Source organism: Emys orbicularis, chromosome 25, assembly GCF_028017835.1.
Source record: "Emys orbicularis isolate rEmyOrb1 chromosome 25, rEmyOrb1.hap1, whole genome shotgun sequence".
Taxonomy (NCBI): Eukaryota; Metazoa; Chordata; order Testudines; family Emydidae; genus Emys; species Emys orbicularis.
The window spans coordinates 12,011,879-12,567,681 of NC_088707.1; the positions used below are offsets into that span (position 1 = coordinate 12,011,879).

Genomic DNA, 555,803 nt, shown 5'->3' on the forward strand with positions numbered 1-555,803 from the left:
AATCCTCCAATTTGTCTAAGTGACTCTGGACCCTATCCCTACCCTCCAGTGGATCTACCTCTCCCCCCAGCTTAGTGTCATCTGCGAACTTGGAGGGAGGGGGAGAGAGAGAGGAATTATATTACTTTCCTGAACCAAAATTAAAAAAAACAGTCTGCTGACAGCAGCTAAAGTTTGTAATTGCCTGGATCCAAGTTGCCCCCAGAGAACGAAGCGAGCTCCCTCACCCGCCTGCCCCGCTCTTGCCTCTGGGCAGTGTCGGCTGGGGACACTGGTGGCAACTTTGCAGAGTCAGCACCTGGCTAACATCCCATGTGGCGTGTGTACAGGAATGATGTGACCTGGAGAGCAATAGATCTCACTGCGTTTCAATCCTTTCACAGACCCCCCAGTACCCGGTTGAGTTTCACCCTTTGTGTGCCAGGTCTGCCACTGACCACAACGGGACAGCCTAGCAGGGCCACCGCTCTTCTCCTGGGCTTTGCCACGACTCCTCCTGAATTCTAGCCCTGGCCTGACCATGTCTCTGTTTGTGGCCTGGGGCTGCCTCAGTCACCTCCACTGTAAAACGGGGCTAGCAACGATCATCTGCCACCCAGGGGAGCTGAGACAAGGAGCCAGCGGGGGGGGCAGGCCGGGGAGGGGACAATACCCCACAAGGAGTCCATACAGAGAGCCAGAAAGAGACAGGCAGGAAGTGGGAAGGGATCAAACCCTTCTGTTGAGCACTGGGATGGCACCGAGGGCTAGGGAGGTGGGGGTGCTGCAGGGGTGGAGGGATTCCCTCCTCGTACCCCAGAAATGTAGGGCTGGAGGTCTTCTAGTCCATGCCCCTGTGTGGGGGCAGGACCAAGTAAACCTAGACCATCCCTGACAGGGGGTTGTACAACCTGTTCTTACGCACCTCCAAGGATGGCGATTCCACAGGATTATGTAACCTGATCGAGCACTGAACTATTCTGATAGCTAGAAAGTTTTTCCTAATTTCCAACCTAAATTTCCCTTGCTGCATCTGGCAAAGCTCTCCATTTGGGCAGAAAAGCCCCTGTGCCCCGGGCGTTGTTATTAATTCACAGCCACAAGCTGCCCCACTGCGTGTCCTTGCATCCCTCACCCCCTCTCCCAAATGAAATCGAGGAAAGAGTTTCCTTGATTCTTTTCCAATGTTGCTGCAGCCAGTGGAAAGTCACGATCTCTCCGTGAGCCACGCGGTCCTGGAGAAATCGAAGGTTTCCCCCCATCGAATTGATGGGGGAAAAGTCTCTTGTTTATAACAAGAGTACTTGTGGCACCTTAGAGACTAACAAATTTATTAGAGCATAAGCTTTTGTGGGCTACAGCCCACTTCTTCCGATGCATATAGAGTGAAACATATATTGAGGAGATATATATACACACATACAGAGAGCATGAACAGGTGGGAGTTGTCTTACCAACTCTGAGAGGCCAATTAAGTAAGAGAAAAAAACTTTTGAAGTGATAATCAAGATAGCTCAGTACAGACAGTTTGATAAGAAGTGTGAGAATACTTACAAGGGGAGATAGATTCAATGTTTGTAATGGCTCAGCCATTCCCAGTCCTTATTCAATCCTGAGTTGATTGTATCTAGTTTGCATATCAATTCCAGAATTAATGGACACAAATCTGACATCAGGAATCATAATACTCAAAAACCCGTGGGAGAACACTTTAACCTGTCTGGCCATTCAATGACAGACCTGCGGGTGGCTATCTTACAACAGAAAAACTTCAAAAACAGACTCCAACGAGAGACTGCTGAGCTGGAATTGATATGCAAACTAGATACAATCAACTCAGGATTGAATAAGGGCCAGTTTTGTTCAACATCTTTATTAATTATCTGAATGATGGGATGGATTGCACCCTCAGCAAGTTTGCAGATGACAGTAAGCTGGGGGGAGAGGTAGATACGCTGGAGGGTAGGGATAGGGTCCAGAGTGACCTAGACAAATTGGAGGATTGGGCCAAAAGAAATCTGATGAGATTCAACAAGGACAAGTGCAGAGTCCTGCACTTAGGACGGAAGAATCCCATGCACCGCTACAGACTAGGGACCGAATGGCTAGGTAGCAGTTCTGCAGAAAAGGACCTGGGGGTTACAGTGGACGAGAAGCTGGATATGAGTCGACAGCGTGCCCTTGTTGCCAAGAAGGCTAATGGCATATTGGGCTGTATTAGTAGGAGCATTGCCAGCAGATCGAGGGAAGTGAATATTCCCCTCTATTCGGCACTGGTGAGGCCACACCTTGAGTATTATGTCCAGTTTTGGTCCCCCCACTATAGAAGGGATGTGGACAAATTGGAGAGAGTCCAGCGGAGGGCAACAAAAATGATTAGGGGGCTGGGGCACATGACTTACAAGAAGAGGTTGAGAGAACTGGGCTTGTTTAGTCTGCAGACGAGAAGAGTGTGTGTGTGTGGGGGGGGGGGATTTGATAGCAGCCTTCAACTCCCTGAAGGGGGGTTCCAATGAGGATGGAGCTCAGCTGTTCTCAGTGGTGGCAGATGACATAACAATGAGCAATGGTCTCAAGTTGCAGTGGGGAGGTCTAGGTTGGATATTAGGAAACACTTTTTCACTAGGAGGGTGGTGAAGCACTGGAATGGAATGGGTTACCTAGGGAGGTGGTGGAATCTCCATCCTTGGAGGTTTTTAAGGCCTGGCTTGACAAAGCCCTGGCTGGGATGATTTAGTTGGGGCTGGTCCTGCTTTGAGCAGGGGGTTGGACTAGATACCTCCTGAGGGCTCTTCCAACCCTAATCTTCTATGATTCTATAATTCTATGTCCTGTAGGTAGCAGTTTGAAAACGTGACTTTGTGTAAACACTGGACCTTTGCTGTCATTGTGACTTTTCAGAGGCTGGGAGAGTTCCAGGTGTTGCTTTTGTTGCAATTTTAAATTGTATTGAAGAGTTATTGAGGGACAGTGCATGGTGCCCAGCCTGTTATCACAGCCCATTCTAGCAGAACCAAGATTCATGTCTCCATTGCTCTTTAGCCTGCTCGAAGGAGAGGGAAGGAACTGGGTACAGCTGAGACCAGCCAAGCAATTCCTTGACTTCTCACAGCCCTGCCAAGACCAGGGGTGGGGCAGAAAGAGAGCTGTAGAGGAACAGGGACAGGAAGCAAGGGGCCAAAGCAGCCTAGGAGAGCTGTGTGTGTGTGGGGGGGAACAGTTTCCATGTCCTATTAACATTTTTTGAGATACTGAAAATATTTCCTGTCCCGAACCGCAATGGAAAGTTGAAATCTCAAAAATGTTCGCAAACTGAAAATATGTTCAGTTCCAACCAATGGAAACGTTTTTCTGAGATAATTTCACAACATTTAGGTTTTGGTTTGTTTTTTGTTTGTTTGTTTTGAAAATGTCAAAATAAAACATTTTGATAGTTTTGAAACTTTTTTTCCTACAAAATGTTCACGTCAAAAAATTAATCACTGCTGAACCTTTCCCGCCCAAGGTTTCGGTTTCCACCAATAGGCATTTTCCAACAAAAAAAAAAACGTTTTGTTAACAATTCCCAACCATCCCTGTCACCAATTTCAAATCCCTGGGCTCTCTTGGGCATGTTTGTGTCTGGGGCAATTTTCAGCCTGTCTCCACATGCCCATGGGGCTCGGGACGCAGAGGATCACGTGCTGCAGGAATCCTGACGCATGCAGCGGGTTCTTTTCGAGCAGCCCAGAATGTGCAGCGGAGCTCTCGGGACAGCTGCTGCCCCAGGACACACGGACCAGAGGGCACCCACCTCTGTAGTGGGTCTCACTGCATTCCCACACTCTCCCCAAAGCACAATCAGTCCCAGCTGCTTTTCCTTAAACTCAGCTGGATTAGGTGAGTTAATGTCACGTTAACAGTAGGGTTACCATTCGTCCGGATTCCCCTGGACATGTCCGGCTTTTTGAGCTAAAAATAGCGTCCGGGGGGAATTTGTAAATGTCCGGACTTCCCCCCCCCCCCCATGCAGAGCGCGCGCGGCTAACAGGGCAGCCGGCCGGATGATGCCACTTACATGGGGCTCCGACAGCCAGAGAGAGCCCCTCCTCCGCTTCCCCTGCAGCAGCGATCACTCCCTCCCTCCCTCCCTGCATTCGCAGATCACCTCCAGCAGTCTGGAGCTCCTCCCCCGCTCCTCCTCCCCTGCCAGCCAGCCTGCCGGGACGAGCGGCAGGGTAAGGGGGCCAGGGGGTCGGAGAAGGGGCAGGGAGGTTCTGGAGGGGGCAGTCAAGAGACGGGGGGGTCGGAAGTTGGGGGGGGCTTTCTGGGGGGTGTGTAGATAAGGTTTTGGGCAGTCAGGGTACAGGTAGGGGGTAGGGTCCTGGGGGGCAGTTGGGGGGGGTCTTAGGAGGGGGCAGTTAGGGGACAAGGAACAGGGAGGCTTAGGTAGGGGGTGGGGTTCTGGAGGGCAGTTAGGAGCAGGGGTCCCAGGAGGGGGCAGTCAGGGGACAAGGAGCGGAGGGGGGGGAGTTCTGGGGGGGGCTGTCAGGGGGCGGGGTGGGGAGAGTGATCGGAGCAGTCAGGGGACAGGGAGCAGAGGGGTTTAGATGGGTCGGGAGTTCTGGGGGGGGCTGTCAGGGGGTGGGGAGTGGTTGGATGGGGCGTGGGAGTCCCAGGGGTCTGTCTGGGGGTGGGGGGGTGGATAAGGGTTGGGGCAGTCAGGGTACAGGTAGGGGGTAGGATCCTAGGGAGCCAGTTAGGATGGGGGGAGGGTTTCAGGAGGGGGCAGTCAGGGGACAAGAGGCAGGGAGGCTTAAGTAGGGGGTGGAGTCCTGGGGGGCAGTTAGGGGCAGGGGTCCCAGGAGGGGGCAGTCAGGGGACAAGGAGCGGGGGGAGGGTTGGGGGTTCTGACGGGGGCGGGAAGTGGGAGGGAGTGGAAGGGGCAGAAGCGGGGCTAGGGCAGGACAGGGGCGGGGCTAGGGCGGGGCTCCTCCCATCCTCTTTTTTGCTTGCTGAAATATGGTAACCCTAGTTAACAGTGGAAAGGAGATATTTACAGTTTATACAGGTGCTCCAGTGACCGGCCTGTGTGATGCTGAGGCCAAAAGAGCCAATGAGATCCTTGGGTGCATAAACAGGGGACTCTTGAGTAGGAGCAGAGAGGTTATTTTACCTCTGTATTTGGCACTGGTGCAACCACTGGTGGAATCCTGTGTCCAGTTCTGGGGTCCACAGTTCAAGAAAGATGTGGATACATTGGAGAGGGTTCAGAGAAGAGCCATGAGAATGATTAAAGGATAGTGACTGAGCTCCTTGAGTCAATCTATGTAGTTTAAGAAAGAGTAGGTTGCGGAGTGACTTGAGCACAGTCTGTAAGTACCTACAAAATGTTTGCTAATGGGCTCTTCAAGCTAGCAGAGAAAAACATAACATGACCCAATGGCTGGAAGTTGAAGCTAGACAATATCAGACTGGAAAGAAGGCGTAAATTTTTTACCACGAGGACAGTGGAACAATTTATTCAGGGGTGTGTTGGACTCTCCATCACTGGCAATTTTTAAATCAAGACGGGATGTTTTTCTAACAGACCGTCTCTGGGAATTATTTGGGGGCAGTTCTCTGCCCTGTGCTATGCAGGAGGTCAGCCTGGATGATCACAATAGTTCCTTGTGGCCTTGGACTCCATGAATTGATGAAGAGCCTGAAATAGAGCCTGTCTCGGTTATTTATGGGCAATAGAGTCCTACCCCCGTAGATACCACTCAGGGAGAAAGCTAACATTTTTCATCGGAGCAGTCGGTGAAAGCAATATTTCATGCTAATAGAGTCTGTTAGCACAGGAAAATAAGCATGGACAGCCCATTTACCAGCACCAGGCAGCACAACAGCTTCAAAAAGGGGCTCTGATCCCCTCCCCAAACCTTAAGGGATGGAGACGAGGGTTCCCCTCGCCTCCATAACACCTTGAGAGTCTCTCTTCACACACACACACCCACAATGGGCGGTCTATGTTCCCATGGCCCACATGCCAGAGGCCTCTCTCCCATCACCTGGGGGCTCGGTCATTTACACCGGAAAGTGCCACATCTGCAATTGACATTCTGCCCTGCTATGTCATGTCCCCTTGGAGCCTGCAGTGCATGCTGGGAAGTGCCGGCTACTTAGGAGCGGGACGGAAGAGACCATTAGGGAGGGACATGCCCATGACAGCCAGTCCAAGGCTGCCAGACCCATGGGTACCCTGCAGAGCAGCCCTTGGGGAGTGGGGTATCCATGCCATGCTCCAAGAATGGAAGCACCGCAGGCTGCACTGGTGACAGATGTGGCTCTTGGGCAGGTCTGGGTCCGCCAGGGCTGGGGCTCGCTAGCTCCGCTGCATCTGGCTGGGGCTCGCTCACCCTGGCAGGGGTCAAACCACAGTGAGTTATGTCCTCTTTGGGGCACTGAGCATTGGCTTGTGCCTAACCTAGAGTAGACAGCAGCCCTGCAGACTTCCCTCAGGCAGCTCTGCCAGTGGACCTTGGGCTTTAACTGCAGCATTGGCCACGCTGCTCCGGCACTGGGGCCTCACACGGCACCAGCAAAACACCTCAGTCTTAGCCTACCCCAGCCCCCTGAACTCCAGTCTCAGGGCCCCACAAGCCCAGCCAATGCACCTCAGTCTTAGCCTACCCCAGCCCCCTGCACTCCAGTCTTGGGGCCCCACAAGCCCTGCCAATGCACCTCAGTCTTAGCCTACCCCAGCCCCCTGCACTCCAGTCTCAGGGCCCCACAAGCCCAGCCAATGCACCTCAGTCCTGACCTGCAGCCCACGCTACCCGGCCCAATGGACCTCATCCCTGCCCTACAGTCCGTCCTCCGGGACATGTTCAGCCCTGACATCTCTGCTGAGATTCCCAAGAAAGGGGCTAATTAGGGCCGGTGCCCTATCCTCAACTTATTACCGAGCTGCTCAGCTCCCTGGGCAGAAGTTCGCTGTATTCCTGACAAAGGATCAGGTTCGTCCTGTGCAGGAATGAAGAGGAGAGACACTCCCTGTAGGGTGTGCAGTGTGAATCACCCCAAGACTCAGACACTCTCAGTCAGGAGCAGTGAAAGCTCTCTAAAACTGTGGAGGGGGGCACCAGCGCCCAAATCCTGTCTCCACCCCCAGCTTCCTCTGAGGCCCCACCCCCTTTTCCCTCAGGCCCCTCCCTCGCACTGCCCATTTCCCTCAAGGCCCCACCCCCATGCTGCCTCTTTCCCTGAGGCCCTGCCCCCATGCCACCTCTTCCCTCCAAGACTCTGCCCTCCCCGCTCGCTTCTCTCTGCTCACTCCCCCTCCCCTCTCACTTGCACTTGAGGATGGTAAAAAGTGGGAGGGCTATGCCTTTAAAAGTGATGGAGCCATGGCCCCCTTTGGCGCCCCTGTTCCAGCGCCCCTGCTCTCAGTCTAGCTGGGATGCCCATGCACATGGTTTGCAGTGGTCAGCGCGCACAGAGACCCACTGCCTGGCTCCCGATTCCCTGCGGAGAGACACTCCCTGTAGGGTGTCCCTAGACAAGGTGGCCTCATTGTAGCACTAAAGCTCTGAATCTCACAGCTGGGGACTCTGCGGTTCAGCTGTTTCTTCCCCCGTTATTCTTCCAAATAATGTGCAGCCCTCATCCAAAGCTCCCGGCCCCAGCACATCTCAGGACATGGACTGGGGGGTGAGAACCTCTGCAGGGGCCAGGGGGGGGGGAACTCAGAACTTTGGGGTTTTGGCCAGGCTGGGGATTAAACAAAATTCTCAGATCTCAACATCTTTGCAGGATGGAAAATCCATTTTCTGACCAGCTCTCCAGCCAAGCACTGCCCAGACCCCGCTCAGCTTGGAAAGACTGATGGGTTCTCAGCACATTGTGTCAAAGTCTCCAGGTGAGGAGCAGGTGCAGGCTGGAGTAAGGGCTGGCCTAGACGGTGGGTAGAAGAGGCTAGAGGAGACTAAGCCTCCCCAAACAAGATGTGGAGCATGTCTCTTTGGAGCGCCACCGCCAAAAAGGCACCCAAGCCGTGGCACGGCGTGCAATCTGCCCCACGGCCCCGCTCCCACTCATCCCCTTCCCCCATGGCCCTGCCCGCACTGCTCCTCTTCCTGTCCCTGCTCTGCCTCTTCCCCCCACCCCCGAGGTCCTGCCCTTGCTCTGCCTCTTCCCCAGATCCCCCCCACGCCTCTCTTCCCCCTCCCCTGAAGGCTCCCCTACCCACTGGGGATGGAGAGGTGCAAGTGGTGGGCGGGGGGACCTCGGGGGAGGAGAGGAGTGAGCAGCAGGTGGGGGAAGCCTCAGGGGAGGGAGCAGAGAGGTGTGAATGGTGGGTGGAGGGGCTTTGTGGGAGGGGGCCAAATGGGAGCAGAGCCTGGAGTGGAGTGGGGGTGGAGCGTGGGCGGGACCTCGGGGGGAGGAGGCCCAGCAGGGGCAGGCCTCGGGGCGGAGCAGGGGACGGGACCACAATCCAGGCATCGCTGCCCTGCCTAGTCCTAGAGAGCTTCCGGCGCTCACGCCCAGCTGCCCCAAATGCGGGAGTCACACGCCGCCCAGGGGGGCTGGCTAGCATGGAAAAAGGCATGGTCAGAGCAGGAGCAGGAGAAAGGGCAGTCTGTTGAAACTACTGGCACTGGGAGTGTTCCCAGCCAGGTAGAGATGCTGAGAGACTGCTTCCCTTAGGAGCTATGTACTTGCCTGGGGATTACCTGGACAGGTCTCACCTGTGGATTAGCTAAACCCTGGTTGAATGGTCAGCAGGTAATTGCCTCTGATGACTCATCAAACCCTGGCTCAGGAATGGCTCATCAGGCTTAAGCAGGCTTATGCTCAGAAGTATCCCATCACCCCCCTTCAAAAGATGCCTACCAAAAGGCATCTTCAGGCCTGTTTTGTCAGGGTATGACTGATGGAATTCCCCAAATAGGTCGGGTGCATATATGTTGGCAGCAGGCTTCCATGAGCGATCAGCTGGACCACAGACCTCACAATCCACAAGGTATATGAGCTTTCCTTGGAGAACCTTGGGGTCCAAGATCTGCCTCACCAGTATTCTTTCTACCCTGGACAATGACAGGGGGGAGGAGGTGGCTGTATCTGTCCAGGAAAGGAGTTGTTGATATACTTTTTTCAGCAGTGAAACATGAAAAACCGGGTGCACCTTCATCATTGGGTAGCTGGCATTTCAAGGCCACCCAGTTAATATGTTGGACAACCCAGAACAGGCTGACATAGGGGAAGTCCAGCTTTTTTGAAAGCCAGGCAGTGTCCAGGTGTTGCATCGAAAGCCATACCTTATCCCCGACTGCCAGGTGAGGGATGTTCTTCCGATGAAGGTTGGAGTATCATTTGTAATCCTTCGTGGCTGATTCAAGGTGAGTTTTCGATCTTTGTGGATGTGATGCAGGTGCTTTACCATGTTGGACACTGCAGGAACCTGGGTCACTGGCAGTACAGACAGGTGAAATGAGGGTGGAAACCCTAGTTGGCATAAAAAGAACTCCAGTGGATTGACTTGTGATTGGAATTGTTGTATGCGAACTTGGCAAGGGGAAGAAGTGGCACCCAATCATTTTGATGGTGAAATCAAAATTAGGAGAAAAAAGGGACCGACAGATCTGGCATTGATTGGGAGCCTTTGCAGTTCGCTGGTACTCCAAGTTTTTATGATCCGTGAATACCTGAACTGGAAAACACATGCCTTTAAACTGATGGCACCATTCCTCAAGGGCGGTTGTGGTGGCCAGCAGCTGCTTGTCGCAGACTTCGTAATTTTGTTCCACGGGCATCAACTTTCAGGAGTGAATGCACAGGGGTGAAGAACACTTGGGGACTCGTGCTGCTGTGATAGCAGTGCTCCAATTGCATAATTAGAGGTGTCTGCTTTGACAATGAAGGGTTTCTTCTGGTCCGGGTGAACTCAGACAGATGCTGATGTAAATGCGTCTTTCAGTTTATCAAAGGCAGATTTGGCCTCCTGCATCCAAACAAAGGCTGTGTCCTTGCAGAGCATCTGGGTAATTGGATTCACCACCTTTGAAAAACCCTTGATGAACCGCTGGTAGAAGTTTGTAAACCCCAGGAAGCACAGATGTCTCTTGGAGCTGCCCTGTCCACAATTGCAGATATTGTTTGGAGATCCATACATATCCCATAGGGTCAGGTTTCCCATACAGGCCATTTGCTTGAAGACACTTGAATACAAGTGGACATGCTGATCATGAAGGGCTTGGCTTTTCGAGAAGATGATGTCATCTAAGTAGATCACTATGAACTGGTCCAGAACATCCTTAAAGATGTCATTGACAAAGTTCTGTGATGTGACTGGGGTGCTGGAAAGACCAAAGGGCACGAGGTGGTATTCAAAATGACCACAGCAGGTGCAAAACTCTGTCTTACACTCATCACCCTCTTGAATATGGACTAGATTATAAACACCATGAAGATCAAGCTTGGTGAATATTTTAGCAGAGCCAACCCACTCCAATTGATAAAAGGTAAGGTGTATTTATTCTTGATGGTAATGTTGTTCAGGGCTGGATAGTCTACACAATGACGCAAAGAGCCATCCTTCTTTTTGGCAAAGAGAATCAGGGTCCCAATGTGGGATGTAGATGGACAGATAAAGTTCTTTGCCATATTCGCATTGAGATAGTCCTGTAGGGCCTGAGTTCTGGTTCTGACAGGGGATAGATGCATCCAAATTTTGGTCCCTGACTGGAGATAGATGGGGCAGTCTCGGGACCTATACATGGGTCGGACATCAGCATTTCTTTTATCAAACACTTCAGCAAAATCTCAATATTTTGCAGGGATTGGCAAACCAACAGTTCCTTGAGTGTGCTGGGCACAGGAGGTGGCAGCTTTCTCCATGCTGTTTCTCATTTCCTTGGTGATTGACTTGACTAGAAACCATTTCTGGCTGTAGCTTGAACCAAATCCTACCTTTTGCATCTTCCAGAAAATATTTGGATCATGGACTGAGAGCCAGAAGATGCAAAGTCTGATTGGGAAGTGTGATTGAGCTAATCAAGTTGAATTGCAGGGTTTCTTGATGGCCTTGGATTTCAACCCAAAGGGGTACAGTTTCATGGGTGACAGGACCTGAGGACAGCAAACTACCATCAATTGATTTTACTAGGTCTGGGATGAGCTTTCTTTGTACTGCAAGCTGGTTAGCCTTAGTGAATCTGGCATCCCTAAAATTGCTAGAGACTCCAGAATCTACAAGCACAAGCTGGGTGTAGCTCACCTCAGGTGTAGGCAGGACACAGAGACAGAGCAAGATGTGCAGGTGGGGATGCTCTAAAGAGCATTTATAGAGACAAATGAACCCCAAGAACAGGTTCTGAATAGGGAACCTCTGGGGTAAACGACAATGGTCTGTAACAGTACATGAGAAGAAGAAAGGACACAAGATGCTACAGATGAGAGACTCTGCCCGTGGCAGTGTCTCGTGAAAGGTGGATCTCAGCTTTCTGACCTGGACAAGTATTGTCAAGATTGACCATTGGGTGAGAAATACCTTCTTAGACAGAAATGTCACTTGTTAATAATACAGGCTATAGTTTGCATGTTATATTTTTCTTTTACCTGTAACCTTATGTTTCCAAACCCTTATATTTACTTTTATTTGAATCTCCAGCTCAAGCTCTATTAAATAAACGTCCATTTGGTTTTCATCTAGACACATCTAAGTGTCTTGTGCTAAGGAGAGTGTAGAACTGAAATGGAACCAGTGAACCGGGGGACCCTGCTTCTACGGAGGCAGCGGATCAGTTTACATTGTGGGTGTCCAGAAGATGGGGACTGGGCACTCAAGTGTAACAAAGTGTGAAGTGTAAATTGCTAGTCTGCATTGGGAGACAATGGGGGTTGTTGAGCATGGAGCAGAGTGCTTGGGTTGCCAGCAGCCGGTAGTTGGGAAGGGTCTCTCCTCATGGGCACAGACAAGGCTCTTTCTTGTGGTAAGCAGGTGGCAGTGATTCATCCTGGACACCTCATATAACCCCCAAAAGCATCACTCCATTCTCGCCTCTTCTGATACCCTTGATTTTGCATGGCACACTGCACACCTAATTAATTAGGAGAAAACCACTGTTAATCTAAAAGGCCATCATTTTAGTGCTGACAGGTAATTACCAGCTAAGAAATGATAAATCTCACTGAACATTGTTTGTCTTTAACAAACGCATTAAATTATGTGTCACTCTATAGCTGAGGCTTAACTTACTGTGTGTCGATGAACAAAGAGAGCTCAGCACCACCCTGAAGATGACTTCCTGACACCTGCCGATGTTTTTCTCACCATTCCTTTCTTTAGACATGGGTAAGAAAGCCCACGGTCTTCTTCCTAAAAGCCCTCCCTAATGCAAGCCATGGAGAGAGCCGATTAAAACTGATAAAAGGAAATTCTTCATTACACAGCACTCAACTAGTCCACGGGTCTCGAGGCAGTCCTCAGACACAGCCACCACCCAGCAGCTCACTGGGACCAGCAGGAAGTGTGGACTGGTGGACTCTAGCACTTACGACAGAAATAATCTGTGACTATCGCAACAAAGATAGAAAATACTTTATAGTGTTACAATTAAATTTGTCACATACTCGGTACTGGTGGCACCCTTAAAGTTTATCCCTGCAGAACATTTGAGGTTTATGATTTTTTTCAGCATTAAACCAGAGGGCCTGTAGTGAGGAGGCATGGCCTCCCTCCGAGATAGACCAGGAGGGGCCACAACCCCACCCCTTTGGGTGCAGAGAGAGGAAAGCCACACCTGACCTGCCGGAAGCTGAGGGGTGGGGCAGGAAGTGGAAGTACAGAAGGTGGGCCCTGTAGCTCAGTTGGGCTGGAGCTGCCAAGGGAGACAGACACTTCTCCCCCGCTGCCGGAGCAGGATGTTGAGAAGGAGCTACTGAGGCTGCCGCCTGAGGACTTGCCAGAGCTCTCAGGGCCGCCAGCCAACCAAGGCTCGGGCTACCATGGACCACCGACCCCGGGGAGGTGGAGGATATCTACAGCACAGAGGTACCAAACCCCAGGGAGGTAAGAAGTAACCCAGGGAAACTAGACAACAATCTGGTTGGGCCTTGGTCTGATACTAGGTCGGCGTGTTATGGAGGGATCCCCACTGATCCTGTGGCAGACCCCTCTGCCATTGTCAGGGCCCTGAGCTGGGACCTGGTGGAGTAGGGTGGGCCCGGGTCCCCCTACCCCCTGCCACTCTACCCGTGAGGTGGCAGCCTCCCCACATTAGGCCAGGAAGCTTGTGTTTGGTGCTCACCCCTGCCTGAGCCCCGAGAATGCCTTACTGCTCTGCCCTGACTGCAGGCCAGAGCCCCTACCTGTTTGTTCCCCGCCCTGACTAAGGGACTGTGCTTATAGATTGTGTTTCTCTGTGCTGACTGCAGGTCAGAGCCCCTATCTGTGCCCTGCTCTGCTTGAGGGCCAGGGTTCATAGATTCGCTATTGCCCAGCCCGGATCAAGCAGATTGAGCTCTAAAGTCTGCTAATTCCCCACTAATTGATTGCAGTCCTAAGGGCTTGATAGCAAGGAGGCATGGCCTCCCTCAGAGATAGACCAGGAGGGACGGCCTCACAGGCTTACAGAGCCCTAAAGAAACCTCACAAAACAGTGAAATGCTTCTAACTCAATGGAATCAAATCTACTCAGTGGAATCTCACCAGCACTCACTCAGCGGCTCTTCTGTGTGTTGCCCGTGCTGGAGATTTCACCCCAGTCCAGTTGTTCCGATGGTTAATTACCCTCATTGTTAAAGATGTGCACCTTATTTCCAGTCTGAATTTGTCTCAGCACCAAGGCAGGATGGCTGAGAGTCCACAACAATCACCATCTGAATGCAGGAGGCGGGAGTGTTGTATCATCATCCACAGAGCAGCTGGCATGGAGGAGCCGTACAGCAAGTGAATGCAACAGAGCGGCAGTGGCAGCAGGAGCAAGAGACGGCAAAGCCCCCATTGAAACAGCAGGATCTTCTGCAACAAGGGTCAGGGCCCAAGGGACAGCATCCCCGAGAAGCATCCCCGTGAGTCCTGGTTGCCATAGAGCTGCCGAGGAGATGGAGTCCCCCACCCCTCCTGCCCACTCTCGACCTTTCAGCTTCCAATTATTTCCAGCATGGCCGTATGAAAAAGCAAAGCCATTTAGTGCATTCCTGAGTGTCATTACCAGGGTAATTTCCGCACGCTGTAGTTGTAACTATCATTAAGAGGGTAATTTGCAGAGACCTGCCATTAGTCAATTAGAGCTGACATGAGTCTAAAAATAGCCCCCAGCAGAGCGACATTTGCAGGAGGGTCAAGCCGTGTACAGACCAGCCCCGGCCCCCTGCCTCCTAGGAACAGCCCCAGTGTTTGCTCACCAGGCTTGGGTGTGACAGCCCAGCACCCCACCTGTGTGATTGTCGCGTGATTCTTGGCAGTAGTAAAATTATACCAGTGCCCTGGCCGTCACAGAGATCAAGGCCCCACTATGCTAGGCACTGCGCATACACATATGACGAGACAGTCCCTGCTGGTAGAGCTAACAGTCTAGACAAGGCAGACAAACAGTGGGAGAAGAAACTGAGGCACAAAGACAGGAAGGGACTTGCCCAAGATCACCCATCAGGATGGTGGCGGAGCTGGGACTAGAACACAGGTGTCCCGAGTCTCCGGCGTCTGGACCATGCTGTGACGAATGGGGGAGCCCCGTTCTGTAATATTGTTATGAACACCATGACTCTCCCTGTTGGGCTTTGCATTGTCACCCCATGGATGCTGTGGGGTTAAGATGTTTCCTCTGGATCAGAGCAGGAGGTCACGCAGCCATCTGGCATTAGCACCCCCCCGAGAGCAGGGCTGGAATCGACCCAGCTGAATGGAAGACCCTGGAGCAGCGATAGGAACCTCAAGGTCTGAAGATGAACACCTCGCTGCAGAGGCGGCTGAAGGGCAGAGCCCAGAGAACAGAGCCCAAGAGGTGTCAGGTGTCTGTGATAAAAAGACCAGCGTGCACAGACACAGGGGAGTGCTTCTGGGACTGGGGGAGAGCAGGGACAGTCCTATGGGGAGTAACTCCCACTATTGGGAACTGTAGGCCAAGCCTGCCTGGCTCATGCTAACCCAAAGACTGTCAGATTTGATACGCCAGGTGGCTAACAGATCCCAGGCTGCCTGGGGTCACTGCAGACTCTTACTGAGAGCACTGTGCCCTGAACGGGGGAGGAAAGTCTCCTGGAGGAGCCTGGCTTGACCAGACCTAGCAGGTCTCAGACCCCAGCATACAAAGGTACTAATTAGCAGACACCACCCAGCAGCAGCTACGTAGAGCTTGCCCTCCGCTGCCCACAACCCACTATGGACACAGACCATGGGCGGAAGTCCCACCTCAAGGGGTCTGACTGGCAGCAGCCTCCTGGCGCCTGATTGGTTCTCCACCCTATATAAACCCAAGGAATGCCCCAGGAAGTGTCCAGGGAACAGTGTGGCTCTTCTGTGGTAGCTGTGACTGTTTCTGCCCCTGAACTCCTGGCTTCAGCCTTGGGTTGATTTGGACTTTGCCTCCTGATCCAGACCCTGAAACCTGACTTGGACTCTGGTCCTTGGTATCGACCCCAGCCTGGAACCTGACCACAAACTCCTCTGCTAGTCCCAGCCTCAGGTTTGCCCCTGGGTCCTGGCTGCCCTTGTTAGGTTGTTCTGGGCATCTCTCTCTCTTGGTCCCAAAGGCCCTGTTTGTGATGGCAGTGCTGCTGAACGGCTTGTCCGTTCTCTGGGTCAGTGGCATGTCTGCCTTTCCTCTGCAGCACAGAGCTCCCCATCGGCCCCCCGCCTCTGTCCTAAACCATTGTCACTTACTTCTGATGGTGTTTCCTGCACAATGGAGCGGGGGCTGTGGGAATTACAGCCAGGGCCGGCCTTAGGGAAAATAGCGTCCTGGGTGAATGGGTATTTTGGTGCCCCTGGCCCCTGCTGCCTCCCTGGACCCCCCACAATGGGTCAGCAGCCTGAGGGGAGGCTCAGCGACAGGAGGACACCAGAGGGCTGTGGTGGCAGGGGAACATGGTGACCTGAGAACCCCAGAAAGGGGGAAGGGAACCAGAGGCATACAAATCGAGCCCCACTGGCTTGGGGATGCGGGGGGGGGGGGGCTCAGTGACATGGGGGCTCCAGAAGGGCAGATCTCTCCCCACACCCCAATAGTGAGCATTCCCCAATATTCAAGTGCCCCTTCCCAGAGAAGGTGCATTATTGGGGGGCAAGGAGGTTAAAATGCAAATGCTCCAGTGCACTGAAGGTAGCTAGGGTGGGTGGTGATGGTGAAAGATTTGCTCCTGAAATATCCCCAAGCCCCTGCACTAACACCTCCCTTTGGGATGAGCAAGAAAAGGGGGGAACCCCTGAGAGCTGGGAAGCACAGGGAACTGGGGGGGGGGTCATGAGGGAGGGGAACCTTGAAGACCTGGGGTGAATGGCAATGGGGGCTGAGAACTGGGGACACAGGGAGGGGCCCCTGGGAGCTGGGGTATGGGGTCAGGACCCCCCCCCCCCCGTGTTACTCATATATTTCCCCTGTAGTTTCAGCTCCCTTCCCCTCCCTGGAAGAGGTTGGCAACTTCCATCTCCCATTGGCTGGCCGAGATGGCTCGCTCACCTTCCATTGGGTGGCAGCGCTTTCATTCAGGCCGCCCATGGAAGGAGGAATGGCCCAGACTGGGGATGGTCCCAGAGGGTTGGGGGGCGGGAGAGCCTGCTGGCTCGCAGGGTGCGGAAGCCGGACTAGGAGCCGGGCTGGTAAACCACATGCGGTGTGAGCGGGGGGGCCTCTGCTCAGGAGCAGGGAGGCGGGCGCTCCTGCCTCACCGGGCTGCACCCCACAGGCAGCATAGGGGAGCCCGAGCCGCTTGCCTCTGCACCATGGGCCCCCTGACTATGGCACCCCTGAGGCCAGCCCTGTAGCTCTAGCTCCTTGGTGCAGGGATGAGGGACTCCGGCTATGGCTACACTTGAAACGCTACAGCTGTGGTGCTTCAGTGTAGACACTCACTACAGCGATGGGAGAGGTTTTCCCATTGATGTAGGTCATCCGCCTCCCCAAGAGGCGGTAGCTAGGTCGAGGGAAGAATTCTTCCAGTCACCGTCCACACTGCAAGTTAGGTCGGCATAACTATGTCATACCCCGAGAGACATAGCTCGGTGGCAGTAGCTTTTCAGCATAGAGAAGGCCTTACACTACGAGCTCTTTTTGTTCTGTGTTTGTACAGCACCTAGCGCCATGAGGTCCTGGTTCATGACTGTGGCTCCTTGGTGCTACAGTAATAGAAATAATAAATAATCAGCTGCCTTGGTGAGCCAACAAATCACCTCATATCTTGCTGATGGTATATGATGCCCTTAAAGTGGGTCTCTGCTCTGGAAGGGACCACGCAAATATGGCTTCTGCAGATCGGCTCCCTGCCTGCATCAGAGTCAGAGCTGCTACCTTTAGCAACTAAAATCTGTTGCACGGTTCTTTATTCCCACTAGCCCTGAAGAGCCAGTCCAGCTAATGGACAAGGAACTAGAGTCTGATCTGAACTGATTGCAAGACCATATTAAATCCTCACTCACTTCTGGGTAACTGTAACAGTGTTGGGACTCACCACCCAGCGCCTCCTGCTCCCCGAGCCTGGCCAGCACTGCGCTGTCCGCGGTGCTAGTCTCCCTGCTCTGGAGACAGACCTTCCCCTAGCGAAGGCCTGGGACAAACTGACTCTCTGCTCCCTGAGCAGCCTTTTTATAGGGCTGAGCCGGGCCCTGATTGGCTGCCTCCAATCTGGGCCCCGATTGGCTCCCACTAAGCCCTTCTCCGATTAGCTGCCCGTCTGTGCAGGCCCACTGGCCTGCTGCAGCCTAAATTCACCAGGAGTGGGGCAGCTGCCCCACTACAGTAACCCACTGATGTCCTGGTCCTGCTTGCAGGTTCTGAGGGAACGTGCAAGTGGGGGTCAAGTTGCAGCCAGCCAATGTAGAGCCAGGGGAGTTGAGTGTTCCTCTCTGTTGTAGGGAGTGACCTGCTTTGTGTGTCTGGGGTTGGTTGGTGGGTTGGTTGGTTTTTTTAACTCTTGTGTGGTGTTATTCTGGATTCTAAGAAATAGTCGTATTATGATGCAACATTCCTTCAAGAGGATTTTGTTTTTATTTAATTCTTCGGTGTGCATGCTGTGAAACATAATTATTGCTTTCTATATTTTGTAAAGTGCCCAGTTACAGTATTAGCCAGTATCTAAATAGGTCAGGGCCCAACTGTGCTTCCTTTACTCCCATTGTGTAATGAGTAGTCAATCTTATTGATCGGGAATGAGCAGACCCACTTCCCCCAGTTACTCACCCTGCCAAGTGGGTTGCATCTGCATGGGCAGGGAGGCTGGTCCTTCTGCAAGCTCCCCCTCCTGCCACACACTGTATCCTCTGCTGGGGTAGGGTTGGCAAGACCCTCAAGAGCTGTAGAGTTGGAGGCTAACATCCCATTGAGACTCATGGGGCACTTCCCCTGTCTAAGAGCTATTGACTCAGGCTCTCGGCAAACTCAGGCAGCCGTCACTGCATCAGTCACACACGTGTCTCATTTTTGAGCTTCTCTTTGCAACGATACTTTATTCTGAATGGAAGCTGAGATTCCATCCTCCTCACATGACTTCAGGAGCTGCGGGCCTGCTGCTCCTCAATCCAGGCCTGATACCCTTTGCTGTCCTTCCAGATACGTGTCTCTGAGTAAGTGCATCGCCTGGCCCCAGGACTTCAGGCCGAGTCCCTGTGCTTCTCTTGCCAAATGGCCAATTCAGCATCAAGACTTTACTACAAGCCCCAGCAGGACCATCTGGGGCTGGGAAGGAGCCTGTAACTCACAAATAGCGTCAATAAGTAATCTGTGTGGCAAGAAAAGCTCTCCAGCCCAATAAGAAGAGCTGGCTTTCTGCTAGACCTCTCCTCTGTTTGAGAACCTCCCCTCAACCCCACAGGAAAGTCCTTCTCGAAGGCTATCCATCGAACTCAGTTGCACTTTTAGCCTTGATTCAGAGAAAGCCTGCTACAGCCGGAGGAAATGCTCCTGTCCCCTGGAAGGGCCTGATCCTGGGAGACTCCTGGAAGAAGGAGCCTCCCTGGGAGCTGGCACTCAGTTGGGCCCCAAGGCCGTTATTAACAGGCAGAAGGATTCTCTGCCAAGGGAAGTGTCCCCAGGGAGCCATACTAGGCAATAATCACACGCGAGAGCCATTTTAGTGTTCTCTAAGCAGCCTTGGATTGAAGCAAAGAATGAACTTGGATTAATAGGGGGCTCTTAAATTTTTCATTGCCGAGTACAATATGCATTGGTAGGAACGGCGAGGGAGTTGAGATCTATTTATCATCCCGAATGCCAGCAGCAAAGGGATCCAAGAGAGGGCAAAGTCATAAGTGGCTTCTAATCCATTATTAGTGTTATGGTAGCCCATAGAAATCAAGGATCGGGGCCCGTTGTATGAGGCACCGGATGAAGAATAACAAGGAAGAGGCCTGGCCCAAAAAGCTGGGAGAAGGATGGGATGGGGTTAGGGTGATGGGCTGGTGTGCTGGAGACCCAGATTCAAGTCCTGCTCTATCAGACTCCTTCTGTGACCTTGGTCAAGTTGCTCACAGCCACATCCTGAAAGGTGAACTTAGATGCTGAACTGCCATTGGAATCGACTGAGATTCAGTAGCGACCTGGGTCTGGAATTGGAAAAAGTACAGAGAAGGGCAACAAAAATGGTGAGCAGGACGGAACAACTTCCATGGGAGGAGAGACTAAAAAGGCTGGGACTGTTTAGCTTGGAATAAGGGGGGATATGATAGTGGCAGATTAGTAACTGGGCCTGGGGGGCCATAGGAAAAATAGGAGGCCCAGACCTGGCGCGCCTGCCTGGCAAGCCCCCAACCCCGCTCCTTGGCAGAAGTGTGGGGGGACTGCAGGGGGCACTTGCTCTGGCCCAGGGCCCCACAGACTCCGACTCTCCCTCGGGATAGAGGTCTATACAAACATGAAAGGTCTGGAGAATACAAACAGGGAAGTGTTATGTATTCCTTCATGCAACACAAGCATGAGAGGTCACCCAATGGAATTAATAAGCAGCCGGATTAAAACAAACAGAGGCAGTACTACTTCGTACAATGCACAGCCAGTCTGTGGAACTCATTGCCAGGGGATATTGTGAAGGCCAAAAGCATAACTGGGTTCAAAAAAGAGCTAGATAAGTTCATGGAGGCTGAATGGCTATTCTCCAAGATGGTCAGGGATACAACCCCATGCTCTGGGGGTCTCTAAACCTTCAGCTGGACTGAACAATAGGGGATGGATCACTTGATAATTGCCCTGTTCTGTTCATTCCCTCTGAAGCATCTGGCATTGGCCACTGTCAGGAGACAGGATACTGGGCTGGGTGGACCATTGGTCTGACCCAGTATGGCCATTCTAATGTACTTGTATTTAAGGAGCTGGACTTTGGTCTCTCTCTGTCTTGTTTCACTATCTGCGATGTGAGGAGTATAGCCCTTCCCTACTTTATAGGGGTATTATGAGCATAAGTACGTGAAAGATTATGAAACAGTGATAGATTGCTATGGTAACAGGAGCTAGATAGGTACCTGAGCCAGACCAATAGGGTGGGAATAATAAAATGAGCAGAGTTGAGCAGGAAGATGGGGATGTCTCATGGGCGTGGGCTCTGTTCAATGCAATAGAGTGATTAGCTAGAAGTGCGGGACACCAAATGTAGAAGGGAGAAGCAGTCGGGTCCAGCTGAGATCCTGCTCCCCAGGAGGGACGTGGGGCTGTGCTCTGAGCGTTGTAAGGGATGGTTACAGATTGACCTACTGTACTGGGTAAAATCAACAGGGCTCTTGGGAAACAAACAGGAAGGCAAAACAATGACTGGAGAGAAGACTTCCCGTGTGCCCCCCCCCCCCCCAGCAAACACTTGGAGTGGGGGGATTGTTACAAGACAAGAGAGTCCGTTTCAGCCTCACACCAAACTGATTTTGGGCAGCAAGGCCAAGCCCAGGCAAACTGAGGATGGAGGACCGTGGGCTAGTGAGACTCTATGATGGTAGGAGGTTGTGAAGGGAAAGGGAGGGCAATATGGGGCAGGTGGGAGACAGGAGCAGGTGGGGGCAGCTGTCTGTCCTGTCTAGCTAGGGAAGGGATAGAGAGGGACAGAACAGGTCAGAGAAGGTCAGTGGAAGGACCTGGGAGGCCACATCTGGGTGTAGCTCAGGGGGGCTGGCTTTTCCCTCTTGCCCAGGAGCGATGCAAGGCTAAAGCGCTCTGAGGTGGGCACTCAGAATTGGTATTATGAAAAACTCTACCATCCATCAACAATTATGTTTTCGCAGTTCAATAACTGCAACTCTAGCAATTGTGGACAGACAAAGGCAGAGGGGTCAGAAAATTCTCTCCTGCATAGATTACCTTTAAATAATAATAATCATTAATCATAAAAAGCCAAGTTGCCCAGTTTTCTCCATATATAACCCTCTTCCTTGCCTGTGTGCCCTGCCATCCCTCATACACTTTTATTGAATAACATTTTAGGTGAAGTACGGGTGTATTCTAGAAACAGATGAAAAATCAAAGTCTACCTTTGGCACGTAGATACACGGAAAGGAGCAAGAAGTCTAGGCTATTGAGATGCTGGTTCTGATTCATTGCTCTCATAAAGTAGTGCAGCTCCCTTAAACCCACTGATTTATGCCGGTTTGTACCAGCGGTGGATTTGACCCACAGTATCTATGTGAATAAAGTGAGACAATTTTCGAGTAAAATGAAAACTTGGCAACGATCCACCAGCAAAAGGCATCACTTCCCAACAAGCGATCACGGAGGGAGTTTGTGAATTCCTGTCCTGATGGAAAGTTGAGAATAATTTACGGAGAATTTGGTAAGGAGGGGAGGGAATAAATTCCAGGGGATCAGGTTGGGCTGGGCATGGCAGCGCACTCAGCACAGTCGTTAACCAGTACTTGGGGACATAGGTGCTAAGTTTTATTTTTCCACAAGGGTGCTCCACCCTCATTCTCCCCGAAGGCCCCGCCCTCGCTCTGCCCCCTCCTCCCAGGCCCCGCCCTCACTCCGCCTCTTCCCACCCCCACTCCGGTCCTTGCTCCGCCTCTTCACACCCCTGTTCTGCCCCCTCCCCCGAGGCTCAAGCCCTCTCTCTGGGGTCCGCCTCTTCCTGCCCCGGTCCGCCCCCGAGGCCCCGTCTGCCGCTCGCTGCTCTCCGCCCTCCCCCAAGCACCTCCCGCACCGACAGCGCCCAACAGATGTGGCTGCTGGGTGCTGTGCTCCCACTATTTTTTTCCATGGATGCTTAAGCACCCATGGAGTCGGCACCTCTGCTTGGGGAGATGGGGAATGACTCATTGCAACCTAAGACTGTGGCCAGTCCCTGTGAAGAAGTGTGCCAGGAGCTCCCCATGTGTCAAGCTTAATGGGGTGACTCTGCTACCCACCCTGCATCATCATCATCCTACCCAGCTCTTCGCTAGTATGTTTCGTCAGTAGATCTTTAGTATAGTTCTCCTTCCAGCACACCTGTGCTATTGTCCCCATGGTACAGGTGGGGAACTGAGGCACAAAGAGGCTAAGCGACTTGGCCAGGGTCACTCTGGAAGCCTGTGGTGGAGCAGGGAATTTACCCAGGTCCCTCAAGCTCTAGGCTAATGCCCTAATCCCTGGATAAAGTTACTAACATCACATGTGTGAGTTCGGAAAGACCCAATCCTGCAAGCCAGGACATTGCTGTCAGAGTCTGTGGCTAGAAAGGACTCTTAGATCACCTAGGTTGGCCTCCTGTGTAACACAGGCCATTAAATTCACCCTGTTACCCCAGTATTGAGCCCAATAACTCATGTTTGGCTCCAGCGTCTTCCAGAAAAGCCTCCTGGCCTGGTTTGAGGACTTCAAGAGATGGAGAATCACCCCTGCCCCTTCCCTTGGGGGTTTGTTCCACCACTGGCTAACCACCTTCACTGCTGAAACATTGCACCTAATTTCAATTTGTGTGTTTCCAGCTATACGTTCGACTCTGCCCTTCTCCGCTAGATGAAAGAGCCCTTTAGGCCCCAGGGTTTTCTTCCCAGGAAGGTATTTATACACAGTGAAAGCCTGAGCTCTGTACAAAAAGAACAGGAGGACTTGTGGCACCTTAGAGACTAACAAATTTATTTGAGCATAAGCTTTCGTGGGCTACAGCCCACTTCATTGGATGCATGTAGTGGAAAATACAGTAGGAAGATATATATATATACTGTGACAGACCCAGACCAGTGGGGTACAGGAGTCTGGTAGAGGGCAAATATACTGGTCACTGGATGAGTAGTTTTCTGTTCCCTGAGTGACCAGAGAAGGGGCTGCACTAGAGTAATCAGGAACCTGCTAGAACCAGTTCAGGCAGGCTAATTAGGACACCTGGAGCCAATTAAGAAGAAGCTGTTAGAATCAATTAAGGCAGGTTAATCAGGGCACCTGGGTTTTAAAAGGAGCTCACTTCAGCTTGTGGTGTGAGCGTGAGGAGCTGGGAGCAAGAGGTGCAAGGAGCTGAGAGTGAGAGGGTGTGCTGCTGGAGGACTGAGGAGCACAAGCATTATCAGACACCAGGAGGAAGGTCCTGTGGTGAGACTAAGGAAGGTGTTTGGAGGAGGCCATGGGGAAGTAGCCCAGGGAGTTGTAGCTGTCATGCAGCTGTTACAGGAGGCACTATAGACAGCTGCAGTCCACAGGGCCCTGGGCTGGAACCCGGAGTAGAAGGTGGGCCCGGGTTCCCCCCAAACCTCCCAATTGACCTGGACTGTGGGTTCTTCCAGGGGGGAAGGTCTCTGGGCTGTTCCCCAACACACATGGTGAATCTCTGAGGCAAGAAAATCCGCCAATAAGCGCAGGACCCACCAAGATAGAGGAGGAACTTTGTCACAATACACAGAGAACATGAAACAATGGGTGTTACCATACACACTATAAGGAGAGTGATCAGTTAAGGTGAGCTATTATCAGCAGGAGAGAAAAAGAACTGTTTGTAGTGGTAATGAAAATGGCCCATTTCCAGCAATTGACAAGGAGATGTGAAGAACTGTAGGGGGGGGAGGGGAATAAGCATGGGGAAATAGTTTTACTTGTGTAATGGCCCATCCACTCCCAGTCTTTATTCAAGCCTAATTTAATGGTGTCCAATTTGCAAATTATTTCCAGTTCAGCAGTCTCTAGTTGGAGTCTGTTTTTGATGTTTTTTTGTTGTAATATTGCGACTTTTAGGTCTGTAATCGAGTGGCCAGGGAGATTGAAGTGTTCTCCAACTGATTTTTCAATGTTATAATTCTTGACGTCTGATTTGTGTCCGTTTATTCTTTTACGTAGAGACTGTCTGATTTGGCCAATGTACATGGCAGAGGGGCATTGCTGGCACATGATGGCATCTATCACAGTGGTAGATGTGCAGGTGAACAAGCCTCTGATAGTGTGGCTGATGTGATTAGGTCCTATGATGGTATCCCCTGAATAGTTTCTCCCTGTGAGGATATTCTCCAGTCATTGGGGTGGCTCTTTCTGCCCCCTTGCCAATTTGTCACATTCCGTGGGGCTACTTTACGATACTGATATGCATAAGGTTACTCACCGAAGTGTTTGCAGGATTGGGGCTTTTGTGCTTTCAGAAGGGACGTTTCTGTCATTTAATAGCTGAAGGATTTTCAAACATGGGAATTATGATGTGAAAGACATAATGGCTTGACGAAAGCCGAACATCCTCTGCTGTTTTTATACCAGTCTAAAGCAAAACATCTTTCAAGTGTCGGTTTTTATGTGGTTTTATCCATAATCATGGCAGAGAGATAAAGTTCTGTAATTTATTTCTACTAATGAAGCCAGTCAGCAGCTGATGCTTTTATGAGGGTGACTATGATGTCTGTGCGGTGTACTGATGTTTCTAGGGTGGTAAATTGGATTTATATAGAATGCTCGGCACTCCTGTTGATCAAGGAGTGATGTTTCCAGGACAGCTAATGTGGTTTGGATTGATTAGATTAATAGCAATTAAGTGAGGTGACATTTGTGATGCAGACTCTTTTGGGGGAGGGCGGTTCTAACATCCCTAACCCGAGCAGTTGTGCCGCTTGTATTCGCAGTCAGAGGCCAGGTGTCAAAGACAAGGAAGGAAGAGAGGCTCTGTTGTCGCTCCTAGCTGGGATAATGCAAAACTGCCGCAACATTTGTTGGAGCTGCCCTGGACACCAAATCCCAGGCAAGGGGATGCTGAAGCAGCAATCCTTTACCCTCAGGCCATCCCTCCCAATTCAGCCTCTGTTGGGTGATTGTGAGGTAGGAGACACGGTGGTGGATGCTGATCTGTCTGAGGTGCCTCTCCAGGGGCAGGCAGGGCAGGGAATCGAGCTCAGGGCAGCAGCCGAGAGAGGTGCCGGTCATCTCATCAGATCCCGCAGCGATGGCCCTTGGGCAGGATCCTGCCCCCCCCCCCCCCCACACACACACACACACAGATTTCTGAAGGGGCCTCCTAGCTGGGAGTGCAGAGGTTTTCCTGGCTTGGAGGATAGGGGGCATTTAGACACAAGGAAAAGACCATGTGGGGTGAGGATGCCAGTGAACTCCCTCCCCGCCCCACTGCTCACCACCTCGGCAAGCTGCTGTCCTGACCCAAAGCCCCAGGAGGCTGTCCCGGGGCGCTGCACCACCCAAGGGCTGTCTTTCGCTGAGCCACTGAAACGGAGCCCCTGGCCGCCTGATAAAGGAAACGGCTGGACTGTGTCATCAATTCTAATGATAAATCAGGCTCTGGGGTGGCTTGGCAAAGGCTACTGTGTTCCCAGTATGGAGGGGGAAGGAATTTCAGTGATTCAGGTTGTGCTCGTGCCTAGAAGCCCAAGTGGTGCTAGACACTGTACATTGTCTACTAGGTGTATTATGGTAACACCTAGGCACCCCAGCCAGGGACCAGGCCCCCACTGTGCTAGGAGCTGTACATTGTCTACTAGGTGTATTATGGTAACACCTAGGCACCCCAGCTAGGGACCAGGCCCCCACTGTGCTAGGGGCTGTACGTTGTCTACTAGGTGTATTATGGTAGTGCCTCGGAAGGCTAGTCATGGATCAGGCCCGCATGGCGCGAGGGGCTGTGCAAACACGGAACAGAAACACGGTCCCTAATCAATACCATACCCCCCTGAATGTGCGGCGGAGCTGTGATTCTGTTTCTGAATCCCTGCGGGAAGGCGCAGCGGTGCGACGTGTGGTTTGGAGTCCCAGCCCTCGCCTCCACAACCCACCAACTTCCGCGCTTCCAGCCCTCGAGTGCTGCGTAGCCTCCGTGTGTGCGTTCTTAGGGCTCGTCTCGGTGTCCACAGGAACCAGTGGGCAGGGTCTGCTCCTTAAACAGCAGCTGATTTATACCCCAGAGGTGGCTGCCTTTCACCCCTGGTTGAAAGGACACCTACACCTCCTTGATCTTCCCCCAGGTGTGAGGCGGATCAATTGCTGTTTGTAAAACACCGTGAGGACCCTCTGATGGACAGTGCTCTGGATGGGTGAGGGGTGATTATTGGTCATATCAGGTAACAAATGAAGTGCCCCAGAGATCCCAAAAGACAGCCCTTCCTCCAGCGTCTCCCTCTCTGCCGCCTCTTGAGCCGCCCTTCTCGCTAAAACCCAGCCCCTGTGTTGCCCTGGGCCCGGGGTTGCGCCGTCCCCGTTGGAACGAGAAGTGCCCGAACTGACCCTGCTGCTGCCAGGCCGATGCTGGGTACCTGGCGGTGTCAGAATCGTTCTGCGTGTCGCTTTGCAGGCCCGCAGCGAGTTTAATGGAGGGAATGTTTCTCCTGCTTGCAGATGGGGCTTACAAAGCTGTTCTGAGGACCGCGATTACCCCAGGAGTGGAGAGAGGAAAGCAATCCCCGCTCCGCTCACTGTGACCGTCACGGAGGACATCGGCCCCATCCAGCGACGGGCCTGGCCCGGGGTGTAACGTCTCGGTGTTGCCAGGTGTCCCGGTAAGCGAAGGGCTGAGCAGTGCTCAGTGACATCACGGGTGGCGGGTGTCATAGGCCAAGGGAGGCTAAGCCTCCCCTAACCCGCGTCATGGCCCCACCCATGGCCCAACCCAAGGCCTCGCCCTGGCTCCCCTTTTCCCCGAAGCTGGCGGAGGCTCAGCTCAGGCCGGCAGCCTGGAGCTGGAGCATGGAAAGCTGCCTGGGGGCCAGCCTGGAAGGTAGCCGGGGGTCAGGGTGGTTTGGCTGGAGCTCCTCCGGCTGTGGTCGGGTGCAGGGAGGGCTCGGGACTCTGGCGGACAAGGGGGGGCAGAATAGGGGTGGGGCCTCAGGCGGAAGGGGCAGGGCCGGGGGTGTCTTATCTCTCCAAAGGGGGTGTTCATATAATAATAAATAATATATGGAGATATACCTATCACATAGAACTGGAAGGGACCTTGAAAGGTCATTGAGTCCAACCCCCTGCCTTCTCTAGCAGGGCCAAGTACTGATTTTGCCCCAGATCCCTAAATGGCCCCCTCAAGGATTGAGCTCACAACCCTGGGTTTAGCAGGCCAATGCTCAAACCACTGAGCTATCCCTCCCCCAGTCACCCGCTGTACACGACGCAAATGGAACGCACCAGCTGTGTGGGCAAGACACCTTCGCACTTAACCAGAGGCGCTAGGCCCAGCTGCTTCCGTTGGGACTCTGCCGCTGGGGCTTTGCTCGCGAGCCCGATGCGCTGAAAATGTCATTCCCCAAAGGGTGCCGAGTGCACTCCTTCATGCACGCGCAGAGTCGTTCCTGTGCACACAAACGCCTGCACACTCCCGTTCACTCACACACACACACACACACACACTCGCTTGCACTCTGCACGCTTGCTCGGACGCACGTACTCATGCACACGCTTGCTCGGGCTTGCACGTGCTCACGCACAGCTGGGTGATTGGGACACCTCGCCGGAGGCATCTTTTTGAGAACGTGTCGCCCTAGGGGTCAGCTGGCAGCCGCGGTGGTGTGGCAATAGCAGAACAGTGGGAACGGGAAGAAACTAGTGTCCAGGTCATATGGCCACAGCGTGCTACTGCTAAAGCAGCATGTCTCAGCTGGTTCTCTCCGGGCGCATTTCTACAGCGGCTGATCATGGTGGTGTCTCACTGCCCTCTTGTGCTGAAGAGTTGTTTTATATTCCTATTTGTATTCAGCCCGGCAGAAGCTAAGCAACTTCAGTGCTGAGAATTACGGACAAAACCCTGCCTGGCAGAGAACTGCAGCTAAGAGTGCTGTCTGCCTGTGCACACCCGCAAACTCCACACCCCCTAACGCAGAGAGAGGCCAGACAAGGTGTTACTCACATTCCAGTCCAGCATGGCCAGGACATCGCTCTGAGAAACGCAACAGGTCCCTCGATCTCATGGTACTGCGGGAAAGGCTCCCTCCCCTCGCAGTCCATCAGGACAAAGGTTCTGCTTGTGAAACTGGGCCACACGGAGCCAGCCAAACCTCCTCCACCCCTTCCCATAATCCTTTCCACTGACGCCAGTGTCACTAAGGCGGGGATGCGCGGGCACAGAACGTCCTGGGGAGGGCCCAAGATTTTCCACTGTGATCAAACCATTAAACGTGGCAGGGTGAGGCGGCCCTTCCTCTCTACATGGTGCATGCTGCAGAAGTGGGAACGGGCAGTGAACAAAGACAGAGAAACCTCCCTGGGAGGGCCCAGTCCTCCTATGATTTGGACCAACAGTAACTATAGCACAGGCCCGGAGCTCCCACCCCCACTCCCGGCCCTGCGGGAGACCACCCCACAGAGGGGCAGCGGCTATGCAGGCTGCTGGCTCAGACACTGTCGTTCAGCTGATAAATATGGAGGCCGAAGGGGAATGGACCAGCCAGGAGAATGAATCCAGGCAGGGTGTCTCCGTAACCCTTACAGCCCTGGGCAGCCAGAGATGCAGTCTCGCACACAGCACCTGAAATCTACACCTGAGCAACAGCAAAATGGACAAGCCCCCCCATCTCCTGAACCCTCCTGCAACACCCGCCCCTCCGAGGGCTTCCTGGGGGCCAGCTCCCCAGCGCTGCCCCAGTCTGGCACCGTCCCAACTCCCCACCCCTGTGCACCCTACCGGCAGTGGGCACAGCCAGGGAAAGCGCTGTGCAGCACCACCCATGGGGAGAGCGAGGGGGAGCAGCACCCACCAGTGTGACTGGTGCTGGGGCCCAAGCGTTCACCTGTCACAGGTATCCTCTGCCCCCTGCTGGCTGCACTCGGAAAGACTTTTGTGCAGGAATCCAGAGGTCATCTAACAACGGTACAATGGTTGGCTGCCTGGCAAAGCCAGGCTGAGGTCTCTCTCCCAGAGGGCTGTTAAAAGTGACAGCAAAGCAGTGGCACTGTTATTACATGCAGCACACGTTCACGAGAGCTGGGACTAGACCTTCACTAGACCTACGCTCCTTCAGCAGTAAGAAGAGGGGCTTTACTACTGGAGCTAACCGGGATTTCGCTCGGCTGGCAGTGGGTTTGTCCTCTTTGTGGGCCAGCTACTAGACGGCACCTCACTCCTGCGGCTCCCCAGAGCCAGTGCCCCTCATTAGACATTGCTTGTGGTGCCCTGGAGAGGGGCTTGGTCAGGGGCTGTCTCCCACACTGTGCTTTCAGCAGGTGTCTGAAGGCGAACAGAGGGCACATAAGCTAGCACGCCTGAGAGGTGTGGTTAAGTACATGAGTGCAGTGTGGATGGGGCTAAGGGGCGGGTACCAGGTCTCGAGTTTCAATAGTCTCCCACTGTGTGCTGAACCTTTTTCTGCCTGACTCTTACCCAATCTCTTATGGTCCCTGTCCCTGCGTTGTCACTGGTAGTTCCGAGCTGTGCTGACCACATCAGAACAGCTTTCACTGCCCTCTTTTCCGATCAGTCCTGGAGAACGTGGATCCTGCTCTGAGAGCAGCCGGCCGGTCGACCACACCCAGGTGCTGATCAGTGGGGGTGGGTGGAATGATCCCTCAGCCATGGCCTCTCCCTGCCTGACAGAACATTCGCCTGTGGGAACTGTCCCAGAGGCTGGAGCAAGGAGGCATTGACCAGACTCCGGCCTAGTGCTGGGAACACATCGAGCACCTGCAGCTCAAACAGGCACTCCAGGAGGGCAGGTCTTACAGGCTTCTTTTACAACCAGCTGGAGCCGGTGGTGTCAAGGGCTCCCCGTACAGAGCCTGGAGTGGCTCACGACCCTTCCTTGTTGTCCGACAGGATGCCAATGAGCAGGGCCGGCTCCAGGCACCAGCCGAGCAAGCTCGTGCTTGGGGTGGCAGATTCTACGGGGCGGCATTCCGCCCAATCCTAGGGCGGCACGGCCACTTTTTGTTTTTGTTTTGTTTTGTTTGCCGATCCGGCCTCCCTGTAGGGGGCGGAGGAGGGGAGCGCCCTGCTGGGAGCGGGCCGCGTGCTCCGTCTGCCCCAGCTGGTGCCAGGTCTGTAGCAAGCCCAGCAGGGCAGCCCGCGTCCTTCCCTCCCTGCCGACCAGAGCGGCATGGAGCCCTTCCGGCATGCAGCGCGGCGGTCGGGGCTGCGTGGCAAGCGCCCCGCTGAAGCCCTGGCCGCCCCCCTTCTCTCTCTCTCCCCCCGCTCCCTCCCCATCCCCCTCACTAGCCGGGGCACGTCTGCAGCGCAGGGAGTCCCCCTGCACCCTGGCTCCGGCCGCCCCGCAGGTGTGGTTTTTTTTTGTTTTGTTTTTTTTGGCTTGGGGCGGCAAAAAAGCCAGAGCCGGGCCTGCCAATGAGGCCTGGGTGAGGAGACAGCGGGGACCATGGATACCCCAGAAGTCCCAGGAGGGGAGGAGCGTGTGATTCAGCACCTCTACCAGGAGGAGCCAGTTGAAGAAACCCCCCCAACGCAACCGACGAGGACCCCGAGCTGCGGCAGGAACCAGAACCCAAGGCCGGTAAGTTACAATGGACCCCTACCCTGCCCGCCAATATCCCTCTTGCTCTGGTGCTGCATTCCTGATTTGAAGCCCAGCCTGCTCTCTGCTCCACCCCGAGCATGACGCAGCGATAAATCAATCAGCCACTGTTATGCATTTGGCAGAAGCTGTGCAACAGATTATTAACGAACCATCGTCGTGCCCCTGTGTCTGTGCGTTTCGGCCAGCACACAGCCAGCCATTGGTCCTGGGGCCGCATGCGGGCGGGTTTAGAAAGGTCCCAGCTGAGGATGGTGCTAACGTTGGGTAATGACAGAGGCAGGGTGGAGCTGGGTACGGTGCATGATAGGCACAGCGGACGTGGCCACTCAGCGTAGGCGTGGCGAACAGGTGGGAGCATGTACACGGTCAAGTAGCTGAGTCTGCACCCCACTGTAGCCATAACCTCAGTTTGAAGGGAATATCAATGCATTTCTCTGCCCCCAGCATAACTTTCAGCCCCCACCCACAGAGGCGGGACAGTCTGCCACTGCTCAGCACCCCACCCCGGCCGGCCATCAGCTGTTGGACTGGCCAGCAGGCCAAGGAAAAGGCAACTGCAGTTGCAGCCTATTGCCACTAGGGTCCACTCGGTCCCCCTGCTGGTTAGGCATGGTGCTGCACTCTGGAGCCTTCGCTGCCTCCTGCCTGATCCCCCACGCCAGGTTCAGAGTACAGAGCAGGGGGCCAGCATGGCAGGCATGGGGCTGGGTAGGCTCCAGAGGAGAGACTGACCCCCTGCTCAAGGGGGTTGGGAGCTTGGGGGAGACACAGCCACAGGGTGGAGAACACTGGCCCTATGGGAAGGGGAAATGGAGGCAACAGCCCCATGGGCTCTTGGTGCTAGGAAGGTACGGGCCCGCCCCCAGTGGTGCTAGCAAAGTTACTCCAGTGCCCATCAGGAGTAACGTATACCTGACTGAATGCAGGACCCGGCCCATTGAAGGCATTTTGTCCTATTAAAGCACTGACGGTGACTGAGTAAAAGTTCTTCTGGTTTTAAAATCTATAGCAGCCTGCATGGGACTTGAAGGGAGGAGCACAGGGTGCAGGAGGGAAGAGTTTGGAGGAAGCACCAGGAAGTCAGTCTGCATGCACATGGCAGGAATGTCAGCATCTCTGTAAATAGTTCTGTTAAGTTCAGATTTAGAAACATGGAGTCCTCTCCTGTTCTTACCCAGTATGCATTGTGTCAGCCAAGATGGCAGCCATCACCCACGCACCTGGTGATCCCAGCCACGCATTGCTAAATGCCCAGCCACGGTGTGCAAGATTCAGCAGAAAAAATCATCTGCCACCAATTTGCAGCTCACCGAGCTTACACGGAGGGGACTGAGTGACTTTTCCCCAGACAGCACAACCCAGCCCCACAGCAATAACCTTGGGTGATTGGATGGGATTTGATAGGCTCCAGACACAACCTCAAAGCTCCCATCTGGCCAAGGACTATTGAACGGGGAAACGCCAAACTCAGTCTCTTTACAGTCCAAAGAAGAAGGTCAAACATGAATCATCTTCCCAGTGTAAGTTTAACTTCTCCTGACAGGGCAGCTTCCCCTGCACAGGTGAATAATTTAGAACCAGGTTTTCAGGCTGGCGGTAACTCCAAGTGTAGTGGCGCATTATGTAAGTTGCCGGGTGGAACGGCACCAGTAGCTCGAGCTGCCTTGGAAATGGAGTAGCGGTGGTGGCTGTGTGGCTGGAGAGGGATCGTGCTCACCGCCACCACGTGCCTGAGAGGGTGGCTTTGCTCCGAGCTGGGGCATGAGATAAATCTCAATAGCAGATGGGCCACGTCTGCATTACAGACCTACATCGGCATAACTATGTTGCTGTGAAAAATCCACATCCCAAAGCTACGAAGTTATACCGACCTGTGTAGACAGTGCTCTGTTGGTGGGAGAGTTCCCAGCAACACAGCTACCGCCTCTCGGGGAGGTGGAATAACCACGTCAATGGGAGAAGCACTGAAGACAAGCCCATGGACTCTCCTTCGGAAACCATGAGAGTGTGTCTCTGCACAGGTGCTTTCTTTGTGTCTAGTTCCTGGTGTCATCCTCTGGGCTCAGACACCATCCACCCTGGGGCCTGTCACTGTGCCCCCTGGGGCAATGGGCTCAGGAGATTTCACAACAAAAGCAAGGCTGAGGCTGCTCAGGACCTGGAGGGGAGCCCATTGAGGGAAGTTGGGGGGCTGCGGACAGTGGGGTTGGGGAGTCATTGCTGAACCAGCCGTCCCACGTGGTACTAGGGAAAACTGGTCTTGGGGCGTCATCGCTGCCACATTGGCAATGTCCAGGGCTGTCCAGTGGGGGTAGAGCAGGGAGCTGCTGCCTGAAAAGTTGGGGGGGAGTCAGGGTGTGAGTGCTGGAGTTTTGGGGGGAGCCAGGCTCACCTGACCCCTGGATTGGAAGTGGGAAGTTGGGGCTCTGGGTGAGGGGAGATTTCTAGCCAGTGAAAGGGAAGGCAGGCATTAAAACTGGGAGATCAGATATTGGGCTGAGCTGGCTGCAGGGGGATGACAGCTGTGGCAGTTTCTTGAGGAGGCAGAGGAGTGGGAAGGCCTGAACCTGGGGTGCTCAGTGGGAGGGACGGGACTTCCACCGAACACATGGAAACCCCCCATCCATCCCCTGGGCCTCTCCTGTATGCAGCCTCTTGAGGTAGCTTGGGGCGGGTTGAAGGGGGCGACTGCTGATCCGTGCCTGGGGGAATGGGATGTTTGTGCAGAATGGGTGGGTAGGAAGGGGGGGTGCATAATGAGTGGGGAGATGTGTGTGGAATGGCTGGGTGGAAAATTTGTGTCTGTGTGGGGCGGGTATGGGGAGCAGGTAGCATGGGCGGGGTGTGCCCTGTGGGTAGGGGTGCACCAAATGAGCAGCTGTATGTATTCAGGGTGTGGGCAGGTTGGGTGAACGTGGAGTGAAAGGAAGCAGGGGGGGAGTTCATTGTGTCTGGGGATTAGGTTGCATAGTGCATGTGTGAGTGCAAAGAGGGGGTGGCGGGAAAGCAGGTGCCCTGGGCTGGCTGGAATGGGCGCAAGCAGGACAGTCGGGCAATGTGGGCACCAATGTTTGCATATTTATGAAAACGCAGATCCCTAGCTCTTCCGTTTGCCCGTACCCGCCAGGCGAGAGAATTGCGAAGCAATACTGGCTGCTAAGGCTCGATTCCCTTCTCCCATCACCCGGGAGCGATTCAGGAACTGCTCTCAGCAGGTTTTCAGAACCCTGCCTGACGCTGATGGAATAATTGTGGCTATTTTGTTAATGCAATAAAATAGGCCAATTTAATCCCTAATGAAAAGATAGCAGTGTGCTGTTTTACTGGCCTGCCTTCCTGTCCCTACAGAGCCCAATCATCTCTCCACGGCGTGGGCAGAGAGCCCCTGATTATTTTAAATGCCTGCCACACGCTGGGCTTGAGCCGACTGTTCTCGGTGGGGAGGCTGAGCTGGGGAAGTGATGGGTGGCTCAGACATGCCAACGCTAAATGGACTCTGTACCGTTGTGTATATAGCCAAGTGCGCTATTGCACCTCGGCGGCGGCGGCTGCTTGGCTGGAGTCACGGCGGGGGCAGCAGAGCCGCAGTGCATTGGTGCTGCTCGGAAGCATGACAAGGGACGGATTTAATTTGTGAAGCAAAAGCCGAGCTGCTGCAGTCCATATGGGGGCAATGACTCTGCACATCCAGCACCCCCCATCACCTGGCCTCCGCTCCAGCCTTTGGCAACTCCCTGCTGATCACCCCAAACCTCCCTGGACACAAGTACAAAGTACTAGCTGGCAGCCATCTGGCAGGCTCAGGCAGGGTGGCTGGCCCAAGGATTGTGGGGTTGGGATCTGTAGATTCTAAGGCCGGAAGGGAGCAATGTGCTTATTAGTCTGACCTCCTGTGTGATGCAGTGTTGTTCAGAGAGCTTCCCTGAGCTAATTCCTAGTTGAACTGGAACTGAGCTTTTAGAAAAACCTCCAGTCTTGGTCTTAAACTTCTTTTTATTCTTCAGAGTGCCTGGGGCCTGCATGCTCCTCGCTCATTAGTGCCTGTGTATTCTGAACAACTTTTAGTCTTTGTGTCTTTTTTCCTAGCAGAACATTTCCAAAACCACAGCAGCTCCTCCCACACCTCTCGTGCATCTGGCTTTGATTATCAGCCATTGGCTCATGGTCACAGTCATGGGGTTGGTTTGTTTGAAAACAAAGTCCAAAAGGGAAGTGTGATGGGGTGTACTGGGCCCTTTGAGGCCCCCTGCTGGAGGCCTTGTGGTCCTACCACATCCCATCCCAGAAAAGGAGCAGTGAAGGTGAGTCCTCCAGGCCTGCCTAGAGAGGCTACAGGGAAGAAGCCAATCAGAGTGCAGCGGGCTCAGTTAAAAGGAGCTGCAGGGGGTGAGCAGGTCAGTTTGTGGCTGGGACCAGAAGGGAAAGGAGCTCCTGGGAGATGGAAAAACTATCCAGGCAATGAGGCCTGGGGGAGACCCTGCGCATACAGGGAACAAGACAAGTAGAACCCAAGGAGTGAAACCTAAGGTAACAGGTGAAGGTGATGGGACCAAATGGGAAGCAGCCCAGGGAATAGCAGCAGCAACCCAGGAAAGGAAAGCAGAACGTGGCTGCTGTGTATAGGGTTCCTGGGTTGGGACCCAGAGTAGTGAGTGGGCCTGGGTCCTCCCCACTGGAGAAATGGCCAAAGCCCCAAGGAGGGGATAAGACTCTGTATTAAAAGCCCAAGAAAGGGGCTGGGAGTTTAAACAGGCCCAGGGATGGGGCTGAAGACCCTGCCGAGGGCTCACCATTCGTTGGACTTCGTTACCCCGGAAGGGGGCTGAACGTGAACCTGGCTGGGGAGCTGGGGCAATAAGAACTGAGAAAGGCAAAGAGGCTTCACCAACATCAGTGTTGGCTGGTCAGGGAAGGTGCATGACACTCGCCTCTTTAAGAACACAGGAAGCGGCAAACAGGGACTTCTTTTTTTTTTTTCCCCTGTGACTGGCGGATTATCATTGGCGATGCTGAAATGCCAATAGTGATTCTGGGGGACCCAGCCTACCCCTTGCTGCCCAGCTCATGAAGCCATACATCAGCCTCCTTGACCGCACCAAGGAAAGATTCAACTACTGGCTTAGCTGGTGCAGAATGACAGTTGAATGTCCTTGTAGGTAGATCGAAGGAAGCTGGCAGCATGTACTCACTACACTGGGGTGCTTTTCTCACTGAGATCCAATGGTGGTAGCTGCCTGTTGTGCTCTGCATAACATGTGGGAGGCAAAGTTGCTGCCTGGGGGCAAGTGGAGCAGCTGCCTGCTGGGTTTGAACAGCCAGACACAAGGGCTATTGGAAAAGTTCAGGATCTATGCAGCTGATGGAGGCCTTGAAAAAGCACTTGAACAGTCAGCCACAATAATGTGGTGTGCCAGGCAGGGCTTTACCTGTCCCTGAAGTTTCAAGGGGTGTTAGGAATTGGGTGTTGCTTGGTGTATATTTATCACCCTGTCTTTTAATGAAGCTATGAATGATGTGGTGCTTACTGTACATGTATAATTATTACGCTGTGTTAGTCACTGAACCTCTGAGTTTAGTTACAAGTAATGCATGCTTTGAGTAGCGCGAGGCATTTCGCTGTGCATTTTTTGTGAAGTAATAAAGAGGAATTGATTTCCAAAAAATAAAAATTTATTGCATAACAACAGCGCAAAGAATAATGTGCAATTAAAAACCAAGATTGTGCAAACTTATAAAATAAATGAATGGAACAGAACTTTTAAAAACAGGATGGTAGAAAACATTCCTGTCTGGTTCTGCCAAACATACACCAATTGTGGCTCTCATAGGTCAGTATGTGAAGCTGTGGTTTTCCTTTACTGTTAGGGGCGTCAGAACAGGCAGGGTCGGGGGCGATGGGGCCCATCACTTTTAAAAGTGGTTCACTACACTTTTTTCTGGTCGTAAGGGCGAGTGCAGGGGGGGTGGTGGAGAAAAGTGAGTGGAGGGGGAAGGGTCTTGAGAGGGAAGGGGCAGGGTGGAGAGGTGGGGCCACGGTTTGGGCATGGTGGTCCCCCCCACTTTTAGGAAGCTTCCGCCACTCCTGTGGTAAGGGTAGGGATGTGCCCCCCGCCATACCACATGAATATGGGGTGTGGGGAGCCGCTGAAATGCAGTTCTCCTTTGCAAAGGGAGGCAAGCTTGTGATTGTTGGACCTGTAGGTGGACAAGGCTGCAGCATTTGTGTTTTGCTGCCTGAGAAGCCCATTATGTCCAGGGGCATCTCCCTCTCCTGGTCCGGCTGGGACCCCTGGGCCTTTCTCCTGCCTGCTTTTTCCTTCTCCAGGCTGTCCAAGAGATTCACCCTCCAGGCCCTTTGCTCAAGGTCCACTGCAGCACTGACATGCAGAATCTCGCTTCTTTCATCAGGGTCAGGTGTTCTGTGTGTGTGGAGGGGGTAACTAGATTCGCAGTCACACCGGCAAGGGAAAGAGATGTTTCAAAACTCCCTTCCCTTATTCCCAAACAAGTTTTAAATAAGATCTTATTTGACACTTCAGCTCTGCAGGGCATGGCTCTTCAGCCGCAACCTTGGTAAAGGTGGCCGGCCAGGGCCCAATGCCGGTGGGGAGGAATGGGAGGGAATTTTTCAGTTGTGTAAAACAAAACAAAGTGGCACCTACCTCCACAGGTACGCGTGCAGGGCAATGGTACTGAACCGTGGTGCTGTTTCACCACAGGCAGTGGTGATTGTAGCTGAGATCTCACTCCGAAGGGTAACAAAGGCACAGAGAGCCCAGCTGTTGCTGGCGTCTCAAAGCTGCCTGGGCCCATGTGCCATTAGCCTATGTGCAGCAATGGTGCCAGCTGAACTCATGGCGTGGGAAAGTGTCCTACCGTGAAGGAAGAAATAAGGCTGCCGTCCCTAGAAACCTTCTGGAGAGGATTGCAGAGTACCTCCATGGACGTTGTCAGTGAGATCTCTCAGGAGGATACAAGGGACATCCTGGTGTCCATAAACCCACTCCTGTGCATGCCTTCCCTCCCCCCACCTCACCCTGCAGGGGGAATGAAAAGCAGATAACAAGGCTACCTCTGTTTATTGGGACGCGACTCTTCTCATCCACGTAAAACAATGAAATGCAGATATCTGCACCCTGCTAACGAGGCTGGGCCGGGTTCCATCTTCCCATTTAAACATATTTACCCAGGTTCCTTCCCCTGCCTTAGGTGTGGCTGGCTGACTAGGCTGCAATGGAGTTTTAAAGGTCCTCGCTCACAGCTGGACACCCCCACGTGCTGCATCTCCCCCTCCTCTACCACCTCCTCACTGGGGCTCTGTCTTGGGCTCCTCGGCGGTATCCAGGGTGGTGCGCGGGGTGCCAGTGGGGTATTGGTCAAATATGGCAGGCAGCTCATAGTACCGTTATACAAGGCACTGGTGAGACCTCATCTGGAATACTGTGTGCAGTTCTGGGCTCCCATGTTTAAGGAGGATGAATTCAAACTGGAACAGGTGCAGAGAAGGGCGACTAGGATGATCCGAGGAATGGAAAACCTGTCTTATGAAAGGAGACTCAGAGCTTGGCTTGTTTAGCCTAACCAAAAGAAGGCTGAGGGGAGATCTGATCGCTCTCTATAAATATATCAGAGGGATAAATACCAGGGAGGGAGAGGAATTATTTAAGCTCAGTACCAATGTGGACACAAGAACAAATGGATATAAACTGGCCATCAGGAAGTTTAGACTTGAAATTAGACGAAGGTTTCTAACCATCAGAGGAGTGAAGTTGTGGAACAGCCTTCCAAGGGGAGTAGTGGGGACAAAAGACACATCTGGCTTCAAGTCTAAGCTTGATAAGTTTATGGAGGGGATGGTATGATGGGATAGCCTAATTTTGGCAATTAATTGATCTTTGACTATTAGCAGTAAATATGCCCAATGGTCTGTGATGGGATGTTAGATGGGGTGGGATCTGAGTTACTACAGAGAATTCTTTCCTGGGTGCTGGCTGAGTCTTGCCCACATGCTCAGGGTTTAGCTGATCGCCATATGTGGTGTCGGGAAGGAATTTTCCTCCAGGGCAGATTGGCAGAGGCCCTGGTTTTTTGTTTGTTTGTTTGTTTTTGCCTTCCTCTGCAGCATGGGGAACGGGTCACTTGCTGGAGGATTCTCTGCACCTTGAAGTCTTTAAACCACGATTTGAGGACTTCAGTAGCTCAGACATAGGTCAGAAGTTTGTTACAGGAGTGGGTGGGTGAGATTCTGTGGCCTGCGTTGTGCAGGAGGTCAGACTAGACCATCATAATGGTCCCTTCTGACCTTAAAGTCTATGATAAAAGCAGCAGCTCTGCGGCTTGGTACCAGATAGACTGTTGGCCTCGCTGGCCTCGTGGTACGTCTGCCATAGTTTCTCTGCTTTCCTGTGGCACTGCTGCTGGTCCCTGTGGTGCCCCTTCTGCATCCCTCCTGCAATCTGCTCGTAGATGTTCTACTGCTGGTCCCTAGCTGGCCTACACAGCCTCTTCTCCCCCCAGGCCCCGCAGATCCAAAAACTTCAATCTACTCCAGGCAGGAGCACAGCTAAAGGATGTAGCCAGCACGGTCAGCTGGGCAGTTGCACACAAGAAGGGAGAGCTGCAAGATGTGCTCGCCAAGCTGGGCAAGCAGGAAAATCACTTCAAAACTACATGAGGGTTTTAAAGCGGGGTAGCTGCTAGTCTCCATCGTTCCTGGGCAGCGGAGTTCACAATTGTGACCGGAGTGGTTGCTGTCAGGCATTGTGGGACAGCTTCTGGAGGACTGCTAGGGTCAACGGAAGTCATTCAATGTCTACCCTCGCACCGCCCATGGAACATCAAACATGGTGCAACGCCTTTCGGGGAGGTGGTGTTCCTGCGTCCCTGTAATAGGGCACTTACGGTGACTTAGGTTGACCTAACTTTGTACTGTAGACAAGGCCCAGGGTGTGTTTCTGGAGGAGGCAAACGAGTGACTGAGGATTGGGAGTGAGAAGGTAAATTAATCAAGGGCTGGTCTGTTGGGTTAAGATGACCTCTTCCCATTCCTCATGAAATGATTCCGGTTCTCATTTCACAGGGTAGAAATGCCCTGGGGAGATCAACAGTTGATGGTGTTTATACAGCCCACGATGCTGCGCTATCTTTGATATATCGACCCTCACACACACCCCTCCTGTCAAGACTCCTTCCCCACTCTGAACTTTAGGGTACAGATGTGGGGGCCTGCATGAAAACTTCTAAGCTTAACTACCAGCTTAGATCTGGTCCACTGCCACCACTCCCAATGGGCTAACTCCCTTCCCTGGGTAGCCTTGAGAGACTCTTCCTCCAACTCCCTGGTGAACACAGATCCAACCCCTTGGATCTTAAAACAAGGAGAAATTAACCATCCCCCCCTCCTTTCTCCCCCCAACTCCTGGTGGATCCAGACCCAATCCCCTTGGATCTAAAAACAAGGAAAAATCAATCAGGTTATTTAAAAAGGCTTTTAATTAAAGAAAAAGGTCAACATCATCTCTGTAAAATCAGGATGGAAAATAACTTTACAGAGTAATCAAACTTAAAGAGCCCAGAGGACCCCACTCTAGCCTTAGGTTCAAAGTTACAGCAAACAGAGGTAAACACCCTAGCAAAAGGTACATTTACAAATTGAGAAAACAAAGATAAAACTAACACGCCTTGCCTGGCTGTACTTACAAGTTTGAAATATGGGAGACTTGTTCAGAAAGATGTGGAGAGCCTGGACTGATGTCTGGTCCCTCTTAGTCCCAAAAGCGAACTCCCACCAAAAAAAAGAGCGCAAACAAAAGCCTTCCCCCCACCAAGATTTGAAAATATCTTGTCCCCTTATTGGTCCTTTGGGTCAGGTGTCCGCCAGGTTACCTGAGCTTCTTAACCCTTTACAGGTAAAAGGATTTTGGAGTCTCTGGCCAGGAGGGATTTTATAGTATTGTACACAGGAGGGCTGTTACCCTTCCCTTTATAGTTATGACACCTCCCCACGAGGCAGGGTGGTGCTAGGAGCCCCACTGTGCAGATGGGGAGACACTAAGTGACTGTCCCATAGGGATGTCTGTGGCAGAGCAGGGAACTGAAGCCAAGTCCCGAAAGGGCCAGTCTGGCATCCAATACACTAGGCCAGGGGTTATCAAACTGCATTGCACCATGACCCCCTTCTGACAACAAAAATTACGACATGACCCCAGGAAGGGGGACCAAAGCCTGAGCCCGCCCAAGCTCTGCCGTCCCAGGGGCGGGGGGGTCAAAGACAAAGCCCAACCCCCATTGGCGTGGGCAGGGGGGCCAAAGCTGAAGCTCAAGGGTGTCAGCCCCAGGCGGGGGGCCTATAACTTGAGCCCCAGCATCCAAGGCAGATGCCCTTTGGCTTTGGCCCGGGGTGGTGGGGCTCAGGCTTCAGCCCTGAGCCCCAGCAAGTCTAAGACTGCCCTGGCAACCCCATTAAAATGGGGTTGGGACCCACTTTGGGGTCCCAACCCACAGTTTGAGAACCACTGCACTAGGCCATCCTTCCAGCCATAATGATGTCATTTCATGTGATTCTCAGGGGGAGTAAGTCTGAGGGACATGGCTCTGTTCCGTTCTCTGCAGTTTGGGAGGCGGGATGTTGCTGTGACATGACTCCCTGGTACATTTACCCAGGGAGATTACAGGGAGCTTATGATGTTAGCGGCTCATTTATTACAATGAGCCACCGTAGGGTTGACCACCATCCACTGATATTGCCTGCTCCTCCCATCCTCTGCCAGCCTCCAGGCCACCTCTGAAGGAGGAGGGAAGCTGCAAAGTTAAGAAAAGTGAGGGGCTGGTCTGGCCTAGTGTCTATGGCTCTGGCTTGGCTTGGCCTCTGAAAGACCTGTGTTCAAGTCACACTCCACCACAGATGCTGGGTGAGTTAGTTAGTCTCTCTATGCCTCTGTTTCCTACCTGTACAATGGGGATAATAGCTGTGCCCTGTCTTATGGGGGGTTGTGAGGCTACACACAGGATGCGGGGCTGGCTAAGTGCACAGACAGACAATAACCATGAGATTTTTTTGCTCATAAAGTCTGTGAGCCTCACTGCAGAAGCTCTGCCTTTCTTCTAGCGCAGTGATTTTCAACCTATGGCTCGTGGGCCCTTGGGGGTCCTCAGACCAAGTCTAAGATTTCCAAGGGGGTCCATGCCTCCATTTGAAATTTTTAGTGGTCTGCAAATGAAAAAAAGTTGAAAACCACTGTTCTAGAGTCACAAAGCTGCTTTCCCAGCAGAGCTGCCAACTGAGTCCTCAGCACGGAGTATCTTCTGCCCTGAGCCCTCAGTACGGTATCTTCTAGAACCACACACGGTCACCTGGTGTCCAGCTGACCTGTGGCTGAGAGAGAATTTGGGAAGGAGGCTTGAGTGACAGTGGCTTCCATCCAGCTCCACATCCCCGAGATTGTCGGCAGTAAAGGATTTGTCAGCCCTATGTCTAGACTGTGGTGGAGGCTAAGACATTTTCCTTCACCAATGCAGCTGCAAAGCTGAGGCGAGCAGAACCCTGGGCAGCCTGTTGGTGCCAGGTTTTCCCCCTAGGACATGGAGCCAAGTATTTGTTGCTGCAAAGACTTTTCCATCTCCATTGCCGGTGAAATCTGTGGTGTTTGACTGTCTCCATGCAGTGGAGTTCTAGTGGGACGGGCTCCGTGTACCCGCCCCCTCTGGCTGAGTTAGGGCAGGGCTCACACCTGTTCAGTGGCTGGAGCAGCATTTTTAGACACACGCCAGCAAGAGAAACTCTTTTCCCTAATGCTGCTGGGAAAGCACCATTGTTTGCGATGCTCACCATACCTCTGTCCCCGCAGGATCCTGCTGACTTCAAAGAGCGAATCCACACAATCTGACTGGACACCCCCCTTTTCTTCCTCCATCCCCACTTCCCCCATCAGTGAAACTGAGCTCACATGTCCCCTCTCCACCTCTAAACCCTCCATCAGCCCCCTTCCATCCTGCCTCCTGATTTCCCTGGTTCCCACTCTCCTCCCCCCACACCTGTCTCACTCCTCCCATTCACTCCCTCCTAATACACTATAGCTCGTCTCTCCTTCAACATGTTTCTGACCTCACCTGCTTCTCTGGGTACCATCCTACAGTAGGACTGGCTGAGGTTCTCTGCCCGGTGCTATGCAGACCAGACTAGATGGCCACTGTGGTCCCAGATGTGTGAATCTATGAATCTCTCTCCCTCCAGCCCTTCACTGGCGATGCTGTCTGCAATCACTGGAATTTGTCTCTCCTTCAGCTCCGTCCTAGCCCATCTCCACTCGAGTGTCTACCCCCGGCGCTCCACTCAAACGCCTCTGCCCAGAGTCTCTAATGACCTCTTCCTGGCCAAATCCCAGAGCCAGCTTTCCAGCCTCATCCTCGTCGACTGCTCAGCCACCTTTGACACTGTCAGCCACACTTCGCTCCTTGGAATGAGGTCCTCCCTCAACCTTCGTGGCCCCATCTTCTCCTCCTCCCTCTCCACTAACCCCTTGTTCAGTGGAACATCTGATCTCCCTCAAGAAAATCTCTATCCAGATGCCTAGATCTGCATGGAAGGGGCTGGCAGAATGCCTCCAACACCCCACCACTCTCCCCCGCTCAAGGGCTAGACTCCCCCAGTGGGACACAGAGAAAAGGGCAAAGAGGAAGCCGAGGGAGATTTCAGACAGAGCACCTCGTGGAGGGAGAGAGATGGGGGTCAGAAGGTAGATTTGGGAAGGAGGGAATAGGAGATCCTAGATGGGGAGCTGACTCAAAGACACAGCACAGGGGGTGTTGTGTTAATTTAGATGGAATATATGGGCCAAAGGCGTGAACATAACCCAGTGACTGTCCAACATTAGACAGTGTTAAACAAGGTCTGGGGTTTGGTAAACAGAGACCTCAGCCTGTTTCATACCATGGCAAAAACCCCATTAAAAGTCCTCTGAACCTGTTATTGAAGATGCAGAGAAGAGGGGGAAAGAGTTAAGGGAGGCTTTTGTTGTAACAACCTGCCTTGTTCCCCTTCCCTCTAACAGGAGGGAACTCTTGGAAGGAAAACCCTCCTGTCTGACAGTCTCTTAGAAGGTATCAAAGATGCTAATAACTGTCCTTGGGGATGCGGGGGAACGAGAAGTTACTCGAGATGGGCTGGAGCTGTGGTTGTTAAAGTCTGATCCCGTTACATCCAAGGTGGTGTCTGGGGTTCAGCTGGAGCCGGTAGGGGTGGAGATGTCACCTGGGTCCCTCTCTCTGGCCTTGTCTGGTCCGGACATTGCTCAGGATTAGGAAGAAGAAGGTCCAGGACCCCAGGAGACAGTTGGGGTGGGGGATAGCCAAGATGGTGAAGCTTGCTCCAGTAGCCTCCATCTGTTCTTCTGTCCCCCCAAAAGTCTTTCTTTAAGGGTAGAATCGCCCCTCCCCTCATTATTTTGTCCACCAGTTAGGCCTAATATCTGCCATACCGATTTTTGGTTCATTAAATTCCAGTTCCACAACTTCTGTTTTTTACCAAGCACGATTTCAACGCAGTCCTTGAGTTCTAGCAGGAGGCCTCTTTGGTTAGACTAATTCCGTCGGTCTCCCATTCGTCCCTTTTGTCATCAAGATTTGTTATTATAGGTTATCGTGACATTTTATGAACTTTCAGATACTTTCTATGTGTTTCTGCTGTTGCCTGGGCCCTGGGAGCTTTGTGATGTCTGTGACACCACCTAGCCCACCTGAAAAAAAATAGTCTCAACTGATGCTTTCATGCATATCTGTGACTGTTCATTTCTGTCTGACCTTGTGTCTCTCTTTCCCCAGGTCACCCAAAAAGCTATTCCAGGATCTCTCACCCCACTCCCCTCCCTGAAGCACAAATTGGCCACCAGCAGAGATTTGCAATTTATATGTTAATTGAGACCTTGTCAAGGGGACTGTTTTGACTCTGGAGAAAGGGAGGCTTAAATGGGAAATATGAAAAGGATGCTGTTTTAATTTTATTTCCCCAGTGGAAGTTCCCTGGTGTCTATGTAAACAGATGAGAATGTAGCCGCTACTTGGAAACATACAAGGCATCACTGGAGAAGGTGGGGTTGCTAATCAGATGTCAGCCTGTGTCATGTGATGGAAAAAGAAACCATTATAATTATCTTTATTCCTAGCTGCCACAGAAAAAGCTCTTTAATGAGAAACCTGGTGTACTTTGACCCTGTGCTAATGATCTGACACCTGGTGGGATAATGAAAAATGTCAAAACTATCAGAGGGCTTCTGACAAAGCTAATGAATTTTTTTTATTATTTTTTTTTTTACCCTTCTGGGAAAGATGTCAGTGGAGGAGCTCAAAATATTGGTTGACTGTCTCTAGCTGAGTAAGTGGAGATGCACACACATACAGCAATGTGTAGCTCTAGTTCAATGATAGTGGATATAAACAGGGTCTGAATGAGCTCTCCCCTGACATCTAGTGATGAGCTGGGGGAAGAGACTTCAGCAGCAGACTGTGTTTGCATAGACACTCCCCCTCTGCCTAGGTGTGCGGCAGATGGAGCTGCTTTGCCAAGATGATCCATTTTGGCTGGTTTGGGTTACAAGTCCCTCTTTGAATGCAGGGGTAATGGAATGCTGTTATCCTTATTGTAGGAGTAAAGGGCAGCAGAACTGTGCTTAGCCTGTCCTGATTGAGGGGGTCACTCTAAACTGAACCTCGCTCGCTAAACAGGGAGTTGGGACGCCAAAGCCCTGTGAAGATGAAAGTGGGTGGGGATGGGTATTTCCATCTGGGGTGTGAGCATTGCTTAAAGAGTTCTAGGTGGTGTTTGATCACCAAACACTGAGGGAGCTGATTCGACTTTAAGAGTCCTTGTTTCTAGCTGGTAATTGTCAGAACTGATGCTACTGCTGGGCAAGTCTAGGGACTGAGCCTTAGCCTTTGTGTGGGAACAGTGAAAGGCAACACAGAAGCTGCCCTACTGCCTGCCGAAATCACTGAGAGCTGGGTGACGTGGTGGAACCGCAGAACGTGACGTTGCCGCAGCAGAGAGACAGCAATAGCGGAGAAAAGCTGCAGCGGGATGGTGGCAGAGAGATAGTGGCAGCTGTGAGCCAGTTGCAGAGGCGAACCCCTGTGAATGCACCTCTGCATGCTGGGTCTTCGCTGACCAAGGACAGCCAACTGTGAGTGGGGTGCCATGGAGGGAGAGGGGAGTGAAGTTTTAAAGGGACATTCGCTGGTCAGACTTTCCCACCCAGGTGGGAAACTGAGGTAAAGGACATTGCCCAATGCAGTGCAGGGCCAGATTTGCTTATGGTCATATGCTTTTGATTGGGATGGTGGTGTTGCCCCAAATTAATGCTGGGTTCCCTTACCAGCATTATATATAATTATAACTTTGTATAACAAAGTTCTCTTTTGTTATACAGAGACTCCGTGCTTGCGAGTGGGGAAGCATCGCCTCTCAGGGGGTGGTAATTTTTCCCAGATTACTGTGGGCGGGGGAGGGGCAGGTTGAACTGGTTCTGTTTTGTGTTGTTTCTTAAATTAACCCCTAGATATTAACCCAGCCCTTGTTGCTGATGAGTCCACCTGGCACAAGGGTTTACACACACAGGCAGATTTAGGGGTTTGTGGGGCCCTGGGCCAGAGCAATTGGGGGTACCTCCCCATCCCTTCCTTCTGTGGTGTCCCCCCCACCCCCTCTGGTGCTCCTGCCAGGGAAATGGGGTCAGAGTGTGGGGGCTTCTCCCACTCCCCGGCAGGAGTGCCAGTCTATGAAACAAAATGCAAGAGTTTGCCTTTGTTTTTCTTCAGTGAGGAATCATGGCTTTCACTCCACCAAACTCCTGGGCCAGCGCAGGGTGTCTCTGCAGCTATTGGATGTGTAATTTCCAGCTCAAGGAGACATCCCTGCGCTAGCCCCAATTTAGTGTGCTAAAAATAGCAGTGTATTCACCAGCTACCCGGGCAGTGGCAGGGGCTAGCCACCTGAAGTATGTACCTAGGGTCTCGGATGGGCTTGTACCTGGGACCGCTAGCCCCTCCCGCTGCCCATGCGACTGCATGCTATTTTCAGTGCACTAGCCTGATCAGAGCTAGCACAGGTATGTCTGCCCGTGCCAAAAATGACCCTTCCAGCTCCCGTATAGACATCCCCTTCGTTGCTGGTTCACCTCTGTCCAACCTTCCAATGACTTCTACTCGCCTTTGAACACTGAGCATCGTTCACGTACATTTCTCAGCCATCTTGAGAGAGAGCCCGGCGGAGCTCTCCCACACAACTTTTCCAAGGCAGGAGCTTTCACCAGAGCATGGAAAGGACAATGCACCCACGCTCTGAGCCCGTGAGACCTCTGCTCGCTGCTCAAGCCCACACACACATGCCTTGTTGATTGAGCGATCACACTGGTTCATAGAGCTGGTCATTCATAAGATGGTGGCTCAGAAAATTGAGGTGGTTCTGTAATTAAAGGAGCAGAAACCTCTCTTCCAGCTTACCACAGTTTGGCATCGTTGATATTCTTCTAAGGCAGAGTCAATCCGTCTTCCCTTTATTAAGTGCCTCTGATTTTCCCCCTTGCCTGCTCCACTCTCCATTAGCATCCCCCTTGAGAGCCTCTCTCATTGGAAGCCTCCATCTCTGATTGCTCACTTATCCCCATGTCTATGGCTGGGAGCCGGGGGATTTGTGGAGCTCACTGTTCATCTCGCTCCTGACAAGCCAAAGGGGAGTGGGGTGGTGGTGGTTGAGCAGATCCATCTCCCACCTGTCCCGGGCTGAGACAGCGATGAGCACGCCTGGGCCAAGAGGGGCGCGCACGGTGTGATGTTCAAAGGTTCCATCCTGGCTTTGCATCGATTTAGTTTGAAGAGCTGTTCCCTGCCCGCTGGGGGCTGCTGCCTTATACTCTGTCCAGCTCTGACATGCCCCATGAGATGACAGATGGAGTCGGAGCAGCACAGGCATTTTAAAGCCAGCCAGACGGCTGCCAGGGAGGGTATGGGAGTCACTCAGGAGGTAGCAACAGAAGGAGAAAAGTATACGCGCCTCTGTGTCTAGGGCCAAGGCAGAAACTTCCAGCTCCTCCTCGCCCCCTTAGCAACTAGCAGATAAGGCAGGTCCCTTCCAGCTACGGGGCCCTGCACGGAGCTCCTGAGCAACCCCAGCCCCTGCCAGCCTCTCCAGCTTGGACACTGAGGAGAAGGCATCAGGGCCCAGCACTAGGGGAGTGGGCAGCACCAAGACCACAGCAACAGTGAGAGATTGTAAACTCTTGTTTGTTCCATATATGTACAGCACCTAGCACAATGGGGCCCTGGTCCATGGCTGGAGGTCCTAGTGCTACTGCCGTACAAATAATTATAATTAACTTGATGACATTCTAATGGCACTATTAACTCAAGGTCATTTCACCCACCGGGTCTCTCTCATATCCTGGGACCACTATGGCTACAGCACAGCAAACATAAGTCATTACAGTGGCCCCCTGGAGCACTCACGAGCCTGGAAATGCTAACGGCAAAGTTACCTGCACAGCCTTAACTCTGCCCCCTGGCCCACATGGATTATTATGATGCAGTAATCTCTTTGCATGATCACATGCTGGTATTTGCACAGGACCGCTGCCTCCTTCAGGGTGAAATTCCCTGCTGTGCAGGGGGGGCACAAAGCCCATCCCATGCATACATCTCACTTTTTCCTTGCAAGTCCGGTTTAGATGGCACTTCATGTGAAGCGTTGTGCCTAGTGCTCACGCTGGCCCTCTGCCAGGGGTGGGTTTCACCCTCAATGGGGAGACTGGGTGGCTCACAGGGGTTAGGCAGCTGTTCGGTATTGACCATTATCCTCCCTGTGCCATGAGCAAACTCATTCTCTTCATTTCCATTGGCTTCAACGGGCTTCGGATCAGGCTTCACAAATTGGGCATGAGTCATTTGACCTCTGCCTCAATGGCAGCACGGTCCACCGAGGCACCAAGCGTGCTCTCAGCGATACTGGTGTAAATAATAATCATGTTGCAGTGGTCCTTCGTGACCAAAGGTGGCACTGATGAGGGTTCTACAGCTGGTGAGTACAGCTGTGACTCAAAGGGGTGATGCACAAGTGACAGTCCTTTCCGCGTGACTTTCAGAAGTAGCTTAGTGCCGAGGAAGGGGTTATAATCTGGGCCTACTGAGTCTGCTGCTGTTTGCAACTCAGCCTCTGTGCCTCAAGAGCCATATGGCAGCTAATCTCGAATTGGGTAACCCCATCGCTGGCTACTGCTTGCCAGTGTGATCGATCTGTTGCTGGTGGCTGCCAGCTGTCTACATCAATGGAGCACCGTTTCAAGGTATGCATCAGTGTGTCCTTGATGCATTTCTTCTGGCCGCCTTGTATGCGGTGGTTGACTTTCAGTTTGCCAGACAGCGCCTGCTTTGGCATTCTGGTATCGTACATCCTCAACACCCAACCAGCTCAGTGGAACTGATGCAATAAGCATGGCTTCAGTCCCTGTGGACTGACTCCGTTCCAAAACCTTATGACTGGTAACTGTATCCTGCTACGTGATGCAGAGTATGACATGCAGATGTTGTAAATGGAACTTATCTAGAAACTTAATGCGATGCGTGTAGCAGGTCCAGGTCTCACACCCATACAACAAGTTGGACAGCAATACCACTTTATAGACTTGTAACTTGGTTTGAAGCTTAATACCATGTTGGTACCGGACTCTGCCTGATCATCTGCCAAATGATGAACTGGCTTTGTTGATATGACTTGTCAGCTCCTTCTCTATAGTAACGACATTCGACAAAATACTACCAAGATAGCAGAAGTCTGTAACCCCATTCAGCTGCGTGTTGCTGATGGTGGCTTTTGGTTTCATGTAGGGTTTCCCTGATGCAGGTTAATCCATGACCTCTCTCTTTTTCAGACTGATTGTCAGCCCGTGCCTTTCTGCAGACTCTATGAATCTGTTCGTAATCAATTGTATCTCTTGGCTTTCCACCACTGATCCTGTATGTCTCTAAGCTTAGACTAGCAGCAAAGAGTCCTGTGGCACCTTATAGACTAACAGACGTATAGGAGCATGAGCTTTCATGGGTGAATACCCACTTCTTCGGATGCACTTGATTGAGTCATTACTTCAATAACCTTCTCCCATCCTGGCTCATCACAGTAAGACAGCTCATTGCAGATTATTACCTTTGTCCCATCTAGGCTTGCCTGTGACAAGGGCCAGCCTCTGCCTTGCTTCACCCCCACAAGTTCTCACTAAAGGCAGTGGGCCTACATAGAAAGCAGCCGGATTTGACCCATAATCTTTGACCTCGTTTCTACTTCCCTTTGCTAGCTCCCGATGACCTTCCTCTGCCGAGGTTGGAGACCCCGCCCTAGAGGTTGAGTGGTCACATGAATGTCTCCAGGAGCCACCCGCCAGCCTCCGTGCCTTCTCTGAGCACAGCTCGGCTTTGCGGAGCATCGTTGACCATCTCTGCTCAAAGGCCTCATTCAAGAGCAAGGTTCATCTCCAAGAGTTCAGGGAGTTGATGTCGATTGGTATTTCAGCCCTTCAGAGAATGTCATTCAGGGTTATTAGTGGCTGCAAGAGAGCAGAGTTTTGTGTTCTGCATAATGAACGGTCGGTCCCTCTGAAAAATGATACATATTGCAATAACGTTTGAAGTCTGTGGTGGAAACTCTCACATAGTCTGAAAAGAGTGAGGAGGCCAAGTCCTGTAGATGCTGTCTTGTTGGGTCTCCCACTTCCGTGCCACGTGCAGGTGAGGACACCGGTTAGGGAGGCTCTGCTTTACCCTGGCAGATGTGCTACCACTGCAGGAGAACTGAATCCGGACAGACTTCCCAGCCATCTCCTCAGTGACGTCTCAGCATCCAGCAGCTCCGAACATCTACACAGTGACAGAGCAACTGACTTGGAGTCTTTTAATTTACTAATAATGATCATTATTGATTCATTATTGTTGTTGAACTCCCAAGACCCCATCAAGGATCAGGACCCCGTTGTGCTAGGTGGTGTACACACACAGAACAAAGAGATGGTCCCTTCTCCCAAAGAACTTCCCATCTAAGTATAAGACAAGAGACGGAGACAGACAGACCCAGGAAGCGCAGGGTAACAGTGAGACCGTTCCAATCAGCATGATAAGCAGCTGTTGCAGCATACCAGCTGCCTTGCAGTTGTCAAGTGTTTTTGCGCGTGAGTTTTAATGTATGTCTCTGAGACCCTGCATTTTAGTTACTGTTCGAGGGCTTTCCCTTCACCGTCTCCCCTGGTTCTTGTCACGTGGACAGAAGGCCGAAGTTAGACAATGCGATGTTTATTGGGATTAGTTTCTAGCAAACGTGTTCCATAACTCTGACTCCCAGAGCCTTGTTTCCCAGTGTCTCGTCGTCCTCTCCTCAGGAGGTGTAATTATACCTGAAATGAATGCCCACAATCCCACCCCTTGCAACTTAGGGTCATTTTGGGTCTTGGGTCTTCATCCCACCTCTTTTGTACCCCATGAGAGGGGTAAGGAGTGAGGTTGTGCTCTGGTCAGGGACAGGTATTTCTTTGGTCTTTTAGTGTTTTATACCTTTCTCCCCCCCCCCCCCCCAAGCCCCTTTGCCCCTCCTGACTGGTTGCTTGATTTTGCCTTGAGATAGGGGTTGAGGCGATCTTAAAGTGTGCTCTGAGTAACACTTTCACTGCTCTTATCTGTTCCCATTGTACTAACCAATCCATCTGACTAGGCACAAGCAACATCAGTGTCTTTGTCCTTTGTTTACTATGCAGAAGAAAAACGCTGCTGTGACGTTGCACCCCATAATGCTTTATGGAAATATGCTTATGAGTGTAAATATGACATAACTGGAATAGGTTTATGCAAGATATGCCATGTAACATATCTTTGTGAAGGTTATGTTCTACCGAATGTATTCATCCTATGCGTATGCATGTATCATTTTTATATCTGAAGTTATGAGTGTTGGCTCTATGCTTGCATTTAAAGTGTTTGCTGTAGGAAGCACATGAGGCAGATTTGGTCAACATAGTGTGACAGGGTTATTCAAGTAATTGGGAGTACTTGGCTAACAATGGACCTTGATAGACACCAATCCACATCTAGGCTTTCCTGGGAACGTTCAAACTAACATGTAAACAATGGTGTGGCCTGCAAAAAGCTGAATCATTCATAGACATGTGACTTGCCCAGGTTGCTACAGACTCCATCTTGTTGCTGTGATTTTGCACAGGAGAACAAAGGGGTTTCCGCCCACAAGAGAGAATATAAAAGGCCCTGGAAACCCCTCCATTTTGTCTTCAGCTGGCTCAGAAGATCGCATCTCTTTGGGGTGGAGAGGCTAAAAAAAAACTGGAACAAAGGACAATAACTACAGGGGTGTGAGTGATTGCTGGACCCAGACTAGGAAGGAGTCTAGTCTGTAAAAGAAGCTTATTTGAACCTCTCTGAGGATGAGATTTACCTGCATTTAGTTTCCTACTGTATTAGGCTTAGACTTGCCTGTTTTTGTTTTATTTTGCTTGGTAATTTACTTTGTTCTGTCTGTTATTACTTGGAACCATTTAAATCCTACTTTTTATACTTAATAAAATCACTTTTTGCTTATTAATTAACCCAGAGCAAGTAATTAATACCTGGGGGATCAAACAGCTGTGCATATCTCTCTATCAGTATTATAGAGGGTGGGCGAACAATTTGAGTTTACCCTGTATAAGCTTTATTCAGAGTAAAACGGATTTATTTGGGGTTTGGATCCCATTGGGAACTAGGTGTCTGGGTGCTATAGACAGGAGCACTTCTTAAGCTGTTTTTAGTTAAGTCTGCAACTTGTGGGGCACGTGGTTCAGACCTTGGTCTGTGTTTGTACCAGGCTAGTGTGTCTGGCTCAACAAGGCAGGGTAATGAAGTCCTAAGCTGCCAGGGAAAACGGGCTCAGAGGTAGTCTCAGCACATCAGGTGGCAGTCCCAAGGGGGTTTCTGTGACCCAACCCATCACAGCTGCTTTTAACCATCTTAATTTAAATGGAACAAACACAGAAACAGTTTCATTACCTTGCCAAATCTTTTTTTTTTTACTTTCCCTTTATATTTTTAGTAGTTTATGTTTAACACAGCACTGTACTGTATTTGGTGTGGGTGGGTATTCTTTGTCTCTGCTGCCTGATTGCGTACTTCTAGATCCAAATGAGGAGTGTGGTTGACCAATCAGTTAGTAACTCTGGTATTCGTAACTCTGAGGTTCTACACTCTATATACTTTTTGAACTGGGGTGACCAGATCTGACTACACTATTCCAGGTGAGGGCAAACCATTGATTTATAGAATGACAATAGAGTATTCTCAGTATTATTCTCTCTCCCATCCCTGATGCAATCTAACATTTGATTGGTTTTTCTGATCATTTTTGCATGTTGAGCAAAAGTTGTAATTGAACTGCCCACCACAATTCCCAGCTCTTGTTCCTAATTACAACCCAGTGATGTCTGTAAGGAGTTAAATTATTCCTCCCACTGTACTTTACCTTGCATTTGTCATCGGTTAATTTCACAGCCTCAGAATAAACAGGGAGGGCCAGCAGGCAGGTGTCTTGTCTTGAAGGGCTCTCAGTGACCCCAATCCAAAAAAGCAGAAGTTTTAAGTGAAGAGGAACCTGTTTCTCCCCCCCCCCCCCCGCCCCCAGGACAATATTCCAGACACTGTGGCAGGCCCACCAGTTGTGCATGTGAGAAGTGGCACTGGATACAATCTCTTTTCAAGCACAGGAAAACTGAACAACTCCTTATGTCCCAACAAACAGCAATGAAACCCTCTATTTATCCACAGAAGGAGGACAGTGGCTGTGCTGCCAGCGCTGCCAATGTCCCTCCGCCCAAAGCTGGAGCAGCCACCTCCAGGGGTCACAGACTCATTGCATAAGAACATAAGAAAGGCTGTACCGGGTCAGACCAAAGGTCCATCTAGCCCAGTATCCTGTATACCGACAGTGGCCAATGCCAGGTGCCCCAGAGGGAGTGAACCTAACAGGCAATGATCAAGTGATCTCTCTCCTGACATCCATCTCCACCCTCTGACAGACAGAGGCTAGGGACACCATTCCTTACCCGTCCTGGCTAATAGCCATTAATGGACTTAACCACCATGAATTTATCCAGTTCTCTTTTAAACTCTGTTATAGTCCTAGCCTTCACAACCTCCCCAGGCAAGGAGTTCCACAAGTTGACTGTGCGCTGCGTGAAGAAGAACTTCCTTTTATTTGTTTTAAACCTGCTTCCTGTTAATTTCATTTGATGACCCCTAGTTCTTGTATTATGGGAATAAGTAAATAACTTTTCCTTATCCACTTTCTCCACATCACTCATGATTTTATATACCTCTATCATATCCCCCCTTAGTCTCCTCTTTTCCAAGCTGAAGAGTCCTAGCCTCTTTAATCTCTCCTCATATGGGACTCGTTCCAAACCCTTAATCATTTTAGTTGCTCTTTTCTGAACCTTTTCTAGTGCCAGTATATCTTTTTTGAGATGAGGAGACCACATCTGTATGCAGTATTCGAGATGAGGGCGTACCATCGATTTATATAAGGGCAATAATATATTCTCAGTCTTATTCTCTATCCCCTTTTTAATGATTCCTAACATCCTGTTTGCTTTTTTGACCGCCTCTGCACACTGCGTGGACATTTTCAGAGAACTATCTACGATGACTCCAAGATCTTTTTCCTGACTTGTTGTAGCTAAATTAGCCCCCATCATATTGTATGTATAGTTGGGGTTATTTTTTCCAATGTGCATTACTTTACATTTATCCACATTAAATTTCATTTGCCATTTTGTTGCCCAATCACTTAGTTTTGTGAGATCTTTTTAAGTTCTTCACAGTCTGCTTTGGTCTTAACTATCTTTAGCAGTTTAGTATCGTCTGCAAACTTTGCCACCTCACTGTTTACCCCTTTCTCCAGATCATTTATGAATAAGTTGAATAGGATCGGTCCGAGGACTGACCCTTGGGGAACACCACTAGTTACCCCTCTCCATTCTGAGAATTTACCATTAATTCCTACCCTTTGTTCCCTGTCTTTTAACCAGTTCTCAATCCATGAAAGGACCTTCCCTTTTATCCCATGGCAGCTTAATTTACATAAGAGCCTTTGGTGAGGGACCTTGTCAAAGGCTTTCTGGAAATCTAAGTACACTATGTCCACTGGATCCCCCTTGTCCACATGTTTGTTGACCCCTTCAAAGAACTGTAATAGATTAGTAAGACACGATTTCCCTTTACAGAAACCATGTTGACTATTGCTCAACAGTTTATGTTTTTCTATGTGTCGGACAATTTTATTCTTAACTATTGTTTCGACTAATTTGCCCGGTACAGACATTAGACTTACCGGTCTGTAATTGCCGGGATCACCTCTAGAGCCCTTGGAACACTCCCTCCTTACTGATATCAGCACTGGAAATAACTTGATATCGGTCTGAAGTTGTGTTCAGTACCAGATGGGTTGACTATAGGCTGCACTGGGGCTAAAAAGACTGATGGGTCAGATTGTCAGCAGCTCCTGGGCGTGAAAAGTGCCCTTTGCCCATGAAAGTTTGTCCTGGATATTTTGAACTCCTTCCGTATTGCAAATGTTGTGCTACCTCAAGGTTTTAGGTACATTGATCACTTGCAATCTCCTTCCTCCTTCCAGCTCTCTGCTACCGTAACAGACACATTCGATTGTCAGCGCTTTGGGGCAGGGACTGTCTTTTTGTCCTGTGTTTGTACAGTGCTAGCACCACAGGGTCCTGGCCCATGACTGGGGCTCCTGGCCATGAACCCAACACAAATAATTAATATCATAAGGTTCCAGGATTGTCCCCTATCTGCATGTCACTCTGAAGCCTAGAATGTCTGTGTGAAGCAATGGAAGAAGCTACAATCATGGCTCAGAGCTCTTTTTGTACAGAATATCCCCATGTTCCGTGGTTGCTGGGATTCATGGCCTGTCATCATCCAATTTTTCAGTTCTTGGCTGTAATTCGTAAAGTAAAAATGGCTGTGATACCACGGCATGTATCGACACTGTGCCAAGAGTCCTAGACCATTGTGATATCAAAGGTAACTCAACCAGTCACCACCCTTCTTCTACGGCTAATTTTGCATACGACAATGTCCTAAGTGGAGCACAGAATCTGGTCCAAGAGGTGAATATAGCTGAACCCAGGGCCGGCTCCAGGCACCAGCCCACCAAGCATGTGCTTGGGGTGGCACCTGGAGGGGGGCGGCGCGGGGCGGTCCTCCAGCCCGAGAGCGGAGCCCCGGCCGGGCTCGCCGCCCTCCCCCCGGCGCTCCGGCCGGTCGGGGAGAGCGGGGCCACGGCTGGGCTCGCCGCCCTCCCCCTGGCGCTCCGGCCGGTCGGGGAGAGTGGGGCCCCGGCCGGGCTTGCCGCCCTCCCCTGCCACACTCCCCGCCGGGGGTGGGGGGCGGCGGGAGGCTTTTTTGCCTGGGGCGGCAAAAAAGCCAGAGCCGGCCCTGGCTGAACCGCTTGGCAATAGTGACCATAATATAATTAAATTTAACATCCCTGTGGTGGGGAAAACACCACAGCAGCCCAGCACAGTAGCATTTAATTTCAGAAAGGGGAACTACACAAAAATGAAGAGGTTAGTTAAACAGAATTTAAAAGGTACAGCACCAAAAGTGAGAACCCTGCAAGCTGCATGGAAACTTTTTAAAGACACCATAATAGAGCCTCAACTTAAATGTATACCCTAAATTTAAAAAAAAAACATAGTAAGAGAACCAAAAAAGTGCCACCGTGGTTAAACAACAAAATAAAAGAAGCAGTGAGAGGCAAAAAGGCATCCTTTAAAAAGTAGAAGTTAAATGCTAGTGAGGAAAATAGAAAGGAGCATAAACTCTGGCAAATGAAGTATAAAAATATAATTAGGCTAAAAAAGATTTTGAAAAACAGCTAGCCATAGACTCAAAGTAATAGCAAACACATTTTTAAGTACATCAGAAGCAGGAAGCCTGCTAAACAACCAGTGGGGACCACTGGATGATCAAGATACTAAAGTAGCACTGAAGGACAATAAGGCCATTGCAGAGAAACTAAATGAATTCTTTGCATTGGTCTTCATGGCTGAGGATGTGAGGGAGATTCCCAAACCTGAGCCATTCTTTTTAGGTGACAAATCTGAGGAACTGTCCCAAATTGAGGTGTCATTAGAGGAGGTTTTGGAACAAATTAATAAACTAAACAGTAATAAGTCACCAGGACCAGATGGTATTCACCCAAGAGTTCTGAAGGAACTCAAATATGAAATTGCAGAACTACTAATGGTAGTCTGTAACCTATCATTTAAACCAGCTTCTGTACCAAATGACTGAAGGATAGCTAATGTGACACCATTTTTTTTTTAAAGGGCTCCTGGCAATTACAGGCTGGTAAGCCTTTCTTCAGTACCGGGCAAACTGGTTGAAAGTATAGTAAAGAACAAAATTGTCAGACACATAGATGAACCTAATTTGTTGGGGAAGAGTCAACATGGTTTTTGGAAAGAGAAATCATGCCTCACCAATCTACTAGAATTCTTTGAGGGGGTGTCATAACTATAAAGGGAAGGGTAACAGCTCTCCTGTGTACAGTACTAAAAATCCCTCCTGGCCAGAGACTCCAAAATCCTTTTACCTGTAAAGGGTTAAGAAGCTCGGGTAACCTGGCTGACACCTGACCCAAAGGACCAATAAGGGGACAAGATACTTTCAAATCTTGGGGGGGGGGGAAAGGCTTTTGTGTGTGCTCTTTGTTTTAAGGGGTTGTTCGCTCTTGGGACTGAGAGGGACCAGACATCAATCCAGGTTCTCCCCATCTTTCTAAACAAGTCTCTTTTATTTCAAACTTGTAAGTAAAAAGCCAGGCAAGGCGTCTTAGTTTTACTTTATTTTCTCAACTTGTAAATGTACCTTTTACTAGAGTGTTTATCTTTGTTTGCTGTACTTTGAACCTAAGACAGAGGGGGGTCCTTTGAGCTCTTTAAGTTTGATTATCCTGTAAAGCTATTTTCCATACTGATTTTACAGAGATGATTTTTACCTTTTTCTTTAATTAAAAGCCTTCTTTTTAAGAACCTGATTGATTTCTCCTTGTCTTAAGATCCAAGGGGGTTTGGATCTGTATTCACCAGGAGTTGGTGAAAGGAAGGAGGGGGGAAGCGTCAATTTCTCCTTGTTTAAGATCCAAGGAGTTTGGATCTGTATTCACCAGGGAATTGGTGAAAAGTTTCTAAAAGCTTCCCAGGGTAGGGAATGGTGGCAGTAGACCAGAACTAAGCTGGTAGTTAAGCTTAGAAGTCCTCATGCAGGCCCCTACATTTGTACCCTAAAGTTCAAAGTGGGGATACAGCCTTGACATGGTGGCACAGCGGTGGGATCGTTTTAAACCCAAAAGCCAGTAAGAGATTTTTTTTTTCCTTCTAGCTGCTTGGAAAGCAGAGCTAAAGGTAGATGCATATCTTATCTCTCCTTGCCTGAAGGCAGAGGTGTTAAGTTTTTTTTTAACGAGGGCCTTTGTTAAGAGAAGGGTTCAAAGCGAGCAAACTTTGACTGGTAAAGGCAATTTACAAGCTGAATTGTTTTTTTTTCTTTTTACATCCTCGGGAGTAGCTTGTTAGAAAGTCTCTGTTAACTCAGCAGCAGCCAGAGCTAAGTACATCCCAGTTTCAGTCAACTGCAGAGGGGGTGACCCAGCACAAGAAAACAGGAAAATGACTACCAAAGAAGTAGCTAACAAAATAGAACTGGCCAGACTAGAAGCAGAAGAAAATGAGAAAAAACATCAGAGACTGCTTCAAATTAAAAAACTCGAGAAAGAAGCTGAAGAGGAGGCCCACAAGAGAGAGAGATGGAGCTGGAAAAAGCCAAAGAGGAGGCGAGAGAAAAAGAAAGGAAGCATGAACTGGAAGTAGATTTAAGAAGATTTAAGAGGAATTTTAAATTTTTTAAATTTAATTTGCTTTGTGCTTTGTGCTTTGACAGCGGCAAGTGGGGGAATGTTTGTGGGTTTTTAAAAAAATACTTTCTAAGGATTCTGCTGAGTTTTGGGAGCTCTCCATGTGGTGCACATATCAGTCGCCAGCAATCAGGTGTAGGTACAAATGTAGGGGCCTGCATGAGGACTTCTAAGCTTAACTACCAGCTTAGTTTAGATTTTTAAATTTAAAAATCCTCTTGAAAAAAAGAAGTTTTTTGTTAGTTTCTTTGACTGAGTGAAGCCACTTCAGAGCAGCATGGTCAGTCTGCAGGTGGAACCACCATCCCCAAATGCATGGGCTTCTCCAGAGCATACACAATGGCATAACATTCTTTTTCTAAGACTGACCAGTGGCTTTCCCGCTCAGAAAGCTTTTTGCTAAGAAACACGAAAGGATGGAATTGTTGATTTGGTCCTTCCTGCATTAAAACTGCTTCTACACCATGCTCAGATGCGTCTGTGGTTACGATGAACGTTCGGGGCCCTCAGTACAGGGTCAGACTTTAAGCTGGTTAAAGGCTTTTTGACAGTTCTCAGTCCACCGAATGGCATTTGGCTGTTTTTCTTTCTGCTCAGGTCTGTCAGTGGGGTGGCAATTTGGCTGTAGTGTGGTACAAATCGTCGGTAATACCTGGCCAAGCCCAAGAAGGATTGGACCTGCTTCTTTGACTTAGGGACAGCCAATTTTGGATACTATTTACCTTAGCTTGTAGAGGGTTGATAGTACCTTGACCCACCTGATGTTCAAGGTACGTTACCATTTTTAGGCCTATTTGACCTTTTTGGCCTTAATGGTTAATCCTGCCTCCCTTGTGCTCTGGAAGACTGCTTGGAGGTGTTCCAGGTGTTCTGCCCATGAATCTGAGAATATAGCCACATCGTCAAGGTAGGTGACTGTAAATTCCCCAAATCCAGCCAGAAGGTAATCTACCAGTCTCTAAAAGGTGGTGGGTGCATTTTGCAGTCCGAAAGGGAGCATATTAAATTCATACAACCCTACATGGGTGATGAAGGCTGATCTTTCCTTGGCTGGGACATCTAGCGGCACTTGCAAGTACCCCTTAGTTAAGTCTATGGTGGAGATGAACTGGGAATGTCCCAGTTTCTCCAATAGCTCATCTGTGCGTGGCATTGGATAGTTTTCTGGGTGAGTTACAGCATTTAGCTTACGGTAGTCTACACAAAAGTGGATTTCCTCATCTGGTTTGGAAACCAGAACCACTGGAGAGGTCCATGCACTCATACACTGGAGAGGCCCATACACCCATCTGTAACATGTCCTTGATCTCCCTTTCTATTGCGGTTTTGGTTTGAGGAGCCATCCAGTAGGCTCTAATTGGGCGAGCATCACCTGTGTCAATGGAGTGGTACGCCCATTCTGTCCATCCCAGGGGGCTGAAAACTTCAGCGCGAAGCTGGTGCACAGCTCCTCAATTTGCTGTCGCTGCTTATGCCCAAGGGTCATGGAAAGGCTCACCTCTTCTACGCAACCATTGCTTTTCCCTTTATAGTAGATTCCTTCAAGCCACTCAGTGTCATCTCTCCCCTGGGTTGTAAACTGGAGAACCTTGATTTCTCTGGAATAAAAGGGCTTTAGAGAATTAACATGGTATACTTTAGGTTTTAGAGTAGGGTCTGGAATCGCTATGAGGTAATTAACAGCTCCCAGGTGCTCTCGGACCATAAATAGCCCCTCCCACAATGCTTCCATCTTATTGGCCTGGAGCGCTTTCAGGACCATGACTTGGTCACCTACTCTGAAGGAACACTCTCTGGCATGTTTATCATATCAAGCCTTTTGCTCTTGTTGATCATCCTGTAGGTTTTCTCGAGCAAGGGCTAGAGAGTCCTTGAGGATGTTTTGCAGGTTGGTTACAAAGTCCAAAATGTTAGTTCCTGGAGAAGATGTAACCCCCTCCCATTCCTGCTTCACCACCTGTAATGGTCCCTTAACTTCATGGCCATAAACGAGTTCAAGGGGTGAAAATCCCAAACTGGAATGTGGTACAGCTCTGTAGGCAAAGAGCAACTGCTGCAACACCAGGTCCCAATCATTGGAGTGCTCATTCACAAATGTATGTATCATGGCCCCCAAAGTCCCATTAAACTTCTCCACTAGGCCATTTGTTTGATGGTGGTAAGGGGCGGCAACCAAGTGGTTCACCCCATGAGCTTCCCAAAAATGTTTCATGGTCCCTGCCAGGAAGTCAGTTCCCAAACCTGTAAGGATGTCAGAGGGCCAACTTACCCTGGCAAAAATGTCTGCCAATGCCTGGCTCACGCTTTTAGCTCTGGTGTTGCTTAGAGCTACTGCTTCTGGCCATCGGGTGGCAAAATCCATTAAGGTCAGTATGTACTGCTTTCCTCCGGGTGTCTTCATAGGGAAAGGACCCAGAATATCCACAGCTACATGCTGAAATGGAAACTCAATTATGGGGAAGGCTGGAGAGGGGCCTTGACCTGGACTTGGGGCTTTCCCACCCTCTGGAACACCTCACAAGACCGGACATAGGTAGAAATGTCCTTGCCCATCCCCTCCCAGTGGCCTAAGCTCAAGAGCTTTTCCCTATACTTAGTTGGAACTACCAACTGTCTCTGAGGATGTCAGTCCTCCTTGTGCCCACCAAAAAGGGTCTCCGTTTGTAGGAATCCTCCTTCTATAACAAACCTGGACCCGTTAGAAGAGCTGAGAGGCGGTGGGTCGCTCCGTGCTGCCATCCAAGCTCCCTTGAATCTCTCATCTGCTTCCTGCTCTTCCTGGAACCGCTCCCTTGATGCTGGAGACATTAGTTCCTCGCTGGGTGGTGGACTTGGGCTTGGTCCCACTGGAAGCGATACAGGTGATGGGGTTGTTTCCGTTAACTGTGAACCGCTCTCCACTGGTGCACTAGGTGGTATTTCAGGCTCCGGTTGAGCGTCTTGTGCCGGTTTAGCTGCTGCTGCAGGTGCAGGCTCTGTGGCGCCCTTTGGTGCTGGCTTCTCTGACTCTGATGGGGTTGCAGGCACAGACTCTGTTGCTGACTGCTCTGCCAGTTCCAATCCTTGGGCTGGTTCTGGCTGGGTTCCAGGAACTGGATTTACAACTACTGCCATAGACTCTGGTCTGGAGTCTGGTTCCACCACCTCTGGCTGGGTCCCTGTAGGAGGCTCAGGAATGGAGTTAGGTGTGGAGGCCCGGTTAGCCTGGCTGCAGGTGACCAGGCCCACCCTTTTTGTTAGCTTCATATGGTTGGCTAAGTCTTCTCCCAGCAGCATGGGAATGGGATAATCGTCATAGACTGAAAAAGTCCATATTCCTGACCAGCCCTTCTACTGGACAGGCAACCTGGCTGTAGGCAAGTTAAAAGAGTTGGCCTTAAAGGGTTGCACCATCACTTGGGCCTCGGGGTCGCTGAATTTAGGGTCCACCAGGGATTGGCGGATAGCTGACACCTGTGCGCCAGTGTCTCCCTGGCTGTTTGGAGGGCTCCTCCTTGCGAGGTGGGGCCTTGGGCTGACTCCGATGGTGGGGTGTTGTCTCAGATTGTTCCTTCTGGTACCCCCACCAATTGCTACTAGATTTCTGCTCCTCCGCCCCCTCCACCCATTTGGCTCCGATACCCCCGCCTCAATTACAGTTTTGGGCTTCCCATCTAGGATGTACCTTTCTATTTCCTCAGGAACACCCTCTAAGAACTGCTCCATTTGCATTAGGAGAGACAGATCTTCCAGAGATTTAACATTTACTCCTGATATCCAGGCATCCCAATTTTTTTACAATGCGGTAGGCGTGTCGGGAAAATGCCACATCTGGTTTCCACCTTAGGGCTCTGAATCGCCAACAGGCATGCTCGGGTGTTAGCCCCATTCTAATTCAGGCCTTTCGTTTAAAAAGTTTGTATTCGTTCATGTGGTCTTTAGGCATTTCAGCTGCCACCTCTGCTAAGGGTCCACTGAGTTGTGGCCTCAGCTCCACCATATACTGGTCTATATATATACTGGTGTTGTACCCAAGGCAGGCCCTTTCAAAAATTTTTAAGAAGGCCTCTGTATCATTGGCTACCTTGTATGTGGGGAATTTCTTGGCATGGGGAGCGGTACCTGGAGAAGGACTGTTAGGGTTACCGGTGGGCCCATTTTAGCCCTTTCCAGTTCTAAGCGCTTCAGCTCTAACGCCGCCTCCAAGCGCCTCACCTGCATTTCCGCCTCCATGTGCTTCACCTGTCTCTGCTCCTCCGCTTCCAGTTCCAAGAGCTTTGCCTCTCTTTTGTCCTCTGCTTCCAAGCACATCATCTGTAGGAAGAAATCCCTGTCTTACGCAATCAAAACTCGGTCTGGGTTAAGGGCATCCTTCCAGCTTTGCATCTGGATCTTGGTCGGGGCAGGGCTGACCCTTCCCTCCTGGGAAGTTCCCAGTCCCCCATCCCCTCCCTTCATTTCTGTCATGGAGCTGGATGTCTGGGCTTGATCTGGATCTGTCTTCTCCGTGGCGAGCCGCCTTGGGTAGACTGGTTGCTCTAGGGTTTCCGTGCCCGACCTCAACCTCATGCACAGGGCTGCCCTACTCTAGCATAACTATTTCGTTGCCACGAAGTTAGAAAAAAAAAAAAAGTAAACTGCTTGTTGGACTTCCTGGATTTGCAGGCTAATCCTTTGACGTGCCTGTTCCCCCTCAGGTACCAAAGAAAAGAAAAGAAAACTCCCTGGCTTTCAAACAGCCAAAAGAAAAAATGTGTCCTTTTAAAATCCTGAGGTTTGTGCTTCTGGTTCAAAATGATCCCACCACTCTGCCACCATGTCAAGGCTAAATCCCCACTCTGGCACTCTGAGTGCCGAAGTGGGGCCCGCAAGGATTCTAAAAATTAATACTGGCCACTCCAGGTTTGTATTAAACTCCCAAGGTTGAAGCTTTTCTCTGACCTTGGCTTGGTAAACGCTGCCACCACTCAAATGCAAAACCCCCTTGGACCCAGGAAGGAGCACTTGGGAATTCCTCCCTGTGGGGTACCCTCAAGCCCTTTCACCCCCTCTCCAGGGAAGAGCTGAGAAAGAAAACAAAGGAAATTAGCTGTTACTACTAGCTAATCAAACAACATGCACAAACCTCTTAGGACACCAAAAATCCAACCCTGTTCTTAAAAAAGGCAAATGTTATTAAAAACAAAAAGAAAGAAAATACATCTGGAACTTAGGTTTTTGCTAGCTTTTAAAAGAACAATTCCAAAAATTAAGCATCCAAAGTAGCCTCTTGGGGGTTCAGCTTAAAGGTTACAAGCAAACAAAAGCATCTGGGGTTAGCACAGAGGAGTCCACAAGCCTTAAAAAATAAACAGAAATGATTTTATGATTACTCAGACCTGGCTTAAAGCTGCTAATAGCGTACTCATGGTCCTGCCTTTGCTCTGTTCCCCCCTCTCCGAAGAACAACCACAGACACACAGGGAAGCTTCCTTCCCAATTTTAAAAAGTTCTAGCCTTCCCATTGGCTCTTTTGATTAGGTGCCCTTTTCTTTATCTTCGGGACTTTTTTAACCCTTTACAGCTAACTGGCTGTCTGGGTGTCAATAAAAGGGAGCTACCCTCCCCCTTCAGTTCTCACACCCCATTCTCTCTCTCTATTTTCTTTCTTTTTCTGCTTCTCTCTCCCTTCTTCACCACCCTCTCCCCTCCCACTTCCACTATCCTCCCTCCACTCAGACCCGGGCTCCTCTCTGCCTCAGGCAGGGGTGTTGGTCTGTCTAACGGGGGCGTCTCCCACCTTGCTCTGCAGGGGAGGTGAACTTCACCGTCAGCACCGAGGCTCTGCACACCGAGGAGCTGTGCGGCACAGAGCTGGCCGTGGTGCCGGCCCAGGGGAGAGTGCACACTGTGATAAAGCCCCTGCTGGTCCAGGTCAGTGTCTGGTTGGGGCCTCTGGGCAGAGCAGAGGGAGATCCGGGTCCTGAGTCTCACCCCCTGGGGGCCATGGGCCAAGTCTGGACTTGTGATTGTTCTTTGTCCTGCCACAGAAAATAATGTCCCAGCACCGCGCTGTCTGTGTCCTGGACCCCGACCTGCACTGCCCCGTCACACGGTCCCGTCCCAGCGAGATCATGGAGCTGGTGGGAGAGTCCTGGGGCAGACAGAGATGGGGGTTAGCCCCAAGGGCGGTGGCTGAGTGTGACACACGGGAGGGCTTGAGGGGGTGGAGGGAACTAGCAGAGGGAAGCTCTGCACTGAAGAGGAGGAAGCCGCAAGATCTGCTGGGCTGGGAACAGTCTCCCTGGGGAAGGGACGGGAGCCCCATCGCTGGGGCGCTGAGAGCTGGATTTGCCTGAGCCCCACAGCACGGGCTGTAGGGGATGATCCTGCCCTGGCTAGGGGCACCGGCTGACCCAGCAGGCCCTGTCAGGCTGTGACGTGCATGGTCCCTTCTCCTGACCTTCTGTTTGATGCTCCTTCCCCACAGCCAGGGGGGATCCTGGAGGAGAAGGCGCACAGCTCCCTGCTCTGCCAGGAAGGTAGGATCCCAGCGCCTGTGCGGGGCTCAGTGGCTGTCACTAACATGGGGAGATGCCCGAGCCGTCTCTTGGCTGCGGCACGTCAGTGATGCCTGAGCCGCTGGATGGCGCAGCTAGGGGCACAGGAGCCACCAGGCCAGACCAGGGGGCATCCAGGCCAATGTCCTGCCTGGGACAGGGTCCAGACCCAGCTGCCCGGGGAAGATGCACCCACTTGTGGGCAGTTATGGAAGTGTCTTCCATGGGCCGAAGGCTCGAGCACGTCCGCTCCTGCTCTCGAGTCTCACTGGGGCCCTGTTGCGCCAGCTCCTCTCTCCTGCAGCCTGGCCCCCGTGTGTACGATGGTCCCTGCAGAGCTCGTCACACTGGCTCTCTGGGGCCAGGAGAGGGACGGAGTCCCACAGGCAGGACCCTCTGCTGAGAACCCCCAGCCCTTGTCCTCAAGGGCACGTATGTGCCATGGCAGGGGGAGTTTGGGATTGAGAGAGGGGCTGTGACTGGGCGAGAGTCCCGAACAGTGAGGAATGGAGGGATCTGATTGGCTGGAGATGGCCAGGTTCCGAACAGGCCTTTAATGGTGTGTCTTTGCCTTCGTGTTACACAGCGTCCGAAGAAATCTACTTGCAGCTGCCTGCGAACGTCCTGGCAGGATCCGAACGGGCCCACGTGACTGTGCTGGGTAAGGAATTCCCCTGCCCGCTCCCTGCCAGGGCCCGGTGCCCTTCGCCAGCCAGGCCTTCTGTGGGCCAGCGCTCTGATCAGAGAGGCCGGGGCATCATGGATGGAAAAGACCAATGAGGTCTAGTGGGCATCTGGGGCCAGGGCAAGACTGGTCCCTGCAGTCTGTGCTCCAGGGCCTCATCCCCAGCGAGGGGCAATAGACTCCCGCGGTGATGCCATGAAGCTGTGCCATGGCATTGGCGTCTTGGCTATTCATCACCACGTATTGGATGAATGGACTATAAGGTGGATAGAAACCTGGCTAGATTGTCAGGCTCAACAGGTAGTGATCAACGGCTCGATGTCTAGTTGGCAGCTGGTATCAAGCGGAGTGTCCCAGGGGTCAGTCCTGGGGCCGGTTTTGTTCAACATCTTCATTAATGATCTGGATGATGGGATGGATTGCACCCTTAGCAAGTTTGCAGATGACATTAAGCTGGAGGGAGCGGTAGATACGCTGGAGGGTAGAGATAAGGTCCAGAGTGACCTAGACAAATTGGAGGAGTGGGCCAAAAGAATTCTGATGAGGTTCAACAAGGACCAGTGCAGAGTCCTGCACTAAGGATGGAAGGATCCCATGCACTGCTACAGGCTGGGAACTGACTGGCTAAGTAGCAGTTCTGCAGAAAAGGACCTGGGGATGACAGTGGACGAGAAGCTGGATATGAGTCAGCAGTGTGCCCTTGTTGCCAAGAAGGCTAACGGCACATTGGGCTACATTAGTAGGAGCATTGCCAGGAGATTGAGGGAACTGATTATTCCCCTTTATTCGGCACTGGTGAGGCCACATCTGGAGTATTGCATCCAGTTTTGGGACCCCCAGTACAAAAAGGAGGTGGACAAATAGGAGAGAGTCCAGCAGAGGGCAACGAAAATGATCAGGGGCCTGGGACTCATGACTTACGAGGAGAGGCTGATGGAACTGGGCTTCTTTAGTCTGCAGAAGAGAAGAGTGAGGGGGGATTTGATAGCAGCATTCAACTTTACCTGAAGTGGGGGCGGTTCCAAAGAGGATGGAGCTCAGCTGTTCTCTGTGGTGGCAGATGATGGAACAAGGAGTAATGGTATCAAGTTGCAGTGGGGAAGGTTTAGGTTGGATACTAGGAAACACTATTTCACTAGGAGGGTGGTGAAGCACTGTAATGGGTTACCTAGGAAGGTGGTGGAATCTCCTTCCTTAGAGGTTGATGATTTAGTTGGGGTTGGTCCTGCTTTGAGCAGGGGGTTGGACTAGATGACTTCCTTAGGTCTCTTCCAACCCTAATCTTCTATGATTCTATCTGTGTAAACCACTAGGCCTGAATCAAACTGGGGGCTCTGGGCCCCCGCATGCCAGGGCTCCAGGGACGTGGTGTTAGGGACAGGGCAGCTGTTGTGCAGCCTGGTAATTCTCTGCTCCCCCAACTCCCTTGGTGCCAGGAGACATAATGGGCACGGCTCTGCAGAACATAGACCGTCTGCTGGCCATGCCTGATGGCAATGGAGAACAGAACATGGTCCAGTTCACTCCCAACATCTACATCCAGCAGTACCTGGAGAAGAGCGGGCAGCTGAGCCCGGAGATCAGAGACAAGGCCCAGGGATTCCTCCAGAGCGGTGAGTGTCCTCCTTCCCCTCCACTCCCAGGGCATGGCGGGGCCATGCGAGGGCCCTGTCCATGCCACCTCTGGGGCCCGGGTAGGGTGACCAGATCACAGGGATGAAATATCGGGACGCGGGGGGCGGAGCAAAAAAAATGGCGGCGGAGCAAAAAAAAAAAAAAAAGCAGTTTCGCAGGGGCGCGCGCTGCCCACCCCAGGGCAAAAGGTGGCCCCGATGCAGAGGGGGCTGGGGATAAAGAGGGCATCGGGGGGGACCAAGAGGAAGCGCTGGGAAGCAAAGAAGTCCGGGTGGGTGAGGGCGTATGGCTCCAGCGGGACCCTGGGCAGGGCACAGGCTGGATGGGGCGCAAGGAGGCAGAGCCTGTAGCGGGACCGGGCAGGGACGAAGCTGTCTCTCCCCGGGAAGCGGCTGCAGGAGCCCCCAAACCCGGGGCTGGCCGCAGGGCAGCAGCGGTGCATGGGAGCCGGGGACCCCGGGGGCGGCGCGGCACGGCACGGGCGTGCAGGGGGCCGGGGCTGGCACAGCCGAGCCACAGCGGTGGCCGGTCTCCCGAGGGGCTCCCCGGGGCTCCGGGCTGGGCAACGGGCGGGAGCCGGGGCTTTTCCCAGCCCCGCACAGCCTCCCGCCCCCCAGCCCGCCCTGGGCACATGCAGCACGTCTCACCGCCAGCAGGGAGCCCCGTGCCTCTCCCGGTCAGCTGCGCTCCAGCGGTTCCTTCCCGGCGGGGCGAACCGCTGGAGCGCAGCTGAGCGGGAGAGGTGTGGGGCTCCCCGGCAGCGGCGGGGAAGTTTATGGGTTCAGGGGACCCCGACTGGCCCCTCGCCCCTGTCTGCTGGCCGTCCCGCCTGGGACAAGTCTCGCCCCCGCAGCCCTTCTCCGCCGTGTGTCTCCGGCGGCCCACGCCCCCGGTCCACGCCGCCCACCCGGGCCAGAGCCAGCCCCGGCTGCTGCCTGCACGCAGCCCGGGCCATGCCCAGCTAGCCCCCGGCAGCCGCGGCAACTTTCCCTCCCCCTCCCATGCTCCTGGTAGATGCCCGACCCTCCTCCCTCCATCCCCCCTCCTAACCTCCTCCCTCCATGGAGGGATCCAATGGGGGAAGGAGGGGGCGGAGTCAGGGGGGGGGCGTGAGCGCCAGAGCGGAGGGCAAAACTGCTTTTTTGTCCAGTGTCCTGACCGAACATCGGTCGGGACGCGGGACAAAGAAGGAAATACCGGGACAGTCCCTATAAAATCGGGACGTCTGGTCACCCTAGGCCCGGGTTCCAATCCAGCCCAGATCAGGGCCCTGGCTGACTCTGAGGGTCAGGGAATGAGATCCTTGGCCTTTCCTCTCTGGGGCACCAGTTCCGAGGCCCAGGTCATAAGGACTGTTTGACTTAGGGTTCAGGAAATGGGAAATGAGCCCTTTCCCCTCTAGGGGGCGCTGGTTGGGATCCAGCCCGAGGTCGGGGCACTGGTGGGTTTGCGGGATCAGGGCCCTTGTCATAAACATAAAGATAAAGGTAGCATAAAATCCTTCCTGGGCAGCTGTACTGAATCGCTTTACCTGTAAGAGGTTAAGAAGCTTAATTAACCTAGTTGGCACCTTACCAGAAGGACCAGTGAGGAAAGAAGATACTTTCAAATCTGGGGGAGGGGAGGTTTTGTTTGTGGCTCTTTGTTTTGTTCCCTCTCCGGACGGAGAGAGAGAACAGGCAGGTACAGCAACTCCTGAAAACATACCTGAAATGTTCCATCTAAATTTACAAAAATTGTAAGTGAGGCAAGGAAATGCATTAGGTTATCTTTTGTTTTGGCTTGTGAAATTTACCTATACTACAGAGGTAGTTTCATTCTTCTTCGAGTGATTGCCCATGTGTATTCCACTATAGGTGTGCGTGCTCGCCACGTGCACCAGTGCCGGAAGTTTTTCCCTTAGCAGTATCTGTACTGGGGGAGCACTGCTGCGACCCCTGGAGTGGCGCCGATATATCGCGCCATAAAGGGGGCTGCGTGGTCCCCCCATCCTCCGTTCCTTCTTGCCAGACAACTCCGACAGAGGGGAAGGAGGGCGGGATGTGGAATACACCTGAGCAACACATCTCGAAGAACGCCAGTTACGGAACAGGTAACTGTCCTTTCTTCTTCGAGTGATTGCTCATGTGTATTCCACTATAGGTGACTCCAAGCTATACCTAAAGGAGGTGGGTAGGAGTTTAAGTGTACGTTTTAAGGGTTACCTGTGTGGAGCACCACCCTACCAAACCCGGCGTCATCCCTTGTTTGGGAGACGATCGCATAGTGCAAGGAGAAGGTGTGGACAGAAGACCACGTAGCAGCCCTACAAATGTAACTGTGAAGCTGAGCTAGAGGGGAATCTTCTGTGTTTTAAATCTTTTTATTTACCCCTGTAAAGTTACCTTCCATCCTGATTTTGCAGGTGTGATTCTTTTACTTTTTCTTTATAATAAAGTTCTTCTTCGAGTGATTGTTCATGTCCATTCGAAGCAGGTGTGTGCGCGCCGCGTGCACGCCAGCCGGAAGATTTTACCATAGCAGCGTCCGTAGGGTCGGCTCCGGCGCCCCCTGGAGTGGCGCCTTCATGGCGCTGTATATAGGGGCCAGCCAACCCCCCACCCCCTCAGCTCCTTCTTACCGCCGGTGACGGGTAGCTGGAACTTCTCTTGCTCTTTAGCAATCGTGGCAGTGTTCTATAGTTCTTGTACATAGTTTATTAGTTAGTAGTTAGTGTTAGATAGTTAGGTGTCAGTTGGGGGGGTTTTCCCCAATTTTTCGTCGCCCCGCTGGGGCATGCCCGGGTCCCCAGGGTTCAAACTCTGTCGGGACTGCGGGAAGTTTATGCCGAAAAGTGATCCACACTCTTCGTGCTTGCGGTGCCTCGGGGAGACCCATCAAAGGGACAGGTGTCCTATTTGCAGGGCTTTTCGCCCCAGGACTCTCAAGGATAGAGAGCAGAGACTTAAAGTCCTCCTAATGGAGGCGGCACTGCGGCCGCAATCGGATCCCGGACCTTCAGAGCCGGCACCCAGCACTTCATCCTCGGTGCGCAGTGCCCCGGCACCGGAGATAGGTCGTGAGGCCAAGGCCCCAAGACCCCGGCACCGCAGAGAGTCGGCGCATAAGAAATCGTCTTCGACAAGATGCCGCTCTCCTTTGCCGGTGCCGGCTAAAAAGAACAGGCCGCGGACCAAACAATCTCCCCATGGGGACTCTAAAGGTCGGGCGCAGTCCACGATTGTTACGGGGCAACCCGCGCCGCAGACCCATCCGGCCATCCCGTTGACTCCCGCCCCGGAGAAGGCAAGGTCGAGTCCGGAATGGCATAGATCCCCAGACATTATGGAGGAGGTCCGCCTCCCATCGACGCCTGAGGCATTCGAGGCCGCCTCAGACCTCTTGAACCTTCCGGTGCCGGCATCGCCGCACCGGTGCAGACAACCTCCAGCTGCCGCCGGGCCCCAGTACCACTCTAAGGGTAAACCGGCGATGCGCTCACCGCACTCTCCACGCGGCGCCACGGTAGCGGCACCGGCGCGAGCACCCCAGCCGGCGACTGTGGGTACCGCTCCTCCGATGTCCTCCTATTCAGAGACTTCTGACTCAGAGGCGGACTCCTACCGTTCTAACAGATCGAGGAGCAGATTGTCCTCGCGTAGGAGTGCCCAGCCATACCCGCCACAGTGGCATCAGCAGCAGGAGTGGCAACCACCTCCACAGTGGCCGTTCTGGACGCCATGGGCCTACCATCAGTCGGTGGGTCAGGCGTACGGGCCCTGCTCACGAACCGCTTCCGTCTCCTCAGCGTCTGGGGCACCGCCGCTAATGCCACCGCCACCGGCACCGCCGTCTGACAGGAGTGTGCCACAAGGCATTACGGCACCCCCAGGTCAAACAACGGCACCGACAGGGGCTTTGCTTCCTTCAGCGCAGGCACCGCCCAGCACTCCTTGGCGTTCGGTGGCGACCCCGGTACCGGCCGCGGTGCCGCATCTTGAGCCCGCACCGGCCGCGCAGCCGGAGTACTGTGTGCCGCAGGCCCTTACAGAGGGAGACGTGCTAGATGAAGGGCAGCTATATGGAACATCTTCCTCTTCATCTCCGGATGAGGCAGTAGCGGGAACTTCTGCTGCTCCGGCTTTAGAGGATAATAGACTCCTCCAACAGCTCCTTACTTGAACAGCCCAGAGCCTCTCGATACAGACGGAACAGATCGAGGTGGACACCGATCCGGTAATTGATATCCTGGCCCCGTCAGGCCCATCTAGGGTGGCCCTACCCCTCAAAAACCATTGCGGACACAACCCGCACCTTGTGGCAAACTCCAGCCTCATTGGCCCCTATAGCCAAAAAGACTGAGAGGCGGTATTTTGTCCCAACCAAGGGCTATGAACATCTTTACACGCACCCCCCGCCGGACTCCCTGGTGGTGGATGCGGCCAACCAGAGGGAGCGACAACGTTTTCAGGGATCCACTCCTAAAAATAGAGAGGCTAAAAAGTTGGACCTCTTCGGACGTAAGGTCTATTCAACGGGGGGCCTACAGTTGTGTATTGCCAATCAGCAGGCCATAGTGAGCCGGTATGGACACAACACGTGCTCGGCTTTGTCTAGGTTTACGGACCTCCTCCCGCAGGATTCACAAACCGAGTTCTCGGCCCTTGTCGAGGAGGGCAGATTAATTACTCGAGCTTCCCTTCAGGCAGCCTTGGACGCAGCCGATTCGGCCTCACGCACTTTGGCTACTGGTCTCGTCATGAGGCGCGGAGCCTGGCTTCAAGTTTCCGGCCTTCCTCATGAAGTCCAACAGACTATACAGGACTTATTTTTGAAGGGCCCACGCTTTTCTCAGAAAAGACGGACAAACGGCTCCATAGCCTAAAGGACTCGCGGACCACCCTCCGTTCTTTAGGCCTACACACCCCTGTTACTCAGCGTAGGCAGTTTCGGCCGCCACAGGCCCCGCGTCCATATCAACCTCAAAATCGAGGTGATGCCGTGCGCAGAAGACCGCGGACTGGCAGGAGGAGGCAACAACAGCAGCCCTTCGGACAGTCTTCTGCCCAACCAAGGCCTCCGCAGGGGCCTAGACCACCATTTTGAGGGTTCGGTCGAGGACGGCCTACCGGACAGATCTCTGGATCCTCCCAACCTTACCTTTTCATCACGTCTGTCCCCCTTCTATCGTGCATGGGCCCGGATCACGTCAGACGCTTGGGTGCTTCGCACGGTAGAGGAGGGATATTCTATCCAGTTTTCCTCCCTCCCGCCCCACCAGCCCCCCTCCCCGTCCCTCTTCAGGGACCCCTCTCACGAGCAACTTCTCCTTCAAGAAGTTCAGTCCCTCCTTACAGCAGGGGCAGTGGAGGAGGTGCCTCGAGAACTACGGGGCAAGGGCTTCTATTCTCGATATTTCCTAATACCGAAAGTAAAAGGGGGCCTCAGACCTATTCTGGACTTGCGGCGTCTCAACAAGTTTGTCAAGAAGCTCAAGTTCCGCATGGTCTCCCTGTCCTCCATCATTCCTTCCCTGGATCCAGGAGACTGGTATGCCGCCCTCGACTTAAAGGATGCATACTTCCATATCGCGATAATCCCTCGCCACAGGCGTTACCTCAGGTTTCTCGTCGTCAACGTTCATCTACAGTTCACGGTCCTACCCTTCGGTCTATCAGCAGCCCCAAGGGTCTTCACGAAGTGCATGGCAGTCGTGGCAACCTTCCTCCGCAGGCAAGGGATCCAGGTATTCCCTTACCTGGACGATTGGCTCATCAAGGGCAGGACCAAGGCACTCGTGGAGGCTCAGGTGGTCTTCATCAGGCACACCTTCAGCTCCCTCGGCCTCTTACTCAACGAGGCCAAGTCCACTCTTTCTCCAACACAAAGAATCGAATTCATAGGAGCACTTCTGGACTCGACACAAGCCAGAGCATATCTCCCAGAGGCCAGATTCCGAACTTTGTCCAACATCATTCTCGGCCTCCAAAGTTACCCTACCACCACAGTAAGAAGCTGCCTCAAATTACTAGGGCACATGGCAGCATGTACCTATGTCATCAGACACGCCAGGCTCAGACTGCGCCCTCTCCAATCTTGGTTGGCAAGGGTTTATCGGCCAGTCAGGGACTCCCTAGACTCAGTGGTGACGTTACCCCGTCCGGTGTTGGACTCCCTCCAAGGGTGGCTCGACCCACGGGTGGTCTGCACGGGGGTCCCTTTCCTCGAACCAGAGCCCTCCCTGACCTTGGTAACGGACGCGTCAGATCAGGGATGGGATGCACATCTGGGCCACCTCCGTACCCAAGGTCTTTGGTTCATCGCACATCAATGTCAGGGAATTGCGAGCGGTACGCCTCGCATGCATGGCATTCAAGTCCCAGCTCGCGGGCAAGTGCGTTTCTGTCCTCACAGACAATACTCCAACGATGTTTTATATCAACAAACAGGGTGGTGCTCGCTCCTCTCCCCTTTGCCAGGAGGCCCAAGCATTATGGGACTTTTGCTTACAGAACGTAATTCACCTGACTGGCCGATAAACCCTTGTCATCAGACACGCCAGGCTCAGACTGCGCCCTCTCCAATCTTGGTTGGCAAGGGTTTATCGGCCAGTCAGGGACTCCCTAGACTCAGTGGTGACGTTACCCCGTCCGGTGTTGGACTCCCTCCAAGGGTGGCTCGACCCACGGGTGGTCTGCACGGGGGTCCCTTTCCTCGAACCAGAGCCCTCCCTGACCTTGGTAACGGACGCGTCAGATCAGGGATGGGATGCACATCTGGGCCACCTCCGTACCCAAGGTCTTTGGTTCATCGCACATCAATGTCAGGGAATTGCGAGCGGTACGCCTCGCATGCATGGCATTCAAGTCCCAGCTCGCGGGCAAGTGCGTTTCTGTCCTCACAGACAATACTCCAACGATGTTTTATATCAACAAACAGGGTGGTGCTCGCTCCTCTCCCCTTTGCCAGGAGGCCCAAGCATTATGGGACTTTTGCTTACAGAACGTAATTCACCTGATAGCATCCTACCTCCCCGGCACGCACAACGCGCTCGTGGACACTCTCAGCCACTCATTCCAGGGTCACGAGTGGTCTATCCGCTGGGATGTAGTTCTCTCAATTTTCCGACTCTGGGGTCATCCCCGGGTGGACTTGTTTGCTTCCAACGAGAACAGGAAGTGTCGTCAATTCTGCTCCCTCATGGGACGCAGTCAGGGATCCCTATCAGACGCGTTTCTCCTCTCTTGGGCAGACGGGCTTCTTTACGCCTTCCCCCTGATTCCCTTGATTCACAAGGTGATCCTCAAGGCCCGCAGAGATCACGCTTGACTCATCCTCATAGCTCCTGCGTGGCCACGCCAGCATTGGTACGCGTCTCTCCTACACATGTCTACGAGGGTTCCACTCAGGTTGCCCCTACTACCGGACTTGATCACGCAGGATCGCGGTCACCTCCTTCACCCGAACCTGGAGTCGCTCCACCTCACAGCTTGGATGCTCCATGGCTAAACCCACTGGAGTTACAATGCTCCCATCAGGTCAGACAGGTCCTGTTGGGCAACAGGAAGCCGTCGACAAGGTCTACATATTTGGCCAAGTGGAAGCGCTTCTCCGTCTGGGTTACACAGCACGGTCAGGGCCCCTTGCTCGCCCCGATACCTCTCATCTTGGACTATTTGCTACATCTGAGACACCTGGGACTAACTCTCTCATCGATTCGAGTCCACCTTGCTGCAATCTCCGCATTCCACCCTGGAGAGGGGGGGACCTCAGTGTTTGCAAACCCATTTGTTGGACGGTTCCTTAAGGGTCTTGACAGATTGTTCCCACATATCCGTCAACCTGTCCCTGCTTGGGACCTCAATTTGGTCCTGTCTGTCCTCACGGGGGCCCCATTCGAGCCGCTGGCTTCATGCTCGCTGTTATACCTCTCATATAAGGTCACGTTCTTGGTGGCTATCACATCAGCATGGAGGATATCGGAACTCAGAGCTCTGACATCCGAGCCTCCATACACCGTCTTCCACAAGGACAAGGTCCAGCTCAGGCCGCATCCTGCATTCCTACCTAAGGTGGTTTCCCCGTTTCACATGGGTCAAGACATTTTTCTCCCTGTGTTTTATCCCAAACCGCACTCCTCGGCTAAGGAGCGCAGACTGCATTCTCTGGATGTTCGCAGGGCTCTCGCGTTCTATATAGAAAGGACGAGACCCTTCAGGAAGTCGACCCAACTTTTCGTCGCTGTGGCCGACAGTAGGAAGGGGCTCCCGGTCACGTCACAGAGGATCTCGGCTTGGATCAGAACCTGCATCCAGGAGTGCTACAGTCGGGCCAATGTATCAGCCCCGTCTATCACGGCCCACTCCACAAGAGCGCAGGCCTCTTCAGCTGCGTTCCTGGCCCACATCCCAACACAGGAAATTTGCAGAGCGGCCACCTGGTCCTCAATCCACACCTTTACGGCTCACTACGCCATTACGCACCAAGCCAGGGAGGATGCTGCATTTGGCTGCGCAGTCTTCCAGTCTGCAGTGACCTCCGACCCCACCACCTAGACTTGGGCTTGTGAGTCACCTGCTTGGAATGGACATGAACAATCACTCGAAGAAGAAGAAACGGTTACTCACCTTCTCGTAACGGTTGTTCTTCGAGATGTGTTGTTCATGTCCATTCCAATACCCACCCTCCTACCCCTCTGTCGGAGTATCAGCAAGAAGGAACTGAGGGGGTGGGGGGTCGGCTGGCCCCTATATACAGCGCCATGAAGGCGCCACTCCAGGGGGCGCCGGAGCCGACCCTACGGACGCTGCTATGGTAAAATCTTCCGGCTGGCGTGCACGCGGCGCGCGCACACCTGCTTGGAATGGACATGAACAACACATCTCGAAGAACAACCGTTACGAGAAGGTGAGTAACCGTTTCTTCTTCTTTTAAGAACCGGATTGATTTTCAGGGTCCTAAAGATAAAGGGTTTGGTCTGTACTCACATTGCTAACCAATTGGTTCCTATATTATTCTCAAGCCTCCCCAGGAAAGGGGGTGAAGGGGCTTTTGGGGATATTTGTGGGGGATAGGGACTACAAGTGACCCTTTCCTGAATTTTTGTGTAAATCACTTGGTGGTGGCAGCAATACTGTCCAAGGACAAGGAAAGGAATTTGTGCCTTGAGGAAGTTTTTAACATAAGCTGGTAGAATATAAGCTTAGGGGATCTTTAATGCGGGTCCCTACATCTGTACCCCAGAGTACAGAGTAGGGGAACCCTGACAGCCCTATTCAGCCTTAACCCTGTTCCCCTATACAAACTGACCCCTGGAATCTCTGAGTCTTAGCACTGTGGGGGAGGGGAGGGCTAGCGGGCCCCACGGGGTGCAGGCTGGGGCTGGATTCGAGCCCCTGGGGGTAAGCAGATCCAGGACTCGCTGTCTCTCTCCTGTCCCCACAGGCTACCAGTGCGAGCTGCTCTATAAACACAACGATGGCTCTTACAGCGCCTCTGGGGAGAGCAACGCCAAGGGCAACACCTGGTGAGGGGCTGCACGGCACGGGCAAGTCAGGGCTCTTACCCCCAGCCCCACTGCTATTCCAGTCCTGCTCCCCACACAGCTCTGCCCGTCGTACTCACAAATTCCATTGTTCCCATCCTGGGCGCCCCTGACAGCTCTGCTCACCCCCCCCCAATGCTGACCCCCAGCCCCGTCCCCCATGCACCTCCCTCCTGGCCCACAGCATCTCCTGCAGAGTGTCCCTCTCACGGGGTCTCTCCCCACCCAGACTGACGGCCTTCGTTCTCAAGTCCTTTGGCCAGGCCAGACCCTACATCTCCATCGACGAGAAGCACCTAGAGGACGCCCTAAGGTGGCTGCAGCGCCGCCAGCAGAAGACCGGCTGCTTCCGCAGTGTGGGGAAGCTGTTGAACCACACCCTGCAGGTGGGAGGCTGGGGGGATGGGCTGATGGGATCGGGGAGGAGGGGACAAGCTGGGGAAGGGGTGGGGGCCCCTCATGGCAGCTGGTTGTTGTGACCCATTTCGGGTTGGGGGATTTCCCTGGGTTTTTAGCAACATCTGAATGGCTGGAACGTCCGGGGCAGCGGGTTATTGCACCGAACAAGGGAGCAGCCCTGGACCAGCCCCCCTGCCTCCTGCACAGCCCGGTCTCCCTGCGGGCACTGAGCAGACCCCGGGCTCATTGCCTGGCACGGAGAGCCTGAGGGGCAGGGCCTAGCCCAGCCTTGAAGTCATGGGACTCCCACAACTCCCCATGCAGCAGAAGGCTGGTCAGAAGGGCTGCCGCAGTGCATCATGGGAGATGTAGTCCGAAGGAGCCAAAGTCCATGGGGGAACGGGGGCATGAGGCCGGTGCAGCTGAATGTTGAACCGGTTCACAGTGGAAGGTTTTGGTTCAGGTTGCCAACCTGAGAGGCTGCGATTTGGGCCCCGTCAACCCACAGCAGAATTTTGCGTTTCCATTTTCCCAATGGAAATCAAAACGTTTCAGCAAAAGTAACGTTTTCCCATAATGTTTTGGTTTTGTGGAAACTGCATCGTCTGTTGAGAAATCATTTCAGCAGGAAATTCCCACCCAGCTTGTGTCACAGCCCAATTCCTGCCACTGCCCTGGCGTTTGCAGGGAGCTGGGACTCTACGAGAGGGGTCGGGGCTGTACCCGGCCATTTGGGAGCTAGAAGGAGACAAATCTTAGGCAAAGTCCAGATTCCCGCACGGGGGGACTATTTAATGAGCAGGAACTCGCCCAGTGAGGGGCGAATCCCTCAGCCTCTGCAGAAACGCCCCCTGGTCTTCACAGGAAATCTGGCAAATGTCAGTTCAAACCAACTTCCCAGCCTCTGGTTCCCAGGGCGCTCAGATAGGATTTTATACTGAAATTTTATACAGCCTTGACAATGGAGCAGCTACCGCCTCTCCCTATAACAAAGCTGTGGAACTCACTGCCACAGTGTGGCCTCCCTGGCTGCTATGACTTGGGGCAGCTGCTTGGGACCAAGATTGGCCTGACAGGTCCCAGCAGGAGGCAGGACTCAAACCCAGCCACTCGGAGCACTGGAGCCGGGTCTTCTCAAGCCCAATGGGCCTGTCCTGGGCAGCAGCTCACCTGCTCCTTGCAACAAGGCCCCGCAGCTCGGTCTGAGCCAGCTCCCGGTGTCTCCATCCCCCTCAGGGTGGCGTGGTGGACGAGCTCTCTCTCTCGGCTTACATCACGGTGGTGCTGCTGGAGCTGGGGCAGCCACTCACGGTGAGGCCAAGCCCGGCTGTCCCAGGGGAGGGGCCGGCAGTCGGGGGGGAATTGGAGATTGTTGGTGACAGTGAGGGGAGAGTTAGTGCCAGGGAAGGGTTTGGGGTGAGCAAGGGGAGCTGTGGGGGGTTGGTACTAGGGAGGGATTTGGGGTTCTGTTGGGGGCGGTGGGGAGAGGGGTTGGTACTGGGAGGCAGGTCAGGGAGATATTGGGATGGGGATAGTGGGGTCAGGGCACCAGAAAGATTCAGTGGCTCGGCCTTTTTCTGGGTCTGGCTCTGGGGGGGATCTGGGCGAGGCTTGGGTGGGCTGTTTATAAATGGGCCAAGGGCACGGGTAGTGGTTGGGGGGGTGGATGGGTCGGGGAAGGTGACAGCTGCCTCCCTGGTGAAACATTGTTAAGGCTGCATATGGTGGTTGCCTGGGGATGCGCCCAGGCACGGGGCGTCACCTCTGGCCGGCTCAGCCTGACGGGGAGTCTGTTCGGTGTCTAGCGCTCGGGGGATGGGTCTGGCAAGGCTTGTGGGGCGCAGGCTGTGGGTGGCGGTGGGGGGATGGGTCGGGGGAGGTGACGACAGGCTGGCGGGAGGGGATATTAGGGCCCCATGGGGTGGTTGCCGGGGGACACACCCAGGCGCAGGGTGTCTCCTCTGCCCGTCTCAGCCTGACGGGGAGTCTGTTCGGTGTCTCCCCTGTCCCAGGACCCCATGGTGACCAGGGCCCTCCAGTGCCTCCGGGAGTCGAGCACCAGCGACCTCTACACGCAGGCACTGCTGGCCTACGCCTTCGGGCTGGCGGGGAGCACTGAGCTGCAGGACGCCCTTCTGCAGAGCCTGGCCCAGCACAGCGTCAGCGCCGGTACCGGCAGCACCTCGCTCTAGTGCTCTCCTCACTTCTGGCCTCTGGACACAGGGCAGGGCCAGCTGCCCCCCATGGCCCTGCCCACCCAGGGGCCCCCTGCCCCGGAGCCTCCTCAGCCTGGAAGGGGAGCTGGGTCTCCGTGGCCCAGTCAGTCCGTGGTCTCTGCTGAGGCTGCCAGCGAGGGGCCGACGCGCTGGGCTCTGGTCGTGGGGACATTTCTCCCCTCAGAGCTGGAGTGAGATCGTCCCGCCATTTCATAGAATATCAGGGTTGGAAGGGACCTCAAGAGGTCATCTAGTCCAACCCTCAGGGCCCAGCGCACGGAGCGAAGGGGGATGAGGCTGGGTCGCTGCCAGCCTGGGGGGATCAGAGCTGGGAACCTAGAGGGGCAAAGCCCTATGTCCCAACCCAGCTCTCTAAAGCGCCCGGGGCCAGGAGCATAACGGGGTCTCATGGGCTCAGAGCCCATGGGGCAGGGCCTTGTGTAGGCAGCTCCCAAGGGGAACGGGCCATAACCGAGCCCTGGGGAGATGCCGCAGGATCCCAGCCCCCATCCTGTATTGGGGACATCCCAGCTGGGGAGTCCCTGCCCAAGGCTTCTCGGCTTGGCCCTGCTAATACTGGGAGGGGAACAGGCTGTATTGGGCTTGCGGCCAGCTAGGCCCTGCCGTCTCTGGGAGAGGGGGTTGTACAGGGAAGCAGGTCTCTGGGTGCCCCCTTGTCTACACCGTGTGCCCCCCATGGACCCCTGGGAGGCTGCCCGTCCCTCAGCTCCAGTTCCCCTAGCCTTTCCCTGCACAGATGCCCTTGGGTTTGTGCCACTCCCAGCCCAACCCCCACAGAGAGGAGCCGCCTGCATGGTCCGGGCGGCTCTGTCCTGTCTCGGCTCAGGTGAAAAGTCCCTTCTCTCCAAGCCCCGGCGCGGCGGCTGCAGCTGGTCTGTGCCCACAAGTTGTGTGAGTCGCCTCCTGCCCTGCTCCGAGGTGGGTAAGGAGTGCTGGGTGCAGAAGTGCTGGCCCCTGCCCTAGGTGGGTAAAACAGCCTTCGGGTTACAGGACCCATCTGCGAGGTCCCAAAGACCTTGTGGAGGGGGGTGAGACCCCAGTGTCAGTTCCAAACCCTGTCCGACAGCTGGGTCCTGCTCCCCTCCTGCCCCCAGCCCTGGGGGACCCCGCACTCCCTCAGGGCCTCTCTGCCCCCCTCTAGCAGTGGCAGCACTAGGCACAAGCAGATTGAACAATTGTTTAGGGCCCCAAGCAGCTCATGGGGCCTCCAGTTTGGTATTGCCCCCAAAACCCGTTCAACTAATGTAATGTGGCCTGTTTACGAGAGTGTCAGTGTGGGGGAGTTGAGATATTTTTTGGTTTGTGAATCTAATGCAGTTAATATTTGTAATGGGCTTGTTGGGGGCGGGGGGAATATTCCTGGTTAGGGCCCCATTCGGCTAACAGCACCTCTGTCCCCGAGCGGCCGCGCCCCAGAGGCTTAGGGGTGGCCTGCAGCCAGTGACCCACCTGGACTTGACTTTTAGCTCAGACAGCAGAGGCTCAGGGGGTTCGAGTCAGAGGTCCAGGATTCAGTCCCAGCTGTGTTCTGTGAATCAGCTACCGTGTCCTGCCCCAGAGGTGGCTGCATTCAGTGGGGAGCAGGAGTCCCTCTGGCCTGGGAAGCCCCTGGGGCCCCTTTGGAAAGCAAACAGGTGACCCACTGTGTTGTAACTGCAGCCATGGGGCTGCCCTTCCCTTGGCCCCTCTCCTAGGGGGACAGCTGCACTGGCAGAGGAAGGTGAAGGCCCTGCCCAGCCCCTATTGGAACCAGGCCCCGTCGGCGGAGGTGGAGATGACGGCTTATGTGCTCCTGGCCTATCTCGCCCTGCCCAACGTGTCTGCTGCCGACATGGCGACCGCCACCCAGATCGTCCGCTGGCTCAGCAAGCAGCAGAACCTCTACGGGGACTTCGCCTCGACGCAGGTAACACCCCTGCCCTCTGGGCAAACCAGCACTGGGGGCCTGGTGGAGCAAGAGTCCCCCCGGGGGCAGCATCTCCACAGCTGACCTGGGGCCCTTCCTGGCAGAGGGAGTCCTGGGTGCAGAGTCCCCTGCCCTCAGGGGCTGGGAGCCGGGGTGCCAGTGTCAGCGCCCCGGCGGGTCCCGATCCTGCTGCAGTGAGTCTGAGCCGGGCTCCTCTCCCCAGAGCGTGACAGCAGCTCGGTGATTCTCCTCCCCAGGACATGGTGGTGGCCCTGCAGGCCCAGGCCAAATACGCGGCCCTGACGTACAGCGCGAGCATGGCTGTGTCGGTGACAGTGAGCTCCCAGGCCGGGGCCCGGCAGCAATTCCACGTGGAGAACGCCAACCGGCTGGTGCTGCAGCGAGCGGCCCTGCAGGAGATCCCCGGGCAGTACACGGTGCGGGCCAGCGGCAAGGGCTGTGTCTTTGTGCAGGTGAGTGCAGGAGCCCCTGAGGACCAGCCGGCCCAGCGGTGACTGGCTGTGCCCTTGCCCTGCCCCACGGCGCCTGGCTCTGGACCCAGGCTCTGATCTGCAGTGGCGGAGGCAGCAGGCTCTGCCCCAACCCTCTTGCTTTTCTCCCAGCTGACTCTGCGCTACAATGTGCCGCCCCCAAAGAGTGCCATGACCTTTGACCTGCGGGTGGAGACGGAGCCGAAGGAGTGCACCGAGAGCGCCAGATCCCACTTCAGCCTCGTGCTGCATGCCCGGTACGAGCCCCAGCCCCCCACCCCTGCTGGGTCCGAGCGCCCGGGGGCAGGGGCAGGCCCCAGGCAGCGGGGAAATGGCCGGGGCAGAGCCGCCCCACTGCAGGGCCAGGGTGGGGCAGGAATCGATCACCGGGGGAGCCATCCCCCCACAGGGCTCGGGGCAGAGGCAGGGGCCCCTTGGAATGTGCCAGGGACTAAAGGGCTGGTCCCGGGGCTGATCTAATGGACAGTCGTCTCCCAAGGAGCTCCTGGGGCCGGGGCCACTTGCCTGGGGAGCTCAGGGCTGTCCGGGGCCTAGCGCAGGGTTACCATATTTGAACATTCAAAAAAGAGGACACTACACGGGGTAGGGGGTATTTGCTCGCGCCCCCCGCCCCCGTCCCAACTCCACCCCTTCCCCGCCCCTTTCCTGCCCCCATTCCAACCCCTTCCCCCAAGTCCCCTCCCCAACTCTGCCCCCTCCCTGCCCCATTGGACTCCTTCCCCAAATCCCTGCCCCGGCCCTGCCTCCTCCCCTGAGCACGCCACATTCCCGCTCCTCCCCCTGCCTTCCAGCCGCACGAAACAGCTGTTTCGCAGTGCAAGCGCTGGGAGCTAGGGGGAAAAAGCGGGCACTCTCTCAAGTGATCAACATTCACTTTCTTTCTTGAATGATCAACTCTTTCTTGGGGAAAAAATAATAATGGCAAAATCCCGGATGTTTTTAGATATTTAAAAATTCCTCACGGATGGCGATTTAAGAACCAAAAAGCAAGACATGTCCGGGAAAATATGGACGTATGGTAACCCTAGGCTTGTGGGGCTCACAGCCCAGAGCAGGCAGAGGACATTAGAGACGCCTGCAGGGCCGAGAAGACGGGAGGCCTCCCCTCCCCCTCCATCCCCCTGGGTCTGTATCCAGGGCAAACCCCGAGCTCAGCGCACGGCTCCTGTCGCAGGTACAGCGGGGAGCGCCCAGCCTCCAACATGGCCATCATCGAGGCCAAGCTGCCGTCCGGCTACACCCCCGTCAAGAGCTCCCTGCGGCAGGTGAGCTTCCCAGGGAGGAGAACAGGCCGGGCCAGTCACACAGCATGAAACCAGGGGCTGATCCATGGGGGAGAGCCCAGACCTCCAGGAGAGCACAGATTGCAGCTCTGACCCCCAGGGGGAGCTCCCCCTGCAGAGCCCTGCCCCCTGCCGTGGGGCACTGTGCAGCCCTGGGTCTCCCATCCAGTCACTGAGCAGGTCCGGACCCTGCTTAGCTCTCCCTACGACACAACGCCCATGTCTAGACTCCCGCCCCTCCCCCAGCAGACACCCAGTGCTCAGGTGTGACTGGCATGGGGGGTGGCAGCCAGGCCCCTCGGCCACGGGGGCGTTTGGTGCCCCATGTTCCAGCCCCAGCAGAGCAGTGACTCCGGCCCCAGCCCCTCTGTTCCTGGCTCAGCCGTTTCCTCCCTCTGCTCCTAGCTGGAGAAGCAGCGTTTGGTGAAGAGGCTGGAGGTGCAGAACGACCAGGTGATGCTCTATCTGGACCAGGTGAGTGCGGGCGGCTCGGGGCTCCGGGGGCCTGGTGTGAATGGGGAGGGCGTGTCCTGCCCTGGCTCCACCCCCATTACGGTTGCTCTCGTGGGCTCTGTGTCACACGCACGGCATGGGGTTACTGAAATCTCCCCTGGTTCCAAGTGACCCGTTTCCAGAAAGGACGGGGAGATGGGACCAGACTCAGCCAAACCCCAGCGAGGGCTGTGAACGGAGCGACGGGGAGCTCAGGGTTGGGGGGCTGGAGCTGGGCCCTGAATGTGATGAAACGGGGTCACATTTTGCAGGGGGGTGGAACAGGGATTCAGGGGTAGCATTTTCTCACTGCTCCAGGCTGCAGGGGCAGAAGGAAGCGACTGGGTCAGTGCAAGCCTCGGGGAGGAGGGGGTTCAAGCTGCCAGTGCAGACGTTCAGCCCAGGCGCTCGCTCTGTCGCTCTCTCGGTAGCTGACAAAGGAGGCGGCGAGTTTCACCTTCTCCCTGGAGCAGGATTTCCCGGTGAAGAATCTCAGAGCAGCCCCAGTGAGACTGTATGATTACTACGAGACGGGTGAGTCCCGCCCAGGACCCGCCCCCATTACAGCTACTCTAGGCTCTGTGTCACAGTCAGTGGCTGGGTGGGCATGTCCTGCGCTGGCTCCGCCCCCATTACAGCTGTTCTCGTGGGCTCTGTGTCACGCTCAGGGCGTGGGGTCACTGAAATCTCCCGAGGTGCCAAGTGCCCCATTTCCATAAATCCCACTCAGGTCAGAGCCTTCCCAGGTTCGATCTGTGGGGTCGCTCACTGCAAGGGACACGGGAGCTGGGTGCTTGTCAGGCTACTGGGGATGGTGCGGCTGGTGTAACTGGGGCCGTCCCAGCGGGAGCTGGGGAGTCCCACCCCTTCAGGGCCCCCCACGTTTCCCCTGCCATCCAGCTCCTCAGACGCCCCCAGAACCCTTTGTGCTGGGCCAGGAGGTGGCAGGACGGTTTCCATGAGCGTTTTGAGGGGCGACTCAGTGGTGATTGCTGGGCCCGTCTGACTTAGTTGGAGATAGGGGATGGGAGAGAGCGCACAGCCCCTCTCAGATAGCTGGGGGTGACCTCCCACTCCCTTCTAGGGCTCAGACCTACAGCAGTGATCCCCTGGGACTGGGGTGTCACGGACTCACAGATTGTGCCCACTCTTGGCCCCAGGGAGTCCATGGGGGGGTGCCCCTTTCAGTGAGACAGCCCTTCTCGGGGGTCCACTCTCTCTCGGGGTTAGGCCCCTCCACCTCCTAGAGCCGCACCTCTCTGAGCCTTAGCACACCTGTTTCTCGTTGTGGGCCCCTTTGGGGAGTCCACTCACTCTGGACATCTGGGGCCTCCACCCCCCAAAGGGGTTGATGCAACCCTGTTCTACCTAGACCGTAGTGACTCTCAGCCAGCGTAAAACAGGAGGGTTTATTGAGCGTTGAACACAGCACAGGAAACTCTCAGGGCCTCAGGCCTGGTCTCCCTCAGCACAGCACATCCCAGTCTCCCCTGCATCCAGGTGGGCTCTGCCTGCTCCCCCTCTCCAGCCCCGAGTCCCCCTGATTCCCAGCCAGGCCTCTGATATCACTGGCCCCAAACCCTGCCTCTGTCCATTTTCTTCTCTCCAGGTAAACAGGGTCGTAAACAGGGTCTCCTGGGCCTCCTCTTCTTTCTTCTGTCCTCTGGCCCCCTCTGGCTGGAACTGGCTGGTCAGGTCACCGGGTCCTCTCTTCACAGCCCATTTTCCTCCCACTGGCCAGAACTGGCTGTGACTCCTGAGCTGAGCCTCCGGGTCACCAGGTCACCAGTCGCTGGGGTCTCCATTCTCCCCGCCAGTGTCTGAGGTCCCAAGTTCCCTCGCTGGTCCTCTGTAACCACAAACTCTCTCTCCCATCACCTCGTTAAACCCGTAACACCTAGAGAAACTGAGTCCCACCCCCTCTGCACGCCAACCATAGGAAAACCAAGCGAATCCCCCCATAGGAAACAAGGAAAACAAGAAACTCCACCACGTCGTCACATGGGGTAACAGACTCTGCCTGTGTGGGATTGGGGGAGGGGTTCTCATCCCCCCACTGGGTCTCTCCTCCATTCCTTACATCCCTTGCTGTTACAGGTGAACACACAGAGGCTGAGTACAGCGCCCCCTGCGGCTCAGGTAGGTGTGATGCACCCACACACAACTCCAGTCCCTACAACTTTATGGGTGGGGGAGTCCATGGGCTGGAGAGGTCTGTGTGTGTTGTAGATGGCAAAGGAGGGGGAGATGGGAGCATGGAACCCACCAGGACCATGTGTGTGGGGGGAGAGACATCTTGGGGGAAGGGTCTATGTGGGGCACAAGGGAATCTGTCTTGAGGGCGGGGGGTGACTCTGAGGGGAGAGTCTTATCAGGTTGGGAGAGTTCTGGGGGGCCATGTCCACAGGTGTCTGCCGGGTGTGTGGGGGGGTGATTTTGATCCCATCTCAGGGGATGTTTGTGTTTGTTTAAAGCCCCTGATGCTGACACGATGGAAAATTCCCGCTGAAGCCCCCGCCCCTGCTGGGCAGCCCCCTCCCCTTCCGTCCCGAGAGCGCCGCGCTGGCAGCCGACACCCCAGGATCGGGGGGGCACGGACAGGCCTCATCTCAGCTGCTGCTCTTCCCCGTTCCAGCTGCACTATCCCCCGTAGCACCTTCTTCAGCCAACGCCTCCCTGTTCGCTCTGCAAACATCCCACCTGTTCTCCCATCTCTCAGCCTCCAGACCGGTCCGCATGATCCCAGCTGTCTGTCACATACGGGGACCAGTGGCTGCAGTGGGGACGCCTGGGGTTTGCTGCCCGCCCTGCCTGGAGTGGCAGGTTCAGTGTAAAACAAAATACAAAGCCCCCCCATGTCTTTGTGAGGCTGTTTTTTCGCTTTGTGCCTGCCCTGCTGCTGCTCCTCACACGGCTCCTGTGCATCCTTAGAGTAGCCAGATTCTGGGACCGTGGCTCTGTCCCCTTCCCCAGCCCTTAGGTCATTGCTGTGGGGTTTTGCTTTAACCCTGGGTTGTGCAGCATCAGCGTCCGCTCCCCGGGTTCCAGCCCTGCCTCGCAGAGCTGCTCTCATTACACACGTCTACATGAAAATGAACCAGTTGAACTGAAATTAGTTTTTAAACCAGTTTACTTAAACCAATGAAAACCCCTGTGTGGATTCACTTATTGTGGTGTGAAGGAGGTTATTATAATTTAGGTTCAATCAATTAGGAATTGAAGCTCAACCAGAATCAACTCTTCTCTCAGACCGACAGGAGCACCTCCACCGGCTTGCATGGGTTGAACTAAATTGATTTTAAAAGTGAAGGCTTGAGAGAGGGAGGAATAGCTTGTCCGACTCCTTACAACTCTTGCTTGTTTTTGGTTTTTTTGGTATGTTTTGTTACCGTCTGTTTAATTCCATGGACCAATGAACACTGTGGGGAAAGGCGAACTCTGTGAAAGTCAAGGTCTAGCCCCAGTCAACCACGGCGTGAGAGCCTAAAGTACATGCTGTGGGATACCCAGCCAGTCCTCCAGAGACCCCAGAGCAGATCAGACTTGACATTCCTGCTACTTACAGGGTAAACAGGGAGCAATAAAAATAAATCCATAGACCGTTCAGACCCTCCCTATCCATCGTAAAGAAGCAAGAACTCTTTGTAGATCCCTTTTAAAAGCGGGAAGCTCCTTTTCCTTTGTGCAGATGTTAAAGGCACCTGATGCAGTTTGTAGGTGCAGGGGCTTTCCCCAGGGCCAGTGTGTGAAAGATTCACCAAAGAGTCACGACCACAAGCTCAGTCTTAGTTGGAAAGTATGGCACAAATATGTCCCAGAGGGCTACACATGCCTCTCTAAGGGGGGAAGAGAACTGGACTTTAATATTTGGGGAATAGGATGTGCTCCCATATTGAAAGATGATATTGTCCTGTGTTCAGCAAGGGGGCAGTCACAAAAAGACATTTCTCTTTCTCTTTGCCCGGGCCTGGGTTCTGTAACCATAACGTTACATTAACACACCTGGTAGTATTTAAATCCTGTTGCTGGTGATGTTTATAGGGGGAGCTAGTAGCAACCCCAATATTTAGGCTGCCTGACCCTTTCCATAATAAAATAGTCTTGCAGTCTTTTCTTTGTGACAAATCTGAGGAACTGTACCAGATTAAGGTGTCATTAGAGGAGGTTTTGGAACAAATTGTTAAACTAAACAGTAATAAGTCCCCAGGACTAGATGGTATTCACCCAGGAGTTCTGAAGGAACTCAAATGTGAAATTGCAGAACTACTAACTGTAATCTATAACCTATCATTTAATCAGCTTCTGTACTGAAATGACTGAAGGATAGCTAATGTGATACCAATTTGTAAAAAGGGCTCTAGAGGTCATCCTGGCAATTACAGATCGGTAAGCCTGACTTCAGTACGCGGCAAACTGGTTGAAAGTATAGTAAAGAACAAAATTATCAGACACATAGATAAACATAATTTGTTGGGGAATAGTCAACATGGTTTTTGTAAAGGGAAATCATGCCTCACCAATCTACTAGAATTCTTTGAGGGGGTCAACAAGCATGTGGACAAGGGGGATCCAGTGGATATAGTGTACTTAGATTTTCAGAAAGCCTTGGACAATGTACCTCACCAAAGGCTTGTAAACAAAGTAAGCTGTCATGGGATAAGAGGGAACAGGGCCGGCTTTAGGCTGATTCAGCCGATTCGGCTGAATTGGGCCCTGCGCTAAGAGGGCCCCGCGCCGCAGCTCTCCACCCTGCCCCCAGCTCACTTCCCCCTCCTCCCCTCTCCTGAATGCTCCACCCCCTGCTCCTCCCCCTCCCCTGCTTCCCGCGAATCAGAGGTTCGCGGGAAGTCTGAAAAGAAGCAGGGGCGGGTGGGCAGGTAGCATCAGATAACCCGGAGTGGTGGGGGGCGCGAGAAGGGCTCCGGGGTGGCACGGCCTAGTCCAGCCCCGGTTCCGGCCGAGTGCGCCGGCCCGCGGCGCGGCTCCGGCCCAACCCGCAGCATGGCTTCGGCTCCGGCCCCCTGGCCCGGCCCGGCCCCCGCGGCGCGGCTTCAGCTCCGGCCCAGCCCGGCCTGGCCCCCGTGGTGCGGCTTCGGGTCCAGCCCCCCAGCCCGGCCCCCGCAGCACGGCTTCGGGTCCGGCCCCCCGGCACGGCACGGCCCCCGCGGCACGGCTTCAGGTCCGGCCGCCCGGCCCGGCCCCCGCAGCGCAGCTCCGGCCCCCTGGCCCGGCCCCCGCGGCGCGGCTCGGCTCCGGCCGCCAAGGGGCTCTGGGCCAGACCCAAGCCCGGCAAACACGGCCGGAGTGCGGCTCGATTCCTGGGGGCGGGGCTTGCAGCAAGCCCTGCCCCCAGGAATCAGGCCCCGCTCTTGCTAAAGCCGGCCCTGAGAGGGAAGGTCCTCTCATGGATTGGTAACTGGTTAAAAGATAGGAAATTAAGAGTAGGAATAAATGGTCAGTTTTCAGAATGGAGAGAGGTAAATAGTGGTGTCCCCCAAGGGTCTGTACTGGGCACAGTCCTATTCCACATATTCATAAATGATCTGTAAAAACTAGTAAACAGTGAGGTGGCAAAATTTGCAGATGATACAAAACTACTCAAGATAGTTAAATCCAAAGCAGACTGTGAAGAGCTACAAAAGGATCTCACAAAACTGTGTTACTGGGCAACAAAATGGCAAAATGATAAATGCAAAGTAATGCACATTGGAAAACATAATCCCAACTATACATATACAATGATGGGGTCTAAATTAGATGCTACCACTCAAGAAAGAGCTCTTGGAGTCATTGTGGATAGTTCTCTGAAAATATCCACTCAATGTGCAGCGGCAGTCAAAAAATCGAATGGAACATTGGGAATCATTAAGAAAGGGATAGATAATAAGACAGAATATATCATATTGCGTCTATATAAATCCATGGTACGCCCACATCTTGAATACTGCATGCAGATGTGGTCGCCCCACCTCAAAAAAGATAGATTGGAATTGGAAAAGGTTCAGAAAAGGGCAACAAAAATGATTAGGGTATGGAACAGCTTCCGTATGAGGAGAGATTAATAAGACTGGGACGTTTCAGCTTGGAAAAGAGAAAACTAATGGCGGATATAATAGAGGTTTATAAAATCTTGACTGGTGTGGAGAAAGCGAAAAAGGAATTGTTATTTATTCCGTCAGATAACACAAGAACTAGGGGTCACCAAATTAAATTAATAGGCAGCAGGTTTAAAACAAACAAAAGGAAGTATTTCTTCACACAATGCACAGTCAACCTGTGGAACTCTTTGCTAGAGGATGTTGTGAAGGCCAAGACTATGCCAGGGTTCAAAAAAGAACTAGATAAGTTCATGGAGGATAGGTCCATCAATAGTTATTAGCCAGGATGGGCAGGGATGGTGTCCTTAGCCTCTGTTTGCCAGAAGCTGGGGATGGGCGACAGCGGATGGATCACTTGATGATTACCTGTTCTGTTCATTCCTTCTGGGGCACCTGGCACTGGTCACTGTCAGGATCCTGAGCTAGATGGACCTTTGGTCTGACCCAGTCTGGCTGTTCTTATATTCTTAATCTCTCACACCTCCATTGTTTGCAGCGGGTCTCTGATATTCAGCCCTCAGGCTGGATAATTGGCTTTTCTTTGCTCATTCAGATATTGCTTAGATAGAAACCCCGGGGTTTCTACCTTTTTTCATTTGCAGACCTCTAACAATTTTCAAATGGAGGTGCCGGATCCCTTTGGAAATCTTAGACATGTCTGTGGACTCCCAGGGGGCCGCAGACCACAGGTTGAAAACCACTGTTCCATAGGCGCCGAGTGTGTGGGTGCTCCAAGGCTGGATCAGCCCTGTGGATTTGCTCTTCTCCCTCCCCCACCCAGCATCTCCCACCCGCTGGAGGGCCCTGCCCAACAGCTCCTCCCCCTTCCTCCCCACATCTCCCGCCCGCCAAGGATCAGCTGTTCAGAGGCGTGCAGGAGGCGCTGGGTGGGGGAGGAGCGGGGACAGGAAGAGGCAGGGGGAGGGGTGGGGGCAGAGTGGAGGCATTAAGAAGTGAGGAGGGGTGGGGAGTTGGGAGAAGGGGTGGAGTGGGGGGGTCAGGAAGAAGAGGGGTCAGGGTTTGGGAGAAGGGGTGGAGTGGGGGCGGGACCTGGGGGGAGGGGGAGTTGAGCAGCCCCCAGGAACTGTCAAAGTCGGCGCCTCTGCCCTGTTCTATGGGAATGACGGCCTTTCGCGGACTCCTTAGACATAGTTTGCCAACCCCTGTTTGTCCTTGGGCCACAGGTGGAGAACCACTGACATAAACTGTTCAGAACAATCCCCATTTCCCCTCCGGCACTTGTGTTCCTGCCTGAATATCACTGAGCTCGAACCTCCCACAGTGCCGCCTCCTGCTGCCACCACCAAAGCAGTGATGGGCTCACGCTGGGCACCGCCAGGCGTTTCCTCATCGTGAGAGCCATTTGCCTGGTCAGCAGGGGGCGCTGCAGACCTACCCCCTCAGTCATTTCAATCCAGCCTGGGAAAGCCCTGCACTGACCGGGGACAGGGCCGGATCGGGAGGGGCAGGGTGAGCTGTCCCCAGTCGCTCAGTCCCAGCTCTGATTTCCGGGGGGCGAATGCTGCTCTGGGAGACGCTCCGGCAGCTGTGCCCAGACCACACTGGGGCTGCGCAGCCTGTTTGGGTCGTTGGCTGGGGCTGTCTCGGGATGCCCAGCTGTGACTGAAGGCAGAATTGGGCTCTGTGATGCCAGGACTGGCCGTGACGGAGACCTGAGCCGTTCCATGGATGCCGATCTAAGGGATACGGGCCCCAGGCCTGATGCCTGACACTCACCCACCTCCTGAATCGCTCTCCCCTGGGCAGAGGCCTCCTGCCACACCCCCAGCTTCACCCGCCCCAAGGGGCCCTGACTGCCTGGTGGTGCTGAAATCCCTGTTACCTTTGAACCGTCACAGGGGACAGGTAAATATTTGAGGGTAAACCAGCAAGGGGCAGTGACCTGGGGCCAGCTCTCTGCATCCCTGGAGCTGACACCAAGCCAGGGCAAGCAGGCTGCAGCCTCACTGTGTAGGTGTCTGAAGTGGGGGGGGGGCGGTGTGACAGACCAGCCCTTTCCCCTCGCCCTCTTCCCAATCCCAACTCACTCCCTTGTGTTTTCTTCTGAGTCTCTCTCTGCAGTCCCAATGGATCATACATCCCTCTCCCAGCCCTGTCTGCCCACTGCACTGGATGGGACATTAATGAGACACAATGCACCCCACCCCCACTGCAGGGATTCAGAATGGGCTGGGTGTAGGAGACTCGGGGCACTGAGTATTTCTGTTACCCAGCCGATTTGCCCATTAAACAAGGAAACCCAGTTCTCCTCCCCCCCTCGAGTGAGGGCAAACATGGAAACTGAATTCTCCTTCCAGCCCAGCTGGGGCTCCGCTGGCACGCGTGTGCCCATGTGTGAATGAGAGCGCTCAGCCAGCTGGTAGATTTTTGCACCCCAGGTAATTATTTCATACCATAAACCTACCGTAAAAGAACATGATTCACGCGACGAAGCTGAGCGCTGGCACGTTAGGAAATGTCCGACTCACGGAGCGAACAGGACGTGCTTGTGTAAGAACAGACTGTACCATGACGTGCTCGCACGAGGGGGCCGAGTGAGGGATGACACGGGCAATCTGCCCTCTGGCATTGCTGAACTTTTCACTTCTAGACTTTGCAACCTTCATGCTCCTGGGATGGAGTTTTGGGGTTTAATTCTAGTGCTGGGGGGAGGGGTTAAAGAAAAAAAACATTTTCTTACTTGCCCCTGTATCGACCCCACCCCTACAGCCCAGGGCCATGGAGTGTAAGACCAGGAGGGGCCATTAGATCAGCTGGACCAGTGGGTCTCACACTTTTGTATTGGGGACCCCTTTCGCTCAGGAAGCCTGTGTGCGACCCTCCCCCCCCCGCTTATAAACTACAAATCCTTTTTTTATATTTAACACTATTAGAAATGCTGGAGGTGAAGTGGGGTTTGAGGGTGCAGGCGGCCAGCTTGTGACCCCAACATAATAACCGTGCGACCCCCTGAGGGGTCACGACCCCCAGTTTGGGAACCAATGATCTCGACTGAGCTCCTGCATAACACAGGCCAGAGAGCTGCATCAGCTCTCCCTGTGCTCAGCCCATTGCTTGTGTTTGACCAAAGCCCGTCCTCCCGCAAGGCAGCCAGTCGGGATTTGAAGATGTCCCTCATTGTTCTCTCCATCCCAACTCGTAAATAAGAGCCGGTGGAAAAATGAAAGTTGGCTCCAAGCACAGTGCGCCTTTCCCTCGGCCGAGGTGTATTTCGATGGGAACCCATAGCAGGATCTATTCTGTCTGTGCCCTGTCCCATCCAGGGGGTCTGTGGGGCTGGCTCCGTGCGGTAGAAGAGCAGGGGGTCTGTGGGGTTAGGAACAGGATCAGTGCTGATGAAGGGCAGTGGGTCTGTACAACATGTTCAGTGTGGGTGGAAGAGACCAGGGCTGGAGCCACAGGCTCCGGCTTCCTCTGGGCCCTGGGGGTGCTCAACCCCCTGCTCTGCCCCAAGCCCCCACCCCGCCCCTTCCCACCCAGTTCCACCCCTCCCCCGAGCGCATCCTGTCCCCACTCCTCCCCCTCCCCCCAGCTCCTCCTGCACACGGTGGAACAACTGATCATGATGGGCGGGAAGCTCTGGGAGAGAGGGGGAGCAGTTGATCAGTGGGGCTGCCGGCAGACAGGAGGCACTGGGGGGAGGAGGACCTGCCTGCCGGTGGGTGCTAAGCACCCCTAATTTTTTTCCATGGGTGCTCCATGGCTGAAGCACCTACGGCATCGGGGCCTCTGGTTGGAGTATGCTCAGCACACATGCAATGTACGGAGACTGTAGCAGCAAAGATTCAGCTTCATAGATTCCTGGAGCAGAACTTAAAGGAAACCATGCAACCTTGATTTCAAAATTGCCAGTGATGGAGAATTCATCACAACACTTGGGAAATTGTTCTACTGGTTAATTACCCTCCCTGTTGAAAATATACACTATATTTCCAGTCTCAATTTGTCTAGCTTCAACTTCCACCCACTGGATCGTATTATGCCTTTCTCTGTTATCAAATATTTGTTTCCCGTGTAGGTACTTATAGACTAATTAGCCATCTCTGTGGTAAGGTAAATAAGTTCAGCACTTGAGGATATCACTATAACGCATGTTTCTAATCCATTAGTCATTCTCGTGGCTCTTCTCTGAACCCTCTCCAATTTATCCACATCCTTCTTGAAAGATGGACACCGGAACTGGTCACAGGATTCCAGCAGTGGTCGCACTAGTGCCAAATACTGTACAGAGATAAAATCACCTCTCTGCTCCTAGTCCAGATTCCCCTGTTTATGCATCCAAGGATCACATCAACCCTTTGGGCCACAGCATCACATTGGAAGGTCATGTTCAGCTGATTATCCAGCACTGCCCCAAACCCTTTTTCAGAGTCACCCATCCTGTAAGTATGGTCGACGGTCTTTGTTCCCAGGTGTGTACATTTACATTTAGCCACATTGAAACACATATTGTTTGCTTGCGCCCAGCTTACCAAATGTATCAGTAATTTGTCCTCTTCGTTGTTTACCACTCCCCCAATGTTTGTGTTGTCTGCAGGCTTTATTACTGATGATTTTAGGTTTTCTTCCACATCCTTGATAAAAATGTGAAATATCATAGGACAAAAAAATGATCCTTATGTGACCCCCTGGAAACTCCTCCGATCAATCATGGTTCCCCATTTACAATTATATTTTGAGACCTATCAGTAAGCCAGTTTTTAATCCATTTAATGCGTGCCATGTTAATTTTATATAATGTTCCAGTTTTTTAATCAAAATGTTGTGTAGTATCAAGTCAAACATCTTCCAGAAATCTCAGTATAGTACATCAACACTATTACCTTTATCTATGAAACTTATAATCTCATCAAAAAAAGATATCAAATTAGTTTGACAGGATTTGTTTTCCATAAGCCTATGCTAATTGGTATTAATCATATGACTCTCTTCTAATTCTTTATTAACCAAGTCCCGTATCAGCCACTCCATTATTGTGCCAGGGATCCATGTCAGACTGAAAGGCCTCTAATTACCCAGGTCATCCCATTTAACATTTAAAGTATTAGCACAACATTAGCTTTCTCCCAGTTGTCTGGAACTTCCCCAGTGTTCAAGACTTACTGAGAATCACCACTAATGGTCCAATGAGCTCCTCAGCCAACCCTCTTAAAACTCTTGGATATAAGTTATCTGGAGCTGCTGATTTTAAAATGTCTCACTTTGGTAACTGCTGTTTAACATTCTCCTCAGATACTAGTGGAATGGAATGAGTGTTCTCCTCTTCATATGACATGACAACTTCATCTGTTTTTTCCCAAATGCAGAACAGAAATATTTATTGAACCCTTCTTCCTTTTCAGCATTCAGGAGCAGCAGACGCTCCCCAAAAGTGGCGGGGCCACTGGTGCCCGAGCCATGGCCCCCCCTTTGCATCATCAATTCCACACGAGCCCCCATCCCCACGTCACCTCTTCCCCCCAAGACCCCGCCCCCATACCCTCCTCTCTGCCCCCTTGCACCCATTGCTTGACCTTACAGTAAAAAGTGAGAGGAAATAGCCCTGCCGCTTTTTAAAATGATGGGGCCATGGCCCCCTGGCACCCCCGTTCCAGTGCCCTTGTCTGCATTATTATTGATAATTCTACCATTTCATCTAGTAATGGACCAGTACCATTGTTAGCATTCAAATTGTTCTTCGGATATGTGGCACTTCATGTAATTTCTGATAAAGTCTACCAGGGCACAGTTCCACATAACTCAGCCCAAGCAGCAGAAGTAATAGCTGTCATTGTTGCACTAGAAAATGCCAACACCAATACAAACATCACGGTCTGCACCCATTCAGACTGGATAATGCGAGCACTGCTTGACTGGATGACAGTATGGAAGTGGAGAAATACGTTATCAGCAGATAAACACCCTGTAGGTTATGCTGGATGCCTTCTCCATGCATGGTCCTTAGTGGAAGCAAGGAGGGCCCATCATCAGAATCAAGCTGAAATTTCACTGTTAAATAGTAGAGTGGATCAGCTAGCTAAACAAGCTGCTCTTCTTGGGCCAGAAACAACTTGGAATAAAGTGAATCACACCGTCAGTGCAGTCAGACCAGTTGATTGTACAGATCACCATGACATAGTCTATCTTCAAGGGCAGGATGCTGAAATTGCAAAGTTACTGAAGGAAGGCAAATGCAAAACACACCGAATATTCAAGCATGCATCAAGGTTGGTAATGTCTACAAAGGAGAAATCTGATCAACCTGATAACACCAAGGAGGACCCGATACCAATACTAGTGGTTCCTACTATTTTAAGAAAGGAGCTAGTACAACTAGCCCATGGACAAGGATACTTGGGTTATCAAAAGACACTACAGGGATTGGCTACAGTGGGATGGTGGCCTCCCATTTCTTCGGATACCGAGCACTTTATCAATAATTGTCTGCGCTGCGCTTATAACAACCCTGATACCCAAATCCGAAAAGGACCATTGTTGCACCAACCTGTGGATGGACCCTGGGTTAGGGTTCAAATAGACTACATTGGTCCCCTGCCCTGGACTGGACATGGGAATGTATATTGTCTTGTACTGATAGATTGTTTCTCAAAATGGATCGAAGGATATCCCACGAGAAATTGCACAGCAACCACTATGGCAAAGGTGCTCCTAGAGAATGCTTTTAGTTGATTTGGGCTGCCCAGAATTACAGATTCGGACCAGGGTACCCATTTTACTGGTGAGGTTACAAGACAATTATGTATCGCTTTGGGAATACGCCAGAGGTTCCACATTGCAGGTCACCCCCAAGCCTCCGGGCTGGTGGAATGCTCGAACCGTACCCTAAAAACAGCCCTCAGAAAGGTGATCGATTCCATGGGCAAAAATTAGGACCAACGATTGCCACTGATATTAATGGCCGTTAGGTCCACCATTAGTACTCATGGGTTCACCCCCTTTGAAGCACTATTTGGATGACCTATGCTGACACCCGAACAATGGTGGATTCCAGGAGCGGTGCCACCCAACAAATACCAACCAAGAGTTGTCACTCACCGGCACATAAAGATTATGCTCAATACCACCACAGAAGTTCAAAAAACTGTAGCTAGCAATCTCAAAAGTAACATCAGGAAAGTGGACCAAAGATTGAACAACAATTTAAGACATATTGAATAGGATGTGGGAAACCAAGTCCTGTTCAAATATTATTTGGACAAAAATCATACACTGAGTCCCAGATGGGTGGGACCAGTGACTATAATCAACAAGGCCAGTCCATCAACCTATATTTTGGAATTAAGATCTGGAAAGAAAAAGATCCAAAAGTGGTTCCACAGCTCCCAATTGAAGCCATGGAAGGGTCATCCTACTGCTAGTATGCCAAAGAATGATGGAAAGCCACATAAATAACTGAACTAATAATGTCATGTCCTCTTCTTACAGGTGAGGAAAACTAAAGAACATGGCCATGTGAGTGCAGAGTACTAGGAAGGTTCCACCTAAAGTACGGTCATTTGGAGGGCTAGTACCAATCTCCAGAAGAGGTAGAGATCTCTTGGAATTTTCTACTAAAATACCTCTAACTCCAGCATATTGGATTATCCCTGAAGACGTCATGTTGGAATTGGTTATGGTATACGCCTATGTACTTGAAGGATATTGTTATATGGTTATTAAGGAACAAAAAGGCAATAATACCCTAATATCCTTCACGCTACATGACAATCGGGAACATGATCCAAGTTTGAACCCCACTGGGCAACTAAAGTACATAAAGAAATTATCCACTGGATGCAGCTGGATGTTAGACCCCTCGCCATTTCTTGGATGTTCACAGGATCTCAAAGACTGGGACTCTTTTAAATGTGTTAAGATGAAGATCTCTGTACCACCGTATGTGTCACCTGCGAATTTCAGTATGTCAGCCATTCTTCACCATCACAATCCTCGCACCTCCATTGTCAAACTGTATGTATACACTCCGGATAATCAGTACCACATTATGAATTTATCATGTCATCCTTCCTATAATCAGTGTTCCACTTCGTTGAGCCATTATGTTTCGTCTAAATTTTGTCTTTTGGATAATTCCGTTCTTATACACAATGTCACTTGTACCGAGCAATTAACTATAGGAATCAACATCTCGGACTCTGGGAAATGGACAGTGAAAGGTCCTTTTGAACTGGTTGACCACTTTAAGATTACTGTCTCTCCACCACCAAGAATAAGTTATGTGGGACCATTTGTAATCAAGAAGGATGTCACAAGAATCATCATGATTGATCCCCAGTTTGTCCTTAAACGTATAATCATGCCTGTGCAAATTTCCGTCATCCCAATGCATAGTACTTGTGCTCCATACGTCATTTCCCTTCTCAGAGGATGGAATGCCTGGCTTAAAGGTATCTTGACCACCTCTACGTATCAAAGGCGTAAACGTGATCTAGTGGCAAAGGTCCTGGGTGACGTAGGAGCTGGACTTGGAGTTTTAAATACAATAGACCAAAATCTATTGGCCAAAAGAATTGGGGAATTGGGCCATGATGTTTTGACACTATCTGAACCACTGTCTTCAGCCCTACTAGAGCTCGGCAAAACAGAATTTGACATTGTAAATATATTACCATACTGTCTCAAAGTACAAGAGCTGGACCATCTCAGAGTATTAGGAGCCTTAGGAATTCTACAGTCAAATCTGTCAGAGGCCTTTGCATGCGCTGAGGCCCAGCAGTGACTCCTGGATATTGCCAAATCAATCATAAGAGATGGTTTCAGTGGCAATCTGCCTTTAGAACTTAAAAGAATTCTATGGACCAACTCAACAGACTTTGAAAGAACACATCATCAATGGTGGAAGCTAGTTAACTTCACCTATTTCCCCCATAACCATACCATCATTGCCCTTGTCCTCACCCTAAAGGCAGCCACCCAGGAAGACATCTATCCAATTATAGATGAGTCTCTTTGCAATTAAGTCCTTATTGGTACCCTTGGAAACAAGTAAATGGGTTCATTTTAGGGGTAAGGAGTACAAAGTGATTAATCTCCAGGTGTGTGAAGAACAGAAAGGATTGGGGTACACGTGTACTACAGCTGTGTTAGAAGAATCACATGTATGTTTAAACACTAAACCAGGCATCTGCAATTATGAACTACACCATCATTCCCTAGACAATCATTCTGCAGTGCTAGAAGTGGACAGACATTGTCTTTGCATTAGAAGCCTCTGACCAATGTTCATAGTTAATAAGTTTTATAAAATTAAAAACAATTTTACGGCCAACATATGTCTGTGTCAAATTTACAGCATAGTAGGATTTGATATCCAAATCACCCTACATGACATACAAACAGAAGACATACAAACTATAAAATATATGATTAACTTGAGCCAATACATATTGGAGCAGAGTTGGAGGCTATTAAAAGGCTTCTTCACCATAAGCAGCTAGCCTATTATATTAACAATTTACAAACAGAGGGTTTAAAAACTCTAATCACAGTTCATCATGCAGTTGCTAGTATAAAGCGGGTGTTAAAGAAAATCAAGGATGAAACAACTCGTATGCACTGGTGGGAAGATATATTTAGCTCCAGTACAGGGGAGATGCGAGCTGCCTGGGTTATAATGCTTCATCCCATTGTGGTGGTTTTGATTATCCAACTTGTAATTATTATATATGTGGTTATCTTATCTGTGTGTGTATTTAGGCTCAAGAAATCAAAAAGGAGATCAAGTAATACAATGTTTACGTTAGCTGATTTAAATGCTATAGTATGACCTGTTAATACTATAAAGGGTGGGGGGATAGCTCAGTGGTTTGAGCATTGGCCTGCTAAACTCAAGGTTGTGAGTTCAATCCTTGAGGGGGCCATTTAGGGATCTGGGGCAAAAATCTATCAGGGATGGTACTTGGTCCTGCTAGTGAAGGCAGGGGGTTGGACTTGATGACCTTTCAAGGTCCCTTCCAGTCCTATGAGATAGGTATATCTCCATATATTATTATTATAATATGTGGCTGCTATTATGGTTCTTATTTTAGTTGTAACATGTTTGCACTTTGCTTGTTCAAAGTATAATACATTATATATGGTAACTGTGCTGTTAACACTGTGCATAATTACTAAGGAGGGGATTCTGTTGGGATAATTGAAATAAGAAATACAAAATGGAGTCTGTGACGTGACTTTGGAACTCCATCCTTGTTTACCTCAGAGGCACTGACTCTAAGCTAGCCCCAACTGGTCAGGACTGGATTTTCCCACGTTTGGGCTCCGGACATTCCATCTGTTTTCCCGCCCAAATCCCTGAAGGTTCTATCACCTCAGACTTGCTTGGCGTTGCTATTTGGAACAGTCCAGTTTTTCCCGCCTTAACATCTATAAAAGACGGACCCCAGCGCGGGTGCGGGGCTGTCCATCTGAGCGGCAGCCAGTGCGCGGTGCGGTACGGGTTTCATCGTGGTTCCGACCATGTCGATGAGAGTGACACCTACCCAAAGACACCGGAGACGACCTTCAACACCTACCTTATCCTGCTGTTCCATCTCCGGAGGGCGTCTCTTCCACGGAGATCACCATCCCTCCGCTGGGCTCCTCAGAGTTCCTCCTTGACGGCTTTCCACTGGCCCGAGAGTTGAGGTCCTGAGTACCAGCACCACACACAATTCAGCACCTAGGTGAGGTAGGAAGAAATCAATCTCTGTTATAGGGCACTTGGCCAAGGGAGGAATTTACCTGGGTCGGGGCTTTATGCCCCATTGGAAGTCACTGTCGCTATTGTTATTGGTTGTAATACTGGTCTGCGTTTGTGGTTTTCCCCCTTCCCTATCAATTGTATTCTTATCCCTAACACACATCTCTTTGCTTTCACCTGACTTACCCCTCTCCTCTTCATCATACACCGCACCATACCTGGGGTATTGGTCCACTGGGTGATTAGATACCAGAGTGGGTCGTATCTGCACTTCTGAGAAAAAGGGGTATCCATTTTCTCTCCCTCTACCACCCCCGATTTATTCTGAGTTACCTTTTCCCCCCTTTCAGGCAACAGCATTCAAATTGTTCTTAAGAACCAGTTTTTAAAGTATATTATTGTCCTTAACTCTGCTGGCCATATATTTCTTCTTGTATCCTTTTGCTTTTATCAGTCACATTTTTCTGATTACATTCTTCCTCCCAGCTGGTTTGGCTAATAATTGTTTTCAGCGTTGTGAAATTGGCCCTTTCACAGCACCAAGTATAAATATTTCTGGTCTGGACTTTATTCTGTTTGTACATTATAAATGTGATTGTCAGGATCACTTGTACCTAGGCTACCATTCATTTTTAGTGCTGTGATTAGTTCCTCTTTATCATCCAAGACGAGGGCTAATGTACAATACTCCCATGCTGGATGCAACACTTTTTGAGTTAGGAAATTGTCATCTTTAATATGAAGAAATTCCAAGGACATTTTAGTATTCGCAGCATCACACTGCCAGCATGTGTCACTCACATTGAAATCCCCCAGGATCACACAGCTTTTTTTCCTACACTCTATAAAGAGCTGCATAAGGAGCTTCTCATCCTGTTCCTTAGTGGGATTTGGCGATCTGCCCCAGACACAGCTAACTGCTAACCCCTCATCTTGTGCTGTATTGGTTAGGACAGGGATCCATATGTTGCCGGCACAGAATGCTCGAGGACAGCAACAGCTGGGTTCGTTGCCCGGTGTGCTTCGCGCCAATAAACACACCAGGGGTGGAGAAACAAACAAAGTTTATTTGGGATCCCAAAGCGGTGCAAGGAGACTGGCAAGTCTCAAATCAAGCACACTAACAGGAACAGTTTTTCTTCTTTTATACATTTTCCAGTTAAGCCTCACCCCCCCCCCCTTTCCCCTTCCTTCCTCCCCTTTTACCCCTCCCTTCCCTGGTAACAGTTACTAAGCAAATAACGATTACATTTAAGCAGTTAAGTTATTCTTGGCAGCTATAAGCGTAGCTTGTTAGTAACTTCTTTAAACCGTTATCTTGTCCTTTTTCCCTTCAGCCAGAAACATGCAGGCCTCATTATTACCGCTTGATACCGGTGTGAGCAGGGGGTTGCACACAGATAACTGGTTGCTTACATATTCCAATTGCACCTGGCTTTTGAGATTGATTAGAGTTTAAACATGGAAGAAGTTTGGTTCATATAGGCCTAGTGCAGGAAGGCTTCATTGACACTTAGTGGCCTTCCACCCTCCCGAGTTACCTAGGTACCTATGCCTAGTGACGTCAACACATAACCATTGAAGATCATTTTCTACCAACTTGTTAGTGACTCAGAAACAAGTCTGAGACACTCTACTGGTAATGTGCAAATGGCAATGTTCTGTACTTTATAATCTAGCCACATCGACATAGATTTTCATGGCAACAGGGAAAAAACTTCTCTTCCCCTAGCACAATCCTCCTGCCAAATTTCAATTCCAGGCTCTGAGGCATGGAGGCGCTAGAACTCCTCCAAGAAATGCTCAGAAAAATGGATTGCCCTGGAAAAAACTACCTGTGTTAATGCTAACCGTGTTCTCAGAAATGGCTCGACTTGTTTTTGGTGAAAGTTTACAAAAAAAATTCAACCCAAGGCAGAGCCTGAGCATGGAAAGTTCATCCCCGGCCATCCCAGTGTGGGAACGTTAGAAGCGATCGTGAATGGGGTTTTCATGAGACATGCTCAGCAACCCTAACGTTCTTCTCATTTGCATTGCAGTAGTGGGGTCGCTGCCAGAACCCACTTTAACAAACTCATTTCTCAGCAAGCTCCTCCCCCCTGCTCCTGCCAGGGCTTCCCCAGCATCCTGGCTACTGCACCACCACCGACCCCCAGAGGGGTCCCACCCCCTGCCATGTAACCAATGCAAGGGGCCTCCTGGCCCACCTGAGCCTTTGCCAGGCAGCATCCTCTGACTCAAGTTGCAACAACCTGCCAGAGCCTCGAATCCAGCAGCTGGGGGTGGTGGGTAAATATTGTCCTGGCTGCGTCTCCAGCCCCAGCCAGAGACCTGACAGACCCTTGTTTACCCCAGATCAAAGGCGAAGCTCCAGCTCCAGAGTGTATATCACGGCAGAGCAGGCTGGTCTCCAGCACAGAGCGTGGGGGAGAGGGAGGAAGAAGGACCCAGAGGGGGGTGACGTGTGTGTGTGTGTGTCCCCTTGTGCCTGCCCGTCTGCCTGCACCCCAGGAATGGGGGCCCTAGTAACCCCGGCCTGCCTGCTGCTCCTCCTGCACCTCACAGCTGGGACGTCTGCAGAGCCGTAAGCCCTGTCCGTGTCTGTCTGTCTGTCCGCGTGGTAGGCAGTGCGGGGGGGGGGGGTTGGAAGCAGCTGAGGGCACCGATGAGGGGGCTGCTCAGTCTGAAACTGATGGGACAGGTCCATTCTCCCCTGGGAGCTCAGTCCCTGACGCTGGGTCCCTCCTGGACCCCCCTGGTCCTGTCCCTCCCAGCGGTGGGGGAGGTTGGCTGTGATTAAGGCAGTGTCTTGGGGTGTGGAGAGCTGGGTTCAGTGCCGGCTCTGCTACAGATGCCCTGTGCACCCCCGGCCAGACACCGACCCTCTGAGCCTCAGCTTCCCTCTGTACCATGGGGTGATGATCCTCTGCGACCGCCTGCTCCCGTCAGCCTGTCACCTCCTCGGGCTGCAGCCTGTCTCTGCCTGCGGGTCTGTCCAGCCCCAGTGCAGGGGGACCAGGCTGGGCCGGGCCTCTAGGCACCAGTGAAATAGAACAGGAATTACCGACGAACCCAGTGCGTTAAACGAACATCACAGCCAGAACCTGGGTTTGCCCCGAAGGTGAAAACGCCGAAGGGTTCCTGCGAGAGCACGTGGAGGCCCCAGGGTGCAGACTGGTCTGGGGGTGGGGGTGGGGGTGGGGCTGTATCTAAGCAAGTAACTGGCTGCAAAGGGCTCAGGTGCTCAATACAACCACAGACTAACCAGCCTCCCCCCGCCGTGCAAAGGGGTCTCTGCTCACTCACAGCGCCACTAGCTGCCCCCTTCTGGGCAGACCGAGCAGCCGAGAGGCTGGGGATGGAGGGGGACTGAGCCCCTCTCTGTGCCCCCGGGACCCCTCCAGCTCCGCAGGAGGCAGGCTGGGGCGGGGGATGGAGCGGGGGGGCCTTGCCCTGCCCCTGCCCTGTGGTTAGAGAAACTAATCAGTCTCCAGCACCGTCAACCCAGCTCTGTCCCAGAAGGAGGGACACTCAGAAATCGGGAGTCACCCCCGGTCCTGGGGGAGGCTCTGGGCTGTCCCCTCCCATCCCCTTCTCCCACTGCCCATGGTGCTTTCCCCTCCCCAGGCACTATGTGGTGGTGAGCCCAGCCGTGTTCTACCACCCGCACACGGGGACAGTGTCAGTTCATCTCAGCGACCTCAACGAGACCGTCCGGGTGAGCGTCCGGCTGGAGAGGGGGGATGGGCCCAGCGCTATCACCCTGCTGGAGAGAGAGGTCCAGAAGCCCCGTCTGCACGAGAACGTGCGCTTCCAGGTGAGCCCCCGCCTGCAACCATCGGCACGGCCCCGGGCACTGGCCATGGGCACGGAGCCCGTCAGCCTCAGGTCTGCAGCCCCAGCCCAGCCTCAGGCCCCGGGCATAGCAGGGCTCAGGGGACTGGCCATGGGCACGGAGCTGGTCACTCAATGGGCAGCTGTAGCCACAGAACGTGAGCCCATCCCTCAGCAGCGACAGGCAGGAGGGAGCGGGGATGAGGTGGGGGGTACAGAGAGCCCCTGGCTTCCAACTCCATCGAACGCCCCAGGTTCATGCTCCCTCCCATTCAGGGCCCCCAGGCTGGGGAGCGGGGTTTCCTGTGTTTTGGGGGGTGGGAACAGGGACTCACAAACACCACTGCCCCATGCGATAGCGGGTCTGCACCACGACCGGCCCGTTACCGGCTGCTGTGGCCTTGCTGGGGTTTCCCATGTGCAGGTTCCAGCCCCGTCCGGGGGGCAGCAGGAAGTGGCAGAGCTATGCGTCTCGATCCGGGGAGATGCCCTGCAGTTCTCTGAGCGGAAGAAAGTGCTGCTGCAGGCGCTTCAGCCCGGGACCTTTGTGCAGACGGACAAGGCCGTCTACAAGCCGGGACAGACAGGTGAGAGGGCCAGGAGCTGCTGGAGGGAGTTTCCTGGGGCCCCAGGCCCTTGGGACGGACTCCCGGGATCTGGGGACAGGCTGGGGGCCTAGCGAGGGATTCGGGACTCTCACTTCTAGGCTCCTGTCTGCACCCAGCTGCAGGGGGCGAGAGGCCCAAAGCCTGAGGCCTGTGTTGGGGGCCTGTATGGAACCAAGTGCGGGTCTCAGCCCATCCTTGGTGATGGCACAGACTCTGCAGGGGGCACCAATCGGCCTCCTCTGGCAGCCTCAGCAGGGAGGTGGGGGGCTGGCTGGGCCCTGGAGGTTGAGCTCCCCTCCAGCCGCCCAGGGCAGGGCCATGGCTCATTGGTAGAGGGCAGTGGGGGGAAGCTGGCGCTGCGCTGCCCGGGCTGGGCCCATTCTGTGGGTTCACAGAGGCCGTCAGTGCCCAGGGCGTCCGGCTGGCACCTTCCCCATCTGGGAATTCATTCAGATAAACCAATCTGGGGCTGATTCCTGCCTCTGCTCCTTTCCAGTGAAGTTTCAAATCCTCAGTTTGGACGTAAACTTCGTTCCCAGTACCCGGAAGGTGAGAGCTGGGGCCGGGGAAGGGGGTCATGGTACCAGGACCCCAGTGCACTGAACGCATTAGATCTCAGCAGACAACAAGGTGTCCAGCGTGTCACTGGCCATGACAACAGGAGTCCATCCTCTGCCCCCTATGGCTGGATGCGCCCCAGCCCCTCAATGGGGTGGTTGCAAGATATAGGGGGCGTGAGGGGGAGCTACAAACCAGCTGCCACTTTCTAGCACCACCTTCGTCCTATCTGAGTAGGGCCCAGGGCAATGTGCCTTAGATGTGTCACTGCAACATGAAACTTCCCAGTGAGAGACAGACAGGAGTGTTTAACCCTGTGTAGCGTAACCCTCGCTCTTCACCTCCTCCCCAGGAAGGTGGGTCCAGCAAGAAGCAGTTTCATGGCTCAGATGCACCAATATAAGCCCCTCCCGGCATCAGCATCCCAAGGAAAGAGGCCGGTCTCGGGTCAGCACCGGCTTTTAGATATTAGTGTCAGGAATAGATGGAGAGTTATACCTCTCACAACGCAGCACAGGTCCCAGGGATCTGTGTGTGACGACGCACCCAGCATGGGAACATAACAGCCCCATGGCGCCCGCACAACAGGCTGAATGATCCGCGCAGACCTTACAGCAGAGAGTGCCTTTTTGGGTCAGCCTCCAATTAACTTCTCCCCACCCCCCTGACACAGACAGCGACCCCGGCATCTCCTTTTCATTTGGATGATAGAAGTGGCCGTAAACAGAAGGGAGCAAAGTTCCATTAAGATCTCCTGACCCATTTAACACCGAGTTACAGTCTAGTTTAGTCTTTGGAATTCCCCAGCAATCATTTGGCTCAGCTGGGTTGGTCTTTTGGAATAGGAAATTCCCAGAGAAAAACTGTGTTAACCTGTCGTGAAGGCAGCTAAGTGAGGCCACATTTCAATCCAGTGCAGTACAAGAACAGTAGCATTGGATGACAGGGTGTCAGCAGTTTGAAAACGGGTCAGTCCGTGTTGTTTCGACAGCACAGTCTAGATTCCCCATCATTTATGTCCAGCTCAGTCACCAAGCAGGTATTGGGAAGGTTCAGAAATGCACAATGGGCGCTGCGGAAATAACTCTAACTCCGTCCCTGTTGGCACCCAGCCCGAGCGTCCCACTGCAAAGTGGAACAACCAACCAACCTAACGGGCAAGAACAGATCACATGGGCCCGTCCTCGGCCAACCCAGCCACAAGCCCATTTAACCAAATACGGCCCACAGAACCCAGTACAGCCCACAGAACCCCTTTCGCATCCTGTAAACACAGCTCCCCTCCCAGCCACCTCGCCCGGCCACTGGCTGCAACGCAGACCCCCGGCCCTCAGACTGCCCCTTGGCAGAGACCCCAGCATCTCGCCCTGCTCCTCCATGCACAAACCAACCAACCACTGCCCCGTATCCGCCACTGCAGGGGGGGGCATGGGAGGTGCGAGGGCTCCAGCCTCATGGGCTCCCCTTCCTGTCCCTGCTTTCTGTCACCCCCACTGCTGTCCGCATGATCCCCCATGGCCCCAGAGACACCCCGGCCCTGGGGAGGTCACAGGCAGACCCGTGAGCAGTGGGGGGTGTTTCCTGTCCCTCTAACCAGCCATCTCCTGTCTGTTTGCTTTGCAGCTGCCCCTGGTGACCGTGCAGGTCAGTCTGTGCCTCTCCAGCCTCCTCCTCTTCCTGTCTGGCTCATCCGAGGGCACCCAGGGGTGTTCAGTTGTGGGGATCCCAGAGGAGTCTGGGCTGTGACCACAGTGTCCAGCAATCCAGCCCTAGACCCCTCTGCCCTGCTGTGGGGGTACAAAGGGTCCCAGAGCACAGGGCGTTTCTGGGCTGGACCACGTGGGGGGCAGGGAGGAGACATTTGTGCCATCGGGTTACGACCTCCCCACCCCGAGTTTGCAGAGTCTGGGGTTGTCTGTCCGGGAGGCAGGTGGGTTTGGGCCTGCCTGGGATCCCTGCCTGAATCGCTCACCCCGAATGTTCCCAGCCCCCGAACTCTGGGTCAGGTAGTGACTTGATCAGGCCAGTAGGGAACTCAGCAGGGAGCTCCCTTGGGAGCCTGATGGGGTAAGGGCAGAGGAGGAGGGAGGGTCTCTGGGAGCTGCAGGGGCAGAGGGGAGGGGTGGAGGTTTGGGGAGGCTGCGTGGCGGGAGGGGGGCAGGGAACATACCACAGAGGCCTAGCACTGAGATGGAAACGGTCCCTATGGCGAGTTCCCTGGGCTTTGTCCAGGCTGGAGATGGGGTGTCCCTCGGGAGCCTGTTCCCCCCTAGAGGCGATGCCCTCAGGTCAGGGCTGAGGGGTGCTGGCAGGGGCCCCTTACCCAGCGGCTGCCCGGCGGTGCCTGCTCCAGGCTAAGGAGAAGGATTTGAGCCCCCGGCCGTCGATCCAGCCCCCGTCGGTAACACGAGGCACTCGGGGGCTGCCGGGGACGAGCCGTGTGTGGGGGCAGCGGCTGAGCAGGGTGTGTCCGTGTGCCAGGATCCCAGCGGGAACCGCATCGCCCAGTGGCGAGACGTGACTCCGCAGCAAGGCATCGTGGATCTGTCCCTCCTGCTGTCTGCAGAGCCAGCCGTGGGGACGTATACCGTCAACATTCAGAGGACGTGGCACTCGTTCAGCGTGGAGGAATACGGTGTGTAGCGGGGCCCAGGCCAGCTCTAAGCTCTCCTGGGCCTCAGCCACCCCATGCCCACTCCTCCCGCAATAAGGCCCTGGGGGAGGGGGAATTCAGTCTCCCTGCCCTGCCCCAGCCCTGCCCCACTCTGCCCTAGGGCCCTGGGGGAGTCCTCAGGTCAGCGCTGCTGGGTCTGACCTCTGATGGGTCCCAAAGCACACTCACCACCTGCCTGCAGCCCCTGTGCCTCCTTCCCACAGTCACCTTGCACCCAAGCCCCCCAACTACTCCCTGCTCCCTGCCCCCCCACTCCTCCCCAATCCCCCAGACACCCTGCCCCCGAGCCTCCACTCAGGCAGGGGGCCGTGAGGTGCTGCAGGGGGTGGGGAGACACCCCAGAGCCACCAACTATCACAAGAGTCTCAACTAAATCCCAGAGCTGGGGCTGCGGGTCTGTTTCACCCCATCCCTCTCTGCCCCCCAGTGCTGCCCAAGTGTGACGTGACCCTTGAGCTGCCCCCCGTGGTGAGGGAGCTGGATGAGACGATCCTGCTGCAAGTGTGCGGCCGGTGAGTATGAAACCAGCCCTGCCGTGGCAATAAAGGGGGGCCTGGCACCATCCTGGTCCTGCCTCCCCCTCCCCCACCTGCCCCCCCGCTCTGCCCCAGGGCTCACACTCCCATCCAAACCACCAGACACCCCAGCAGGGGAGCCCCCCAGTAGCATCGGCCCCTCACCTCCCACTTACCCTCTTTCTCCCCTCTGCTAAACAGATACACCTACGGGAAGCCAGTCCTGGGGAGGGTCCAGGCCAGCCTTTGTCGGCAACGTTACTCCATGTTTGATTCTGATACCGACCAAGGTGGGGATCTGTGCGTAGAGCTGACAGGCCAGGTGAGTGTGACTCGGGAGGGGGGGCACGTGGCCTGCTGCTGGATGCCAGAGGGGGGCGCTGTGACTTGCTGTGAGGATGATGTACATTCCTCGGGTATCTTTCATCCTCCAAGGGTTTGAAAACACTTTTCAGACTGCAGTCGATTTGGTGGGTCTTTGCTAGTCCCGCTAAATCAACCGCCAGTGGATCGATCTCAGAGCGTCGATTCCTGCCGTAATGTAGACCTGCCCTGTGTCATGTACACACTTTGTGCACGGCAGGTTGCAGGGCTTCTTCTCGCCAGTCAGGCTTCTGTACCAGATATGGACTGGCTACAGAGCTTCCACTGTATAGAGATACAGCAGAGAGGTGGTTGCTATAAGATATTTTAATGCAGTGCCTCTCAATCTTTCCAGACAACTATCCCTTTCAGGAGTCTGATTTGTCTCGCGCACCCCCAAGTTACACCTCACTTAAAACCTACTTGCTTACAAAATCAGACATAAAAATGCACAAGTGTCACAGTGCGCTATTATTGAAAAATTGCTGACTTTCTCCTTTTTACCATATAATTATAAAATAAATCCATTGGAATAGACATATCGTACTTACATTTCAGTGTATAGTATATAGAGCAGTACAAACAAGTCATTGTCTGGATGAAATTGTAGTTTGTACTGACTTTGTTACTGCTTTTTATGTAGCCTTTTGTAAAACTAGGCAAATATCTAGATGAGTTGATGTACCCCCTGGAAGACCTCTGCGTACCCCCTGGGGTACACGGAGCCCTGGCTGAGAACCACTGCTTTAATGCACTGCCAGGAATGCCTGTTGTGATCTTAAGTATGTGGGGATCTGTGCTAAAGGAGCACTCAACAAAGACAAGACTGTTGTGGAAAAGTTAAATGAATTCTTTGCATCAATCTTCATTGCAGAGCATGTGTGGGACATTCCCACACCTGAGCCATTCCTTTTAGGTGACAAATCTGAGGAACTTTCCCAGATTGAACTGTCCATAGAGATTGTGACACGCAAGGGCACAATCCAGACTAATGAGCTGCTGTGTCACCCCTGCCCTCCCACCTTGGGTGCCTTACGATGCCTTGCTGAAGTAGCTCCCACCTGGACCGCTCACAAACAGCCTCCTGTTTGTCACAAACAAGCAACTCCCTAAGCATCTGTGTGTGACTGCAGCCTGCCTGCCACTCTTGGGTTACACTCTGGCTCTCGCCAGCCTGGGTTATACTGTAGGGCGACCCCAACAACCCCCAGCCCCAGATCTTCCTCCAGAAAGGTCTGTCCTGTCTGCCCAGCCTTCTCCTAGACAATAGAAGTTACCGTATATTAAGGCCATTATTCCTTTAAGAGAATAACATGCACGCGTCTTGTCGCCCCAAATGGAGTTACCCAGACACTTCAATTTAAACACACTGGATTAGATAAAACAATAAAACAATATTGTTAACTACAAAGAGAGATTTTCATTGAGTACAAGTAATGAGGCATAAAAGTCAGAAATGCTTACAGTAAAAATTAAGGTAAGATGTTTACTATTACCTATCTTAACAAACTACATCACATTTAAGCAACGTTTCTCACCACATGCTTTCAGCAGTCTTACTGACTGAACTTTGTAGGTCAGAACCCCTTCTCCCAGGGTCATAGAATATTAGGGTTGGAAGAGACCTCAGGAGGTCCAATGAATGCTTCCGTTGTTATGTCAGGTGCAGTGAATACGATGGGCATGGGCGGGGGGTCCTTGGGGTGTTTGTCCCTCTTTTTATAGTTCAGTCCCTCTCTTGAAAAACCTTTCCAGCTCGGCACCAGGAGACAAAGGCGACGTCTACACTACAGACCTTACAGCGGCAGAGTTGTACCTCTGCAGCTGCACTGCTGTAAGGTCTCCTGTGTAGCTGCTCTGTGCTGGTGGGAGAGAGCTCTCCTGCCAGCATCACTAAACACTTCATCGCTGGGAGAGCGTCTCCTGCCAACATAGCGCTGTCCACACCGGGGCTTTTGTCAGTAAAATGTTGTTGATCGGGTAGTGTTGTTTTTTTTCACACCCCTGACTGGCAAAAGTTTTAACGACAAAAGTGCTAGTGTAGGCAAAGCCAAAGAGTCTGTGTGGTAGGATGTGCCCTGCTGGCTTTTCCTCACCTGTTTGAGCATTCTTTGTTTCCCTTCCTGCTTGATGACTCTGCTTCCTGCTTAAATGCCAGTGAAGCAGAGCGCACATTCCTTTGTTTAGGACAGACCTGTTTGCCAATTTCAGTTTAGCCAGGGCTGTGGGTTTGGAACCTGCGTTAATAACATCCTACCGGGAAACCTTACAGCTTTACCTTACACAATGTTGCCACACATATATTATCAGGACAATACTGACCAGCAAATTATGACTATTCAAATGATACCTTACAAGACATGTCTTGTACAAAAATGATTACAATGGTGTGAAGGGTGTGAACACAGGGGTACATTCTGTCACAGAGGTTTTGGAACAAACTGATGAATTAAAACATAATAAACCACCCAAGTGATGGTACTGACTCAGGTGTTCTGAAGGAAGTCAAATATGAAATTACAAAACTACCATCTGTGGTATGTAACCTATCGCTTAAATCAGCCTCTGTGCTGATGACTGGAGGGTAGCTAATGTAATGCCTACTTTGTTAAAAAGGCTCCAGAGGCAATCCTGGCAATTACAGGCCAGTAATCCTAACTTCAGTACCAGGTAAATGATTTAAACTAGAGTAAAGAACAAAATTACCATACACATAGATGAATACAATAAGTTGGAAGAGTCAACACAGCTTTTGTAAAGAGAAATAATGCCTCAGCAATCTATTAGAATTCTTTGAGGGACTCAACAAACATGTGGACAAGGGTGATCCAGTCAAAATAATATACTTGGACTTTCAGAAAGCCTTTGGCAAGGTTCCTCACCATCAGCTTTTAAGCAAAGTACACAGTCATGTGAAAACTGATTTAGTTGGGGATTGGTCCTGCTTTGAGCAGGGGGTTGGACTAGATGACCTCCTGAGGTCCCTTCCAACCCTGATATTCTATGATTCTATGAAAAGTGGGAAGGTTCTTTCATCTATCAGTAACTGCTTAAAAGATAGGAGACAAACGGTAGGAATAAATGGTCAGTTTTCAGAATGCAGGGAGGTAAATAGCAGGGTCCTTCAAGGATCTGTACTGAGACCAGTGATGTTCAACATATTCATATATGATCTTGAAAACAGGGTGAACACTGAGGTGGCAAAATTTGCAGATGATACAACTACTCAAGATAGTTAAGTCCAAAGCAGACTGCGAAGAGTTACAAAGGGATCTCACAAAACTGGGTGACTAGGCAACAAAATGGCAGATGAAATTCAATGTTGATCAATGCAAAGTAATGCGCATTGGAAAACATAATCCCAACTATACATACAATATGAGGGTGTCTAAATTAGCTGTTACCACTCAAGAAAGAGATCTTGGAGTCATTGTAGATAGTTCTCTGAAAACATCCACTCAATGTGCAATGGCAGTCAAAATTGCTAACAGAATGCTAAGAACCATTAGGAAAGGGATAGATACTAAGGCAGAAAATATCCCTCCTATGTGATGGTCATGAGTGGCCAAGGCCTCCATTTCACATTCATCCAAAGACAGCAGCTCCTGCAGCACAGCGCCCCCTAACACCACGCTGGGATACCGGAGTCAGGGCTGACTCCGAGGTGAGAGCGCCCCCTGCTGCTGACTTCAGCACCCAGGTTTTCTTTGAGTGTTTCCCGTCCCAGCACTATCCAGGCGGAGCCCGATTAGAGACCTGCTGAGCTGACATCTGCAGGGCAGAGCTGCTGCTAACGGGCTGTGATTCTCTCCCTCCAGACTGACCGAAATGGCTGCTTTTCCAGAGAGGTGGGGACGGCTCCCTTCAACCTGACCCACTTTGGCTACGAGATGAGTCTCCAGGCCAAGGCCTCTCTAGTGGAGGAGGGGACAGGTGGGACCAAACACGTACTCCAGGACATGAGCACATCCACAGATACACACGCCCTCAGTCTGAGACACACACTGATGGGTGCAGCCCCATGCACACACGCACTCTTGAACACACATACAGACATGCACATGCGTGCTCACTCACACCACACGCATTTGTTACCCCTTTTCACCCACGCAGCAAGCCAAACATTTGGGGGGTTGTAGGTTGTTCCAGGGAGGAGGTGAAATTGCTGATGGATTAAGACCGATGGGAAAGTTTATCTAAATTTTTTAGTTTCCAAATTCCCCAGGAAAACATTCTCCAACCCCAGTTGAACCCCTCCCCCCAAATTCTCCCCTAAATTGCACCCTCCAGCCCAAAGCTACAGGGGGTAGAAAGGGCCGTGTGGCTTGTTTGTGGAGAGAAATCTGGGACTTAGCCTGAGCTCTGGTCTCGCTCCTGGCACCTTCCTCCTATCGTCCCTTCCTCTCCTGCTAGGGGTGGAGCTCAACGCAACCAAGAGCTGTGACATCGTGTCTGAAATCGCTACGGTGACCTTTGAGGACGATGACAATACCTACAAGGCTGGAATCCCCTACACTGGCAAGGTAACGGGATTATCGGTAACCCTCAGTGCTGACCCCAGCATCCCCTGCTGTTCCAGTCCTGCCCCCACCCCCATCCCAACTCCACTAGTGAGCCCAATCCTGAGCCCAGCACCCCCTGCTGTTCCAGTCCTCCCCTCTCCCAGGAGTCTGCTCCCTTGAGTGGTGCGTCTGCCCCAGGGGTGAAAGTAACTTAAAGGACTTACCGGTACACCGGAGTCCTGAGCGGGGGTGTGGCCTCAATTGGAAGAGGTGGGGCCTTTCAAGATTTAAAGGCCCTGGGGCTCCGGCTGTGCCTGGGAGCCCCAGGGCCTTTAAATCACCACGGAGCTACCAGCTGCAGAGGTGGCTGGGAGCCCCAGGGCTCAGGGGCGAATTAAAGCAGCGGCCGGAGCACCGGGCCCTTTAAATCCCCTCCCGAGCCCGGCTGCCAGTGCTCCAGAGGCGCTTTACAGGGCCCGGGGCTCCCCGCAGAGGCTGGAGTCCTGGGCCCTTTAAATAACCACCATGGAAGCTGGTCTAGTCCATCACGGCGTACTGGCTCTTGCCGGTACGCCGTACCGGACTGCACCGGCTTCCTTTCACCTCTGATCTGCCCCTTTCTCTCCTGGCTCAGATGCTCCTGAAGGCAGCAGATGGCTCTGTGCTGAAGACTGAGAAGCTGCAGCTCTTTGTTAGCTATGGGGATAAGAATAATAACCAGACCTTCCTGACCGATGAGTCTGGCAGAGCCTCCTTCGAGCTGGACACCTCCAGCTGGACCGGGTGGGTCACTCTGAAGGTAAGCGACGGGCCTCCGAGCCCCAGTGGGGCCCCTGCACTCCAGTCTCTGTTATTGATTCTGTGATTGTTGATGTTTATTACAGTGGTGCCTAAGGAGCAGCCAGGATTGGGGCCCAATGGTGCTGGGTGCTGCACACACCCAGCGTAGAATGGCCCTGCTCAAAGCGCTTGCAGGCTGAATAGCCAGGACAGACGGTGGGGCGGGGTGGGGGGGGCGCAGAACACACCAGCAGAGCCATCAATGGGGTGACGCAAACGGCATCTTAGTGCCGCCACTTGTCTTCTCATTAATATTTGGGGCGGGGTTTAGTTAGGAAGGTCGCCCCCTTCGGGCAGCTCAGCTCAGGGGCTGCCCCATTCCCGCTGTTGGGCTGCCCCATTCGAACCGCTGGGGTTTTCCATGTCACTCTTACGGACACAGGGCGAGGGGCCATGGGGGTGAGCTCAGCCGGCAGCATCAGCGCCTGCCCTGCCCCGGCTGCATTCCTGTCCTGTGCTGGGTGCTCTGCTCCCCGGCGAGCCCCATCGCTCTCTCTATCCCCCAGGGGCGCTACAAGCAGGTGGATCGCAGCTCTGTGTATGGGAGAGTCTCTCCCAGTTACCGGGATGCCGATCGTCACCTGGAGCCCTTCTACTCCGAGAGCCAGAGTTTCCTGAAGATCCGCTCGCTGGGAGGCATGCTGTCCTGCGACCAGGCCCAGCAGCTCCAGGTCGATTACGTCATTGCTCGGGAGGCCCTGGGGAACGGGTCCAGGAGCCTGGATTTCATCTTCCTGGTGAGCCCGTCCTGGAAGACTAAAGCATATGCACGTGTGTGTGTGTGTGAGCATGAGGTGCGCTATCAGTGCTGTATCCCCACAGGAGAGCAGTGGGGAATCGAACGGTTCCTTTGAATTACAAGGGCGGGGCTAGATCAGGACGGGGCTTTTCCCCTTTCCCCACTAGGGGCCCTGGTTCCAATCTGGCCCCAGAGCAGGGGCTGGCTGGCCTTGGGGGGCTGGGGAATGGGATACCTGCCTGAATGTGCTTACTTGCACCTGCACCTCTGCTGGCTCAGTCCGTGAGGAGGAGAGGCCGCACCCTGGCCTGACTCCAGCCTGCGTGGCCACCCCCACGTCGGGGCGTTTGTCAGCCCTCTGTACAGCATCAGCTTGTAACCCAGTGTGCCTGGGGCAGCCCTCACTGGAAATGCCAAGGTCAGGGCAGGCTGCAAAAAAAGAGCAGATTCTCCCAAAACTGGTGGTTCACACTGAAGTTGGACTCACCAACCAGTCGCAAACTGCTCCTGATTCCCCACTCTGGTTATCAAGAAGCTAAAAAAGAAATCACACAACCCCCTTTACTGCATTCCAGTTCTCTGGCTTCCAATCAGCACCTAGGTCCAGGACAGTGAGAAGTCATTTAAAACCTCTGCTCACTATACAAAATGTTCTTCTGACCCCAAAGGGTCAGCCATGTCACCAGGCCAATATTAGTTTGGATTTTACCCAAAATATCACGCTGCCAGCCAGTCCTTTAGTGTCTGAAACAAAAGGTTTGTTATAAGGAAAAAAGAAAGAACAAGAAGAGAGTTGTTAAATGGTAAAACAATCACATAGGAACAGAGACTTAAAAGTCCATATTTCTGGTTCTGAGCAGTATTGGTGAGTTTGCTGGCATGAAGTCCCTTTGGAACAGATGCACAGCTTGAATGTGTCATTCAGTCCTTTGTTCAGTGCTTCATTTGTAGAAAAGTTACTCCAGAGGTAAGAAGCAGGAATGAAGACAAAATGGAAAAGATGCAGCTGCCCTTTATATTCCTTTTGCCATGTGGCTGGTACTTCCTTTGTCCCAAACACAAGCTGCACAGCACATGGCATAGAAAAGCCTTAGAGTTCTCTGTCCACCAGCCTGCCCCTACATGCCTTGCTGGCTCCTAAGGTGTAGCCCCTAGTTCCTTTCAATGGGCTCACTGTCGGGCTGATGACCCGTGATGGGCCATCGAAAAGGCTCGGCAGTGCTGATGCCAATCTGTTTAGTGGTGTCACCCAGAACCACAGCCTGAGTTTTGAAATACAGATGTACCACACAGACCTAGAACACAATACAAAGGTGATACAAACATATAAACAAGATCCTCATACTTGGCAAATCGCACCATTTTCACAGACACCTTCCATGGCATATCTGGTCAGATTCCCTGCAATTTTATAATGTTGGTATCAACAATACCATAAAGTGTCTCCCAGATTCCACACAGCGTCACACAGCTCAGTGACTCCCGTCTCCTCCTCCACAGGTCGTGGCCAAGGGAGCCATCGCCAGGATCCTCCACAAGGGGCTGGACCTCAGGGAGGGGGCTGGTAAGTGGCGGGGGAGGGGTCTGTGCAGATGGGGGGCGCCCAGGGGGCAACTGGGGATTGAGCCCCCTGAGCAGGTGCTGGGTTGGGGGAGGGGGCTCTGCTGGCTGGGCCTGACTTCCCCTGGGTGTTTCCCACCGTCCCTAGGGCTGAAGGGCTCCTTCTCTGTGGAGCTGCCCGTCGGCGCTGACCTGGCTCCCGCTGCCATGGTGCTGGGTTACACGGTGCTGCCCGATGGTGAGATGGCTGCCGACAGCGCCCGGCTGCACATGGCCAAGTGCCTCCCGAACAAGGTGAGCATGGGGCGGAGGGGCCTTGGGGGTGGGGGAATCGCTCCCTGCCCCATAACAGGAGCCCTGAGCAGAGGCATCGCTGGGTGCCCTCGGCCCCTCCCTTCCGCGGCCTTACAGCAGCACCAGGGTCGTTGCGGTAGTGCCAGCTCTGGTGAATTGATCACTAGCCATTTTGCCCCCACCTGCAGGCGTTCCCGCGGTGACAGGAAAAACTCCGGCCCCCGCACAATGTAGGCGCAGGTGCCTGCCCTCCCCCCCTCCCATTCCGCTCTCCCTGGCCCCAGCAAGTACCTGCTCCCCCAAACCCTTCCTCCCTCCCCTAGCCGATCCTGCTTCCCCCGTGGACTCAGCCTCTCACTCCGGGCCCAGCAGGTACCTGCTGCCTACCTGTCCCACCCCTCGCCTCCCTGTACCCAGCTCCCCAGAGCTCCTGCTTCTGTCCCTCCCATCCCACTGGCCAGGACCCGGCCCCTCCCCGGCCCACTCTGGGCTCCCCGGCAGGTACCTGCTGCCCTGAGCCCTCCCCACTCCCCAGTCTCCGCAGCCACTTGCTCCCCCAACCCCCCAGAACTTCTGCCACCTCAGCCCTACCCACTGCCCATCCTCCAACCTGCGCCTGCCCCTGCTCACCCTGGGAGATTCCTGGGGCGGGGGGCAGGATATGATGGTCTGAGCCCCCTTCCCCTCTGGAGGCTTGCGGGGGTGGCCAGCTGGCCATATTTCTTTACAGGGCTTCTAAGGGGGGCGCTGCCCCTCCAGTCGACTGGGGCACCAGTGTCATGAGGGGAGGGGCCCTTTCCTCCTCTGGGCCGGCAGCCGACTCCCACTGTTAGCCAGATGAGCAGTAGAAACTCCCTCCATGAAGGCTGGGGCTCCCCTCTCTGGGCAGCCAGCAGGGGGACGTCCCTGTCATTGAGAAAAGCTTTTGCCAGGGACCAGCCGTCAGCCCCCTCCCCACTGCACATAGGGGTCAGTTGGGGGGAAGGCCCCTCTCCTCTGGGACTAGGGAGGTAAAGATACAGAATTCCTCCTCCACCTCTCCCCTCCATCTTGTAGGGGTCTGGCTGAGTCCTTCTGCCCCCCCCCACTTCACCCCACTGCCCTGGGGGTAAGTGTGACCCTTCTGTCCCCCTTACCCCCCAGCCCGGGGAGGCAGTGCACTGTTACCCGGAGGCATTTCAATGCCCCCCTCGGAAATGGCGGCTGCCCCCCCCGGCAACTGGCATCTGCTTGGTATTGTGAGGGGCAGGGGGAGCGGAGAAGCCAGAAGACAGACTGCAGCCCAGGGCTTCGTCCTTGTCAAGAATCTCAGGACTTTTTGGGGGTCTGACTCATGAGTTTTATCTGGTGGGGCTGGCGATCCTGTCGTATCCCTACCCCCCTGCACCTCCTATCTCCCCCCCCCCCCGGGGTGTCTATGAATAACTGCAGCTCCCTGAGCCGTCCCACGGGGCGCTGTATGAGCCTGGGCTGCCTGGACCCCTCACCCCCAGCACGGACTCCCAAAGCCCCAGCCCTTCAGCCAGCGGGGCCTGGGGCCAGAGTGACACTCGGTGCCTGCCCCCGCCCCTGCCCCTGCCCGGGCCTGTCTCCTCCTGCCCCTGGGGGTCTCTCTCCCCCTCCCCTGTGACGCGCTGTGCCTCACCAGGTGAAGCTGGCCTTCTCGCAGGACCGGGCCCTGCCGGGCTCAGAGCTCCAGCTGCGGGTGCAGGCTGCCCCCGGGTCCCTGTGCGCCGTCCGCGCCGTGGATCAGAGCGTGCTGCTCATGAAGCCCGAGGCCGAGCTCAGCGTCAACACGGTGAGTCCAGAGCAGCTCGGCCGCTCGTCCGGCCCCTCCCCCGACGAGTCCTCCCCCCTCGCAGGGAGGGGCGATGCACGGCCGCTGGGGGACACCCCTCGAGGCCTCCTCTCCCTGGTCTGGGGGCTGCTCCCATTGCACTTGTCACCCCCTAACTCTGGGGGGGTCCCCACTTGCCTTGCCTGTTCTCCCATCAGCCCTTGCAATGCCCCCCTCCCGGCACCCCCTCACCCCGGCTCCGGCTGGGAACATGGAGCTCGGAGCTGAGATAATGGCCGGGGTAACCGGAGCTCGCTCTCCAGAGCAGAGCTGGTCCCCAGGGGCAGGGGCAGGAGAATTTCCTGCCTCCCATGTACAGCAGGGGACAACTGGCCAGGTGCATTGTGGGAATTGTCCCTGCCTGGGTGATGATACAGAATCGCACTCGGCCCGTCGCTGGCGCCTGCCGTCCAGGGGCTCACGGGCTCTGCACACGGTGAGTGAAGCCTCCCAAGCCCCGTGGGGCAGCAGGAGACAGGACTTGATGGGCCAGTTATTACCCTGAAAACAGAATTAAGATACCCCCAAAATAGCCCACCTATTGCCCCCTCCTGGGTTTACCAAGGGTTCCCTCACAACAGCCCACCTGTTATAATCACACCAATCTGTTCTTGTCATGTATGGGTTCCCAGGGTGACGGAGGAAATACCTGGAGGACACTGATACAGCCTTCCAATAAATGAATGACACAAGCAGTGTTCTTTTCCAAAACAAGGCACCTTTTATTGGTGCAAACAACAATCCCTGACACAATAATAATCAAAACAAGTTAAAGAGTGCTCCAAGCCATACTGCCTTACAGTTTGAAGTGATGCTAGGTGATGCGCCCGCTTCAGATAGCCCGTCTTCCACAGGTGGCTGAGAGCAGTTCTTGTGTGTAATACCTAAAGAACATCTATAAATTGCTCTCACAATCAACACAACACACAAATTCATCTTTATTAACTCACATACACACAAGAACACTCCAATTGTGCTTTGGCCTTCCTGATTACATTCCTGCGTGCTCGAGCAATATTTTTATCCTCCTCCCTAGTCATCTGTCCATGTTTCCACTTCTTGTAAGCTTCCATTTTGTATTTAAGCTCACTGAAGATTTCTCTGTTAAGCTAAGCTGGTCGCCTGCCATATTTACTATTCTTTCTGGACATCGTGATGGTTCGTTCCTGCGCCCTCAGTAAGGCTTCTTTAAAATACAGCCAGCTCTCCTGGACTCCTTTCCCCCTCATGTTATTCTCCCAGGGGATCCTGCCCATCAGTTCCCTAAGGGAGTCAAACACATCTTAGTTATGCCATAATCACATCATTACAATATCTCTATGAAGAATATGGGTCATAATGTCACAGGGCACTTAGGGTTACAGATGCCCACATGAGGAATGGGGCTGGGTGCTGGCCAGGGTGGGAGGAGGTGTCCAGGCTAGAGATGAGGCTGGGGTGAGAGCGGAGGTTTGTGGGGTGATGTGCTAGTGGGAGGAGGAGCAGGAGTTGGCCCTGGGATAGCTCATGTCTTGGTTTCATGGCTGACGCTGTCTGTGTTTGTCTTTAGGTCTATAACTTGCTCCGCAATTTTCCCCACGGAGGCTATCCCACTGCAGATCAAGTGACTCTGCAATATGATTGTCCACACATAAGTAAGGGAGTGCCTGGACACACAGGACCTAAAGGAGTGCCTGGACACGCAGGAGAACAAGGAGAGGCTGGACAAGCAGGACGTCCATTTCTTAACTTCCGTGAGGCTCGTTACCAGAGGCGGCGCAGAGGGACTAGCAGCTGTATCCCCCCTCAGCCTGACGCCTACAACCTGTTTAAGGTAGGGTTGTATCTGGCCAGGCCTCACACTCCTCTGTAGCCTGAAAGGACTAAACTGGCTCCGATGTGCCCAGAGATGCTGGCATCCAGGGGTGAATCCCACCAAACGGTTCGTCCTGTTCCAATGAATCACCAGGGATGCTCCTAGCAAACTCAGGCCTGGGATACACCTCCCCAGCCACCTTCAGACACGGCCCAGGCCCTGGGACAGATCCCTGGCATATCCAGGGAGCAGGAATGCCCCATCCCGCCCCACTCCTGGGCACAGGGATATTACATGCGGGGCTGGCAGCGCTACCTCCACTTACAGTTCTCTGGCACTACCTGTTATAAATTTTCAGTTCATGTAACTTTGTCAGACTGAAATGTTTGGGGCTGAAATTTCCCTCAGCCAGGGGTCGGCCTCATGCTGAACTTTCTGAGGAGTTTCAGCTAACACAGCTCAGCAGGGGAGGTGGGGAAATACTCGGTTTTCCCATGATAAAATTAAGCTGTTTAATTGAGAAGCTCCCTGCCTCAGAGCAGAGACTTGACCTAGGCCAGGAGGTCGCCCTGGGGTCAGGGAGGTGCCCTTTGCCTTCCCCATGACATGCAGCCCCCATTTGGCTGAATGGGAAGCCCCTGGGAATGGCAGGTCCCACATGCCCAGCAGAGGCTTGGAGTTTGGCAGCATTATTCTGTGAGGAATCCCTCTGCACCGCGCCTGCTCCATCCCTTCGACCGGCCTGCGTGCACCTTCGCCACAGAGCGACTGAGCCTGCTCCCCGGGGCCACAGGGGCAGAGCAGGATTTTCTGAAATGGCTCCTCCCGGCCAGCAGGACCTGCGGTGGCACTGGGTGTGGGAACGGAGCTCCCGGAGACGGTGCCTCTGGTGCTCCCAGTGCTCTCCTGCCCGTCCCAGGCAGCCTGGAGGAGGAGGAAGCCGCCTGAGTGAAATGTGCAGAGGGGGCAATGAGGGGGTGTTGGCAACAGGGGTGTTGGCGGGGGTCCAGCTCCTTCCTCCCTCTCAGTTCCCAGACACAGTTTGCTGGAAAATAACAATCCAGAGTCCAGTCTGCAGGGAATTCAATGGGTTTATTGGTGCAACAATGTTCCGAAGGCCTTCACACCAGTCGGGCTATCTCTATGCGCCGACAGAGTTTTCCTCTTCCCCTCCCCAACTACTGTTCTATACGCCAATAGACCCCCCCTTCTTCTCCTGACCCCTAGCTCCGCACGCCGACGGAGCTCCCTTCCCCCCCCCTCTTCTCGGCAAACTGAATTATACTCGTAGTGCCCCTCCCCTGGTACCACCCTTCCAGTGTACGGTCCTGTTCCGTTCTGGGGGGTCCTGAGTCTGGGGTCGATGAGACCGCCTCTTTTGTACCCGATGGGAGGGGTAAGGAGCGAGGTTTCTTTTTCTCATGGTCACTCCCTCGCACACTTTGCGTCTCCTCCCCTACAGCTACTTGGTAACTATGGCAACCCTTTGCTCAATTAGCCCTTTATCTTCAAGGCTACCAGCTGCGGGGGGAAGAAGTCGGGGTGCAGCCCTGTGCTGTAACTTACATTCTCTTGATTGCTTATTCCTGTTTACACTAAAAGCAAGGCCAGAAGCAAGATTATTATTATTTAGTCTCTACCCTATTTACTTCACATTCTCCTAACAAGGGGATTCAGGGACTGAAATTAACAGGAATTGGGAGCCCACGTCCCCCTTTACAGACCTCGCCCTGTGTTTTCAGTGAACAATCCCAGCCAGTGCCTAACAGTTGCGTCCTCGGGAGCAGCTGGTGTCCTGCCTTGCCAGAGGGAGGGATGGATGATGTCCTCCCAAAGCCCTCAGGGGACTGGGAGTCAGGAGACCAGGGCTCCCTCCCAGCTGGGGGCTGCTCTGAGTGATGGCAGCCTCCCCAGGGCCTGGGAGCCCAGTCAGACGGCCATAGTGGAATGGGCTGCTCACCATGCCAGCGCCCGTGCGGTGGGCGTGCTGCCCATGGCACCCAGCACCGCGCGCACCACGGCATCTAGCGGCTGCCCAGTGGCCAAGTCACTCCCCAGAACTGTTCCCCAGGCGGGCGGAGGCGTTGGGTTCTGGGCACTAGGGGACCAGACAGATGCTGCCGCGGGGGGAGCTTGGGGAGCGCGGCCGGCCCCATGGGCAGGTGCTGCACATTGCAGGGGGGCAGCAGCTCTGCTCGAGCAGAGGTTGAGTGTCGCTGGCTGTTTAAAGAGTGTCTGTGTGCTCTGACATCCACAGCCTGGCCTGAGATGTGCTGTGCCTCATGGCAGGGCAGGGTGGGGCTAGTGGGCCACATGTGGGGTCATTTGAGTGGGGGAGCTCAAGATACAGCCCCCTCATAAAATGGATTTACACGACCACCAGGTTCTCATCATGATGTTTGCCCGCATTTGGGGCTCCAGCTCTGGCTCTGATTTTCCCGAACTGATCTCAGCTGCTTGGGATTTACCCCAGCTCGTGCCCCCCCCACCCCTCTGGGGAGCAATATTCCCAACGTTACTGAGGGGAACGTCCAGAACCTGAGGGGGGTGACCTGAACTGAGGCCCCAGAGAATGGGAGGCGCATGTGCAGCCAGGCTGGGGCTCCGTGGAGCCAGCGGGTTTGCAGGCAGTCTGGTGTCACAGTAACCGAGGGGTGCCAGGGGACGGGCTGTGGCCCGTGGATCGCCGGGGTGCCCATGGGCTGTGAGTTCAGGCCCCACCCGGGGCAAGTTTCAGAGGCTGCAAGTTGCGCCCATTGCCTCCGCTCTGCAGCGGCTCCGTTTGGCAGTTTTGTCCAAGACTGAAATCTGGGGTTGGAGGCGACGTTTTCAAGGGCTGTAAGAGCCATGTGCAGAAGCTGCTGTTCCTGCAGAGGGTTGCCAAGGGAATGAGCATTGAGCAGAGGGAAGGGCAAAGCCTCCAGCACCCGGTTAGGAGAATCCAAGCAGGCTCCTCAGAGCTGGACTGAGGCAGACTGGACCCTTCGAGGCTCATGTGCCCCTCTCGTCCTTTCGCAGGCACAGCTCTGTGTGATGGGATCCCCGGGTACACCCTGGACCTGGGATACTGCTGTGCCCCCTTCACTCTCCAGCCTGGGCTGTCTCTCACAGTGCTTTGCTAGTGACAAGCAGCAAACCCCTCCAAGCACTGTGATCACTCAGCACAACCACATGTGGAGCCCCCCACCCAGCTAGATTGCGTGAATGCTCCCAGAGCCGCATACGAATCACACAGAGAAAGGCACCAGCCAATCTCCCAAGTCCCCCGCCTTGCACCCCGGAACTGTACCATGTTGCCCTGGTCAGAAGCCTGGCCAGTGTAAGTTTATTACCCAGTCTGCCCCTCCCTCGATGTGGAGAGGACACACACTAGCCTTTCAGAGTGGTAACCGTGTTAGTCTGTATCAGGAAAAAGAACAAGGAGTACTTGTGGCACCTTAGAGACTAACAAATTTATTTGGGCATAAGCTTTCATGGGCTAAAACCCACTTCATGAGATGCATGCAGTGGAAAATACAGTAGGAAGATATAGATATAGATATAGATATAGATATCTATATATATACACAGAGAGCATGAAAAAATGGGTATTGCCATACCAACTCTAACAAGACTAAACAATTAAGGTGGGCTATTATCAGCAGGAGTAAAAAAACTTTTGTAGTGATAATCCAGATGGCCCATTTCAAACAGTTGACAAGAAGGTATGAGTAACAGTATGGGGAAAATTAGCATGGGGAAATAGTTTTTACTTTGTGTAATGACCCATCCACTCCCAGTCTTTATTCAAGCCTAATTTAATGATGTCCCGTTTGCAAATTAATTCCAGTTATGCAGTTTCTCATTGGAGTCTGTTTTTGAAGTTCTTTTGTTGAAGAATTGCGACTTTTAGGTCTGTAATTGAGTGACCAGGGAAGTTGAAGTGTTCTCCGACTAGTTTTTGAATGTTATAATTCTTGATGTCTGATTTGGGTCCATTTTTTCTTTTGCATAGAGACTGTCCGGTTTGGCCAATGTATGTGGCAGAGGGGCATTGCTGGCACATGATGGCATATATCACATTGGTGGATGTGCAGGTGAATGAGCCTCTCATGGTGTAGCTGTTGTGATTAGGTCCTATTATGGTGTCCCTTGAATAGAATAGCCTTTGTAACCTCAGCTGAGATTTCCCAAAACTTCAACCAAAACACCCTGTTTTCTGTAAAATATAACATAGATTTATTAACTACAGAAAGATCAATTTAAGTGATTATAAGTGGTGGGCAGAAAAGGTTAGAGATAGTTACTAAAGAAAATAAAAGGTAAGTGCACAGTCTAAATCTTAAACCTTATTACTCCAGGCAGTATTTGGATCAAGCCGTTTTCTCACCCGACTAGAGGTTACAGTTCTTAACACACAGGCTTCCCCTTTTAAGCCTGGGACCAGTCTCCTCAGTTGAAGTCTTTGTCCTCCCAGCATTCTTGTTGCTTCCAGCATAGGTGGGGGAGGAAAAAGGCCAAAGTATGATGTCACAGTCCCCTCTTTTAGCAGCTCCTGATGCTTTTTCCTCTGTCTTCCTTCTCACCAGGATGTGGCTTTGGAAATTCTCACCAACACCAAGAAGCCCTGTGAACATGGAGATTTTTCTTTACCTTTAGATTTGATAGGCCAGGGTGGCTGGCCTTGCCCTGCATTGTCCTCACCAGGTCAGTGGACTGGGCACTTCCATCCCTCTTCATCAGCAATTCCAAATGCCCTTTCTGCCCTCTGAGGGGAGACGCCCTGTGGGCTCCTAGATCGGGCCTGGGACCTGGGTTCTGATCCTGGTTCTGATATTGCCCTTGGCAATTCCATTGTTCTCAAAAAGGCCAGGGGTGGGGATTCTTTATTGTTCTCAATGGGGTGGGGGTGGGGATTCTCCATTGTTCTCAATGGGGCCAGGGTGGGAGGGTTCTCCAGTGTTCTCAGTGGGAGTTGGGCACATGTGATCATCTGACCCTTCCAATTCAGCTCTGCTCCTCCCCCTTCGGCTGGAGGCTCTTTGAGGCAGGGCCTGCAGCTGCCTGTGGAGGGACGGTACCCGACCTCCTGCGGGCACCACCCCAATACACATGCTAATCACACTGTGCCAAGTGGTGGTGACCACGGCATCGGCCGGCTCCTTGCCTGTCTCTCAGTGACTCCAGCCCAGATACATTCACTTCACATGGAGACCGATGGCTTTTCTAGCACCAGCCCCACGTGCTGCCCTGGGATCTGAGAATCAAGCTGGGTGTTATGGAGGCGACCACATGGGGTCCTGCAATGCCCACTCGTGCTCAGTAGTTGCGGTAGAAATGCACTGAGCCTCCCTAGGCCTCCATGTCCCAGCTGCTCAGTGTGGCTAATGATTTGACCTGCCTGGCTAGCAGCTCTTTGTGAAGGGCTCTGGGAGTGCAACGTACTCTTAACGCTGCTCGGGGCAGAGCTGGGACTGAGCTCAGGATTCTCTGGCTCCCACCCATGTGCTGAATCATAGGACTGGAAGGGACCTCGAGACGTCTCTAGGCCAGTCCCCTGCACTCATGGCAGGACTAAGGATTATCTAGACCATCCCTGATGGGTGTTTGTCCAACCTGCTATTAAAAATCTCCAAAGATAGAGATTCCACAACCTCCCTAGGCAATTTATTCCAATGTTTAACCACCCTGAGTGGAATTTTTTCCTAATGTCCAACCTAAACCTCCCTTACTGCAATTAAAGCCCATTTCTTCTTTTCCTATCCTCAGAGGTTAAGAACAATTTTTCTCCCTCCTCCTTGTAACAACCTTTTATGTCCTTGAAAACTGTTATCATGTCCCCACTCAGTCTTCTCTTCTCCAGACTAAACAAACCCAATTTTTTCAATCTTCCCTCATATTTCATTGTTTCTAGAACTGTAATCATTTTTGTTGCTCTTCTCTCGATTTTTTCCAATTTCTCCATATCTTTCCTGAAATGTGGCACCCAGAAATAGACAAAATACTCCAGTTGAGGCCTAATCAGCGTGGAGTGGAGCAGAAGAATTATTCTTCTTCGAGTGCTTGCTCATATCCATTCCAGTTAGGTGTGCGCGCGCCGCGTGCACGATCGTCGGAGAAATTTCTACCCTAGCAACACCCGGTGGGTCGGCTGTGGAGCCCCCTGGAGTGGCGCCTTCATGGCGCTGGATATATACCCCAGCCGACCCAGCGCCCCCTCAGTTCCTTCTTACCGCCCCTGACGGTCGTTGGAACTGTGGAGCGCGGCATAGCTGTTCTCCACTCTCCCTAGTTACTCTTCTGAAGTTACGTGTAGATAGTTGTATTATAGTGTTAGATTCTGTAGATAGTGATTTATTTTACTTTGTTGTAGTTGTAAGTAGTTAGCGGGGGTGAAGGGGGTTGTTCCCCCCTTTTCCCCCCCGGCGCATAGCCGGGCTCATGCCCAAGGCTCCTGGCTTTAAGCAGTGCGCGTCCTGCGCGAAGCCTATGCCGACCAGTGACCCGCACAACTCCTGTTTAAAGTGCCTCGGAGAATCCCACCAGGCGGATAAGTGCCAGATCTGCAAGGCCTTTAAACCTAGAACTCGAAAGGAGCGGGACTTCAGGCTTCGGCAGCTCCTGATGGAGGCGGCACTTAGCCCGGTACCTCCCTCGGCGCGCCCAGCCCCGCCGCCGAGCGCCTCGGTACGCAGCGCCCCGGCGGCACCTACCGGCACTACAGACAAGTCCGCACGGCACCGGCCGACTTCGGCACCGCGGCCGTCTCAAGGGACTCGGCGCCGGTCTCTTTCTCCGGGCCACAAGAAAGCCTGTAAGGCTCAGGACACTGCTGCCCTGAAGACGCCGGCTCCCCCGGTGCCGGGGGTAGAGCCGCGTCCGCCTTTGGAACGCCCAAAGCAAGGGCCAACAGCACCGTCGACTTCGGCACCGAGGCCGTTGAGTCCGGTGCGGACTGAATCCCCACCTCGGTCGGTGGTGGAGCCTTGTCTGCCTTCCACCCCGGAGACGTTCGCAATGGCGAGGGACCTTATTGCCCTCACGGAGTCGGCACCGCCTCTACTTCCGGCACCGCCGGCACCCCGCCCAGTGCAATCCAGGGGCAAGCCTGTCCTGGTGCGCCCACCGTCTCCGGCCGTGGACTCTCGGCACCGCTCCAGGTCTCGGAGTGGCTCCCGACGCCGCTCGCAGTCCCGGCGCCGACTATCACCTCGGCACCGGTCGTACTCGCGGCCAAGATCTTCGTCGCGGCACCGGTCTACCTCTCGGCACCGGCGCGGCCACCGGTACCGATCGGGATCCCGGCAGAGTTCTCGGCACCGGTATGAGCGCCGCTCGACCTCCAGGGGCCGCTCCCGGTACCAGATTTCGTCGCGGTCATCGTCCCGCTCACGATCCGGGTCTCGGCACCGACGCGACTACCGGCACCGATCTCGATCCCGGTACCGCTCACCGGCACCGCGCAGGGACCGATCCCCTTATGACCGGCACCGATCGGCACCGTCCCATCAGGAGCCGGTTGCATCGCGCTCAGCACCGCCTTGGCCGTCGAGATCAGCATCTCGCTCCTCTGAGGGGGCCTCTAGATCGGCCTACCCTCCTCAGGGGCAGGCGGCTTCGGCGGATTTCGGCCATTGGCAGGAGACGGCCGAGGACCCTGCACAGGGCCCTGCACACTGGTCCTTTTGGACTCCCTGGGCCTACCATCAAGCACAGGGGGCTCCACCATCTGCCTCCCGCTCGGCACTTTCCGAGCCCAGGGCCCCGGAGGCCACCGTCTCCCGCCCCCCCTGGGGGCATGGAGGCTCCAATGCCCGCACCGGCGGAGGCCCTGGACCCGGGGACAGGCGATGCCCAGCTCCATGAACGCCTGGAGCAGGATCCGCCTTTGGACCCCTTGCCACCAGAGGCATCCTCCTCCTCCTCCCCCGATGAGGCGGTGGCGGGTACATCCGCCATGGGCCCGCATCCTATAGATCTTCGGGCCCACCAGGACTTGTTGCGCCGGCTGGCTCGCAATATGGACCTCCAGGTGGAGGAGATTGTGGAGGTGCACGACCCGATAGTAAACATTCTCTCTGCGGATACCCCATCCAGAGTGGCGTTACCACTCATACGGACTATCCAAACCAATGCCAATACGATCTGGCAAACTCCGGCCTCCATTCCACCCACAGCCAGAGGGGTGGAAAGAAAGTACTTTGTTCCTTCTAAGGACCATGAGTACCTGTATACCCATCCCCAGCCATGCTCACTGGTCGTGTCGTCAGTGAACGCACGGGAGCGCCACGGCCAGCAGGCTGCAGCGCCCAAATCGAAGGACGCTAAGCGCTTCGATTTGTTTGGACGCAAGGTTTATTCGGCTGGGGGGTTACAACTTAGAGCGGCCAACCAACAGGCGCTCTTAAGCCGATATAATTATAACTCATGGGTATCAATGGGGAAGTTTAAAGAACTGGTTCCCCAAGATTCCAGGGAAGAGTTCGGGGCCCTGGTAGAGGAGGGTAAGAAGGTGGCACGTACCTCCTTACAGGCCTCCTTGGATATCGCGGACTCGGCCGCTAGAACTTTGGCCTCGGGCATAGCCATGCGGCGAACCTCCTGGCTCCAGGTGTCAGGCTTGCCGCCAGAACTGCAGCAAACCCTGCAGGACTTACCCTTTGAGGGCCAGGGCCTGTTTTCAGAAAAGACTGACTCTCGGCTCCAGAGCCTTAAGGACTCTAGAACGATTATGCGCTCCCTGGGGATGCATGTCCCAGGGCCCCAGCGCAGACCCTTCAGGCCCCAGCCTCAGAGGTTCTACCCTCCCCCGCCTCGTCTGAGACAGGACTTTGCCAGAAGGCGGGGTCGGGGTGGTAGGCGTAGGTCGACTGGCCCCCAACCGGCCCAAAACCAGGGACCGCCTCGGCCACCTTCAGGCCCTAGGCAGAACTTTTGAAGGTGCGGTCGAGGACGGCACCACAACCAGTACCCAGGATTCAACTCCCCCCTTCCGGGATCGCCTCTCCCGTTTCCACCGTGCTTGGTCCCTTATAACCTCGGACCGTTGGGTCCTTCACACGGTGGGGAGGGGTTACGCTATCCAATTTTCCTCACCCCCCCCGCTCCCACTCCCCCTCCCCGTCCCTCTTCAGGGACCCTTCTCACGAGCAACTCCTTACACAGGAGGTTTTTGGGCTCCTCTCTATGTGGGCCATAGAGGAGGTTCCACCAGAGTTAAGGGGCAGGGGGTTTTATTCCCGCTACTTCCTGATCCCCAAGTCAAAGGGGGGTCTACGGCCCATCTTAGACTTGCGCGGACTCAACAAATTCATAGTAAAGTTGAAGTTCCGCATGGTATCATTGGGGACCATTATCCCTTCTCTGGATCCTGGAGACTGGTTCGCCGCCCTCGACATGAAGGACGCATATTTCCATATAGCAATCTATCCGCCTCACAGGCGTTTTCTGCGTTTTGTGGTAAACATGGTGCACTATCAATTCGCAGTCCTTCCCTTCGGCTTGTCCTCGGCTCCCAGGGTGTTCACAAAGTGTGTGGCGGTCGTCGCGGCATACCTTCGTCGGCAAGGGATACAGGTGTTCCCGTATTTAGACGACTGGCTGGTACGCGGCCGCACCAGAGACCAAGTGCAAGCTCATGTCCACATAGTGACACAAACTTTCCACGAGCTGGGCATTCTACTCAACAGAGAGAAGTCCACGCTAGTGCCAACCCAGAGGATAGAATTTATTGGAGCAATCCTAGACTCCAGATGTGCCCGAGCCATTCTACCAGACAACCGCTTTCAGACCATCACAAGCGTCATTCAAGGGCTCAGGACCTTTCCGATTACCACAATACGGTCATGCCTCGCACTGTTAGGTCACATGGCCTCCTGCACTTACGTAACCAGGCATGCCAACGGCCATGTTTTACATCAACAAGCAAGGCGGAGCCCACTCATCTCTCCTATGCCAAGAGGCCATTCGCCTGTGGGACTTCTGCATCGCCCACTCGATACATCTCACGGCATCGTTCCTTCCTGGAGTCCAGAATACGCTGGCGGACCGTCTCAGCAGGTCCTTCCAGACGCACGAGTGGTCAATTCGTCCAGACGTCATCTATTCCATCTTCCAGAGGTGGGGATTTCCCCAGGTCGACCTGTTTGCATCTCGAGCCAACAGGAAGTGCCACGCATTCTGCTCCCTACAAGGGCGAGCGCTGGGCTCTCTATCGGACGCGTTCCTATTAACCTGGAAAGGCCACCTGTGCTATGCTTTCCCTCCATTTCCACTGGTCCACAGAGTACTGCTCAAGATCCGCAGAGACCAGGCACGGGTAATTCTCGTCGCTCCAGCTTGGCCGAGACAGCACTGGTACACGACACTGTTGGAACTCTTGGTTCAAACACCGATCACGCTTCCGTTATGTCCCGATCTCATCTCTCAGGACCACGGCCGGCTGTGTCACCCAGACCTGCAATCGCTCCACCTCACAGCGTGGATGCTCCATGGCTGAATCGGACAGAGCGGCAATGCTCGCAATCTGTCCAGCAGATTCTGCTGAGAAGTAGAAAGCCCTCTACACGGTCCACTTACTTAGCCAAGTGGAAGCGTTTCTCTTGTTGGTGTGAGCAACGAGCTACGCCCCCCTTGCAGGCGCCTATTCCTCTCATACTGGAATATCTCCTGTCCCTAAGACAGCAGGACTTGGCGATATCTTCAATCAAGGTTCACCTCGCCGCTATTTCGGCGTTCCACCCAGGAGAACTCGCGTCCTCGGTCTTCTCTAACCCGATGGTCGTTAGATTCCTCAAGGGCTTGGACCGACTGTACCCACAGCAACGCCAGCCGGTTCCGACGTGGGACCTCAACCTCGTTCTCTCCAGGCTCACAGGGCCTCCATTTGAACCATTGGCGACCTGTTCGCTCCTGTACTTATCCTGGAAGACAGCCTTCCTCGTAGCCATCACCTCAGCACGGCGCGTTTCTGAACTCAGAGCGCTCACGTCCGAACCCCCATACACGGTGTTCCACAAGGACAAGGTGCAGCTTCGCCCCCACCCTGCCTTTCTTCCAAAGGTGGTCTCTCCTTTCCATGTGAACCAGGATATATTTCTCCCGGTCTTCCATCCAAAGCCACACGCTACTCGTCAAGACCAGCGTTTGCATTCTTTGGACGTACGCAGGGCCCTGGCTTTCTATATTGACCGTACAAAGCCATTTCGGAAGACGACACAACTCTTTGTTGCGGTAGCCAACCGGATGAAAGGCTCACCGGTCTCCTCGCAGTGCCTGTCCTCTTGGATCACGTCCTGTATTCGTGCTTGTTACGACCTAGCCGGTGTCCCGACTCCGCGCCTCACCGCTCACTCCACGAGGGCCCAGGCCTCCTCGACTGCCTTCCTGGCTCAGGTCCCGATCCAGGACATTTGTAGAGCTGCAGTTTGGTCTTCCGTACACACATTCGCTGCTCACTATGCGCTGGTGCAACAATCCAGAGACGATGCTGCTTTCGGGTCAGCGGTTCTGCGCACAGCAATGTCTCACTCCGACCCCGCCACCTAGGTGGGGCTTGGGAGTCACCTAACTGGAATGGATATGAGCAAGCACTCGAAGAAGAAAAGACGGTTACTCACCATTGTAACTGTTGTTCTTCGAGATGTGTTGCTCATATCCATTCCACACCCGCCCCCCTTCCCCACTGTCGGAGTAGCCGGCAAGAAGGAACTGAGGGGGCGCTGGGTCAGCTGGGGTATATATCCAGCGCCATGAAGGCGCCACTCCAGGGGGCTCCACAGCCGACCCACCGGGTGTTGCTAGGGTAGAAATTTCTCCGACGATCGTGCACGCGGCGCGCGCACACCTAACTGGAATGGATATGAGCAACACATCTCGAAGAACAACAGTTACAACGGTGAGTAACCGTCTTTTTCTTGTGTCTTGCTTACAACAGTGGTTCTCAAACTAGGCCCGCTGCTTATTCAGGGAAAGCCCCTGGTGGGCCGGGCTGGTTTGTTTACCTGCCGCGTCCACAGGTTCGGCCAATCGCGGCTCCCACTGGCCGCGGTTCGCCGCTCCAGGCCAATGGGGACAGCAGGAAGGGCGGCCAGCACATCCCTCGGCCTGCACCGCTTCCCGCAGATTATCAAAGATAATCGCTAATGGCTCAGCTATCTCCTTAGTCAGCTCCTTGAATATTCTGGGATGCATTTCATCAGGCCCTGGTGACTTGAAGACATCTAACTTGTCTAAGTAATTTTTAGCTTGTTCTTTTCCTATTTTAGCCTCTGAACCTACCTCATTTTTACTGGCATTCACTATGTTAGATGTCCAATCACCACCAACCTTCTTGGTGAAAACTGAAACAAAGACGTCATTAAGCACCTCTGCCATTTCCACATTTTCTGTTATTGTTTTTCCCCCTACTAGTGTGTCCTGCATCTAGGGCACCCACAGCCTTATCCCCCTCCAGCCCCAGTCCTGCCACTGGCTGCTCCCAGTTCAGGTCACATCTGGGTAGGGGTCAGTGCCACATCCAATCCCTGAAATGTCCCCAAATATCAAGACTTTACAGGTGCAAACACACGTCAGTCATCACCTGGATTTGCCCCCAATACAGTGTGGGGTTCCCTCAACCCCCTTTGCATCTTTTCTAGTCATGGCACCTAAGAACGTGGAGGCAGGTGTGGATAGTGCAGCAGCGACCCCAGTGAGCAATGCCCGGCCCGTGCCAGAACCCAGCACCCAGGAGGAGCCAGGGCCACGTGCGTATTTCCCAGACACGTGGCTGTGGCACCTGGTGACTGTGGGGTGAGTGAGGAGCTGTCACAGACCATCTCTGCGGAGCGGCCTCCAGGCCAGACCCTTGAAAACATCAGCTCCCAGAGGCAGCGCAGTGGTGGGGGACGGCTTGCTGCCCGCGTGGGGCTGGTTCCTGCGCCCTGTTGCCAGCGGAGAGGAACCCAGCACAGCAACGGGGAATAACAAGCCCCCAGGGCCATGGGATTCGTCTCTTTACAGATGTAACGAACCCGCAGAGCGGGGGAGAGGGCTGGGAGCCCGGGCAGCACCATGACCCTGCGTCTCGCCAGCAAAGCGGGGTTTGCACCAGCCCCTCCCCAGCCATTCCCTGGATCCCGTCGGGTCGGCAGGGGGGTTTATCATCCCGACCCCATTGCCCTTCATGGTGTTTTCATTCCCATGCGGTGCCGGGAGCTCTGACACTGAGAACATGGGAGGGGTTTGAACCCCCGGGAGGAGGGCATGGAGGGTGGCACATGGGGTAGAAGTGGGAGGGGCAGGGGATCCCGAGCAGGGCGAATTGAGGCTGGCCCCAGGAATAGCCTCCTGACAGGGAGACATGTCTGGCTGCGGAAGGGGGGATCCCCATCCCGTGGGATATTGAGCCCAGCCCAGAGAGCCCCGGGGCAGGGAAGGATCCTGCGCTAGCTGGCATGGGGCGGAGGAGGGGACGAGAGGGGGGCACTGACAGCTCTTCCCCTCTCTGCTCTCTGGGATTGGCCTGTTTCTGTGCCACCGGCCCATGGCCCCAGCCCAGCGGAGGGTCGGGCAGGGACATCTCTGGTGGCCGTTCTTGTGAGCACTTCCCAGGGGGCGGCCACGTGTCTGACGCTCTGTTCGTGTCCATCCCGGCCCAGCGAGGGGGGCTCCAAAGACGTCCCACTCTCAGTGCCCGACACCGTCACGGAGTGGAAAGCTGGGATGTTCTGCACGGCGGAGGTGGGCTTTGGCCTCTCGCCCATGGCCACCTTCACGGCCTTCAAACCCTTCTTTGTGGAGCTGGCCTTGCCGTACTCCGTGATCCGGGGAGAGGCCTTTGCCCTAAAGGCCACCGTCTTCAACTACCTGCGGCAGTGCATCAAGGTGAGTGCCGCCCGGGGCTGAGCTGCTGGAGCTGCTGGGGCCAGTGACCTGGGGCTGGTGAGCTGGGCAGCGGCACAGGGTGGCAAGTGACACCGGCAGTCACTGACTGTGATCCTGTGACCACTGGGGTCAGCACATCGCGGTGAGGAGGCCTGAGCCCCAGAGGGGTCACGTCTCGGCTGGAGCTGCACGTGTGAGCACGTCCACCACAGCCCTAAGGGGGCTCTCGTGTTGGCCCCACAGGTGCGAGTGACGCTGGCGGAGTCTGCGCAGTTCCAACTGCAGGCAGGCGAGGACGGCGCCTACACCAGCTGCCTCTGTGCAGACGAAGGGAAAACCTTCCAGTGGGAGGTGACGGCGAGCAGCCTGGGTAAGGGGTGCTGGGGGCTCTGTGCCGGAGGGGAGGGGCAAGGAAGGGGTGGGGGGACTCTGCACAATGGGGGCGGCAGAGAAGGGGTGCTGGAGCCTTCACACTAGAGTGGCAGGTAGGGGCCTTTGGAGGCTCTGTGTGAGGGGACAGACGGGTAAGGGGCATTGGAAGTTCTGTGCTGGGAGTGAGGAGGAGGGCACAGGACAGGGTCACTCAGAGCTTGGTGCCAAGGGGAAGGGGAGGGGATGGGAAGAGCTGCAGGGGGTGGGGGAGAAGACACCCCAGCAGAGAAACCCCTTACGGCCTACTCACCATTTCCCACAGTCACCACATCCCTCCGTCCTTTCCTTCCCCTCTGGCCTTCTCTCTCTTTTCTCCCCCTCTCAAGGCTGAATCCCCACTCTGGCACGCCGAGTGCAGAAAAGGGGCCCACAAGGATTCTAAACATTAATACTGGCCACTCCAGGCTTGTATTAAACTCCCAAGGTTACAGCTTCTCTCTGACCTTGGCTTGGTAAAAGCTGCCACCACCCAAATGCAAAAAGACCCCTTGGACCCAGGAAGGAGCACTTGGGAATTCCTCCCTGTGCCTCAAGCCCTTTCACGCCCCCTCCAGGGAAGAGCTGAGAAAGAAAACAAAGGAAATTAGCTGTTGCTGCCAGCTGATCAAACCACATGCACAAACCACTTAGGACACCAAAAATCCAATCCTGTTCTTAAAAAAGGGAAATTTTATTATAAACAAAAAGAAGAAAATACATCTGGAACTTCGGCTTTTGCTAGTTTTTAAAAGAGCAATTCCAAAAATTAAGCATCCAAAATAGCTTTCTTGAGGGTTCATCTTAAAGGTTACAAGCAAACAAAAGCATCTGGGGTTAGCACAGAGGAGTCCACAAGCCTTAACAAATAAACAGAAAAAAACCTAATCGCGTCTTTCTAAATATTCCTAATTTACTTACATAGGGTTACCATATTTCAACAATCAAAAAAGAGGACACGGGGTGCCGCCCTAGCCCTGCCCCAGTCCCGCCCCCCTCAGAACTTCCCTACCCCCTACCTGTCCCCTGATTGCCCCCTCCTGAGACACCCCCACCCTAACTGCCCCCAGGACCCCACCCCTTATCTAAGCCTCCCTGTCCCCTGACTGCACCAACCACTCTCTACACCCCTTTCTCCCGACAGCCCCCCCCAGAACCCCCGAACAATCTAACCCCCCCGTTCCCTGTCCCTTGTCTGCCCCAACCACTCTCTACACCCGCTTCTCCCGACAGCCCCCCAACCCCCGACCAATCTAACCCCCCCTGTTCCCTGTCCCTTGCCTGCCCCAACTGCTCTCTACACCCGCTTCTCCCGACAGCCCCCCCAGAACCCCCGACCAATCTAACCCCCCCGTTCCCTGTCCCTTGCCTGCCCCAACCACTCTCTACACCCCCTTCTCCTGACAGCCCCCCCCAGAACCCCCGACCAATCTAACCCCCCCTGTTCCCTGTCCCTTGCCTGCCCCAACCACTCTCTACACCCCCTTCTCCTGACAGCCCCCCCAGAACCCCCGACCAATCTAACCCCCCGTTCCCTGTCGCTTGCCTGCCCCAACCGCTCTCTACATCCCCTTCTCCTAACAGCCCCCCCAGAACCCCCGACCAATCTAACCCCCCCGTTCCCTGTCGCTTGCCTGCCCCAACCGCTCTCTACATCCCCTTCTCCTAACAGCCCCCCCAGAACCCCCGACCAATCTAACCCCCCTGTTCCCTGTCCCTTGCCTGCCCCAACCGCTCTCTACACCCGCTTCTCCCGACAGCCCCCCAACCCCCGACCAATCTAACCCCCCCTGTTCCCTGTCCCTTGCCTGCCCCAACTGCTCTCTACACCCGCTTCTCCTGACAGCCCCCCCAGAACCCCCGACCAATCTAACCCCCCCTGTTCCCTGTCCCTTGCCTGCCCCAACTGCTCTCTACACCCGCTTCTCCTGACAGCCCCCCCAGAACCCCCGACCAATCTAACCCCCCCTGTTCCCTGTCCCTTGCCTGCCCCAACTGCTCTCTACACCCGCTTCTCCCGACAGCCCCCCCAGAACCCCCGACCAATCTAACCCCCGTTCCCTGTCCCTTGCCTGCCCCCCCCACCAGGCCGAGGGAGAGCTGCGGGATCCATGTGGAGCCAAACACTGTTCTGCGCTGCTCTGCAGGGGAGGAGGGAGCGGGGGAGGGGGAGGGACTCTGGCTGCTAGAGGCCCCAGTGGCTGCGAGCGGCTTTCAATCAGGCCCAGCTGTCCAATCAGCTGCGCCGCACTCTGCATGAGGGGAAGGGGGAAATCCCGGACATTTCTACTTTATTAGAAATCCGCCCCGGAAGGCCATTTAAAGCTGAAAAAGCCAGACATGTCCGGGGAAACCCGGAGGGCTGGTAACCCTATTATAGCGTACTCATGGTCCTGCCTTTGCTCTGTTCCCCCCTCTCCGGAGAACAACCACAGACACACAGGGAAGCTTCCTTCCCAATTTTAAACAGTTCTAGCCTTCCCATTGGCTCTTTTGGGCAGGTGACCTTTTCTTTACCTGGGGGACTTTATTAACCCTAACAGGTAAAGCAACCAGAGAACAGCCACCAAGAGGGATTTTACAGCTAACTGGCTGGCTGGGTGTCCATAAAAGGGAGCTACCTCCCCCTTCAGTTATCACACCCCCACTCTCTCTCTCCATTTTCTCTCTTTTTCTGCTTTTCTCTCCCTTCTTCACCACCCTCTCCCCTCCCACTTCCACTATCCTCCCCCCACTCATACCCGGGGTCCTGTCTCCCTCGGGAAGGGGCATTGGTCTGTCTAACGGGGGCATCTCCCGCCTTGCTCGGCAGGGGAGGTGAACTTCACCGTCAGCACCGAGGCTTTGCACACCGAAGAGCTGTGCGGCACAGAGCTGGCCGTGGTGCCAGCTCAGGGGCGAGTGGACACCGTGATAAAGCCCCTGCTGGTCCAGGTCAGTGTCTGTTCAGGGCCTCTGGACAGAGCAGAGGGAGATCCAGGGCCTGGGTCTCACCCCCTGGTGGCCGTGGTCCGAGTCTGCGCTTGTGATTGTTCTTTGTCCTGCCACAGAAAATAATACCAAAGCACCATGCCGTCCGCATCCCGGACCCCGACCTGCACTGCCCCGTCACGCGGCCCCGTCCCAGCGAGATCAGGGAGCTGGTGGGAGAGTCCTGGGGCAGACAGAGATGGGGGTTAGCCCCAAGGGGGGTGGCTGAGTGTGACACATGGCAGAGCTCGAGGGGGCGGAGGGAACTAGCAGAGGGAAGCTCCGCGCTGAAGAGGAGGAAGCCGCGAGATCTGCTGGGCTGGGAACAGTCTCCCCGGGGAAGGGACGAGAGCCCCATCGCTGGGGCGCTGAGAGCTGGATTTGCCCGAGCCCCACAGCACGGGCTGTAGGGGATGATCCTGCCCTGGCTAGGGGCACTGGCTGACCCAGCAGGCCCTGTCAGGCTGTGACGTGCACGGTCCCTTCTCCTGACCTTCTGTCTGATGCTCCTTCCCCACAGCCGGGGGGGATCCTGGAGGAGAAGGCGCACAGCTCCCTGCTCTGCCAGGAAGGTAGGATCCCAGCGCCTGTGCAGGGCTCAGTGGGTGTCACTAACACGGGGCGTCTCTTGGCTGCGGCACGTCAGTGATGGCTGAGCCGCTGGATGGCCCAGCTAGGGGCACAGGAGCCGCCAGGCCGGACCGGACCAAGGGGCATCCAGGCCAATGTCCTAACTGCCCGGGGAAGATGCACCCCCTAGTGGGCAGTTATGGAACCGTCTGCCATGGGCCGAAGGCTCGAGCATATCCAGCTCCTGATCCCGAGTCTCACTGGGCCCCTGTTGCACCAGCTCCTCTCCCCTGCAGCCTGGTCCCGTGTGTACGATGCTCCCTGCAGAGCTTGTCACACCGGCTCTCTGGGGCCAGGAGAGGGACTGATTCCCACAGGCAGGACTCTCCGCTGAGAACCCCCAGCCCTCGCCCTCAAGGGCACGTATGTGCCACGGCGGAGGGAGCTTGGGATTGAGAGAGGGGCTGTGACTGGGCGAGAGTCCCGGACAGTGAGGAATGGAGGGATCTGATTGGCTAGAGACAGACAGGTTCCCAACAGGCCTTTAACAGTGTGTCTTTGCCTTCGTGTTACGCAGCGTCCGAAGAAATCTACTTGCAGCTGCCAGCGAACGTTCTGACGGGGTCCGAACGGGCTCACGTGACTGTCGTGGGTAAGGAATTCCCCTGCCCCATCCCTGCCAGGGCACGGTGCCCTTCGCCAGCCAGCCCGTCTGTGGCCCAGCGCTCTGATCAGAGAGGCCGGGGCATCACGGATGGAAAAGACCAATGAGATCTAGTGGGTGTCTGGAGCCTCATCCCAGTGAGGGGCAATAGACTCATAAGAACATAAGAATGCCCATACTGGGTCAGACCAAAGGTCCATCCAGCCCAGTGTGCTGTCTACTGACAGTGCCCAATGCCAGGTGCCCCAGAGGGAGTGAACACCCCCTGAGCGATAAAAGTTTTAGTGCTGAAAAGCGCCAGTCTAGACAGCGCTTTAGCAGTGGAAAAGCTACCACCCCCCATTCGGAGTGTTTAGAATTCTTCCATCCGCCTAGCTACTGTCTCTGGGGAGGTGGATTCCCTATGCTCATAGGAGGACCCATCCCATCGTTGTAGGTAGTGTCTACTCTGAAGCGCTGGAGCTGCGCTGCTGTATGTTTTAAGTGCAGACATACCCAAAGGTACATCCGATGAAAGGGAAACAATCTGACCATGTGTTAGCCTGAGAGACCACAGGAGACCAGGCTGTGAGACATCCCAGGTAGCTGAAGAACCACCCTGTGACAGGCTGTCGATGACCAGTCAAAATTTTCCACAGGAAAAACAAAAACATTTCCTGACCAGCTCCAGGGCATACACATCACAGAAATAACTGCTGCAAAAGCATTGATGCAGGAAGGCAATTGTCCTCATTGGTGACTAGATAAATGACGAGAAAGGCTGGGCAACTGCACATAAATAGAACTGTATCTATGGCCGCATCAAAACACAGGAGGGATTGTTTTCTGGGGAGATGGCAATGTGAAAGATAGCTAGGAACCAATGGGTGCGTTATTCCCTAACTCTCCCTGTAGAAATTTCTAGCTTCTTCTTCAGGATCATCTGGTTCTCATCCCTTGAATCTATACATCATAAGAACATAAGAATGACCATACTGGGTCAGACCAAACATCCATCCAGCCCAGTATCCTGTCTACTGACAGTAGCCAATGCCATGTGCCTCAGAGGGAGTGAACCTAACAGGTAATGATCAAGTGATCTCTCTCCTGCCGTCCATCACCACCCTCTGACAAACAGAGGCTAGGGACACCATTCCTTACCCATCCTGGCTAATAGCCATTAATGGACTTAACCTCCATGAATGTATTTACTTCTCTTTTAAACCCTGTTATAGTCCTAGCCTTCACCATCTTCTCAGGCAAGGAATTCCACAGGTTGACTGTGCGCTGTGTGAAGAAGAACTTTCTTTTCTTTGTTTTAAACCCTCTGCCCATTAATTTCATTTGGTGGCCCCTAGTTCTTATATTATGGGAACAAGTAAATAACTTTTCCTTATTCACTTTCTCCACATCACTCATGATTTTATATACCTCTATCATATCCCCCCTTAGTCTCCTCTTTTCCAAGCTGAAAAGTCCTAGCTTCTTTAATCTCTCCTCATATGTGACCCGTTCCAAACTCCTAATCATTTTAGTTGCCCTTCACTGAACCTTTTCTAATGCCAGTATATCTTTTTTGAGATGAGGAGGGCACATCTGTACGCAATATTCAAGATGTGGGCGTATCATGAATTTATATAAGGGCAATAAGATATTCTCCGTCTTATTCTCTATCCCTTTTTTAATGATTCCTAACATCCTGTTTGCTTTTTTGACTGCCGCTGCACACTGCGTGGACGTCTTCAGAGAACTATCCATGATAACTCCAAGATCTCTTTCCTTATTAGTTGTAGCTAAATTAGCCCCCATCATATTGTATGTATAATTGGGGTTATTTTTTCCAATGTGCATTACTTTACATTTATCCACATTAAATTTCATTTGCCATTTTGTTGCCCAATCACTTAGTTTTGTGAGATCTTTTTAAGTTCTTCACAGTCTGCTTTGGTCTTAACTATCTTGAGCAGTTTAGTATCATCTGCAAACTTTGCCACCTCACTGTTTACCCCTTTCTCCAGATTATTTATGAATAAGTTGAATAGGATTGGTCCTAGGACTGACCCTTGTGGAACACCACTAGTTACCCTTCTCCATTCTGAGAATTTACCATTAATTTCTACCCTTTGTTCCCTGTCTTTTAACCGGTTCTCAATCAATGAAAGGATCTTCCCTCTTATCCCATGACAACTTAATTTATGTAAGAGCCTTTGGTGAGGGACCTTGTCAAAGGCATTCTGGAAATCTAAGTACACTATGTCTCATAGACTCATAGACTTTAAGGTCAGAAGGGACCATTATGATCATCTAGTCTGACCTCCTGCACAACGCAGGCCACAGAATCTCACCCACCCAAATCCCTAACCTATGCCTGAGTTATTGAAGTCCTCAAATCGTGGTTTAAAGACCTCAAGTTGCAGAGAATCCTCCAGCAAGTGACCTGTGCCCCACGCTGCAGAGGAAAGTGAAAAACCTCCAGGGCCTCTGCCAATCTGCCCTGGAGGAAAATTCCTTCCCAACCCCAAATATGGCTATCAGTTAAACCCTGAGCATGTGGGCAAGACTCACCAGCCAGCACCCAGGAAAGAATTCTCTGTAGAAACTCAGATCCCACCCCATCTAACATCCCATCACAGACCATTGGGCATATTTATCTGCTAATAATCAAAGATCAATTAATTGCCCAAATTAGGCTATCCCATCATACCATCCCCTCCATAAACTTATCAAGCTTAGTCTGGAAGCCAGATATGTCTTTTGCCCCACTACTCCCCTTGGAAGGCTGTTCCAGAACTTCACTCCTCTAATGGTTAGAAACCTTCATCTAATTTCAAGTCTAAACTTCCTAATGTCCAGTTTATATCCATTTGTTCTTGTGTCCACATTGGTACTAAGCTTGAATAATTCCTCTCCCTCCCTGGTATTTATCCCGCTGATCTATTTATAGAGAGCAATCATATCTCCCCTCAGCCTTCTTTTGGTTAGGCTAAACAAGCCAAGCTCTTTGAGTCTCCTTTCATAAGACAGGTTTTCCATTCCTCGGATCATCCTAGTAGCCCTTCTCTATACCTGTTCCAGTTTGAATTCATCCTTCTTAAACATGGGAGACCAGAACTGCACACAATATTCCAGATGAGGTCTCACCAGTGCCTTGTATAATGGTACTAACACCTCATTATCTTTACTGGAAATACCTCGCCTGATGCATCCCAAGACCGCATTAGCTTTTTTAACGGCCATATCACATTGACGGCTCATAGTCATCCTGTGATCAACCAATACTCCGAGGTCCTTCTCCTCCTCTGTTACTTCCAACTGATGTGTCCCCAATTTATAACCAAAATTCTTGTTATTAATCCCTAAATGCATGACCTTGCACTTTTCACTATTAAATTTCATCCTCTTACTATTACTCCAGTTTACAAGGTCATCCAGATCTTCCTGTATGATATCCCGGTCCTTGTCTGTATTAGCAATACCTCCCAGCTTTGTGTCATCCGCAAACTTTATTAGCACATTCCCACTTTTTGTGCCAAGGTCAGTAATAAAAAGATTAAATAAAATTGGTCCCAAAGCCCTTCCCTGAGGAACTCCACTAGTAACCTCCTTCCAGCCTGACAATTCACCTTTCAGTATGACCCTTTGTAGTCTCCTCTTTAACCAGTTCCTTATCCACCTTTCAATTTTCATATTGATCCCCATCTTTTCCAATTTAGCTAATAATTCCCCATGTGGAACCGTATCAAATGCCTTACTGAAATCGAGGTAAATTAGATCCACTGCATTTCCTTTGTCTAAAAAATCTGTTACCTTCTCAAAGAAGGAGATCAGGTTGGTTTGGCATGATCTACCTTTTGTAAAACCATATTGTATTTTGTCCCAATTACCATTGACCTCAATGTCCTTAACTACTTTCTCCTTCAAATTTTTTTCCAAGACCTTACATACTACAGATGTCAAACTAACAGGCCTATAGTTACTCGGATCACTTTTTTTTCTCTTTCTTAAAAATAGGAACTATGTTAGCAATTCTCCAGTCGTACGGTACATCCCCTGAGTTTACTGATTCATTAAAAATTCTTGCTAATGGGCTTGCAATTTCATGTGCCAGTTCCTTTAATATTCTTGGATGAAGATTATCTGGGCCTCCCGATTTAGTCCCATTAAACTTTTCGAGTTTGGCTTCTACCTCGGATGTGGTAATATCTACCTCCATATCCTCATTCGTCATCCTACCATTATCCCTAAGCTCCTCATTAGCCTCATTAAAGACTGAGGCAAAGTATTTGTTTAGATATTGGGCCATGCCTAGATTATCCTTAATCTCCACTCCATCCTCAGTGTTTAGTGGCCCCACTTCTTCTTTCTTTGTTTTCTTCTTATTTATATGGCTATAGAACCTTTTACTATTGGTTTTAATTCCCTTTGCAAGGTCCAACTCTACATGGCTTTTGGCCTTTCTCACTTTATCCCTACATGTTCTGACCTCAATAAGGTAGCTTTCCTTGCTAATCCCTCCCATCTTCCACTCCTTGTAGGCCTTCTGCTTTTTCTTAATCACCTCTCTGAGATGCTTGCTCATCCAGCTTGATCTACAACTCCTGCCTATGAATTTTTTCCCCTTTCTTGGGATGCAGGCTTCTGATAGTTTCTGCAACTTTGACTTGAAGTAATTCCAGGCCTCCTCCACCTTTAGATCCACAAGTGCTTCAGTCCAATCCACTTCCCTAACTAATTTCCTTAATTCTTTAAAGTTGGCCCTTTTAAAATCAAAAACCCTAGTCCCAGATCTATTTTTGTTTATACTTCCATCTAGTTTGAACTGAATTAGTTCATGATCACTCGAACCAAGGTTGTCCCCTACAACCATTTCTTCTATGAGGTCCTCACTACTCACCAAAACCAAATCTACAATGGCATCCCCTCTTGTTGGTTCTTCAACTACTTGGTGAAGGAATCCATCAGCTATCCAGGAAAATCTGAGCCCTATTATTACTAGCACTTGTCCTCCAGTCTATATCTGGGAAGTTAAAGTCTCCCATGATCACACAATTCCCATTAGTGTTTACTTCATTAAAAAGATTAAAGAGGTCTCCATCCATTTCCAAATCGGATCCCGGCGGTCTGTAGCACACCCCAAGCAGTATCTCAGGGGAGGCTCTAGTAGCTTTCTTTCCCAATGTGATTTTTGCCCAGACAGACTCTGTCTTATCCATTCCATCACTTCTTATTTCTTTACAGTCTATCTCATCATTGATATACAATGCTACTCCACCACCTTTGCTTTATTTCTGTCTTTCCTAAACAGCACATAGCCTTCAATACCTGTACTCCAGTCATGACTACTATTCCACCATATTTCTGTTATCCCTATAATATGTGGTTTCACTTCCTGCACCAGTAGCTCTAGTTCCTCCATTTTGTTACCTAGGCTCCTTGCATTGGTGTACAAACATCTTAATTTTTGCCGTTTGGCTTCACTGACATTCTTTACCCGATTAGGCACAGACATTCTAGCGCCAGTGTCACCTATTAGACTGGTATCTACACAACCCTTCCTCCTTACGTCCATTCTCATACCCACGGCTGTATCCTTTCTTACTTTGTTTTCTTCCTTCTCAATGTTAAATTCTGGCGTGGAGATTACCTGGACATCTCCCAACCATCTCCCCCAGATTCCTAGTTTAAAGTTCTCTTTATCAGTTGTGCCAGTCTCCATCCTAGAAGGCTATTTCCCTCCTTGCTCAGATGAAGTCCATCCCAAGAGAACAGTCCTCTGTCCATGAATGCTTCCGAGTGGCCATACATCCCAAAGCCCTCCTTATAGCACCACTGCCTGAGCCATCTGTTGATCGCCATAATCTTCTCACATCTTGGTTGCCCTTCTCTAGGAACAGGCAGAATCCCACTGAAGATCACCTGAGCCTCGATTTCCTTAAGCGTCTTCCGCAGCCTGGCATAGTCTCCCTTGATACGTTTCAGCGAGAATCTAGCCGTATCATTTGTTCCCACATGAAGGACAATCAGCGGATTCTTTCCCGCTCCCGTTAGGATCCTTTTCAGCCTCAGGTCCACATCCCGTATCATAGCACCTGGCAGACAGCACACCCTTCTGTTCTCCGGATCAGCTCTAGTTACAGGCCTGTCTATTCTTCTCAGTAAGGAGTCCCCAATCACGTAGACCTGCCTTTTCCTGGTAACAGTGCGATTCTCCGGTCTATCCCCTGCTCCCTCTGGATGCAAGTCCTCTCGATTTCTATTGCCCCTTGGAATCCTCCGCAACCCATTCCATATCCTCCTGGGGCTCATATTCAGTGTTATCTCCATTGACTCTTCCCCTCTTCCTATAGGACTAGCTGCTCTTCTCTTCTTCCTTGCCCTCTCACCTTCAGCGACCACCTGCTGTGCCCCTTCTTCATTTTCCAACTCCGCAAACCTGTTCCTGAGCTCTATTTCTCCTTCACTAGCTTGTCTTTTCCTCTGCCTGGTTCTCTTAGTCACATGCTCCACTGTCCACTTTCCTCACCCAGCAGTCTCCCCTCCGAATTCTGTGGTCCTGTTTCCATCTGCAAGTCTGAGCTTTTACCTTTAGCCTCCTCATGTCTTTGCTCCATCATCTGCTCGAACCCCCTTCTAAACTCAACCAGAGTTTCCACCTGCATCTCCAATCCTCGGATCTTTTCTTCCATCAGCGCTATCAGGCGGCACTTCATGCAGACAAAACTCTTTTCAGATACCCCCTCCAGGATTATGTACATGCCGCAGCTTCCACATCCAGTCATCCTCATTGTGTCTTCCACTGCTGCCTCTCTATCGGTCATAGCCTTCTCACCTAAAACCTGTTAGTCCAGGAAACACAAACCAAACCACCACCACCCACAGAGAGAGAGAGAGAGAAAAAACAAACAAACTCACACACCACAAACACCCCAACAGGCACCAAAACACCGGCAGAACACCACCCCCTCCCTTCACTAGCCTGTCTATTCCTCTGCCTAGCTCTTAGCGTCCCCTGCAAACTCTCCTTGCAAACTCCCACTGAAACGCCCCTGTTTACAGCTCTGTTTGCTGGCTCCTGTGCCGCTGCAGCTGTCTATGCTGTCCACTGGATCCCCCTTGTTCACATGTTTGTTGACCCCTTCAAAGAACTCTAATAGATTAGTAAGACATGATTTCCCTTTACAGAAACCATGTTGACTTTTGTCCAACAATTTACAGGCGAGTCTCATCTTACGCGCATTTAACATACACGAATTCAGCTTTGCGCGCTCGGCAAACCCCCCCCCCCAAAAAAAACCCAAAAAAGAGAAAAATAACAATTTAAATACTGTACCTGTAGTGCGGGCGATTCCGCCCGCCATTACACTCAATGTAATTTTGACTATACGCAATTTTCGCTTTACGCACTGACAGCGGAATGTAACCGTAGCATAAGATGAGACTCGCCTGTATGTTCTTCTATGTGTCTGACAATTTTATTCTTTACTATTGTTTCAACTAACTTGCCCGGTACTGATGTTAGATTTACAGGTCTGTAATTGCCGGGATCACCTCTAGAGCCCTTTTTAAATATTGGCGTTACATTAGCTATCCTCCGGTCATTGGGTACGGAAGCTGATTTAAAGGACAGGTTACAAACCATAGTTAATAGTTCCGCAATTTCACATTTGAGTTCTTTCAGAACTCTTGGGTGAATGCCATCTGGTCCTGGTGACTTGTTTCTGTGAAGTTTATCAATTAATTCCAAAACCTCCTCTAGTGACGCTTCAATCTGTGACAATTCCTCAGATTTGTCACCTACAAAGGACGGCTCAGGTTTGGGAATCTCCCTAACATCCTCAGCCGTGTAGACTGAAGCAAAGAATTCATTTAGTTTCTCTGCAATGACTTTATCATCTTTAAGTGCTCCTTTTGTATCTTGATCATCTAGGGGCCCCACTGGTTGTTTAGCAGGCTTCCTGATTCTGATGTACTGAAAAAACATTTTGTTATTACCTTTTGAGTTTTTGTCTAGCTGTTCTTCAAACTCCTTTTTGGCTTTTCTTATTACATTTTTACACTTAATTTGGCAGTGTTTACGCTCCTTTCTATTTACCTCACTAGGACTCACGCGGTGATGCCATGAAGCTGTGCCAGGGTATTAGCGTCTTGGCTATTCATCACCACATATTGGATGAATGGACTATAAGGTGGATAGAAAGCTGGCTAGATTGTCGGGCTCAACGGGTAGTGATCAACGGCTTGATGTCTAGTTGGCAGCCAGTATCAAGCGGCGTGCCCCAGGGGTTGGTCCTGGGGCCAGTTTTGTTCAACATCTTTATTAATGATCTGGATGATGGGATGGATTACACCCTTAGCAAGTTCACAGATGACACTAAGCTTGGGGGAGAGGTAGATACGCTGGAGGGTAGGGATAGGGTCCAGAGTGACCTAGACAAATTAGAGGATTGGGCCAAAAGAAATCTGATGAGGTTCAACAAGGACAAGTGCAGAGTCCTGCATTTAGGATGGAAGAATCTCATGCACAGCTACAGGCTGGGGACCGACTGGCTAAGCAGCAGTTCTGCAGAAAAGGACCTGGGGATTACAGTGGTTTAGAAGCTGGATATGAGTCCGCAGTGTGCCCTTGTTGCCAAGAAGGCTAATGGCACATTGGGCTGCATTAGTAGGAGCATTGCCAGCAGATCAAGGGAAGTGATTATTACCCTCTCTTCAGCACTGGTGAAGACACATCTGGAGTATTACGTCCAGTTTTGGGCCCCCCACTACAGAAAGGATGTGGATAAATTGGAGAGTCCAGCAGAGGGCAACAAAAAATGATCAGGGAGCTGGGGCACATGACTTATGAGGAGAGGCTGAGGGAACTGTGCTTGTTTAGTCTGCAGAAGAGAATAGTGAGGGGGGATTTGATAGCAGCCTTCAACTACCTGAAGGGGGGTTCCAAAGAGGATGGAGCTCAGCTATTCTCCCTGGTGGCAGATGACGGAACAAGGAGTAATGGTCTCAAGTTGCAGTTGGGGAGGTTTAGGTTGGATATTAGGAAACACTATTTCACTAAGAGGGTGGTGAAGCACTGGAATGGGTTACCTAGGGAGGTGGTGGAATCTCCATCCTTAGAGGTTCTTAAGGCCCGGCTTGACAAAGCCCTGGCTGGGATGATTTAGTTGGGGATTGGTCCTGCTTTGAGCTGGGGGTTGGACTAGATACCTCCTGAGGTCTCTTCCAACCCTGATAGTCTATGAGTCTGTGATTCTATCCGCATAACCCCATGTGGCCTGAATCGAACTGGGGTCTCTGGGCCCCCATGTGCCAGGGCTCCAGGGACGTGGTGTTAGGGAGGGGCAGCTGTTGTGCAGCCTGGTGATTCTCCGCTTCACTGACTCCCTTGGTGCCAGGAGACATAATGGGCACGTCTCTTCAGAACATAGAACGCCTGCTGGCCATGCCCTATGGCTCTGGAGAGGAGAACATGGTCTGGTTCGCTTACAACATCTACACCCAGCAGTATCTGGAGAAGAGCGAGCAGCTGAGCCCGGAGATCAGAGACAAGGCCCAGGGATTCCTCCAGAGCGGTGAGTGTCCACCCGCCCCTGCACCCCCAGGGCATGGCGGGGCTATGTGAGGGCCCTGTCCATGCCACCTCTGGGGCCCGGGCTCCAATCCAGACCCAGATCAGGGCCCTGGCTGACTCTGGGGGTCAGGGAATGAGATCTTTGGCCTTTCTTCTTTGGGGCACCAGTTCCGAGGCCCGGGACATAAGGACTGTTTGACTCAGGGTTCAGGGAATGGGAGAGGAGCCCTTTCCCCTTTAGGGGACGCCGGTTGGGATCCAGCCCCAGGTCGGGGCAGTGGTGGGTTTGGGGGATCAGGGCCCTTGTCATAAACATAAAGGTAAAGGTAGCATAAAATCCCTCCTGGGCAGCTGTACTGAATCGCTTTACCTGTAAGGGGTTAAGAAGCTTAAATAACCTAGTTGGTACCTGACCAGAAGGACCAGTGAGGAAAGAAGATACTTTCAAATCTGGGGGAGGGGAGGTTTTGTTTGTGGCTCTCTTTGTTTTGTTCCCTCTCCGGATGGAGAGAGAGACCAGACAGGTACAACATCTCCTGAAAACATACCTGAAATGTTGCATCTAAAATTACTAAAATTGTATGTAAGGCAAGGAAATGCGTTCGGTTATCTTTTGTTTTGGCTTGTGAAATTTACCTATACTAAAGAGGTAGTTTCATTCCTGTTTTGTAACTGTGAAGCTGAGCCAGAGGGGAATTCCCTTTTTTAAATCTTTTTATTTACCCTGTAAAGTTACCTTCCATCCTGATTTTGCAGGTGTGATTCTTTTACTTTTTCTTTATAAATAAAGTTCTTCCTTTAAGAACCTGATTGATTTTCAGTGTCCTAAAGACAAAGGGTTTGGTCTGTGCTCACATTGCTAACCAATTGGTTGGTATATTATTCTCAAGCCTCCCCAGGAAAGGGGGTGAAGGGGCTTTGGGGGATATTTTGTGGGGGATAGGGACTAGAAGTGACACTTTCCTGAATTTTTGTGTAAATCACTTGGTGGTGGCAGCAATACCGTCCAAGGACAAGGAAAAGAATTTGTGCCTTGGGGAAGTTTTTAACATAAGCTGGTAGAATATAAGTTTAGGGGATCTTTAATGCGGGTCCCCACATCTGTACTCCAGAGTTCAGAGTGGTGGGGGGGAAACCCTGACAGCCCTATTCAGCCTTAACTCTGTTCTCCTATACAAACCAACCCCTGGAATCTCTGAGTCTCAGTGTTGTGGGGGAGGGGAGGGCTAGCAGGCCCCATGGGGCACAGGCTGGGGGTGGATTCTAGCCCCTGGGGTTGAACTGATCCCGGACTCGCTGTCTCTCTACCGTCCCCGCAGGCTACCAGCGCGAGCTGCTCTATAAACACAACGACGGCTCTTACAGCGCCTCTGGGAAGAGCGATGTCACGGGCAACACCTGGTGAGGGGCCGCACGGCACGGGCGAGTCAGGGCTCTGGGTGGGCAGGGCCTACCGGGCTGCAGCCTGACCCCCAGCCCTACTGCTATTCCAGTCCTGCTCCCCACACAGCTCTGCCCCACATACTCACTCCAAATCCCCCCCATTCCCATCCTGGGCTCCCCTGACAACTCTGTTTACCCCCACAATGCTAACCCCCAGACCTGTCCTCCATGCACCTCCCTCCTGGCCCGCAGCATCTCCTGCAGAGTGTCCCTCTCACGGGGTCTCTCCCCACCCAGGCTGACGGCCTTCGTTCTCAAGTCTTTCGGCCAGGCCAGGCCCTACATCTCCATCGATGAGAAGCACCTAGAGGACGCCCTAGGGTGGCTGCAGCGTCACCAGCTGGAGAACGGCTGCTTCCGCAGTGTGGGGAAGCTGTTGAACAACGCCCTGCAGGTGGGAGGCTGGGGGGATGGGCAGACGGGATGGGGGAGGAGGGGACAAGCTGGGGAAGGGGGTGGGGGCCCCTCATGGCAGCTGGTTGTCGTGACCCATTTCAGTTTGAGGGATTTCCCTGGGTTTTTAGCAATGGCTGAATGGCTGAAACGTCCGGGTCAGCGGGTTATTGCACCGAACGAGGGAGCAGCCCTGGCCCAGCCCCCCTGGCTCCTGCACAGCCCGGTCTCCCCGCAGGCACTGAGCAGACCCCACACCCATTGCCTGGCACGGAGAGCCTGAGGGGCAGGGCCCAGCCCAGCTCTGTAGTCTTGTGACTCGCACAACTCCCCATGCGGCTCAGTCAGAAGGGCAGTTGCGGTGCATCATGGGAGATGTAGTCCGAAGGAGCCCGAGTCCATGGGGGAATGGGGGAACGAGGCCAGTGCAGCTGAATGTTGAACCTGTTTGCAGTGGAAGGTTTCGGTTCAGGTCACCAACCCGAGAGGCTGCGATTTGGGCCCCGCCGACCCACAGCAGAATGTTGTGTTTCCATTTTCCCAACGGAAATCGAAACGTTTCAGCAAATGTAACGTTTTCCCGCAAAGTTTTGGTTTTGTGGAAACTGCATCGTCTGTCGAGAAATCATTTCAGTAGGAAATTCCCACCCAGCTCGAGTCACAGCCCAATTCCTGCCACTGCCCCGGAGTTTACAGGGAGCCGGGACTCTACGGGAGAGGCTGGGGCTGTACCCGGCCGTTTGGGAGCTAGAAGGAGACAAATTTTAGGCAAAGTCCAGATTCCCGCCCGGGGGGACTATTTAATGAGCAGGACCTCACCCAGTGAGGGGCGAATCCCTCAGCCTCTGCAGAAACGGCCCCTGGTCTTCACAGGAAATCTGGAAAATGTCAGTTCAAATCAACTTCCCAGCCTCTGGTTCCAGTGGGGCTCAGGTAGGGTTTTATGCTGGGAGTCCAGTGCAGCCAGGCTATGCAGCTCCTGAACTAGCCTGTGGAACTCACTGCCACCATGTGGACTCCCTGGCTGCTACGACTGGGGGCAGCTGCTTGGGACCCAGATGGCCTGACAGACCCAGCAGGAGGCAGGACCCAAACCCAGCCACCTGGAGCGCTGGAGCCGGTTCTTCTCTGTCCCAATGGGCTTATCCTGGGCAGCGACTCACCTGCTCCGGGCAACGTGCCCCGCAGCTCGGTCTGAGCCGGCTCCCGGTGTCTCCATCCCCCTCAGGGCGGCGTGGTGGACGAGCTCTCTCTCTCGGCTTACATCACGGCGGCGCTGCTGGAGCTGGGGCAGCCGCTCACGGTGAGGCCAAGCCCAGCTGTCCCAGGGGAGGGGCTGGAAGTCGGGGGGGAATTGGAGATTGTTGGTGACAGTGAGGGGGGAGTTAGTGCCAGGGAAGTGTTTGGGGTGAGACAGGGGAGTCGGGGGGGGTTGGTACCAGGGAGGGATTTGGGGTGAGATGGGGGAGCTGTGGGGGGTTGGTACCAGGGAGGGATTTGGGGTGCTGTTGGGGGCAGTGGGGAGAAGGGCTGGTACTGGGAGGTGGGTCAGGGAGAGATAGGGATGGGGACAGTGGGTCAGGGATTCAGAAAGATTCAGCGGCTCAGCCAGTTTCTGGGTCTGGCTCTGGGGGGATCTGGCCGTGGCTTGGGCGGGCTGTTTATAGATGGGCCCAGGGCACTGGTGGTGGTGGGGAGGGATGGGTCGGGGGAGGTGACAGCTGCCTGCCTGCTGGAGCATTGTTAAGGCCCCATGGGGTGGTTACCAGGGGATGTGCCCAGGCCCCAGGCGCAGGGCGTCTCCTCTGGCCGGTTCAGCCTGACGGGGAGTCTGTTCGGTGTCTCCCCCATCCCAGGACCCCATGGTGACCAGGGCCCTCCAGTGCCTCCGGGAGTCGAGCACCAGCGACCTCTACACGCAGGCGCTGCTGGCCTACGCCTTCGGGCTGGCGGGGAGCACTGAGCTCCGGGACGCCATTCTGCAGCGCCTGGCCCAGCACAGTGTCAGCGCCGGTACCGGCAGCACCTCGCTCTAGTGCTCTCCTCTCTGCCGGCCTCTAGACACAGGGCAGGGCCAGCTGCCCCCCACGGCCCTGCCCACCCAGGTGCCCCTTTGCCCTGGGGCCTTCTCAGCCTGGCAGGGGAGCTGTGTCTCCGTGGCCCAGTCAGTCCGTGGTCTCTGCTGAGGCTGCCAGCAAGGGGCCGACGTGCTGGGCTCTGTCATGGGGACACTTCTCCCCTCAGAGCTGGAGTGAGATCGTCCCACCATTTCCCAGGGCCCAGCGCATGGAGCGAAGGGGGACGAGGCTGGGTCACTGCCAGGCTGGGGGGATTGGAGCTGGGAACCTAGAGGGGCAAAGCCCCATGTCCCAACCCAGCCCTCTCAAGCACCCGTGGCCAGGAGCGTGACGGGGTCCAGTGGGCTCAGAGCCCGTGGGGCAGGGCCTTGCGTAGGCAGCTCCCAAGGGGAATGGGCCGTAACCGAGCCCTGGGGAGATGCCACAGGATCCCAGCCCCCATCCTGTGTTGGGGACATCCCAGCTGGGGAGTCCCTGCCCGAGGCTTCTCTGTTGGCCTGGCTAATACTGGGAGGGGAACAGGCTGCACTGGGCTGGTGGCTGGCTAGGTCCTGCCTTCTCTGGGAGACGGGGCCATACACGGAAGGAGGTCTCTGGGTGCCCCTTTGTCTGCAGCATGTGCCCCCCATGGACCCATGGGAGACTGCCCGTCCCCCAGCTCCAGTTTCCCTAGCCTTTCCCTGCACAGATGCCCTTGGATTTTGTAACGATGCTGGTTCTGGTGGGACCCAACTGAGAGTATTAATTTAGGACAAATTGCTTAAATCAGGGCAGTTACAGCCCAAGGCTGGGGTTTCTATGCACACCAAGGCAAACCAAACCAGCCAAACAGAGAGGCCTTCGGTCTCACCCCACTGGCTACTATAAGTTACACAAGCAATTTCCTTAGACACTCCAGTTTCCCAGTATCACTACCAGTGCCACTCATTATGGGCACAAATGGTTATGAAAACCAATACCCCAGTAAAAGAAAAGAGGTTCTCTCGATCCCAAAGGACCAAGCCCCAGACCCAGGTCAATATACAAATTAGATCTTCCCCACAAATCATGCTGTTGCCAATCCTTTAGAATCTAAAATCTAAAGGTTTATTCATAGAAGGAAAAAGATACAGATGAGAGCTAGAATTGGTTAAATGGAATCAATTACATATAGTCAGGGGCAGCTCCAGACACCAGTGCAGTAAGCGTGTGGGGCGACAAGCCGCGGGGGGCGGCCTGCCGGTCGCTGTGAGAGCGGCAGTCAGGCGGCCTTTGGTGGTGTGCCTGCGGGAGGTCCGCCGGTCCCGCGGGTTCAGCAGCAATTCGGCGGCGGGCACGCCGAAGCCGCGGGACCAGCAGATCACCTGCAGAAATGCCGCCGAATCCGCATGACCGCAGACCGCCCACAGGCATGCTGCCGAAGACTGCCTGACTGCCGTGCTTGGGGCGGCAAAAAACATAGAGCCGCCCCTGCATACAGTAATGGCCAAGTTCTTGGTTCAGGCTTGTAGCAGCGATAGAATAAACTGCAGGTTCAAATCAAGTCTCTGGAGTACATCCCCAGCTGGGATGGGTCATCAGTCCTTTGTGTAGAGTTTCCGTTTGTAGCAAAGTCCCTCCAGAAATATGAAGCAGGATTGAAGACAAGATGGAGGAGCTGAGCAGCTTTATATAGTCTCTTGCCATGTGGTCACTGCTTTCTTTGTCCCAAAGACAAGCTGTCCATCACATGGCATGGAAAAACCTCAGAGTTCTGTCCATAAGCATGTCCCTGCATCCCTTGCTAAGTCACAAGGTGTGTCTGCCTTCTCTCAATGGGTCAATTGTATAGCTGATGGTCCTTAATGGGCCATGAAGCAGGCTAGGCAGTACTGACACCAAATTGTCTGGGGTGTCACCCAGAAGCAGAGCAAAAGTTTGAAATACAGACAGTATAGAGCCGATACTTATAACTTTAAATACAAAAATGATACATGCACCCAGATGCTCCCCTCCTGCCCCCAGCCCCGGGGGGCCCTGCACTCCCTCAGGGCCTCTCTGCCCCCCTCTAGCAGTGGCAGCACTAGGCACAAACAGATTAAACAATGGTTTAGGGCCCCAAGCAGCTCATGTGGCCTCCAGTTTGGTATTGCCCCCAAAACCCATTCACCGAATGTAATGTGCCCTGCTTACCAGGGTGTCAGTGTGGGGGAGTTGGGATATTTTTTGGTTTGTGAATCTAATGCAGTTAATATTTGTAATGGGCTTGTTGGGGGCGGGGGGAATATTCCTGGTTAGCGCCCCATTCAGCTAGCACCAGCAATGTCCCCAAGCGGCCGCGCCCCAGAGGCTTAGGGGTTGCCTGCAGCCAGTGACCCACCTCGGCTCGGCTTCTAGCTCAGGCAGCAGAGGTTCAGGGGTTTCGAGACAGACATCCTGGGTTCAGTCCCTGCTGACGACCCACCCAGAGGTGTCGTGTTACACTTGTGTAGCCCTCCTGTGCGCTGTGAATCAGCTGCTGTGTCCTTCCCCACAGTTGGCTGCATTCAGTGGGGAGCAGGGGTCCCTCTGGCCTGGGAAACCCCTGGGGCCCCTTTGGAAAGCAAACAGGTGACCCACTGTGCTGTAACTGCAGCCGTGGGGCTGTCCCTCCCTCGGCCCCTCTCCTAGGGGAACAGCTGCACTGGCAGAGGAAGGTGAAGGCCCTGCCCAGCCCCTATTGGAACCAGGCCCCGTCGGCGGAGGTGGAGATGACGGCTTACGTGCTCCTGGCCTATCTCTCACTGCCCAACGTGTCTGCTGCCGACATGGGGACCGCTGCCCAGATCATCCGCTGGCTCAGCAAGCAGCAGAACCCCTACGGGCACTTCGCCTCCACGCAGGTAACACCCCTGCCCTCGGGGCAAACTAGCGCTGGGGGCCTGGTGGAGGAAGGGGCCAGGAGCCCCCCGGGGGCTGCATCTCCACAGCTGATCCGGGGCCCTTCCTGGGAGAGGGAGTCCTGGGTGCAGAGCCCCCTGCCCTCAGGGGCTGGGAACCGGAGTCCCGGTGTCAGCGCCCCGGTGGGTCCTGATCCTGCTGCAGTGAGTCTGAGCCGGGCTCCTCTCCCCAGAGCGTGACAGCAGCTCGGTGACTCTCCTCCCCAGGACACGGTGGTGGCCCTGCAGGCCCTGGCCAAATACGCGGCCCTGACGTACAGCGCGAGCGGAGCTGTGTCGGTGACAGTGAGCTCCCAGGCCGGGGCCCGGCAGCAATTCCACGTGGAGAACGCCAACCGGCTGGTGCTGCAGCGAGCGGCCCTGCAGGAGATCCCCGGGCAGTACACGGTGCGGGCCAGCGGCAAGGGCTGTGTCTTTGTGCAGGTGAGTGCAGGAGCCCCTGGGGACCAGCCGGCCCAGCGGTGACTGGCTGTGCCCTTGCCCTGCCCCACGGCGCCTGGCTCTGGGCCCAGGCTCTGATCTGCTGTGGCAGAGGCAGCAGGCTCTGCCCCAACCCTCTTGCTTGTCTCCCAGCTGACTCTGCGCTACAACGTGCCGCCCCCAAAGAGCGCCGCGACCTTTGACCTGCGGGTGGAGACGGAGCCGAAGGAGTGCACCCAGAGCGCCAGATCCCGCTTCAGCCTCGTGCTGCACGCCCGGTATGAGCCTCTGCCCCCCACCCCCGCTGGGTCCGAGCGCCCGGGGGCAGGGACAGGCCCCAGGCAGCGGGGAAATGGCCAGGGCAGAGCCGCCCCACTGCAGGGAAGGGAATCGATCGTCGGGGGAGCCATCCCCCCACAGGGCTCGGGGCAGAGGCAGGAGGCCCTTGGAAAGTGCCAGGGACTAAAGGGCTGGTCTCAGGGCTGATCTAATGGACAGTCGGCTCCCAAGGAGCTCCTGGGGCCGGGGCCCCTTGCCTGGGGAGCTCAGGGCTGGCCGGGGGCTAGTGGGGCTCCCAGCCCAGAGCAGGCAGAGGGCATTAGAGACGCCTGCAGGGCCGAGAAGACAGGAGGCCTCCCCTCCCCCTCCATCCCCTGGGGTCTGTATCCAGGGCAAACCCTGACCTCAGCGCACGGCTCCTGTTGCAGGTACAGCGGGGAGCGCCCAGCCTCCAACATGGCCATCATCGAGGCCAAGCTGCCGTCCGGCTACATCCCTGTCAAGAGCTCCCTGTGGCAGGTGAGCTTCCCAGGGAGGAGAACAGGCCAGGCCAGTCACACAGCATGAAACCAGGGGCTGATCCATGGGGGAGAGCCAGACCCCCAGGAGAGCACAGATTGCAGCTCTGACCCCCAGGGGGAGCTCCCCCTGCAGAGCACTGCCCCCTGCCGTGGGGCACTGTGCAGCCCTGGGTCTCCCATCCAGTCACTGAGCAGGTCCTGACCCTGCTTAGCTCCCCCTACAACACAATGCCCATGTCTAGACTCCCGCCCCCCCCTCCAGCAGACACCCAGTACTCAGCTGTGTCTGACATGGGGGGTGGCAGCCAGGCCCCTCGGCCACGGGGGCGTTTGGTGCCCCATGTCCCAGCCCCCAGCAGAGCAGTGACTCCGGCCCCAGCCCCTCCGTTCCTGACTCAGCCATTTCCTCCCTCTGCTCCTAGCTGGAGAAGCAGCGTTTGGTGAAGAGGCTGGAGGTGCAGAACGACCAGGTGACGCTCTATCTGGACCAGGTGAGTGCAGGCGGCTCCGGGCTTTGGAGGCCTGGTGTGAATGGGGAGGGCGTGTCCTACTCTGGCTCCACCCAATTACAGTTGCTCTCGTGGGCTCTGTGTCACACGCATGGCGTGGAGTGACTGAAATATCCCCTGGTTCCAAGTGACCCGTTTCCAGAAAGGACGGGGAGATGGGACCAGACTCCGCCAACCCCCAGGGAGGGCCATGAACGGAGTGACGGGGAGCTCAGGGTTGGGGAGGCTGGAGCTGGGCCCTGAGTGTGATGAAAGGGGGTCACGTTTTGCAGGGGGGTGGAACAGGGATTCGGGGGGAGCATTTTCTCACTGCTCCAGGCCGCAGGGGCAGGGGGAAGCGGCTGGGTCAGGCCGAGCCTCGGGGAGGAGGGGGTTCAAGCTGCCAGTGCAGACGTTCAGCCCAGGCGCTCGCTCTGTCGCTCTCTCGGTAGCTGACGAAGGAGGCGGCGAGTTTCACCTTCTCCCTGGAGCAGGATTTCCCGGTGAAGAATCTCAGAGCAGCCCCAGTGAGACTGTACGATTACTACGAGACGGGTGAGTCCCGCCCTGGCTCTGCCCACATTACAGCAACTCTCTAGGCTCTGTGGCACAGTCAGTGACTGGGTGGGCGTATCCTGCGCTGGCTCCACCCCCATTACAGTTTTTCTCGTGGGCTCTGTGTCACACTCAGGGCGTGGGGTCACTGAAATCTCCCCCGGTGCCAAGTGCCCCATTTCCATAAATCCCACTCAGGTCAGAGACTTCCTGGGTTAAATCTGTGGGGTCGGCTAACCGCGAGGGACACGGGAGCTGTGTGCTCGTCGGGCTAGTGGGGAGGGTGCTGCTGGTGTAACTGGCACTGTCCCAGCAGAAGCATGCGAGTCCCGCCCCTTCAGGGCCCCCCACATTTCCCCTGCCATCCAGCTCCTCAGACGCCCCCAGAATCCTTTGTCCTGGGTGCAGGAGGTGGCAGGACGGTTTCCATGAGCATTTTGAGGGGTGACTGAGTGGTAATTGCTGGGCCCGTCTGACTTACTTGGAGATGGGGGATGGGAGAGAGCGCACAGCCCCACTCAGACAGCTGGGGGCGACGTCCCACTCCCTTCTAGGGCTCAGACCTAAAGCAGGGATCCCCTGGGGCTGGGGTAACAGACTCTGCCTGTGTGGGATTAGGGGGAGGGGTTCTCATCCCCCCACTGAGTCTCTCCTCCATTCCTTACATCCCTTGCTGTTGCAGGTGAACACACAGAGGCTGAGTACAGCGCACCCTGTGATTCAGGTAGGTGTGATGCACCCACACACAACTTCAGTCCCTACAACTTTATGGGCGAGGGAGTCCATGGGCCGGAGAGATCTGTGTGTGTTGTAGACGGCAAAGGACGGGGAGATGGGAGCATGGAACCCACCAGGACCATTTGTGTGGGGGGAGAGACATCTTGGGGGAAGGGCCTATGTGGGGTACAATGGAATCTGTCTTGAGGGTGGGGGGTGACTCTGAGGTTGGGAGAGTTCTGGGGGGCCATGTCTACAGGTGTGTGCTGGGTGTGTGGGGGTGATTTTGATCCTGTCTCAGGGGATGTTTGTGTTTGTTTAAAGCCCCTGATGCCGACACGATGGGAAATTCCCACTGAAGCCCCCGCCCCTGCTGGGCAGACCCCTCCCTTCCCATCCTGAGAGCCCCGCGCCGGCAGCCAGACACCCCAGGATCGGGGGGCACGGACAGGCCTCGTCTCAGCTGCTGCTCTTCCCCGAACCAACTGCACTATCCCCCTTAGCACCTTCTTCAGCCAACGCCTCCCAGTTAGCTCTGCAAACATCCCACCTGCTCTCCCATCTCTCAGCCTCCAGACCGGCCCGCATGATCCCAGCTGTCTGTCACACGTGGGGACCATTGGGTGCAGTGGGGACCCCTGGGGTTTGCTGCCCATCCTGCCTGGAGCAGCAGTTTCAGTGTAAAACAAAATATAAAAACCCACCTCTTTGTGAGGCTGTTTTGTCGCTTTGTTCCTGCCCTGCTGCTGCTCCTCACACGGCTCCTGTGCATCCTTAGAGCAGCCAGATCCTGGGACCGTGGCTCTGTCCCCTTCCCCAGCCCTTCGGTCATTGCTGTGGGGTTTGGCTTTAACCCTGGGGAGGGCACTGTCAGCGACAGCCCCCCAGGTTCCAGCCCCGCCTGGCAGAGCTGCCCTCGTTACACACGTCTACATGAAAATGGAACCAGTTGAATTGAAGTTAGTTTTTAAACCAGTTTACTTACACCAGTGAAAACCCCAGTGTGGATGCACTTGTTGTGGTGTGATGGAGGGTTATTTCAGTTTAGGTTCAATCAATTAGGAATTGAAGCTAAACAAGAATCAACTCTTCTCTACCCGCTTGCATGGGTTGAACTAAACTGATTTTAAAAGCCAAGGTCTAAGAGAGGGAGGAATAGCTTGTCCAACTCCTTACAGCTCTTGCTTGTTCTGTTTGTGTTTTGTTACCATCTGTTTAATTCCACGGACCAATGAACACTGTGGGGAAAGGCGATTGTTAACCGAAATTGGGTCAGCTAGTAAGCTTAGGGAGGACTAATGACCCACCAGAGTTTGGCAGAAAGAAGCATGTTTATTATATTGATAGCTAAGCTCAAAAGAAGGGGGAGGGAGGATCACATTCACACTCGCATACTCACACTCCCAGGACAGGCATGGCACTGGAGATGTCAGGATCCTTCAAGGTAAGTGTCCCACAGCGCAGCGATGGACGGTGTGATGAAGGTACGTCTTCCCGAGGCACGATGGAATGCAACGCAGCGAACCACTGGCCAGGCAGTCCGGGCAAAGGGCCTTCATGGGAGGTACAAGCTTGTGAGTGCACTGCCGAGCACATGGCTCCTTCCCTCTTTTAAGGACCTGCTCCTCATGGCCTGCGACTAGAGATGACTTGGCCACATCATCTGGTTGGTCACACTCCACCTCGGGCAGTGTCCATGCAGCAGGTGTGTGAGTGCTGCCTACTTAGAGTCCCAGACACCTTGTCTACCTAGAAGCTCTTCTGATCTTCCAGCTGTTCAACCAGCCCATTCATCCCACAAGCATTCCAGGAGGGAGTGGGAGGGGGAAAGGCACTTCACAGGTATTCAAAGAGGGAGAGGAGACGGGGGGGGGGGAGTGTAACAGACCTTTTGAGCATACAGGTTATACATAGCATACAGATCACTGGTGCTCCTACAACACTCCACCCCTTGATCTATGATCATTACAGTACAGTATTTGTTGTCGTTGTAGGGCACAGGTGATTTGTTTTAAACAAACCAAACAATTATAACCAGGTGAATATAATAAAACCATTACAATTGACTAACACCAGATATAGCATAACACAAATGCAAACAATTACAATAATAATAATTGGGAATACAGTAAAACCATCACCATTACAATAATTGGGTACATTGACAAACAAAATGAGGCCCAAGTTTGATGCTGCAATAGCCATTAAACAATAAAAGTTACTGAGATCAGGACCTCCTTAAGTACACACAACAAATAACATTTGTAGGAGTACCACAGTTGTTATGCAAGGTTAAACTGATTTGGACTTAAACTAACATGTAGTTGCTAAAATGTTGCAGAATTCCCTATTACTAACAGTTGTTTTTAAGTATCAGAGGGTAGCCATGTTAGTCTGGATCTCAAAAGCAGCAAAGAGTCCTGTGGCACCTTATAGACTAACAGACGTATTGGAGCATGAGCTTTCGTGGGTGAATACCCATTTCGTCAGATGCATGTAGTGGAAATTTCCAGAGGCAGGTATAAATATGCAAGCAAGAGTGAGTCAGGCTAGAGATAACAAGGTTAGTTCAATCTGGAGGGATGAGGCCCTCTTCTAGCAGTTGAAGTGTAAACACCAAGGGAGGAGAAACTGCTTTTGTAGTTGGCTAGCCATTCACAGTCTTTGTTTAATCCTGAGATAGCCTGACTCACTCTTGCTTGCATATTTATACCTGCCTCTGGAAATTTCCACTACATGCATCCGACGAAGTGGGTATTCACCCACGAAAGCTCATGCTCCAATATGTCTGTTAGTCTATAAGGTGCCACAGGACTCTTTGCAGTTGTTTTTAAGGGGTCTTGGGGAAGTAGAACCAGCATGCATAGAGGAAAGTGGAATTAATAATACAAGAAAATGTAACTAACAATACAAATGTATTAAGAAAACTTAACAACAAAATGATTATTAGAGAACCTAACAGAAATAAACCTGATGCATTGGGGACCAAAGTCTTTTGGACAGCGGTAGATGTGATTCTTGGGGAAGTAGAACCAGCATGCATAGAGGAAAGTAGAATTAATAATACAAGAAAATGTAACTAACAATACAAATGTATTAAGAAAACTTAACAACAAAATGATTAGGTTATTAGAGAACCTAACAGAAATAAACCTGATGCATTGGAGACCAAAGCCCTGAGGTAAGTGGGGAAATGGGATCCTGGGAGGAAGCACAAGCAGGAGAGCACAAGAGGGGAGGACTCCTTCATACTGAGAAAGAGGGACGATCGATGAGTTATCTTAAGTGCCTATACACAAATGCAAGAAGCCTGGGAAACAAGCAGGAAGAACTGGAAGTCCTAGCACAGTCAGGGAACTATGATGTGATTGGAATAACAGAGACTTGGTGGGATAATTCACATGACTGGAGTACTGTCATGGATGGATATAAACTGTTCAGGAAGGACAGGCAGGGCAGAAAAGGTGGGGGAGTTGCATTGTATGTAAGAGAGGAGTATGACTGCTCAGAGCTCCGGTATGAAACTGCAGAAAAACCTGAGAGTCTCTGGATAAAGTTGAGAAGTGTGAGCAACAAGGGTGATGTCGTGGTTGGAGTCTGCTATAGACCACCAGACCAGGGGGATGAGGTGGACGAGGTTTTCTTCTGGCAACTAGCAGAAGTTGCTAGATCGCAGGCCCTGGTTCTCATGGGAGACTTTAATCACCCTGATATCTGCTGGGAGAGCAATACAGCGGTGCACAGACAATCCAGGAAGTTTTTGGAAAGTGTAGGGGACAATTTCCTGGTGCAAGTGCTGGAGGAACCAACTAGGGGCAGAGCTTTTCTTGACCTGCTGCTCACAAACAGGGAAGAATTAGTAGGGGAAGCAAAAGTGGATGGGAACCTGGGAGGCAGTGACCATGAGATGGTCGAGTTCAGGATCCTGACACAAGGAAGAAAGGAGAGCAGCAGAATACGGACCCTGGACTTCAGAAAAGCAGACTTTGACTCCCTCAGGGAACAGATGGGCAGGATCCCCTGGGAGAATAACATGAAGGGCAAAGGGGTCCAGGAGAGCTGGCTGTATTTTAAAGAATCCTTATTGCGGTTGCAGGAACAAACCATCCCGATGTGTAGAAAGAATAGTAAATATGGCAGGCGACCAGCTTGGCTAAACAGTGAAATCCTTGCTGTTCTTAAACGCAAAAAAGAAGCTTACAAGAAGTGGAAGATTGGACAAATGACCAGGGAGAAGTATAAAACTATTGCTCAGGCATGCAGGAGTGAAATCAGGAAGGCCAAATCACACTTGGAGTTGCAGCTAGCAAGAGATGTTAAGAGTAACAAGAAGGGTTTCTTCAGGTATGTTAGCAACAAGAAGAAAGTCAAGGAAAGTGTGGGCCCCTTACTGAATGAGGGAGGCAACCTAGTGACCGAGGATGTGGAAAAAGCTAATGTACTCAATGCTTTTTTTGCCTCTGTCTTCACGAACAAGGTCAGCTCCCAGACTGCTGCACTGGGCAGCACAATATGGGGAGAAGGTGACCAGCCCTCTGTGGAGAAAGAAGTGGTTCGGGACTATTTAGAAAAACTGGACGTGCACAAGTCCATGGGGCCGGATGCGCTGCATCCAAGGGTGCTAAAGGAGTTGGCGGATGAGATTGCAGAGCCATTAGCCATTATTTTTGAAAACTCATGGCGATCGGGGGAAGTCCCGGATGACTGGAAAAAGGCTAATGTAGTGCCCATCTTTTAAAAAGGGAAGAAGGAGGATCCGGGGAACTACAGGCCAGTCAGCCTCACCTCAGTCCCTGGAAAAATCATGGAGCAGGTCCTCAAGGAATCAATTATGAAACACTTAGAGGAGAGGAAAGTGATCAGGAACAGTCAGCATGGATTCACCAAGGGGAAGTCGTGCCTGACTAACCTAATTGCCTTCTATGATGAGATAACTGGCTCTGTGGATGAGGGGAAAGCAGTGGATGTGTTATTCCTTGACTTTAGCAAAGCTTTTGATACGGTCTCCCACAGTATACTTGCCGCCAAATTAAAGAAGTATGGGCTGCATGAATGGACTGTAAGGTGGATAGAAAGCTGGCTGGATCGTTGGGCTCAACGGGTAGTGATCAATGGCTCCATGTCTAGTTGGCAGCCGGTTTCAAGCGGAGTGCCCCAAGGGTCGGTCCTGGGGCCGGTTTTGTTTAATATCTTTATTAATGATCTGGAGGATGGTGTGGACTGCACTCTCAGCAAGTTTGCAGATGACACTAATCTAGGAGGCGTGGTAGATACACTAGAGGGTAGGGTTCGGATACAGAGGGACCTAGACAAATTAGAGGATTGGGCCAAAAAAAACCTGATGAGGTTCAACAAGGACAAGTGCAGAGTCCTGCACTTAGGACGGAAGAATCCCATGCACTGCTACAGACTAGGGACCGAATGGCTAGGTAGCAGTTCTGCAGAAAAGGACCTAGGGGTCACAGTGGACGAGAAGCTGGATATGAGTCAACAGTGTGCTCTTGTTGCCAAGAAGGCTAACTGCATTTTGGGCTGTATAAGTAGGGGCATTGCCAGCAGATCGAGGAACGTGATTGTTCCCCTTTATTCGACATTGGTGAGGCCTCATCTAGAATACTATGTCCAGTTTTGGGCCCCACACTACAAGAAGGATGTGGAAAAATTGGAAAGAGTCCAGCGGAGGGCAACAAAAATGATTAGGGGTCTGGAGCACATGACTTATGAGGAGAGGCTGAGGGAACTGGGATTGTTTAGTCTGCAGAAGAGAAGAATGAGGGGGGATTTGATAGCAGCCTTCAACTACCTGAAGGGGGGTTCCAAAGAGGATGGAGCTTGGCTGTTCTCAGTGGTGGCAGATGACAGAACAAGGAGCAATGGTCTCAAGTTGCAGTGGGGGAGGTCCAGGTTGGATATTAGGAAACACTATTTCACTAGGAGGGTGGTGAAGCACTGGAATGCGTTACCTAGGGAGGTGGTGGAGTCTCCTTCCTTGGAGGTTTTTAAGGCCCGGCTTGACAAAGCCCTGGCTGGGATGATTTAGTTGGGAATTGGTCCTGCTTTGAGCAGGGGGTTGGACTAGATGACCTCTTGAGGTCCCTTCCAACCCTGATATTCTATGATTCTATGATTGATAATTTGGTTGGAGATGGGGGAAGTAGAGAGAGGGAAAGACATTTACCCTGTCTGGTGTAGTATCCCCTCTCTCTCCAGACCCAAGGCTAGCACAGGACACCCACCAGAGACAGACACAGAACATACAACACTGAATGCAGAACACTGAACACAGACTTTGTCGCAACACTATAACCATGGTATTTTTAAAACTCTTCAGCTGGTACCAGCTCTCCTGATGTTTTGGTTTAGAGGCTGAAAGATAGAAGCTTCAAAACAAATTAGCACAGTGCTCCCACCACGGCAAACCCTGCTCATTTGAGTTGTCTGCGGTGTACCCATTTTCCCTCCAGGGTCCCATGGCTGGTCAGAGAGGGTCAGGGTATCTAGGGTGCTAGTCACGGCCTGGTGGGCTAGCATGGGGGAACTGTGGAATCCCTGGGGAACCCGGGTGAATGTATACTGGGTATTGCAAAAGGTAAAGGCAAATCGGTCTTGGCTCTCCGGAGCCAGGGGCAGGGCAAAGAAGCAGTTTGCTAGATCAATCACTGAAAACCACTTTGCCTCGGGCGGAATACTTTCCAACAATTATGGTCATGTCTGCCACCACTGGAGCCCGCTGTGGTGTGCAAACACTGATCCAGCAGTAATTTATAGTTAGTCTCCAGGTCTTCCCGTCTGCCTTGTGGACCGGCCAGATGGGGGAGTTGAAAGGAGAGGTAGTTAAGCAAACCACTCCCTGGTCTATCAGGGCATCCAATATCTCACCCAAGCTTGCTCTGCCTCAGGAGGATACTTGTACCGTTTCTGGGGTGGTACCGGGGGACTCTGAATGACAATGGGCTCTCCCTTCCAGAGACCACAATCATATTTATCCTTAGCCCAGACCCCGGGAATCTGCTTTTTCCATTCATCTGTCTCTGGAACCTCCACAGCTGCCACCCCCAACATAGAGCGGGTTAGCACTCTGGAGACCCCTCCTTGTAGATCTTCTCCCCAATCCACTGTGGGGACCTGCCACATGCAGCGATTGGCACAATCTACCACCAAACAGAGCTCTCTGAGCTGATCAATCTCCAGAATAACTTCGCCTGCCATCTGCAAATGAATCCAGGGGAGGTTAGCCACCAAATCTGCCAATTCCCACCTAGTTGCTGACAACAAGGTTCCTCTCTCCTCCTGGCCCCCATAAGCAGCCAGCACAACTGACCGAACTTGCACACATTCAAGGGGGGGGAAAGGGAAAAGCGAAACTGCTGCACCAGTATCCACCAGTGCCACACAGGGGGTATGTATCAGTCCTGCCCTCGTTTGGACTACTAGACGCCCCCCTGATCGGGGGACAGGGTGGCTACCCATCGCCACCTGTCCTCCGGGCATCCGTCCTCCTGTGGGCTCCCCTAGGGGACTTACACTGGCCGATCCAAGCCAGCTGGCACAGTTCCTGATGGGGCTGGGATGCCCCTTTGCTCCCCTGCAGGAAGGGGTATCCCCAACTGCACACACCGGAGCATCAGCTCCCTGATGGGTTTCCCATGCCAATTGTTCATATCCTTCCCTTGTTCCAGCAAAACCTGCCAGAGGTTATTCCGCAGGCAGGACTGCCCTCTGCGGTTTCCAGACAGAGGGTCTGGTCTCCCGAGGTTTCTGCGGTCTACTGCCGCCACCTTAGAAGCCTTGCCCACTGGTGGTTGTGGCACAGGTGGGGCGATGAGAGCAGCCTGCCGGACTGCGTCCAGTAGGGATTCCACTTCCGCGGGTTCCCCAGGCCTCCACCTCCCGATTGCCTGCTGTACGTGGACTGGGAGACCCTGGGCGATCAGCCTCAATTCCTCCGGAGGCAGGGCCATTTGAGTTATGGTCGGGGGTACCTGCCCTCCCGCTGTAGCAGCCACACTCCGGCCATACAAACATGCCAGGAGAACCATTCTCTCTATGAACCGGACGGGGTCTTCCCCAGGTTCAGCAGCCACCGAGACAAACTCTGCCAACAACGCGCGCAGGCGCCATCCCCCCAAACATATCAAAGATACTATTGTGTGTAGCATGACCAGCTTGCTGCCGAGCCACCCCTGCTAAATCTCCTCCCAACCGGAGGTGGCTTTTAACACCCGTCGGGTCTGAGATAGGTTCAGTCCCTGATCCAAACACAGGGTCACCATGTTCCGGGCCCACCCGCTGAACCCGGAGCGCGAGGGGCCACCCAGGGTTTTTGCTAACTCTATTGCTTGCGGGGGTGTCAACTCGATCTCTGCCACAGTATGCCCGGTACTTGGGGCTACCCCGCCACCTGCGGGCGCAGGCTCATAGTTTCGGACCACCCTCCAGACTGCTGCAACACGGTGTCTCGGGTCCGGCCATCCGGTGTATTCTCGCTCGGGCTGCTTTGCCTTTTTCTTTCCCTTGCCCCACAGTGGCATACTTAGAAGCGATGTCCTTTTCTTCCTGCGATGGGTTGCTAGCCTACCACTTTTTACACAGGCTCGAGCCGGTCACACTCAAGAAGCTATTAGGGGCACCAGGGGATTTACACCTAATTCTCTCCCTTGCCCTATACCGGCCCTCCATAGTGGCGTCCTTTTCTCCCTGCAGTGGGTTGCTAGCCTACCACCTTTTCATGCAGGTTCGAGCCGGACCCACCCAAGAGAGCACTGGGGGGCACCAGGGGACCCCTACTCTTGGGTCAAATCCTCCACTAAGCTACCCGCATTGTCCACCATTAATGTTACCCGAAATTGGGTCAGCTAGTAAGCTTAGGGAGGACTAATGACCCAACAGAGTTTGGCAGAAAGCAGCACGTTTATTATATTGATAGCTAAGCTCAAAAGAAGGGGGACGGGGAGATCACATTCACACTCGCATACTCACACTCCCAGGACATGCCCGGCACTGGAGATGTCAGGATCCTTCAAGGTAAGTGTCCCACAGCACAGCGATGGACGGTGCGATGAAGGTAAGTCTTCCCGAGGCAAGACGGAATGCAACGCAGCGAACCACTGGCCAGGCGGTCCAGGCAAAGGGCCTTCACGGGAGGTACAAGCTTCTGAGTGCACTCCTGAGCACGTGGCCCCTTCCCTCTTTTAAGGACCTGCTCCTCATGGCCTGTGACTAGAGATGACTTGGCTGCGTCTGGTTGGTCACACTCCACCTCGGCCAGTGTCCATGCAGCGTCCATGCAGTGCGTGTGTGAGTGCTGCCTAATTAGAGTCCCAGACATCTTGTCTATTTAGGAGCTCTTCTGATCTTCCAGATGTTTAAGCAGCCCATTCATCCCACAAGCATTCCAGGAGGGAGGGGTGGGGGAAAGCCACTTCACAGGTATTCAAAGAGGGAGAGGAGACGGGGGGGGGGGGGAAAGTGTAACAGACCTTTTGAGCATACAGGTTATACATAGCATACAGATCACTGGTGCTCCTACAACAGCGATCTCTGTGAAAGGTCTATCCCCAGTCAACCATGGTGTGAGAGCCTAATGTACATGCTGTGGGATACCCAGCCAGTCCTCCAGAAACCCCAGGGCAGAGCAGACTTGACATTCCTGATACTTACAGGGTGAATAGGAAGCAAGAAAAATAAATACATGGACTGTTCAGACCCTCCCTATCCATCGTAAAGAAGCAAGAACTTTTTGTAGGTCCCTTTTAAAAGTGGGAAGCTCATTTTCCCGTGTGCAGATGTTAAAGGCACCTGATGCAGTTTGTAGGTGCAGGGGCTTTCCCCAGGGCCAGAGTGTGAAAGATTCACCAAAGAGTCAAGATCACAAGCTCAGTCTCAGTTGGAAAGGATGGCACAAATACATCCCAGAGGGCTGCATGTACCTGTCTAAGGGAGCAGGAGAACTGGACTTTAATATTTGGGGAATAGGATGTGCTCCCATATTGAAAGACGGTATTGTCCTCTGTACAGCAAGGGGGCAGTCACACACAAAAATTTCTCTTTCTCTTTGCCCGGGCCTGGGTTCTGTAACCATAATGTTACACAAAGACACCTGCTAGTATTTAATTGCTGTTGCTGGTGATGTTTATGGGGGAGCTAGTAGCAACCCCTATATTTAGGCTGCCTGACCCTTTCCATAATAAAATAGTCTTGCAATCTTTTCTTTGCAACAAATCTGAGGAATCGTCCCAGTTTGAGGTGTCATTAGAGGAAGTTTTGGAACAAATTGATAAACTAAACAGTAATAAGTCACCAGGACCAGATGGTATTCACCCAAGAGTTCTGAAGGAATTCAAATGTGAAATTACAGAACTACTAACTGTAATCTATAACCTATCATTTAATCAGCTTCTGTTCCGAAATGACTGAAGAATAGCTAATGTGATACCAATTTGTAAAAAGGGCTCTAGAGGTCATCCTGGCAATTACAGATCGGTAAGCCTGACTTCAGTAAGGGGCAAACTGGTTGAAAGTATAGTAAAGAACAAAATTGTCAGACACATAGATAAACATAATTTGTTGGGGAATAGTCAACATGGTTTTTGTAAAGGGAAATCATGCCTCACCAATCTACTAGAATTCTTTGAGGGGGTCAACAAGCATGTGGACAAGGGGGATCCAGTGGATATAGTGTACTTAGATTTTCAGAAAGCCTTTGACAAGGTACCTCACCAAAGGCTCGTAAACAAGTAAGTTGTCATGGGATAAGAGAGAAGGTCCTCTCATGGATTGGTAACTGGTTAAAAGATAGGAAATTAAGAGTAGGAATAAATGGTCAGTTTTCAGAATGGAGAGAGGTAAATAGTGGTGTCCCCCAAGGGTCTGTACTGGGCACAGTCCTATTCCACATATTCATAAATGATCTGTAAAAACTAGTAAACAGTGAGGTGGCAAAATTTGCAGATGATACAAAACTACTCAAGATAGTTAAATCCAAAGGAGACTGTGAAGAGCTACAAAAGGATCTCACAAAACTGGGTTACTGGGCAACAAAATGGCAGATGAAATTCAATGTTGATAAATGCAAAGTAATGCACATTGGAAAACATAATCCCAACTATACATATACAATGATGGGGTCTAAATTAGATGCTACCACTCAAGAAGGAGAACTTGGAGTCATTGTGGATAGTTCTCTGAAAATATCCACTCAATGTGCAGCGGCAGTCAAAAAATCGAACAGAACATTGGGAATCATTAAGAAAGGGATAGATAATAAGACAGAAAGTATCATATTGCGTCTATATAAATCCATGGTATGCCCACATCTTGAATACTGCATGCAGATGTGGTCGCCCCATCTCAAAAAAGATAGACTGGAATTGGAAAAGATTCAGGAAAGGGCAACAAAAATGATTATGGGTATGGAACAGCTTCCGTATGAGGAGAGATTAATAAGACTGGAACGTTTCAGCTTGGAAAAGAGAAACCTAAGGGGGGATATAATAGAGGTTTATAAAATCTTGACTGGTGTGGAGAAAGCGAAAAAGGAATTGTTATTTATTCCATCAGATAACACAAGAACTAGGGGTCACCAAATGAAATTAATAGGCAGCAGGTTTAAAATAAACAAAAGGAAGTATTTCTTCACACAATGCAGTCAACCTGTGGAACTCTTTGCTAGAGGATATGGTGAAGGCCAAGACTATGCCAGGGTTCAAAAAAGAACTAGATAAGTTCATGGAGGATAGGTCCATCAATGGCTATTAGCCAGGATGGGCAGGGATGGTGTCCTTAGCCTCTGTTTGCCAGAAGCTGGGAATGGGCGACAGCGGATGGATCACTTGATGATTACCTGTTCTGTTCATTCCCTCTGGGGCACCTGGCACTGGCCACTGTCAGCAGACAAGATACTGGGCTAGATGTACCTTTGGTCTTACCCAGTCTTGCCGTTCTTATGTTCTTAAGCTCTCACACCTCCATTGTTTGCAGCGAGTCTCTGATATTCAGCCCTCAGGCTGGAGAATTTGCTTTTCTTTGTTCCATCAGATTCCATTCAGATATTGCTTAGATAGAAACCTTTTTTCATTTGCAGACCTCTAACAATTTTCAAGTGGAGGTGCCAGACACCTTTGGAAATGTTAGACATGTCTATGGACTCCCAGTGGGCCGCAGACCACAGGTTGAAAACCACTGTTCCATAGGTGCTGAGTGCGTGGGTGCTCTGAGGCTGGATCAGCCCTGTGGATTTGCTCTTCTCCCTCCCCCACCCAGCGCCTCCAACCCGCTGGAGGGCCCTGCCCAACAGCTCCTCCCCCTTACTTCCCACGTCTCCCGCCCGCCAAAGATCAGCTGTTCAGAGGCGTGCAGGAGGCACTGGCGGGGGGGGAGGAGTGGGGACAGGAAGAGGCAGAGGGAGGGGTGGGGGCGGAGTGGGGGCATTAAGAAGTGAGGAGGGGTGGGGGGTTGCGGGAAGGGGTGGAGTGGGGGGGGTCAGGAAGAAGAGGGGTCAGGGTTTGGGAGAAGGGGTGGAGTGGGGGCGGGACCTGGGGGGGGGGGAATATCACTGAGCTCGAACCTCCCACAGTGCCGCCTCCTGCTGCCACCACCAAAGCAGCGATGGGGTCACGCTGAGCACCTCCAGGCCTTTCCTCACCGTGAGAGCCATTAGCCTGGTCAGCAGGGGGCGCTGCAGACCCACCCCCTGAGTCATTTCAATCCAGCCCTGGGAAAGCCCTGCACTGACCGGGGACAGGGCCGGGTCGGGAGGGGCAGGACGCGCTGTCCCCAGTCGCTCGGTCCCAGCTCTGATTTCCGGGGGGCGAATGCTGCTCTGGGAGACGCTCCCGCAGCTGTGCCCAGACCACAGTGGGGCTGCGCAGCCTGTTTGGGTCATTGGCTGGGGCTGTCTCGGGATGCCCAGCTGTGACCCAGGGCAGAATTGGGCTCTGTGATGCCAGGACTGGCCGTGACAGAGACCTGAGCTGTTCCATGGACGCCAATCTAAGGGATACGGGCCCTAGGCCTGATGCCTGATGCTCACCCCCTTCCAGAATCGCTCTCCCCCGGGCAGGGGCCTCCCACCCCACCCCCGGCTTCACCCGCCCCAAAGGGCCCTGACTGCCTGGTGGTGCTGAAATCCCTGTTACCTTTGAACCGTCACAAGGGACAGGTAAATATTTGAGGGTAAACCAGCAAGGGGCAGTGACCTGGGGCCATCTCTCTGCATCCCTGGAGCTGACACCAAGCCAGAGCAAGCAGGCTGCAGCCTCACTGTGTAGGTGTCTGAAGTGGGGGGGGGGGGTATGTGTGACAGACCAGCCCTTTCCCCTCCCCCTCTTCCCAATCCCAACTCACTCCCTTGTGTTTTCTTCTGAGTCTCTCTCTGTAGGAGAGTCCCAGTCCCAATGGATCATACATCCCTCTCCCAGCCCTGTCTGCCCCCTGCACTGGACGGGACATTAATGAGACACAATGCATCCCACCCCCACTGCAGGGATTCAGAATGGGCTGGGTGTAGGGGACTCGGGGCAGTGAGTATTTCTGTTACCCAGCCGATTTGCCCATTAAACAAGGAAACCCAGTTCTCCTCCCCACCTCGAGTGAGGGCAAACATGGAAACTGAATTCTCCTTCCAGCCCAGCTGGGGCTCCGCTGGCGCGTGTGCCCATGTGTGAGTGAGAGCGCTCAGCCAGCTGGTAGATTTTTGCACCCCAGGTAATTATTTCATACCATACCAAAAGGTGGGGGGCCACTGGTGCCCGAGCCATGGCTCCCCCTTTTCATCATCCATTCCACACAAGCCCCCATCCCCACGTCACCTCTTCCCCCCAAGACCCCGCCCCCATTCCCTCCTGTCTGCCCCCTTGCACCCATTGCTTGACCTTACAGTAAAAAGTGAGAGGAAATAGCCCTGCCGCTTTTTAAAATGATGGGGCCATGGCCCCCTGGCACCCCCGTTCCAGTGCCCTTGTCTGCATTATTATTGATAATTCTACCATTTCATCTAGTAATGGACCAGTACCATTGTTAGCATTCAAATTGTTCTTTGGATATGTGGCACTTCATGTAATTTCTGATAAAGTCTACCAGGGCACATTTCCACATCACTCAGCCCAAGCAGCAGAAGTAATAGCTGTCATTGTTGCACTAGAAAATGCCAACACCAATACAAACATCACGGTCTGCACCGATTCAGACTGGATAATGCGAGCACTGCTTGACTGGATGACAGTATGGAAGTGGAGAAATACGTTATCAGGAGATAAACACCCTGTAGCTTACGCGGGATGCCTTCTCCATGCATGGTCCTTAGTGGAAGCAAGGGGGGCCCATCGTCGGAATCAAGCTGAAATTTCACTGTTAAATAGTAGAGTGGATCAGCTACCTAAACAAGCTGCTCTTCTTGGGCCAGAAACAACTTGGAATAAAGTGAATCACACCATCAGTGCAGTCAGACCAGTTGATTGTACAGATCACCATGACATAGTCTATCTTCTAGGGCAGAATGCTGCAATTGCAAAGTTACTGAAGGAAGGCAAATGCAAAACACACCGAATATTCAAGCATGCATCAAGGTTGGTAATGTCTACAAAGGAGAAATCTGATCAACCTGATAACACCAAGGAGGACCTGATACCAATACTAGTGGTTCCTACTATTTTAAGAAAGGAGCTAGTACAACTAGCCCATGGACAAGGATACTTGGGTTATCAAAAGACACTACAGGGATTGGCTACAGTGGGATGGTGGCCTTCCATTTCTTCGGATACCGAGCACTTTATCAATAATTGTCTGCGCTGCGCTTATAACAACCCTGATACCCAAAACCGAAAAGGACCATTGTTGCACCAACCTGTGGATGGACCCTGGGTTAGGGTTCAAATAGACTACATTGGTCCCCTGCCCTGGACTGGACATGGGAATGTATATTGTCTTGTACTGATAGATTGTTTCTCAAAATGGATCGAAGGATATCCCACGAGAAATTGCACAGCAACCACTATGGCAAAGGTGCTCCTAGAGAATGCTTTTAGTTGATTTGGGCTGCCCAGAATTACAGATTCGGACCAGGGTACCCATTTTACTGGTGAGGTTACAAGACAATTATGTATCGCTTTGGGAATACGCCAGAGGTTCCACATTGCAGGTCACCCCCAAGCCTCCGGGCTAGTGGAATGCTCGAACCGTACCCTAAAAACAGCCCTCAGAAAGGTGATCGATTCCATGGGCAAAAATTAGGACCAACGATTGCCACTGATATTAATGGCCGTTAGGTCCACCATTAGTACTCATGGGTTCACCCCCTTTGAAGCACTATTTGGACGACCTATGCTGACACCCGAACAATGGTGGATTCCAGGAGCGGTGCCACCCAACAAATACCAACCAAGAGTTGTCACTCACCGGCACATAAAGATTATGCTCAATACCACCACAGAAGTTCAAAAAACTGTAGCTAGCAATCTCAAAAGTAACATCAGGAAAGTGGACCAAAGATTGAACAACAATTTAAGACATATTGAATAGGATGTGGGAAACCAAGTCCTGTTCAAATATTATTTGGACAAAAATCATACACTGAGTCCCAGATGGGTGGGACCAGTGACTATAATCAACAAGGCCAGTCCATCAACCTATATTTTGGAATTAAGATCTGGAAAGAAAAAGATCCAAAAGTGGTTCCACAGCTCCCAATTGAAGCCATGGAAGGGTCATCCTACTGCTAGTATGCCAAAGAATGATGGAAAGCCACATAAATAACTGAACTAATAATGTCATGTCATCTTCTTACAGGTGAGGAAAACTAAAGAACATGGCCATGTGAGTGCAGAGTACTAGGAAGGTTCCACCTAAAGTACGGTCATTTGGAGGGCTAGTACCAATCTCCAGAAGAGGTAGAGATCTCTCGGAATTTTCTACTAAAATACCTCTAACTCCAGCATATTGGATTATCCCTGAAGACGTCATGTTGGAATTGGTTATGGTATACGCCTATGTACTTGAAGGATATTGTTATATGGTTATTAAGGAACAAAAAGGCAATAATACCCTAATATCCTTCACGCTACATGACAATCGGGAACATGATCCAAGTTTGAACCCCACTGGGCAACTAAAGTACATAAAGAAATTATCTACTGGATGCAGCTGGATGTTAGACCCCTCGCCATTTCTTGGATGTTCACAGGATCTCAAAGACTGGGATTCTTCTGAATGTGTTAAGATGAAGATTTCTGTACCACCATATCTGTCACCTGGGAATTTCAGTATGTCAGCCATTCTTCACCATCACAATCCTCGCACCTCCATTGTCAAACTGTATGTATACACTCCGGATAATCAGTACCACATTATGAATTTATCATGTCATCCTTGCTATAATCAGTGTTCCACTTCGTTGAGCCATTATGTTTCGTCTAAATTTTGTCTTTTGGATAATTCCGTTCTTATACACGTCACTTGTACCGGGCAATTAACTATAGGAATCAACATCTCGGACTCTGGGAAATGGACAGTGAAAGGTCCTTTTGAACTGGTTGACCACTTTAAGATTACTGTCTCTCCACCACCAAGAATAAGTTATGTGGGACCATTTGTAATCAAGAAGGATGTCACAAGAATCATCATGATTGATCCCCAGTTTGTCCTTAAATGTATAATCATGCCTGTGCAAATTTCCGTCATCCCAATGCATAATACTTGTGCTCCATACGTCATTCCCCTTCTCACAGGATGGAATGCCTGGCTTAAAGGTATCTTGACCACCTCTACGTATCAAAGGCGTAAACATGATTTAGTGGCAAAAGTCCTGGATGACGTAGGAGCTGGACTTGGAGTTTTAAATACAATAGACCAAAATCTATCGGCCAAAAGAATTGGGGAATTGGGCCATGATGTTTTGACACTATCTGAACCACTGTCTTCAGCCCTACTAGAGCTCGGCAAAACAGAATTTGACATTGTAAATATATTACCATACTGTCTTGAAGTACAAGAGCTGGACCATATCAGAGTATTAGGAGCCTTAGGAATTCTACAGTCAAATCTGTCAGAGGCCTTTGCATGCGCTGAGGCCCAGCAGTGGCTCCTGGATATTGCCAAATCAATCATAAGAGATGGTTTCAGTGGCAATCTGCCTTTAGAACTTAAAAGAATTCTATGGACCAACTCAACAGACTTTGAAAGTACACATCATCAATGGTGGAAGCTAGGTAACTTCACCTATTTCCCCCATAACCATACCATCATTGCCCTTGTCCTGACCCTAAAGGCAGCCACCCAGGAAGACATCTATCCAATTATAGATGAGTCTCTTTGCAATTAAGTCCTTATTGGTACCCTTGGAAACAAGTAAATGGGTTCATCTTAGGGGTAAGGAGTACAAAGTGATTAATCTCCAGGTGTGTGAAGAACAGAAAGGATTGGGGTACACGTGTACTACAGGTGTGTTAGAAGAATCACATGTATGTTTAAACACTAAACCAGGCATCTGCAATTATGAACTACACCATCATTCCCTAGACAATCATTCTGCAGTGCTAGAAGTGGACACACATTGTCTTTGCATTAGAAGCCTCTGACCAATGTTCATAGTTAATAAGTTTTATAAAATTAAAAACAATTTTACGGCCAACATATGTCTGTGTCAAATTTACAGCATAGTAGGATTTGATATCCAAATCACCCTACATGACATACAAACAGAAGACATACAAACTATAAAATATATGATTACCTTGAGCCAATACATATTGGAGCAGAGTTGGAGGCTATTAAAAGGCTTCTTCACCATAAGCAGCTAGCCTATTATATTAACAATTTACAAACAGAGGATTTAAAAACTCTAATCACAGTTCATCATGCAGTTGCTAGTATAAAGCGGGTGTTAAAGAAAATCAAGGATGAAACAACTCTTATGCACTGGTGGGAAGATATATTTAGCTCCAGTACAGGGGATATGCGAGCTGCCTGGGTTATAATGCTTCATCCCATTGTGGTGGTTTTGATTATCCAACTTGTAATTATTATATATGTGGTTATCTTATCTGTGTGTGTATTTAGGCTCAAGAAATCAAAAAGGAGATCAAGTAATACAATGTTTATGTTATCTGATTTAAATGCTATAGTATGACCTGTTAATATGTGGCTGCTATTATGGTTCTTATTTTAGTTGTAACCTGTTTGCACTTTGCTTGTTCAAAGTATAATACATTATGTATGGTAACTGTGCTGTTAACACTGTGCACAATTACTAAGGAGGGGATTCTGTTGGGATAATTGAAATAAGAAATACAAAATGGAGTCTGTAACGTGACTTTGGAACTTCATCCTTGTTTACCTCAGGGGCAGTGATTCTAAGGTAGCCCCAACTGGTCAGGACTGGATTTTCCCGCCTCTGGGCTCCGGACATTCCATCTGTTTTCCCGCCCAAATCCCTGAAGGTTCTATCACCTCAGACTTGCTTGGCGTTGCTATTTGGAACAGTCCAGTTTTTCCCACCTTAACATCTATAAAAGACGGACCCCAGCGCGGGTGCGGGGCTGTCCATCTGAGCGGCAGCCAGTGCGCGGTGCGGTACGGGTTTCATCGTGGTTCCGACCATGTCGATGAGAGTGACACCTACCCAAAGACACCGGAGACGACCTTCAACACCTACCTTATCCTGCTGTTCCATCTCCGGAGGGCGTCTCTTCCACGGAGATCACCATCCCTCCGCTGGGCTCCTCAGAGTTCCTCCTTGACGGCTTTCCACTGGCCCGAGAGTTGAGGTCCTGAGCACCAGCACCGCACACAATTCAGCACTAGGTGCGGTAGGAAGAAATCAATCTCTGTTATAGGGCACTTGGCCAAGGGAGGAATTTACCTGGGCCGGGGCTTTATGCCCCATTGGAAGTCACTGTCGCTATTGTTATTGGTTGTAATATTGGTCTGCATTTGTGGTTTTCCCCCTTCCCTATCAATTGTATTCTTATCCCTAATACACATCTCTTTGCTTTCACCTGACTTGCCCATCTCCTCTTCATCATACACCGCACCATACCTGGGGTATTGGTCCACTGGGTGATTAGATACCAGAGTGGGTCGTATCTGCACTTCTGAGAAAAAGGGGTATCCATTTTCTCTCCCTCTACCACCCCCGATTTATTCTGAGTTACCTTTTTCCCCCTTTGAGGCAACAGCATTCAAATTGTTCTTAAGAACCAGTTTTTAAAGTATATTATTGTCCTTAACTCTGCTGGCCATATATTTCTTCTTGTATCCCCTTGCTTTCCTTATCAATTTTCTACAGTTCCTAGTTTCTGATTTATATTTATTACTGTCAGCTTCTCCCTTCTCCCCTTTGATATACATCATTTAAAAAAATATTTTATAGTTGCTTTCATGTGCCTTCTAAGCCAGGTCAGTTTTTTTTAATCACTATGGTCCCCTTCCTTGATTTTGGCTTTTGGGGCATCTACTGAAGTGTTTTTAAACAATTTCCAATTATCAGTCACATTTTTCTGATTAAATTCTTCCTCCCAGCTACTTTGGCTCATAATTGTTATCCGCGTTGTGAAATTGGCCCTTTCACAGCACCAAGTATAAATATTTCTGGTCTGGACTTTATTCTGTTTGCACATTATAAATGTGATTGTCAGGATCACTTATACGTAGGCTACCGTTCATTTTTAGTGCTGTGATCAGTTCCTCTTTATCATCCAAGACGAGGGCTAATGTAGAATACTCCCATGCTGGATGCAACACTTTCTGAGTTAGGAAATTGTCATCTTTAATATGAAGAAATTCCAAGGACATTTTAGTATTCGCAGCATCACACCGCCAGCATGTGTCACTCACATTGAAATCCCCCAGGATCACACAGCTTTTTTCCTACATTCTATAAAGAGCTGCATAAGGAGCTTCTCATCCTGTTCCTTAGTGGGATTTGGCGATCTGCCCCAGACACCGCTAACTGCTAACCCCTCATCTTGTGCTGTATTGGTTAGGACAGGGATCCATAACCACTGAAGATCATTTTCTACCAAGTTGTTAGTGACTCGGAAACAAGTCTGAGACACTCTACTGATCATCTGCAAATGGCAATGTTCTGTACTTTATAATCTAGCCACATCGACGTGGATTTTCATGGCAACAGGAAAAAAACTTCTCTTCCCCTAGCACAATCCTCCTGCCAAATTTCAATTCCAGGCTCCGAGGCATGGAGGCGCTAGAACTCCTCCAAGAAATGCTCAGAAAAAATGGATTGCCCTGGAAAAAACTACCTGTGTTAATGCTAATCGTGTTCTCAGAAATGGCTCGACTTGTTTTTGCTGAAAGTTTACAAAAACATTCAACCCAAGGCAGAGCCTGAGCATGGAAAGTTCATCCCCGGCCATGCCAGTGTGGGAACGTTAGAAGCGATCGTGAATGGGGTTTTCATGAGACATGCTCAGCAACCCCAACGTTCTTCTCATTTGTATTGCAGTAGTGGGGTCGCTGCCAGAACCCACTTTAACAAACTCATTTCTCAGCAAGCTCCTCCCCCTGCTCCTGCCAGGGCTTTCCCAACATCCCGGCTACTGCACCACCACCGACCCCCAGAGGGGTCCCACCCCCTGCCGTGTAACCAATGCGAGGGGCCTCCTGGCTCCCCTGAGCCTTTGCCAGGCAGCATCCTCTGACTCAAGCTGCAACAACCTGTCAGAGCCTCGAATCCAGCAGCTGGGGGGGGAGGGTAAATATTGTCCTGGCTGCGTCCCCAGCTCCAGCCAGAGACCTGACACGACCCTTGTTTACCCCGGATCAAAGGCGAAGCTCCAGCTCCAGAGTCTGTATCAGGGCAGAGCAGGCTGGTCTCCAGCACAGAGCGTGGGGGAGAGGGAGGAAGAAGGACCCAGAGGGGGGTGACGTGTGTGTGTCCCCTTGTGCCTGCCCGTCTGCCTGCACCCCAGGAATGGGGGCCCCGGTAACCCCGGCCTGCCTGCTGCTCCTCCTGCACCTCACAGCTGGGACGTCTGCAGAGCCGTAAGCCCTGTCCGTGTCTGTTTGTCTGTCCGCGTGGTGGGCAGTGCGGGGGGGAGGGGGTTGGAAGCAGCCGAGGGCACCGATGAGGGGGATGCTCGATCCGAAACTGATGAGACAGGTCCGTTCTCCCCTGGGAGCTCAGTCCCTGATGCTGGGTCCCTCCTGGGCCCCCCTGGTCCGGCCCCTCCAAGCAGTGGTGGAGGTTTTCTCTGGTTAAGGCAGTGGCTTGGGGGGCATGAGGTCTCGGTTCAGTGCCCAGCTCTGTTACAGACGCCCTGTGCGCCCCCGGCCAGACACCGACCCTCTGAGCCTCAGCTCCCCTCTGTACCATGGGGTGATGATCCTCTGTGGCCGCCTGCTCCCATCAGCCTGTCACCTCCTCGGGCCGCAGCCTGTCTCTGCCTGCGGGTCTGTCCAGCCTCAGTGCAGGGGGACCAGGCTGGGCCGGGCCTCTAGGCACCAGTGAAATAGAACAGTAATTACTGACGAACCCAGTGCGTTAAACGAACGTCTTAGCCAGAACAGGACAGTGCTCCGAAGGTGCAAGAGCTGAAGGGTTCCTGCGAGAGCCCGTGGAGGCCCCAGGGTGCCGACTGGTCTGGGGGTGGGGGTGGGGTTGTATCTAAGCCAGTAACTGGCTGCAAAGGGCTCAGGTGCTCAGTACAGCCCCAGACTAACCAGCCTCCCCCCGCCGTGCACAGGGGTCTCTGCTCACTCTCAGCGCCACTAGCTGCCCCCTTCTGGGCAGACCGAGCAGCCGAGAGGCCGGGGATGGAGGGGGACTGAGCCCCTCTCTGCGCCCCTGGGGCACTTCCAGCTCCGCAGGAGGCAGACTGGGGTGGGGGATGGAGCGGGGGGGGGGGGGGGCTTGCCCTGCCCCTGCCCTGTGGTTAGAGAAACGAATCAGCCTCCAGCACCGTCGACCCAGCTCTGTCCCAGCAGGAGGGACACTCAGAAAGCGGGAGTCACCCCCGGTCCTGGGGGAGGCTCTGGGCTGTCCCCTCCCACCCCCCTCCCCCACTGCCCTGGTGCTTTCCTCTCCCCAGGCACTATGTGGTGGTGAGCCCAGCCGTACTCTACCACCCGCACACGGGGACGGTGTCAGTTCATCTCAGCGACCTCAACGAGACCGTCCGGGTGAGCGTGCGGCTGGAGAGGGGGGATGGGCTCAGCGCTATCACCCTGCTGGAGAGAGAGGTCCAGGAGCCCCGTCTGCACGAGAACGTGCGCTTCCAGGTGAGCCCCCGCCCGCAGCCATCGGCACGGCCCCGGGCACTGGCCATGGGCACGGAGCCCGTCAGCCTCAGGTCTGCAGCCCCAGCCCAGCCTCAGGCCCCGGGCACAGCAGGGCTCAGGGGACTGGCCATGGGCACGGAGCTGGTCACTCAATGGGCAGCTGTAGCCACAGAACGTGAGCCCATCCCTCAGCAGCGACAGGCAGGAGGGAGCGGGGATGGGGTGGGGGGTACAGAGAGCGCCCTGGCTTCCAACTCCATCGAGCGCCCCAGGTTCATGCTTCCTCCCATTCAGGGCCCCCAGGCTGGGGAGCGGGGTTTCCTGTGTTTTGGGGGGTGGGAACAGGGACTCACAAACACCACTGCCCCCCCCATACGATAGCGGGTCTGCGCCACGACCGGCCCGTTACCGGCTGCTGTGGCCTTGCTGGGGTTTCCCATGTGCAGGTTCCAGCCCCGTCCAAGGGGCAGCAGGAAGTGGCAGAGCTGCACGTCTCGATCCGGGGAGATGGCCTGCAGTTCTCTGAGCGGAAGAAAGTGCTGCTGCAGGCGCTTCAGCCCGGGACCTTTGTGCAGACGGACAAGGCCGTCTACAAGCCGGGACAGACAGGTGAGAGGGCCAGGAGCTGCTGGAGGGAGTTTCCTGGGGCCCCAGGCCCTTGGGACGGACTCCCGGGATATGGGGACAGGCTGGGGGCCTAGCGAGGGATTCGGGACTCTCACTTCTAGGCCCCTGTCTGCACCCAGCTGCAGGGGGCGAGAGGCCCAAAGCCTGAGGCCTGTGTTGGGGGCCTGTATGGAACCAAGTGAGGGTCTCAGCCTGTCCTTGGTGATTGACAAAGCCCTGGCTGGGATGATTTGGTTGGGAATTGGTCCTGCTTTGTGCAGGGGGTTGGACTTGATGACCAACTGAGGTCCCTTCCAACCCTGATATTCTATGATTCTATGAAAAAAGAACAGGAGTACTTGTGGCACCTTAGAGACTAACAAATTAATTTGAGCATAAGCTTTTGTGGGCTACAGCCCACTTCATCGGTTGCATAGAATGGAACATATAGTGAGGAGATATATATACATACAGAGAACATGAACAGGTGGGAGTTGCCCTACCAACTCTACGAGGCTAATTAATTAAGATGAGCTGTTAGCAGCAGGAGAAAAAAAACTTTTGTAGTGATAATCCAGATAGCCCATTTCAGACAGTTTGACAAGAAGGTGTGAGGATACTTAACATGGGGAAATAGATTCAATGTGTGTAATGGCTCAGCCATTCCCAGTCTCTGTTTAAGCCTAAATTGTTGGTATGTAGTTTGTATATTAATTCAAGTTCATCATTCTCTCCTTGGAGTCTGTTTTTGAAGCTTTTCTGTTGCAAAATTGCCACCTTTAAGTCTGTTATTGAGTGACCAGAGAGGTTGAAGTGTTCTCCTACTGGTTTTTGAATGTTATGATTCCTGATGTCAGATTTGTGTCCATTTATTCTTTTGTGTAGGGACAGTCCGGTTTGGCCAATGTACGTGGCAGAGGGGCATTGCTGGCACATGATCGCATATATCACATTGGTAGATGTGCAGGTGAACGAGCCCCTGATGGCGTGGCTGATGTGATTAAGTCCTATGATGGTGTTACTTGAATAGATATGTGGACAAAGTTGGCAACGGGGTTTGTTGCAGGGTTTGGTTCCTGGGTTAGTGTTTTTGTGGTGTGGTGTGTGGTTGCTGGTGAGTATTTGCTTCAGGTTGGGGGGCTGTCTGTAAGCAAGGACAGGTCTGTCTCCCAAGATCTCTGGGAGTGAGGGATCATCTTTCAGGATAGGTTGTAGATCTTTGATGATGTGTTGGAGAGGTTTTAGTTGGGGGCTGAAGGTGACGGCTAGTGGCGTTCTGTTACTTTCTTTGTTGGGGCTGTTCTGTAGTAGGTGACTTCTGGGTACTCTTCTGGCTCTGTCAATCTGTTTTTTCACTTCAGCAGGTGGGTAGTGTAGTTTTAAGAACACTTGATAGAGATCTTGTAGGTGTTTGTCTCCTGTCTGAGGGATTGGAGCAAATGTGGTTGTATCTTAGAGCTTGTCTGTAGACAATGGATCGTGTGGTGTGTCCTGGATGAAAGCTGGAGTCATGTAGGTAAGTATAGCGGTCAGTAGGTTTCTGGTATAGGGTGGTGTTTATGTGACCATCGGTTATTAGCACAGTAGTGTCAAGGAAATGGACCATTTGTGTGGATTGGTCTAGGCTGAGATTGATGGTGGGATGGAAATTATTGAAATCATGGTGGAATTCCTCGAGGGCTTCTTTCCATGGGTCCAGATGATGAAGATGTCATCAATGTAGCGCAAGTAGAGTAGGGGTGTTAGGGGACGAGAGCTGAGGAAGCGTTGTTCTAAGTCAGCCATAAAAATGTTGGCATACTGTGGGGCCATGCGGGTACCCATAGCAGTGCCGCTGACTTGAAGATATACATTGTCCCCAAATGTGAAATAGTTGTGGGTGAGGACAAAGTCACAAAATTCAGCCACCAGGTTTGCCGTGACATTATCGGGGATACTGTTCCTGATGGCTTGTAGTCCATCTTTGTGTGGAATGTTGGTGTAGAGAGCTTCTACATCCATAGTGGCCAGGATGGTGTTTTCTAGAAGATCACCAATGGATTGTAGTTTCCTCAGGAAGTCAGTGGTGTCTCAAAGATAGCTAGGTAACCCTCAGTGGGATCAGAGGATCATGGCCTGTAGACTGTGGTGTTAGAGAGGTGCCTGGAGGCCTCTTGTTCATATTCCAACTTATTCATGATGATGACAGCACCTCCTTTGTCAGCCTTTTTGATTATGATGTCAGAGTTGTTCCTGAGGCAGTTCATGAACTTGTGTTCAGCACCCATCGGCCTCCCCTGGCAGCCTCCAGCCACGCAGGGCAGGGCCTTGGCTCATTGGCAGAGGGCAGCGTGGGGAAGCTGGCGCTGTGCTGCCCGGGCTGGGCCCATTCTGCGGGTTCACAGAGGCCGTCACTGCCCGGGGCGTCCGGCTGGGACCTTCCCCAGCTGGGAATTCACTCACACAAACCAAGCCAGGGCTGATTCCCGCCTCTGCCTCTGCTCCTTTCCAGTGAAGTTTCGAATCGTCAGTTTGGACAAAGACTTCGTTCCCAGTACCCGGAAGGTGAGAGCTGGGGGTGGGGGGTGGGTGGCAGGGTACCAGGGACCTGGTGCACTGAACACGTTAGGTTTGTTTACACCAGGCAGGCCATTCATCTGGTTTGAAATCGGACAGTCCTCTCCTTGGGTGGTTTGCCCCCATCCAGTACATGCTTGTGTCTGGTATTGGATGGGGGGCACCATTTGGAAGAGCGCACTGCTCCGCCCCTGCTGGCGTGAACTCACACACACCGAGTGTGCGAGGTCACGCCAGCGGGGACAGGTCCACGCCATTCCTGGAAATCCCGGGATCTCTGGTATTCTGGGAATGCCTCAGCCGCCACCCTGGTCTTCACTGCTGCTGGGGGCGAGTCTCCCAGGGCAGGTTAACAGACTTGCAGTAGCAGGGCTTGTGCTGGCCTGCTGAAAACAGCCGTGTGGAGCAGCCCCCTGGGCTACAGAGCCTAGTGCCTTGGGCAGTGGCCTCTGTTGTTTGCAGTCTCTTTACTACGCAGAGGGTTGATTACACATTGCATAGAGCCGGAATGAGGGTGCTGGGCACCCACTGGCGTTAGTGCAGTCTGTGATTGGCTGTGGATGCCAGCCCCCCACCCCGGGGATGACAGTCATTAGCACCTTTCAGCCTAACCGTGCTGTGCGCTCTGAGTGAGGTGGCAGAATCGGGCCCAGTGTGGAAATACAAATTGACAGCTCCCCTCCCAGCCATCTCGCCCAGGCACTGACTGCAACGCAGACCCCCGGCCCTTAGACTGTCCCTTGGCAGAGACCCCAGCATCTCGCCCTACTCTTCCACGCACAGACCAGCCACCCACTTCCCTGTCTCCGCCAACGCGGGAGGGGGGCATGGGAAGTGCGAGGGCTCCAGCCTCAAGGGCTCCCCTTCCTGTCCCTGCTCTCTCGGTCACCCCCGCTGCTGTCCGCATGATCCCCCAAGGCCCCAGAGACACCCCGGCCCTGGGGAGGTCACAGGCAGACCCGTGGGCAGTGCGGGGTGTTTCCTGTCCCTCTAACCAGCCATCTCCTGTCTGTTTGCTTTGCAGCTGCCCCTGGTGACCGTGCAGGTCAGTCTGTGCCTCTCCAGCCTCCTCCTCTTCCTGTCTGGTTCATCCAAGGGCACCCAGGGGTGTTCAGTCGTGGGGAGCCCAGAGGAGTCTGGGCTGTGACCACAGTGTCCAGCAATCCAGCCCTAGACCCCTCTGCCCTGCTGTGGGGGTGCAAAGGGTCCCAGAGCACAGGGCATTTCTGGCTGGGCCACATGGGGGGCAGGGAGGGGACATTTGTGCCATCGGGTTACGTCCTCCCCACCCCGAGTTTGCAGCGTCTGGGGCTGTCTGTCCGGGAGGCAGGTGGGTTTGGGCCTGGCTGGGATCCCTGCCTGAGTCGCTCACCCTGAAAGTTCCCAGCCCCTGAACTCTGGGTCAGGCAGTGACTTGATCAGGCCAGTGGGGAACTCAGCAGGGAGCTCCCTTGGGAGCCTGAATAGGGGAAGGGAAGGGGAGGAGGGAGGGTCTCTGGGAGCTGCAGGGGCAGAGGGGAGGGGTGGAGGTTTGGGGAGGCTGTGTGGGGGGAGGGGGACAGGAAACATACCCACAGAGGCCTAGCACTGAGATGGAAACGGTCCCTACGGCGAGTTCCCTGGGCTTTGTCCAGGCTGGAGATGGGGTGTCCCTTGGGAGCCTGTTCCCCCCAGGGGCGGTGCCCTCGGGTCAGGGCTGAGGGGCACTGGCAAGGGCCCCCTTACCCAGCGGCTGCCCGGCGGTGCCTGCTCCAGGCTAAGGAGGAGGATTTGAGCCCCCGGCCGTCGATCCAGCCCCCGTCGGCAGCACGAGGCACTCGGGGGCTGCTGGGGACGAGCCGTGTGTGGGGACAGCGGCTGAGCAGGGCGTGTCCGTTTGCCAGGATCCCAGCGGGAACCGCATCGCCCAGTGGCGAGATGTGACTCCGCAGCAGGGCATCGTGGATCTGTCCCTCCCGCTGTCTGCAGAGCCGGCCATGGGGACGTACGCCATCGAGGTGCAGGGGACGAGGCACTTGTTCAGCGTGGAGGAATATGGTGCGCAGCGGGGCCCAGGGTAGCACCCACATCTGCCCTGTGCCCCCCAGCCCCACCTCTGCTCCTCCTGGAGCACAAGGGGCTCTTCACACATACACACCCTTCCCAGAGCTGGTGTTGCTGGGAGAGGGAGGGAAATGTCAGTGGCTCCTTCTCCATCTTCCACCCCAAAAATAACCTCCTCTGGCTCCTGCGGGGGTGGGGGAGAGAAGAGCTCTGATGTCTCCCTTGAAACAGCTGCCACCTACCCCCACCCTCCCCCAGACACCCTGCCCTGACCCTCCCAACTGCCTCCCACCCCCCTGCCCCAGACACCCTGCCTGAGCCCCCAACTGCCTCCTACCCCCACCCTCACCCCAGACACGTGCCACTGACCCCGCCAACTTCCTCCCACCCCGGTTCCCCACACACCCTGCCCTTGAGCCCCACCCCTCCCAATGCTCCCCGCCTTTCCACTGCTAGCCAACCCCCCATACCGCAAGCAGGAGGGAAAAAGCAGGCACCCCCGACTTCCCGCCCCACCTGGTGCCCCATCCCAGTGCTGCACATTCACCCAGCCCCAACACACGCTCCCCTCCTGGGGCTTCTGGGCCTCGGAGCCGCCCAGCCAGCTCCTGTCAGTGCCCAGGACGGCCCAGACCCTGAGGGACAAACTGCCATGGAGCAGTCCCCCGGCTCCTCTGGGCTGAGCCCAGGGGTGAATTTGGCCCTGTCTGTCCAGGCTGCCTGGCGGGGCCCTGCTGGGGACGAGGTCCCAGCCGAACACCAGCTCCCAGAGGGAAACAGCCGGGACCTCATCAGCCAGGAGAAACGCCCATGTCAATGGGCCCCCATGGTCCCTGACGTGTCCCTGCTTTCAGGCCCACGTTGTCCCTGGTCTCAAGCTAGGGTGACCATACATCCCTGGCCAGGACAGTCCTTTTTTTTAAGCCCTGTCCCACTGACCCGACTTTTTTGGCTCCGACGGGGGGTGTGAGGTCTGGGGTGGGGCCGGGAATGAGGGGTTTGGGGTGCAGAAGGGGGATCTGGGCTGGGATCGAGGAGTTCGGAGGGCGGAAGGGGGATCAGGGCTGCGGTTGGGGTAGGGGGTTGGGGCTCAGGGGGTGGCTCGGGGGTGCTGGCTGCGGGCGTTGCTTATCTCAAGCAGCTCCTGGAAGCAGTGGCATGTCCCCCCTCCAGCTCCCAGCCATGGTTCCCAGCCAATGGGAGCTGTGGGGGGTGGCGCTTGGGACGGGGGTAGCGTTCGGAGCCCCCTGGCTGCCCCTATGGGTAGGAGCCGGAGGGGGGACATGCCGCTGCTTCTGGGAGCCACACATAGCCACGGCACACAGGGAGCCTGCCTTAGCCCCACTGCCCCGCCGACCGGACTTTTAACAGCCCGGTCTGTGGTGCCAACTGGAGCCTCCAGGGTCCCTTTTCGACCGGGCGTTCCAGTCGAAAACTGGATACCTGGCAACCCTACTGCTGCAATCTGCAGCCTCTTCCCAGCCCTGCTCCATTTCCGGGCCCTTCCCCTTCCCACCCAGCCGACAGGTTGGTAGGGGGCTGCAAGACCCAGGGAGAAGCTCCAAGGCCGAGGATCGTGATGAAACCCCCGAGCTGGGGCTGCGGGTCGGTTTCACCCCATCCCTCTCTGCCCCCCAGTGCTGCCCAAGTTCGAAGTGACCCTGGAGCTGCCCCCCGTGGTGACGGTGCTGGATGAGACGCTCCTGCTGCGGGTGTGCGGCCGGTGAGTGTGAAACCAGCCCTGCCGGGCTGATAAGGGGGGGCTGGAACTGCCCTGGACCTTCCTCCCCCGCCCCCCAGGCCAGAATCTGACCTGCCCCTTCCCTGCCTGCGCCCCTCTGCCCCATGCTCATGGCCAGGCAGGGCTCCCTGGGGCTCTCACTCCCACCCACACGACGAGCCCCACCCCAGCAGGGACCCGCCCCCCATGGGCAGGGGCGTTGGCCCCCTCCCACTTACCCTCTCCCTCCCCTCTGCTAAACAGATACACCTATGGGAAGCCCGTCCAGGGGAGGGTCCAGGCCAGCCTTTGTCAGGAGGAACAACCAGCATATCACTGGTACCATCTTCATGGCGCGCTAACCGGGGCTCTGTGCACCGAGCTTACTGGCCAGGTGAGTGCAACCGGGGAGGGGGGAGATACATGACATGCTGCTGGAGGAGGCTCCTCTCCATGTTTTTCTTACACTGGCCAGAGGGGGCACTGTGATCTGCCTTGGTGATGTTGGTGACATTGCGGGGTGGAGACATAAGAGCGGCCAGACTGGGTCAGACCAAAGGTCCATCTAGCCCAGTGTCCTTTCTGCCAATAATGGCCAATGCCAGGTGCCCCAGGGGCAATGAACAGAACAGGTATCACCAAGTGATCCATCCCCCATCGCCCATTCCTAGCTTCTGGCAAACAGAGGCTAGGGACACCATCCCTGCCCATCCTGGCTAATAGCCATTGATGGACCTATCCTCCATGAACTTATCTAGTTCTTTTCTGAACCCTGTTAGAGTCTTGGCCTTCACAACATCCTCTGGCAAAGAGTTCCACAGGTTGACTGTGTGTTGTGTGAAGAAATACTTCCTTTTGTTTGTTTTAAACCTGCTGCCTGTTAATTGCATTTGGTGACCCCTAGTTCTTGTGTTATGAGAAGGAATAAATAACACTTCCTTATTTACTTTCTCCACACCAGTCATGAGTTTATAGACCTCTGTCATATCCCCCTTTAGTCATCTCTTTTCCAAGCTGAAAAGTCCCAGTCTTATTAATCTCTCCTCATATGGCAGCCGTTCCATACCCCTAATCATTGTTGTTTCCCTTTTCTGAACCTTTTCCAATTCCAATATATCTTTTCTGAGATGGGGCGACCACATCTGCACACAGTATTCAAGATGTGGCCATACCTTGGATTTAAATAGAGGCAACATGATATTTTCTGTCTTATTATCGATCCCTTTCTTAATGATTCCCAACGTTCTGTTTGCTTTTTTGACTGCCGCTGCACATGGAGTGGATGTTTTCAGAGAACTATCCATAATGACTCCTAGATCTCTTTCTTGAGTGGTAACAGCTAATTTAGACCCCATCATTGTCTATGTATAGTTGGGATCTGTGTTCCCTGTAAACTGCGAGAGATGAGAATTAAGTGCCACCCAGCTAATTAGCAGAGCAGCCAGCAGCATGTGTTCAGGTGCCCCTCCCCCCATGTTGCTCCATCCTGCAGCTGCTCCTGGGAGTCGGGACCCTCCTGCTCGCTGTGCAGAGCAGCGGGGTGGGTGCTGATGTCATGGTGTCCCTCTTCCCTTGCCCCTGTACCCCATCTCCACAAAACAGGGCAGAGGGGACAGCCTGGCTCAGTAGGACTGGGATCATAGAAACAGAATATCAGGGTTGGGAGGGACCTCAGGAGGTCATCTAGTCCAACCCCCTGCTCAAAGCAGGATCAACCCCAACTAAATCATCCCAGCCAGGGCTTTGTCAAGCCGGGCCTTAAAAACCTCCAAGGATGGAGATTCCACCACCTCTCTAGGTAACCCATTCCAGTGCTTCGCCACCCTCCTAGTGAAATAGTTGACGATGAAACTATTACTCCTTGTTCTGTCATCTGCCACCACTGAGAACAGCTGAGTTCCATCCTCTTTGGAACCCCCCTTCTGGTAGTTGAAGGCTGCTATCAAATCCCCCCTCACTCTTCTCTTCTGCAGACTAAATAAGCCCAGTTTCCTCAGCCTCTCCTCATAACTCATGTGCCCCAGCCCCCTAATCATTTTTGTTGGCCTCCGCTGGACTCTCTCCAATTTGTCCACATCCCTTCAGTAGTAGGGGGACCAAAACTGGATGCAATACTCCAGGTGTGGCCTCACCAGTGCCGACTAGAGGGGAATAATCCCTTCCCTCGATCTGCTGACCATGCTCCTACTAAAACAGCCCAATATGCTGTTGGCCTTTTTGCCAACAAGGGCACACTGCTGACTCATATCCTTCTTCTCGTCCACTGTAATTCCTGGTCCTTTTCTGCAGAACTTCTGCTTAGCCAGTCAGTCCCCAGCCTGTAGCAGTGCATGGGATTCTTCCTTCCTAAGTGCAGGACTCTGCACTTGTCCTTGTTGAACCTCATCAGATTTCTTTTGGCCCAATCCTCTAATTTGTCTAGGTCACTCTGGACCCTATCCCTACCCTCCAGCGTATCTACCTCTCCCCCCAGCTTACTGTCATCTGCAAACTTGCTGAGGGTGCAATCCATCCCATCATCCACATCATTAATAAAGATGTTGAACAAAACCGGTCCCAGGACCGACCGCTTGGTACCGGCTGCCAACTAGACATCGAGCCATTGATCACTACCCATTGAGCCCGACAATCTAGCCAGCTTTCTATCCACCTTATACTCCATTCATCCAATCCATACTTCTTTAACTTGCTGGCAAGAATACTGTGGGAAACCATATCAAAAGCTTTGCTGAAGTCAAGATATATCAGGTCCACTGCTTTCCCCATATCCACAGAGCCAGTTATCTCATCATAGATGGCTATCAGGTTGGTTAGCCGCTGCCCTCTGAATGGTGAGTGGCTGAGTGTCTTTCTTAAAGAGACAGTGAGGGCACTGTTTCTCAATTTTCCCCAGCAGCCACTCACAGAGTCTCTGTCTCTCTTCCCCTCCCCATGCCCAGGTACCCCATCTCCGCAGAGCTGGGGAGGGGAGACAACAGGGCTCAGGACAGAGCAGGAAAGCTTTCCGTGAGTGTCTTAAAGAGACAGTGCACGGCTTTCCCCAGCAGCCAGCACACACACTGTCTCTGTGTCACAGACACACAGTCTCTGTGTCACACACAGAGTCTGTCACACACACACTCTGTCTCTGTCACATTCACCTCCCAACACATACTTGTATTATTGTTGCTACCTCTTGGTACTTCCTGTAATGCACATATATTCTCTGTAATTTTATTCTTTGAAAGTCTGTTATTTTAGTGTTTTGACTGGTCTATGCATTTCATAATTTTTATTTCTCTTACACTTAAATTTAATTATGTGAGTATTGAGTTCTAAAATGCCTAACCTGTCCTGGCTGGAGTAATTATTCCTATGGTAACTTTTTAAAAATATATTAGATCTAGGTTATTTTTTTCTACTGGTAGTGCACATAGGTACATACCTCGGTACACATAACAAAATTTTATTCCGCCCATGGATGGAAAAAATTAGAGGGAACATTGGTTGGGATTATGTTTTCCAATGTGCATTACTTTGCATTTATCAACATTGAATTTCATCTGCCATTTTGTTGCCCAGTCACCCAGTTTTGAGAGATCCTTTTGTAGCTCTTCCCAGTCTGCCTGGGATTTAACTATCTTGAGTAGTTTTGTATCATCTGCAAATTTTGCCACTTCACTGTTTACCCCTTTTTCCAGATCATTTATGAATATGTTGAATAATACTGGTCCCAGTACAGACCCCTAGGGGACACCATTATTTACCTCTCTTCATTCTGAAAACCTATTATTTATTCCTACCCTTTGTTTCCTATCTTTTAACCAGTTACCAATCCATGAGAGGACCTTCCCTCTTATCCCATGACAGCTTACTTTGCTTAAGAGCCTTTGGTGAGGGACCTTCTCAAAGGCTTTCTGAAAATATAAATACACTACATCCACTGGATCCCCCTTGTCCACATGCTTGTTGCCCCCCTCAAGGAATTCTGGTAGATTGATGAGGCATGATTTCCCTTTACAAAAACCATGTTGACTCTTCCCCAACAAATTATATTTATCTATGTGTCTGACAATTTTGTTCTTTCCTATAGTTTCAACCAGTTTGCCCAGTACTGAAGTCAGGCTTACCAGCCTGTAATTGCCGGGATCACCTCTGGAGCCCTTTTTAAAAATTGGCGTGACATTAGCCATCCTCCAATTATTTGGTACAGAAGCTGATTTAAAGGACAGGTTACAAACCATAGTTAATAGTTCCGCAATTCCACATTTGAGTTCTTTCAGAACTCTTGGGTGAATGCCATCTGGTCCCGGTGACTTGTTACTGTTAAGTTTATCAATTAATTCCAAAACCTCCTCTAGTGACACTTCAATCTGTGACAATTCCTCAGATTTGTCACCTACAAAGGACAGCTCAGGTTTGGGAATCTCCCTCACATCCTCAGCTGTGAAGACCGATGCAAAGAATTCATTTAGTTTCTCCGCAATGGCCTTATCGTCCTTGAGAGCTCCTTCAGCATCTCGACTGTCCAGGGGCCCCACTGGTTGTTTAACAGGCTTCCTGCTTCTGATGTACTTAAAAAAATGTTTGCTATTACTTTTTGAGTCTTTGGCTAGCTGTTCTTCAAATTCTTTTTTGGCCTTTCTAATTATATTTTCACACTTCATTTGCCAGAGTTTATGCTCCTTTCTAGTTTCCTCACTAGGATTTAACTTCCATTTAATAAAGGATGCCTTTTTGCCTCTCTTTTTTTGCTTCTTTTACTTTGTTGTATAGCCACAGTGGTACTTTTTTGGTTCTCTTACTATGTTTTTTAATTTGGGGGATACATTTAAATTGAGACTCTAATATGGTGTCTTTAAAAAGTTTCCATGCAGCTTGCAGGGTTCTCACTTATGACACTGTACCTTTTAATTTCTGTTTAACTAACTTCCTCATTTTTGTGTAGTTCCCCTTTCTGAAATTAAATGCTACCATGTTGGGCTGCTGTGGTGTTTTCCCCACCACATGGATGTTAAATTTAATTATATTGCGGTTACTATTACCAAGCGGTCCAGCTATATTCACCGCTTGGACCAGATCCTGTGCTGCACTTAGGACAAAATCAAGAATTGCCTCTCCTCTTGTCATTTAAGGTGTCAAAAAACTTTCTCTCTTCATCCCTTCCTGAGGTGATATGAACCCAGTCAATATGGGGATAGTTGAAATCCCCCATTATTATTGAGTTTTTTTATTTTTATAGCCTCTCTAACCTCCCTGAGCATTTCACAGTCACTATCACCATCGTGGTCAGGTGGTTGGTAATATATTCCTACTGCTATAATCTTATTATTAAAGCATGGGATTACTATCCATAGAGATTCTGTGGTACTGTTTGGTTCATTTAAGATTTTTACTTCATTTGATTCTACTCTTTCTTTCACATATAGTACCACTCCCCTACCAGCACGACCTGTTCTGTCCTTCTGATATATTTTGTACCCTGGTATTACTGTGTCCCATTGATTATCCTCATTCCACCAAGTTTCTGTGATGTCTATTATATCAATATCCTCATTTAAAATGGGGCACTCTAGTTCACCTATCTTATTATTTAGACTTCTAGCATTGGTATATAAGCACTTTAAAAACTTGTCACTTTTTAGCTGTCTGCCATTACGTGATGTAATTGAATGGGACTTTTTTTTTCATTTGACTGTTTCTCATCAGATCCTACCTGTATTTTATCATCTTCCATCCTCTCCTCCTTACTAGGACATAGAAAATCTCCATTAATAGATCCTCCCCTAAGGGATGTCGCTGTCTGAACCACGTGCTCCTCCGCATCAGTTGGCTTTCCCCCAGGCCTTAGTTTAAAAACTGCTCTATGACCTTTTTAATTTTAAGTGCCAGCAATCTGGTTCCATTTTGGTTTAGGTGGAGCCCATCCTTCCTGTATAGGCTCCCCCTTTCCCAAAAGTTTCCCCAGTTCCTAATAAACTTAAACCCCTCCTCCCTACACCATTGTCTCATCCACACATTGAGACCCTGCAGTTCTGCCTGTCTAACTGGCCCTGCGTGTGGAACTAGAAGCATAATGTCACCATGGAGGTCCTGGACTTCAATCTCTTACCTAGCCTAAATTTGACCTCCAGGACCTCTCTCCTATCCTTCCCTATGTCATTGGTATCTACATATACCACAACCACCAGCTCCTCCCCAGCACTACACAGAAGTCTATCTAGATGTCTCAAGAGATCTGCAACTTTCACACCAGGCCGGCAAGTCACCATACAGTTCTCCCGGTCATCGCAAACCGAGCTATCTATGTTTCTAATGATCGAATCCTCCATAACTATTAGTTGTCTCTTCCTAATAACTGGAGTTCCCTCCCCCAGAGAGGTATCCTCAGGGCGAGAGGATACCACGACATCATCTGAAAGGAGGGTCCCAACTATGGGATCATTTCCCTCTGCTCCAGTTGGATGTTCTCCTTCATCGTCCTCAACAGCACAGAGGCTGTCAGACGGGGGGTGGGACTGTTCTACTGTGTCCCAGAAAGTCTCATCTATGTATCTCTCTGTCTCCCTCAGCTCCTCCAGTTCAGCCACCCTGGCCTCCCAAGCCCATACACAGTATCTGAGGGCCAGGAGCTCCTTGCACCGAATGCACACATACGCCACCTGCCGTAGGGCAGGTAATCATACATGCTGCATTGGGTGCAATAAACTTGATAGCTCCCACTCTGTTGCTGGACTTCTGCCTGCATTCTCTTTTTACTCCTGAAGCTTGGTCCTTTGTTGTTATTTTGGTTTTATAAGGGGGTGGTTTGGGGGGGCTTTACATTTAAAGAATGTTAAGAGTATCTAGCCCCCCAGCTCACACTCCCTGCTCTAAACTCCCTCGCAAAACTCCCCTGTTAGCCGCTCCTGTTCGCTAGCTCCTCTGGTTGCTTAGGAGCAGGCTTTTTAAAGCCCTGGTCTTCCTGAGTAGCCCTGCCCCCTGGTTAAGGGTTGATGGGGGCTAAAGGGCTTAGGGATCACAGCCTCCTTAAGCAGCTCTCAGCCTTGCCTAGCAGGCCGCTAGGCTCAGCACACATACGGTCAGCACAAACAAACAGACCATACGGTATATTTCAATCAAGCAGCAAGCACACCACAAACACACACACTACAGACAACTGGCAGCTGTGTAGCAGGGCTTAGGGACTTATATGGCCCCCCCCTTCACCACAATATCTCAATGCCTCACTGATCCTCCTAGCTGTTGGGAGGTGAGGCAGATTCCTGTCCCCATTGTACAGATGGGGAACTGAGGCACGGAGATGCTCAGGGTCTGTCTGCACAGCAAAAACCCTGCGGCAGTGTCTCCGAGCCCAGCTCTGCTGCCTGGGGCTTGCGCCGCGGGGCTAAAGGAACAGTGTAGATGCTCGGCTGGAGCCTGGGCTCCGAGACCCTCCCCCCTCCCTGGGTCTAGCGCCTGGACCTGACCATCGACCTGCTGGTTTTAGCCCCGCAGCACAAGCGGGGTCAGCAGGGCTGGGCTCGGAGACTCGCGGCTGCAGGGGGTTTCTGCTGGAGCCGTACTCAGAGGGACTTGCAGGCAGCCTGTGGCAGAGCAGGGACTTGCCCCAAGGTCTCTCCAGACCTAGGCTAGTGCCCTAGGTTACGGGGCCGCCCTTCCTCATCAGCAGCTCTCGTTAGGCGGGGGCAATGGAACAATACAGATCTCCCCGAATGCTCTCAGTCCCTGGGGGGTTAGGGGGCCGATTGGAATTAGCCAGCGTTACCACGACGATGGAGGACAAGCACCAGGGGATCTGTGATGGGCACGGGTGGCCAGGGCCTGTTTTACGTCTCATCCCACCCACAGCAGCTCCAGCTGCACAGCGCCCCCTAGCGCCGCTCTGGGGTACCGGTGTCAGGGCTGAATCCAAGGTGAGAGCGCCCCCTGCTGCTGACTTCAGCCCCCAGGATTTCTTTGAGTGTCTCCCGGCCCAGCACTAACCAGGCCAAGCCCGATTAGAGACCTGCTGAGCTGACACCTGCGGGGCCTGGTGCAGAGCTGCTGCTAACGGGCTGTGATTCTCTCCCTCCAGACTGAGAGCAACGGCTGCTTTTCGACAGAGGTGGGGATGGCTCCCTTCAACCTGACCCACTCTGGCTACAAGAGGAGCCTCCAGGCCAAGGCGTCTCTTGTGGAGGAGGGGACAGGTAAGGTTGACAACCCTCCAGGATTGGCCTGGAGTCTCCAGGAATTAAAGATTATGTCATGCGAAGAAACCTCCAGGAATACATCCAACCAAAATTGGCAAGCCTAGGGACAGGTGGGACTGAAATCAAGCACACATGCACGCCCCCAGGCAGCCCCCAGCACTGAACCCCCAGGGGCAGAGGGGTCTCACTTGCCCATGTGGTCATGTCATTTGTAGCCCAGCTGCTTTAGAGACAGGCCCAGAGGTAGCGCTGGGGGTTGGATCTGGGGTTCTGGTTCAGCCCATCACTGGGATCGATTCCTCATGAGGAGTTCAGACCTGGGCACATTCATGCAAAGACTAAACACCCTCCCGCGAGTGGCCTCTGGCTGTGGACTGAGCTGGCAGAGCGGAGTGAAGGCCCAGCCTGTGTCGCTGGGCCCTGAGTCACGGCCTCAGTGACGTTAGCGCTTAGCGTTCAAACCTGCAAGTGCTAATCGCTTAGTAACAAACCCAGATAACTCCACATTTAACCCAGAAGAATCCTGATTTCCAGAGCGTCCGACACCCGTTTGGCTGAAAACTGTAACTGTGGGGTGGATACAACGTTACCCTCGGATGCTGACATCAGCGATGGTGAAGTGGCTGGAGGAGAGCGGGTCCAGAATGGCAACGGGTCACTGGGCACTTCTGAAAACGGCCCTTTCTGGGGGCAGGCCCTGTGCCGAGAGGCCTGTGTGCGGGGTCAGCTCTGGGGCCGTTCAGTAAGGAGCTCTCTGCTGGGGAAAGAGCCGCAGAGCCAGGAGACTGCTGGCAAATGTCAAGTGGCTGGTTTGGGATTAAGCCCCAGGGGAAGGTGGATCTAAATTTTCTAGTTTCCAGATTCCCCAGGAAAATCCTCCTCTGACCCCAGCCGAACCTCCCAAATTCTCCCCCAAATCACACCCTCCAGTCCATAGCGAGAGGGGGTAGAAATGGCTGCACGGATTGTTATGGAGAGAAATCTGGGTCGTAGCCTGAACTCTGGTGGCTCTCCTGGCACTTTCCTCCTATTGTCCCTCCCTCTCCTGCTAGGGGTGGAGCTCAACGCGACCAAGGGCTGCAAGATCGTGTCTGAAATCGCTACGGTGACCTTTGAGGATGCTGATGAGACCTACAAGGCTGGAATCCCCTACACTGGCAAGGTAACGGGATTACCGGTGTGACAGAGTGGGATATGTTTGTACTGCACTGTAACCTCCATTGGTGTTGACTGCTTGCTGGATGTGCTGCACTTCCGGTGCACACGTGCCCCATGCACTGGAGATCAGAATGCTTTAGCTGCGCTCTCCATGTCCTCAAGCCCCCCCTTACCGAGGGCACAATGAGGGTTGAGAAAACCAGGCAACCCTCAGTTCCTTCTCACAGCCCCTGGCTAAGAGACAGAGCCAACAGCAGTGTTCGGTCTCCTGCTCCACTGAAGTTTTTCTCTTTATATTTTGTAAATAGTAATTTTTGATAGTTAACAATTTTTACTGGAGATAGGGGTTTAGTTAGTTTAGCTGAACTCTCCTGTTTTAGGGAGGATTTCAGTCATAGACTCCCTCTCCTCGGAGCAAAGAATGTCGGCCATACGTATAGGGTGGGGGAGTCTAGCCTGGGAAGCAGGGACTCTGAAAAACACTTGGGGATCGTGATGGATAATCAGCTGAAGACAAACTCCCAGTGTGTCAACGGGGCCAAAAGAGCTAATGCGATCCTAGGATGTATTAACAGGGGACTCTAGAGTAGGAGTAGACAGGTTATGTTACCCTGGTAGCCATCTCTTCCGCCTCTAAGGCTGTGCCTGCCCCGGTTAGCGACCTCGAGTGTGATGGACACCATCTGCCACGGAACATGGGAGTACATCTCCTCCTCAGGTGCCTGCTACATCACCTCTTTCTTTGTCACTTAAGAAGGGCAGCTCGAGGCCAATCCCTGGTCCCTCTGGCTCCCAGAGAGAAGGAGTCCTGAGTCCTTGGTTCCACTGCTGGCTCATCCCTTGGTGCCCAGAGAGGATTTCGTGACTAATGGGGTCTCACAAGGGTCAGACCTGGGTCCAGTACTACTCAGTATTGTCATTTAATGACTTGGATAATGGAATGGAGAGTGTGCTTGTAAAATTTGCTGATGACACCGAGCTGGGAGGTGTTGCAAGCACTTTGGAGGACAGGATTCAAATTCTAAACAACTTTGACAAATTAGAGAATGGGTCTGAAATCAATAAGACGTAATTAATTAAAGACAAGTGCAAAGTACAACACTTAGGGAGTCGAAATCAAATGAAAATGTGGAATACCTGGCTAGATGATAATACTGCTGGAAAGGATGTGTGGGTTACAGTCAGTCACAAATTGAATACTAGTCAACAGTGTGATGCAGTTACAAAAAAGGCTAATCTCATTCTGAGGTGTATTAACAGGAGTGCTGAATGTATAGCACAGAAGGTAATTGTCCCACTCCAGTCGGCACTGGTGAGACCTCAGCTGCAATACTGTGTCCAGTTCTGGGTGCCACACTTTAAGAAAGATGTGGATAAATTGGGGACAGTCCAGAGGAGAGCAACAAAAATGATCAAAGGCAAATGACCTGCCGTATGAGGAAAGGTTAAAAAACTGGACATATGTGTAGTCTGAAGAAAAGAAGGCTGAAGGGGGACCTGAGGACAGTCTTCAAATATGTTAAGGGCTGTTATAAAGAGGATGGAGATCAATTGTTTCCATCGCCACTGAAGGTCAGACAAGGAGTAATGGGCTTAATCTGCTGCAAGGGAGATTTAGGTTAAATACACTTCTACGTCGATATAACGCTGTCCTCGGGAGCCAAAAAATCTTACCGCGTTATAGGTGAAACCGCGTTATATCGAACTTGCTTTGATCCGCCGGAGTGCGCAGCCCCGCCCCCCCAGAACGCTGCTTTACCGCGTTATATCTGAATTCATGTTATATCGGGTTGCGTTATATCGGGGTAGAGGTGTATGAGGAAAAACTTCCTAACTACAAGTGCATTTAAGCTCTGGCTGGAACACACTTCCAAGCGTGGTTGTGGAAACCCCATCACCGGAGGTGTTTAAGAACAGGTTGGGCAAACACCTGTCAGGGATGGTCTCATCTAGGTTTTCTTGGTCCTGCCTCAGTGCAGGGGGCTGGACTAGATGACCTCTCAATGTTCCTTCCAGCCCTACATTTCTGTGATTCTGTGATGTTCCTCAGACACCCTTAAGATCAGCCCATCCATTAGAAGATTTTTCAGCCTCCACTTCTTCTTGTGGGGGTAGTGAAGGGGGCTCAATATTCTGTTCCGCTAGGATACCCTTTTATGGCCCTTATGTATTAGAGAAACCCTTTAGGAGTAAGGGTAGATATAGGCATGATAGCACTAGACCCTCTGCTTGTATCCACCTACATGGCTTCATTCCCTTTACCAGTATGGCCAAGGTTCCTGGCCTTACTGGCCCCCATGGTCTCATGACTTTCTAAACATATAGCCAGATCCACTTGAGGGTGAGGTATTCTTTGAAGGACCAACTGGTTGTGCCGTAGACTTCTCAAGCTTCTGACATACAGCCCCAGATGATGCAGGAAGTTATGCCCCAACAGCTACTTGCTGGTGCAATTCGGGAACATCCTCATCGTCAGATGAAGTCACAGTACCACCTCCTACATCTCTATTGGCGAACTATAAAATGTACCAAGAGCTTCTGCAGTGCATGGTGGAGGCACTGGGGATCCCAATGCAGACTGTCCAGGAAAAGGGACTAATTGCTTGACATTTTACACACTCCTTTGCCTGAGGGACTTGCACTTCCTATAAAAGGGCATTTTTGTACCTGTCCATTTATTGTGGCAGACTCCACCATCTTTACCATTAGTGTCAAAGAAGACATAAAAGCAACATCAAGTCCTTCCTGTAGGATTTGAATAATTCTGTTCTCAGCCTCCTCCTGGTTCTTTAGTGGTGACTGCAGCACAGGCAATGACTAAACAATCTTCTAAGACCACCCCTTAAGATAAGAAACTGAAAAGACTGGATCTCATGGGAAGGAAGAGCTACTCGTCTGCGAGTTACAAGTTTGTGTGGCAAATTATCAAAATTTCCTTTCCTGTTCTGACCATTTGAACTGGAACAAGGCCATTGAGGTCCTGGAGAAACATCCTTCTGAAGCCAAGGACAAATTTCAGGGTCAGTTAATAGTTAGGGCCTCATTCAGCACCAATAGAGGCGGTGGACCCCACTTCAAGATCTATGGTGACAGCAATCACCGAGCATCGCCCGTCATGGCTACAGTGCTCTGGGCTGCCAAGGGAAGTTGGAAATATATTGGATGTTCTTCCCTTTGAGGGGAGTGAACTTTAAAATGCAAAACCGGCTGAAGTGTTTGTGACTCTTCCCAAGGTTCCCCGGGCTTGTGAGGCAACCTCGCTACCACCTGCTCTTAGCGTGAGAAGGCCTAGACTGAGCCTGCCTGGACTCAGTTCCCTGACTAGCAACACAAGCATTGCTCTCCAGGCCTCCGCACGCCTCACTCTTTCTTCATAGGTTAGCAATAGGCACGCTCCAGCCCCCAGTCATCTGAGCGTCCCCTGTAGTGTCCGGCCCCTTCTCCACTGGGCACTCACAGAATTACCAGGCCCACTGCTCCCAGAAGACCAGTGCACCACAGCTTACTAGTTATACCTTAGATCCCAGCTCCAACTAACACACAGAACTTAGATTTGTTTACAGAGCAAGCAAGTGGGTGTTTATTTAACAAAGCACAGAGATCCCTATGCCAGTAAACCAAAGTATTGGAAACAAGGGGTTAAATATACAATAAAATCATAAACACATTCCAGAGCCTGAACTCAGTTAACAAGATGACCTTTTGTCTAATAAGGCACTGCTTACCCCAAGAACTCTTCTCACGGCATTTTTCAATCAGGGTGGCTGAGACTCTTCTCTCATGCGGTGAAGCCCCTGGCAGCTTGCCTCCCCGGTAAAGGATAACTGGGGGTTCATCTGCACCCCAGATATGGTTCCAAATGTTCATTGCATTTACTCCTCAACAGGATATCCCCTGCTGCTTTTCTTTTTTCCTGCAGCTCTCACAATCTGTTGATTAGCATTTTGCTCAGACTGTAACTGGTACCCCACTGTGAGCCACTCAAAACTCAGTTTACACATGAGTGGCCAGAGAGAGAGAAGCATCTCTTCCCCCCTGCCTGACAGGAGTATGTGGATCACCTTTTGGTGATCTCACAGACCTAGAGAACATATTTTTAATACATACACATAACTCCTATGTTTTCCATACACACCTCTCCCAGTTGTTAGGATGACCAGTGTGACATGGGCTTTCATTAAAGACCTTACATGACACTCTTTGGCAAACTAGTACATAGTGTGACATTAGCCACGGTACAATCTAGACCAATGAACAGCTCTGTTCCCTCAGTTGTCCAACCTAGGGTGCCTTTTACACTGCTTCGCTGTGAGAGCTACCACTCCTGGTCTGCTCACACCAAGTCTCTAGCATGTAAGTTACTCCCAGTTATATTGTATGAGTGCTATGGCCAGCCACTCTTGAATTACACTGTAGAGCAACCCCAGCAAATTCCCAGTCCCACACTTTCCCCCAAAAATGTGCGTCTTGTATTGCCCAGTGCCTTCTTGGACAATACAAGCTCATATAAAGTCCCTAATTTTATTAACAGGAAATGATATGTACAAATCCTGTTATCCCAAATGAAGTTTCCCAAAAACTTCAGTCCAAACACCCAGTTTTAAATCAAAGAGTAAAATAAATTTATTAACTACAAAAGATAGATTTGAAGTGATTACAAGTAATGAGGCCTAAACTTCAGAATTGGTTACAAGAAAATAAAAGTAAAAAGCAACTAATACCTAACTTAACAAGCTAAGTATATTCAAAGCAAAGGTCTCTCTCACTACATGTTGCCACAGTCTTACTGGCTGAATCTCTTTCAGTGTGGATCCCTCCCCAGTCCAATGCTGCTTCCTTTGTTCTTCAGGTGTTGTCAATACTGTGGGTAGAGAGAAAGGGAGACATCATTTGGGGCATCTGCTCTCCTTTCTTATAGTTTTTCCTCTTCTTTGAGAATTATCTCCAGCTGAAGGTCAGGAGACAGAAAGTCTGTTTGGATGGGAACCTCAAGCTGTTTCTTTCTCAAGATGTAGATTTTTTTGCCCACATCCTCTCTCCTGCCAAAGAGTGGCCACTTAACCAAGTGACGGTCCATTTGATTTCATTGACACCTGGCTTAGGCATCAGCTATACTTTTGTCTCTGGGGAACTGGTTTGTGACTGCCCTCCAGACATGGAACATGTCTTATTAATACCATGCAGTAGAATCTTATAACTTTACATACAATGTTGCCACACATTTCACCAGGACAATAATGACCAACAAAGTATGAGTTATCCAACAATACATCACAAGGCATACTTTGTACAAAATGTATCATAGTCTTGTAAACAGGATGAACATAAGGGTACAGACTGTCACACAGACATCCCAGACTCAGGGGCTCCCTAGACCCTTCTTCCCCCGTGCTCTCTACTGGTTGCCTTGGGTCCCAGTGTTACACATGCTAAAAGATTTCCCGCCAGCAATCTCGTCCATTTCAGAGACATCCTGTTACTGCTCCATTCTACCACACCTACCAGAGGTCTTCAGAGCAGTCCAGAAAGAAGCAAAATCCTCACAAATGAAAGCTGACTTCTACAATAACTACAGCTCTTAGCCCTCCCCTCTCTTCCCTCAAGCAGTGAGTTTGACATTTCCATCAAGAGCTGCCAACCAGACTCTGATGACTTTACCCTTTCCCACCCCATTTGCAGACCATTCACATTATTTCCAGGAAGTCTGGACCCATATTACCACTGATCAGTGAGTACCTACTTGAGGTAATTCAACAAGTGTACTCGATCTAATTCCAAGTCCTCCTGAACTCTCATCCATCTTCCCCGCCCCACCAGGGACTCCTCCCATGCATGGTTATTACAGCAAGACGTTCAGTCACTTATATCTCTATATCTCTTGGAGCAACAGAGAAGGTTTCTCACCAGTTTCAGGGACAGTGGTTTTACTCCCACTACTTTCTGGTCCCCAAGAAGTCAGAAGGTCGGTGTCTGGTATTATACTTCAAGGATCTGAACCCTTTTGTATGCCAATGTGCCATGATGAGCCAGCCAAGCTGTGATGGACTCCATCCCTGATTTGGTCTCTCTCTCCCTCTGTCCTTTGTCCACCCCAGTGAAAGCAGCTGAGTCCCTCAGAAGGGCCGCCCTTCTCCTGATCACCTGACATCTTGTTCTCCAGCTCAGTTCACATGTCCCACCCGCTGGAGTTTCCTGCTGTTAGGTGCGCATTATTCAGTTGTGGGGCATCTCTTTGTTTCGCTGGACCTTCTGGTGATTTGGGTTGGTTCCAGACCGTTCTTTAATGACCCTATTCATTCCAACCAGACAGCTAGGTGACACACATACCTCATGCTTCCTGCATGCCTCTAGGTTGACTGGGTAGCAATACAGAGCACAAAGGGAAACTGAGGTACAGATAGGCTTCCTGAAAATATTACAGAAAATTCTCACTTTGTCACAGCCAATTCAAGCTTCACATGGTAAGTATCTCCTCCATGCTTCCTTCCCTGGCTCCTCTGGACTATTCTGCAGCTCTCTGTCTGCATCGTGCATATTTCTATATTTCCATCCGTTCAGCACACAGGAAACATCTGTATTTTTGTGTGGGCAACACACACTATCAGGACAGAGTGCTGCCATTCTGGCTATCAACAGCTCCAAGGACTTTCATGAAATGTCTGGCTATGGTAGCAGCCCATCTTAGAAAGAACAGGATCTTAGTGTACCGTACCTCAACAACTGGTTGGTGCACGGTTCTTCTCCCCAACAGGTCACAGAAAGCATTCGATACTTCTTGACACTGTTCTCCATTCTGGGACTAACAATAATCAAGGACACGTCTGATCTAATTTCCACTCTGAAAACGGGATTCATTAGAGCCTTCATAAACTCTGCTGCAGCAAAGGCCTACCTGCCACAGCCAGCTTCAGCAATACATTGGCTCTGATCATTCCAATGCAGACCAAGTTGCAAACCACAATGAGGACACGCCTCGGTAGTGAGGCGGAGTGGCCTCCCACTTAATCTGAGTGGGAGGAGTCACTCAGTAGTCCCTAGTGGATGCAGCCAGGCTGGGATTTCCCCTCCCATTGGAAGTTAAGGGGTGGGACAGGAAGTATAAAGGGCGGGTCCTGGAGCTCCATTGGGCACCGCCGGAGGAGGCAGACATCTCCCGTCTGCTCCAGAGGCTGGAGACTGAAGAGGCACCCCGCCGAGCTGAGGAGCAGTCAGACCTGCCGGAGCCATCAGCCGTCCGAGGCACTGAAGAGCCAATGGGACTGCTGCTGGCTTTGTACCCTGAGGAGACGAAGGACCCCCGCAGATTCAGGTACATCGCGAGGGGATGGTTGGAAGTGGCCCAGAGACAGCTGACCCCAGTCTGCCTGCACTGCTGCCGGACACCCAGTCAATGTATTGCAGCTGGATTCCTCGCTGACCCAATGGCGGAACACTCCACCACTGTTAGGGCCCTGGGCTGGGACCCAGTGGAGTTGGGTGGGCCTGGGTCCCCCTACCCTCTGCCTCCCCCCCTCAGGGTGGCAGCCTCCCCATCTTAGACCACGAGGCCTGCGTTTGTCTGCCGTCTTCCTGATCCAAGATGTCAGGCAATAGACTGTCTACTGCTCCACCCCGCCTCAGAGTCAGAGAACCCCTCTCCTGAGCCCACAGACCCCTTGGTGCTCCGCCTGGCCTGAGGCCTGAGCCCCTAGACTGTTTGATGCTCTGCCCTGCTTGAGGGTCTGGGCTCCTAGACTCATTGCAGCTCTACCCCTGCCTAAGGGCCAGAGGTTACAGACTGCTGGCTTACTCTGCCCTGCCTGAGGGTCAGAACCCACTCATTGCTCGTTGTCCTGCCCTGCCTGAGGGCCAGAACCCACTCATTGCTCGCTGTCCTGCCCTGACTGAGGACCAGAAGCTTCTAGACTGTTTGGTGCTCTGCCCTGCCTAAGGGCCAGACCTTAGACTGCTTATTACTCTGCTAATTCCTTGACTGTGGGTGGCGCCTCACACTGACCCAGAGGGGGAGTATCCACAGCTAACTCACTACAGTCTCCAATTGCTGGGTCATATTAGGGCCCTACCAAATTCACGGCCATGAAAAACACATCACAGACTGTGAAATCCAGTCTCCCCCCATGAAATCTGGTCTTTTGTGTGCTTTTACCCTACACTATACAGATTTCACAGGGGAGACCAGCATTTCTCAAATTAGGGGTCCTGACCCAAAATGGGGTCGTGGGGGTGGGGGTCACAGGATTATTTTAGGGGGGTCGCAGTATTGCTACCCTTACTTCTGCACTGCCTTCAGAGAACATCAGTCCTTGGCTGGGCGCCCAGCTCTGAAGACAGCGCCCCACCTGCAGCAGTGCAGAAGTAAGGGTGGCAATGCCATACCATACCCTCTTTATTTATGTGCTGCTACTGGCAGCGGCTCTGCCTTCAGAACTGGCCAGCAGCCGCCGCTCTCCAGCTGCCCAGCTCTGAAGGCAGCGCTGCCACCAGCAGCAGCGCAGAAGTAAGGGTAGCAGTACCGCAACCTACCTTACAATAACCTTGTGACCCCCCACAACCCCTTTTGGGGTTAGGACCCCTACAATTACAACACCGTGAAATTTCAGATTTAAATAGCTGAAATAATGAAATATACTATTTTTAAAATCCTGTGACCGTGAAATTGACCAAAATGGACCGCGAATTTGGTAGGGCCCTAGTCATATGGCTTCATGCACATTGGTGACTCCATCCACCAGACTCACCATTTAGGTTGTCTCCAGTATACACAGCAAAGGTGTGAAAGTGCAGATTCCTGAACTCCTTTAACTGGTGGAATGACCCGGAGCAAGTTTGCAAGGGTGCGCCTCTCTCACCGTTATTGCTCACAAAGTCCATCCTGACCCAGGCTTCTGCACTGGGATGAGCAGCTCATTTCGAGAGCCTAACAGTTCAAGGTTGTTGGTCCCAGTGGAAGGTTCAACTCCATATCAACATCCTGGAACTCGGGGCCATCTGACTTGCTTGCATGGTTTTTCTACCCCATATCAATGGCCAGAACATCCAGATAATGCTGGACCATATCACTGTGATGCTCTATGTAAACAAACAAGGAAGGACCAGGTCCACCCCTTTATGAAGAGAGGCCATCCTTCTGTGGAACTGGTATGTATGTCACAACATTAGGATTTCTGTAATTTATCTGCCAGGTCTACAGAACATGCTGTTGGATCATCTGAGCAGACACTGGTTGCAGAATCATGAATGGTCCATAATGGACTCAGTTATGAGGTCCATTTTACATTGATGGGGAGCTCTTCACACAGATCTGTTTGCGACTAAGCATGACAGAAAATGCAACACCTTATGTTCCACAGGGGGCAGAGTCTGGCTTCTCAAGCAGATGCTTTTCTAGTGCACTGGACTCAGGGACTACATTATGCTTATACTCTCGTTCTTTTGATACACGCGTCTTACAGAAAATCAGACAGGAGAAAGCTTTGGTCATACTGGCAGCTCCAGCTTGGGCAGACAATACTGGCATCCAGAACTCAAATCTCTGTCACTGACCCCTCCAGTTGCACTACCTCTGTGTCCAGACTTGGTCAGCCAGAACAATGGATCTGTTCTTCACGCAGACCTGATATCACTGCATCTGACGACATGGAAACTGCCTGGTTACTGGACTTAGAAAAAACTTGTTTTGCAGATGTACAAAACATCCTAGTTCAGAGTAGAAACAGTCCAGTAGGGTGTACCTAGGCTGCGATATGGACACACCTCTCTGCATGGTCATCTCAACACAATCTGCCCCCAACAGGGCCATCAATTCCTGATATACTTCAATATTTGCTGTCCTTGAAAACCTCTGGACCATCTGTAAGCTCAGTACGGGTTCATCTGGTGGTGAACTTGGCGCATCATCCACCAACCCAACATTATAAAGTTTTCTCTCACCCTATAGTAAACATGATTTTAAGGGGACTTATCAGAGTCTTTCTCCCAGAGCAACAGCTTCCTCCATTATGGGACCTTAATATGGTGCTTATCTGTCTGATGGACCATCTGTTTGAGCTGGTCTACACTGGTCTATGAAGACTTCATTCCTGGGGGAGGGATAGCTCAGTGGTTTGAGCATTGGCCTGCTAAACCCAGGGTTGTGAGTTCAATCCTTGAGGGGGCCACTTAGGGATTGGGGGTAAAAATCAGTACAGGAGTACTTGATCCTGCTAGTAAAGGCAGGGGGCTGGACTTGATGACCTTTCAAGGTCCCTTCCAGTTCTAGGAGATAGGATATCTCCATTAATTAAAAATTAATTATAACCTTTACGTCAGCTCAAAGGGTTGGCAGATTACAAAGTCATCATAGACTGTCTTTCATAAAGATAATGTGGCATTTAAACCACGTCCTAAATTTCTCTCATAAGTGTTTTCAGACTATCATTTAAACCATTTCATATCTTTACCTGTATTCTTTCCTAAGCCCCATTCCTTGAGGGGTGAAGTGGCTTTACACGTTAGATGTCCTTCAAGCCCTGTCCTTCTATCTGGAAGACAGAGCTTGAAGGGATAGGATAGATAACAAGACAGAAATTATCCAAATGCCTCTATGTAAATCCATAGAACTTCCCCATCTTGAATACTGTGTACAAGTCTGGTCGCCCCATCTCAAAAAAGATATATTGGAATTGGAAAAGGTACAGGAAAAGGTAACTAAAATGATTAGGGGTATGGAACAGCTTCCATATGAGCAGAAATTACAAAACCTGGGACTTTCCAGTTTGGAAGAGACACCTCAGGAGGGATAAGATAGAGGTCTATACAATCTTGACTGGTGCGGAGAAAGTGAATAAAGAATTTTTTACTCTGTCACATAACACAAGAACTAGGGGTCACCCAATGAAATTAATAGGCAGCAGGTTTAACACAAACAAAAGGAAGTTCTTCTTCACACATTGCACAGTCATCCTGTTTAACTCTTTGCCAAGGGATAGGTGTGAAGGTCAAAACCGTAACAGGGTTCAAAAAAGAACTACATAACTTCATGGAAGATAGGTCCAGTGATGGCTATTAGCCAGGATGGACAGGTGTGACGAAGTGGGACTGTTCTTAATGTTTCCTCTGAATACTATGTGGGTGCCTCAGTTTCCCCTATGGATTTCTTAAGTCTCCAGTGTGCATAACTGGCCGACAATCTGTCTCCTGGCAACAAATGGCCAGGGCCCTTCCCCCCTTGCAAGGGAATAGCTAAAGGTGAACAAAGAGATCAGGTGACCTCCTGGCCCGGGAAAGAGACAAAGGCCAGAGGAGGAGGGGCTGGAGGGGGTTTCAGTTTGGAGCTGGCTGGCGACGGGGAGTGAGGGCAGATGGGGTTGTCTGCCTCGCTGGGCCCCAGAATGGACCCGGCTGAGGGGTCCGGTTCTCTGTATCTACAAGCTCTGTTTTAGACCGGGTTCCTGTCATCTAATAAACCTCTGTTTTACTGGCTGGCTATGAGTCACGTCTGACTGTGAAGTGGGGGTGTGTGCAGGACCCTCTGGCTTCCCCAGGACCCCGCCTGGGCGGACTCACTGTGGGAAGCGCACAGAGGGGCAGACGCCGAATGCTCCAAGAAGAGACCCAGGAAAGTGAAGCCGTGTGAGCTTCTTGCCCTGAAGACAGTCTGCTCCAAGGGAGAGGAGGCTCCCCAAAGTCCTGACTGGCTTTGTGGAGAGCAGTTCCAGAGCATCGCCTGGGGACTCCGTGACAGCAGGGATGCAAAACCATGCTCCGAGTGTTCCTAACCTCTGTTCACCAGAAGCTGGGAGTAGACAACAGGTCACATAATGATAACCTGTTCTGTTCATTCCCTCTGAAGCTCCTGGCATTGGCCACTGTCGGAAGACAGGATACTGGGCTAGATGGACCAATGGTCTGACCCAGTATGGCCATTCTTATGAGTAGGACAAAGCCTTTCAGAGTATCTCCTAGGCTATTTATTTCTATAGCTGAGATGTCAAAGGGTCGAGGAATTTCGATGCAGAGGATTTCCAAGGGGGTGTCCAGTTGCATTAAAATAGCTTATGAGAGAGAATTTAGAACAATCTGGGCAGGTTAGATTACATTCTATCAGGGCTCAGGCAGCTTCCACTGCTTCCTTGTATGATGTTTCTTTAACCGATGTGTGTAGCTGCTACAGGGGGGAGTGTACATACTTTTACCAGACACTACTCGGTTGTGAAAGCATCTCCTTCTGATGCTTGGTTCGACAGAGCTACATGATAGAAAGTTTCAGTAGACTCACAGTCCTCTCCACCTTTATGATACATTGTGAGTCACGAGAAATGGAGCGAATATAGACAATCACTTGATGGAGAAACGGAAGTTACGTACCTGCTAATAACTGGAGTTTTTTGAGATGTGTTGTTTAAATGTGCTGCACAATCCACCTCCCTTTCCCCTCTACTGACAAGTCTATTGTTATGGTCTTGACTGTTGGGATGGAGTCAAGGGTTGTTTGGTAGCTCCTCCCCCTTTATGCCCTGGGTAAGGGGGTGCCCAAGGGAGGTATGCAGGGTGCAGGCACAACCAATGGCCACTGTGGCTAAATCATTCAGATCTGCATCGCATGGGGCACATACGTACCAGAAGTGGAGCACATATAGGCACCACATCTCAAAGAACTCCAGTTACTAACAGGTAAGTACCTTCCCTATGTATTATGTGCTGTGCACACACATAAATTTACCCAAGGCAGATTATCGAATTGCATTCTTGACAGGTGCCCAGCCTAGAAAAGATGCTTGACACTTTGTTAAGGACTATTATGGAGAAGATCTCAAGATGGCAATCTAGCGCCATCAATTTTGATTGTTTCTCAACTACTGGCCCACCCCCACAGAACAATGTTTTTTCTACCAAAGGGCCTATAGGCGGTGTGAGCATGTCTGGGGGAGGGGGAAGGAGTTTTCCAGCTGAGCACATAGCAGAAGGGTCTAGAGAGACTCTACTTAAGAAGGGGCGCTGCTCTGTGCAGCCGTGCCGACCATCACCACATGCCAGAAGAACTGGCTGGAGACAGACAAGGCGGGAGGGATTCTGCCCAGCCTGAACTGTTGACAAACTCCAGAGTCAGAGGCAGGGTGAGATTGGACTAGAGAAGGGTGCTCATCAGGACATTTGTTCTTTGACAAAGATCTGTAACTCTTGAGCCATCTAAGTGACTGTGGTTTATAAGTTCCTTTGTTAACCCCGGGTTACTTGCTTGCCTACCACATTGTCCCTAAGAGGTTAATCTTAAAGCCCAGTGTGAATCATAGAATCATAGAATATCAGGGTTGGAAGGGACCTCAAGAGGTCATCTAGTCCAACCCCCTGCTCAAAGCAGGACCAATTCCCAACTAAATCATCCCAGCCAGGGCTTTGTCAAGCTGGGCCTTAAAAACCTCCAAGGAAGGAGACTCCACCACCTCCCTAGGTAACGCATTCCAGTGCTTCACCACCCTCCTAGTGAAATAGTGTTTCCTAATATCCAACCTGGACCTCCCCCACTGCAACTTGAGACCATTGCTCCTTGTTCTGTCATCTGCCACCACTGAGAACAGCCGAGCTCCATCCTCTTTGGAACCTCCCTTCAGGTAGTTGAAGGCTGCTATCAAATCCCCCCTCATTCTTCTCTTCTGGAGACTAAACAATCCCAGTTCCCTCAGCCTCTCCTCATAAGTCATGTGCTCCAGACCCCTAATCATTTTTGTTGCCGTCCGCTGGACTCTTTCCAATTTTTCCACATCCTTCTTGTAGTGTGGGGCCCAAAATTGGACACAGTATTCCAGATGAGGCCTCACCAATGTCGAATAAAGGGGAACGATCACGTTCCTCGATCTGCTGGCAATGCCCCTACTTATACAGCCCAAAATGCCGTTAGCCTTCTTGGCAACAAGAGCACACTGTTGACTCATATCCAGCTTCTCGTCCACTGTGACCCCTAGGTCCTTTTCTGCAGAACTGCTACCTAGCCATTCGGTCCCTAGTCTGTAGCAGTGCATGGGATTCTTCCGTCCTAAGTGCAGGACTCTGCACTTATCCTTGTTGAACCTCATCAGGTTTTTTTTGGCCCAATCCTCTAATTTGTCTAGGTCCCTCTGTATCCGATCCCTACCCTCTAGTGTATCTACCACGCCTCCTAGTTTAGTGTCATCTGCAAACTTGCTGAGAGTGCAGTCCACACCATCCTCCAGATCATTAATAAAGATATTAAACAAAACCGGCCCCAGGACCGACCCTTGGGGCACTCCGCTTGAAACTGGCTGCCAACTAGACATGGAGCCATTGATCACTACCCGTTGAGCCCGACGATCTAGCCAGCTTTCTATCCACCTTACAGTCCATTCATCCAGCCCATATTTCTTTAACTTGGCGGCAAGAATACTGTGGGAGACTGTATCAAAAGCTTTGCTAAAGTCAAGGAATAACACATCCACTGCTTTCCCCTCATCCACAGAGCCAGTTATCTCATCATAGAAGGCAATTAGGTTAGTCAGGCACGACTTCCCTTTGGTGAATCCATGCTGACTGTTCCTGATCACTTTCCTCTCCTCTAAGTGTTTCATAATTGATTCCTTGAGGACCTGTTCCATGATTTTTCCAGGGACTGAGGTGAGGCTGACTGGCCTGTAGTTCCCCGGATCCTCCTTCTTCCCTTTTTTAAAGATGGGCACTACATTAGCCTTTTTCCAGTCATCCGGGACCTCCCCCGATCGCCATGAGTTTTCAAAAATAATGGCTAATGGCTCTGCAATCTCATCCGCCAACTCCTTTAGCACCCTCGGATGCAGCGCATCCGGCCCCATGGACTTGTGCACATCCAGTTTTTCTAAATAGTCCCGAACCACTTCTTTCTCCACATAGGGCTGGTCACCTTCTCCCCATATTGTGCTGCCCAGTGCAGCAGTCTGGGAGCTGACCTTGTTTGTGAAGACAGAGGCAAAAAAATCATTGAGTACATTAGCTTTTTCCACATCCTCGGTCACTAGGTTGCCTCCCACATTCAGTAAGGGGCCCACACTTTCCTTGACTTTCTTCTTGTTGCTAACATACCTGAAGAAACCTTTCTTGTTACTCTTAACATTTCTTGCTAGCTGCAACTCCAAGTGTGATTTGGCCTTCCTGATTTCATTCCTGCATGCCTGAGCAATAGTTTTATACTCCTCCCTGGTCATTTGTCCAATCTTCCACTTCTTGTAAGCTTCTTTTTTGCGTTTAAGTTCAGCAAGGATTTCACTGTTTAGCCAAGCTGGTCGCCTGCCATATTTACTATTCTTTCTACACATCGGGATGTTTTTTTCCTGCAACCGCAATAAGGATTCTTTAAAATACAGCCAGCTCTCCTGGACCCCTTTGCCCTTCATGTTATTCTCCCAGGGGATCCTGCCCATCTGTTCCCTGAGGGAGTCAAAGTCTGCTTTTCTGAAGTCCAGGGTCCGTATTCTGCTGCTCTCCTTTCTTCCTTGTGTCAGGATCCTGAACTCGACCATCTCATGGTCACTGCCTCCCAGGTTCCCATCCACTTTTGCTTCCCCTACTAATTCTTCCCTGTTTGTGAGCAGCAGGTCAAGAAAAGCTCTGCCCCTAGTTGGTTCCTCCAGCACTTGCACCAGGAAATTGTCCCCTACACTTTCCAAAAACTTCCTGGATTGTCTGTGCACCGCTGTATTGCTCTCCCAGCAGATATCAGGGTGATTAAAGTCTCCCATGAGAACCAGGGCCTGCGATCTAGCAACTTCTGCTAGTTGCCAGAAGAAAGCCTCATCCACCTCATCCCCCTGGTCTGGTGGTCTATAGCAGACTCCAACCACGACATCACCCTTGTTGCTCACACTTCTCAACTTTATCCAGAGACTCTCAGGTTTTTCTGCAGTTTCATATCGGAGCTCTGAGCAGTCATACTCCTCTCTTACATACAACGCAACTCCCCCACCTTTTCTGCCCTGCCTGTCCTTCCTGAACAGTTTATATCCATCCATGACAGTACTCCAGTCATGTGAGTTATCCCACCAAGTCTCTGTTATTCCAATCGCATCATAGTTCCCTGATTGTGCCAGGACTTCCAGTTCTCCCTGCTTGTTTCCCAGGCTTCTTGCATTTGTGTATAGGCACTTAAGATAACTCATCGATCGTCCCTCTTTCTCAGCATGAGACAGGAGTCCTCCCCTCTTGCGCTCTCCTGCTTGTGCTTCCTCCCAGGATCCCATTTCCCCACTTTGGTCTCCTTCCCCCGGTGAACCTAGTTTAAAGCCCTCCTCACTAGGTTAGCCAGCCTGCTGGCGAAGATGCTCTTCCCTCTCTTCGTTAGGTGGAGCCCGTCTCTGCCCAGCACTCCTCCTTCTTGGAACACCATCCCATGGTCGAAGAATCCAAAGCCTTCTCTCCAACACCACCTGCGTAGCCATTCATTGACTTCCACGATTCGACGGTCTCTACCCAGGCCTTTTCCTTGCACAGGGAGGATGGACGAGAACACCACTTGCGCCTCAAACTCCTTTATCCTTCTTCCCAGAGCCACGTAGTCTGCAGTGATCCGCTCAAGGTCATTCTTGGCAGTATCATTGGTGCCCACATGGAGAAGCAGGAAGGGGTAGCGATCCGAGGGCTTGATGAGTCTCGGCAGTCTCTCTGTCACATCGTGTATCCTAGCTCCTGGCAAGCAGCAGACCTCTCGGTTTTCCCGGTCGGGGCGGCAGATAGATGACTCAGTCCCCCTGAGGAGGGAGTCCCCGACCACCACCACCCTCCTCCTCCTCTTGGGAGTGGTGGTCGTGGAACCCCCATCCCTAGGACAGTGCATCTTTTGCCTTCCAATCGGTGGAGTCTCCTTCTGCTCCCTTCCCTCAGATGGGTCATCTAGTCCACTCTCCGCATTAGTACCTGTGGAGAAAACATGGAAACGATTGCTCACCTGTATCTCCATTGCTGGTGCATGGACGCTCCTCTTTCTCCTTCTGGAAGTCACATGCTGCCAAACCTCTTCACAATCCTTCTGTCCCTGCTGTGCCTGCTCTGAATCTTCAGAACATTGTGGCCGTAGAAGCATCTCCTGACGTCTGTCCAGGAAATCTTCATTTTCCCTTATGCAACGCAGTGTTGATACTCGTTTCTCCAGCCCTCGAACCTTCTCTTCCAATATGGAGACCAGCTTGCACTTTGTACAGACAAAGTCGCTTCTGTCCTGTGGAAGAAAGACAAACATGGCACAACCTGTGCAGGTTACAACAGCTGATCGCTCACCTTCCATATCCCTGTCCTCTTAAGAGCTTCCTCAGCTGTTGCAGGAACTACTCAGAGAAACCTGCAGATGAAAGCCTCAGTGAGCTCTCTCCAGGCGAACTCCCTCTGTTAGCCTCTGCTGTTCGCCGCTCAGCTGGTTCGCTGCTGACTGCCCTTATATACCAGTCAGGCCCACTCAAGGCCCACCTGGAACAAAGCACTCCCAATTCACACTTTTCAAACAAACAAGCAAGCAATCAAGCACACGGTCAAACTGACCAACTGTCCCAGCAGCAGACACTCAGATACTCACCAACACAGCCCCCCTAATGCAGCACTTAGCGTACCTCCTCTCGGACAGCTCCCAGGCAAACTCCCTCTGTTAGCCTCTGCTGTTCGCCGCCACAGCCCAGATGGGACTCAGAGGGAATGTGTGTAAGCAAAGCAACGGGGCTGGGAGATCTGAGGCCCTGGTTTCAGGGTCTGAGGGCGGTTGGACTGCAGAGTCCCACATCCCAAGGGAGGGCTCAGTCAAGGGGTCGGACAACCTGTTACCCCTCAGTGCTCACCCCAGAATCCCCAGCTATTCCCGTCCTGCCCCAACTTCTTCCCAGATCTGCTAATGCCCCTCAGTCCTCACCCCCAACACCCTATCCCAGCCCTGGGCTTCCCCAGTGCATCTCAGGGCTGGATTGCATTACCCCTTTCTGCTCCTGGCCAGCTCTTTAGCCCCTAGTGGGCAACACTCTCCCAGGAGTCTGCTCCCTTGAGTTGTGCGTCTCCCCCTTTCTCTCCTGACTCAGATGCTCCTGAAGGCGGCAGATGGCTCTGCACTGAAGAATGAGAAGCTACAGCTCTTTGTTAGCTACGGAGACGTGAGGCAGGACCAGACTTTCCTGACGGACGAGTCTGGCAGAGCCTCCTTCGAGCTGGACACCTCCGGCTGGACTGAGAGGGTCACTCTGAGGGTAAGTGACGGGCATCCCAACACCTGTGGGGATCCTGCACTCCAGCCTCTGATCATCTCCTTTGAGCGGGACTGGACACCCGCACTTGATGTACGAGGGCACCCAGCACTGGGCTCAGCAGCTCAGGGGTTGCTGCATTGCCTCTGTCAGGCTGCCCCATTCGAACCACTGGGGTTTTCCATGTCACTTTTGTTAAGTGCTGAGAAATGTTGTTTTTGCTGCGGTTACGCTGTCTAGGCTGCTAAGCTGTTGCAGCTGCTCAGTGCTTCTGTTCATGGAGCTCCGGTGTTATCAGCACTAGCAGAGAGTGCAGCCTGCTAATTCAGCAGACCTCGATGTTACTCATAAAGAAAGACCACAGGGCACAGTTCAGTGACGAAGGCACTTGGCTAGGTTTATTGTCCACGAAGCACGGTCCTAGCGCCCTGGTTCTGTGGTTACAGGTACACTAACATATGTATGCTCATGACAGTGAACCAGCTCAGTCAGCAGCGGGACTGTCTGCTGCTCCCTCCGCTGGACAAAGGTGCCCTCCTTATGACTTACCCTTTTATACATTGATGCAAACAAGTTACGTATGACACTCCTGATATGGTTAGTTACCAACCCTATACTTTGTACCTGCTGGTTCAAACAAAACATCCCCATTCACTATTCTGTCATCCCATTCTTATCTTACTTTGGGTCAGTGTGTTCCTGTACCATCTCCAAGGATTGTGTTTATGCCGTTACGTGAGAACTCTAGGTTAGGGTGTACCTGTGCTAGCCTTCTGGAATGTGTTTACATGAACACCTAGTACTTCTTAGGAAAGCCTGTGTTTTAGCAACACTAGTCATATCTTTGCCAAGTTCATGTACCAGACAGTGGACTTGTAAGCAAGCATCTGCTTTATGACAGGGCCTGAGTTTTGCTCATAGCATGGCCTGGCTATGTTGATTGTGGTTCAGGCCTCAGGTCTTACACCAGGCCCAGTGCTCCAGATTCTCTCTCTCTACTACAACTCTTACGGACACAGGGTGAGGGGTCTTGATGAAGAAATCAGTTGGCAAAGCCTGCCTTGCCCCGGCGGCATTCCTGTCCTATGTTGGGCACTCTGTATCCCTGATGATCCCCATCGCTCTCTCTATCCCCCAGGGGCACTTCAAGCAGGTGGATCGCAGCTCTGTGTATGGAAGAGTCTCTCCCAGTTATCCAGATGCCCATCGTAACCTGGAGCCCTTCTACTCCAAGAGCCAGAGTTTCCTGAAGATCCGCTCGCTGGGAGGGGTGCTGCCCTGCGACCAGGCCCAGCAGCTCCAGGTGGATTACATCATTGCTAGGGAGGCCCTGGGGAACGGGTCCAGGAGCCTGGATTTCATCTTCCTGGTGAGCCCGTCCTGGGAGACTAAAGTGTGTGTGTATGTGTGTGTGCATGTGTGTGTGTGTGTGTGTGTGTGTGTGAGCACAAGGTGCATGTGTGCGTGCATGTGTATGAGCATGAGGTATGGAATCAGCGCTGTGACCCCAAGACAGACCAGTGGGCAATAGGACAGTTCCTTTGAATGAAAAGGGCGGGGCTAGATCAGGACGGGGCTTTTCCCCTTTCCCCACTAGGGGCTCTGGTTCCAATCTGGCCCCAAAGCGGGGGCTGGCTGACCTGGGGGGCTGGGGAATGGGATACCTACCTGAATGTTCTTCCTTGCACCCCCACGTCTGCTGGCTCAGTCCGTGGGGAGCAGAGGTCACACCCTGCCCTGACTCCAGCCTGCGTAGCTATCCCCATGTTGGGGCGTTTGTCAGCCCCCCGTATAGCATCAGCTCAGTGACTCCCGTCTCCTCCTCCGCAGGTCGTGGCCAAGGGAGCCATCGCCAGGATCCTCCACAAGGGGCTGGACCTCATGGAAGGGACTGGTAAGTGGCGGGGGAGGGGTCTGTGCAGATAGGGGGCGCCCAGTGGGCAACTGGGGATTGAGCCCCTTGAGCAGGGGCCGGGCTGGGGGAGGGGGCTCTGCTGGCTGGGCCTGACTTCCCCTGGGTGTTTCCCACCATCCCTAGGGCTGAAGGGCTCCTTCTCCGTGGAGCTGCCCGTCGGCGCTGACCTGGCGCCTGCTGCCAAGGTGCTGGGTTACACGGTGCTGCCCGATGGCGAGATGGCTGCCGACCGCGCCCGGCTGCACATGGCAAAGTGCCTCCCGAACAAGGTGAGCCTGGGGCTCGGGCGGAGAAGCCTCTGGGGTGGGGGAATCGCTCCCTGCCCCATAACAGGAGCCCTGAGCAGGGGCATTGCTGGGTGCCCCCAGCCCCTCCCTTCCTGGCCTTACAGCAGCGCCAGGGTCGTTGCACCCTCATCCACCTCACTCGCTCTGGGGTGTCTATGAATAACTGCAGCTCCCTGAGCCGTCCCACGGGGGCACTGAATGAGCCTGGGCTGCCTCAACCCCCCCACCCCCAGCACCGATCCCCAAAGCTCCAGCCCTTCAGCCAGCGGGGCCTGGGGCCAGAGTGACACTCGGTGCCTGCCCCTGCCCCTGCCCAGGCCTGTCTCCTCCTGCCCCTGGGGGTCTCTCTCCCCCTCCCCTGTGACGCGCTGTGCCTCGCCAGGTGAAGCTGGCCTTCTCGCAGGACCGGGCCCTGCCGGGCTCAGAGCTCCAGCTGCGGGTGCAGGCTGCCCCCGGGTCCCTGTGCGCCGTCCGCGCCGTGGATCAGAGCGTGCTGCTCATGAAGCCCGAGGCCGAGCTCAGCGTCGACACGGTGAGTCCAGAGCAGCTCGGCCGCTCGCCCGGCCCCTCCCCCGACGAGTCCTCCCCCCTCGCAGGGAGGGGCGATGCACGGCCGCTGGGGGACACCCCTCGAGGCCACCTCTCCCCAGTCTGGGGGCTGTTCCCATGGCACTTGACAGCCCCTAACTCTGGGGGGTCCCCGCTTGCCTTGCCTGTTTTCCCATCAGCCCTTGCAATGCCCCCCTCCCGGCACCCCCTCACCCCGGCTCTGGCTGGGAACATGGAGCTCGGAGCTGAGATAATGGCCAGGGTAACCGGAGCTCGCTCTCCAGGGCAGAGCTGGTCCCCAGGGGTGGGGGCAGGAGAATTCCCTGCCCCCATGTACAACAGGGGACAACTGGCAAGGTGCATTGTGGGAGTTGTCCCTGCCCGGGTGATAGAAAGGAATGGATGTGGGGGAGCTGCAGCGACAGACGTCCATGCGGGAGATGGGGTTGGGTGGAGGGAGGCATCTGTGCTGGAGATTAGCCAGGGCGATTGGGGAGGTTTATGGGGTGATGCGTCTGTGAGAGAAGGGGCTGGAATTGGGCTCTGGCTTAGCTCCCACGCCTCATGTTGTCTGTTTATTTTTAGGTCTATAACTTGCTCCCCCATTTTCCCCAAGGAGACTATCCCACTGCAGCTCGAGAGCATGAGTCAGGCGGTTGTCCATATTTCTCTGAGTACTCCGAATACATGAGTCCCTGGTGGCGGCCTCACAGAAGGCCCCAGTCTGTCCAGTTTTCCAACAGTGACTCCTACCGTTTATTTAAGGTAAAGTAAATGCGGAGGCCAGAACCTGATGAGGCCACAGTTGCTGACCTGAAGCCTCAAAATCAGAGAGAGAAATATACATAGGTATTGGAGCCAAATCCCCAGCTGGTGTAAATGGTCCCAACACCATTGGAGTCAAAAGGGCTGGATCCCCAGCTGGTGTAAATTGGCACAGCACCATTGGAGTCAATGAAATAACGCTGATTATGCTGAGGGTCTGGCCCATGGAGAAAGTGACATGGTAGCGCTAGCTTGCCTGAGATACCGCTGATCATGAGGGGTTGTTGACTCACCTGTGGACCCTAGAGAGAGCTGAGAAACTCGCCCTCAAGTAGTCTTGTCCCTTCAGTAGAGATCCCAGAGGTTGGTGCTGGGCTCTCGCTCTTCGCTCCTGAGTGCCTTAGTGCGTGTTTCAAGGTCCTGCCTTGTCTCCCGCTCCTATCCAGTGGGTCTGTGCAGTGCCAGGAGTGTGAGTGAGGAGGCGTAGCTTGCAATGCCTTCCGTCTGCTGCCGACGTGCAGCTCTTTGTGTCCATCACACTAAGCCACAAAGGTTCAGTCGAGTGCTTTACCCAGGGTCCAGTTGAGGCTGGGGCATAGCAGAGCTATCCAGCTGTTCAGGTAAGGCTGAGATTAGGTTGGGGAAAACAACCAGAAGAGATGGCAGAGATTGTATCAGCTCCTCCCACGGGGAGGTCGCCCACAAGTTTGCAATGTGCAGGACACAATGACTCTGTAGCTGCTTTGAGTTGATCAGATAGCAGCTGTAGCCAAGACGGTATTTCTCCACATAAGTCTGATCAAAGTGTTGCAACCTTTTCAGTCTGGCGTGGACTTTGCTACCATTATCCAGGCCTTTGTCACCTCAAGACTTGGGTTACTGCGTTGTGCTCCACAGGGAAAGCACCATCAGTCCGTTCAGAGACTTGGGCTGGCGCAAACTCTGTAGCTGTGGCTAGTGGGGGGGCACAAATGAAAGATTCTGGGGGGTCACATGCCCCCCAGACTCCTCGGGATGCCTGTGGTGGGGACACAGCGGCACTCTCGGTGCGTCCGTGCAGCACGCGGAGTGAGGAAGCCACGGGCAATTCATTCAGACCTGCTGAAACACTCTCTGCGTTTGTTGAAAATAAGCTTTAAGGTTATTCTTGTGTGTTATTCCTGAGTGTTACTTAGTGCTGTATAATATATCAAAGATGTTACTCTTGCCCCTAAAAAGTTCTACAATATCTGAGAAGCAAAACCAAGTAAACTTGAAGTTCAAGTGAGCAGCTTTTAATGTAGATCAGGGGACATATGCCTCCCCAGCAGAGGTGACACATGCGGGGGGCATGCAAGGTCATGTCCCTCCACCCCCGATTTCTCAGGATGCCTCTGTAGAGTTGCCAACTTTCTACTCACACAAAACCAAACACCCTTGCCCCACCCCTTGTCTGAGGCCCTGCCCATGCCCCGCCCCTTGTCTGAGGCTCTGCCCCCACTCACCCCATACCCCCCGCTCACTCTCCCCACCCTCACTCACTTGCTCATTTTCACTGGGCTAGCTCAGGGGGCTGGGGTGCAGGAGGCGGTGAGGACTCCAGCTGGGGGTGTGGGCTCTGGAGTGGGGCCAGAAGGAGTTCAGAGTGCAGGAGGGGGCTCCAGGCTGAGGCAGTGGGTTGGGATGCAAGAGGGGGTGAGGACTCTGGCTTGGGGTGCAGGCTCTGGGGTGGGGCCAGGGATGAGGGATTTGGGGTGCAGAAGAGGGCTCCAGGCTGGAGGGTAGAGCCAAGGAGTTTGGAATATGGGAGGGGGCTCTGGGCTGAGGCAGGGTGTGGGGGTGTGGAAGGAGGTACAGGCTTTGGGCTGGGGGTGCAGGTTCTGGGGTGGGGCCAGAAATTAGGGGTTCAGGGTATGGGAGGGGCCTCCAGGCTGGGACTGAGTGGTTCAGAGGACTGGAGGGGGATCAGGGGTGCGGGCTCTGGGGTGGGACTGGGGATGAGGGGTTTGAGATGCAGGAGGCTGCTCCGGGCTGGGATTGAGGGGTTTGAAGGATGGGAGGGGGATCAGGGCTGGGGCAGGGGGTTGTGGCCTGGGAGAGGGTCAGGGGTGCAGTCTCTGGGCAGCACTCACCTCAAGCAGCTCCTGGAAGCAGCGGCATGTCCCCCCTCCGGCTCCTACGTGGAGGCGCAGCCAGGTGGCTCTGCACGCTGCCCCGTCCGCAGGCGCTGCCCCCCGCAGCTCCCATTGGCCACAGTTCCCGGCCAATGGGAGCTGCGGAGGCAGCATTTGGGGTGGAGGCAGGAGGCGGAGCCCCCTGGCTGCCCCTACGCGTAGGAGCCAGAGGTGGACATACCAGCTGCTTCCCAGGAGCCGCGCAGCATGGAGGCTAGCAGGGAGCCTGCCAGCCCTGCTGCGCAGCATCGCCAACTGGACACTCAACGGCCCCGGACCCACCAAAATCCCTTTTCGACCGGATGTTCCAGTCAAAAATTGGACACCTGGTCACCCTATGCCTCTGGTGGGGATGCCCAGTAGCGAGGAGGCAGCACTGCGCCTGGCAGTGGCACTCTCCCTGTGTCCCTGCAGCCAAGGGGAGGGAGGAAGCAGCCAGGTGGCTGGCTACTGATTGAGCTCTTCCCCCACCACATGGGGCTGCTGTGCCTTCTCTGCTGCTGGAGCCCCAGTGCTGCTGCCTGCTTTGCAGACCATCCGCCCAGGTGAGTCAGGGAGTGGAGGCAGAGGCAACACATGTGACTCCAGAAGCAGGGAAGGTGCAGCAGCCCCAAGTGGCAGGAGAGGAGCTCAGCCATCAGCCAGACACTCTCCTGCTTCCTCCCTCTCTGGGCTGCAGGGACACAGGGAGAGTGCCACAGTGGTGATCAGCAGAGCTGCTGGAGTTGTTAAAAAAGGAGGGGGAAACTGGCTGTGGGGTGTTCTCTGCAGGAGACCCTCAGTCTAGTTGGGGAGTCATAGAATCATGGAAGATTAGGGTTGGACGAGACCTCAGGAGGTCATCTAGTCCAGCCCCCTGCTCAAAGCAGAACCAATCCCCAACTAAATCATCCCAGCCAGGGCTTCGTCGAGCTGGGCCTTAAAAACCTCTAAGGATGGAGATTCCACCACCTCCCTAGGTAACCCATTCCGGTGCTTCACCATCCTCCTAGTGAAATAGTGTTTCCTAATATCCAACCTAGACCTCCCCACTGCAACTTGAGACCATTGTGCCTTGTTCTGTCACCTGCCACCACTGAGAACATCCGAGCTCCATCCTCTTTGGAACCCCCCTTCAGGTAGCTGAAGGCTGCTATCAAATCCCCCCTCACTCTTCTCTTCTGCAGACTAAATAAGCCCAGTTCCCTCAGTGTCTCCTCGTAAGTCATGTGCCCCAGCCCCCTGATCATTTTCGTTGCCATCTGCTGGACTTTCTCCAATTTGTCCACATCCTTTCTGTAGTGGGGGGACCAAAACTGGACTCAATACTCCAGATGTGGCCTCCCCAGTGCCGAAAGAGGGGAATAATCACTTCCCTCAATTGGCTGGCAACGCTCCTACTAATGCACCAGAAACCTGAGCCACCAGAACATGTTGACCTTGGAGGTCAATAGATGCTGCAAGGCCCATCTGTTTCTCCGGCACCTGGGGGTGAGTTTGGGGAGGGCAGAGTGACATGGCAGTGAGTGGGGTATTTTGTCGAATTGAATTGCTAGACTGGTTGTTCGTTGCATTGTCCAGGTTGAGCCGTGGGGCTGGGAGGGTTATTTGTGTGATGAGTTGCTGTTATGTGAGCATCTGGAGTTTAGGAGACTTGCCTCCTCTCATCCAAGCAAACTCACAGATATAGTACCACAGTCTTGGGTCTGCTAGTATTTCAGCTTTATTGCTTCATAGTTACTTTCCCTTTAAAAGGGCAGCGAAAAACAGCCTCTTGTACAGTTTGTTGCTGGTTGTATTGTTTTCCCTTCTTTTCTTTTTCCCAGGATGCGGCTTTGAAAATTCTCACCAACGCGAACACCAAGAAACCTTTCATCTGCCCTGATATTCCGATCTTCAGATTCAGCAGTCAACCCAGCCTTAAACTCGGCCCTCCAGGAAGTCCAATGGGTGAGTTCCCATCCTTCTTGTTTCTGAAATTCCCTATGGATTCTCCATTCCCTGAAGGCCAGAAATGGGATTGGTCAGGGTGGGGAAAGCCCTCAGAGTCGCTGGGGAGAGAGCTCTATGAAACCATCTGCCCAGAGTGAAGCAGCACTCAGAAAAGCCAACCCGTGTTGGTGGTGGGTTACAGAGAACGTGTTTCAATGGTGTTAGAGAGAGCACTGACCACCTTCATGTGGAGCCTTGCACTCAGTTTTGGTTGTTGCTCCTGAGCTGGGGAAGGCCTAGAGAAGGGCAATGCCGATGGGGGATTTCGTGGCAGAACAAAAGTTGTTTAGTCTAGAAAAAAAGAAGAGAAGGAGGGGACTTTACTGAGATGTTTCAGATTCTGATGGATTTAGAGGAAAGAGATCAGTCCCTGCTTTGGATCCTGCCCCACAATATGAGACCCAGGGGACATTTGCTTGAATGAACAGACAGCTGAGAGATTTAGAACAAATAGAAATAAATTCTGGGGGATTCATTGAAGCTTCAGGAGTTATGGAGTCAGATGCTGTGGCCACAGAGGGTCTGTCTCCACTGCTAGTAAACACCTGTGGCTGGCTTATGTCAGCTGACTCACGGGGCTCGAACTATGGGGTTGTTTAATTGCAGTGTAGACATTCGGGCTCAGGCTGGAGTCTGGGCTCCAGGACCCTCTCCCCACGCAGGGTATCAGAGTCCGGGCTCCAGCCCACGCCTGAATGTCTACACCTCAGTTAAACAGCCCTGGAGCCAGGGGCGGCTCCAGCTTTTCTGCCGCCCCAAGCAGCAAAAAAAAAAAAAAAAAGACGAGTGGCGGCACTTCGGCGGCAGCTCAATCGCACCGCTTCTTTGGTGGCAATTTGGCGGTGGGTCCTCCCTCTCTTCCTCTTCGGCAGCAATTCGGCGGCAGCTCAAAGAGGAAGAGAGGGAATGAGGGACCCGCCGCCGAATTCCCGCCGAAGACCCGGACGTGCCGCCCCGATACCGGACGGAGTGCCACCCCTTTGAATTGGCCGCCCAAACACCTGCTTCCTACGCTGGTGCCTGGAGCCGGCCCTGCCTGGAGCCCGAGCCCTGCAAGCCTGAGTCAGCTGACACAAGCCAGCCACGGGTATTTAACAGCAGCGTAGAAATATACTCGGAGAGCTGGAGCTGTGGCGTTGTGTCTAACGCTGTGGGGGGAGGGGTGTTGGTGTGTGTGAGGGGAAGGCGTTGCTGTGTCTAACGCTGGGGGGGAAGGGTGTTAGTGTGTGTGAGGGGAGGGCGTTGCTGTGTCTAATGCTGTGAGGGGAGGGCGTTGCTGTGTCTAACGCTGGGGGGGAAGGGTGTTGGTGTGTGTGAGGGGAGGGCGTTGCTGTGTCTAACGCTGTGGGGGGAGGGGTGTTGGTATGTGTGAGGGGAGGGCGTTGCTGTGTCTAACGCTGGGGGGGAAGGGTGTTGATGTGTGTGAGGGGAGGGCATTGCTGTGTCTAACGCTGTGAGGGGAGGGCGTTGCTGTGTCTAACGCTGGGGGGGAAGGGTGTTGGTGTGTGTGAGGGGAGGGCGTTGCTGTGTCTAACGCTGTGGGGGGAGGGGTGTTGGTATGTGTGAGGGGAGGGCGTTGCTGTGTCTAACGCTGGGGGGGAAGGGTGTTGATGTGTGTGAGGGGAGGGCATTGCTGTGTCTAACGCTGTGAGGGGAGGGCGTTGCTGTGTCTAACGCTGGGGGGGAAGGGTGTTAGTGTGTGTGAGGGGAGGGCGTTGCTGTGTCTAACGCTGTGGGGGGAGGGGTGTTGATGTGTGTGAGGGGAGGGCGTTGCTGTGTCTAACGCTGTGAGGGGAGGGCGTTGCTGTGTCTAACGCTGGGGGGGAAGGGTGTTGGTGTGTGTGAGGGGAGGGCGTTGCTGTGTCTAACGCTGTGGGGGGAGGGGTGTTGGTGTGTGTGAGGGGAGGGCGTTGTGTCTAACACTGTGGGGGGAGGGGTGTTGCTGTGTGTGAGGGGAGGGTGTTGCTGTGTCTAACGCTGTGGGGGGAGGGGTGTTGGTGTGTGTGAGGGGAGGGCGTTGCTGTGTCTAACGCTGGGGGGGAAGGGTGTTGGTGTGTGTGAGGGGAGGGTGTTGCTCTGTCTAACGCTGTGTGGAGGAGGGCTCTTGGTGTGGGTGAATGTGGAGGGAGGTAGTGTGCCTAGTGGTGTTTTTGCGGAGGGGAGGGGTGTTGTTGCAGGTGGGAGGGTTGGTGTGAGGGAAAGGCCTCTGTGCCCCTAGAGATGCGTGTGGGGTGGGGAAGGGCCTGGATGTGGCTGAAGCTGCCTGTGTGCGGGTGACAAGCCTGGCTACTCCCTTTCGCACTTTTCTAGACTCTTTCTATAGACCCGAGGTTGCGACGCAGAACGTACAAGTGGGGCATAGTGGATTAGGCAATGCCCTGCCGGAGCCAGAGCCCAGCACCGAGGCGGAGCCAGCGCCACGTGCCTACTTCCCAGAGACGTGGTTGTGGGACCTGGTCCCTGTGGGGTGAGTGAGGAGCTACTGCAGACCTTCCCTATGGAGCAGCCTCCAGGCCAGACCCTCTAAAACAGTGGTCCCCAAACTTTTGAAGGTTGTGCCCCCTCTTCCCCTTGCCCCTGCCCCTGCTCTGGAGCTGGGGTCAGAAGTGGGGCCGTGGCTCCAGGGGGTGGGGGCAGCAAACAGGGGTTAGGGAGCTGAGGCTGCAGCTGAGGGTGGGGCTGGGGCCAGGAACAGGGCCGGGGACAGAGCCGTGACCAGGGGTTGAGTCTGGGGGCGGGGGCAGGAGCAGAGCCGCAGCCAGACTGCAGTGGGGGCCGGAAGCCAGGCCTGCAGCCGGGTGCGACTCTGCCCCTGGCCTCACCCCTGCACCCACCGTCTGCCCCGGGCTGGGAACGGAGCCGTGGCCAGGGGCCAAGGGTGTGGGCGGGGCTGGGGTCAGGAGTGGAGCCGCAGCCGTGCCACACTGGGAGCTGGCAGCCAGGCCCCCAGCCAGGTGTGGAGCCGTGCCGAGGCTGGGGGCGGGGCCACGGCTGGGGCGGGGCTGGAACAGAGCTGGGTGTGGGGCAGGGCTGGTGGCGCTCCCTCCCCCCCATGGGGGCTGGCCCGAGCCAGCTGTGCCCCCCCGAACATTCCTCCATGCCCCCTTGGGGGGTGGGCCCCACAGTTTTGGGACCTCTGCTCTAAAGACTTCCCTTGTTGCTTCTGTGCTGAATCCAAATATCCTGAGTTAACCCCAGATAAAGGCTCCAGACAACAGGGACAGAGAAGGAGCAGTGGGACTACAAAGACTGAATTTGGCACACCCCAGGAAGGGGGACAGCAATGGCATTGCATCACCTTTCTGGCCTCCACATTCCTAGAGCAGCTGAAGGTAGAGTCAGCCCCCAACTTAGAGGAGAGATACCTTTGTGCTAGCCAGCAAGCACACTTCATGCTGGCTTACGGCTGCTTTAAGCCCCCTTTGTGCTCCCGTAGTAGCCTGAAGGGGCCTTATCAAGGGCAGAACTGAGTCCCGTGTCTAGGCTTGGCAGAATTCAATTTTAATTTTTTATAATTATAATGTTGACAGAGAATATCGATGTTTATTTTTAAGCATGTCTGGAGAAAATGATGGTAGGTCAGACAACAGGGCAGGCCAGACAGTAATTATTTAATGACAATAGACATTGGTAGTGGCTTTCACTCGGAGGCCAGCAGGCCTAGTGGACAGGTCATGCCTCAACAGTTTTTCCTACCCTGAAAGTCCTGGGATGGGCTTCTCTGATGGTGCCAAGCAGTACATTGTTCCCCAAATGAATAGGCAGAGGGGAAGGTAGGGGGACTGGGCCCTCCCTTTTCACCAGGTCCTGGCCCAGCGCCCAAGGAAAAGAGGCATGGAGTGCCTCGCTTGTCTCTTCCTAGCATACCTGACCAGTCTTCTATCAGTTACATCTGGGCTGCTTCCGACCTCCCTGCTTTCTCTTCGGCTTGGTTGCAACCTCTATCCCCTGCTAGCGGGGAGTTCCCTATGAGTCCCAGCAGGTCAGTTGGTCCAATAAGTGATCCCCAGCCCTCCTCCCAATGTTCAGTTTTTCTCCCTCATCCGCCTGCTTTCCTGTTAAGGACTTGGGGGGACGGGGATTAGATTGATGTTTGTCTGGAACCTCACCTTCAACCTTGCTGACTTGGGTGACTCCGCCAGGAGGATGAGACTCCCGACAGCATCACTCTCGGGATCATGGGAACACTCATGCCACTCCACCACATCCAGGTCACAATTCTCTGGGACGGGGACATGAATTTGGAGGACGCCTGTGCGTAAATTCTTTTAATGTGGAGACACCATTGTCCACAAGGGACATTCCCTGGGATTCTATACTACTGTGCAACATACAGCTGCCATCCAGAGGTTGAGGTGGGATGACAGACAGAGAAAACCTGAGTTACATGTTTGTCTAAAATTGCTTTGTGTCTATCCCGGCCCAGTGAGGGGGGCTCCAAGGACGTCCCAGTCTCGGTGCCCGACACCATCACGGAGTGGAAAGCTGGGATGTTCTGCACGGCCGAGGTGGGCTTTGGGCTCTCGCCCACGGCCACCTTCACGGCCTTCAAACCCTTCTTTGTGGAGCTGGCCTTGCCGTACTCCGTGATCCGGGGAGAGGCCTTTGCCCTAAAGGCCACCGTCTTCAACTACCTGCGGCAGTGCATCAAGGTGAGCGCCGCCCGGGGCTGAGCTGCTGGAGCTGCTGGGGCCGGTGACCTGGGGTGGGGAGCTGGGCAGCGGCGCAGGCCGGCGAGTGGCACCGGCAGTCACTGGCTGTGACCCTGTGACCACTGGGGTCAGCACATCACGGTGAGGGGGCCTGGCCTAATCCCCAGAGGGGTAACGTCTTGGCCTGGAGCTGGTGCGTCCCCCACAGCCCTAAGGGGGATCTCGTGTTGGGCCCCACAGGTGCAGCTGACGCTGGCGGAGTCTGCGCAGTTCCAGGTGCAGGCGGGCGAGGACGGCGCCTACACCAGCTGCCTCTGTGCAGATGAAGGGAAAACCTTCCAGTGGGAGGTGACGGCGAGCAGCCTGGGTAAGGGGCGCTGGGGGCTCTGTGCCGGAGGGGAGGGTCAGGGAAGTGGTGGGGGGCTCTGCACAATGGGGGGGGCAGAGGGGTGCTGGAGCCTTCACACTAGGGAGGCAGGTAGGGGCCTTTGGAGGCTCTGCGTGAGGGGACAGATGGGTAAGGGGCATTGGAGGCTCTGTGCTGGGAGTGAGAAGGAGGGCGCAGGATGGGGTCGCTGAGGGCTTGGTGCCAAGCGGAGGGGATGAGAAGAGCTGCGGGGGAGGGGGCTGAGAGGACGCCACAGCAGTGAAACCCCTTACGGCCTAATCGCCATTTCCCACAGTCACCACTTCCCTCCGTCCTTTCCTTCCCCTCTGGCCTTCTCTCTCTTTTCTCCCCCATTCTCTCTCTCTCTCTTGATTTTCTTTCTTTTTCTACTATTCTCTCCCTTCTTCACCACTCTTCCCCTTCAAGTATCCTCCCACCCTCGGACACGGACTCCTCTCGGCCTCGGGCAGGGGCGTTGGTCTGTCTAATGGGGCGTCTCCCGCCTTGCTCGGCAGGGGAGGTGAACTTCACCGTCAGCACCGAGGCTCTGCGCACCGAGGAGCTGTGCGGCAACGAGCTGGCTGTGGTGCCGGCCCAAGGCCGAGTGGACACCGTGATAAAGCCCCTGCTGGTCCAGGTCAGTGTCTGGTCGGGGCCTCTGGGCAGAGCGGAGGGAGATTCAGTGCCTGGGTCTCACCCCCTGGTGGCCGTGGGCCGAGTCTGCACTTGTGATTGTTCTTTGTCCTGCCACAGAAAATAATACCCCAGCATCGCGCCGTCCGCGTCCCGGACCCTGACCTGCACTGCCCCATCACGCGGCCCCATCCCAGCGAGATCAGGGAGCTGGCGGGAGAGTCCTGGGACAGACAGAGATGGGGGTTAGCCCCAAGGGGGGTGGCTGAGTGTGACACACGGGAGAGCTCGAGGGGGCGGAGGGAACTAGCAGAGGGAAGCTCCGCGCTGAAGAGGAGGAAGCCGCGAGATCTGCTGGGCTGGGAACAGTCTCCCTGGGGAAGGAACGAGAGCCCCATCGCTGGGGCGCTGAGAGCTGGATTTGCCCGAGCCCCACAGCACGGGCTGTAGGGGATGATCCTGCCCTGGCTAGGGGCACTGGCTGACCCAGCAGGCCCTGTCAGGCTGTGACGTGCACGGTCCCTTCTCCTGACCTTCTGTCTGATGCTCCTTCCCCACAGCCGGGGGGGATCCTGGAGGAGAAGGCGCACAGCTCCCTGCTCTGCCAGGAAGGTAGGATCCCAGCGCCTGTGCGGGGCTCAGTGGGTGTCACTAACGCAGGGCGTCTCTTGGCTGTGGCACGTCAGTGATGGCTGAGCCGCTGGATGGCCCAGCTAGGGGCACAGGAGCCGCCAGGCCGGACCGGACCAGGGGGCATCCAGGCCAATGTCCTGCCTGGGACAGGGTCCAGGCCCAGCTGCCTGGGGAAGATGCACCCCCTAGTGGGCAGTTATGGAACTGTCTGCCATGGGCCGAAGGCTCGAGCACGTCCGGCTCCTGCTCCCGAGTCTCACTAGCCCCTCTTGTACCAGCTCCTCTCCCCTGCAGCCTGGCCCCCGTGTGTACGATGGTCCCTGCAGAGCTCGTCACACCGGCTCTCTGGGGCCAGGAGAGGGACCAGCTCCCACAGGCAGGACCTTCCGCTGAGAACCCCCAGCCCTCGCCCTCAAGGGCACGTATGTGCCATGGTGGGGGGAGCTTGGGGTTGAGAGAGGGGCTGTGACTGGCCGAGAGCCCCGAACAGTGAGGAATGGAGGGATCTGATTGGCTGGAGGCAGATGCAGGTTCCCAACAGGCCGTTGACGGTGTGTCTTTGCCTTCGTGTTACTCAGCGTCCGAAGAAATCTCCTTGCAGCTGCCTGCGAACATCCTGGCGGGGTCCGAGCGGGCCCACGTGACTGTCCTGGGTAAGGAATTCCCCTGCCCCATTCCTGCCAGGGCCCGGTGCCCTTCGCCAGCCAGCCGGTCTGTGGCCCAGTGCTCTGATCAGAGAGGCCGGGGCATCACGGATGGAAAAGACCAATGAGGTCTTGTGGGTGTCTGGGGCCAGGGCAGGACTGGTCCCTGCAGTATGTGCTCCAGGGCCTCGTCCCCAGTGAGGGCAATAGACTCCTGCGGTGATGCCATGAAGCTGTGCCAGGGCATTGGCGTCTTGGCCATTCATCACCACGTATCCACGTAACCCCACCAGGCCTGAATTGAACTGGGGGCTCTGGCCCCCGCGTGCCAGGGCTCCACTGATGTGGTGTTAGGGACGGGGTAGCTGTTGTGCAGCCTGGCAATTCTCTGCTTCCCTGACTCCCTTGGTGCCAGGAGACATAATGGGCACGGCTCTGCAGAACATAGACCGCCTGCTGGCCATGCCCTATGGCTGCGGAGAGCAGAACATGGTCCGGTTTGCTCCCAACATCTACATCCAGCAGTACCTGGAGAAGAGCGGGCAGCTGAGCCCGGAGATCAGAGACAAGGCCAAGGGTTTCCTCCAGAGTGGTGAGTGTCCTCCCGCCCCTGCGCCCCCAGGGCATGGCGGGGCCATGCAAGGGCCCTGTCCATGCCACCTCTGGGTCCCAGGTTCCAATCCGGACCCAGATCAGGACCCTGGCTGGCTCTGGGGGTCAGGGAATTAGATCCTTGGCCTTTCTTCTCTGGGGCACCAGTTCCGAGGCCCAGACTCAGGGTTCAGGGAATGGGAGAGGAGCCCTTTCCCCTCTAGGGGGCACTGGTTGGGATCCAGCTCCAGGTCGGGGCGCTGAAGCGTTTGAGGGGATCAGGGCCCTATTCAGCCTTAACTCCATCACCCTATTCAAACCGACCCGTGGAATCTCTGAGTCTCAGCGTCGTGGGGGAGGGGAGGGCTAGCGGGCCCCACGGGGCGCAGACTGGGCGTGGATTCTAGCCCCTGGGAGTGAGCGGATCCAGGACTCGCTGTCTCTCTCCCGTCCCCGCAGGCTACCAGCGCGAGCTGCTCTACAAACACAATGATGGCTCTTACAGCGCCTTTGGGGAGAGCGACGCCACGGGCAACACCTGGTGAGGGGCTGCACAGCACGGGCGAGTCAGGGCTCTGGGTGGGCAGGGCCTACTGGGCTGCAGCCTGACCCCCAGCCCTACTGCTATTCCATTCCTGCTCCCCACACAGCTCTGCCCCACTTACTCACTCCAAACCCCCACCCCATTCCCGTTCTGGGCTCCCCTGACAGCTCTGCTCACCCCCACAATGCTCACCCCCAGCCCGGTCCCCCACGCACCTCCCTCCTGGCCCGCAGCATCTCCTGCAGAGTGTCCCTCTCACGGGGTCTCTCCCCGCCCAGGCTGACGGCCTTCGTTCTCAAGTCCTTTGGCCAGGCCAGACCCTACATCTCCATCGACGAGAAGCACCTAGAGGATGCCCTAAGGTGGCTGCAGCGTCACCAACTGGAGAGCGGCTGCTTCCGCAGTGTGGGGAAGCTGTTGAACAACGCCCTGCAGGTGGGAGGCTGGGGGGATGGGCTGATGGGATGGGGGAGGAGGGGATAAGCTGGGGAAGTGGGTTGGGGGCCCCTCATGGCAGCTGGTTGTTGTGACCCGTGTCGGTTTTGGGGATTTCCCTGGGTTTTTGGAATGGCTGAATGGCTGGAACGGCCGGGGCAGCGGGTTATTGCACCGAACGAGGGAGCAGCCCTGGCCCAGCCCCCCTGGCTCCTGCACAGCCCGGTCTCCCCGCAGGCACTGAGCAGACCCCACACTCATTGCCTGGTACGGAGAGCCTGAGGGTGACTCCCACAACTCCCCATGCGGCTCAGTCAGAAGGGCTGTCGCGGTGCATCATGGGAGATGTAGTCCGACAGAACCAAGTCCATGGGGGAACGGGGGCACGAGGCCGGTGCAGCTGAATGTTGAACCGGTTCGCAGTGGAAGGTTTAGATTCAGGTCGCCAACCCGAGAGGCTGCGATTTGGGCCCCGCCGCCCCACAGCAGAATGTTGCGTTTCTATTTTCCCAACGGAAATCGAAACGTTTCAGCAAAAGTAACGTTTTCCCTCAAAGTTTTGGTTTTGTGGAAACTGCATCGTCTGTAGAGAAAGCATTTCAGCAGGAAATTCCCACCCAACTCGATTCACAGCCCAATTCCTGCCACTGCCCCAGAGTTTGCAGGGAGCCGGTACTCTACGGGAGGGGCCAGGGCTGTACCTGGCCGTTCAGGAGCTAGAAGGAGACAAATCTTAGGCAAAGTCCAGATTCCCGCACGGGAGGACTATTTAATGAGCAGAAACTCGCTCCGTGGGGGCGAATCCCTCAGCCTCTGCAGAAACGGCCCCTGGTCTTCACAGGAAATCTGGAAAATGTCAGTTCAAACCAACTTCCCAGTCTCTGGTTCCAGGGGGGCTCAGATAGGATTTTATACTGAAATTTTATACAGCCTTGACAATGGAGCAGCTACCGCCTCTCCCTATAACAAAGCTGTGGAACTCACTGCCACCCTGTGGCCTCCCTGGCTGCTATGACTTGGGGCAGCTGTTTGGGACCCAGATGGGCCTGACAGGTCCCAGCAGGAGGCAGGACCCAAACCCAGCCAATCGGAGCGCTGGAGCCAGGTCTTCTGAGGCCCAATGGGCCTGTCCTGGGCAGCGGCTCACCTGCTCCTGGCAACGTGACCCGCAGCTCGGTCTGAGCCAGCTCCCGGTGTCTCCATCCCCCTCAGGGCGGCGTGGTGGACGAGCTCTCTCTCTCGGCTTACATCACGGCAGCGCTGCTGGAGCTGGGGCAGCCGCTCACGGTGAGGCCAAGCCCGGCTGTCCCAGGGGAGGGGCCGGCAGTCGGGGGGGATTGGAGATTGTTGGTGACAGTGAGGGGGGAGTTAGTGCAAGGGAAGGGTTTGGGGTGAGACAGGGGAGTCGGGGGGGGTTGGTACCAGGGAGGGATTTGGGGTGAGACGGGGGAGCCGTGGGGGGTTGGTACCAGGGAGGGATTTGGGGTAAGATGGGGGCAGTGGGGAAAGAGGTTAGTACTGGAGGCGGGTCAGGGAGAGATAGGGATGGGGACAGTGTGTCAGGGAATCAGAAAGATTCAGCGGCTCGGCCAGTTTCTGGGTCTGGCTCTGGCTCTGGGGGGGATCTGGGCGAGGCTTGGGCGAGCTGTTTATATATGGGCCCAGGACACAGGTGGCGGTGGGGAGGGTGGATGGGTTGGGGGAGGTGACAGCTGCCTGCTTGGTGGAGCATTGTTAAGGCCCCATGGGGTGGGTGCCGGGGGACACACCCAGGCGCAGGGGGTCTCTTCTGGCCAGCTCAGTCTGGTGGAGAGTCTGTTCGGTGTCTAGGGCTCGGGGAAGGGGGTCTGGCGAGGCTTGTGGGGTGCAGGGTGCGGGTGGCGGTGGGGGCATGGGTCGGGGGAGGTGACGACAGGCTGGCGGGAGGGGGTATTAGGGCCCCATGGGGTGGTTGCCGGGGGACACACCCAGGCGCGGGGCGTCTCCTCTGGCCGTCTCAGCCTGACGGGGAGCCTGTTTGGTGTCTCCCCCGTCCCAGGACCCCATGGTGACCAGGGCCCTCCAGTGCCTCCGGGAGTCGAGCACCAGCGACCTCTACACGCAGGCACTGCTGGCCTACGCCTTCGGGCTGGCGGGGAGCACTGAGCTCCGGGGCACCCTTCTGCAGAGCCTGGCCCAGCACAGCGTCAGCGCCGGTACCGGCAGCACCTCGCTCTAGTGCTCTCCTCTCTGCCGGCCTCTAGACACAGGGCAGGGCCAGCTGCCCCCCACGGCCCTGCCCACCTAGGTGCCCCCTGCCCCGGGACCTTCTCAGCCTGGCAGGGGAGCTGGGTCTCCGTGGCCCAGTCAGTCCGTGGTCTCTGCTGAGGCTGCCAGCGAGGGGCCGACGCGCTGGGCTCCGTCGTGGGGACACTTCTCCCCTCAGAGCTGGAGTGAGATCGTCCCGCCACTTCCCAGGGCCCAGCGCACGGAGCGAAGGGGGACGAGACTGGGTCGCTGCCAGCCTGGGGGGATCGGAGCTGGGAACCTAGAGGGGCAAAGCCCCATGTCCCAACACAGCCCTCTCAAGCACCCGCGGCCAGGAGCGTGACGGGGTCCAGTGGGCTCAGAGCCCGTGGGGCAGGGCCTTGCATAGGCAGCTCCCAAGGGGAACGGGTCGTAACCGAGCCCTGGGGAGATGCCGCAGGATCCCAGCCTGGGAAGCCCCTGGGGCCCCTTTGGAAACTAAACAGGTGACCCACTGTGTTGTAACTGCAGCCGTGGGGCTGCCCTTCCCTTGGCCCCTCTCCTAGGGGGACAGCTGCACTGGCAGAGGAAGGTGAAGGCCCTGCCCAGCCCCTATGGGAACCAGGCCCCATCAGCGGAGGTGGAGATGACGGCTTACGTGCTCCTGGCCTATCTCTCCCTTCCCAACGTGTCTGCTGCCGACATGGCGACCGCCACCCAGATCGTCCGCTGGCTCAGCAAGCAGCAGAACCCCTACGGGGGCTTCGCCTCGACGCAGGTAACACCCCTGCCCTCTGGGCAAACCAGCACTGGGGGCCTGGTGGAGCAAGGGTCCCCCCGGGGGCAGCATCTCCGCAGCTGACCTGGGGCCTTCCTGGGAGAGGGAGTCCTGGGTGCAGAGTCCCCTGCCCTCAGGGGCTGGGAGCCGGGGTGCCAGTGTCAGCGCCCCGGCGGGTCCCGATCCTGCTGCAGTGAGTCTGAGCCGGGCTCCTCTCCCCAGAGCGTGACAGCAGCTCGGTGACTCTCCTCCCCAGGACACGGTGGTGGCCCTGCAGGCCCTGGCCAAATACGCAGCCCTGACATACAGCACGAGCGGGGCTGTGTCAGTGACGGTGAGCTCCCAGGCCGGGGCCCGGCAGCAATTCCACGTGGAGAACGCCAACCGGCTGGTGCTGCAGCGAGCGGCCCTGCAGGAGATCCCCGGGCAGTACACGGTGCAGGCCAGCGGCAAGGGCTGTGTCTTTGTGCAGGTGAGTGCAGGAGCCCCGGGGACCAGCTGGCCCAGCGGTGACTGGCTGTGCCCTTGCCCTGCCCCACGGCACCTGGCTCTGGGCCCAGGCTCTGATCTGCTGTGACGGAGGCAGCAGGCTCTGCCCCAACCCTCTTGCTTGTCTCCCAGCTGACTCTGCGCTACAACGTGCCGCCCCCAAAGAGCGCCGCGACCTTTGACCTGCGGGTGGAGACAGAGCCGAAGGAGTGCACCGAGAGCGCCAGATCCCGCTTCAGCCTCGTGCTGCACGCCCGGTACGAGCCCCAGCCCCTCACCCCCGCAGGGTCAGAGCGCCCGGGGGCAGGGACAGGCCCCAGGCAGCGGGGAAATGGCTGGGGCAGAGCCGCCCCACTGCAGGGCCGGGAATCGATCGTCGGGGGAGCCATCCCCCCACAGGGCTCGGGGCCGAGGCAGGGGCCCTTGCAATGTGCCAGGGACTAAAGGGCTGGTCCCAGGGCTGATCTAATGGACAGTCGTCTCCCAAGGAGCTCCTGGGGCCAAGGCCCCTTGCCTGGGGAGCTCAGGGCTGGCCGGGGGCTAGCGTGGCTCCCAGCCCAGAGCAGGCAGAGGGCATTAGAGACGCCTGCAGGGCCGAGAAGACGGGAGGCCTCCCCTCCCCCTCCATCCCCCTGGGGTCTGTATCCAGGGCAAACCCTGACCTCAGCGCACGGCTCCTGTTGCAGGTACAGCGGGGAGCGCCCAGCCACCAACATGGCCATCATCGAGGTCAAGCTGCCGTCCGGCTACATCCCCGTCAAGAGCTCCCTGCGGCAGGTGAGCTTCCCAGGGAGGAGAACAGGCCGGGCCAGTCACACAGCATGAAACCAGGGGCTGATCCATGGGGGAGAGCCCAGACCCCCAGGAGAGCACAGATTGCAGCTCTGACCCCCAGGGGGAGCTCCCCCTGCAGAGCCCTGCCCCCTGCCGTGGGGCACTGTGCAGTCCTGGGTCTCCCATCCAGTCACTGAGCAGGTCCTGACCCTGCTTAGCTCCCCTTACAACACAACGCCCATGTCTAGACTCCCGCCCCTCCCCCAGCAGACACCCAGTGCTCAGCTGTGACTGACATTGGGGGTGGCAGCCAGGCCCCTCGGCCACGGGGGCGTTTGGTGCCCCATGTTCCAGCCCCAGCAGAGTAGTGACTCCGGCCCCAGCCCCTCCGTTTAAGGTGACCAGACAGCAAATGTGAAAAATCGGGACAGGGGGTGGGGGGTAATAGGAGCCTATATAAGAAAAAGACCCACAAATCGGGACCATCCCTATAAAATCGGGACATCTGGTCACCCTGCCTCCATTCCTGGCTCAGCCATTTCCTCCCTCTGCTCCTAGCTGGAGAAGCAGCGTTTGGTGAAGAGGCTGGAGGTGCAGAACGACCAGGTGACGCTCTATCTAGACGAGGTGAGTGCGGGCGGCTCAGGGCTCCAGGGGCCTGGTGTGAATGGGGAGGGCGTGTCCTGCCCTGGCTCCACCCCCATTACAGTTGCTCTCGTGGGCTCTGTGGAACACGCACGGCATGGGGTCACTGATATCTCCCCTGGTTCCAAGTGACCCGTATCCATAAAGGACGGGGAGATGGGACCAGACTCAGCCAAACCCCAGGGAGGGCCGTGAACGGAGCGACGGGGAGCTCAGGGTTGGGGGGCTGGAGCTGGGCCCTGACTGTGATGAAAGGGGTCACATTTTGCAGGACGGTGGAACAGGGATTCAGGGGGAGCATTTTCAGGGCCAGGCCGAGCCTCGGGGAGGAGGGGGTTCAAGCTGCCAATGCAGACATTCAGCCCAGGTGCTCACTCTGTCGCTCTCTCGGCAGCTGACGAAGGAGGCGTCGAGTTTCACCTTCTCCCTGGAGCAGGATTTCCCTGTGAAGAATCTCAGAGCAGCCCCAGTGAGACTGTACGATTACTATGAGACAGGTGAGTCCCGCCCGGGACCCGCCCCCATTACAGCTACTTCTAGGCTCTGTGGCACAGTCAGTGGCTGGGTGGGCATGTCCTGCCCTGGCTCCACCCCCATTACAGCTGTTCTCGTGGGCTCTGTGTCACACTCAGGGCGTGGGGTCACTGAAATCTCCCCAGGTGCCAAGTGCCCCATTTCCATAAATCCCACTCAGGTCAGAGACTTCCTGGGTTCAATCTGTGGGGTCGGCTAACCGCGAGGGACATGGGAGCCGTGTGCTCGTCGGGCTAGTGTAATTGGGGCCATCCCAGCAGGAGCAGGCGAGTCCCACCCCTTCAGGGCCCCCCACATTTTCCCTGCCATCCAGCTCCTCGGACACCCCCAGAACCCTTTGTTCTGGGCCAGGAGGTGGCAGGACGGTTTCCATGAGTGTTTTCAGGGGCGACTCAGTGGTGATTTCTGGGTCCGTCTGACTTACTTGGAGATGGGATGGGAGACAGCGCAGAGCCCCACTCAGACAGCTGGGGACGACGTCCCACTCCCTTCTAGGGTTCAGACCTACAGCAGGGATCCCCTGGGGCTGGGGTAACAGACTCTGCCTGTGTGGGATTAGAAGGAGGGGTTGTCATCCCCCCACTGGGTCTCTCCTCCATTCCTTACATCCCTTGCTGTTGCAGGTGAACACACAGAGGCTGAGTACAGCGCCCCCTGCGGCTCAGGTAGGTTTGATGCACCCACACATAACTCCAGTCCCTACAACTTTATGGGTGGGGGGAGTCCATGGGCCGGAGAGTTCTGTGTGTGTTGTAGACGGCAAAGGAGAGGGAGATGGGAGCATGGAACCCACCAGGACCATGTGTGTGGGGGGAGAGACCTCAGGGGGGAAGGGTCTATGTGGGGCACAAGGGAATCTGTCTTGAGGGCAGGGGGTGACTCTGAGGGGACAGTCTTATCAGGGGTTGGGAGAGTTCTGGGGGGCCATGTCCACAGGTGTCTGCCGGGTGTGTGGGGGCGATTTTGATCCCGTCTTAGGGGATGTTTGTGTTTGTTTAAAGCCCCTGATGCCGACATGATGGAAAATTCCCGCTGAAGCCCCCTCCCCTGCTGGGCAGCCCCCTCCCCTCCTGTCCCAAGAGCCCCGCGCCGGCAGCCGACACCCCAGGATCGGGGGGGCACGGACAGGCCTCGTCTCAGCTGCTGCTCTTCCCCGAACCAGCTGCACTATCCCCCTTAGCACCTTCTTCAGCCAACTCCTCCCCATTCGCTCTGCAAACATCCCACCTGCTCTCCCAACTCTCAGCCTCCAGACCGGCCCGCGTGATCCCAGCTGTCTGTCACACACGGGGACCAGTGGCTGCAGTGGGGACCCCTGCGGTTTGCTGCCCGTCCTGCCTGGAGCAGCAGTTTCAGTGTAAAACAAAATACAAAAACTCACCTCTTTGTGAGGCTGTTTTGTCGCTTTATGCCTGCCCTGCTGCTGCTCCTCACACGGCTCCTGTGCATCCTTAGAGCAGCCAGATCCTGGGTCCGTGGCTCTGTCCCCTTCCCCAGCCCTTCGGTCATTGCTGTGGGGTTTGGCTTTAACCCTGGGTCAGGCAGCGTCAGCGACAGCCTCCCGGGTTCCAGCCCCGCCTGGCAGAGCTGCCCTCGTTACACACGTCTACATGAAAATGAACCAATTCAACGGAAGTTAGTTTTTAAACCAGTTTACTTACACCAGTGAAAACCCCAGTGTGGATGCACTTATTGTGGTGTGACGGAGAGTTATTTTAGTTTAGGTTCAATCAATTAGGAATTGAAGCTAAACCAGAATCAACTCTTTTCTCAGACCGACAGGAGCTCCTCCACCGGCTTGCATGGGTTGAACTAAATTGATTTTAAAAGCGAAGGCCTGAGAGAAGGAGGAATAGCTTGTCCGACTCCTTACAAGTCTTGCTTGTTTTTGGTTTTTTTGGCATGTTTTATTACTATCTGTTTAATTCAACGGATCAATGACCATTGTGGGGAAAGGTGATCTCTGTGAAAGGTCTATCCCCAGTCAACCACGGTGTGAGAGCCGAATGTACATGCTGTGGGATACCCAGCCAGTCCTCCAGAGACCCCAGAGCAGATCAGACTCGACATTCCTGATACTTACAGGGTAAATAGGAAGCAAGAAAAATAAATCCATAGACCATTCAGACCCTCCCTGTCCATCGTAAAGAAGCAAGAACTCTTTGCAGGTCCCCTTTAAAAGCAGGAAGCTCATTTTCCCGTGTGCAGATGTTAAAGGCACCTGATGCAGTTTGTAGGTGCAGGGGCTTTCCCCAGGGCCAGAGTGTGAAAGATTCACCAAAGAGTCATGACCACAAGCTCAGTCTCAGTTGGAAAGGATGGCACAAATACGTCCCAGAGGGCTGCACGTGCCTGTCTAAGGGGGCAGGAGAACTGGACTTTAATATTTGCGGAATAGGAAGTGCTCCCATATTGAAAGATGGTATTGTCCTCTGTACAGCCAGGGGGCAGTCACAAAAAGGCATTTCTCCTTCTCTTTGCCTAGGCCTGGCTTCTGTAACGATAACGTCACACTAACAGAGCTTGTGGTATTTAATTCCTGTTCCCAGTGATGTTTATAGGGGGAGCTAATAGCAGCCCCTCTATTTAGGCTGCCTGACCCTTTCCATGATAAAATAGTCTTGCAGTCTTTTCTTTGAGATGCTCTCACCCCGCCATTGTTTGCGGTGGGTCTTTGATATTCAGCCCTCAGCCTGGAGAATTGGCTTTTCTTTGTTCCATCAGATTCCATTCAGATATTGCTTAGATAGGAACCCCGGGGTTTCTACCTTTTTTCATTTAGGGACCCCTAAAACATTTCAAATGGAGGTGCGGACCCCCTTGGAAATCTTAGGCCTGGTCCCCACTAAGCCCCCACTTCGGACTAAGGTACGCAAATTCAGCTACGTTAATAACGTAGCTGAATTCGAAGTACCTTCGTCCGAACTTACCGCGGGTCCAGGCGCGGCAGGCAGGCTCCCCCGTCGATGCCACGTACTCCTCCCGCCGAGCTGGAGTACCGGCGTCGACGGCGAGCACTTCCGGGATCGATTTATCGCGTCTAAACCAGACGCGATAAATCGATCCCAGAACATCGATTGCCTGCCGCCGGACCCTCCGGTAAGTGTAGACGTACCCTTGGACATAGTTTGTGGACTCCCAGGGGGCTGCAGACCACAGCTTGAAAACGACCGCCTTTCGCAAACTCCTTAGACATACTACACTGACTATGGTGAGAGACTGTGCCATACACTCTCAAAGAAACCGAGGAACCACCCGATCAGCATCCTGTACAGCAGACAGGAGAAGATCAAGAATGAGCTCTCAAAACTGGAGACTCTCATACAATAACAGAACACCTCTGGCCATCACATACAGCCCCCAGCTAAAACCTCTCCAGCGCATTATCCACGATCTACAACCTGTCCTGGAAAATGATCCCTCACTCTCACAGACCTTGGGAGGCAGGCCAGTCCTCGCTTACAGACAACCCCCCAACCTGAAGCAAATACTCACCAGCAGCTACACACCACACCACAGAAACACCAACCCAGGAACCAATCCCTGTAGCAAACCTCGTTGCCTACTCTGTCCCCATATCTACTCTGGCGACACCATCAGAGGACCCAACCACATCAGCCACACCATCAAGGGCTCATTCACCTGCACATCTACTAATGTTATATATGCCATCATGTGCCAGCAATGCCCCTCTGCCATGTACATTGGCCAAACCGGACAGTCCCTCCGCAAAAGAATAAATGGACACAAATCGGACATCAGGAATGGTAACATACAAAAGCCAGTGAGTGAACACTTCAATCTCCCTGGTCATTCTAGTACAGATTTAAAAGTCACTATCATTGAACAAAAAAACTTCAGAAACAGACTTCAAAGAGAAACAGCAGAACTAAAATTCATTTGCAAATTGAACACCATTAATCTGGGCTTGAATAGGGACTGGGAGTGGCTGGCTCATTACAGAAGCAGCTTTGCCTCTCCTGGAATTGACACCTCCTCATCTATTATTGGGAGTGGACTACATCCACCCTGATTGAATTGGCCCTGTCAACACTGGTTCTCCACTTGCGAAGTAACTCCCTGCTCTCCATGTGTCAGTATATGTAAGCGGGGGAATGGTCCCGCTATTGTGGGGAACTTTCCTGGCTTCTGCACTACCCCGGTGAAGTGGGCTAACGAAAGGATCCGAGTCCTCACTCCCACTTCCTTTACCCAGAGGCCTCCCTGCCCTTGAGGACTCCCCTTCCACTCTCCTGTCTGGCAGAGTCCTCGTAAACCCCGACAAGGCTGGGCCCAGGATTCCTGGAGGTCTCGACCCCCAACCCTGCTGTGGTCACCTAGGACAGGGGCTAGGGTGTCCCCACTCCGGGGTACTCTCTTTGCACTGGGCACCTCCCTGACCCACTGATCATTTTATACAATTTAAAGCAAATACAAGTTATTTAATTAACAATTACTTTTAAAAAAGAATAAGGAAAAATGGGAAAGGTTAAAGGAAACACATCACCCTGCTCTGAGGCAGGGAATATCACAAGCAGTGTCTCTGGAACGTCAGGGCAGTTCACAGTCTGTTCCTTGTAGGTCCCGGGCCTCCTTCTCAGGCCCTGGCTGTGCTGCAGGGACGCTGTGGGTTGGACACTTGCTCTGGCGGTGGCCACACGCTCTCAGGCTCTGGGTGGCAGGACCCTTCTTCCCAGCATCGCCCCCGCCCTGTCAGGGTTACGATCCCCCTCCAAGTCTGGCCTGCAAGGCCTCTTGGCTAAGGTATCTCCCTGTGCTGGGCCCACTGCCAGGGTCCCCCTCACTCTCCCCAGCTGCTCACCGCACCCAGCTCCGGACTGCTCCAGCCCCAGCTCCAGCTCCACTCTGCCTCAGCACGGCTGCTGCTGCTGCTCTGCCTCCAGCTCCCTGGGCTGCTTCTCTGGCCTCTCTGGCTCTGGTTGCTGCAGCTCTGCCCCCAGGGCAGGTCTGCTCTGCAGGCTGCTTCTGTAACTCTGCTTTGGGGCTGCAGCTCTGCTCCCAGCAACTTAGCTCAGGCCCCTGCTCTCTCCTGGCTGTGCTCTGGCTTTGGGGCTGCAGCTCTGCTCCCAGCAACTTAGCTCAGGCCCCTCTCTGTCCTGGCTGTGCTCTGGCTTTGGGGCTGCAGCTCTGCTCCCAGCTCAGGATCTGCTCTCCCTGGGCTTTGTCTCTGGCTCTGTGGCTGCGCCTCTGGCCCCTCTGGATCTGGCACGGTTCTGCTCTCCAGCTCAGCGTGGGCCCCTGCTTTCTCCTTAGCTCGGCCCCACTCAGTCTGACCCAGGCAATTCCAGCTCACACGGAGGACGGGACCTCCCTGGCCTCCTGACCCTCTGATTAGCCTGCCCGCCCTGTCAATCAGGCTGATCTGGAGCATTGGCCTCTCCCCATTGTTCCTGGGGACTGTCAGTCTCAGGCTCCTGATTTGCCATCGACCCTTCCCCTTTTAGTGCTGGGAGCAAGCCAATCAAAACACCCCCACTGAATGTTAGTAAGGGGGCAACAGTCCCCTTACATATAGAATGCCTGCATCTGTAACTTTCACTCTATGCATCTGAAGAAGTGAGGTTTTTACCCACGAAAGCTTATGCCCAAATAAATCTGTTAGACTTTAAGGTGCCACCAGACTCCATGTTGTTTTTGTAGATACAGACTAACACGACTACCCCCTGATACTAGACATAGTTTTCCAGCCCCCGTTTGTCCTTGGGCCACAGGTGGAGGGAGAACCACTGACATAAACTGTTCAGAACAATCCCCATTTCCCCTCCGGCACTTGTGTTCCTGCCTGAATATCACTGAGCTCGAACCTCCCACAGTGCCGCCTCCTGCTGCCACCCCCAAAGCAGCAGCTCCAGCTCCTGTCCTGGGAACAAGTGGGAGCGGCTCTAGCAAGAGGTGTGGGCTTCCCTCACTGGGCACAGAACATGGCTCCAGCGGCCCGTGGCACCTCTGGGCGATCACATGGAGCAGGACCTCCGTCCCACCCAGCCCACTGAGCCAAATAGCCCATCACCCACCCAGGACAACAACCTGCTCCTGCTGCCACTGAACATAATGCCGTGGCGCAAGGAGTAGCAGCCTGTGCTGAAGGTTCAAACACACAGAGGGACGTTGCACGCTCAGCACATACTGGACGCTGCGGTGTGAAGCCTGGAGACGGAATTCAGTTGTGAATGTGTCAGTCCCAGGGCTGGCTCAGCACGACCTGAGCCTTGGAGACGCAGCTGAAAACCGCAGAGCAGATCAAACGGAGACAGCGCAAGAGAGCAGTGGGTCCCTGCGCAGCCCCCGTGGGCTCGTGTCCCACCAGCTCTGTTTTCCCTTTATGGGGACCCTCTGCTTCGATTGTGGATCCCCCCAGGTTCCTGGAGTCTGTTCAGTCTGTGTGTGGAGGGGGAGGCACGTGGGGATGGAGCCGTGTTCTCTAGGCCCTGTGGGGTCCCTTGGTAGACAGGAGGCTCCCAGGGCCAGGGGGCGAGGTGGGAGAGGCCCACAGCAGATGTGGTGAAGCCTCAGATACAGCTAGGCACGTGGGGCCTGTGGCGAGAAAGCCCTGGCGGACGGGAGATGTCTTGGGAGGGGGCAGCGTTCAAACCTGGCTGGACCCGGCTGGGTCGGGTTCTCTTGGCCCTGGCGTATTAGCGTCAGTTTCTGAGCTGAATCGTGTTTCTCTCATTTCCTGCCCATCCCCGACTCGGGCCAGGTCCTGTCGGATAATTTCTTGTCCCCCCTGCTCTTTGCAGCTCCTCCTGAGCTGGCGTCATTGCTGTGTTTTGCTAACACGCCCTGAGGAGACTGGTCCATACGATGGGGCCCGACCCCGTCCCTGGGGTGCAGACGAGCCCCCTCCCACCGCCCTAACTAACAGCCACCCAGGGGTTCTGTGTCAGCTCCGTTAGCAGCCTCCTGCCCCACACTTCCACCTTGGGGATCTTCTCTCTCTTTGCTCTGGCCAGAAAGGCTGGAAGCGAACAGCCTCTGGGAGAGGGACCCCTACGAAGCAGGAAGGAGAAGGAGCTAAACCTGCCAACCCTCGGGGAGCAGCAGTGGGGCTGCTCTGGAGAGTCCATGGTGCTCTCTGTCTCTCAGGCCAGAGCTGTGTCTCTGTGACCCACACTCACCGAGTGCCGCACTCCCCCCTGCCACTCGCTTGGGCCCTCACCGGACATCATAGAGCGTGGCTCCCTGTCATCTACCCAGCAGTGATGGGCTCACGCTGGGCACCGCCAGGCGTCTCCTCATCCTGAGAGCCATTAGCCTGGTCAGCAGGGGGCGCTGCAGACCCATCCCCTGAGTCATTTCAATCCAGCCCTGGGAAAGCCCTGCACTGACCGGGAACAGGGCCGGGTCGGGAGGGGCAGGACGCGCTGTCCCCAGTCGCTCGGTCCCAGCTCTGATTTCCGGGGGGCGAATGCTGCTCTGGGAGACGCTCCCGCAGCTGTGCCCAGACCACAGTGGGGCTGTGAAGCCTGTTTGGGTCGTTGGCTGGGGCTGTCTCGGGATGCCCAGCTGTGACCGAGGGCAGAATTGGGCTCTGTGATGCCAGGACTGGCCGTGACAGAGACCTGAGCCCTTCCATGGACGCCGATCTAAGGGATATGGACCCCAGGCCTGATGCCTGACGCTCACCCCCTTCCAGAATCGCTCTCCCCTGGTCAGGGGCCTCCCACCCCACCCCCAGGTTCACCACCCCTAAAGGGCCCTGTTTGCCTGGTGGGACTGAAATTCCTGTTACCTTTGAAGCATCCTAAGGGACAGGTAAATATTTGAGGGTGTCACAGAGTCCCCGGGAGATGCTCTGCAACTGCTCCCCACAAAGCCAGTCAGGACTTTGGGGAGCCTCCTCTCCCTTGGAGCAGACTATCTTCAGGGCAAGAAGCTCACACGGCTTCACCTTCCTGGGTCTGACCTTTGAGCATTCAGCATATGCCCCTCTGTGCGCTTCCCACAGTGAGTCCGCCCAGATGGGGTCCTGGGGAAGCCAGAGGGTCCTGCATACACCCCCACTTCGCAGTCAGACGTGACTCTTAGCCAGCCAGTAAAGCAGAGGTTTATTTGATGATGGGAACACGGTCTAAAACAGAGCTTGTAGGTCCAGAGAACGGGACCCCTCAGCGTGGTCCATTCTGGGGCCCAGCGAGCCAGACAACCCCATCTGCCCTCACTTCCCATCCCCAGCCAGCTCCAAACTGGAAAACCCCCTCCAGCCCCTCCTTTCTGGCCTTTGTCTCTTTCCCAGGCCAGGAGGTCACCTGATCTCTTTGTTCACTTTTAGCTATTCCCTTGCAGGGGGGAAGGGCCCCAGCCATTTGTTGCCAGGATACAGAGTGTTGGCCATTTATGCACACTGGAGACTTAAGAAATGCATAGGGGAAACTGAGGCACCCACACAGTATTCAGAGGAAACATTAAGAACAGTCCAACTTCATCACAGAGGGTAAACCAGCAAGGGACAGTGACCTGGGGCCAGATCTCTGCATCCCTGGAGCTGACACCGAGCCAGGGCAAGCAGGCTGCAGCCTCACTGTGTAGGTGTCTGCAATGTCAGTGTGTGGGTGTGGGTGTGGGTGTGTGTGTGACAGACCAGCCCTCTCCCCTCCCCCTCTTCTCAAACCCAGAGCTCCCTTGTGCGTCTCCCTGCAGGACTCAGCCAGTCCCAATGATTCTATATTCAATGTGGATGGAAGAGACCAGGGCTGGAGCGTGCTCAGCGCAGATGCAATGTACAAAGACAAATATTCCTAGCTTGATAGATTCCAAGGCAAGAAGAGAACATTGTGATCATCTAGTCTGACCTTCTGTATAACCCAGGCCAGGGAATTTCCCAAATATAATTCCTAGAGCAGATCTTTTAGAAAAAAACATCTAATCTTGTTTTAAAAATTACCCTCACTGTTAAAAAAGTACACCATATTTCCAGTCTCGGTTTGTCTAGCTTCAACTTCCAGCCATTGGATTGTGTTAGACCTTCCTCTGCTAAATTAAATAGCCTGTCTGATATTTGTCCCCCATGTAGGTACGTATAGGCTGTAACCATATCACCCCTTAGCCATCTCTGTGGTAAGCTAATAAATTCAGCTCTTGAGGATATCACTATAACGCACGTTTCTAATCCTTCAGTCATTCTCGTGGCTCTTCTCTGAACCCTCTCCAATTTATCAAATCCTTCTTGAACGATGGACACCGGAACTGGACACAGGATTCCAGCAGTGGTCGCACCAGTGCCAAATACTGTACAGAGATAAAATCACCTCTCTGCTCCTACTGCAGATTCCCCTGTTTATGCATCCAAGGATCACATCAACCCTTTGGGCCACAGCATCACATTGGGAGGCCATGTTCAGCTGATCCACACACACCCCTGAAGTCATCGCTTCCCAGAATAGAGTCCCCCATCCTGTAAGTATGGCCTATGTGCTTTGTGTCTAGATGTGTACATCTACACTGAGCTACACTGAAACACATATTGTTTGCCTGTGCCCAGCTTACGAAGTGATCCATAGAACTCTGTATCAGTGACCGGTCATCTTCGTTATTTACCACTCCTCCAATGTTTGTGTTGTCTGCAGACTTTATCACTGATGATTTTAAGTTTTCTTCCAGGTCATTGATAACAATGTTAAATAGCACAGAACCAAGAACTGATCCCTATGCAATCCTCTCGATCAATGATGGCTCCCCATTTACAGTTACATTTTGAGACCTATCAGTTAGCCAGTTTTTAATCCATGTAATGTGTGCCGTGTTGTTTTATATTATTCTAGTTTTCTAATCAAAATGTCATGTGGTATCAAATCAAACACCTCACAGAAATCTCAGTAAATTACATTGACACTATTAACTTTATTGACTTTATCTACTAAATTTATAATCTCATCAAAAAAAGATATCAAATTAGTTTGACAGGATCTGATTTCCTTAAACCATTGCGAATTGGCATTAATCATGAGAGTCTCTTCTAATTCTTTATTAACCAAGTCCCGTATCAGCCACTCCATTATTGTGCCAGGGATCCATGTCAGACTGGCAGGCCTCTAATTACCCAGTTCATCCCATTTACCTTTTTAAAGTATTGGCACAACATTAGCTTTCTCCCAGTCTTCTGGAATTTCCCCAGTGTTCAAGACTTGCTGGGAATCAACATTAAAGGTCCAGCGAGCTCCTCAGCCAGCCCCTTTAAAACTCTTGGATATAAGTTATCTGGAGCTGCTGATTTTAAAATGTCTCACTTTGGTAGCTGCTGTTTAACATTCTCCCCAGATACTAGTGGAATGGAACGAGTGTTCTCCCCTTCATATGACATGACAACTTCAACTGGTTTTTCCCAAATGCAGAACACAAATATTTATTGAACCTTTCTGCCTTTTCAGCATTCAGGACTGACGGACGCTCCCTAAAATTGGGGGGCCCAACGGCACCGAACCATTGCCCCACACACACAGCACACCTTCTCCCTGAGGCTCTGCCCCCACACTGCCCTTCCCCCTGAGGTCCCACCCCACACTGCCCCATCTCCCCAAGCCCCCACCCTCACACCACCCATTCCATCCGAGGCACCACCCCCAAGGACCTGCCCCCAATGCCACCTCTTCCCCTTAGTCTTCTAAATGTAATGGAGCCATGGCCCCCTCCCCATCCCCCCCCCTCCCGTTCCGGCATCCCATCTGCGTTATTGTTGATAATTCTGCCATTTGATTTGATAATGGACCAGTACCATTGTTAGGATTCATTTTGTTCCTAATATACTTTAAAAGCTCCTTCTTATTGTCCTTAACTCAGCTGGCCATAGATTTCTTCATGTGTCATTTTGCTTCCCTTATCAAGTTTCTACAGTCCTGATTTATATTCATTTCTGTCAACTTCTCCTTTCTTCCCTTTGATATACATCATTTAAAAAAATATTTTATAGTTGCTTTCATTTGCCCTATGAGCCAGGTCAGTTTTTTTAACCAGTTTGAGTGATTGTGGCTTTTGGGACATCTAGTAAAGTGTTCTTAAATAATTCCCAATTTTCATTCACATTTTTCTGATTAAATGCCTCATAATTGTTTTCAGCTTTGTGAAACAGGCCCTTTCAAACCACCAAGTGGAAATATTACTGGTCTGCACTTTAATGTGTTGGCACATTGTAAATGTGATCGAGTCAAGATCACCTGTACCTAGGCTACCGTTCAAGTTTAGTTCTGTGATCAGCTCCTCTTTATCTCTTAAGGTGAGGGCTCATATAGAACACTCCCCTGGAAGATGGAACACTTTTTGAGTTAGGAAAATATATAAGAAATTCCAAAGACATTTTAGTACTGGCAGCACCTGACCGCCAGCATGTGTCACTCACATTGAAATCCCCCAGGAGCACACAGCTTCTTTTCCTACATTCTATAAATAGCTGCATAAGGAGCCACTCATCCTGTTCGTTAGTGTGATTTGGTGATCTGCCCCAGACACCAGCTAACCCCGCATCTTGTGCTGTATCGGTTAGGACAGGGATCCATAACCATTCAAGATAATTTTCTCCCAAGTTGTCAGAGACTCGGAAACAAGTCTGAGACACTCTATTGACCAGGTGCAAATGGCAATGTTCTGTACTTTATAACCTAGCCACATCGACGTGGATTTTCATGGCAACAGGAAAAACCCTTCTATTCCCCTAGCAGAATCCCCCTGCAAAAATTTCAATTCCAGGCTCTAAAGCATGGAGGTGCTAGAACTCCTCAACAAAATGCTCAGAAAAATGGATTGCCCTGGAAAACGCTACCTGTGTTAATGCTAACCGTGTTCTCAGAAATGCCTCAACTCGTTTTTGCTGAAAGTTACAAAAAAAATTCAACCCAAGGCAGAGCCTGAGCATGGAAAGTTCATCCCCGGCCGTCCCAGTGTGGGAACGTTAGAAGCGATCATGAATGGGGTTTTCATGAGACATGTTCAGCAACCCCAACGTTCTTCTCATTTGCATTGCAGTTGTGGGGTCGCTGCCAGAACCCACTTTAACAAACTCATTTCTCGGCAAGCTCCTCCCCCGTGCTCCTGCCAGGGCTTTCCCAGCATCCCGGCTACTGCACCACCACTGACCCCCAAAGGGGTCCCACCCCCTGCCGTGTAACCAATGCAAGGGGCCTTCTGGCCCACCTGAGCCTTTGCCAGGCAGCATCCTCTGACTCAAGCCGCAAGAACCTGTCAGAGCCTCGATTCCAGCAGCTGGGGGTGGAGGGTAAATATTGTCCTGGCTGCGTCTCCAGCCCCAGCCAGAGACCTGACACGTCCCTTGTTTACCCTGGATCAAAGCGAAGCTCCAGCTCCAGAGTCTGTATCAGGGCAGAGCAGGCTGGTCTCCAGCACAGAGTGTGGGGGAGAGGGAGGAAGAAGGACCCAGAGGGGGGTGACGTGTGTGTGTCCCCTTGTGCCTGCCCATCTGCCTGCACCCCAGGAATGGGGGCCCCAGTAACCCCGGCCTGCCTGCTGCTCCTCCTGCACCTCACAGCTGGGACGTCTGCAGAGCCGTAAGCCCTGTCCGTGTCTGTCTGTCTGTCCGCGTGGTGGGCGGTGCGCGGGGGTTGGAAGCAGCCAAGGGCACCGATGAGGGGGCTGCTCGATCCGAAACTGAGGGGACAGGGGACAGGTCCATTCTCCCCTGGGATCTCAGTCCCTGACGCTGGGTCCCTCCTGGGCCCCCCTGGTCCTGCCCCTCCCAGAGGGGAGGTTGGCTCTGGTTAAGGCAGCGGCTTGGGGTGTGGAGAGCTGGGTTCAGTGCCTGGCTCTGCTACAGACGCCCTGTGCGCCCCCGGCCAGACACCGACCCTCTGAGTCTCAGCTCCCCTCTGTACCATGGGGTGATGATCCTCTGCGGCCGCCTGCTCCCGTCGGCCTGTCACTTCCTCGGGCCGCGGCCTGTCTCTGCCTGCGGGTCTGTCCAGCCCCAGCACACGGGGGCCAGGCTGGGCTGGGCCTCTAGGCACCAGTGAAATAGAACAGTAATTACCAATGAACCCAGTGCGTTAAACGAACGTCTCAGCCAGAACAGGACAGTGCCCCGAAGGTGCAAACGCCGAAGGGTTCCTGCGAGAGCGGGCGGAGGCCCCGGGGTGCAGACTGGGGTGGGGGTGGGGCTGTATCTAAGCCAGTTACTGGCTGCAAAGGACTCAGGTGCTCAGTACAGCCCCAGACTGACCAGCCTCCCCCCCCCCCCCCGCCGTGCACAGGGGTCTCTGCTCACTCTCTGCGCAACTAGCTGCCCCCTTCTGGGCAGACCGAGCAGCCAAGAAGCCAGGAATGGAGAGGGACTCAGCCCCTCTCTGCAACCCTGGGGCCCCTCCAGCTCTGCGGGAGGCCAGGGCTGCCCAGAGGGTGGGCCAAGTGGGGCAATTTGCTCCAGGCCAAAGGCCCTGCAGGGGCCCCCATAAGAATATAGTATTCTATAGCATTGCAACTTTTTTTAATGGAAGGGGCCCCCGAAATTGCTTTGTCCCAGGCCCCCTGAATCCTCTGGGCGGCCCTGCGGGAGGCAGGCTGGAGTGGGGGATGTAGCGGGGGGGGCTTGCCCTGCCCCTGCCCTGTGGTTAGAGAAATTAATGAGCCTCCAGCGCCGTGGACCCAGCTCTGTCCCAGCAGGAGGGACACTCAGAAATCAGGAGTCACCCCCGGTCCTGGTGGAGGGTCTAGGTTGTCCCCTCCCCTCCCCCTCCCCCACTGCCCACAGTGCTTTCCCCTCCTCAGGCACTATGTGGTGGTGAGCCCAGCCGTGTTCTACCACCCGCACACGGGGACGGTGTCAGTTCATCTCAGCGACCTCAATGAGACCGTCCGGGTGAGCGTCCGGCTGGAGAGGGGGGATGGGCCCAGCGCTATCATCCTGCTGGAGAGAGAGGTCCAGGAGCCCCATCTGCACGAGAACGTGCGCTTCCAGGTGAGCCCCCGCCCGCAGCCATTGGCACAGCCCCAGGCACTGGCCATGGGCACGGAGCCCGTCAGCCCCGGGTCTGCAGCCCCAGCCCAGCCTCAGGCCCCGGGCACAGCAGGGCTCAGGGGACTGGCCATGGGCACGGAGCTGGTCACTCAATGGGCAGCTTTAGCCACAGAACTCGAGCCCATCCCTCAGCAGTGACAGGCAGGAGGGAGCGGGGATGGGGTGGGGGGCACAGAGAGCGCCCTGGCTTCCAACTCCATCGAACGCCCCAGGTTCATGCTCCCTCCCATTCAGGGCCCCCAGGCTGGGGAGGGGGGTTGTGACAAATTTTCGTTACCAATCTGCCTGGAGCGTCAGGTGATCAGGCTGACGCCGCAGGATCGTTTGGGGAGGAGATGACGTAACACACCAAGTGTTTAAATTTTAAAGCTTTATTAATAAAATACAGCAGAGAGTGCTGGGAACGCTCCCACGTCACTCGGGGGAAGAAAGAAAGCATTAGAGCCCCAAGCCCTAGCCCACTTTCATACTCACACACGCACGACCCAGACTGGCCAAGTCTGGGTGTAACGTCAGAAGAAGCGAGGGGGGAAGGTGGACGGGAGTGCTGTCCAGGGCCCAGGTCATCCAAGGATCTGCTGTGCTCTCCAAATTGCTCCAGCTCTCAGGAGGGTTTTAATTCCTGGCTTATCGGGGGGCAGGGGGGGAGTGCTCCGTTTGGGGACCTTTGCTCCTGGTGCCCTCTGTGCCAGTGCAAACCAACTTCCTGTGGTCTTGACTTTCTCCAAAACACACCAGTTAGACTCTGTTGTCCTCTTTGTTTTCCTCTGTGCTGGCCTTCACTTGCCTCGCTTGTTATGGGCTGGCTCTGCAGGTCTGTGTCTGTTCAATTAAATCTTTGTTTCTCATGGTTGGTCTGTGGATTCTGAGCCCCCCTCTTTCTTGGCTGGCAGCCGAGAGTCAGATGTGTGCTGTGGCCTTGAGCTGGCTGGAGTTAGCGTCTTATCTACAGACTGAGCTTGCTAGCTGAAGTGTTGAGTTAACCCGTTCTTTGCTTTCTTCTTTCTCTCCCCCCTCGGCCTCTCGTACCTGCAAAGGAAACTTCCACTCCCCACTCACACACCTTTGACCCTTCCCAAAATGCTTTGCGACACTAGCAGCAGCGTTAGCAATATACAATGCAGAACTGCCTTCCCAGGGGACTCCCTGAGGGAGGGGGCCATTGGGTTGTTACAGGGTTCCTCACAAACACCATTGCCCCCCCCCAACGCAATAGTGGGTCTGTGCCACGACTGGCCCATTACTGGCCGCTGTGGCCTTGCTGGGGTTTCCCGTGTGCAGGTTCCAGCCCCGTCCGGGGGGCAGCAGGAAGTGGCAGAGCTGCACGTCTCGATCCGGGGAGATGCCCTGCAGTTCTCTGAGCGGAAGGAAGTGCTGCTGCGGGTGCTGGAGCCTGGGACCTTTGTGCAGACGGACAAGGCCGTCTACAAGCCGGGACAGACAGGTGAGAGGGCAGGAGCTGCTGGAGGGAGTTTCCTGGGACCCCAGGCCCTTGGGACGCACTCCTGGGCTCTGGGGATGGGCTGGGAGCCTAGCAAGGGATTCAGGACTCTCACTTCTAGGCCCCTGTCTGCACCCAGCACCAAGAAGCACAAAGCCTGAGGCCTGTGTTGGGGGCCTGTATGGAACCAAGTGGGGGTCTCAGCCCGTCCTCGGTGATGGCACAGACACTGCAGGGAGCACCGATTGGCCTCCTCTGGCGGACTCAGGAGGGAGGCGGGGGGCTGTCTGGGCCCTGGAGGCTGAGCTCCATGGACAGCAGGTATCACAGGCTGGGGGACACTAACCTTCCCCAAACAGCCCTGCGTGGCCCCGCCCATGCTTCATCCCCAGGACCCCTCCTGCTTCCTGCCAGCGCTCTGCGGCTCTTCCCTCATGGCCGGGGTCCCAGACAGGGGCTGGGCTGGGGCTAGGGGGCCTGCGGTCAGGGACTCCAGGCGGCTGGAGCTGGTGCTCGGCCGCACGGTGCTCCAGGGATGGGGGCGCTGAAGGCTGCACTGCCCGACGAGCACTGGGGGACGGGTTGGCAGGCGTCTGGTTTTCGACCGGAACGCCCAGTGAAAAAGGGACCTGGTGCCTCCAGTGAGCTCTGTGACCAGGCCGTTTAAAGTTCAGGTGGTGGCACAGTAGGGCTAAGGCAGGCTCCCTGCTTGCCCCAGCTCCGCACAGCTCCCTGGAAGCAGTCAGCATGTCCGTCCCCTGGGCACAGGGGCGATCAGGGAAGCTCCACGTGCTCCCCCACCCTCAGCGCCGGCTCCGCAGCTCCCTTTGCATGGAAACTGCAACCAATGAGAGCTGTGGGGGCGGTGCCTTGGGGTGCGGGCATCGCACACTGCACAGAGCTGCCTGGCCGCCCCTCCATCTAGCCCAGGGGTGAGCAAACATTTTGGCCCGAGGGCCACAGCTGGGTGGGGATATTGTATGCAGAGCCATGAATGTAGGGCTGTGGCAGGGGTTTGGGGTGTGGGAGGGAGTGCAGGGTATGGGAGGGGGCTATGGGCAGGGGGTTGTGGTGCAGGAGGGGTGCGGGGTGCAGGAGGGGGCTCAGGAAAGGGGGTTGGGGTGAAGGAGGTGTTTGGCAAGGGTTTCAAGGCAGGAGGTTAGGGGGCTCAGGGCAGGGGGTTTGGGTGCGGGGTGCAGGAGGGATGCGGGCTACAGCCTGGCGCCACTTACCTCGAGCAACTCCGGGGTGGCAGTGGGGCTAAGGCAGGCTCCCTGCCTGCCCTGGCCCCGCGCCGCTCCCGGAAGTGGCCAGCATGTCTGGCAGTGGCTCCTGGGGGTTGCGTGGAGCAGGCAACTCTGCCGCGCGCTGTCCTCGCCTGTGGGTACCACCCCCAAATCTCCCATTGGCCACGGTTCCCCTTTCCCAGCCAATGGGAGGTCCGGGGATTGGGGCTCTGGGGGCTGCACCACCTGCATAGCGCTCTGGGCTGTGGGCTGCACCACCCACCCGTCCAGCGCTCCAGGGTGGAGGCTTTCAGGCGGCCTAGGGCTGGGGAGAGGGAGGGGGCATCTGCGGAGGGGTGGGAGGTAGGGCTCTAGCCTCTGACGGGGGCGACGGGGCGGGACTTCGGGCAGAAGGGGCGGGGCGGGGCTGGCTGGGAACAAGCCTCTCACGTGTCGCCCATGCTGAACTCCCCTCGAGCCGCCCAGGGCAGGGCCGCGGGGGGAAGCGTGGGGAAGCTGGCACTGCGCTGCCGGGCTGGGCCCATTCTGCAGGTTCACAGAGGCGTCAGTGCCCAGGGCGTCCGGCTGGCACCTTCCCCAGCTGGGAATTCACTCAGACAAACCAAGCCAGGGCTGATTCCCACCTCTGCCTCTGCTCCTTTCCAGTGAAGTTTCGAATTGTCAGTTTGGACAAAGACTTTGTTCCCAGTACCCGGAAGGTGAGAGCTGGGGGCGGGGGAGGGGGGTCAGGGTACCAGGGCCGCGGGGCACTGAACACGTTAGGTTTGTCTGCACCAGGCAGGCCATTCATCCGGTTTGAAATCGGACAGTCCTCTTCATGGGTGGTTTGCCCCCATCCAGTGCATGCTTGTGTCTGGTATTGGATGGGGGGCGCCATTTGGAAGAGCGCACTGCTCCGCCCCTGCTGGCGTGAACTCACACACACCGAGTGTGCGAGGTCACGCCAGCGGGGACAGGCCCACACCATTCCTGGAAGTACCGGGATCTCCGGTATTCTGGGAATGCCTCAGCCGCCACCCTGGTCTACACCAGCGTTTCTCAAATTGGGGTCCGTGGACCCCTGGGGGTCCCCGATTGAACTCCAGAGAATCCGCAGGCCCCGCTTATCAATTCCTCCCCCTCCCTCCCTCCCTCTATCTCCCGGAGGCTACTGAAGCCAAACCGGGAGATTTTAGGCGCTAAAAGTCCAGTCAGCGGTGCAGCGGGGCTAAGGCAGGCTCCCTACCTGCCCTGGCTCCGCGCCACTCCCGGAAGCATCCAGCACGTCCCCGGGGCGGAGGCAGAGGGTCTCTGCGGGCTGCTCCCACCCTGAGCGCTAACTTTTGAGAACTGCTGGTCTACACTGCTGCAGGGGGTGAGTCTCCCAGGGCAGGTTAACAGACTTGCAGTAGCAGGGCTTGTGCTGGCCTGCTGAAAACAGTTGCATGGAGCAGCCCCCTGGGCTACAGACCTAGCGCCTTGGGCAGTGGCCTCTGTTGTTTGCAGTCCCTTTACTGCGCAGAGAGGGTTGATTTCCCATTGCATAGAGCCGGAATGAGGGCGCTGGGCACTCACTGGCGTTAGTGCAGTCTGTGATTGGCTGTGGATGCCAGCCCCCCCCTCTCCCCAGGGTGACAGTCATTAGCACCTTTCAGCCTAACCGTGCTGTGCGCTCTGAGTGAGGTGGCAGAATCGGGCCCAGTGTGGAAATACAGATTGACAGCTCCCCTCCCAGCCGCCTCGCCCGGGCACTGGCTGCAACGCAGACCCCCGGCCCTTAGACTGCCCCTTGGCAGAGACCCCAGCATCTCGCCCTGCTCCTCCACGCACAGACCAGCCACCCACTGCCCTGTATCCACCACTGCAGGGAGGGAGGCATGGGAGGGGCGAGGGCTCCAGCCTCAAGGGCTCCCCTTCTTGTCCCTGCTCTCTCGGTCACCCCCGCTGCTGTCTGCATGATCCCCCAAGGCCCCAGAGACACCCCGGCCCTGGGGAGGTCACAGGCAGACCCGTGGGCAGTGGGGGGTGTTTCCTGTCCCTCTAACCAGCCATCTCCTGTCTGTTTGCTTTGCAGCTGCCCCTGGTGACCGTGCAGGTCAGTCTGTGCCTCTCCAGCCTCCTCCTCTTCCTGTCTGGTTCATCCGAGGGCCCCCGGGGGTGTTCAGTCGTGGGGATCCCAGAGGAGTCTGGGCTGTGACCACAGTGTCCAGCAATCCAGCCCTAGACCCTTCTGCCCTGCTATGCGGGTGAAAAGGGTCCCAGAGCACAGGGTGTTTCTGGGCTGGGCCCCATGGGGAGCAGGGAGGGGACATTTGGCCCATCGGGTTACGTCCTCCCCACCCCGAGTTTGCAGCGTCTGGGGCTGTCTGTCCGGGAGGCAGGTGGGTTTGGGCCTGGCTGGGATCCCTGCCTGAGTCGCTCACCCCGAATGTTCCCAGCCCCGAACTCTGGGTCAGGCAGTGACTTGATATGGCCAGTGGGGAACTCAGCAGGGAGCTCCCTTGGGAGCCTGAATGGGGGAAGGGCAGGGGAGGAGGGAGGGTCTCTGGGAGCTGCAGGGGCAGAGGGGAGGGGTGGAGGTTTGGGGAGGCTGCGTGGGGGGAGGGGAACAGGGAACATACCCACAGAGGCCTAGCACTGAGATGGAAATGGTCCCTATGGCAAGTTCCCTGGGCTTTGTCCAGGCTGGAGATGGGGTGTCCCTCGGGAGCCTGTTCCCCCCATGGGCGCTGCCCTTGGGTCAGGGCTGAGGGGCACTGGCAGGGGCCCCCTTGCCCAGCGGCTGCCCAGCGGTGCCTGCTCCAGGCTAAGGAGAAGGATTTGAGCCCCCGGGCGTCGATCCAGCCCCCGTCGGCAGCACGAGGCACTCGGGGGCTGCCGGGGACGAGCCGTGTGTGGGGGCAGCGGCTGAGCAGGCCGTGTCCGTGTGCCAGGATCCCAGCGGGAACCGCATCGCCCAGTGGCGAGATGTGACTCCGCAGCAGGGCATCGTGGATCTGTCCCTCCCGCTGTCTGCAGAGCCGGCCCTGGGGACGTACGCCATCGAGGCGCAGGGGACGAGGCACTCGTTCAGCGTGGAGGAATACGGTGCGCAGCGGGGCCCAGGGCAGCGACCCAGGCCGTGGCTCCAGCACGTGGTGGGGGAGGGGGATTCCTGAGTCTCCCTGGGGCGAGGTGTCCGTGGGTCCCTGTCAGAGGGTCCCTGGGAGCTCAGACCCCTGGGACTGGCCCAGCCAGCTCCAAGCTCTCCTGGGCCTCAGCCACCCCATGCCCACTCCTCCCGCAATAGGGCTCTGCCCCAGCCCTGCCCCACTCTGCCCTAGATCCCTGGGGGAGGGCTCAGGTCAGCGCCACTGTCGGGAGGCAGAGCCGGGGATTTCAGTATGGCCAGCCCCAGACATGTCACAATCATGAGTCAAAACCCCAAAATCGTTAGGTTTATTTTTAAAGATTGTTTCATTCTTTTAGGTCTGACTTTGGATTTTTTCACACACACCCCTGCCCCCGTATGTGTGTGTGTGTCGCCGGGGGGGGGGGTGCGGGGGGAGTTACCCTATTGCCAACTCTCCCAAAGTTATCGCAGACGCTGATCCTGGCTCCCGCTGCAGGAGTTCGCTGTCTGCACGATGAGACGGAGCTTCCAGCTTCTCACCAACCCCCCAGCATCTAATTCTGTCCCCCCAGCCCCAACTCAGCCTAGCCCAGCCCAGCCCCCACCCACATCTGCCCTGTGCCTCCCAGTGCCGCCTCCTGGAGCACAAGGGGCTCTTCACACATACACACCCTTCCCAGAGCTGGTGTTGATGGGAGTGGGAGGGAAATGTCAGCGGCCCCCTCTCCATCCTCCCCCCCAAAAAACCTCCTCTGTCTCCTGCGGGGGAGGAGGAGAGAAGAGCTCTTATGTCTCCCTTGAAACAGCTGCCACCTACCCCCCCTCGCCCCAGACACCTGCCCCTGACCCCCCAACTGCCTCCCACCCCCCTGCCCCAAACACCCTGCCTGACCCCCCCCAACTGCCTCCCACCCCCCCTCCCCTAGCATAAGGGAAAAAGGAGGCACCCCCCAAACACCCCCCTCCATCACTGGCCCATCCCAGCGCTGCACATTCACCCAGCCACAATACACACTCCCCTCCTGGGGCTTCTGGACCTCAGAGCCGCCCAGCCAGTTCCTGTCAGTGCCCCAATGGCCCAGACTCTGAGGGACAAACTGCCCTGGAGCAGCCCCCCCGGCTCCTCTGGGCTGAGCCCAGGGGTGAATTTGGCCCTGTCTGGCCAGGCTGCCTGGCAGGGGCCTGCTGGGGACGAGGTCCCAGCCGAACACCAGCTCCCGGAGGGGAACAGCCGGGACCTCATCAGCCGGGAGAAACGCCCACGGCCCCTGGGCCCACGTTAGGGTTACCAACCCTCCCACTTTCGCTGGGAGCTCCCGGAATCAGGAGGCTACTGAAGCCAAACCTGGAGATTTTAGGCTGCTAAAAGTCTGGTGGCGCAGCAGGGCTAAGGCAGGCTCCCTGCCGGCCCTGGCCCTGCACAGCTCCTGGAAGCGACCGGCAAGTCCCTGTGGCCTCTGGGGGAGGGTCAGGGGGCTCCGCACGCTGCCCCCGCCCTGAGCGCCAACTCTGCAGCTCCCATTGCTGGGGAACTGCGGCCAATGGGAGCTGCGGGGGATGGTGCCTGCAGGCAGGGGCTGCATGCGGAGCCCCCTGTTCCCCCCCAGGGGCTACAGGGAAGTGCTGCCTGGTTCTGGGAGTGGCGCGGGGCCAGGGCAGGCAGGGAGCCTGCCTTAGCCCCACTGTGCTGCCGAGTGGGAGCCGCCCGACCAGGGCCTGCACCCCTCCCACATCCCAACCCCCTGCCCCAGCCCAGAACCCCCTTCTGCACCCAAACTTCCTCCCAGAGCCAGCACCCCTCACCCCCTCCCACACCCCAATCCCCTGCCCAAGCCCTGAGTCCCCTCCTACACCCAAACTCCCTCCCAGAGCCAGAACCCCTCACCCCCTCCCACACCCCAATCCCCTGCCCAAGCCCTGAGTCCCCTCCTACACCCAAACTCCCTCCCAGAGCCAGAACCCCTCACCCCCTCCCACACCCCAATCCCCTGCCCAAGCCCTGAGTCCCCTCCTACACCCAAACTCCCTCCCAGAGCCAGAACCCCTCACCCCCTCCTGCACCCCAATCCCCTGCCCCAGCCCTGAGTCCCCTCCTACACCCAAACTCCCTCCCAGAGTCTGCACCTCTTATCCCCCCCCACACCCCAATCCCCTGCCCAGCCCTGAGTCCCCTCCTACACCCAAACTCCCTCCCAGAGCCAGAACCCCTCACCCCCTCCTGCACCCCAATCCCCTGCCCCAGCCCTGAGTCCCCTCCTACACCCAAACTCCCTCCCAGAGTCCACAACTCTTACCCCCCCCCACACCCCAACCCCCTGCCCCAGCCCTGAGTCCCCTTCTGCACCCAAACTCCCTCCCAGAGTCCACACCTCTCACCCCCTCCCACACCCAACCCCCTGCCCCAGACCGGTGAAAGTGAGTGAGGGTATGGGAGAGCGAGCGACGGGGGGTTGGGGATGGAGTGAGTGGGACAGGGCCTCGGAGAAGGGGCATGGGTGGGGCAGAGGACAGAGCTAGGGTGCTTGGGTCTGTGTGATTAGACAGTTAGAATCAGAGAATCATAGAATATCAGGGTTGGAAGGGACCTCAGGAGGTTCTAGTCCAATCCCCTGCTCAAAGCAGGACCAACCCCAACTAAATCATCCCAGCCAGGGCTTTGTCAAGCCGGGCCTTAAAAACCTCTGAGGATGGAGATTCCACCACCTCCCTAGGCAGGGCTGTCCCTAGCCATTTGGGAGCCCTATGCAGCCCCCCTGGTCTCCCCCCGCCCCCAGTGCCTGGGAGGCAGGAGCTGTGGGGAGCCTCTTTTGGGGGCCCTACAGGCCCAGTGTGGCCCGGGGAATTAGCGGGGGGCTGGGAGCAGCCCGCTCCGCTTCCCTCGCCCCGGCCCCAGCTGTGTCGCTCAGGGGAGGGAAGTTGCGGGAAGAGAAATCCCCCCCCCACAGCGGGAAGCGGAGCAGCCCAGTCCCAGCCCGCTCCACTCCGCCAGCTCCCAGCCGCAGCGCTCCGCTTCCTGCTGCCGGTGAGTGTAGAGTCGCTGGGGGAAGAGGTGGAATGGGGGAGGGCCAGGGGCGGAGCAGGGGGGAAGGGTAAGAGGCAGGGTGGAGGGAGTTGTCCGGGGGCCCACACACCCCTAGGGACCGCCCTGACCCTTGCAGCGGGGGCCGGCTGAGGGATAGGGCTGGTCGCCAGGGCTGGTGCTGCCACGTATGCACCACGCAGCTGCGTAGGGCACCATGAAATTTGGGGCAATTTGGTGCCCCACATTTCATGGTGCCCTACGCAGCTGCGTATGCTGCGTATGCCTAAGGACGGCCTGTCCCTAGGTAACCCATTCCAGTGCTTCACCACCCTCCTAGTGAAATAGTGTTTCTTCTTCGAGTGCTTGCTCATATCCATTCCAGTTAGGTGTGCGCGCGCCGCGTGCACGATCGTCGGAAAACTTTTACCCTAGCAACACCCGGTGGGTCGGCTGTGGAGCCCCCTGGAGTGGCGCCCTCATGGCGCTGGATATATACCCCAGCCGACCCAGCGCCCCCTCAGTTCCTTCTTACCGCCCCTGACGGTCGTTGGAACTGTGGAGCACGGCATAGCTGGTCTCCACACTCCCTAGCTTATCGTTCTCATTTCTGTAGATAGTTGTGTATAGTAGTTAAAGTCCTTTAGATAGTCATTCATTTAGTTTTGTATTTGTTGTAAATTGTTAGCGGGGGTTAAGGGGGTTGTTCTCCCCCCTTTTTCCCCCGGCACATAGCCGGGCTCATGCCCAAGGCTCCTGGCTTTAAGCCGTGCGCGTCCTGCGCGAAGCCTATGCCAACGAGCGACCCGCACACCTCCTGCTTGAAGTGCCTTGGGGAATCCCATCAAGCAGATAAGTGCCAGATCTGCAAGGTCTTCAAACCTCGAACAAGAAAGGAGCGGGACTTTAGGCTTCGGCAGCTCCTAATGGAGGCGGCACTTAGCCCGGATCCTCCCTCGGCGCGCCCAGCCCCGGCACCGAGCGCCTCGGTGCGCAGCGCCCCGGCGGCTCCGACCGGTGCTGCGGACAAGTCCTCTCGGCACCGGCCGACTTCGGCACCGCACCCGCCTCAGGGGACTCGGCGCCGATCCCTATCTCCGGGCCATAAGAAGGCCCGCAAGGCGCAGGACATTGCTGCCCTGAAGACGCCGGCTCCCCTGGTGCCGGGGGTAGAGCCGCGTCCGCCTTTGGACCGCCAGAAGCAGGCGGCCACACCGTCGACTCCGGCACCGAGGCCGTTGAGTCCGGTGCGGACTGTTTCACCACCTAGGCTGGTGGTGGAACCTTGTCTCCCTTCAACCCCGGAGACATTTGCGACCGCGAGGGACCTTATCGCCCTCACGGAGCCGGCACCGTCGCAACTTCCGGCACCGGTGGCTCCACGCATAGTGCAGTCCAGGAGCAAGCCTGCCCTGGTGCGCCCACCGTCTCCAGCCGTGGACTCTCGGCACCGCTCCAGGTCTCGGAGCAGGTCCCGACGCCGCTCGGAGTCCCGGCGCCGACTATCACCTCGGCACCGGTCGTACTCGCGGCCGAGATCCTCTTCGCGACGCCGCTCTACATCTCGGCACCGTCGCGATCACCGGCACCGATCGGACTCGAGGCGTAGCTCCCGGCACCGGTATGAGCGCCGCTCGAGCTCGAGGGACCGCTCCCGGTACCGGGTCTCGTCGCGGTCGTCGTCCCGCTCCAGATCCGGATCGCGGCACCGGCAGGGCTACCGGCACCAATCCCGATCCCGGCACCGCTCTCCGGCACCGCGCAGGGACAGATCTCCCTACGACTGGCACCGATCGGCACCTCACCATCCGGGGCCGGTTGCATCGCGCTCGGCACCGCCGTGGCCGTCGAGATCTGCATCCCGCTCCTCTGAGGGGGCCTCTAGATCGGGCTACCCTCCTCAGGGGCAGGCGGCTTCGGCGGACTTCGGCCATTCGCAGGAGACGGCCGAGGACCCTACACAGGGACCTGCGCACTGGTCCTTTTGGACTCCGTGGGCCTACCACCAAGCGCAAGGGGCTCCGCCATCTGCCTCCCGCTCGGCACGTTCCGAGCCCAGGGCCCCGGAGGCCACCATCTCCCGCCCCCCCCCAGGGGGCATGGAGGCTCCAGTGCCCACGCCTGCGGAGGCCCTGGACCCGGGGGCAGGCGATGCCCAGCTCCAGGAACACCTGGAGCAGGATCCGCCATTGGACCCCTTGCCACCGGGGGCATCCTCCTCCTCCTCCCCCGATGAGGCGGTACCGGGTACATCCGCCATGGGCCCGCCCCCTATAGACTTTCGGGCCCACCAGGACCTCTTGCGCCGGGTGGCGCGCAATATGGACCTCCAGGTGGAGGAGATCGTGGAGGTTCACGACCCGGTGGTGAACATCCTCTCAGCGGATGCCCCATCCAGAGTGGCGTTACCGCTTATTCGCACCATACAGGCTAATGCCACCTCGATCTGGCAAACCCCGGCCTCTATTCCACCCACTGCCAGAGGCGTGGAGAGGAAGTACTTTGTCCCCTCCAAAGACTACGAGTATCTGTATACCCATCCCCAACCGTGCTCACTGGTGGTGTCATCAGTGAATGCACGGGAGCGCCATGGCCAACAGGCAGCAGCGCCCAAATCGAAGGACGCTAAGCGCTTCGATTTGTTCGGACGCAAGGTGTATTCGGCGGGGGGGCTTCAACTTAGAGCGGCCAACCAACAGGCGCTCTTAAGCCGGTATAACTTTAACTCCTGGTCCTCAATGTGGAAGTTTAAAGAACTGGTCCCCCAGGAATCAAGGGAAGAGTTCGGGACTTTAGTAGAGGAGGGTAAGCGGGTGGCACGCACCTCCCTACAGGCCTCCCTAGATATAGCTGACTCGGCCGCTAGAACCCTGGCTTCGGGTATAGCCATGCGGCGAATCTCCTGGCTCCAGGTGTCAGGCTTGCCGCCAGAACTGCAGCAGACCCTGCAGGACTTACCCTTTGAAGGCCAGGGCCTGTTTTCTGAGAAGACGGACTCTAGGCTCCAGAACCTCAAAGACTCCCGGACAATGATGCGCTCCCTGGGGATGCATGTCCCAGGGCCACAGCGCAGACCCTTCAGGCCCCAGCCTCAGAGGTTCTACCCTCCCCCGCCTCGTCCGAGACAGGATTTTGCCAGAAGGCGGGGTCGAGGCGGTAGGCGAAGGTCGACCGGCCCTCAACCCGGTCAGAACCAGGGCCAGCCTAGGCCACCTTCAGGGCCTAGGCAAAACTTTTGAAGGTGCGGTCGAGGACGGCACCATAACCAGTACCCAGGATTCAACTCCCCCCTTCCGGCATCGCCTCTCCCGTTTCCACCGTGCTTGGTCCCTTATAACCTCGGACCGTTGGGTCCTTCACACAGTGGAGAGGGGATACGCCCTCCAGTTTTCCTCGCCCCCCCCTCCCACTCCCCCTCCCCGTCCCTCTTCAGAGACCCTTCTCACGAGCAACTCCTTACACAGGAGGTTTTTGGGCTCCTCTCTATGGGGGCCATAGAGGAGGTTCCGCTAGAATTAAGGGGCAGGGAGTTTTATTCCCGCTACTTCCTGATCCCCAAGACGAAAGGGGGTCTACGGCCCATCTTAGACTTGCGCGGACTCAACAAATTCATAGTAAAGTTGAAGTTCCGCATGGTATCATTGGGGACCATTATTCCTTCACTGGATCCTGGAGACTGGTTCGCCGCCCTCGACATGAAGGACGCATATTTCCATATAGCAATTTATCCGCCTCACAGGCGCTTCCTGCGATTTGTAGTAAACAAGGTGCACTACCAATTTGCAGTCCTTCCCTTCGGCTTGTCCTCGGCTCCCAGAGTGTTCACAAAGTGTCTGGCAGTCATCGCGGCATACCTTCGTCGACAAGGGGTACAGGTGTTCCCGTATTTGGACGACTGGCTGGTGCGCGGCCGCACCAGGGACCAAGTTCAGGCTCACGTCCACATAGTGACACACACTTTCCACGAGCTGGGCATTCTACTCAACAGAGAGAAGTCCACTCTAGTGCCAACCCAGAGGATAGAGTTCATTGGAGCAATCCTAGACTCCAGACGTGCCCGAGCCATTCTGCCAGACAGCCGATTTCAGACCATCGCAAGCGTCATTCAAGGACTCCGGGCATTTCCGATTACCATCATAAGAACATGCCTTGCCCTGTTGGGTCACATGGCCTCGTGCACCTACGTAACCAGGCATGCCAGACTACGGCTTCGCCCACTACAGGCTTGGGTATCATCGGTGTACCGTCCTCACCGGGACGACCTGAACATGCTGGTCACGGTTCCGTCCTCGGTCTTGGCCTCCCTCACCTGGTGGTTGGATCGCGCGGCGGTCTGTGCAGGAGTGCCTTTTCACGCCCCACAACCTTCCCTCCACCTAGTCACGGACGCTTCATCTCTAGGATGGGGCGCTCACCTCGGGGAGCACCATACCCAGGGCCTGTGGTCCGCGTCCGAACTAGCCCTGCACATCAACGTCCGAGAGCTGATGGCGGTGCGCCTAGCCTGCCAGGCATTCCTCAATTTCCTACAGGGCCGTTGCGTGTTGGTCCTCACCGACAACACCACGGCCATGTTTTACATCAACAAGCAAGGCGGAGCCCACTCATCGCTCCTATGCAAAGAAGCCATTCACCTGTGGGGCTTCTGCATCGCCCACTCGATCCATCTCACGGCATCGTTCCTTCCTGGAGTCCAGAATACGCTGGCGGACCGTCTCAGCAGGTCCTTCCAGACGCACGAGTGGTCAATTCGCCCGGACATCATCTATTCTGTCTTCCAGAGGTGGGGATTTCCCCAGGTCGACCTGTTCGCATCTCGAGCCAACAGGAAGTGCCAGGCGTTCTGCTCCCTATACGGGCGAGCTCCAGGCTCTCTGTCGGACGCCTTCCTTCTATCGTGGAAGGGCCACCTGTTCTACGCCTTTCCTCCATTTCCGCTGGTCCACAGGGTACTGCTCAAGATCCGCACAGACCATGCACGAGTAATTCTAGTCGCTCCCGCTTGGCCGAGGCAGCACTGGTACACCACACTGTTGGAGCTGTCGGTTCAAGCGCCGATCACGCTCCCCTTGAGTCCGGATCTCGTCTCTCAGGACCATGGCCGACTGTGTCACCCCGACCTGCAATCGCTCCACCTCACAGCGTGGATGCTCCATGGCTGAATCAGACAGAGCGGCAATGCTCGCAGTCCATCCAGCAGATCCTGCTGGGAAGTAGAAAGCCCTCTACACGGTCCACTTACTTAGCCAAGTGGAAGCGGTTCTCCTGTTGGTGTGAGCAACGAGCTACGTCCCCCTTGCAGGCACCTATCCCTCTCATACTGGAATATCTCCTGTCCCTAAGACAGCAGGGCTTGGCGATATCTTCAATCAGGGTTCACCTCGCCGCTATTTCGGCATTCCACCCAGGAGAACTCGCGTCCTTGGTCTTCTCTAACCCGCTGGTCGTTAGATTCCTCAAGGGCTTAGACCGGCTGTACCCACAACAACGCCAGCCGGTTCCGACGTGGGACCTCAACCTCGTTCTCTCCAGGCTCACAGGGCCTCCGTTTGAACCATTGGCGACCTGTTCACTCCTGTACTTATCCTGGAAGACGGCCTTCCTCGTAGCCATCACCTCAGCATGGCGTGTTTCTGAACTCAGAGCGCTGACGTCCGAGCCCCCATACACGGTGTTCCACAAGGACAAGGTGCAGCTTCGCCCCCACCCTGCCTTTCTTCCGAAGGTGGTTTCACCTTTCCACGTAAACCAGGATATCTTTCTCCCGGTCTTCCATCCAAAGCCACACGCTACTCGTCAAGACCAGCGTTTGCATTCTTTGGACGTTCGCAGGGCCCTGGCTTTCTACATCGACCGTACAAAGCCATTTAGGAAGACGACGCAACTCTTCGTTGCGGTGGCCGACCGGATGAAAGGCTCACCGGTCTCTTCACAGTGCCTGTCCTCTTGGATCACGTCCTACATTCATGCTTGCTACGACCTGGCCGGTGTCCCGACGCCACGCCTCACCGCTCACTCCACGAGGGCCCAGGCCTCCTTGACTGCCTTCCTGGCTCAAGTCCCGATCCAGGACATTTGTAGAGCTGCAGTGTGGTCTTCGGTACACACATTCGCTGCTCACTATGCGCTGGTGCAACAATCCAGAGACGATGCTGCTTTCGGGTCAGCGGTTCTGCACACAGCAATGTCTCACTCCGACCCCGCCACCTAGGTGGGGCTTGGGAGTCACCTAACTGGAATGGATATGAGCAAGCACTCGAAGAAGAAAAGACGGTTACTCACCGTTGTAACTGTTGTTCTTCTAGATGTGTTGCTCATATCCATTCCAAACCCGCCCCCCTTCCCCACTGTCGGAGTAGCCGGCAAAAAGGAACTGAGGGGGCGCTGGGTCGGCTGGGGTATATATCCAGCGCCATGAGGGCGCCACTCCAGGGGGCTCCACAGCCGACCCACCGGGTGTTGCTAGGGTAAAAGTTTTCCGACGATCGTGCACGCGGCGCGCGCACACCTGAGTGGAATGGATATGAGCAACACATCTCGAAGAACAACAGTTACAACGGTGAGTAACCGTCTTTTCCTAATATACAACCTGGACCTCCCCCACTGCAACTTGAGACCACTGCTCCTAGCCCTAGCCCACGTGGTCCCTGGCATCATCGCCACTCTCAGCCCAAACACCAGCTCTCAAGTCCATGTCATTCCTGGCGCTGCCCCTGCCCATTGGGGCCAGGTAGTGGGGGACAGAGGCTTTTTTCAGTTTATTGTCAGTGGGGTTGAAAAGACTCCTGCCGGCTGAGGCTCCTGCTGCAGCCTCTTCCCAGCCCTGCTCCATTTCCGGGCCCTTCCCCTTCCCGCCCGGCCGGCAGGTTGGTGGGGGGGGCTGCAAGACCTGGGGAGAAGCTCCAAGGCCGAGGATCGCGATGAAACCCCCGAGCTGGTGCTGCGGGTCGGTTTCACCCCGTCCCTCTCTGTCCCCCAGTGCTGCCCAAGTTCAAAGTGACCCTGGAGCTGCCCCCCGTGGTGACGGTGCTGGATGAGACGCTCCTGCTGCGAGTGTGCGGCCGGTGAGTGTGAAAGCAGCCCTGCCGGGCCGATAAAGGGGGGGCTGGTACCGCCCTGGGCCTGACTCCCCTCCCCGGCCCCCCAGGCCAGGATCTGACCTGCCCCTTCCCTGCCTGCGCCCCGCTCTGCCCCATGCTCATGGTCAGGCAGGGCTCCCTGGGGCTCTCACTCCCAGCCACATGACCAGCCCCACCCCATGGGCAGAGGCGTTGGCCCCCTCCCCTCCCACTTACCCTCTTCCTCCCCTCTGCTAAACAGATACACCTACGGGAAGCCCGTCCTGGGGAGGGTCCAGGCCAGCCTGTGTTGGAAGAAACAACCACCTTATCTCAGGTTCAGTTCTTATCTGTCGCTAATTCGGTGCACGGAGCTTACTGGCCAGGTGAGTGTGACTGGGGGGGGGGGAGGTACATGACATGCTGCTGGAGGAGGCTCCTCTCCATGTTTTTCTTACACTGGCCAGAGGGGGCACTGTGATCTGCCTTGATGATGTTGGTGACATTGGTGTAAAACTGGTGTAAGTGCAGGCGAATCAGGCCCTGGATCCATCCGGGTCCCCATTTGGCAGGCTGGGGGTGGGGACTGGCAGCCGTGTAGCAGGGCTTAGGGACTTATATGCCCCCCCTTCACCACAATATCTCAGTGCCTCACTAATCCTCCTAGCCCCCGGGAGGCAGGGCAGGCTCCTGTCCCCATTGTACAGATGGGGAACTGAGGCACGGAGATGCTCAGGGTCCATCTGTGCAGCAAAAACCCTTCAGCAGCGTCTCCGAGCCCAGCTCCACTGCCTGGGGCTTTTGCCGCAGGGCTAAAGGAACAGTGTAGACACTCGGCTGGAGCCTGGGCTCCGAGACCCTCCCCCCTCCCCGGGTCTAGCGCCTGGACCCGACCGTCGACCTGCTGGTTTTAGCCCCGCAGCACAAGCGGGGTCAGCAGGGCTGGGCTCGGAGACTCGCGGCCGCAGGGTGTTTCTGCTGGAGCCGTACTCAGAGGGACTTGCAGGCAACCTGTGGCAGAGCAGGGACTTGCCCCAAGGTCTCTCCAGACCTAGGCTAGTGCCCCAGGTTACGGGGCCGCCCTTCCTCATCAACAGCTCTCGTTAGGCGGGGGCAATGGAACAATACAGATCTCCCCGAATGCTCTCAGTCCCTGGGGGGCTAGGGGGGCGATTAGAATTAGCCAGCGTTACCACGACGATGGGGGACAAGCACCAGGGGATCTGTGATGGGCACGAGTGGCCAGGGCCTGTTTTACGTCTCATCCCACCCACAGCAGCTCCAGCTGCACAGCGCCCCCTAGCGCCGCGCTGGGGTACTGGTGTCAGGGCTGAATCCAAGGTGAGAGCACCCCCTGCTGCTGACTTCAGCCCCCAGATTTTCTTTGAGTGTCTCCCGGCCCAGCACTAACCAGGCCAAGCCCGATTAGAGACCTGCTGAGCTGACACCTGCGGGACCTGGTGCAGAGCTGCTGCTAACGGGCTGTGATTCTCTCCCTCCAGACTGACAGCAACGGCTGCTTTTCCAGAGAGGTGGTTATAGCTCCCGTTAACCTAACCCACCCTCACTACAAGCTGAGCCTCCAGGCCAAGGCGTCTCTCATGGAGGAGGGGACAGGTGGGATTGAAATCAAGCACACATGCACGCCCCCAGGCAGCTCCCAGCACTGAACCCCCAGGGGCAGAGGGGTCTCACTTGCTCATGTGGTCATGTCATTCGTAGCCCAGCTGCTTTAGAGACAGGCCCAGAGGTAGCGTTGGGGGGTTGGATCTGGGGTTCTGGTTCAGCCCATCACTGGGATCGATCCCTCATGAGGAGTTCAGACCTGGGCACGTTCACGCAAAGACTAAACACCCTCCCGCGAGTGGCCTCTGCCTGTGGACTGAGCTGGCAGAGCGGAGTGAAGGCCCAGCCTGTGTCGCTGGGTCCTGAGTCACGGCCTCAGTGACGTTAGCGCTTAGTGTTCAAAACTGCAAGTGCTAATCGCTTAGCAACAAACCCAGATAACTCCACATTTAGCCCAGAAGAATCCTGATTTCCAGAGTGGCCGACACCCATTTGGCTGAAAACTGTAACTGTGGGATGGCTACAACGTTACCCTCGGATGCTGACATCAGCGATGGAGAAGTGGCTGGAGGAGAGCGGGTCCAGAACGGCAACGGGTCACTGGGCACTTCTGAAAACGGCCCTTTCTGGGGGCAGGCCCTGTGCCGAGAGGCCTGTGTGCGGGGTCAGCTCTGGGGCTGTTCAGTAAGGAACTCTCTGCTGGGGAAAGGGCCGCAGAGTCAGGAGACTGCTGGCAAATGTCAAGTGGCTGGTTTGGGATTAAGCCCCAGGGGAAGGTGAATCTAAATTTTCTAGTTTCCAGATTCCCCAGGAAAATCCTTCTCTGACCCCAGCCAAACCTCCCAAATTCTCCCCCAAATCACACCCTCCAGTCCATAGCAAGAGGGGGTAGAAATGGCTGCGCGGATTGTTATGGAGAGAAATCTGGGACGTAGCCTGAACTCTGGTGTCACTCCCAGCACCAGCACATTCCTCCTACTGTGCCTCCCTCTCCTGCTAGGGGTGGAGCTCAACATGACCAAGAGCTGTGACATCATGTCTGAAATCGCTACGGTGACCTTTGAGGACGCTGACGCTACCTACAAGGCTGGAATCCCCTACACTGGCAAGGTAACGGGATTACAGGTGTGACAGAGTGGGATATGTCTGTACCAACTGTAACCTCCATTGGTGTTGACTGCTTGCCGGATGTGCTGCACTTCTGGTGCACACATGCCCCATGCACTGGAGATCAGAATGCTTTAGCTGCGCTCTCCATGTCCTCAAGGCCCCCCCTTACCAAGGGCACAATGGGGGTTGAGCAACCAGCCAACCCTCAGTTCCTTCTCACGGCCTCTGGCTGAGAGACAGCCAGCAGCAGTGTCCGGTCTCCCGCTCCGCTGAAGATTTTCTCTTTAAGTTTTGTAAAAAGTAATTTTGATAGTTAATAAATGTTACTGGAGATAGTGGTTTAGTTAGATTAGCTGAACTCTCCTGTTGTAGGGAGGATTTCAGTCGTAGACTCCCTCTCCTCGGAGCAAAGAATGTCGGCCATACGTACGGGGTGGGGGAGTCTAGCTTGGGAAGAAGGGACTCTGGAAAAGATTTGGAGGTCGTGGTGGATAATCAGCTGAACATGAGCTCGAGCGCAACGCTGTGGCCAAAAGCAATAATGTGATTCTGGGATGTATAAACAGGGGACTCTCGAGTCGGCTACTCTGTATTTGGCAGGGGTGCAACTGATGCTGGAACCCCGTGTCCAGTTCCGGTGCCCACAATTCTACAAGGATATTGATAAATTGAAGAGGGTTCAGAGAAGAGCCCCAAGACTGGTGAAAGGATTAGACAAGATGCCTTATAGTGATAGACTCAAAGAGCTCAATCTATTTAGCTTAAGAAAGAGAAGGTTAAAGGGTGACTTGATTACAATTTGTAAATATTGGGGAACAAATATCCAATCTAGCAGAGAAAGGTCGAACACGATCCAACGGCTGGAAGTTGAAGCTACACAAATTGAAATTGGAAATAAGGTGTAAATTTTTTATAGTGAGGGTAATTAACCAACACTTTACTGAGGTTCGTGGTGGATTCTCCATCCCTGACAATGTGTAAATGAAGACGGGATGTTCTTCTAACAGGTCGGCTCTGGGCGTTATTTTGGGGCAGGTCTCTGCACTGTGCTATGCAGGAGGTCAGACTGGATGATGACAATGGTCCCTTCTACCCTTGGACTCTATGAATCCTGGGGGGGGGGGGCTCTGAGGTGAGCAGTTCCTGTCTTCTCCACGTACAATGGGGTTTTGCCCCCAGGATTTAAATAATGTTCCTCGTGTGGGTCTGCCATGCCCGGAACGACAGACACTCTAAGTGTCTGTATTGTCTGGGTTCACAGACACACATTAGAGAGCAGTGCAGGGACTTCAGAGCCCTCCCCAAACGGGCTGTGAAATCCAGGGAGACTAGACTGAAGGGATTTCTCCTGGAGAAGTCTAGGAGGCCAGGCTCAGTCCCTGAAGAGATGCAGGGTCCTCCTAGGACCGATCACCGTTGGGTAAAAAGTACCCTGGCAGCCATCTCTTCCGCCTCTAAGGCTGTGCCTGCCCCGGTTAGCGACCTCGAGTGTGATGGACGCCATCCTGCCAAGGAGCACGGGAGTAGATCTCCTCAGGTGCCTGCTACGTCACCTCTTTCTGTGTCACTTGAGAAGGGCATCTCGAGGCCAATCCCTGGTCCCTCTGGCGCCCAGAGAGCAGGCATCCTGAGTCCTTGGTTCTGGTGCTGGCTCATCCCTTGGTGCCCAGAGAGGATTTCACTTGGTGGTGGCCTCTCAGCACCACTGCTTGTGGCACAGTCATTGCTGCTGGTGCTGCTGCGGGTGCTTTCGGCACCACTGTTTGCCGCACCGACGCATCACCCCGGAGCTCTCGCCTTCCTTGCACCAGGTGCCGCTCTCCTCAGTGCCTCTGCTACCTGCACCTGTGGCACAGACGTCCCATTTCCTGCACTCAGCATCCATCGCACGGGTCCTGCCGCGCCGCTGCTGACAGTGCTGGATCTCGTTTCGCGTCCTGCACCGACAGGCACAGCACCAGACAATTGGACCGTTTCTGAACTCCCAGACGCCCCTTTGTTGGCTCCTTGAGGCGCAATAGGGGAGATTTTAAAGTCCCCAGTAAGAAAAGCCATGTCTAGCAGTCAGGGTTACTGGCCTAGTGGGTGGGGGGAAGCAGTAGACTCGATATATCCTGTTTGTAGTAAGGCTTTTGACATCCTCATAAGCAAACTAGGGAAACGTGGTCTACGTCGGGGTTCTCAACCTTTTCCTTTCTGAGCCCCCCCTGCGCCAACATGCTGTAAAAACTCCACAGCCCACCTGTGCCACAGCAACTGGTTTTCTGCATATAAAAGCCAGGGCTGGCGTTAAGGGAGTAGCAAGCAGGGCAATTGCCCCATGTGGTGGGACTTCAGCTCTGTGCCCTGGGTCCCAGCATGTCTAACACTTGCCCTGCTTGGTGGACCCCCTGAAACCTGCTCGTGGGCCCCCAGGAGGCCCTGGCCCCCTGGTTGAAAATCACTGGTCTAAATTAAATTACTGCAAGGTTGGTGCACAACTGATTGAAAACCCCATACTCAAGGGGTAGTTATCAATAGTTTGCTGGACTCTGGGAAGACGTGTCTAGTGGGGTCTGTGACGAACTGGGACTCTTCTTACTGTGGGCTTTGAATGCTGACAGGGGAGTGTGGCTAGGATAGTCTGCATTGGGGGATGGGAGACTGACCTACGGAGAATACCTGAGCATGTAACATGAGAACCCAGGAAGGGGTTAGAGGCGAGGTGACACCTTTGCCCGGGAAACTGAACAAAGGCTGTGGAGGGGTCGCTGAAGGCAGAGTTTCGGGAGCTGGCTGGTGAGGTGGCTGGGAGAGAGACAGGGCTCTGACCTCCCAAGGGGGCTAGGGTGCTCTGGGACCCCAAGATAGACCTAATTGAGGGGGGTCCTGTTGTCTGTGCCTGCAAGACCTGTCTTGGACTGTATTCCTGTCGTCTAAATAAACCTTCTGCTTTACTGGCTGGCTGAGAGTCATGGTGAATCGCAGGACGCCGGGGGTGCAGGGCCCTGAGTCCCCCATACTCCGTGACAGGGTCCCACAGGGGTCAGTCCTGGGTCCAGTACTACTCAGTATTGTCATTAAAGACTTGGACAATGGAATGGAGAGTGTGCTTCTAAAATGTGTGGATGACACCATGCAGAGAGGGTTCCTAGCACTTTGGAGGTCAGGATTAGAATTCATAACGACTTTGACAAATTAGAGAATTGGTCTGAAATCAACAAGATGAAATTAATTAAAGCCCAGTGTGAGGTACTACACTTAGGAAGGAGAAATCAAATGAACAGCTACAAAATGAGGAACACCTGTCCAGGTGATAGTGCCGCTGGAAAGGATCTGGGAGTAATAGCCCCCGGTCCTCTGAGCGTCGCCTGTAGTGTCCGGCCCCTTCTCCTCTGGGCACCCACAGAATTACCAGGCCTGCTGCTCCCAAAGGACCAGTGCACAACAGCTTACTAGTTATATCTTAGATCCCAGCTTCCAAGGGAGGCATGCAGGGTGCAGGCACAACCAGTGGACACTGGTGGCTAATGCATTCAGATCTCTGGTGCATGGGGCATATGCACACCAGAAGTGGAGCACATATAGACACCACATCTCGAAGAACGCTAGTTACTAACAGGTAAGTACCTTCCCATTGTATGATGTGCCGTGCACACGCCTAAATTTACCCAAGGCAGATTATTGTATTGTATTCTCGACAGGTGCCCAGCCTAGAAAAGGTGCGTGACACTTTGTTGAAGGACTATCACGGAGAAGATCTCAAGATGGCAATCTAGCGCCATCAGTTTTGATTGTCTCTCAACTACTGGCCCACCCCCACAGAACAATGTTATTTCTACACAAGGGCCCGCAGGTGGGGTGAGCACGTCTGGGGGAGGGAGATGGAGTTTTCCAGCTGAGCACATAGCAGAAGGGTCCAGAGAGACTCTACTTAAGAAGGGGCGCTGCTCTGTGCAGCCGTGCCGACCATCACCACATGCCAGAAGAACTGGCTGGAGACAGACAAGGCGGGAGGGATTCTGCCCAGCCTGAACTGTTGACAAACCCCAGAGTCAGAGGCAGGGTGAGATCAGACTAGAGAAGGGTGCTCATCAGGACATTTGTTCTCTGGCAAAAATCTGTAACGCTTGAGCCGTCTAAGGCTAGGTCTACACTACCCGCCTGAATCGGCGGGTAGAAATCGATCTCTTGGGGATCGACTTATCGCGTCTCGTCAGGACGCGACGATCGATCCCCGAATCGACGCGCTTACTCCACCAGCGGAGGTGGGAGTAAGAGCCGTCGACGGGAAGCCGCGGCAGTCGATTTTGCCGCCGTCCTCACAACAGGGTAAGTCGGATCTGATACGTCGAATTTGCGAATTTGCGTATCTTAAATCGACCCCCCCCGTAGTGAGGATGTAGCCTCAGTGACTCTGGTTTAGAAATTCCTTTGTTAACCCTGGGTTCCTTGCTTGCCTACCACATTGTCCCTAAGGGGTTAATCTTAAAGCTGAGTGTGGCCACAGCCCAGATGGGACTCCGAGGGAATGTATGTAAGCAAAGCAAGGAGGCTGGGAGATCTGAGGCCCTGGTTTCAGGGCCTGGGGGTGGCTGGATTGTAGAGTCCCACATCCCAAGGGAGGGCTCAGTCAAGGGATCAGACAACCTGTTACCCCTCAGTGCTCACCCCAGCACCCCCAGCTATTCCAGTCCTGCCGCAACTTCTTCCGAGATCTGCTAATGCCCCTCAGTCCTCACCACAACACCCCATCCCAGCCCTGGGCTTTCCCAGTGCATCTCAGGGCTGGATTGCATTGTCCCTTTCTGCTCCCCGCCAGCTCTTTAGCCCCTAGTGGGTAACACTCTCCCAGGAGTCTGCTCCCCTGAGTTGTGCGTCTCCCCCTTTCTCTCCCGGCTCAGATGCTCCTGAAGGCGGCAGGTGGCTCTGCGCTGAAGAATGAGAAGCTGAAACTCTTTGTTAGCTATGGAGATAAGAATAAGAAGCAAACCTTTCATACGGACGAGTCTGGCAGAGCCTCCTTCGAGCTGGACACCTCCGGATGGACCGGGACGGTCACTCTGAGGGTAAGTGACGGGTCTCTGAGCCCCAGTGGGGCCCCTGCACTCCAGCCTGTTATTGATTCTGTGATCTTTGATGTTTATTACGGTGGTGACTAAGGAGCCGCCAGGATCGGGGCCCCATGGTGCTGGGTGCTGCACACACTCAGCATAGCAGACGGCCCTGCCCGAAGCACCTGCACGCTGAATAGCCAGGACAGACGGTGGCGGGGGACAGGCACAGAACCCACCAGCAGAACCATCAATGGGGTGGCGCAAACGGCATCTTAGTGCCACCACCTGTCTTCTCATTAATATTTGGGGTGGGGATTAGTTAGTTAGGAAGGTCGCCCCCTTCGGGCAGCGCAGCTCAGGGGCTGCCCCATTGCCGCTGTCGGGCTGCCCCATTCGAACCGCTGGGGTTTTCCATGTCACTCTTTGGGACGCAGGGCGAGGGGCCATGGGGGTGAGCTCAGCCGGCAACGTCAGAGCCTGGCCCGCCCCGGCTGTATTCCTGTCCTGTGCTGGGTGCTCTGCTCCCCTGCGATCCCCATCGCTCTCTCTATCCCCCAGGGGCACTTCAAGCAGGTGGCTCGCAGCTCTGTGTATGGAAGAGTCTCTCCCAGTTATCTGGATGCCCATCGTAACCTGGAGCCCTTCTACTCCAAGAGCCAGAGTTTCCTGAAGATCCGCTCGCTGGGAGGGGTGCTGCCCTGCGACCAGGCCCAGCAGCTCCAGGTGGATTACGTCATTGCTAGGGAGGCCCTGGGGAATGGGTCCAGGAGCCTGGATTTCATCTTCCTGGTGAGCCCATCCTGGGAGACTAAAGCATATGTGTGTGTGTGTGTGTGTGTGTGTGTGTGTGTGTGTGTGTGTGTGTGTGTGTGTGTGTGTGTGTGTGTGTGTGTGTGTGTGTGTGTGTGTGTGTGAGAGAGAGAGAGAGAGAGAGAGAGAGAGCACAAGGTGCGTGTGTGCGCACATCTGTGAGCACGAGGTGCGGAGTCAGCGCTGTGACCCCACAGCAGAGCAGTGGGGAATCGAACGGTTCCTTTGAATTCCAAGGGCCAGTCCTTTAGTGTCTGAAACGAAAAGTTTATTATAAGGAAAAAAGAAAGAACAAGAAGAGAGTTGTTAAATGGTAAAACAATCACATACAAACAGAGACTTCAAAGTCCATATATCAGGTTCTGAGCAGTATTGGTGAGTTTGCTGGCTTGAAAGTCCCTCTGGAACAGATCCACAGCTTGAATGGGTCGTTCAGTCCTTTGTTCAGAGCTTCGTTTGTAGAACAGTTACTCCAGAGGTAAGAAGCAGGAATGGAGACAAAATGGAGAAGATGCAGCTGCCCTTTATATTCCTTTTGCCATGCGGCTGGTACTTCCTTTGTCCCAAACACAAGCTGCACAGCACATGGCATGGAAAAGCCTTAGAGTTCTCTGTCCACCAGCCTGCCCCTACATGCCTTGCTGACTCATAAGGTGTAGCCCCTAGTTCCTTTCAATGGGTTCACTGTCGGGCTGATGACCCGTGATGGGCCATCGAACAGGCTCGGCAGTGCTGATGCCAATCTGTCTGGGGGTGTCACCCAGAACCACAGCCTGAGTTTTGAAATACAGATGTACCACACAGACCTAGAACGCAATACAAAGGTGATACAAACATATAAACAAGATCATCATACTTGGCAAATCGCACCATTTCCACAGACACCTTCCATGGTATATCTGGTCAGATTCCCTGCAATTTTCTAATGTTGGTATCAACAATACCATAAAGTGTCTCCCAGATTCCACACAGCATCACACAGCTCAGTGACTCCCGTCTCCTCCTCTGCAGGTCGTGGCCAAGGGAGCCATCGCCAGGATCCTCCACAAGGGGCTGGACCTCAGGGAGGGGGCTGGTAAGTGGCGGGGGAGGGGTCTGTGGAGATGGGGGTGCCCAGGGGGTGACTGGGGATTGAGCCCCTTGAGCAGGGGCTGGGCTGGGGGAGGGGGCTCCGCTGGCTGGGCCTGACTTCCCCTGGGTGTTTCCCACCGTCCCTAGGGCTGAAGGGCTCCTTCTCTGTCGAGCTGCCTGTCGGCGCTGAGCTGGCTCCCGCTGCCACGGTGCTGGGTTACACGGTGCTGCCCGATGGAGAGCTGGCTGCCGACCGCGCCCGGCTGCATGTGGCCAAGTGCCTCCTGAACAAGGTGAGACTGGGGCTCGGGCGCAGGAGCCTCTGGGGTGGGGGAATCTCTCCCTGCCCCATAACAGGAGCCCTGAGCAGGGGCATCGCTGAGTGTCCCCAGCCCCTCCCTTCCCCGGCCTTCCAGCAGCGCCAGGGTCGTTGCGTTAGTGCCAGCTCTGGTGAATTGATCACTAGCCATTTCGCCCCCGCCTGCAGGCGTTCCCGCGGTGACGGGAAGAGCTCCGGCCCCCACACAATGGAGGAGCAGGTGCCTGCCCTCCCCCCTCCCATTCCCTTCTCCCTGGCCCCAGCAAGTACCTGCTCCCCCAAACCCTTCCTGCCTCCCCCAGCCCACCCTGCTTCCCCCGCGGACTCAGCCTCTCACTCCGGGCCCAGCAGGTACCTGCTGCCTGCCTGCCCCACCCCTCGCCTCCCTGTCCCCAGCTCCCCAGAGCTCCTGCTTCTGTCCCTCCCATCCCACTGGCCAGGACCTGGCCCCTCCCCGTCCGACTCTGGGCTCCCTGGCAGGTACCTGCTGCCCTGAGCCCTCCCCACTCCCCAGTCTCTACAGCCACTTGCTCCCCCAACCCCCCAGAACTTCTGCCACCTCAGCCCTACCCACTGCCCATCCTCCAACCTGCGCCTGCCCCTGCTCACCCTGGGAGATTCCTGGGGCGGGGGGCAGGATATGATGGTCTGATCCCCCTTCCCCTCTGGAGGCTTGCGGGGTGGCCAGCTGGCCATATTTCTTTAGAGGGTTTCTAAGGGGGCTGCTGCCCCTCCAGTCGACTGGGGCACCAGTGTCATGAGGGGAGGGGCCCCTCTCCTCCTCTGGGCCGGCAGCCGATTCCCACTCTTAGCCAGATGAGCAGTAGAAATGCCCCCCCATGAAGGCTGGGGCTCCCCTCTCTGGGCAGCCGGCAGGGGGACATCCCTGTCATTGAGAAAAAGCTTTCACCAGGGACCAGCCATCAGCCCCCTCCCCACTGCGCATAGGGGTCAGTTGGGGGGAAGGCCCCTCCCCTGTGGGAGTAGGGAGGTAAAGATACAGAATTCCTCCTCTACCTCTCCCCTCCATCTTGTGGGGTCTGGCTGAGTCCTTCTGCTCCCCCCCACACTTCACCCCACTGCCCTGGGGGTAAGTGTGACCCTTCTCCCCCCCCCCGCACGGGGAGGCAGTGCACTGTTACCCGGGGGCATTTCAATGCCCCCCTTGGCAATGGCGGCTGCCCCCCCCCCCAGCAACTGGCATCTGCTTGGTATTGGCCTAATCGCTCAGCCTTCAGCCGACCCCCCCGGACAGTGCTGTGCACGTACAGACACACTCGGGGTGGGGGGCGGGGAGCGGAGAAGCCAGAGGACAGACTGCAGCCCAGGGCTTCGTCCTCGTCAAGAATCTCAGGACTTTTTGGGGGTCTGACTCATGAGTTTTATCTGGTGGGTCTGGTGATCCTGTCGTATCCCTCCCCCCCTGCACCTCCTATCCCCGCCCCCGGGTGTCTATGAATATCTGCAGCTCCCTGAGCCGTCCCACAGGGGCGCTGAATGAGCCTGGGCTGCCTCGACCCCTCACCCCCAGCACGGACTCCCAAAGCCCCAGCCCTTCAGCCAGCGGGGCCTGGGGCCAGAGTGACACTCGGTGCCTGGTCCACCCCAGCCTGTCTCCTCCTGCCCCTGCGGGGGTGTGATACATGAAGTGGAGGGGGTGGGGGGAGTAGCTCTCTTTGATAGACACCCAGCCAGCCAGTTAGCTGTAAAATCCCTCTTGGTCTGTTCTCTGCTTGCTTGACCTGTAAAGGGTTAACAAGCCCACAGGTAAAAGCCAAGGCGTGGGCACCTGACCAAAAGAGCCAATGGGAAGGTAGAACTTTTTAAAATTGGGAAAGAAACTTTCCCTTTGTTTGTTGTTCTGGGCTGCAGGGATGGACTAGCAATGCTGTAAGCAGCTTAAGCCAGGTGTGATTATAGATGATCAATTCATACCTCGAACCTACTTATCAGAAGCCTCAGCTATATAAGTAATATTAGGGAATGTCTAAAAAGAAACGATCAGGGTTATTTCTTTTATTTCTTATTGACTTGTGGACTTCTCTGTGCTAACCCCAGATGCTTTTGTTTGCTTGTAACTGTCACGGACTCACAGATCATTCCCACTCTGGGCCCCGTGCGGTCCGTGGGGGGGTGCCTCTTTCAGTGAGACAGCCCTTCTCGGGGGTCCACTCTCTCTTGGGGTCAGGCCCCTCCACCTCCTGGAGCCGCACCTCTCTGAGCCTTAGCACTTCCGTCTCTCACCGTGGGCCCCCTCAGGGAGTCCACTCGCTCTGGACCCTCGGGGCCTCCACCCCCCGAAGGGGTTGATGCAACCCTGTTCTCTAGACCGGAGTGAATCCCAGCCAGCATAAAATAGGAGGGTTTATTCAGCGTTGAACACAGCACAGGAAACTCTCTGACCCTCAGGCCTGGCCTCCCTCAGCACAGCACATCCCAGTCTCCCTGCATCCAGGCGGGCTCTGCCTGCTCCCCCTCTCCAGCCCTGACCCCCCCTGCTGCCCAGCTGGGCATCTGATATCCCCTGCCCCAAGCCCTGCCTCTGTCCATTGTCTTCTCTCCAGGTAAACAGGGTTGTAAACTGGGGCCTCCTCTCCTCCCTTCTGTCCTCTGGCTGGAACCGGCTGGTTAGGTCACTAGGTCCTCACTCTGCAGCCCATTGTTCTCCCACTGGCCAGAACCGGCTGCAACTCCTGAGCTGGGTCTCCGGGTTGGGGTCTCAGGTCACCGGTCGCTGGGGTATCCATCCTCCAGGCCATTGGCTGGGGTCCCAAGTTCCCTCTCCGGTCCTCTGTAACAACAAACTCCCTCTCCCCTCCCCTCGTTAAAACAGTAACACCCAGGGAAACTGAGTCCCACCCCCTCCATTGAAACCCCACAGAAAACAAGAAAACCCCCCACTTCGTCACAGTAACCATTAAGCTGAACCCCCAAGAAAGCTATTTTGGGTGCTTGATTTTTGGAATTGCTCTTTTAAAATCTAGCAAAAGCCTAAATTCCAGATGTATTTTCTTCCTTTTTGTTTTTAATAAAATTTCCCTTTTTTAAGAACAGGATTGGATTTTTGGTGTCCTAAGAGGTTTGTGCATGTTGTTTGATTAGCTGGTAGCAACAGCTAATTTCCTTTGTTTTCTTTCTCAGCTCTTCCCCGGGGGGGAGGGGGGGAGAGGGCTTGAGGGTACCCCACAGGGAGGAATTCCCAAGTGCTCCTTCCTGGGTTCAAAGGGTTTTGTTGTTGTTGTTTTTTTTGCATTTGGGTGGTGGCAGCATTTACCAAGCTAAGGTCAGAGAGAAGCTGTAACCTTGGGAGTTTAATACAAGCCTGGAGAGGCCAAGAATTAATTTTTTGAATCCTTGTGGGCCCCCACTTCTGCACTCGGAGTGCCAGAGTGGGGATTCAGCCTTGACAGGGGGTCTCTCTCCCCCTCCCCTGTGACGTGCTGTGCCTCGCCAGGTGAAGCTGGCCTTCTCGCAGGACCGGGCCCTGCCGGGCTCAGAGCTCCAGCTGCGGGTGCAGGCTGCCCCCGGGTCCCTGTGCGCCATCCGCGCCGTGGATCAGAGCGTGCTGCTCATGAAGCCCGAGGCCGAGCTCAGCGTCAACACTGTGAGTCCAGAGCAGCTCGGCCGTGCACCCGGACCTTCCCCCGACGAGTCCTCCCCCATGCAGGGAGGGGCGATGCACGGCCGCTGGGGGACACCCCTCGAGGCCACCTCTCCCCGTCTGAGGGCTGCTCCCATGGCACTTGACAGCCCCTAACTCTGGGGGTCCCCGCTTGCCTTGCCTGTTCTCCCATCAGCCCTTGCAGTGCCCCCCTCCCAGCACCCCTCACCCCAGCTCCGGCTGGGAACATGGAGCTCGGAGCTGAGATAATGGCCGGGGTAACCGGAGCTCGCTCTCCAGGGCAGAGCTGGTCCCCAGGGGTGGGGGCAGGAGAATTCCCTACCCCCATGTACAGCAGGCGACAACTGGCCAGGTGCATTGTGGGAGTTGTCCCTGCCCGGGTGATGATATGGAATCGCACTCGGGCCGTCTCTGGCGCCTGCCGTCCAGGGGCTCACGGGCTCTGCACACAGCGAGTGGAACCTCCCAAGCCCCGTGGGGCAGCAGGAGATGGGACTCGATGGGCCAGAGGCTGAGTCACGTGTCCCTGTGAGCCATGGTCCCAGGGCCAGACCCCAACGCAGCCCCTCTGTGATCCGGACAGAGTGGGGGAGGGGCGCTAAGAGCCATTCGCTGCCCCACGGCGAGAAGGGGCACCTGCCCTTCCCCCCCCCCCAAGTTCTCCCAGGGCATTGGGAGCGCGGGTCCCTCTACTAGGGCTGTGGGGGGAGGTGCAGGGACAGACGCCCACGTGGGGGATGGGGATGGGTGCTGGGTTAGGGCGGGGGGAGGTGTCCAGGCTAGAGATGAGGCTGGGGCAAGAGCAGAGGTTTGTGGGGTGATGTGTTAGTGGGAGGAGGGGCAGGAGCTGGCTCTGGGGTAGCTCGTGTCTTGGTTTCATGGCTGATGTTGTCTGTGTTTGTCTTTAGGTCTATAACTTGCTCCCCGATTTTCCCCGAGGAGACTATCCCGATGCAGTGCGAGAGCCTGAGTCATGTGATGATCCGCCCCAGACTGCAGTTCCTCACTGCCGTGGCTTAGGTGGCCAGTGGAGGTGTCGCAGAGGGACTAGCAGCCAGACTCCCCCTCAGCCTGACACCTACAGCCTGTTTAAGGTAGGGTTGGGCCTGGCCAGGCCTCACACTCCTCTGTAGCCTGAAAGGACTAAACTGGCTCCGATGTGCCCAGAGCTGCTGGCATCCAGGGGTGAATCCCACCAAATGGTCCAGCCTGTGCTACTGAATCCCCAGGGATGCTCCTAGCAAACTCAGGTCTGGGATACACCTCCCCGGCCACCTTCAGACACGGCCCAGGCCCTGGGACAGATCCCCGGCGTATCCAGGGAGCAGGAACGCCCCATCCCGCCCCACTCCTGGGCACAGGGGTATTACCTGCAGGGCTGGCAGCGCCACCTCCAGTTACGGTTCTCTGGCACTTCCCGTTATAAATTTTCAGTTCATGTAACGTTGTCAGACTGAAACGTTTAGGGCTGAAATTTCCCCAGCCAAGGGTCGGTTTCAGGCTGAACTTTCTGAGGCGTTTCAGCTAACACACCTCAGCAGTTGCTCAGAAGGGGAGGTGGGGAAAATACTCAGTTTTCCCATGATAAAACAAAGCTGTTTAATTGAGAAGCTCCCTTCCTGGGAGCAGAGACTTGACCCTAGGCCAGGAGGTCTCCCTGGGGTCAGGGAGGTGCCCTTTGCCTTTCCCATGACATGCAGCCCCCATTTGGCTGCATGGGAAGCTCCTGGGAATGGCAGGACCCACATGCCCAGCAGAGGCTTGGAGTTTGGCAGCATTATTCTGCGAGGAATTGCTCTGCACCGCGCCTGCTCCATCCCCTCCTATGTGCTGACCAGCCTGTGCACGCCTTCACCACAGAGTGACTGAGCCTGCTCCAGCCTGGGGCCCCAGGGGCAGAGCAGGATTTTCCTGAAATGCCTCCTCCGGCCAGTAGGACCTGCGGTGGCACCGGGTGTGGGAACGGAGCTCCCGGAGATAGTGCCTCTGGTGCTCCCAGTGCTCCCCTGCCGGTCCCAGGCAGCCTGGAGGAGGAGGAAGCCGCCTGAGTGAGATGTGTAGAGGGGGCAAGGAGTGGGTGGGGGGATGGGTGCAGAGGGGTAAGGATGGGGATGGGTGCTGTCAGGGTTCCCTCCCCACTCTGAACTCTGGGGTACAGATGTGGGGACCCGCATGAAAGACCCCCTAAGCTTATTTCTACCAGCTTAGGTTAAAAACTTCCCCAAGGCACAAATCCTTTCCTTGTCCTTGGACGGTATTGCTGCCACCACCAAGTGAGTTAGACAAAGATTCAGGAAAAGGACACTTGGAGTTCCTCTTTCCCCACAATATCCCCCCAAGCCCCTTCACCCCCTTTCCTGGGGAGCCTTGACAATAATCTACCAACCAATAGATTAACCAAGTGAGCACAGACCAGACCCTTGGGTTTTTAGGACACTAAAAACTAAAAGAAGAACTTTATTATAAAGAAAAAAGTAAAAGAAGCACCTCTGTAAAATCAGGATGGAAGGTAATTTTACAGGGTAATAAAAAGAGTTAAAACACAGAGGATTCCCCTCTAGGCTCAACTTCAAAGTTAGAGAAAACAGGAATAAACCTCCCTCTTAGCACAGGGAAAATTCACAAGCTAAAACAAAAGATAATCCAATGCATTTCCTTGCTATTATTTACAATTTTTGTAATCTTAGATGCTTATTTCAGGTAGGGTTTTAGGAGATGTTTTCTCCTGCCCTGGTCTCTCTCTGTCCGAGAGAGAACAACAAAAAGAGCACAAACAAAAACCTCCTCCCACAGATTTGAAAGTATCTTCTTCCCTTATTGGTCCTTTTGGTCAGGTGCCAAGCAGGTTATTTGAGCTTCTTAACTCCTTACAGGTAAAGGAGGGATTTTATGCTACCCTTAGCTGCATGTTTATGACATGCCCCCCAAATCACAGATGGTGCTGGGCAGCCTGTTCCACACTGTCTGTGATTTCTTCCTGGAGCTCTAGGGGAAAACAGAGTTCTTCTTCGAGTGCTTGCTCATATCCATTCGTCGGAAAACTTTTACCCTAGCAACACCCGGTGGGTCGGCTGTGGAGCCCCCTGGAGTGGCGCCCTCATGGCGCTGGATATATACCCAGCCGACCCAGCGCCCCCTCAGTTCCTTCTTACCGCCCCTGACGGTCGTTGGAACTGTGGAGCACAGCATAGCTGGTCTCCACACTCCCTAGCTTCTAGCTCATTTCTGTAGATAGTTGTTCATTTAGATAGTTGTGTATAGTAGTTAGAGTTCTTTAGATAGTTTGTAGTTGTTGCAAATTGTTAGCGGGGGTTAAGGGAGTTGTTCTCCCCCCTTTTCCCCCCGGAGCATACCGGGCTCATGCCCAAGGCTCCTGGCTTTAAGCCGTGCGCGTCCTGCGCGAAGCCGATGCCAACAAGCGACCCGCACGCCTCCTGCTTGAAGTGCCTCGGGGAAGCCCATCAGGCAGATAAGTGCCCAATCTGCAAGGCCTTCAAGCCGCGAACAAGGAAGGAGCGGGACTTTCGGCTTCGGCAGCTCCTAATGGAGGCGGCGCTCAGCCCGGACCCTCCCTCGGCGCGCCCAGCCCCGGCACCGAGCGCCTCGGTGCGCAGCGCCCCAGCGGCCCCGACCGGCGCCGTGGACAAGTCCTCTCGGCACCGGCAGACTTCGGCACCGCGCCCACCTCAGGGGACTCGGCGCCGATCTCTATCTACGGGCCATAAAAAGGCCCGCAAGGCACAGGACACTGCTGCCCTGAAGACGCCGGCTCCCCCGGTGCCGGGGGTAGAGCCGCGTCCGCCTTTGGACCGCCAAAAGCAGGCGGCCACACCGTCGACTCCGGCACCGAGGCCGTTGAGTCCGGTACGGACTGTTTCACCACCTAGGCTGGTGGTGGAACCTTGTCTCCCCTCAACTCCGGAGACATTTACCACCGCGAGGGACCTGATCGCACTCACGGAGCCGGCACCGTCGCAGCTCCCGGCACCGGTGGCTCCGCGCATTGTGCAGTCGAGAGGTAAGCCTGCACTGGTGCGCCCACCGTCTCCAACCGTGGACTCTCGGCACCGCTCCAGGTCTCGGAGCAGGTCCCGACGCCGCTTGGAGCCCCGGCGCCGACTATCACCTCGGCGCCGGTCGTACTCGCGGTCGAGGTCCTCTTCGCGACGCCGCTCCACATCTCGGCACCGTCGCGACCGCCGGCACCGTTCGGACTCGAGGCGCACCTCCCGGTACCGGAATGAGCGCCGATCGAGAGACCGCTCCCGGCACCGGGTGTGGTCGCGATCGTCGTCCCGCTCCAGATCCGGATCGCGGCACCGGCGCGGCTACCGGCACCGATCCCGATCCCGGCACCAATCTCCGGCACGCTGGGACAGATCGCCCTACGACCGGCACCGACCGGCACCGCACCAGCCGGGGACGGATGCATCCCGTTCGGCACCGCCATGGCCGTCGAGATCCGCGTCCCACTCCTCTGAAGGGGCCTCTAGATCGGCCTACCCTCCACAGGGACAGGCGGCTTCGGCGGACTTCGGCCACTCGCAGGACATGGCAGAGGACCCTACGCAGGGACCTGCTCACTGGTCCTTTTGGACCCCATGGGCCTACCACCAAGCCCAAGGGGCCCCACCGTCTGCCTCCCGCTCGGCACGCTCTGAGCCCAGAGCCCCGGAGGCCACTATCTCCCGCCCCCCGCCAGGGGGCATGGAGGCTCCAGTGCCCACGCCGGCGCAGGCCATAGACCCTGGGACGAGCGAGGCCCAGCTCCAGGAGCACCTGGAGCAAGACTTGCCTTTGGACCCCTTGCCACCGGGAGTATCCTCCTCCTCCTCTCCTGATGAGGCGGTAGCGGGGACATCCGCCATGGGCCCGCCCCCCATAGACCTTCGGGCCCACCAGGACCTGTTGCGCCGGGTGGCGCGCAATATGGACCTCCAGATGGAGGAGATCGTGGAGGTTCACGACCCGATCGTGAACATCCTTTCAGCGGACGCCCCATCCAGGGTCGCGTTACCGCTGATTCGCTCCATTCAAACTAATGCCACCTCCATCTGGCAAACCCCGGCCTCTATTCCGCCCACGGCCAGGGGCGTGGAGAGGAAGTACTTTGTACCCTCCAAGGACCACGAGTACTTGTACACTCACCCCCAACCGTGCTCGCTGGTGGTCTCATCAGTAAATGCACGGGAGCGCCATGGCCAGCAGGCGGCAGCGCCAAAATCGAAGGACGCTAAGCGCTTCGATTTGTTCGGGCGCAAGGTCTATTCCGCGGGGGGGCTTCAGCTTAGGGCGGCCAACCAACAGGCGCTCTTAAGCCGATATAGTTTTAACACCTGGTCCTCCATGGAGAAGTTTAAGGAACTGGTTCCCCAGGAATCTAGGGAGGAGTTCGGGACTTTGGTAGAGGAGGGTAAGCGGGTGGCACGCACCTCCCTACAGACCTCCCTGGATATAGCCGACTCGGCCGCTAGGACCCTGGTGTCGGGTATAGCTATGAGGCGAACCTCCTGGCTCCAGGTGTCGGGCCTGCCACCTGAACTGCAGCAGACCCTCCAGGACTTGCCCTTTGAGGGTCAGGGCCTGTTTTCGGAAAAGACAGACTCGAGGCTCCAAAACCTTAAGGACTCTCGAACGATGATGCGCTCTCTGGGGATGCATGTCCCAGGTCCACAGCGCAGACCCTTCAGGCCCCAGCCTCAGAGGTTCTACCCTCCCCCGCCTCGCCCGAGACAGGACTTTGCCAGGAGGCGGGGTCGAGGCGGTAGGCGACGGTCGACTGGCCCTCAACCCGGTCAGACCCAGGGCCAGCCGAGACCACCTTCAGGGCCTAGACAAGCCTTTTGAAGGTGCGGTCGAGGACGGCACCAGAACCAGCACCCAGGATTCAACTCCCCCCTTCCGGGATCGCCTCTCCCGTTTCCACCGTGCTTGGTCCCTTATAACATCGGACCGTTGGGTCCTTCGCACGGTGGAGAGGGGATACGCCCTCCAATTTTCCTCGCCCCCCCTCCCACTCCCCTCCCCGTCCCTCTTCAGGGACCCTTCTCACGAGCAACTCCTTACACAGGAGGTTTTCGGGCTCCTCTCTATGGGAGCCATAGAGGAGGTTCCGCAGGAGTTAAGGGGCAGGGGGTTTTATTCCCGCTACTTCCTGATCCCCAAGTCGAAAGGGGGTCTACGGCCCATCTTAGACTTGCGCGGACTCAACAAATTCATAGTAAAGTTGAAGTTCCGCATGGTATCATTGGGGACCATTATTCCCTCGCTGGATCCTGGAGACTGGTTCGCCGCCCTCGACATGAAGGACGCTTATTTCCATATAGCAATTTACCCGCCTCACAGGCGCTTCCTGCAATTTGTAGTAAACAAGGTGCACTACCAATTCGCAGTTCTTCCCTTCGGCTTGTCCTCGGCTCCCAGAGTGTTCACAAAGTGTCTGGCAGTCGTCGCGGCATACCTTCGCCGACAAGGAGTACAGGTGTTCCCGTATTTGGACGACTGGCTGGTACGCGGCCGCACCAGAGACCAAGTTCAAGCTCACGTCCACATGGTGACACAGACTTTCCACGAGCTGGGCATTCTACTCAACAGAGAGAAGTCCACTCTGGTGCCAACACAGAGAATAGAGTTCATTGGAGCGATCCTGGACTCCAGAAGTGCACGAGCCATTCTGCCAGAAGGCCGCTTTCAGACCATCGCACGCGTCATTCACGGACTGCGGGCATCTCCGTTCACCATCATAAGGACATGCCTTGCCCTGTTGGGTCACATGGCCTCGTGCACCTACGTAACCAGGCACGCCAGACTACGGCTTCGCCCACTACAGGCTTGGGTGTCATCGGTGTACCGTCCTCACCGGGACGACCTGAACATGCTGGTCACGGTCCCGCCCTCGGTCTTGACCTCCCTCACCTGGTGGTTGGATCGCGCGGCGGTCTGTGCAGGAGTGCCTTTTCACGCCCCACAACCCTCCCTCCACCTAGTCACGGACGCTTCATCTCTAGGATGGGGCGCTCACCTCGGGGAGCGTCATACCCAGGGCCCGTGGTCCGCATCCGAACTAGCCCTACACATCAACGTCCGGGAACTGATGGCGGTGCGCCTAGCCTGCCAGGCATTCCTCAACTTCCTACAGGGCCGTTGCGTGCTGGTCCTCACCGACAACACCACGGCCATGTTTTACATCAACAAGCAAGGCGGAGCCCACTCATCGCTCCTATGCCAAGAGGCCATTCGCCTGTGGGACTTCTGCATCGCCCACTCGATCCATCTCACCGCATCATTCCTGCCTGGAGTCCAGAATACGCTGGCGGACCATCTCAGCAGGTCCTTCCAGACGCACGAGTGGTCGATTCGCCCGGACATCATCTATTCCGTCTTCCGGAGGTGGGGATTTCCCCAGGTCGACCTATTCGCATCCCGGGCCAACAGGAAGTGCCACGCATTCTGCTCCCTTTACGGCCGAGCTCCAGGCTCTCTGTCGGACGCTTTCCTTCTAACGTGGAAGGGCCACCTGTTCTACGCCTTTCCCCCATTTCCGCTTGTCCACAGGGTACTGCTCAAGATCCGCACCGACCAGGCACGAGTAATTCTAGTGGCTCCCGCTTGGCCGAGGCAGCACTGGTACACCACACTGTTGGAGCTGTCGGTTCAAGCGCCGATCACGCTCCCCTTGAGTCCGGATCTCATCTCCCAGGACCACGGCCATCTGTGTCACCCCGACCTGCAATTGCTCCACCTCACAGCGTGGATGCTCCATGGCTGAATCAGACGGAGCAACAATGTTCGCAGTCCGTCCAGCAGATCCTGCTGGGAAGTAGAAAGCCCTCTACACGGTCCACTTACTTAGCCAAGTGGAAGCGGTTCTCCTGTTGGTGTCAGCAACGAGCTACGTCCCCCTTGCAGGCACCTATCCCTCTCATACTGGACTATCTCCTGTCCCTAAGGCAGCAGGGCTTGGCGATATCTTCAATCAGGGTTCACCTCGCCGCCATTTCGGCATTCCACCCAGGAGAACTCCCGTCATCAGTCTTCTCTAACCCGATGGTCGTTAGATTCCTCAAGGGCTTGGACCGGCTGTACCCACAAATACGCCAGCCGGTTCCAACGTGGGACCTCAACCTCGTTCTCTCCAGGCTCAAAGGGCCCCCGTTTGAACCATTAGCGACCTGTTCGCTCCTGTACTTATCCTGGAAGACGGCCTTCCTCGTAGCCATCACCTCAGCACGGCGTGTTTCTGAACTCAGAGCGCTGACGTCCGAGCCCCCATACACGGTGTTCCACAAGGACAAGGTGCAGCTTCGCCCCCACCCTGCCTTTCTTCCAAAGGTGATTTCACCTTTCCACGTAAACCAGGATATCTTTCTCCCGGTCTTCAATCCAAAGCCTCACGCTACTCGTCAAGACCAGCGTTTGCATTCTTTGGACGTACGCAGGGCCCTGGCTTTCTACATTGACCGTACAAAGCCGTTTAGGAAGACGACGCAACTCTTCGTTGCGGTGGCCGACCGGATGAAAGGCTCACCGGTCTCTTCACAGTGCCTGTCCTCTTGGATCACGTCCTGCATTCGTGCTTGCTACGACCTGGCCGGTGTCCCGACACCACGCCTCACCGCTCACTCCACGAGGGCCCAGGCCTCCTCGACTGCCTTCCTGGCTCAAGTCCCGATCCAGGACATTTGTAAAGCTGCAGTGTGGTCTTCGGTACACACGTTCGCGGCGCACTATGCGCTGGTGCAACAATCCAGAGATGATGCTGCTTTCGGGTCAGCGGTTCTGCACACAGCGATGTCTCACTCCGACCCCGCCACCTAGGTGGGGCTTGGGAGTCACCTGACTGGAATGGATATGAGCAAGCACTCGAAGAAGAAAAGACGGTTACTCACCGTTGTAACTGTTGTTCTTCGAGATGTGTTGCTCATATCCATTCCAAACCCGCCCCCCTTCCCCACTGTCGGAGTAGCCGGCAAGAAGGAACTGAGGGGGCGCTGGGTCGGCTGCGGTATATATCTAGCGCCATGAGGGCGCCACTCCAGGGGGCTCCACAGCCGACCCACCGGGTGTTGCTAGGGTAAAAGTTTTCCGACGATCGTGCACGCGGCGCGCGCACACCTGAGTGGAATGGATATGAGCAACACATCTCGAAGAACAACAGTTACAACGGTGAGTAACCGTCTTTTAATAAGACACATGCGCCTCTAGATATACTACTGAGTATATAAAAACTAACAAGAGGAGGTTGTGGAATCTCCAGGGAGGTTATGGAATCTCCATCTCTGGAGATATTTAAGAGTAGGTTAGATAAATGTCTATCAGGGATGATCTAGACAGTATTTGGTCCTGCCATGAGGGCAGGGGACTGGACTCGATGACCTCTCGAGGTCCCTTCCAGTCCTAGAATCTATGAATCTATGAATGAATATTTTCCACATTTCAAGGACAATTTTAACCAGTTGATTCTGGGAAACTTTCATGGGAGAGTGCATCAGCCACTTTGTTAGAAGCTCCTGAAATGTGTTGTATTTCAAAATCTAAATCTTGGAGAGCTAAACTCCACCGAAGAAGTTTTTTGTTATTTTCCTTGACGGTATGAAGCCACTGTGACGTTGTGCAGTCTATATGGTTTTATAAAAACTTGATAATAAGTCAATATAATGTAACCAGGATAGTTTTAGAGAAAATACGGTAATAAGTGAATGTAACGTAACTGGGATATGCTTCATGCAAAAGGTCTCTTGTAAGGTATCATTACAAAGCTTATAATCTACTGAGTATGATCATCTGATTTGTATAAATGTACCACTCTTGTATCTAAAACTAGAAATATAAAATGTAACTCTGAGGGCCTATTGTAATTATGTAAAGTGTGGGCCATTAATGATGGTTTGAAATCTTGATGACTCCCATTGTCTGCAGATGGTTGTGTTTACCTGTGAGTCTTCCTGTATATGTGTGTGCTGGCAAGTGAGTAATGAAGTCTTGCAGTGACATGTGATCATGTCACCTGAACTGGAATCCATCTTTAACCTGGTGCTTTTCCAGTGAGGGGGGGTGGAAACCCAGAGGGACAAAGGGTTCCCGCCTTATGCAAAAGATATATAAAGGGGTGGAACAGAAGAGAGGAGGAGAGGAGCCATCATGAAGAATCCCCTAGCTACCACCTGAGCTGGAACAAGAGCTGTACTAGGGGAAAGAATTGTGCCCAGGCCTGGAAGGTGTCCAGTCTGAGAAAAAACTTACTGAAGCATCTCTGAGGGTGAGATTATCTGTATTCAGTTTGATTAGGCATAGATTTGCGCATTTTATTTTATTTTGCTTGTGACTTACTTTGTTCTGTCTGTTACTACTTGGAACCACTTAAATCCTATTTTCTGTATTCAATAAAATCACTTTTTATTTAGTAATTTACTCAGAGTATGTATTAATACCTGGGGGAGCAAACAACTGCATATCTCTCTATCAATGTTATAGAGGGCGAACAATTTATGAGTTTGCCCTGCATAAGCTTTATGCAGGGTAAAATGGATTTATCTGGGTTTAGACCCCATTGGGAGTTGGGCATCTGAGTGCTAAAGACAAGCACACTTCTATGAGCTGTTTTCAGGTAAACTTGCAGCTTTGCGACAAGTGATTCAGATCCTGGGTTTGTGTCTGGAGCCAGACGGGAGTGTCTGGTTCAGCAAGACAGGGTGCTGGAGTCCTGAGCTGGCAGGGAAAACAGAAGCAGGGGTAGTCTTTGCACATCAGGTGGCAGCTCCCAAGGGGGTTTCTGTGATCCAACCCGTCACAGCCACTTCAGTTTGCAGGTGGAAACGCTGTCCCCAAACGTATGGGCGTAGCTTTTCCAGAGTGTACACAATGGCATAACATTCCTTTCCGGTGATTGACCAGTGGCTTTCCCTCTCAGACAGTTTTTTGCTGAGAAACATGACAGGATGGAATTCTTGATCCGGTCCTTCCTGCACTAAAACTGCTCCCACGCCTCGCTCGGACGCATCTGTGGTTACTGGGAAAGGGTTGTCAAAGTCTGAGGCCCTTAGCACAGGGTCAGACATGAGTGTCACTTTAAGCTGGTTAAAGGCCTTTTGACACTCTTCAGTCCACTGAACTGCATTGTTTCTTTTTGGTCAGGTCTGTCAGTGGGGGACGTAGGTGGGGTCTTGGGCTGCCCCCAGTGGTAAGGTGTTGTTTCGGGTTGCTCCTTCTGATATCTGCTCCAACTGCTGCTAGCTTTTTTCTTTTCCGCCACCTCCACCCATTTGGTTCCGATCTCCCCCACCTCGATTACAGTTTTGGGCTTCCCAGCTAGGATGTACCTTTCTATTTCCTCAGGAACACCCTCTAAGAACTGCTCCATTCTTCTTCGAGTGATTGCTTATATCAATTCCAGTTAGGTGTGTGCGCACGCTGCATGCACGGATGTCGGAAACTTTTTCCCTAGCAGCTACCCGTCGGGCTGGCTGGGGAGCCCCCTGGAGTGGCGCCGATATGGCGTTGTATATAAGACTGCCGGCCCGACCCCCCCTTCAGTTCCTTCTTACCGCCCGTGATGGTTGTTGGAACAGTGGTCTCTTGTCCCTAGCTCCACTAATCCCTAGCTTTCTCTTATCTTAATTGTTAGTTAATTGTTCATAGTTAGTGTTAAGTGTTTTCTCTATAGCGTTAAGCGTAGTTTAGTAGTTGAGGGCAGTTCCCCACTCAATGACTGCCCTGCGGGGCCCTGGGGCATGCCGTCCCAGGGCTTCAAGCCTTGCAAGTCTTGCAACAAGTCCATGCCTATGGGCGACCCCCACGACTCCTGTCTCAGGTGTCTGGGGGAGAGCCATCAGGCTGAGAAGTGTAAAATCTGTAAGGCATTCAAGCCCCGGACAAGAAAAGAAAGGGAAATTCGACTCAAGCAACTCCTTATGGAGTCTGCTTTGCTGCCCTCTCAAGACATGGGCCTGAGTGCCTCGGTGCGCCGTGCTCCACCAGAGGTACCGTCTACATCACCACAGAAGTTCCTGCGCTCATCTCAGGACCGACGATCTCCTGGGCCCAAAAAACGCCCGCCTCGGCACCACTCCCATTTCCCGGTAGCTGGGAAGAAGCAAGCCTTGGGAGGACCCCCTGTTAGGGCCGAAGCAGTTGTTCCGGCCCCAACCGAGCAAGCCTCGAACCAGGCCTCTAAGCAGGACAAGGTCGCTAGGCCCCAGTCTGCTCACGCCAGCCCCGCACAAGGGACCATGCAAGTGGAAGAGATTACATTACCTTCCACCCTGGATACCTTCGAGGCTGCCAGAGGGCTCATTGAAATGATGGCTCCAGTGCCCCCGGTCCCAGCACCAGCTCTGACCCGAGTTCTGGTACCATCCAAGGGTAAACTGGCGATGTTCGGACTGGAAGCCCTCAGACCAGCATCTCCATGCTGTGAAGAAGTGGGACTGTTCTTAATGTTTCCTCTGAATACTGTGTGGGTGCCTCAGTTTCCCCTATGCATTTCTTAAGTCTCCAGTGTGCATAAATGGCCGACACCCTGTATCCTGGCAACAAATGGCTGGGGCCATTCCCCCCTGCAAGGGAATAGCTAAAAGTGAACAAAGAGATCAGGTGACCTCCTGGCCCGGGAAAGAGAAAAAGGCCAGAAAGGAGGGGCTGGAGGGGGTTTCAGTTTGGAGCTGGCTGGGGACAGGAAGTGAGGGCAGACGGGGTTGTCTGGCTCGCTGGGCCCCAGAATGGACCCAGCTGAGGGGTCCTGTTCTCTGTACCTACAAGCTCTGTTTTAGACCGTGTTCCTGTCATCTAATAAACCTCTGTTTTACTGGCTGGATAAGAGTCACGTCTGACTGCGAAGTGGGGGTGCGTGAGGACCCTCAGGCTTCCCCAGGACCACACCTGGGCAGACTCGCTGTGGGAAGTGCATGGAGGGGCATATGCTGAATGCTCCAAGGAGAGACTCAGGAAGGTGAAGCTGTGTGAGTTTCTTTCCCTGAAGACAGTCTGCTCCAAGGGAGAGGAGGCTCCCCAAAGTCCTGACTGGCTTTGTGGGGAGCAGTTCTAGAGCATTGCCTGGGGACTCCATGAGACATGTTGCTCGGAGTCCCGGTGCCGTTCTGAGTCCTGGCACCGCCCCAGGTACCGGTCTGACTCGCGGCACCGGTTAGACTCGTGGCGCTGGTCCCGCAGTCCCGACCCTCGGAACCGTTCCCGCTCGAGGTCGCTGTCGACTGCTGAAACATGGTCCCACTTGAGGTCCAGGTCACGCTCAGCGACCTCACGGCACCGTTCGGACCGAGGCAGTGTGGAACACCAATCCCCGCGTCAACTGTCACCACGGCACCGGCCCACGGCCTGCCACCGCCCTCCATCGCAGCACCGCTCCCCATCGGCGCACCGCCCTCCATCGCAGCACCGCTCTCCATCGTGGCACCGGTCACCGGAGCGGCACCGCTCTCCGTCGTCGCCCCGCTCTCTGTCACGGCACCGCTCTTTATCATGGCACCGATCATGAGCTCGGCACCGGTCTCCATCACGGCACCGCTCATCAACACGGCACCGCTCCTTATCGCGGCACCATTCTACCGCATGGCACCACTCCTCATCGCGGCACCGCTCTCCACCGCGGCACTGGTTGCGATCAGCCTCTCGACGCCGATCCCCGCATGACCCTCGCCTACCAAGGGACTCGGTGCCCCCTTTGCTCCATTCGCGCACCCCCCTCCTTGGCCGTCACGATCTCAATCTCCTTCTGGCAGGTCGGGGAGAGCTTCAGGGGTTTTGGACATCCCCCAGTCGGGCCCGGGAAGCCTCAGTCAAGACCCCCCAGCACCCAACTGGCAGCCCCAGTGGCAATTTTGGACTCCCTGGGCATATCATCAGGCCCAGGGCACCCCCCCAGTTGCCCGGACATCATCACACTCAAACGCCCGACCTCCCGAGGCGACCCTCAGCCACCCCCCTTCAGACCCGGACCAACCCGCGAAGTCAGCGCCTGAGGTAGGGGCTACCCCAGGCCCCCAAGAGGAGCTGCCCATGGCTGACCAAGAGACTATCTCTGCACCGGCTCTTCCGGTGGAGTCGTCTTCGTCCTCCCCTGATGAGGCTGTGGCTGGCACGTCCACGTCTGGTCCACCTCCGATGGACTTTAGGGTCCTTCAGGAACTGCTAAGGCGCATGGCTCTTAATATGAACCTCCAAGTTGAGGAGGTTGTGGAGGAGGAGGACCCGATGGTGGACATTTTAGGCCTGGAAGGGCCTTCCAGGGTGGCCCTTCCCATGAATAAAACTATTCAAAGATATGCCAGGACTCTCTGGCAAACCCCAGCCTCTATCCCTCCCACAGCTAAAGGGGTAGAAAGAAAGTACTTTGTCCCCACCAGGGGTTATGAATACCTTTTCACCCACCCTGCCCCATGCTCGCTTGTGGTGGACGCGGTGAACACCAAAGAAAGGCAAGGCCAACAAGGGCCTCTTCCCAAATCGAAGGACGCTAAGCAGCTGGACCTTTTTGGGAGAAAGGTTTATTCTACTGGGGGTCTCTCGCTGTGGATCGCTAACCAGCTGGCGATCCTCAGTAGGTACAATTTTGGTCTGTGGTCCTCAAATTCCAAGATCTTCTCCCAGCAGAGGCTCGTACAGAACTAGAGGCCATTGCTGAGGAGGGTAAATTGGTTGCTCGGACCTCCCTCCAGGGTTCCCTCGATGCTTTGGATGCGGCTGCGTGTACCCTGGCGTCGGGAATCGCTATGCGGGGGAATGCCTGGCTCCAGTCTTCGGGGTTCCCACCTGAGGTTCAGCACACCATCCAGGACCTCCCCTTCGATGGTCAGGGCCTGTTTGCAGAGCAAACTGATTCCTATTTACATACCTTAAAGGACCCAAGAAACACTATTAAATCCTTAGGTATGCATACCCTGGCTAACCAAAGAAAGCCATTTAAACCCCAGGCCACCCAGCAACGCCCCTTCCCACCTAGACCCAGGCTGGACTTTTCTCATTGAAGAAATAGATACTCTCGATGCAGACCGTCTCGTCCCCCTTCTGGACAGGGTCAAGGACAGTCCAAGCCACCCCCGGGCCCTAAGCGCCCATTTTGAAGGTGCGCCCGAGAACGGACTACCAGCTGTCCCCCCGGACAATTATCCCTTCTTCTTCGAGTGCTTGCTCATATCGATTCCAATTAGGTGTGCGCGCACCGTGTGCACAGCCGTCGGAGAATTTGTACCCTAGCAACACCCGGTGGGTCGGCTGTGGAGCCCCCTGGAGTTGCGCCTTCATGGTGCTGGATATATACCCCAGCCGACCCAGCACCCCCTCAGATCCTTCTTACTGCCCGTGACAGTCGTTGGAACTGTGGAGCGTGGCATAGCTGTCCTCCACTCTCCCTAGCTTTTCCCGTTAGATATTGTTATATTTAGTTTGTTAGTTGTATAGTTATAGATTTAGTGTAGTTTAGTAGTCTAGTAGTAGTTCTAGAGTAGTTTATAAGTGAAGTTAGCGGGCGGAAAGGGGGTCTCTCCCTCCTCTTCCCCCCGGTGTGCCGCCCGGGCTCATGCCCAAGGCTCCGGGCTTTAAACCGTGCTCAACCTGCTCTAAGCCTATGCCAACGGGAGACCCCCACAACTCTTGTTTAAAGTGTCTCGGGGAGTCTCACCAGACCGAGAAGTGTAAGATCTGCAAGGCTTTCCAGCCTAGAACCAAAAAGGAGCGGGACTTTAGGCTCAAACAGCGCCTCATGGAGGCAGCCCTCAGCCCGGAGCCTCCTTTGGCACGCCAAGCTCCGGCACCGAGCACCTCGGTACGCAGTGCTCCGGTGGCGACCTCTGGTACTGCACCGCGAGGAAACACGGATAAAACCCCATGGCACCGACCTCCGCCGGCACCGCGTCCGCCGCAAGCTCCTCAGCGCCGATCCCTGTCTCCGGGTCGGAAGAGACCTCGTAAACTGGAGGGGACTGCCTCACAACAACAGGCACCGGCGCCCCCCTTGCCAACCTCAGATTCGCGTCTGGGACTGGAGCGACCGAGGATACAGGTGCCGACATCAGCACCGTTGACTCCGGCACCGACAGTAGGGCCATTGAGTCCGGTGCGGACTGGCTCCCCGACCCGTACCGTGGTTGAGCCCTGTCTTCCATCTATGCCAGAGACGTTTGCGATGGTGAGGGACCTCATTGCCCTCACAGAACCGGCACCGTCTCAGACTGCGGCACCGCACCCCATCTGCACGGTGCAGTCTAGGGGCAAGCCAGCCCTACTACGCCCTCCATCTCTGAGCGTGGACTCGCGGCACCGCTCCCAGTCTAGGAGCAGGTCCCGGCGCCGCTCACAGTCCCGGTGCCATTCTCTAGCACGGCACTGGTCATACTCGCGGCCCAGATCTTCCTCCCAGTACCGTTCCACCTCTCGGCACCGCCCCGCACCTCGGTACCGCTCGGACTCCCGACACAGTTCCTGGCACCGGTATGAGCGCCGATCCCGCTCGAGAGGCCGCTCCCAGCACCGCTCCCACAGACGGTCTTCATCGCAATCCAGGTCTGGATCTCGGTACCGGCATGACCATCGGCACCATTCTCGACCCCGGTACCACTCCCCGGCACCCCACAGAGACCGCTCTCCTGTGGGCCGGCACCGCACGGCACCGTTCCCAGTGGAGTCAACGCAGGCACACTCCGCACCGCCCTGGCCCTCACAATCTGCCTCACGCTCTTCTCAGTCTGACGGCGCCTCCCGCTCAGCCTATCCTGCTCCGGGTCAGGCAGCTGACGACCTGGGCCATTGGCAGGATGGGGCCGAAGACCCTAGACAGAATCCTGCACACTGGTCTTTCTGGACCCCGTGGGCATATCACCAAGCCCAAGGGGCTCTTCCGGTGGCCTCCCGCTCAGCACGTTCAGAGCCCCGAGAACGGGAGGCCACCATCAGTCATCCTCCCTCCGGGGGTATGGAGCTACCTGCACCGACTCCTACGCAGGCCCAGACCCCAGTACAATGGATCCTGGTCATCAGGACCCCTCGCAACTGGACCCACCACAGGATTCATTACCCCCTGACACATCCTCCTCATCTTCTCCAGATGAGGTGGTGCAAGGGACAGCAACCTCGGGTCCACCCCCGATAGACCTCCGTGCCCACCAAGACCTGTTATGTAGGGTGGCACATAACATGGATCTTCAGGCAGAGGAGATAGTGGAATTGGAGGACCCGGTGGTGAGCATCCTCTCAGCTGATGCCCCATCCCAGGTAGCATTACCCATCATCTGTACGATTCAGGCTAACGACAACATGATATGGCAGACCCCTGCCTCTATCCCACCTACTGCCAGAGGGGTAGAGAAGAAATACTTTGTCCCCTCTAAAGATTATGATTATCTCTACACCCACCCACAGCTGTGTTCGCTAGTGGTGTCCTCAGTGAACGCAAGGGAACGCCATGGTCAACAGGCTGCAGCGCCCAAATCTAAGGACGCCAAGCGCTTCGATTTGTTTGGATGCAAAATTTACTCAGCGGGGGGTCGGCAGCTCAGAGCCGCAAACCAACAGGCGCTCTTGAGCCACTATGATTATAACTCATGGAACTCCATGGGTAAATTTAAGGAATTGATCCCCCAAGAGTCGAGGGATGAGTTTGGGGCCTTAGTGGAAGAGGGTAAAAAGGTGGCTAGGACCTCCTTACAGGCCTCTCTAGACATAGCAGACTCTGCTGCTAGGACACTAGCGTCGGGCATAGCTATGCGACACATTTCCTGGCTGCAAGTGTCTGGCTTACCGCCAGAACTGCAGCAGACACTTCAAGATCTGCCATTTGATGGTCAGGGCCTGTTCTCAGATAAAACGGACTCTCGGTTATAGAGCCTTAAAGATTCCAGAACCATCATGCGCTCCCTGGGAATGCATGTCCCAGGACCCCAGCACAGGCCCTTTAGACTACAGCCCCAAAGGTTCTACCCTCCCCCTCGTCCAAGACAAGACTTTCACAGAAGACGTGGACGAGCTGGTAGAAGGAGATCCACCGGCCACCAACCTGGTTAGAACCAAAGCCCTCCTAGACCATCTTCAGGGCCCAGGCAAAAATTTTGAAGGTGCACCCGAGGACGGTGTACTAGCCACCACCCAGGATCCATTCCCTTTATTTCGGGATCGCCTCTCCCATTTCCACCGTGCGTGGTCCCTTATAGCCTCGGATCGACGGGTTCTTCGCACAGTGGAAAGGGGATACGCTCTCCAATTTTCTTTGTCCCCCCCCCTCCCATCCTCCCTCCCCGTCCCTCTTCAGGGACCCCTCTCACGAGCAACTCCTTATACAGGAGGTTTTTACGCTCCTGTCCATGGGAGCGATAGAGGAGGTTCCATCAGAGTTAAGGGGCAGGGGGTTTTACTCCTGCTATTTCCTGATCCCCAAGACAAAAGGGAGACTTCGACCCATTTTAGATCTGCGTGGACTCAACAAATTCATGGTAAAGTTGAAGTTCCGCATGGTCTCATTGGGAACCATTATCCCTTCCCTGCATCCTGGAGACTGGTACTCCACCCTTGACATGAAGGACGCATATTTTCACATAGCAATCTACCCTCCGCACAGATGCTTCCTTTGATTTGTAGTAAACCACGTATACTACCAATTTGCCGTCCTTCCCTGCGGGCTGTCCACGGCTCCGAGAGTGTTTACCAAATGTATGGCCATCGTGGCAGCCTACCTTCGTCAGCAAAGGATACAGGTGTTCCTGTATCTGGACGACTGGCTGGTTCACGGCCACACCAGGGAAGAAGTTCAATCCCATGTCCAACTCACCCTGCGCACATTCCACAAGCTGGACATCTTACTCAACAGAGAAAAGTCCACTCTGGAGTCAACCCAGAGAATAGAGTTTATTGGGGCAGTCTTAGACTCCAGACTCGCCCGTGCTCTTCTGCCGGACACTCGTTTTCAGGCTATCACAAACATCATCCGCAGCCTCCAGGGCTTCCCAACTTCCACAATAAGGACGTGCCTCGGCCTTTTGGGACACATGGCGTCGTGCACTTATGTAACCAGGCATGCCAGACTTCGGCTCCGCCCACTTCAGGCCTGGATATCATCGGTGTACCGTCCATGCCGGGACAGCCTGAACATGGTGGTCATGATTCCGAATTTGGTCTTGACCTCCCTCAACTGGTGGCTGAACCACAAGTCGGTGTGCGAAGGAGTACCATTTCACGCCCCACAACCTTCCCTATACCTGGTCATAGACGCATCATCTCTGGGCTGGGGCACTCACTTCGGGGAGCACCAAACACAGGGCCTTTGGACCACATCCGAACTAGCCCTGCACATCAGTGTTCGAGAACTGATGGCGGTACGCCTAGCATGTCAGGCATTTTGCGGTCTCCTACATGGCTGTTGTGTGGCAGTCCTCACAGACAACACCACGGCCATGTTCTACATCAACAAGCAAGGGAGAGCTCGATCGTCCCCCCTATGCCAAGAGGCCATTCGCCTGTGGGAGTTTTGCATAGCCCGCTCAATACATCTCATGGCGTTGTTTCTCCCAGGAGTCCAGAACATGCTGGCGGAACATCTCAGCAGGTCATTTCAAACTTACGAGTGGTCGATTCGCCCAGATATCATCCACTCCATCTTCCGGAGGTGGGGGTTTCCCCAGATCGACCTATTCGCCTCACGCGTCAACTGAAAGTGCCAAGTGTTCTGTTCCCTCCAGGGGCGCTCTCAGGGCTCCCTGTCGGATGCTTTCCTACTACCTTGGAAAGACCAGCTGTTCTACACCTTCCCTCTATTCCTGCTGGTCCACAAGGTCCTGCTCAAGCTGCGCAGGGACAAGGCATGCATGATTCTGGTCGCTCCAGCTTGGCCAAGGCAGCACTGGGTACACCACACTCCCGGAGTTGTCGGTAGAGCCTCCGATCACGCTCCCGCTGTGGCCGGACTTAATCTCCCAGGACCATGGACGACTCTGTCACCCCGACCTGCAATCGCTCCACCTTACAGCGTGGATGCTGCATGGCTAACTCGGGCGGAGCTGCGCTGCTCACATTCCGTGCAGCAGGTTCTGTTGGGCAGCAGGAAACCCTCCACAAGGGCCACCTACCTAGCCAAATGGAAGCGATTCTCCTGTTGGTGCGAGCAACGTGCCACACCCCCCTTGCAGGCGTCGATCCCACTTATACTTGAATATCTCCTATCCCTAAAACAGCAGGGCCTGGTGATATCTTCTGTCAGGGTGCACCAGGCAGCTATCTCGGCATTCCATCCAGAAGAACATGCTTCTTCGGTCTTCTCTAATCCGATGGTCATTGTCATATCCTTGGGGGCAGCAGGTTTAGGAAGAAATCACTTGAGACCAGAGAGCAGCAAGCTTACAAAGCAACCATTTATTTACAGACACTCACTGACCTGGCCAGCCAGTTGGAACTGGCTGGCTATCCCCTAATAATCTAACTCAGTTGCCATAGGAACAAAAAGCACGACAACCAAATACACAACATATTCCTCCCCCCTTAAATAAGAACATCCCCTAAATAAAACAAACACTAGACTAGAGAAGGAGGGTAGACTGCCTCCATTCCCGGCTAAACCCGGGGGATTATTTTGCCCCATAACCGTGGGTTCACCCTAGCTAAAGATCCAGCCATTGAGGAGGTCTTCTGTCTCTAGGTGGATTACGGCGAACTTCTGGTGTTGTTGCACCCGAAAGTACCATGGGCGCAGGCCTGACAATGGGCTCAGGGTTCGCAGCGTGAACGGGTGAGGAGGTGGTATCAGCTCGTGCCGGGCAAAGGGGTATCTCAGCCGCCGGCAGGAATGGAGGAGAACAGTCAGGAACAGGTGATTCTTGATTCGGGGTCTCGCCAGAAGAGATGAAGTCAGACAACTCAACTGAAGATGTGTTCTGAGGACTGGCATGACCTGGCAACAGCTGACCTACATGTCGCCGCCAGGTGAGATTCTCTGCAGTCCAGACTGTGTAGGAAACAGGTCCTGTTTGAGTGATGATCGTGGCAGGGACCCATTTAGCTCCAGAAGTATAATTCTGAGCCAAAACCGGCTGTCCCGGGCTAAAGGTTCGGTCTTTTGCTCTGAGTGCCCGTCTGATGACTTGATATTGCTGCTGACATTGCACAATTTGTCGGGGTTCAGAAGGTTTCAGCAGATCAAAGCAAGTGCGCAGCTGTCGTCACATCATTAGAAAGGCCGGGGATGCCTTGGTCGTAGCATGAGGTGTGTTTCTGTAGGAAAGTAAGAAGGTATCCAGATGCTTTGGAATGGAGTGTTGTCCCCATGCCGATTTCAAAGCTTGTTTCATTGTCTGCACAAATCTTTCAGCTAATCCATTGGTGGATGGATGATATGGTGCTGAAGTGAAGTGGTGTATTCCATTTGCCTTCATAAAATTTTGAAACTCCTGAGAGACGAACTGCGGTCCGTTGTCGCTCACAAGTTGTTCTGGCAGACCGAAATGACTAAAGAGTCCCCGTAGTTTTTGGATAGTACTCTCTTCAGTAGTGGACTGCATTATAGAGACTTCTGGCCATTTAGAATGGGCATCTACCACCACCAAGAACATGTTTCCTTCACGGGGCCCAGCGAAGTCAACGTGAATACGTTGCCACAGGTTTTCAGGCCAGTCCCATGGGTGTAGGGGTGCCCACTGGGGTGCATTCCTCACACCCTGACATGACATACAAGCTTTTGCCTTCTCTTCAATAGCACTGTCCAATCCAGGCCACCAAAAATAGCTTTGTGAAATTTCCTTCATGTGCACTATTCCACAGTGACCGGAATGTAGCTGTTCTAACATCTGTGATCTCAATGGTGGTGGGATAATGACACGTCTCCCCCACAACAAACAACCAGATCGGATTGATAACTCCGTCCTCCTGGACATGTAGGTAACAAGGTCGGGTGAGACCGGAGAGGTGTGTTGAGATTTTCCATGCATCACCAGGTCCATAACTTTGGACAAATCTGGGTCAACGCGAGTTGCCTTCTTTATCTGAGTAGCAGTGATGGGTGTATTCTCTACCTGTTCAAAGTAGAAGATTTCCTTTTGGGCACTATCTTGATGTTTGACCGGCAAAGGCAACCTTGAGAGACCATCTGCATTGCCGTGCAGAGTGGATTTCCGATATTTAATTTCATAGGTGTGCGCTGAAAGTAACAATGCCCAACGTTGCATACGACTAGCAGCTAATGGGGGAATGCCTGTGTAGGGTCCAAAAATTGACGTCAGAGGTCGATGGTCTGTGAGAAGAGTAAACTTCCGCCCAAACAGGTACCGATGAAACTTCCGAATTCCAAAAATGATTCCCAATGCCTCATGTTCGATTTGGGCATAGTTAGTTTCTGCTTTGCTTAGAGTGCGTGAAGCAAAAGCAATAGGTCTCTCTTCTCCCGAAGGCATAATGTGTGACACGAATGCTCCCACTCCATAAGGGGATGCATCGCAGGCCAATTGTAGGGGTAAGGATGGATCAAAGTGCGTTAGAACTTCAGAATTTAGCAATGCATCCTTAGCTTTGTTAAATGCAACATTACAGGCTTCAGTCCACTTCCAGGTTTTGTTCTGCCCAAGGAGTTCGTGAAGGGGTTTTAGCAGTGTAGCTAACTGTGAGATGAACTTTCCATAATAGTTCAGTAGTCCTAGAAACGAGCACAGCTGGCTAACATTTCGAGGTGGGGGGAGCCTCCACAATAGCCTTAACTTTTGCAGGGGCCTTATGAAGACCCGCAGCATCAATGATGTGTCCCAAATATTCAACAGAGGGCTGGAAGAATTCACACTTGTCTTTGCGGACTCGTAGGCCATACTTTTCCAGACTTTGTAGGGTAGCCTCTAAATTCTTTAAGTGATCCTCTTCATTCCTTCCAGTGACCAGGATGGTGTCCAGATAGCACTGAACTCCTGACAAGCCACACAAGATCTGGTCCATAGCCCTCTGGAACAAGGCGGGAACAGACGTTATTCCGAAGGGTAGGCGACAGTATCAATAAAGCCCCTTATGAGTCACAATCGTCAACAGCTCTTGAGACTTTTCATCGACGTCCATCTGTAAATACACTTGACTCAGATCAATCTTACTGAACTTTTGTCCCCCAGCCAGGCCTGCAAAGAGGTCATCGATGCGGGGAAGCGGGTATTGCTCTGCACACAACACCGGGTTGACAGTGACTTTAAAATCACCGCAAATCCGGAGGGAGCCGTCTGTCTTCACTATTGGAATGATAGGAGTGGCCCATGGGCTATGGGTAACTGGTATTAGAACTCCATTGGTGACCAGGCACTCCAGGTCTGCTTCAACTTTTGGCCTGATGGCATATGGCACAGTTCTGGCTTTCAGATATTTTGGTGGACTATCAGGTTTAATGTTCAATGTCACAGTGATTCCCTTCATACTTCCCAGATCCTCTCCAAAAACAGCAGCATGTTTCCTTAGTATAGTGGTCAGACCGGTTTCTTCTTTAGTCATTCGGTGCACTTCTGCTCAGTTCAGCTGAATCTTCCCAAGCCAAGACCTACCCATTAAGGCTGGGTAATTACCTCTCACCACAAACAGTGGCAATTTAGCAGCCTGTCCATTGAGCTCCACCTTAACATCAATAGTGCCCAACATGGGCACAGCTTCTCCTGTATACGTCTTCAGTTTTTGTTGCCTTAAGCGGAAGATGCTGTAGCTTTTCTTTATACACAGTCTCGGAGACCAGCGAGACAGCTGCACCGGTGTCCAGTTCCATGCGTATAGGTTTGCCATCCAACAACGGGGTTACCCAGTATTCATGTGAGCCCACTGCCAAAGACAAAACGTGCAGTGGCACTTCTTCTTGCGATGAGGTGTCACCTTGGTCATCCTGGGTCTGCTCTAGGGTATGCAGGGTTCCCCTTTTGGTCGGCCAGACCACAGACCTCTCTTTCTTTTGTTTACAGGCACACTCAATGTGTCCCTTTTTGCCACAGTGTCGACACACCAGGGCCTTACACCAGCATTCTGATGCCTGGTGACCTGGCTTACCACAGCGGTAACATTCCTGACTCTGCACAGTTTTGTGGGTAGGTTCTTGTGACACTTTATGCACCCTAGGGGATGCACCCATGTATTGCACCTTCTTTGTAGCCAGTTCCATGGAGACAGCAATATCAACCGCCTTCTGTAAGGTAAGCTGAGCCTCTGTCAATAGGCGCTTCCGTACAGCTTCACTGTACAGGCCACACACTAACCTTTTCACGCAGGGCATCATTTAACATCTCCTTAAATTCACAGTGTTCTGCAAGCTTTCTCAAAGTTACTACAAATTGTACAACTGTTTCATCTTCTTTTTGTTCTCTTTTGTGGAACCTATATCTTTCAGCAATTACCAGTGGTTTTGGGGGAAAATGGGACCCCAGGATTTCCACAATGTCACTGTAAGATTTGGTCTCAGGCTTAACAGGGTGTAGTAAGCTGCGTAGCAGGGAGTAGGTTTTAGCCCCTACAACACTTAAGAATATTGGCACCTTCTTTGCTTCTGTAATGTCATTTGCAATAACAAAAAGCTCAAAACGCTCGGTATACACTTGCCACCGCCCTATATTCTCATCAAAAGGTTCCAGTGTCCCTGTAAGTGTAGCCATGGTTTTAGTTTCAGTTTCACAGTCAGTGCAAACAAGCAACAGCTAAAAGAGTTTGGTAAGTTTTTTTTTTTTTCTTTACCTTGACTTCTACTTCCTTCTGTTGCTGGGGCAGCACAGGAATCCCACCTTCGTCGCCACTTTGTCATATCCTTGGGGGCAGCAGGTTTAGGAAGAAATCACTTGAGACCAGAGAGCAGCAAGCTTACAAAGCAACCATTTATTTACAGACACTCACTGACCTGGCCAGCCAGTTGGAACTGGCTGGCTATCCCCTAATAATCTAACTCAGTTGCCATAGGAACAAAAACCATGACAACCAAATACACAACAGTCGTCTGATTTCTAAAGGGCTTAGACCGCCCTTTACCATATTTTAGGGTTACCATATTTTAATTTTAAAAAAGGAGGACACTTCACGGGGCCCTGGCCCCGCCCCAACTCCGCCCCTTCCCCGCCCCCAGCCCTGCCCAATCCCCGCCCCTTCCCCGTCCCTGCCCCCGCCCCCGCCCCTTCCCCAAAGTCCCCGCCCCAACTCTGCCCCCTCCCCTGAACGCTCCGCCCCCTGCTCCTCCCCCTCCCCTGCTTCCTGCGAATCAAATGTTCGCGGGAAGCCTGAAACAGGGAGGCAGCAGGTAAGCTGGGCCTGGGCCTGGGCCTGGGCCTGGGGCTGGGGCTGGGGTGGGGCACGGCCCAGTCCGGCCCCCCCGGCCAAGCGGCTCCCTCTGGCGGCCGGCCGACCCAGGCCAAGAGGCTCTGGCCCTGGCGTCTCCTGCTCGGCTCGGGCCCTGGGGCGCCGGCCCTGGTTCTGGCCGAGCACCGCTGGCCCCTCCCTCCCTATTTTCCCGGACATGTCCGGCTTTTTGGGATTTCCTCCCGGACGGGGATTTGAGGCCCAAAAAGCCGGACATGTCCGGGAAAATCCAGATGTATGGTAACCCTAGCCTATACCCACAGCTGCGTCAACCGGTTCCGGCGTGGGACCTTAACCTGGTTCCCTCTAGGCTCACAGGGCCCCCATTCGAGCCAATGGCTACCTGCTCACTCCTTTACCTATCTTGGAAGACAGCCTTCCTTGTAGCCATCACTTCAGCAAGGCGTGTTTCTGAAATCAGAGCCCTCACGTCAGAACCTTCGTATACAGTCTTCCATAAAGACAAGGTGCAGCTTCGCCCCCACCCTGCCTTTCTCCCCATGTGAGCTTTTCATGTGAACCAGGATATCTTTCTCCCGGTCTTCCATCCTAAGCCGCACGCTACGCGACAAGATCAACGTATGCACTCTTTGGACATGTGCAGGGCCCTCGCGTTCTATATCGAGCGTACGAAGCCATTTAGAAGGATGACTCAACTCTTCGTTGCACTGGCTGACCGGATGAAAGGCCTGCCGGTCTCCTCGCAACCTATCTCCTCTTGGATCGCATCCTGTATTTGTGCTTGCTACGACTTGGCCGGTGTTCCGACACCGCGCCTCACCGCCCACTCGACGAGGGCTCAAGCCTCCTCGACCACCTTCCTGGCTCAGGTCCCGATCCATGAGATCTGTAGAGCGGCGGTTTGGTCATCTGTTCATACCTTTGCCACTCACTACACGTTAGTACAGCAATCTAGAGATGATGCTGCGTTTGGATCAGCGGTTCTGCACTCAGCGATGTCTCACTCTGACCCCACCGCCTAGGTAAGGCTTGGTAGTCATCTAATTGGAATGGATATGAGCAAGCACTCGAAGAAGAAAAAACGGTTACTCACCTTTGTAACTGTTGTTCTTCGAGATGTGTTGCTCATATCCATTCCAAACCCACCCCCCTTCCCCACTGTCGGAGTAGCCGGCAAGAAGGAACTGAGGGGGCGCTGGGTCGGCTGGGGTATATATCCAGTGCCATGAAGGCACCACTCCAGGGGGCTCCACAGCCGACCCACCGGGTGTTGCTAGGGTAAACATTCTCCGACGGCCATGCACGCGGCGCGCACCCACCTAATTGGAATGGATATGAGCAACACATCTCGAAGAACAACAGTTACAAAGGTGAGTAACCGTTTTTTTCTGAACCGTCTATCCCGTTTCTACCATGCCTGGTCTCATATTACATCGGGCTGTTGGGTCCTCCGCACGGTGCAGATGGGATATTCTATCCATTTCCGTTCCATCTCACCCTACCACCTCCCTTCCCCGTCTCTCTTCAGGGACCCTTCTCACGAGCAACTCCTCGTCCAGGAGGTTCAATCCCTCCTTGCCTCGGGGCAGTGGAGGAAGTTCCTCAGGAGCTCAGGAGCAAGGGTTTCTACTCCCGCTACTTCCTTGTCCCCAAGGCAAAGGGAGGCCTAAGACCCATTCTGGACCTCAGGGAGCTCAACAAGTACATCGTCAACCTGAAGTTCCGTATGGTCTCCTTAGCCACTATCATTCCCTCACTGGACCCGGGAGACTGGTATGCCACCCTCGATATGAAAGACGCGTACTTTCACATTTCGATTACTCTGCCGCCCAGACATTTCCTCCGTTTCATGGTGGGCAAGACGCACTATCAGTTCACAGCCCTCCCGTTCGGCTTGTGCACAGCCCCTCGCGTCTTTACCAAGTGCATGGCGTTCGTGGCCGCTTTTCTTTGCCGACACCACATGCATGTCTTCCCGTACCTCGACGACTGGCTTATATGGGGACGGTCTTGCCAACATGTCCAGTCTCAGGTACAACTGGTCACGGACACGTTCACTCGCTTGGGCATCATGATAAACATCAGCAAATCTGTCCTCTCCCCTGCTCAAACAATAGAGTTTATAGGAGCAGTCCTGGATGCAAAGCAAGCGAGGGCTTTCCTTCCGGAAGCACGGCGCCTGGCTATAGCAGGCATAATTACCAGCCTCTCCAAGTTTCCCACCAACACGGCAAGGCACTGCCTCAGACTGCTGGGTCACATGGCGTCCTGTACCTACGTGGTGCAGCACGCCAAGCTAAGACTCTGGCCTCTACAGACGTGGTTGGCATCAGCCTACTGACCGGGATGCGACAGTCTAGACATGGTCCTCACAGTCCCGAAGTGCACACTCGACTCCCTGCAGTGGTGGCTGAATCCTCGGATGGTGGGTGTCAGGGTTCCATTCCATCCCCCCCCCAACCCACTCTGACCCTGGTTACAGACGCGTCTGCCCTGGGATGGGGGGCCCACCTCGGCAGCCTGACAACGCAGGGCTTATGGCACGAGAACGAGCTGTCGCTGCACATCAACATCAAAGAGCTCAGGGCGATCCGCCTTGCGTGCCAAGCCTTTCTTCCCCACTTGCAGGGCCACTGGGTAGCAGTCCTAACAGACAACACCACGGCCATGTTCTACCTGAACAAGCAAGGCGGAGCCCGGTCATCGCCGCTCTGCCAAGAAGCCCTCTCCCTGGGACTTCTGCTTAGCCCACTCCATCAACCTTCAGGCCTCGTACCTGCTGGGTGTCCAGAACGTACTGGCGGACAGCTTGAGCAGGCATTTTCTTACACACGAATGGTCGATACGTCTAGATATCATTCATTTCATTTTCCGCACCTGGGGGTTTCCCCGAGTCGACTTGTTCGCTTCGCAGACCAACAGGAAGTGCCCAGCCTTCTGCTTCTTCCGGAGTCACAGCCCGGGCTCGATAGCAGACGCCTTCCAGATCACGTGGTTGGGCCAGTTGCTTTATGCCTTCCCACCATTCCCGCTGGTCCACAAGATGCTCCTCAAGGTCTGCCGGGACAAGGCAGATGTCATACTGGTAGCCGCTGCCTGGCCGCGCCAGTGTTGGTACCCGGTCCTGCTGGACCTGTCAATTCAGGCTCCCCTACGTCTCCCTCTCAGTTCCGACCTCATCTCTCAGAACCACGGTCATCTCCTGCACTCGGACCTTCAGTCACTCCACCTCACGGCCTGGAGGATCCGTGGCTGAACCAGGCTGAACGCACCTGTTTGGACTCGGTAAGGTGGGTGCTTCTTGAAAGTCGCAAGCCGTCGACTAGGCTTACCTATGAGGCCAAGTGGAAGAGGCTTTCCAGCTGGTGCGCTCAGTGGCAGGTGCCCCCGCTCCAGGCTTCCATTCCATGCATCTTGGACTACCTGATGTTCTTAAAGGACCAGCACCTAGCCTTTGGATTCCTTAAGGTTCACCTCGCGGCCATTTCTGCGTTTCACCCAGGCGTGGCCGGGTGCTCGGTGTTTGCACACCCGGCCATGCAGCGTTTCCTCAAAGGCCTGGAGAAAATCCATCCTCCAACGAAGCCACCCGTGCCTGCATGGGACCTTAACTTGGTCCTCTCCTGCCTTATGGGCCCTCCTTTCGAGCCACTGGCCTCCTGCTCACTTCTCTATCTCTCCTGGAAGGTCGCCTTCCTAGTGGCCATCACTTCCGCACGTCAGGTGTCCGAACTACGGGCTCTCACGTGTGAGCTGCCCTATACCGTTTTTCATAAAGATAAAGTTCAACTAAGACCTCACCCGGCCTTTCTGCCAAAAGTGGTGTCCCGTTTTCATGTGAGCCAGAATATCTTCCTACCGGTTTTCTACCCAAAACCGCATGCTGACCTTCGGGAACAGCGTCTCCATTCTCTGGACGTCAGAAGGGCACTTGCCTTCTATATAGACCGAACAAAGCCCTTCCGTAAAACAACCTAGTTGTTTGTCACCATCACGGAGCGGATGAAAGGCGCCCCGGTTTCCTCTCAGTGAATATCTTCGTGGATCACCAGGTGTATTCATGCTTGCTACAACTTGGCAAACGTCCCTCCGCCTGCTGTCACGGCTCACGCCACGAGAGCTCAAGCGTCATCCGCTGCCTTCCTGGCACACATTCCTCTCAGGAAATCTGCAGGGCTACCACGTGGGCCTCGGTTCACACCTTCATGTCCCACTATGCCATCATCCAGCACTCTCGGGATGATGCAGCCTTTGGCAGAGCGATCCTTCAATCTGCGGTTCCTTGACTCCGACCCCACCTCCGAGGTAAGGCTTGGGAGTCACCTAACTGGAATTGATGTGAGCAATCACTCGAAGAAGAAAAAACGGTTTCTTACCTTTCTGTAACTGTTGTTCTTCGAGATGTGTTGCTCATATCTATTCCATCCCCCCCCCCCCCCACACCTTCCCCTCTGTCGGAGTAGCCGGCAAGAAGGAACTGAAGGGGGGTCAGACCGGCAGGGGCTTATATGGATCACCATATCGGTGCCACTCCAGCGGGCTCCCCAGCCGGCCTGACGGGTAACTGCTAGGGTAAAAGTTTCCGACATCCGTGCACGCGGTGTGCGCACACACCTAACTGGAATAGATATGAGCAACACATCTTGAAGAACAACAGTTACAGAAAGGTAAGTAACCGTTTTTTTGCATTAGGAAAGACAGATCTTCCACCATTCCAATTAGGACTCTATCAGAGTCCGACCACGGTGCAGTTCCTACTGTTGCCACCAGGGTGCTGCGCACCGAAGCACTTGGTGCCAGGTCTTGGCACGGTGCTGGAGGTTGAGGGCTAAGAGCTGCCTCCATGAGGAGCTGTCGCAGATGAAAGTCCCGCTCCTATTTTAGTCCGGGGCTGGAAACCTTTGCAGATCCTGCACTTCTCGGTCTGATGAGATTCCCCCAGACACTTTAGGCAAGAGTCATGGGGGTTGCCCATTGGCATGGGCTTGGAGCAGGACGCGCAGGGTTTAAAGCCCGGAGCCTTGGGCATGAGCCCAAGCTACCGGTGGGGAGGAGGGAAGATCCCTACCAACCCGCTAGAACTATTTACCCTATAACTATATAAAAATTCTATAACTATACTAACTATAAACTATTAACAAGCTATTAACACTGTTGGGAGGAAAAACGCTAGGGAGAGTGGAGAGCAGCAAAGCCGAGCTCCACAGTTCCAACGACCATCACGGGCGGTAAGAAGGAACTGAGGGGGCGCTGAGTCAGCTGGGGTATATATCCAGTGCCATAAAGGCGCCACTCCAGGGGGCTCCACAGCCAAACCACCGGGTGTTGCTAGGGTAAATTTTCTCCGACGATCGTGCACGCGGCGCGCGCACACCTAATTGGAATGGATATGAGCAACACATCTCGAAGAACAACAGTTACAAAGGTGAGTAACCGTCTTTTTCTTTTAGACCTCACTTTCCGTCATCCTAGCCTTCCTGTGCTCAGCCTAGCCTAACCCAAGAGCTAGAAAGAAAGAAAAAACCCAACTTGTGAATTCCCTTGTTATAACTTAACTCCTCTGCCTCCAGGCAAAGAAAAAAACTCCAGCTGCTCTCAGCTTAAAAAAAAAAAAAAAAAAAAAAAAGTCCTTTGAAAACCAGGGAGGTTTTTTTTTTAATCAGCCAAAGGAAAAAATGTTTTTAAAATCCTGAGGTCTGTGCTTCTGGTTCAAAATGATCCCATGGCACTGCCACCATGTCAGGGTTCCCTCTCCACTCTGAACTCTGGGGTACAGATGTGGGGACCCGCATGAAAGACCCCCTAAGCTTATTTTTACCAGCTTAGGTTCAAAACTTCCCCAAGGCACAAATCCTTCCTTGTCCTTGAATGGTATTGCTGCCACCACCAAGTCATTTAGACCAAGATTCAGGAAAAGGACCACTTGGAGTTCCTGTTTCCCCACAATATCCCCCCAAGTCCCTTCACCCCCTTTCCTGGGGAGGCTTGACAATAATCTACCAACCAATAGGTTAACCAAGTGAGCACAGACCAGACCCTTGGGTTTTTAGGACACTAAAAACCAATCAGGTTTTTAAAAGAAGAACTTTATTATAAAGAAAAAAGTAAAAGAAGCACCTCTGTAAAATCAGGATGGAAGGTAATTTTACAGGGTAATAAAAAGAGTTAAAAAACAGAGGATTCCCCTCTAGGCTCAACTTCAAAGTTAGAAAAAACAGGAATAAACCTCCTTCTTGGCATAGGGAAAATTCACAAGCTAAAACAAAAGATAATCCAATGCATTTCCTTGCTATTATTTACAATTTTGGTAACCTTAGATGCTTATTTCAGGTAGGGTTTTAGGAGATGTTTTTTCCTGCCCTGGTCCCTCTCCCCACAGATTTGAAAGTATCTTCTTCCCTTATTGGTCCTTTTGGTCAGGTGCCAAGCAGGTTATTTGAGCTTCTTAACCCCTTACAGGTAAAGGAGGGATTTTATGCTACCCTTAGCTGTATGTTTATGACAGGTGCGGAGGGTGATGGCATCTTGCCCCGCCAGAAGGAGGGATGGACGACATCCTCTCAAAGCCCTCAGGGGGCTGGGAGTCAGGAGACTGGGGCTCTGTCCCAGCTGGGGGCTGCTCTGAGTGTTGGCAGCCTCCCCAGGGCCTAGGATCCCAGTCAGACGGCCATAGTGGAATGGGCTGGGACCCGCCCTCCCCCTGCCAGCGCCCGTCCGGCGGGCGTGCTGCCCATGGCACCCAGCACCGTGCGCACTGTGTGTCTAGGGGCTGCCCAGTGGCCAAGTCATTCCCCAGAACTGTTCCCCAGGCGGGCGGGGGCGTTGGGTTCTGGGCACCAGGGGACCAGACCGATGCTGCCGCGGGGGGAGCTTGGGGAGCGCGGCCGGCCGCATGGGCGGGTGCTGCACATTGCAGGGGGCAGCAGCTCTATTTGAGCGGAGGTTGAGTGTTGCTGGCTGTTTAAAAGAGGAGTGTCTGAGTGCTCTGACATCCACAGCCTGGCCTGAGATTTGCTGTGCCTCATGGCAGTGCAGGGTGAAGCTAGTGGGCCACATGTGGGGTCATTTGAGTGGGGGGGCCCCAAGATACAGCCCCCCTCATAAAACCTGTTTACATGACCGCCCGGTTCTCATCATGCTGTTTACCCTGATGGGGGGGGGACCTGAACTGAGGCCCCAGAGATTGGGAGGCGCATGTGCAGCCAGTGGGTTTGGAGGCAGTCTGGTGTCACAGTGACCGAGGGGCGCCAGGGGACGTGCTGCGTCCCGTGAATCGCTGGGGTGCCCACGGGCTGTGAGTTCAGGCCCCACCCAGGGTGGGTTGCGCCCGTTGCCTCCGCTCTGCAGCGGCTTCGTTTGGCAGTTTTGCCTGAGACCGAAATCTGGGGTTGAGGGCGACGTTTTGAAGGGGTATAAGAGCCACGTGCAGACGCTGCTGTTCCTGCAGAGGGTTGCCAAGGAAATGAGCATCGAGCAGAGGGAAGGGCAAAGCCTCCAGCACCCGGTTAGGAGAATCCAAGCAGGCTGCTCAGGGCTGGACTGCGGCAGACTGGACCCTTCGAGGTTCACGTGCTCCTCTCCTGCCCCATCACACCCAGCTGCACCCAGCGCAGTGAGCACAGCCACAACCTCGCAGCAATTCCCATCGTGTCCCACAGCCAAGGGCCCCTTCTCAGTCATTCGTCACATCCACTGCCCATGGCACCACCTCTGGCACCTTCCCTGTGGGCAGTGCCAGCTCCTGGTCAGAGCTGAGGCTGGGCTGGGGTGGCACCTCCCTTAACTCTTCATTGCCTGGTGTTCAGCGGGTCAGGGCGAGGTGCTCTCCCCAGTCCAGAAGGGCAGGGGCACCACTGGGCAACCTTCAGTCTGTGTCCAGGACGTTTGGGGGCATTTAACATACAGTCACACAAGCCCCTGCCCCCGAGAGCTTCCAGGCTGAGCAGGCAAAGGGAGGGAGGGGACGAGAAAGGAGACGGGACCTGCCCATGTCACCCAGCAGGTGGGTGGTGAAGGGAGGAAGAGAACCCAGGTGTCCTGACACCCAGCCCACTGTCCCAGCCTTTGGCCCGCGCTGAATGTCATGGGGCACAGCGAGGAGTCCTGGGATCCAGGTGCCGGAACCATCAGCGGGAGAACGGCCCGACAGTGTGAGGCTGGAATCGTCTCCTGGAGGAGGCCCCCTCGCTTAGGACTTTTAGTGCTAAAGCCAACCCCCTGGGAAGAAATGCTGTAAGAATCAGCCCTGCCCTGGCCCCGGGGGACAAGGGGGCGGAGAGATGAGCCGATGGGTCTTTCCCCTTCCCGTGCTCTGTGGCCCTGTGCCTCAGTTTCCCCATACATAAAATACTGATCCCGCCCCTTTGCAAAGCCAGTTGCAGGGTGCTGGGCGCATCCAAGTCTCTGTGAATTCTGCTCCTGTGTTGCTCTGTTGCTGTGTGACTTTGGGCAGTAACAGCAGGCATCACGCTGCCTCTGGTGCTTTCGCTGCTCCTGATGCTTTTACCTCCATCTTCCATCTCTCTCAGGATGCAGCTTTGAAAATTCTCACCAATACCAACACCAAGCAGCCCTGTGAACATGAACTCTCAATGGAGGACTATTATGACATGGCACTCTTAATTTCCATGGAAGGTCAGTGGGGCTGGGAGCTTCCATCCCCCTTGATCAGCAATTCCAAATGCCCTCTCTGCCCTCGGAGGGGAGACGCGTGGGCTCGTGGATCAGGCCTGGGACCTGGGTTCTGATCCTGGTTCTGACACTGTCCTTGTCTGTTCCATTGTTCTCAATGAGGTGGAGGGTGGGGTTTCTCCATTGTTCTCAAAGAAGCCGAGGGTGGGAGTATGTCCGTTGTTCTTAATGGGGCAGGGCACAGGGTGGGAGGTTTTCTCCAGTGTATTCAGTGGGGGCTGGGTACACATGATCATCTGACCCTTAAAATTCAACTCTGCTCCTCCTCCTTTGGCTGGAACTCTTTGCCAGAGGATGTTGTGAAGGCCAAGGCTATAACAGGGTTCAAAAAAGAATTAGAAAAATAAATGAAGCACAGGTCCATCAATGGCTATTAACCAGGATGGGCAGGGATGGTGTCCCTAGCCTCTGTTTGCCAGAAGCTGGGAATGGGCAACGGGGGATGGATCACTTGATGATTCCCTGTTCTGTTCATTCCCTCTGGGGCACCTGGCACTGGCCACTGTCGGCAGACAGGATACTGGGCTAGATGGACCTTTGGTCTTACCCGTATAGCCGTTCTTATGTTCTTATTTTCACAGAGACTGATGGCTTTTCTAGCTCCAGCCCCATGCGCTGCCCTGGGATCTGAGAGTCAAGCTGGGTGTTATGGAGGCGATTACATGGGGCCCTGCAATGCCCACTTGTGCTCGGTGGTTGCGGTAGAAACACACTGAGCCTCCCTAGGCCTCCATGTCCCAGCTGCTCAGTGAGGCTAATGATTTGACCTGCCTGGCTAGCGGCTCTTTGTGAAGGGCTCTGGGAGTGCAACGTACCCTTAACGCTGCTCGGGGCAGAGCTGGGACTGAGCTCAGGACTCCCTGGCTCCTGCCCCCGTGCTGAGTCCACCAGCGTGTGCTGCACGTAGGACACCCCCAGCCCGACCCCCTCCAGCCCCAGCCCTGCCAGCAGGGGTCAGTTCTCAGAGCTCCCGGGGGCCACGTGCAGTCCCCGAAATGTCCCCAAACATCGAGACTTTGCAGGTGCAAACACACGTGAATCATCATCTGGATTTGCCCCCAAACCAGGGTGGGGCTCCCTCAACGCCCCTTTGTATCTTTTCTTGGCATGATCCCTGGGGCAGTAAGTGTGGATAGTGCAGCAGAGAGCCCAGTGATCAACGGCCGGCTAGCGCCAGAACCCAGTGCCCAGGCGGAGCCAGCACCACGTGCGTACTTCCCAGAGACGTGGCTGTGGGACCTGGTGCCTGTGGGGTGAGTGAGTAGCTGTCACAGACCGTCCCTGCGGAGCGGCATCCAGGCCAGACCCTCGAAAGCAGCAGCTCCCAGAGGCGGCGCACTGGCTGGGGGAGGGCTGGCTGCCCACGTGGGGCTGGTTCCTGCGCCCTGTTGCCAGCGGAGAGGAACCCAGCACAGCAGCGGGGAATTGAAGGTGGCACATGGGGTAGAATTGGGAGGGGCAGGGGATCCCGAGCAGGGGGAATTGAGGCTGACCCCAAGAATAGCCCCCTGACAGGGAGACGTGTCTGGCTGCAGAAGGGGGGATCCCCATCCCGTGGGACATTGAGCCCAGCCCGGAGAGCCCCGGGGCAGGGAAGGATCCTGTGCTAGCTGGCGTGGGGTGGAGGAAGGGACGAGATGGGGGCACTGACAGCTCTTCCCCTCTCTGCTGTCTGGGATTGGCCTGTTTCTGTGCCACCGGCCCAGGGCCCCAGCCCAGCAGAGGGTCGGGCAGGGATGTCTCTGGTGGCCGTGCTTGTGCGCGCTTCCCACGGGACGGCCGCGTGTCTGACTCTCTGTTTGTGTCCATCCCGGCCCAGCGAGGGGGGCTCCAAGGACATCCCAGTCTCGGTGCCCGACACCATCACGGAGTGGAAAGCTGGGATGTTCTGCACGGCCGAGGTGGGCTTTGGGCTCTCGCCCACGGTCACCTTCACGGCCTTCAAACCCTTCTTTGTGGAGCTGGCCTTGCCGTACTCCGTGATCCGGGGAGAGGCCTTCGCCCTAAAGGCCACTGTCTTCAACTACCTGCAGCAGTGCATCAAGGTGAGCGCTGCCCGGGGCTGACCTGCTGGGTCTGCTGCGGCCGGTGACCTGGGGCTGGGGAGCTGGGCAGCGGCGCAGGCCTGCGAGTGGCACCGGCAGTCACTGGCTGTGATCCTGTGACCACTGGGGTCAGCAAATCACAGTGAGTGGGGCCTGGCCTAATCCCCAGAGGGGTAACGTCTTGGCCTGGAGCTGGTGCGTCCCCCACAGCCTAAGGGGGATCTCGTGTTGGGCCCCACAGGTGCAGCTGACGCTGGCGGAGTCTGCGCAGTTCCAGGTGCAGGCGGGCGAGGACGGCGCCTACACCAGCTGCCTCTGTGCAGATGAAGGGAAAACCTTCCAGTGGGAGGTGACGGCGAGCAGCCTGGGTGAGGGGCGCTGGGGGCTCTGTGCCGGAGGGGAGGGTCAGGGAAGTGGTGGGGGGCTCTGCACAATGGGGGGGGCAGAGGGGTGCTGGAGCCTTCACACTAGGGAGGCAGGAGGGGCCTTTGGAGGCTCTGCATGAGGGGACAGATGGGTAAGGGGCATTGGAGGCTCTGTGCTGGGAGTGAGAAGGAGGGCGCAGGATGGGGTTGCTGAGGGCTTGGTGCCAAGCGGAGGGGATGAGAAGAGCTGCGGGGGAGGGGGCTGAGAGGACGCCCCAGCAGTGAAACCCCTTACGGCCTAATCGCCATTTCCCACAGTCACCACTTCCCTCCGTCCTTTCCTTCCCCTCTGGCCTTCTCTCTCTTTTCTCCCCCATTCTCTCTCTCTCTCTTGATTTTCTTTCTTTTTCTATTATTCTCTCCCTTCTTCACCACTCTTCCCCTTCAAGTATCCTCCCACCCTCCGACACGGACTCCTCTCGGCCTCGGGCAGGGGCATTGGTCTGTCTAACGGGGCGTCTCCCGCCTTGCTCGGCAGGGGAGGTGAACTTCACCGTCAGCACCGAGGCTCTGCGCACCGAGGAGCTGTGCGGCAATGAGCTGGCTGTGGTGCCGGCCCAGGGCCGAGTGGACACCGTGATAAAGCCCCTGCTGGTCCAGGTCAGTGTCTGGTCGTGGCCTCTGGGCAGAGCGGAGGGAGATTCAGTGCCTGGGTCTCACCCCCTGGTGGCCGTGGGCCGAATCTGCACTTGTGATTGTTCTTTGTCCTGCCACAGAAAATAATACCCCAGCACCGTGCCGTCCGCGTCCCGGATCCTGACCTGCACTGCCCCGTCATGCGGCCCCGTCCCAGCGAGATCAGGGAGCTGGTGGGAGAGTCCTGGGACAGACAGAGATGGGGGTTAGCCCCAAGGGGGGTGGCTGAGTGTGACACACGGGAGAGCTCGAGGGGGCGGAGGGAACTAGCAGAGGGAAGCTCCGCGCTGAAGAGGAAGAAGCCGCGAGATCTGCTGGGCTGGGAACAGTCTCCCCGGGGAAGGGACGAGAGCCCCATCGCTGGGGCGCTGAGAGCTGGATGTGCCCGAGCCCCACAGCACGGGCTGTAGGGGATGATCCTGCCCTGGCTAGGGGCACTGGCTGACCCAGCAAGCCCTGTCAGGCTGTGACGTGCACGGTCCCTTGTCCTGACCTTCTCTCTGATGCTCCTTCCCCACAGCCGGGGGGGATCCTGGAGGAGAAGGCGCACAGCTCCCTGCTCTGCCAGGAAGGTAGGATCCCAGCGCCTGTGCGGGGCTCAGTGGGTGTCACTAACGCGGGGCGTCTCTTGGCTGCGGCACGTCAGTGATGGCTGAGCCGCTGGATGGCCCAGCTAGGGGCCCAGGAGCCGCCAGGCCGGACCGGACCAGGGGGCATCCAAGCCAATGTCCTGCCTGGGACAGGGTCCAGGCCCAGCTGCCCGGGGAAGATGCACCCCCTAGTGGGCAGTTATGGAACTGTCTGCCATGGGCCGAAGGCTCGAGCACGTCCGGCTCCTGCTCCCGAGTCTCACTAGCCCCTCTTGTACCAGCTCCTCTCCCCTGCAGCCTGGCCCCCGTGTGTACGATGCTCCCTGCAGAGCTCGTCACACCGGCTCTCTGGGGCCAGGAGAGGGACGGACTCCCACAGGCAGGACCCTCCGCTGAGAACCCCCAGCCCTCGCCCTCAAGGGCACGTATGTGCCATGGTTGGGGGAAGCTTGGGATTGAGAGAGGGGCTGTGACTGGGCGAGAGCCCCGAACAGAGAGGAATGGAGGGATCTGATTGGCTGGAGGCAGATGCAGGTTCCCAACAGGCCGTTAATGGTGTGTCTTTGCCTTCGTGTTACTCAGCGTCCGAAGAAATCTCCTTGCAGCTGCCTGCGAACATCCTGGCGGGGTCCGAGCGGGCCCACGTGACAGTCCTGGGTAAGGAATTCCCCTGCCCCATTCCTCCCAGGGCACGGTGCCCTTCGCCAGCCAGCCCGTCTGTGGGCCAGCGCTCTGATCAGAGAGGCCGGGGCATCACGGATGGAAAAGACCAATGAGGTCTTGTGGGTGTCTGGGGCCAGGGCAGGACTGGTCCCTGCAGTATGTGCTCCAGGGCCTCATCCCCAGTGAGGGCAATAGACTCCTGCGGTGATGCCATGAAGCTGTGCCAGGGCATTGGCGTCTTGGCCATTCATCACCACGTATCCACGTAACCCCACCAGGCCTGAATTGAACTGGGGGCTCTGGCCCCCGTGTGCCAGGGCTCCACTGATGTGGTGTTAGGGACGGGGCAGCTGTTGTGCAGCCTGGCAATTCTCTGCTTCCCTGACTCCCTTGGTGCCAGGAGACATAATGGGCACGGCTCTGCAGAACATAGACCGCCTGCTGGCCATGCCCTATGGCTGCGGAGAGCAGAACATGGTCCGGTTCGCTCCCAACATCTACATCCAGCAGTACCTGGAGAAGAGCGGGCAGCTGAGCCCGGAGATCAGAGACAAGGCCAAGGGTTTCCTCCAGAGCGGTGAGTGTCCTCCCGCCCCTGCGCCCCCAGGGCATGGCGGGGCCATGCAAGGGCCCTGTCCATGCCACCTCTGGGGCCCGGGTTCCAATCCAGCCCCAGATCAGGGCCCTGGCTGACTCTGCAGGTCAGGGAATTAGATCCTTGGCCTTTCTTCTCTGGGGCATCAGTTCCGAGGCCCAGACTCAGGGTTCAGGGAATGGGAGAGGAGCCCTTTCCCCTCTAGGGGGCGCTGGTTGGGATCCAGCTCCAGGTCGGGGCGCTGAAGCGTTTGAGGGGATCAGGGCCCTATTCAGCCTTAACTCCATCCCCCTATTCAAATCGACCCGTGGAATCTCTGAGTCTCAGCATCGTGGGGGAGGGGAGGGCTAGCGGGCCCCACGGGGTGCAGACTGGGCGTGGATTCTAGCCCCTGGGAGTGAGCGGATCCAGGACTCGCTGTCTCTCTCCCGTCCCCGCAGGCTACCAGCGCGAGCTGCTCTACAAACACAACGATGGCTCTTACAGCGCCTTTGGGGAGAGCGACGCCACGGGCAACACCTGGTGAGGGGGCGCACGGCACGGGCGAGTCAGGGCTCTGGGTGGCCAGGGCCTACCGGGCTGCAGCCTGACCCCCAGCCCTACTGCTATTCCATTCCTGCTCCCCACACAGCTCTGCCTCACTTACTCACTCCAAACCCCCACCCCATTCCCGTTCTGGGCTCCCCTGACAGCTCTGCTCACCCCCACAATGCTCACCCCCAGCCTGGTCCCCCACGCACCTCCCTCCTGGCCCGCAGCATCTCCTGCAGAGTGTCCCTCTCACGGGGTCTCTCCCCGCCCAGGCTGACGGCCTTCGTTCTCAAGTCCTTTGGCCAGGCCAGACCCTACATCTCCATCGACGAGAAGCACCTAGAGGATGCCCTAAGGTGGCTGCAGCGTCACCAACTGGAGAGCGGCTGCTTCCGCAGTGTGGGGAAGCTGTTGAACAACGCCCTGCAGGTGGGAGGCTGGGGGGATGGGCTGATGGGATGGGGGAGGAGGGGATAAGCTGGGGAAGGGGGTGGGGGCCCCTCATGGCAGCTGGTTGTTGTGACCCGTGTCGGTTTTGGGGATTTCCCTGGGTTTTTGGAATGGCTGAATGGCTGGAACGGCCGGGGCAGCGGGTTATTGCACCGAACGAGGGAGCAGCCCTGGCCCAGCCCCCCTGGCTCCTGCACAGCCCGGTCTCCCTGCGGGCACTGAGCAGACCCCGCACTCATTGCCTGGCACGGAGAGCCTGAGGGTGACTCCCACAACTCCCCATGCGGCTCAGTCAGAAGGGCGGTCGCGGTGCATCATGGGAGATGTAGTCCGACAGAACCAAGTCCATGGGGGAATGGGGGCACGAGGCCGGTGCAGCTGAATGTTGAACCGGTTTGCAGTGGAAGGTTTAGATTCAGGTCGCCAACCCGAGAGGCTGCGATTTGGGCCCCGCCGACCCACAGCAGAATGTTGCGTTTCTATTTTCCCAACGGAAATCGAAACGTTTCAGCAAAAGTAACATTTTCCCTCAAAGTTTTGGTTTTGTGGAAACTGCATCGTCTGTAGAGAAATAATTTCAGCAGGAAATTCCCACCCAACTCGATTCACAGCCTAATTCCTGCCACTGCCCCGGAGTTTGCAGGGAGCTGGTACTCTACGGGAGGGGCCAGGGCTGTACCTGGCCGTTCAGGAGCTAGAAGGAGACAAATCTTAGGCAAAGTCCAGATTCCCGCACGGGAGGACTATTTAATGAGCAGGAACTCGCTCCGTGGGGGCGAATCCCTCAGCCTCTGCAGAAACGGCCCCTGGTCTTCACAGGAAATCTGGAAAATGTCAGTTCAAACCAACTTCCCAGTCTCTGGTTCCAGGGGGGCTCAGATAGGATTTTATACTGAAATTTTATACAGCCTTGACAATGGAGCAGCTACCGCCTCTCCCTATAACAAAGCTGTGGAACTCACTGCCACCCTGTGGCCTCCCTGGCTGCTATGACTTGGGGCAGCTGTTTGGGACCCAGATGGGCCTGACAGGTCCCAGCAGGAGGCAGGACCCAAACCCAGCCAATCGGAGCGCTGGAGCCAGGTCTTCTGAGGCCCAATGGGCCTGTCCTGGGCAGCGGCTCACCTGCTCCTGGCAACGTGACCCGCAGCTCGGTCTGAGCCAGCTCCCGGTGTCTCCATCCCCCTCAGGGCGGCGTGGTGGACGAGCTCTCTCTCTCGGCTTACATCACGGCAGCGCTGCTGGAGCTGGGGCAGCCGCTCACGGTGAGGCCAAGCCCGGCTGTCCCAGGGGAGGGGCCGGCAGTCGGGGGGGATTGGAGATTGTTGGTGACAGTGAGGGGGGAGTTAGTGCAAGGGAAGGGTTTGGGGTGAGACAGGGGAGTCGTGGGGGGTTGGTACCAGGGAGGGATTTGGGGTGAGACGGGGGAGCCGTGGGGGGTTGGTACCAGGGAGGGATTTGGGGTAAGATGGGGGCAGTGGGGAGAGAGGTTAGTACTGGAGGCGGGTCAGGGAGAGATAGGGATGGGGACAGTGTGTCAGGGAATCAGAAAGATTCAGCGGCTCGGCCAGTTTCTGGGTCTGGCTCTGGCTCTGGGGGGGATCTGGGCGAGGCTTGGGCGAGCTGTTTATATATGGGCCCAGGACACAGGTGGCGGTGGGGAGGGTGGATGGGTTGGGGGAGGTGACAGCTGCCTGCTTGGTGGAGCATTGTTAAGGCCCCATGGGGTGGGTGCCGGGGGACACACCCAGGCGCAGGGGGTCTCTTCTGGCCAGCTCAGCCTGACGGGGAGTCTGTTCGGTGTCTAGGGCTCGGGGAAGGGGGTCTGGCGAGGCTTGTGGGGTGCAGGGTGCGGGTGGCGGTGGGGGCATGGGTCGGGGGAGGTGACGACAGGCTGGCGGGAGGGGGTATTAGGGCCCCATGGGGTGGTTGCCGGGGGACACACCCAGGCGCGGGGCGTCTCCTCTGGCCGTCTCAGCCTGACGGGGAGCCTGTTTGGTGTCTCCCCCGTCCCAGGACCCCATGGTGACCAGGGCCCTCCAGTGCCTCCGGGAGTCGAGCACCAGCGACCTCTACACGCAGGCGCTGCTGGCCTACGCCTTCGGGCTGGCGGGGAGCACTGAGCTGCGGGACACCCTTCTGCAGCGCCTGGCCCAGCACAGCGGCAGCACCGGTACCGGCAGCACCTCGCTCTAGTGCTCTCCTCTCTGCCGGCCTCTAGACACAGGGCAGGGCCAGCTGCCCCCCACGGCCCTGCCCACCTAGGTGCCCCCTGCCCCGGGACCTTCTCAGCCTGGCAGGGGAGCTGGGTCTCCGTGGCCCAGTCAGTCCGTGGTCTCTGCTGAGGCTGCCAGCGAGGGGCCGACGCGCTGGGCTCCGTCGTGGGGACACTTCTCCCCTCAGAGCTGGAGTGAGATCGTCCCGCCACTTCCCAGGGCCCAGCGCACGGAACGAAGGGGGACGAGACTGGGTCGCTGCCAGCCTGGGGGGATCGGAGCTGGGAACCTAGAGGGGCAAAGCCCCATGTCCCAACACAGCCCTCTCAAGCACCCGCGGCCAGGAGCGTGACGGGGTCCAGTGGGCTCAGAGCCCGTGGGGCAGGGCCTTGCATAGGCAGCTCCCAAGGGGAACGGGTCGTAACCGAGCCCTGGGGAGATGCCGCAGGATCCCAGCCTGGGAAGCCCCTGGGGCCCCTTTGGAAACTAAACAGGTGACCCACTGTGTTGTAACTGCAGCCGTGGGGCTGCCCTTCCCTTGGCCCCTCTCCTAGGGGGACAGCTGCACTGGCAGAGGAAGGTGAAGGCCCTGCCCAGCCCCTATGGGAACCAGGCCCCATCAGCGGAGGTGGAGATGACGGCTTACGTGCTCCTGGCCTATCTCTCCCTTCCCAACGTGTCTGCTGCCGACATGGCGACCGCCACCCAGATCGTCCGCTGGCTCAGCAAGCAGCAGAACCCCTACGGGGGCTTCGCCTCGACGCAGGTAACACCCCTGCCCTCTGGGCAAACCAGCACTGGGGGCCTGGTGGAGCAAGGGTCCCCCCGGGGGCAGCATCTCCGCAGCTGACCTGGGGCCTTCCTGGGAGAGGGAGTCCTGGGTGCAGAGTCCCCTGCCCTCAGGGGCTGGGAGCCGGGGTGCCAGTGTCAGCGCCCCGGCGGGTCCCGATCCTGCTGCAGTGAGTCTGAGCCGGGCTCCTCTCCCCAGAGCGTGACAGCAGCTCGGTGACTCTCCTCCCCAGGACACGGTGGTGGCCCTGCAGGCCCTGGCCAAATACGCAGCCCTGACATACAGCACGAGCGGGGCTGTGTCAGTGACGGTGAGCTCCCAGGCCGGGGCCCGGCAGCAATTCCACGTGGAGAACGCCAACCGGCTGGTGCTGCAGCGAGCGGCCCTGCAGGAGATCCCCGGGCAGTACACGGTGCAGGCCAGCGGCAAGGGCTGTGTCTTTGTGCAGGTGAGTGCAGGAGCCCCGGGGACCAGCTGGCCCAGCGGTGACTGGCTGTGCCCTTGCCCTGCCCCACGGCACCTGGCTCTGGGCCCAGGCTCTGATCTGCTGTGACGGAGGCAGCAGGCTCTGCCCCAACCCTCTTGCTTGTCTCCCAGCTGACTCTGCGCTACAACGTGCCGCCCCCAAAGAGCGCCGCGACCTTTGACCTGCGGGTGGAGACAGAGCCGAAGGAGTGCACCGAGAGCGCCAGATCCCGCTTCAGCCTCGTGCTGCACGCCCGGTACGAGCCCCAGCCCCTCACCCCCGCAGGGTCAGAGCGCCCGGGGGCAGGGACAGGCCCCAGGCAGCGGGGAAATGGCTGGGGCAGAGCCGCCCCACTGCAGGGCCGGGAATCGATCGTCGGGGGAGCCATCCCCCCACAGGGCTCGGGGCCGAGGCAGGGGCCCTTGCAATGTGCCAGGGACTAAAGGGCTGGTCCCAGGGCTGATCTAATGGACAGTCGTCTCCCAAGGAGCTCCTGGGGCCAAGGCCCCTTGCCTGGGGAGCTCAGGGCTGGCCGGGGGCTAGCGTGGCTCCCAGCCCAGAGCAGGCAGAGGGCATTAGAGACGCCTGCAGGGCCGAGAAGACGGGAGGCCTCCCCTCCCCCTCCATCCCCCTGGGGTCTGTATCCAGGGCAAACCCTGACCTCAGCGCACGGCTCCTGTTGCAGGTACAGCGGGGAGCGCCCAGCCACCAACATGGCCATCATCGAGGTCAAGCTGCCGTCCGGCTACATCCCCGTCAAGAGCTCCCTGCGGCAGGTGAGCTTCCCAGGGAGGAGAACAGGCCGGGCCAGTCACACAGCATGAAACCAGGGGCTGATCCATGGGGGAGAGCCCAGACCCCCAGGAGAGCACAGATTGCAGCTCTGACCCCCAGGGGGAGCTCCCCCTGCAGAGCCCTGCCCCCTGCCGTGGGGCACTGTGCAGCCCTGGGTCTCCCATCCAGTCACTGAGCAGGTCCTGACCCTGCTTAGCTCCCCTTACAACACAACGCCCATGTCTAGACTCCCGCCCCTCCCCCAGCAGACACCCAGTGCTCAGCTGTGACTGACATGGGGGGTGGCAGCCAGGCCCCTCGGCCACGGGGGCGTTTGGTGCCCCATGTTCCAGCCCCAGCAGAGCAGTGACTCTGACCCCAGCCCCTCCGTTTAAGGTGACCAGACAGCAAATGTGAAAAATCGGGACAGGGGGTGGGGGGTAATAGGAGCCTATATAAGAAAAAGACCCACAAATCGGGACCGTCCCTATAAAATCGGGACATCTGGTCACCCTGCCTCCATTCCTGGCTCAGCCGTTTCCTCCCTCTGCTCCTAGCTGGAGAAGCAGCGTTTGGTGAAGAGGCTGGAGGTGCAGAACGACCAGGTGACGCTCTATCTAGACGAGGTGAGTGTGGGCAGCTCAGGGCTCCGGGGGCCTGGTGTGAATGGGGAGGGCGTGTCCTGCCCTGGCTCCACCCCCATTACAGTTGCTCTCGTGGGCTCTGTGGAACACGCACGGCATGGGGTTACTGAAATCTCCCCTGGTTCCAAGTGACCCGTATCCATAAAGGACGGGGAGATGGGACCAGACTCAGCCAAACCCCAGGGAGGGCCGTGAACGGAGCGACGGGGAGCTCAGGGTTGGGGGGCTGGAGCTGGGCCCTGACTGTGATGAAAGGGGTCACATTTTGCAGGGGGGTGGAACAGGGATTTGGGGGGAGCATTTTCAGGGCCAGGCCGAGCCTCGGGGAGGAGGGGGTTCAAGCTGCCAATGCAGACATTCAGCTCAGGCGCTCGCTCTGTCGCTCTCTCGGCAGCTGACGAAGGAGGCGTCGAGTTTCACCTTCTCCCTGGAGCAGGATTTCCCTGTGAAGAATCTCAGAGCAGCCCCAGTGAGACTGTACGATTACTATGAGACGGGTGAGTCCCGCCCGGGACCCGCCCCCATTACAGCTACTTCTAGGCTCTGTGGCACAGTCAGTGGCTGGGTGGGCATGTCCTGCCCTGGCTCCACCCCCATTACAGCTGTTCTCGTGGGCTCTGTGTCACACTCAGGGCGTGGGGTCACTGAAATCTCCCCAGGTGCCAAGTGCCCCATTTCCATAAATCCCACTCAGGTCAGAGACTTCCTGGGTTCAATCTGTGGGGTCAGCTAACCGCGAGGGACATGGGAGCCGTGTGCTCGTCGGGCTAGTGTAATTGGGGCCATCCCAGCAGGAGCAGGCGAGTCCCACCCCTTCAGGGCCCCCCACATTTTCCCTGCCATCCAGCTCCTCGGACACCCCCAGAACCCTTTGTTCTGGGCCAGGAGGTGGCAGGACGGTTTCCATGGGTGTTTTCAGGGGCGACTCAGTGGTGATTTCTGGGTCCGTCTGACTTACTTGGAGATGGGATGGGAGACAGCGCAGAGCCCCACTCAGACAGCTGGGGACGACGTCCCACTCCCTTCTAGGGTTCAGACCTACAGCAGGGATCCCCTGGGGCTGGGGTAACAGACTCTGCCTGTGTGGGATTAGAAGGAGGGGTTGTCATCCCCCCACTGGGTCTCTCCTCCATTCCTTACATCCCTTGCTGTTGCAGGTGAACACACAGAGGCTGAGTACAGCGCCCCCTGCGGCTCAGGTAGGTTTGATGCACCCACACATAACTCCAGTCCCTACAACTTTATGGGTGGGGGGAGTCCATGGGCCGGAGAGTTCTGTGTGTGTTGTAGACGGCAAAGGAGAGGGAGATGGGAGCATGGAACCCACCAGGACCATGTGTGTGGGGGGAGAGACCTCAGGGGGGAAGGGTCTATGTGGGGCACAAGGGAATCTGTCTTGAGGGCAGGGGGTGACTCTGAGGGGACAGTCTTATCAGGGGTTGGGAGAGTTCTGGGGGGCCATGTCCACAGGTGTCTGCCGGGTGTGTGGGGGCGATTTTGATCCCGTCTCAGGGGATGTTTGTGTTTGTTTAAAGCCCCTGATGCCGACATGATGGAAAATTCCCGCTGAAGCCCCCTCCCCTGCTGGGCAGCCCCCTCCCCTCCTGTCCCAAGAGCCCCGCGCCGGCAGCCGACACCCCAGGATCGGGGGGGCATGGACAGGCCTCGTCTCAGCTGCTGCTCTTCCCCGAACCAGCTGCACTATCCCCCTTAGCACCTTCTTCAGCCAACTCCTCCCCATTCGCTCTGCAAACATCCCACCTGCTCTCCCAACTCTCAGCCTCCAGACCGGCCCGCGTGATCCCAGCTGTCTGTCACACACGGGGACCAGTGGCTGCAGTGGGGACCCCTGCGGTTTGCTGCCCGTCCTGCCTGGAGCAGCAGTTTCAGTGTAAAACAAAATACAAAAACTCACCTCTTTGTGAGGCTGTTTTGTCGCTTTATGCCTGCCCTGCTGCTGCTCCTCACACGGCTCCTGTGCATCCTTAGAGCAGCCAGATCCTGGGTCCGTGGCTCTGTCCCCTTCCCCAGCCCTTCGGTCATTGCTGTGGGGTTTGGCTTTAACCCTGGGTCAGGCAGCGTCAGCGACAGCCTCCCGGGTTCCAGCCCCGCCTGGCAGAGCTGCCCTCGTTACACACGTCTACATGAAAATGAACCAATTCAACGGAAGTTAGTTTTTAAACCAGTTTACTTACACCAGTGAAAACCCCAGTGTGGATGCACTTATTGTGGTGTGACGGAGAGTTATTTTAGTTTAGGTTCAATCAATTAGGAATTGAAGCTAAACCAGAATCAACTCTTTTCTCAGACCGACAGGAGCTCCTCCACCGGCTTGCATGGGTTGAACTAAATTGATTTTAAAAGCGAAGGCCTGAGAGAAGGAGGAATAGCTTGTCCGACTCCTTACAAGTCTTGCTTGTTTTTGGTTTTTTTGGCATGTTTTGTTACTATCTGTTTAATTCAACGGATCAATGACCATTGTGGGGAAAGGTGATCTCTGTGAAAGGTCTATCCCCAGTCAACCACGGTGTGAGAGCCGAATGTACATGCTGTGGGATACCCAGCCAGTCCTCCAGAGACCCCAGAGCAGATCAGACTCGACATTCCTGATACTTACAGGGTAAATAGGAAGCAAGAAAAATAAATCCATAGACCATTCAGACCCTCCCTGTCCATCGTAAAGAAGCAAGAACTCTTTGCAGGTCCCCTTTAAAAGCAGGAAGCTCATTTTCCCGTGTGCAGATGTTAAAGGCACCTGATGCAGTTTGTAGGTGCAGGGGCTTTCCCCAGGGCCAGAGTGTGAAAGATTCACCAAAGAGTCATGACCACAAGCTCAGTCTCAGTTGGAAAGGATGGCACAAATACGTCCCAGAGGGCTGCACGTGCCTGTCTAAGGGGGCAGGAGAACTGGACTTTAATATTTGCGGAATAGGAAGTGCTCCCATATTGAAAGATGGTATTGTCCTCTGTACAGCCAGGGGGCAGTCACAAAAAGGCATTTCTCCTTCTCTTTGCCTAGGCCTGGCTTCTGTAACGATAACGTCACACTAACAGAGCTTGTGGTATTTAATTCCTGTTCCCAGTGATGTTTATAGGGGGAGCTAATAGCAGCCCCTCTATTTAGGCTGCCTGACCCTTTCCATGATAAAATAGTCTTGCAGTCTTTTCTTTGAGATGCTCTCACCCCGCCATTGTTTGCAGTGGGTCTTTGATATTCAGCCCTCAGCCTGGAGAATTGGCTTTTCTTTGTTCCATCAGATTCCATTCAGATATTGCTTAGATAGGAACCCCGGGGTTTCTACCTTTTTTCATTTAGGGACCCCTAAAACATTTCAAATGGAGGTGCGGACCCCCTTGGAAATCTTAGGCCTGGTCCCCACTAAGCCCCCACTTCGGACTAAGGTACGCAAATTCAGCTACGTTAATAACGTAGCTGAATTCGAAGTACCTTCGTCCGAACTTACCGCGGGTCCAGGCGCGGCAGGCAGGCTCCCCCGTCGATGCCACGTACTCCTCTCGCCGAGCTGGAGTACCGGCGTCGACGGCGAGCACTTCCGGGATCGATCCGGGATCGATTTATCGCGTCTAAACCAGACGCGATAAATCGATCCCAGAACATCGATTGCCTGCCGCCGGACCCTCCGGTAAGTGTAGACGTACCCTTGGACATAGTTTGTGGACTCCCAGGGGGCTGCAGACCACAGCTTGAAAACGACCGCCTTTCGCAAACTCCTTAGACATACTACACTGACTATGGTGAGAGACTGTGCCATACACTCTCAAAGAAACCGAGGAACCACCCGATCAGCATCCTGTACAGCAGACAGGAGAAGATCAAGAATGAGCTCTCAAAACTGGAGACTCTCATACAATAACAGAACACCTCTGGCCATCACATACAGCCCCCAGCTAAAACCTCTCCAGCGCATTATCCACGATCTACAACCTATCCTGGAAAATGATCCCTCACTCTCACAGACCTTGGGAGGCAGGCCAGTCCTCGCTTACAGACAACCCCCCAACCTGAAGCAAATACTCACCAGCAGCTACACACCACACCACAGAAACACCAACCCAGGAACCAATCCCTGTAGCAAACCTCGTTGCCTACTCTGTCCCCATATCTACTCTGGCGACACCATCAGAGGACCCAACCACATCAGCCACACCATCAAGGGCTCATTCACCTGCACATCTACTAATGTTATATATGCCATCATGTGCCAGCAATGCCCCTCTGCCATGTACATTGGCCAAACCGGACAGTCCCTCCGCAAAAGAATAAATGGACACAAATCGGACATCAGGAATGGTAACATACAAAAGCCAGTGAGTGAACACTTCAATCTCCCTGGTCATTCTATTACAGATTTAAAAGTCACTATCATTGAACAAAAAAACTTCAGAAACAGACTTCAAAGAGAAACAGCAGAACTAAAATTCATTTGCAAATTGAACACCATTAATCTGGGCTTGAATAGGGACTGGGAGTGGCTGGCTCATTACAGAAGCAGCTTTGCCTCTCCTGGAATTGACACCTCCTCATCTATTATTGGGAGTGGACTACATCCACCCTGATTGAATTGGCCCTGTCAACACTGGTTCTCCACTTGCGAAGTAACTCCCTGCTCTCCATGTGTCAGTATATGTAAGCGGGGGAATGGTCCCGCTATTGTGGGGAACTTTCCTGGCTTCTGCACTACCCCGGTGAAGTGGGCTAACGAAAGGATCCGAGTCCTCACTCCCACTTCCTTTACCCAGAGGCCTCCCTGCCCTTGAGGACTCCCCTTCCACTCTCCTGTCTGGCAGAGTCCTCGTAAACCCCGACAAGGCTGGGCCCAGGATTCCTGGAGGTCTCGACCCCCAACCCTGCTGTGGTCACCTAGGACAGGGGCTAGGGTGTCCCCACTCCGGGGTACTCTCTTTGCACTGGGCACCTCCCTGACCCACTGATCATTTTATACAATTTAAAGCAAATACAAGTTATTTAATTAACAATTACTTTTAAAAAAGAATAAGGAAAAATGGGAAAGGTTAAAGGAAACACATCACCCTGCTCTGAGGCAGGGAATATCACAAGCAGTGTCTCTGGAACGTCAGGGCAGTTCACAGTCTGTTCCTTGTAGGTCCCGGGCCTCCTTCTCAGGCCCTGGCTGTGCTGCAGGGACGCTGTGGGTTGGACACTTGCTCTGGCGGTGGCCACACGCTCTCAGGCTCTGGGTGGCAGGACCCTTCTTCCCAGCATCGCCCCCGCCCTGTCAGGGTTACGATCCCCCTCCAAGTCTGGCCTGCAAGGCCTCTTGGCTGAGGTATCTCCCTGTGCTGGGCCCACTGCCAGGGTCCCCCTCACTCTCCCCAGCTGCTCACCGCACCCAGCTCCGGACTGCTCCAGCCCCAGCTCCAGCTCCACTCTGCCTCAGCACAGCTGCTGCTGCTGCTCTGCCTCCAGCTCCCTGGGCTGCTTCTCTGGCCTCTCTGGCTCTGGTTGCTGCAGCTCTGCCCCCAGGGCAGGTCTGCTCTGCAGGCTGCTTCTGTAACTCTGCTTTGGGGCTGCAGCTCTGCTCCCAGCAACTTAGCTCAGGCCCCTGCTCTCTCCTGGCTGTGCTCTGGCTTTGGGGCTGCAGCTCTGCTCCCAGCAACTTAGCTCAGGCCCCTCTCTGTCCTGGCTGTGCTCTGGCTTTGGGGCTGCAGCTCTGCTCCCAGCTCAGGATCTGCTCTCCCTGGGCTTTGTCTCTGGCTCTGTGGCTGCGCCTCTGGCCCCTCTGGATCTGGCACGGTTCTGCTCTCCAGCTCAGCGTGGGCCCCTGCTTTCTCCTTAGCTCGGCCCCACTCAGTCTGACCCAGGCAATTCCAGCTCACACGGAGGACGGGACCTCCCTGGCCTCCTGACCCTCTGATTAGCCTGCCCGCCCTGTCAATCAGACTGATCTGGAGCATTGGCCTCTCCCCATTGTTCCTGGGGACTGTCAGTCTCAGGCTCCTGATTTGCCATCGACCCTTCCCCTTTTAGTACTGGGAGCAAGCCAATCAAAACACCCCCACTGAATGTTAGTAAGGGGGCAACAGTCCCCTTACATATAGAATGCCTGCATCTGTAACTTTCACTCTATGCATCTGAAGAAGTGAGGTTTTTACCCACGAAAGCTTATGCCCAAATAAATCTGTTAGACTTTAAGGTGCCACCAGACTCCATGTTGTTTTTGTAGATACAGACTAACACGACTACCCCCTGATACTAGACATAGTTTGCCAGCCCCCGTTTGTCCTTGGGCCACAGGTGGAGGGAGAACCACTGACATAAACTGTTCAGAACAATCCCCATTTCCCCTCCGGCACTTGTGTTCCTGCCTGAATATCACTGAGCTCGAACCTCCCACAGTGCCGCCTCCTGCTGCCACCAGCAAAGCAGCAGCTCCAGCTCCTGTCCTGGGAACAAGTGGGAGTGGCTCTAGCAAGAGGTGTGGGCTTCCCTCACTGGGCACAGAACATGGCTCCAGCGGCCCGTGGCACCTCTGGGCGATCACATGGAGCAGGACCTCCGTCCCACCCAGCCCACTGAGCCAAATAGCCCATCACCCACCCAGGACAACAACCTGCTCCTGCTGCCACTGAACATAATGCCGTGGCGCAAGGAGTAGCAGCCTGTGCTGAAGGTTCAAACACACAGAGGGACGTTGCATGCTCAGCACATACTGGACGCTGCGGTGTGAAGCCTGGAGACGGAATTCAGTTGTGAATGTGTCAGTCCCAGGGCTGGCTCAGCACGACCTGAGCCTTGGAGACGCAGCTGAAAACCGCAGAGCAGATCAAACGGAGACAGCGCAAGATAGCAGTGGGTCCCTGCGCAGCCCCCGTGGGCTCGTGTCCCACCAGCTCTGTTTTCCCTTTATGGGGACCCTCTGCTCCGATTGTGGATCCCCCCAGGTTCCTGGAGTCTGTTCAGTCTGTGTGTGGAGGGGGAGGCATGTGGGGATGGAGCCGTGTTCTCTAGGCCCTGTGGGGTCCCTTGGTAGACAGGAGGCTCCCAGGGCCAGGGGGCGAGGTGGGAGAGGCCCACAGCAGATGTGGTGAAGCCTCAGATACAGCTAGGCACGTGGGGCCTGTGGCGAGAAAGCCCTGGCGGACGGGAGATGTCTTGGGAGGGGGCAGCGTTCAAACCTGGCTGGACCCGGCTGGGTCGGGTTCTCTTGGCCCTGGCGTATTAGCGTCAGTTTCTGAGCTGAATCGTGTTTCTCTCATTTCCTGCCCATCCCCGACTCGGGCCAGGTCCTGTCGGATAATTTCTTGTCCCCCCTGCTCTTTGCAGCTCCTCCTGAGCTGGCGTCATTGCTGTGTTTTGCTAACACGCCCTGAGGAGACTGGTCCATACGATGGGGCCCGACCCCGTCCCTGGGGTGCAGACGAGCCCCCTCCCACCGCCCTAACTAACAGCCACCCAGGGGTTCTGTGTCAGCTCCGTTAGCAGCCTCCTGCCCCACACTTCCACCTTGGGGATCTTCTCTCTCTTTGCTCTGGCCAGAAAGGCTGGAAGCGAACAGCCTCTGGGAGAGGGACCCCTACGAAGCAGGAAGGAGAAGGAGCTAAACCTGCCAACCCTCGGGGAGCAGCAGTGGGGCTGCTCTGGAGAGTCCATGGTGCTCTCTGTCTCTCAGGCCAGAGCTGTGTCTCTGTGACCCACACTCACCGAGTGCCGCACTCCCCCCTGCCACTCGCTTGGGCCCTCACCGGACATCATAGAGCGTGGCTCCCTGTCATCTACCCAGCAGTGATGGGCTCACGCTGGGCACCGCCAGGCGTCTCCTCATCCTGAGAGCCATTAGCCTGGTCAGCAGGGGGCGCTGCAGACCCATCCCCTGAGTCATTTCAATCCAGCCCTGGGAAAACCCTGCACTGACCTGGGACAGGGCCGGGCCGGGTGGGGCAGGACGCGCTGTCCCCAGTCGCTCGGTCCCAGCTCTGATTTCCGGGGGGCGAATGCTGCTCTGGGAGACGCTCCCGCAGCTGTGCCCAGACCACACTGGGGCTGTGAAGCCTGTTTGGGTCGTTGGCTGGGGCTGTCTCGGGATGCCCAGCTGTGACCGAGGGCAGAATTGGGCTCTGTGATGCCAGGACTGGCCGTGACAGAGATCTGAGCCCTTCCATGGACGCCGATCTAAGGGATATGGACCCCAGGCCTGATGCCTGACGCTCACCCCCTTCCAGAATCGCTCTCCCCTGGTCAGGGGCCTCCCACCCCACCCCCAGGTTCACCACCCCTAAAGGGCCCTGTTTGCCTGGTGGGACTGAAATTCCTGTTACCTTTGAAGCATCCTAAGGGACAGGTAAATATTTGAGGGTGTCACAGAGTCCCCGGGAGATGCTCTGCAACTGCTCCCCACAAAGCCAGTCAGGACTTTGGGGAGCCTCCTCTCCCTTGGAGCAGACTATCTTCAGGGCAAGAAGCTCACACGGCTTCACCTTCCTGGGTCTGACCTTTGAGCATTCAGCATATGCCCCTCTGTGCGCTTCCCACAGTGAGTCCGCCCAGATGGGGTCCTGGGGAAGCCAGAGGGTCCTGCATACACCCCCACTTCGCAGTCAGACGTGACTCTTAGCCAGCCAGTAAAGCAGAGGTTTATTTGATGATGGGAACACGGTCTAAAACAGAGCTTGTAGGTCCAGAGAACGGGACCCCTCAGCGTGGTCCATTCTGGGGCCCAGTGAGCCAGACAACCCCGTCTGCCCTCACTTCCCATCCCCAGCCAGCTCCAAACTGGAAAACCCCCTCCAGCCCCTCCTTTCTGGCCTTTGTCTCTTTCCCAGGCCAGGAGGTCACCTGATCTCTTTGTTCACTTTTAGCTATTCCCTTGCAGGGGGGAAGGGCCCCAGCCATTTGTTGCCAGGATACAGAGTGTTGGCCATTTATGCACACTGGAGACTTAAGAAATGCATAGGGGAAACTGAGGCACCCACACAGTATTCAGAGGAAACATTAAGAACAGTCCAACTTCATCACAGAGGGTAAACCAGCAAGGGACAGTGACCTGGGGCCAGATCTCTGCATCCCTGGAGCTGACACCGAGCCAGGGCAAGCAGGCTGCAGCCTCACTGTGTAGGTGTCTGCAATGTCAGTGTGTGGGTGTGGGTGTGGGTGTGTGTGTGACAGACCAGCCCTCTCCCCTCCCCCTCTTCTCAAACCCAGAGCTCCCTTGTGCGTCTCCCTGCAGGACTCAGCCAGTCCCAATGATTCTATATTCAATGTGGATGGAAGAGACCAGGGCTGGAGCGTGCTCAGCGCAGATGCAATGTACAAAGACAAATATTCCTAGCTTGATAGATTCCAAGGCAAGAAGAGAACATTGTGATCATCTAGTCTGACCTTCTGTATAACCCAGGCCAGGGAATTTCCCAAATATAATTCCTAGAGCAGATCTTTTAGAAAAAAACATCTAATCTTGTTTTAAAAATTACCCTCACTGTTAAAAAAGTACACCATATTTCCAGTCTCGGTTTGTCTAGCTTCAACTTCCAGCCATTGGATTGTGTTAGACCTTCCTCTGCTAAATTAAATAGCCTGTCTGATATTTGTCCCCCATGTAGGTACGTATAGGCTGTAACCATATCACCCCTTAGCCATCTCTGTGGTAAGCTAATAAATTCAGCTCTTGAGGATATCACTATAACGCACGTTTCTAATCCTTCAGTCATTCTCGTGGCTCTTCTCTGAACCCTCTCCAATTTATCAAATCCTTCTTGAACGATGGACACCGGAACTGGACACAGGATTCCAGCAGTGGTCGCACCAGTGCCAAATACTGTACAGAGATAAAATCACCTCTCTGCTCCTACTGCAGATTCCCCTGTTTATGCATCCAAGGATCACATCAACCCTTTGGGCCACAGCATCACATTGGGAGGCCATGTTCAGCTGATCCACACACACCCCTGAAGTCATCGCTTCCCAGAATAGAGTCCCCCATCCTGTAAGTATGGCCTATGTGCTTTGTGTCTAGATGTGTACATCTACACTGAGCTACACTGAAACACATATTGTTTGCCTGTGCCCAGCTTACGAAGTGATCCATAGAACTCTGTATCAGTGACCGGTCATCTTCGTTATTTACCACTCCTCCAATGTTTGTGTTGTCTGCAGACTTTATCACTGATGATTTTAAGTTTTCTTCCAGGTCATTGATAACAATGTTAAATAGCACAGAACCAAGAACTGATCCCTATGCAATCCTCTCGATCAATGATGGCTCCCCATTTACAGTTACATTTTGAGACCTATCAGTTAGCCAGTTTTTAATCCATGTAATGTGTGCCGTGTTATTTTATATTATTCTAGTTTTCTAATCAAAATGTCATGTGGTATCAAATCAAACACCTCACAGAAATCTCAGTAAATTACATTGACACTATTGACTTTATCTACTAAACTTATAATCTCATCAAAAAAAGATATCAAATTAGTTTGACAGGATCTGATTTCCATAAACCATTGCGAATTGGCATTAATCATGAGAGCCTCTTCTAATTCTTTATTAACCAAGTCCCGTATCAGCCACTCCATTATTGTGCCAGGGATCCATGTCAGACTGGCAGGCCTCTAATTACCCAGTTCATCCCATTTACCTTTTTAAAGTATTGGCACAACATTAGCTTTCTCCCAGTCTTCTGGAATTTCCCCAGTGTTCAAGACTTGCTGGGAATCAACATTAAAGGTCCAGCGAGCTCCTCAGCCAGCCCCTTTAAAACTCTTGGATATAAGTTATCTGGAGCTGCTGATTTTAAAATGTCTCACTTTGGTAGCTGCTGTTTAACATTCTCCCCAGATACTAGTGGAATGGAATGAGTGTTCTCCCCTTCATATGACATGACAACTTCAACTGGTTTTTCCCAAATGCAGAACACAAATATTTATTGAACCTTTCTGCCTTTTCAGCATTCAGGACTGACGGACGCTCCCTAAAATTGGGGGGGCCAACGGCACCGAACCATTGCCCCACACACACAGCACACCTTCTCCCTGAGGCTCTGCCCCCACACTGCCCTTCCCCCTGAGGTCCCACCCCACACTGCCCCATCTCCCCAAGCCCCCACCCTCACACCACCCATTCCATCCGAGGCACCACCCCCAAGGACCTGCCCCCAATGCCACCTCTTCCCCTTAGTCTTCTAAATGTAATGGAGCCATGGCCCCCTCCCCAGCCCCCCCCCCCCCCGTTCCGGCATCCCGTCTGCGTTATTGTTGATAATTCTGCCATTTGATTTGATAATGGACCAGTACCATTGTTAGGATTCATTTTGTTCCTAATATACTTTAAAAGCTCCTTCTTATTGTCCTTAACTCAGCTGTCCATAGATTTCTTCATGTGTCATTTTGCTTCCCTTATCAAGTTTCTACAGTCCTGATTTATATTCATTTCTGTCAACTTCTCCTTTCTTCCCTTTGATATACATCATTTTAAAAAATATTTCATAGTTGCTTTCATTTGCCCTCTGAGCCAGGTCATTTTTTTAACCAGTTTGATTGATTGTGGCTTTTGAGACATCTAGTAAAGTGTTCTTAAATAATTCCCAATTTTCATTCACATTTTTCTGATTAAATTTTTCTTCCCAGCTGGTTTGCCTCATAATTGTTTTCAGCTTTGTGAAACAGGCCCTTTCAACCACCGAGTGGAAATATTACTGGTCTGGACTTTAATCTGTTGGCACATTATAGATGTGATTGAGTCAGGATCACCTGTACCTAGGTTACCGTTCATGTTTAGTTCTGTGATCAGCTCCTCTTTATCTCTCAAGGTGAGGGCTCATATAGAACACTCCCCTGGAAGATGGAACACTTTTTGAGTTAGGAAAATATATAAGAAATTCCAAAGACATTTTAGTACTGGCAGCACCTGACCGCCAGCATGTGTCACTCACATTGAAATCCCCCAGGATCACACAGCTTCTTTTCCTACATTCTATAAATAGCTGCATAAGGAGCCACTCATCCTGTTCGTTAGTGTGATTTGGTGATCTGCCCCAGACACCAGCTAACTCCCCATCTTGTGCTGTATCGGTTAGGACAGGGATCCATAACCATTCAAGATCATTTTCTCTCAAGTTGTCAGTGACTCGGAGACAAGTCTGAGACACTCTACTGACCATGTGCAAATGGCAATGTTCTTTACTTTACAACTTAGCCACATCGACATGGATTTTAATGGCAACAGGAAAAACCCTTCTCTTCCCCTAGCACAATCCCCCTGCCAAATTTCAGTCTCAGGATCAAAAGCATGGAGGCGCTAGAACTCAACAAAATGCTCAGAAAAATGGATTGCCCTGGAAAAAACTACCTGTGTTAATGCCAACCCTGTTCTCAGAAATGGCTCGATTAATTTTTGCTGAAAGTTTATGTGACGTTATTGACATAATCTGGGACCATATAGAACATGGTTGCAACCAAAGTCCTGTAGTGGCACCAAATCTTGTATAAAGGGGGTCAAATGAGGTGTCTAAGACAAGGTTAGGGTTTGCTGGTTATGATTATGCTGTCTATATGTGTGTATCAGTTTTGTAGTTGAAGTTATGAATATTGGCTCTATACTGTCTGTATTTCAAACTTATGCTATGCTTCTGGGTGACATCCCAGACAAGTTGGTGTTAGCTCTGCCCAGCCTGCTTGATGGCCCATTAAGGACCATCAGCTATACAATTGACCCATTGAGAGAAGGCAGATACGCCCTGTAACTCAGCAAAGTGTGCAGGGATTTGCCCATGTGACTCCAGACTCCATTTTGCTGTAATTTTCCACAGTAAGAACGAAGAGGTGTTCTTACACCTGGAAAAGACTATATAAGGCTGATGCCTCGTCTCCATCTTGTCTTCAATCCTGCTTCTTACCTCTGGAGGGACTTTGCTACAAACGGAAGCTCTACACAAAGGACTGATGACCCATCCCTGCTGGGGATGTATTCCAGAGACTTGATTTGAACCTGCAGTTTATTCGATCTCTGCTGCAAGCCTGAACCAAGAACTCTGCCATTACTGTATGTAATTGATTCCATTTAACCAATTCTAACTCTCATCCATATCTTTTTCCTTTTATGAATAAACCTTTAGATTTTAGATTCTTAAGGATTGGCAACAGCGTGATTTGTGGGTAAGATCTGATTTGTATATTGACCTGGATCTGGGGCTTAGTCCTATGGGATCAGGAGAACCTTTTTTCTTTTATTGGGGTCTTGGTTTTCATAACCATTTGTCCCCATAATGAGTGGCACTGGTGGTGAACTGGGAAACTGGAATGTCTAAGGGAATTGCTTGTGTGATTTGTGGTTAGCCAGTGGGGTGAGACCGAAGTCCTCTTAGTCTGGCTGGTTTGGTTTGCCTTAGAGGCGGACAAACCCCCAGCCTTGGGCTGTGACTGCCCTGTTTTTAGCAATTTGTCCTGAATTGGCACTCTCGGTTGGGTCCCGCCAGAACCGCATCGTCACAGTTTACAAAAAAAATTCAACCCAAGGCAAAGCCTGAGCATGGAAAGTTCATCCCCGGCAGTCCCAGTGTGGGAACGTTAGAAGCGATCGTGAATGGGGGTTTCATGAGACAGGCTCAGCAACCCCAACGTTCTTCTCATTTGCATTGCAGTTGTGGGGTCGCTGCCAGAACCTACTTTAACAAACTCATTTCTCAGCAAGCTCCTCCCCCCTGCTCCTGCCAGGGCTTTCCCAGCATCCCGGCTACTGCACCACCACCGACCCCCAGAGGGGTCCCACCCCCTCCCGGGTAACCAATGCAAGGGGCCTCCTGGCCCACCTGAGCCTTTGCCAGGCAGCATCCTCTGACTCAAGCTGCAAGAACCTGTCAGAGCCTCGAATCCAGCAGCTGGGGGTGGTGGGTAAATATTGTCCTGGCTGCGTCCCCAGCCCCAGCCAGAGACCTGACACGACCCTTGTTTACCCCGGATCAAAGCGAAGCTCCAGCTCCAGAGTCTGTATCAGGGCAGAGCAGGCTGGTCTCCAGCACAGAGCGGGGGAGAGAGGGAGGAAGAAGGACCCAGAGGGGGGTGACGTGTGTGTGTCCCCTTGTGCCTGCCCGTCTGCCTGCACCCCAGGAATGGGGGCCCCGGTAACCCTGGCCTGCCTGCTGCTCCTCCTGCACCTCACCGCTGGGACGTCTGCAAAGCCGTAAGCCCTGTCCGTGTCTGTCTGTCTGTCCGCGTGGTAGGCAGTGCGGGGGGGAGGGGGTTGGAAGCAGCTGAGGGCACTGATGAGGGGGATGCTCGATCCAAAACTGAGGGGACAGGTCCGTTCTCCCCTGGGAGCTCAGTCCCTGATGCTAGGTCCCTCCTGGGCCCCCCTGGTCCGGCCCCTCCCAGCGGCGGGGGAGGTTGGCTCTGGTTAAGGCAGTGGCTTGGGGTGTGGAGAGCTGGGTTCAGTGGCCGGCTCTGCCACAGACGCCCTGTGCGCCCCCGGCCAGACACCGACCCTCTGAGCCTCAGCTCCCCTCTGTACCATGGGGTGATGATCCTCTGCGGCCGCCTGCTCCCGTCGGCCTGTCACCTCCTCGGGCCGCGGCCTGTCTCTGCCTGCGGGTCTGTCCAGCCCCAGTGCAGGGGGCCCAGGCTGGGCCGGGCCTCTAGGCACCAGTGAAATAGAACAGGAATTACCGACGAACCCAGTGCGTTAAACGAACGTCTCAGCGAGAACCTGGGAGTGCCCCGAAGGTGCAAACGCCGAAGGGTTCCTGCGAAGGCGGGTGGAGGCCCCGGGGTGCAGACTGGGTTGGGGGCGGGGGGGGGGGGCGTTGTATCTAAGCCAGTTACTGGCTGCAAAGTGCTCAGGTGCTCAGTACAGCCCCAGACTAACCAGCCTCCCCCCGCCGTGCACAGGGGTCTCTGCTCACTCCAGCGCCACTAGCTGCCCCCTTCTGGGCAGACCAAGGATCCTAGAGGCCAGGGATGGAGGGGTACTGAGCCCCTCTCTGCGCCCCCGGGACCCCTCCATCTCCGCGGGAGGCAGGCTGGGGTGGGGGATGGAGCGGGGGGGGGGCTTGCCCTGCCCCTGCCCTGTGGTTAGAGAAACGAATCAGTCTCCAGCACCGTCAACCCAGCTCTGGCCCCAGAAGGAGGGACACTCAGAAATCGGGAGTCACCCCCCGTCCTGGGGGAGGCTCTGGGCTGTCCCCTCCCCTCCCCCTCCCCCACTGCCCACGGTGCTTTCCCCTCCCCAGGCACTATGTGGTGGTGAGCCCAGCCGTGCTCTACCACCCGCACACGGGGATGGTGTCAGTTCATCTCAGCGACCTCAACGAGACCGTCCGGGTGAGCGTCCGGCTGGAGAGGGAGGATGGGCCCAGCGCTATCACCCTGCTGGAGAGAGAGGTCCAGGAGCGCCATCTGCACGAGAACGTGCGCTTCCAGGTGAGCCCCCGCCTGCAACCATCGGCACGGCCCCGGGCACTGGCCATGGGCACGGAGCCCGTCAGCCCCGGGTTTGCAGTCCCAGCCCAGCCTCAGGCCCCGGGCACAGCAGGGCTCAGGGGACTGGCCATGGGCACGGAGCTGGTCACTCAATGGGCAGCTGTAGCCACAGAACTCGAGCCCATCCCTCAGCAGCGACAGGCAGGAGGGAGCGGGGATGGGGTGGGGGGTACAGAGAGCGCCTGGCTTCCAACTCCATCGAAGGCCCCAGGTTCATGCTCCCTCCCATTCAGGGCCCCCAGGCTGGGGAGGGGGGTTGTGACAGTTTTTCGTTACCAATCTGCCTGGAGCGTCAGGTGATCAGGCTGACACCGCAGGATCTTTTGGGGAGGAGATGACGTAACACACCAAGTGTTTAAATTTTAAAGCTTTATTAATAAAATAATAAAATACAGCAGAGAGTGCTGGGAACACTCCCACATCACTCAGGGGAAGAAAGAAAGCACTTTCATACTCACACACGCATGACCCAGACTGGCCAAGTCTGGGTGTAACGTCAGAAGAAGAGAGGGGGGAAGGTGAACGGGAGTGCTGTCCAGGGCCCAGTCGTCCAAGGATCTGCTGTGCTCTCCAAATTGCTCCAGCTCTCAGGAGGGTTTTAAGTCCTGGCTTATCGGGGGGAGGAGTGCTCCATTCGGGGACCTTTGCTCCTGGTGCCCTCTGTGCCAGTGCAAACCAGCTTCCTGTGGTCTTGACTTTCTCCAAAACACATCGGCTAGACTCTGTTGTCCTCTTTGTTTTCCTCTCTGCTGGCCTTCGCTTGCCTCGCTTGTTATGGGCTGGCTCTGCAGGTCTGTGTCTGTTCAATTAAATCTTCCTTTCTCACGGTTGGTCTGTGGATTCCGGGCCCCCTTCTTTCTTGGCCAGCAGCCGAGAGTCAGATGTGTGCTGTGGCCTTGAGCTGGCTGGAGTTAGTGTCTTATCTTCGGACTGAGCTTGCTAGCTGCAGTGCTGAGTTAACCCGTTCTTTGCTTTCTTCTTTTTCTCCCCCCTTGGCCTCTCGTACCTGCAAAGGAAACTTCCACACCTTTGACCCTTCCCAAAATGCTTTGCGATGCTAGCAGCAGCGTTAGCAATATACAATGCAGAACTGCCTTCCCAGGGGACTCCCTGAGGGAGGGGGCCATTGGGTTGTGACAGGGTTCCTCACAAACACCACTACCCCCCCTCCCCCCCACGGGATAGCGGGTCTGCGCCACGACTGGCCCATTACCGGCCGCTGTGGCCTTGCTGGGGGTCCCCGTGTGCAGGTTCCAGCCCCGTCCAGGGGGCAGCAGGAAGTGGCAGAGCTGCACGTCTCGATCCGGGGAGATGCCCTGCAGTTCTCTGAGCGGAAGAAAGTGCTGCTGCAGGCGCTGCAGCCCAGGACCTTTGTACAGACGGACAAGGCCATCTACAAGCCGGGACAGACAGGTGAGAGGGCAGGAGCTGCTGGAGGGAGTTTCCGGGGGCCCCAGGCCCTTGGGACGGACTCCCAGGCTCTGGGGATGGGTTGGGGGCCTAGCAGGGACTCTCACTTCTAGACCCCTGTCTGCACCCAGCCCCAAGAAGCCCAAACCCTGAGGCCTGTTTGGGGGTCTGTCTGGAACCAAGTGGGGGTCTCAGCCCGTCCTCGGTGATGGCACAGACACTTCAGGGGGCACCGATCAGCCTCCTCAGGTGGCCTCAGGAGGGAGGCGGGGGGCTGTCTGGGCCCTGGAGGCTGAGCTCCATGGACAGCAGGTATCACAGGCTGGGGGACACTAACCTTCCCCAAACAGCCCTGCGTGGCCCCGCCCATGCTTCGTCCCCAGGACCCCTCCTGCTTCCTGCCAGCGCTCTGCGGCTCTTCCCTCATGGCCGGGGTCCCAGACAGGGGCTGGGCTGGGGCTAGGGGGCCTGTGGTCAGGGACTCCAGGCGGCTGGAGCTGGTGCTCGGCCGCACGGTGCTCCAGGGCTGGGGGCACTGAAGGCTGCACTGCCCGACGAGCACTGGGGGACGGGTTGGCAGGCGTCTGGTTTTCGACCGGAACGCCCAGTCAAAAAGGGACCTGGTGGCTCTGGTGAGCACTGTGACCGGGCTGTTTAAAGTTCAGGTGGTGGCGCAGCAGGGCTAAGGCAGGCTCCCTGCTTGCCCTGGCTCTGTGCAGCTCCCCGGAAGCAGCCAGCATGTCCGGCCCCTAGGCACAGGGGTGATCAGGGAAGCTTCAAGTGCTCCCCCACCCTCAGCACCGGCTCCGCAGCTCCCTTTTGATGGAAACTTCAACCAATGAGAGCTGTGGGGGCAGTGCCTGGGGGCGCGGGCATCGCGAACTGCATAGAGCTGCCTGGCCGCGCCTCCATCTAGCCCAGGGGTGGGCAAACTTTTTGGCCCGAGGGCCACATCTGGGTGGGGAAATTGTATGCAGAGCCATGAATGTAGGGCTGTGGCAGGGGGTTGGGGTGTGGGACGGAGTGCAGGGTGTGGGAGGGGGCACCGGGCAGGGTTTTGCGGTGCAGGAGGGATGCGGCCTCCAGCCTGGCGCCGCTTACCTCGAGGGGCTCTGGGGTGGCAGTGGGGCTAAGGCAGGCTCCCTGCCTGCCCTGGCCCCGTGCCGCTCCTGGAAGTGGCCAGCATATCTGGCAGTGGTTCCTCGAGTTGGGGTGGAGCAGGCAACTCTGCCGCGTGCTGCCCACACCTGTAGGTACCACCCCCAAATCTCCCATTGGCCACAGTTCCCCTTTCCCGGCCAATGGGAGCTCCGGGGGTTGGGACTCTGGGGGCTGCACTACCCGCATAGCGCTCTGGGGCTGTGGGCTGCATCACCCGCCTGTCCAGCGCTCCAGGGTGGAGGCTCTCAGGCAGCCTAGGGATGGAGCGAGGCAGGGGGCATCTGCATAGGGGTGGGAGGTAGGGCTCTAGCCTATGGCAGGGGCAAGAGGGTAGGACGGGGGGGACTTCGCGAAGGGGTGGGGCGGGATGGGGACAAGCCTCTCACATTTCGCCCATGCTGAACTCCCCTCCAGCCGCCCAGGGCAGGGCCATGGGGGGAAGCATGGAGAAGCTGGTGCTGCGCTGCCCAGGCTGGGCCCATTCTGCGGGTTCACAGAGGCCGTCAGTGCCCGGGGCCTCCGGCTGGGACCTTCCCCAGATGGGAATTCACTCAGACAAACCAAGCTGGGGCTGATTCCCGCTTCTGCCTCTGCTCCTTTCCAGTGAAGTTTCGAATCGTCAGTTTGGACAAAGACTTCGTTCCCAGTACCCGGAAGGTGAGAGCTGGGGGTAGGGGAGATGGGGCAGGATAACAGGATCTTGGTGCACTGAACACATTAGGTATGTCTACACCAGGCAGACCATTCATCCGGTTTGAAATCAGACAGTTCTCTTCTTGGGTGGTTTGCCCCCGTCCAGTGCGTGTGTCTGGTATTGGATGGGGGCGCCATTTGGGAGAGCGCACTGCTCCGCCCCTGCTAGTGTGAACTCACACACACTGAGTGTGCGAGGTCACGCCAGCGGGGACAGGCCCACGCCATTCCTGGAAGTACCAGGATCTCCGGTATTCTGGGAATGCCTCAGCGGCCACCCTGGTCTACACCAGTGTTTCTCAAACTGGGGTCCGTGGACCCCTGGGGGTCCCCGATTGAAGTCCAGAGGATCCGCAGGCCCCGCTTATCAATTCCTCCCCCTCCCTCCCTCCCTCTATCTCCCGGAGGCTACTGAAGCCAAACCGGGAGATTTTAGGCGCTAAAAGTCCAGTCAGCGGTGCAGCGGGGCTAAAGCAGGCTCCCTACCTGCCCTGGCTCTGCGCCGCTCCCAGAAGCATGCAGCACGTCCCCGGGGTGGAGGCAGAGGGTCTCTGCGCGCTGCCCCCGCCCTGAGCACTAACATTTGAGAACCACTGGTCTTCACTGCTGCAGGGGGTGAGTCTCCCAGGGCAGGTTAACAGACTTGCAGTAGCAGGGCTTGTGCTGGCCTGCTGAAAACAGCCGTGTGGAGCAGCCCCCTTGGCTACAGAGCCTAGTGCCTTGGGCAGTGGCCTCTGTTGTTTGCAGTCCCTTTACTGCGCAGAGAGGGTTGATTGCACATTGCATGGAGCCGGAATGAGGGCACTGGGCACCCACTGGCGTTAGTGCAATCTGTGATTGGCTGTGGATGCCAGCCCTCCCCCCCCCGGGGTGACAGTCATTAGCACCTTTCAGCCTAACCGTGCTGTGCGCTCTGAGTGAGGTGGCAGAATCGGGCCCAGTGTTAAAATACAGATTGACAGCTCCCCTCCCAGCCATCTCGCCCGGGCACTGGCTGCAACGCAGACCCCCGGCCCTTAGACTGCCCCTTGGCAGAGACCCCAGCATCTCGCCCTGCTCCTCCATGCACAGACCAGCCACCCACTGCCCTGTATCCACCACTGCAGGGAGGGGCCCATGGGAGGTGCGAGGGCTCCAGCCTCATGGGCTCCCCTTCCTGTCCCTGCTCTCTCGGTCAACCCCGCTGCTGTCTGCATGATCCCCCAAGGCCCCAGAGACACCCCGGCCCTGGGGAGGTCACAGGCAGACCCGTGGGCAGTGGGGGGTGTTTCCTATCCCTCTAACCAGCCATCTCCTGTCTGTTTGCTTTGCAGCTGCCCCTGGTCACCGTGCAGGTCAGTCCGTGCCTCTCCAGCCACCTCCTCCTCCTGTCCGGCTCATCTGAGGGCCCCCGGGGGTGTTCAGTCGTGGGGATCCCAGAGGAGTCTGGGCTGTGACCACAGTGTCCAGCAATCCAGCCCTAGACCCCTCTGCCCTGCTGTGCGGGTGCAAAGAGTCCCAGAGCACAGGGCATTTCTGGGCTGGGCCCCATGGGGGCAGCGAGGGGACATTTGTGCCATCGGGTTACGTCCTCCCCACCCCGAGTTTGCAGCGTCTGGGGCTGTCTGTCCGGGAGGCAGGTGGGTTTGGGCCTGGCTGGGATCCCTGCCTGAGTCGCTCACCCCGAATGTTCCCAGCCCCTGAACTCTGGGTCAGGCGGTGACTTGATCAGGCCAGTGGGGAACTCAGCGGTGAGCTCCCTTGGGAGCCTGATGGGGGAAGGGAAGGGGAGGAGGGAGGGTCTCTGGGAGCTGCAGGGGTAGAGGGGAGGTGTGGAGATTTGGGGAGGCTGCGTGGCAGGAGGGGGGCAGGGAACATACCCACAGAGGCCTAGCACTTAGATGAAAAACGGTCCCTATGGCGAGTTCCCTGGGCTTTGTCCAGTCTGGAGATGGGGTGTCCCTCGGGAGCCTGTTCCCCCCAGGGGTGGTGCCCTCGGGCCAGGGCTGAGGGGCACTGGCAGGGGCCCCCTTGCCCAGCGGCTGCCCAGCGGTGCCTGCTCCAGGCTAAGGAGAAGGATTTGAGCCCCCGGCCGTCGATCCAGCCCCTGTCGGCAGCACGAGGCACTCGGGGGCTGCCGGGGACGAGCCATGTGCGGGGGCAGCGGCTGAGCAGAGTGTGTCCGTGTGCCAGGATCCCAGCGGGAACTGCATCGCCCAGTGGCGAGATGTGACTCCGCAGCAGGGCATCGTGGATCTGTCCCTCCTGCTCTCTGCAGAGCTGGCCCTGGGGACGTATGCCATCAAGGCGCAGGGGACGAGGCTCTCGTTCAGCGTGGAGGAATACGGTGCGCAGCAGGGCCCTGGGCAGCAACCGAGGCCATGGCTCCGGCACGTGGTGGGGGAGGGGAATTCCTGAGTCTCCCTGGGGCGAGGTGTCCGTGGGTCCCTGTCAGAGGGTCCCTGGGAGCTCAGAGCCCCGGGACTGGCCCAGCCAGCTCCAAGCTCTCCTGGGCCTCAGCCACCCCATGGCCACTCCTCTCGCAATAGGGCCCTGGGTGAGGGGGAATTCAGCCTCCCTGCCCTGCCCCAGCCCTGCCCCACTCTGCTCTAGGGCCCTGGGGGAGGTCTCACGTCAGCGCCGCTGTGGGGAGGCAGAGCCGGGGATTTCAGTATGGCCGGCCCCAGACATGTCACAATCATGAGTCAAAACCCAAAATTGTGAGGTTTATTTTTAATGATTGTTTTATTCTTTTAGGTCTGACTTTGGATTTTTTCACACACTCCCCTGCCCCCGTATGTGTGCAGGAGTTACCCTAGTGCCAACTCTCCCAAAGTTATCGCAGGAGCTGATCCTGGCTCCTGCTGCAGGAGCTCGCTGGCTGCCGGATGAGATGGAGCCTCCAGCTTCTCACCAAGCCCCCAGCATCTAACTTTATCCCCCCCAGCCCCAACTCAGCCTAGCCCAGCCCAGCACCCACCCACATCTGCCCTGTGCCCCCCAGTGCCGCCTCCTGGAGCACAAGGGGCTCTTCACACATACACACCCTTCCCAGAGCTGGTGTTGCTGGGAGGGGGAGGGAAATGTCAGTGGCCCCCTCTTCACCCCTGTAGAGGAGCGGACTCACCCCTGCGGTGCCTCCTGCTGGTGACTTCTGGGAATTAGCTCGTTCCAGCTCTAGAGCGCCCTCTGCAGGCCGGGGATCTGCCTGTCCTCTGGCCCCCGTGTCCCTCCCTGGACCCCAGTGCCCCGTTGTCTGGGGTGCTGCCCCCTCGCAGTAACCCCTCACAGCTCTGGGTCTCCTCCTCCCAGGGGAACGCCCACCCACTATCCCCACTTCACCTCAGTCTTGGCTACTGCCCAGTCCCCATCTAGCCCCCGTTCACTGGGGCAGACTGCAGTGTCAGCCACTCATCACAGGCAAAGGGGTTCGGACCTGCTGCCTCTGCCTACCCATGAGCTGCCCCCTGCAACCCAGTACCTAATAGGCCTTACCAGGCCTGCAGCCTGGGGCTTTCCAGGCCGGAGCTCCTCGGTTCCCTTGGCCTTTCCCCAGCCCTGCTCCACTCTAGGCACTTAGTTAAGCTCCCTGCAGCCAGGTCCTTCTCTCTCTGAACACAGAGAGAGACTGTTGAGCTCCTGGCTCCCAGCCTTTTTATACAGGCCAGCTGTGGCCTGATGGGGTGTGGCCCAGCTACGGCCGCTTCCCCACTCAGCGGAGGCTTGCTGCTTTCCTATCAGCAACCCTCTCACAGTCTCAGCCCTCTACCAGGGCTGATTTCAAGCCCTTCAGGGCAGGAGCTGGTGTCCACCCTGCTACAACGCCCCCACCCCCCAACCCTCCTCTGGCTCCTGCGGGGGAGGGGGAGAGAAGAGCTCTGATGTCTCCCTTGAAACAGCTGCCACCTACCCCCACCCTCACCCCATACACCTGCCCCTGACCCCCCAACTGCCTCCCACCCCCCTGCCCCAAACACCCTGCCTGACCCCCCAACTGCCTCCCACCCCCCTCCCCTAGCATAAGGGGAAAATGAAGCACCCCCAAACACCCCCCCTTCACTGGCCCATCCCAGGGCTGCACATTCACCCAGCCCCAACACACACTCCCCTCCTGGGGCTTCTGGGCCTCGGAGCCGCCCAGCCAGCTCCTGTCAGTGCCCCAGGACGGCCCAGACCCTGAGGGACAAACTGCCCTGGAGCAGCCCCCCTGGCTCCTCTGGGCTGAGCCCAGGGGTGAATTTGGCCCTGTCTGGCCAGGCTGCCTGGCGGGGGACTGCTGAGGACGAGGTCCCAGCTGAACACCAGCTCCTGGAGGGGAACAGCCCACTAGCGTAGCTAGTGGGGTGCAGGGGAAGCAGCCGCTTCCCCTCATCACATTTTTCAAAAGCGGCGCCTAAAAGGGCCCCGCAGCTGTCCACCCCTCCCCTAGCTCACTTCCCCCTCCTCTCCTCCCCTGAACGCTCCGCCCCCCCTGCTCCTCCCCCTCCCCTGCTTCCCATGAATCACATGTTCGCGGGAAGTCTGAAAACAAGCAGGGGCAGGCCGGCAGCAGCAGGTAAGCTGGGGCTGGGGCGCGAGAAAGAGGGCTCCGGGGAGGTGCGGCACGGCCCACTCCGGCCGGCTCCCTCTGGCCCTGGTCAAGCGGCTCCGTCCTGCTGCAGCGGGCCTGGCCCGCTCCCGGCCCTGGCGGCTCCGGCCCCGGCGGCTCCGGCCCAGCTCGGCCCGGGCCCCGTGGCGCCGGCCCAGTCCCAGCCCTGGCAGCTCCGGCCGAGCGCACCGGCCCGGTCCCGGCCCTGGCGGCTCCGGCCCAGCTCGGCCCCAGCGGCGCCGGCCGAGCACCCCCGGCAGCTCCGGCCCCAGCGGCTCCAGCCCAGCTCGGCCCGGGCCCCGTGGCGCCGGCCCGGTCCTGGCCCTGGCGGCTCCAGCCCGGCTCAGCTCCGGCCCCAGTGGCTCCAGCTCGGGCCCCGGGGCGCGGGCCCCAGGGCGCCGGCCCCGGTTCCGGCCAAGCGCGCCGGCCCCAGTTCCAGCCGAGCACGCCAGCCCCAGTCCCGGCCCTGGCCGAGCGGCGCCGGCCGAGCACCCCCGGCCCCAGCGGCTCGGGCCCCAGGGCGGCGGCCCCGGTTCCCGGAACGCGGCCGGAGCCGTGCGGCTTTCCCCCCACCTCTGCCATGAGGAGCCCTCCAGCCTCCCCGAAGGCTGTGCCTGCTGCTCTGCCGGGGGGAGCCGCCAGCCCCAGCTAGCCCTCGCTGCCAGCCCGCCCCTGGCCCCCTCCCCCCTGACCGAGCCCCTCCGAGGGGGGGGCGCAGCATGGCCACAGCGTGGCTGCAGGAGCCAAGGGGGGGGCGCGGCGCGGCCGGAGCAGGAGCCAAGGGGGGCGTGGCCAGAGGAGGAGCCAAGGGGAGCGCCTTTTTTAGATTTGCTCCCCCTGCATTTAGGACCTGGCTACGCCACTGGAACAGTCGGGACCTCATCAGCCGGGAAGGCTGCTAAAAGTCTGGTGGCGCAGCAGGGCTAAGGCAGGCTCCCTGCTGGCCCTGGCCCTGCACAGCTCCTGGAAGCAACCGGCAAGTCCCTGTGGCCTCTGGGGGGGGTCAGGGGGCTCCTCACACTGCCCCCGCCCTGAACGCCAACTCTGCAGCTCCCATTGCTGGGGAACTGCGGCCAATGGGAGCTGCGGGGGGTGGTGTCTGCAGGCAGGTGCAGCATGAGGAGCCCCCTGATCCCCCCAGGGACTGCAGGGAGGTGCTGCCCGGGTCTGGGAATGGCACGGGGCAGGGCAGGCAGGGATAAGCACTGCCTTATCCCCACTGTGCTGCCGACTGGGAGCCACCCAACCAGGGCCCGCACCCCTCCCACACTCCTACCCTCTGCCCCAGCCCACAACCCCCTTCTGCACCCAAACTCCCTCCCAGAGCCAGCACCCCTCACCCCCTGCCGCACCCCAATCCCCTGCCCCAGCCCTGAGTCCCCTCCTGCAACCAAACTCCCTCCCAGAGCCCACACCCCGTCCTGCACCCCAGGCCTGAGGCCCCTCCTGCACTCAAACTCCCTCCCGGAGTCCGCACCTCTCACCCTCTCCCACACCCCAACCCTAACCCCCTTCCCTAGCCCGGTGAAAGTGAGTGAGGGTGTGGGAGAGGGAGCGCCGGGGGGGGGGGGCGGGGATGAAGTGAGCGGGACAGGGCCTCGGAGAAGGGGCATGGACGGGGCAGAGTGGAAGGGGTGGGGCAGAGGGCAGAGCAAGGGTGCTTGGGTCTGTGTGATTAGACAGTTAGAATCAGAGAATATCAGTGTTGGAAGGGACCTCAGGAGATCATCTAGTCCAATCCCCTGCTCAAAGCAGAACCAATTCCCAACTAAATCATCCCAGCCAGGGATTCCACCACCTCCCTAGATAACCCATTCCAGTGCTTCAACACCCTCCTAGTGAAATAGTGTTTCCTAATATCCAACCTAGACCTCCCCCACTGCAACTTGAGACCATTGCTCCTAGCCCTAGCCCACGTTGTCCCTGGCATGTTCCCGCTCTCAGCCCCACGTGGTCCCTGGCCCAAACGCCATCTCGAGCCCATGTCATGCCTGGCGCTGCCCCTGCCCCTGCCCCTGCCCATTGGGGCCAGGCAGTGGGGGACAGAGGCTGTTTTTCAGTTTATTGTCAGTGGGGTTGAAAAGACTCCTGCCGGCTGAGGCTCCTGCTGCAGCCTCTTCCCAGCCCTGCTCCATTTCCGGGCCCTTCCCCTTCCCGCCCGGCCGGCAGGTTGGTGGGGGGGCTGCAAGACCTGGAGAGGAGCTCCAAGGCCGATGATTGCGATGAAACCCCCGAGCCGGGGCTGCGGGTCGGTTTCACCCCATCCCTCTCTGCCCCCCAGTGCTGCCCAAGTTCAAAGTGACCCTGGAGCTGCCCCCCGTGGTGACGGTGCTGGATGAGACGCTCCTGCTGCGGGTGTGCGGCCGGTGAGTGTGAAAGCAGCCCTGCCGGGCCGATAAAGGTGGGGCTAGTACCACCCTGGACCTGACTCCCCTCCCCCGCCACCCAGGCCAGGATCTGACCTGCCCCTTCCCTGCCTGGGCCCCCCTCTGCCCCATGCTCATGGTCAGGCAGGGGTCCCTGGGGCTCTCACTCCCAGTCACACGACCAGCCACACCCCAGCAGGGCCCCCCCACCATGGACAGGGGCGTTGGCCCCCTCCCCTCCCACTTACCCTCTCCCTCCCCTCTGCTAAACAGAGACACCTCCGGGAAGCCCGTCCTGGGGAGGGTCCAGGCCAGCCTGTGTCGGGAGAAACAATCAGCAGATCCCTGGTACCATTTTCATGCCGAGCTAACCAGGGCTCTGTGCACGGAGCTTACTGGCCAGGTGAGTGTGACTGGGGGCGGGGGGGGGGGAGGTACATGACATGCCGCTGGAGGAGGCTGCTCTTCGTGTTTTTCTTACACTGGCCAGAGGGGGCGCTGTGATCTGCCTTGATGAGGTTGGTGACATTGGTGTAAAGCTGGTGTAAGTGCAGGCGAATCAGGCCCCGGCTCCATCCGGGTCCCCATCTGGCAGGCTGGGGGTGGGGACTGGCAACTGTGTAGCAGGGCTTAGGGACTTATATGGCCCCCCTCACCACAATATCTCAATGCCTCACTGATCCTCCTAGCCCCTGGGAGGCAGGGCAGGCTCCTGTCCCCATTGTACAGATGGGGAACTGAGGCACAGAGATGCTCAGGGTCCGTCTGCACAGCAAAAACCCTGCAGCAGCGTCTCCGAGCCCAGCTCTGCTGCCTGGGGCTTGCGCCGCGGGGCTAAAGGAACAGTGTAGACGCTCAGCTGGAGCCTGGGCTCCGAGACCCTCCCCCCTCCCCGGGTCTAGAGCCTGGACCTGACCATCGACCTGCTGGTTTTAGCCCCGCAGCACAAGCGGGGTCAGCAGGGCTGGGCTCTGAGACTCGCGGCTGCAGGGGGTTTCTGCTGGAGCCGTACTCAGAGGGACTTGCAGGCAGCCTGTGGCAGAGCAGGGACTTGCCCCAAGGTCTCTCCAGACCTAGGCTAGTGCCCAAGGTTACGGGGCCGCCTTTCCTCATCAGCAGCTCTCGATAGGCGGGGGCAATGGAAGATACAGATCTCCCCGAATGCTCTCAGTCCCTGGGGGGCTAGGGGGCCGATTGGAATTAGCCAGCGTTACCACGACGATGGAGGACAAGCACCAGGGGATCTTTGATGGGCACGAGTGGCCACAGCCTCTGTTTGACGTCTCATCCCCACCACAGCAGCTCCAGCTACACAGCGCCCCCTAGCGCCGTGCTGGGGTACCGGTGTCAGGGCTGACTCCGAGGTGAGAGCGCCCCCTGCTGCTGACTTCAGCCCCCAGGTTTTCTTTGAGTGTCTCCCAGCCCAGCACTAACCAGGCCAAGCCCGATTAGAGACCTGCTGAGCTGACACCTGCGGGGCCTGGTGCAGAGCTGCTGCTAACGGGCTGTGATTCTCTCCCTCCAGACTGACAGCAACGGCTGCTTTTCCAGCGAGGTGGAGATTCCTCGCGTAGTGCCGACCGACTCTGGCTACGGGATGAGCCTCCAGGCCAAGGCGTCTCTCGTGGAGGAGGGGACAGGTGGGATTGAAATCAAGCACACATGCACGCCCCCAGGCAGCTCCCAGCACTGAACCCCCAGGGGCAGAGGGGTCTCACTTGCACGTGTGGTCATGTCATTCGTAGCCCAGCTGCTTTAGAGATGGGCCCAAAGGTAGCGTTGGGGGGTTGGATCTGGGGTTCTGGTTCAGCCCATCACTGGGATCGATCCCTCATGAGGAGTTCAGACCTGGGCACGTTCACGCAAAGACTAAACACCCTCCCGTGAGTGGCCTCTGGCTGTGGACTGAACTGGCAGAGCGGAGTGAAGGCCCAGCCTGTGTCGCTGGGCCCTGAGTCATGGCCTCAGTGACGTTAGCGCTTAGCTTTCAAACTGCAAGTGCTAATCGCTTAGCAACGAACCCAGATAACTCCACATTTAACCCCAAGAATCCTGATTTCCAGAGCGGCCGACACCTGTTTGGCTGAAAACTGTAACTGTGGGGTGGCTACAACGTTACCCTCGGGTGCTGACATCAGCGATGGCGAAGTGGCTGGAGGAGAGCGGGTCCAGAACGGCAACGGGTCACTGGGCACTGCTGAAAACGGCCCTTTCTGGGGGCAGGCCCTGTGCCGAGAGGCCTGTGTGCTGGGTCAGCTCTGGGGCCGTTCAGTAAGGAGCTCTCTGCTGGGGAAAGGGCCACAGAACCAGGAGACCCTGCTGGCAGATGTCAAGTGGCTGGTTTGGGATTAAGCCCCAGGGGAAGGTGGATCTAAATTTTCTAGTTTCCAGATTCCCCAGGAAAATCCTTCTCTGACCCCAGCCGAACCTCCCAAATTCTCCCCCAAATCACACCCTCCAGTCCATAGCGAGAGGGGGTAGAAATGGCTGCACGGATTGTTATGGAGAGAAATCTGGGACGTAGCCTGAACTCTGGTGGCTCTCCTGGCACCTTCCTCCTATCGTCCCTCCCTCTCCTGCTAGGGGTGGAGCTCAACGCGACCAAGAGCTGCGACATCATGTCTATAGTGACCTTTGAGGACGCTGACGCTACCTACAAGGCTGGAATCCCCTACACTGGCAAGGTAACGGGATTACCAGTGTGACAGAGTGAGATATGTCTGTACCAAACTGTAACCTTCATTGATGTTGACTGCTTGCTGGATGTGCTGCACTTCTGGTGCCCCTGTGCCCCATGCACTGGAGATCGGATGCGTTAGCTGTGCTCTCCATGTCCTCAAGCCCCCTCTTACCGAGGGCACAATGGGGGTTGAGCAACCAGCCAACCCTCAGTTCTTCTTCGAGTGCTTGCTCATATCGATTCCAATTAGGTGTGCGCGCGCTGCGTGCACGATCGTCGGAGAATTTTCTACCCTAGCAACACCCGGTGGGTCGGCTGTGGAGTCCCCTGGAATGGCGCCTTCATGGCGCTGGATATATACCCCAGCCGACCCAGCGCCCCCTCAGTTCCTTCTTACCACCCGTGACGGTCGTTGGAACTGTGGAGCGCGGCATAGCTGTTCTCCACTCTCCCTAGCTTTACTCATTAGTTCTTGTAGATAGTTGTTGTTATATTCTTTAGATTAGTAGTTTGTTGTTAATAGTTTGTTCACCAGTATAAATAGTTGTAAATAGTTAGCGGGGGTTAAGGGGGCTATTTTCCCCCCTTTTCCCCCGGCGCACAGCCAGGCTCATGCCCAAGGCTCCTGGCTTTAAGCCCTGTGCGACCTGTGCTAAGCCTATGCCAACGGGAGACCCTCACGACGCTTGTCTGAAGTGCTTAGGGGAGTCTCACCAGACAGATAAGTGTAAAATCTGTAAGGCTTTCAGACCCAGGACCAAAAAGGAGCGGGACTTCAGACTCAAGCAGCTCCTTATGGAGGCGGCACTTAGCCCAGATCCTCCTTCGGCGCGCCAAGTCCCGGCACCGAGCGCCTCGGTGCGCAGCACCCCAGCGGCACCCGCCGGTACTGCACCGCGAGCAGACACGGATAAGGGCCCATGGCATCGTCCTCCCTCGGCACCGCGTCCGCCACAAGCGCCTCAGCGCCGTTTCCTGTCTCTGGGACACAAAAGACCCCGCAAGACCCAGGACGCCGCTGTCCTACAGGCACCGGCTCCCCCGGCACCGGTGGTAGAGCCGCGTCCGCCTTTGGAATGCCAGAGGGCGCAGACATCCTCAACACCCTTGACTCCGGCACTGGGGATAGGGCCGTTGAGTCCTGTGCGGACTGGCTCACCGCCTCGTTCTGCGGTGGAGCCCGGTCTCCCTTCTACTCCGGAGACCTTCGCAACAGCGAAAGACCTCATCGCCCTCACGGAGCCGGCTCCATCTCAGCCCGTGGCACCGCCTGCCCTTCGGACCGTGCAATCCAGGGGCAAGCCTGCCCTGGTACGGCCACCATCTACGAGCCTGGACTCGCGGCACCGCTCCCAGTCTCGGAGCAGGTCCCGATGCCGCTCGCAGTCCCGGCGCCGATCTTCATTTCGGCACCGGTCGTACTCGAGGCCTAGATCTTCTTCCCGGCACCGGTCTACGTCTCGGCACCGTCCTGAGCATCGGTACCGATCGGAGTCCAGACGCAGCTCTCGGCACTGGTATGAGCGCCGCTCCCGTTCGAGAGGCTGCTCCCAGCACCGAGTCTACAGGCGGTCTTCGTCATCCCGTTCAAGATCCGGATCTCGGTACCGACAGGGACATCGGCACCGTTCTCGATCCCGGTACCGCTCACCGGCACCGTGCAGAGACCGCTCACCTGTGGACCGGCACTGATCGGCACCATACCGGGCCGAGCCAACGCAACCACGCTCGGCACCGCCCTGGCCCTCAAGATCGGCATCTCGCTCGTCCGACGGGGCTTCCCGATCGGCGTACCCTGCTCAGGGTTAGGTTGCCGACGACTTGGGCCATTGGCAGGACGGGGCAGAGGACCCTACACAGGACCCTGCGCATTGGTCTTTCTGGACCCCGTGGGCGTATCACCAAGCGCAAGGGGCTCCACCAGCGCCCTCTTGCTCGGCACAATCTGAGCCCAGAGTTCCGGAGGCTACCATCTCCCGTCCTCCCCCAGGGGGCATGGAGGCTCCCGTGCCGACACCCGCACAGGCCCCAGACCCCGGGGCAGGAGATCCTTCACATCAGGGACCCTTAGAACCGCACCCGCATTTGGATCCCTTACCCCCTGAAGCATCCTCCTCATCTTCCCCGGATGAGGCGGTGGCGGGCACAACAGCTTCTGGCCCGCCCCCAATAGATCTCCGTGCCCACCAAGACCTATTACGTAGGGTGGCACGCAACATGGACCTGCAGGCAGAGGAGATAGTGGAGGTACAGGAACTGGTGGTGAGCATCCTGTCGGCTGATGCCCCATCCCGGGTGGCGTTACCGCTAATTCGTACGATTCAGGCTAACGCCAATACCATATGGCAAACCCCTGCCTCCATCCCACCCACTGCCAGAGTTGTAGAGAGGAAGTACTTTGTCCCCTACAAGGACCATGAGTATCTATATACACACCCTCCACCGTGTTCACTAGTAGTGTCCTCAGTGAACGCAAGAGAGCGCCATGGTCAGCAGGCGGCAGCGCCCAAATCGAAGGACGCCAAACGCTTTGATTTGTTCGGGCATAAAGTTTACTCAGCGGGGGGTCTGCAGCTCAGAGCCGCGAACCAACAGGCGCTCTTGAGCCGCTACAGTTACAACTCATGGAACTCCATGGGTAAATTCAAAGAGTTGGTTCCCCAGGACTCGAGAGAGGAGTTCAGGGCCTTAGTGGAGGAAGGTAAAAAGGTGACTAGGACCTCCTTGCAGGCCTCCCTAGACATAGCGGACTCGGCCGCCAGAACACTAGCATCTGGAATAGCCATGCGACGCGTCTCCTGGCTCCAGGTTTCGGGGTTACCGCCGGAACTGCAGCAGACCCTGCAGGATCTACCGTTCAAGGGACAGGAATTGTTCTCGAACAAGACGGACTCTCGTTTGCAGAGCCTCAAGGACTCTAGAACCATCATGCGCTCCCTGGGGATGCATGTCCCAGGACCCCAGCGCAGGCCCTTTAGGCCCCAGCCACAAAGGTTCTACCCTCCTCCTCCTCGTCCGAGACAGGACTTCCCCAGAAGGCGGGGACGAGGTGGTAGACGGAAGTCGACCGGCCCCCAACCCGGTCAGAACCAGGGCCCTCCTAGGCCACCTTCAGGACCTAGGCAAAACTTTTGAAGGTGCGCTCGAGGACGGCGCGCCAGCCACTACCCAGGATCCATTTCCTTCCTTTCGGGATCGCCACTCCCGTTTCCACCGTGCTTGGTCCCTTATAACCTCGGACCGTTGGGTCCTTCGCACGGTGGAGAGGGGATACGCTCTCCAGTTTTCTTCGTTCCCCCCCCCCTCTTCAGGGACCCTTCTCACGAGCATCTCCTTACACAGGAGGTTTTTGGGCTCCTCTCTATGGGGGCCATAGAGGAGGTTCCCCCAGAGTTAAGGGGCAGGGGGTTTTACTCCCTCTACTTCCTGATCCCCAAAGCAAAAGAGGGTTTGCGACCCATTTTAGACTTACGTGGACTCAACAAATTCATAGTAAAGTTGAAGTTCCGCATGGTCTCCTTGGGGACCATCATCCCTTCCCTGGATCCTGGAGACTGGTACGCCGCCCTCGACATGAAGGACGCATATTTTCATATAGCAATCTACCCCCCACACAGGCGCTTCCTTCGATTTGTAGTAAACAATGTGCACTACCAATTTGCCGTCCTTCCCTTCGGCTTGTCCGCAGCTCCGAGGGTGTTCACCAAATGTATGGCTGTCGTGGCAGCATTCCTTCGTCAACAAAGGACACGGGTGTTCCCGTATCTAGACGACTGGCTGGTGCGCGGCCGCACCAGGGAGCAAGTTCAGGCTCACGTCCAAATAATACTACAAACATTCCACGAGTTAGGCATTCTACTCAACAAAGACAAGTCCACTCTGGAGCCAACCCAGAGAATAGAGTTTATCGGGGCAGTTTTAGACTCCAGACTCGCCCGAGCTCTTCTGCCAGACACTCGGTTTCACACCATCGCAAACATCATCTGCGGACTCCAGGCCTTCCCGATCACCACAGTAAGGACGTGCCTCGGCCTGTTGGGGCACATGGCCTCTTGCACCTACGTAACCAGGCATGCCAGACTTCGGCTTCGCCTTCTTCAGGCCTGGGTATCGTTGGTGTACCGTCCTCATCGGGACAGCCTAAACATGGTGGTCACGGTTCCGAATTCGGTCTTGACTTCCCTCGCCTGGTGGCTGGATCACAAGGCGGTTTGCGCAGGAGTGCCGTTCCATGCCCCTCAACCCTCCCTGCACCTGGTCACGGACGCTTCATCTCTAGGTTGGGGTGCTCACCTCGGGGAACACCAAACCCAGGGCCTGTGGACCGCATCCCAACTAGCCCTGCACATCAATGTTCGAGAGCTGATGGCAGTGCACCTAGCCTGTCAGGCATTTCTCGGTCTCCTGCGCGGCCATTGCGTGTCAGTCCTCACCGACAACACCATGGCCATGTTCTACATCAACAAGCAAGGAGGTGCCCGGTCGTCTCTCCTATGCCAAGAGGCCATTCGCCTGTGGGAGTTCTGCATTGCCCACTCGATACATCTCATGGCATCGTTCCTCCCTGGAGTCCAGAACACTCTGGTGGACCGTCTCAGCAGATCCTTCCAGACGCACGAGTGGTCGATTCGCCCGGATATTATCCATTCCATCTTCCAGAGGTGGGGATTTCACCAGGTCGATCTGTTCGCCTCACGAGCCAACAGGAAGTGCCACGTGTTCTGCTCCCTCCAAGGGCGATGTCCGGGCTCCCTGTCGGACGCTTTCCTCCTATCATGGAGAGACCAGCTGTTCTACGCTTTCCCTCCATTCCCACTGGTCCACAGGGTGCTGCTCAAGCTACGCAGAGACAAGGCACGTATGATTCTAGTCGCTCCAGCTTGGCCAAGACAGCACTGGTACACCACGCTTCTGGAGCTCTCGGTACAAACTCTGATCACGCTTCCCTTGTGCCCAGACTTGATCTCTCAGGACCACGGCCGACTCTGTCACCCCAACCTGCAGTCGCTCCACCTTACAGCGTGGATGCTCCATGGCTGAATCGGACAGAGCTACGATGCTCACATCCCGTGCAACAGATTCTGCTGGGAAGTAGAAAGCCCTCTACACAGACCACCTACTTAGCCAAGTGGAAGCATTTCTCCTGTTGGTGCAAGCAGCGAGCCACGCCCCCCTTGCAGGCGTCTATTCCTCTTATACTCAAATATCTCCTGTCCCTGAAACAGCAGGGCTTGGCGATATGTACAGTCAGGGTTCACCTGGCCGCTATATCGGCGTTCCACCCAGGAGAACACGCTTCCTCGGTCTTCTCTAACCTGATGGTCGTCAGATTCCTCAAGGGCTTAGACCGGCTATACCCACAGCAACGCCAACCCGTTCCGGCGTGGGATCTTAACCTGGTTCTCTCCAAGCTCACAGGGCCCCCGTTCGAGCCATTAGCTACCTGCTCACTCCTTTACCTATCTTGGAAGACAGCCTTCCTTGTAGCCATCACTTCAGCAAGGCGTGTTTCTGAACTCAGGGTGCTCACGTCTGAGCCTCCGTACACAGTCTTCCATAAAGACAAGGTGCAGCTTCGCCCCGACCCTGCCTTCCTTCCCAAGGTGGTATCAGCCTTTCATGTGAACCAGGATATATTTCTCCCGATCTTCCATCCTAAGCCGCATGCCACGCGCCAAGACCAGCGTATGCATTCCTTGGACGTACGCAGGGCCCTCGCTTTCTATATTGAGCATACGAAGCCGTTTAGAAAGACGACGCAACTCTTTGTTGCAGTGGCTGAACGGATGAAAGGCTTACCGGTCTCCTCGCAATGCCTCTCCTCCTGGATCACATCCTGCATTCGTGCTTGCTACGACCTGGCTGGTGTCCCAACGCCGCGCCTCACCGCCCACTCCACGAGGGCTCAAGCCTCCTTGACTGCCTTCCTGGATCGTGTCCCGATCCAGGACATTTGTAGAGCGGCGGTTTGGTCATCGGTCCACACCTTCGCCGCTCACTATGTGCTTGTACAGCAGTCCAGAGACGATGCTGTATTCGGATCTGCGGTTTTGCACACGGCAATGTCTCACTCCGACCCCACCGCCTAGGTAAGGCTTGGTAGTCACCTAATTGGAATCGATATGAGCAAGCACTCGAAGAAGAAAAAACGGTTACTCACCTTTGTAACTGTTGTTCTTCGAGATGTGTTGCTCATATCCATTCCAAACCCACCCCCCTTCCCCACTATCGGAGTAGCCGGCAAGAAGGAACTGAGGGGGCGCTGGGTCGGCTGGGGTATATATCCAGCGCCATGAAGGCACCACTCCAGGGGGCTCCACAGCCGACCCACTGGGTGTTGCTAGGGTAGAAAATTCTCCGACGATCGTGCACGCGGCGCGCGCACACCTAATTGGAATGGATATGAGCAACACATCTCGAAGAACAACAGTTACAAAGGTGAGTAACCGTTTTTTCCTTCTCACGGCCTCTGGCTGAGAGACAGAGCCAGCAGCAGTGTCCGGTCTCCTGCTCCGCTGAAGTTTTTCTCTTGACGTTTTGTAAATAGTAATTTTGATAGTTAATAATTGTTACTGGAGATAATGGTTTAGTTACTTTAGCTGAACTCTCCTGTTTTAGGGACGATTTCAGTCATAGACTCCCTCTCCTCGGAGCAAAGAATGTCGGCCATACGTACGGGGTGGGGGAGTCTAGCCGGGGAAGCAGGGACTCTGGAAAAGATTTGGGGGTCGTGGTGGATAATCAGCTGAACATGAGCTCCCAGTGCGACGCTGTGGCCAAAAGCGCTAATGCGATTCTGGGATGTATAAACAGGAGAATCTCAAGTAGTAGTAGACAGGTTCTGTTACTTTTATATTTTTCACTTGTGTGTCCACTGCTGGAACACTGTGTCCAGTTCCGGTGCCCACAATTCTACAAGGATATTGATAAATTGAAGAGGGTTCAGAGAAGAACCCCAAGACTGGTGAAAGGATTAGACAAGATGCCTTATAGTGATAGACTCAAAGAGCTCGATCTATTTAGCTTAAGAAAGAGAAGGTTAAAGGGTGACATGATTACAATTTGTGAATATCGGGGAACAAATATCCAGACTAGCAGAGAAAGGTCGAACACGATCCAACAGCTGGAAGTTGAAGCTAGACAAATTCAAAGTGGAAATAAGGTGGTAAATTTTTTATAGTGAGGGTAATTAACCAACAATTTACTGAGGTTCGTGGTGGATTCTCCGTCCCTGACAATGTGTAAATGAAGACGGGATGTTCTTCTAACAGGTCAGCTCTGGGCATTATTTTGGGGCAGGTCTCTGGCCCGTGCTAGGCAGGAGGTCAGACTGGATGATCACAATGGTCCGTTCTGCCCTTGGACTCTATAAATCCTGGTGGGGGTGGTAGGGCTCTGAGGTGAGCAATTCCTGTCTTCTCCAGGTACAGGGGGGTTTAATCCCCAGGATTTAAATTATGTTCCTCGTGTGGGTCTGCCATGCGTGGAATAACAGACACTCTAAGTGCCTGTATTGTCTGGGTTCACAGACACACACTAGAGAGCAGTGCAGGGACTTCAGAGCCCTCCCCAAACGGGCTGTGAAATCCAGGGAGACTAGACTGAAGGGATTTCTCCTGGAGAAGTCTAGGAGGCCAGGCTCAGTCCCTGAAGAGATGCTGGATCCCCCTAGGACCGATCACCGTTGGGTAAAAAGTACCCTGGCAGCCATCTCTTCCGCCTCTAAGGCTGTGCCTGCCCCGGTTAGTGACCTCGAGTGTGATGGATGACATCCTGCCAAGGAGCACGGGAGTAGATCTCCTCCTCAGGTGCCTGCTACGTCATCTCTTTCTGTGTCACTTGAGAAGGGCAGCTCGAGGCCAATCCCTGGTCCGTCTGGCGCCCAGACAGCAGGAGTCCTGAGTCCTTGGTTCAGCTGCTGGCTCATCCCTTGGCGCCCAGAGAGGATTTCACTTGGTGGTGGCCTCTCAGCACCACTGCTTGCGGCACAGTCATTGCTGCTGGTGCTGCTGCGGGTGCTTCCGGCACCACTGTTTGCCGCACCGACGCATCACGCCCGGAGCTCTCGCCTTCCTTGCACCAGGTGCCGCTCTCCTCAGTGCCTCTGCTACCCGCACCTGTGGCACGGACGTCCCATTTCCTGCACTCAGCATCCATCGTACGGGTCCTTCCGCGCCGCTGCTGACAGTGCAATAGAGGAGATTTTAAAGGCCCCAGTAAGAAAAGACTCATCTAGCAGTTTCTGGCCTAGTGGGTGGGGGGATATATCGAGTCTACTGCTTCCCCCCACCCACTAGATGTGGTATAGTACTACACCAAAGAGAGATGTATTAGGATATTGATGGACTGTGATTAACACTACACTAGGGACTGTTATATTCAGCCTGAGGTGTAGAAAGGGCCGCTGCTTTGGCTGCAGAGTCTGCCAAAGCATTTCCACGGGTAACTTCATCATGAGGGGTCTGGTGAGCTGTGCATTTAACAACAGCTATAGCTTTGGGCAATAAAAGGGCATCCAGAAGAGCAGATACATACAGACTATTCTTAATAGGAGAACCAGTGGATGTAAGAAAACCTGTATACTTCCAAAGCAAACCATAATCATGTACCACTCCAAAAGCATAACGAGAGTCTGTATAGATAGTAACTGCTTGATCCTGAGCTAGAATGCAAGCTCGAGTTAAAGCCACAAGTTCGGCCACTTGAGAGGAAAACACAGAAGGAAGAAAAGCACTTTCAATAACAGCATAGGCAGAGCACACAGCATAACCAGCAACCAATTTACCCCTAGAATCTCGCAAGCACGAACCATCCACAAAATAAATGAGATCAGGATTTTGCAAAGGCACATCTAACAAATCATCTCTCGGACGGGTGAGGACAGACATCACAGACACACAGTCATGTGGTTCTCCGTCCTCTGGCCCAGGTAACAAGGAGGCAGGATTTAGAAGGGGGCAGCGAGGCAAAGTAATATGAGACGAAGACAACAATACAAGCTCATATTTTGTAAGACGAGAAGTGGATAAATGCTGTGTCTTAGATTTTAACAAGAGTGCAGCCACCGCGTGAGGGACAGCAACAATCAAAGGAGATCCTAAGCCTATAGATTCGGATACTTGTACAGCAAGGGCTGCTGCAGCCACAGCACGAAGGCAAGGGGGAAATCCAGCTGCCACAGCGTCTAGGGCAGTGCTGTAATAAGCAACGGGACGGTGTTTATCTCCGTGCTTTTGCATTAATACGGCCAAAGCAAACCCATTACGCTCGTGACAGAAAAGAGTGAATGGTTTAGCATAGTCAGGAAGTCCCAGGGCCGATAGCAACAAAAGCTCGTTTAGCCTCTGGAGACGGAGGAAGAGGCTCAGGGGTATCTGACTTAGTCAGATCCTGTAAGGGTTTAATCACTGTTGCATAACCTAAAATCCACTGTCTGCAGTACCCAGTCATGCCAAGAAAAGTACGCATTTGAGAAATAGTACCAGGCCTAGGCATATTTAGAATAGCTGAAATACGAGAATCTGATAAATGACGAGTGCCAGGGGAAATATGACCAAGGTAATGAACCCTGGGCTGACACAGCTGGAGTTTTTCCTGGGATGCCTTGTGACCTTTGGCAGCTAAAGCAGTCAAAAGAATTAAAGTATCAGCTTTACAAGGTTCAAAAGAAAGGGATGCCAGCAAAAGATCATCCACATAATGTGTAAGCACTGATTTACCTGGAAAAACCACATCGTCCAGATCCTTCTTTAAGATCTGGGAAAACAGGGATGGGGACTCAGTATACCCTTGGGGTAACCGGGTCCAGGTGTACTGGCGTCCTTTATAGGTGAAGGCAAACAAATACTGACTGTCAAGGTGAATGGGGATAGAAAAGAAAGTTGAACAAAGGTCCACAACAGTAAAGTGAGTGGCTGAAAGGGGAATACAAGAAAGAATCATAGCTGGCTTTGGAACCACAGGGAAAGAGGGCAAAACAACAGCATTAACCACGCGGAGATCTTGAACAAAGCAATAGGTGTTCTTTCCTGGCTTCTTTACAGGAAAGCTAGGAGTATTACAAGAACTAGTAGTGGGAACAATAATATTCTGCTGTAATAAAGACTCCATTACTGGAGCTATTCCTTCCTCTGCTTCAGGACGCAGAGGGTATTGTGGAACCCTTGGCTTTAGAAGGATCAACAAAAATCTTAACCGGCTTGGCTGTCCGAATCTGTCCCACTTCATTTGCATGCCGAGACCAGAGATAAGGGGGAACTTGTGATAACACATGCACAAGATCAGGGCTGAGAGCTGCCGGTAATTTAGCTGGCTCCGCTATGTGGAGTGTAGCCAACACTAGATTAGTATTCTCATCAGGAACTTGTAAGAATACGCCATCTGGTGTGCAATAGATACCAAACTGGGAGGGATTGCAACTGCTTTGGAGGACAGGGTCATAATTCAAAATGATCTGGACAAATTGGAGAAATGGTCTGAGTTAAACAGGATGAAGTTTAACAAAGACAAATGCAAAGTGCTCCACTTAGGAAGAAAAAAATCAGTTTCACACATACAGAATGGGAAGAGACTGTCTAGGAAGGAGTACGGCAGAAAGGGATCTAGGGGTTATAGTGGACCACAAGCTAAATATGAGTCAACAGTGTGATGCTGTTGCAAAAAAAGCAAACATGATTCTGGGATGTATTAACAGGTGTGTTGTGAGCAAGACACGAGAAGTCATTCTTCCGCTCTACTCTGCTCTGGTTAGGCCTCAGCTGGAGTATTGTGTCCAGTTCTGGGCACCGCATTTCAAGAAAGATGTGGAGAAATTGGAAAGGGTCCAGAGAAGAGCAACAAGAATGATTAAAGGTCTTGAGAACATGACCTATGAAGGAAGGCTGAAAGAATTGGGTTTGTTTAGTTTGGAAAAGAGAAGACTGAGAGGGGACATGATAGCAGTTTTCAGGTATTTAAAAGGGTGTCATAAGGAGGAGGGAGAAAACTTGTTCACCTTAGCCTCTAAGGATAGAACAAGAAGCAATGGGTTTAAACTGCAGCAAGGGAGGTCTAGGTTGGATATTAGGAAAAAGTTCCTAACTGTCAGGGTGGTTAAACACTGGAATAGATTGCCTAGGGAGGTTGTGGAATCTCCATCTCTGGAGATATTTAAGAGTAGGTTAGATAAATGTCTATCAGGGATGGTCTAGACAGTATTTGGTCCTGCCATGCGGGCAGGGGACTGGACTCGATGACCTCTCGAGGTCCCTTCCAGTCCTAGAATCTATGAATCTATGAATCTAATAGCTCCAGTATCCACAAGACAAGCAACAGATTGTCCTGCAATTTCACAATTTACATATGGGCCTTCTTGGTTAGTAGGAATTAAAGGATTCATGATGCAGTTACGTTCCCTCAGGCTGTCCTAGTAAGAGTATTCTGTGGGGAAAAAACAGGCACTTCAGGATTTGGGAAAGGAGGTGGAGGGTTCTGAGATAGTCGGTTTGGGCACTCATTTCTCCAGTGTCCCTCCTGGCCACAAAAGTGGCATGCAGTGTTCCCTGTCGGGGCAGGATATGAGGGACCTTTCCCTCTTCCTCGCCTGCGACCTCGTCCTCGTCCTCCCCTCATTCCCCCACGGCCCTTGTTTTGATAAGTTTGTAACTGCAAGGCCAAAAGTTTTGTTTCAGTATTCTCTTTCTTCTGCTCTATGCAAGCTGCACAATGATTGGCAACTGTCACCAATTCAGAAAGGGGTTTAGTTTGCCAGCCAATACAGATAGTCCTTAACTGCTGCTGAACCTTTGGTAAGAGTCCCTGAACGAAAGCAGCCCCTACAGCCTCTCTGGCATTTTCAGCTGGCTGAGTGATTCCCGAATGTTGTTCAAAGACCTTAGTCAGTCTATCTAGATAATCAGCAGAGGACTCTCCTTTGTTCTGCTTACAGTTGCTAATCTTTGTCCAATCCGTCTTCTTAGGGCAAACCTCCATAATGGAGTTTAAGAGATGGTCCCTAGCCTCTCTCAACTCACGCTCAATTCCAGGGTCAGCACCGGGCCAATCAGTCTGGTAAGCTGTTGTTGAACTTCGGCTGGCATAACTACCCGCAAGAGTTGATTAATATCTGCCCAAGATGGATTATAACACTGAATCACTGTCCGGAGCTCGTCTCTAAATTTTTCTGGCTCCTCCCTAACGTTAGGAAATTCCTTTACCAGGTTTCTAAGATCTCCTGGTGTCCAAGGGCCATGCACTGTAACCAACTGTCCTGCAGCCCCAGGCAATTCTCTTAACGGAGCCCGGAATGTTTGTGCCTGGAATCTAGTAAAATAACGGGCACCTTCCTCAGAAGGACCAGGGTCGGGCGAGCTACTGGAAGGATCAGAATCATCCCTTTGTAAGAGGAGGAATCTCTCACAGGAGAAGAAAGAACAATTTGAGCAGTTGATACACGCTGCAGTGAAACTGATGCTACCGGGTGAAACTCATTAGCAGGCACATCCTACAGAGGGGGAGGAGGGGGAGGCACAGTCTGCGGCCATGGAATGTTGCTGAAAAAATCCACAAAGTCCTCAGCAGCTTCCTCCTCACTCTCAGCCTTAACTAATTGGGGATAAAGAGGAGCAGAAGGAATTGCTCAAGCAGGAAAACCTCCGGATGCCTTACATTTAAGTTTTAAATCCTGTACTTGGGTTTTTAATTTTTCCTGGGAGTCCTTTAGACTCCGCACCCGAGACTCGTGGAGTCTCTTTGTTGCTTCCTCCCACCAATAGACAAATTGCTCCCACTGCGTATCAGAGGCTTTTGGTGCTGTAAGGGTTCCTCTGAGGTATGTACGTTTATCTAAATCGAAGGTACCTTCTAGTGGGCATTGTTTAGATGGATTTGCACGCGTGTAAAGATTCCAACTGTCTAAATATCAGCAGGTTTTAGGACCATAATGTACATACATGTAATGAGCTGGGGTACCCTTAGGGGGTGAGAGGGAATGCTTAGACTGTCCCCCACCCATTTTCCAATCACACACACAGGGAGAATGACCTGTCCACGCTAGCGGCTCATAAACTAAGGGTCTTGCCCTCCAGGGTACTCACACAGGAGAGGCTAACGAGGATGGCCACGACCCTCCTACACCTCCCTTTAGCAAAGAGCGTCGGCTAGTCTCAGAGAGACAGCGCCGCTCACTCTCGTTGCATCCAGTGAGATGATCAGACTGTCAGTGGCTCACACAGAGAGGAAAGGGGAGGGAAGATGGGTTCACACACTCCTAGACCCAGGTAGCTTCCTCGCCGGACGATGCCAGGCTGAGTCAGCCACCGTGGATCGGGTCTTCTACAGATCCTCTAGGTGGAGTTACCGGGCTTGCTTTAGAATATTTCTGGTCACGAGCTTTCGCTTCGCAGAATACTCTGGGCGTCTTCCGGTAACTCTCATTCACACTGGTGTACACACACACACACACACACCAAGGCCTCTATTTCTAAATACCACGATGCATCTGTACCTTATGTCCGGACTCAATACACTATGAGGCGGTAACAACACCTCTTGAGGCGGTAACAACCCCTCAGCACCGGTGCATACCTAATGCATTTCCCTTATGCATTAACCTTATTGGGGGCGGCAAAACAGTTCCCCAGCACCGCTCTGCATCTGATCTTGCTGCACAGTCAATAAGTTCAGATGGCATAAGCCCAACAGGGACAGACGGCCCCACGGACAGTCCTCCTCCGACACCCCAATAGAGATTTCAAAAGGTCTCCTACCTCTATTGTGGTGCCATGGGGTTCAAAGTGGAACAATCCGTAGCAGCTGCCGGTGTCTCCGTGGGCGTTGCCATCCTGGACGAGCCCCCAAATTGTTGGAGAAAAACAGAGTTCTCACTCTTTTGGTTGGGTGCAGCAAAGTCAGATACTTTATTATCTCAAGCAATTGCGTAGAGGGAGAGAGTGCACTAGGACACAGGGTTTCCCCCTCCTAGGCAGGTCTCTCTACAGGTAAACAATTACAGCAAGCATTTATACCTTTATTACAGACAATAATAAGCAACAGCTGCATTTTGTTTATACATAGGTCATCCTGATAACTTATTTTTCTCAGTTATTTAGACTCTAGTCTACATTCCATCTTATCTACACAAGGTTGCAACAACTTCTCACACAGTTCTTTCCCACTCGCCTCACACAATCCTCGCTTCTACAAATCGCGTGTTATTAGGGTTGGGTTACAGTTAGCCTGACTCTTGCTAACAGACTGTCATGCATTGAAATCCCCTTCAAATCCCTGTCAGTTCTTTCTCTACTTCCACACAGTAGACTCGATATATCCTGTTTGTAGTAAGGCTTTTGACATCCTCAAAAGCAAACTAGGGAAACGTGGTCTACGTCGGGGTTCTCAATCTTTTCCTTTCTGAGCCTCCCCGCCCCAACATGCTGTAAAAACTCCACAGCCCACCTGTGCCACAGCAACCGGTTTTCTGCATATAAAAGCCAGGGCCGGCGTGAAGGGGTAGCAAGCAGGGCAATTGCCCCATGTGGTGGGGCTGCAGCCCTCTGCCCTGGGCCCCAGCATGTCCAACACTGTCCCCGTTTGGTGGACCATCTGAAACCTGCTCGTGGCCCCCCAGGAGGCCCTGGCCCCCTGGTGGAAAATCACTGGTCTAAATGAAATTACTGTAAGGTTGGTGCACAACTGGTTGAAAACCCCATACTCAAGGGGTTGTTGTCAGTAGTTTGCTGTCACTCTGGGAAGACGTGTCCAGTGTGGTCCCACAGGGGTCAGTCCTGGGTCCGGTACTGCTCAGTATTGTCATTAAAGACTTGGACAATGGAATGGAGAGTGTGCTTCTAAAATGTGTGGATGACACCACGCAGAGAGGGGTTACTAGCACTTTGGAGGACAGGATTAGAATTCATAACGACTTTGACAAATTAGAGAATTGGTCTGAAATCAACAAGATGAAATTAATTAAAGCCCAGTGTGAGGTACTACACTTAGGAAGGAGAAATCAAATGAACAACTACAAAATGAGGAACACCTGGCCAGGTGATAGTGCTGCTGGAAAGGATCTGGGAGAAATAGCCCCGGTCCTCTGAGTGTCCCCTTTAGTGTCCGGCCCCTTCTCCTCTGGGCACCCACAGAATTACCAGGCCTGCTGCTCCCAAAGGACCAGTGCACCACAGCTTACTAGTTATATCTTAGATCCCAGCTCCCAAGGGAGGCATGCAGGGTGCAGGCACAACCAATGGACACTGGTGGCTAATGCATTCAGATCTCTGGTACATGGGGCATATGCACACCAGAAGTGAAGCACATATAGACACCACATCTCGAAGAACGCTAGTTACTAACAGGTAAGTACCTTCCCATTGTATGATGTGCTGTGCACACGCCTAAATTTACCCATGGCAGATTATCATATTGTATTCTGGACAGGTGCCCAGCGTAGAAAAGGTGCGTGACACTTTGTTGAAGGACTGTCACGGAGAAGATCTCAAGATGGCAATCTAGCGCCATCAGTTTTGATTTTCTCTCACTTACTGGCCCACCCCCACAGAACAATGTTATTTCTACACAAGGGCCCGCAGGTGGGGTGAGCACGTCTGGGGGAGGGGGAAGGAGTTTTCCAGCTGAGCACATAGCAGAAGGGTCCAGAGAGGCTCTACTTAAGAAGGGGCGCTGCTCTGTGCAGCCGTGCCGACCATCACCACATGCCAGAAGGACTGGCTGGAGACAGACAAGGCGGGAGGGATTCTGCCCAGCCTGAACTGTTGACAAACCCCAGAAGTCACAGGCAGGGTGAGATCGGACTAGAGAAGGGTGCTTATCAGGACATTTGTTCTTTGGCAAAGATCTGTAACTCTTGAGCCGTCTAAGGGTATGTCTACACTACGAGAGTAGTTCGATTTTACTTAAATCAAATATGTGGAATCGATATTACAAAATCGAACGTGTGTGTCCACACTAAGGACAGTAATTCGACTTTGTGAGTCCACACTAACGGGGAAAGCGTCGACATTGGAAGCGGTGCACTGTGGGAAGCTATCCCACAGTTCCCGCAGTCCCCACTGCCCATTGGAAATCTGGGTCGAGCCGCCAATGCCTTCTGGGTAAAAAAATGTGTCGAGGGTGCTTTTGGGTAACTGTCGTCATCCGTCCGTCACTCCCGCCCTCCCTCCCTGAAAGCGCCGGCGGGAAATCATTTCGCGCACTTTTCTGGTCAGTGACAGCGCGGACGTCACAGCACTGCGAGCATGGAGCCCGCTGCGACCATCGCTGCAGTTGTGGCCGTTGTCAACACCTCGCAGCTTATCATCCACCTTTCCCAGAGGCAGATGCAGAGAAATCAGGCGAGGAGGCTACGGCAGCGCGGTGAGGGCCTGAAGTCTGAGACTGGCACAGACCTGTCAGAAAGCACGGGACCCAGCGCCGAGGACATCACGGTGGCAACGGGTCATGTTGATGTTGTGGAACGGCGATTCTGGGCCCGGGAAGCAAGCACGGACTGGTGGGACCGCATAGTGCTGCAGCTCTGGGATGAATCCCAGTGGCTGCGAAACTTTCGCATGCGGAAGGTGACGTTCATGGAACTTTGTGAGTTGCTGTCCCCTGCCCTGAAGCGCAATGACACGCGGATGCGAGCAGCCCTGACTGTCCAGAAGCGAGTGGCCATAGCCCTGTGGAAGCTTGCAACGCCAGACAGCTACCGGTCTGTCGTGAACCACTTTGGCGTGGGCAAATCTACCGTGGGGGTTGTTGTGATGCAAGTAGCCAACGCAATCGTTGAGGTACTGCTGTCAAAGGTAGTGACCCTGGGAAACGCGCAGGTCATCATAGATGGCTTCGCCGCGATGGGATTCCCAAACTGCGGTGGGGCTATAGATGGAACTCACATCCCTATCCTGGGACCGGACCACTAGGCCAGCCAGTACATTAACAGAAAGGGCTACTTTTCAATGGTGCTGCAAGCACTGGTGGACCATAGGGGACGTTTTACAAACATCAACGTCGGATGGCCGGGCAAGGTTCATGACGCTCGTGTTTTCAGGAACTCAGGTCTGTTTAGACGGCTGCAGGAAGGTATTTACTTCCCGGACCACAAAATAACTCTTGGGGATGTGGAGATGCCGATAGTCATCCTCGGGGACCCAGCCTACCCGCTAATGCCCTGGCTCATGAAGCCCTATACTGGCGCCCTGGACACTGAAAAAGAACTCTTCAACTACCGGCTGAGCAAGTGCAGAATGGTGGTGGAGTGTGCTTTTGGCCGTCTCAAGGGGAGATGGAGAAGCTTACTGACTCGCTGTGATCTCAGCGAAACCAATATCCCCATTGTTATAGCAGCTTGCTGTGTGCTCCACAATCTCTGTGAGAGCAAGGGGGAGACCTTTATGGCGGGGTGGGAGGTTGAGGCAAATAGCCTGGCTGCTGAGTACGCCCAGCCAGACAGCCGGGCGATTAGAAGAGCCCAGCGGGACGCGCTGTGCATCCGGGAGGCTTTGAAAGTTAGGTTCCTGAGTGAGCAGGGTAACCTGTGACTTTTAAGTTTGTGTACAGAGAAGCTGTACCTGCCCCCGTTTCTTTACCCACTAAATGTTCAGTATCCTCTCCAGTTACATACCCCGTTCCCCCCCTTCCAACACACGTTTAAAAATAAAAGCACTTCAATTTTGTTAATGAACACCGTTTTCTTTATTACTGTTTTCGCGGGAATGTTTTAAACCTGGGACGCAGACTGTGGTGGGGAGCGGGTGTAGTGTGGTGATGCAAATGACGCTTCTAAACTCCAGGAATGACAGGCTCCGCAGTGGTGGACTGGTTGTTTCAACGGAGCCTGCCACCCCTCCTGATCGGGACTGTGTGTGTGTGGGGGCTATGTGACTTTGTGGCAGGGGGAGGACGGTTACAGATCCCCTGCTGCGTGGCTCTGTGATCCAGGATAAGGACCGCTGCATAAGATCTGTAACTGCCCTCCCCCGCCACAAAGTCACAGAGCAACCCCCCCCCCCACAGAACATGAAAACAACCTCCCAGACTGACCAGGGTAACTAGTCACTGCACTGTGTACGTGCCCTGCTGCTGAACCTGCCCCTGCCTCTGTACCCTGCTAAAGGTGACTGTCCTGTCCAATTACCAACCCCCTTCAGACAGACTCTCCTCTAAAAGAACATGATGGAAACAGTAATTAACAGAAACGTATTTTTGATTAGCAACTACACATGAAACTGGGGGGTGAAACTTGGACAGGGGCTTGTGTGAGGTGGGAAGGAAAGGACTTGTCAAATTTTGGGGAATGAGAGCCTTCTAGTACTAGAGCAGTCTGCAGGGGTGGAGTGAGAGTTTTCACGGACTCTGCCGCCCCTCCTTCTTTGGACTTTGGGTGAGGGGGGTATGGGACTTGGTGGCGGGGAAGGGCGGTTACAGCGGGGCTCTGTCCTCCTGCCTCCGGTCCTGCAGAACATCCACAAGGCGCCGGAGTGTGTCCATTTGCTCCCTCATTAGTCCAAGCAGCGTTTGAGTCGCCTGCTGGTCTTCCTGCTGCCACCTCTCCTCCCGTTCCATGTGTGCTCGGTGCATTTGGGACAAGTTATCCCTCCACTGGGTCTGCTGTGCTGCCTGGGCTCGGGAGCAGCCCATAAGTTCCGAGAACATGTCCTCCCGTGTCCTCTTCTTCCTACGCCTAATCTGCGCTAGCCTCTGGGAGTTTGATGCCAGGCTAGGTTGTGAGACAGTCGCAGCTGTGGCTGTGGGAATGGGAAAAAGGGAGTGAATTCCTCAGAAAGATAAATGTAGTTGTGAACAAAGAACATAGTCTTTCTCTGTGAACAAGACCATGCACAGCACCTATCACATGCACACTCAGGACAAGGTCGAATTTTTGGCCTTCGCATTCAGTGCCTGGGTTCTTGCAGTGCAGATCAGAGAAGCGGGGCAGGACACCGGAATTTGTGTAGCAGGCCGACATGGTAAGCCGTAGACTTGTGGCTGCTTAAAAGTTTGATAGTTGCACTGGCCTCCTTTCACATTGAAAGCAATGCCAGTCCCTGCTGCCAGCAATCCGGCAAGCATGAACTCTGCCCCTGTCCCACCCCCTCGCGGCTGTCCCAGGGAAAGATCCCTGTATGCTGCCCCTCTCCCGCCTCCACCGCGTGGCTGTAAACCGGCGGTTACAGTTCTGTAAAGGAACGGGCAAGCAGTCCCAATACTAACATTCCCCTACCTAATTCAAAGCAGGTCACCATGAGCGACATCACCCTCATGAGGATCTCAGACACGGAAAAAGAAAGAATGCTTCGGGAAAGCCTGCAAAGACCAGGGCCGTATGCCGCCATGCTCTGCAGGGCAATGATCCCGGAGTACTTGATTGTCTCCTGGCGCGGAAACGTTTCATACCACGGAGGACCCAATAAGGCCGCTCTCCCCAGGAACCTGATGCAAAGGCTTTCCCATTATCTCCAGGAGAGCTTCGTGGAGATGTCCCAGGAGGATTTCTGCTCTATCCCTGGACATATAGACCGCATTTTACTGTAGCTGCACTGGCAGGGACTAAACAGTAGAGCGGATTGGGCAGAACAATCATGCGAAACTGGACATTGGTAGATTTTTTTTCAATAGTTGCACTGCCCAGAACTGAAACGTTAAGCGCCTAGGGCAAACTAATCATGAAAAACCCATTGTTGTTATTGTTAATATTCCTGTTCTGTTAAAAATAAATGTTTAGATGTTTAAAACACTTACTGGCTGATCCTTCCCCTGATTCTGTGTCCGGGTTAACGGCTGGGGACGGTTGGTAGGGGATCTCTGTAAGGGTGATGAAGAGATCCTGGCTGTCGGGGAAATCAGCGTTGTAAGCGCTGTCAACTGCCTCGTCCTCCTCATCTCCTTCCTCATCTTCCCCGTCCGCTAACAGGTCCGAGGAACCGGCCGTGGACAATATCCCATCCTCAGAGTCCACGGTCAGTGGTGGGGTAGTGGTGGCGGCCGCACCTAGGATGGAATGCAGTGCCTCGTAGAAACGGGATGTCTGGGGCTGGGATCCGGAGCGTCCGTTTGCCTTTTTGGTCTTCTGGTAGCCTTGTCTCAGCTCCTTGATTTTCACGCGGCACTGCGTTGCATCCCGGCTGTATCCTCTCTCTGCCATGGCTTTAGAGATCTTCTCGTAGATCTTTGCATTCCGTCTTTTGGAGCGCAGCTCGGAAAGCACGGACTCATCGCCCCACACAGCGATCAGATCCAAGACTTCCCGATCAGTCCATGCTGGGGCCCTCTTTCTATTCTGAGATTGCACGGCCATCTCTCCTGGAGAGCTCTGCATCGTTGCCAGTGCCGCTGAGCTCGCCACGATGTCCAAACAGGAAATGAGATTCAAACTGGCCAGACAGGAAAAGGAATTCAAATTTTCCCGGGGCTTTTCCTGTGTGGCTGGTCAGAGCATCCGAGCTCGGACTGCTGTCCAGAGCATCAACAGAGTGGTGCACTGTGGGATAGCTCCCGGAGCTATTAGCATCGATTTCCATCCACACCTAGCCTAATTCGACATGGCCATGTCGAATTTAGCGCTACTCCCCTCGTTGGGGAGGAGTACAGAAGTCGAATTTAAGAGACCTCTATGTCGAACTAAATAGCTTCGTGGTGTGGACGGGTGCAGAGTTACTTCGATGTAACGGCGCTAAATTCGACATAAACTCCTAGTGTAGACCAGGCCTAAGTGACTGTGGTTTAGAAATTCCTTTGTTAACCCTGGGTTCCTTGCTTGCCTACCACATTGTTCCTAAAGCCCAGCATGGCCACAGCCCAGATGGGACTCAGAGGGAATGTGTGTAAGCAAAGAAATGAGGCTGGGAGATCTGAGGCCCTGGTTTCAGTGCCTGGGGGAGGCTGGACTGCAGAGTCCCACATCCCAAGGGAGGGCTCAGTCAAGGGGTCAGACAACCTGTTACCCCTCAGTGCTCACCCCAGAACCCCCAGCTATTCCAGTCCTGCCCCAACTTCTTCCTGGATCTGCTAATGCCCCTCAGTTCTCACCACAACACCTCATCCCAGCCCTGGGCTTTCCCAGTGCATCTCAGGGCTGGATTGCATTGTCCCTTTCTGCTCCCAGACAGCTCTTTAGCCCCTAGTGGGCAACACTCTCCCAGGAGTCTGCTCCTCTGAGTTGTGCATCTCCCCCTTTCTCTCCTGGCTCAGATGCTCCTGAAGACGGCAGGTGGCTCTGTGCTGAAGAATGAGAAGCTGCAGCTCTTTGTTAGCTATGGGGATAAGAATAAGAACCAGACCTTCCTGACTGACAAGTCTGGCAGAGCCTCCTTCGATCTGGACACCTCCGGCTGGACCCGGTGGGTCACTCTGAGGGTAAGCGACGGGCTTCCGAGCCCCAGTGGGGCCCCTGCATTCCAGCCTCTGTTATTGTGTCTGTGATTGTTGATGTTTATTACGGTGGTGCCTAAGGAGCAGCCAGGATCGGGGCCTCATGGTGCTGGGTGCTGCACACACCCAGCGTAGCAAACACCCCCTGCCCGAAGCACCTGCAGGCTGAATAGCCAGGACAGATGGTGGGGGAGGAAGGCTCAGAACCCACCAGCAGAGCCATCAATGGGGTGATGCAAACGGCATCTTAGTGCAGCCACTTGTCTTCTCATTAATATTTGGGGTGGGGTTTAGTTAGGAAGGTCGCCCCCTTCGGGCAGCTCAGCTCAGGGGCTGCCCTATTGCTGCTGTTGGGCTGCCCCATTCGAACCGCTGGGGTTTTCCATGTCACTCTTTGGGACGCAGGGCGAGGGGCCATGGGGGTGAGCTCAGCCAGCAACATCAGAGCCTGGCCTGCCCCGGCTGCATTCCTGTCCTGTGCTGGGTGCTCTGCTCCCCTGCGAGCCCCATCGCTCTCTCTATCCCCCAGGGGCACTACAAGCAGGTGAACAACAGCACTGAGCATGACAGAGTCTATACCAGTTACCCGGATGCCCATCGTCACCTGACGCCCTTCTACTCCAAGAGCCAGAGTTTCCTGAAGATCCGCTCGCTGGGAGGGGTGCTGCCCTGCGACCAGGCCCAGCAGCTCCAGGTGGATTACGTCATTGCTAGGGAGGCCCTGGGGAACGGGTCCAGGAGCCTGGATTTCATCTTCCTGGTGAGCCCATCCTGGGAGACTAAAGTGTGTGTGTGTGTGTGTGTGTGCACACGCACGAGCATGAGGTGCGCTATCAGTGCTGTGACCTCACGACAGAGCATCGAATTACAAGGGCTGGGCTAGATCAGGACGGGGCTTTTCCCCTTCCCCCACTAGGGGCTCTGGTTCCAATCTGGCCCCAGAGAGGGGGCTGGCTAGCCTGGGCGGGCTGGGGAATGGGATACCTGCCTAAATGTTCTTTCTTGCACCCCCACCTCTGCTGGCTCAGTCCATGGAAAGGAGAGGCCACACCCTGCCCTGACTCCAGCCTGTGTGGCCATCCCCACGTCAGGGCATTTGTCAGCCCCCTGTACAGCAACAACTTGTGGCCCAGTATGCCTGGGGCAGCCCTCACTGGAAATGCCAAGGTCAGGGCAGACTGCAAAAAGAAGAGCAGATTCTCCCAAAACTGGTAGTTCACACTGAAGTTGGACTCACCAACCAGTTGCAAACTGCTCCTGATTCCTCACACTGGTTATCAAGAAGCTAAAAAAGAAATCACACAACCCCCTTTACTGCATTCCAGTTCTCTGGCTCCCAATCAGCACCTAGGTCCAGTACACTGAGAAGTCATTTAAAACCTCTGCTCACTATACAAAATGTTCTTCTGACTCCAAAGGGTCAGCCACATCACCAGGCCAATATTAATTTGGATCTTACCCAAAATACCACACTGCCAACCAGTCCTTTAGTGTCTGAAACAAAAGGTTTATTATAAGGAAAAAAGAACAAGAAGAGAGTTGTTAAATGGTAAAACAATCACATACAAACAGAGACTTCAAAGTCCATATATCAGGTTCTGAGCAGTATTGATGAGTTTGTTGGCTTAAAAGTCCCTCTGGAACAAATCCACAGCTTGGATGGGCCATTCAGTCCTTTGTTCCGAGCTTCATTTGTAGAAAATTTACTCCAGAGGTAAGAAGCAGGAATGGAGACAAAATGGAGAAAACGCAGCTGCCCTTTATATTCCTTTTGCCATGCGGCTGGTACTTCCTTTGTCCCAAACACAAGCTGCACAGCACATGGCATGGAAAAGCCTTAGAGTTCTCTGTCCACCAGCCTGCCCCTACATGTCTTGCTGGCTCCTAAGGTGTATCCCCTAGTTCCTTTCAATGGGCTCACTGTCGGGCTATGACCCATGATGGGCCATTGAAAAGGCTCGGCAGTGCTGATGCCAATCTGTTTAGTGGTGTCACCCAGAACCACAGCCTGAGTTTTGAAATACTGATGTACCACACAGACTTAGAACACAATACAAAGGTGATACAAACATATAAACAAGATCCTCATACTTGGCAAATCGCACCATTTTCACAGACACCTTCCATGGCATATCTGGTCAGATTCCCTGCAATTTTATAATGTTGGTATCAACAATACCATAAAGTGTCTCCCAGATTCCACACAGCATCACACAGCTCAGTGACCCCCGTCTCCTCCTCCACAGGTCGTGGCCAAGGGAGCCATCGCCAGGATCCTCCACAAGGGGCTGGACCTCAGGGTGGGGGCTGGTAAGTGGCGGGGGAGGGGTCTGTGCAGATGGGGGGCGCCCAGTGGGCAACTGGGGTTTGAGCCCCTTGAGCTGTGGCTGGGCTGGGGGAGGGGGCTCTGCTGGCTGGGCCTGACTTCCCCTGGGTGTTTCCCACCGTCCCTAGGGCTGAAGGGCTCCTTCTCCGTGAAGCTGCCCGTCGGCGCTGATCTGGCTCCCGCTGCCATGGTGCTGGGTTACACAGTGCTGCCCAATGGAGAGCTGGCTGCCGACCGCACCCGGCTGCGCATGGCAAAGTGCTTCCCAAACAAGGTGAGCCTGGGGCTCGGGCGCAGGAGCCTCTGGGGTGGGGGAATCGCTCTCTGCCCCATAACAGGAGCCCTGAGCAGGGGCATCACTGGGTGCCCCCGGCCCCTCCCTTCCCGGCCTTACAGCAGCACCAGGGTCGTTGCGGTAGTGCCAGCTCTGGTGATTGATCACTAGCCATTTCGCCCCCGCCTGCAGGCGTTCCCGCGGTGACGGGAAGAGCTCCGGCCCCCGCACAATGGAGGAGCAGGTGCCTGCCCTCCCCCCCTCCCAGTCCCTTCTCCCTGGCCCCAGCAAGTACCTGCTCCCCCAAACCCTTCCTGAGTCCCCCAGCCCACCCTGCTTCCCCCGCGGGCTCAGCCTCTCACTCCGGGCCCAGCAGGTACCTGCTGCCTGCCTGTCCCACCCCTCGCCTCCCTGTACCCAGCTCCCCAGAGCTCCTGCTTCTGTCCCTCCCATCCCACTGACCAGGACCCGGCCCCTCCCCGGCCCACTCTGGGCTCCCCGGCAGGTACCTGCTGCCCTGAGCCCTCCCCACTCCCCAGTCTCTGCAGCCACTTGCTCCTCCAACCGCCCCGAACTTCTGCTACCTCAGCCCTACCCCCTGCCCATCCTCCAACCTGCGCCTGCCCCTGTTCACCCTGGGAGATTCCTGGAGCGGGGGGCAGGATATGATGGTCTGATCCCCCTTCCCCTCTGGAGGCTTGCGGGGTGGCCAGCTGGCCATATTTCTTTAGAGGGCTTCTAAGGGGGCTGCTGCCCCTCCAGTCGACTGGGGCATAAATGTCATGGAAAAAGGGGCCCCTCTCCTCCCCTGGGCCGGCAGCCGGCTCCCACTGTTAGCCAGATGAGCAGTAGAAATGCCCCCCCGTGAAGGCTGGGGCTCCACTCTCTGGGCAGCCGGCAGGGGGACGTCCCTGTCATTGAGAAAAGCTTTCACCAGGGACCAGCGTCAGCCCCCTCCCCACTGCGCATAGGGGTCAGTTGGGGGGAAGGCCCCTCCCCTGTGGGAGTAGGGAGGTAAAGATACAGAATTCCTCCTCTACCTCTCCCCTCCATCTTGTGGCGTCTGGCTGAGTCCTTCTGCCCCCTCCCACTTCACCCCACTGCCCTGGGGGTAAGTGTGTCCCTTCTACCCCCCACCCCCAGCCCGGGGAGGCAGTGCACTGTTACCTATAGGCATTTCAATGCCCCCCTCGGCAATGGGGGCTGCCCCCCAGCAACTGGCATCTGCTTGGTATTGGGAGGGGCAGGGGCACGGGGAGCGGAGAAGCCAGAGGACAGACTGGAGCCCAAGGCTACGTCCTTTTCAGGAATCTCAGGACTTTTAGAGGGTCTGACTCATGAGTTTTATCTGGTGGGGCTGGCGATCCTGTCATATCCCTACCGTCCTGCACCTCCTATCCCCTCCCCCCAAGTGTCTATGAATAACTGCAGCTCCCTGAGCCGTCCCACGGGGGCGCTCAATGAGCCTGGGCTGCCTCAACCCCCCCACCCCCAGCACCGACCCCCAAAGCCCCAGCCCTTCAGCCAGCGGGGCCTGGGGCCAGAGTGACACTCAGTGCCTGCCCCCGCCCCTGCCCAGGCCTGTCTCCTCCTGCCCCTGGGGGTCTCTCTCCCCCTCCCCTGTGACGCGCTGTGCCTCGCCAGGTGAAGCTGGCCTTCTCGCAGGACCGGGCCCTGCCGGGCTCAGAGCTCCAGCTGCGGGTGCAGGCTGCCCCCGGGTCCCTGTGCGCCGTCCGCGCCGTGGATCAGAGCGTGCTGCTCATGAAGCCCGAGGCCGAGCTCAGCGTCGACACGGTGAGTCCAGAGCCGCTCGTCCGGCCCCTCCCCCGACGAGTCCTCCCCCCTCGCAGGGAGGGGCGATGCATGGCCGCTGGGGGACACCCCTCGAGGCCACCTCTCCCGGTCTGAGGGCTGCTCCCATGGCACTTGTCACCCCCTAACTCTGGAGGGTCCCCACCTGCCTTGCCTGTTCTCCCATCAGCCTTTGCAGTGCCCCCCTACCAGCACCCCCTCACCCCGGCTCCGGCTGGGAACATGGAGCTTGGAGCTGAGATAATGGCCGGGGTAACTGGAGCTCGCTCTCCAGGGCAGAACTGGTCCCCAGGGGCGGGGACAGGAGAATTCCCTGCCCCCATGTACAGCAGGGACAGCTGGCCAGGTGCATTGTGGGAGTTGTCCCTGCCCGGGTGGATATGGAATCATACTCGGCCCGTCGCTGGCGCCTGCCGTCCAGGAGCTCACGGGCTCTGCAAATGGCAAGTGGAGCCTCCCAAACCCCGTGGGGCAGCAGGAGACGGGACTCGATGGGCCAGGGGCTGAGTCATGTGTCCCTGTGAGCCATGGTCCCAGGGCCAGCCCCTGACGCGGCCCCTCTGTGATCTGGACAGAGTGGGGGAGGGGCACTAAGATCCACTCACTGCCCCACGGAGAGAAGCGGCACCTGCCCTCCCCCACCCAGGTTCTTCCAGGGCGTTGGGAGTCGCACATTCCTCTCCTAGGGCTGGGGGCGGAGGTGCAAGGACAGACACCCACGTGGGGGATGGGGATGGGGGATGGGCAGGGTGAGGGGAAGTGTCCAGGCTAGAGATGAGGCTGGGGTGAGAGCGGAGGTTTGTGGGGTGATGTGTTAGTGGGAGGAGGGGCAGGAGCTGGCTCTGGGGTAGCTCGTGTCTTGGTTTCATGGCTGATGTTGTCTGTGTTTGTCTTTAGGTCTATAACCTGCTCCCCAATTTTCCCCAAGGAGACTATCCCGATGCAGTGCGAGATCTTGAGCCATGTGATCCTCCGCACAGTGAGACTCCAGTTCCTCACTGCCGCGCCTTAGGTGACCAGTGGAGGTGTCGCAGAGGGATTAGCAGCTGGACTCCCCCACTGCCTAATGCTTACAGCCTGTTTAAGGTAGGGTTGGGCCTGGCCAGGCCTCACACTCCTCTAGCCTGAAAAGACTAAACTGACTCTGTCAAGGCTGCTTCCCCACTTTGAACTTTAGGGTACAAATGTGGGGGCCTGCATGAAAACTTCTAAGCTTAACTACCAGCTTAGATCTGGTCCGCTGCCACCATTCCCAAAGACTAATTCCCTTCCCTGGGAAGCCTTGAGAAACCTTTCACCAATTCCCTGGTGAATACAGATCCAAACCCCTTGGATCTTAAAACAAGGAGAAATTAACCCTCCCCCCTCCTTTCTCCCACCAACTCCTGGTGAATACAGATCCAACCCCCTTGGATCTAAAAACAAGGAAAAATTAACCCTCCCCCCTCCTTTCTCCCACCAACTCCTGGTGAATACAGATCCAACCCCCTTGGATCTAAAAACAAGGAAAAATCAATCAGGTTCTTAAAAACAAGGTTTTTAATTAGAGAAAAAGGTAAAAATCATCTCTGTAAAATCAGGATGAAAAATAACTTTACAGGGTAATCAAACTTAAAGAGCTCAGAGGACCCCCCTCTGCCTCAGGTTCAAAGTACAGCAAACAAAGATAAACACTCTAGTAAAAGGTACATTTACAAGTTGAGAAAACAAAGTAAAACTAAGACGCCTTGCCTGGCTTTTTACTTACAAGTTTGAAATATGAGAGACTTGTTTAGAAAGATGGGGAGAACCTGGATTGATGTCTGGTCCCTCTCAGTCCCAAGAGCGAACAACAACCAACACAAAGAGCACAAACAAAAGCCTTCCCCCCCCCCAAGATTTGAAAGTATCTTGTCCCCTTATTGGTCCTTTGGGTCAGGTGTCAGCCAGGTTACCCGAGCTTCTTAACCCTTTACAGGTAAAAGGATTTTGGAGTCTCTGGCCAGGAGGGATTTTATAGTACTGTACACAGGAGAGCTGTTACCCTTCCCTTTATAGTTATGACAGGCTCCGATGTGCCCAGAGCTGCTGGCATCCAGGGGCGAATCCCACCAAATGGTCCGGCCTGTTCCAATAAATCCCCAGGGATGCTCCTAGCAAACTCAGGCCTAGGATACACCTCCCCAGCCACCTTCAGACATGGCCCAGGCCCTGGGACAGAGAATCGTCCAGCAAGTTACCCGTGCCCCACGCTGCAGAGGAAGGTGAAACTCCCCCAGGGCCTGTGCCAATCTGCCGCGGAGGAAAATTCCTTCCCGACCCCAAATATGGCGATCAGCTAAACCCTGAGCATGTGGGCAAGACTCACCAGCCAGACACCCAGCAAAGAATTCTCTGTAGTAGCTCAGATCCCACCCCATCTAACATCCCATCACAGACCATTGGGCATATTTACCGCTAATAATCAAAGATTAATTAATTGCCAAAATTAGGCTATCCCACCATACCATCCCCTCCATAAACTTATCAAGCTTAGTCTTGAAGCCAGATATGTCTTTTGACCACACTACTCCCCTTGGAAGGCTGTTCCAGAACTTCACTCCTCTAATGTTCTTGTAACTTTGTCAGACTGAAACGGTTGGGGCTTAAATTTCCCCAGCCAGGGGTTGGCCTCAGGCTGAACTTTCTGAGGCGTTTTAGCTAACACAGTGTTGTCAGATGCTACCGGTGTGGTGCTCTGCTTTCTCCTATGTTGATATCACTCGGCTGCGTGCGTGTGTGCCCTCGTGTGCTGCCCCAGCTCTGCGCAGATAGTGACCCAGCAGACCCGAAGAGAACCCCCAATGACCACAGAGTCTAGTAAGATGCAAAGTCACGTCGACCAGGTTTATTGCGACCTTGGACACAATTGCAGTTCCCCGTAGATTACTTAGTCTACCGGGCATACTACGAGAAAGTGTCTCTTGGCAATGGACCCAGCTCAGTTAGTGGCAGGACTTTCCACTGCCCCCTCGGCCGGACAAAGACACCACCCCAGGGATACATTCTTATACACAGGTACAAACAAGTTACACATCACTCCTGACGTATTGAGGTGCAACCCCTCTACGTAGCAAGGTACAACCCCACTACGTAGTAAGGTGCCGCCTCTCACCTTGTACATGTTGGTTTGAACAAAACAACTCTATTCATCATATTATTCTTTTGGCCCTGTCATTGGGATAGGTCAGCTTGTTCCTTGTTATCTGTGTGGAATGTGCAAGTATTGGAGCGTTCTGATATCTAGTGTTCCGTACCTTTTAGGTATGTATCTTCTTGCAGCATCAGCCCTTTCCTTGCCAGCTTCTGTGAGCAGGGCCTGCCTCTGGCTCACAGCTTAACTTTGCTTTATGTTAGCAAAGTCTTGACCATTACTTTAGTTCAGGCCTCAGGCCTCATACTGGGCCTCTGATAAGGGTTTATGTTTCAGGGCCTCATCTTACTACACACAGCTCAGCAGTTGCTCAGAAGGGGAGGTGGGAAAAATACTCGGTTTTCCCATGATAAAATGAAGCTGTTTAATTGAGAAGCTCCCTGCCTCAGAGCAGAGACTTGACCCTTGGCCAGGAGGTCGCCCTGGGGTCAGGGAGGTGCCCTTTGCCTTTCCCATGACTTGCAGCCCCATTTGGCTGAATGGGAAGCCCCTGAGAATGGCAGGACCCAAATGCCCAGCAGAGACTTGGAATTTGGTAGCATTATTCTGCGAGGAATCCCTCTGCACCGCGCCTGCTCCGTTCCCTCCTACATGCCCACCGACCTGTGCGTGCCTTCGCCACAGAGCGACTGAGCCTGCTCCTGCCCAGGGCCACAGGGGCAGAGCAGGATTTTCCTGAAATGGCTCCTCCCGGACAGCAGGACCTGCGGTGGCACTGGGTGTGGGAACGGAGCTCCTGGAGACGGTGCCTCTGGTGCTCCCAGTGATCCCCTGCCCGTTCCAGGCAGCCTGGAGGAGGAGGAAGCCACTTGAGTGAAATGTGGAGGTGGGGGGGAAGGGGATGGGTGCAGAGGAGACAAGGAGGGGGTGGGAGATGGGTGCGGAGGAGGTGGGGGTGATGGTATCTTTCCCCGCCAGAGGGAGGGATGGACGACATCCTCCCAAAGCCCTCCGGGGGCTGGGAGTCAGGAGACCGGGGCTCTGGCCCAGCTGGGGCTGCTCTGAGTGCTGGCAGCCTCCCCAGGGCGTGGGAGCCCAGTCAGACGGCCATAGTGGAATGGGCCGGGACCCGCCCTCCCCCTGCCAGCACCCGTACAGTGAGCGTGCTGCCCATGGCACCCAGCACCGCGCGCACCGCAGCATCTAGGGGCTGCCCAGTGGACAAGTCACTCCCCAGAACTGTTCCCCAGGCAGGCGGGGGCGTTGGGTTCTGGGCACCAGGGGACCAGACAGATGCTGCCGCGGGGGGAGCTCGGGGAGCGCGGCCGGTCCCGTGGGCGGGTGCTGCACATTGCAGGGGGGCGGCAGCTCTGCTCGAGTGGAGGTTGAGCGTCGCTGGCTGTTTAAAGAGGAGTGTCTGAGTGCTCTGACATCCACAGCCTGGCCTGAGATGTGCTGTGCCTCATGGCAGGGCAGGAAGGGGCTAGTGGGCCACATGTGGGGTCATTTGAGTGGGGGGGGCCAAGATACAGTCCCCCCCCATAAAATGGGTTTACACGACCACCCTGTTCTCATCATGCTGTTTGCCCTGATTGGGGAGGGGTGACCTGAACGGAGGCCCCAGAGAGTGGGAGGCGCATGTGCAGCCAGGCTGGGGCTCCGTGGAGCCAGCGGGTTTTTAGTGACCGAGGGGCGCCAGGGGACGTGCTGTGGCCTGTGGATCACCGGGGTGCCCACGGGCTGTGAGTTCAGGCCCCACCCAGGGTGGGTTGCGCCCGTTGCCTCCGCTCTGCAGCGGCTCCGTTTGGCAGTTTTGCCTGAGACCGAAATCTGGGGTTGAGGGCGACGTTTTGAAGGGGTATAAGAGCCACGTGCAGACGCTGCCGTTCCTGCAGAGGGTTGCCAAGGAAATGAGCATCGAGCAGAGGGAAGGGCAAAGCCTCCAGCACCCGGTTAGGAGAATCCAAGCAGGCTGCTCAGGGCTGGACGACAGCAGACTGGACCCTTTGAGGTTCACAGGCCCCTCTCCTCCTGTCGCAGGCACAGCTCTGTGTGATGGGATCCCCGGTACACCCTGGAACTGGGATACTGCTGTGCCCCCTTCACTCTCCAGCCTGGGCTGTCTCTCACAGTGCTTTGCTAGTGACAAGCAGCAAACCCCTCCAGGCGCTGTGATCACTCAGCACAACAGCATGTGGAGCCCCCCACCCAGCTAGATTGCATGAATGCTCCCAGAGCCGCATACGAATCACACAGAGAAAGGCACCAGCCAATCTCCCAAGCCCCCCGCCTTGCACCCCGGAACTGTACCGTCTGTCCATTTATTCTTTTACGTAGAAACTGTCCAGTTTGGCCAGTGTACATGGCAGAGGGACATTGTTGGCACATGATGGCATATATATATCGATTTAAGTGATTATAAGTGGTGGGCACAAAAGGTTAGAGATAGCTACTAAAGAAAATAAAAGGTAAGTGCACAATCTAAATCTTAAACCTTATTACACTTGGCAGTATTTGGATCAAGCAGTTTTCAAACCCCAGTAGAGGTTACAGTTCTTAAAACAGGCTTCCCCTTTTAAGCCTGGGACCAGTCTCCTAAGTTGAAGTCTTTGTCCTCCCATTGTTCTTGTTGCTTCCAACGTAGGTGAGGGAGGAGTAAGGCCAAAGTATGATGCCACAATCCCCTATTTTAGCAGCTCCTGATGCTTTTTCCTCTGTCTTCCTTCTCACCCAGGATGCGGCTTTGAAAATTCTCACCAACACCAACACCAAGGAGCCCTGTGAACATAAACGCTTTATAACACGTCGTGCTGTCCTAAACTCGGCTGTCGGGCGGGGCCCCGCATTGTCCTCACTAGGTCAGTGGACTGGGCACTTCCATCTCTCTTGATCAGCAATTCCAAATGCCCTCTCTGCCCTGTGAGCGGAGATGGCCCTGTGGGCTCAACCTGGGTTCTGATCCTGGGTGGGGATTCTCCATTGTTCTCCACTGGGCTCAGGGTGGGAGGGTTCTCCAGTGTTCTCAGTGGGAGCTGGGCACACGTGATCATCTGACCCTTCCAATTCAGCTCTGCTCCTCCCCCTTCGGCTGGAGGCTCTTTGAGGCAGGGTCTGCAGCTGCCTGTGGAGGGACGCTACCCGACCTCCTGCAGGCACCACAGCAACACACATGCTAATCACACTGTGCCAAGTGGTGGTGACCGCGGCATCGCCCGGTTCCTTGCCTGTCTCTCAGTGACTCCAGCCCAGATACACTCGCTTCACACGGAGACCGATGGCTTTTCTAGCTCCAGCCCCACGCGCTGCCCTGGGATCTGAGAGTCAAGCTGGGTGTTATGGAGGCGATCACATGGGGCCCTGCAATGCCCACTTGTGCTCGGTGGTTGCGGTAGAAACGCACTGAGCCTCCCTAGGCCTCCATGTCCCAGCTGCTCAGTGAGGCTAATGATTTGACCTGCCTGGCTAGCGGCTCTTTGTGAAGGGCTCTGGGAGTGCAACGTACCCTTAACACTGCTCAGGGCAGAGCTGAGACTGAGCTCAGGACTCCCTGGCTCCCGCCCATGTGCTGAATCATAGGACTGGAAGGGACCTCGAGAGGTCTCTAGGCCAGTCCCCGGCACTCGTGGCAGGACTAAGGATTAACTAGACCATCCCTGACAGGTGTGTGTCTAACCTGCTCTTAAAAGTCTCCAATGATGGAGATTCCACAACCTCCCTAGGCAATTTATTCCAGTGCTTAACCACCCTGAGAGGAAATTTTTCCTAATGTCCAACCTAAACCTCCCTTGTGCAATTTAAGCCCATTGCTTCTTGTGCTATCCTCAGAGGGTAAGAAGAACAATTTTTCTCCCTCCTCCTTGTAACAACCTTTTATGTACTTGAAAACTGTTATCATGTCCCCTCTCAGTCTTCTCTTTTCCAGACTAAACAAACCCAATTTTTTCAATCTTCCTTCATAGCTCATGTTTTCTAGACCTGTAATAATTTTTGTTGCTCTTCTCAGGACTTTCTCCAATTTCTCCACATCTTTCCTGAAATGTGGCGCCCAGAACTGGACACAATACTCCAGTTGAGGCCTAATCAGTGCGGAGTAGAGCAGAAGAATTACTTCTTGTGTCTTACTTACAACTCTCCTGCTGGTACATCCCAGAATAATGTTCACTTCTTTTGGAACAACGTTACACTGTTGACTCATATTTAGCTTGTGGTCCACTATGATCCCCCAGATCCCTTTCCGCAGTACTCCTTCCTAGGCAGTCATTTCCCATTTTGTGTGTGTGCAACTGATTGTTCCTTCCTAAGTGGAGTAGTTTGCATTTGTCCTTATTGAATTTCATCCTGTTTACTTCAAACCATTTCTTCAGTTTGTCCAGCTCATTTTGAATTTTAATCCTATCCTCCAAAGCACTTGCAACCCCTCCCAGCTTGGTATCATCTGCAAACTTTATAAGTGTACTCTCTATGCCATTATCTAAATCATTGACAAAGATATTGAACAGAACAGAACCCAGAACCGATCCCTGCGGGACCCCACTCGTTATGCCCTTCCAGCATGACTGTGAACCACTGATAACTACTCTCTGGGAACGGTTTTCCAACCAGTTATGCACCCACCTTATAGTAGCTCCATCTAGGTTGCATTTCCCTAGTTTGTTTATGAGAAGGTCATGCGAGACAGCTTTACGAAAGTCAAGATATAACACATCTACTGCTTCCCTCCTATCCACAAGGCTTGTTACCCTGTCAAAGAAAGCTATCGGGTTGGTTTGACATGTTTGTTCTTGACAGATCCATGCTGACTGTTACTTATCACCTTATTATCTTCTAGGTGTTTGCAAATTGATTGCTTAATTATTTGCCCCATTATCTCTCCGGGTACAGAAGTTAAGCTGACTGGTCTGTAACTCCCCGGGTTGTCCTTATTTCCCTTTTTATAGATGGGCAAATATCATGCCATTTTCAGTCTTCTGGAATCTCTCCTGTCTCCCATGACTTTTCAAAGATAATCGCTAATGGCTCAGATATCTCCTCAGTCAGCTCTTTGAATATTCTGGGATGCATTTCATCAGGCCATGGTGACTTGAAGACATCTAACTTGTCTAAGTAATTTTTAACTTGTTCTTCCCCTATTTTAGCCTCTTCTGATCCTACCTCATTTTCACTGGTGTTCACTATGTTAGACGTCCAATCACCACCAACCTTCTTGGTGAAAACCGAAACAAAGACGTCATTAAGCACCTCTGCCATTTACACATTTTCTGTTATTGTTTTCCCCCCTACTAGTGTGTGCTGCATCTAGGGCACCCACAGCCTGACCCCCCTCCAGCCCCAGCCCTGCCACTGGCTGCTCCCAGTTCAGGTCACATCTGGGCAGGGGTCAGTGCCACATCCAGTCTCCGAAATGTCCCCAAATATTGAGACTTTACAGGTGCAAACACACATCAATCATCGCCTGGATTTGCCCCCAATACAGTGTGGGGTTCCCTCAACCCCTTTGCATCTTTTCTAGTCATGACCCCTGAGAACATGGAGGCAAGTGTAGATAGTGCAGCAGCGACCCCAGTGAGCAATGCCCAGCCCGTGCCGGAACCCAGCACCCAGGAGGAGCCAGCGCCACGTGCGTATTTCCCAGAGACGTGGCTGTGGGACCTGGTCCCTGTGGGGTGAGTGAGGAGCTGTCACAGACCGTCCCTGCGGAGCGGCCTCCAGGCCAGACCCTCGAAAGCAGCAGCTCCCAGAGGCAGCACACTGGCTGGGGGAGGGCTGGCTGCCTGCGTGGGGCTGGTTCCTGCGCCCTGTTGCCAGCGGAGAGGAACCCAGCACAGCAACAGGGAATAACAAGCCCCCAAGCTCGTGGGATTTGTCTCTTTACAGATGTAATGAACCCTCAGAGCGGGGAAGAGGGCTGGGAACCGGGGCAGCACCGAGACCCTGTGTCTCGCCAGCAGAGCGGGGTTCGGGCCAGCCCCTCCCTGCATCCCGTCGTGGTCGGCAGGGGGTTTATCATCCTGGCCCCATTGCCCTTCGTGGTGTTGTCATTCCCATGCGGTGCCTGGAAGCTCCAACCCTGAGAACATGGGAGGGGTTTGAACCCCCGGGAGGGGGGCATGGAGGGTGGCACATGGGGTACAATTGGGAGGGGCAGGGGATCCCGAGCAGGGGGAATTCAGGCTGACACCCAGGAATAGCCCCCTGACAGGGAGACGTGTCTGGCTGCAGAAGGGGGGATCCCCATCCCGTGGGACATTGAGCCGAGCCCGGAGAGTCCCGGGGCAGGGAAGGATCCTGTGCTAGCTGGCGTGGGGCGGAGGAGGGGACGAGAGGGGGGCACTGACAGCTCTTCCCCTCTCTGCTGTCTGGGATTGGCCTGTTTCCATGCCACCGGCCCAGGGCCCCAGCCCAGCAGAGGGTCGGGCAGGGATGTCTCCGGTGGCCGTGCTTCTGGGTGCTTCCCACGGGGCGGCCGCGTGTCTGACACACTGTTTGTGTCTGTCCCGGCCCAGCGAGGGGGGCTCCAAGGACATCCCAGTCTCGGTGCCCGACACCATCACGGAGTGGAAAGCTGGGATGTTCTGCACGGCCGAGGTGGGCTTTGGGCTCTCGCCCACAGCCACCTTCACGGCCTTCAAACCCTTCTTTGTGGAGCTGGCCTTGCCGTACTCCGTGATCCGGGGAGAGGCCTTTGCCCTAAAGGCCACCGTCTTCAACTACCTGCGGCAGTGCATCAAGGTGAGTGCCGCCCGGGGCTGAGCTGCTGGAGCTGCTGGGGCCAGTGACCTGGGGCTGGGGAGCTGGGCAGCGGCACAGGCCGGCGAGTGGCACCGGCAGTCACTGGCTGTGATCCTGTGACCACTGGGGTCAGCATATCACGGTGAGGGGGCCTGAGCCCCAGAGGGGTCACGTCTCGGCTGGAGCTGCACGTGTGAGCGCGTCCCCCACAGCCTTAAGGGGGATCTCGTGTTGGCCCCACAGGTGCAGCTGACGCTGGCGGAGTCTGCGCAGTTCCAGGTGCAGGCGGGCGAGGACGGCGCCTACACCAGCTGCCTCTGTGCAGACGAAGGGAAAACCTTCCAGTGGGAGGTGACAGCGAGCAGCCTGGGTAAGGGGCGCTGGGGGCTCTGTGCCGGAGGGGAGGGGCAGGGAAGAGGTGGGGGGCTCTGCACAATGGGGGCGGCAGAGAAGGGGTGCTGGAGCCTTCACACTAGAGTGGCAGGTAGGGGCCTTTGGAGGCTCTGTGTGGGGGGACAGACGGGTAAGGGGCATTGGAAGTTCTGTGCTGGAAGTGAGGAGGAGGGCACAGGACGGGGTCACTCAGAGCTTGGTGCCAAGGGGAAGGGGAGGGGATGGGAAGAGTTGCAGGGGGTGGGGGAGAAGACACCCCAGCAGAGAAACCCCTTACGGCCTACTCACCATTTCCCCCAGTCACCACTTCCCTCCGTCCTTTCCTTCCCCTCTGGCCTTCTCTCTCTTTTCTCCCCCTCTCAAGGCTGAATCCCCACTCTGGCACGCCAAGTGCAGAAAAGGGGCCCACAAGGATTCTAAACATTAATACTGGCCACTCCAGGCTTGTATTAAACTCCCAAGGTTACAGCTTTTCCCTGACCTTAGCTCGGTAAATGCTGCCACCACCCAAATGCAAAAAGACCCCTTGGACCCAGGAAGGAGCACTTGGGAATTCCTTCCTGTGGGGTACCCTCAAGCCCTTTCACACACACCCCTCCGGGGAAGAGGTGAGAAAGAAAACAAAGGAAATTAGCTGTGGCTACCAGCTAATCAAACAACATGCACAAACCTCTTAGGACACCAAAAATCCAATCCTGTTCATTAAAAAGGTAAATTTTATTAAAAACAAAGAGGAAGAAATACATCTGGAACTTAGGCTTTTGCTAGATTTTAAAAGAGCAATTCCAAAAATTAAGCACCCAAAATAGCTTTCTTGGGGGTTCAACTCAAAGGTTACAAGCAAACAAAAGCATCTGGGGTTAGCACAGAGGAGTCCACAAGCCCTTTTCTTTACCTGGGGGACTTTTTTAACCCTTACAGGTAAAGCAACCAGAGAACAGCTACCAAGAGGGATTTTACAGCTGGCTGGCTGGCTGGGTGTCCATCAAAGGGAGCCACACACTTTATTTATCACACCCCCCCCAAATCACAGCCGGTGCCGGCCAGCCTGGTTTAGGATGGGATTTCTTCCTGGAGGTTTAGGAAACAGAGTTAATAAGATACATGCACCTCTAATGTCACTAATAATTATATGAAGAACCAAACAGTACTTTTTACATTTCAAGGACTACAATGACTTAGAATGCAGGGACATTTTTACCTGGCTGATTTTGGGAAACCTTCCCAGGAGAGTGCATCAGCCACTTTGTTAGAGGCTCCTGAAATGTGTTGTATTTTAAAATTAAAGTCTTGAAGAGCTAAAGTCCACCGAAGAAATATTTTGTTAGTTTCTGTGACTGAGTGAAGCCACTTCAGTGCAGGATGGTCTGTCTGCAGGTGGAACTGCCATCCCCAAACCATAGAATCATAGAATATTAGGGTTGGAAGAGACCTCAAGAGGTCATCTAGTCCAATCCCCTGCTCAAAGCAGGACCAACACCAACTAAATCATCCCAGCCAGGCCTTTGTCAAGCCGGGCCTTAAAAACCTCTAAGGATGGAGATTCCACCACCTTCCTAGGTAACCCATTCCAGTGCTTCACCACCCTCTGTCAAGGCTGCTTCCCCACTCTGAACTTTAGGGTACAAATGTGGGGCCCTGCATGAAAACTTCTAAGCTTATCTACCAGCTTAGATCTGGTCCGCTGCCACCACTTCCAAAGCTAATTCCCTTCCCTGGGTAGTTTTGAGAGACTCTTCACCAATTCCCTGGTGAATACAGATCCAAACCCCTTGGATCTTAAAACAAGGAGAAATTAACCATCCCCCCTCCTTCCTCCCACCAACTCCTGGTGGATCAAGGTCCAACCCCCTTGGATCTAAAAACAAGGAAAAATCAATCAGGTTCTTAAAAAGAACGCTTTTAATTAAAGAAAAAGGTAAAAATCATCTCTGTAAAATCAGGATGGAAAATAACTTCACAGGGTAATCAAACTTAAAGAGCTCAGAGGATCCCCCTCTAGCCTTAGGTTCAAAGTACAGCAAACAGAGATAAACACTCTAGTAAAAGGTACATTTACAAGTTGAGAAAACAAAGGTAAACTAACACGCCTTGCCTGGCTGTTTACTTACAAGTTTGAAATATGAGAGACTTGTTCAGAAAGATGTGGAGAGCCTGGATTGATGTCTGGTCCCTCTTAGTCCCAAGAGCGAACAACCCCCAAAACAAAGAGCACAAACAAAAGCCTTCCCCCCCCCCCAAGATTTGAAAGTATCTTGTCCCCTTATTGGTCCTTTGGGTCAGGTGTCAGCCAGGTTACCTGAGCTTCTTAACCCTTTACAGGTAAAAGGATTTTGGAGTCTCTGGCCAGGAGGGATTTTATAGTACTGTACACAGGAGAGCTGTTACCCTTCCCTTTATAGTTATGACACCCTCCTAGTGAAATAGTGTTTCCTAACATCCAGCCTAGACCTCCTCCACTGCAACTTGAGACCATTGCATCTTGTTCTGTCATCTGCCACCACTTAGAACAGCCGAGCTCCATCCTCTTTGGAACCCCACTTCAGGTAGTTGAAGGCTGCTATCAAATCCCCCCATACACGCCAAATGTATGGGCGTAGGTTCTCCAGAGCATACACAATGGCGTAACATTCTTTTTCTGAGACTGACCAGTGACTTTCCCACTCAGAAAGTTTTTTGCTGTAGTGTGGTACAAATCATCGGTAATACCTGGCCAAGCCCAAGAAGGATTGGACCTGCTTCTTTGACTTAGGGACAGGCCAATTTTGGATAGCATTTACCTTAGCCTGTAGGGGGTTGATAGTACCTTGACCCACCTGGTATTCAAGGTATGTTACCCTGTTTAGGCCTATTTGACACTTTTTGGCCTTTACGGTTAATTCTGCCTCCCTTATGCGCTGGAAGACAGCCTGAGGGTGTTCCAGGTGTTCTGCCCATGAATCTGAGAATATAGCCACATCGTTAAGGTAGGCAACTACAAATTCCCCAAATCCAGCCAGAAAGTTATCTACCAAACTCTGGAAGGTGGCGGGTGCATTTCACAGTCCGAAAGGGAGCACATTAAATTCATACAGCCCTACGTGGGTGATGAAGGCTGACCTTTCCTTGGCTGGGTCATCTAGCGGCACTTGCCAGTACCCCTTACTTAAGTCTAAGGTGGAGATGAACTGGGAACATCCCAGTTTCTCCAACAGCTCATCTGTGCGTGGCATTGGATAGTTTTCTGGGCGAGTTACAGCATTTAGCTTACGGTAGTCTACACAAAAGCAGATTTCTCCATCTGGTTTGGGAACCAGAACCACTGGAGATGCCCATGCACTCTCAGAGGGGCAGATTACACCCCTCTGTAACATGTCCTTGAGCTCCCTTTCTATTGTGGTTTTGGCTTAAGGAGCTATCCAGTAGGGGGAGGGATAGCTCAGTGGTTTGAGCATTGGCCTGCTAAACCCAGGGTTGTGAGTTCAATCCTTGAGGGGGCCATTTAGGGATCTGGGGCAAAAATAATCTGTCAGGGATGGTACTTGGTCCTGCTATGAAGGCAGGGGACTGGACTCGATGACCTTTCAAGGTCCCTTCCAGTTCTAGATTTCTATTATTCTAATTGGGCGAGCATCACCTGTGTCAATGGTGTGGTACACCTGTTCTGTCTGTCCTGGAGTGGCTGAAAACATTGGCGTGAAGCTGGTGCACAGCTCCTGGATTTGCTGTCGCTGCTTATCCCCAAGGGTCATGGAGAGGCTCACCTGTTCTATGCCACCATTGCTTTTCCCTTTATAGTAGACTCCTTCAGGCCACTCAGCGTCATCTCTCTCCTGGGCTGTAAACTGGAGAACTTTGATTTCTCTGGAATAAAAGGGCTTTAGAGAATTACCCTGGTATACTTTAGGTTTTAGGGTAGGGTCTGGGAACACTAGGAGGTAATTAACAGCTCCCAGGCACTCTCAGACCATAAATAGCCCCTCCCACAGTGCTTCCATCTTATTGGCCTGGAGCGCTTTCAGGACCATGACTTGGTCACCTACTCTGAAGGAACACTCTCTGGCATGTTTATCATACCAGGCCTTTTGCTCTTGTTGAGCATCTTGTAGGTTTTCTCGAGCAAGGGCTAGAGAGTCCTTGAGGGTGATTTGCAGGTTGGTTACAAAGTCCAAAATGTTAGTTCCTGGAGAAGATGTAACCCCCTCCCATTCCTGCTTCACCACCTGTAACGGCCCCATAACTTCGTGGCCATAAATGAGTTCAAAGGGTGAAAGTCCCAAACTGGGAGGTGGTACAGCCCTGCAAGCAAAGAGTAACTGCTGCAACATATTGGAGTGCTCATTCACGAATTTACGTATCATGGCCCCCAAAGTCCCATGAAACTTCACCACTAGGCCATTCGTTTGATGGTGGTAAGGGGTGGCAACCAAGTGGTTCACCCTATGAGCTTCCCAAAGAGGTTTCATGGTCCCTGCCAGGAAGTCAGTTCCTGAATCTGTAAGGATGTCAGAGTGCCAACCTACTCTGGCAACGATGTCTGCCAATGCCTGGCTCACGCTTTTAGCCCTGGTGTTGCTTAGAGCTACTGCTTCCGGCCATCGGGTGGCAAAATCCATGAAAGACAGTATGTACAGCTTTCCTCTGGGTGTCTTCTTAGGGAAAGGACCCAGAATATCCACTCTACATGCTGAAATGGAAACTCAATTATGGGGAGGGCTGGACAGGGGCCTTGACCTGGTCTTGGGGCTTTCCCACTCTCTGGCACACCTCACAAGACCAGACATAGGTAGAAACGTCCTTGCCCATCCCCTCCCAGTGGAATGACTTCCCCAAATGGTCCTTGGTCCTGTTCACCCCAGCATGGCCACTAGGGTGATCGTGGGCTAAGCTCAAGAGCTTTTCCCTATACTTAGTTGGAACTACCAACTGTCTCTGAGGATGTCAGTCCTCCTTGTGCCCACCAGAAAGGGTCTCCTTTTGTAAGAGTCCTCCTTCTATAACAAACCTGGACCTGTTAGAAGAGCTGAGAGGCGGTGGGTCGTTCCGTGCCGCCATCAAAGCTCCCTTGAGTCTCTCATCTGCTTCCTGCTCTGCCTGGAACTGCTCCCTTGAGGCTGGAGACATTAGTTCCTCACTGGGTGGTGGACCTGGGCTGGCTCCCACTGGAAGCGATGCAGGTAATGGGGTTGTTTCCGTTGACTGTGAACCGCTCTCCGCTGGTGCACTAGGTTGTATTTTCAGGCTCCGGTTGAGCCTCTTGCACCAGTTTAGCTGCTGCTGCAGGTGCAGACTCTATGGCACCCTTTGGTGCTGGCTCCCCGACTCTGATGGGGTTGCAGGCATGGGCTCTGGTGCTGACTGCTCCGCCACTTCCGATCCTTGGGCTGGTTCTGGCTGGGTTCCAGGAACTGAATTTACAACTGCTGCCATAGACTCTAGTCTGGGGTCTGGTTCCACCATCTCTGGCTGGGTCCCCGGGCCTGTGGTATCTGGGGACACAGACTGGGCTCTTGTAGGAGGCTCAGGAATGGAGTTAGGTGTGGAGGCCTGTTTAGCCTGGCTGCGGGTGACCATCCCCACCCTTTTTGTTAGCCTCACGTGGTTGGCTAAGTCTTCTCCCAGCAGCATGGGAATGGGATAATTGTCATAGACTGCAAAAGTCCGTATTCCTGACCAGCCCTTCTACTGGACAGGCAACCTGGCTGTAGGCAAGTTAGAAAAGTTGGCCTTAAAGGGTTGCACCATCACTTGGGCCTCTGGGTTGCTGAATTTAGGGTCCAACAGGGATTGGCGGATAGCTGACACCTGTGCGCCAGTGTCTCTCCACACAGTAATCTTCCTCCCGCCCACACTCACAGTTTCCCTTCGCTCTGGGGGTATTTGCGAGACATCTGGGCCTCAAGGTTCTTGGTGGGACTCCGGGGTGATGAGTTGTAGTCGGCTGGTGCTCTTGGGGCAGTTGTCCTTCACATGCCCCAGCTTATTACATTTAAACATCACCCAGCTGACTGTGGGCTGGGGCGAGGCGGGTGGTTGGAGAGTGGGGTGGTGGGACAAGAGGGCATCGGGGGTCTCCCTGGCTGTGTGGAGGGCTCCTCCTTGTGAGGTGGGGCCTTGGGCTGACTCTGACGGTGGGGTGTTGTCTCGGGTTGTCCCTTATGGTACCCCCACCAACTGCTACTAGCTTTCTTCTTCTCCGCAACCTCCACCCATTTGGTTCCGATCCCCCCACCTCAATTACAGTTTTGGGCTTCCCATCTAGGATGTACCTTTCTATTTTCTCAGGAACACCCTCTAAGAACTGCTCCATTTGCATTAGGAGAGACAGATCTTCCAGAGATTTAACAATTGCTCCTGATATCCAGGCATCCCAATTTTTTCACAATGTGGTAGGTGTGTCAGGAAAATGCCACGTCTGGTTTCCACCTTAGGGCTCTGAACCGCCGACAGGCATGCTCGGGTGTTAGCCCCATTCTAATTCTAGCCTTTTGTTTAAAAATTTTGTACTCGTTCATGTGTTCTTTAGGCATTTCAGCTGCCACCTCTGCTAAGGGTCCACTGAGTTGCGGCCTCAGCTCCACCATATACTGGTCTATAGGGGTGTTGTACCCAAGGCAGGCCCTTTTGAAATTTTCTAAGAAGGCCTCTGTATCATCGCCTACCTTGTATGTGGGGAATTTCTTGGAATGGGGAGCGGTACCTGGAGAAGGACTGTTAGAGTTACATGGTGGACCCAGCTTAGCCCTTTCCAGCTCTAAGCGCTTCAGCTCTAACTCTGCCTCCAAGCGCTTCGCCTGTCTCCTCTCCTCCGCTTCCAACTCCAAGCACTTCACCTCTCTTTTGTCCTCTGCTTCCAAGCGCATCATCTGTAGGAAGAAATCCCTGTCTTACGCAGTCAAAACTCGGTCTGGGTTAAGGGCATCCCTCCAGCTTTGCATCTGGATCTTGGTCGGGGCAGGGCTGACCCTTCCCTTCTGGGAAGTTCCCGGTCCCCCATCCCCTCCCTTCATTTCTGTCATGGAGCTGGATGTCTGGGCTTGATCTGGATCTGTCTTCTCCGTGGCGAGCCGCCTTGGGAAGACTGGTTGCTCTAGGGTTTTCGTGCCCGACCTCAACCTTCTGCACTGGGCTGCCCTACTCTAGCCTAACTATTTCATTGCCACGAAGTTAGAAAAGAAAAAAAAAAGTTGGACTCCCTGTCTTTGCAGGCTAATCCTTTGGCGTGCCTGTTCCTCCTCAGGCAGAAAAGAAAAGAAAAGAAAAGAAAAGAAAAGAAAAGAAAAGAAAAGAAAAGAAAAGAAAAGAAAAGAAGCCAAAAGGAAAAATGAGTCCTTTTAAAATCCTGAAGTCTGTGCTTCTGGTTCAAAATGATCCCACCGCTCTGCCACCATGTCAAAGCTGAATCCCCACTCTGGCATGCCGAGTGCAGAAGTGGGGCCCCCCAGGATTCTAAAAGTTAATACTGGCCACTCCAGGCTTGTATCGAACTCCCAAGGTTACAGCTTTTCCCTGACCTTAGCTTGGTAAACGCTGCCACCACCCAAATGCAAAAAAACCCCTTTGAACCCAGGAAGGAACACTTGGGAATTCCTCCCTCAAGTCCTTTCACACCCCCTCCGGGGAAGAGCTGAGAAAGAAAACAAAGGAAATTAGCTGTGGCTACCAGCTAATCAAACAACATGCCCAAACCTCTTAGGACACCAAAAATCCAATCCTGTTCATTAAAAAGGTAAATTTTATTAAAAACAAAAAGGAAGAAAATACATCTGGAACTTCAGCTTTTGCTAGTTTTTAAAAGAGCAATTCCAAAAATTAAGCACCCAAAATAGCTTTCTTGGGGCTTCAGCTTAAAGGTTACAAGCAAACAAAAGCATCTGGGTTTAGCACAGAGGAGTCCACAAGCCTTAAAAAAATAAACAGAAAAAAACCTAATTGCGTCTTTCTAAACATTCCTAATTTACTTACACATTTGGGGGGGTTCAAATCAGTATTTCCAGGTACAATCTGATGATTTCTCAGACCTGGCTTAAAGCTGCTCATAGCGTAATCATGGTCCTGCCTTTGCTCTGTTCCCCCCTCTCCGGAGTCGGAGAACAACCACAGACACACAGGGCAGCTTCCTTCCCAATTTAAAAAAGTTCTAGCCTTCCCATTGGCTCTTTTGGTCAGGTGACCTTTTCTTTACCTGGGGGACTTTTTTAACCCTTACAGGTAAAGCAACCAGAGAACAGCCACCAAGAGGGATTTTACATCTAACTGGCTGGCTGGGTGTCCATCAAAGGGAGCTACCTCCCCCTTCAGTTATCACACCCCCATTCTCTCTGTCCATTTTCTTTCTTTTTCTGCTTTTCTCTCCCTTCTTCACCACCCTCTCCCCTCCCCCTTCCACTATCCTCCCCCCACTCAGACCCGGGGTCCTGTCTCCTTCGGGCAGGGCCGTTGGTCTGTCTAACGGGGGCGTCTCCCACCTTGCTCTGCAGGGGAGGTGAACTTCACCGTCAGCACCGAGGCTCTGCGCACCGAGGAGCTGTGCGGCACAGAGCTGGCTGTGGTGCCAGCCCAGGGCAGAGTGGACACCGTGATAAAGCCCCTGCTGGTCCAGGTCAGTGTCTGGTCAGGGCCTCTGGGCAGAGCGGAGGGAGATCCAATGCCTGGGTCTCATCCTCTGGTAGCCATGAGCCAAGTCTGCACTTGTGATTGTTCTTTGTCCTGCCACAGAAAATAATACCCCAGCACCGTGCCGTCCGCATCCTGGACCCCGACCTGCACTGCCCCGTCATGCGGCCCCATCCCAGCAAGATCAGGGAGCTGGCGGGAGAGTCCTGGGGCAGACAGAGACGGGGGTCAGCCCCAAGGGGGGTGGCTGAGTGTGACACACGGGAGGGCTCGAGGGGGCGGAGGGAACTAGCAGAGGAAGCTCCGCGCTGAAGAGGAAGAAGCCACGAGATCTGCTGGGCTGGGAACAGTCTCCCCGGGGAAGGGACGAGAGCCCCATCGCTGGGGCGCTGAGAGCTGGATGTGCCCGAGCCCCACAGCACGGGCTGTAGGGGATGATCCTGCCCTGGCTAGGGGCACTGGCTGACCCAGCAGGCCCTGTCAGGCTGTGACGTGCGCGGTCCCTTCTCCTGACCTTCTCTCTGATGCTCCTTCCCCACAGCCGGGGGGGATCCTGGAGGAGAAGGCACACAGCTCCCTGCTCTGCCAGGAAGGTAGGATCCCAGCACCTGTGCGGGGCTCAGTGGGTGTCACTAACGCAGGGCGTCTCTTGGCTGTGGCACGTCAGTGATGGCTGAGCCACTGGATGGCCCAGCTCGGGGCACAGGAGCCGCCAGGCCGGACCGGACCAGGGGGCATCCAGGCCAATGTCCTGCCTGGGACAGGGTCCAGGCCCAGCTGCCCGGGGAAGATGCACCCCCTAGTGGGCAGTTATGGAACTGTCTGCCATGGGCCGAAGGCTCGAGCACGTCCGGCTCCTGCTCCCGAGTCTCACTGGGCCCCTGTTCTGCCAGCTCCTCTCCCCTGCAGCCTGGCCCCCGTGTGTACGATGCTCCCTGCAGAGCTCGTCACACCGGCTCTCTGGGGTCAGGAGAGGGACCGACTCCCACAGGCAGGACCCTCCGCTGAGAACCCCCAGCCCTCGCCCTCAAGGGCAGGTATGTGCCACGGCGGGGGGAGCTTGGGGTTGAGAGAGGGGCTGTGACTGGGCGAGAGCCCCAGATGGTGAGGAATGGAGGGATCTGATTGGCTGGAGGCAGGGGCAGGTGCCCAACGGGCCTTTAAGGGTGTGTCTTTGCCTTCGTGTTACACAGCCTCCGAAGAAATCTCCTTACAGCTGCCTGCGAACGTCCTGGCGGGGTCCGAGCGGGCCCATGTGACTGTCCACGGTAAGGAATTCTCCTGCCCCATCCCTGCCAGGGCATGGTGCCCTTTGCCAGCCAGCCCGTCTGTGACCCAGCGCTCTGATCAGAGAGGCCGGGGCATCACGGCTGGAAAAGACCAATGAGATCTTGTGGGTGTCTGAAGCCAGGGCAGGACTGGTCCCTGCAGTCTGTGCTCCAGGGCCTCGTCCCCAGTGAGGGCAATAGACTCCTGCGGTGATGCCATGAAGCTGTGCCAGGGCATTGGCGTCTTGGCTATTCATCACCAAATATTGGACGAATGGACTATAAGGTGGATAGAAAGCTGGCTAGATTGTTGGGCTCAACGGGTAGTTATCAACAGCTCAATGTCTAGTTGGCATCCAGTATCAGGTGGAGTGCCCCAGGGGTCGGTCCTCAGGCCAGTTTTATTCAACATCTTTATTAATGATCTGGATGATGGATTGGACCCTCAGCACGTTCATGGGTGACACTAAGCTGTGGGGAGAGGTAGATGCACTGGAGGGTAGGGATAGGGTCCAGAGTGACCTAGACAAATTGGAGGATTGGGCCAAAAGAAATCTGAGGTTCTACAAGGACAAGTGCAGAGTCCTGCACTAAGGATGGAATGATCCCATGCACCACTAGAGGCTGGGGACCAACTGGCTAAGCAGCAGTTCTGCAGAAAAGGACCTGGGGGTTACAGTGGACGAGAAGCTGGATATGAGTCAGCAGTGTGCCCTTGTTGCCAAGAAGGCCAACAGCATATTGGGCTGTATTAGTAGGAGCATTGCCAGCAGATCGAGGGAAGTGATTATTCCCCTCTATTCAGCACTGGTGAGGCCACGTCTGGAGTATTCTGTCCAGTTTTGGGCCCCGCACTACAGAAACGATGTGGACAAATTGGAGAGTCCAGCGGAGGGCAACGAAAATGATCAGGGGGCTGGGGCACATGACTTACGAGGAGAGGCTGAGGGAACTGGGCTTATTTAGTCTGCAGAGGAGAAGAGTGAGGGGGGATTTGATAGCAGCCTTCAACTACCGGAAGGGGGGTTCCAATGAGCATGGAGCTCAGCTGTTCTCAGTGGTGGCAGATGACAGAACAAGGAGTAGTGGTCTCAAGTTGCAGTGGGGGAGGTCTAGATTGGATATTAGGAAACACTTTTTCACTAGGAGGGTGGTGAAGCACTGGAATGGGTTACCTAGGGAGGTGGTGGAATCTCCATCCTTAGAGGTTTTTAAGGCCCGGATTGACAAAGCCCTGGCTGGGATGATTTAGTTGGGGATTGGTCCTGCTTTGAGCAGGGGGTTGGACTAGATGACCTCCTGAGGTCTCTTCCAACCCTAATATTCTATGATTCTATCCACGTAACCCCACCCAGCCTGAATCAAACTGGGGTCTCTGGGCCCTCGCGTGCCAGGGCTCTACAGACGTGGTGTTAGGGACAGGGCAGCTGTTGTGCAGCCTGGTAATTCTCTGCTCCCCCAACTCCCTTGGTGCCCGGAGACATAATGGCCACGGCTCTGCAGAACATAGACCGCCTGCTGGGCATGTCTGATGATAATGGAGAGGAGAACATGGTCTGGTTCGCTCCCAACATCTACACCCAGCAGTACCTGGAGAAGACCGGGCAGCTGAGCCCGGAGATCAGAGACAAGGCCCAGGGATTCCTCCGGAGAGGTGAGTGTCCTCCCGCCTCTCCACTCCAAGGGCATGGCGGGGCCATGCGAGGGCCCTGTCCATGCCACCTCTGGGGCCCAGGCTCCAATCCAGACCCAGATCAGGGCCCTGGCTGGCTCTGGGGGTCAGGGAATGAGATCCTTGTCCTTTCCTCTCTGGGGCACCAATTCTGAGGCCCAGGACATAATGACTGTTTGACTCAGGGTTCAGGGAATGGGAGAGGAGCCCTTTCCCCTCTAGGGGGCACTGGTTGGGATCCAGCCCCAGGTTGGGGCGCTGGAGGGTTTGGTGGATCAGGGCCCCTATTCAGCCTTAACTCCGACTCCCTATTCAAACCGACCCCTGGAATCTCTGAGTCTCAGCGTTGTGGGGGAGGGGAGGGCTAGTGGGCCCCACGGGGCACAGCCTGGGGGTGGATTGTAGCCCTGGGAGTGAGCGGATCCAGGACTCGCTGTCTCTCTCCCATCTCCGCAGGCTACCAGCGCGAGCTGCTCTATAAGCACAACGACGGCTCTTACAGCGCCTTTGGGGAGAGCGACGCCAGGGGCAACACCTGGTGAGGGGCCGCACAGCACGGGGGAGTCAGGGCTCTGGGTGGGCAGGGCCTACCAAACTGCAGCCTGACCCCCAGCTCCACTGCTATTCCAGTCCTGCTCCCCACACAGCTCTGCCCCTTGTACTCACTCCAGATCCTCCCCGTTCCTGTTCTGGGCGCCCCTGACAGCTCTGCTCACCCCCCCCCAATGCTGACCCCCAGCCCTGTTCCCCACGCACCTCCCTCCTGGCCCACAGCATCTCCTGCAGAGTGTCCCTCTCACGGGGTCTCTCCCCGCCCAGGCTGACGGCCTTCGTTCTCAAGTCCTTTGGCCAGGCCAGGCCCTACATCTCCATCGACGAGAAGCACCTAGAGGACGCCCTAAGGTGGCTGCAGCGCCGCCAGCGGAAGACCGGCTGCTTCCGCAGTGTGGGGAAGCTGTTGAACAACGCCCTGCAGGTGGGAGGCTGGGGGGATGGGCTGATGGGATGGGGGAGGAGGGGACAAGCTGGGGAAGGGGGTGGGGGCCCCTCATGGCAGCTGGTTGTTGTGACCCGTGTCAGTTTTGGGGATTTCCCTGGGTTTTTAGCAATGGCTGAATGGCTGAAACGTCCGGGGCAGCAGGTTATTGCACCGAACGAGGGAGTAGCCCTGGCCCAGCCCCCCTGGCTCCTGCACAGCCCGGTCTCCCCGCGGGCACTGAGCAGACCCCACACCCATTGCCTGGCACAGAGAGCCTGAGGGGCAAGGCCCAGCCTAGCCCTGTAGTCTTGTGACTCGCACAACTCCCCATGCGGCTCAGTCAGAAGGGCAGTCGCGGTGCATCATGGGAGATGTAGTCTGAAGGAGCCGAGTCCATGGGGGAACGGGGGCACGAGGCTGGTGCAGCTGAATGTTCAACGGGTTCGCAGTGGAAGGTTTCGGTTCAGGTTGCCAACCCGAGAGGCTGCGATTTGGGCCCCGCCAACCCACAGCAGAATGTTGCGTTTCCATTTTCCCAAACAAAATTCGAAATGTTTCAGCAAAAGTAAGGTTTTCCCACAGAGTTCTGGTTTTGTGGAAAGTGCATCGTCTGTCGAGAAATCATTTCAGCAGGAAATTCCCACCCAGCTCGATTCCTGCCACTGCCCTGGAGTTTGCAGGGAGCCGGGACTCTACGGGAGGGGCTGGGGCTGTACCTGGCCGTTTAGCAGCTAGAGGGGGGAGACAAAACTTAGGCAAAGTCCAGATTCCCGCACGGGGGGACTATTTAATGAGCAGGAACTTGCCCAGCGAGGGGCGAATCCCTCAGCCTCTGCAGAAACGGCCCCTGGTCTTCACAGGAAATCTGGCAAATGTCAGTTCAAACCAACTTCCCAGCCTCTGGTTCCAGGGGGGCTCAGATAGGGTTTTATACTTGGAGTCCAGTTCTGCCATTGTTAGACGACTTTCCCTTCATCCTCTCCCCTGGTTCTTGAGACGCGGACAGAGAGCAGATGAGCAGAACTCTGAAGTGAAGGCAATGCGATGGTTATTGGGGTTAGTTTCCAGCAAGCATGTGTCTCATAACTCTGACACCTCAGAGCCTTGTTTCCCAATGTCCCATCCCCACCTTCTCAGCAGGCGTATTTATACCTGAAATGCAGGCCCACAGTCCCACCCCTTACAAGTTATGGTCATGTTCCCTTTTGGGGGGTTGTGTGTCTAGGGTCTTTGTCCCACCTCTTTTGTACCCCATGGGAGGGGTAAGGAGTGCTCCAGTCAGGGGCAGGCCTTTCTCTGGCCTTTAGTGTTTTATACCTTCCCCCAGTCCCTCCTTGCACTCCCGACTGGTTGCTTGACCTTGCCTTGAGATAGGAGTGGAGGCAGTCTTAAAGAGTGCGCTCAAATATTACACTCCCACCCAGTGGCGTAGCCAGTTTTTAAGAGGAGGGGGAGCAAAGATAAAAAAGGCGCCCCCCCTTGGCTCCTCCTCCGGCCGCACCGACCCTCCCCCTCCATGGCTCCTCCGGCCCTGCTGTGCCACCCCTGTGCCCCCCCCCCCCGCTCCTCCAGCCACCATGCTGCGCCCCCCCCCCCGCTCCTCCGACCGCGCCCGCCGCCCCCCCATGGCTGCGGGCCGCGCTGCGGGCCGCCAGCCTGGGCGCCCCCTCGCTCCTCTCCGGCCCAGCCGCGGCTGCCGGGCCGCCAGCCTGCGTCCCCCCTCGCTCCTCTGGCCTGGCCGTGGCTGCCGGGCCGCACTGCGGGCCACCAGCCTGGGCCCCGCCTCGCTCCTCTCCGGCCCAGCCGAGGCTGCCGGGCCGCCAGCCTGCGTCCCGCCTCGCTCCTCCGGCCTGGCCACGGCTGCCGGGCCGCCAGCCTGCGTCCCCCCTCGCTCCTCCGGCCCGGCCGCGGCTGCTGGGCCGCGCTGCAGGCCGCCAGCCTGGTCCCCCCCTCGCTCCTCCGGCTGCTTTTGGAAAGGCGGGGGAAGCGGCTGCTTCCCCTGCACCCCGCTAGCTACGCTAGTGCTCCCATCATGCCCGGTAACACTTTAACTGCTCGTAGCTGTTCCCATTATACTAACAAACCCAGCTGGGAGTGGCCAGGCAGCAGCAACGTGCACAGTGTCTTTGTCCTTTTTTCACACAGATTAGTAAGAATCAAACAGACAAGCAAAACCCAAAATACTATCTCAGGCGAAAATACAGGCCTGACTCCTACATTGGCACTAGCACAGCCCTGGCAATGCAGCCGCTACCGCCTCTCTTGAAGTAGCCTGTGGAACTCACTGCCACCATTTGGCCTCCCTGGCTGCTATGACTTGGGGCAGCTGTTTGGGACCCAGATGGGCCTGACATGTCCCAGCAGGAGGCAGGACCCAAACCCAGCCAATCGGAGCGCTGGAGCCAGGTCTTCTGAGGCCCAATGGGCCTGTCCTGGGCAGCGGCTCACCTGCTCCTGGCAACGTGACCCGCAGCTCGGTCTGAGCCAGCTCCCGGTGTCTCCATCCCCCTCAGGGCGGCGTGGTGGACGAGCTCTCTCTCTCGGCTTACATCACGGCGGCGCTGCTGGAGCTGGGGCAGCCGCTCACGGTGAGGCCAAGCCCGGCTGTCCCAGGGGAGGGGCCGGCAGGATTCGGGGGGGTTTAGGGTGCTGTGGGGGGCAGTGGAGAGGGGGAAGTGGGGGGAGGGGAAGTTGACAGGTCGGGGGGGTTGGTACGAAGGCGGGGGTCAGGGTGCTGTGGGGGACTGTGGAGAGGCGGGTTGGTAGGGGGGAGGGGAAGTTGACAGGTCGGGGGGGTTGGTACCAAGGCGGGGGTCAGGGTGCTGTGGGGAGTTGGGCTGGGGTCAGGGTCGGAGGAAGATTCAGCAGGTTGGGGAGGGGCCGGGCTGTTTTGGTGTCTAGCGCTCGGGGGAGGGGGTCTGGCGAGGCTTGTGGGGTGCAGGGTGCGGGTGGTGGTGGGAGGATGGGTCGGGGGAGGTGACGACAGGCTGGCGGGAGGGGGTATGAGGGCCCCATGGGGTGGTTGCTGGGGGACACACCCAGGTGCGGGGGGTCTCTTCTGACCAGCTCAACCTGACGGGGAGTCTGTTCCGTGTCTCCCCTGTCCCAGGACCCCATGGTGACCAGGGCCCTCCAGTGCCTCCGGGAGTCGAGCACCAGTGACCTCTACACGCAGGCGCTGCTGGCCTACGCCTTCGGGCTGGCGGGGAGCACTGAACTGCGGGACACCCTTCTGCAGCGCCTGGCCCAGCACAGCGTCAGCGCCGGTACCGGCAGCACCTCGCTCTAGTGCTCTCCTCGCTGCCGGCCTCTAGACACAGGGCAGGGCCAGCTGCCCCCTGCAGCCCTGCTCACCCAGGTGCCCCCTGCCCCGGGGCCTCCTCAGCCTGGCAGGGGAGCTGGGTCTCTGTGGCCCAGTCAGTCCGTGGTCTCTGCTGAGGCTGCCAGCGAGGGGCCGACGCGCTGGGCTCTGTCGTGGGGACACTTCTCCCCTCAGAGCTGGAGTGAGATCGTCCCGCCATTTCCCAGGGCCCAGCGCACGGAGCGAAGGGGGACGAGGCTGGGTCGCTGCCAGCCTGGGGGATCGGAGCTGAGAACCTAGAGGGGCAAAGCCCCATGTCCCAACCCAGCCCTCTAAAGCGCCCAGGGCCAGGAGCATGAAGGGGTCCAGTGGGCTCAGAGCCCGTGGGGCAGGGCCTTGCGTAGGCAGCTCCCAAGGGGAACGGGCCGTAACCGAGCCCTGAGGAGATGTCTCAAGATCCCAGCCCCCATCCTGTGTTGGAGACATCCCAGCTGGGGAGTCCCTGCCCGAGGCTTCTCTGCTTGGCCTGGCTAATACTGGGAGGGGAACGGGCAGCACTGGGCTGGTGGCCGGCTAGGCCCTGCCGTCTCTGTGCGTGGGAGTTGGGCAGGGGAGGAGGCCTTGGGGGTTCACCCTTGTCTGCACCCTGTGTCCCCGTGTTCCTGCTGGGAGGCTGCCTGTCCCCCAGCTCCAGTTCCCCTAGCCTGTCCCTGCACAGATGCTCTTGGGTTTGTTCCACTCCCAGCCCAGCCACGGTGTGAGCGATGCAGCCTGGGGCCAGCTCCCCATAGGGCGGGAGGTCCCATGGGAGGCCCTAGGCCCACTGGGAGCGCAGCTGGGGACGCAGGAGGTGGCACTGCCCCATGTCAGTGCTGAGCTGAAGGAGCCCTCAGCATGAGGCCAGGGGGCGCTGGGAGTCCCAGGTTGGGTCCCTCACTCTCGTCATGAACACGCCCCAGTGATCTCTGTGCGTCTCCTCGGCGCCGTTCGAGCTCAGACTGAGCTGTGCTGGGAGCTGAGGCCTGGCGCTCGGTTCCTGCCAGGCCCTGGGGAGACGTCCCCCCACAGAGAGGAGCCACCTGCGTGGTCTGGGCGGCTCTGTCATGTCTCGGCTCAGGTGAAAAGTCCCTTCTCTCCTAGCCCCGGCGCGGCGGCTGCAGCTGGTCTGTGCCCGCGAGTTGTGTGTGTCACCTCCTGCCCCGCCCCGAGGCGGGAAAAGTGTTGGGTGCAATACCTGGCCCCTGCCCCCGGGAGAGGAGGCTCTGCTCCTGGGGGCACTGGGGGGCCACACTGGGGTAAAACAGGCCATAGGTTACAGGAACCGTCTGCAAGGTCCCAAGAGCCCGTGACCCAGTGGAGCTCAGCTTGTAGCTTGGGCAGCAGAGGTTCAGGGGTTTCGAGACAGACATCCTGGGTTCAGTCCCTGCTGACGACCCACCCAGGGGTGTTGTGTTACACTTGTGTAGCCCTCCTGTGCGCTGTGAATCACCTACCGTGTCCTGCCCCAGAGGTGGCTGCATTCAGTGGGGAGCAGGAGTCCCTCTGGCCTGGGAAGCCCTTGGGGCGCCTTTGGAAAGCAAACAGGTGACCCACTGTGTTGTAACTGCAGCTGTGGGGCTGCCCTTCCCTCGGCCCCTCTCCTAGGGGGACAGCTGCACTGGCAGAGGAAGGTGAAGGCCCTGCCCAGCCCCTATTGGAACCAGGCCCCGTCGGCGGAGGTGGAGATGACGGCTTACGTGCTCCTGGCCTATCTATCCCTGCCCAATGTGTCTGCTGCCGATATGGCGACGGCCACCCAGATCGTCCGCTGGCTCAGCAAGCAGCAGAAACCCTTTGGGGGCTTTGCCTCCATGCAGGTAACACCCCTGCCCTCGGGGCAAACCAGCACTGGGGGCCGGGTGCAGGAAGGGGTCAGGATCCCCCCGGGGGCAGAATCTCCGCAGCTGAGCTGGGGCCCTTCCTGGGAGAGGGAGTCCTGGGTGCAGAGTCCCCTGCCCTCAGGGGCTGGGAGCCGGGGTCCTGGTGTCAGCGCCCCGGCGGGTCCTGATCCTGCTGCAGTGAGTCTGAGCCGGGCTCCTTTCCCCAGAGCGTGACAGCAGCTCGGTGACTGTCCTCCCCAGGACACGGTGGTGGCCCTGCAGGCCCTGGCCAAATACGCAGCCCTGACGTACAGCGCGAGCATGGCTGTGTCGGTGACGGTGAGCTCCCAGGCCGGGGCCCGGCAGCAATTCCACGTGGAGAACGCCAACCGGCTGGTGCTGCAGCGAGCGGCCCTGCAGGACATCCCCGGGCAGTACACGGTGCGGGCCAGCGGCAAGGACTGTGTCTTTGTGCAGGTGAGTGCAGGAGCCCCTGGGGACCAGCCGGCCCAGCGGTGACTGGCTGTGCCCTTGCCCTGCCCCACGGCGCCTGGCTCTGGACCCAGGCTCTGATCTGCTGTGGCGGAGGCAGCAGGCTCTGCCGCAACCCTCTTGCTTGTCTCCCAGCTGACTCTGCGCTACAACGTGCCGCCCCCAAAGAGCGCCGCGACCTTTGACCTGCGGGTGGAGACGGAGCCGAAGGAGTGCACCGAGAGCGCCAGATCCCGCTTCAGCCTCGTGCTGCACGCCCGGTACGAGCCCCAGCCCCTCACCCTCACTGGGTCAGAGCGCCCGGGGGCAGAGGCAGGCCCCAGGCAGCGGGAAAATGGCCGGGGCAGAGCCACCCCACTGCAGGGACGGGACGGGGCAGGAATCAATCGCCGGGGGAGCCATCCCCCCACAGGGCTCGGGGCAGAGGCAGGGGCCCCTTGGAAAGTGCCAGGGACTAAAGGGCTGGTCCCGGGGCTGATCTAATGGGCAGTTGGCTCCCAAGGAGCTCCTGGGGCCGGGGCCGCTTGCCTGGGGAGCTCAGGGCTGGCCGGGGGCTAGCGGGGCTCCCAGCCCAGAGCAGGCAGAGGGCATTAGAGACGCCTGCAGGGCCGAGAAGACGGGGGGGCCTCCCCTCCCCCTCCATCCCCCTGGGGTCTGTATCCAGGGCAAACCCCGAGCTCAGCGCACGGCTCCTGTTGCAGGTACAGCGGGGAGCACCCAGCCTCCAACATGGCCATCATCGAGGTCAAGCTGCCGTCCGGCTACACCCCCGTCAAGAGCTCCCTGCGGCAGGTGAGCTTCCCAGGGAGGAGAACAGGCCGGGCCAGTCACACAGCATGAAACCAGGGGCTGATCCATGGGGGAGAGCCCAGACCCCCAGGAGAGCACAGATTGCAGCTCTGACCCCCAGGGGGAGCTCCCCCTGCAGAGCCCTGCCCCCTGCCGTGGGGCACTGTGCAGCCCTGGGTCTCCCATCCAGTCACTGAGCAGGTCCTGACCCTGCTTAGCTCCCCCTACAACACAACGCCCATGTCTAGACTCCCGCCCCTCCCCCAGCAGACACCCAGTGCTCAGCTGTGACTGACATGGGGGGTGGCAGCCAGGCCCCTCGGCCACGGGGGCGTTTGGTGCCCCATGTCCCAGCCCCCAGCAGAGCAGTGACTCCGGCCCCAGCCCCTCCGTTCCTGGCTCAGCCGTTTCCTCCCTCTGCTCCTAGCTGGAGAAGCAGCGTTTGGTGAAGAGGCTGGAGGTGCAGAACGACCAGGTGATGCTCTATCTGGACCAGGTGAGTGCGGGAGGCTCAGGGCTCCGGGGGCCTGGTGTGAACGGGGAGGGCGTGTCCTGCCCTGGCTCCACCCCCATTACGGTTGCTCTCGTGGGCTCTGTGTCACACGCACCGCATGGGGTCACTGAAATCTCCCCTGGTTCCAAGTGACCCGTATCCATAAAGGACGGGGAGATGGGACCAGACTCAACCAAACCCCAGGGAGGGCCGTGAATGGAGCGACGGGGAGCTCAGGGTTGGGAAGCTGGAGCTGGGTCCTGAGTGTGATGAAAGGGGTCACATTTTGCAGGGGGGTGGAACAGGGATTTGGGGGGAGCAGTTTCTCACTGCTCCAGGCCGCAGGGGCAGGGGGAAGTGGCTAGGCCAGTGCGAGCCTCGGGGAGGAGGGGGTTCGAGTTGCCAGTGCAGACGTTCAGCCCAGGCGCTCGCTCTGTCGCTCTCTCGGTAGCTGACGAAGGAGGCGGCGAGTTTCACCTTCTCCCTGGAGCAGGATTTCCCGGTGAAGAATCTCAGAGCAGCCCCAGTGAGACTGTACGATTACTATGAGACGGGTGAGTCCCGCCCGGGATCCACCACCTTTACAGCCGCTCTCCTGGGCTCTGTGGCACAACCAGTGCCTGGATAGAGGGTGGTGCCATTGCAATCCCCCCTGCTCCGTGTCACCCGTGTCCATGGCTGATCTCGGCCCCCTGCTCGGGCCTGGCCCAGCACTTGGGCAGAGGCTGGCAGCCGACCCGCCGTGGGCCTGCGGGGGTCAAGCTGGAGACATCTGCTGGGGGCGTGTTCCCGGGTTTGATCTGTGGGGTCGGCTCACCTGGCGGGACACGGCAGCCGTGTGCTTGTTGGGCTAGTGGGGCGCATGGGGCTGGTGTAACTGGAGCCGTCCCAGCAGGAATGGCCAGAGCAGGTGTGGCCCTCCTCTCCAGGGCCCCCCACATTTCCCCTGCAATGCAGTTCCTTAGACTCCCCCAGAATTCTGTGTGCTGGGCCAGGAGGTGGCAGGACGGTTCCCCTGGTGCCTGGAGGGGTCCTTGACAGAGCCTGAGAGTTCACAGCCCCACTCAGACATCTGAGGTTAACCCCCCTCCCCTGCCACTAGCAGGTCAGACCTATAGGTGGGCTCCCCTGTGGCTGGGGTAACTCTGCCTGTGTGGGATTGAGAGGTGGGGGGCTCTGAGCCCCCCCCCCCCCCAGTCTCTCCTGCAGTCATTACTTTCATGGTGCACGGCCCTTGTTGTTGCAGGTGAACACACAGAGGCTGAGTACAGCGCCCCCTGCAGCTCAGGTAGGTGTGACACCCCCCCACTGGGGGCTTTATTGTCAGTGGAGACGCAGCCTTTCGCTGGCATGTCCGTGGCCTCTGAGAGCGCAGGGACAGGGCAGAGAGCAAGAGGCCCTGCATGCGAGCTCTGACCGGAGCATGGAAGGGCCATGGAGTGGGGGTGGGTGAGGCGAGTGCTCGGCTCTGAGGGGATGCAGGGAGCCCCCCCCCAAGATCTGGGAGAAGGAAGGGGGGGTGTCAGTCAATGCTGCCTAATGGGGGTGGGGGGAGCTAGGAGAAGGCCTGGAACTGAGCAAAGGGATGTCCTTGGCTGAATCCCCAAGGAACCCGCCTGGCCCACAGCAGTGGGGCGGTGGAATTGTCTGCAGGATGTGGGGCCCAGGAATCCAGGCTGTGCTGTAGGGAGCAGTGCCCCCCCACCATGGGGCTGGGATTAGAGGAGCCCACGGAGCGGGTTTCCCCGTGTTCTTCTTCGAGTGATTGCTCATATCAATTCCAGTTAGGTGTGTGCGCATGCTGCGTGCACGGATGTCAGAAACTTTTTCCCTAGCAGCTACCCGTCGGGCCGGCTGGGGAGCCCCCTGGAGTGGCGCCGAAATGGCGATCTATTTAAGCCCCTGCCGGCCCGACCCCCCTTCAGTTCCTTCTTGCGGCCTGTGAAGGTTGTTGGAACAGTGGTCTCTTGTCTTTTCAAAGCAACAGAGGGTCCTGTGGCACCTTTAAGACTAACAGAAGTATTGGGAGCATAAGCTTTCGTGGGTAAGAACCTCACTTCTTCAGATGCAACACTTGTCTTTTCAAGTGTTCCACTTATCTCTAGCATTCTCTTATCTTAGTTGTAAATAGTTAGTAGTTAGGAGGTGTTAATTGTTCTTTTATAGTATTAGGTGTAGTTTAGCTGTTGAGGGCGGTCTTGCGAACGACTGCCCTGCGGGGCCCTGGGGCATGCCGTCTCAGGGTTTCAAGCCTTGAAAGTCTTACAGCAGGCCCATGCCTTCGGGCTACCCCCACGATTCCTGTCTCAGGTGTCTGGGAGAGGGCCATCAAGCGGACAAGTGCAGAATTTGTAAAGCGTTCAAACCTCGAACGCGTAAAGAGAGGGAGTTCCGTCTTATGCAACTCCTCATGGAGTCACCCCTGCGGCCCTCTCAAGACGTAGGCCCCAATACCGGATTTATAATGGTGCCAGTGGCGCCGTGGCGCCGGGCCCACGGTCGAAAGGGGCCCCCCTGCTCTCTCCTGTGGGGTCAGAACTTGACACTGTGGGCTGCTGTGACTCCGTGGCAGCCTCTGCCGGCAGCCTGGCTCCTGCCCCACCCCTTTCCCCAGCGTGCTACCTATGTTCCCTCCTCCCCCCCCCCCTCCAATCAGCTGGATCAGCTGCTAGGCAGCAGGAGGGGAGAGGAGGGAGCCGCAGCACACTGCTCCTTGGAGGAGGAGGCCTCTCCCCCGCCTCTTTCCCCAGCGTGCTACGTTCCCGCCCCACCGCCCCTCCCTCTGGTCAGTTGGATCAGCCTTGCAGGAGGAGGGGGGCAAGGAGGAGCGAGCCACAGCACACCACTCCGGGGAGGAGGAGAAGACGAGGCGGGGTGAGGCCTTGGGGAAGGGGCTGGAATTGGAGCATACCCCCTCCATCCCCCTGCGTGAGCACCCCCATGACCCCAGCCCCCTGCCCACCCTAACCCCTGCACCCCCCCAGCCCCCGAGCCCCTGGCCCTGTCCTGACCCTGCACTCCCCTCACACGTCAGCACCCCCCCACGGCTCCCCAGCCCCCTTCCCTGACCCCTGCACCCCCCACACCTCCCCAGCCCCCTGCCCTGACTTCTGCATCCCCCTCACACACCCCCAGCCCCCTGCACCCCCTCTCACATAGAATCATAGAATAGAATCATAGAATCATAGAATAGAATCATAGAATCATAGAATATCAGGGTTGGAAGGGACCTCAGGAGGTCATCTAGTCCAAACCCCTGCTCAAAGCAGGACCAACCCCAACTAAATCATCCCAGCCAGGGCTTTGTCAAGCCGGGCCTTAAAAACCTCCAAGGAAGGAGATTCCACCACCTCCCTAGGTAACGCATTCCAGTGCTTCACCACCCTCCTAGTGAAATAGTCTTTCCTAATATCCAACCTAGACCTCCCGCACTGCAACTTGAGACCATTGCTCCTTGTTCTGTCATCTGCCACCACTGAGAACAGCCGAGCTCCATCCTCTTTGGAAGCCCCCTTCAGGTAGTTGAAAGCAGCTATCAAATCCCCACTCATTCTTCTCTTCTGGAGACTAAACAATCCCAGTTCCCTCAGCCTCTCCTCATAAGTCATGTGCTCCAGACCCCTAATCATTTTTGTTGCTCTCCGCTGGACTCTTGCCAATTTTTCCACATCCTTCTTGTAGTGTGGGGCCCAAAACTGGACACAGTACTCCAGATAAGGCCTCACCAATGTCAAATAAAGGGGAACGATCAAGTTCCTCGATCTGCTGGCAATACCCCTACTTATACAGCCCAAAATGCCGTTAGCCTTCTTGGCAACAAGAGCACACTGTTGACTCATATCCAGCTTCTCGTCCACTGTGACCCCTAGGTCCTTTTCTGCAGAACTGCTACCTAGCCATTCGGTCCCTAGTCTGTAGCAGTACATGGGATTCTTCCGTCCTAAGTGCAGGACTCTGCACTTGTCCTTGTTGAACCTCATCAGGTTTTTTTTGGCCCAATCCTCTAATTTGTCTAGGTCCCTCTGTATGCGATCCCTACCCTCTAGTGTATCTACCACGCCTCCCAGTTTAGTGTCATCTGCAAACTTGCTGAGAGTGCAGTCCACACCATCCTCCAGATCATTAATAAAGATATTAAACAAAACCAGCCCCAGGACCGACCCTTGGGGCACTCCGCTTGAAACCGGCTGCCAACTAGATATGGAGCCATTGATCACTACCCGTTGAGCCCGACGATCTAGCCAGCTTTCTATCCACCTTACAGTCCATTCATCCAGCCCATACTTCTTTAACTTGGCAGCAAGAATACTGTGGGAGACCGTATCAAAAGCTTTGCTAAAGTCAAGGAATAAGACATCCACTGCTTTCCCCTCATCCACAGAGCCAGTTATCTCATCATAGAAGGCAATTAGGTTAGTCAGGCACGACTTCCCCTTGGTGAATCCATGCTGACTGTTCCTGATCACTTTCCTCTCCTCTAAGTGTTTCATAATTGATTCCTTGAGGACCTGCTCCATGATTTTTCCAGGGACTGAGGTGAGGCTGACTGGCCTGTAGTTCCCTGGATCCCCCTTCTTCCCTTTTTTAAAGATGGGCACTACATTAGCCTTTTTCCAGTCGTCCGGGACCTCCCCCGATTGCCATGAGTTTTCAAAAATAATGGCCAATGGCTCTGCAATCACATCCGCCAACTCCTTTAGCACCCTCAGATGCAGCACATCCGGCCCCATGGACTTGTGCACATCCAGTTTTTCTAAATGGTCCCGAACCACTTCTTTCTCCACAGAGGGCTGGTCACCTTCTCCCCATACTGTGCTGCCCAGTGCAGCAGTCTGGGAGCTGACCTTGTTCATGAAGACAGAGGCAAAAAAATCATTGAGTACATTAGCTTTTTCCACATCCTCAGTCACTAGGTTGCCTCCCCCATTCAGTAAGGGGCCCACACTTTCCTTGACTTTCTTCTTGTTGCTAACATACCTGAAGAAACCCTTCTTGTTACTCTTAACATCTCTTGCTAGCTGCAACTCCAAGTGTGATTTGGCCTTCCTGATTTCACTCCTGCATGCCTGAGCAATATTTTTATACTCCTCCCTGGTCATTTGTCCAATCTTCCACTTCTTGTAAGCTTCTTTTTTGCATTTAAGATCAGCAAGGATTTCACTGTTAAGCCAAGCTGGTCGCCTGCCATATTTACTATTCTTTCTACACATCGGGATGGTTTGTTCCTGCAACCGCAATAAGGATTCTTTAAAATACAGCCAGCTCTCCTGGACCCCTTTGCCCTTCATGTTATTCTCCCAGGGGATCCTGCCCATCAGTTCCCTGAGGGAGTCAAAGTCTGCTTTTCTGAAGTCCAGGGTCCGTATTCTGCTGCTCTCCTTTCTTCCTTGTGTCAGGATCCTGAACTCGACCATCTCATGGTCACTGCCTCCCAGGTTCCCATCCACTTTTGCTTCCCCTACTAATTCTTCCCTGTTTGTGAGCAGCAGGTCAAGAAAAGCTCTGCCCCTAGTTGGTTCCTCCAGCACTTGCACCAGGAAATTGTCCCCTACACTTTCCAAAATCTTCCCGGATTGTCTGTGCACTGCTGTATTGCTCTCCCAGCAGATATCAGGGTGATTAAAGTCTCCCATGAGAACCAGGGCCTGCGATCTAGCAACTTCTGCTAGTTGCCAGAAGAAAGCCACATCCACCTCATCCCCCTGGTCTGGTGGTCTATAGCAGACTCCCACCATGACATCACCCTTGTTGCTCACACTTCTCAACTTTATCCAGAGACTCTCAGGTTTTTCTGCAGTTTCATACCAGAGCTCTGACCAGTCATACTCCTCTCTTACATACAATGCAACTCCCCCACCTTTTCTGCCCTGCCTGTCCTTCCTGAACAGTTTATATCCATCCATGACAGTGCTCCAGTCATGTGAGTTATCCCACCAAGTCTCTGTTATTCCAATCGCATCATAGGGTATGTCTACACTACAGGATTAATTCGAATTTATATAATTCGAATTTAGGAAACCGATTTTATAAATTCGAATGTATTCGGCCACACTAGGCACCATTAATTCGGTGGTTTGCGTCATAGTTCCCTGACTGTGCCAGGACTTCCAGTTCTCCCTGCTTGTTTCCCAGGCTTCTTGCATTTGTGTATAGGCACTTAAGATAACTCATCGATCGTCCCTCTTTCTCAGTATGAGACAGGAGTCCTCCCCTCTTGCGCTCTCCTGCTCGTGCTTCCTCCCAGGATCCCATTTCCCCACTTACCTCAGGGCTTTGGTCTCCTTCCCCCGGTGAACCTAGTTTACAGCCCTCCTCACTAGGTTAGCCAGCCTGCTTGCAAAGATGCTCTTCCCTCTCTTCGTTAGGTGGAGCCCGTCTCTGCCTAGCACTCCTTCTTGGAACACCATCCCATGGTCGAAGAATCCAAATCCTTCTCTCCGACACCACCTGCGTAGCCATTCGTTGACTTCCATGATTCGACAGTCTCTACCCAGGCCTTTTACTTGCACAGGGAGGATGGACGAGAAAAACCACTTGCGCCTCAAACTCCTTTATCCTTCTTCCCAGAGCCACGTAGTCTGCAGTGATCCGCTCAAGGTCATTCTTGGCAGTATCATTGGTGCCCACGTGGAGAAGCAGGAAGGGGTAGCGATCTGAGGGCTTGATGAGTCTCGGCAGTCTCTCCGTCACATCGTGTATCCTAGCTCCTGGCAAGCAGCACACTTCTCGGTTTTCCCGGTCGGGGCAGCAGATAGATGACTCAGTCCCCCTGAGGAGGGAGTCCCCGACCACCACCACCCTCCTCCTCCTCTTGGGAGTGGTGGTCGTGGAACCCCCATCCCGAGGACAGTGCATCTTTTGCCTTCCAATCAGTGGAGTCTCCTTCTGCTCCCTTCCCTCAGATGTATCATCTACTCCACTCTCCGCATTAGTACCTGTAGAGAGAACATGGAAACGATTGCTCACCTGTATCTCCATTGCTGGTACATGGATGCTCCTCTTTCTCCTTCTGGAGGTCACATGCTGCCAAACTTCTTCACCATCCTTCTGTCCCTGCTGCGCCTGCTCTGAATCTTCAGAACATTGTGGCCGTAAAAGCATCTCTTGACGTCTGTCCAGGAAATCTGCATTTTCCCTTATGCAACGCAGAGTCGATACTCGTTTCTCCAGACCTCGAACCTTCTCTTCCAATATGGAGACCAGCTTGCACTTTGTACAGACAAAGTCGCTTCTGTCCTGTGGAAGAAAGACAAACATGGCACAACCTGTGCAGGTTACAGCAGCTGATCGCTCACCTTCCATATCACCTTCCTCTTAAGAGCTTCCTCAGAGAACTACTCAGAGAAACCTGCAGATGAAAGCCTCAGTGAGCTCTCCCCAGGCGAACTCCCAGACAAACTCACCCCCTCACACACACCCAGCCCCCAGCCCTGACCCCTGCATCCCCTCCTCACGCCCCCCAGCCCCTGCCCTGAAACCTGCACCCCCCTCACACACACCCAGGTCCCTGCCCTGACTCCTGCATCTTACATGGGGGTTAGGTTCTAAAGTCACCGTGTAAGAGGAAAATTGCATATAGTGAAAATTACCTTAAAGTACAGTATACACTAGAACAGGGGTCCTCAACCTGCGGCATGCATGCCAAAGGTGGCACGCAAGCTGATTTTTTTTTTAATGGCAGGCTGCGAGTCCCGGCTGCCACTGATCCTGCTGCCGACCTGGGGTTCTGTTCACTCAGCCGGCAGCCGGGGTCCCAGCCGGTGACTCCGCTCAGCCTCCTGCCATTCACCCAGGCCAGCAGGAAGCTGAGCAGGGCCGGTGGCCGAGACCCTGGCTGGCAAGGGGCCAGCAGCTGGAACCCCAGATTGTCAGCGGGCTGAGCAGGGCCAGCGGCCGGGACCCCAGACCGGCAGCGGGCTGAGCTGCTCAGCCCGCTGCCGGTCTGGGGTTCCGTACACTGGCTCCTGCCAGCCGGGGTCCCAGCTGCCGGCCCCGCTCAGCCTGCTCAGCCCGCTGCCAGCCGGGGTCCCGGCCGCCGGATCCGTTCAGCCTCCTGGTGGCCGGGACGCCAACTGGCAAGGGGCTGGCAGCCAGAACCCCAGACCGGCAGCGGGCTGAGCGGGGCTGGCGGCTGGGACCCCGGCTGGCAGGAGCCGGCCCACTGCTGGCCCTGCTCAGCCCGCTGCCGGCTGAGTGAACAGAACCCCAGGTCGGCAGCAGGCTCAGCGGCGGCCGGGACTCGCAGCCTGCCATTAAAAAAAATCAGCTTGCGTGCCACCTTTGGCATGCGTGCCGCAGGTTGAGGACCCCTGTTCTAGTGTATACTGTACTTTATGGTAATTTTCACTATACGCAATTTTCCTCTTACGCGCTGACCTTAGAACCTAACCCCCGCGTAAGATGTGACTCCACTGTATTCATTTTTGAAAATTTATAATAAGCGATGTTCCGGGGGGGGGGGGGGGGCGCTTGGCACAAGGTGGAAGTTTCGCCTAGGGTGCAAAATTTCCTTGCACCGGCCCTGGATACTGTGTCAGCTGATCCCCACAGTCTCCCACCTACCTGGGCAGTACAGCAGACATGGCCCTGCCCACTAGCTCCTCTCCACTCCCTAGTCCACCCACCACTTGTCCCCCCTTAAGGCTTAGCTCTCTTACTTTTAAAAATGATTGCTTGCCCCTCTCCCCCCCGCCCCCCAGGCTTTTCTGGCAGCCCTGTTGCCAGGTATCCAGTTTTAGACTGGAAACTCCAGTAGAAAATGGGACCTGAGTGTCCGGTTAGCAGTGCTGACTGGAAACTAAATTAATAGATTCATAGATTCTAGGACTGGAAGGGACCTCGAGAGGTCATCGAGTCCAGTCCCCTGCCCGCATGGCAGGACCAAATACTGTCTAGACCATCCCTGATAGACATTTATCTAACCTACTCTTAAATATCTCCAGAGATGGAGATTCCACAACCTCCCTAGGCAATTTATTCCAGTGTTTAACCACCCTGACATGATCTAAAAAATAAAAAGGAGTCATATAAAAAATGGAAACTAGGACAGATTACAAAGGACCATGTCTGCTGTACTGCCCAGGGTCCCGGCTGCCGCTGAGCCCGCTGCCGACCTGGGGTTCTGGCTGCCAGCCCCTTGCCAGTTGGGGTCCCAGCCACCAGCCCCGCTCAGCCCGCTGCCGGTCTGGGGTTCTGGCTGCCAGCCCCTTGCCAGGAACAAAGTATTTTCGTTCCACCCCCTTAGCTGTGGGGGGAATGGAGGCCGGGGTTTGCCAGAGAGTCTTTGCATTGTTCTGTATGGTTTTGTTCATGGGAAGGGCCAACCTGGAGGGCCCTTCTGGGCCGAGAATGTCCACCATGGGGTCCTCATCCTCCACAACCTCCTCAATTTGGAGGTTCATATTGAGGGCCACACACCTCAACAATTCCTGGAGAACCCTAAAGTCCATAGGGGGAGGTCCAGACGTGGACGTGCCAGCCACAGCCTCGTCAGAGGGGAGGACGAGGATGACTCCACTGGGAGGACAGGTGCGGATGTAGCATCCTGATCAGACATGGGTGGCGCCTCCTGGGGAGCTGGAGTAGCCTCTATTGCAGGCGCTGGTTCCACAGTTTCGTCTGTGTCAGGAGGAGGACGGCTAAGGGTTACCTCAGGAGGCCTGGCACTTGAGCGAGACAGTGGCCGGGCAACTGGGTGAGCGCCCTGGGCTTGATGGTATGCTCAGGGTGTCCAAAATTGCCACTGGGGTTGCCAGTGGGCTGGTGGAACTTGTCCGAGGCTCACTGGGCCAGAATGAGGGATGTCCGAGACCCCTGATGCTCTCTCTAACCTGCCAGAAGGGGATCAGGATCGTGACGGCCAAGGGGGAGCGGTGCGGGAGTGGATCAACGCAGACACCGAGTCTCTTGGCAGATGCAGGTCACGTGGTGATCGGCGCCGTGAGGCTGATTGTGACCGCGAGCGGTGCCGAACTGGCGAGTGGTGCCACGACCGGGAGCGGAGTCGAGCCGGAGAGCGGTGCCGTACTGGAGAACGGTGCCGCGATGGTGAGCGGTGCCGCGACTGGGAGCGGTGCCGCTGTGGCGATCGCTGACCCAGGGATCGGGAATCCGCAGCTCGTCGGTCCGAGCGGTGCCACAAGGTCACAGATCGGGACCTGGACCTCGAGCGGGACCATGTACGCGCAGTCGAAAACGACCTCGAGTGTGAGCAGCTCCAAGGTTCGAGACTGCGGGACCAGCGCCACGAATCATACCGGTGCCGTGAGTCAGACCGAGACCTGGGGCGGTGCCGGGACTCAGAACGGCGCTGGGACTCCGAGCGGGAATGAGATGCTGGTCCAGGGGCTGACAGCCCGAACATCGCTGGCTTGCCCTTGGATGGCACCGGGACCCGAATTGGGGCTGGTGTTGGGGTCGGAGGCACCGGAGCCATCATCTCTATGAGGCCTCTCGCCGCCTCGAAGGTGTCTGGCATGGAAGGAAGAATGATCTCTTCTACTTGCACCGTCTCATGTGGAGGGGTGGGCTGAAGAGATCGAGGCATGGTGACTTGATCAGAGGTCTGGCCAGGGTCTTGCACCGTCAGGCCCGTGACAACTGTCTTGATTCTATGAGAAGGTCCTCCTACAGCTTACTTCTTGGCAGCAACTGGGCAATGGGAGCAGTGCCGAGGTGGGCGTTTTTGGGGCCCGAGAGATCGCCGGTCCCGAGAGGAGTGCAGGATCTTCTGCGGCGCTGGAGCCGGTACCGCCGGAGGGGCGCTCCACACTGACACGCTTGGGCCCGCCAGGGCCGGATTAACTTTTTGTGGGCCCGGCGCCAAACATATTTGTGGGCATCCCCTGGGGAATAATTGTAAAAGGGGCTGGGGGTAAAAGCACAGTGGGGCAGGAGCTAGGGTTGGTCTCTGGAGCAAGGGAGGGGTCAGGGGCAAATTGCAAGCGCAGCAGGGGTGGGGAGGGGGTAAACAGGATCCCTCCCGCCCCTGCCCACATACAATGGGAACCTACCTGGTTCTAGCCCATTCTCTTTGTCTCTCTCTGCACTGAGCTGCCCCTCCTCCCACAGCAGCAGGACAGGTTCTCTTCCAGCCCTCGGGGGTGGGTGTTGGGAGTGGGAGGAGCGGAGGCTAATGTGGTTACTCCTATAACCGGACATGCCTGGTCCCATATTACCTCGGACCGTTGGGTCCTCCGCACGGTGGAGACGGGATATTCTATCCAGTTCCATCCCGGGTGTCCAGAACGTCCTGGCGGATACTCTGAGCAGGCGTTTTCCGACTCACGGATGGTCCATACGCCCAGATATCGTCCATTCCGTTTTCCGCACCTGGGGCTTTCCCCGAATCGACTTGTTCGCTTCGCGGATCAACAGAAAGTGTCCAGTTTTCTGCTCCTTCCGGAGTCACAGCCTGGGCTCTTTAGCGGAGGCCTTTCAGATCACGTGGTCGGGCCAGTTGCTAAATGCATTCCCACCATTCCCGCTGGTTCACAAGGTGCTCCTGAAGGTCCGCCGGGACAAGGCAGATGTCATACTGGTAGCCCCTGTCTGGTCGCGCCAGTGTTGGTATCCGACCCTGCTGGACCTGTCAATTCAGGCTCCCCTACATCTTCCCCTCGACCCCTACCTCATATCCCAGAACCACGGTCGTCTCCTACACCCGGACCTCCAGTCGCTCCACCTCACGATCTGGAGGATCCGTGGCTGAATCAGGCTGAACGCGCCTGTTCGGACTCGGTAAGGCGGATGCTTCTGGAAAGTCGCAAGCCATCGACTAGGCTTATCTACGAGGCTAAGTGGAAGAGGTTTTCCAGCTGGTGCGCTCAGCAGCAGGTGGCCCCGCTCCAGGCTTCCATTTAGTGCATTTTGGATTACCTGATGTCCTTAAAGGACCAGCACCTAGCCTTTGCATCCCTTAAGGTCCACCTCGTGGCCATTTCTGCGTTCCACCCAGGTGCGGCGGGGCGTTCAGTGTTTGCACATCCGGTCGTGCGGCGTTTTCTCAAAGGCCTGGAGAAAATCCATCCTCCAACGAAGCCACCCGTGCCTGCATGGGAGCTCAACTTGGTCCTCTCCTGCCTTATGGGTCCTCCTTTCGAGCCACTGGCCACCTGTTCTCTTCTATATCTCTCCTGGAAGGTCGCCTTCCTAGTGGCCATCACTTCCGCTCGACGGGTCTCAGAACTACACACTCTCACCTGTGAGGTGCCCTATACCATCTTTCATAAAGATAAAGTCCAACTAAGACCTCACCTGGCCTTCCTACCAAAAGTGGTGTCCCACTTCCACGTGAGCCAGGATATCTTTCTACCGGTTTTCTACCCGAAACCACATGCTGACATACGTGAACAACGCCTCCATTCTCTCAACGTTAGAAGGGCACTCCCCTTTTATATAGACCGGACAAAGCACTTCCGTAAAACAACCCAGTTGTTTGTCGCCGTTGCGGAGCGGATGAAAGGCGCCCCGGTTTCCTCTCAACGAATATCTTCGTGGATCACCGGGTATATTCGTGCTTGCTATAACCTGGCAAACGTCCCTCCGCCTGCTGTCACGGCTCACGCCACGAGAGCTCAAGCATCATCAGCTGCCTTCCTGGCACACATTCCTCTCCAGGAAATCTGCAGGGCTGCCACGTGGGCCTCGGTTCACACCTTCACGTCCCACTATGTCATCGTCCAGCACTCTCGGGATGATGCAGCCTTTGGCAGAGCGATCCTTCAATCTGCGGTTCCTTGACTCCGACCCCACCTCCGAGGTAAGGCTTGGGAGTCACCTAACTGGAATTGATGTGAGCAATCACTCGAAGAAGAAAAAACAGTTACTTACCTTTTTGTAACTGTTGTTCTTCGAGGTGTGTTGCTCATATCTATTCCATTCCCACCCCCCCTTCCCCTCTGTCGGAGTAGCCGGCAAGAAGGAACTGAAGCGGGGTTGGGCTGGCATGGGCTTATATAGATCACCATTTCGGTGCCACTCCAGGGGGCTCCACAGCCGGCCCAACGGGTAGCTGCTAGGGTAAAAGTTTCTGACATCCGTGCACGCGGCGCGCGAACACACCTAACTGGAATAGATATGAGCAACACATCTCGAAGAACAACAGTTACAGAAAGGTGAGTAACTGTTTTTTTGTGACTCATCAGTCGGTCAGGCTGGAAAGCAAAGCAGCAGCGAGTGAACACGTGGCTCCGGGAGCCGCTCCGCCAGGGATGCGCTAGACACACCGGGCCCCGTGCTGCCCTTGGACTCCTCCCTCCTCCATCACCCACTGACTCAGGGCTCAGCGCCATGGGCACCCGCACCTTTACCACGCAGGGGAGGGCCTGCATGGAGTAGGGTCTAGGTGGGGCACTTTGTGCAGTAACAAGGCCAGTTGTGTCTTTGTGGGGCCTGGGAGAAGTCAGGGGGAGTTTGATCCCTGTCTCAGGGGATGTTTGTGTTTATTTAAAGCCCCCGACACTGAGGGAAATTCCCACTGAAGCCCCTGCCGCCAAGCCCGCTCCTGAGAGCACCGCGCTGGTAGCCAGACACCCCAGGATCTTGGGGCACGGACAGGCTGCTGCGCCTCATCCCAGCCACCACATCCCCTGGCCCTGGGCTGGAAGGATCTGCCCGTGGCCACGACACGGATTCTTAGCACCTTTTTCAGCCACTGCATCCCCATTTTCTCTGGAAACGTCCCCGCCCCTCCTGGCACATTACAACTGGTGCAAAGTGAAACCTGTTTGTGAGGCAGTTTTTTTGCTGTGCTCATTTGGCGGGGGGGAGGGGAGGGGATGGCTGGTGAGTGTGAAATGGGTTGTGAGGGGCACAATTACTGGCCAGGCCCTAGTGACATTCCTGTGGGTCCACAGCAGGCAGTGCCAGCATTTTCCTCCCCCTTGAAGTCATTTGTGGAGGTCCTGGCTTGAGCCCATGTTTAAGGAGATTGTGATTAGGTGCCTGTCACGGAGTGTGGGGGAGTCAGGGCCCTGCACTCCGCCCCTTCCTGCGATTCACCGTGACTCTCAGCCAGCCAGCAAAACAGAAGGTTTATTAGATGACAGGAACACAGTCCCAAGCAGGGCTTGTAGGTACAACCAGGACCCCTCAGCCAGGTCCCTCTGGGGGGCAAGGGTCTTAGACACCAGACTTGGGGTTCCCTGCCAGGGCCGGCTTTAGCAAGAGCGGGGCCCGATTCCTGGGGGCGGGGCTTGCTGCAAGCCCCGCCCCCAGGAATTGAGCCGCACTCCGGCCGGGGTTGCCGGGCTTGGGTCCGGCCCGGAGCCCCGCCGTGCCGCGGGGGCCGGAGCCGCGCTGGGCTGGAGCCGCGCCGCGGGGGCCGGGCCGGAGCCGCGCCGCGGGGGCCGGGCCGGACCTGCGCCGGGCCGGACCCGCGCCGGACCCGAGCCGCGCCGCGGGGGCCGGGCCGGACCCGAGCCACACCGCGCCGCGGGGGCCGGGCTGGAGCCAAGCCGGGCCACAGCCGCTGGGACCGGCGTGCTCGGCCGGAACCAGGGCCGGACTGGGCCGCGCCTCCCCGGAGCCCTTCTCGCGCCCCCCGCCACCCCAGCTTACCTGGTGCTGCCTGCCCGCCCCTGCTTCTTTTCAGACTGCCCGCGAATCTCTGATTCGTGGGAAGCAGGGGAGGGGGCGGAGCGTTCAGGGGAGGGGAGGAGGGGGAAGTGAGCTGAGGGCGGGGTGGAGAGCTGCAGCGCGGGGCCCTCTTAGCGCGGGGCCCAATTCAGCCGAATCGGCTGAATCGGCCTAAAGCCGGCCCTGTTCCCTGCCTCTTCCCAGCCAGCCCCAAACTGAAACCAAAAACCCCTCCCGCAGGCTCTCTCCCCCTCTCCCTTTGTCCAGTTTCCAGACTTGCCCCACCCCCCCTTCCTGGCTCAGGTACCGTCCCTCACCTAAAGTCATCCCCTGCTCTCTCATCCCCCATGCAGACAGTCCCAGTAAAACTAAACAACATTCCCAGGTAAAACCACCCCGCTCCCTGCTCCGTCACATCTCTCCCCCCTTCAAGACTGAACTGAGCGGGGTCACTCTGACCAGTGACCTGGGGAAGTTCAGGGCCCCCTCTCCGGGACAACGCGTCTGCTATCATGTTTGCATTTCCCTTCACATGGACCACATCCGTATCATAATCCTGCAGGAGCAGGCTCCACCTCAGGAGCTTGGCGTTGGCTCCTTTCATCTGGTGTAGCCAGGTTAGGGGAGAGTGGTCGGTGTGCACGGTGAAGTGTCGCCCAAAGAGATATGGCTCTAGTTTCTTAAGGGCCCACACCATGGCCAGGCATTCCTTCTCGATGGCCGTGTAGTTTTGCTCCCGGGGTAGCAACTTCTTGCTCAGGTACACGATGGGGTGCCTCTCCCCCTTTTCATCATCCTGCATTAACACCGCCCCCACTCCCGTGTCTGAGGCATCGGTGAACACCATAAAGGGCTTGTCAAAGTCTGGGTTTGCCAGAACTGGGCCACTGACCAGAGCCTCCTTCAGCGCCCAGAAGAGCCCTGGTATCTAGCTCCCTTGCTGGGTCCCAAGGCCATAGACGCTGTCGGCCAGATGGGTGGGGTAGTGGACAGGCTCCCACTCCTGGCCCCGGCCTATGTGTCTGCATGGAGTCTCTTGGGCTCAGGCCCCTCGGACCCCCGTGGGAGCGGAAGGTGGGGGTCAATGGGGAGACATGCCTGGGGTGGCGAGACCCTGGGATAGAGAGAACTGTTGTCAGGCCCCGGGTGGTGCAGCCGCAGATGGTGAGGAGCTGTGTGACCTGGGTGAAGGTCCCCGGGATAAAGGCCCTCACCCAGCCTATGGCCCGTATCCTTGTGCAGACCCAGGAGGGGTCGGGCTGGCTGGTAGTTGGGGTTCTCGAGGATATCGGCTGTGAGGTCCTGTTGGGGGGTGACTGTGTCTCTTTGGGACAGGATCCAGGCCCTGGTCCTGTAAAGGCCGAGGATTTGAATTTGAATCCAGGGAACCAATTGGCTAAGATGGAAATGGTCAGTGAAAATGCAAATGACCTGGCTGGCAGGAGGGAGGGGCTGCTGGGCTCAGGATACCTGCCTACCTGTAACCAGACCCCTGGGGCTGAGTGGGATGGAGAGATGCTCCCCGCCCCCCTGCACACCGGAGAAGGGGCTCACGTTGGCTCTGATGCTGTGAGGAGAGCAGCGAGCTCGCTGTCTGCCCCCACTGGGACAGCAAGGGCAGCGCTGAGCACGGTGGGAGCTGAGACCCCAGCTGGCGGGGGGGGGGGAACACACGCAGGGCAGGTCGGCTGCCAACCAGGTTTGCCTGGTCCAGAGGTACTGCTGGGAAGTGATTACACAGCAGGGAGGGCGCTACCAGGGACAGGGCTCAGGGGGGCTGTGACCTCAGGCCCAGCCAGCGAAAGGGAGCAGGTCCCACTCCCTTCCCTTCCAGACCGAGCTGTGGAAGGATCCCTCCTTGGAAAAGCTAAGGGAACTTGCTGGCCACAGCTCTGCAAACCCCCTTGGGGAAGGCTGCAGGGACAGAGTCCTGTGGGAGAAGGGATTCCTGTACGGGGAGCCCATTCCCAAAGGGGAAGTAGAACTGTGGGGAATCGGGAGGCAGCTGGTGGTGACCCAGGAATCCACAGGGTCCTTCCCCCTCTGCTCCAAGGGAGAGGAGGCTCCCCAAAGTCCTGACTGGCTTTGTGGGAAGCAGTTCCAAAGCATTGCCCCGGGACTCCGTGACACGGGTACAGTAGCTTGTGGTGAAACTTCTGGGGGACCACCAGCTGCCTCCTGCTCCCCCGTGACTCCATTTTCCCTAGGGGAACCCATTCTCGGTACAGGAACCTCTCCCCATGGACTGTACCGCACTGAGGTTGGCCAAGTCCCTTAGCTTCCGCAAGGAGGGATCTTTCTGCAACTCGGCCTGAAACTCAGCAGCTGGGGAAGGGATGGGGACCAGCTCCCTCGCGCCGGCTGGGTGTGAAGTCACAGCCTCCCTGAGCCGTGTCCCTGGGCACTCCCTCCCCTCCAGGGTAGGGCCCTGCGCCTTGGGCAAGGTACCCTCCCCGAAGTCAGGGCGTAGTGCCCCTCGCCGGCTCTGGCTATGGGTCACGAGCAGGGCACCCTGGGGGTTGCTTGGCCAGTCCTCCAAGTCCCCCCCCATTAACACCTCAGTGAGTAAATGGTGGTGCACCCCCACTTCCTTGGGGCCCTCCTTGGCCCCCCATTTCAAGTGTACCCTCGCCACGGGCACCTTGAATGGGGTCCTGCCCACCCCCGTCAGGGTCAGGTAGGTGTTGGGCATCACCCAATTTGGAGCTACCACCTCGAGCCGGGCCAGCGTCACCTCAGCCCCTGTATCCATTGACCTTCCTCCCATCCACCTCCAGGGGAACAAGGCACTCACTCCGCAGGGACAGCCCCGCGCCCACCCTGTAAACGGAGAACTTTGAGTCCAGGGCATCCAGCCCCTCAGAGGAGCTGGCCTGGGGCCCTCCTCTCTCTTGAGCAGTTGATAAGCTGCCAGCCCCCCTTGCCTGGGAAGCCTGCCCCTCGTCCGGCTGGGTCTGTATCCAGTTAACCCTCTATGGATTCGGTCTGCTCAGTCTGTCCTTGAGTTTGGGGCACTGGGACCGTATGTGGCCTCTCTGGCCACAGTAATAGCAGCCCATGTCCCGTTGGTCCCCTCGAGCCGGTCAGTTGGCCCTGACGCTGGATGTTCCCCAGCCGCCCAGCATGTCGCTGGTTCTCTGATTTTTTTGTCCATCAACCACAGCCTCAGGTCCGATGGGCACCACTCATACAGTTGTTCTAGTACGATCAGTTTAACCAGCTCCTCCTTCGTCTGGGCCCCATCTGCCCACTTGCTGGTGTATCCCTCCATGCGGACGGCTAGTTGCAGATATGAGACCTCAGGGGTTTTACGCTAGCTCCGGAACCTTTCCCGGTACATCTCAGGAGTCAGCCCAAACTCACGTAGCAGAGTGTGTTTGAATAGTTTGTAGTCCCCTTTCTCCACCCCTTCCAGCTGGCAGTACAATGCCATGGCTTTGGGGTCCTGTAAAGGGGTGAGAACCCGGAGTCTGTCCGCAGGATCAACCTGGTGCAGCTCGCAGGCCGTCTCAAAGGCATCCAGGAAGTCATCCATGTCCTCCCCCTCCTTACGTGGGGCCAGGATGCACTTATCAAAGCTCCGTGCAGTCCTAGGTCCCCCCTCACTCACCGCAGCCGGGGGCTCGTTGCTCCTCAGCCTGGCCAGCTCCAGTTCATGCTGCCTCTGTTTCTCACGATCCTCCAGCTCTCTCAGTTTTAGCTCTTTTCCCCATTCCAGCCTCTTCAGCTCCATGGATGCCAAGCTTCACCGGGAGGATCCCCTGCTGGCCGGGGGGGTCACTGTGCCCTCGGTATTTGCTGGGCTCCTCCCCACCCTTCCCCTAGGCATAGGAAGGAGGGGTCTCGGGAAGCCCTCAGCAGCCGGCTGACCACTCCCAGCTGGGACAGACACTGGTGCCTGCGCTGCATCTGCCAGGCTGCTTCCCTCAGAGACAGGGATCAGTTCTGAGTCTCTAAAACCCAGTCAGTTTGCACATGCTCCGTAGAGACTTGTCAGTGTTTTACGGCTAAGTTCTCCCAAGATTGCCCCTGCCCTGAGCATGCTCCCTGCTCTCCCGGCTCTTACCGCCAGCCTGACTGTGTGCACCAACCCACAGAATGACTGAGCATGTGCCAGTGGTGGAGCAGGACTTTTCATTCCAGCCCCCAGAGACCACAGTGGTGGCTGGGCACCCGAAATGTGTCTGCTGTGATCTCAACACTCCTGCTGCTGGAGCCCAGGCAGTGTGGAAGAGAAGGAAACTGTGACCAGGACTCAGAAAAGTGAGGAAGGCATGGGGACGGGGGGTGGCAGAAATCAGAGGGGACAGATCTAGAACCACTAGAGAACACTTCCCCCCAGAACCTGGAATGGAACCCTGACCGCCCTCGGTCTCCATTCTCCATTGCTGTCGGCAAACAGCTGTGAAACCCACCGGTGAAGGGGGAAGTCTCATTTCTCCCCTCTAGTGAGTGGTCTACATGGAGGATAACAGCCTTCTACTGCCATCAGCTACTGCGCTGGCTGAAGTGACAGGTCTGTGCAGCTGGTCTAAAGGTTCCAAGAGCTCACAGTGCAGGCTCCTGAGAGCTGGGCAGGGACCCTCGTGTCCATGTGCTTTAGGACATGGCCCATGTCACTGAGCTGGTGTCCCAGTCTGGACCTGCCAAGAGGCTGGGGGAGAGAACGAGGCAGAGTCGTTTCAGTGAAGAGACACCAAAACAGAGTCCAAGACCATCCCTCCCGCCCTGCCCTCAACTCCACACTGATGCCTCTGGCTGGAGCAGGAGAAACAGATCTCTGCCCTTCCCCCCACACTTGGCAACAGTGCCACGCCAGGTGCAGGACAGAGCCTGGGTTCTGGCCTCTGTCCCAGGCCTCCCGACCTCCCCAATCCCAGTAGCTAGCACCCCACTGGCCTCTCTCTCAAGTCCCCAGCTCAGCTCCCTTTCCCCTATTGAGATGGGCAGGGCTGAGAGAGAGCCCCAAGGGGAGAGGCCACAGCGCATCTGATGCTGGCAGCTGCCCCAGCGTCCTGCTGCCAGGAGGCTGAAAGAGACACCCAGCCCCAGAGCTAACCTGGCGGCAGGCTAGCAAAGCCGTAGGAAACAGCAAACAGGCCCAGAGAACAGGGTTTAATTTCAGAGCAAACCAGGAGAGCCGCTGCCCCCCCAGGAGACCAGACAGCGGAGATGAGACAGCCCCAGAGACAGGGACGCCTCCCCCTGCCCAGCTTTAGCTCCTGCTTTCCCAGCGAACCCCGGCGCCGTCTACAACCAGTGCAGGAAGCCCCTGCTCTGGGCCAGGCCGCGGACTGCACAGGGGTTGACCCAGCCCAGGACGCCTGGCTGAAAGCAACCATCACCTCCTGGCCCTGCTCTGTGGGAGACCGGGACACGCCCGCAGTGGGGTGCGGTTGGCAGGCGGGTGTACAGAATGCGGCCGTCTCACTGGGGAGTCTCATCACATCTGTCAATTCTGGGCGGGCAACACAGAAGCCACATGACCAGGGCTAACCAATCGTCTGCCGCACAGCAAGCCTGGGAAGGGCAGTGGCGCCACGAAGCTGAGGCTGGCAGGGCCGGTTCCCACGAGGCTGCAGACAGGAAGTGGCTCCATGGTCAACAGGAAATGACCTCTTATGATCCAGAGCGTGACTCCCTCCTCCTCTGGCTGAGGAGCCAGGGGCTCAGAACAGGGTCAGGTTGTCCAGAGTCACTCGGAGTCGGGGCCAGGGCTGGCACATGGGCTGTCCAGCCACCCCAACCTGGTGCATGGTGCCGGCCGTGCCCAGCCCTCGGGGGCAGAGTCCTCACTTGCGGCGCCGTCTCGTCTTCTCTTTGCCTTTCTGAGCCCTCATGTCCTTCTTCATGCGGCTGTCCACCACCTTGAAGTGTCCCTTGACCCCCGCGGGGCGCCGCACACGCCGGCCGACCCCCTTCTTGGCTACCAGGTAGGTGACCTCCCGCTTCTCCTTCCCCAGGCCGGCCTTCTTGTAGATGCTGCCAGAGGAGAGGGGAGAGAGGTCAGAGCAGAGACCCTCCCTCCCGGCCCCTGGCCAGCCCAGGGGGTGTCAATGTGACAGCTGCTGGGAGCAACTCCCAGCCCTGGACTCCACACGCTTCCTGGGGCACAAACAGCACTGGGCTGAGCGCCCGTCTCCACAGCCCTGGGAGCTGCCATGCCCTCCGGGGCCACAGCCTCAGAAAAATATGGGGACCCCCTTCCTGTCTGACCCCCGCCACCTCCCCGCCTTTGTTCTCAGCTGCCTCTTCAACCCCCGTCCAGCCAGCCCCCCCGCTCTCCCATGTCACTGGCTGCACGACCCTCTTCTCAGAACCCCCGGCTCAATGCCACTGCCTAGCATTGGTGCCCCGAGCAGCGGGGGCCTGGCCAAGGCAGGGGTGGGAAACTCCTGATGCGGCTCTGGAAGCCTGCCTGGCCCCATGGCCGTATGGCGGCCTGGCCCCATGGCCGTATGGCGGCCTGGCCCCATGGCCGTATGGCGGCCTGGCCCCATGGCCGTATGGCGGCCTGGCCCCATGGCCGTATGGCGGCCTGGCCCCATGGCCGTATGGCGGCCCGGCTTCTGTTGTTCTGAGAGATCCGACCACCCCCTGCCCATGCCGTAGATCCCCACATCGTAACTCACCTGCGGAGCTGGGCCACCTTCTCACGCTCCGAAATATCCACTGTGCTCACCACAGCCTCCGCCTTCTTCTTCATCTGCTCCATCTTCTTCAGCAGCTGGGGGGGAAACGGGAGAGGTCAGGGGGTGGCTGGGGGGCCCGGCCAGGCAGCGAGAGTAGAGGGTGGGGGATGGGAAACCCACCCAGGGACGCCGGCCATGCGGCTCACTTACCCGCCGCTTCTTCCGGGCCTTGGCCTCTGCCACCTTCTTGATGGGGCGGGCGTTGATCTGGCGCCAGCGCTGCCGGTATTCCTCCACCGTCTGCCGGTCCAGAGGCAGCTGCTTCCGGCGGTGCTGCTGCTCTTCCTGCTGGAACCACTCGGGCAGCTCCCCCTCCTCCTCGTTAAAGGCATACCTGGGGGAGGGGTGCCCAACAGGTGAGGGCAGGCCCCAGGGACAGGCACAGGCCTGGCCCCTCCTCCCCCCATCCTTGGGGCTAACGGACAGAAGAGACACCACCCCCACAGGAAGTGACTGCCGGACACAGCTCACACCCACAGGGCAGGAGAGGGGTCAAATGAGGGATCCCCCTTTCCGCAACACAGCCTGTTCTCTCCCCAAGAGTGAGAAACCAAGGGGGGCTGGGCCCCTCAAAATCACAGCTGACCACGCCCCCCCCCCCCAGGGCCTGCCCCGGCCACCGCCCCACGCTGCCTGCTGCCCCCGGTACCTGTTGAAGGAGTTGTCAATCAGGTCCCGCTTGGCTTTCCTGGAGGTGGCAATGACAGACCCCAGCGCGAGCCCCTCTGCATCCAGGACACGGGCTCTCTTCACTGGGGGGAGAAGACGAGCACGTTAGGGCTCAGGCTGCTACAAACCCTCCCACCTGCCCCTGGCGTCTCCGTATACGAAACCGGTCGCTCCTGAAGGCATTGTGCACCAAACCACTACCAATCCTGCACATTTTATTTGTCACATAAATGTGGAGGCTCCAGCCTGGCCGTGGGGAGCAGAGGCCTCTGGCTGCAGAGGTGGCAGATCACCCTGCAGCTCCCCTGGGACATGGACTTAGCGGTGAGGCTGCACCCAACCCTGACGCAGCACAAGGACCAGGCCTGCCCCAGAAACACCCCAGGGCCCTGCCCCTCCATTCCCGGTGGGGGGAAGCAACACTCAGCAGGAGGGTCTGGGTATGGGGGCGGTCTGGATGCATGGCGGTTGGGCGGATGGGGGAGCAACTCCCTGTACATGGATCCGTCCCCCAGCAGCTGAGGAGCGGCGGGTGCAGGACACGCAGGTGGTGGGGGGAGTTTGCAGAACTTCCTGCAGCTGGGGGAGGCTCTGACAGCCCCGAATGCTGTGCAGGGAAAGAGGAAGTCCCGTCCTCCCCAGCCCAGCTGGGACTAGCAGCTGAGCCCAGCGCAGGGTAGGAGCCACCAGCCAGGTTTTCCCCAGTCCCACCCCCTGCCCCACAGTGATTTACCTCTCTGCCGGCTGCCCTGGGCACCCGAAACATATTGCTGGGGAGGGTCACATGACCACTCTTGGGGCTTCCCTTTGCTTCCCCGTCAGAAAGTCATTTTTCTGCAGGGAAGCAAAGAAATCTGTGGGGCACATAAATTCTGCGCATGCGAAGTGGCACAGAATTTCCCCAGGAGTAGAAACCTCCATGGCCTTATGCCCCTCTCCCGCCAGCTGGGCCTGTGCCCACCACCTAGCCCTGAGCTCCATGCTGGTGTCCAGAGGTGCAGACACCCCAGCAGAGCTGCCTTTCCCTGCACACAGCCCCCACTCAACTCACCTGGGTCCTCAATGGGCACCACTTCAAAGCCACCTGGCTCGGCGAGCGCCCGCTTCCTTCCCTTCTGCGATGTCTCCCTGGGGGGGAAGAGAGGAACGGTCACTGCTGCTCATGCAGCGCCCCCCAAGGCGACGGTGCTCAGGACTGGGCGGGAAGGGCAGCCCCCTCCCAGCTCATCCCTCCCACTGCATAGAGTCCAGGGGCCCGGGCCCCCTGTTACCCCCCCCCATCGGGCAGGCCAGCGACCCCCGTTTGCTCACCTCTCCTCGTCGCTGCTGCTGTCAGAGTCCTCCTCGCCGCTGCTCCCCCCGCCCTGGTCTTCGCTGGGACCAGCCCCCACGGCTGCCCTGGGCCCCACCTCCACTGCAGCTGCCTCCTGGGATGGGGGCAACTTCTTCTGCCCCTTCCCCTTCACGTTCCCTGGGTGTGACAAGCAAGGCCAGTGGGTGAGGTGGACTGGGGCGCCGCAAGGGAGCTCACAGCTGGGAGGGGCATCGCATCTGATAAGGGGGAATCCTGCTTCCCAGGGGCCCCAGCCACGAGGGCTGGATGGACAGCCTGGGGCCGGCCTGCTACCTTCAGGGGAACGGCGCTCTGCCCCGTTTGGCGGGGCCCCTTTCCCTGGGGAGGCTGAGGCAGGGTCGAGCTCGTCTTACGAGCCGCTCCTCCCATTCAGTCGGTCCTGAGAGCAGGTCAGGGAACCAGGGCTCCAATTGCTTCTGTGACCCCGTGGCCAGTTCCTCGCCTGGACAATGGGGGCCCAGCTCCCTCCCAGGCTTGGCTGCCAAAAACATACAGCTAAGAGTAGCATAAAATCCCTCCTTTACCTGTAAAGGGTTAAGAAGCTCAAATAACCTGGTTGGCACCTGACCAAAAGGACCAATAAGGGGAGAAGATACTTTCAAATCTGTGGGGGACGGTTTTTGTTTTGGGTTCCTTTGTTCTCTCCAGGTCAGCGAGGAGCCAGGGCAGGGAAAATACATCTCCCTAAGCCATATCTGAACTAAGCATCTAGTCTTGCAAAAATGGTAAGTAATAGCAAAGAAATGCGTTAAATTATCTTTTGTTGTAGCTTGTGAATTTTCCCTGTGCTAAGAGGGAGGTTTATCCCTGTTTTTGTAATTTTAAAGTTTTGCCTAGAGGGGAAATCCTCTGTGTTTTGAATCTTTTTGTTACCCTGTAAAGTTATCTTCCATCCTGATTTTACAGAGGTGATTCTTTTATCTTTTTTCTAAAATAAACTTCTTTTAAGAACCTGATTGTTTTTCAGTGTCCTAAAGACCCAGGGGGGTTGATCTGTGCTCACTTTGTAACCAATTGGTGAGGATATTATTCTCAAGCCTCCCCAGGAAAGGGGGTGTAGGGGCTTGGGGGGATATTTTGGGCTCCAAGTGGCCCTTCCTGAATGTTTGTTTAAATCACTTGGTGGTGGCAGCAATACCAAGGGCAAGGAAGGAATTTATGCCTTGCGGAAGTTTTAAATCTAAGCTGGTAAAAATAAGCTTAGGGGCTTTTTCATGCGGGTCCCCACATCTGTACCCCAGAGTTCAGAGTGGGGAGGGAACCCTGACAGGCGCCACCCCCAGGGACAGCCGGCCCCGTGCACGCCACGGCCCCCTTCTCACCTGGCGGCGGCTCCTTCCTCTCGGACAGCGCCTGCGCCTGGCTGATCTCCAGGGCCTCGTCCACATCGTCCTCAATGCCGGCAAAGACCTCCTAGGGACAGGGAGGGGTTGGTCAGAGGGCAGGGCTGAGCTGGTGGGAGGTGGGGGGGCAGCAGGAGACACATGAATGGCAGGGAGCTGGCAGGGATGGGGGTTGGGGGAGACACGTGGGGAGCTGGGAGGAGGGAGCGAGGGGATGTTTGAGGTAAGGACGCAGGCCCTCGTGCGTGGGCTGTTTTCACTGCGCTCCCCCCTCTCCCCCCATCCTTGGGGTCCCTGAAGCCCACGTGGGGAGACTCTGGCCCCTGTAACTCCCCAGCCCCAGCCAGGCCTCCCTGGGGGAGCTCAAGAGTCTCCTGCCAGCCATTAGCACCACGGCTCACACGCACTGTGCTGCCACCAGAGGGCGACAGGCCAGAGCCAGCGCAGACCTTGCTCCAGCCAGCAGAGGGCAGGTGGGCCCAGGTGAGGCTGGAGCCGCTGCACAGGGGCTGGGACACCCCCCACCTCGGGGCCTGGCACTTCCCGGCCAACTGGGGCACTCACCTTCCCGAACCACAGGTTGGTCTGCCTCTCCTCCAGCACCGACTTCTCCTCCAGGGGCACCAGCAGGGGATTCTCCTCCCCCTCCTCCTCTGCCAGCTGCTGGAAGGTCCCTCTGCAACACAGCCAGCCGGGCACGCTCAGCCCCGGGGCCACGGACCGGGGCCCGGTGGGGGTAGCCGGGCACGCTCGGCCCCGGGGCCACGGACAGGGGCCCGGCGGGGGCAGCCGGGCTGCCTGGCACAGGGCTCCCTGGGGAGGGGCACTTAGCTGCCCACCTGGCTCCAACCCCTGGGAAAGGGGCAGAGCCTCCTACCGCAGTGGTGCTGCGAGGGTTAAGGGCCAGGCAGGCTGACCCCGTCCACCTGGTCATCACCCCAGCCAGCCACAGCGCCCCCTACTGGGAGCCCAGAGTAGAGAGGCTGTCGTTTGCCCAGCACCCCTCATGGCCATGGCCCTACCAAATTCACATCGTTTTCGTAAATTTCACTCATAGCGTTTTTAAAAGCTTGACTGTCCCGGTTTCAGATACGTAAATGTCACGGTGTTGTAACAAAGCATGAACATGTATTTAAAAATGGCAAAAGACGTAAAGCCCATGCCAACTCCCCCCCAAAAAGTGACGACCCCCCAATACCATGCCACCCTCACTTCTGTTCTGCCTTCAGAGCTGGGAAGCCAGCCAGCAGCCGCCGCTCTCCAGGCAGCGCAGAAGTAGGAGTGCCGATGCCACGCCCCCCTCCCGGGTCTGGAGCCGTTTGTGAAACGCTGCTTAGGGTAAAAGTTCACAACAGACCAGATGTTATTACAGGGGAGACCAGATTTCATCGTCTGTGATGCGGTTTTCACGGCCCCGAAGCTGCTCCAACCGGGGGGAGTTTACTGCAGCTGCCAGGATCCCTCACCTGCCCCCCGCTCCCCACAGAGGCTCTGACCTCTTTGGGCCCAGCCCCCGCTTGGCTTCCTGCAGCCGCTCCTCGATGTCGGCCAGCTCGTCCGAGTCCAGGTCGCTGGCCAGAGACACGTTGTCCGCGTCATCCTGCTCCGAGAGGGCCACGTCGTCGTCCTCATGCGGCGCCTCCAGGAAGGCGTCCGCAGACGCCATATCGCCCCTGGCCACCTCGTTCAGCAGCTGAGGAGCAGGGAGCGTGGGTCAGGAGCCAGGCCCCACAGAAATCAAATCATCCCCTGCCGCTCTCCCAGCCCAGCCCCCCCCGGCCTCGCCAACACCCCTGGAGTGCCCCCACCCACCACTCTCCTAGCCCCGCTCACTCCCCTGTAGCCTGCCCATTTCCCGAGCCCCCCCAACCCCCCGGCTCTGCCCCGAGCAGACATGGGCCGTCACGCCGGTGCGGAGCCAGCTGCTGCCCCCGCAGCCTCACCCGGGTCTTGCCGATGGTTCGGAGGGAGAACATGCCAGTCTCGCCCTCGTCCGCGATGGAGACGCCGGGCAGGTCCATCTTCAGCTCGATGCGCTCGCGCTGCTTCCGCTGCTCCTTCAGGATCTTCTTCTTTTTCCTGGGGGGATCCCCGCCGGGGTGTGTGTGTGTGTGTCACGCTGCAGCCAGAACCCCACAGCTGCCATCACGGGGATGGGAGCCCGGCTGCCCCATCCTGCCTCCCAGCAGGCCTGTCTGACTGCCCCCACCCCAAATGGAGACCCCTGTGCTGGGGGGCTGGGCCCATAACTTTCACAGCTGGGCAGTCATGGGGGAAGGGGCACCATCCCCCCACACCTGAGGGCACCCATCACGGTGCCTCCCTGAGTGCTGGGGCAGAGCACTGGGCAGCCCCAGGGGCAGCATGGCTGCCACCAGGCAGTGAGCTCCAGCTGCTGCCGGGGACACATGGAGCCGGGTCTCTCGGCGGGCGGGGGTGTGTCAGAGCAGGCCTGGCTGGCAGGACTGCTGGGTTCTATTCCCAGCTCTGCTGCAGACCACGGGAGCTTGGGCCAGTCACTCCCCTCAGGGCCTCTGCTTCCCTCCCATGCTGGGGTGGGCGAGCGTCTGAGCCAGGCTGGGGCTGGGGTCCTGAGCCCAAAGGAAACTGCTCCCAGAAACAGTCCTGAGAGAAGGGGGTCAGGGAGAGGCGCATGGGGGTACTCTGGGTGTGACGAAGTGGGGGGTTTTCTTGTTTTCTGTGGAGTTTCAATGGTTTGCATGCAGAGGGGGTGGGACTCAGTTTCCCTGGGTATTACTGGTTTAACGAGGTGAGGGGAGAGGGAGTTTGTTTTGGAGAGGACTTGGGGACCCAACCAATGGCCGGGAGGATGGATACCCCAGTGACCGGTGACCTGGCGACCCGGAGGCCCAGCTGAGGAGATGCAGCCGGTTCTGGCCAGTGGGCGGACAATGGGCTGCAGAGTGAGGACCCAGTGACCTAACCAGCCGGTTCCAGACAGAGGACAGAACGGAGAAGAGGAGTCCCCAGTTTACGACCCTGTTTACCTGGAGAGAAGACAATGGACAGAGGCGGGGCCTGAGGCCGGTGATCTCAGATGCCCAGCTGGGAAGCAGGGGCTGGAGAGGGGGAGTAGGCAGAGCCCACCTGGATGCAGAGAGACTGGGATGTGCTGGCCTGAGGGAGGCCAGGCCTGAGGCCCTGAGAGTTTCCTGTGCTGTGTTCAACCCTCAATAAACCCTCCTGTTTTATGCTGGCTGAGAGTCACCCCGGTATAGAGAACAGGGTGGCATCAACTCCTTCGGGGGTGAAGGCCCGGGGGGTCCAGAGCGAGTGGACTCCCTGAGGGGGTCCACGGCGAGAAACAGATGTGCTAAGGCTCTGAGAGGTACAGCTCCAGGAGGTGGAGGGTCCTGACCCCGAGAGAGAGTGGACCCCCGAGAAGGGCTGTCTCACTAACAGGGGCACCCCCCACGGACCGCACGGGGCCAAGAGTGGGCACGATCTGTGAGTCCGTGACACAGGGCAAATAGGGGTACCGATGGGGGGAGGCACCCTGGGAGAGCCTCCTGCAGCATTTCTGCTGGCTGGACACCCCAGCCCAGCTGAGGACGGGCCCATCACATGCCCGTAGCAGGAGCACTGAGGTTCCCCCACCCCTGGGTGCCCAGATCCCCTTGCTGGGGAGGGCAGCACTCACCTCTTCAGCTCAGCCACTTCCTCTGCCTTCAGTTCCGCCAGCCTCAGCTCCATCTCCTCCTCCTCTGCGGCTCCATCCCCAGCTGCTCCCGACGTCTTCACGGCCTCCTCCTCGCCACCCTCCTCCTCCTCGCCAGAGCTCAAGCTGCCAGAAGATGGAGTCACTCAGCCTGGCCCTGCCCCACCCAGCCAACCCGGGGCCAGGCTCCCCAGCGCCACCAGCTGGCGGGCACGAGCTACGGAGTGCCCCCTGGTGTGCGTGGAGGGGGCAGTTGCAGATTTTGGAAACCACTTTTCTCCTCCTACCTGATGTCCAGCTCCTTGGCCTGCTCCTTCAGCTTCCTGGCCATAAAGCGACGCAGCTTAGTCCTCCAGTTCAGCAGGGCCCTGAGCAGAGAGGCAGCGAGTTAGAACTACCTGCCCCAGGCAATGCCGGACTCCCCAAGCCCAGGCCGCATGCCCCCCTCCCCCCACCCCTCCCAGGGTACCTGAGCTCCTTGCGGCCCAGCACGCGGATGTCCCGGCAACACTGGCGCAGCTCCTCAGTGGTGGCGCTGTGCCGCTCCAGCTCGCTGTCCCCCAGCGTGATCTGCACAGGAGCCAAAGGGGAAAGGCTGCAGCTGTCTCCTTCCCGAGACCAGCAGCCCTCGCAACTCTTCCCCTGCCCCAAGCCCAAGTCCGTGGGTCCCACCAGCAAGCCCCTGGGTACTGTTAAGTGCCCTGCCGGTGTCCAGCAGAGGGGCTGAGCCAAGCCCAGGCTGTGGGCCCTCCCTGCTCCGCTCCCACGGGGCTGGCCTGGCCCTGGGCACTCACCTCATTGGCCTTGGAGAGGAAATCCACAGGGTTGGGGGCCTTGAGGAAATCCATCAGCGTGAAGCGGTGATAGAGCGTCGTGTCACCTTCTGCGTATCCCTCCGCCTGCGAGACGGGAGGACGGGGTCAGAGCCGTAGATTCACGGCAGGGGCCATTAGATCAGCTAGTCTGAGCTCTGGCCTAGCCCAGCCATTTCACTTCCCCCCTCGCACCCACATGGAGCCCAACGGCTTGTAGTGCCCGAAGCTCCTTCCAGAAGCCTCCAGCCTGGAGCTGACGACACCGAGATGGGCCCCCCCCTTCCCCAGGCAGTTTGTTCCAATGGCCAATCGCCCGCTCAGGGAACACGTCCTGCCTCATCTCTAACTCGAACGTGTCTAACGTCAGCTTCCAGCCAGGGGTTCTTGTTCTGCCTGTCGCCCTTAACGAGCCCGTTAGTCGCCGGTATTTTCTCCCCATCAAGATCAAATCACTGTCGTCAAGTCAACTCTCAGTCCGCTCTGTGATCAGCGAAACATACTGAGCTGTGTGTGTGTCACTCTCCGGCCTGTTCGCCAGCTCCCGAATCGGTTTTGTGGCTCTTTTCTGCACCCTCTCTAAAAAGTCAACATCCTTCTCAAATGCAGACCCCAGACCGGGGTGCGGTCTCCAGCGTCGGTCCCAGCAGCGCTGTACCGAACTCTGCTCCGACTCCCCTTTTCACACAGCCACGGGTCACGTCAGCATCGCCCCGGGAGCTCACGGGCAGCTGCTTGTCCACGAGGACTCCTAGGTCCTGTCCAGACTCCCTGCTTTCCAGGACGCAGGCCCCCATTCCGCAGGTACGGCCCTAGACACGACCTTGCCTTTGGCTGTATTACAACACCTGGGGCCTCACTCCACAAATCTTTGGCTCAGTTGCACATTTGCTATTTGCTTCCAGACTGATGAAAATGTTGAATGAGGTCAGGCCTAGTACCAGGCCCTCCTAGCGTAATAGGCCTATACCAGGGGGCGGCAACCTTTCAGAAGTGGGGTGCCGAGTCTTTATTTATTCACTCTAATGTAAGGTTTCGCGTGCCAGTCATACATGTTAACGTTTTTAGAAGGTCTCTTTCTATAAGTCTATAATATAGAACTAAACTATTGTCGTATGTAAAGTAAATAAGGTTTTTAAGATGTTTAAGAAGCTTCATTTAAAATTAAATTCAAATGCAGAGCCCCCTGGACCGGTGGCCAGGACCCGGGCAGTGTGAGTGCCACTGAAAATCAGCTCGCGTGCCGTTTTTGGCACGCGTGCCATAGGTTGCCTACCCCTGGCCTATACCATTGCTAGCATTTATTTTGTTCCTAATAGCCTTAAACTTTTTATTGTCCTTAGCTATGAAAGCCAGGGAGTTTACCCTGATCTCTTTAGTTTCCCTTATCAACTTTCTACCCTCCATAACTTCTAATTTATAACCATTGCTATGCATTTCCCCTTTTTTCCATGTGTTATCTATTACTTTTTTATGTCTAATGGTCACTTTCTCTTCACCACTGAACCAGGATGGGATTTTAGGCCATGTTCTTTCTTGACTGTAGAATCATGACTTTTTGGTCATGCAATACACCCTTTTAAAAGGGCTCCCAATTTTCATTAATTTTCCTGCCTACATTTTTCCTCCCAGGCAATTTCACTCATAGTTTTCCTCGGCTTTGGGAAATTAGCACGTTTGAAGCGCCAAGCATATACATTACTAGCCAGACGGGATGAGTAAGCAGCAGGCTCCACTCGGCAGGGTCCAAGCGCCACAGCCTCCCCCAGCCCCACTCTAAACTGTGGACCCCTCTCCTCATCCCTGGGGGCTGCTCTCCCTGCCCCAAAGGGCCTCCCCTCACAGCCAAGCCCCCCGGACTGCTCACTTGTACCTTTGGTTTCTTTTTGGTCACCAGCTCGCTCACAGATTTGGCCTGAATCTCAACTTCCTTGAAGGCAAATTTGGGATCAAAGAATTTGCTGTCAATTTTATCTGGGGACAGATATCCTGGGAGAGGGAAAAGGAAAGGATTAGAGGTGTCAGCCAGCAACCCCCACTCCCTTCCCACCCAGCAACCCCCGGCCCCAGCTCACCCTGGCAGACGACGAAGATCTCGGCCGACTCGTTGCGGGAGGCCTGCGGCTTGGTGGCCTGCACCTTGCGAAACAACTGCTGGAAGATCCACAGGAGGGGCTGGTAGTCGCGGGAGCGGAAGACTTTTGTGATGAACCAGCCGCCCTTGGAAAGGAATTCGCAGGCCAACTTCAGGGCCATGAGCGTCAGGTTGGCTGGAGTGGAGAATGGAGATGGATCAGCGCCAAAGCCAACCCCGTTGAGCCTTCACTCCCAGTGGTTCCAAGCGCGGCAGACCGGGGCATGGCTAGGGAGCAGGATCCAGCTTGATTCTGGTTCCCACGGTGCTTGTCGTGGTACCTGAGGGGAAGGATGGGGCAGGGGGCGGGGCGGACTCAGCCCTGGGCCTGCTGAGGAGACAACCCCACAGGCACTCGCCTGGCGCGGCGTGTTCCTTTCCCTCCCCTGGGGCGTCTGTCTGACACTTCCACGGGGCCCAGGCCTCCTGCCGCTCTCTGCTCTGGAGCACACGACCGACAGTGCTGGGTCCCGATCCCTCGTAACTGGGCCGGCCCCAGAGGGCCCTTTGCTCCTGCACTGGGGGCGATGGGACACAGGACTGCTGAGCTGGACCCGGGGAGCTCCAGGGATGGAGCTGAACCCTCGGCTGTCACAGGGACCGGGGCCGCCAGGCGAGGGGGGAGGTACCTTGGGAGTACGCGTCATGCACCCAGCTGGCCCCCACATTGGGGGCCCCGTCGTTCAGCACCACGTCCACCTTCCACGTCTGCAGCTCCTTCCGCACGGCCTGGGGGGCGAGGGCAGGGGATGAGCCTGGGACACCCTCCCTGCCAGGACAGCCCCCCTCACATTCGCTGCAGCAGAGTGGGGGAGGGGGGCGAGGGCACAGTGAGCCTGCCGCCCCCCACGCCAGGCCTCCCCTCCAACCCCCCAAGACCAACGCTCCCTCCAGCCTACAGAACCTGCGACCCAGGGCTGAGCCAAACCCAAGGGTCCTACCCACTCCCCCCAAGGAAACCGGGGTGGGTGGCTCAGGGATCCCACCGCAGAGAGGCCTCTGGGGGGCGGGTGAACATGATGCCCCCCCCATCCCCCCAGAAACAGGGCCGGGGGAGATGCGCTAAAGTGTCCGGCTGTCGGGGTTCAGGAGGCATTGTGGGGTGGGAATTACCTGCCGACACTTCTCCGTGGTGATGTCCTCCTGCAGCGTCACCACGTTGGGGATGGGCTTAATGGGGACCAAATCCACCCCTAGGAGAGAGACACTCAGCATCTGCCAGACCCCCTCCCCCAGCGGGGGTGCTGCCCCATTCTCAACAGCCCCCAACTCCCATGAGGGGTGGCGCTCGCCCAGCCATCAGGAGGGACAGTGTCCACTTCCCAACCACCCCCCCGGCGACTGCCCCTTCTCTCCTGGGCCCAGCCCCCCAGGCATCCTGTCCTGCCCTCCCCCCGCTCCCTCCTCACTCACCAATAATGAGGCTGGAAACTGGCATGAACTTGGAGGCCACCTGCAGCCTGTGGAGAGGAGAGAGGGCCAGAGACAGTGTAAGTCCTCGCCCCCCATAATGACCCACACGGGTCCCCCCGCTTCCCCCAGCACCATCATGGGAAAGGAGACGAGCCCCACGGGACTGACTCTGACAGAGGAGAAACCCAGGCAGGGCAGGGCTCTGCGCCCACCCCCTGGGGCCTGGCACCCTGACGAGTCTACACAGCCCACGGATACGGCTGTTTGGGGTCACCCCCACACCAGGCTGGGCCGAGACTGGGTGGAGGGCACAGTGTGGGGGTCCAGCTTGGAGGGCCTGGTAGCGTTGGGAGCTGCTCCCCCGACTCACAGCAGCCCCTGCCCAGTCCACGCTGCCTCAGCTGGGGACAGATGTGTTACCCTGGAGGGCTCTGCCCTCATCTTTCATGGGGAGACACCTGCGATACCTCACCTGGCGGAGCTCCCTGGGGCTTCAGCCCACACAGGGCCTGCGGGGCAGTATGGGTCCCGTGCTTCCCTATGGGCTGGCAAAGCCCCAGCAGCAGCTCCAGCTTGGGCGCTGATCTCTCGCCAGCCACTGCCTGCTCCTGGAGCCGCCCGCTACAGGACAGTCACCCGGGGCTTGGGGCAGGAGAGTGATGGCGCCCCCTGGAGTCCGACAGGCACAAGGCTCCCCCCTGGCCGCAGCTGGCGATGGCCCCAAGGTTGTTCACCAGCCCGGGGCTGTTGGACAGTGTCTGGTTCTGCCCCCGAGCCATGGAGCCGCCGCACAATTCCTCGTCTGCCCCAAGACTCGGTTCGTTGGCCACCGACGGAGCCCAGGAAGCAGGCAGGGCTGCACATGGGCTCTGGGCCTGCCCAAGGTGTAAGCGAGCGGGCTGGAGCTCTGCCAAGCCAGCCAAGACATTCCCGCCTCCTGTCACCCTGCCAGCCCCCGTTCCAAGGGCCGGCGGGTCCCCTGGGCTCTGACAGGCAGCCGTGGCCCCAGTCACTCACCAGCCGCCAGGGGCCGCGCACAAGTCCAGCAGCGCGCGGGATTTCGGCAGGAACTGGAACTTCCGGTTGAGCTGAATCAGCTTGAAGGAGGATCGCGAGCGAAAGCCTAAAGGGAGGGAGAGTCAGAGCTTTCCGGGGGTCTGGGTGAGTCCGCAGGCGCGAGGGGGGACGTCGCCAGCCCCCAGCAGCTGCTGCAGGGCAGGAAGTGGGGAAAAACGGAACGAGCTGTGGCGGGGATCACAGCCCAGGCCGGGCCCCGCGTGGGAGGTCGCGGCCCAGCAGAGGTAGGATGTGGGTGCTGAGGGGCAGAGACGCCCCCAGAACTCAGCAGATCCCGCCCCTCGCCCCCGCTCACCCGTCTCCTTGGCCAGGCGGTAGAACTTGTCCCGGCGACTCTTCCCCACTTTGCCCTTCTTGCCCATGTTGGGGGGCGAAGGCGCCCGTAGGCTCGCTCAGGCCCACAGGCTCGGCTCGCTCTCCGGCGGGCGGGGGAGCCCCACGAGCTGTCCCAGGCAGCAGTGCACACGCCTTCTGCGGAGAGAGGGGAAGTGGCAGCAGGTTGAACCCAGAGTCCAAATCGCCCCTCATCGGCTCTGAGCACCCCCCGGAGCACGTCACTCACCCCAACGCTCGGCTGGGGGAAGGGAGGCCCCCTCCCATCCCATTCTCTGCAGCTGCCCTCCAAGCCAGACTGCTACCGATCAAGGAGTGAGTAACCACACGACTCCGTCCGAGGCCCCCACAGGGACCCCAGTACCAGCCCCACTCCTGTCTACAGCAGGACAAACCTCTAGATGCATTTGGCAACAAAGAGTTCTGTGGCACCTTATAGACTAACAGATGCAGGCACGTCTGACGAAGTGGGTATTCACCTAAGGTGCCACAGGACTCTTTGTCGCTTTTTACAGATCCAGACTAACACGGCTTCCCCTCTGATTCTAGGTGCATTTAGTGCCCCCGCCCGCTCCAGAAAAAATCCATAGGATAGCAGAATGCCACCTATTACATGGCTAGCTACGGCCCCCTCGCACTGTGACCCCAAGCCCCAGTGCAACCCGCACCCACACCACCTCCCGGAGCAGCAGCTGAGCGGGGCTAGGACTTGTCAGACCCCCAGCCAGCGGGGAGACCAGATCCACACCCGTTGGCTCCAGCCCAACACCCCAGAAACCAAGTCAAAGGGGCGCAGCTCCGCGCACCGCAGGGGTGCCCAGGGGTCAGGACCCAGGGAGGCGAGCAGGCAGCCCGGCTGCCCGCGGGGGGAGGAGGGGCAGCGCCAAGCACCTGGCGAGGCCCCCAGGGACCCAGCTGGTGGCTTCCAGCTGGGGGCAACTTTGGAAGAAATAAATTCCCCCAATTACCCCCGCCCTCCCACTAATCCCCACGCGAGTTCCCCCCAACCCCCGCACCCCCTCCCACCAATCCCCACGCGAGTCCCCCCAACCTCCCCACACCCCTCCCACCTATCCCCCACTCCCAATCCCCACGCGAGTTCCCCCCCCCACTCCCCGCACCCCCTCCCACCAATCCCCACGTGATTCCCCCCGAATCCCTGACCCGACTCACCCCGGCCCCGACCCGGCTACTGGTGCGTGCAGCCTGCACACCACATGCACGCACCAAGCTACTTCCCACACTGCCCCGCGCGCGCCTTCGCTTCCGTTTCCGTCACGACGCTGCCCTGCCGCCATCTTGTGAGTGGCGTCCAGTCGCTGAGGCGGAGCGGGGCCGGCGGGGGAACACGGCGCCCAGGATGACTTAGGGGAACATTCTCCTCAGGGTGTTTTTCCCCTTTTCCCTACAAGGCCGAAGGTTACTGGAGAGACCCTACCAAGATGGCGGCTCAGGACCGGAGGCGGCGGCCATCTTAGGTGTGGTTATTTGAGCCCGGAAGCGTGGTGGGTGTTTTGAGCGTTCATAGAGTCAGAGAAAGGAAATGACGCTTTGGCGCTTCCTGCGCGTGCGCACGGGGGAAAGGGTCGAGGCGGCGGCCATCTTGGATGTGGGCAGATAGCTCCGCTGGTCTATCTACGCCTGCGCAGTGCGCGTCGGTTCCCTGACTGGTCACAGCGCCCAGATGCCGGCGGAGAAGATGGCGGTGGACGGGCCGGAGCAGGTGAGAGACCCCGGGGGGAGTGGGGTGTGGGGCGGGGGTGGCTGAGGAGCGGCGCAGCCCGGCCGGGCGGAGGGGGCTCGTCCTGCCCTCGGGGCGGCTCCGCGGAGCCGGGGGCCGCGTTCTGCTGAGTCAGGCCGGGGGGGCGCAGGGGGGGTCTAGGGGAGAATCGGTGGTTGGGTGATGCGAGGGAGGGGGGATAGTGGGGAGGGATCGGGGGCGGGGAGGTGGGATGGGAGGGAGGAAGAGGGATGCGGGGATCCCGGACCGGGAGGAGGGATGGGGCGGCAGGGGGAGGGGAGTCGTGGGTGAGGGAGGAAGAGGAGGGATCAGGGGCGGGGGGGAGGTGGGATGGGGGCCGGGGGGGGGGAGGAAGAAGAAGAGGGATCGGGGGCGGGGAGGTGGGATGGGGGCCGGGGGGAGGAAGAGGGATGGGGGGTCCGGGACGGGGAGGAGGGATGGGGTTGGCTGGGGGAGGAGAATCGGGGGCGAGGGAGGAAGAGGAGGGATCAGGGGCGGGGGGGAGGTGGGATGGGAGGGCGGAAGAGGAGGGATGGGGTGGCAGGGGGAGGGGAGTCGTGGGCGAGGGAGGAAGAGGAGGGATGGGGGCGGGGGGGGGAGGAAGAAGAAGAGGGATCGGGGGCGGGGTTTGTTGCAGATGCTTGTGCAGAAGGGAGGGGGGAACGGTTCTTCCCTCGCCAGTGGGGCCCAGCCCCCTTGGGTGGGCTGCCTTGGATCTCAGTGCCTGCTCCCCGGGCGGTGGGGCTGGGTCCCCTTCCCGTGGCCCCAGGGCTGGCCACAGAGCTTCTCACACCCACCAGCTCCTGTCCGCTTTGGATTCTTTGCCTGCGATTGGAGCAGCCGGGTCCCCCGAGAGTTTGGGGGGCTCCCCGGAAGCGAACAGAGCCCCGGCCTGCACCCGCCTTGTGGAGCTGGGGCTCCTTGGAGCCTGGTGGCTGCAGATGTCACTTTAGTTATGCTGGGGCTGCCTCCTATCCTTTCTGTGCGGAAGGGGCTGAACCTGCCTGCACCAGAAGCTGTCTCTGAAGGCCGTTTGGATGTGAGCGGCGCTGCGCCCCACTCGATCAGAGGGTCTCTGGGGAGCCCTGGGGCTGCCGTCGCCTCAGATCAAGCCTTTGCGGGGCCCTGAGCTCCAGCTGGGCTGTGGCTCAGAGGCTCGAGGGCAGAGGCTCTGGGTTCGCTTGATAGCTGGCAGCCAGCACAGGGGGCTGTTCTGCCAGCCCCGTGGACGCCACCCAGCCTCTGCTCCTCTGGAGAAGGAGCAGCACCTCCCCTCCCGCGGGTAGGAGCCTCCCCCGTTCTCGCGCCGAGGGGCTCCCCTGGGCCAATGGACGTGTGCTCTCTCTGCAGATGGAGATGGATGAAGGCAAAGGGGGGACAGGTCTCCGCCAGTACTACCTGTCCAAGATCGAGGAGCTGCAGGTGAGCTGCGTTGTGGGGGCTCTCTGGCCACAGGGAGTGGGGTCTGGGCTGGGGCACCGGCTCTACCAGGTGGGTGGCCGGCCGGAGGGGCTGGGCTGGGGGTGCTGAGGAAGCGCATTCTGGTTTGCGGCAGGGGTGCTACCATCTCTGCTGGGCAGCTCTTCTAGAAGGCTTCTGAGGGAACCAGCAGCCTCTTCCAAGCGATTCCAGTCCGTGCTCGGTGACAGCATCTCTGTCAGTGGGGCTGGGGCCTCAGAGGGCTCCCAGCGGGAGGTGCAGGTTGGGACCCAAGAACTAGCAGGCAGATGCAGGGCCTTCCTAGGGTGGTGTTTCTTGCCGTCAGTGGCAGGCGTCTCCAAAGCCAGCTGGCCTGACTCTGCGGAAGGCAGGGCTAGAAGGGGCTGTTTTGACCGTTGTTTCTCAGAGCAGAGCGGCGCATGCCCAATAACAGATTGGGAAGGGGGCCCCTTGCCCAGGTTTCAGGGTGTCAGGGTTGGTGGTGGTACCCCCACTCCTGCAGCAGGGACAAAGTGACGAGCAAACCCCTTCAAAGGGGAAATGTTCCTTGTTCCTGGCAGAGAGGGGAGGCCGTTAGTCTGGCTTTGGGTGCAGACCACGTGGTAAGAGACGCTCAGAACTGGGTCCCCTCCTGTTCCAGTGCCGGCTGCTTTCCCGAGCGGTTCACGCTGGGGAGGATTTGGTGCAAGGGCTGCTGTAGTGACGGGCGTGAGGTGGGAACAGTGGCCTAGCGCTCCCCAGGGAGGCACCTGCGCATTGCCCACTGGAGACGCGTGGGCACTTCCTAGCTGCTAGACTGGTGGTTAGCCCATGTTCAGGAGCGAGCCGACCAGAGCGAGGTGCCGTGCTGGGGCCGGTTGTGCAGGGGGACCCCTGGGCTCGTGTGGGCTTATCCCTTCCCCCTCTCCCCAAAGCTCATCGTGAACGAGAAGAGCCAGAATCTCCGTCGCCTGCAAGCGCAGAGGAACGAGCTGAATGCCAAAGGTAGAGCTCCCGCTGGCCTCCCCCGCGCCCGGCTCCCGCTGGCCTCCCCCGCGCCCGGCTCCCGCTGGCCTCCCCCGCGCCCGGCTCCCGCTGGCCTCCCCCGCGCCCGGCTCCCGCTGGCCTCCCCCGCGCCCGGCTCCCGCTGGCCTCCCCCGCGCCCGGCTCCCGCTGGCCTCCCCCGCGCCCGGCTCCCGCTGGCCTCCCCCGCGCCCGGCTCCCGCTGGCCTCCCCCGCGCCCGGCTCCCGCTGGCCTCCCCCGCCCCCTCCACCTTCCCCGCGCTCAGCTCCCGCTGGCCTCCCCCTCCTTGTCCACATTCCCCGCGCTTGGCTCCCGCTGGCCTCGACTGCCTCCCCCGCGTTCCCCGCGTTCGGCTCCCGCTGGCCTCCCCCGCCTTGTCCCCATTCCGTGTGCTCGATTCCCCTTGAATTGGTGCTTTGAAAACAAGAACGTGACGTCCCCTGCCCGGGGGGGCGGCCTGCTGGGTGGGATGCAAAGGGTGTCCAGAGCGTACCATGAGAGGGAGGGTTGGATTGTTCCCCATTCTGCCAGGGAGGGAGGCTGGGTGATCTCTTGGGTTCCCGGGGGTCGCAGCGGGACAGCCGGGCGCCCCGCTCCCCAGGCATGCTCTCCCGGGGATACAAAGGCAGGGTGCTGGCTCTGACCCCTGGCTGAGACGGAAGCCGGCGCTGACTCCGGAGCATGGCTGCTGTGTCCCCGGGGGCTGGGCTGGCGCATGTGAGGAGTTGGCAGCGCCTGCCCCCTCTGAGTTAATGGCCTGCCCTGAAAATGCCCTCTCTGCTTGGGCCCTGAGCGGGGGCCCTCGGAGCGGCGGCTGGCCTGTGCGCCCCGTGGTGGGCAGGCAGGGCTGGGGCTCACGGCTCCTTGTTGCGCTGCAGTACGCCTGTTGCGGGAGGAGCTGCAGCTGCTGCAGGAGCAGGGCTCCTACGTCGGCGAGGTGGTGCGGGCCATGGATAAGAAGAAGGTGCTTGTCAAGGTACGGAGCTGGGGCGCTGCTTCCCAGGGCTGAGCAGTGCCCGGGGTTCGTGGGTGGGTGGCCGGCCAGGCTCATGAGCTCAGGGCAGGGACCAGGGACCGTAGCTGTCCTGGCTGCTGGTGGGCTCACTCCCTGAATGAGCCTGGGGACAGAAACCCCGGGGGCCTGCCCTGGAGCAGGTGGGGCAGGGGGAGGGTGAACTGCCCTCGGGCTGCCAGCACACTGCAAATCCGTGGGGCAGCAAGGAGCCATCTGTCCCCCTCCCAGTGCCGAGGGGTGCTAGACGCTCCCTCCGATGGGGAGGAGAGTCGTTCGAGATGGCCCGGGGGGATGGGCTGAATCCCAGGGGCCGGCTCTGCGGAGAAGCTGGTTACCAGCATGTTTTGTTGGGCTGTGGAACCGTCTCGGCCCAGTGGGCGGGACGGGGTATTAGAAAAGGCTTGAGCAGGAGCAGCCCCCCCCCCAGCCCCTGGGCACTTCGCTGGGCTCTTCTTCCCCCTGGGGGGTTTGTGGGGGCTGTGCCCGCCGGTTGGGGATGAGTGGGTGGGGGGAGGGGGCTGTGCCCACCGGCTGGGGATGGGGGGGGAGGCTGTGCGCACGCGCTGGAGCGGGGCGGGGGGGAGAGCTGCGTGTGCTGCCCCAGCCCCACCCCACAGGTCTCTGCTCTCTGTGTTCCAGGTTCACCCAGAAGGGAAGTTTGTGGTGGATGTTGATAAAAACATTGACATCAATGATGTGAGTACCAGGCCCCCGGTGAACCCACCCCTTGGAGCAGCGCGCCCCGTGCGGGGGGAAGAGGGGGGCAGCTTGGCTGCAGCTGCCTTCCCTTGTGCCAGTCGTCACCAGCCTGCCGGGGGCAGCAGAGGTCCCACCAGCTGCTGCTGCCCAGCCCGGCCACGCCCCTGCCCCAGCAGCTGCCCCGCGGCCCAGCTCTTGCTGGGGAGGTGCCCAGGCTGGGTGCATAGGCCGGGGCGCTGCGAGTGCTGAAGGTGAGGGGGGCCGGCGGTGAGCTCCTGCCCGTCTGTCTCCACAGGTGACCCCGAACTGCCGCGTGGCGCTGAGGAACGACAGCTACACGCTCCACAAAATCCTGCCCAACAAAGTGGACCCACTGGTGTCCCTGATGATGGTGGAGAAGGTCCCGGACTCCACCTACGAGATGATTGGCGGCTTGGACAAGCAGATCAAGGAGATCAAGGAAGTGATTGAGCTGCCCGTCAAACACCCGGAGCTCTTTGAGGCCCTGGGGATCGCCCAGCCCAAGGCAAGCGCTCTCCGGGGCAGGACTCCCAGCACGTGCCCTGCCACCCGCCACGGGGAGGGGACTCTGCCAGCCCTGGGCAGCTCAGATCTGCTGCTTAGAACGAGCAGAAAACAGCCCTGCACTGCTGGGGGCTGGTGCTCTGCCAGGCTTCCGGGCGAGGCTGGCGGGGAGAAGGGAGCCCTCTCCCTTCCCTGGATGGTTCCCACCACCCCATGGAGCGGGGAGGGGAAGGAGATTCGTTCCCAGTAATGGGGACGACGGAGCACCTCCCACTCTCCCCTGCGACTTGCTCCGGTTCTCTGGCCGTGCCGGGGGAGGGAGCAGGGAACCAGTCACTGAGTGGGTGGGATCCCAGTGCCTGCCAAAGGAGAGGCTCGGCCCCTGTGCACTCCCCTGCAATGCTAGCTGGGGGGAGGGACGGCTGCTCGAAGGGCCTAGATGCTCCCAGTGGGAAGCAGCTGTGACAGCCCTTTTCCCTGCCAGAGCCCAGCACGGCTCCCTGCTGGCAGCTGCAGCAAGGCCAGGGCCAAGGGTGGGTCCGCGTCTCCTGCCTCAGCCCTGCCTGGGGGATGGCAGCTCCTCGCCCATGTGGAGGAGGGGGTGAGCCTCAGGGAATGCAGCAGCTTCCTAGCACAGCGCCCCCTGCTGCCCTTGCCGGAGGAGGCAGAGCTTGAGCAGCCCCCCAGCGAACTGCGTCCTCATGGCACGAATCCTTGAGTGCGCCGCAGGCCTGGTCCGTCCCCACCTGTCCAAAGCCAGGCTCCCCCCATCTGGTGGCACTGGGCATGGCACTGGCAGCTGCTCCCCGGGCGTGTGGTCCTGGACGCATGGTTTGGGCCCTGTCCTACTGGGCCCTGGATGGGGTTTATGAGTAAATCGCCCACTAGGTGGCACCAAATGCCCATGTCTGTGCCGGGCTGTGCAGTGCAGCGCCTGCACCGAGCGCCTTGGCTAACGACGCTGGCCTGGCCGTTGCAGGGCGTGCTGCTGTACGGACCGCCCGGCACCGGGAAGACCCTGCTCGCCAGGGCCGTGGCTCACCACACTGACTGCACCTTCATCCGCGTCTCGGGCTCGGAGCTGGTGCAGAAGTTCATTGGCGAGGGTAAGTGTGGATGTGGGAACTGGGGGGGGGGGGGATGTGAGTTTAACCCCCCCATCCCCAAGCTGTCCCTCTGCGAAGCCCTGGTGGCGGGGCAGGGGGCGGTGTGGCCCCCTCACGGCTGCGGCCATGGGGCCCGTGTTCTTGTTCTGAAGAGCTGGGGCCAGGGGGGATAAAATACAATGGTTACAAAAACCCTACGAAATGGGATTAGGTGCTGTAATGAAATACATTTTTCTCTTTAAAAAGAACATGAAATTATGAAATTCAAGTTGAAATTATCCCGGCCTGTGTTCAGGCCGAAGAGTGTAATTATCAACGTTTCAATAACCAATATGGTGCATCTCAGGAGCTTTCAGAAGGTCCCAATGTCCCGTTGCCCATGTTACAATGGTCAGTCCTCACAATGGAGCGAAGGCTGGTTCTTGACGTCTTTCCAAGTGGCCCAGCCCCAGGGCTGCGCTGACCAGCGCGTAGCAGGAGCTCTCCGTCCCTGCAGTGAGAACGGGGCCTGGGCTCAGCCCTGGGACCGCAGAGCTGGGGGGGGGCTGTGCGCCGTCCTACGGCAGGGCGTTCAGGGGCCCCTCTGCTTTGCCCTCAGGCGCGCGCATGGTGCGGGAGCTCTTTGTGATGGCCAGGGAACACGCGCCCTCCATTATCTTCATGGACGAGATAGACTCCATCGGCTCCTCGCGCCTGGAGGGCGGCTCCGGGGGGGACAGCGAGGTGCAGCGCACCATGCTGGAGCTCCTCAACCAGCTCGATGGCTTCGAGGCCACGAAGAACATTAAGGTGCGTAGAGCCTGGCGTGACTTCTGGCGAGTCTCCCCCCCGGGGCTAGCCCGGCACCCCTCCCCCAGGCTCAGGGGAGGAGGGGAGTCGGCTGCCTCGTTTCCCAGCTGGGAGCTGAAGCCAGGTGGCTTGGCATGGCTGGCCCCCCAAGCCCCTCCCTGCGGGATAAAGCCCCAGCTCCTTTGCAGTGACCGCCTCCTCCCTTGCAGGTTATCATGGCCACTAACCGGATAGACATCCTGGACTCTGCTCTGCTGCGCCCGGGCCGCATCGACAGGAAGATCGAGTTCCCGCCTCCAAATGAAGAGGTAATGGGGGCGTTCCCCTGTGGCGGGCATCCCCCTGCGGGCCAGGGCCAAACTCGGTTTCTGTAGTGTCTGAGTCCCAGCCTGGCCCCACAGACGTTCTCCCCCCCTGACCTCTCGGGTGCTGGCCCCCCTCTTGGCCCTCACCCCCCCTTGCTGGGGCTCTCCCCACAGGCTCGCCTAGACATTCTCAAGATCCACTCTCGGAAAATGAACCTGACGCGGGGGATCAATCTGCGTAAAATTGCGGAGCTGATGCCAGGAGCGTCGGGGGCTGAGGTGAAGGTGAGTAGCTGGGCCTGGAGCTCTACAGGCCGGTGGGACAGGGAGCAGCTGCTCCTGATTAGCTCTGGAGGGGGCTTTGAGCCAGGACTAGCTTCCATTGAGCTGTCACGTGCCTGCTCCTTGCCTGTTCCAGGGGCAGGCTGGGGCCCTTTCGGGCTGTGCTGAGCACACTGGGTTTCCCTGGAGGGATGGAGTGGATGCAGCGGGCAGATCGCCAGGAGACGTACAGGACTCCTCTGTCACATGCTGCCCCTCTACCGGGGAACTACTTTCCCCGTGTGAGGCTGGGGGGGGAGCTGTGCAGAAAGGGGAGTGACTGTTCTTCCTTGCTCTTGTGCCCTTGCAGGGGGTGTGCACGGAAGCCGGCATGTACGCCCTGAGGGAGAGGAGGGTGCATGTTACACAGGAAGATTTTGAAATGGCCGTAGCCAAGGTAAAATCCGCCTCGTGCTGCCCCAGCAGCGGGTGGGGGCGGTGGCTTCAGTGCACCAGGCGCTTTAAGGGACCAACTGCAGGCTCTTCTGTTCCTCTGGGCTGCTGGCCATGCCCCCGGTCCAGCTGGAAGTGGCTGCCCTGCCAAAGAAGGGGGACAGCCCCCCCAGGGACAGAAGGCCAGGGCTGTTCAGAGCTGCAGGGACTGCCAGAGACCAGCCCTGTTCTCCCCGAAAGGGGGGCGGGGGGAGAGACAGGCTGAAGGAATGCAAAGAAATGAGGGGCCCCCAGGAGGTAGATGGAGGCTGCTCATGCACCCGTCCCCATGCTGCCGAAATAAGGGCCCACAATAAAACCCCATGCCCCTTTGGCCGGGAGTTCCACAGGTACCAGCACCACTCAAGTGGTAAAATCAGAAATCCCCCTGGCTCTGCCTCTCCCACCTTCCTCTGCCGTGGCGGGCCCAGGTGCTGGTAGTGTCCCAGTCTGCTCCCTCGGGCAGATCCTAGGCTCCCAGTTTCATGCTGGCCGCTCCGGAACGGCTCTGCCTGTGACCGAGTCGCAGTGTGAAGTCAGAGCAGCGGAGAGGGGAGTTAACTGGCTTTAGAGGCAACCCCTGGGGCCTCCCTTCTGCACAGAGACGCTGCTGCTGTAGGGGGCCGGCCTGGGGCAACCTGCTCCCCAGCAGCTGTTTTCTTCCCCGAGTCTGTGCATGTTGGGGGGTGGGATTTTACTGCTGCTGTCTTTGCCCTGCCTTTGGTGAATGCCAAGGGGACTGCGACCTAGACAGTGCCGCACCCGGGCTTCTGCCCCTGCCCGGAGGGGGCACCAGGAAGGATCCCTGCAAGGCAGGCTCCAGGGGCCCAGCCTGGTTCCTGCCGCGGGTGGGGATCAGGACAGTGGCGGAGGAAGCATGCAGGTGACCTCAGGCTGGGGCTGAGTGCCAGAAGCAGGGCCTAACCCTTCCATTCTCCCCCTACCCAGGTGATGCAGAAGGACAGCGAGAAGAACATGTCCATCAAGAAGCTCTGGAAGTAACCAGGGGCCTGACCCCTTTGTGCTGCTGGGTACTGGCCCCCTCACCTTTTCTTTAATAAAGCTCTGTGCTGGCTGAGTTACCCCCCCAGACTCTGGCTGTTGGGGGGAGGGAGATTAACAGGGGAAAGCTGCCTCTGCTCCTGCCAGCGGCTGGGAACCCTCACTCCCCCTTAGGTTACAGAGCAAGGCGCCTAGGCTGGGTGATGGGGACTGAGCAGCCAGCAGTGAGTTTCCACGTGGCGAAGGCGACACAGCGACCAGCCAGGGCTTGGTGCAGTCTGTTCTCGCCCTGCCTTTAACAGCTGAAGCCCGGGCTCAAGCTGGACTTTGGCCTGCATCCACTGTGGGGATGTGTGGCTGTGGAAGGAGGGAAGTATTGACACTGTTACTCCCTTGGCCTTTGAGCTCCTGTTTCCTGGCTGCAGCCAGGGACCAGAGGGGGACTCTGCTCCAGCCTCCTCCCCCCTCTGGTTACCCTTGGGGCAGGGCTGCATCTGCTCAGCTGGTGGTGAGGAAGGAGACACTGGCACAAGCTGCTGCTAAATGTTTTTATTAGAAAATATCCAACCCAGACAAAATGGTTACAAGAGCAAGAGCAGGCGGCCTAAGCCTCACTGCCAGCCCCAGCCTGCATGTCTGTAAACACCCACCCTCTCCTGCCTGCCTAATTCTACCATGCAGGGCTGCCCTGCCCCCCAGGAAACAGCCCCTGTTCCCTCCTGCCAGGGCAGCATAAGGGGGGGGGGCTGGGGCTAAGGCACGTGGGAGAGCCCAACTCACGGTGTCACCTTTGCTGGAACAGAGACACTGGCTTCTCCACTTGGTCTAGTCCTATGTGCACTGCCCTGAGTAATGGAGTCTGCAGCCAGTCGGCACAGCCCCCTCTTCCGGCCCCTGCCCCAGCAGCCCCCCATGCGCTGGATGTGAGAGGAGGGAGGCTGGAACATTCAGCTGATTGTCAGAGACTCAGACTAAGTGAACCCATTGCATAGGTTTAGGGGTGAGCGCAGGACTAGGGGGAAACCTCGTCTCTTAATCAAATACAAACCCACTGTACAAAAGGCTTCGTTTTATAAACCCTGCTCACAAACATAGTGCAAAACACAACGCCAGCTCGGCCGGCCTTTGGAATGGACAAAGCTTTGGTTTCGAAAGTGCCAGCAGCTGCCTGCCCTCCGCGCGCAGGGGAGAGGCTGGCACGGGCTCAGCGGGAAGCAGGCGAAGCTCAGGAGCCCGTGGGACTGTTGTGACGTTCTGGCCACATCGCTCAGTATGGAGAAGTGCCTAGGAGGCCCCTTGGCTTCAGCTCAGGGAGAACTCGTACCCTCTGGTCAGCGACTCCAGCAAGGCTCTGGCCCAGGCAGGCAGGGGAGGAGGGGAAAGCCCTGGTTCCCAGGGGAGGAGCGCCGAGCCTGCAATGAACACTACGGGGAGAGGCGCGAAGGCAGCAAGCTAGGCCAGTAATGCAGTAAAGGGGCCGGAATGAAGAGTGGCAGGGAAAAGACAGAGGCTGCACCCCGTGCCTTTGGCGAGAGCACCGACTCAGAGAAGCCGCAGGGCTGGGAGCCCCTGGGGACACTGCAAGTGCTGTATTTCATTCCAGTCAGATGTACCGTCCGGCTCAGGCACTCGAGAGCGCCGAGCCCCTGAGCCGTGCCCAGCCCATTAGGTGAGGCGAATCCCAAGCACTTGTTCCAGTTCCTGTCTGCGCTGCTGAACCTGAAAGGCACAAGAGGCGCACGGTGGGGCGGGGCCTGGGAGAAGGGCAGGGCTGGCTGGGGGAGCATCGGATGGGCACAGGCTCTCTTGCCCCTCGGGGGCATTCTCCACTTCTGAGGGTCTCACTGGCATGGAAGCAGGAACCTGAGCTCAGCCGCCACTCGAGAACCGCAGCACCAAGCCGAGGCCCCGGTGCTGGGAAGGGGGAGGTATGTTCCCTGACTGCCCAGGATTTTAGACAGCAGGCCTGAAGCCCCCCCCATGCTCACTGCTCTGGCCCTGGCTTCAGGCCATTCCCACAGCATGCTGTGGGGCAGATCCTACCTAATCCAGACCTCCCAGAGCTCTCCACCCTCGAGTCCTTCCTCCGGGGGAGGACTCCAGTACCTGCCGCCTCCCTAGGCAGCTGAGAGTGAAACCCACAGGGCTGGGTCAGTTTCATGCCCGCCCAGTGAAACTGACCAGGGTCTTGTCAGGTTCACTGCTGGCTGGGAAGGGGCCTGCTCCTGGCTGGCCTGCAGGAGAAGGGCAGGGACAGAGCTCTGGGGGGGTCGGGGGGTTGGGGTGGGAAATGGGAGGGGCTGAGCACTGATCCTTCAGAAACCGCCCAGTTCCCAGCTGGACGTCCCAGACCTGGCTCGGCTCCAGGGTGGGGCAGGTTCGAACTCCGGGCTCACATGAAAAGGGGCAGAGTGACCAGAACCTGGGGCTCTGCCCACCCCTCTGGCATTCGCTGGGAAGAGCTAAGAGGCCAACCCAAGGAGCCTAGTCCGCGCGGCAAGAATCCCCACCTTGGCAAAGATGTGCCTCCCCGCAGCCTCCTGCGCCCAGGGCTGATGGTAGAAGTCGGCTCGTCTCTCCTCCTCGGGGTTCCCAATCACGTCTGTTATGATCTGCAACACGGCATGGGGAGGAGGAGATAGTCAGTGGGACGCAGACTGCTGGGCTCATGGGCAGCTGCTGCCATCCCAGGGCCCACAGCAGGCTTCCCGGACACCCCGCCCCTGCCAGCACGATCGCACGTCCCGCAGGGCAGGGCACGCGTCTGGGGGGGAGACACCCCATGGCTGCTGGGCTGGCTACTGCACTGGGCAGCGTGGGCCACATGCTGCAGGGGGCTGTTACTGCATTACCCTGCACGGTAACGCCAGGCCCCAGCCCCTGCTCAGCAGCGACTCAGCTCTCCAGCGGGGCCCCAGCTGTACCTTGAGGTCCCTCCTCTGGGATTTGATCCATTCCTGAATGAAGTCCTGCGGGTTGTTGCTGAAGCTCAGCATGAAATCTCGCTGCGTCTTCAGCTGGTTGATGGACTCAATGGTCTCGTGGATCTAGCAAGAGAAAGCGGGTGAGACGGACCCAGCCGGGACAGGGCTGGCTTGGCCGTTTTCCTTGCAATGGTCTGTAAAAGGCTCCAAGCACGGGGGAGAGGCTGGGCGGGGACCCAAGGGAAGGCTCAGCAAGAAATGAGCGGAGCCCTCTCCCTCCTGGTGCCAAGGCTCAGGAACACAGGGGGTAGCAGCACAGCATAAAGCCAGGCCCAAGTCCCTGGAGCTGAGGTGCAGAGGGGTTAACCCGCCCCCCAGCCTAGCGTCGGACACAGAGGGAGCCTCCTCCCCCATCTTCTAGGGCAGTGGTTCCCAAACTTTAACAGCCCACGAACCCCTTTCACTAAATTGTGAAATCTCATGAACCCCCTCCTAAAAATGAATATTTCCAGGGATTTACGTTTAAATTTCCTCAGTGTGATGGATGCCCCAACTGCCAGGCCCCGCTCTTCCTGGGGCTTGGGCTGGGGTTCAGGCTGACGGGGACAGGGCTCGGGCTGCCAGCCCCGCGCGGAGCGCTGGGGTTCGGGCTGCTGGCTCCCCCGCTGATGGCAGGGCTCGGGCTGCCAGCCCTAACTGCCTGGCCCCGCTCTCCCTGGGGCTTGGGCTGCCAGCCCCGCGCGGAGCGCTGGGGTTCGGGCTGCTGGCTCCCCCGCTGATGGCAGGGCTCGGGCTGCCAGCCCTAACTGCCTGGCCCCACTCTCCCTGGGACTCGGGTGTCTGCCCTGCAACTGGGTCCCACCTGCTGTCTCCAATGCCCGGGGTCCTCTGTCCGCCATTACTGAAATTTTTCTGGCGAACCCCCGTAACGTTCTGCGAACCCCCAGGGGTTCGCAAACCCCAGTTTGGGAACCACTGTTCTAGGGGTTAGACTCTCCCCTGGCAGCTAGCACCAGGGATTCCAGTTCCCAGCCCCGACTCCTTCCTTAATCCTACCCTGCATGGCCGGGCCCCGGGCAGGCGGCTCTGGACTCCCAGGGCAGGGCTGGCTAGGCCAGCCTGCGGAGCGCAGCGTGCCAACGGGGCAGGAGGAGGGTCAGGGGAGCCCGCACCGGGACTGAATCTCGCTCGGTGAGAGGCTGCTGGCCTGCGGCCCAGGTGCCCTGCTCCCTGTCTGCTGGCCTGGCACACCGCTCACATGGCGCAGTGAATCCGACCAGGGGCCCATTTCCTGCTCCCCTCGGTGGCCAGCTGCAGCCCAATGGCTTGGCGCACCGAGGGGCCCAGTGCACAGCTCCAAGCTAGAAGCGGCAGATTCCCGCCCAAGGCTCGGGTGCTGTGCAGGCCTCGCCCAGAGCCGGGATCTCAGCCGTTACTCCAACAACAGGGGTCTAACCCGTATGGGGGAGGGGGAAGCTTGAAAGCATGAATCGGGGTGACTGGTGCAGCAACATCTGCCTGAGTCTGCTGACAGCCTGATCCCAGTTCTCCCCTTCGCAGCCCTTCCGCCCTCCAGGTGGGTAGCTCTGTGTCCGCCCCGGGGACTCTCTCGCTGCTGCAGACACCCCCAGCTGATGGGCTCACCCCACGATGCAGACATGCCCCAGCTGCCCCAGCCCCACTGGCAATAGAGAGCTCAGGCCTGTCCAACTGGAAGCATGGGGAGAGCAGACAAGAAAGACAATTTCTAACGGCTCCCTCTAGCTGCCTGGTCCCTGCTTCCAAGCAGCCCCCCACCCCCAATCCATTGGGCACCCCATTAGCATCTCCCTGCCTGGGCTGGGGGCGAGCTGCCAGCAGGCCTGTGAGCTGCATGCTGCGTTGCGCTCTGGGACATGGAGCCTTCTGCACTGACTGGCGACCCTGCAGCAAGCCAGGACCCCAGCCATTCACAGCCTCAGGCTCTGCCACTCGCCACAGCAGGACTCCTGCTCTCTACAGACGGGCAAGGACTGGGCCGCCCCAAACCTTGGTATCCAGGGAGGCGATTTCCTGCTGGTTGGTGGTGGAGGCCAGGAAGTTGCTCATCTGAGCTTTCAGGGGGTCATCCACCTCGACATCAATGTCGTAGCAGGCCGTCTTCTTCTGGTCGTTGGGATCCACGCTGGGGGGTGAGGGGAGGCTGGCGGTTAGGGCCCACACCTGGCACTTTGCAAACAGCAGCCAGCCCCCCAGCTGGAGACACGGTCACATGCAGCCCCACCCCCCACAAAACCAGCCTGGCAAGAAACAGAATGAGCTGCACAGAGCTCACCACACCCTGGGGCCAGGCTGGAACCGGTGCTCTGGCCCCATCCCCTGACCTCCTCCAGCCGATGCCATCCGTTCCCATCTCCCGCTCCAGAGCCAGCCACTCCTGCCATCCCCCCCAACCCCGCGTACACAGCCCATCCGTTCCCATCTCCCGCTCCAGAGCCAGCCACTCCTGCCCACCCCCCAACCCCGCGTACACAGCCCATCCGTTCCCATCTCCCGCTCCACAGCCAGCCACTCCTGCCCATCCCCCCCAACCCCGCGTACACAGCCCATCCGTTCCCATCTCCCGCTCCAGAGCCAGCCACTCCTGCCCACCCCCCAACCCCGCGTACACAGCCCATCCGTTCCCATCTCCCGCTCCACAGCCAGCCACTCCTGCCCACCCCCCCCAACCCCGCGTACACAGCCCATCCGTTCCCATCTCCCACTCCAGAGCCAGCCACTCCTGCCCACCCCCCAACCCCGCGTACACAGCCCATCCGTTCCCATCTCCCGCTCCACAGCCAGCCACTCCTGCCCACCCCCCCCAACCCCGCGTACACAGCCCATCCGTTCCCATCTCCCGCTCCAGAGCCAGCCACTCCTGCCCACCCCCCAACCCCGCGTACACAGCCCATCTGTTCCCATCTCCCGCTCCAGAACCAGCCACTCCTGCCCACCCCGCGTACACAGCCCATCCGTTCCCATCTCCCGCTCCAGAGCCAGCCACTCCTGCCCACCCCCCCAACCCTGCGTAAACAGCCCATCCGTTCCCATCTCCTGCTCCAGAGCCAGCCACTCCTGCCCACCCCCCCAACCCCGCGTACACAGCCCATCCGTTCCCATCTCCCGCTCCAGAGCCAGCCACTCCTGCCCACCCCCCAACCCCGCGTACACAGCCCATCCGTTCCCATCTCCCGCTCCAGAGCCAGCCACTCCTGCCCACCCCCCCAACCCCGCGTACACAGCCCATCCGTTCCCATCTCCCGCTCCAGAGCCAGCCACTCCTGCCCACCCCCCCCCAACCCCGCGTACACAGCCCATCCGTTCCCATCTCCCGCTCCAGAGCCAGCCACTCCTGCCCACCCCCCAACCCCGCGTACACAGCCCATCCGTTCCCATCTCCCGCTCCACAGCCAGCCACTCCTGTCCACCCCCCAACCCCGCGTACACAGCCCATCCGTTCCCATCTCCCGCTCCAGAGCCAGCCACTCCTGCCCACCCCCCAACCCCGCGTACACAGCCCATCCGTTCCCATCTCCCGCTCCAGAGCCAGCCAGTCCTGCCCACCCTCCAACCCCGCGTACACAGCCCATCCGTTCCCATCTCCCGCTCCAGAGCCAGCCAGTCCTGCCCACCCTCCAATCCCGCGTACACAGCCCATCCGTTCCCATCTCCCGCTCCAGAGCCAGCCACTCCTGCCCATCCCCCCAACCCCGCGTACACAACCCATCCGTTCCCATCTCCCGCTCCAGAGCCAGCCACTCCTGCCCACCCCCAACCCCGCGTACACAGCCCATCCGTTCCCATCTCCCGCTCCAGAGCCAGCCACTCCTGCCCACCCCCCCAACCCTGCGTACACAGCCCATCCGTTCCCATCTCCCGCTCCAGAGCCAGCCACTCCTGCCCACCCCCCAACCCCGCGTACACAGCCCATCCGTTCCCATCTCCCGCTCCAGAGCCAGCCAGTCCTGCCCACCCTCCAATCCCGCGTACACAGCCCATCCGTTCCCATCTCCCGCTCCAGAGCCAGCCAGTCCTGCCCACCCCCCCAACCCCGCGTACACAGCCCATCCGTTCCCATCTCCCGCTCCAGAGCCAGCCACTCCTGCCCACCCCCCCAACCCCGCCTACACAGCCCATCCGTTCCCATCTCCCGCTCCAGAGCCAGCCAGTCCTGCCCACCCTCCAATCCCGCGTACACAGCCCATCCGTTCCCATCTCCCGCTCCAGAGCCAGCCAGTCCTGCCCACCCCCCCAACCCCGCGTACACAGCCCATCCGTTCCCATCTCCCGCTCCAGAGCCAGCCACTCCTGCCCACCCCCCCAACCCCGCCTACACAGCCCATCCGTTCCCATCTCCCGCTCCAGAGCCAGCCACTCCTGCCCACCCCCCCAACCCCGCGTACACAGCCCATCCGTTCCCATCTCCCGCTCCAGAGCCAGCCACTCCTGCCCACCCCCCAACCCCGCGTACACAGCCCATCCGTTCCCATCTCCCGCTCCAGAGCCAGCCAGTCCTGCCCACCCTCCAACCCCGCGTACACAGCCCATCCGTTCCCATCTCCCGCTCCAGAGCCAGCCACTCCTGCCCACCCTCCAACCCCGCGTACACAACCCATCCGTTCCCATCTCCCGCTCCAGAGCCAGCCACTCCTGCCCACCCCCAACCCCGCGTACACAGCCCATCCGTTCCCATCTCCCGCTCCAGAGCCAGCCACTCCTGCCCACCCCCCAACCCCGCGTACACAGCCCATCCGTTCCCATCTCCCGCTCCAGAGCCAGCCACTCCTGCCCACCCCCCCAACCCCGCGTACACAGCCCATCCGTTCCCATCTCCCGCTCCAGAGCCAGCCAGTCCTGCCCACCCCCCAACCCCGCGTACACAGCCCATCCGTTCCCATCTCCCGCTCCAGAGCCAGCCAGTCCTGCCCACCCCCCCAACCCCGCGTACACAGCCCATCCGTTCCCATCTCCCGCTCCAGAGCCAGCCACTCCTGCCCACCCCCCCAACCCCGCCTACACAGCCCATCCGTTCCCATCTCCCGCTCCAGAGCCAGCCACTCCTGCCCACCCCCCAACCCCGCGTACACAGCCCATCCGTTCCCATCTCCCGCTCCAGAGCCAGCCACTCCTGCCCACCCCCCCAACCCCGCGTACACAGCCCATCCGTTCCCATCTCCCGCTCCAGAGCCAGCCAGTCCTGCCCACCCCCCCAACCCCGCGTACACAGCCCATCCGTTCCCATCTCCCGCTCCAGAGCCAGCCACTCCTGCCCACCCCCCCAACCCCGCCTACACAACCCATCCGTTCCCATCTCCCGCTCCAGAGCCAGCCACTCCTGCCCACCCCCCAACCCCGCGTACACAGCCCATCCGTTCCCATCTCCCGCTCCAGAGCCAGCCAGTCCTGCCCACCCCCCCAACCCCGCGTACACAGCCCATCCGTTCCCATCTCCCGCTCCAGAGCCAGCCACTCCTGCCCACCCCCCCAACCCCGCGTACACAGCCCATCCGTTCCCATCTCCCGCTCCAGAGCCAGCCACTCCTGCCCACCCCCCCAACCCTGCGTACACAGCCCATCCGTTCCCATCTCCTGCTCCAGAGCCAGCCACTCCTGCCCACCCCCCAACCCCGCGTACACAGCCCATCCGTTCCCATCTCCCGCTCCAGAGCCAGCCACTCCTGCCCATCCCCCCAACCCCGCGTACACAACCCATCCGTTCCCATCTCCCGCTCCAGAGCCAGCCACTCCTGCCCACCCCCCCAACCCCGCGTACACAGCCCATCCGTTCCCATCTCCTGCTCCAGAGCCAGCCACTCCTGCCCACCCCCCAACCCCGCGTACACAGCCCATCCGTTCCCATCTCCCGCTCCAGAGCCAGCCACTCCTGCCCATCCCCCCAACCCCGCCTACACAGCCCATCCGTTCCCATCTCCCGCTCCAGAGCCAGCCACTCCTGCCCACCCCCCAACCCCGCGTACACAGCCCATCCGTTCCCATCTCCCGCTCCAGAGCCAGCCAGTCCTGCCCACCCCCCCAACCCCGCGTACACAGCCCATCCGTTCCCATCTCCCGCTCCAGAGCCAGCCACTCCTGCCCACCCCCCCAACCCCGCGTACACAGCCCATCCGTTCCCATCTCCCGCTCCAGAGCCAGCCACTCCTGCCCACCCCCCCAACCCCGCCTACACAGCCCATCCGTTCCCATCTCCCGCTCCAGAGCCAGCCACTCCTGCCCACCCCCCAACCCCGCGTACACAGCCCATCCGTTCCCATCTCCCGCTCCAGAGCCAGCCACTCCTGCCATCCCCCCCAACCCCGCGTACACAGCCCATCCGTTCCCATCTCCCGCTCCAGAGCCAGCCACTCCTGCCCACCCCCCAACCCCACGTACACAGCCCATCCGTTCCCATCTCCCGCTCCAGAGCCAGCCAGTCCTGCCCACCCCCCGCAACCCCGCGTACACAGCCCATCCGTTCCCATCTCCCGCTCCAGAGCCAGCCACTCCTGCCCACCCCCCCAACCCCGCGTACACAGCCCATCCGTTCCCATCTCCCGCTCCAGAGCCAGCCACTCCTGCCCACCCCCCCAACCCCGCGTACACAGCCCATCCGTTCCCATCTCCCGCTCCAGAGCCAGCCACTCCTGCCCACCCCCAACCCCGCGTACACAGCCCATCCGTTCCCATCTCCCGCTCCAGAGCCAGCCACTCCTGCCCACCCCCCCAACCCCGCGTACACAACCCATCCGTTCCCATCTCCCGCTCCAGAGCCAGCCACTCCTGCCCACCCCCCCAACCCCGCGTACACAACCCATCCGTTCCCATCTCCCGCTCCAGAGCCAGCCACTCCTGCCCACCCTCCCAACCCCGCGTACACAGCCCATCCGTTCCCATCTCCCGCTCCAGAGCCAGCCAGTCCTGCCATCCCCCCCAACCCCGCGTACACAGCCCATCCGTTCCCATCTCCCGCTCCAGAGCCAGCCACTCCTGCCCACCCCCCCAACCCCGCGTACACAACCCATCCGTTCCCATCTCCCGCTCCAGAGCCAGCCACTCCTGCCCACCCCCCCAACCCTGCGTACACAGCCCATCCGTTCCCATCTCCCGCTCCAGAGCCAGCCACTCCTGCCCACCCTCCCAACCCCGCGTACACAGCCCATCCGTTCCCATCTCCCGCTCCAGAGCCAGCCAGTCCTGCCCACCCCCCCAACCCCGCGTACACAGCCCATCCGTTCCCATCTCCCGCTCCAGAGCCAGCCAGTCCTGCCCACCCCCCCAACCCCGCGTACACAGCCCATCCGTTCCCATCTCCCGCTCCAGAGCCAGCCACTCCTGCCCACCCCCCCAACCCCGCGTACACAGCCCATCCGTTCCCATCTCCCGCTCCAGAGCCAGCCAGTCCTGCCCACCCCCCCAACCCCGCGTACACAGCCCATCCGTTCCCATCTCCCGCTCCAGAGCCAGCCAGTCCTGCCCACCCTCCAACCCCGCGTACACAGCCCATCCGTTCCCATCTCCCGCTCCAGAGCCAGCCAGTCCTGCCCACCCCCCAACCCCGCGTACACAGCCCATCCGTTCCCATCTCCCGCTCCAGAGCCAGCCAGTCCTGCCCATCCCCACGTACACAGCCCATCCGTTCCCATCTCCCGCTCCAGAGCCAGCCAGTCCTGCCCATCCCCACGTACACAGCCCATCCGTTCCCATCTCCCGCTCCAGAGCCAGCCAGTCCTGCCCATCCCCACGTACATGGCCCATCCAGTCTGAGCACACTGAAGAAAAGAATCCCAGAAGCAACCCAAACCCAGCCCGGCCCAGAGAAGTCCCAGCCCCAGAGCAGACAGCAGGGGCTATGCCCTGCCCTACCTGATCATGTGGTTGATGATGATGGGATCCGGATGCTGCAGCAGGCCTGCCAGCTTCATGGGGATCTCGGAGAATCGCATGCGAATGCAGCTAAAGATCTAGGGGGGGAGGGAAGTCAGAGCATTAGCAGCCCCCGTGAGGAGGCTCCTTCAGCCCATGAGAGGAGCGCAGGGGGATGGGACCCAGCCTCCAATATGGGCAGGGACCAGATCACCATCTGCTGGCGTAAGGCGGGTAAACGCTTCAGTGACACTCATGGGGAGTGGGGCCTGGGGGCAGCCAGCTCCTCAGGACTCCTCCCCCAGAGCCCCCCTGCAGCCCTGGGCACGGCCCAGAGTCACCGTCCCCTCGCCCCCCCTGGGCCCTGCGGCAGGATGCTGACCCGTTTCTGCACGGCAGGGCCAGGGTTGAGCCGAGGCTGGCGAAGGGCGGGGACAAGGGGTGGGTCTCTGCGGAGGGAGGACAGGGCCAGGCGGGGCTGGCTGCAGCCCAGGGAGTGGGGAGCCCCAGGCCCACCTGGCGGAAGTAACGGTTGCAGTTGATGTACTCCTTCTCGTGACTGTCCTGCAGCTTGTTGTGTTTGATGTAGAGCCACAGGGCCTGCATGATGCTGGCCCGGGTCTGGGTGTGGACGCCCAGCAGGCGAGCCAGGCGAGGGTCCAGTTTATACTGCGGAGGCTGCAATGAGACACAGATAGGGAGACAGCACCCTCCAGGGAGGGCCTGGGCGCTCCCTCCCAGCACCACCTGCCGACAGAGCTGCACCAAGCCCGCCGAGAATGGAGCGGTCTGCAGCCATCCCTGTTCCCTGGGTGGGCCCACCGGGTCTAGAGGGGTTTCTGGTTAGAGGGCTGGGGGGGTTGGCTTGCTATTGCCAATCGAAATTCAAGCTATGGGCGCAGCCCAGCTGGGAACTGTCTGCACTTCTCCCAGAGCTGGTGCAGCTCCAGAAGCGCTATCCCAGCATGCAGTGTGGCTGGGCTGATAGGATTGGGATGGAGCACAGCCTGCTGGGACCTGTAGTCTTCCTGGGCCACCAGGGGGCTCTGATCTGAACTGATCTTCTCCCTGCAAGGACAGAGCCTCTCATGGACCCACCTGGCCACTGCGTTCCTCACAGTCCCCAGTAAGGTGACCAGATGTCCCAATTTTATAGGGACAGTCCCGATTTTGGGGGCTTTTTCTTACATAGGTTCCTATTACCCCCCACCCCCGTCCCGATTTTTCACATTTGCTGTCTGGTCACCCTAGTCCCCAGTGACCTGGTAACCACTGGCCAAGGGCTCCACAGGCCACTGCGAGAGAGTGGCCCCCCATCCCTCTTGCATGGCAGCCAACTAACCCCCTGGCAGAGGCCCAAACTCTCCAGTGCGCTTGCTGATTATCCGCCAGGAGGGGCAGAACAAGTCACTGGGGTTGGGGCTGTGGGGGGATGCAGAGAGAGAAGTCGGTCCCATGGGAGCCAGCCCCTGTATGGGGAAAGGACCCTCACTGGGTGGGGGGGGAGAGACAGGCCTGGCTCCTTCACTGTTCAGGGCCATACATGCTTATGAAGCCTGGGGCTGGGCCACACCAGCTGTGGGACCCAGCACGTGCCCTCCCCATCCAGGGAGGGTCAGCAGGTGGCCTCAGAGACCCACCAGGGACGAGAGAGAGGAAGAGCAGGCTCTGGCAGGGCAGCCCCAGGACCCCCAGCGGGTGGTGCACAGGGACAGGAGGTAGGGGGGCGGGATGGCGACACACTGACAGGATGCGCCGCTTGCCTCCGGAACGAATCCCCCCACTCAGCAGACGCTGCCGAACCTGCCCTCCCTGGGGGGAGCTTTATGCCCGCTCAAGACAAGCGGATGGTTTGCCTTTGGGATGCCCCAGCATGCACCACATGGCCGGTATTTTTACGTATGTTTGCTGGGGCCCCCCTTCCCCGGCTCCTTAAAGTCACTCGATGGGCTGCTCAGGAGATCTGCCCCAGGGATGGCCCCTGCCAGTCAGCCCCCCCCGGGCTCTGGGTCAGCCATGCCATTACCCGCTGCTAGAGGGGAGGGACTTTCCCCAGGGCAGGCAGGCTGGGCAGCCGCGGAGTTGGAGCCTCACCTGGTGATCCAGCATGAGCAGCAGGGTACATTTCACATTGACGTCGCCAGGGCGCTTGACCTGGAAGCCGTCGGTCTCCTGGGTCGTGGGCATCCTGTGCCACTAGGGAAAAGGCCACCGAGATTTACTGCCAAGACCACAAGGGGGCGCTCAACACACGTTATTCGCTAGTTACATCAACATCAGCAGTTTGGAGCCTGACCCAGTGCCAGGGAGCTTGGGGCTGGAGCCTTCTCCGCACCCTGCGGCCTCGGGCTGGCACCCTGGCCGATTACCAACCGCATTGCCGTGCAGGGGGCTGTGAAAACCCAGCTCCCAGCTGCTCCGAGTGGACTTGAAACATCCCAGGGCAGTTGAGTTTGAGCCCGTCCTTGGTTGAAAACCCACCCTGCACGCTTGTGCAGCTCAATGTGTCCCACTTCCCTGCCGCCCTCTACCCTGGGGGTTGGGGGGGGTTTGTGGATGGTTTCTAAAGAGCTCCCGGCTCCGGCGGGCCCAGGGGGGATACAGAAACCCAGGATATCACTGTTAGGGGTTCACACAAACCGCTCGTTAGCAGAGCTGTGGCTGGAAACACAAGTCAACAGCCCTGCAGCTATCACACTAGAGTGGGCAGGAGAGTCAGAGTTAAGTTCTGTAAGCACCTCTGAGTACAGCGCTGTGTATTCCCGGGCCCCAGGACCGGCCACGGAACCACGGCCCAGCACCTGAACTCTCCTAACAAAAACCAGTATGGTACAGACAGGCTCAGAAACACAAACCAAGCGTAACTGGAGTCTGCAGCCAGCCTGGAACAACAGCTCTGAGACTGGGCCCTGCCTCACTTCTCTCAGGCAGGGAGCTGAGCCACCCGGAGAGTACAGCGGAGAACCCCGTCGAAGGTCCCTAGGACTATCAGCGAGGAATCACGCGGGGGTGGGGGGCGTGTGTACACAGAGGGGTATTGCAGTGCTTGAATACATTAGTGTCGCTGCAGAATTGGGTCCCACTGTGCCATGGAGCACATGGCACCCCCTGACCCATTATTCCCAGGACCCCCCCCCCCCCCTCCAAAATTGTCCAACAGGCAGATCTTGGCGATCACAGACCTGTTACAGCAGTTTCAGAAACTGTTCAAATCAACAATGACAGGGGTGGGGAACCTTTTCTCTACCAGGGGCCACTGACCCACAGGAAAAAAAATCAGTCGTGGGCCACACACAGCTCCACAGCGGGGTGCAGAGGCTCAGGGTTCCCCTAGGCTCTGGGGTGGGGCCAAAAATGAGGGGTTCAGGGTGTGGGAGGGGGCTCCGCGCTGGCTGTGGGTGCGGGCTCTGGGGTGGGGCTGGGGGTTTGGGCTGCAGAAGGGGGCTCCGGGCTGGGGCCAAGGGGGTTGGAGTGTGGGAGGAGGTTCAGGGTGCAGGCTATGGGAGGGAGTTTGGGTGCAGGAGGGGGCCCAGGGCTGGGGCATCTGGGAGGGAGTCAGGGTGTGGGAGGGGGTTCTGACCTGGGGCAGGGGGTTGGGGTGTGGGTGGGGGTGCAGGAGGGAGTTTGGGTGCAGGAGGGGGCTCAGGACTGGGGACGGGGGTTGGGGTGCAGGTTGGGGTCTGGGAGGGAGTCAGGGTGTGGGAGGGGGTTCTGACCTGGGGCAGGGGGTTGGGGTGGGGGTGCAGGAGGGAGTTTGGGTACAGGAGGGGGCTCAGGACTGGGGACGGGGGTTGGGGTGCAGGTTGGGGTCTGGGAGGGAGTCAGGGTGTGGGAGGGGGTTCTGACCTGGGGCAGGGGGTTGGGGTGGGGGTGCAGGAGGGAGTTTGGGTACAGGAGGGGGCTCAGGACTGGGGACGGGGGTTGGGGTGCAGGTTGGGGTCTGGGAGGGAGTCAGGGTGTGGGAGGGGGTTCTGACCTGGGGTTCGGGCTCTGGCCAGGCAGCGCTTACCTCAGGCGGCTCCCAGTCGGCAGCGCAGCAGGGCTAAGGCAGGCTCCCTGCCTGCCCTGGCTCTGTGCTGCTCCCAGAAGTGGCCGCCATGTCCGGCCCCTAGGCGGAGGGGCCAGGAGGCTCTGCGCGGTGCCTGCGGTCCCTGTATCTCCCATTTGCAGTTCTCAGCCAATGGGAGCTGCGGAGACGGGGCAGCACACGGCGCTTTCCTGATCACCCCTGCACCTACGGGCCGCAGGGACATGCCGGTTGCTTCTGGTCACTTCGCGGAGCCAACCAGACTTAATGGCCTGGCAACCCGCCCCCTGCAGCGGAGCAAGCCAGCGCTCGCAGCTCCAGTCCAGCGGAGGGGGGGGGGGGGGAGGGGGCGTCGAGGCTCAGGGCCTCTGGCCTGCAGTGTGGAGACTTGCTGCAGGCCGGCTGAAATGAAGGCTGGATCCAGCCTGCAGGTTCCCCACCCCTGAACTATAAGTTAACACAGAAACAGAGCCGAGGTCCATCTAGCCTGGTAGCCCACACTACATGCAGGAGGCAGTTCTGGGACGATCTGCTTTGGGGTGGGGGGGGTGTCTCTGACCCCGTTAGAGGCTGGCTGATGCCTGGGACCGGGACGGTTTCCAGTGTTCACTGTCCAGCCCAGGATCTGCCAGCTGCTAAGCTCTTGGCCCACGGACAGCTCTGGCAGTAAAGTTTCACAGGCCAGTCGCACATCACGTTCCCAGAGGTTTCCTACTTCTCCCAGGGCTACCCAGGTAAAAAGCAGATTGACGAGGGCTGGGACAGGCAACATTAGCCCCAGACCAGCAACCATGCGAAGTTTGGGATTCTCACGCCCCACCAAAGCTGGAAGTGTCTAGTGCGGGCCCCTCTGCAGCTGGGAATCCTGCCCTCGCATGGGGGGGACGGAGAGCACCGGTGTACAGCCCCTTACAGCACCCCACAGAGCCCTAGGAAGCTCGCCAGAGGACCCCTGGAGACCCAGTTCTCCTGCCCTGCTCCATCCCAAGAGCGGAGCTGCTGTAGGGTCACTAGGACCCCTAGCCTCCCATCTGGCCTCACAGAGCTCCACTTAGTGGATTTCAGGGCAGGGATTTGTCAGGGGCAGAGTAGTGCCCCGTTGGATCTCCCAGGCTCTAGAGGCTGCAAGAGTCATTCAACACATGGGGTGTGGGGAGGTGACACACAAACTAGTGCCAGCAAAGCCACGAGTTGTCTACGGGGCAGTACTGCACGAGCTCCCTTCCCGCCCCCGGTCTTTTTGAAATCTAGACATGGCAAGCAGAAGCGTTGGTGCAGGCAATAGTCGCCGTCCCGGCCTGCCCAGCGCTGCCCTGCCCAGACCCCAAGGGCCATTTCCACAGTGCTGGGACAGCCCAACTCCGGCACCAGGCCCCTCCGACTGGTCCTGCTGGGGCTGCCTCCTTCACCCAGCACCTCACCTGTCCTCGGGCTCCTCTCCCACCTCCTGCTCCCTGCAGCTCAGGCTGCCAAGTTCCCCCAGCCCCTGGTCTGACTGCCCCCTGCCCACCCTCCCCTGCCCCACCAGCCCACAACTGCACCTGGCCCACCCCAAGGGCCCCCCAGGCTGCTCCTCTCACCAACAGCACTTCTCAAAACCGCCCCCCACCCCACTCCCAGTTCTCCTCTCCCCAAGCAGCCCCCTCTGCCAACCTGCACTGGGACCCAAGAGGTTAAGGGAGAGGGCTGCTGGGGCGGGGCAGCAAAGCTGCAGGCAGTTGCTGCTGGGAGTCTTCCAGGTGGGGGCGGGGGAGGAGAGGCAGACCAGGCCATGCTGTTGCCACTTCAGTCTGGGCCACGGGCCAACACCGCCACAAACAAAACAAAGCCACAAGCTGGAGCCAGAGCAAGCACCAGCCACTCCCTGCAGGGAGGGCCCGGTGCAGCCGCTTAGATGCCAGCCCCAGCATTACTGCCGTTCTGCCGGCTCCCTGCTCCAGGCACTAGCCTGGGGGGCACCAAGTGCTCAGGGGGGAACTAGCTGCCTGATGGTCTCCCTTGGGCCATTTGGGTCTTGGCCAAAAGGATCCTTCCACCTCCACCACGGAGGGTGCAACAGAGCCAGCCCCAGGCCTCCGAGGAGCCCTGGAGCTCGCAGGCCAGAGACCCGCTGCGGGGCGCTGCTAGGAGACGGCTGCTCCACCCCGAGCCGCGCAGCAGCTGCCAGGCGCGCCTCACCTCCACCAGATGGTTGTCTGGTCCATACAGCTCCTTGTCCAGTTCGATGACGAGGCTCTTGAAAAAGGAGGAGAACTTCCTCTTCTGCTTACTCGGCTGAAAGAGAGGAACCGGTGCAGTGCTCGGCCTGCCCTTCCCCAGGGCCGGGGGGCAGGAGTGCAGCAGGCCATAACCAGAGCCCCAGTCCTCAGACAGGCAGCGCGGGGGCTGGCTGCTCGGAGATGGTTGTGGGCACATCGGAGCTGCCATTGGTGCTGTGGGGCCCAGGGAGCACAGAGCTGTGCCAGGCCCCGATCAGGCTCCAGTGACACATGGGGCACAGGGAAGGGGGGCTGGGAGTTTGCAATGTCAGGCTGTGGAAGGGGTGCGATGGAGAGGCCCTACACAGCTAGAAGCGAAGGGCCACTCTGGGGGAGGGCTTGGGAACCTGTTGGCACATGGGGGGGGGTAAGGGGGTGCTGCCAGTGCTGTGGGGCTCTGCACAGAGTACCAGGTGCCGTGTGGACATACACAGCCTCCCTCACAGCCAGGTCAGACAGGCCAAGTCCAGAACCCAGGCAGGGCCAGCGCTGCTCCCTGTCCCGTGGCTATCAAAGGGAAGATCTGGGCTTTGAGAGGCTCCGAACATGGGTGGGGATAGACGGGGGCTGAACAGCTGCAGGGACAGTTCTCAGCTCCCCCATGCGGCACCAGCCGGCGTGGAGGCTGCCAGTCAGTGTCCTTACATCCTCCAGGAGCTTGCCTTCCACGCGCAGCTCCCACGAGGCCACGCGCTCGCTGCCGTCCCCCTCCTCCTTGCCCGGGGTGAAGGTGTTGGAGATGTAAATCCGCAGCTTCCGCTTTTGCTGCAGTGCGGAGAGAAACAGAGGAACCCTCCAGATTCAGCGCGCACCCAGCACCCACCCCAGAGCCTCTCCCTACAGAGACCCACTTCCGGGAGGGGGAGCACCATCTCCCATAGCGATCGGGGAGGGGGCAGGAGAGAAGCATGCACACGGGAACCGACAAGGCCAGACCTTGGCTGCAATCTGCCCGTGCTGCCCCCGAGCTGCACAAAGGTCTATGAAACTGCTGCTCGGCTGCATGCTCCTCTTGGTCCCAGCTGGCTGGAGAGCCACCTCCTCCATGCGTATCTCGGGAAGGCCCGGGAGCGAGGTGGGCCCCATTCAGATGGGGCAGCTCCATCCCCTATTTTTGCATGTGGCTCATGGCTATATGTCCTTCCAGCAAGAGTTGGATCCCAAGCAGGGGCTGCCCAAGCAGGGGCTGTCACGCACCGTGAGGGGTTTCTTGATGGCCTCCTGGATTTCCATTCTCTTCCGGGCAATGGTCTGATCCAGCTTGCGCTCAAAGGCGAGAAGGTCCATGTAGGCCTGAGACTCTGGGACCAGCTCCCGGATCTACCAAACAGAGAGCCCATCACAGAACCGCCGTGGGCCCGCACTGCACGCCTTGCCGGTCTCCGCCCTCACCAGGCCGTGCACATGTTACGGCTCGCTCCCCCCATACCCTACAGCAGCAGCTCCCAAGTCACGGTTCTGAGCCCAGAGTCACTAGCACCACGGAGCCCGGCAAGGTGGGAGCCCAGCTCGGCCTTGATGCCATTTGGAAAAGCTGTCCAGTACCCCAGACAACCCCCGGGACACCCTGAAATCCCCACCCCAGCTGAATGGGCCTGACCACCATGACCTCAACACCCCAGCTCACATCCCCACCCACAATGCCTGGGGCGTCTGGAGCTAGATATCCCAGCTGTTCAGGCCCTGACTAACACTCTACAGCTGTGCGGCTCGCCCCAGCAGGCGGGCGCGAAGACAAACCTTCCCCACAGTCCATCTCTGAGGATGTCATTTCGTTCCGGAGTAGTGTCACTGCACGCGTGCCCAGCATGGGCCTGCAATGCACCTGCCAAGCACTCCAAGCAGGGCGCTCGCCAACCAGGGCTGGCGGCACAGCTCGGAGCCTGCTTTTCCACTCTGCAGCCAGCCTAGGGCTCAAGCCCAGCAGGTGATCTCGCACCGGCGAGGGCCGGGCACACCAAACACTCCAGTGGAATGGCCTTTGTCAACAAGACCAGAGGCTCAGAATGGGAACAACTGCTCAGGAGCTCCAGCAGGGCTCTCGAAACCAAGGCACTGTTGCTCTCCCCCAGCCCCACCTGGGTAGCCCCTAACCCATGGGCATCATCTTCCCCTGCTGCTACAGAGGGCACTTCACCTCCCCTCATCTCCACCCCACTGAGGGTGCCTCAAGACCCCGGGCACATAACAAAGAGAAACCATTCCTCCTACAATTCCCATTCCACTGGCATGAGTACACCACACTCCGGGGCTGGGGCCAGGTACCCTCGCTCAGCAGGGAAGCAACACTTACCCTCTGTGGTAGGACCTTGTCCGCCATCTTCCTTCTTTTCAGCCTGCAAGCAGCACACAGAACAGCAGCATTAGGTGAGCGCAGGCTGAACTCCTGAGCAGCTTCTAACACCCACGTCAGACCAGAGACTCATGCACTGGGGCTCTGCAGACACACACACACACACACACCACCCTGCCCCTCAGCACCGCCTCATTTGTACCACAGCTTGTTATTGGTCACAGTGGCCTGCAGCTCCAGTAACTCCAGCCTGGAACTCAGAGGGTCACAGCAACTCTCGAATCATGGAGAGTCAGCCACTGAGCCAGCCCTGAATCCCCTGGAGACTCCACTCCTTGCTGAGGGCACGAGAATCAACCAAACAGATCTGGAGTTTTTAGGCCACGCCGTCTCCCCGGCTCAGGAGTGCACAAGACACATCACAGATTGGTCAGTCAAGACAGCTCATAACAGATGGGGGTTGTCACCTGAATGCCCCCAAGCTTGGGTCTAGCTACCTCTATGCACCACAGCAGCGCTCTGGCTAACAGCAAGGGGCAGGATGGGGAGAGCGGGGAGTATCCCAGCACCTCCCAACATCCTCCAAGAGCTGGACGTTTCTGCTGAGGCAATCAGCAAAGCAGTTATTGTGGACACTTGAACTGTCCTCGTTAGGTTTCAGAGTTCGGATCGTGCTGCCCTGAGGCACCTCGGACCCTATGATGATGCCCTCTCTGCTGACCGTCAGCTGGTGGCTGAGAGGGGAGGTCAGCACAGGAAGCCGGGAGGTCCAGTGTTTGGAGCTGTAGCTCCGACAAATGTACCTGCCCCTCTGGGAAGGAGGCAGAGCGAGGGAGAGGGCTTCTGGACATTTGCCTCCTGCACTACCTCAGGCTGCTGGGGAGCCCTGGCCCAGTAGATCTGCAGCGAATAAGGGAGCAGAGCCAGTGCAGTGTATGCCATGGGTCAGAGCGCAATGCCATGCTGCCCATCCTTCAGAGGCCGAGCTCATGCCATGGGAAGGGGTCCCTCGCTCCACCTTTCCTCCCCCCGGCCCAGGCCTGGCTCGTGCTGTGGAGATCACAGGAGGCAAACGAAGGACTCTCAGGGGGTTTCCCCCAGAAACAGGGACACTGCCGGCAATCGGCTGCTTTCACGCCCCTCATTCAGCCAGCTGCATTTCCCCATTTATCTAAATTCCACCTCTGCTCAGGAACATCACCCAGACACACAGAGCCAGTGATTCCCCTGAGTGAGTCTCTTCCCCAGATGCCGGCAGCCAGCTCTGTGACAGCATGGAAACCTGCATCGATTCCCAGAGCACGGGAGCTCTGACCTCATACAGTACAGCTGGGCTCTGCTAAAGGGAGCTGCAAAGCTGGGGTAATGCACCTTCATTCGGGACCCAGGGCGCAGCCTCCATTAGACCCAGGAGAACCTGCCCTGGGGCCCCTGAGAAACAATCAACAAACCCTCATGAAAACAGAAACAGAGCAAAGCGATTAACAGCACTGTAAACAACTCCGGATGTGCTGGCACGGCCGCTCGGCTCGAAAGGAGGAAGAGGCCAAGTGAACGCTGCGTGCCGGAAAGCTGGCTGCCACAGGCCCTGACTTCGGCTATCAGCCTCCAGCCCCACAGCAATCCCCAGAGGGCTTCCCTCTGCTCAGCCAGCAGCGTGGCAGGGGCGTGGGGCAGACATACCATAAAGCCCCTCTCAGGAGAGATCCAGAGCTCCCATTGCGTCTGGGCGCCTGCCAGAGCAGGGTGACAGCAGGAGCCCCACTCGCACCAACACTGCTTTTGTGGTGTTTGTTTGGGGGCACAGTTCTCAGAGCCCTGTGCCACTCAGGGGGTGATTAGCAAGTGACAGGCACTGGATCCCCACAGCTCCCCTGCAAGGGCACTAGTTGGGGAAATGGAGGCAGAGGTAGATCAGGGACGTGCTCCCAGCCTGGAGCCCTTGGCAGAACTGGGGTTGGTTGGGATGCAGCGGCCCAGGCCAGAGCCAGCACTCTAACCACCCCGGCCCCATCCCGAGGTCAGGCACATCGTCACCAGCACGGACACCCTTACCCTCGCCTTTGGCTTGCCAGGGGGGGCTGCGCCTGCGGAGCCAGCAGGCGCTTTCGAAAGGGATCCATGATCGACTGTGGCATTCCTGGTCGCATCGGAGAGGCTGCTCCATAGGGGGGTCCTGACGGGGATCCCACCTGCAATCCTGTCATGGGCATCCGGCTCCCCGGCGGCATCCCAGGACGCTAGCAGGAGAGAAGGAGACACGGTTACCTTGGCAAGCCTCCTGCTGGGCTCTAGCAGGCCACACGGCCCAGGCGTCTGTGCACCCAGCTGCTTGCGGCACAGAATGGAACATGCCGGCGCTGGGAGAACACCCCACTCCATGCACTCACGGGGGAGGGCAACGGCGCAGAGCAGCGGCACAGCCAAAAAGTGACGGAGGAGGGGCAGTTGCACAAGGTGAGGGCTCCTCGACATTCGGGTTTGACACAGAGATAGCTGGTTGCTAATCAACTCCTAAGGCTAGACTGGAGACACTGCGAACACCTGTGTTTTACCCTAGGCTGAGCACAGAGCGCTGGCCCCTGCTGAGCGGCGGTGTGGGGGGAGCACAGTCAATCCCTGAGCTGCAGCATGGGAGGGGGGCGCAGAGCGGAGTCACGCACGGAGAAGCAGTGTGGGGGGGCCCGGCTCGGGGGCCCAGAGAGATGTCACTTGCTGCGATGAGGGAGCACAGCGACATCACCTGCTGAGCTGCAGTGTGGAGGGAGGGGCCACGCTGGCTGAGCTGTGGGGGGGTCACAAAGTGCCATCATGGGTTGAGCTGCAGCTTTTGCTACTCTAGAAAATACAAGCAGGGAAGTGGAACAGAAAATGCAGAAGTGCAAGCCGCAGGGAGCACACACACCCCGCTAACGGACTTGTCAGTACATGGGAAACCCCCTTTGGGGGTCTAGGCAGGTTCCACCACAGGCCTGGCCACTTTCACTTCCCTCTGGGAGGAGGAGGGGGACACAGGCTCAGCACAGAACGAGGCTCCCTGCTCTGGGGCAGGCCCTCCCTGCAGTAACTAGGCCACCATGCTGATTCCCTACCACACGGGAGCAAGGGCACCACGGGATGCGCACCCCGAGACCCATATCGCACTCGGCAGCTACTGGTGGGAGGTTCTGGCTCCGGACTGGCCTGGTGCCTGCCCGAGTGCTGCAGCGCCTTGGCTCAGGGCACACAACGGCCTCTTAAAGCATGGCAATGGCCTTCACAAGGCTCTGGTTATGAGAGCCACGTGCCCAGAGGGGGTGTGCATGGCTCAGGGCGGGTCCTCTCTCCTGACAGCCCCAGTACCAGGGAAAATCCAGTTCTCTAATGGCCCACTTACACAGACCTTTAGGCAGGCGGTATCTGATTGGGTGACGCAGGCTGCACGGGGGCCAGGGGGGTTTGTGGGACATTAAATGAGCCCTGACGACCCCTCAGGAGGTACGAGCTTGATCCTGTGACCTCTGGCCTCATCTCGCGATCCCCCCAGGGATCCAGCAGCGCATTCCTTGGAGGCTGTAAGCCCACAACTTCACGCCTCAACCTCCTCTCCAGGATCCACCTCCACATACGGGCCCAGGCAGGTATGATCCCAGGCACGCAGAGCAAAGCGGAGCATTGCATGCTGGGACCCGCAGCCTGTGCCGCAGCACACAAGGCTGCAATTGACCTCATGTTACCTACTCGAAGTGCAGCCCTTGGGTGCTTGACAAACGGCCAGCGTGGCCGCTGGCTGGCCAACGCTGCAGGGCTCCCTGGTTTGTTTGGTCTGCTTTCCGAGAGCTCAAGAACGGGCTCCCTAATGCCAAGGAGGTTGTGTGGTTGGGAAAGTCACCAAGCCAGCAGGACAACATTTCATTGCTGCCGGCAGCTCCAGGACATGCCGAGACAACACCCACTGTTCCCCGGCTGCTTTCGCTTGGGCCCTGCATGTGACGGATGGGGTTGGAGAGCACGGAAGAAAAACGGACTGAGCCGTTGTGTGGGGAGCGCTCCCTCCAAGGGAGAAGAGCTCGGGAACTGACTCAACGTAAGAGCCGTGTAACGGACAAGCAGCAGTGCTGCCCAGGGGCTCAACAGGAGCAGCTGCCGGCCCTGATGCGTAAGGCACCTGGCACACTCGGCCACCAAACACAAAACCTCCTGAACAGGGATTTCTGCTCAGCCTGCCGCAAACACAACGAAACCCTGCAATAAAACAGAGAGGGACCCGTTTGGCTGGGCTGCGGCTCTCTGTTCCAGATGTGCACTCTGGAATGACCGTCGGGGTGCACATCACGGCCAGGTTTTGTACAGCTCTACATGACTACATGAGCTTGTCTGCATATAGCCAGAACTTCAGCTTGACGTCGGGTGATGTAGCGAGCGTTGGAGAGCCCTAGTTACTAAAGCCCTCTCCAGAACAAGCCTCCTACACACACTGCCCAAGGGGGCGAGACACTGATTCTAGGCGTAACAGGAGCAGTTCAGTCTCCATGGCTCACACAGTTGTCGAGCACTCGGCTGAGTTCACCAATTAGCATAAAGTCTGGGTTTGGACTGGGGGAACGGGAACTGAGTCCCACCCAACTCATCTCCTAGAGAAGCCAAAGAGCCATTAAACAGGCACAGTTTCTACTCCCTGCTCAGCTGGGCTGGATGCAAACTGGTGAGCTACAAGTGAAAGGTTCTGACAGCTGCTAGATATGCTCGGAGGCCTCCAGTTTCTCAACAAGTGCCAACTTCACAGGAAGGCCTATAAAAATATTGTAAAAGTCCACATTTAAACACGTTAAGGTTGCAAAGTCAGGCACCCAAAGTTAGCAAGTGCCAAGATTAAGGCTGCCCAGGCAATCGTAATTCAACCCACATGTAATTACAGACTTGTCACAATGCACAATCACATTTTTCCCCCTACATGGGCTGTCAACACACTGGAACCCAGGCCCTTCAGATCCACAGTATAGACCTCCTCCACTTGAGCTAAAGGAGCAACTAGTAGCAGAAGTAGGCTGCTGCCCAACAGGCCATTACTGTTTCACAAATAGTTGTATAATCTACTGGCAAACTGTCATGGTGCCCTCTTGGGGCTGGTCCACAGAAGAGTATCAGAATTCCTAGGTTATATTAATGGCTCTAGAGTAGAGCATGGCACAGGGTTACAGACAGGATAGACAAGCACATAAATGTGGCACATTCATTCTGACAGGCACTTTGGCAAATGGATAAGCCTTAGTTCTATCTTACTAGAGATCTGGGGCTCTATTCATAGCGCTTCCTGAAGTCACCTTGGGCAATCTTCCAGTTACCCCCATTGTGAAGTATGGGGAATTCCAGTCGCCTAGATTCTAACATTTAATTTCAACAATTCCACCTGTCACTGAAAACACAGAACAGAATGAATTCTAAGGGGCAATGCTTGTGTAGAACTTGCGCAAAATTAATTCATTTTGCTTCCGATTTCCTTTGTTGGCACCACCCAGCAAGCTGAACAATATTCCCAAACGGAGAGCAATCACCAACTAGATTGTTAAACGAACTGCTTATCATTTTACCTGGTAAATAAAATGAAGCTGTTCTGGGGACATTTATGGGCCTTGTTTGGTGGTTTCCAGCTCCCCCAGTTGGGCCCACTCCTCGCACATTCCCTCACAGCACTGTTGCCGCTTTCTCGCTCTGCTCCCTCCCCATATTTCTTAATTTCTCTTCCCCCATTTTTCCTCTCCTACCCTGCTAACTTCCCCTCAACTTGCTTAAAGGATAGATGCTGCGGAGGATGGAAAGCAGCCAGCCACTGATGGCTCTTGTGACTGAGGTGGTGCTGTAGGGGGGGGAAAGGCAAGAGAAGCTGGAGCCAGTGGCCCCATCTTAAAGCGCATCTCTGCTCTGATAAGCAACAACGTCAAGATGGCATCGTCAACAGATCCACACACAACCCCCCACGCGTGCACTGAAATCAGATCTGCTGGCTTTAGTGACACAAATCAGTTTTACTGCTTTTTACTCCGGATTGCCCTACACAGTCCGCACAAGCAGGAATCTATTCCTTCTTGGACATCACCACCACAAAACGTTTCCCTCGTTCCAGTCAGTTCCACTTGCACAAGCCCAGCCGCCCCCGAGCTCTCTCAGTTCCTTCTTGCCGGCCAGCTCTGATGCAGAGGGGTAGGAGGGCGGGCCGTGGAATGGACATGTGCAACACATCTTGAATAACAAGTTACAAAAGGTTAGTAACCGTTTTTTCTTTTCGAGTGATTGCACATGTGCATTCCTCTTTCAGTGACTCACAAGCCGTAATGTGGGAGAAGGGATCGGAGTTCATGTGCACACAGACTGGAGTACAACTCGTCCAAATTTAGCATCGTCTCTGGAATACTGAGGAAGGGCATAAGGGGATGCGAAGGTGTGAACTGAAGACCAGCCGCTGCTCTACGAATGTCCTGGTTAGGGACTTGCACAAGGAATGCCGTTGTGGCTGCCTGTGATCTTGTGGGACGTGCTATCGGTCTCCCTGGCAGTGAAACGCCTGCCAGGTCATAAACATGAGTGCAGGAAGTTCCAAGATGAAATTCTTTGCAAAGGGAGCGGGAGACCCTTCATTCTGTCTGCTATGGCCACAAGTATTGGGCTGACAAACAAAACTGTTTAGTCCTGTCTACGTAGAAAGTCAACGCTCTTCTGACACCAGAGCTGTGCAAACATTGCTCCTCTCAGTTTGCTGCAAAAACAGCAACGCCACTTCCAAGGGCAGGTGCCGTAAAGTCTGTTGGACCTCTTGGGGAAGCCCCGTGGCTTGCAGCCAAGAGCTCCCAGGTGCGGCCACTGCAGAAGCCATGGACCTAGCCGCCGCGTCTGTTGCATCCAGCGCAGCCTACAGAAAACATCTCGCTACAGATTTCCCCTCATCAACTGAGGAGAACTCCCACCTAGTGTCTCCAGCATCATGTCTCTGAACTTTAACAAGGAGTCCCCCACGTTAAAATCATACTGGCCCCAAAGCATTTGCTGGCTGGCAATCCTGAGCTGCAGCCCCCCGCTAAAATAAACTTTTCTACCGAACAGATCTAGTGTGTGTGTGGTTTTTGATTTATGGGTCGCCCCTTGCTGCTCCCTTTCATTAGCTGCTGACACCACCCAGAGGGGTGGACGAGGTATTCAAACCCCTGGGAAGGCACGTAGTATTTACATTTGGCCCTTCTTGAGGTAGGGGGAAGGGACAAAGGGTCTGTCAGAGAGCCTTAACAGGGTCCTTAATTGCCTCATTAATAGGTAAAGCCACACAACGGCCCTGCTGGGGCCAAAATGTCAACAAGGCGATGAGGATTCTGGTCCTGGGCTCAGGAACAGGTGGTGCCTGGTGAGCAGGTGTCCCCCACCTCGCCGAGGACAAAGAACAGGAAGTCTCACGTACGACCTAGAAACTGGTGGGAAACTCCAGGGGTTCCAAAAAGGCCATTGGTCTGGCGGTGGGCCCCAGAGACCTCCTGGCCACCCCCTCAGTGGTCCTCCCGCTGAAGGTAGTGCCTCAATGGAGAGTAACGAGAGCCGTTCTGAGGCCGGGAGACACAGGAGCCAACCTCTGATCCACAGGACAATGACTCTCCCTCCGCTGACCAAGGAGGGGCTGCTCCCGATGGTGCCAAAGACCAACGCCGAGTTGGAGAATGATGCAGTACAGCCCATATTGCAGGATTCCCCTTGGATGGTATCGACGGACGTGCAATTTGAGGTAACAGAGGCTGACACAGTACCAAGTGGTGCACCGATGTTGCTGGTACCAAGAGCATGGTCTCCTGCACCACTGGAAATTCCGGCACCGAAAGGTTCAGCAGATCTCTTGCTGCTGCAGACGCATCCGGCACGGTCAGTGCCGAGACGGTCTCGGGACAGCACGGTGCCGCAGATGTAGCAGGCACACCCTCAGGCTCTGGCCTCGACAGCACCTGCCTTGGTGCCAGAGTCAATGTTTGCCAGCTTTGGCAGTGCCAGAGAAGGGGAGTGCTTAGCTTTAGGCTGCACTCTACTCTTATCCCCACGCCCAGATGACATTGGTGCCAGCAACCTTCCCCTCTCAGCGGCCTGCTTAGAGGTTTTATGCCTCTTCCTAGGCACTGGGGAGGATGAGCAGTGCTGGGACTCCGGCAACTGGGAGGCATCTAACTGATGCCAAGGCACTCGGTGCAGAGTCTGACCTAGTGGGCTCTCACAAAGGTCTTAGCATGAGCAAAAACTTTAGCCTGGCTTGTCTGTCCTTCCTTGTCTGAGGCTTAAAGTCTTTGCAGATCTGGCAATGATCCTGAATATGAGCTTCTCCTAAACACTTCAGGCAGCCTGAGCGTGGGTCACTTACGGGCACCGGCCTAACCCGAGAGACGCAGGGCCTGAAGCCGGTGACGAGGCATCTCTGGGTACAGGGTAATGGAAAAAACCCTAAGTCCGGCCAAAAAAGAAAACTTACACTATTAACTAAGTACTAACACTATAAATCTAGAAAACTCTCTAGAATTAATTTACAGCGAACACGCAGAGCACTGCCTAAGGCAAGCCAAGCAATTCCAAGAACCGTCACCGGCGGTAAGAAGGAACTGAGGGAGCTCGGGGGCGGCGGAGCAGACACACAGCAGCTGAGGGCAGTCAAGCCAGAGGAAAAGTTTCCAGCGACTGTGCGCAGGGCTCATGCTCACCAAGAACGGAATGGACGGACATGTGCAATCACTCGAAAGAACCTTCACTGCGGTGAAACAGAAGGGGGATGCCCAGCTTGACTTTCAGGCTTATCAACAGCAAGGAAATTCACACAGGGCAACTATTTCGACGCAGCCCTAAAGCTGACTGGTGTAGTTTAGGCTGGTAATTTTTCTGGCGTAAGCCTATGACAAGCTTGCCCAAGTGAGAGGATGTCTCCAAAGGCCAGGGCCTGGCCTGGCCAAGTCTCTGCCAGCCAGGGTGCAATGGCTCTGTGGTATCCCCAACTCCTAATCTCATCACTTGCTATTCCTCTCACATACACACGCTAAAGCAGTGGTTCTCAACCAGGGGTCTGGGGCCACCTGCGGGTCCGCAAAGCACGACTGGTATTAGACTCACTAGGGCCCAGGGCAGAAAGCCAAAACCCCATCACACAGGACTGCAGCCCAGGGCCCCGACCCTGCCACGTGGGGCTGAAGCCTAAGCAACTTAGCTTTGCAAGGCCCCTGTGGTGTGGGGCCCTGGGCAATTGCCCTGCTTGCTACCCCCTAACAATGGTCCTGGCTTTTAGATACAGAAAAAACTTTGTGGCACAGCTGGGCCAGGGAGTTTTTATAGCATGTCGGCAGGGGCCTCAGAAAGAAAAAGGTTGAGAACCCCTGCTCTAAAGTAACTAACCCCTGACTGTCATTCTTGGGACGTGTCCACCTCATTCACTGTGCTATTTTATTTGGTCAGATTTCTGAAGCTTGGGCAGGAAAAGGAGATCTCTTTGGGGAGGGACTTGGAGGAGCCTGGAGTCAGCTCAGAGGGTGTGTCTGAAAGCTTGCCATGAGTGATAACAGCCTGTATGAAGATTTCTTGAAGCTGACCTGGCATGGGGAAGCCTGCAGAGACCACGTGGCTCCAGTGGGGAGAAGGGAGGCCTCATGTTTGTAAATGAAGTGTCAGCACCATGACAAAGGGAACTTTGGCATCACCTCCACTAGTGCTTGAGCAGTCTTCACCCACAGCTCAGATTCAGCCCTCTGTCCAGGCAGCACGTCACAGACCTGGGTTCAATCCCTTGCGTGACAGGAACTGGAAAGGCGGAATCACACAAGTAGATTCCCCATCTCCTGGTTTATCCTTGCGGCCTTGTTAAACAGCTGCTTAGAGAATCCTCTCAAGGACACAGCAAAGCCCCTACTGGTTTGAGTTCTACCAGTAGTATCCATGGTACTGGCTTGTGTGTTACAGCCAGCATCATCAAAGCGAGTCCCAGCTCTTAGCACATAATGCCCATCCTGACTGGGGTCTGCAAGGGTCTCTAGTCTCCACAGTCCTCGATCAGTGACCCTGCCACCTAGAACTCCTCACATTACTCCAGCTGATGGGCTAAGCTAAGGGCAAAGCTCGGACGTTACACTCCAAGGAAGATGTTGGATAATGTCCAGAATTCCCAACAGAGAACGAGTGGAGCCATTTGGAAGTGGGATAGAAAATGTTTGCTTCTATTCCCTCCAGAAGCTGAAAGCATGGATGGAGCAGTCTACAGTGGAGTGGTTCATTCCAGATCAATGCATAGGCCTCTTGCACTTTGGGAGCCCTGCTTGGCGTCAGCTTCCCTCAGAAGTAACATGAGTTTGGCATGCTTCCTGATGAACATTTGCCTGCATGACAGAAACCTACATGCCTGCCAAGGGTGCCTCTTGAGAAGGGGGCAGGCCAGGAACTGGAGACGCTGCAAGTAGGGAACCGAAGGGGAGAACTAACTTCAGTGCTCGGTCAGCAGAGAGAAGCCAAGCCAGACAGTCTGAGGCCCTGTCTACACTACACCGTTTTGTCGACAAAACAGTGGAGGTGTACACACTGCAATGCTCCTCCCACCGATGTAACTCCCCTGCTGTGTGGGCATCATAAAACCACCTCAGCGAGAGGCTCAGGGCTTGTGTCGGTGTTGTTGGGGTTCCTTACATCAGCTGTTGGCTGTCATTCTTGTCAATTTCATGGCTCTGCTGTGAAAGCTAGGCAGCTAGACCCCAGCTGCATCTCACTCCTCCTCAGCTGGGAACAGGGAGGTGGGGGCAGGCAGCCTGCTGGGAGCCCAGGAGCCTGTGGGGCAGCCGGGCTCCTGGCAGGGAGCTGAGAGACCAGGCTCTCTGCTCTCCATGCTGCCCTTCTTAGGTCAGTGGACGTGCTCCTGGTGAGGACTTGCACCACCGACCCAAGGAGGGTAGTGTGGACATGCACCACCGCAGTAATTCATGCGATGGCTGTAAGTCAACCTAACACAGGTTGACTCATCTTTGTGGTGTTGATATAGCCTGAGTCACACATTGTTTAAAGGAAGAAACAGAGTGATTCAGAAAGTAATGGGAAGAGACAGTCTCTAATTCTCTGTTCCTCTTTGTCCCAATGTAATGGCTCTTCTCTACAACTTAACACCAAGGAGCAACACCCTCTCAGTGCCCAGGACTAAGGAAAGGATAATCCAGAAGACCTCATCTGTCTAATGAAAATGAGGAGTGGTGCCACTAGGATGCAGTATCAAGTTCCCCGCAAAGAACACGTGCACAGAGAGCACTTCCAAGGCAGGCAGTGGGCAGGGGATATGGTTGAAAGTTGTAGGAAATCAACGGTGACTGAAACAGACAGGTTGCTGTGACAGGGGCAGGTCCATGGTACGCCTGGTGCAGACCACAATATGGTCCTTGCTCTGGTTTGCATTTCAGGATCCTACAGGCCGTAGTTACTGTCACTATCCGTCAGTTCCCAAAACTGAATCCAGTGTAGCCTTTAAGAACAAAGAGCAAATGGGGCTTTCCTGACATGGCAGAAGCGTGTGATCCAACTTCGTGTACACTGACATTTATGGAGAGAGCCACATGTATTCTAGCTTGGGGCTTTGGAAGCAAGGCCTGGATGGATGCCCAGTGAAGGCAATTTCTGCATGTTCCTCCAGAATCCCCATAAGCCAAACAGCAATGTTTACTGTTCTGACATGCAAAACAAACCCTGTTCAAACAGGATTTCAGCTCAGCTTTCAGAATGATGCGAGAGATCTCTTGGATTTTGAAGCTACATTATCCATGCTGCAGAAGGGCCCAACGCCCGCGTGGCATTCTGAGTCTATGGCTGTTTCACTTCCCCTCGACTCAGTTTGCCAGTCTGTAGAACAGGGATAATACCTGCCCCCCAGGGACATCAGGAAGCTCAGTTTGTCCAAGGGCATTGAAATCTTCAAACAGAAGGTATCAGAGGAAGGCAACATTAAGATGTTGCCTGGTCTCCTGGAAATCCAAGTACAGACTTCTCCCCTAGCAGGACTACAGCTGTGTAAGGCAGTGGGTCTCCTGAAGACAGGAGGGTAGTGAATAAAAGGGACTGGGAACAAAGCAATGGCCAGAACCACGGAGCAGAATTTAGTCACGTGCTGGCGACGCTGCAAGCACCAGCCGAGAGATTTGGGTCCCGACAGATTTGCTTGCGAAGCCACAGATGTTACAGGTCAGAGGATTCTGCCTTCAACTCAATCCGGGCATGAAGCAACGCCTGTGCCAGAACCCACAATGGCAGCTTTACTGCTCGCTGCTACCGCAAGGTCCCAGGGTGAGAATGGGGGAGACCGAGGGAAGGGAGAGAAACAAGTCCGTTTATGCTGCACATCAGGGTCCATTTAATACGAGTAAAAAAATCCATTTCTGACATTCTGTCTCCCCAGCGCACTGTACAAACAGTGCACAAGTTATAACCTGAGACTTCTCCACCTGCCACTGAAACATACCAGGCTAAACCCATGCCATCCTGCATGCAAAACATCACAGAAGACGACAGACTCACACACTTTATGGTCTCAGACAGGCAGAGGGAAGAGACAAACTGAGACGGCACAGTAAAAAGTAAATGCAAGAGTGAAAACATCACAAGCAAATCCGAGAAAGGAAGGCGACAGCAAAGGGGAGAAGAATTTAATCTATCAGAGGGGGGAGCCACGTTAGTCTGTCTCCACAAAAACAACGAGGAGTCCGGTGGCACCTTAAAGACTATCAGATTTATTTGGGCATAAACTTTCGTGGGTAAAAAACCCACTTCTTCAGATTTTTGTGGAATTTAATCTGTAGCCCAAGCATTAAGGCAAAATGAAATAAGGAGAAAGGGGTACGATTCTCACCCAAAAGGGAGTGCTGAAAAGACTAGCTTTCTACACCACAGGCCACAGTTAGCAGCAGCATGAGAAGCAGCACTACATTCCCACAGGAAGCTCAGAAAGGAAACAGATCACTGAACTGCCCCCCCCCGGTAAGGACTGCCCTCTCCAGACCCCGGCTAAGGAAAGGAAGACTACAGAAAAGAGAGGAGTTGAGGGAATATCTGCAGAAAGGGGTGGGGTGGGGGCACTTCTCAAGAGAGGCAGCAGAGAAAGAACTGATGATGGGTGGAGTGGAAGCCTCAGACAGCAGGTTTCACAGAGATTTTACATCTAGATTAACTCCAATCTCACCACCTCAGGTGCTTTCCTCTTGGGGGAAAAGGGCTGGGTATGACTCACTGTTGCCTCTCCCTCCTCAAAAGAGAAAGCAGATGATTTAAGCGACCATACAAAGTTTAACTCAGATGTATAATCTCTCGGATGAAACCTGCCCTCTCAAACCACCGCCGTTCGGGAAAGGAAGGGTTACACCCCAGCGTAACAGCACATCCATGTAGCTGTTTTTAAAGGACAGATAGTCCCTTGCTCGGCTAGAACCCTAGTCCAGGTCATTCGCTCTCATCTTGACTCCTAGCAACCCTGATCCCTTCTCAGAGTCATTCAAAATGCTGCTGTTGCTGAAATCTTCTTGGCCTGGCACTTTGTCCATGACACCCCACTTCGAGTCCCTCCACTGGAGCTAACTTCTACAACACAGACAAGTGGCCTGGTGCAGATTCACATTAAAAACTCCTGTGAAATATATCTATAGCTGGCTTAGATAACCATGTATTCCTATTACCGATACTCCCTTCACTGTGCGTTACACCCATTAAATCGTATCCCAGTGAGACGGCAAGCTCTCTGGGGCAGGGACTGCCTCACTGTGTGTACAGCACTATGGGGCCTCTGCGTGCTACTGCAATACAAACAAACAACTCTTATTTCAAACAGCCTCTAAACACCTTGGAAAGAAGATCTTTCTCATTCAGCAAATACTGATCAAACCATTTCTAATGGAACATGTAGCTTTCTGTTCTATTATTTCTATTCTGGCATAACATCAGTACCCGAGATAGTTAATTTATAGGGGCAGCAAAGAGCACAACAGTTTTGTAGAGGTCCTACAGAAAAGAACTGAAGGCGCTGTATCATAAAGCCGGCTCTTTCTTCACCAGAATGTAACCAGTTTAACATGGCCGGATAGCTTAGGCCCAACATTAGATCTGTGCCCTTGCACATGAAGGATGCCCTAATTTGGACTGAATTAAACCATCACCTAATTTGCATTAAAGAGTACAAATGGCACTTGGGTCCCTGTGGGATCAAGATGGAGCATTTCAGCCTGGGACTCAGCCTCTAATGGCTGCACTTCCACCTTCGAGGTGAAAAGCAAATACTGCAATTAAATTCCTCACTGGTTCCTCAGACCACACCACTCCCTTATTCAAATTCCTTCGAGAGCTTCCCTTGCCAGCTGCAACAAGCTCCGGCCTCACCTCCTCACTATCAAGACTCTGCCCGTCTCCAGACGTGTCTTTTTTCTGCTCACCAGTTGTCTTCACTCTAGCCAAGCGTCCCCCTTTGTAGCCAGTTTTCTGTCTGACTCCTTCTATGCTTAGGATGGAGTTCTCCTCATGATCGAACAGTCCCCAGCACCACTGCTCAAACCCTTCCCTCAAAACCCCTTCTGCTAAGCCCTTCAGCAGTGACCTCTGCCAGGGCCCTGCACTGCCTCCAACTCCTCTGGACACCCATGTGTCAGAATTAGCTGGCAAGCTCGTGGGAGGCACTGACCGGGTCTCCTCGTTCTGTACTGTGCCAAGCACCTTGGCAAAGCTTGAATAATCGTCCATTTTCTGATCCTCTTACTCAACCCCCCTTTGTTGTCTAAACTCGACTGCTGGGCGCCATGCAAAGGACAAGGGTCTGGCTATTCTGGGAACACCAGTAACTAATCACTAAGTTAGAAGACTTGGTGCCACTAATTCATGGGGGGATTAACAGAGACAAAACCCCCTGACACCGAGACGAGCCACCTGCTTAAACTCCCTGCTCGAGCTGTTAATGAAACAGCCAAGTGATACACAAGGAGGTAGAAGGATTAACGTATCATGTTAATAATCCACCAATTAAAGAGCCCCTGAGTACTCCCCGGCACAGACCCAAGTCACTGATGGTTACTGTGTCCCTCAGAGCCTGAACTGTGGAGTAAGTCCCCAACTAAACCAAGGCACACCAGGTCTGCATCTAATGTGGCCATGGGGCCTACGCCAGCGTTCTCCAGATGCACAGAACAGATGGCAGCAGTTCTGCAAGGCACACCCCCCCCTCTGATCTAGTGCTGTGAGGCTCCAGTGAGGAACAGCCATGAAAGTGAAGGGCTGATACTACTCTCTACAGCCAGCCAGTGTGGTGACAAATATGTAGTCGCTATTAATGCATCCCAATCGTGACCCACAGCACCCCTTGTTACCCCAGCTCTAAATCTCAACAAACCCTTGTCAGCATACCTCTGTCCTGCCCTATGGCACCTTCCACAAATTTCAGATGTGGGTCTTTATTGACTAGTTTAATGACACCATCTTAGCATCTCCACATACACCTCTACCTCGATATAACGCTGTCCTCGGGAGCCAAAAAATCTTACCGCGTTATAGGTGAAACCGCGTTATATCGAACTTGCTTTGATCCACTGGAGTGTGCAGCCCCGCCCCCCCCGGAGCGCGGCTTTACCGCATTATATCCGAATTCGTGTTATAGCGGGGTAGAGGTGTACTCTACACCAGACAGACAGAACACAGAAGTTGTACAGTATGCAAAGATGCTAGGATTGGAGCATTGCGGGCGATACCGTTGAAAGGAAAGCGCATGTGACAGCATATTAGCGTGGTCAAGAGTTGGGACCCTAGTGGGTTAGTGCTCAGAGTTTTGTATATTACCTTGATTTGAGATTTCCTCGCTTTTTGGTGTTTGAGGGAATAACTTGAACAGCCTTAACTCTGTGTTAATGATGTTTTCAATGTGGAAATTTCCTAGGCTGGGGGATGTGTTGTTTTTTAATTCGTGGATAGAAATGGGGGTGGGCTGGTGACCTGGAGGTGGAGACTAGCAGAGGGGTAGAAGATGGGCTAGTTGGAGACTGTAGTGTAGAACAATCAGGTCTCCTAAACACTGGCAGAGAGCTTTACCCAACCCTTCAGCCTGCTCAGAGCAAATCGCACCAGCATGTAGGAGCCCAGCAGCATGACCAGCTTTGCACGCTGAGGGCAGAGAGTTTGAGTGACTCCTCACACAGAACGCTTTAGACAACAGACAGAATTGTTTCACTGACTTCCAAACTTCCCTAGCTCGGCTCGCTGGCCAGCTCCACTCCAGAGACCAGTGTCCATCCCCTGCTTCAGATTTAAAAATTTTATTAAGATGATGTTGTTAAAAAAAAATAGCGAACAGAGTTTGAGATAAGAGTTTCTGGTAAGCAGGAACCTTCTCCCTCCCCCTCCATTATTTTCCACTATCTGTCCAACTTTCTTCAGGTAAACTATATGCAGGAAATCTAAAATTTGGGCATAGCTGTTATATCTGCAAAACATACGCCTAAATATTGACTTACATGAGAGCTCTGCTAAAGGGGAAACGGAAAACAGGGGAACTGGAGAAGCTTCAGTAGAAAACACCATCGTCGCCCGAGGTTCACACTTAGCTGTCTGCAGAACGGTTTGGCTTTCACACAAACAGAATGACCGTCCCACAAACCCCAGGTGAATCTCAGGGCTGCCCCTGACATGGATTCATGTGCAGCAGTTCCTGCTGGCTGTTTACAACATCCTATGCTGCTGACACAGAGAGCGTTTGCACAGCAACACCACAAGTGAGTCAGCGTTCATCCGCTAACACCGTTTTTCATGGACTTTAAGTGGCTAAAAGCCATGGAGAACCAGGGAAAAGAAGGCATAAACAGAGGCTGCATAGGGGACAATCTGCAGCAGCATCTGGACAAAGTTTCTTTAACATACTGATCACATGCTAGATTTCAATGGAATAAAATTCTCAGTTGACAATACGGAGCCTGTGATATCACCCTGCACTGTGACAGTTGCCATCCTAAGGAGGAGATGTTAATCCAAGAACCAAGTCTGGTATGTGTTAGAGATCCCATAGCACTTTTTGGAAACTGTATGGGGAAGAAGAGTCTTGTACTAAGACACAGGGAAGGGAATCAGGATTCTGTTCCCAGCTCTCCCACTGGCTTGCCATCCAACCTTAGCCAAGCAATTCAGGCCAACATTTTCTAAAGCAGGTTCTAACATCCAAAGCTGCGCGCAGAGGGGCTGCTTGCTGGCCTACTGCACGTCCATGATCCAGTTCACCACCTCAGAAGAGGTGAAGCAGCAAGTGGGCTGCCAAGTAGCCAAATCAAGCCCACAAGTGTTACCTCCTCTCAGCACCTGGGAAAGCGAAAAGGGCTGTTTGATGCAATTGTTTTTTTGTTGTTGTTGTTTGGGGGGGTTTTTTGGGGGGGGGAAGAGAAGAAGAGAGATGTTGGCTGGATTCTAGCACATTCCTATTGAGTACTACAGCTACCCATAGATATTATGCACACATTCCCCTACAAGACCCAAGAAAAGCAACTCCATTCTCCACCCCACCCCTCTGTCAAGCAGCTTTATCACCTCCACAGAACAGCCTCAGAGCATACGTCTACACTGCAGCTGGAAGTGTGCCTCCCAGCCCGGGGACATAGATATGGGCTAGCTCTACCAGAGCTAGCAAGCTAGAAGTATCAGTGTGGATGCTGCACCATAGGCTAGCCACCCGAGTACAAGCTTGTCCAACTCCCTGGGTCTGAACTGGAGTGGCTAGCCCATACCGTCACCTGGGCCTCGGCTATTTTCAGCAGCGTGTGTCTGTCTACCCAGGCTGGAAGGCCATGCTCCCAGCTGCAGTGCACATACCCTAAAAGAGTCCAGTTACCAGACTCTTGTACAGGGAACCCGGTCGGGGCACCAAAACAGCAAAGAACCGAATTGATTGGGGTCTGTCTCCTGTCCGGTTATTTTCTAATGATTCTCATGCACAAACCCCTTCCCCCAAACATACACAATGCTGTTTTAGGCACCATAAAAGCCACCAAGCTTCTGGTCAATATAATCTGGTTACCTTTCAAGTAGAAGCGACCATCTCCATTTCATCCTCTCCAAAACAAAACAACCCCCCAAGTGACAGCTCCTACCAGGAGACACCCCACCCCGAGCCATCTGAAAAGGATCTCAGCCGAATTCAGAAACAGGAAGTGAAGCATGAGCTCATTCCCATGAGTCCCTGGAGGGGGGAGCCATATACCTCTCCCAAGTTCCCCACTGCTGTAGAGAACAGGGTGTCCATAAGTAGGCCTGCTACAGCCATTTCTTTTTAAACTAGTAAATGGAATGATCACATCCAGCCCCATGATAAATCCACCCATAGGGCAAGACCTCCAAGTCTCAGGACTCAATTAGCAAAGTTACAGATTCTTCTTCAGTTGACATCTTAGGCCCCTTTCCCTGCTTCTTCCAAATTACGTTGTGGAATAAGAGCCAGAGTGGAGGAGCTGGAACTAACGTAGTGTAACCATTGCCCACTTGATCCCGGGTTACTGCTGCACACTCTGTTTTAATTAGACCCTGGCTGCTGCTGGATGCACAGGCAGAAACTGAGTCCATGAGCAGGTTTTTCCATCTGTGCCTGGCATGACAAGCGTGACACATTTTTTTGAATGCAGACTTTGCTGCCGTGACCCGGTGTAACCTAGCACAACGTGCTCTGTGTGGGGCCACGTTCTGAGAGTACCTGGAAACCGAGGCAGGTGGCCACTTTGTAAAGCGGAGTGTACCTGGTGCCACCGTGGTGTAAGGACTGCTGCACTGAACAGTGTGAGACCTAGTTACCTGAGAGGCTGCCGTGCCACTGGGCCACTGCCACAGCCCGGGTCAGCAGAGGCACTCCAGCTGGTGGAGAGCCCAACCCCATCAGGGCACTGGACTGGAAATCATTTCCTCCCTTGGGCCGGAGCTTGGCTCCCCGGGGGAGGGCTGCGGGATGTGCAGGGACAGGGGCAAATTGGAAGGATGGTGTTTAGCTAGGTGTGGCTCTAGGAAACTCACCCATGGCAGGGGAGCAAAGGGGGCTTCCTGGGGCTGCCACCACCCTCCTCCTCCTCCTCCTGTCCAGCACCACATGGCACCTTCCCCCGGTCCCTCCCCAGTACTCTCCCCACACCCCCTAGTCCCCCCAGTGCACTCCCCCCCCACACACACACAGTCACCCCCCTCCCCCACGGCCGCCCCCTGCCCAGTGCCCTCCTCCCCACACACAGTCCCGGGCTACACGCAGCTCCTCCCTCCACACACCCGGGCCCCCACAGTGCCCTCCACCAGCCCCCCTCCAACACACACGGGTCCTTCAGTGCCCTCTCCCAGCCCCCCACCTCCCCCCAGTGCCCTCCCTCAGCCCCCACAGTGGCCTCCCCCACACCCCAGCCCCCCCAAACCACACACCCCAGCCCCCCCAAACCACACACCCCAGTTCCCCCCAGCCCCCTCCCCCCACGTCCCCCAGTGCCCCCCCACGCACCCAGCCCCCCCACATTGCCCTCCCCAAACCCCAGCCCCCCAAACCACACACCCCAGCGCCCTCCTCCGCCCCCCCACATCCCGTCCGGAGCCCTCACCTGGTACTGGACGACGGCGGGCCCCATGGGCCGGTATCCGGCGGCCCCCGCTCCGGCCGGGCTGGCGCCCCGCATGAGGCCGGGCCCCGGGGCGGAAGGGGGCGGCGCGGCCCCGGGGGCGGGGGTCAGGGGGCTGAGCGGGAACGCGCCGCGGCCGGACATCGGCTCCCGCGGCCCCGCGGCCCGGCTGTTTACTAGGAAGCGTTGGCTGCTCCCAGGGCGAGTCACCGCGCGGCACCCAGCAGTGCCCGCCCCCTCCCAGAGCCCCGCCCCCGGGCCCTGGGCCCCGCCCCCAGCCCTAGCCCCGCCTCCCGGGCGTTGAGCCCCGCCCCCACACCGAACCCTGCCTCCTCCCGGGCCCTGAGCCCCTCCCCCAGCCCGAGCCCCGCCTCCCGGGCCCTGGGCCCCCCCCCAGCCCGAGCCCCGCCTCCCTGGCCCTGGACCCCGCCCCCACACCGAACCCTGCCTCCTCCTGGGCCCTGAGCCCCTCCCCCAGCCCGAGCCCCGCCTCCCGGGCCCTGGGCCCCGCCCCCACACCAAGCCCTGCCTCCTCCTGGGCCCCGCCCCCAGCCCGAGCCCCGCCTCCCTGGCCCTGGGCCCCGCCCCCACACCGAACCCTGCCTCCTCCTGGGCCCTGAGCCCCGCCTCCTTCCCTGGGCCCCGCCCCCAACCCGAGCTCCGCCTCCTGTTCTCTCTGGGTACCGCCTCTGAGCTTCAAGCCCCGCCCCCGGCCCTTGAGCCCTGGGAGAGGGAGTCGCCTGCTGCCCGAGGGTGTGCGCTGGGCGCTGTAGCAGCCGCTGGGAGGGCAGGGGCTGCCCTGGGCTCGGTGCAGGACCTGGCGGGGGCTCAGACTGTGGGACCGAGGGCCAGTCTTCGCTAGGATGATTGGCTGCTTTACCTGTAATTAAAGCAACGTGTGTGTGTGCCTGTACCTACGCACACCCCGACACCCATGTGTGTACGCCTGTACCCCACCCACCTCAATATGCACTCGTCTATGTCTGTACCCCCACACCCTCCATCACCCACGTGTGTGCGCCTGTACCTATGTACATCCGACAGGCATGCATGTGCGCCTGTACCTACGCGCACACCCTGACATCTGCATGTCTATGCCTGTACCTACACACACCCAAAAAGCACACGTGTGCACCTGTACTTACACACACTCTGATATCTGTGCATGTACACCCATACCTACGCACACCTCGACATGTAGGCATGTGTGCCTGTACCTACACACAACCCATCAGTGCATGTTTGCCTGTACCTACACACCCTGACATGCACGCATGTACGCCTATAACCCCATACCCGCCAACACCCATACATGTATGCCTGTACCTACGCATACCCCAACAACCCCATGTGTGCACCTATACCTACGCACACCCAACACCTGTGCATCTGCACCTGCACCCATATACACACCATGACATGCACATATGTACATCTGTACCTCCATACATAGTAAGGCTTCTGATACTGTCTCACATGACTTTCTCATCAACAAATTATGGAAATACAACCTAGATGGAGCTACTATAAGGTGGGTGCACAACTGGTGGGAAAATCGTTCCAGGAGAGTAGTTATCAATGGTTCACAGTCATACTGGAAGGGCATAACGAGTGGGGTCCCACAGGGATCGCTTCTGGGTCCGGTTCTGTTCAATATCTTCATCAATGATTTTAGATAATGGCATAGAGAGTACACTTATAAAGTTTCCAGATGATACCAAGATGGGAGGGGTTGCAAGTGCTTTGGAGGACAGGATTATAATTCAAAATGATCTGGACAAACTGGAGAAATAGCCTGAAGTAAATAGGATGAAATTCACTAAGGACAAATGCAAAGTACTCCACTTAGGAAGGAACAATCAGTTGCACACACACAAAATGGGAAATGACTGCCTAGGAAGGAGTACTGCGGAAAGGGATCTGGGGGATCATAGTGGACCACAAGCTAAATATGAATCAATAGTGTAACGCTGTTCCAAAAAAAGTGAACATCATTCTGGGATGTACCAGCAGGAGAGTTGTAAGTAAGACACAAGAAGTAATTCTTCCGCTCTACTCCGCGCTGATTAGGCCTCAACTGGAGTATTGTGTCCAGTTCTGGGCGCCACATTTCAGGAAAGATGTGGAGAAATTAGAGAAAGTCCAAAGAAGAGCAACAAAAATGATTAAAGGTCTAGAAAACATGAGCTATGAGGGAAGATTGGAAAAATTGGGTTTGTTTAGTCTGGAAAATGGGTCATGATAACAGTTTTCAAGTACATAAAAGGTAATTACAAGGAGGAGGGAGAAAAATTGTTCTTAACCTCTGATGATAGGACAAGAAGCAATGGGCTTAAATTGCAGCAAGGGAGGTTTAGGTTGGACATTAGGAAAAATTTCCTAACTGTCAGGGTGGTTAAGCACTGGAATAAATTGCCTAGGGAGGTGGTGGAATCTCCATCATTGGGGATTTTTAAGAGCAGGTTAGACAAACACCTGTCAGGGATGGTCTAGTTAATACTTAGTCCTGCCATGAGTGCAGGGGACTGGACTAGATGACCTCTCGAGGTCCCTTCCAGTTCTGTGATTCTATGATTCTATATACGCATGTACCTATGCCCATCCTGAAACCCATGTGTGTATGCTTGTACCTACAAGTGTCCCAACACCCAGGTGCGTCCCACTGCACCCCTACACGCCCCAACATCCACGCATGTGTGCCTTTACCAACACACATACATGTACACCTGTACCCCCCACACATCCTGACACGCATCTATGCCTGTACCCCCCACACGTGGACACCCACCCATGTACACCTGTACACTCGCACCAACACACATGCATGTACGCCTGTACCCCCCACACCCCAACACATACCCATACCCACGTGTACCCCCTCACACCCCAACACCCCCCCACGCACACATCCAACACCCATGCGTGCACACCTGTACTCCCCCACATACCCTGACACCCATGTGCACACACCCCAACACTCATGTACACACACTCATACCCATGTGCATACACCCATTCCCATGCACACACTCCAGTGCATATGCGCACACACTCCTACCCATCCATACACACCCTGACACCCACACACAGACACACGTAGCCATGTGCACACCCCAACACCAACACATGCACACCCCATCCAGACACGCACCCCGCCACCCCCGACATCCCCACATGTGCAACTGTACCCACGCACACACCCCATGCACACCTGCACCCATACACACCCCAACACCCGCACACATGCACATATGTTCTGACACACACATGTACCCCCACCACACCCGGTACACATTCCCCCATATGAACACACACCCAACCTCCCCTACACCCTCCACGTATGTACCAACACACACACGTGCCTCCCATATACACAGTATAATAAGCCGTTTATTCTGGTTCAGGAAGCTAAATAAGCTATGTTAATATAAGTTGCTTTTCTATGGGCACAACTACATCCGACTAAGGCTTGGATCCGTATAACTATACCGGTTAAAAAAGTCCCACTCCTCCGTGCCTTAGTTACACCAGAGTAACAGTTCTGGTGCAGACCAGGCCTCAGGGACTCGTGGTGCTATTCCATTAACTTCAGAGACGTTACACCGGGGATGAACATAGGGGTCTTGCATCCATTTTACCCAGCTTGTTTCTCTTCTGGAGCTAGGTGGATCCGTGAAGCTGTAACCTCAGGGATGTGTAACTATCATGGAGTGATAGATGCTGGTCTCCACAATATAGCAACCCAGCTGTCCTCTACCCTGTTCTGCCACCATGTGGCCATTCTACTTCCTTTCATTCATTTTAAGCTCGCTGTCCCCCCACCCCACCTCCGTCATTAGACTCTGATTCCCTCAGTCCGATCAGACGGTTTGTTGCTCTTTGGGTGCTGGGCTTGTTTGACTAAATCCAGGGAGCCGGACAAACTTGGGAGTGAAGCTTGGAGCAGGTCACACAGATCTTCACACTAGTGACAGAGGAAAGCAGGAATCGGCGTATCGGATCAAACATACCGTCCCACTAGTTCAGTTTCCGGCCAGTGCCACATACTTCAGAGCAAGGTGTCATGGTTCAGGAAAACCACGCCTGTATTTCCCCTCAGTGGTCCAGCAAGGGACCACCCGCCCCCTCTCACAGGCTTCTGGCTTCTCTCAGGTGAAGTCACGTTTCTCTCTCCCTTCTGACCAGGGTATTTCCAGGCGGTACAAGTCCCTGCCTTCACTGGGTTATTCCCAGCAAAAGACAGACTGTCCTGTGTCCTCTCTATCCCAAAGGCAGCCAATCAACTCCCAGGAAATGGAAGCAACCCCCCCCCCTTGTTCAAGTACAGCACCTCCGCATTTAATCCTTCCATTTCATTCTGACTGCTGAGCTGCAAACACAGGGAATGTTCTGCACATGGGTGGTGGCGCAGCCGCCGGTTGTGGGTTGGGTGGGGGACGTTTTTGCTTATTATTATGCCCCATGCAGGTTCCGGGGTGGCCAAGGAGGCGGTATCTGCTATTCAGCTTTCTGGGTTCACCAGTAATCTCCCTGAACACAGGTAGCTGAGTGACACATACCACCTCCTCAGCCACCCCGGAACCTGCATGGCTCATATTAAAGCTACACTACCCGCCTGAATTGGCAGGTAGAAATCGACCTCTCGGGGATCGATGCGACAATCGATCCCCGAATCGACGCTCTTACTCCACCAGCGAAGGTGGGAGTAAGAGCCGTCGACTGGAAGCCGCGGAGGTCGATTTTGCCGCCGTCCCTACAGCAGGGTAAGTCGGCTGCGATACGTCGAATTCAGCTACGCTATTCGCGTAGCTGAATTTGCGTATCTTAAATCGACCCCCCCCTTGAGTGAAGACGTACCCTGGTTCTTCTTCCGGAAGAGAGACAAAACAAGAGCTTTTCCCGCAGGGCGGCTTGGGGTCTGGGGAGGTGCAGCTGGGGGAGGGGAGGGGCTCCAGCTGGCTTGGGGCTCCTTTTGCCATAGGAGGGGTAGGGGCTCAGGGCTCCAGCTGGCCCAGGGCTCCTCTGGCGGAGGGTGGGGGGCTCATGACTCTGGTCGCAGGGGGGGCAAGGAGTCTCAGGGCTCTGGCTGCGGGAGTGGTAGGGGGCTCGGGGCTCTGGTTGTGGCGGGGGGAGGGAGGAAGGGGCGGAGCCGGAGACTAGCCTCCCCGAAAGGGGGCCCCACCCGCCACCAAGAGTTCTGCATTTGCAATGGCCACCGACCAAGTGCCCTGCTGACTGGGTGCAGGGGGGGACACAGATTTTGGTGAATCGCTGGGGCGAGGCGCAGCAAACTGTTCAACTTGAACAAGAGTTCCAGGAATGACCCGGCGTACCAGCTAACCGTGAAGAAGCTGGCAGCACTGGGGATGCACCAGACAGGTGACCGGTGCAGGGAGAGGATTAGGTGGCTCAGGCATGACTCCCGGAAAGCCAGGGATGACAACTGCACCTCTGGGAACTCACCGTCATCCTGCTCTGAGGAGTTTGACTGGGGGCGGCGACAGAGCTGAAAACAGGGGAGGTTGAGTGGAGCAATGTGGGAGGAGAAGGCAGGCAAGCCCCTGGTGCTTAAGGGCAGTGAGTGAGTTCTTGAAGGTGTTTGCTTGCTCGCTGGTTTGTTTTCAGTTTGCAAAGTCTGGTAGGGCGCAGTGTGTTGTGAGAGACGCACACCTGAACCTTGACTGGACGCAGGCCTATCCCCTGGCCCTGCCCCTTTTGCCTGAGGCCACGCCCCTCCCCTGCCAGAGCCCCGAGCCCCCCACTGCGGTCGGAGGAGTCCCGGCCTACCGACCGGCCCAGGCCACCGGCCGCCCCACCCCAGCCCAGTGCCCCCAACCCCAGGCCAGCCCGCCCGATCGCCGCCCATCCCAAAGCACTGGGCAGCCTGAGCGCCGGAGACCGGGCGGAACTAGCCCTGGAGAGCGGGGCAGCCCCAGCCCTGGCCGGCCCGAGCACCAGCTCCAGCCACCCTGAGTCCTGGGCTGTCAGCCGGCCTGCCCTAGCCCCAGCCCCAGCCCCAACCCCCGCATGCTTCTGGGAAGAGGAGCAGCCTGGGCTGGGGCCATGGGGGAAGAGCTGGAGATGGAGCATGAGTGGGACCATGGCCTGGCTGTTTGGGAAGGCTTAGCCTTCCCTGGCCTACAGTACCTGCTGTCCATGGGCCAACCAGCCAGCCAGTGGCACAGGGTTGAAATGGGCTGAAAACTGGGTGGGACTTTGTAAGGGGAGGGTGTGTATGGTGGTTGGTTTGGTTGCTTGCTTCCTTCTTGACGGGAAGACTATGACACTGTGATAGTGACCCAGAGAATGGAAGAGACAAGATGACTGGATGTGCCTGCTATGGGATGTACATTATCCTGGAGCGGGTATGAGGTGCCGCCTGATAGAGCTGATGGAAGAAAAGAGACACAGCTAGAAACTATGGTTGAGTTTTGAAGGGGGTTTGAGCAGATGATGGAGGGAAGGAGAGGGGAGGCTGAAGGGAAACCTCAAGATTGGCAGATGCAAGCTGGACCAGAGAACTGTGAGGGGAGACTGCTGGGTGAAGAAAGTGGCCAGGGGAGGCATGTGACTACGAGAACAAGGCAGAGGAAAGACCGGCTAGAGAAGGAGAAATAGAGCTGAGGAACAGGTTGGCTGTGTTGGAAGATGAAGGGACATGGCAAGCAGTAACAGAAGGTGGGAAGTCAAGGAAGAAGAGAAAAACAGCTACCTGTACAAGAAAAGGGGAAGACTCAATGGAGATGGCTGGAGTTTGGAGCCCCAGGAGGATACAGGATGACCCGCAGAAGATTGCAAGAGAGAACAGAAGATAAGAGCACTTGCAGCCAGAACAGAAGGGGGAAGGCTGGAGAATTGCACCAACTATATGACTGAGGACTCCCTACTAAGAAGAACAGACAGGCCTGTCACCAGAGCTGATCTGGAGCACAGAGGGATGTGCTGTCTGCTGGGGGCTAAGATATGGGATGTGGACCTGAGGCTGAAGAGGATCCTAATGGGAATGGGAAAGAATCCACCGATTGTCCTTCATGTGAGAACAAATGATACTGCTAGAGTCTTGCTGGGAGAATACGCCAGGCTGGGGAAGATGCTTAAAGAAATGGAGGCTCAGGTGATCTTCAGTGGGATTCTGCCTGTCCCTAGAGTGGGAGAGCGAAGATTATGATGATCAACAGATGGCTCAGGCAAGGGTGCTATAAGGAGGGATTTGGGATGTTCGTCCACTGGGAGCATTCACGGACAGAGGACTGTTCTCATGGGATGGATTGCACCTGAGTAGGGAGGGAAATAGACTTCTGGCATGAAAGTTGGCACAACCGATTAAAAGAATTTTAAACTAGGAACTTGGGGGAGACAATTTGGAAATGCTCATGTAAGCTCCACGCCTGATTCGAATACTGAGTGGGAGGGAAATCAAGTAAAAGAGAATCACAGCAATGGAGAAAGGAACAACAGAGGGCATGAGAATGGACATGAAGAGGAAAGTTAGTCCCAATACCAATGACTGTAACAGTCAGGGAGGCAATACTGGCAGTAAAATGACCATACCTAATTGGGTGAGGAATCTGGGTGAAACCAAGCAGAAGCAACAATGCCAGGAGCCTGGGTAACACAATGGAGGAACTAGAATTACTGATGCAGGAAGTGAAACCAGATATTATCGGGATCATGGAAACATGGTGGAATAGTAGTCATAACTGGAATATGGGGATTGAAGGGTATGTCCTGCTCAGGAAAGACAGAAATAAAGGTAAGGACGGAGGAGTAGCATGGTATATTAATGATGTGGTAGAGTGTAAACAAGTTAGAAGTGATGAAATGGATAAAACCGAATCTGTTTGTGTCAATCACTTTGGGGGAGAAAGGTAACAAAGGCTCCACTGGGACAGTGCTTAGGGTCTGCTACAGACCCCACGGATCTGCTTGTGATATGGATAGAGACCTCTTTAATATTTTTAATGAAATGAATACTACTAGGGATTGTTTGATATGGGAGATGTTAATTTCCCAGATTTAGATCAGAGGACAAGTGCTACTAATAATGGTAGGGCCCAGATATTCCTGGATGTGATAGCTGACAGATTTCTTCACCAAATAGTAACTGAACAAACATGAGGGGATGCCATTTTAGATTTAGTATTAGTAACTAGCAGGGACCTCATAGAAGAGCTGGTTGTAGAGGACAACCTTGGTTCAAGTGACCATGAATTAATTCACTTCAAACTAAATGGAAGGATAAACAAAAATAAGACTGTAAGTAGGGGCCTTGATTTCAAAAGAACAACCTTGAAAAATGTAAGGGAATGAGTTGGGGAAGTGGGCTGGACTGAAGAACTCCAGGATCTGAATGTGGAGGAGGAATGACTTTAAGTCAAAGTTGCAGAAACTATTTGGAGCCTGCACCCCAAGAAAGGGGAAAAAACTCGTCAGGAAAGGTTGCAGATCAAACTGGATGAACAAGCATCTCAACCAGGTTATTAGGAGAAAGCAGAACGCCTACAAGGAATGGAAGGAGGAGAAGTTACACAGCCTGTGCAGTGATTGTAGTTCTTTGAGATGTGTGTCCCTACGGGTGCTCCACTTCACGAGGTTCTAGGGAGCAGTGCCTGTTCAACCAGCACATGCACCCCACCTCATGCACTGCCCCCAGCCCCAGGCCGGCTATATGGAGCTGTGTAGGTGAGCTGCCCTATCTACCGCCAAGCTCCCTAGCAGAGAACTTTGAAGCAGGGGGAAGGAGGTCAGGTAGTGGAGTATCCGTAGGGACACATATCTTGAAGAACTACAGTTACTGCACTGGGTGAGTGGTCTCTCCTTCAAGTAGTGCCCCTATGGGTCAGTGGTTCTCAACTTATATACCATTGTGGGCCACATATGCAGCTCTCTGTGTGTTATGTGGGCCTCATTCACACAATATATATTCTATCTGTATGGCCCTTAGGATGTCACATGGGCCGCAGCTGTGTGCTGATTGGGCCACAAGCGGCCCACGGGCCGGGATTGAGAACCACTGCTCTGAGTGCTCCACTGAGCAGTACCCTCTAAGGGGGGTGGGGTCTTCAAAGTTGAGTCCAAAACTGAAGACTGAAAAGTAGAGCCAAACACAGCATCAGAAGCTGAGTCATAAATTATTGCATAATGTTCCGAAAAGGTATGTGGGGTGGGGAGGGTCTACATTGCAGGTCTACATATTTCAGCACTGGGAATGTTCTTAAGAGAGGCTACTGAAGTAGAGAGAGATCTCGCTGAATAAGTGAATACTCTAGAAGGAGGTTGGAGATCAGGTGACTGATAACAAAAAGTAATGCAGTCAGAGATCCATCTAGAGAGTCTTTGCTTGGGAATTGGAGATCCCTTAGATCTGTCCACAACCAACATGAACAATCTGGGAGATTTTCTAATGGCTTAGTCCTGTCGAAGGAAAAGGCTAATGCCCTTTTGACATCAAGGGTATGGAATACATCCTCCTCATTCAGGTGTGGTTTAGGAAAGAAAACTGGAAGATGAGTAGACTGGTTAATGTGGAAATCTGAGGACATCTTCAGTAAGAATTTGGGATGTGGATGCAATGTGACCTTGTCCTTAAAAAATACTGTGAAGGGGGTGGAGGGTATGCCATCAGATCCCTTATCTACCCAACTCTTTGAGCAGAAATGCCATTTTCATCGATAAGTCAAGAAGGGAACTGGCACAAAGGGAGGTCCTGTAAGGCACCTTAGCACTAAGTTGAGGCCCCAAACTGGGGTAGGATATTTGACTCGTGGTGTGATTATATCTCATCATGAACGCCCGGTAGCTGGTGATTCTAAACGGCAGTGTTGCAGACAAATATGATGTGCACTAATTAAATCAAGACATTTCCTTTCTTTATAAACTTGGTGGTGCTGGTATGCTGCCCATGGATCCCAGTACGGCCAATCAGGGGGCCCGTACGGCATAGGTGGGAGCACCCAAGAGTGCCGGAGGTACAAGATGCCATAGGTAGGAGCACTCTCGGGTGCCCCCACCACTAGAATGGAACTTGAATGTTTCTTTCATTAATATGTTCCGTCTCCCTAGAATTCTCCAGAAAAATATTCCTCTGATAGCAAAGAGGAGAGCCCTGAACTGAAATGTGGGAGACTGATGAGAAATCCCCATCATCATCATCATCACCGTCCATGTCACTTTGTAGAGGTGGCGCACTGGTAGAAGAATGTGGTGATTCCATTGGTGAATGTCCAAGACCTGGGTACCAAAATGGATCAGTACCAAACAAAGGCGAGTCATGCATCTCTGCTGCCAGAAGGCCCTGTGGAAAGTTAAACTCCTGCAGTACCGACGTGGTGGCAGTACTGAGGAGGCAGCCTGAGCAGCGGTGATTGTGACAGAAGGAGCAGACAATATCGTAGGTTTTATGCATTCCCAGGAATGTTCACTAGCTGTTAGCCTGGTCTTCGGCGGTACCAAAAGGTTAGGTACCGAGGGCCTGGCTGATTCTACCAGTACCGACTTAGAAGAAGCAGACTTCTCCTTTGTCACCCTTATCCCCCGATGGAGACAAACAAAGATCTTCCTGAGCTGGAACCCTTAGAATCGTTGGGTTTGCTGGGGCTCATAGCACCTGAGGAAGCTGCAGCCTTGTGGGAACCAAGTCAGGAACTGGCAGGCGCTGAAGTAGTTGTCTCACTCAGCCACCAGGGTTTCTCTGAGGTAGATTCCCTATCTGGGGAACCCGAGCTTCATTTCCTAAAGTCTTTTTGAGAGGATCCTTGAGTCTTCCTCTTAGAAGCTCTAGGAGAGTGTTGTGCTGAAATGGTTGAAGCGGCTGACTTGCTCCGAGATTGGTGTACATGGGGGGCAGACGGTCCCCTGGCCTGGGTCAGAAGCCAGACGGAGGGAGCCCTCCATCATTAGGTCGCACAGTTTAATCTCCCGGTTCTTTCTGGCTCTGGATTTTAAGGCCAGGCGAAAATTACACTTTTTGTGGCTGTGTGACTCCCCGAGGCAACGAACATACTGGGGATGCCCTCGCTCACCGGGATAACCTCCCCGCACAAAAGGCAATGTTTAAAAATGGGAGAGCTGGGCATAACTTTCCAGCCATATAAATTTCCCCCCTGGGAAAAACTGAAAGGACAACGGTCCTTACAACAATTTTTTTAAAAATTAAACTACTACAACTACTACAACTAACTAAGCTAAATACAACTATGAGGAAAAACCTGCAGTTGAGGTAAGCTCAACTCGGACTTTGCTGGTGAAGAGAGGAATGGAGAGCCTACCTTATGAGAGGAGACTTGAGCTTGGCTTGTTTAACCTAATCAAACGAAGGCTGAGGGGAGATCTGATTGGTCTCTATAAATTCATCAGAGGGTTAACCACTGGGGAGGGAGAGGAGTTAAGTTAAAGGGCAATGTTGGCACAAAACAAATGGATGTCAACTGGTCATCAAGAAGTTTAGGCTTGACGTTAGACGATGGTTTCTAACCATCAGAGAAGTGAAGTTCTGGAGCAGCCTTCCAAGGAGAGTAATGGGGGCAAAAAACCTAACTTGGTTCAAGACTGAGCTTGATAAGTTTATGGAGGTTGCCTGCAATGGCCTATGGCCCATCTGTGACTGCTGTTAGCAAGTGTTTCCAACAACCAGAGATGGGGCACTGGATGGGGAGGGCTCAGCGTAACTACAGTAAATTCTTTCCCACCTGTCTGGCTAGTGGGTCTCGACCACATGCTCAGCGTCTAATTGATGGCTATATTTGAGGTTGGGAAGGAATTTCCCCCCAGGTCAGACTGGCAGAGACCCTGGGGAGATTTCACCTTCCTTTGCAGTGTGGGACACTTAGTGGTTTGAAGCAGAGTAAATGGTGGATTCTCTGTAACTTAAATCAAGATTTGAGGACTTAGGTAACTCAGCCAAAGGTGGGTGGGTGAGGTTCTGGGGCCTGCCGTGTGCAGGAGGACAGAGTAGATTAAGGGGTCTCAAACATCATTGCATTGTGACCCCTTTCTGACAAGAAAAATTACTACACGACTCCAGGAGGGGGGACTGAGGCCTGAGCCCTACCGCCCAGGGCAGGGGGCCAAAGCAGAAGCCCAAGGGCTTTAGCCCCAAGCAGGGGGCCTATAACTTTAGCCCCACCACCTTCGGCCCCAGGTGGTGGGGCTCAGGCTTCAGCCCCTGGCCCCAGCAAGTCTAATGCCAGCCCTGGCAACTCCATTAAAATGGAGTCATGACCCATTTTGGGGTCCCAACCCACAGCTGGACAACCGCTGGACTAGATGATCAGCATGGTCCCTTTTGGCCTCAGTCTCTCAGTGCTGGGTACCACACCAAGCATGGAGCTGTCAGTGGTGACAGCTGGAGACCTGCTGACCCCAGAATCAGTGTCAGAGGCAGCAGTGGCTAGATCAGGCCACTGACGTGACTCTGGCGATGACACCAGTCCCCGAGGAGGCTTTGGGGCTGTACTCAGAGGAGCGCACAGGACCAGCCTGCTGGGGAACCAGCGGCAGAAATGGGAGAGGCAGAACTCGCCCCGGCGCCGGGTAAGTTTCTGGCTCCATGTTTGTAGCTACTAATACAGGAATGGGAGGGATTTCCTGTTTTTGTGCCAATGCAAAAGTAACGACAAGAGTAGGCTAGCAGTGTGTATCCGCTAATGGCAGTTTGCACACCAGCACCTTGGTGCCCTTCCGCCCCACCTGGAATTCAACACGGCAATGGGGAAGCAAACAGCGAAACAAACTTTTCAGCTTTAAGTTTTACTAGGAACTTGCTCACTCTTGCCAAAATGTGCTGGGATGTTAAAAAGAAGAACCTTATAGTGTCTTCCTGCGACTCCGGTGTAATCATACACCTAGAAACAATGACATGACTGGGGGGAGGGGGAGTCCATTGAAGTTACATGTAATCCATGGGTGACGAAATCATGTGTCCGAAATATGGCTGGGGGTTTGTAGGCAGCCCAGAAGTGTCCCAACCCACAGCTGGTAGGGGTGTGATGGCCTGCGACAGCTTAGAAGGGGCAGAGTGGGGATGGGGCCTTGGGCAAAAGAGGCGGGGCAGGCGGCTAGGCTCCCCAAACGGGGTGGGGGTGCACACACCGCCCATGCCTTTGCACCGTCTCTCACTCTCAACTTCAAAATCACTCTCTTCTGGCTCCTTTCCATCAACTAGGCGACTGCTTCCTCTAAGCTCAGACGCCTTCCCTCTGTCCCCCTGTGGCTACCTCCCCATCTACTCCCCTGTCCCGGGGTAGCTGGCTCTTCAAATGAAGCCGGTCCAGCTCCCCTTGCTAGAACAGGGGCTCCCAGTGTGGCCAATCAAAAGAGTGGGGCAGCACCTGTGGCTATGGACAGCCAGGCTGGCAGCAAGGACAGGGGATGCTCATGGAGCAGGAGGCAGTGGGAACGTGCTGGGGGAAACGCCCTGGGAGGTGATGCTCTGTCAGAGGAGCACAGAAGAATCCTGCCAAAGGCCCTGAAGCAGGAGGGACTGAGAGGCAAAGGAGGAAATCCCTGAGCGCGGGCTGAGGATTTGTTTTGTTGGTTTTGCTCATGTTTGGGAAATAAAATGGCCTGAAAAAAGATGCTGGGCGTGGCAGCGGCTCCTCCATGGGCTGGGGACAAGCCAGGACCTTACATCCCCTTTGCCTCCAAACTCCTGGACTCCACCCCCTTGCCTTCCTCCCCTGGCTGGGGGACAGGTTTGCTAAAGAGCTCAGCACCCAACCTGCACCTGGCATGCTGACCGCTGAGAAATCCGGCCCCATGTTGGGATGTTGGCCTGGAAATTCTGGCCTTACTCTCTCCTGGATCCTCCTCGCTGAGGCTGAGAACTACTAACTCGCTGCATGGGTGAAAGGAAAAGGGTTGCAAAAGCTACTGCAGGGGGGGCAAAGGAGGGGGCGGTCACCAGGTGCTGACACAATGGATGTGACCAGGCTCTAGACGGTGAGCCAGGCAGGGGCCGTGGGTGCTCTGTCCATTCCAATCTGGGCTAGCAATGCAGTTAGGAAGCAGGCCAGCAGCTGGTCCTAGGTGGGCTGGTCCCTGACACTGACTCAGCGGGGGGAGCTGTCTGCAGGGGCAGCGGGGGAACTGACCCTGCCCAAAGTGTCCGTTCGTTTTTGCGCTCATCTCCCTCCGTCCCCCTCATTTCTGTGGTGACTTGTCACAGGAGCAGGTGGGATGTTTCCACAGTGAGCGGGGAGGCGTTGGCCGAAGAAGGCGCTAAGAGTCCGTGTCTCGACCGCGGGGCTGCAGCCTCCTTCCAGCCCAGGGCCAGGGGGTAGGGCAGAGGGTCCCGGAAGCAGCAGCTGAGACGAGGCCTGTCCGTCCCCCCAGATCCTGGGGTGTCTGGCTGCCGGCGCGGGGCTCTTGGGACAGGAGGGCAGGGGGCTTCAGTGGGAATTTTCCAGCGTGTCGGCATTGGGGGCTTTAAACAAACACAAACATCCCCTGAGACAGGATCAAAATCACCCCTCCACACCCAGCAGACACCTGTAGACATGGCCCCCCAGAACTCTCCCAACCCCCACAAAGACTCTCCCCTCAGAGTCACCCCCCGCCCTCAAGACAGATTCCCTTATGCCCCACATAGACCCTTCCCCCCAGACTTCTCCCCTCCCACACACATGGTCCTGGTGGGTTCCATGCTCCCATCTCCCCGTCCTTTGCCGTCTACAACACACACAGACCTCTCCGGCCCATGGACTCCCCCCTCCCATAAAGTTGTAGGGACTGGAGTTGTGTGTGGGTGCATCACACCTACCTGAGCCACAGGGGGTGCTGTACTCAGCCTCTGTGTGTTCACCTGCAACAGCAAGGGATGTAAGGAATGGAGGAGAGACCCAGTGGGGGGGATGACAACCCCTCTCCCTAATCCCACACAGGCAGAGTCTGTTACCCCAGCCCCAGGGGATCCCTCCTGTAGGTCTGACCCCTAGAAGGGAGTGGGAGGTCGCCCCCAGCTGTCTGAGTGGGGCTGTGCGCTCTCTCCCATCCCCCATCTCCAAGTAAGTCAGATGGGCCCAGCAATCACCATTGAGTCACCCCTCAAAACACTCATGGAAAATGTCCTGCCACCTCCTCGGCCCAGCACAAAGGGTTCTGGGGGCGTCTGAGGAGCTGGATGGCAGGGGAAATGTCAGGGGCCCTGAAGGGGCGGGACTCACCTGCTCCTGCTGGGACGGCTCCAGTTACACCAGCCCCATGCGCCCCACTAGCCCAACAAGCACACGGCTGCCGTGTCCCGCCAGGTGATCCGACCCCACAGATCAAATCCGGGAACACGCCCCCAGCAGGTGTCTCCAGCTTGACCCCCGCAGGCCCACGGCTGGTCGGCTGCCAGCCTCTGCCCAAGTGCTCCTCCCAGGCCCGAGCAGGGGGCAGAGATCAGCCATGGACACGGGTCACAGGGAGCAGGGGGGATTGCAATGGCACCACCCTCTACCCAGGCACTGGTTGTGCCACAGAGCCCAGGAGAGCGTCTGTAAAGGTGGCGGGTCCCGGGCGGGACTCACCCGTCTCGTAGTAATCGTACAGTCTCACTGGGGCTGCTCTGAGATTCTTCACCGGGAAATCCTGCTCCAGGGAGAAGGTGAAACTCGCCGCCTCCTTCGTCAGCTGCCGAGAGAGCGACAGAGCGAGCGCCTGGGCTGAACGTCTGCACTGGCAACTCGAACCCCTCCTCCCCGAGGTTCAGCCTGGCCCAGCCGCTTCCCTCTGACCCTGCGGCCTGAAGCAGTGAGAAAATGCTCCCCCCGAATCCCTGTTCCACCCCCCTGCAAAATGTGACCCCCTTTCATCACACTCAGGGCCCAGCTCCAGCCCCCCAACCCTGAGCTCCCCGTCGCTCCGTTCACAGCCCTCCCTGGGGTTTGGCTGAGTCTGGTCCCATCTCCCCGTCCTTTCTGGAAACGGGTCACTTGGAACCAGGGGAGATTTCAGTGACCCCATGCCGTGCGTGTTCCACAGAGCCCACGAGAGCAACTGTAATGGGGATGGAGCCAGGTCAGGACACGCCCTCCCCGTTCACATCAGGCCCCCAGAGCCTGGAGCCGCCCGCACTCACCTGGTCCAGATAGAGCGTCACCTGGTTGTTCTGCTCCTCCAGCCTCTTCACCAAACGCTGCTTCTCCAGCTAGGAGCAGAGGGAGGAAACGGCTGAGTCAGGAACGGAGGGGCTGGGGCCGGAGTCACTGCTCTGCTGGGGGCTGGGACATGGGGCACCAAACGCCCCCGTGGCTGAGGGGCCTGGCTGCCACCCCCCATGCCAGTCACACCTGAGCACTGGGTCTCTGCTGGGGGAGGGGTGGGAGTCTAGACATGGGCGTTGTGTTGTAGGGGGAGCTAAGCAGGGTCAGGACCTGCTCAGTGACTGGATGGGAGACCCAGGGCTTCACAGTGCCCCACGGCAGGGGGCAGGGCTCTGCAGGGGGAGCTCCCCCTGGGGGTCAGAGCTGCAATCTGTGCTCTCCTGGGGGTCTGGCTCTCCCCCATGGATCAGCCCCTGGTTTCATGCTGTGTGACTGGCCCGGCCTGTTCTCCTCCCTGGGAAGCTCACCTGCCGCAGGGAGCTCTTGACGGGGGTGTAGCCAGACGGCAGCTTGGCCTCGATGATGGCCATGTTGGAGGCTGGGCGCTCCCCGCTGTACCTGCAACAGAAGCCGTGCACTGAGCTCGGGGTTTGCCCTGGATACAGACCCAGGGGAGGGGAGGCCCCCCGCCTTCTCGGCCCTGCAGGCGTCTCTAATGCCCTCTGCCTGCTCTGGGCTGGGAGCCCCGCTAGCTCCCGGCCAGCCCTGATCTCCCCAGGCAAGCGGCCCCGGCCCCAGGAGCTCCTTGGGAGCCAACTGTCCATTAGATCAGCCCCGGGACCAGCCCTTTAGTCCCTGGCACATTCCAAGGGGCCCCTGCCTCTGCCCCGAGCCCTGTGGAGGGATGGCTCCCCCGGCGATCGATTCCTGCCCCGCCCTGGCCCTGCCCTCCAGTGGGGCGGCTCTGCCCCGGCCATTTCCCCACTGCCTGGGGCCTGCCCCTGCCCCCGGGCGCTCGGACCCAGCAGGGGTGGAGGGTTGGGGCTCGTACCGGGCGTGCAGCACGAGGCTGAAGCGGGATCTGGCGCTCTCGGTGCACTCCTTCGGCTCCGTCTCCACCCGCAGGTCAAAGGTCGCGGCGCTCTTTGGGGGCGGCACGTTGTAGCGCAGAGTCAGCTGGGAGACAAGCAAGAGGGTTGGGGCAGAGCCTGCTGCCTCCGCCACAGCAGATCAGAGCCTGGGCCCAGAGCCAGGCGCCGTGGGGCAGGGCAAGGGCACAGCTAGACACCGCTGGGCCGGCTGGTCCCCAGGGGCTCCTGCACTCACCTGCACAAAGACACAGCCCTTGCCGCTGGCCCGCACCGTGTACTGCCCGGGGATCTCCTGCAGGGCCGCTCGCTGCAGCACCAGCCGGTTGGCGTTCTCCACGTGGAATTGCTGCCGGGCCCCGGCCTGGGAGCTCACTGTCACCGACACAGCCCCGCTCGCGCTGTACGTCAGGGCCACGTATTTGGCCAGGGCCTGCAGGGCCACCACCGTGTCCTGGGGAGGAGAGTCACCGAGCTGCTGTCACGCTCTGGGGAGAGGAGCCTGGCTCAGACTCACTGCAGCAGGATCAGGACCTGCTGGGGCGCTGACACCGGGACCCCGGCTCCCAGCCCCTGAGGGCAGGGGACTCTGCACCCAGGACTCCCTGTCCCAGGAAGGCCCCAGGTCAGCTGTGGAGATGCAGCCCCCGAGGGGCTCCTGGCCCCTTCCTCCACCAGGCCCCCAGCGCTGGTTTTCCCCGAGGGCAGGGGTGTTACCTGTGTGGAGGTGAAGCCCCCGTAGGGGTTCTGCTGCTTGCTGAGCCAGCGGACGATCTGGGCGGCGGTCCCCATGTCAGCAGCAGACACGTTGGGCAGGGAGAGATAGGCCAGGAGCACGTAAGCTGTCATCTCCACCTCCGCCGACGGGGCCTGGTTCCCGTAGGGTCTGGGCAGGGCCTTCACCTTCCTCTGCCAGTAGAGCTGTCCCCCTAGGAGAGGGGCCGAGAGAAGGGCAGCCCCACGGCTGCAGTTACAACACAGTGGGTCACCTGTTTGCTTTCCAAAGGGGCCCCAGGGGCTTCCCAGGCCAGAGGGACGCCTGCTCCCCAGTGAATGCAGCCGCCTCTGGGGCAGGACACGGCAGCTGATTCACAGCGCACAGGAGGGCTACACAAGTGTAACACGACACCCTGGGTGGGTCGTCAGCAGGGACTGAACCCTCGATCTCTGGCTCAAAACTCCTGAGCTTCTGCTCCCCGAGCGAAAAACCCAGCCCCGGTGGCTCACTGGCTGTAAGTGACCCCTAAACCTATGTGGTGCGGCTGCTCGGGGGCAAAGGTGGTGCTAGCCCAAGGGGGTCTAAGAAGGAATATTCTCCCCCCACCAGCCCATTACAAATATTAGCTGCATTATATCCACAAACCAAGAAATAGCCCTGTGACGTTGCACTCCATATTCTTTATGAAAATATGCTTATGAGACGAATATTACGTCACTGAGATACACGTTACACAAGATGGCTCATGTGAGATATCATTGGAAAGGTTCTGATTTACTGATTGTGATTATTCAATTTTTATGCATGTATCATCTCTGTATCTAAAGTTAGGCATATGGACTATGTAACCATTACAACTGGGTGTGTATTGGGAAGACACCCACTTACGACAGGCCATCAGATTTGATGGGCCGTCAGGAAGGAACAACAAGACCATGAGGATACTAATCTCTCTCCCTGCTGGGAAGCGTCCAGGGATGTAACTGTGACACTGCTAGGTCAGGTGGTCTTGTCACCTGATACTAAACATTACCTGGGACTTCTTGTAACTTTCCACTGGAAGGGAAGGGGGGTCAGGTTTGGGAAACAAAGGATTCCCGCCTTATGTAAATGCTAGTTAAGGGTGGGGAGGCAGGCAAATGGGGGGCTCCTCTCCATGGCCTGTCTGCCCAAGAAGAAAGACTGCTAAAGCCACCTGGAGGGCAGGCAAGGGGGGAGTCCAGACTGAGACAGGGGTCCAGTCTGAAAAGAAATATAACTGGAACTATGAACCACAGAAACTTTGAAACCTGCCTAAAATAACATTTAGAGTAAGAAATTACATTTTGTAACCTGTTTCTTAAGTATATTGAGTTTAGCTTGTGTACTTTGTTTTATTTGCTCAGTAATCTGCTTTGTTCTGGCTGTTCTCTGTTATGTTCCCTTACAATTCACCTTTTGTAGTTAATAAACTTATTTCTTATTTATAATATAACCCAATTTGTACACTTTCGAACTGGGGGGAGGGGGCAGGAAGTCAGGCACATCTCTCTTCACATTGAGGAAGAGGGCGGATTTTTATGAGCTTCTGCTGTGCAGATTTTTCTATACAGCGCAAGACAGTATTATTCTGGGTTTATCTCCCAAAGGGGTGTGCACGTGAGTGTTGGGGGAGTCATCACACACAGAGCTGACGTCAGTCTGTGTCTGTAGCAGGGTGTGGCCCTACCTGTGTGTGCTGCAAGAGGCCAGAGAGCCTAATTCAGCAACGCACGGAGGGAACCCTGGCAGGCTCAGTGAAATCCCAGTACATCAGGTGGTATCCCAGAAGGAGGGTCCTACCCATCACAATCCCAACCTCCCCCCCAAAACCGACAGCCTGGTAAACAGGCCATGTTACATTAGATTAATGGGTTTTGGGGGTAATACAAACTGGGGGTCCCGTGAGCTGCTTGGGGCCCTAAGCAATTGTTTAGTCTGCCCATGCCTCGTGCCACTACTGCTAGAGGGGGCAGAGAGCCCCTGAGAGACTGCAGGGGCCCCCAGGGCTGGGTCAGGAGGGGAGCACGACCCAGGTGAAGGGCAGGGACAGAGCTGACGCCTGGTAAACACCGCCCTCCATGGGGTCTTTGTGACCTTGGAGACAGGTCCTGTAACCCGAGGGCTGTTTCACCCCAGTACCTGGCGGCCCCTGGGTGCCCCCTGCAGCAGAGCCCCCACCTCTCCCCTCCCTGGGGCAGGAGCCACGTGCTGCTCCCAGCACTTCTTACACGCCTCGGGGCGGGGCAGGAGGCGACACACACAACTCGTGGGCACAAACCAGCTCCAGCCGCCGCGCCGGGGCTTGGAGAGAAGGGACTTTTCACCTGAGCCGAGACACGACAGAGCCGCCCGGACTACGCAGGTGGCTCCTCTCTGTGGGGGGACGTCTCCCCAGGACCTGGCAGGAACCGAACGCGCCAGGCCTCAGCTCCAGGCACGGCTCAGTCTGAGCTCGAATGGCGCCGAGGAGACGCACAGAGATCACTGGGGCGTGTTCATGACGAGTGTGAGGGACCCAAACTGGGACTCCCAGCGCCCCCTGGCCTCATGCTGAGGGCTCCTTCAGCTCAGCACTGATGCGGGGCAGCGCCACCTCCTGCGTCCCCAGCCGCGCTCCCAGTGGGCCTCAGGCCTCCCATGGGACCCCCCGCCCTATGGGGAGCTGGCCCCAGACTGCATCGCTCACACCGTGGCTGGGCTGGGAGTGGCACAAACCCAAAGGCATTTCTGCAGGGAAAGGCTAAGGGAATCATAGAATCACAGAATATCAGGGTTGGAAGAGACCTCAGGAGGTCATCTAGTCCAACCCCTGCTGAAAGCAGGACCAACCCCAACTAAATCATCCCAGCCAGGACTTTGTCAAGCCTGACCTTAAAAACCTCTAAGGAAGGAGATTCCACCACCTCCCTAGGTCACCCATTCCAGTGCTTCACCACCCTCCTAGTGAAAAGCTTTTCCTAATATTCAACCCAAACCTTCCCCACTGCAACTTGAGACCATTGCTCCTTGTTCTGTCATCTGCCACCACTGAGAACAGCCGAGCTCCATCCTCTTTGGAACCCCCTTTCAGGTAGTTGAAGGCTGCTACCAAATCCCCCCTCACATGTCTCTTCTGCAGACTAAATAATCCCAGTTCCCTCAGCCTCTCCTCATAAGTCATGTTCTCCAGCCCCCTAATCATTTTTGTTGCCCTCCGCTGGACTCTCTCCAATTTTTCCACACTGGAAACTGGAGCTGGGGGACAGGCAGCCTCCCAGGGGTCCATGGGGGGCACATGGTGCTGACAAGGGGGCACCCAGAGACCTGCTTCCCTGTACAACGCCCTCTCCCAGGGACAGCGGGGCCTAGCCAGCCGCCAGCCCAGTGAAGCCTGTTCCCCTGCCAGTATTCACAGGGCCAAGCAGAGAAGCCTCGGGCAGGGACTCCCCAGCTGGGATGTCCCCAACACAGGATGGGGGCTGGGATCCTGCGGCATCTCCCCAGGGGTCAGTTACGGCCCGTTCCCCTTGGGAGCTGCCTACGCAAGGCCCTGCCCCACGGGCTCTGAGCCCACTGGACCCTGTCACACTCCTGGCCCCGGGCGCTTTAGAGGGCTGGGTTGGGACATGGGGCTTTGCCCCTCTAGGTTCTCAGCTCCGATCCCCCCAGGCCGGCAGCAACCCAGCCTCATCCCCCTTCGCTCCGTGCGCTGGGCCCTGGGAAATGGTGGGACGATCTCACTCCAGCTCTGAGGGGAGAAGTGTCCCCACGACAGAGCCCAGCGCGTCGGCCCCTCGCTGGCAGCCTCAGCAGAGACCACGGACTGACTGGGCCACGGAGACCCAGCTCCCCTGCCAGGCTGAGGAGGCCCCGGGGTAGGGTGCACCTGGGTGGGCAGGGCCGTGGGGGGCAGCTGGCCCTGCCCTGTGTCTAGAGGCCGGCAGAGAGGGGAGCACTAGAGCGAGGTGCTGCCGGTACCGGCGCTGACGCTGTGCTGGGCCAGGCTCTGCAGAAGGGTGCCCCGGAGCTCAGTGCTCCCCGCCAGCCCGAAGGCGTAGGCCAGCAGCGCCTGTGTGTAGAGGTCACTGGTGCTCGACTCCCGGAGGCACTGGAGGGCCCTGGTCACCATGGGGTCCTGGGACGGGGGAGACACCGAACAGACTCCCCGTCAGGCTGAACCGGCCAGAGGAGACGCCCTGCGCCTGGGTGAGTCCCCCAGCACCCACCCCATGGGGCTCTAATACCCCCTCCTGCCAGCCTGTCGTCACCTCCCCCGACCCATCCCCCCACCACCACCCGCACCCTGCACCCCCCAAGCCTCGCCAGACCCCCTCCCCCAAGCGCTAGACACCGAACAGACTCCCCGTCAGGCTGAGCTGGCCAGAAGAGACCCCCTGCGCCTGGGTGTGTCCCCCGGCACCCACCCCATGGGGCCTTAACAATGCTCCACCAGGCAGGCAGCTGTCACCTCCCCCGACCCATCCCCCCCTACCGCAACCCGTGCCCTGAGCCCATCTATAAACAGCTCGCCCAAGCTACGCCCAAATCCCCCCGAGAGCCAGAGCCAGAAACTGACCAAGCCGCTGAATCTTTCTGATGCCCTGACCCACTGTCCCCATCCCAACCTCTCCCTGACTCACTTCCCAGTACCAACCCCTCTCCCCACTGTCCCCAACAGCACCCCAAATCCCTCCCTGATACCAACCCCCCACAACTCCCCTGTCTTACCCCAAATCCCTCCCTGGTACCAACCCCCCAGAGCTCCCCAGTCTCACCCGAAATCCCTCCCTGGTACCAATCACCCACGGCTCCCCCATCTCACCCCAAATTCCTCCCTGGCATTAACTTCCCCCTCACTGTCACCAACAATCTCCAATTGCCCCCCGACTGCCGGCCCCTCCCCTGGGACAGCCGGGCTTGGCCTCACCGTGAGTGGCTGCCCCAGCTCCAGCAGCACCGCCGTGATGTAAGCCGAGAGAGAGAGCTCGTCCACCACGCCGCCCTGAGGGGGATGGAGACACCGGGAGCCGGCTCAGACCGAGCTGCGGGGCACGTTGCCCGGAGCAGGTGAGCTGCTGCCCAGGATAAGCCCATTGGGCCTGAGAAGACCTGGCTCCAGCGCTCTGAGTGGCTGGGTTTGAGTCCTGCCTCCTGCTGGGACCTGTCAGGCCCATCTGGGTCCTGAGCAGCTGCCCCCAGTCGTAGCAGCCAGGGAGGCCACACGGTGGCAGTGAGTTCCACAGGCTAGTTCGGGAGAGGTGGTAGCGGCTCCATAGCCAGGGCTGCACTGGACTCCCAACATAAAACCCTATCTGAGCCCCCCTGGAACCAGAGGTTGGGAAGTTGGTTTGAACTGACAAATGCCAGATTTCCTGTGAAGACCAGGAGCTGTTTCTGCAGAGAATGAGGGATTCGCCCTTCGCTGGGCGAGTTCCTGCTCATTAAATAGTCCCCCTGTGTGGGAATCTGGACTTTGCCTAAGATTTGTCTCCTTCTAGCTCCCAAACGGCTCGGGTACAGCCCCGACCCCTCCCATAGAGTCCCAGCTCCCTGCAAACTTGGGGCAGTGGCAGGAATTAGGCTGTGACTCGAGCTGGGTGGGAATTTCCTGCTGAAATGATTTCTCGACAGATGATGCAGTTTCCACAAAACCAAAACTCTGCGTAAAAAAGTTACTTTTGCTGAAACATTTCGATTTCCGTTGGGAAAATGGAAATGCAACATTCTGCTGTGGGTCAGCAGGGCCCAAATCGCAGCCTCTCGGGTTGGCGACCTGAACTGAAACCTTCCACTGCAAACCGGTTCAACATTCAGCTGCACCGGCCTCGTGCCCCCGTTCCCCCATGGACTTGGCTCCTTCAGACTACATCTCCCATGATGCACCGTGACAGCCCTTCTGACTGAGCCGCATGGGGAGTTGTGGGCGTCACCCTCAGGCTCTCTGTTAGGGTTACCATTCGTCCGGATTCCCCCGGACATGTCCGGATTTTTGAGCTAAAAATAGCGTCCAGGGGAAATTTGTAAATGTCCGGACTCCCCCCCCGCAGAGCGCGCGCGGCTAACAGGGCAGCCGGCTGGATGGTGCCACTTACATGGGGCTCCGACAGCCAGAGAGAGCCCCTCCTCCCCCTGCAGCAGAGATCACTCCCTCCCTCCCTGCATTCGCAGATCGCCTCCGGCAGTCTGGAGCTCCTCTCCCGCTCCCCAGCCTGCCGGGACGAGCGTCTCAGGCCGTTCCTGAGCAAGTTCACAGAGACATTAGGCGAAGGCCAACAACAAGGGGGCCAGGGGGTCAGAGAAGGGGCAGGGAGGTTTTGGATGGGGCAGTCAAGAGACGGGAGGGGGGTCGGGAGGGGCTTTCTGGGGGAGGGTGTGGATAAGGTTTTGGGCAGTCAGGGTACAGGTAGGGGGTAGGGTCCTGGGGGGCACTTGGGGGGGTCTTAGGAGGGGGCAGTTAGGGGATAAGGAACAGGGAGGCTTAGGTAGGGGGTGGGGTTCTGGAGGGCAGTTAGGAGCAGGGGTCCCAGGAGGGGGCAGTCAGGGGACAAGGAGCGAGGGGGGGGGTTGGGAGTTCTGGGGGGGGCTGTCAGGGGGCAGGAGTGGGGAGAGGGATCGGAGCAGTCAATGGGACAGGGAGCAGAGGGGTTTAGATGGGTCGGGAGTTCTGGGGGGGGCTGTCAGGGGGTGGGGAGTGGTTGGATGGGGCGTGGGAGTCCCAGGGGTCTGTCTGGGGGTGGGGGTGTGGATAAGGGTTGGGGCAGTCAGGGTACAGGTAGGGGGTAGGGTCCTAGGGGGCCAGTTAGGATGGGGGGAGGGTCTCAGGAGGGGGCAGTCAGGGGACAAGAGGCAGGGAGGCTTAGGTAGGGGGTGGAGTCCTGGGGGGCAGTTAGGGGCAGGGGTCCCAGGAGGGGGCAGTCAGGGGACAAGGAGCGGGGGGAGGGTTGGGGGTTCTGAGGGGGGTGGGAAGTGGGAGGGGTGGGGGCGGGGCTAGGGCAGGACAGGGGCGGGGCTAGGGCGGGGCTCCTCCCGTCCTCTTTTTTGCTTGCTGAAATATGGTAACCCTATCTCTGTGCCAGGCAATGAGTGCGGGGTCTGCTCAGTGCCTGCGGGGAGACCGGGCTGTGCAGGAGCCAGGGGGGCTGGGCCAGGGCTGCTCCCTCGTTCGGTGCAATAACCCGCTGCCCCGGCCGTTCCAGCCATTCAGCCATTCCAAAAACCCAGGGAAATCCCCAAAACCGACACGGGTCACAACAACCAGCTGCCATGAGGGGCCCCCACCCCCTTCCCCAGCTTATCCCCTCCTCCCCCTTCCCATCAACCCGTCCCCCCAGCCTCCCACCTGCAGGGCGTTGTTCAACAGCTTCCCCACACGGCGAAAGCAGCCGGTCTTCCGCTGGTGACGCTGCAGCCACCTTAGGGCGTCCTCTAGGTGCTTCTCGTCGATGGAGATGTAGGCCCTGGCCTGGCCAAAGGACTTGAGAACGAAGGCCGTCAGCCTGGGCGGGGAGAGACCCCGTGAGAGGGACACTCTGCAGGAGATGCTGCGGGCCAGGAGGGAGGTGCGTGGGGAACAGGGCTGGGGGTCAGCATTGGGGGGGGGGGGTGAGCAGAGCTGTCAGGGGCGCCCAGAACAGGAACGGGGAGGATCTGGAGTGAGTACGAGGGGCAGAGCTGTGTGGGGAGCAGGACTGGAATAGCAGTAGGGCTGGGGGTCAGGCTGCAGCCCGGTAGGCCCTGCCCACCCAGAGCCCTGACTCCCCCGTGCTGTGCGGCCCCTCACCAGGCGTTGCCCCTGGCGTCGCTCTCCCCAGAGGCGCTGTAAGAGCCGTCGTTGTGCTTATAGAGCAGCTCGCGCTGGTAGCCTGCGGAGATGGGAGAGAGACAGCGAGTCCTGGATCCGCTCACTCCCAGGGGCTACAATCCACCCCCAGGCTGTGCCCCGTGGGGCCCACTAGCCCTCCCCTCCCCCACAACGCTGAGACTCAGAGATTCCACGGATCGGTTTGAATAGGGAGTCGGAGTTAAGGCTGAATAGGGGCCCTGATCCCACAAACCCTCCAGTGCCCCGACCAGGGACTGGATCCCAACCAGCGCCCCCTAGAGGGGAAAGGGCTCCTCTCCCATTCCCTGAACCCTGAGTCAAACAGTCCTTATCACCTGGGCCTTGGGACTGGTGCCCCAGAGAGGAAAGGCCAAGGATCTCATTCCCTGACCTCCAGAGCCAGCCAGGGCCCTGATCTCGGGCTGGATTGGAACCCGGGCCCCAGAGGTGGCATGGACAGGGCCCTCGCATGGCCCCGCCATGCCCTGGGGGTGCAGGGGTGGGAGGACACTCACCGCTCTGGAGGAATCCCTGGGCCTTGTCTCTGATCTCCGGGCTCAGCTGCCCGCTCTTCTCCAGGTACTGCTGGATGTAGATGTTGGGAGTGAACTGGACCATGTTCTGTTCTCCATTGCCATCAGGCGTGGCCAGCAGACGGTCTATGTTCTGCAGAGCCGTGCCCATTATGTCTCCTGGCACCAAGGGAGTTGGGGGAGCAGAGAATTACCAGGCTGCACAACAGCTGCCCCGTCTCTAACACCACGTCAGTGGAGCCTTGGCATGCGCGGGCCCAGAGCCCCCAGTTTGATTCAGGCCTGGTGGGGTTACGTGGATACGTGGTGATTAATGGCCAAGACGCCAATGCCCTGGCACAGCTTCATGGCATCACCGTGGAAGTCTATTGCCCCTCGCTGGGGACGTGGCCCTGGAGCACATACTGCAGGGACCAGTCCTGCCCCGGCCCCAGACACCCACTAGACCTCATTGGTATTTTCCATCCGTGATGCCCCAGACTCTCTGATTAGAGCGCTGGCCCACAGACGGGCTGGCTGGCGAAGGGCACTGTGCCCTGGCAGGAATGGGGCAGGGGAATTCCTTACCCAGGACAGTCACGTGGGCCCGCTCGGACCCCGCCAGGACGTTCGCAGGCAGCTGCAAGGAGATTTCTTCGGACGCTGCGTAACACGAAGGTAAAGACACACCGTTAAAGGCCCGTTGGGCACCTGCCTCTGCCTCCAGCCAATCAGATCCCTCCATTCCTCACCGTTCGGGGTTCTCGCCCAGTCACAGCCCCTCTCTCAATCCCAAGCCGTGGCACATACGTGCCCTTGAGGGCGAGGGCTGGGGGTTCTCAGCGGAGGGTCCTGCCTGTGGGAGTCGGTCCCTCTCCTGGCCCCAGAGAGCCGGTGTGACGAGCTCTGCAGGGAGCATCGTACACACAGGGGCCAGGCAGCAGGGGAGAGGAGCTGGCGCAACAGGGGCCCAGTCATAGGCGCCGACTTCACCTGGCGCTGGTGGGAGCTTGCGCCCCCCCAGCCCCGCCCCAACTCCACCCCTTCCCTGCTCCCATTCCAACCCCTTCCCCAAATCCCCACCCCGCCTCCTCCCCCAGGCACGCCGCATTTCCCCTCCTCCCCCCGCTCGCAGGCTTGCCACATGAAACAGCTGTTTTGCAGCAAGCCTGGGAGGTGGGAGAAGCGGAGCAGCGGCAGAGCGCTCAGGGGAGGAGGCTAGGCGGAGCGGAGGTGTGCTGGGGTGGGGAGCTGCTGGTGGGTGCATCTTCCCTGGGCAGCTGGGCCTGGACCCTGTCCCAGGCAGGACATTGGCCTGGATGCCCCCTGGTCTGGTCCGGCCTCGTGCCTCCTGTGCCCCTAGCTGGGCCATCCAGCGGCTCAGCCATCACTGACGTGCCGCAGCCAAGAGACTCCCCACATTAGTGACACCCACTGAGCCCCGCACAGGCGCTGGGATCCTACCTTCCTGGCAGAGCAGGGAGCTGTGCGCCTTCTCCTCCAGGATCCCCCCCGGCTGTGGGGAAGGAGCATCAGACAGAAGGTCAGGAGAAGGGACCACGCACGGCACAACCTGACAGGGCCTGCTGGGTCAGCCAGTGCCCCTAGCCAGGGCAGGATCATCCCCTACAGCCCGTGCTGTGGGGCTCGGGCACATCCAGCTCTCAGCGCCCCAGCGATGGGGCTCCCGTCCCTTCCCCGGGGAGACTGTTCCCAGCCCAGCAGATCTCGCAGCTTCTTCCTCTTCAGCGCGGAGCTTCCCTCTGCTAGTTCCCTCCGCCCCCTCGAGCTCTCCCGTGTGTCACACTCAGCCACCCCCCTTGGGGCTGACCCCCGTCTCTGTCTGCCCCAGGACTCTCCCGCCAGCTCCCTGATCTCGCTGGGATGGGGCCGCGTGACGGGGCAGTGCAGGTCGGGGTCCGGGACGCGGACAGTGCGGTGCTGGGACATTATTTTCTGTGGCAGGACAAAGAACAATCACAAGTGCAGACTTGGCCCACGGCCCCCAGGGGGTGAGACCCAGGCCCCGGATCTCCCTCCGCTCTGCCCAGAGGCCCTGAACAGACACTGACCTGGACCAGCAGGGGCTTTATCACAGTGTGCACTCGCCCCTGGGCCGGCACCACGGCCAGCTCTGTGCCGCACAGCTCCTCCGTGCGCAGAGCCTCGGTGCTGACGGTGACGTTCACCTCCCCTGCAGAGCAAGGTGGGAGATGCCCCCGTTAGATAGCCCAACGCCCCTGCCCGAGGCCGAGAGGAGCCCGGGTCCGAGGACTGGAGAATAGTGGGAGGGGGAGGGTGGTGAAGAAGGGAGAGAAAAGCAGAGGAAATGGAGAGCGAGAGAATGGGGGAGAAAAGAGAGAGAAGGAAAGGGGGGAAGGGAAGGACGGAGGGAAGTGATGAGTGGAGTGTAATGGGTTTCTCTGCCTTAGCCCTTGTGTGGGAACAGCGAATGGCCGCCCAGAACCTGCCCCCTCCCTGCTGAAATCACTGACAGCTGCATTCGGGGGGGAACCTCAGAACGTGACATCGCAGCAGCAACCAGCGGGATGGCAGAGGGGTCCTGACCCACAGGGCTCGGTCAGTGAGACTGCTGGAAGCGAGCGGGGAGAAACTGTGCTTGAATCTGATATAGTTTGTTAAGCCAGGTAATAGTAAACGTCTTCTCTTTATTTGTCCTGTAACCATTTCTGACTGTTATGCCCCATTCCTTGCACTCTTTGTGGTTCATGAACATGTTTGATTGTTTTATCTAATCCAGTGTGTTTAAATGGAAGTGTCTGGGCAACTCAATGTGGCACCAAGCCCTGAGCGACCCTGTTCTGCGCCCTCTCACTCCCAGCACAGAGCCTCCAATGCCCCTTACCCGTCTGTCCCCCACCAGAGCCTCCAAAGGCCCCTACCTACCTCTCTAGTGTGAAGGCTCCAGCACCCCTTCTCTGCCCCGCCCCCATTGTGCAGAGCCCCCCACCCCTTCCCTGCCCCTCCCCTCCGACACAGAGCCCCCAGCGCCCCTCACCCAGGCTGCTCGCTGTCACCTCCCACTGGAAGGTTTTCCCTTCGTCTGCACAGAGGCAGCTGGTGTAGGCGCCGTCCTCGCCCGCCTGCAGTTGGAACTGCGCAGACTCCGCCAGCGTCACTCGCACCTGTGGGGCCAACACGAGATCCCCCTTAGGCTGTGGTGGACGCGCTCACAAGCGCCAGCTCCAGCCGAGACGTTACCCCTCTGGGGCTCAGGCCCCCTCACCGCGATGTGCTGACCCCAGTGGTCACAGGATCACAGTCAGTGACTGCCGGTGTCACTTGCCACCCTGTGCCGCTGCCCAGCTCCCCAGCCCCAGGTCACCAGCCCCAGCAGCTCCAGCAGCTCAGCCCCGGGCGGCGCTCACCTTGATGCACTGCTGCAGGTAGTTGAAGACGGTGGCCTTTAGGGCGAAGGTCTCTCCCCGGATCACGGAGTACGGCAAGGCCAGCTCCACAAAGAAGGGTTTGAAGGCCGTGAAGGTGGCCGTGGGCGAGAGCCCAAAGCCCACCTCGGCCGTGCAGAACATCCCAGCTTTCCACTCCGTGATGGTGTCGGGCACCGAGACTGGGACGTCCTTGGAGCCCCCCTCGCTGGGCCGGGACGGACACAAACAGCACGTCAGACACGCGGCCGCCCCCTGGGAAGCGCCCATGAGCACGGCCACCAGAGACGTCCCTGCCCGACCCACCGCTGGGCTGGGGCCCTGGGCCGGTGGCATGGAAACAGGCATGACAGCAGACAGCGGAGAGGGGAAGAGCTGTCAGTGCCCCCCTCTCGTCCCCTCCTCCGCCCCACGCCAGCTAGCACAGGATCCTTCCCTGCCCCGGGGCTCTCTGGGCTCGGCTCAATGTCCCACGGGATGGGGATCCCCCCTTCCGCAGCCAGACACGTCTCCCTGTCAGGGGGCTATTCCTGGGGTCAGCCTCAATTCGCCCTGCTTGGGATCCCCTGCCCCTTCCACTTGTACCCCATGTGCCACCCTCCATGGCCCCCTCCCGGGGGTTCAAACCCCTCTCATGTTCTCAGTGCTGGAGCTCCCGGGCACCGCGTGGGAATGAAAACACCACAAAGGGCAATGGGGTCAGATGATAACCCCCCTGCCGACCCGATGGGATCCAGAGAATGGCTGGGGAGGGGCTGCCGTGAACCCCACTCTGCGGGCGAGACGCAGGGTCATGGTGCTGCCCGGGCTCCCAGCCCTCTCCCCCACTCTGCGGGTTCGTTACATCTGTAAAGAGACGAATCCCATGGCCCTGGGGGCTTGTTATTCCCCGTTGCTGTGCTGGGTTCCTCTCCGCTGGCAACAGGGCGCAGGAACCAACCCCACGTGGGCAGCCAGCCTTCCCCCAGCCAGTGCACCGCCTCTGGGAGCTGCTGCTTTCGAGGGTCTGGCCTGGAGGCCGCTCCGCAGGGACTGTCTGTGACAGCTCCTCACTCACCCCACAGGCACCAGGTCCCACAGCCACGTCTCTGGGAAGTACGGACGTGGCGCTGGCTCCTCCTGGGTGCAGGCTTCTGGCACGGGCAGGCCATTGTTCACTGGGGTCCCTGCTGCACTATCCACACTTGCTGCCCCAGGGATCATGCCAAGAAAAGATACAAAGGGGGGTTGAGGGAGCCCCACGCTGGTTTGGGGGCAAATCCAGACGATGATTCACGTGTGTTTGCACCTGCAAAGTCTCAATGTTTGGAGATATTTCGGGGACTGCACGTGGCCCCCGGGAGCTCTGAGAACTGACCCCTGCTGGCAGGGCTGGGGCTGGAGGGGGTCGGAATGGGGGTGTCCTACATGCAGCACACGCTGGTGGACTCAGCACGTGGGCAGGAGCCAGGGAGTCCTGAGCTCAGTCCCAGCTCTGCCCTGAGCAGCGTTAAGGGTATGTTGCACTCCCAGAGCCCTGCACAAAGAGCTGCTAGCCAGGCAGGTCAAATCATTAGCCACACTGAGCAGCTGGGACATGGAGGCCTAGAAAGGCTCAGTGCGTTTCTACCGCAACCACCGAGCACGAGTGGGCATTGCAGGGCCCCATGTGATCGCCTCCATAACACCCAGCTTGACTCTCAGATCCCAGGGCAGCGCATGGTGTCACGGAGTGTGGGGGGACACAAGGCCCGGCACCCCCGGCTTCCTGCGATTCACCATGACTCTCACCAGCCAGTAAAGCAGAAGGTTTATTTAGACGACAGGAACACAGTCCAAGACAGGTCTTGCAGGTACATACAACAGGACCCCCTCAGTTAGGTCCATTTTGGGGTCCCAGGGGCACCACAGGACCATTGGGGAGGGGCAGAGCCCCGTCTGGGCTCCCTCCATTACCAGCCAGCTCCTGAAAACTCTCTCTCCCCCAGCGTCTCCTTCCCCCACCTTTGTTCAGTTTCCCGGGCAAAGGTGTCACCTGGCCTCTAACCCCTTCCTGGATTCTCACGTTACATGCTGAGGTATCCTCCCTCAAGGCCAGTCTCCCATCCCCCCATGCAGACCCTCCCAGCCACACTCCCCTGCCTTCCCAGGCCAACACTCCCCACTCAGCATTCAAAGGCCACATTAAGAACAGTCCCAGTTCGTCACACATGGGGCTGGAGCTAGAAAAGCCATCGGTCTCCGTGTGAAGTGAGTGTATCTGGGCTGGAGTCACTGAGAGACAGGCAAGGAGCCGGCCGATGCCGTGGTCACCACCACTTGGCACAGTGTGATTAGCATGTGTGTTGCTGTGGTGCCCGCAGGAGGTCGGGCACCGTCCCTCCACAGGCAGCTGCAGGCCCTGCCTCAAAGAGCCTCCAGCCGAAGGGGGAGGAGCAGAGCTGAATTGGAAGGGTCAGCTGATCACGTGTGCCCAGCTCCCACTGAGAACACTGGAGAAACCCTCCCACCCTGAGCCCAATGGAGAACAATGGAGAATCCCCACCCAGGATCAGAACCCAGGTCCCAGGCCCGATCTATGAGCCCACAGGGCCGTCTCCGCTCAGAGGGCAGAGAGGGCATTTGGAATTGCTGATCAAGAGGGTTGGAAGTGCCCAGTCCACTGACCTAGTGAAGACAATGCAGGGCCACGCCAGACAGCTGAGGCTCGGACAGCACGACGTGTTATAAAGTGTTCATGTTCACAGGGCTTCTTGGTGTTGGTGTTGGTGAGAATTTTCAAAGCCGCATCCTGGGTGAGAAGGAAGACAGAGGAAAAAGCATCAGGAGCTGCTAAAATAGGGGACTGTGGCATCATACTTTGGCCTTTCTGCTCCCCCACCTACCCTGGAAGCAACAAGAACGCTGGGAGGACAAAAACTTCAACTGAGGAGACTGGTCCCAGGCGTAAAAGGGGAAGCCTGTGTGTTAAGAACTGTAACCTCTAGTGGGGTGAGAAAACTGCTTGATCCAAATACTGCGCAACCCGCAGCCTCCGAAACCTGCCCCGGGTGGGGCCTGAACTCACAGCCCGTGGGCACCCCGGCGATTCACGGGCCACAGCACGTCCCCTGGCGCCCCTCGGTCACTGTGAGACCAGACTGCCTGCAAACCCGCTGGCTCCACGGAGCCCCAGCCTGGCTGCACATGCACCTCCCACTCTCTGGGGCCTCAGTTCAGGTCACGCCCCCCACCCCCAGGTTCTGAACGTTCCCCTCAGTAACGTTGGGAATATTGCTCCCCAGAGGGGCAGGGGGGGCACTTGCTGGGGTAAATCCTAAACACCTGAGATCAGTTTGGGAGAATCAGAGCCTGAGATGGAGCCCCAAGTGCGGGCAAACAGCATGATGAGAACCGGGCGGTCGTGTAAACCCGTTTTATGAGGGGGGCTGTATCTTGAGCCCCTCCACTCAAATGACCCCACATGTGGCCCACTAGCCCCACCCTGACCTGCCATGAGGCACAGCACATCTCAGGCCAGGCTGTGGATGTCAGAGCACTCAGACACTCCTCTTTAAACAGCCAGCGACACTCAACCTCCACTCGAGCAGAGCTGCCGCCCCCCTGCAATGTGCAGCACCCGCCCATGGGGCCGGCCGCGCTCCCCGAGCTCCCCCCGCGGCAGCATCTGTCTGGTCCCCTGGTGCCCAGAACCCAACGCCCCCACCCGCCTGGGGAACAGTTCTGGGGAGTGACTTGGCCACTGGGCAGCCCCTAGATGCCGCGGTGCGCGTGGTGCTGGGTGCCATGGGCAGCACGCTCACTGTACGGGCGCTGGCAGGGGGAGGGCAGGTCCTGGCCCATTCCACTATGGCCGTCTGACTGGGCTCCCAGGCCCTGGGGAGGCTGCCAGCACTCAGAGCAGCCCCAGCTGGGCCAGAGCCCCGGTCTCCTGACTCCCAGCCCCCGGAGAGTTTTGGGAGGACGTCGTCCATCCCTCCCTCTGGCGGGGCAAGATGACATCACCCTATCCCCTCCTCACCCATCCCCCCACCCCTTCCTTACCCCCTCCGCACCCATCCCCCCGCCCCCTCCTTGCCCCCTCTGCACATCTCACTCAGGCGGCTTCCTCCTCCTCCAGGCCTGGGACCGGCAGGGGAGCACTGGGAGCACCAGAGGCACCGTCTCCGGGAGCTCCGTTCCCACACCCAGGGGCACCGCAGGTCCTGCTGGCCGGAGGAGCCATTTCAGGAAAATCCTGCTCTGCCGCCATGGCCCCGGGCTGGAGCAGGCTCAGTCGCTCTGTGGCGAAGGCGCACGCGGGCCGGTCGGCATGTAGGAGGGGATGGAGCAGGCGCAGTGCAGAGGGATTCCTCGCAGAATAATGCTGCCAAACTCCAAGCGTCTGCAGGGCATCTGGGTCCTGCCATTCCCAGGGGCTTCCCATTCAGCCAGCTGGAGGCTGCATGTCATGGGGAAAGCAAAGGGCACCTCCCTGACCCCAGGGCGACCTCCCGGCCTAGGGTCAAGTCTCTACTCGGAGGCAGGGAGCATCGCAATTAAACAGCTTCATTTTATCATGGGAAAACCGAGTATTTTCCCCACCTCCCCTTCTGAGCAACTGCTGAGCTGTGTTAGCTGAAACGCCTCAGAAAGTTCAGCCTGAGGCCGACCCCTGGCAGGAGAAATTTCAGCCCCAACCATTTCAGTCTGACAAAGTTACAAGAACTGAAAACTTCTAATGGGAAGTGCCAGAGAACCATAACTGAAGGTGGCGCTGCCAGCCCCGCATGTAATATCCCTGTGCCCAGGAGTGGGGCGGGATGGGGCGTTCCTGCTCCCTGGATACCCCGGTGATCTGTCCCAGGGCCTGGGCCGTGTCTGAAGGTGGCTGGGGAGGTGTATCCCAGGCCTGAGTTTGCTAGGAACATCCCTGGGAATTCATTAGAACAGGCCGGACCGTTTGGTGGGATTCGCCCCTGGATGCCAGCAGCTCTGGGCATATTGGAGCCAGTTTAGTCCTTTCAGGCTACAGAGGAGTGTGAGGCCTGGCCAGGCCGAACCCTACCTTAAACAGGCTGTAGGCGTCATGCCGAGGGGGAGTCGAGCTGCTAAGCCCTCTGCGACACTTGTACCTGGGACCTAAGGCGCGGCAGTGAGGAGTTATAACCCGGGGCGGTTCATCACATGACTCAGGCTCTTGCACTGCGTCCGGATAGACTCCTCTGGGAAAATCGGGGAGCAGGTTATAGACCTAAAGACAAACACAGACAACATCAGCCATGAAACCAAGACACGAGCTACCCCAGAGCCAGCTCCTGCCCCTCCTCCCACTAACACATCACCCCACAAACCTCCGCTCTCGCCCCAGCCTCATCTCTAGCCTGGACACCTGCCCCCACCCTGCCCATCCCCCATCCCCATCCCCATCCCCCACATGGGCGTCTGTCCCTGCACCTCCCCCCACAGCCCTAGGAGAGGGACCCGCGGCTCCCAATGCCCTGGGAGAACCTGGGGGGAGCAGGTTCCCCCCTCTCTCTGTGGGGCAGCGAATGGCTCTTAGCGCCCCTCCCCCACTCTGTCCGGATCAGAGAGGGGCCGCGTCGGGGGCTGGCCCTGGGACCATGGCTCACAGGGACACGTGACTCAGCCCCTGGCCCATCGAGTCCCATCTCCTGCTGCCCCACGGGGCTTGGGAGGTTCCACTCGCCGTGTGCAGAGCCCGTGAGCCCCTGGACGGCAGGCGCCAGCGACGGGCCGAGTACAATTCCATATCCACTCGGGCAGGGACAAGTCCCACAATGCACCTGGCCAGTTGTCCCCTGCTGTACATGGGGGCAGGGAATTCTCCTGCCCCTGCCCCTGGGGACCAGCTCTGCCCTGGAGAGCGCGCTCCGGTTACCCTGGCCATTATCTCAGCTCCGAGCTCCATGTTCCCAGCCAGAGCCGGGGTGAGGGGGTGCCAGGAGGGGGGCACTGCAAGGGCTGATGGGAGAACAGGCAAAGCAGGTGGGGACCCCCCAGAGTTAGGGGGTGACAAGTGCCATGGGAGCAGCCCCCAGACCGGGGAGAGGAGGCCTCGAGGGGTGTCCCCCAGCGGCCGTGCATTGCCCCTCCCTGCGAGGGGGGAGAACTCGTCAGGGGAGGGGCCGGGCGAGGGGCTCTGGACTCACCATGTCGACGCTGAGCTCGGCCTCGGGCTTCATGAGCAGCACGCTCTGATCCACGGCGCGGACGGCACACAGGGACCCGGGGGCAGCCTGCACCCGCAGCTGGAGCTCTGAGCCCGGCAGGGCCCGGTCCTGCGAGAAGGCCAGCTTCACCTGGCGAGGCACAGCGCGTCACAGGGGAGGGGGAGAGAGACCCCCAGGGGCAGGAGGAGACAGGCCTGGGCAGGGGCGGGGGCAGGCACTGAGTGTCACTCTGGCCCCAGGCCCCGCTGGCTGAAGGGCTGGGGCTTTGGGAGTCGGTGCTGGGGGTGGGGGGTTGAGGCAGCCCAGGCTCATTCAATGCCCCCGTGGAATGGCTCAGGGATCTGCAGTTATTCTTGGCCCCCCGAGGGGTGTGTGTGTGTAGGAGGGGCAGGTGGGTAGGGATACGACAGGATCACCAGCCCCACCAGATAAAACTCATGAGTCAGATCCCCGAAAAGTCCTGAGATTCTTGATGAGGACGAAGCCCTGGGCTGCAGTCTGTCTTCTGGCTTCTCTCTGGTCTCGCCCCCGCGTGTGGACACACACAGCACTGCCCGGGGGGGGGGGGGGGGGGGGTCGGCTGAAGGCTGAGCGATGAGGCCAATACCAAGCAGTGGGGGAGGTTTAGGTTGGATATTAGGAAAATCTTTTTCATTAGGAGGGTGGTGAAGCACTGGAATGGGTTCCCTAGGGAGGTGGTGGAATCTCCATCCTTAGAGGTTTTTAAGGCCCGCCTTGACAAAGCCCTGGCTGGGATGATTTAGTTGGGGATTGGTCCTGCTTTGAGCAGGGGGTTGGACTAGATGACCTCCTGAGGTCCCTCCCAACCCTGATATTCTATGATTCTAAGCAGATGCGGGGTGGGGGGGGAGCAGCCGCCATTGCTGAGGGGGGCATTGAAATGCCCCCGGGTAACAGTGCACAGCCTCCCCGTCACCCCGTGCTGGGGGGGGGCAGAAGGGCCACACTTATCCCCAGGGCAGTGGGGTGAAGTGGGAGGGGGCAGAAGGACTCAGCCAGGCCCCTACAAGATGGAGGGGAGAGGTGGAGGAGGAATTCTGTATCTTTACCTCCCTAGTCCCAGAGGGGAGGGGCCTTCCCCCCAACTGACCCCTATGCGCAGTGGGGAGGGGGCTGACGGCTGGTCCCTGGTGAAAGCTTTTTCTCAATGACAGGGACGTCCCCCTGCTGGCTGCCCAGAGAGGGGAGCCCCAGCCTTCATGGAGGGAGTTTCTACTGCTCATCTGGCTAACAGTGGGAGCCGGCTTCCGGCCCAGAGGAGGAGAGGGGCCCCTCCCCTAATGACACTGGTGCCCCAGTCGACTGGAGGGGCAGCGGCCCCCTTAGAAGCCCTGTAAAGAAATATGGCCAGCTGGCCACCCCGCAAGCCTCCAGAGGGGAAGGGGGCTCAGACCATCATATCCTGCCCCCCGCCCCAGGAATCTCCCAGGGTGAGCAGGGGCAGGCGCAGGTTGGAGGATGGGCAGTGGGTAGGGTTGAGGTAGCAGAAGTTCGGGGGGGTTGGAGGAGCAAGTGGCTGCAGAGACTGGGGAGTGGGGAGGGCTCAGGGCAGCAGGTACCTGCCGGGGAGCCCAGAGTGGGCCGGGGAGGGGCCGGGTCCTGGTCAGTGGGATGGGAGGGACAGAAGCAGGAGCTCTGGGGAGCTGGGTACAGGGAGGGCGAGGGGTGGGGCAGGCAGGCAGCAGGTACCTGCTGGGCCCGGAGTGAGAGGCTGAGTCCGCGGGGGAAGCAGGGTGGGCTGAGGGAGGCAGGAAGGGTTTGGGGGAGCAGGTACTTGCTGGGGCCAGGGAGAGCGGAATGGGAGGCGGGGGAGGGCAGGCACTTGCTCCTATATTGTGCGAGGGCCGGAGCTCTTCCCGTCACCGCGGGAATGCCTGCAGGCGGGGGCAAAATGGCTAGTGATAAATTCACTAGAGCTGGCACTACCGCAATGACCCTGGCGCTGCTGTAAGGCCGCGGAAGGGAGGGGCCGAGGGCACCCAGTGATGCCCCTGCTCAGGGCTCCTGTTATGGGGCAGGGAGCGATTCCCCCACCCCAGAGGCTCCTCCACCCCGAGCCCCTCACCTTGTTTGGGAAGCACTTTGCCATGTGCAGCCGGGCGCGGTCGGCAGCCATCTCACCATCGGGCAGCACCGTGTAACCCAGCACCTTGGCAGCGGGCGCCAGGTCAGCGCCGACGGGCAGCTCCACGGAGAAGGAGCCCTTCAGCCCTAGGGACGGTGGGAAACACCCAGGGGAAGTCAGGCCCAGCCAGCAGAGCCCCCTCCCCCAGCCCGGCCCAGCTCAAGGGGCTCAAACCCCAGTTGCCCCCTGGGCGCCCCCTACCTGCACAGACCCCTCCCCCCACACTTACCAGCCCCCTCCATGAGGTTCAGCCCCTTGTGGAGGATCCTGGCGATGGCTCCCTTGGCCACGACCTGTGGAGGAGGAGACGGGAGTCACTGAGCTGTGTGATGCTGTGTGGAATCTGGGAGACACTTTATGGTATTGTTGATACCAACATTATAAAATCGCAGGGAATCTGACCAGATATGCCATGGAAGGTGTCTGTGGAAATGGTGCGATTTGCCAAGTATGAGGATCTTGTTTATATGTTTGTATCACCTTTGTATTGTGTTCTAAGTCAGTGTGGTACATCTGTATTTCAAAACTCAGGCTGTGGTTCTGGGTGACACCCCCAGACAGATTGGCATCAGCACTGCCGAGCCTGTTCGATGGCCCATCACGGGTCATCAGCCCGACAGTGAGCCCATTGAAAGGAACTAGGGGCTACACCTTAGGAGTCAGCAAGACATGTAGGGGCAGGCTGGTGGACAGAGAACTCTAAGGCTTTTCCATGCCATGTGCTGTGCAGCTTGTGTTTGGGACAAAGGAAGTACCAGCCACATGGCAAAAGGAATATAAAGGGCAGCTGCATCTTCTCCATTTTGTCTCCAGTCCTGCTTCTTACCTCTGGAGTAACTGTTCTACAAACAAAGCTCTGAACAAAGGACTGAACGACCCGTCCAAGCTGTGGATCTGTCCCAGAGGGACTTTCAAGCCAGCAAACTCACCAATACTGCTCAGAACCTGATATATGGACTTTGAAATCTCTGTTTGATTGTGATTGTTTTACCATTTAACAACTCTCTTCTTGTTCTTTCTTTTTTCCTTATAATACACCTTTTGTTTCAGACACTAAAGGACTGGCTGGCAGCGTGGTATTTTGGGTAAGATCCAAACTAATATTGGCCTGGTGATGTGGCTGACCCTTTCGGGTCAGAAGAACATTTTGTATAGTGAGCAGAGGTTTTAAATGACTTCCCACTGTACTGGACCTAGGTGCTGATTGGGAGCCAGAGAACTGGAATGCAGTAAAGGAGGCTGTGTGATTTCTTTTTTAGCTTCTAGATAACCAGAGTGGCGGGAAATCAGGAGCAGTTTGTGACTGGTTTGTGAGACCAACTTCAGTGTGAACGACCAGTTTTGGGAGAATCTGCTCTTCTTTTTGCAGCCTGTCCTGACCTTGGCATTTCTAGTGAGGGCTGCCCCAGGCACACTGGGTCACAAGCTGATGCTATATGGGGGCTAACAAACACCCCGACATGGGGGTGGCCATGCAGGCTGGAGTCAGGGCAGGGTGTGGCCGCTCCACCCCATGGACTGAGCCAGCAGAGGTGGGAGTGCAAGAAAGAGCATTCTAGCATGTATCCCATTCCCCAGCCCCCCCAGGCCAGCCAGCCCCCGCTTTGGGGCCAGATTGGAACCAGAGCCCCTAGTGGGGAAAAGGGAAAAGCCCCGTCCTGATCTAGCCCCGCCCTTGTAATTCAAAGGAACTGTCCTATTGCCAGCTGGTCTGTCTTGGGGTCACAGCGCTGATTCCATACCTCCTGCTCACACACACACACACACACACACACACACACACACACACACACGCCTTAGTCTCTCAGGATGGGCTCACCAGGAAGATGAAATCCAGGCTCCTGGACCCGTTCCCTAGGGCCTCCCGAGCAATGACGTAATCCACCTGGAGCTGCTGGGCCTGGTCGCAGGGCAGCACCCCTCCCAGCGAGCGGATCTTCAGGAAACTCTGGCTCTTGGAGTAGAAGGGCTGCAGGTGACGATCGGCATCCGGGTAACTGGGATAGACTCTGTCATGCTCAGTGCTGTTGTTCACCTGCTTGTAGTGCCCCTGCGGGATAGAGAGAGCGATGGGGATCGCAGGGGAGCAGAGCACCTAGCACAGGAAAGGAATGCAGCCGGGGCAGGCCAGGCGCTGATGCTGCCGACTGAGCTCACCCCCATGGCCCCTCGCCCTGTGTCTGTAAGAGTGACATGGAAAACCCCAGCGGTTCGAATGGGGCAGCCCGACAGCGGCAATGGGGCAGCCCCTGAACTGAGCTGCCCGAAGGGGGCGACCTTCCTAACTAAACCCCACCCCAAATATTAATGAGAAGACAAGTGGTGGCACTAAGATGCCGTTTGCACCACCCCATTGATGGCTCTGCTGGTGGGTTCTGCGCCTCCTCCCCCCACCCCCCACCGTCTGTCCTGGCTATTCAGCCTGCAGGCGCTTCGGGCAGGGCCATTTGCTACGCTGAGTGTGTGCAGCACCCAGCACCATGGGGCCCCGATCCTGGCTGCTCCTTAGGCACCACTGTAATAAACATCAACAATCACAGACACAATAACAGATGCTAGAGTGCAGGGGCCCCACTGGGGCACAGAGACCCGTCACTTACCCTCAGAGTGACCCACCCGGTCCAGCCGGAGGTGTCCAGCTCGAAGGAGGCTCTGCCAGACTCGTCGGTCAGGAAGGTCTGGTTCTTATTCTTATCTCCATAGCTAACAAAGAGCTGCAGCTTCTCATTCTTCAGTGCAGAGCCATCTGCCGTCTCCAGAAGCATCTGAGCCGGGAGAGAAAGGGGGAGACGCACAATTCAAGGGAGCAGACTGTCACGGCGAGGGGGAAGTCAGGGCCCTGCGCCCCTCTTCCTGTGATTCACCGTGACTCTCAGCCAGCCAGTAAAACAGAAGGTTTATTAGATGACAGGAACACAGTCCCAAGCAGAGCGTGTAGGTATAACCAGGACCCCTCAGTTAAGTCCTTCTGGGGGGGGAGGGAGTTAGGGGGCTTAGACCCCAGCTTTGGGGTTCCCTGCATTTCACCACCCAGCCCAAGACTGAAAAACCAAAACTCCTCCAGCAGCTCTCTTCCCCTTCGCCCCAGCTCCTCCTCTCCTTTGTTCAGTCTCCTGGCCAGAAGGTGTCACTTCTCCCAACCCCCCTCCTGGCTCAGTTTACAGCTCAGGTACCTTCCTTCAAGGGAAGTCCCCCATCCCCAATGTAACTTTCCTGCAACATTCCCAGATCAAATCCACCCCGCTCCCTGTTGTGTCACACAGACTCCTGGGAGAGTGTTGCTCACTAGGGGCTAAAGAGCTGGCGGGGAGCAGAAAGGGACAATGCAATCCAGCCCTGAGATGCACTGGGAAAGCCCAGGGCTGGGATGGGGTGTTGGGGTGAGGACTGAGGGGCATTAGCAGATCTGGGAAGAAGTTGGGCAGGATTGGAATAGCTGGGGGTGCTGGGGTGAGCACTGAGGGGTAACAGGTTGTCTGATCCCTTGACTGAGCCCTCCCTTCGGATGTGGGATCTGCAGTCCAGCGCCCCCAGACCCTGAAACCAGGGCCTCAGATCTCCCAGCCCCATTGCTTTGCTTACACACATTCCCTCTGAGTCCCATCTGGGCTGTGGCCACACTGGGCTTTAAGATTAACCCCTTAGGGACAATGTGGTAGGCAAGCAAGGAACCCGGGGTTAACAAAGGAATCTTTAAACCACAGTCACTTAGACGGCTCAAGAGTTACAGATCTTTGCCAGAGAACAAATGTCCTGATGAGCACCCTTCTCTAGTCCGATCTCACCCTGCCTCTGACTCTGGGGTTTGTCAACAGTTCAGGCTGGGCAGAATCCCTCCCGCCTTGTCTGTCTCCAGCCAGTCCTTCTGGCATGTGGTGATGGTCGGCACGGCCGCACAGAGCAGCGCCCCTTCTTAAGTAGAGTCTCTCTGGACCCTTCTGCTATGTGCTCAGCTGGAAAACTCCTTCCCCCTCCCCCAGACGTGCTCACCCCACCTGCGGGCCCTTGTGTAGAAATAACATTGTTCTGCGGGGGTGGGCCAGTAGTTGAGAGACAATCAAAACTGATGGCGCTAGATTGCCATCTTGAGATCTTCTCCGTGACAGTCCTTCAACAAAGTGTCACGCACCTTTTCTAGGCTGGGCACCTGTCCAGAATGCAATACAATAATCTGCTTTGGGTAAATTTAGGCGTGTGCACGGCACATCATACAATGGGAAGGTACTTACCTGTTAGTAACTAGCGTTCTTCGAGATGTGGTGTCTATATGTGCTTCACTTCTGGTGTGCATATGCCCCATGCACCGGAGATCTGAATGCATTAGCCACCAGTGTCCATTGGTTGTGCCTGCACCCTGCATGCCTCCCTTGGGAGCTGGGATCTAAGATATAACTAGTAAGCTGTGGTGCACTGGTCCTTTGGGAGCAGCAGGCCTGGTAATTCTGTGGGTGCCCAGAGGAGAAGGGGCCGGACACTACAGGCGACGCTCAGAGGACCGGGGGCTATTACTCCCAGATCCTTTCCAGCGGCACTATCACCTGGACAGGTGTTCCTCATTTTGTAGTTGTTCATCTGATTTCTCCTTCCTAAGTGTAATACCTCACACTGGGCTTTAGTTAATTTCATCTTGTTGATTTCAGACCAATTCTCTAATTTGTCAAAGTCATTATGAATTCTAATCCTGCCTCCAAAGTGCTAGCTTGCTACCCCTTAACGCCAGCCCTGGCTTTTATATGCAGAAAACCAGTTGCTGTGGCACAGGTGGGCTGTGGAGTTTTTACACGATGTTGGGGGTGGGTGGGGCTCAGAAAGGAAAAGGTTGAGACCCCGACATAGACCACGTTTCCCTAGTTTGCTTATGAGGATGTCAAACGCCTTACTACAAACAGGATATACTGAGTCTACTGCTTCCCCCCACCCACTAGGCCAGTAACCCTGACTGCTAGACGTGGCTTTTCTTACTGGGGCCTTTAAAATCTCCCCTATTGTGCCTCAAGGAGCCAACAAAGGGCATCTGGGAGTTCAGAAATGGTCCAATTGCCTTGTGCTGTGCCTGTCGGTGCGGGACGCGAAACGAGATCCAGCACTGTCAGCAGCGGCACGGAAGGACCCGTGCGATGGATGCTGAGTGCAGGAAATGGGACGTCCGTGCCACAGGTGCGGGTAGCAGAGGCACTGAGGAGAGCGGCAACTGGTGCAACGAAGGCGAGAGCTCCGGGGTGATGCAGTGGTGCTGAGAGGCCACCACCAAGTGAAATCCTCTCTGGGCGCCAAGGGATGAGCCAGCAGCTGAACCAAGGACTCAGGATGCCTGCTCTCTGGGCGCCAGAGGGACCAGAGATTGGCCTCGAGCTGCCCTTCTTAAGAAACACAGAAAGAGGAGACTTAGCAGGCACCTGAGGAGGAGATCTACTCCCGTGCTCCTTGGCAGGATGGCGTCCATCACACTCGAGGTCACTAACCGGGGCAGGCACAGCCTTAGAGGCGGAAGAGATGGCTGTCAGGGTACTTTTTACTGAAGGGTGATCGGTCCTAGGAGGACCCTGCATCTCTTCAGGGACTGAGCCTGGCCTCCTAGACTTCTCCAGGAGAAATCCCTTTAGTCTAGTCTCGCTGGATTTCACTGCCCGTTTGGGGAGGGCTCTGAAGTCCCTGCACTGCTCTCTAATGTGTGTCTGTGAACCCAGACAATACAGACACTTAGAGTGTCTGTCGTTCCGGGCATGGCAGACCCACATGAGGGACATAATTTAAATCCTGGGGCAAAACCCCATTGTACGTGGCGAAGACAGGAATTGCTCACCTCAGAGCCCCCCCCCCACCAGGATTCATAGAGTCCAAGGGTAGAAGGGACCATTGTCATCATCCAGTCTGACCTCCTGCATAGCACAGTGCAGAGACCTGCCCCAAAATAACGCCCAGAGCCGACCTGTTAGAAGAACATCCCATCTTCATTTACACATTGTCAGGGATAGAGAATCCACCACGAACCTCGGTAAAGTGTTTAAAATTTACACCTTATTTCCAGTTTCAATTTGTGTAGCTTTAACTTCCAGCCGTTGGATCGTGTTCGGCCTTTCTCTGCTAGACTGGATATTTGTTCCCCGATATTCACAAATTGTAATCAAGTCACCCTTTAACCTTCTCTTTCTTAAGCTAAATAGATCGAGCTCTTTGAGTCTATCACTATAAGGCATCTTGTCTAATCCTTTCACCATTCTTGGGGTTCTTCTCTGAACCCTCTTCAATTTATCAATATCCTTGTTGAATTGTGGGCACCAGAACTGGACACGGGGTTCCAGCATCAGTTGCACCCCTGCCAAATACAGAGTATCCGACTCGAGAGTCCCCTGTTTATACATCCCAGAATTGCATTAGCGCTTTTGGCCTCAGCGTCACACTGGGAGCTCATGTTCAGCTGATTATCCACCACGACCCCCAAGTGTTTTCCAGAGTCCCTGCTTCCCAGGCTAGACTCCCCCACCCCGTACGTATGGCCGACATTCTTTGCTCCGAGGAGAGGGAGTCTAAGACCGTAATCCTCCCTAAAACAGGAGAGTTCAGCTAAACTAACTAAACCACTATCTCCAGTAACAATTATTAACTATCCAAATGACTATTTACAAAACTTAAAGAGAAAAACTTCAGCGGAGCAGGAGACCGGACACTGCTGCTGGCTCTGTCTCTCAGCCAGAGGCCGTGAGAAGGAACTGAGGGTTGGCTGGTTGCTCAACCCCCATTGTGCCCTCGGTAAGAGGGGGCTTGAGGACATGGAGCGCACAGCTAACGCATCCGATTTCCAGTGCATGGGGCACATGGGCACCAGAAGTGCAGCGCATCCGGCAAGCAGTCAACACCAATGGTGGTTACAGTTTGGTACAAACATATCCCACTCTGTCAAACCGGTAATCCCGTTACCTTGCCAGTGTAGGGGATTCCAGCCTTGTAGGTATCGTCATCATCCTCAAAGGTCACTATAGGGATTTTAGACACGACCTTGCAGCTCTTGGTCGCGTTGATCTCCACCCCTAGCAAGAGAGGGAGGGACGATAGGAGGAAGGTGCCGGGAGTGACACCAGAGTTCAGGCTACATCCCAGATTTCTCTCCATAACAATCCGTGCAGCCATTTCTACCCCCTCTCGCTATGGACTGGAGGGTGTGATTCGGGGGAGAATTTGGGACGTTCAGCTGGGGGCGGAGAAGGATTTTCCTGGGGAATCTGGAAACTAGAAAATTTAGATCCACCTTCCCCTGGGGCTTAATCCCAAACCAGCCACTTGACATTTGCCAGCAGTCTCCTGGCTCTGCGGCTCTTTCCCCAGCAGAGAGCTCCTTACTGAACGGCCCCAGAGCTGACCCCGCGCACAGGCCTCTCGGCACAGGGCCTGCCCCCAGAAAGGGCCGTTTTCAGAAGTGCCCAGTGACCCGTTGCCATTCTGGACCCGCTCTCCTCCAGCCACTTCACCATCGCTGATGTCAGCACCCGAGGGTAACGTTGTAGCCACCCCACAGTTACAGTTTTCAGCCAAATGGGTGTCGGCTGCTCTGGAAATCAGGATTCTTCTGGGTTAAATGTGGAGTTATCTGGGTTCGTTACTAAGCGATTAGCACTTGCAGTTTTGAACGCTAAGCGCTAACGTCACTGAGGCCGTGACTCAGGACCCAGCGACACAGGCTGGGCCTTCACTCCACTCTGCCAGCTCAGTCCACAGCCAGAGGCCACTCGCGGGAGGGTGTTTAGTCTTTGCATGAATGTGCCCTGGTCTGAACTCCTCATGAGGGATCGATCCCAGTGATGGGCTGAACCAGAACCCCAGATCCAACCCCCCAGCGCTACCTCTGGGCCTGTCTCTAAAGCAGCTGGGCTACGAATGACATGACCACATGGGCAAGTGAGACCCCTCTGCTCCTGGGAGTTTAGTGCTGGGGGCTGCCTGGGGGTGTGCATGTGTGCTTGATTTCAATCCCACCTGTCCCCTCCTCCACGAGAGACGCCTTGGCCTGGAGGCTCATCCCGTAGCCAGAGTCAGTCGGCACTAAGCGAGCCATCTCCACCTCTCTGGAAAAGCAGCCATTGCTCTTAGTCTGGAGGGAGAGAATCACAGCCCGTTAGCAGCAGCTCTGCACCAGGCCCCGCAGGTGTCAGCTCAGCAGGTCTCTAATCGGGCTTGGCCTGGTTAGTGCTGGGCCGGGAGACACTCAAAGAAAACCTGGGGGCTGAAGTCAGCAGCAGGGGGCGCTCTCACCTCGGAGTCAGCCCTGACACCAGTACCCCAGCGTGGCGCTAGGGGGCGCTGTGTAGCTGGAGCTGCTGTGGGTGGGATGAGACGTAAAACAGGCCCTGGCCACCCGTGCCCATCACAGATCCCCTGGTGCTTGTCCCCCATCGTCGTGGTAACGCTGGCTAATTCCAATCGGCCCCCTAACCCCCCAGGGACTGAGAGCATTCGGGGAGATCTGTAGCTTTCCATTGCCCCACCTAACGAGAGCTGCTGATGAGGAAGGGCGGCCCCGTAACCTGGGGCACTAGCCTAGGTCTGGAGAGACCTGGGGGAAAGTCCCTGTTCTGCCACAGGTGCTTGCAAGTCCCTCTGAGTACGGCTCCAGCAGAAACACCCTGCAGCCGCGAGTCTCAGAGCCCAGCCCTGCTGACCCCGCTTCTGCTGCGGGGCTAAAACCAGCAGGTCGACAGTCGGGTCCAGCCGCTTGACCCGGGGAGGGGGGAGGGTCTCGGAGCCCAGGCTCCAGCCGAGCGTCTACACTGTTCCTTTAGCCCCGCGGCGCAAGCCCCAGGCAGCAGAGCTGGGCTCGGAGACGCTGCTGCAGGGTTTTTGCTGCGCAGACAGACCCTGAGCATCTCCATGCCTCAGTTCCCCATCTGTACAATGGGGACAGGAGCCTGCCCCACCTCCCAGGGGCTAGGAGGATCAGTGAGGCACTGAGATATTGTGGGGAAGGGGGGGGCCGTATAAGTCCCTAAGCCCAGCTACACAGCTGCCAGTCCCCACCCCCAGCCTGCCAGATGGGGACCTGGATGGATCCAGGGCCTGATTCGCCTGCACTTACACCAGCTTTAAACCAATGTCAGCAACATCATCATGGCGGATCACAGTCCCCCTCTGGCCAGTGTAAGAAAAACATGGAGAGGAGCCTCCTCCAGCAGCATGTCATGTACCTCCCCCCCCCCCCCCCCGCCCCGTCACACTCACCTGGCCAGTAAGCACCATGCACTGAGACATGGTTGCTGACTCCTGATAATAACCATACGGGGACCAGAGATTTGTTGGTTGTTTCTCCCAACACAGGCTGGCCTGGACCCTCCCCAGGACGGGCTTCCCGGAGGTATATCTGTTTAGCAGAGGAGAGGGAGAGGGTAAGTGGGAGGGAAGGAGGCCAACGCCCCTGCCCATGGGGGGCGGGTCCCTGCTGGGGTGGGACTGGTCATGTGACTGGGAGTGAGAGCCCCAGGAAGCCCTGCCTGACCATGAGCATGGGACAGAGGGGGGCGCAGGCAGGGAAGGGGCAGGTCAGATCCTGGCCTGGGGGGCCGGGGAGGGAAGTCAGGTCCAGGGCGGTACCAGCCCCCCCTTTATCATCCCAGCAGGGCTGCTTTCACACTCACCGGCCGCACACCCGCAGCAGGAGCGTCTCATCCAGCACCATCATCATGGGGGGCAGCTCCAGGGTCACTTTGAACTTGGGCAGCACTGGGGGGGCAGAGAGGGACGGGGTGAAACCGACCCGCAGCCCTGGATCAGGGATTTCATCGCGATCCTCGGCCTTGGAGCTTCTCCCTGGGTCTTGCAGCCCCCCACCAACCTGCCAGCCAGGCTGGGAAGGGGAAGGGCCCGGAAATGGAGCAGGGCTGGGAAGAGGCTGCAGGCTGCAGCAGTAGGGTTGCCAGGTGTCTGGTTTTCGACTGGAACGCCCGGTCGAAAAGGGAACCTGGCGGCTCCGGTTCACACCACAGACCGGGCTGTTAAAAGTCCGGTCGGCGAGGCAGCGGGGCTAAGGCAGGCTCCCTGCGTGCTGTGGCTCCACACCACTCCCGGAATGTGCACAGGTGGGACTGGGGGGCACAGGGCAGATGTGGGTGGGTGCTGGGCTGGGGCTGGGCAGAGGTGGGTCTGGGGGGCACAGGGCAGATGTGGGTGGGTGCTGGGCTCGGGCTGGGCAGAGATGGGGCTGGGGGGCACAGGGCAGATGTGGGTGAGTGCTGAGGTGGGGCTGGGGGGATAGAGTTAGATGCTGGCGGGTTGGTGAGAAGCTGGAAGCTCCGTCTCATCTGGCAGCCAGCGAGCTCCAGCAGGAGGAGCCGGGATCTGCTCCTGCGATAACTTTAGTGACACGGTAACTGCCCCCATCACCTCCCACAGACACAGGGCGGAGGCGGGTGGGGGGGCTGCAGAAATCCAGAGTCAGACCAAAAACATGAAACAGCCATGGTTTTGACTCATGATGTTGGACGCACAGACATCGCGCCCCAAGGAGACTCAGGAATCCCCCTCCTGCCCGACGTGCCGGAGCCGCGGCCTCAGTCGCTGACCTGGGTCCCGCTGCGCACCGTATTCCTCCACGCTGAACGAGTGCCTCGTCCCCTGCGCTTCGATGGCGTACGTCCCCAGGGCTGGCTCTGCAGACAGCGGGAGGGACAGATCCACGATGCCCTGCTGCGGAGTCACATCTCGCCACTGGGCGATGCGGTTCCCGCTGGGATCCTGGCACAAGGACACGGCCTGCTCAGCTGCTGCCCCAACACACAGCTCGTCCCCGGCAGCCCCCGAGTGCCTCGTGCTGCCGACGGGGGCTGGATCGACGCCCGGGGGCTCAAATCGTTCTCTGTAGCCTGGAGCAGGCACCGCCGGGCTGGCGCTGGGTAAGGGGGCCCCTGCCAGCGCCCCTCAGCCCTGGCCCGAGGGCACCGCCCCGGGGGGGAACAGGCTCCCGAGGGACACCCCATCTCCAGTCTGGACAAAGCCCCGGGAACTCGCCATAGGGACTGTTCCCATCTCAGTGCTAGGCCTCTGTGGGTATGTTCCCTGTTCCCCTCCCCCCACGCAGCCTCCCCAAACCTCCACCCCTCCCCTATGCCCCTGCTGTTCCCAGAGACCCTCCCTCCTCCCCTTCCCTTCCCCCATCAGGCTCCCAAGGGAGCTTCCCGCTGAGTTCCCCAGTGGCCTGATCGAGTCACTACATGACCCAGAGTTCAGGGGCTGGGAACATTCGGGGTGAGCGACTCAGGCAGGGATCCCAGCCAGGCCCAAACCCACCTGCCTCCCGGACAGACAGCCCCAGACGCTGCAAACTCGGGGTGGGGAGGACGTAACCTGATGGCACAAATGTCCCCTCCCTGCCCTCCATGGGGCCCAGCCCAGAAACGCCCTGTGCTCTGGGACCCTTTGCACCCCCACAGCAGGGCAGAGGGGTCTAGGGCTGGATTGCTGGACACTGTGGTCACAGCCCAGACTCCTCTGGGATCCCCACGACTGAACACCCCCGGGGGCCCTCGGATGAGCCAGACAGGAGGAGGCGGAGGCTGGAGGGGCACAGACTGACCTGCACGGTCACCAGGGGCAGCTGCAAAGCAAACAGACAGGAGATGGCTGGTTAGAGGGACAGGAAACACCCCCCACTGCCCACGGGTCTGCCTGTGACCTCCCCAGGGCCGGGGTGTCTCTGGGGCCTTGGGGGATCATGCAGACAGCAGCGGGGGTGACCAAGAGAGCAGGGACAGGAAGGGGAGCCCATGAGGCTGGAGCCCTCGCCCCTCCCATGCCCCCCTCCCTGCGTTGGCGGATACGGGTCAGTGGGTGGCTGGTCTGTGCATGGAGGAGCAGGGCGAGATGCTGGGGTCTCTGCCAAGGGGCAGTCTAAGGGCCGGGGGTCTGCGTTGCAGCCAGTGCCCGGGCGAGGTGGCTGGGAGGGGAGCTGTCAATCTGTATTTCCACACTGGGCCTGATTCTGCCACCTCACTCAGAGCGCACAGCACGGTTAGGCTGAAAGGTGCTAATGATTGTCATCCCGGGAGAGGGAGGGGGCTGGCATCCACAGCCAATCACAGACTGCACTAAAGCCAGTGGGTGCCCAGCGCCCTCATTCCGGCTCCATGCAATGTGCAATCAACACTCTGCGTAGTAAAGAGACTGCAAACAACAGAGGCCACTGCCCAAGGCGCTAGGTCTGTAGCCCAGGGGGCTGCTCCACACGGCTGTTTTCAGCAGGCCAGCACAAGCCCTGCTACTGCAAGGCTGTTAACCTGCCCTGGGAGACTTACCCCCTGCAGTGAAGACCAGGGTGGCGGCTGAGGCATTCCCAGAATACCGGAGATCCCGGGATTTCCAGGATTGGCGTGGACCTGTCCCCGCTGGCGTGACCTCGCACACTCGGTGTGTGTGAGTTCACACCAGCAGGGGCGGAGCAGTGCGCACTTCCAAATGGCGCCCCCCATCCAATACCAGACACAAGCATGTACTGGACGGGGGCAAACCATCCATGAAGAGGACTGTCCGATTTCAAACCGGATGAATGGCCTGCCTGGTGTAGACAAACCTAACATGTCCAGTGCTCCAGGGCCCTGGTACCCTGCCCCCCATCCCCCACCCCCAGCTCTCACCTTCCGGGTACTGGGAATGAAGTCTTTGTCCAAACTGAGGATTCGAAACTTCACTGGAAAGGAGCAGAGGCAGAGGCGGGAATCAGCCCCGGCTTGGTTTGTCTGAGTGAATTCCCAGCTGGGGAAGGTCCCAGCCGGACGCCCCGGGCACTGACGGCCTCTGTGAACCCGCAGAATGGGCCCAGCCCGGGCAGCGCAGCGCCAGCTTCCCCCCGCTGCCCTCTGCCAATGAGCCACGGCCCTGCCCTGCGTGGCTGCAGGCTGCCCGGGTAGGCCGATCGGTGCCCCCTGCAGTGTCTGTGACATCACCAAGGACGGGCTGAGACCCCAACTTGGTTCCAGACAGGCCCCCAAACAGGCCTCAGGCTTTGGGCCTCTTCTCCCCTGGGGCCGGGTGCAGACAGGGGCCTAGAAGTGAGAGTCCCGAATCCCTCGCTAGGCCCCCAGCCCATCCCCAGAGCCCAGGAGTCCGTCCCAAGGGCCTGAAGCCCCAGGAAACTCCCTCCAGCAGCTCCTGCCCTCTCACCTGTCTGTCCCGGCTTGTAGACGGCCTTGTCTGTCTGCACAAAGGTCCCGGGCTGCAGCGCCCGCAGCAGCACTTTCTTCCGCTCAGAGAACTGCAGGGCATCTCCCCGGATCGAGACGTGCAGCTCTGCCACTTCCTGTTGCCCCCCGGACGGGGCTGGAACCTGCACACAGGGACCCCCAGCAAGGCCACAGCAGCCGGTAACGGGCCGGTCGTGGCACAGACCCGCTATCGTATGGGGGGGCAGTGGTGTTTGTGAGTCCCTGTTCCCACCCCCCAAAACACAGGAAACCCCGCTCCCCAGCCTGGGGGCCCTGAATGGGAGGGAGCATGAACCTGGGGCGCTCGATGGAGTTGGAAGCCAGGGCGCTCTCTGTACCACCACCCCATCCCCGCTCCCTCCTGCCTGTCGCTGCTGAGGGATGGGCTCGAGTTCTGTGGCTAAAGCTGCCCATTGAGTGACCAGCTCCGTGCCCATGGCCAGTCCCCTGAGCCCTGCTGTGCCCGGGGCCTGAGGCTGGGCTGGGGCTGCAGACCTGAGGCTGACGGGCTCCGTGCCCATGGCCAGTGCCCGGGGCCGTGCCGATGGTTGCAAGTGGGGGCTCACCTGGAAGCGCACGTTTTCGTGCAGACGGGGCTCCTGGACCTCTCTCTCCAGCAGGGTGATAGCGCTGGGCCCATCCCCCCTCTCCAGCCGGACGCTCACCCGGACGGTCTCGTTGAGGTCGGTCAGATGAACTGACACCGTCCCCGTGTGCGGGTGGTAGAGCACGGCTGGGCTCACCACCACATAGTGCCTGGGGAGGGGAAAGCTCCGTGGGCAGTGGGGGAGGGGGGTGGGAGGGGACAGCCCAGAGCCTCCCCCAGGACCAGGGGTGACTCCCGATTTCTGAGTGTCCCTCCTTCTGGGGCCAGAGCTGGGTCGACGGTGCTGGATACTGATTCGTTTCACAAGGCCCCCCTGCTCCTTCCCCCGCCCCTGCCTGCCTCCCGCGGAGCTGGAGGGGCCCTGGGGGTGCAGAGAGGGGCTCAGTCCCCCTCCATCCCCAGCCTCTCGGCTGCTCGGTCTGCCCAGAAGGGGGCAGCTAGTGGCGCAGAGAGTGAGCAGAGACCCCTGTGCACGGCGGGGGGAGGCTGGTTAGTCTGGGGCTGTACTGAGCACCTGAGCCCTTTGCAGCCAGTAACTGACTTAGATACAGTCCCACCCCCACTCCCAGCCCAGTCTGCACCCCGGGGCCTCCGCCCGCTCTCGCAGGAACCCTTCGGCGTTTGCACCTTCGGGCACTCCCAGGTTCTGGATGAGACGTTCGTTTAACGCACTGTGTTCGTCGGTAATTCCTGTTCTATTTCACTGGTGCCTAGAGGCCCGGCCCAGCCTGGTCCCCCTGCGCTGGGGCTGGACAGACCCGCAGGCAGAGACAGGCTGCGGCCCGAGGAGGTGACAGGCTGATGGGAGCAGGCGGCCACAGAGGATCATCACCCCATGGTGCAGAGGGGAGCTGAGGTTCAGAGGGTCGGTGTCTGGCCGGGGGCGCACAGGGCATCTGTAGCTGAACCGGGCACTGAACCCAGCTCTCCACACCCCAAGCCACTGCCTTAACCAGAGCCAACCTCCCCCGCCGCTGGGAGGGGCCGGACCAGGGGGCCCCAGGAGGGACGCAGCGTCAGGGACTGAGATCCCAGAGGAGAACGGACCTGTCCCGTCAGTTTTGGATTGAGCAGCCCCCTCATCGGTGCCTTCGGCTGCTTCCAACCCCCACGCACCGCACACCACGCGGACAGACAGACAGACACGGACAGGGCTTACGGCTCTGCAGACGTCCCAGCTGTCAGGTGCAGGAGGAGCAGCAGGCAGGCCGGGGTTACTAGGGCCCCCATTCCTGGGGTGCAGGCAGACGGGCAGGCACAAGGGGACACACACACGTCACCCCCCTCTGGGTCCTTCTTCCTCCCTCTCCCCCATGCTCTGTGCTGGAGACCAGCCTGCTCTGCCCTGATACAGACTCTGGAGCTGGAGTTTCGCCTTGATCCAGGGTAAACAAGGGACGTGTCAGGTCTCTGGCTGGGGCTGGGGACGCAGCCAGGACAATATTTACCCACCACCCCCAGCTGCTGGAATCGAGGCTCTGGCCCCTCGCATTGGTTACACAGCACGGTGGGACCACTCTGGGGGTCAGTGGAGGTGCAGAAGCCAGGATGCTGGGGAAGCCCTGGCAGGAGCAGGGGGGAGGAGCTTGCTGAGAAATGAGTTTGTAACCCCTCTGCCAGGTGGGGCCAGCAGGAACCAGGGCCGGGTTTAATATCTAGAGGTTCCTTTTCAACAAAACAACGCAGCACCGGCTCGAGCCCCCACCCAGTAACCTGGGAAAATTACACCCCACCCCTGGGTGCCTCTGGGAGGCAATACTGCCCCACTCGCAAGCACAGAGTCTGAGTGTAGAAAGGAAACGTTTAATGAATGAAGTCACCTGACAATAATTAGGGGAAATGCCACAAGCAGGATTCATAGACATAGAACTGTGAGCAGGACGCCCAGCCCAGAGTCCCTGGGGCCGAGTCTTGTGCCTTCTGCCTCATGTTCCTGAGTTCTACAGCCACAGCTCCTGTTCTGTGCCCCTCTCTGCTCCCTCACCCCACCCCACGCACAGTGGTTGTCCGGGTCAGTGAGGACCCAGGGTTCAGAGGTGCAGCAGTGTGAGTTCACCTGCCACCCCGGGAAGAAGGCACCTTGCTTGCTCTGCCATGTGAGAACTTGTGCTGGCTGGCCGCCTCGCCAGAACACCAAACACCAAAATAAAAGTCATATAATTGAAATGAAAATCCGGGATTACAACTGGAATGCAGGGTCTTGGTTACCAAGTATTTGGAACTTCACTTTCATGTGTTTAGGAAATGCTGAACAGTTCTTTTGGGGGTTTTTTCTGTATGGTAGTTTAAATAAATAACCAAAATAAGTGAAACCGGTGTGATTATATTGCATTATTTTGACAAAAAATATGCCGAATTTTGAATTTTTTGATGCAGAATTTTGGGTTTTTTGGTGCAGAATTCCCCTAGGATAAGAGACTCTTTAATTTAGCTGAGAAAGGCATAATACGATCAAATGGCTGGAAGTTGAAGCTAGACAAATTGAGACTGGAAATATGATGAACATTTTTAACATGGAGGGTAATTAACCAGTGGAACAATTTACCGAGCGTTGTGATGAATTCTCCATCACTGGCAATTTTAAAATCAAGGCTGGATGTTTTCCTATAAGATCTGGTCTAGGAATTATTTTGGGGGAGTTCTCAGGCCTGGGTTATGCACAAGGTCAGACTAGATGATCACAATGGTCCCTTCTGTCCTTGGCATCTATTACGCTATGAATATTTGCTGCCAAAATCTCCGTACATTGCATCTGCACTGAGAACGCTCCAGCCCTGGTCTCTTCCATCCACACTGAATATAGGATCATTGGGACTGGCTGGGTCCTGCAGGGAGACTCACAAGGGAGCTCTGGGTTTGGGAAGAGGGGGAAGGGAGAGGGCTGGTCTGTCACACCCAAGCACAGATACCGGCACTGCAGACACCTACACCGTGAGGCTGCAGCCTGCTTGCCCTGGCTCGGTGTCAGCTCCAGGGATGCAGAGATCTGGCCCCAGGTCACTGCCCCTTGCTGGTTTACCCTCAAATATTTACCTGTCCTCGGGGATGGTTCAAAGATAACAGGGATTTCAGCACCATCAGGCAGACAGGGCCCTTGGGGCTGGTGAAGCCGGGGGTGGGAGGCCCCTGCCCGGGGGAGAGTGATTCAGGAAGGGGGTGAGCGTCAGGCATCAGGCCTGGGGCCCATATCCCTTAGATCAGCGTCCATGGAACGGCTCAGGTCTCTGTCACGGCCAGTCCTGGCATCACAGAGCCCAATTCTGCCCTGGGTCACAGCTGGGCATCCCGAGACAGCCCCAGCCAACGACCCAAACAGGCTCCGCAGCCCCAGTGTGGTCTGGGCACAGCTGCGGGAGCGTCTCCCAGAGCAGCATTCGCCCCCCGGAAATCAGAGCTGGGACCGAGCGACTGGGGACAGCGCGTCCTGCCCCTCCCGACCCGGCCCTGTCCCAGGTCAGTGCAGGGTTTTCCCAGGGCTGGATTGAAATGACTCAGGGGATGGGTGTGCAGCGCCCCCTGCTGATCAGGCGAATGGCTCTCACGGGGAGATGATGGGAGCCACGTTCTATGATGTCCAGTGAGGGCCCAAGCGAGTGGCAGGGGGGAGTGCGGCACTCGGTGAGTGTGGGTCACAGCGACACAGCTCTGGCCTGAGAGACAGAGCGCACCATGGACTCTCCAGAGCAGCCCCACTGCTGCTCCCTGAGGGTTGGCAGGTTTAGCTCCTTCTCCTTCCTGCTTCGTAGGGGCCCCTCTCCCAGAGGCTGTTCGCTTCCAGCCTTTCTGGCCAGAGCAAAGAGAGAGAGGATCCCCAAGGCGGAAGTGTGGGGCAGGAGGCTGCTAACGGAGCTGGGCGGCTGTTAGTTAGGGCGGTGGGAGGGGGCTCGTCTGCACCCCAGGGACGGGGTCGGGCCCCATCGTATGGACCAGTCTCCTCAGGGCGTGTTAGCAAAACACAGCAATGATGCCAGCTCGGGAGGAGCTGCAAAGAGCAGGGGGGACAAGAAATTATCCGACGGGACCTGGCCCGAGTCGGGGGATGGGCAGGAAATGAGAGAAACACGATTCAGCTCAGAAACTGACGCTAATACACCAGGGCCAAGAGAACCCGACCCAGTCGGGTCCAGCCAGGTTTGAATGCTGCCCCCTCCCGAGACATCTCCCGTCTGCCAGGGCTTTCTCCCCACAGGCCCCACGTGCCTAGCTGTATCTCAGGCTTCACCACATCCACTGTGGGCCTCTCCCACCTCGCCCCCCGGCCCTGGGAGCCTCCTGTCTACCGAGGGACCCCACAGGGCCTAGAGAACACGACTCCATCCCCACGTGTCTCCCCCTCCACACACAGACTGAACAGACTCCAGGAACCTGGGGGGATCCACAATCGGAGCAGAGGGTCCCCATAAAGGGAAAACAGAGCTGGTGGGACACGAGCCCACGGGGGCTGCGCAGGGACCCACTGCTCTCTTGCGCTGTCTCCGTTTGATCTGCTCTGCGGTTTTCAGCTGCGTCTCCAAGGCTCAGGTCGTGCTGAGCCGAAGAAGTGGGTTGTAGCCCACGAAAGCTTATGCTCTAATAAATTTGTTAGTCTCTAAGGTGCCACAAGTACTCCTGTTATTTTAGCCCTGGGACAGACACATTCACAACTGAATTCCGTCTCCAGGCTTCACACCGCAGCGTCCAGTATGTGCTGAGTGTGCAACGTCCCTCTGTGTGTTTGAACCTTCAGCACAGGCTGCTACTCCTTGAGCCACGGCATCATGTTCAGTGGCAGCAGGAGCAGGTTGTTGTCCTGGGTGGGTGATGGGCTATTTGGCTCAGTGGGCTGGGTGGGACGGAGGTCCTGCTCCATGTGATCGCTCAGAGGTGCCACGGGCCGCTGGAGCCATGTTCTGTGCCCAGTGAGGGAAGCCCACACCTCTTGCTAGAGCAGCTCCCACTTGTTCCCAGGACAGGAGCTGGAGCTGCTGCTTTGCTGGTGGCAGCAGGAGGCGGCACTGTGGGAGGTTCGAGCTCAGTGATATTCAGGCAGGAACACAAGTGCCGGAGGGGAAATGGGGATTGTTCTGAACAGTTTATGTCAGTGGTTCTCCCTCCACCTGTGGCCCGAGGACAAACGGGGGCTGGCAAACTATGTCTAAGGCGTTCGTGAAAGGCGGTCGTTCCCATAGAACTGTGGGAGTCATGGGACTCCCCGTGGGAGTCGGCAGACTATATCTAAGATTTCCAAGGGGGTCCGCATCTCCATTCGAAATGTTTTAGGGGTCCCCAAATGAAAAAAGGTAGAAACCCCGGGGTTTCTATGGGCATGGCTACACTGGAAACTTCAAAGCGCTGTCACGGGAATGCTCCCATGGCAGCGCTTTGAAGTGCGAGTGTGATCGCGTGCAAGTGGTCGGAGAGAGCTCTCCCAGCGCTCCCGGTAATTCACCTCCACCCGGGGATTAGCTCCCAGCGCTCAGAGCCTGTCTACACTAGTGCTTTAAAGCGCTCAGACTTGCTGTGCTCGGGGGGGGGGGGTATGTGATTTGTCACCCCCCTGAGCCAGCAAGTTAGAGCGCTATAAAATATAAGTGGAGACAAGCCCTGTCTAAGCAATATCTGAATGGAATCTGATGGAACAAAGAAAAGCCAATTCTCCAGCCTGAAGGCTGAATATCAGAGACCCACCGCAAACAATTATGGGGTGAGAGCATCTCAAAGAAAAGACTGCAAGACGATTTTATTATGGAAAGGGTCAGGCAGCCTAAATAGAGGGGCTGCTATTAGCTCTCCCTATAAACGTCACCAGCAACAGGAATTAAATACCACCAGCTCTGTTAGTGTGACGTTATCGTTACAGAAGCCAGGCCCGGGCAAAGAGAAGGAGAAATGCCTTTTTTTGACTGCCCTCTTGCTTTACACAGGATAATACCGTCTTTCAATACGGGAGCACTTCCTATTCCCCAAATATTAAAGTCCAGTTCTCCTGCCCCTTAGCCCTTGTCTACACTGCCAAGTTTCTGCTCAATAAAGCAGCTTTCTGCGGTGTAACTAGCGAAGTGCACATGCTGCAAAGCCACTTAGCTGCTCTGTAACAAACCCACCCCGCCGAGAGGCGTACATCTTTCTGCACCAGGGCTACAGCACCGTGGTGCTAGTGTAGACACCCTGGTCGATTGCAGCGCTGCGATTGGCCTCGGGGTGGTGTCCCACAATGCCTGTTCTCGCCTCTCTGGTCATCAGTTTGAAGTCTACCACCCTGCCCTCAGGTGACGAACCGTGAGCCCCACCCCTTAAATTCCTTGGAAATTTTGAAAGTCCCGTTCCTGTTTGCTCGGTGACGCGTGCAGTGGTCTCAGCGCATCTTTCCAGGTGGCCATGCCTGCTCCACACACCAGGCGATCCCCCGCTTGGAGCAATGCCGAGCTGCTGGGCCTCATCGACATTTGGGGAGAGGAGGCTGTCCAGTCCCAGCTGTGCTCCAGCCGTAGGAATTGTGATACCTATGGACAGATTTCACAATGCATGACAGAAAGGGGCCATGACTGGGACACACTCCAGTGCAGGGTCAAAGTGAAGGAGCTGCGGAACGCCTACCACAATGCGCGGGAGGCAAACCGCCGCTCCGGTGCTGTGCCCACGAATTGCTGGTTCTAAAAAGAGCTGGACGTGATACTCGGCGGCAAGCCCACCTCCACTGCGAAGGCCTCTGGGGCTACTTCGGTGGTTCGTGTGCCTCAAAGCAGACTTTACAAGGGGAATGTCAAGATACAGTCACATGATGAGGTGTTTCCAGGTGTCACTACATTTTAGAATTTTTTATCAAAGTTTTATCTTCAAAAAGACACTTCTTACATTCATATTTTTCCCTTTTTGTACGGGATGGCACAGTGCACCTCATGTTACCCTAACATCCTGTGTAGCTCCATTAGCATCAGTGGCATAGGCGGCGGGTGAAGTTTCTCCAGGGGGAAGCTAGCTCCCGGTCCCGCCTCTCTGACCCCAGCCCCGGCACCACTCCCCACATCCCTCCTCACCCTGCCGCCCCCGCGAGAGAGGGGGAGTGAAGAGGGGCATGGCAAGGACCTCTGGAGGGGGCAGTGGGGGCTGGTGGAGTAGAAGAGAGAAAGAAGATTCACCAGGCAGCAGCAGCAGGCGTTGGGAGCCTCAGGGAAGGGGCAGGGAGGAGAAGAGGTGGGGCCACCACAGCCCAGGTGTCTGGCAGCAGCGGCTGCGCCCCAGAAGGCTTAGCCTTGCCAGCCTATTATACCCACTGCCCATGCAGTGGGGCTACAGGAGTTATTGAGAACAGGCTATAACTCATTGAGTGGCATGTGCACTCACATTTAAGAAGGAGGACACTGAAGGCCAGTATAGCATATTAGCAACATTTCTGTTCAAAAGATAGAACATTCACACATCTTACCCCTTGTCCACAAATCTATGCACTGCATTCCTGAGAGCAGGAGGAGGAAATCTTGGCTGAGGATGTGGAGGGAGAGGAGGACCCAGAGGCAGAGGATGACTCGGAGGTCAGAGATACATACAGCCAGGAGCTCTTCTCTGCCCCGGAGGAGGCTAGCCAGTCACAGCTGTTGGAGCTTGGCGAAGTGCAAACAGGAGAGGAGGCCCCTGGTAAGTGGCTTTGATTTGGGGAATCGCTGAAGCGAGTGGTTGGGGGCAGGAGGGTTGCAGAAAGCAGGCTTGTGTCTGTATGATGCGCGTACCACCACATGCCTAGTCTGAGCGGAGGAACAGGGTGTTGATTGACTCCCTCACTTCACGGGAATCTGCCTCAGAGATCTCCACGAAACTCTCATGGAGATACTGGGCAATCCGCTGCCGCAGGCTATTTGGCAGAGCTGCTTTGTTTCTTGCCCCATTAAGGGTAACTTTCCCGCACCACTCTGCTGTCAGGGGGGAAAGGGGGCATTGCTCACACAGGCGGGCTGCATAAGGGCCAGGGCGGAAGCCGCAGTCTTGGAGAAGACCCTCCCTTGTTTCCCTGCTCACCCATCTTCTATAATGAACACAGCCTGTGGAAAATGTGGGGACAGGAATGATTATAAGGCCCCCCCTACAGTGCTGGCTCTCCCCAGGAGCCACGTGCCCAGTGGACAGTAGGGTCCTGGAACACTGATTTCCCCTGCCCCTGAGGCTACTCACCAGTTTGGGGGTCCTGTGGCTCACGTGTGCTTGCCTGGGGTCAGCCAGTTACTGACAGGTATGTGAACAGTGGCTGTGTTTTAAATCACTGAATCAGTGGTCCATGCAGCGGCGTATTATCACCTAGGCAAACAAGGCCTAGGCCTAGGGTGGCAAATTTGCAGGGGTGGCAAATTTGCTCACGCCCCCTCCCCAACTCCACCCCTTCCCCAAATCCCTAGCCCGCCCCCTCCCCCAGGCGCGCCATGCTTCCCTCCTTCCACCTCCCTCCCAGGCTTGCCGCGCGAAAGCGCTGGGAGGGAGGGAGAAGCGAGTAGCAGCGCGCTCAGAGGAGGCGAAGCAGAGGTAAGCTGGGGCCCGCGGGCGCGGGGAGTAACCCGGGGGGGGCCGGGAACCGCTCCCCGGTCCAGCTCACCTCTGCTCCCCCGCCGCCATCCCCCGAGAGCGCCGCAACTCCCCTTCTCCCCTCTCCCTCCCTCCCAGGCTTGCCGCGCAAAAGCGCTGAGAGGGAGGGAGGGAGGGAGGAGAAGCAAGTAGTGTCGCGCTCGGGGGATAGCGGAGGTGAGCTGGGGCCAGTGGGCACAGGGAGTAACTCTTGGGGGGGGGCAGGGAACCGCTCCCTGCCCCAGCTCACCTCCACTCCACCTCCGCCATCCCCCGAGCACGCCACAACTCCCCTTCTCCCCCCTCCCTCCCAGGCTTTCCGCGCGGGAGCAGAGGTGAGCTGGCAGCGGGGGGGAGGCGACAATTTTTTGAGGGCCTAGGGGTGGCAAATTTGTTAATCCGCCACTGGGTCCGTGTGTTACAAACAATACTGCTTCGGTAAAGTGCTGCATTTTGGCTTCACAGATATGACCTGGGGAGCCCAGCCTCCCTCTTTGTGATCGCCGGCTGAATGGCTGCGCAGAATTAGAAAACAGCCACGAAGAACTAAAAAGGACTTTCTGTGTGATGTCATGATGCACTCCGCAGCCGAAAAACAAGAATTGAAGTAGTGGTGGGACAGCGAGAAGAGGGACCGAAAGGAGAACGCAGCGCGCCAGAACGAAGCCCCGGAGCAGCTCTTAAATATTATGGAGCGCCAAGCGGACATGCTCTAGGCACTACTAGCACTGCAAACCGAGCAGCTCTGCGCCCGCCCTCCCCTGCAGCCGCTGTCACAAAACTCTTTCCCATGCTCCCCCCAGACACCACCAACACACCCTTATCAACCTCCTGGCTCCAGTCTGTACCCGCTGCATTCCACTCCTGCCCCGTCACAGTCCAGCCCTGTGCACTCCCAGTACCCACTGCACTCAACACCCGTCCCTCCGCAGTTTAGCCCTGCTGAAGTACAGTACCCGCTGCACTGTACTCCAGGGGACAAGGTTGCATATGATACCGGGACATACACAAATCTTTAACCCTCCCGGGATCCCACCACCTCCTGGGACCCTCCCTTCCCCCATCCCCCACAGTGCTGATGTGGGTTTTTTGTTTGTTTCTCTCCTCCGGTTGTTGTTTTTTAAAAAAGAATTGTTTTGGTTTGAAATCAATCTTTATTCCATTAATTGAAAGCAAACAGAACCCTGCAAAGCAACAGGCAATTTTCTTAAACCTTCATAGTGCATCGTCTGCACCTGTTACAATCACCTCCTAGCATTACAAGCACTGCACTCCCGAACATAGCAACAAATATTAGTGGCTTTCAGATTCAAATTGCTGCCTCAGGGCATCCCTGATCCTTATGGCCCCGCGCTACATCCCTCTAATAGCCCTGGTCTTTGGCTGTTCAAATTCAGCCTCCAGGCGCTGAGCGTCAGCGGTCCAGCCCCGAGTGAGGCTTTCACCCTTCCCTTCACAAATATTGTGGAGCGTATAGCACACGGCTATAAGCATAGGAATATTGTCATCGGACAGGTCCAGCCTCCCATATAGGCAGCACCAGCAGGCCTTTAAACGCCAAAAGCACACTCAACAGTCATTCTGCACTTGCTCAGCCTGTTGTTGAAACGCTCCTTGCTGCTGTCAAGGTTCCCCATGTCATAAGTATAAAGGGAAGGGTAACAACCCTCCTGTGTACAGTACTATAAAATCCCTCCTGGCCAGAGACACCAAAATCCTTTTACCTGTAAAGGGTTAAGAAGCTCAGGTAACCTGGCTGACACCTGACCCAAAGGACCAATAAGGGGACAAGATACTTTCAAATCTTGGTGGGGGGAAGGCATTTGTTTGTGCTCTTTGTTTTGGGTGTGTTCGCTCTTGGGACTAAGAGGGACCAGACATCAATCCAGGCTCTCCAAATCTTCTGAACAAGTCTCTCATATTTCCAATTTGTAAGTAACAGCCAGGCAAGGCGTGTTAGTTTTATCTTTGTTTTCTCAACTTGTAAATGTTCCTTTGCTAGAGGGAGGTTTAGCCCTGTTTTGCTGTAACTTTGAACCTAAGGCTAGAGGGGGTTCCTCTGGGCTCTTTGAATCTGATTACCCTGGAAAGTATTTTCCATCCTGATTTTACAGAAATGATTTTTTCCTTTTTCTTTAATTAAAATTCTTCTTTTAAGAACCTGATTGATTTTTCATTGTTTTAAGATCCAAGGGTTTTGGATCTGTGTTCACCAGGACTAATTGGTAAGGGTATACTCTCAAGCCTACCCAGGAAAAGGGGTGTAAGGACTTGGGGGGAGGGGGAGGAATTAGTCTCAAATCTGCCCAGGAAAGGGGGGGTTAGAGACTTGGGAAATATTTGGGGAAAGGCAGAGTTCCAAGTGGCTCTTCCCTAAGATTTGGAACACGCTTGGTGGTGGCAGCTTACTGTTAACCTAAGCTGGTAAATAAGCTTAGGGGCTTTCCTGCGGGTCCCCACATCTGTACCCTAGAGTTCAGAGTGGGGAAGGAACCCTTGACACCCCGCCTATGGCTTCATAAGCCACAGCATTAACGGGTAGGTGGGGTCTCCCAGGATCACAATGGGCATTTCGACTTCCCCTACGGTGATCTTCTGGTCCGGGAAGAAAGTCCCGGCTTGCAGCTTCCTGAACAGGCCAGTGTTCCGAAAGATGCGTGCGTCATGCACCTTTCCGGACCAGTCTGTGTTAATGTCTGTGAAAAACCCACAGTGATTCACAAGCGCCTGAAGAACCATAGAGAAATACCCCTTGCGATTAATGTACTCGGTGGCTAGGTGGGCTGGTGCCAGAATTGGAATATGTGCGCCATCTATCGCCTCTCCACAGTTAGGGAAGCGCATTTGTGCAAAGCCATCCACAATGTCACACATGTTGCCCAGAGTAATGGTCTTTCAGAGCAGGATGTGAATAATGGCCCTGCACACTTCCATCAACACGAGTCCGACGGTCGACTTTCCCACTCCGAACTGGTTAGTGACTGATCGGTAGCAGTCTGGAGTACCCAGCTTCCACAGTGCAATCGCCATGCGCTTCTCCAAAGACAGGGCAGCTCTCATTCTCATGTCCTTGCGCCGCAGGGCTGGGGCGAGCTTATCACACAGTCCCATGAATGTGGCTTTCCTCATCCAAAA

The 555,803-nt window shown here is 55.9% G+C and overlaps 9 protein-coding genes across 9 annotated transcripts; 6 read left to right on the forward strand and 3 right to left on the reverse strand.

The window, feature by feature from the left end:
* The first annotated feature begins 64,751 nt into the window (after positions 1-64,751).
* Positions 64,752-86,675, forward strand: LOC135894639 (alpha-1-inhibitor 3-like). The gene is given in 16 exon segments (XM_065422777.1): positions 64,752-64,868; positions 65,425-65,476; positions 66,081-66,155; positions 67,616-67,792; positions 77,238-77,319; positions 77,567-77,723; positions 78,973-79,047; positions 79,749-79,905; positions 81,668-81,879; positions 82,137-82,352; positions 82,503-82,627; positions 83,566-83,656; positions 84,080-84,148; positions 84,598-84,700; positions 86,264-86,305; positions 86,641-86,675. Coding segments are annotated over 13 exon segments (1,533 nt in total). The 5' UTR covers positions 64,752-64,868; positions 65,425-65,476; positions 66,081-66,155; positions 67,616-67,623.
* Positions 86,676-103,479: 16,804 nt separating this feature from the next.
* LOC135894693 (alpha-2-macroglobulin-like protein 1) lies at positions 103,480-159,239 on the forward strand. Its single transcript, XM_065422831.1, has 37 exons — positions 103,480-103,550; positions 104,594-104,783; positions 105,225-105,387; positions 105,905-105,957; positions 107,590-107,610; positions 108,448-108,601; positions 109,068-109,152; positions 109,357-109,477; positions 113,337-113,451; positions 113,932-114,041; positions 114,655-114,819; positions 115,367-115,597; positions 117,100-117,163; positions 117,308-117,453; positions 119,102-119,251; positions 120,840-121,103; positions 125,654-125,705; positions 127,508-127,531; positions 133,730-133,856; positions 134,705-134,930; positions 135,174-135,300; positions 138,151-138,272; positions 138,829-138,880; positions 139,456-139,530; positions 148,914-149,090; positions 150,409-150,490; positions 150,770-150,926; positions 152,154-152,228; positions 152,782-152,938; positions 155,632-155,843; positions 156,108-156,323; positions 156,474-156,598; positions 157,028-157,118; positions 157,543-157,611; positions 158,061-158,163; positions 158,846-158,887; positions 159,205-159,239. Exons 1-37 carry the CDS (start codon positions 103,480-103,482, stop codon positions 159,237-159,239), a joined length of 4,449 nt encoding a protein of 1,482 aa, XP_065278903.1.
* Positions 159,240-179,803: 20,564 nt separating this feature from the next.
* Positions 179,804-238,188, forward strand: LOC135894647 (alpha-2-macroglobulin-like protein 1). Its single transcript, XM_065422784.1, has 36 exons — positions 179,804-179,874; positions 180,921-181,110; positions 181,557-181,719; positions 184,208-184,260; positions 185,297-185,317; positions 186,156-186,309; positions 187,954-188,038; positions 188,300-188,429; positions 196,092-196,206; positions 197,262-197,371; positions 215,385-215,549; positions 216,685-216,915; positions 217,377-217,440; positions 217,585-217,730; positions 218,131-218,280; positions 218,883-219,062; positions 223,021-223,144; positions 225,497-225,653; positions 227,613-227,838; positions 228,079-228,205; positions 228,742-228,863; positions 229,420-229,471; positions 230,071-230,145; positions 230,552-230,728; positions 231,187-231,268; positions 231,550-231,706; positions 232,919-232,993; positions 233,745-233,901; positions 234,499-234,710; positions 234,967-235,182; positions 235,332-235,456; positions 235,886-235,976; positions 236,532-236,600; positions 237,013-237,115; positions 237,776-237,817; positions 238,154-238,188. Exons 1-36 carry the CDS (start codon positions 179,804-179,806, stop codon positions 238,186-238,188), a joined length of 4,452 nt encoding a protein of 1,483 aa, XP_065278856.1.
* Positions 238,189-249,596: 11,408 nt separating this feature from the next.
* LOC135894652 (alpha-2-macroglobulin-like protein 1) lies at positions 249,597-326,842 on the forward strand. Its single transcript, XM_065422790.1, has 37 exons — positions 249,597-249,667; positions 250,881-251,070; positions 252,412-252,574; positions 254,464-254,516; positions 255,872-255,892; positions 256,731-256,884; positions 266,908-266,992; positions 267,249-267,372; positions 268,489-268,603; positions 269,553-269,662; positions 274,546-274,710; positions 275,257-275,487; positions 276,520-276,583; positions 276,727-276,872; positions 280,353-280,502; positions 281,429-281,614; positions 314,285-314,339; positions 315,070-315,139; positions 315,575-315,700; positions 316,267-316,492; positions 316,734-316,860; positions 317,396-317,517; positions 318,074-318,125; positions 318,726-318,800; positions 319,207-319,383; positions 319,842-319,923; positions 320,205-320,361; positions 321,573-321,647; positions 322,399-322,555; positions 323,153-323,364; positions 323,621-323,836; positions 323,986-324,110; positions 324,540-324,630; positions 325,186-325,254; positions 325,667-325,769; positions 326,430-326,471; positions 326,808-326,842. The coding sequence occupies exons 1-37, from the start codon at positions 249,597-249,599 to the stop codon at positions 326,840-326,842; spliced, it is 4,422 nt and encodes a 1,473-aa protein (XP_065278862.1).
* A 12,512-nt stretch (positions 326,843-339,354) lies between these two features.
* LOC135894694 (alpha-2-macroglobulin-like protein 1) lies at positions 339,355-420,746 on the forward strand. Its single transcript, XM_065422832.1, has 39 exons — positions 339,355-339,425; positions 340,471-340,660; positions 341,971-342,133; positions 343,896-343,948; positions 345,298-345,318; positions 346,157-346,310; positions 350,833-350,917; positions 351,191-351,320; positions 352,443-352,557; positions 353,501-353,601; positions 374,763-374,927; positions 375,472-375,702; positions 377,189-377,252; positions 377,397-377,542; positions 379,187-379,336; positions 380,252-380,440; positions 385,201-385,324; positions 387,976-388,129; positions 388,970-389,195; positions 389,439-389,565; positions 398,048-398,169; positions 398,725-398,776; positions 399,377-399,451; positions 400,932-401,105; positions 401,580-401,661; positions 401,943-402,099; positions 404,616-404,690; positions 405,212-405,368; positions 407,048-407,259; positions 407,524-407,739; positions 407,890-408,014; positions 408,456-408,546; positions 408,971-409,039; positions 409,488-409,590; positions 410,283-410,324; positions 411,347-411,411; positions 418,874-419,299; positions 419,657-419,782; positions 420,282-420,746. The coding sequence occupies exons 1-39, from the start codon at positions 339,355-339,357 to the stop codon at positions 420,744-420,746; spliced, it is 5,493 nt and encodes a 1,830-aa protein (XP_065278904.1).
* Positions 420,747-428,715: 7,969 nt separating this feature from the next.
* FTSJ3 (FtsJ RNA 2'-O-methyltransferase 3) lies at positions 428,716-444,357 on the reverse strand. Its single transcript, XM_065422463.1, has 22 exons — positions 444,293-444,357; positions 443,082-443,257; positions 442,727-442,832; positions 441,710-441,756; positions 441,410-441,489; positions 440,926-441,025; positions 440,238-440,432; positions 440,036-440,151; positions 438,145-438,249; positions 437,820-437,920; positions 437,638-437,718; positions 437,333-437,476; positions 435,615-435,750; positions 435,168-435,364; positions 434,236-434,347; positions 433,651-433,741; positions 432,286-432,445; positions 432,026-432,102; positions 430,955-431,057; positions 430,456-430,639; positions 430,246-430,340; positions 428,716-429,595 (listed from the first exon to the last, which is right to left on the reverse strand). Exons 2-22 carry the CDS (start codon positions 443,146-443,148, stop codon positions 429,406-429,408), a joined length of 2,487 nt encoding a protein of 828 aa, XP_065278535.1. The 5' UTR covers positions 443,149-443,257; positions 444,293-444,357; the 3' UTR covers positions 428,716-429,405.
* A 383-nt stretch (positions 444,358-444,740) lies between these two features.
* PSMC5 (proteasome 26S subunit, ATPase 5) lies at positions 444,741-453,575 on the forward strand. The gene is made up of 12 exons (XM_065422464.1): positions 444,741-444,842; positions 446,211-446,282; positions 447,215-447,284; positions 448,182-448,279; positions 448,958-449,014; positions 449,313-449,543; positions 450,522-450,648; positions 451,247-451,437; positions 451,647-451,745; positions 451,917-452,027; positions 452,374-452,460; positions 453,444-453,575. The coding sequence occupies exons 1-12, from the start codon at positions 444,804-444,806 to the stop codon at positions 453,495-453,497; spliced, it is 1,236 nt and encodes a 411-aa protein (XP_065278536.1). The 5' UTR covers positions 444,741-444,803; the 3' UTR covers positions 453,498-453,575.
* Positions 453,576-454,031: 456 nt separating this feature from the next.
* Positions 454,032-475,114, reverse strand: SMARCD2 (SWI/SNF related, matrix associated, actin dependent regulator of chromatin, subfamily d, member 2). Its single transcript, XM_065422782.1, has 12 exons — positions 474,936-475,114; positions 472,881-472,923; positions 471,785-471,907; positions 471,233-471,352; positions 470,508-470,603; positions 466,397-466,498; positions 464,819-464,980; positions 464,303-464,400; positions 458,450-458,585; positions 456,422-456,544; positions 456,008-456,109; positions 454,032-455,216 (listed from the first exon to the last, which is right to left on the reverse strand). The coding sequence occupies exons 1-12, from the start codon at positions 475,109-475,111 to the stop codon at positions 455,163-455,165; spliced, it is 1,335 nt and encodes a 444-aa protein (XP_065278854.1). The 5' UTR covers positions 475,112-475,114; the 3' UTR covers positions 454,032-455,162.
* A 31,754-nt stretch (positions 475,115-506,868) lies between these two features.
* On the reverse strand, positions 506,869-545,369 carry LOC135894710 (alpha-2-macroglobulin-like protein 1). Its single transcript, XM_065422848.1, has 36 exons — positions 545,299-545,369; positions 544,099-544,288; positions 543,492-543,654; positions 542,966-543,018; positions 541,909-541,929; positions 540,917-541,070; positions 539,975-540,059; positions 539,562-539,700; positions 538,323-538,437; positions 537,270-537,379; positions 532,952-533,116; positions 532,171-532,401; positions 530,581-530,644; positions 530,292-530,437; positions 528,185-528,334; positions 527,080-527,265; positions 524,700-524,823; positions 523,111-523,240; positions 522,036-522,261; positions 521,666-521,792; positions 520,719-520,840; positions 520,111-520,162; positions 519,235-519,309; positions 518,650-518,826; positions 518,093-518,174; positions 517,652-517,808; positions 515,240-515,314; positions 514,291-514,447; positions 510,312-510,523; positions 509,833-510,048; positions 509,558-509,682; positions 509,034-509,124; positions 508,542-508,610; positions 507,991-508,093; positions 507,240-507,281; positions 506,869-506,903 (listed from the first exon to the last, which is right to left on the reverse strand). Exons 1-36 carry the CDS (start codon positions 545,367-545,369, stop codon positions 506,869-506,871), a joined length of 4,440 nt encoding a protein of 1,479 aa, XP_065278920.1.
* Between the last annotated feature and the right edge of the window lie 10,434 nt (positions 545,370-555,803).

Excerpts from the sequence above, each read along its gene's own strand:
- LOC135894693 (XM_065422831.1), top strand. The coding sequence starts at position 103,480 with ATGGGGGCCCTAGTAACCCCGGCCTGCCTGCTGCTCCTCCTGCACCTC. Across the intron at positions 109,153-109,356 it reads CTGCTGCAAGTGTGCGGCCG|ATACACCTACGGGAAGCCAG; the intron begins GTGAGTATGAAA and ends TCTGCTAAACAG. Across the intron at positions 119,252-120,839 it reads CCGAGCTCAGCGTCAACACG|GTCTATAACTTGCTCCGCAA; the intron begins GTGAGTCCAGAG and ends GTTTGTCTTTAG.
- LOC135894647 (XM_065422784.1), top strand. The coding sequence starts at position 179,804 with ATGGGGGCCCCGGTAACCCCGGCCTGCCTGCTGCTCCTCCTGCACCTC. Across the intron at positions 217,731-218,130 it reads CAAAGTGCCTCCCGAACAAG|GTGAAGCTGGCCTTCTCGCA; the intron begins GTGAGCCTGGGG and ends GTGCCTCGCCAG. Across the intron at positions 237,116-237,775 it reads GTACGATTACTATGAGACAG|GTGAACACACAGAGGCTGAG; the intron begins GTGAGTCCCGCC and ends TTGCTGTTGCAG.
- LOC135894652 (XM_065422790.1), top strand. The coding sequence starts at position 249,597 with ATGGGGGCCCCAGTAACCCCGGCCTGCCTGCTGCTCCTCCTGCACCTC. Across the intron at positions 255,893-256,730 it reads TGCCCCTGGTGACCGTGCAG|GATCCCAGCGGGAACCGCAT; the intron begins GTCAGTCTGTGC and ends TCCGTGTGCCAG. Across the intron at positions 320,362-321,572 it reads TGTTGAACAACGCCCTGCAG|GGCGGCGTGGTGGACGAGCT; the intron begins GTGGGAGGCTGG and ends CATCCCCCTCAG.
- LOC135894694 (XM_065422832.1), top strand. The coding sequence starts at position 339,355 with ATGGGGGCCCCGGTAACCCTGGCCTGCCTGCTGCTCCTCCTGCACCTC. Across the intron at positions 345,319-346,156 it reads TGCCCCTGGTCACCGTGCAG|GATCCCAGCGGGAACTGCAT; the intron begins GTCAGTCCGTGC and ends TCCGTGTGCCAG. Across the intron at positions 408,547-408,970 it reads TCAAGAGCTCCCTGCGGCAG|CTGGAGAAGCAGCGTTTGGT; the intron begins GTGAGCTTCCCA and ends CTCTGCTCCTAG.
- FTSJ3 (XM_065422463.1), bottom strand. The coding sequence starts at position 443,148 with ATGGGCAAGAAGGGCAAAGTGGGGAAGAGTCGCCGGGACAAGTTCTAC. Across the intron at positions 441,026-441,409 it reads CCACGGAGAAGTGTCGGCAG|GCCGTGCGGAAGGAGCTGCA; the intron begins GTAATTCCCACC and ends CTCGCCCCCCAG. Across the intron at positions 432,103-432,285 it reads AGCAGCAGCGACGAGGAGAG|GGAGACATCGCAGAAGGGAA; the intron begins GTGAGCAAACGG and ends CTTCCCCCCCAG.
- PSMC5 (XM_065422464.1), top strand. The coding sequence starts at position 444,804 with ATGCCGGCGGAGAAGATGGCGGTGGACGGGCCGGAGCAG. Across the intron at positions 449,544-450,521 it reads TGGGGATCGCCCAGCCCAAG|GGCGTGCTGCTGTACGGACC; the intron begins GCAAGCGCTCTC and ends TGGCCGTTGCAG. Across the intron at positions 452,461-453,443 it reads TTGAAATGGCCGTAGCCAAG|GTGATGCAGAAGGACAGCGA; the intron begins GTAAAATCCGCC and ends CCCCCTACCCAG.
- SMARCD2 (XM_065422782.1), bottom strand. The coding sequence starts at position 475,111 with ATGCCGCCGGGGAGCCGGATGCCCATGACAGGATTGCAGGTGGGATCC. Across the intron at positions 464,981-466,396 it reads TGCTCATGCTGGATCACCAG|CCTCCGCAGTATAAACTGGA; the intron begins GTGAGGCTCCAA and ends GTCTCATTGCAG. Across the intron at positions 455,217-456,007 it reads GGAGGCACATCTTTGCCAAG|GTTCAGCAGCGCAGACAGGA; the intron begins GTGGGGATTCTT and ends TGTGCCTTTCAG.
- LOC135894710 (XM_065422848.1), bottom strand. The coding sequence starts at position 545,369 with ATGGGGGCCCTAGTAACCCCGGCCTGCCTGCTGCTCCTCCTGCACCTG. Across the intron at positions 532,402-532,951 it reads CCGGGTGGGTCACTCTGAGG|GGGCACTACAAGCAGGTGAA; the intron begins GTAAGTGACGGG and ends TCTATCCCGCAG. Across the intron at positions 515,315-517,651 it reads TGTTGAACAACGCCCTGCAG|GGCGGCGTGGTGGACGAGCT; the intron begins GTGGGAGGCTGG and ends CATCCCCCTCAG.